The sequence below is a fragment of the Lissotriton vulgaris genome, chromosome 1_1 (assembly GCF_964263255.1).
Source record: "Lissotriton vulgaris chromosome 1_1, aLisVul1.2, whole genome shotgun sequence".
Taxonomy (NCBI): domain Eukaryota; kingdom Metazoa; phylum Chordata; class Amphibia; order Caudata; family Salamandridae; genus Lissotriton; species Lissotriton vulgaris.
The window spans coordinates 1,383,748,229-1,384,324,944 of record NC_141685.1 but is presented as its reverse complement, the minus strand read 5'-3'; the positions used below and the strand labels follow the sequence as shown (position 1 = coordinate 1,384,324,944).

Here is a 576,716-nt window from a genome sequence, read left to right as displayed (position 1 = left end):
TCTTGAATTTCGCAGCTGAATTCGAGGGGCCTTCAGTTAGAGAGATAACCAGCTGGGTGTCGTCGGCGTACGACACCAGCGTCAGGTCCCATTCTTTTGCTATTTCAGCGAGAGGCTAGACATAAAGATTGAATAGGGACGGGCTGAGCGCCGATCCCTGCGGGACACCTTGCTCTATTGGGTGAGGCTGGGAGGTAAATGGGGGGGCTGAGACCCGGAAGGATCTGTCCGTCAGGAAAGACCGGAACCACTCAAGGGCAAGGTCTCTGATACCTATGGCTTCGAGGCGTTTTAGCAGAAGAGAGTGGGAGACCGTATCAAAGGCTGCGCTGAGGTCGATGTGCCAACACATATTTCGCCTTTCATGAAGACATGGCTATTAATATACATGAGCTTAAATGTGCATATCTGTACAGTAATGTAAAGAAAAGTGTGGTTGATGATTATGATGATGGCATGGTTTGAAACAATACAAATATTATAATAACAATTTAGGTAATATCATTAGTAAAACTCAGAATACCGGCTACAGAAATGCTCTAAATGTAGTGAGGAAATAAAGCATTAGTGATGCACACCTCAATGACAGCATTTACTTGAGGGGGAGGAAGGCCTTTAAAATGTAAACACTTTAGACCTAGCTTCAAATGTTCCACATGGCCACCAAATCCTCCCCAATGCCCACTCTAAAATAATGTTTATTATTTAATATTTGTCTAGAGACAGACATTTTGTACGGCTATGCCAGTCTCACAAGTTGTTAATCAATACATATTTTAACGCCTCATCAGAGATAGGAAGAGCTATACAAATGCAATATAAACATATAAACAGTTAAAGATTCACAGGGGAGGTCGAAGTGATGTTCCCAAGGTGTTTTCCTCTTAATCTAAAGAGGGAGTATTGTTTTTTGTAAAAGGACAAGGAAGCACATTTGTTTCTTGGCACATTTTACCAAAGTGTTAACTGAAGTTTTTAGTCCACTGAAAGCCAAACAATTGAGTTTTACTTTTGTCAAAAAGATCAGTTGAGGGTGATAAACATCTTTGAAATTATATTTTTAGGTAAAATAAACCGTGCTGATAGAAATGGTCTTTCAGCTAGGGCAGCTCTTGAGGATAGCGTGATGTATGCGGAAGGAGAGAAGGAAGACTCATAATTGTGCCACAGAACAGAGGACATGTGAAAGAGAGTTGAGGGAAAACCCTTGAAAGCGGGAGCATCTGAGGTTCATTATCTTTATTAATAATTACAGCAAAAATAATGCCTTGTTTTATGTGGTGCTTAATGCCTCTTCAACCGCTTCCATGTGCTGAAAATAAATGAAATTGCTAGTAACAATTATTTGGTACTCACTGTCTTCATCTGTTGAGTATGAAAGGGTAATCTGGTCGCGTGGCAATTCAAGTCCATGGTTTGCAGGACATCATAGAAATGTCATTAGTCTTCGGCTGAACACAGTTGGCAGCATGAAGAACAGTAGAACATGCAATTTGGTTTAAAGGCTTAATTAATTAGGCTGGGCCTGATACAAAGGTAAACGTACACGTTTGTGCAAGTTATAATTTTTTTATATTGACAAAATACGAGTTATTAGTAAGTGTTACAACTGCAGGGACTCTGTAGTCTTGGCGGAGAACTCGGCACATAAAAAGATAGGCCTGTCTTATCTATTTATCTCCACTCCAACTGCAGAGTCTCCGCAGTCGTAAACATACTATTAACTCGTAGTTTGTGAATACCCCTCAAAAATTGTAAACTTGCACAACATTGAAACGTTACATTTGTGAATCAGGACGTTAATATCCAGGGGTGTCTGTGTAATCAAAAAGGCCACTTCTTTGTCCAAGAATTGGTTACAGTCTCAATTTTATGAGAGTCTCTTGACAGCCATTTGTTATCAATAGTACAATTTAATATCATTGTCTTGTAAGGAAAGCACTGGTGCATTTTTATTGTGGCTCAGTTTGTGCCAGAACAAAATTGGCAGCACTTCCCTTGGGTGATGTGAGGCAGCAGTAAACCCACCCATGGTGGTAATGATCAGTGGCCATTGTGAAGAACCTCCTTGTGCCCCCTTTACACATTGACAGACCTCTCTGCACCTGTCTTCCACAAAAAAATTAAAGGTCATTTTCAATCTAATGCTCACCAAATGCAGACTTTTGCGCTTTTTGTTATAGCCTAAATACACTTAAAAAGCCAGAACGAGCTACTTACAGAGGCAGTGAGCAATGGAAATGCCACCATGAACTGTGATCCCTTTGGTTCTAAGCTATTTGTCCAAAGGCATACCTTGGATCGATATAATGCTAAAGGCACACCCATGTTTTGAAACCATGTGATGACCTTTGACTACTATTATTTTAATTGACTTTTGGTGTTTTACTTTATCCTATTATGAATGTACGCTGCATTCGCCTTTTTTCCTTAAAGATTTCCTTCATGTCTTCTTGTAGCTGCGGAGTGGGAGAGCATTCACAGTGTAGAACTGCCTTGCTAGGAACAGAATGTGTGTGATGTTCATTTTAAAGTAGGAGAGAGAGTAAGGTGTGGAATGTACTTTTTGGTCTCGGAGTGCAGTATTATAAGAAGTGGTGCTCAAATGTGTCTTATGTTGTACATTGGGAGATGAAGTGTGCAGTGCTATAAGCAGTGGTGCACTGTGTTGTACATTGGAAAGTATTATGAAGATTTTTTTTATTGGCTTTGACATGCCCTCATGTCGTCTTGAATTCTGTCAGCTAGCTTGAGCTTTTGCTCACACAGACATGCCCCCAGATTACTCAAGTTAATTAAGGCTACTCAAGTTCAAGGTTGTTTTGCTTTTGGAGATTGTTGACTGTACTGCTGGAGACTTTCGTAACCTTTGATAAGATAAAGATTGGAACACTTCAGAGTGCAGAAGGAACGTGAAAACTCTTTTGCCTTTGGAATGCTTACATGGAAAAGTAAAATTCCAAGTTTCTTTGGCGCAGAGGAGGGCCTCTCGGAACCTTCTTGCGTGTTTTGCAATTATAAAGCTGGGGTTTGTTGACTTAGAAACTGGGATTTTGGAATCCCAAAGCTGGAGTTTGTTGACTTAGAAACTGGGATTTTGGATGGACACATCTACTACAGCAGAACCCAGTTTGCTGAGGCGCAGAACCCCAGCTGTGAATCCCCCAGTCTGGAGTAAGCTAGGATGCAGTGTTTGCAGCCAGTGAGGTGTTTTATTCTTGGAGTATTGACTTTGTGAAATGTGAGTGAGTCTGTGTGCACATTCAAGTCTCCAGTGGTTATAATCATCAGGTGTTTTCATTGTGAAGTGTGAGTGTTTGTGGGCACATCCAAGTCTTCAGTGGTTGTAATCATCTGATGTATTTAGCGTAGATATCTTTCTGATTTCTTGCACCTTTAGACCCTCACGGGTATGTAGCGCGCTTTATAAATGCTTGATTCATCGATTGATTGATTGATTGCTGCAGACGTACAGTATTATCTGCTGAAACATACAGTCACTCGATGTTGTCATCAGTGATGTCATCAGTGATGTCATTTGAGATGTCATCAGTGATGTCATCAGTGATGTCACTAACCATGTCATGAATGATGTAATATGTGACATCATCAGCAGTGGATTGCGGGTGCGCGATATATAGTTAGCGCTTATAACTATATATGGAATTTCAATGGTTTTATGCGAGTAAAATAAGGTTTTGTAAATGCAAATCCCTAACTATATATGGCCTAAAACCAATGGTTTTTTCATTGAATTTTCAAGGTTTTGTAAATGCAAATTCCTAACTATATATCCACTATAACCTATGGTTTTTTCTGTGAATTTCATTGGTTTTTTAATAGCAAATATGAAAAGCTTTAAAATGTCAAGTACGTGATAGATAAAAACATTTTCGTATTTATGCACGCTGATGTGCTTTGAACGCTGCACCCCCCCCTCCCCTCTTTTGTCTTAGTAGTACTCTCTCTTTGCAGATACTGAAGGGTAGTTAACGCAGGCCTTTACCCCCGTTGTAATCCGTCGTGCCTGCTTGTCTCTCCATTTGATTGATTGTTGTCCAAGCATTTACTGTTTTAGAATTGGTTCTCTTTGGATCATTCTCTATTTACAAACAAGCACAAAGTCGCAATACTCTGTTTAGTCTTTGCAGATAGTGAAAAATCGTGTAAAAAAATAAAAGTAATCGAGCAAAATCAGTAGGCCACTAATTGGATCTCTTTTTGACCTAGCTAAAATAGAAATATTAGGAACAACCCTTCATGAGAAATACGAAAATAGTGAGATGAACTGAGCTCCACACCATGAGGGCTGCAAGACAGCTCGGCTCCATCACCCATCCCGCACAAAATAACGACAAACCCTATGCAAATATTAAAAATATAGACAACACACCAGCAAAGAAACAGGGTAAAACATTTTATTAAAAAACTATTTACATAACGTTGGTTTATAAGATGATGTCAGTAGTGGACCGATGTGTGAATAGGTCGAAAGCAGCACAAGGCTCCAAGATCCGGATGGCAACCTCCTGGATGTTGGGTGCCATAGTTCAGAGTTCTGAGTTTGAGCCTTTTTCAATGCCTGTGCTTTGTTGAATCAAAATGGCGGCTTGACACAAAGCTGACTCAAGCGTTGCTACTGATGCTATGCAGACCAAAACTGGTTTTCAGTTTGTACATTTTTCTAGATTTTTCAATCCAAGTTTGGTTGACTTTGTAGAACGATGGCTTCAAATTTTCAACATACGGTGTGGTGGCGCTGACTGGGAGGGGGCGCTTCGCTCCTGCCCCCTCCCCAAGTAAGATTTTCATACGTGAAAGTACGTTAATGGTTTTGGTCCCTGAGTTGCTTCGATGTCACTGCCATTCTCAAATGGCATAAGTTCTGGATGTTGGGTGCCATAGTTAAGAGTTCTGAGCAGTGCTTGTAACACTGTCTGAAGCTTATTTCCACCTACTGCAGCTTCACTATTCTCAAAGTAAGTGAGTGTCGTTTGTGGACCTGACTGCATTAGAAAACAATGTGATATGTTACCTTCCTAAACAGCTTGACGGAGGCCCCTTAGGGGCGGTGTGATGGCCATGGACTCGGAGAAGACGCTTGGCTCCGACACCCTCCCCAAGTCTTATAGCACTGGTGTAGCCTGAGATCGCCCCCGACATAGGCGGCCGGCTCCCGGGGTCCGGCAGAACTTTTTGCCTTTTGATGACTCTTCAATTCTGAACCTTGTCCCACAATCCGTTTGACCTGAAGACACGCTGTAGTGGGGCGCCCCTTTACCGTTTCAGTTGCCATTCCGCCCGCTTTTGCTACACTGTGCCTCTTCCGCCATTCAGCTGTTTACCGCCCGCTCTTGCGACTACAGCGTCTCGCTCATCATGTAGTTGAGTTGCTCCCGCTCTTGCGGTGCAGCAATAGGCGGCTGCCACAGGACTCTCAAAATGGCGGCCGGCTCTTCGGTTTTGGGCCTGGTCCACTAAAATGGCCCTGGGACACCTTTGAACTCGGACGCTTCCCTGATAGGGCTTGGGTCCCATTCTCGAAAAGCGTCCCCTCAGCCGTGAAGATTCTACAAAAGTCTTGGGGGCCTCCGACTCCCGCAGGCTTCTGGTGGGGAGCGGCTGCCATGATTGCTCGTGGAATGGCCACGACGGAGCTACGAGATGGTAGTGGTCTCATGCTGACGCCAGCTTTAGTCTGAAACATCCAGAAACACTGTAGACTACCAATTCGATCAGTTCCGGTAGCGCCCCAACATAACCCGGAAGAGAAGAACTTGCCCTCCCCTCTTTGACTGATGGTTCTTGTTGCCTGTCCCCTCTGTTGTCATTTAACAGAACTTTTTGGACTGCTGAAAGGGGTTGTGTTCCGAACGCTGGTTGGTGGAGACATTTTGACTATATTCTTGACCTACGTTGTCGCGTAATGCGTTATATGACACGCCGCGTTAGCGCACCCGGAAGTGATCCGAGGCGCGGCGCGCAGCGCGTAACGTAAGCATAACAGGTCATGTGACTTGTTAATAAAACTTTTCATTGGTTCATTTTACTTTTGTTAATTTAATGATGAAAAGCTTGATCATATGACCTAAAAATTACGCTTTTTATTGTTTTCGAACAATATTTTTTTTTCAAACATATGTTATAATATTCCAGGCTAATGTACTTTCCCGGAAAATTTACAACTATCTTGCAAGTAAAATATATTTCTTTTTCGAGAAAAAGGGCGTTTCTTCCTTCCATGACGGAGCCGTTGAGTAAAAGAGATTCGGCCTGCTGTCTTAGTCGCCGATACGCCTGATTATCAGATTCTTATCGATCACTTTATGTTGCAGACATGAAAAACACAACTGCCCTTGACCATTTATCTTTACTGCGTTCCTACATATTATACCTTTTATCCGTCATGTAATTGGACTGCTTTATTTCACTTGCCTTTTACTGATTCGAAAACAGTGACTAAAAGTAAAAACTTTACCAATGTAAATACTACTACCGTGTTTTGTTTTAAAAACCTTTATTGTGAAAATGTCAGTATACAAATACGGGCCTATAACCACGTGGGCCGGCCACGGAGCAAACTGACATCGTATATGATGAGGAGACATTTACACTGTAGAAGAACGTAACGAGCGGGCCATTAGGTTGCAAGAACAAAGGTGTCTAACAGTTGCGGAATCGGTGGACGTACATTTTGTAATCAAAATACGACAGGGCCACTTACAATAACATTTTCTAGATATACATTTGCGGGCAAGGAGTTACGAGTCCCATTTATACCGGCGCCATTTTGGGCGAGGCCGGGCAGGTCCAAGATATAGTCAAAATGTCTCCACCAACCATCGGCCAGACCAGAACCCCTTTCGGCCCTTTATGCTACAAGATGGTGTCTTCCATTCAGAAAATATTGTTGGCAGCATTTTGAAAGGAAACAGAAACAGCCGTTCTCCTAGTGAGTTTCACATTGTTACATTTAGGAAGAATGTTGAAGAGTAGTATGTGGAAAATCTGAAGCCATTTTTCTACAAACTCTCAATCAGACTTGGATGGAGAAAAAAAACATGAAGAATGTACAAACTGAAAACCAATTTTTGTCTGTATAGCATCAACAGTAACGCTTGAGTCAGCTTTGTGTCAAGCCGCCATTTTCATTCAATCAATAGCGTCCCCCTACACACATTCAGGGACCTGGTCGTGTATTCAGATGAAACGGATTGTAGGAAAAGAAGCAGAAAGGAAAAGGAAAAAAGTTCCGCCGGACCTCGGGAGCCGGCCGCCTATGTCATGTGCGACCTTTGGCCACACCAGGGCAATAGTGAAGCTGCAGCAGGTGCAAATAAGCTTCAGACAGTCTTACAAGCACTGCTCAGAACTCTCAACTGAGGCACTCAACATCCAGGACTTGCCATTCGGATCTTGGCGCCTTGTGCTGGTTCCGACCTATTCACACATCGGTCCACTACTGACATCACCTCATAAGCCAACGGGGCACCCTACACTGACTTTCGGCGCAGCATTGTAGGATGGCCACACCAGTGCGGCAACTTGCTGGACACGACCTCGGTGCCATCCGGATCTCGGCGCGTTCGAGTCACTGTACCGCAAGAGTGACCGGAACTCAGCTGAACACGCCGTCTTTCGGCGCAGCATTGTAGGATGGCCACACCAGTGCAGCAATTTGCTGGACACCACCTTGGGCAATAGTGAAGCTGCAAAAGGTGCAAATAAGCTTCAGACAGTCTTCAACTTACTCTGATTCTTATAATAAACTTCAGATAGTCTTACAAGCACTGCTCAGAACTCTCAACTATGGCACTCAACATCCAGAACTTGCCATTCGGATCTTGGCGCCTTGTGCTGGTTCCAACCTATTCACACATCGGTCCACTACTGACATCACCTCATAAGCCAACGGGGCACCCCACGCCGACTTTCGGCGCAGCATTGTAGGATGGCCACACCAGTGCGGCAACTTGCTGGACACAACATCGGGGCCATCCAGATCTCGGCGCGTTCGACTCACTGTACCGCAAGAGTGACCGCAACTCAGCTGGACACGCCATCTTTCGGCGCAGCATTGTAGGATGGCCACACCAGTGCGGCAATTTGCTGGACACCACCTCGGTGCCATCCGGATCTCGGCGCGTTCGAGTCACTGTACCGCAACAGTGACCGCAACTCAGCTGGACACGCCGTCTTTCGGCGCAGCATTGTAGGATGGCCACACCAGTGCGGCAATTTGCTGGACACCACCTCGGTGCCATCCGGATCTCGGCGCGTTCGAGTCACTGTACCGCAACAGTGACCGCAACTCAGCTGGACACGCCGTCTTTCGGCGCAGCATTGTAGGATGGCCACACCAGTGCGGCAATTTGCTGGACACCACCTCGGTGCCATCCGGATCTCGGCGCGTTGTGCTGCCTTCGGCCTATTCGCACATCGGTCCGCTACTGACGCCGCCTCACGTGCCAACGGATTTTCTACGCTTTTTGTAGCCCTATGCCGCATAACAGGTCATGTGACTTGTTTATAAAACTTTTCATTGGTTCATTTTACTTTTGGTTTCCTAAAGATGGAAGTCTTGGTCATATGACCTAAAAATAACACTTTTCATTGGTTTAGAACATTTTTTTTTCCCAAACGATGAAAGCCCCACCTTGTTTCTGGATCATTCAGACTGAAGCTGGCGTCAGCATGAGAGCACCACCATCTCGTGGCTCCGTCGTGGTCATTCCGCGAGCAATCATGGCAGCCGCTCCCCACCGGAAGCCTGCGGGAGTCGGGGGCCCCCAAGACTGTTGTAGAATCTTCACGGCTGAGGGGACGCTTTTCGAGAATGGAGCCCAAGCCCTAACAGGCAAGCGTCCGAGTTCCAAGGTGTCCCAGGGCCATTTCAGTGGACCAGGCCCAAAACCGAGGAGCCGTCCGCCATTTTAAGAGCCATGTGGCAGCCGCCTATCGCTGCACTGCAAGAGTGGGAGCAACTCAACAACATGGTGAGCGAGACGCTGTAGCCGCAAGAGCGGGCGCAACTCAGCTAGATGGCCGCCACCTGGGGAGGCCCGTTCACGCCGCCTCCCCCACGCCCCCCCCCGGGCCGCCGCACGCCAATTTTCGGAGCAGCATTGTAGGATACCAAAACCAGTGCGGCAGTTTACTGGACATCACCTGGGTGCCTGTCGTACATGTTGTGTCAGCCATGGGACACTGGACACAGTCCCATCAACATCTCAACGCGTTCTGCTGCCTTGGGACTATTCGCACAACAGACCGCTACTGACGAGGCCTCCCCCCGCACCACCCGGGACGCCCCACGCTGTTTTTCTGTGCTGCATTGTAGGATCCCAAAACCAGTGCGGCACCCAGGCGACATCACCTGGGTGCCGTCCAGAACTCTGCACGTTGTGCTGCCTTGGGACTATTCGCACAAAAGACAGCTTCTAACCATTGTTGCTTTTTGAGTTGAAAAATGTTTAAATGTTTTTAGTTTTTGTTCCGTTCATTATAGTTAAAAGTTAATAAAGTTTTATAATCTTACTTTGTTGGAGTGTTATCTATTTTTTTAAAAACGGGTGAATAGGGCCTTGAATCGGGTTATTGTCATGTGTGGGCTTTGGAAGTGTGCTGCTGCAGGATCGGACATTTCAAACTCAAATGCACGTTCTTTTTCTTACCTTTCCGAAGCATGGAGCGCAATAGCAGGCAGAGAAAGGGTGATGCACGTGTTGAACACTACCTGACCTGGCAAAATGCTGGCAGTGCCCCCCCGCCCGTTCCTGAAAGAGGGCACACACACACCGCCGCCCCGAGTACTTCACAAATCTTTAAAAGACCATGCGCTTGTTCATGAGGCTTAAATGGTTTATCACCTCTTCTAGAACCCCTGCATCGACCCTCTGACGTTTCCTGGAAAAATTACCATGTAACACAATACCAAGCCCTGTCAGCTGAAACCCCCAAGGAATCGTGGGGCATATTATCAAGGGGGTTTATCTCCGCTTTTTTGGCTTTAAAAGCCATGAAAGCGGAGATAAAATTATCTCCCTATTACCAAGCTGTCGCTAACACCAGTTAGTGACAGCTAAAAGGAGATAGCGACCATCTTGGGCCCCGCTTTGCATGTCAGTGATACTTATCACTAATGACATGCAAAGTGGCGTGCCAAGATGTTAGCGACTGGAAACAGTCCCTAACATCGCTATCTCCTATTACCAACTTTTGGAGATATTCGCGCTAAGCGCGAATATCTCCAAAATCTAACACCTGCCCTGAGCAGTTCTTAGCCATGTTATCCAATGGGAGGTGGATAACATGGCTAAGAGCATTTGCTCGATAATACATGAATATCGCTGACTTTTCTGCGATAATAGCAAGGTTTATCTGCGATAAAAATCGCCGATGTGCGGCGATAATTTTTGTCTCTAAACAAGTTAGAGACAAAAATTATCGCTAGTTGTTCGTAATATGCCCCCGGGTTTTTGCTTGCAGAAATCGGGAGGCGGGAGACTAGCACTGAAATCAGTAGTCACACGCCTGAATCGGGAGGGTTGGCATGTCTGAATTCTCTACAGCTGGGGCCATAAACTACATCCGCAGGGGTAGGTGATAGCCTGGGACCAGCCTGGCATCTAAAATGGCTGCCGTGCACGACAAAATTGTGGCATTGGAAAAAAGGCAAGATGGCGCAGCCGCTGGAAGAGATGTATCAACATATATCAGCCTCCTCAGCCACCCTCAGGAAACATAGGGGATTAGGATACGTCTCCCGCACCCCCTTATACCTAGTAATTTAATTAACGAAGCACAAAATGGCGAATTCCCGTTTCGCTACCAGTTTGCGGCCCGTGAAGCGCTTCTACCGTGAAAAATCATTTTTTTTTTATTTTCCCCACGGGACCCTTTAATAACCCCAACAACATTCCTAGGGGGTCAAGAGGGTGATACCTTGCCCCCTTTCATTAAATTCCCCCTTCGTTTTTTACCTCTTCTTCTCTCTCGATCCTACCGAGAGACAAGATGGCGGCCGCTCCGGACTGTCACGCAGCAAAAAAAAAAAAAGCTCACGCACAGCCGCTGGAAGGGATGTATCAACATATATCAGCCTCCTCAGCCTCCCTCAGGAAACATAGGGGATTAGGATACGTCTCCCGCACCCCCTTATACCTAGTAATTTAATTAACGAAGCACAAAATGGCGAATTCCCGTTTCGCTACCAGTTTGCGGCCCAGTTCGCGGCCCGTGAAGCGCTTCTACCGTGAAAAATCATTTTTTTTTCTTTTCCCCACGGGACCCTTTAATAACCCCAACAACATTCCTAGGGGGTCATGAGGGGGATACCTTGCCCCCTTTCATTAAATTCCCCCTTCGTTTTTCACCTCTTCTTCTCTCTCGATCCTACCGAGAGACAAGATGGCGGCCGCTCCGGACTGTTTAGAATGTTGACAGACACCGGAGAGCCAATCAGCTTTCTGCGCGCAAAGTTCCGAAACGCGAAAAGTAAGCGGACCTGATCGCTGCCCGGAGCGCTGTTACAGATATATATCTTGATTTAAACTTTAATTTCTCAAAATCCACTGAAGCACATATATTGAGACCTAGCAAAGGCACATCGGGCTAACAGTCCCTACAATTTTGCCAAGTTTCGTGCAAATCCATTCAGCCGTTCGAGCTAAAAGTGAGTCCAACCGCCCTATGGAAATTAACATGGGAAAAACGCGTTTTGGGACCCCCCTTTTTTCTAGGCCCCCCCTTGACGAAACCCCACCAAATTTTCAGGGGCTGCTCAGAAACAAAATGTGCCATTTTCCTGAAAATTTCAGCCGATTCCGTCCACAAACGCCAAAGTTATTAGACATAGAATTTTCAGAAATGCCATAGGGAATTAATCCTAACTATATATACCTACTGGCGATAGCCAGTAGGTAATATATATATATATATATATATATATACTGTATATTGTTGCACAAATAAAACCCCATGCCTTATTCTGAAAACAGTGTTTTGATGTGTCTCGTCTTATAAAAGTGAAATCCCTTTCCTGGTGGTGTGTTGTTTTTATTGTTTCATCATGTTTGAGCCTCTGTGTGGGAGGGCAGTATTTTCTATTATTTGCGAGGGTGAAGTAATACAATCGACAATTCAGAAAAAGGAATAATAATTATGAAGCCCTCTCCCTTACCACAAAACTGCTAGAAAGCCTAGTTTCTGAGGATCAACAATAGATATAAGCATAGTAGGGCATTGCCCTTGTTATGGACATACTATACAGAACTGCACTGTTAATGTTGCTGCTCCATTCAGAGGAAAATATGGCAAAGTGTACAAGGTGGATCCTAGGTATAATTTTGTTATATGAAGCAGACAAGTTGAAATTTCAAGGGCAAAAAATCTGATAAGTGCCTCTTCTTCCATCTGTACACAAAGCAGTGCCAATAACAGCACTGCCAGCACACAACCATCACAGCGGCAATCACTAACTACCCTAAGTGCAACCTCCATCATGCAGCACAGGATCAAAATGATCTTTCTCATCAGAGACCCAAGTGACAACACTTAGATCCCCAGGTTTACCCAAAGACCAGAACCCTGTTTGTTTGTGCTCCCTGCACAAACACGCCGTAGAGATCTGGTACCTCCTCGACACCCGCTTGCCAGGCGTCTTCACAGAAACCTGGAACAACGCCTCCTCCGCCCCGACATTGCCACCACCATTCATCATGGAGACACGATCCAAAGGACAGACAACTCCAACTGCCCGGGAGAAGGACTCGCCATCGCACACAACAGCTCCCTCCGACTCTTCACCTCTACCACGAGCGACTCTTTCTCCACCACCGAACACCTTCACTTCCAGATCCAGACCAGCCCTAGAACCACACTTCGCGGCACCCTCGCCTACAGACCCCGGTCCTCGCGCCCCATTTGCCACTACCGTCGCTAACCTCACCCTAGCACATGCCATCGCCTCCATGTCCTACATACTCATCGGAGACCTGAACTTCCACCTCGACAACCCCAGCGACCCCAACTCCACCACCTTCCTGGACAACCTCGCCAACATCGGACTGAAACAGCTAGTCACCACCCTTACCCACAAGGCAAGACACACTCTCGACCCCATTTTTGCAAGCGGGCACAACATCAGCTTCAGCCACACCATGCAACCCTCATGGATGGACCACCACTGCGTACACTTCCTAGTCAACAAATCTTCGCCACCCAAACCTGCACCCCCCCTCCACCAAGAAACTGGGGCAAAATTACAGAGGAGAATCTTAACTCCACCCTCAACTGTGACGCCCCCACCACCTCGACCGATGCCAAACTTGCACCTAGAGAACTCCACAGATGGATCACCAACTGCACAGACGAGCTCGCACCCCTATGCAACCGTGACAGACAGCGCCCCAAGAAGGCTGCCTGGTTCACCGCCGACCTCCAAGAATCCAGACACACTTGCAGACATCTCGAGAGGAACTAAAGAAACAGAAAAAACCCAGAAGATCACACCACATCCAAGAACGCCATGACAGAATACCACCAAAGCATCAGATCCACCAAAAGGACCTTCATCCAGAACAAGATACTCGCCAACTCTAGCAACTCCAAGGAACTCTTCAGCATCATCCAGGAATTCACCAAACACCCCAGCAAAACCACGGACATCACCCCCTCCAAGGACCTCTGCAACAAGATCGGCTGCTACTTCCATCTGAAAATTAAGGGCCTCTATGACAACTTCAATGACCAGACACCTGACTCTGAAACCACTCCCTCCTCCAGAAATGCCAACCTCCTGCTGGACCCTAGTCACCACTGAAGACACTGCATCGACCATGAAAGGCATTCACTCAGGAGCCCCCACGAACCCCTGCACATCTTCCACAGTGCCGCAGCCGCCATAGCTCTGGAACTACAACGCACCTTCAACGCCACTGTCAAAACCACGTCTTTCCTGATGACTGGAAATGCACATAAGTCAGACCCCTACTCAAGAAGTCCTCAGCAGATCCCACGGACATCAAGAACTACCGACCCATCTCCCTCCTCCCCTTCGTGGCCAAAGGCACAGAGGAGACCGTCAACATCCAACTAACAAAATTCATTGAAGAAAACTGCATCCTCAACCTATCCCAATACAGATTCCACAGCAACCACAGCACCAAGACCATTCTACTCGCCGCCACAGACGGCACCCGCACCCTCCTCAAACAAGGACACACCGCGCCCTGATCCTACTCGACCTCTCAACTGCGTTCAACATCGTCTCCCACCGCACACTCACCGCCAGACTCCATGACGCCAGCATACAGGGAACTGCCCTTGACTGGCTCTGCTCCTTCCTCACCAGCAGAAACCTAAGAATCAGACTGCACCCTGACTCTCCAAACCCACAGAAATCAACTGCAGAGTACCCCAAGGATCGTCGCTCAGCCCCATGCTCTTCAACATCTGCATTGCCCCGCTCACTGCCATAATCAGACAGCACAGACCCAGCATAGTATCCTACGCTGACGACACCCAGCTCATCCTCTCCCTCACCAAGAATTCCATCACCACCAGACTCAACTTCCAAGAAGGAATGAAGGACGTCACATCCTGGATGAACAGCAGCTGCCTGAAGCTCAACTTGGAGAAGACAGAGGTCCTCATCCTCGGCCCCTCCCCCTCTGTGTGGGACAACACCTGGTGGCCCACTGCCCTCGGCAGCCCTCCACCCCCACGGACCATGCCCAAAACCTCAGCATCGTACTTGACTCCTCCCTCTGCATGACCCAACAAGTCAACGCCGTCACCTCCACCTTCTTCAACACCCTCTGCATCCTCCGAACGACCTTCAAATGGATCCCCCCTGAATCAAGGAAGACCGTCACCCAAGTATTCATACCCAGCAGACTGGACTACGGAAATGCCCTCTACACCAGGATCAACAAGTCTCTGCTCCGTAAGCTCCAGTCCATACAGAACAACGCAGCCAGAATCATCCTCTGCATCCCTCGACATGAACACATCACCCAACACCTGCGTAACCTCCACTGGCTCCCCATTGAGAAGAGAGTAACCTTCAAGATACTCACCCACGCCTACAAATGCCTCCACAACACCGGACCCCGATATTTCAACAATAGAATCTCCTTCCATTTACCCAAGAGGAACCTCTGATCTGCCAGCCATGCCCTTGCTGAACCCCCACGCATCCGCAGAGCAAGAATGGTGGGGGAACCTTCTCCTACATCGCAGAAAAAAGACCTGGAATGAGCTCCCAATCGACATCAGACATGCCCCCACCCTACACATCATCAGGAAGACCCTCAGGACCTGGCTCTTCAACTAATCGGAGCTGCTTCCCCCCAACCACAGCGCCTTGAGACCCCCCGAGGTGAGTAGCGCGCTTAAAATTCCCTGATTGATTAATTGGAAATGCTTTTCTAAATTTGGTCAACTGTCAACCTTGCAGGAGAATTGGATGCATGACATTATCAAGAACACTACCAGAGAAATTGCAAAGAAATCAATACATGAATATGAACATTTGCACTAGGTCACATTTCATTGCTTTTGCATGGAAGAATGAAGCAGAGGCCTGAACAAAGCAAACTTGCAACATGATATTTTTCTTTTTGTGCCATCTAAATGACATCCAAGATGTTCTTTGAGTGCAGCTGCTGCTATCATAAATCACATGCAGAGCAGTCTCTCTACTCAAAATATTGAGCATTTGAATATTTTTAGAATTAATAAGCCCTTGCTGCTCCAATCACGCTCTTTTTTGGAGCCACACCACCATTGTCCACATGAGTTAAATAGTCATCTACCCCATCCTATACCTGGATGTATGCCCTTGATTGTCGAGCCATTTATCCGGAGTTGCTAGGATTCCCCATGTGAAGAGTTTTCATTTCTCAAAGGATTTGCATAGGCTAACTCTAAACCATAATATAATTAAAGGCTCCAAGTTCCATAACTCTAAACATTGTACTATTTTAATCTGCTGTTGAAGGATCAGGTTTCTTTCTTTACGGGTGATACATATTGTATTGTGGATTGTCAGAAGATGTTTGGTGTTTTGTGATTGGTTAGCAACCAAAGTTGCCATAATTATTGATTGGAGAATCACAATCCACTGTGTTTACTTTGTTAATGAAGACCTCAGTATTCATGATAAGTTAGTAACTGTAACACACAACACTAGGGGGACAATTCACAAAGGAAAATTAAATTTGTGAGTAATTTACACATGTAATTTACTCTTACAAGTTTGAGTAACTTTACTACTTGAGGAGATTCACAAAATCTGAGTTTAAAGTTACTCGTCTCCACCACCAGAAAAATGGTTGGAGTCAAATTCATGAGTGAAAGCTCCTATTGCCAAAAAGAAGCATTAGTAGGTCCAGCAACCACTGCTGTACCAGAAACACACATAACAGTAAGCAATGGAGGTAGTGACTTAAATAAAATCTCTAAAATGAATTAATTCGAGAAAAAAAACTAGAAATAAAAATAATCAAATGTAAAGTTATTATAGTATTACATATTTATTGTTCAGTTAGGAAATAGTTTAACAATCCTTGTGGTGTTTAAACAATGTTAGCTTGCATGTTAATAAGACAATGGAAATACTTTTAAATAATTTTGTATATTATTTTAAATATAATTATTGATACATGCTAAATTTCAGTTTTACTTTAATTAGAAAAGTATTTCTTAATTTAAACCTCAGCCAAATAATTTGAATTTACTCTTAATATATTTAAATTAATGTAGTGTTTTAATTCAGAATTTAGGTATGGGCACTGCAGCATTTATTATTTTGTTTTATGTTTAAAAAAATAAATACAATTAATTTGCATTAATACTTAACATAAATTAATTTTACCAACTTTTTCCAAGTTTAATTAACGTTTTACATTTTACATATACTTTACAATACGTTTATCACAGGCAGATCTCTGCCACAGGTTTACATTAGGTAATCTGACAAAGTTTTGAGCAAGATGTTCCGAGCCCTTTGATACAATGAAAATATCATCCATGTAGTGCACCCAAACCACACATGGTCATTATATAAATTGATGTTACTAGCAATTGTTTCTTCCCATCAGCCCATATAGAGGGTGAGAATAACAAATTGTTAGTAATTAAAGTCAGATTACTCAATGTAAAGTATGTATATCTTAGTTGTACAAGTCGCTATTGAGTTTCTTGATCTTAAAATTGAAGCCTATTACTCCAAGTTAGAAACCAAATTGTTTCTTAAGAAGATCGCAGGCAACACTCTCATAGGTGGAATCTCATTTACATTGTTCCCTATGGGGAACTTCTCAGGGCCACAGGAAGTTGTAGCAATGAGAAAGTTTTCCAAACAGAAAAAAACGTGTGGTTAGGAGATTGTGTGAAAAGGGCTACCTGAATAGTGTACTACAAAGGTGGTAGAAAGAGTAGACAATACCAAAGGGGGGAATTTGCTCGTTACACAAAAGACTAAATAACAGAGTCCAAAACTACTAGAATTATCAACATTTACAACAAGCAAATAAAATCAGACATATCTTTCTTAAACATTGGTATATTCTTTAAACAGATAATATACTTCCTAATAATCTTGATAACCATCCGAAAATAACGTTTATGGAGAGTACATTACTAGAGGATAGTCTATGCTGAAAGTTGGTCATGTGCAATGTAGACAATATGAATAAAGCACAGATTTCAAGGTTATTCAAGTGTGCCAAATGCAAAGCTTGCAGATTTAGCATTATTGGTAAGAACGTTACCATTGTAGTGAGCTATTGCGAATTCTTCATACAAAAACATCATTCTTGTAACTCAGATTTTTATGTGTATAGTTCTAAGTAGACTTGCAATACATTATACATAGGTAGAATAAGCCACAAAGTGGAAAAATAATTTTACAGGATATGCTTGTAATTTCACATCAGGATTATCAATAACTTGTGGCACAACATTTTAAGGTATTCCACTGTAGGAATAACAAAAAAGTACAGTTCATGATAGAGTGGCACCAAATATCGGAGGTGGCAACAGAATTCTGCAGCTACGCAGAAAGGAATCACAAAACATTATTTATTTCAGTACTCCAGCCCCAATAGGTTTAAATATGGATGAGGATTTATCAGTGCATTTGGGGTAAAGAGTATAGGAAAATGTTTTCCTTACGATTTTCACTGTATATAAATTCAAATGTATCCTGATGAAACCCGACATAGATGTTTAGTTTTCTCTTTTGGTTTGGGAATTGGCAGCCACTGCGGTTTGTATTGATTTTATTCCGGTTTTCACACAGGTACACTTTGACTGTGTCCAGTACAAAGGAGCTGTCTTTCAAGCTAAGATTTTCAATATTCATAAGTCACACAATGAACTTTTGTATGTGACCTATTTTCCTGCATATCAGGGTGTGATCTTTCAATTTTAATAAGAAAGTCATGAAATTATATATTGAATTGTTATGCAATAGGCTAGCTATACCATATATTTTTTAGGATTTACTATCAAGAAGTTAATTTATTTTGTGAGGTGCCGAGATGTTAGTTCATAATTCTCTTAGCTTTTTTTGTTTATGGTTTTGTTATACGTTTTCAATATTGTTGCATGGTCTGACAGCTCTACTGCACCTACTTGAGTTATACTTTGATTCAATTTAATATCCAGCCTGGGATTTCTTATTTTTATTTTGCCTAGAATTGGATATGAATTGATTTTGATTACTCATAATTAATTACATTGGATTGAATGAGCCCACTTTGGCACAATAATCAAAAAGATCATGTATGATTTTTTAATTATGGATGAATTTTTGTTTTATCCTTACATTTTGTACATAATTCTTCAATTTTGTATTCATGTCTCCAAATGCATTGGTCGGTTTCATGATATTAAGTACATTGAGGATTGAATAATGCAGAGTCAAACACCATGAAAAGATGGCACTTGAATATTAGCACAGACACATTTACTTGAACATCAGTCCTTTGTTTATGTTGTTGCACTTTTTCACTTTATAACTCACTGGCTCAAGCTACATTTGACTTGTGACCAAGGCGATGCTTCACCAAAACCCGTCAGGTAGGTCTGCTGCCAAATAAACTGCATTTTGTTTCTTCAACACTAGAGTGTGAAGCCTTTCTTTGGAATTGGAAGAAGAGTGGTTACGAGATTCATATGGTTCTCACACCTGTGCGCACACTGCCGTGCTGTACTAGGAGCTGGGATGCAATGTGAGGAAGCAGCTGCCTTTGATTTACTTTAAATGTAGAAACAAATGCTACAGCAATATTAACTTGATATAGAATTATAATTGAAATTAATTTTAAATATTAAATTAAATTAATATTTTTCTCAGGTTTTATTTAAAAAGTAAATTCACACCTAAAGTAAAACATTAAATGATCATATTATGGCTTAATAATTATTGTAAGTGGTGTATAGAATTGATTAAAGGCAATATAACCATATTGTACTGAAATTTAATTTTACATAAATGTTGTTTAAAGCACAACATGTTGTCAAACTATTTTATAATTAAATATTAAATATGTATGATTTGTATATATTTTTACATTCAATTACATTTTTTTTTTTACTTTTTTGAATAATTTAACTTGACTGAATTTAACATTATTCCCTGTGGGGTTTTATTTTAGGTGCCCACCTCCATTGAGTTCTATAGGAGGATGTTACAGTACCTGTGGTTGGCCAAGTGTGAAGCTGGACTGTTAATTTAGCACTGAGCTGGATTTATTTACTACCATTATGGGTCTGTTTTTGGATATAGGATATGTGGGTAGTTTACAAATAGCAATGGGCTTACTCTTTTTTGGGTGGGTACACTTCCCTACAAAGACCCCACTCTAACCCTTCTTTAATACCTTCTTATCCTCCCTCAACCCATCCCCGTTAGTAGTATGTATTCACTAATTTCCAGCCACCCTCCCTGTCCCTCCCACATTTACTACTAACACTTATACGTGTGTGTGCAGAGACTCATCAGTCAGGACAGAGAACTCTGAAAAGAAGAAGATAGAACAGGCAGAGGCAGGACCTCTGCATATATGGATGTGTGTGACTAGCATGTTGTAGTATATTTTTAGTACTGCCGTGGTACTACACAGAGTGTTACAAAATGCCCTTCGTGAATAGGCTCTTACTTCTTGGGTGGACGTCAGTGTTCCAATTATAGTCCATGAAGTTATTTTAATGAATATTCAAGTTGTCTGATTTCTATTATAAGAGCATAATGTTTACTGGACGTATATGTATGAGATATTATTAAAGTCTTATTCTTTTGCATCCAATAATAACTCCAGTTGGATATTCCCACTTTAGGACTAAGGCCCGTATTCCTAGTATTGCAGTCCGACCTCCGGACTGCCATTGCAGCAGTCAGGAGTATGTCACCAAGCCGGCGGCATCCCGACCACCACATTACGAGTAAGTCGCTGGGCTGGCGGTGTCGCGGGGGCAGTGCCACTGCAGCAGCATGCTTTGGCTCATAGAGAGCCTGCAGCACGTGGCCCATCCGTAGCACCGCCTCTTGCACATCAGTCTTCTGTGTACCATGCACTATGTTGTGCATGGCAGACAGTGCACACACGACAATGCAAGAAGAGGGGAGCACAACATGTGCCCTCAGGCACACCCCCATGGGCTACAATGCCTTGGGGTCCTCCACTGTCTTTCCACTGACTTTTTCATGGCTGGGTCCCTGCCATGAAAAGGTCAGCAGTAAGGCACGTCAAAATCTGCACAGTAGTGCTGGCATCTGCACCACCACCAGAAACTGCTGTTTTGCCCACAGCTACCCCATCAGGATCCTGGCTGTTGTGGTGGTCTTTTGACTGTCAAACTGTCCGTCTCGTAATCGGGCAGTTGGACCAACGTGGAGGCAGTGGTCATTCTCGAAATCAGCCCATCTGATAATTGTATTATACTCTACTTTGACTGACCCATAAAACAAATTCCTTTGAGGATGCCTTGACTAACCTACCTCAGCCCACATGACCAAGGCATTTTTCGTTGTCCCAGGATATGTCCTACAGTCCCACTCCAGCATCCACTGCATGTTTTAACACAATGAGTTATACTTTCAAACTCCCACCCAAAGAACATTTTACTCTTCTAAGTTCGCTCTATCTAGTGGCATCTCAGAGAAGTATTCACGGAAAATGGCAAACAGAATAGAAGCTAATAAAAACCCATAGATTTTTCAGTACAAACAAAAAACAAAAATCCTTGAAGCAAAAACAATTCATCCCCTAAAAACAAGTACAGGAAGGATTTCACACCACTGTGCACATTTCCTACAGCAAGGTCCACCCACTACAGAAGCTCCCACTAATGGGATATGTGTGCAAAATTATAATTTCCTAAGATGTTTGATTTTATTTGAAAACAATTTCACACACACCCAATTATGCAACAATTTTGTATCCAACTTTATTTAGCAACATTTTTAACCTAAATAAGCAGTGGTGCCGTAAAAAACTTTGCTCAACATAATTGATGGAAAAACAAGAACTGTCCCAAACTTCACGAAAGGCATAATCAAAAACCTTTCAATACTCTGCAGAACGTACTTCCTACATACCTCCAATGTTAGAAAGTAACTGTTCTGCCAAATGTCACCATGTCTCTACCTATTTAGACACAATTGGGGATAACACTAATTAGACGATATCGGGCCCCAAGAGGTCCTGTGTGAATCAGGATCTGAAACAGCAAAGAGAAGGGAAATAGGACTTCAAATATCTCCAAACAAACTTGTAGGTGCTTATATATTAAGAATCCTAGACTCATACATAATTTTCATAAATACACATCTGAGACACTCCTGGTTAGGGATCTCAAGCACAAATATACAGTGCCCCAAAGAAAAGCACTGGGTACTGTTTACAGGGTGAGACCTGCCCAATCCACTTCTATGACATATGCTTGCTGATAGACTGCATCAGCCTTTAGGATAGATATCCCTTGGTCTCTAAGCACATAGCACAATTGCCCAAGGAAGTGGCAATGTGTAATGTGTTAGCGGGAGGTTTATTCAGTGAAGTCTAATGTTTTACCGTCTAATGTTTTACCATCTAAAAGATCACCTCAGAGAATTAGCACAAAATCACTACCACTGTAATTTTAACCATTATTGAACGTAGTAAGCTCCAGATTTAGAGTTTGGTGGATTGAATACTAAGGGCCTTATTACGAGTTTGGCGGTCTTCCAATGGTACTGCCACCACGGCAATCCCAGAAAGACCGCCAAGCTCGGGGTGAACCTGCCCATTGGATTAAAACTTGAATCCAGGTCGGAATGGCAGGGCAGTGGCGGTGGCGGTGTCACAGCAGCAGTCCGTTAGGCTCATGGAAGAGCCTAACAAGCAGACCGCCGCTGAGAGAGTGCCTATTGCACGGTCCTGCCACACCTTGTGGGAACTAGGATGCAATTACAGGGGGGCACAGCATGTGGAAGGTGTGACAAGGATCCTATGAAATTCTTCACAAACAAAGTCAGCTCATCATTATTATCAGCTCCCCATAGTTTGGCTCCATATAAAGCGGTTGCCTGGGCCTTTGACTTATAAACTGCAAGATCCATGGAGATGGGCTTTTTAAGTAAAGTATTACCATGATGTTCTGCTCCTTTGGATATGTGAGTTAAACAAGAACAAGAGCAAACATACTGTCCATGTGAACATGGTCAAGAGATCTTGGAACAAGTATTGACATGGAATTCATTTGGAGAAAAGATTTGTAGTGACAGAATTTTCTGTGTGGGCTTAGTCCTCACAGAAAATTCTGTCACTACAAATCTTTTCTCCAAATGAGTTCCATGTGAATACTTGTTCCAAGGTCTTTTGGATGTGTGAGGCCCACGACAGGTTGCAATCAAGCGTAATACCAAAACACTAAAATTTGTTTAAACATTCTAATATTTTCGGTCATAGCTCTATGTTCCCTCTGAAGCCCTGGTATGGTCTAAACACTATGGGCTCCATTAGGATGGCGGGCGGTGGCACCACCGCGGTGGTGGCGGGGCGGAAAACCAGCTTTTTCCGCCCGCGAGCAGCGGAACTCACGTCCGCAATATTAGGATAGGTAAACACAGGTCATTTCCCATCCGCCGCGGAGCGCCGCGCACCGCCATCAAACAGCGCCCACCAGCGCGGGGGCGGCAGCCAATCGAAAGTCTCCACCACGCCCGATGACGTCCGGCCCGTCCGACACATTAGGATGGGCCAAACAAGCAGACGCACCGCAGCGGGGACACCGCAGAGCTGAAGCAGGCGGAAAGTCGACAGCGGAGCACGGACGCCGAGCCCCGACATGAACCCCATGGACCCAGCCCTCCAAATGCATCTGGTCATGTACCTGCTGCAACACTATCACCAGATGGGCCAACGCGGACGCTGCCGCAGGTACGCCACTACACATATGCACCGCACAACACACATGCCAAAACAGTGCCCCAGCACCACATTGGCATCCTGCTAGGGGACACAACACATCCAAATGGGCACCCACACATCACCTACCTCACTACAAGGCATTCCACACCATCCGGAACACAGAACGTCCGCCAACCTGCAGAAACGCCCCGGTCACGGGCACGTCACATCAGAGCAACAGGCCCAGAGTCCTTGGCAGGGGAGACAGCAAGTACATGAGAGGCTGCACAGGGGAGAGCACAGCACATCAGAGCAACAGGCCCAGAGTCCTTAGCAGGGGAGACAGCAAGTATACGAGAGGCTGCACAGGGGACAGCACAGCACATCAGAGCAACAGGCCCAGAGTCCTTGGCAGGGGAGAGCACAGCACGTCAGAGCAACAGGCCCAGAGTCCTTGGCAGAAGAGAGCACAGCACATCAGAGCAACAGGCCAAGAGTCCTTGGCAGGGGAGACAGCAAGTACATGAGAGGCTGCACAGGGGACAGCACAGCACATCAGAGCAACAGGCCCAGAGTCCTTGGCAGGGGAGAGCACAGCACATCAGAGCAACAGGCCCAGAGTCCTTGGCAGGGGAGACAGCAAGTACATGAGAGGCTGCACAGGGGAGAGCACAGCACATCAGAGCAACAGGCCCAGAGTCCTTGGCAGGGGAGAGCACAGCACATCAGAGCAACAGGCCCAGAGTCCTTGGCAGGGGAGAGCACAGTACATCAGAGCAACAGGCCCAGAGTCCTTGGCAGGGTGAGCACAGCACATCAGAGCAACAGGCCCAGAGTCCTTGGCAGGGCTGCACAGGGGACAGCACAGAACATCAGAGCAAAAGGCCCAGGGTCCTTGGCAGGGGAGACAGCAAGTACATGAGAGGCTGCACAGGGGACAGCACAGCACATCAAAGCAACAGGCCCAGAGTCCTTGGCAGGGGAGACAGCAAGTACATGAGAGACTGCACAGGGGACAGCACAGCACATCAGAGCAAAAGGCCCAGAGTCCTTGGCAGGGGAGAGCACAGCACATCGGAGCAACAGGCCCAGAGTCCTTGGCAGGGGAGAGCACAGCACATCAGAGCAACAGGCCCAGAGTCCTTGGCAGAGGAGACAGCAAGTACATGAGAGGCTGCACAGGGGACAGCACAGCACATCAGAGCAACAGGCCCAGAGTCCTTGGCAGGGGAGAGCACAGCACATCAGAGCGACAGGCCCAGAGTCCTTGGCAGGGGAGACAGCAAGTACATGAGAGGCTGCACATGGGACAGCACAGCACATCAGAGCAACAGGCCCAGAGTCCTTGGCAGGGGAGAGCACAGCACATCAGAGCAACAGGCCCAGAGTCCTTGGCAGGGGAGACAGCAAGTACATGAGAGGCTGCAAAGGGGAGAGCACAGCACATCAGAGCAACAGGCCCAGAGTCCTTGGCAGGGGAGAGCACAGCACATCAGAGCAACAGTCCCAGAGTCCTTGGCAGGGGAGAGCACAGCACATCAGAGCAACAGGCCCAGAGTCCTTGGCAGGGGAGACAGCAAGCACATGAGAGGCTGCACAGGGGAGAGCACAGCACATCAGAGCAACAGGCCCAGAGTCCTTGGCAGGGGAGAGCACAGCACATCAGAGCAACAGTCCCAGAGTCCTTGGCAGGGGAGAGCACAGCACATCAGAGCAACAGGCCCAGAGTCCTTGGCAGGGGAGACAGCAAGTACATGAGAGGCTGCACAGGGGAGAGCACAGCACATCAGAGCAACAGGCCCAGCGTCCTTGGCAGGGGAGACAGCAAGTACATGAGAGGCTGCACAGGGGACAGCACAGCACATCAGAGCAACAGGCCCAGAGTCCTTGGCAGGGGAGACAGCAAGTACATGAGAGGCTGCACAGGGGACAGCACCACACATCAGAGCAACAGGCCCAGAGTCCTTGGCAGGGGAGATAGCAAGTACATGAGAGGCTGCACAGGGGACAGCACAGCACATCAGAGCAACAGGCCCAGAGTCCTTGGCAGGGGAGACAGCAAGTACATGCGAGGCTGCACAGGGGAGAGCACAGCACATCAGAGTAACAGGCCCAGAGTCCTTGGCAGGGGAGAGCACAGCACATCAGAGCAACAGGCCCAGAGTCCTTGGCAGGGGAGAGCACAGCACATCAGAGCAACAGGCCCAGAGTCCTTGGCAGGGGAGACAGCAAGTACATGAGAGGCTGCACAGGGGAGAGCACAGCACATCATAGCAACAGGCCCAGAGTCATTGGCAGGGGAGAGCACAGCACATCAGAGCAACAGGCCCAGAGTTGTTGCCAGGGAAGAGCACAGCACATTAGAGCAACAGGCCCAGAGTCCTTGGCAGGGGAGACAGCAAGTACATGAGAGCAACAGGCCCAGAGTCCTTGGCAGGGGAGACAGCAAGTACATGAGAGGCTGCACAGGGGAGAGCACAGCACATCAGAGCAACAGGCCCAGAGTCCTTGGCAGGGGAGAGCACAGCACATCAGAGCAACAGTCCCAGAGTCCTTGGCAGGGGAGAGGACAGCACATCAGAGCAACAGGCCCAGAGTCCTTGGCAGGGGAGACAGCAAGTACATGAGAGGCTGCACAGGGGAGAGCACAGCACATCAGAGCAACAGGCCCAGAGTCCTTGGCAGGGGAGAGCACAGCACATCAGAGCAACAGGCCCATAGTCCTTGGCAGTGGAGACAGCAAGTACATGAGAGGCTGCACAGGGGAGAGCACAGCACATCAGAGCAACAGGCCCAGAGTCCTTGGCAGGGGAGACAGCAAGTACACGAGAGGCTGCACAGGGGAGAGCACAGCACATCAGAGCAACAGGCCCAGAGTCCTTGGCAGGGGAGAGCACAGCACATCAGAGCAACAGTCCCAGAGTCCTTGGCAGGGGAGAGCACAGCACATCAGAGCAACAGGCCCAGAGTCCTTGGCAGGGGAGACAGCAAGTACACGAGAGGCTGCACAGGGGAGAGCACAGCACATCAGAGCAACAGGCCCAGAGTCCTTGGCAGGGGAGAGCACAGCACATCAGAGCAACAGTCCCAGAGTCCTTGGCAGGGGAGAGCACAGCACATCAGAGCAACAGGCCCAGACCCTTGGCAGGGGAGAGCACAGCACATCAGAGCAACAGGCCCAGAATCCTTGGCAGGGGAGACAGCAAGTACATGAGAGGCTGCACAGGGGAGAGCACAGCACATCAGAGCAACAGGCCCAGAGTCCTTGGCAGGGGAGACAGCAAGTACATGAGAGGCTGCACAGGGGACAGCACAGCACATCAGAGCAACAGGCCCAGAGTCCTTGGCAGGGGAGATAGCAAGTACATGAGAGGCTGCACAGGGGACAGCACCGCACATCAGAGCAACAGGCCCAGAGTCCTTGGCAGGGGAGACAGCAAGTACATGAGAGGCTGCACAGGGGAGAGCACAGCACATCAGAGCAACAGGCCCAGAGTCCTTGGCAGGGGAGAGCACAGCACATCAGAGCAACAGGCCCAGAGTCCTTGGCAGGGGAGAGCACAGCACATCAGAGCAACAGGCCCAGAGTCCTTGGCAGGGGAGACAGGAAGTACATGAGAGGCTGCACAGGGGAGAGCACAGCACATCAGAGCCACAGGCCCAGAGTCCTTGGCAGGGGAGAGCACAGCAAATCAGAGCAACAGGCCCAGAGTCCTTGGCAGGGAAGAGCACAGCACATCAGAGCAACAGGCCCAGAGTCCTTGGCAGGGGAGACAGCAAGTACATGAGAGGCTGCACAGGGGAGAGCACAGCACATCAGAGCAACAGGCCCAGAGTCCTTGGCAGGGGAGAGCACAGCACATCAGAGCAACAGGCCCAGAGTCCTTGGCAGGGGAGAGCACAGCACCTCAGAGCAACAGGGTTAGCAACACACCCAGGCTGCAAGCAATGGTCCTGAGGAGCACACCTGTGTGTGGCACAAGCATATGAGGGTGTTGTCAACTCACTGCAGGCTGTCATGCGGACTGTGACCTGGCTGTGTGTCATGGACAGCAGGACTATTCGACTGGTGTGGCAGAGGGCCATGTGATGTGGCAATTACACAGGGCCTGCAAGGTGGACGGCTGTGTGGACCAGGTGGCACCGTGGCACATGGAGGTGGAGTCATGCACACCCTTGACACAGTGTGGGTGGGAGAGGTTGGAGGGGTGCCCTTCCACTTTTTTGGTACATGAAATGGCTTGCCTGTCTTGGGGTTGATGGGAAGTGGAGATGGCAGAATAGGCACACACACCAACTGTGGCACATCAGGGGCACACACTGGCACTCCCTCGGGTGATGTGCTTGATCCTGCATCACGCATTGGCTGGCTACGCCTCCGGACCACCCTACCCTCTCTGGAAGGTGTACCCCATGACAGTGACCACCTTACCACTACCCCCAGGGGTGATTTCCGCAGTGCCCTCCTGTCCCTCCTTGCCAGGGCTGGTCACAACACTGGGATTCCCTGCCTTTACCATTGGGCTGGTCACAACAGGGCTCTCCTCTGCCCCAATGATTGGGCTTGTCCCAACAGGGCCCTCCTCCACCTGCCTCGAGGTACTTTTCTTTGGTGTCGATGTGGTGGGTGGGTGTGTCCCTGTGCTCTCCCCAGGTGTAGCCATGACATGCCACAATCCTCTGTGGACATCGCTGAGTCATGATCTTGTGATGGCTCTGCAGCATGTGAGGTAGATGATTTGGACAATGATCTAGTGGCCTTACTTTTCTGTGACTTCGCCTTGTCCGTGCATAATGGGGGGGCACTGCTCTTCTTCTGGGATGGAGTCTGTGGACGGGATTGTCTGCTTTGTGTTTGACCTGTGCTCCTAGTGTTGTACCGTTTAGTAGACGTAGGTCCCAAGTGGACAATGTCTTCTGATGTGTCCCCTGAATGTGTGGACGTCACTGGCACCTGAGCTGCAATGGAACCATGTGCCTGTTGTAGGCCTGTTGTGACTGTGGCTGACAATGACTGGACTGTGCGGTGAAGCCCACCCACGTCAGAGTGTATGCCCTCCATGAAAGCTAGAACCTGGCCTAATTTGTTATCGTGGGCGCTGAAGGCATTGAGCAGGGCGGACTGGCCCACGCAAAGTTGGCGCAGAAGCTCTACGCACTCTGCACTGAGGGCAGCAGGGGGACAGGTGCAGGGGCAGTGGTGCCATGTCTGAATGTCACACCTCCCCTCTTAGTAACACGGATACGGGCAGCACCAGAGGAAGTGGATGGGAGGCTGGGCACTGGCCGCTGGGTGTCAGATGCTGTGGCACACTCCACATCCCCTGTGCCTGCAGACAGGGATGCATCCCTGCCGGCCTCAGATGAAGTGGTACTTTGTGTCTCAGCTACAGATTCCTCATGCATACTCCTGTCACCCTCAGGAGCGCTGGTGTTTTCAGTGTCACTTGGCTCAGTCCCACTTGACTCCGCTACAGCTGTCGTGCTGGTCTCGCCAACACTTGTCTCATGATCATGCACCGCTGTGTTGTCTTGCGAATCTGCATTTGTGAGACAAACAGGTTTGTGTAAGTGTCATCATCTGTACACAACACAGCTGATCAATACTGCATAGTAGAGGCCTAGAGCTACATCTGAAACAACACACTCTGCAAACACTGTGCATCTACACACGATATACACCACAACAGTGCCTGTCATGCAGACAACCTTCCGGGATTGAGGCATGTCGATGCCACACAGCACCACACCCTGCCCATGGATGGTATTCCCCCAGCCCACATTGACCATCCCCACGGACATGATGTAGCCACAACACACATCACCAATTACACCCCTACAGGGAATCAGAGGGGACCACACACACCTGTATTCACCACACATGCCACTGTGCCAAGTAGGCCATAGCAAACACCATGTGGCAATCAGGCTACACAATATCGCTGGATGAGTGGGCCTCAAAAATCATGGATGCATGCAAAGTACACAGACATGGTGTGACACTCATCAAATGGACACACCAGTCAGGCACAATATCGACTCCCCACACCATCACAGAGCAGAGAGACCATGCGGACACATAAATTCTGTCAAGGACTGAGAACTGCATGCATGGGCAGTACAGTAAGGCCATGGTGGCACTATGCCTCATACAGGCACACATCACAGTGGCCACACACATCACATGACACAGCATGGCAAAACACGCACATCACATGTGTCACCGCTGGCACCGGCCCTGTACACATGCATCCACTCCCAGACAAACTCTCCCTCCCCAGATACTCACCTTCTCTGTCTTGCTGCTGATGCCCCTTCAGACGTGCATCCAGGTCTGGATTGGTCACTGCCAGTATGCGTGCCTTCAGCGGAGTCATGGTGCGACGTTCCAAACGTCCTGTGCGTGGTACCATACCCAAGGTCATCTATGCCACTTGCTTAGCGAGTCTGCTGATGTCGTCCCACCTCTTGTGACAGTGTGTGTGCCATCTGTTTGATACCCCCAGGGCTCACACCTTTGCTGCAATGGCCCTCCACACGGCCTTACGTTGGTGTACCTTGAGCTGCAGGCATGAGAGTAAAGAAGAGCAAAAGGAAAATTTACACAATGTAAGATGTCAGCATCTATCATCACAGCAGCCAGACACAGACTCTGGACTAACAGTAACCTCCCTCCCTCCAGAACTGTGCGTAGCCTCTGCATGGCATACATATTAGTGTATGCATGCACACATTGTGGTCCCTAGTCTCCATGATATGCACACAAAAGCATGATGCATCAACACAAATGCATCGACAGCAGTGTTTAAATAGAAAATGGCACAGGGCTTCGATGGTGTATATCCACTAATGACTGTGAAGCAACTGTGCCATGTAAGTTGCCTGATGTTCAAGGTTTGTCTATGCTGCCACTGAACCCACTCAGTGGCTCACACTGACTCTGACTACAGGGGCACCCTTAAATTTCAGCCCAAGCGTTCACTGTCCTGGCATCGAAAAGGCTAACAACTGTTGGTTCAGCATGTGCGCCAATGTCACACACCCCCACTCACACATACAAGTACAGGCCTAGGGAAGACTCACATTGCAACACACACACTACCTCGAGCAGGAAACAGCCTGTCTGTCACTGTAAGTCATCACCCCACATCCACAAGCATGTACTGCAGCCACACGACTACACGTCTGACACCACCCTGCCCTGCAGCTCCGTTCATGGCGACTTACCACAACATTGGGACCACCAAACAGTCGTGGGTACTGTGCCAGCACCCCGTCCACAAGGACATCCAGCTCCTCACTCGTGAATGGACTGGCACGGATCTTCTCTGTTCTCGACATCACAGTGTAAATGGCAGACCTGTGGCAGAACTGAGTTGTGAGGGGTCCCAGCCAGCAGGCTCTTGGAGCAGCAGGACAGGGTCCCAGCCAGCAGGACAGGGTCCCAGGCAGCAGGCCAGGGTCCCAGGCGGCAGGACAAGGTCCCAGGCAGCAGGACAGGGTCCCAGGCAGCAGGAGATAGTCGCAGGCAGCAGGACAGGGTCCCGGGCAGCAGGACAGGGTTCCAGGCAGCAGGACAGGGTCCCAGGCAGCAGGACAGGGTCCCAGGCAGCAGGAGATATTCGCAGGCAGCAGGACAGGGTCCCAGGCAGCAGGACAGGGTCCCAGGCAGCAGGAGATAGTCGCAGGCAGCAGCACAGGGTCCCAGGCAGCAGGAGATAGTCGCAGGCAGCAGGATCTTGGAGCAGTGGGAATGTAAGGTAACTCCCACAGATTTATAGCCCCCTGTGGTCCTTAGGAGGCTTGAAAGCTGCTTCAATTGGTAGTCCGGGTGTGCCTCATTCAAAAGCATCCAATGACCGACTTCGCGGTAGCGGAGCACACCTCCGGCGACTTTCAAATTTGCATCATGCCAACGCCATCATCGATGCCATTGGCTGGATGCAAAGCTCCACGGCGGTCAGGCTCCGCGGCCGTCCGGAGTGCGCTTCCGCGATGGTGAATCATTCAAAAGCATCCAATGACCGCTTCCGCGGTAGCGGAGCACAGCTCCGGCGACTTTCAAATCTGCATCATGCCAACGGCATCATCGATGCCATTGGCTGGATGCAAAGCTCCACGGCGGTCACGCTCCGCGGTCGTCCGGAGTGCGCTTCCGCGATGGTGCATCATTCAAAAGCATCCAATGACCGCTTCCGCGGTAGCGGAGCACACCTCCGGCGACTTTCAAATCTGCATCATGCCAACGCCATCATCGATGCCATTGGCTGGATGCAAAGCTCCACGGCAGTGATGCTCCGCAGGGGACCGGCGGTAGTTACCGCGAGTCATGCCGCGGAGCATGCCAGCGCCATGGTGACACGTCCATATGCCAATGGCTGACACACTCCTGAAGGGGGTGGTGCTGGGGTCACACCGCCGGGGACCGACGGTAGTTACTGCGAGTCATGCCGCAGAGCATGCCAGCGCCATGGTGACACGTCCATATGCCAATGGCTGACACACTCCTGAAGGGGGTGGTGCTGGGGTCACACCGCCGGGGACCGGCAGTAGTTACCGCGAGTCATGCCGCGGAGCATGCCAGCGCCATGGTGACACGTCCATATGCCAATGGCTGACACACTCCTGAAGGGGGTGGTGCTGGGGTCACACCGCCGGGGACCGGCGGTAGTTACCGCAAGTCATGCCGCGGAGCATGCCAGCGCCATGGTGACACGTCCATATGCCAATGGCTGACACACTCCTGAAGGGGGTGGTGCTGGGGTCACACCGCCGGGGACCGGCGGTAGTTACCGCGAGTCATGCCGCGGAGCATGCCAGCGCCATGGTGACACGTCCATATGCCAATGGCTGACACACTCCTGAAGGGGGTGGTGCTGGGGTCACACCGCCGGGGACCGGCGGTAGTTACCGCGAGTCATGCCCCGGAGCATGCCAGCGCCATGGTGACACGTCCATATGCCAATGGCTGACACACTCCTATAGGGGGTGGTGCTGGGGTCACACCGCCGGGGACCGGCGGTAGTTACCGCGAGTCATGCCGCGGAGCATGCCAGCGCCATGGTGACACGTCCATATGCCAATGGCTGACACACTCCTGAAGGGGGTGGTGCTGGGGTCACACCGCCGGGGACCGGCGGTAGTTATCGCGAGTCATGCCGCGGAGCATGCCAGCGCCATGGTGACACATCCATATGCCAATGGCTGACACACTCCTGAAGGGGGTGGTGCTGGGGTCACACCACCGGGGACCGGCGGTAGTTACCGCGAGTCATGCCGCGGAGCATGCCAGCCCCATGGTGACACGTCCGTATGCCAATGGCTGACACACTCCTGAAGGGGGTGGTGCTGGGGTCACACCGCCTGGGACCGGCGGTAGTTACCGCGAGTCATGCCGCGGAGCATGCCAGTGCCATGGTGACACGTCCATATGCCAATGGCTGACACACTCCTGAAGGGGGTGGTGCTGGGGTCACACCGTAGTCACTTCCATGTTCGTACACATTGCTGTGTATTCCAATCAGGCCCACTGTCTGAGCACCCTGCAGCAACATGGTGATGGGCACATCATTGTACACAAGATGCCACACAGCCATGTCATCCACAGGTGGACGCACGTTCAGTGTGATACACTTTGGCCTGTTGTTCATCCATATTAGTGTGTAATATGATGGCTGATGATGATTGACAGACTCCAGCTGCTGTGAATGTTGTAGTGACGTGTACTGTGTTGTGGCTCATTTCAGACCTTCACCTGGAAGTTGTCACTGCATTGTATAGGACAAGACTTCTGCTTTCACAACTGCTCATGCACACAACCAGATGTGTCCCTGCTACTGTGATCATTGTGTTGATGAATATTTTCAGACATCACATGATGCTTAGAGGTGTGGCTGGTACACCAGATGGGTATGATAGACATGGCGAATCACTATGAATTTAAGGGTGTAGCTGCACCTTCTATGCACATGTGAATTGTTCTTCCATAATTTCCACTTCCACTGTCCAAGATGTGTTTGTGGCACTTGTGTATTGTCACTGGAGAGGCGTGCCCTCTGTGTGTGGCTATTGGCCAGCCAAGTCACCTGAAGTGCCATGCATCACTCTGGTACTCCTTTGTTTCACATTACTTCATTTGTGCTCTGTGCCATGCTAATCACATGTTGCTTGTCACTGACATTTTCATTTCACTCCTTTACTAGGAGGAGGCCGAATCTACTCCGTCACCTGACAGTGCTGCAGGACATGGAGGATGAGGCAATCATCAGAAAATTCAGGCTGGACAGAGCAACACTGAAGATCCTGTGTGATCTATTGGAGCCCCACCTGCAGCCTCGCCGTCACTATCCTACGGCATTCACACCCACCTACAAGGTGATGGTGGCACTCCACTTTTTTGCGACTGGTTCCTTCCAGGAGACCGTGGCCAACGCTGGGGGTATGTCGCAGCCCATGTTCAGCATGGTGCTGCGGGATGTGCTTGCGACCATGATGATCTATCGCAATCGGTACATACATTTCCCCAGGGGACGTGAATTGGCTGCTGTGAAGGCGGACTTCTATGCCCTTGGGGCCATCCCACATGTAGTCGGTGCCATTGATTGCACACATGTCGATCTGTTGCCACCGCAGGCGACAGAGCACATTTATAGTAATCGCAAACACTACCACTCCATGAATGTGCAGGTGGTGTGCCTTGCAGACATGACAATTTCACATGTGTGTGCTAAGTTTCCTGGTTCGGCCCATGATTCTTACATCATGAGGAACAGCATGGTGCCACGGATGATGGAGAATATGCATCCTGAACGTGCCTGGATTGTGGGTGAGTTTCACTACTGCAATGGCGTGCTGTGTCTCACTTTCTGCACTCTGGCTCTACAACATTGCAATGTGTGTTTTCCCTTCACAGGTGACTCAGCATATCCCAGTTGCCCATGGCTGTTGAGTCCACTACGGAATCCCCGGACACCATCAGACATTCGCTACAACGATGCCCATGGCAGGACCCGACGGGTGATTGAGCGGACTTTCGGACTGCTTAAGTCAAGGTTCCGGTGCCTTGACAGGACCGCTGGCGCACTGGTATATTCGCCTGGGAAGGTGTGCCAGATCTTCGTGGCATGCTGTATGCTGCACAACCTGGCCATCCACAGGAGGGTCCCCCTGCTCCTGGATGATGGTGATGACCCAAGGCCACAACCTGCTCAGGGCCCAGACTCCAGTGATGAGAACAGTGGAGAGGAGGAAGGAGTTGACCAGTGCCAGCAACTCATCGACCACTACTTCACTTGAAGGTGGGTGGCTAGGTACAATGTGATCATTGTCTGTTGTTGTTGTTCTTGTCATGAATGGCTATGCGTGGCAATGGCCAATGGCCACATGTACTGTCACCCATGTGTGTATTTTGTGAACTTGAATTTCTGTGCAGAGATGTGTATAGGACTTTATTTGTGCACATCTGCTAGACATTGTGTAATGTGGCTGTGAAGTTTAGGTTATTTTCTGTGCTGTGATCTGTGTGTTGCAACAATGACACTATGACTGTTGTTCTGTTGTGTCTCCCTAGGTGCTACAGAGGGTTCCTGGCCTGCATACTGTACATAATTGTTACACATCTTGGACATCTGGAAATATGTAAATACTGCACTATAAAAATCACAACACAAATTCTAGTGCTTCAGGTATTTTATTTTTTAAGTGTACATGTGATTTGTGTGGTAATATTTACAGGAAGGTGTGGAATGTGCACTGAGTTGACAGTCCAGTTCAATGAGTTGTACGAGTAGAGACCACATGGATGTGGTCACCCAGTCCAACGGTGAGATGCCATTGCCAGGGCAATGTGGGGAAGGATAGTCCAAAGTGTGAATACAGTTGGGAAGAGGGTTGTGTTCACGGCTGGCTCCGTGACTGGCGTGTGGTAGGTGCATTGCCTCCAGAGACTCCCAGGCTCTTCTTAGGACGCCCCCTGCTTCTTTTGGGGGGGGGGCAGCTGATTGGCCAGCGACGTCATGGGAGCCGTCCCTCTCTGTTGGCGCAGGGGAGGATGGAGCACTGTCATCATGCGGCACAACAGGAGGGGACTGAGGTGGTGGTTGGGACACAGGCCTGTCCCTCTGCATCGCCACTTGCTGGCCCATGAGGTCCACCATCTGTCCCAGACGGTTATCGATGGACCTCATCAGCTGGATGAGCTCCCTCATCAATTCATCTGACCGGCCACTTTGTCCCTGGACCTGTTGGTAGGCCTCCACGACTCTTGTGAAGTGGTCCAGGGATGGTGTCCACTCCTCCTGAGGTCTGGTGGTGACCCTGGCCCTCCCACTTGCTCTGCCGCCACGGACCTCTTCCCTCGCCACTGGGGGACCACGCACTCTCTCCCTGCCCTCCACAGCTGGTGGTGTGAGTTCTTCGTCCCTGGGGACAGGGACGTTGCTGCAGGTGGTACTAGTGGTCCTGGTGGTGTTGGTGGCAGTGGCGGTGGTGGCTGTGGTGGTTGTGGTGGTAGGGGCCGTGGCTGCAGGGGTCTGCTGTGTTGTTGTGGCAGCAGAGGTGGTGGTGGGGAGGATGGGGTCATGGGACCTCTGGGTCTGTGGCACACCTGATGGTCCAGGCAGGTGCTCATCGTCCAAGCTGTCCTGGGATTCCACTCCTGAGAGTCCATGGGCCGGTGGTGGAGACTGGCTCTGCTGGTCATTGGTGTTGTCCTCAGCAGTGAGTTCTTCGTCACCTGTGGAGTAGATGGGGAGTGGTCAGTGTTAGTGTAATCTGCATATCATCATCTGTCTGTACACTACTCACATGTGCATTCATCAGTTGTAGTAATTATGGCTACACCGTGTGACATTTAATAGTGTTGGGGGACATCATGGAGTCATACATATTGATTCTCAATGCTTTGGGTTGGATTGTTGTTGGTTTTCTGGATGCAGGTCACACACACACTTCATGTGGATTTATTGTACATACGTACCTCTTAAGTAACTGTGCGTGAGGCAATGGCTGGCACATGCTGCTGGGTGGGGGTGGCCTCCATGATGCTCAACTTTGATACAGGGGGGATGGTGGGAGTAGTAGTGCAGGCCTCCCTCCCTTCCACACACTCCCAGTGAAGCTGGCTACCAACCTGTTAGTCTGTTTGTCAAACAGTGCAATGGCTGACACATGCTGCTGGGTGGGGGTGGCCTCCATGATGCTCAACTTTGATACAGGGGGGATGGTGGGAGTAGTAGTGCAGGCCTCCCTCCCTTCCACACACTCCCATACAAGATGGCTACCAACCTGTTAGTCTGTTTGTCAAACAGTGCAATGGCTGACACATGCTGCTGGGTGGGGGGAGGCCTCCATGTTGCTCAACTTTGATACAGGGGGGATGGTGGGAGTTGTTGGACAGACCTCCCTCGCCCATACAGGCCTCCTAAGCAGGGTGGCTGGCTACATGTTGGGTGGGGATGGACATTCAAATGTTGTTTGGGTATTGCAAGGTGCTAATTGTCATTGTGGTGTGGGACATTTGTGTGTACTTACCAGCCTCCGTTCCCCCGGCTACTCCTGTGAACGTCTCAGGTAGAAGGATGGCAAGCACCTTTTCCTCCCATGGTGTGAATGTCTTTTGTGGGACGGGAGGGCCACTGCCAGTCACGTTTGCCAGCGTCCAGTTCTTGCTCCTCTTCCCCTTCACCACCCTCTTCAGATCATGCCACCGCTTCTGGATCTCCTTTTTGGATCTCGGGGCGGCACCTACTGCATTCACTCTTTGGACTATCCTTTCCCACATTTTAGTCCTGGTGGCTAATGGTGTCTGTTGGACCAGGCTACCAAATAGTTGTGGCTCTACTCTAACAATCTCGTTGACCATGACTGTCAACTCAGTGTCAGTGAATTTTGGCATTTTTTGTGCTGCCATGGTGTGGGGGGGTTGAGGTGTTTGTGGGTGCAAGGGTGTGTGGGTGCAAGGGTGTGGTGATGATGTGTGTGGGGTGTTGTGTAGTGGGGGGTTGTTTGTGATGGTGTGATGGTGGTGGTGTGGGTGGTTGGTGGATGGGTGGGTGTACTGTGGTCTTTTGCCTCTCCTGTCAGATTTGGTGTATGGCCTTGTCTTCTGGAGTGATGCAAAGGATTGTGGTCAGTGCTGGGGGTGGCTTTATACTCAGCTGTGTGGGTGTGTCCAATGGAATTTAGGTGGTCAGGTGTGTAGTGGGAGTGGTTCTGTGTATTAATATCGTTATTTATGTTTCTGTGTATGTGTATTTTATGTTTTGGGTGCAGGGCTATTTTGTTTGTTCAGTGTTAGGCATGACTGCGGTCTTTTCACATCGTCCGCCATGTTTATCATGTTCGTCCGTAGTGGTGGCTTTGCTGCTACTTGACCGCCATTTCTCCGATTCACTCCAGGGTGCGTCTGCTGCGGTCGGTGTGGGCGGTTCCGGCCGCAACACCCTCGGAGTTATCCTAATTTCCCGTGCGGTGTCTCCGATGGACCTGTGGACGGTTTTGTGTTCTCCGCTGCGTTTCCGGCCGCTGCGGTCGGAGTTTTGCCATCACCGCACGCGTTGGGCGGTTATATTTAGGCAGCGACCGCCGCAGTCGGTTTTTCGTGGCGGGTGATCCTAATTCACATGCCGGTTTTGCCGCGGTCATGGCGGCCGGTTATTTTCCGCCTCCGTGGCGGTCGGGGTGCTTTTCCGAACGCTATCCTAATGGGCCCCCTAAGTATTCAGTCTTATTGAAATTAATTTCTAACCCCTTAGTTTCACAATAGGCATTAAAGTTGTTGAGTAACATTTGCATTCGCTTCGGGGTTTGTGACGATAGGAGCGTGTCATCTGCAAATAACTGTGCTGACAATGGAGCCCCACCCAACTTGGGGGTATTGTGGTTACACTCCTGAAAGGCTTTTATAAGATCATTTACATAAAGAGAAAAGAGTGTAGATAGAAGCACACAGCTGTGTCTCACTCCCGTACATATTACAATCAGTAAGTTCTCTCTGGGGGCCCCATCGAACATGGATGCACTTCTCCTGGTGTAATCTTATAATCTGTGTAAGAAGATCTTCAGGGATTCTTTGGACCTGATAACGAGTTTGATGGTGCTGGAGCGGACCGCTATGCCTACATCCCGATCCCACACCACCAAACCTGTGTGCCCACCGCCTGCCAGATTACAAGTTTCCTCACGTCTGACAGCATTTTTCTGACAGTCCCACAGCGGTGCCTCCCGAAAGGGGGTACCGCAATGTGAACATCAAAAAAAGTTCCTGCACAGCATGGACTGTAAAGTCAATGCCATGCATTACCTGATGTGCATGAACATGGGGTCCATGTTGTGCCCCCTGCATACATGTCCATGCAAATGGACAACAGGGGGCCCTCCAGGGCCCTCATTGTTTCAGGAGCACCAGCCTTTCCATGAAGTAAAGACCTCCATGACACCACTGGCGGTCGTGAAACTCGTAATATATGCATGGTCCTGCCACTGCAGCACCACCAGCATATTATTGCGGCCCGGACTGCCATGCCACCACTAGGTATGGCAGTTCCCTGGCAATGGTGGTCGAACTGCCAAAGTTGTGATATGGCAGCCGGACCACTGGTGCGGCTGTGTCTCTATCACCACCATCGTGTCCCCGCGAGTCTGGTCGACCAAGGACCACCAGACTTGTAATTCGGCCCTTTGTGACTTATGGGAAGCCCACAATGAGCCTCTTGGGACAAGGTCAAATACCGCCCTCAGGTCAACAAATGCAATATATAGATGGCCTTCCCTCAGTTTTAAATACTTCTACATAATGCCAATGAGACTGAACATCTTGTCTGTTGTACTAACACGTGACCTAAAGCTAGCCTGATATGGTGACATGATCTTGTCTTCCTCTATCCATTCAAGTTTATTCAAAAACTGACTAGCATATACCTTTTGAAGGCTATCCAGAATACCTATTGGTCTGTATTTGCCCGGGTCATAGCGATTCCATTTTCTGAAAATAGGGATTATCTTAGCCCCTTTCCAAGTATCAGGAACAGGGGCTCCGGAGGCTACAGAATTGCACAGCAAGTTGACATAATCGGCCCATATTGATACTCTGTTTCTCAATAGATCACCTGGAAATGTATCTGGACCCAGAGCCTTGCCCAGCTTAATGGACTCTATGACTATCTTGGTCTCTTCAAGAGTAAAATATGATTGCATTGCCTTGACACTAGTTAAACGGCTACTACATGATTTATATGGAGGTGGAAAAAGTATGGTATCATCATCGATGCCTTGTGAGTAGAGAATAGAAAAGTGTTTGACCCAATCACTTGGACTTACAAAGCAGTCTATCTATGTGTAGGCATACTTGCTCCCATGGACAATGATTTTCCAAAATGCTATAGTATCACCAGTCATTGATACCTCAATCAGATCAATCCAATTGGCATCATCCCAGTTCCATTTAGCTAATACTAGCCCTCTCTTATATAGAGCCATAGCCAATTGGATGGCCAAGGAGGAATTAGATTTTATGGCCATAACTAATATCTTTTTGGCCTTTTGGCACTTCTTCGTATACCAGGAGTTTCTTGGGTTGTTTTCGTTCATTAAATACTATAGACTTTTAGAAGATGCCTTAGTTAAATATGGTTTTACATTTCCAACGATGGTGCCATGAATATCTCTTATCAGTGACGCAGCAAGGGGGGGGGGGGGGCAGTTTTCCCCAAGTGTCACAAGTTTTGGGGGCGGCAGCCTGCTCCCACTCTTACCTGCCATCTCCGGGCGGCGATCAATCTTCCTGCTAAACATTGCATCCGTCGTGGGGCGGCAATCAGTGCTGAACCTCACCAGCAACCCTCCTGCTCTTTAATGCGGCCGCCGCAGGGTGGCAAATGCAGGGATCGCCACAGGCGGCCATAGGGCTAACTACGCCACCATCTCTTATGGGAATGTCAGGTAAAGGTAGTTCAACAAATGGAGTCAGAACATTATAGATCTCAGTTAGAATGTCCGTGTATGACCGTCAAATAATAGTATATAATAGTATTTTTTTTAAAGAAAATATTTGGAATCTGTGCATGAAGAATAACTGGTGCAACTTAAATCTTTTTAATTCTCAACAGATGGCACAATGAGTAAATCAACCATTGCGTCAAAAAAGATATCATGAAATACAACTTGAGAAAGCTAAGAAGTCATATTTTAATACTCTCAGAGTAAATGTATGTTACTGGCTTCTAGCAGGAGTTAAGAGGCTAAAACAGAAGAAAGACATATTGTCTCACAGAAATATTGTGTCCTAAGTATTGTTTCCAGAGATATTACCCCTCTGTTTTTAATAACAGAAAATCTAAAACTAATAGGATGATATTTCTGTTTGACAATATTTTATTAGCAATATTCATACACACAGTTGTGGGAACTTTTCCCGGAGTTCCTGGTAATCAGGGGTTACTGGGTTCCTGGAATCGGATTGCGTCTATCAGAGCCACTCATCACTAGTGTCTTGGGGCTTAATCTTCCTGTTTACCCAAATCAGAACACCAAGTGCACCCTTTCAGCAGGTCATCCTAATGGTATCGAGCACTAGCAGTTCAAGGCCAACTGAGGGAGTTGGTGTGAGGTTAGAGACTCAAAACTCAACAAGCAACAGATAACAATAAATTACCATCCTCCAGTACTTTGGTTTAAAATACGAAAGTACTTTGTTACTATTTGTTACTATTGTACACATACAACAGAATCACTGTAATAATCAATGGAGGGCATGTATCGGGGAACGGAAAACAGTATCAATGGTAATATGTGGGTTCAGTCTGTAGTGGGAAACTGCATTTGCCCTTGGACATCCATAGTAACACAAAATGAACCTCAGCGTGGCTACAGCCATGTGTCATATGTATTCCACGTGCATTCTTTACTCACACAAGTCATTTATATGAGTGCCGCATTCATGACCCACATGGTGGGCGAAAGTCCTGGTTACAGGGAAGTTGCAAAACCAATAAAAAACACAGGAGAGTCCTGCAGGCCAGTTTCCCTAGTAGGTAACAGGTAAAAATGTCTGCTATATTACTAGGATTGGCATCACCCCCACTATTTTGGCCTCTACAGCCCCGTGAGCTGACAGTAGAGCCCTGTGCTGGGCGGCATTCCTTATTGTAGAAAGATGCCTCCAGCACTTGGGCATGATAATGTTTATACTGAAGTAGGAAAGGGTTAAAAGCTACCGCTTACCATGATAAATCAGATGCAGGTGTACATGTTCTCTCGATAGATGGGGGGGGGGCATTCCTACATCCAACGTCATCTATTCAGAATGGTTCCATATTGACAGCTTTAAGGCAGACAAAATGGCTTCCTATACCTACCAGATTAAGCTTTAACATTCTGAAGCTGTTATTCAAAGCTTACACTGTTTCCGAACTGTCTGCCTGCCAATATGCTTAGATTGGACAGCCACAGTAGTGCACTGCAGTCATCCAAACCGCTTATGCTGGCTTTTCCCCAGATGAAATTAAATGGAAATGCCACAGCCACTCAGACCAATAGTGTAGGGACAGACAAATCAAGCCCTGTCCTGTCCTTGCATACCCAAAGAAAAGCAACTAGCAACACAATACTGGAACTCTGCAAGGTAAACAAACTGCCTTAGCAAAGCCAACCCCTACTATGAGCAAACCACTTTCAATGCTGCTGCAATAGGTGAACTCCTCCTCTGCTTGTCATCATTTCTACGTGCATAGGGCCCTATCTTCAACCTATACTCCACCTACGCCAAGTGCACATTATTAAAGTGTCAAAAGTATCACAGTCATTTAAGAAAGTATGTCAGATGTATTCAACAATATCTATAATGGGGTGTGCTTCGAAAGGGCAAACATGTTCAATCAATCCCCAAATTGATAAAGTGTAGTCCAGAAAGCCATTATTGTTACAATTTCTATATGTTTGGTTACTGTCCAGTATTCATGAAATGGGCATGACATTAAGAGGCTGATCCAATGTGCACTTCTTTACATAACTCTCACACATGGAACTGATCCCAATACATTTTCATTTGTGTCACTGAATGTAAATAAGGAAACCCCATGTAGGTTCGTTTTATTGAGTGTAACTTTGAACCAATAAAGTAAACTTTAAACCAAAGAATGTACACTTAGGCTAGTGAATATACATTTACAGAAAGAAACCATGAAAGAAGCCATATCCATTCAGAAAATACAATCTTGCCTGCAAATGCCCTTACCTATTCAAACATGGAACGGATATATGTTAAGGCTGGAGAACACTTGTACTGTACTGTGCAATAAGTAAGTCTACCTAGGCACTGCCTTGCACGTCATACAACCTTTTCAACCAAAGTTAAGGGCACAATGGGTGTAGACTATGACTCGTAAAAAGTATGTAGCAAAGGTACTGAAATACATCAGTTAAGATGCATTTTAATTAAGGACAAAATACTACTCTACCAAACTGTGAACTAAGGGGCATATTTACGTCTTCTGGCACTTCTCTGCAAATCAGCAGGGATGGGCCAGAACAGATGCGTCACGTAATCCCCCCATTGCGCCCCCTCAGATGCGTCTATGTTATACTTAGCTTGTGTGTCTTCCCTGCTGCTCAGCTGGTGTGGGTATTGGAATGCCAGATGTCATCATAGAATCTTGGGTGCCTGGCTGGTGTGTGGAGAGGCAGTTGATGGCAGGCAGGCTGAGTGGCAGGGAGGCCACTCCTGGTGGGGTTATTCTTATCTTATACTCAAATACTTGGAATTTAATCTGGAACTAAGCCTAATTAAATCCAGCTTATTAAATGTACCTGGCTCAAGGACTTCGTTATTTACAACAGTCGCATTTACAATGCAGCGCACCATGGTGCAAAGAGGGGCAGAGACGTGACGCATCTTGAGGCGCACGTGCGGTGCATTGCTGGAGTCGCGTCGCAAGCGCGACGCAACTTTTGCAATGCACAGGGGCTGCCCATACTCAACATGGTGCCTCACTCCTTACGCCTGCTTCAAGAAGGCGTAAAGATTTGACGCAGCAGCGTCGTAAAACTGACTCAGTTAAATCTTATAGATTTCACTACTTCAGTTTTACGTGGCTTTCCTGCGAGGGAACGCCCACCCTGCGACGGAACGCCCACATGAAACCTGACGCAGGTTTCATGTGGCGCAGAGCTTTACAAAGTGACTCATCTGCATAGATGCATCACGTTGTAAATAAGTCGCAACGTGGCGCATGGTTTACGCCACCGCTGCGTCACAAAAATGACGCAACGGCGGCGTAAAAGTGGCGCAAGGGGCTTGTAAATCTGCCCCTAATTCTGACTGGCCACCGGTAATACTGAACAGCAAGTGACTGAACTAGGGATTATTCAGAAAGAGTTACAATAATGTGATGTTTTGTAAGAAAGAAAACCTTAAGTGCAGTTTTGGCACTTCCAATACCCATTGTAATATACCTACACCCATTGAAACTTTAACCTACATTGAAGTATTTTTTTTCTTTTAACAGACATGTAATTGTTTGCGCTATATAACATTTGTCACATCAAATATTGCAGTTTTACAGCACTCTTAATGATTTGTTCTGTCACCTCAATGTATCTATCTTAGAAGGATAAAAGGCTGAGATACCAACGCAAGAATTAACAGCCACAGCAGGTTAACAGTGGAGTAGGCAGTATGCCATGAGCCCAAAAGAAAGCAAGGAAAATATTCCAGAGCCGTGGCCCGGTAGTAAAAGACAGATATAATTGGATTGTAGAGGGTACCTTGCATTGCTGGATTCAGGAACCATTTCACCTGTGGCACCATAAATAGCTGTGCCTCTGCACAGCACATATATACAGTGGTGTGATCATTGCAATATGATAGAATGTTTATTTTATATTTTCAATGCCAAAAAAATATTGATTGTTCCGCGTTCCTGATTTTGAATGGCCTAAAAAAGGGGAACATTAAACAACCCACTATTTCCAGACCCAATTGTAAGGTGCACACATATATACCATATATACGAGAATGGAAAATAATTCAGACTCTGTAATTGTCTTTTGATGGGAGCTTTTTACTTTTGCACAGGGAGTGTTGCAGGCAGTAGCACAGATGCTGTTTTGCATGCCTACTGTGATTTCACACTTCCTCACTGAATGCTCCAAGTAACCGAAGTCACTGCTCATTATCTGTGAACAGAAAGGATTAGACAAAGTGCGCCTATAATGACCGTTACTGGAGCCATAAAAAAGAAAGCTAGCACAGACCCGTCAAGCCTGTCAATATCCGAGGTTGAGAGGGGTTCTTGCTGAAATTCAGAGAGGCAGTCCAAGCCCAGCCAACGAAAACTGACAGTTGAGGGGACTGAAGCCCTTTCAGCACAATGGGCATTTCGCGCCTGCTCAAAGGCAATGCAGGAGTTGCAGTAGCGGCTGGCATGGCTCGTTGGTGGGGGGGGGCGGGCATGGGGGCGCACAGGTAGGGGGTCGCACGGGGAGGGGTTGGTGATTAATAAAAAAAAAATGTAATCCTCCTTTCCTCCGCCCTGGTCCCTCATCTTCACTGCTCCTGCTCTCCTGTCTCTGACAGGAAGCAGGAAGCCTCCCTCCCCTCCCATAAGCCAATCACAACGCTCCAGTGGAGCATTGTGATTGGTCAGGACGCCGCCCAGCCAGGGGCTGTAGGGATGGTATGGTCTCCATGTAGGCTGCGATGCAGTCTGCATGGAGAAGTGCAGAATACGCACGACTTGTTTGGGCCGTCCAAACAGTCTTTGCTTGCACAGGATTGGGCAAACCACTCCTGCCCTGCCAGCTCCGCCCACCCGCCCTCTCGCAATGCGCAAAGAAGCATAAAATGGTAATAGCCAAAAAGTTATTACCATTTAATGGTTTGGCTTTCTCACACTGTGAGAAAGCAGTGGGGTGACGCTCCTCCGCCCCAGTGGAGGAGCCGCCCCTGAGGAGCTGAATGAAACTCTGTGTCAAAATGTTAATGTTGTTCAGCCTGCAAACTCTGAAAGAAGTCTCAATCACCCAAAAATTTGTATTGTGCGCTACTCACCCGTGAGGGTCTCAAGGCGCTGAGGGGGGGGGGGGGGGGGTCGCTACTGTTCGAACAGCCAGGTCTTGAGTTGTTTCCTGAAGGAGAGGTGGTCCTGGGTCAGCCGTAGGTGAGTCGGGAGGGAGTTCCATGTCTTGGCTGCCAGATAGGAGAAGGATCTTCCTCCGATGGTGGATTTCCGAACTCGTGGGACGGAGGCGAGGGCGAGGCTGGTGGATCGGAGCTGGCGGGCGGGTGTGTAGAATGTGAGGTGGCTGTTGAGGTACTTCGGGCCCATGTCGTGGAGAGCCTTGTGTGCGTGGGTGAGGAGTCTGAACGTGATCCTCTTGTTGACGGGGAGCCAGTGAAGGTCTTTCAGGTGGGCAGAGATGTGGCTGCGGCAAGGGATGTCCAGGATGAGTCGTGCTGAGGCGTTCTGAATGCACTGGAGTCTTTTCTGGAGTTTGGCTGTGATTCCAGGGTAGAGGGTGTTCCCGTAGTCCAGACGGCTGGTAACGAGGGCCTGTGTGACCGTCTTCCTGGTTTCGGTGGGGATCCATCGGAAGATCTTTTGGAGCATGCGCAGGGTGTTGAAACAGGATGATGAGACGGCGTTCACTTGCTAGGTCATCGTGAGGGAGGAGTCCAGGATGAAGCCCAGGTTGCGTGCGTGGTCCGTTGGTTTGGGTGCGCTGCCCAGGGCAGGGGGCCACCAGGAGTCGTCCCAGGCGGAGGGAGATGATCCGAGGATGAGGACTTCCGTCTTGTCTGAGTTCAGTTTCAGACGGCTGATCTTCATCCATTCTGCGACATCTCTCATTCCTTCCTGGAGGTTGGCTTTGGCGGTGGCGGGGTCGTTGGTGAGGCAGAGGATCAGCTGGGTGTCGTCGGCGTAGGAGATGATGTTGAGGTTGTGTTGGCGGGCGATGGCCGCGAGAGGGCTCATGTAGATGTTGAAGAGGGTGGGGCTGAGTGAGGATCCTTGCGGGACACCGCAGATGACTTCGGTGGCCGCGGATCGGAACGGGGGAGACAGACTCTCTGGGTTCTTCCGGCGAGGAACGAGATGATCCACTCCAGTGCCGCTCCTTGGATTCCGGTCTCAAGAATCCAGTAAATCACGCAGATGAGGAAGTACAGTAAGAGGCACAAGAGTTGGGGACCAGACATGTCCCCCCGCATACCACTATGGCACACAAGACAGTGAGAACTCTCTGCCAAATATATGTGGGGTTGCCTGGATAAGGTGGGAACACGTGGACTACATCACAGCATGGCATGCCTAGCTAGTGGGAGGGGGTTGCATGTTTTTGTAGGGGTTAGGAGAAGATACTTTGCACGGCAGAACTCATATTACTGGCAAACATAGATGGGCAGTGGGCCATTGCCTTAACTGCACTAGAGGGCGAAACAAAGAGGCACTGCACTGTTCCCGCTTCATGTTATGACAAAATACTTATGAAAAGACCAGGATGTCATGAGAAAGCCGGAGTTATGGTTGTAATGCAGGCTGTGAACACACTGCCTAAAATGGATGATGGCATGAAGAAATGCTCAATAAAATTTGTTTAAAAAAACAAAGAAGTCTCATAGGAATGAATCGCTTTATCAGTACAGCCCCTAAACTGACAGTTCTCGAAGGAGGTGTGAATGAACACTGAGCGCTCATCTAAGGGCTCATTGAACTGAGTCAACCACTAACGATGGACCTCCTGATTTGCAAACCATATCCCCCCAAAATATGAATTTGTTGCCTGTTACCTTAAATAAAAGATTCATTTTCTATGCAACATTTAGATTGTGGAGCATCCTTGCAAAGATGTAAACAGCCCCAACTTGGCATCTTCATGCTCATGGCACAGACGTCTTCAAGAATCGTGTAGTCAAGATGAGTTGAGGACTCTCCTGTCACAGTTATTATTTTATTCCTTCAATACATGTAGTCAGCAGGGCAGGTGCTGGGGTAGAAGGTGTGAGGCGGATGATTAGCACCTGGCCCAGGATAGGATTTATGACTGGCAGAATAACTCTGAATCAATGGGTTTTAGTGGGCTACGGTTCAGACCGGAAGTGGGTGTGACCACCCGTCATGCATGTTATGACTTCCGTTTGATGGACTATAGGGGCAATGGTACTCAAGTGAATCATGCAGCGTTATTATAGTGTAGATGGCAAGATTGTAATTACTCAAATAAGTAAAGTGCTGTCCAGGCAGCTGTGAGTGTAATTCATTAGCATTATATACTATACATTTTACCAACACATATATAATGTGTAAGGATACGGGACCCACTGTGCATCGCCGCCATTTGCATTGTGCAGGTACATGCTATTGGCTCTCACACCTGTGTCGTTAAACAATGGTCTGACATGTAAACATGAAGTATCGAGCTAAACTCTTCTTTTTTTAGGTTTTCTGTTTAAGAAAGCCATTTAGCCATCTGTTCTCGATGGCTTGCTTACAGGTACAAACTGAATAATAACTCAAAAATATTGTAGAATATTTACCATAGCAACCTGTTCTCTAAGTATTGCAAAGCAACTGACTATTCCTTTTGTGTTCAAATATTGTAAAATCATATGCGGCAGAACACAGAATGATTTGAGAATGCAAAATTATCAACACATTTGCAGGCAATCACTAAGCTACTCTGATTGTAAAACCAATCTGCTTCACATAATAGGTTTTTTAAAGCAAAGTGCAATTCACATTGTGCGATGTGAAAACAAACACTTGCTCTTCATATCAACAAATAGGTATTATATTAGAACTCTCAGAATATAAATAGTAATATGATGTTCCAAGTGGATACGAGCCAAGTTTTAAATTATTTTCTAAGATGTCCACACAGGAGTGATATTTGATACTACTACAATGAAACATATGCAGAACTGTCCCGGTGGACACAAACCGGAAAGTAACTTTTTCGAACATTTGCATTAATAACATTCAGATTGAGATTTAGTGTTCAATGCTAGAGTGAAATATAACATAGATACCAACAAATTGAATGATTCCTTGGTATATGGGTCATTATCTTATAGAACACAAGCCATAGGCTGATATCAGTGACTTCAGAAACAAGTACTGGCAATGCCAAAGAGTCTTGCTACCTTTACACAGTGAAACTCATTAGCATTGCCAATCCTTGTTTATAGTAGACTTCATTGTCTGTCAAGATCAATATTGTATCTTCCACCTTTCTGATGCAACTTTTCTAGTGACCACTAGGTGGCACACAAAGGCAGAAAACTCCTTACCAACAGTGAAATCATGGAGATCTTGTGGGTGGGTTAACCCCTTGCGTGCGGGGCGTATTCCCCGCCTGTGCTGACTCCGCCTTGCGCGGGCGGAGTCATGACGGAATGGTTCCGTCATCAGCACAGCTCAACCGACGCTGATGACGGAACCGTTCCGTCATCAGCATGGAAGGGGTTAAACACAGAAAGGGAGATATTCAATAAATGGAACTAACTGAGATTGACATGATAGCCATTTGACCTTGAGCAAGGATTGGCTCTGTGGAGTATTGTATACAATGAGGTTTCCAGGCAGAAGCTGAAGCTGCCTGAAGCAAGAATGTAAAACTAGCACCAATTGTGTGCCTGATTTAAGCAATTATTTCCTTTAGCTAAATTACATACAAAAGTTGGAAATAAAAAATGGCCACTATGTTTCATGCCTAATTTCCTTGGTTAAACAATGTCCAGTCTTATGTTATTGGGGATTGGTCTTCTTTACCTTCATCAATCTTATAATAGTTTTTGTTGTGTTGATCATTTGTTTCCTGCACTTCATCTGTATTAGAACCATTAGGCTGAGTGAGTACTTGCCCCCTACTGATTGGTAGTATTCTGCATGACCTCTTAGAGGATGAGCTGGGGAGTTCCATTCTTCTCAACATGATGCCTCTTTCTTAGCACCAGTGGCAGCAAATGTCACCCTTCACGTAACTGTTTTCCATTGAAGCTGTGTTTGACACACCAGTCCTGTGCCTGGATTCTTCTGCGGAGAGTGGATGTGTTGGTACCATGTTCTTGGTAATACAGACGGTGAAGACACTCTGTTCATTATGGCTGGGAGGGTATACTTGGCGTTGGTATTGCTGCAATGCCAGTCAGGTGTCCATCACAGCTCCTATCGCCGTGATGGACACCATGGATCCCCGGCAGTAGCAGCAGTCCTATGACAGTCCAGCCGCCAAACTTGTAATATGGCGGTTGGACTGCCGGTGCCCACACTGCCACTGAGGGTTTGGCAATACATTCGATTGCCAAACTCATAATTAGGCCCTAAGTGATATCTATAAAAGCCAATGGAAATGCAAACATTTCTAAAATCACGATGGATAAGCCCACCTGACACTTTCAAATACCTTAGCATCTTGGAGATGCATATCGCTGATAGGATCAAAACGTTCTAATAATATGATGGTTGAAAGATAGAATATCAACCGCAAAAATGTTGTGGTACAACAATATAGATGTTCATATATCAACAATCAAATTATTGATTTTACTCCTATATAATGTAAAGTAATCGAATATCAATTACAAAAATATTGAGCAAAATATTGATATTACTTTGAGAAGTATATATGTTTAACTGTATCCATACTAATATAATAAAGAGAGAGCCCAAACCTTTGAGGCGGGTAATCTCAGGAACCACAGCACCAATCACAACACCCAGTACAGCGTTGGAAAGGGCAGTTGCAGCAGAAGGACATAGGCTATGCAGACGCCCACCATATACATTTAAAAGGTAAAAGAACCATGCCAGCAAAGTAGTCCCTTGTGTGCGTGTATGTGTTGTGCTGTGGGGGGTGTGCTGGGGGAGTGACAAACGCTGGGGGTGTGTGGTATGTTCTGCCCTTCATGTCATGCCTCATATCGTGTGCTAATCCCATTCTGCTCCCTTTAAATACCCCTGCACCCCATAATCATAACCCACCCTTACTTCTTAAAATACTCCAACAGCCTTAAACACTAACCCATCTTAACCCTATAAATATACCCTGTACCCCAAACCTATCCCTAAACCCTAAAAATACCTCTGTACCCCAAAACCCAAACCTAGCCCTGAACCCTATAAATACCCCTGTACCTCAAAACCCAAACCTACCCCTCAACCCTAAAAATACCACTGTACCCCAAAACCCAAACCTACCCCTGAACCCTAAAATACCCCTGTACCCCAAAACCCAAACCTAGCCCTGAACCCTTAAAATACCCCTGTACCCCTGTACCCCAAAACCCAAACCTACCCCTTAACCCTAAAAATACCCCTGTACCCCAAAACCCAAACCTAGCCCTAAACCCTAAAAATTACCCTGTACCCCAAACCTAGCCCTGAACCCTTAAAATTCCCCTGTACCCCAAAATCCAAACCTACCCCTGAACCCTAAAAATACTGCTATACCCCAAAACCCAAACCTAACCCTAAAAATACGCCTGTACCCCAAAACCCATACCTATCCCTAAACCCTAAAACTACCCCTGTACCCCATAACGCAAAACTATATCTGAATCCTTAAAATACCCAAACACACCAAAAATATACCTCAGCACCCCAAAACATATACCCCTATACCCATACTTACCTTATCCCAACATTAAAAAAAACATTCTTTTACCATTCATGCATTTACAACGGATTTCGTTGTAAATGTATGCATGGTAAAAGCATATAAAATGTAATGCGATGTGTTATAATGGCATTGTGGAGTCATGGTACTTTCGTAATGAAAGTATGCAAAGTGATGGTATGCGGAAAAAAAGTTGCGGAATAATGGGTGTTTACCCTCCCCCGGTAAGTACATTGGTGGCACAGCGGCCCACATCTCCAGCAACATACTCATATTTTTTCACCACCCATTTGAAAAATGCACAGGTCTCTCTCATTGATGGCCAGCATCAACATACACTTTTAGACACACCTCCTGCCACAAGTTCTAGAATTGCGAACTTTAGAGCTGGGTAGCTACGTTCGAATCTCGGCATCAGCTCAACATCCTGTGATTCCAGGCAAATTGCTTTGTCTCCCCGTGCCTACCACAAATTAATGTGTTCTTCCGTAATGTAAATTGTGCTCATGCCATGTTGTCGAGTTTGCGCTATATAATATTGCAAGTAAAAATAAAGTAGGGAAACTCGAGTTCACACACTACTGAATGCGCACTCTTAAGTGCATCAGCAGTGCACTGTGAATCGGAGCGTTTCACAGGCCTGTCACAGATAAGAAATGCTATCTAAACGAAATCCTACAAAACAATATACTACTGGCCGGCAGCAATTCATACCCGGACAACGTCAGGACGGGCTGCTAGTTTATAATAACTGTAATATAAAAAAGTTGATTTCTGTTTACAAATATGTAACCTAAAACACATATAATCATGAATTTATTAACTTTTACGTTACATAGGGCCAGATTTTCAGGGAATTTCGTATTCACAAATACCGTGATTCGAATATCACTGTGTTGGTGGACGCAACATTTATTTTCAAATGCACATACCCAATTTCAGGAGTCGGGAAAGTTATTTCAACTCATAAAATAGGTTTTGTGATGCAATCCAAATCCCAAAAAAGGGCAAAAAAAGGTGTTTTCATCCCAAACTGTTGCTCGGTATGAAAAGTTTCAATTGCATTTGATCACAATTTTGGTTTCAAACTATTGATTGGTTACTGAAACTTCATAGAAGATGGGAACTGATTCCCTTTGGGACTTCTTTTTTTAGTAGTCAGCACCAGTTCCTTTACTGAAAAAACGTTTTCCATTTGGAAATACAAACACATGGATCGTGGCCTGCACCTCATGGTGGAACTTCATCACTGTTTTTATAACAAATTACAGGGGTTGCAAATTGCTGCTTTCCTAGTTAATAATAATTAGACAGGTTGTTCTGTGACCATCTGTGAATTGGGATTTCGCAACATGAGCTACTAGTACAATGGTCACCATCTAAAATCAGAGAATTTGTGACCTCTTTTTGCAACCAGATTCACAGTACCTTTGGCCCATAATCCTTAAAAGTATATGTAACATTAAAATGATTGTAACAATTCATATAAAAAACAATATTAGATTGTAAATTAATATGCATTTATTATACAAATACATGCACTTCTTGAATATCATATATGTTATTATTAATCTATATTAAATAATCAATCAATTAGGACATAAAATTAGTAGTATATTCTCTTTAAAAATGTAAAATATATTTTATATTTATTAAATCATTAGAAAAATGTAAATGTGAGACAAAGATAAAGTGTTTTGTTAAGTACTAAAACATATTAAAAAAAGCTAATGAAAAAAGCTACAAAAAATGAATAAATGAAATTGTTTCAAATATATATAGTTTTATATGACATACCCTTAAAAATCAAGACTGAATTAAAAATTAGTAATCTAGCCCCAAACCGGAAATCGTAAAAAGTAAACAAATGAAATACACTACTCTAACAACCATCCTACAAAAGGTTGGGGAAAGTACATACATTATGTGGGGCAGGGAATTACATTTACTAATCTAAGGGCCTGACTTGGTAAATCATGGTGGTTCCTGTTAATATAGGGAAAGTTTGAAGAATACTACCACCACCCATAATGGCTGGCCATTAAACATTTCAAAAGATTTTTCTATTTCAAAACCAAATTCCAAAAGCCAGAGTTTTATTTTGAAAAATAAGAAAAACGAATGATCTCCACACCCTGAGAGAAAAGCTCCCAGGGAGTGCATGTCATTCTTGTTTTTGTCCTTTCCCATCGCTTCACATTTTTCCTGGTGGTGACAGTAAGGAAAAAAAGACTTTACACCACCCACTCTAAATATGGAGGGTGGAGTAAAGCCCTTCCTCCAACAGCAGGTTTTAGAGGAGGCATGTCATTGAGGGAGCTTAATGGGCTCTATTGACAGAATACTTAAAATCTGCTTGATTCTAAGTAAAGTGGGTGAATAGGGTACTCAATCACATTTGGGACCGCATAACTTTTCTACCAAACTCTAAAATCAGGCCATAACTCTAATATTACAAACATTGGGGAAAGTGCAAACATTGGAGGGAAAGCTTTTTCTGCAGCCTTCGATACCATTAACCATCAACAGTAGTTTGATTGACTGGAAGTCTTTGGTATGAAGGACACAGTTCTTACCTGATTATTGTCAAGGCCGATGATTGTCCTATTGTGAAGGTGGAGAACTTGCTCAAATGATTGCTAAGTTATAGATGTCACACAATCTCCTTAAGCTGAATTAGAGTAAATCTGAAATATTGTCCCCAGTTCATTTTATAGCCAATCTTCTTAATCTGAATTAGGGTAAATCTGAAATATTGTCCCCAGTTCATTCAATAGCCATATGGAACCTTCCATTATGCCCAGAATGTCTTGGCCAGAAGCCTGCTCCAAATACATGTGTTATAAATCTGGGGGCAAGGTGTGATATGCAGCTTTGAACGGAAGACCAAATCAAGACAGTAATGAAAGCTTCTCACCTCCAATTGTAGACTCTGAAATAGATTATACATTTTGTTACCCAACCATAAAAAGTTCAGTTCAGTACAAGTCAATATTACAAGGCAAGTCATGCCTTAGAATATATATAATCATCAATGGCCTTTGAAGCACTCATAAGTAAGACGATTACCTAGGCCCGACAACAACGATATACTTTAGAGGACCCCACACAGAGTGATTCCTCACGCTAAAGCTTTACATGAGGCCCCCTATCATCAGATTTGGCATTGTCCACACCTAGTATTGCAGAATGACTTTCAGTCAATAGTACAACTGGATTTCCTCTCAGCCCATGAAATAGAACCAATCATCTTTAATAACATCCTAACCTTGTTTGGAACATTTCAACTTGCTGACAAAACAATTATGTTTTCATTGCCTGTGTGGTGCACCTACTCTCACCTCTATAACTGCTTCTAGTATGATACTTCCTCTACTCCTCTCCACCTATATGTTTGCAGACTTGTTGGTCACTTTCTTCTCTCTAAGTATAAGAATATTGCTGTTGAACTTGGGCTTTTCGGGAAGATCATCCCAGAATGTTTTTCCTTTGACCTCCACTTCTTGCTGAATTAGTTTTCATTGACCTTAGGACTCCGTACACTTTACTACTGCTAACCAGTGCTAAAGTACTTGTGCTCTCGCCCTAAAACATGGTAGGATTGGCTTATATCCAATTGTCATATTTAATTTACGTATAACCCCTAGTAAAGTGGCACTATCTGTGTCAAGCCCCTGTCAATAAATGCTACTAGTGGGTCTGAAGCACTGATTGTGCTACCCACTTAAGTAGCCCTTTAACCCTGTCTCAGGACTGCCATTGCAGCCTGTGTGTGCAGTTTTTAGACTGCCTTTTCGATCTGACAAAATAAGGCTTTTGCTAGGACCAAACCTTCCTTTTTAATACATATGTCACCCCTAGGGTAGGCCTGCAACATCCCAGGGGGCAAAATTAGGATATGTACTTTTATGTTTTTCATGTCTTGGTGGTGACAACATTCTTAATTCATTTTTCACTACTGCAAGTAGTATAACCATATTGCATTTTATAAGTGTAACTTCCAAATGGGAAAAGATACCCAGTTCAGTTTAAATCCTAAATTATTGTAAAGTCGGATTTTAGGTTACAATTCTGAAAATGCCACTTTTAGAAATGTGGCATTTTTTTGCCTTAGCCACTTAGTGACTGCAGCCTGTCTCATGACAGTTGTGCTTTGTGTATTCCTCATAGACAGCCACACACAATAGGGAATTTATATTGTGCCTGGATGGACTCTCACTGGCAGGATGTGAGAGAGGAGCTGGCACTGCCCCACTTACACTTGTTTAGCCTGTGTCCTGCCTCCACACAAAGGGTTGCATACCCCTTGTAGTTAGTCTGGAGCCAGGGCAGGGAGACAGGATGCTTGTAAAATTCAAGGGGAAACTTCTAAAAGCCGCTACCCCATTTCAGAGACACCACTGGGTATAAATGCTGGACCTCAGCCACCAACTGTTCAGTACACTTCTAACCTGTGGCTACTCTGCCAGGGCGGAGGACTGCTGTGCTGCCACAAGGACCACCACTCTGCTGATACTGCTCTAAAGCAACTGCAGACATGCTGTACTGACTTGCTTCCTGCTGCCCTCTTGCCAGGGGAAGAAGAACCCAGGACCCAAGAGTGACTCCAAGGGCTAGTCTGTTGGCCTCCTGATCTGAACCTCATGGACGTAAAAGGCTTCCCAGCCAGCTCCTGGACCCAGCTGCAGTGTGCCCCTGGTGTCCAAGTGGTGCCCCTCAGGTTCTGGAATCGGGGTGTGGCTCAACAAGCTTAAATCAAGCTTTTGGGTTCTTTGCAACGGCAAACAAGTCTGTTCACTTGAAAACCATGCAGCTCACCAATGCTTGCTGTTGCCAGCCGTCTCTTCACACTGCAGCATCGCCAGCTCGCTGGGGCTGCCAACTCAATCAATCAATCAATCATTTGTAGAGCGCACTACTTACCCGGAGGGTCTCAAGGCGCTTGGGGGGGGGGGGGTGCTGCTACTGCTTGAACAGCCAGGTCTTGAGAGCTTCTTCCTGAAGGAGAGGTGGTCTTGGGTCATGTGCAGGGAGGGAGGGAGGGAGTTCCAGGTCTTGGCGGCCAGGTAGGAGAAGGACCTTCCTCCTGTTGTCGCTCTTCGGATGCGGGGGACGGCGGCGAGGGCGTGGTTGGTCGATCGGAGGTGGCGTTTGGGAGCGTAGTAGTTGAGGCGGTTGTTGAGGTAGCTCGGGCCTTGGTCGTGTAGGGCTTTGTGTGCGTGGGTGAGGAGACGGAAGGTGATTCTCTTGTTGACGAGGAGCCAGTGCAGGTCTCTCAGATGTCCGGAGATGTGGCTGCGTCGGGGGATGTTGAGGATGAGTCTGGCTGAGGCGTTCTGGATCCGCTGGAGTCTCTTCTGGAGCTTGACGGTGGTTCCGGCGTAGAGGGCGTTGCCGTAGTCCAGACGGCTGGTGACGAGGGCCTGGGTGACCGTCTTCCTGGTGGGGATCCACCGGAAGATCTTCCGTAGCATGCGCAGGATCTTAAAACAGGACGCGGAGACGGCGTTGACTTGTCTGGTCATGGAGAGGGAGGAGTCCAGGATGAAGCCCAGGTTGCGTGCGTGGTCTGTCGGTTTGGGTGCGGTGCCCAGGGCGGGGGGCCACCAGGAGTCGTCCCAGGCGGAGGGCGAGGAGCCCAGGATGAGGACTTCCGTCTTGTCTGAGTTCAGTTTCAGGCGGCTGGTCGTCATCCACTCGGCTACGTCTTTCATCCCTTCGTGAAGGTTGGCTCTGGCGGCGGCGGGGTCGTTGGTCAGGGAGAGGATCAGCTGGGTGTCGTCAGCGTAGGAGATGATGTTGAGGTTGTGTAGGCGTACGATGGCCGCGAGGGGGCTCATGTAGACGTTGAAGAGGGTGGGGCTCAGCGAGGATCCTTGAGGGACGCCGCAGATGACTTCGGTGGCCTCTGACTTGTACGGTGGTAGACGGACTCTCTGTGTTCTTCCGTCGAGGAAGGAGATGATCCATTCCAGTGCCTTCTCCTGGATTCCGACGTTGCTGAGGCGCTGCACTAGGGTGCGGTGGCAGACAGTGTCGAGTGCCGCGGAGAGGTCTAGGAGGATGAGGGCCGCTGTTTCTCCGTTGTCCATCAGGGCTCGGATGTCATCGGTGGCAGCGATGAGGGCGGTCTCGGTGCTGTGGTTGGCTCGGAAGCCAGACTGTGAGGGGTCGAGGGATCCATTCGTCTCGAGGAAGGCGGCCAGCTGTTTGTTGACGGTCTTCTCGGTGACTTTGGCTGGAAACGGGAGTAGCGAGATGGGGCGGTAATTCTTGAGTTTGGTGGGGTCCGCTGTAGGTTTCTTGAGTAGGGCGCTGAGTTCGGCGTGTTTCCAGCTCTCCGGGAAGGTGGCGGTGTCGAAGGATGTGTTGATGATGTCCCGCAGGTAGGGTGCGATGACAGCGTCAGCTTTGTTGAAGACGTGGTGAGGGCAGGGGTCAGTTGGAGATCCGGAGTGGATGGAGTTCATCATGCGGACGGTGTCTTCGGTGCTGATCGGAGTCCAGGCGCGGAGGGTGGTGGTGGGGGGCGGTGGTTCGGTCGTGGCGTGCGTCGGTTGAGTGCTGAAGCTGTTGTGTATGTCCGCGATCTTGTTGTGGAAGTAGGAGGCGAGGGAGTTGCAGAGGTCTTGCGATGGGGTGATGTCGTTGTTTCCGGCGTTGGGGTTGGAGAGCTCTTTCACGATGTTGAAGAGTTCCTTGCAGTGGTGTGCGTTGTTGTCCAGCCGGTCCTTGAATGCAGTTTTCTTGGTGAAGTAGTGAAGTGAAGTAGTGTGGCTCACTGGTTAGAGGCGGCAGACCCGAGAGCAGAGGACGGCCCGGGACCAGGGTTCGATTCCCGGCGCGGCAGGTTTCTGGACCAGGGTCAGCGGACTCGATAATTCTCTCGCCTCGGTGCCCACTCTGATCAGCGATCACACTCGGCAACTCTGGGCATTAGCTTGCCTCATCTTCACTAACGGCCCCACCAGACCGCCGGGGATGCCTGGTCTCACCCTGGAGATACCCATTAAGGGACCATCTCTCAGGGAAGCCAGGAAGGGTTTCGCAGCGGTCGAAGCGCCTTGGGACCCTCCGGGTATGTAGTGCGCTATATAAATGCCTATACATACATACATACATACATACATTGGTGGCGCGGATCAGTTGGTGGTGCTTCCGGGTGGCAAGCTTGAGGGTGGTCATGTTGTCCGGTGTTGGTTCCCTTCTCCAGGCTTTCTCGAGGGCTCGGCAGTTCTTCTTGGAGCTCTTGAGTTCGTAGGTGAACCATGGGGCCTTCTTGCTTTCGGGTCTGCTGGGCGGGGTCCTCAGTGGGGCGAGTTCGTCCGCGCAGTTGCTGATCCACTTCGTGAGGTTGTCAGCGGCCTGGCTGGGGTTCGCTGAGCTGGAGGGAGGGTGCTGGCTCAGGGAAGCGGCGAGCTGGTCGGCTGTGATCTTGTTCCAGCTTCTTCGAGCAACCTGTTGCTGGTGGTGGTGGATCGTCGTTCTTTTGAAGGTGAAGTGGACGCAGCTGTGATCCGTCCAGTGGAGTCCGGTGGCGTGGCTGAAGGCAATGTCTTTGCTGGATGAGAAGACGGCGTTGAGTGTGTGTCCGGCGAGGTGGGTGGGGGTGGACACCAGCTGCTTGAGACCGAGGTTGGCGAGGTTGTTGAGCAGGGTGATGGTGTTGCGGTCATTGTTGTTCTCCAGGCGGAAGTTGATGTCTCCCAGGAGGATGTAGTCAGCGAAGGGGAGGGCATGCGTGCTGATGAAGTCGGCGATGTCCTCGCTGAATTGAGTGCGTGGTCCCGGGGGTCGGTAGATCAGGGTGCCTCTGAGGGTGGTTTTGGGGTCCGTGTGGATCTGGAAGTGCAGGTGTTCGGCGGTTGTCAGGGTGTCGTCGGTGTTGGTCGTGATGCGGATGGTGTCCCTGTAGATGATGGCGATGCCTCCTCCTGTGTTGTTGATGCGGTCCCTTCGGGTGATCTTGTAGCCCTCCGGGATGGCGATGGCGAGGTCGGGCGCTGAGGAGTCGTTCATCCAGGTTTCCGTGAGGAAGGCGACGTCAGGGGCTGTGGTGTCGAGGAGGTTCCAGAGTTCGATGGCGTGTCTGTGGACAGAGCGGGTGTTGAGGAGGATGCACTTCAGGTGGTTGCTGCTGGTGTTCGGCTTGGCGGGTGTTGGTGCGGGACAGGTCCGGATGCAGGTGAACTTGCAGGAGTGGCAGCTGAAGGGTCCGTGGGTTCGTCTCGGGGTGGCTCGGTAGCATCCCGGGATTCGGCCGGTGTTGAGTGCATTGAGGGTGGCGGCGTCATAGGTCCGGCGGGTGGGCTGGTGTCTGCGGGGGCCAGGGGTCCTGGCACTGGGCGCGGTCCAGGCGCGGATGGGCGCAGACGGGCTTACCTTTGGCGCACCTTCGGCGCTCAATCGGTGCTCCCGCTGCACGCGTCCGCTGCGCGGTCGCTCTGGGGGCGTCATAAGAAGGGAGCCATGAGGGAGGGTCAGCTGGGGGCGGGAGCGTCTTAGCCAATCAGCTGGCGGGGGGCGGGTCTGCAGGCAGGCAGCGGCAGCGGGAAAACCGGGTGCGGGCTTCTCTGGCGGCCCTGCGGCGGCTGGGGCGCCGGGAGCAGGCGTCGATGGAGATCGGGCATCACAGGCAGCAGGAGGGCACAGGAGCAGGAGCGGGGATCGTGGGGTGACCAGGCCGGTAAGGGTGCAGTGGTAGCACCTGAGCGGGAGTAGAGGGTCCCCTTAAGAAGGGAGCCGTGAGGGAGGGTTAGCTGGGGGCGGGAGCGTCTTAGCCAATCGGCTGGCGGGGGGCGGGTCTGCAGGCAGGCAGCGGCGGCAGGAAAACCGGGTGCGGGCTTCTCTGGAGGCCCTGCGGCGGCTGGGGCGCCAGGAGCAGGCGTCGATGGAGATCGGGCGTCACAGGCAGCAGGAGGGCACAGGAGCAGGAGCGGGGATCGTGGGGCGACCAGGCCGGTAAGGGCGCAGTGGTAGCTCACAGCTCCAGCCACCCATCTGCGATGCCCAAACTGCTCTCCGTTCCACACCAACAGCCTCCTGAGAACACGCCCCTTGCTCCATGTGGCCTTCTTCAATATGAACAGCGACTCATGGCTTAAAACGTAAGTAGGTAAAACTTCAATGGGACTAATCTGGGACTGTATCCAACCTGTGCACTATCCCAGTCGACCTGAGCTTTTGAATGTGATCTGGTCCAGCAAGACCAGATAGCTGCGGTTGGTGCTTTGTACTTTTAAGTGCTATTTTATACTTTGTTCTTTAAAAATTCATAATGCCGGTTTGGACTTGTTTTATTTATTAAAATGTACTCTATTTTACTAATCTGGTGTGGGATCTTTTTGCGTAGTGTTTTCACGTTTTACTGTTTGTAGTGTTGCACAAATACTGCCTCAAAGTTAAGCCTGACAGCTCTGTGCCTAGCTACCAGTGGCTTAAGCATAGGTTAATTTAGGGTTTGCTTGTGCCTTACCGAGTCAAGGATTGTAGTTGCTGCTTGACCAGGGTTCACACCCCAGTCAACCAATTACCCAAATTATTACAATTGTCTTTTAATTTTCGACTCAAATTTGTATTCTGCGACAACACAATTTCCCTCACTTTAGTCTGTTCCAAAATCGGCATTCTAAACTAGTCATTAAAGTACTGATATTCAAAAGACATGTACAAAGAAAGAGCAGAATAATCATCCAATCTATTTTAACAACACTACTACTGGAGGAATCCCCCCAACTCTCCCCTACCCTCTCCCCAGAGCTCAGCAATATCGTGGCGATTGGGGCAGGTCCTGCTTTAGTCTTCATATTTTTTATTTCAACCAAAGATATCCAGGCCAAATTTGCATACTTTTTCCTATATATTAGAGATTTTGAAGGCACCCAGAATTTGTGAGAAAATAACAAAAATGTGGCAAATTTAGTTTTAAAAAATGGTAAAAAAGTGATGTTCGTGTTGTTTTTCTTTTTTTTAATGGCACCGCAACAGATGTTTTGCTGTGCTAAGTTTGCATTCTTCCCAGCTTTAAGAAACAGTGACAGGTTTTGCAATTTTTAAGTGGTCATCAATATTTCATATTCTTGCAGTTTTTTCTACTTGCAGTTTTAGGGGAAAAGTGTCTCAAACACCTGAGTAAACCCAGAAAGCCATACATTTGTGCAAAGGAGACACGTTTCTGAATTCAGCCAGGAGTCCTATGTCTAAATTACAATTGATCTTGTTAAGTAATTTAGTTGTGGAAATAAAAAAAAAATAATAATAATTTATGCCCTGGTAGCGGATCTACAAAAGAAATATACTGTTATGTCATTTGGAGTCATTGCACGGGTACATACTCTTTGTAAAATGTCCAAAAACACTTAGGGGCCGATTATGATAGCGGTTTTTCCGGATCCTCCGGGCTGGCGGAAGCCACCGCCGGCCCGGAGGATGAGGAAAAACCGCTGCGGAGCCTCCAAAGACCCACCGCCAAATTCGGATGGCTGGTGGGTCTGGAATTCCGTCCGCAGCTTTTCCACCGCGGTCGCCTTCCGACCGCGGTGGTAAAGCTCTAACATGGCTTGCGGTGTCTATAAGACACCGCCAGCCATATTAGGATGGTGGTGAATACATGCTTTTCCACGGCATCTTTTCCGCCGTGGAAAAGCATACGGACTTTCACTTCGGGGGCCCGTTGCGGGCCCCCTGGGTGAAGGGGGGGTGGGGGGTGCACATGGGGGGTACCTATGGTACCCCCCTGCATTTACGTGCACAAAGCGGCAGGCACTGCACAGTGCCTGCTGCTTTGTGCATGCAAATGCGATGCATGCATTTTTAACCTTGCGGCGGGTGCAGCTCGAAGCTGCACCCAACGCAATGTTAAAGATAGAGGATGTGACCGCCACCCTGGCGGTCACATCCTAATCTACTCGGAGGGAACGCTGCAGCCCCTGCGAACGTTCCCTCCTCCTCAGGGATCGCGGACGGACTCAAGTCCGTCCGCGATCCTAATGACCCCCTATATATTGAGAGCTGTCAACCAAGCTTAAGCTATTAGTAATTTTTCATTGTGCTTTGATCAAGTGTCAATGTATAAGTAGCAGCAAATAAATAACAATATGTTGTGAATAAGTAGAAATGCTCCAATTCTGAAAATTATACACCTTAAATTCAACATTACTGAGGTCCCTAGAAAGTGTAATGTGTTTCAGAGTGTCTTCCTGTTCTATCCTTCACACCACTTTCTTCTGCAGTCTCAGATTCTGATGTACACTTATGTTCCTTCACTCCACACCTCTTTCTGAACTCCTGAATCTGCATATCTCTTTCGTCATTTCTCTGTCTCCCGCACCCATTTTCGACATTTTCTTTTTGCATGCACTTTCTTTCAACTCCTCCACTACAACATCCTCCACACACGTAAGCTTCCCACTAAACTATAAGTATTGCATTTTCTTTTCCTGTGGCAGTGTCCCTATTTAGAGAGGTGTGACACCTAGATGCCACTCAGTTCACCATATGCACTATAGAAAAGGCTTGTGTGGCATGAGAAAATACCAAAAATTAAACGTCTAAAACATTCCTAAGGAATGCAAGATGATGAAAATATCTGAAATATAAACAAGGGACTGCATTCAATACATTCAGAGTTCTTAAGTAAAATAATGACATTTTTTCAGTCATTGTAAAGAAATCAATCATTGCTTTTGCCTATAAAGTTAGGGACGTTATTATGGCCCCGTTTCAAAGTCAGTTTATAATTTCTGCTTCTTCAGGAGATTTTCCACTTAAATAACTAGGAATCTTTCATGCCCTGACCTTGAACAATAAAAGTATGAGGTATGAGCACAGTGCTAGTTTCAGTACTGGTAGTGTGAGCTTATGTGACAATGATATGCTGCTCTTGTCTACAGTAGAGCAGTACAATACAAAACTCCCCTTGGACCCAATATCACACAACGGGTGCACTACACCAGTCACTCACACCCCACATGCAGTCACAGATTCTCACAAAGACAGAAAGTTACATAAGGCTTTAATTAATAAAAACCACATAAAAGTGTCCTGTTTTTAGTGTTTTTATAGTACATATAGAAGCAAATCTTCCATGTGTCTATTAAAAGCAGTATCACAATTAAACCAATCACATTCCAGCCGTCCCCAGTGGGGCCAGCACAACAAATCCCACTAAAGAAAGCACAGTATAATGCAAGAAAAGAAATCTAATCAAATGGAAGCACCCTCAAACACAATGTTAATCAATATGTTACAAGTGCTGATCTATCAATCCTTTTCACACACGAGTCCTGATGAAGTCAAAATTCTTCATTTATCGCGACTGATGGATTCAGCACAAAATTGCATCAACACATTCCAGTGGATTTGAAAAAATACAAACCACCTTCATCAGGTCAATGATTTTGAGTTTAAACCTCCCTCAAATAAAAATGAACAATTAATAGAATATGTTCAAAAAATATACATATAATAGATTAAAACCAATTAGGGGTTTCACATTAATTAAAAAAACATATGTCTAATCTCTTCTTGGTGATACTCAAAAGTACACAAATTCAATATTTCCCTATACATTCCCCTTAAAGGAGGGTCCTGTTTCAGCATACACAAACTAGGGGCCAGCCATTGTAACCCCCAATACCATTTTGGGGTATCACAGTCCTTGCAAACCTTATATCTATTCTCTACTGGGTGGCTCTCAAACAACCACACATTCAACAAATCCCTCCTGGCTTTCACATGAACAAAGGTTCCATTTGGACCTACACTTATTGGGACCCAGCCTATATAACCGTCAATGTCAGGATCTACCTGTGCCCCTAATATAGGGGCCTTCGGGACGGAATCAGACCCCCTCATGCTCACTTCTGTCAATTTCACTTGCATTAAGCTCATTGTGCATAAATTGTTTATTATTACTCACCACATAATAGGGGTGCCATATTATTGCTCTATATGTAGCATCTCCTTACTCCTTATATTTGCCCACACTGTCTGGATAAGGGTACAGTCTGGGACTCTACCCTATTGAGAGAATATAAACAATTTATTACTAAATTCTCTCAACTGCCATCCTTATGTATATGCACGATTCCTTATTACCAGGGGTCTCATATCTTCACCTTCAGATGGGCTTGAAGCTATTCTCTGAAACATCATCAAGTCCTCTTTAATGGGAGTAATAAAATCTCTTCCCACTCAAGCTGTTTTCAATCTCGATATTTTGATATACTGTCTGCAGATTATGATATGCCATTAATTTTCAAACCTGTGATTTCGTTTATGGGAAAACTTGCTCATCCCTGTATAGCCCCATATCAGGTGGCTTACCTTCGGCAGGAGAGTTTCTTAATATAATACTCAATTGTTTCTCATTTAAAAAAAAAACTCATAGGTCGGGGTCATATACACCCTCCACTATATAGAGAGCAAAGACCACTATTAGGGTCTTCACTGATTAAAGCGATTCCGTCCCCCAGAGGGCAATTTTGTAAACATACCCTCAAGAAAATCATGGAGTAGGAGTACCAAGCAGTATTTAAACTTACTCCCTGGTACTAATGTTACAAATAGGGAGATCTTTATATGGACTAAAATGGGGCTCATAATATCTTTCCCCCCATTAGCGGAATCCATGGGCACTCATTTAAATGGAGCCAGGCCCTTGATGCCCATGGAAGAACATGTCACAAATAAAAGTGACCCTATTGACACACAATGTGGAGGCAGCAATACGTTGTACATGCCTGTTGGGTGAGAGACAACTCACTGGGGGATGAAATCGCTTTATTCGGTAAGGACAATAATAGAAGTATTTTCTCTTTTTACAGTGGCGGGTGTATATGACCCCTACCTATGAGTTTGGGTTATTTTAATGTGGAAAATTGAGGAAGAGCAGCCTCATATTAAGAAACCCCACTGCCGGAGGTAAGTCACCAGATGGGGGGATACACAGGGGTGAGCAATTTGTCCCATAAATGAAAACCCAAGTTTGGATATTAATGGCATATAATAATCTGGAAGTAGAGCATCCAAATATCATGATTGACAACAGCTGGAGTGGGACTATATTTCATTACCCCCCTAAAAGAGGACTTGAGGTGGCATGACACGTATAAGAGGTTTGCTTCGGGCCCATCCAAAGGTGTGGATAAGAGACCTATGTAGTATGGAATCTCACATATACATAAGGATGGCAGTTGAGAAGAGTTAGTAATAAATGGTTTATATTCTCCTAATAGTCTAGAGTCTCAGAATTGTAAAGAAGAATGTACCCTTATCCAGATAATCTGGGCAAAAATAACGAGTAAGGAGATGCTACATATAGAACAATAATATTGCACTGCATTAGGTTGTGAGTAATAATACAATGTTTATGCAAAATGTTCAATATGCCGGTGAAATTGCCACAAGTGATGGTGATGGGATTTGGTTTAGTCCTGAAGGCCCCTGGATTAGTGGCAGGGGTAGATCCTGGTGTAGAAGGTGATAAGGGCTGGGTCCACAAAAAGTGTAGGTCCAAATGGAACCTTCGTTTATGTGAAAGCCATGGAGGATTTGTTGAATGCGTAGATGTTTGAGTGCCACCCAGTAGAAATCAAATGTAAGGTATGTAAGGACTGTGATACTCTGAAATGGTATTGATGGTTACAATGGCTGGTTCCTAATAAGTTTATGCTGAAACAGGACCCTCCTTTATGGGGAATTATCAAATTTATGGATGCTCGAGTGTCACCAAGTCAAAATTAGACGTAAGGTTTTTTAATGATTGTGATACTGCAAAGTGGTTTTAGTCTATTATATATACTTTTTTGTAGATATTCTATTAATTGTTCATTTTCATTTTTAATTTGAGGGAGGCCCAAATCATTGCCCTGAAGAAGGTGGCTTGTTCAAGTCCACCGAAATGCGTTGACGCAATTGTATGCTGAATCCAACTAAAACGAGGGACGATAGATGAAGAATATTGATTTCATAAGGACCATGTCTGAGAAGCATTGGTAGATTAGCACTTGCAACAGACTGATTAAGACTGTGTTTGAGGGTGCTTCAATTTGTTTATATTTCTTTTCTTGCATTATACTGTGCTAGTGGGGTTTGTTGTGCTGCCCCTATTGGGGGTGCTGGAGCGGGGGAATTACATTGTGATACTGCTTTTTAATTGATACATGAAAGAATTGCTCCTATATGTACAATGCAAACAACACAAAAAGCTGGATACTTTTTTATGTTTTTTTTCCATTAAAGCCTTATGTAAATTTCGTTTTTGGTGATATGTGTTAGTACAGCCATACCTCAATTGGTTGTGGGAAGCCGGGAATGTGTGTGGGATGTGATTGAGTGGTGTATTGAACCCATTGGGTGCAATATTGGCTCGAAGGGGAGGCTAGTTCCCTGTTCCCTTCATGTGAGGGGCGCCACTCTCTTCGTTTAGATTCTGCAGCAGGGCAGCATCTGTGTATTTAATTATTCAGAAAAACTCCTGTTCTCCCATCCCCGCCAAGCAGAGGCAAATTACAGAGTAGTCAGCATTTATAAAAGCCACCTAGTGTGAAAAGTGGTTGAGAGATACCACACCCCCAAAGTAGGGGGAGCAAACTGCCTCTGAGTGCTGCCACCCATCACCAGAGATCACTTGTGGTGCACTAATACATCTTAAGGATCTCAGGCCCCAGGACAAGCATAATTTGGTGCCCTCTGCTCAGAACAACTCTGAATTTATGACCCATTTTTAGCTTATGCACATTCACAGGAACTGTGGTTGGATGACTGATAATCCTCTTCATTGGCCAGCGGACATTGCCATTGGACAACGCTGGCTGGCTGCATCAGATAAGCAGAAAAATGAGCAGCCTAAAGAAGCCTGCTGCATGTGATTTTGTGGACAGGTGCGTCACCTTTTTAACATGTGCATATGGAGTTTTTTTTCATTTATTGCATTCCTGTCCCTGCAAGAAACACAGATTCTGAGTCTGGTGACACTAAGCTGTGATCGCACTTGGTAATCAGTGGCTCCACATGGACAGTGAAATCTTGGAGGGAGCTCATAATTGTGCTCTGCATCACAAATTGACACATGGCCTTCCACTGGGCGCTACCTCAAGGCAAGCGGTCTCCAGCTGGACTTTGTCAGTAAAGCAGAAAGGCTAGTGGTCCAACAAAGCCTTCTTTCCACAATGTGTAGTGAAGCTAGTCTTTCAGAACCATTTGGTTACAAGGTGCTGATGGGTGCTTTTTTCTAAGCCTGGGCAGGGTTATGCGGAACTCCGTGAAGTGCAATAAAAAAACACACTGCGCTACGTAGAGTTCCGCAAGCGGCGGAGTGTGCTAAAAAAATTCAGTTCGATTTAATTTTCAGCTCGAAGTGCACCATACACAGCGCAAGCGGGTACTGCTCCCTTTCCGCTGCTCGAATCGAATTTATACTCGAGCAGCAGCTTTCTCAAAATGAGCACATGGTTTATCAACACAAGAGGTCACATTGAGAAATCCGACCACCCACGTTGAGAAATCTTGCCGGGAGGTGGAACTTGATGTTGGCAAGCGAGGAAAAAAAATCCCCTCTGCAGAGCAAAGTTTTCAGAACTCCGGGAGCTCCCCATAACGCGGAGTGCTGAAACTCTGCAAACAGTGAGCAGAGTTCACCGCCCAGGCTTACTTTTGTTTATTACATTGCTTATGATGCATGGGACTGGTATTCGAAGTTAGGTGGCAGCAGGATAATATTACCCTGGTCTGGCAGCAGCTTCACAAGAATGATGTCACAGAGGGAGCACACAATGCCAATCTTTACTGCACAGTAAGTCACATGCTGCATAAAAGCAAAAACCTGTGTAGTTATGCTAGGCCTACCCATTTAAAAAGGTTAAATCACTTGCTGAATCTAAGCTGAATCTAAGCCGAATCTAAAAGGTATTTTTCTTTATCCCTCACTATCTCTCAGTGGGGGTCGTGTTGGCTGGATAGCATAGGCTGACCCAATTAAAAAGAAAGTAAGTAAACAAACTAGTTATTTTAATACTCTAGACAGTCAGGACTGTCCCATCATCTATTATTAGTTCTCCTAGAAAGGTGGGGGCCCTAGGTCAAAGCTCTCTTTGCCCGTGGCTTAAAAAGTCTCAGGCAGAGCAAGCAGCCAGTGTGTGTACCAAAGGAAAGGCTAACTTTCACACCACTCATCATTTTAAATAAGCACCTGTGCATGCCTCAAAAAGACCCTGGGGGCTGATGAAAGGACAGGTGCACACGCGCAGGCAAGTAATCTCAGGGAACATAGCTTAGGGCTGTAGGGAGGGGGTGGAGAGGGGATCACAAGTTCTGAGCGTGACCCTAAACCAGGGGTCTCCAAACCAGTCCATGGAGGGATCCATGCCAGATTTTTTTAATTACTACATGTATCTCAATGGGGATATCCCAAATATCTGGCATGGATCCGGCCCCCCAGGACCGGTTTGGAGACCCCTGCCCAAAACCATGGAGCATGCACCTCAGAATTATGAAATCCATTGGTAAAATGGAGAAGTGGAGCAAGAACTTTCAGTGCTGTTCCAATTGTGATTGAATTTGCCATTTAATATATACATCATCATTCTACGTGCATGTTAAAGTAGAAGTATAATGGGTTTTAAACAGCTTTTTTGATTAGAGATTTTCGGTAAATCTGTTTTCGTGCAGTGTGCATAAAATGGGGAAGAAGAAAGCAACACAAATTCTAACTGAGCATTTATTCTTAATTTACACTGAAGTTTACTACAGAAAATTGCATTTTAACTGAAACAGATGAGCTTATAGAGGAAGTGCAAACTATCTTAAACACAAATATTAAAAAACTTCACCCACATGGAAAAACTTGGCAGTGTGCATAATTACTGTCATTTGTATGTATGCAATTATGTAACATTTTGGAAAAAGTCTGAGAAAGATGCGTAATTAGGGAAAATTCAGAAGTGGCATTTTGTGCTATTTTTTTGCGCAAAATGCATCTATGTGTCCTTTTTGAATGCCGGGATACATTTCATACTAATAAAAGTAGCAAAAACACAAAAGTGCTGAAAGCTGTGGCTGCTAACTTTTTGCTACTAATGGCACGTAATTACACATTGTAATGTAATAGCATCATTTCGGGAATTGTGCATAGCAAACGTGATGGAAAATTGCATGACATTACGCTGGTATAATGGAATTTTCACTCTGATCTAGAAAAAATCCCATCAAAAAATAAACTAAGCTTTCAAAGCCACATTGCCTCTGCTAAAAATTGCTAGACTAAAGCTGCACCTACCTTAAATCAAACTTGGAATGAGATTATTATTTCACCTGAAAAACATCCATCTCCTATAGAAATTAATGTCATTTTTCATAAGAGATGTGCCTGTTTGGCAAATGCAAAAACAACAGTTGATGGACAGAATGCAGAACAATGTCATATATTCACCCCAGTACAGAGATTTGGGCCTAAATCCATTTTTTTGCTCACCATGCCATTCCAGTTTGGACCAAGCCATATGCAAATCAGTCTCGACCCTGTGCCCCATGGCTGGGTCCAAACTGGGGTGGAGTAGTGGGCAAAAGAACAATGGACTTAACTCAGATCTTTTGACTGGGGGAGAAAGTTTGCATTGTCAGCATTCCGTCCATCATTTGTTTGCTGTAACACTTTTTGGCCTATGTGGGATGGGTATGCTCAGATGTGGGTCCCTTGCTCACTGTGCCACTGGATTTAAGCTAGCCTGGCTGAAGAAGGGTGACATACCCTGAATTCGGTCCCAGGATGCTTGTTTCCAGTCTAGGGAGGACTTGGCCTGGCAGTTCGATCTGGACTGTTTCCATGAGGCACAGGGTCAAGACTGATTTGCATATGGCTGGGTCAAAACTGGGGTGGAGAAGGGGACAAAAGAACGATGGATGTAACCCAGATCTTTTGACTTGGGAGAATGTTTGCATTGTCAGCATTCCATCCATCATTTGTTTGCTGTAACACTTTTTGCCCTAAGTGGGATGGGTATGCTCAGACGTTGGCCCCTTGCTCACTGTGCCACTGGATTCAAGCTAGCCTGGCTGAAGAAGGGTGAAATACCCTGAAACCGGTCCCAGGATGCTTGTTTCCAGTCCAGGAAAGAGCTAGCCTGGCAGTTCGGTCTGGACTGTTCCCATGAGGCACAGGGTCAAGACTGATTTGCACATGGCTGGGTCCAAACTGGGGTAGCGTAGTGGGCAAAAGAACGATGGATTTAACCCAGATCTTTTGACTTGAGGAGAATGTTTGCATTGTCAGCATTCCGTCCATAATTTTTTTGCTGTAGCACTTTTCACCCTAAGTGGGATGGGTATGCCTAGACGTGGGTCCCTTGCTCACTGTGCCACTGGATTCAAGCTAGCCTGGCTGAAGAAGGGTGTCATACCCTGAAACCGGTCCCAGGATGCTTGTTTCCGGTCCAGGGGGGACCTGGCTTGGCAGTTTGGTCTGGACTGTTCCCATGAGGCACAGGGTCAAGACTGATTTAAATATGGCTGGGTCCAAACTGGGGTGGCGTAGTGGGCAAAGGAACTATGGATTTAACCCAGATCTTTTGACTGGGGGAGAATGTTTGCATTGCCAGCATTCCGTCCATCATTTGTTTGCTGTAACACTTTTCGCCCTAAGTGGGATGGGTATGCCCAGAGGTGAGTCCCTTGCTCACGGTGCCACTGGATTCAAGCTAGCCTGGCTGTAGAAGGATGACATATCCTGAAACCGGTGCCAGGATGCTTGTTTCCGGTCCAGGGAGGACCTGGCCTGGCAGTTCGGTCTGGACTGTTCCCATGAGGCACAGGGTCATGACTGATTTACATATGGCTGGGTCCAAACTGGCGCGGCGTAGTGGGCAAAGGAACTATGGATTTAACCCAGATCTTTTGACTGGGGGAGAATGTTTGCATTGTCAGCATTCCGTCCATCATTTGTTTGCTGTAACACTTTTCACCCTAATTGGGATGGGTTATGCCCAGACGTGGGTCCCTTGCTCACTGTGCCAGTAGATTCAAGCTAGCCTGGCTGAAGAAAGGTGACATACACTGAAACTGGTCCCATGATGCGTGTTTCCGGTCCAGGGAGGACCTGGCCTGGCAGTTCGATCTGGACTGTTCCCATGAAGCACAGCGTCAAGACTGATTTGCATATGGCTGGGTTCAAACTGGGGTAGCGTAGTGGGCAAAAGAACGATGGATTTAACCCAGATCTTTTCACTGGGGGAGAATGTTTGCATTGACAGCATGCTGTCCATCATTTATTTGCTGTAACACTGTTTGGTAAATGAAGCAGTATAGCAGGGGTCTGCAATGAAAGTGGTGCAAAGATATTGGGTTGTTTGGCTAGGTAGGAAGAGATTATTTTCATGCTTCCTCTTTTGCCTTTGTGAATGACACTGGGAATACTTCTCTGAATAAAGCCATAACTCAGTAAAAGAGTAAGGGCCTTATAATGACTTTGGCAGTGCGGGAGCAGGCCGCCACACCAGCGCCCCGCTCCTGCACCATCAAAGCCATACTTACCTCCCTCCAGATTCCTACTGGTATCCAGGTTGGGAGGTCCTGTGGCAGTTGGCTCATGGCAGTGCCTGTTTAAAGCCTCATAGGAGAGCTGTAAAAGGCACCACATTTGGAACCCCCATTGCAGGTTCTTGCAGGGCATGGACTGTTATGCCCTGCAGGAATTGGGGGTGCATGCAGACAGGGGGAATATCAAAAGCCCCCTGCATGCACCCCCTGGCATAGAGGCAACAGGGGTCCCTTAGACTCCCTTTGTTTTCCCACCATCACACTTTCATGAAAACCTTGGCAGAGAGAAAACTAGTGATATGCTTGGTGGCGCCGCAGTGGCCCCACCAATCATATTGCGGCCTCAAGACCACCACAGCACCTCCATGAATCTCTGATCCCTTGCTGTTGCGGTGGTGCCGATGCGCCAAAATTACAGAGTTGTACCAAACTATTCTCTTCATATTCTGTAGACAATTGCTTGGCTAATACCTGTAGCGTATCAATCAAAAACAGGAGGAGAAGGAGGATTGGGCTAGGTTCACCCTCCTATGTGTTCAAAGTGTAGCAGAAAGGATCCGTGGATGACGGACCAAAAGAACCTAGCCAAGGACATACGAGTGGTTCATCAATTGGGTGGAAATCAACCTCTGTTAGCCGGAAAAAAAATATTTTCTTGAATCCCCTCACTCACCCAGGGTTGCCCCTAGGTGACATGCTTCATCATTGGGGCCATCCCAAGCATCTACTGCTTGGGGCGTGCTGTGACTTGTAGAGTTACGTAGGAGCATTTATTTTGTGAGGATATGTGTAGTGCAGTGTAGTTGGAGTGGTGTAGGTGATAGTTAAAAATGTACCTCACTAGTGAGCCAAAGTTTTATTCCTGCTCCCAGTTGGCAAGGATAAAAAGGTGTTAATAAAAGGGAAAAATAACTGTTATGTAATTATAATCCCTAGTATTGTGTCAACATGTTTTGAGGTATCCCCTAAACCTCTTTTTCAGGACAACAAAGGGACTAGACCCTTGTGTACCACTCCGTGTAGGACCTATCGTTAAGTGAAAATAAAGATAATGAATGCACACCTATTGTGTGAGCATTTTGAAAAAATACAGTTGATTCTGAACACGAAGTATCTGTCATGGAGAAGAAAAAGCAAAATGCACGTTAATATATACTGCCTACGGTCAGGGTATGGCATTCTGCTGTGCGTAGAAAAAGGTACTTCATAAAATGGTATATGTGCCCTTGAAAGTAACAGTAATTAGTGCTTAGATCCTGTTTGTATTAATATACAACACTTGACATCACTATTGTGAGAAATCAATTTAAAAATGTTTTAAAAACACTTGTGATAATGGACAAAACAGGACGCACACAACATGAAACATAATAACAATTTATTTTTGCAACGTACTTATTTTATGGCCAAATTGCACCTCATGGTATGCCTGGGTGGAGGGGCCTCTAGAATCCTATATTGTAATAAGAAGAATACACAAAGAAGTGCAATTACAGGGATTTTGTTTCAAACCATTCCTCTCTTTTAAGCATCCCTTGCACTGATCCTAAAAAATGGTAAGAAATGCGGTCAGAATACAGGAAAAAGAGTTTCTGGATTTCCTGTAGGGAGAAAAAGTCTTACTGTGCTCAGCAACTCTCCGTCAATACGGCCTACTCGTTTCCAGGGTGGACCGCATCTTAGCGTGTCTGTGCCTCGGTACCGGTAGAAATAGTGTTTCGAAACAGCTGAGTCGTGTCCTCATGCTGTTAAAGACTAGGGCGTGTCTTGTTTCGTTTGGAAATGGTCCGCCATGTTGCTAGTATTTTTGTGTCTCTTCTTGTCTTACTGCAAAAACGGAGTCACCTTTAAATGATTTATTTATGTAGAGTAGTCCCTCCTTCGAATTATAGAGAGACGCCAGGTAACATTATAAAAAAATGGGGGGTTGGTATCAAACCCTGATCTTAGGGACTCTGTGAGGCTCTACAATGGCGGCCATATTGGAGTGGTCATAAATAGCAAGAGGCTGTTCCTAATACAGCTTCCAGTTTAAAAGAATGAGGTGTAAATCTCAAAGTTCCTTATTTTTTTATTCTTGTAGAGCGGTCCTCATTTTACAGACACATGTCAAAGGTATAGGAACATCCCAGATAGGTTTTATTTCATGATAGGAAAACGAATTTGGACCTTAAAAACACTGGCTGTTTTAGGGTGGTTGAACATCAATAGACAGTCTCTGGATGTTTTCTCACACATAATTTTGGTTATTACAAAACGACCTACTTTCAAAAATACAGCTGTTACTTACGTCTGTCATTCTTAAGATAGGTGGTACAGTGTGCAATTGTCTTACGGTTGTACGCTTGCTGGGTGAAAGTTTTGTTAATTGATTATGTTTCATCGTAAATTTGAGATTGCCATCTGTCTGAGGTATGATTTTTGGACAGCAGCCAACAATGAAGATTCTGATACCTTTTGGCATATTATTGACCATGATAGTCTGTGACCCTGAAATATTTATTCAGCTTAAAGGTTTCATATAGCAGTTTACCTAAATGTATTCTGAGGATAATGCTGTTGTGTTTATTCATGAAATCAATTGTTCCACAATTGATTGCTTTCTCTGGTCAATCTATCATTTTTCTTTGGATGGGACCATTGTTGCTACTGTGAGTCATAAATCTGGAAAAGTTCCTGGAACACACAAAATATCTTCAGATTTGTTTTAATCTCAATGCTATACCTGCCAATTATAGACCTGTATAATCAATAACATTCAGAAAATATTCTGGAACATGTTGTCAGAGTGTCAGGGCCACTAAAGTTCCAATTTGCACAGGAGTAGAGTGAGGTATTTTCCCCCCACTCCCTTCAGAACAGTTCCGCAAATATTTTCTTTTAGCTACTTGCGAACGTGCCTCAACCAGGGAAAGGGGAATGGGACAAGAAGAGACTGCCACGTCAAAGGGTTTGTATTACTTCACCTTCTTCTGTATCCCTTGTTACACCTGAAAACTGTAACAACATTTCATAACTATACACTCGTTGCAAGTCTTTTTCAATTATGTTAACTTAACCTTTATTTACAATAAATTCCTTCCCAATGTTTTCTTGGCAATAGCTCCTCTTCAGGATCGAAGCACTTTTCCTCTAAATATTTCTATGTTATAAAAAGAGCTCAATTCTTATACTTTATGTTTCTTCTTTTACTTCCAAAGGAAGTACTTGCTTGTGTCAGGAGATCCGAAGACTCAAACAGCTGTTGACCGGAAAACTTCTTTTCAGGTAAGATTCTACTTCCACGTGAGGTTGCCCAATGGAGAGACACTACCTAAAAGGTTTGGGCATGTGCGGAAGCTATTTTCTAAAAGGGCTTTCAACCGCAGTAACAATAAACGACGTAATTAAGCCTCAACACTACCTTAACTGGCTAACCTACGGAGAATTCACAGGAAAGTCCTACTCAGGGAAATCTTCAGGTGAAGATTGCCATTTAGAACTTGCATGCGCTTCACATTCTAAATCTGCCTCCAGGATAAAACAGCACAAGTGCAACAAGAAGGGCCAGGCAAGTGGACATCTTGTTAGGGCTCGCCTGCTGATGTGCTTGCGCATAGCTGGCGAAGCTCTATTGTGGCTTATCCAGAGTTTAACCACTGCCGATTCCATGCAGTGCATGTGCTTTTTAGGTCTTTGCGCAAGCCCTAAAAAGCGAGTGCACACTGCCACCAGCCGCCTGCCTCGCATTACCACATCAAAGGCAGCCCTCCCAGCGTATTTCTCACCCCCTAATTATTCACGGCCGACCGGCCGTACTTTCATTTTCACGGCCGCCAGGCCGTGTCTCCTTTTATGCTCTCTGATGCCGTGTCTCGCGTTTCTCCTCCCCCAGTGTACTTTTTTTTAAACTTGTTTTATTCCACCCTAGTCAGTCGTTGCTTGCAGTCATTGATGTAACAGAGTGCCTACATATTGGCTTTAGCTTCTGATTGTCGCTATATTCATTTTGTTTTGCTTGTCTCAATTTCCTCCAAATTAGGATAGCGAATCTGATCGAAAACTACCGCCCACGCCATGAGAAAGGGAATCAGCACGCAGCCATTGAAGGCAGGATGTTTTTGTTCCATGTGTAATCTCTTCTCCATGAAATGAACCGCCAGTCTGCAGTATTTCGGCAGTGCGAGATGCACAGACTATTTCTGAAACACGAACAATCATGCAGAACGAAACAGCTACTTAAAAAACGCTAGACCGATTCCAGCCCCTTGTCTGTGCGTTATGTGGAAAACAGCTGGCGATCTGTTGCCACTGAGGCTTCACTTTCACGTGATGAAACAGCGATGCTCAGTGTATTCACTTATGTATTCACTTAGAATAGCAATAGCCTAAAGGCTTGCAATGTGAACATATACATTTCATTCATTGGAAGTGCGCTCTGAATAGCAAGTTTATATAATGGTTATGAAAGCGAGAAATAGTTTTTTAGCAACAGGAGCCAATTAGCGGCGACAACAATGCGCATGTTGGTTTATTATTTAGTTTTATGTATATTGGTTTAAAAACTCCGGAACACGACCTAAAATAATACGAACTCATAACACCTAGTTTACAATATTCTAACTTAATTTTATAAATTAATAAGCAGTATGTTATTATAGTCCATTTCTCGAATAACTAAGGGAAACAGCATGATTCTTCACAAGAAATATTTTCACCCTACAGCATGTTAATTTGCTTCCATGTCAAACTGCCTGCTGCAGGGTTGCTCAATCTTATTTGTGCACACTGCCTCATTCTTTGAATGAGATTTCAGTGGTTAGTTTCCGGTATTCCCCCGTTTGCATATCGCGCACCACCATTTGTCTGCCTAGCGCTAGGCATCAGTCTTCAAAGGCTGCAGCTCCCCCGCCCCCCCTCCCCCGCCACAGCAATGCCGAGAGGTTTTTTTGGGGGGGAGTTACGAGCAGAAAAGTCCCAGCAATGGCTCAGTTTTTCACCATACTTGCAGCACTGCCGAATACACCATGACTTCACAGACTTGCACGAAGGAGACAGCATTACTGGCCTGGGTTCTCATCAAGTATTTTACCGGAAAAGTTCCAGGAATGGCTCAGTTTTTCACCCTACTCGTCTCCTCTGTGCACAACCCTCACTCACCCTCAAACACCCTCACTCACCCTCACACCCCCTCTCACCCTTACACCCCCTCTCACCCCCCTCACCCTCTCACACCCCCTCAACCTCACACACCCTTGGACCCCTGACCCTCTCCCACCCTCTCACCTTCACTTACCCCCACCCACCCTCTCACCCTCACCCCCACCCACCCTCTCACCCTCACATCCGCTCACCCTCACACACCCTCTCACCCTCACACACCCTCTCACCCTCACACACCCTCTCAACCCTCACCCTCACACACCCTCTCACCCCCTCACCCTCATACACCCTCACTCACCCTCACCCCCTCACACACCCTCACTCACCCTCACACACCCCACTCTCACACACCCTCACTTTCAAACCCCCTCACCCTCAAACCCCCTCAACCTCACCCCCCTCATCCTCACATACCCTCACCCTCACACCCCCACACCCCCTCACCCTCCCTAACCCTCCCTCACCCTTACCCTCACACCCCCACCCTCACACACCCATACTCACCCTCTCACCCTCACACACACTCTCACCCCCTCAGCACCACCACATTATCACTCAGCACCACCACATTATCACTCAGCACCACCACATTATCACTCAGCACCACTCAACATCACCACAGCACCACTCAGCACACTCGCACACACCCTCATCCACCCCCACACCCCTGACCCTCACCCACCCTCTCACCCACACTTACCCCCACCCACCCTCTCACCCTCACTTACCCTCTCACCCTCACTTACCCTCTCACCCTCACTTACCCGCTCACCCTCACTTACCCGCTCACCCTCACTTACCCGCTCACCCTCAGACACCCGCTCACCCTCAGACACCCGCTCACCCTCAGACACCCGCTCACCCTCAGACACCTGCTCACCCTCAGACACCCGCTCACCCTCAGACATCCGCTCACCCTCAGACACCCCCTCACCCTCACACACCCTCTCACGCTCACACACCCTCTGACCCTCACTCACCTCACACCCCCACCCTCACACACCCTCACTCACCCTCTCACCCTCTCACACACTCTCACCCCCTCAGCGCCACCACCACATCACTCAGCACCACCGCAGCACCACTCAGCACCACCACAGCACCACTCAGCACCACCACAGCACCACTCAGCACCACCACAGCATCACTCAGCACCAACACAGCACCACCACAGAACCACCACAGCACCACTCAGCACCAACACAACACCGCCACAGCACCACCACTCAGCAGCACCACTCAGCACCACTCCGCAGCACCACTCAGCAGCACCACTCAGCAGCACCACTCGCTGGCGAAGCTCTATTGTGGCTTATCCAGAGTTTAACCACTAGCGATTCCACTTGCGATTCCATGCAGTGTATGTGCTTTTTAGGTCATTGAGCAAGCGCGAGCCCTAAAAAGCGCACGCACAATGCCACCAGCCGCCTGCCTACCTGCCTCGCATTACCACATCAAAGGCAGCCCTCCCAGCACATTTCACACCCCCTAATTATTCACGGCCGGTCGGCCGTACTTTCAGTTTCACGGCCACCAGGCCGTGTCTCTTTTTATGCTCTCCGATGCCGTGTCTCGCGTTTCTCCTCCCCCCAGTGTACTTTTTTTAAAACTTGTTTTATTTCACCCTAGTCAGTCGTTGCTTGCAGTCATTGATGTAACAGAGTGCCTACATATTGGCTTTAGCTTCTGATTGTCGCTATATTCATTTTCTTTTGCTTGTCTCAATTTCCTCCAAATTAGGATAGCGAATCTGACCGAAAACTACCGCCCACGCCATGAGAAAGGAAATCAGCACGCAGCCATTGAAGGCAGGATGTTTTCGTTCCATGTGTAATCCCATCTCCTTGAAAGGAACCGCCAGTCTGCAGTATTTCGGCAGTGCAAGATGCACAGACTATTTCTGAAACACGAACAACCATGCAGAACGAAACGGCTACTTAAAACACGCTAGACGCATTACAGACTCTTGTCTCTGCGTTATGTGGAAAACAGCTGGCGATCTGTTGCCACTGATGCATCACTTTCACGTGATGAAACAGCGATGCTCAGTGTATTCACTTATGTATTCACTTAGAATAGCAATAGCCTAAAGGCTTGCAATGTGAACATATACATTTCATTCATTGGAAGTGCGCTCTGAATAGCAAGTTTATATGATGGTAATGAAAGCGAGAAATTGTTTTTTAGCAGCAGGAGCCAATTAGCGGCGACAACAATGCGCATGTTGGTTTATTATTTAGTTTTATGTAGATTGGTTTAAAAACTCCGGAACACGACCTAAAATAATACGAACTCATAACACCTAGTTTATAATATTCTAACTTCATTTTTATAAATTAATAAGCAGTATGTTATTATAGTCAATTTCTCGAATAATTAGGGGAAACAGCATGATTCTTCACAAGAAATATATTCACCCTACAGCATGTTAATTTGCTTCCATGTCAAACTGCCTGCTGTAAGGTTGCTCACTCTTATTTGTGCACGCTGCTTCATTCTTTGAATGAGATTTCAGTGGTTAGTTTCTGGTATTCCCCCGCGTGCATATCGCGCACCACCATTTGTCTGCCTAGCATCAGTCTTCAAAGGCTGCAGCTCCCCCGCCCCCCCTCCCCCGCCACAGCAATGCTGAGAGTTTTTTGGGGGGGGGAGTTACGAGCAGAAAAGTCCCAGCAATGGCTCAGTTTTTCACCGCACTTGCACCACTGCCGAATACACCATGACTTCACAGACTTGCACGCAGAAGACAGCATTATGCAGGCCTGGGTTCTCATCAAGCATTTTACCGGAAAAGTCCCAGCAATGGCTCAGTTTTTCACCCTACTCGTCTCCTCTGTGCACAACCCTCAATCACCCTCAAACACCCTCACTCACCCTCACACCCCCTCAAACCCTTACACCCCCTCTTACCCCCATCACCCCCACACCCCCTCTCACCCTCACACACCCCCTCACCCTCACAGACCCTCGCACCCCTGACCCTCTCCCACCCTCTCACCCTCACTTACCCCTACCCACCCTCTCACCCTCACTTACCCCCTCACACCTGCTCACCCTCACACACCCTCACACTCACACACCCTCTCATCCTCACGCACCCTCTCACCCTCATACACCCTCTCACCCCCTCACCCTCACACACCCTCTCACCCCTCACCCTCACACACCCTCACTCACCCTCACCCCCCTCACACACCCTCACTCACCCTCACACACCCCACTCTCACACACCCTCACCCTCAAACCCCCTCACCCTCAAACCCCCTCAACCTCAGCCCCCCTCATCCTCACATACCTTCACCCTCACACCCCCACACTCCCTCACACACACCCTCACCCTCTCTAACTCTCCCTCACCCTTAGCCTCACACCCCCACCCTCACACACCCTCACTCACCCTCTCACCCTCTTACCCTCACACACACTCTCACCCCCTCAGCACCACCACATTATCACTCAGCACCACCACATTATCACTCAGCACCACCACAGTATCACTCAGCACCACCACAGCACCACTCAGCACCCTCGCACACCCCCTCACCCACCCTCGCACCCCTGACCCTCACCCACCCTCTCACCCTCACTTACCCCCACCCACCCTCTTACCCTCACTTACCCTCTCACCCTCACTTACCCTCTCACCCTCTCACCCTCACTTACCTGCTCACCCTCGCTTACCCGCTCACCCTCACTTACCCGCTCACCCTCACTTACCCGCTCACCCTCAGACACCCGCTCACCCTCAGACACCTGCTCACCCTCAGACACCCGCTCACCCTCAGACACCCACTCACCCTCACACACCCTCTCACCCTCACACACCCTCTCACCCTCACTCACCCTCACACCCCCCACCCTCACACACCCTCAATCACCCTCTCACCCTCTCACACACTCTCACCCCCTCAGCACCACCACATTATCACTCAGCACCACCACATTATCACTCAGCACCACCACATCACTCAGCACCACCACAGCACCACTCAGCACCACCACAGCACCACTCAGCACCACCACAGTACCACTCAGCACCACCACAGCACCACTCGGCACCACCACAGCATCACTCAGCACCACCACAGGATCATTCAGCACCACTCAGCACCACCACAGCACCACCACAGCACCACCACTACACCACTCAGCACCGCCACAGCACCGCCACAGCACCACCACTCAGCAGCACCACTCAGCAGCACCACTCAGCAGAACCACTGAGCAGCACTTTGTTCAAATCTGTTCTCTCAATGTTTCAAGCTTTATTACAAATCACACAAAGATGTTATTATTTCAATTCTATTCTTGGAATTTCGTCACAATAAAAAACACTGAACATAATCTTCACAAAAGTTTTTTACAAAAGTTTAACCTAAATGTAAATGTATAGGCATTTATATAGCGCACTACTTACCCGTAGGGTCCCAAGGCGCTTCGACCGCTGCGAAACCCTTCCTGGCTTCCCTGAGAGATGGTCCCTTAATGGGTATCTCCAGGGTGAGACCAGGCATCCCCAGCAGTCTGGTGGGGCCGTTAGTGAGGATGAGGCAAGCTAATGCCCAGAGTTGCCGAGTGTGATCGCTGATCAGAGTGGGCACCGAGGCGAGAGAATTATCAAGTCCGCTGACCCTGGTCCAGAAACCTGCCGCGCCGGGAATCGAACCCTGGTCCCGGGCCGTCCTCTGCTCTCGGGTCTGCCACCTCTAACCAGTGAGCCACACTACCTCACTAACCTATTGCCATTACAAATTAAATACATTATTTAAGTATTAATTATTTAAAAAAATTAAAAGCCATTGTTATTTGTAATATCAATACATCTAATTCACGTAAATACAAAACATGTTGCATTACAAATGCTATAGGTGTCACATTTGCGAAAGTTATAACTATTGGCATTGTAAATGACAAAGCTATTAATTTAGCTATTTTAAAAAATAACGCATAAAAAAACAAATTCATTTATAATACCAATAGCTCAAACTTTCCTAATACGAGCCCTATTGCATTTCCAATGCTTGGTTTTTCAATGCAGCCAACTCGATCTCCATTTCCCATTTGAGCAAAGGTATGTGTGCCTTTCGGAAACCTTTCTACCAAGTATGCCTGCCACAACTAGGTGATTGATGGAAACCTTCCTAGGAGCTCTGACATAGAGAAACTAAATACCTGGATGAATGAGACCAATATTTTTTTTCATTTACAAGCTGGGTTGAGGTCTAAGATTAATAATATTGAGCAGGCCGTTTCTTTTGTTCTTCTTCTACTAAAACTAGTAGTGTCGAAAAGAGAACTGCTTTATGCAAAGTTTGGCATTTGATGTGTTTCCTCAATTGTTACTGTGGAATACCATAACCCTATTTAATAAATTTGCTAATGTTTCATTGGGGGCCCAATGGAGAAATACCTTAATCTGTTAAGGACAGTACGAGGTATCCGCAGGGATGTGTCTCAAAAGTGAACACTTTTCACGCTACATATAAATGGAACAATAAATTACCTTCATGACAGCCAAAAGATGTGTACCATGCAGTTTGCTGGCACCACTTTATTTATCTCTAAAATCCCTGTGGGTCTTTAACTTCTTGTAAATTGGTTTTTATTGTTATGTGAAAGCCACTGGCTTGAAATAATGCCTCAAAGACTAAATGTATGGCATTGAATCAAAACTGATATTTTCGAGGTACCCCTCTAAAAAAAAGTAACTGAGTTTGATTACTTGGGAATAAAACTGGTGGACGGCCTGTCATGATCGCACCTAATACTTTAGAGCCAACTGACTCTGATGCGTGGAGATTTGGCTGTTACAACATTTCCCCAGTATTGCTAGGATATATAAAGCTCAAACATTGTCAGCTGATCTATGGGGCTCAGAGATTTTAAGCTATACTAATATGAACACCTTTGTTGTACTAGAAAATCGCTTCTTAAAGTCCCTGATGAAACTACCCAGAGAGCTCAAACTATCCCATTTCACTTGCGTTTGAGTTTTAAAAATATAGCTCCAACAGCAAATCTTATGCCACTTTTGTACTGAATATAGATCTGGTCTAATTATGACGTGGCACTCTATAAAATGCCATATGCCAGATATTTCATATGAAGACCCTAATTAACTTACATTGCATCAAATTAAAAGCAGTGGGCATGTTTAATTTCTGGACCAATGTAGATTTCATTCCATAAAAGACTGCAAAATGTTCAAAAAAGGAGCACTTGGATTTTATGATGAAAAAGTGGCTCATTGACACTCCTCGAGGGGGCATGATTGAGACCTTTTTGTATTTTAAATCTACACTGAAATTTGAATGTTATCTAAATCACATAGAACTTCCTCTTGATAAATTACAATGCTCGAAATTTGAATTAGGTATTTTGCCCTTGACCATGGTCTGGTATAGTTGGTCTAAATATAAAACGGTCTCTGAATGATGTTTCCATTGTTCGGGAACTAAGGAACCTGGGAATCATTTTTTATTTTTTTATCTTGTATACCACAAGTAAAGAATGAAGTGGAGCACCCTGCTGTGCCACACTATGATTTTGCAGAATTGTAGAATCAAATGCAGATTGTATAATCTGATACGGTCTTTTAGATATTGCTATATAATGAGAAATAGATTTTTTTTTGGGGGGGGGCCTTAATCTTAAAATTAAGACACTGGTCTGTGGTTTTAGGAGTCACAGCTAATTTTTTAATTCGTTATAGGGGACCAGGATTGTAAAGATATATTTATGTATCTTACAGTCATTTGTGTTTTATATTTGTAATTGATGATAAATTATGGCTTGGTTTTTACAAATGTTATTGATTGGTATGTTCATTTATTTACTGTATATGAAATATGTGTATATGAAGAGGTATAAACCCAAGCTAAACAATAAAAGAACAAACAAAAATGCCATCCCCTTTGCCTAGTGGGGCTTTCTGCCTCCAATAAGCCTGGAGGTGGGGAGCACAAAGACAGTTTAGGCACTTAGATTGGACAAGATTGACCCAGTGCAAATACAGATCTCCTCCATCCTAATACAGAATGAAAAAAGTAATTCCTGCTTTCTACGGCTCTCCTTTGTGGGCAGATGGATGATAAACTCCCTAGTATGACCCCTGGGAGGGCCAAAGGAGTATCGGGCCCCTGAACTGGAGGGGTGTGACCATATGCCAATATTGTCCGACCACCACCCCCTACATACTAAAACAAAAAGAAGGAAGTCAGTTTGTTGAGTGTGTTTTCTGCTCTTCTGATTGGATACATGTTGGTATTGATTGTCCTATCTGCCTCCCAGATTATCTGAGTTTGGGGTGCATGAGTAAGGACTGATGCTAGATGGGTCAACACTCTAATACCATGCCTTTTTGATTATTTTTGTAGATGTCTGGTGCACATCCCTCAATCAGTCCCTCCAGATGACAGAGGGCCCTGAAGGTGTGGGGCTAACCCAAAGCCAGACAGGCAGCCCACCCCATTCTTAAACAAAAGAAGTTCCCTGGTGTCTAATGAGCTTTGTGCTCTCTTGGGGAAAATCCCCCAATACGCCCCCCAGAGTGGCAGAAATACAGTCAGGGCCATTGGGGTGTGAGAGCATCCCAATGCCAGATAGGCTCCCCACACACCCCATTCTATATATTTTTATTTATCTGGTGCTGGTTGGATTTTAGCCTCCAAGGACTGCTAAGGGTGTGGGTGGAGGGGGAAGCATACTAAAATGTATGGGTGCCACTCTCCCCATGACAACGACACTGGTGGTCTAATCCTGTGGATTCCTGCACAGAGATAGTGCTCCTGCAGCATTTCCAGGCACAAATCCAATAGGGAGAGATAGCTTTGGGCTGGGAGGAATATCCCTTTTCCAAATTTAAATCTTCCATTCTCGTTGATGCTCAGACGGCTGAGCCATGTCCCTGAGCACTGATCAAAGTGAAAACAGCCATAGCTAAAAGTTCTGACGGCTTTCACCATCACAGTTGATGACATCAAGACACAAGCTTCCTCTCTCTGATCTGCTGGTGCTGCATCCCAGAGACCCACACCAAAAGTGTAGCTTCATGTCAGGCCCTTAGAGCACTTCCATTCAGCTAGACAGTTCATCTCCAGGCCAGCCATAAACAACCAAGGGGTCATTCAGATGTTTCCATCACTCAACCCACTGATATAGGCTTCAAAATGTAAGAAACCAGTCCAACTAAGTGCACACCCAAAACAACTATCCACAACCATATACATTCATCTAAGGAATCACACTATACATTCATCTAAGGAATACATTACCAGATAATGATAACCTCAATTTACTTTGAAACTGAAACTCTCATAAACACACTTATCTGAATACTGCTGGTCCCAGATATGGTCAGAAATCCACCAATGTTGAAAATAAGACTTTTTTTTATATCAGTCAGTCTTCTCCATCACTCATACAGCCCTCTGGACCCATGAAAGACTGTATAAAGCTGAACCCACAAATAACAGCAACTGCGAGAGTGTCACAATATTGAAGCCATACTTGACTACATGGTATTCTATGTCAAATCCTACACCATTACTGGCAGCACTAGAACAGGGCCAGCAAGTCGATTATTGGTTACACATTTACCAGCACGGATGCATGGCTTCTTGCTCACATTGATGCACTGTCCATTAATCTTTCTCACATGCTGTTGATGTCCCTCAAGTCCAGTTAAAGATCTTTTAGATGCTAATTTTCATTAGCAGAGACATGGCAGGAAGGGGAGTGATCAAAAATACCATGTTATCTTGTTTTATGTTATTCTCATTCTGCTCATTTGTTTGCTGCTACAGTAATAGTGATGTTTGCTAATATAATCATGCATATGTTCTCCAGTAGTTTCACTTCTGATAAAAGCTTCTAAGAATACTACTAGTCGAGATGTATTTTGTGTGTGCTGTATTTGGACCCTTTTCCAGGTAAGTTATGGGAAAGGTTCACAGAACACCTGTCCATGTTCCCCTCTCCAGATCATAACTTGCTATTCTTGTATTAATTGGTTGCCAAAAGAAATCTACCAGGTGTTACTATGACTACTTGGCAAAGCAACAACTTACTACTGCACACAACTTCTAGATGTCTTGGTTTCTATGCATTAGGAAAAAAACAGCGATGTTGAAGAATTGGGATCCACAAACTCATTCCCAGTGGTGGAATGCCAAATTCACAAGTTCAAATGCTACACTCGTGAGGGGACCACTTGGCAAACCATAGATCAAACTCATCTTGTCCTCCTGGTATATCTTCTTCAATTTTGTGGTCTACATAAGGATTTTGTATCTAGGCAGGGGGAACTGAAGTATGAAGTGCTCCTGACACTTTGATGAATACATGTACCCCCTTATGCTCTTTAAATGCACCTCTAACTACCCTTCCATTTATGTACCCTCCTTTTGTACAACCTCTGATTTCTTTAATACGTATGAGCTTCTCTCCCTATCTTCTCCTGTGGAGGACATGGACTTGCAAACTGTAAACAGGCTCTAATGATACACAACTGCTTCCACTGTGAAATCGTACCACACACTAATGTACCCCATCACCCTTATGCCCAGACTTCTTCAAATATAAGCATTCCTTTGAGGGCACTGAATTGAATGTACTTGTACTGTATTATAACTTTACAAAATTAACAATCTAGTACAATGGCAGTGGCTGAAACATTAAAAAGAATTATGAAAATAACATTTCTTGAAAAAGCAATAGGATCAGCAAGTGGATCAGTTACAAATTTAGCTGAGTAGGAATTATTTTTGAAGGCGAATATGCATAACTGTGTCTGGTTGGCTAACATCTTTTAGTTTTCTCTTGTTTAAGATGATTATGTTTAGTTGGAGAAAGGTTGAAGTATAATCTCCTAAGCAAAGGATACGCTTGTGAATAAAAAGAACAACAAAAAGCATGCAACAAATAAAATTGTGATTTTAGGATAAGAAGTGTAAGACATTGGGTTATTGCTTAAGGGAATGGAAGCTTTACTCAAGCAACAACCAAAATCAGGGTCACCAAACAGGTCACTAAACTAACTTGTGCTTCACCCTCTGGTAGCTTGGCACAAAAGCAGTCAGACTTAACTTAGAGTCACTGTGTAAAGTATTTTTGCAGCACACATGCAATAATGAAGTGAAAACACAACACAAGAAAAATCCCAAACCATTTTAGAAAAATAGAGTACAGCTTAGTAAATAAAATGCAGCTTCAACAAATTAAATCTAATTACTAGAACTGGAGTTATGAGTTTTTAAAGTTTTTAGTGAAATCTACTATCTAAAAGATCCAAGCGCCAACCACAGGTATCTGATTAAGTAAGACCGAGGCAATGTCATAAGTTGGGGACAAACGCTATGGAATGCAGGTTGGACACACAAAGTGGATTGGGCATGGCTTCAGTTTACTCTCAGGCTTAGAAGAAAGTTTAAAGAAAAGTCTAGGAGAAGGTAGAGTTCAGTGGGACAATGCAGTAGTCTGTGTCCGAGGAGGAGCTGTTGACGCTGGGGAGCTGTTGGACGGAATCTCTGTGAAGCCGTCAATGATGGTGAGAGAACGCTCAGAGCAGGAGGAACCTGATTTTAAAGTCTAGAGGTTGTTGTTGCCGATGGGGGGCCTCTAGCCGACAAGTCCAGTGAAGATTTTTACCTTCGGACTTATACAACATTTTAGAAATCGAGGGCTCCATGAAGTTGAATACCTTTTTCTCACTAAGCAGGATTTGCTGCTGCCGAGAAGAACGTGGCAGCAACTACCACAAAAACAAATTCAGGCTGACTGGCAATGCACCTCCAGCTGGCAGGTAGGTCATAGTCTTCTGTCAGTTCCTCTGGCATCTTTTTGGTGGACATTTTTCTAAGTCCTAGCTTTTAGGTTTAGACCGAAGCAACACCTCTAACACCACTTTCAAGTGTCAAGGACCTGCGGGGGCACCACATGGGGGTTAGGATTCCCTCCAGTAGAGAACAGGTGCAGGGTCTTTTGAGCGTATTATGTCGCTGTATCTCATACAGGAGGCCATCCAACTGGCCTTTGGAGTCTCTTCAGTAGCCCTTGGTTCAAACTGCAAGACAAGCCTCAAACAAGAATGGCAGTTCTCTGGTAGCATCGGAGCAATCTGAGGACCTATGCAGGTTTTAAGCAGCAGGGCTGTCCTCTGGGGTCCAGGCATTCCTTCTGAAGTCTTCCACAAGTACAGGAAGGTACTGAAAAACTCCTCTGCATGTACATTATTTACAGTTGCGGCCAGCCTTTACAGTGGGGGAATCTTCTGGTCTACCCCCACATCTGGTTCTGAAAAGTGCCTTCCTTCCCCTGCCAAGGCTCCCAGAAGTCTCGGGTGACAAAAAAACTAGTATCAAGTTCCTTTGTGTGTGTGTTGCAGGCACCCTTTGAAGTGTAAGTGGGGCAAAGAACAGCTTTTCTCCCAGCCATCTAGGCTGGATGCCCCACCTTGACAACAACTAGTTTCCTTTGTAACACTGTCTGGGAGGAATACACAAACTCCAACAGCAGAGCGATTCACATTTGTGTGAACCAGAACACTGGCAGCAGGTACCAAATGATTAGGACAGGAAAATGCTAACTTCTAAAAGTGGCATTTTCAGATTTCTGACTTAAAATCCAACTTTACGTTTAAAGATAATTTCATATTGCAATTCATTTAAGTCCAAACATAACATTTCTCCCTGCTCCCGAACAAATGTATTAAATGTAATGAGATAACCCAATGATATCCTACAGGAGAGGTAGGCCGTTCAGCAGTGAAAAACAAATGTATGAGTTTTGTACTACAAGAACATGTAAAACTTAAATACACATGTCTTACTTTTTATATACAATGTTCCCTGCCCTATGGGCTTTCTAGAGACTATCTTAGGGGTTACATACATGAATTAAAAAAGGAAGGTTTAGGTCTGGCAAAACAGTTTATTTTACAAGGTTGAATTGGCAGTTTAAAACTGCTCTACAGGGTGCAATGGAAGGCTTGAGACATGTTCTAAAGTGGTACTTTAGTAGCTGACTCGATAACCGAGACAGGCCCACCAGTAGCATTTATTTACAGGACCTGGGTACATGTAGTACCATTTTACTAGAAACGTACTAATAAATTAAATGTGCCTGTTGGGTGTAAGCCAATTTTACCATGTTTAAAAGAATCTAGCACTGGTTAGCAGTGGTAAAGTACACAAAGTGTTAATGACAACAACAACTAGGGGTGAAGGCTAAAGGTTTGGGGGAAACCGCACCAAGGATATCAGGTCTACAAACAAGTATTTTCTCAAAATTACAGATGGTACACAAGTGTGCTGCATTGTATAAACTCTCTGCTTTGTTTGCAGGATTGTTGTCATGATTTCCTTTGCTTTACAGACAGTGCTTTGTATAGGTATGATCAATGTGGACTTATGCTCATTAATAATCTATGCATCTCAAATGTATGTCAAGACTCCCTGTCCTCTCAAGGCATGAAAGGGATTATACGGCTCTGGACCCGCTGCCCTTGCAGCAGTTTATTGATCCTATGCAGGGTCCGGGCTCTGTGATCATGTGGTATACATTTCATAATGATGTACCTTTGCCACTCAAGTTTGGCCTACTCTGAAGCATTCTAGAGAATAGTTAGGGATGTCCTGTTCCTCTTCATGTACTCCAGTGTCACACCATCCATGATCACACTCACAAACATCACAGCTACTATTCACACTATCTCCCAATCATCTGACCTTTCTTTGGAAAGTTATCCATATTACCATAAAAGATGGTTCATTTTAGACCTTTTCATCCCCATGGTAATAAATGGATGGAGACACTTTCATACTTACATCACAATCTTCTTGTTACTTTTCTCCAAATCTCTTGGCTACGTCATCAACCAAAAGTCAAAATCAATAGACTGCTTCCTTTCAACTCTTTCTACTAAAAATGTTGAACCCATTCCTCCTACCTAAGACTTCAGAACTGTGGCACAAACCCTGGTGTTTTTTCTTCTTGACAGCAGTAAAGTAATATTTTCTGGATTACCCAGTCAAATAAGGCTTCCCTCAAGGCCTTCTTCCACACCGCTGCTTAGTGCTTGACTTGCCAAAGGTGCTCAGAAATTTGATCACATCACACCCATTCTAAAAAGCCTCAATTGGGTGCCACTTGAAGTTAGAGTGTCCATCACCTAGGCAATTCCACCATTAATATTGACAAACCTCACTTCAGAAAATGACAAAGAGATATTATGTTGAATTATATTTTTTCTTCTCCCCCGAATTCCATTAGCTGAAAATGTAAGCCACTGAGGCAATCCTCCTCTTGCCAAGCACCACTATTAGAGACTGCCTTCCTGGTACACTTATACTCAAACTCAATTTAGAATTTTGTGTATAGCTTGGCATATACAGGGCACCGGCTAAAATACTGTGAAAACCCTGCCCACTAACCTCACATTTCACCCTACTCATTTAGTGGTCTGAAACCACATGCTTTCTGAGGGTTACCTGAAGGCCCATCCATTGTTGGGCTGTTTCATAGTGACTGCCACTCTGCCTATTTAGGGCAAGGCAGCCATCACTAGATTCCTTTGCCTGGGACCACCACATGAAGCAGGGAAATTACTTGAAGGTCGCACCGCAACAGCGGTTTTCTGACGGCTTAGAAATCCCACCTGTTCCCTAAATCCTGCCAGCCAGTCTTCCGCCAGGAGAGTAGAGGTCATAGGCTCTGCTGATCTTGTGGGCCAGTGGGCTGTCAGTCATCCTCTAAATAATGGCTTTATTCTCCTTCAGAAAAAATGTTTACAATGCACTGAAATCTAAATTATGTTAATTTTCCCTTTACCCTATTGGTTTATATTGCTCATGCTTTATGTGAAGCACAACATTACCATAGTGGCTAGCGTGCACTGTACAAATACCCTATATAAATTAAATAGATAAACTCTACTGAACTTCCCTGGGGCTCACTACTTCAGCTACTACTGACTGACTCGCTTGTTTCTGTTTTTTTCTTCTGCTGTGTAGATTGGAACATCTTGGTCTCTTGCTGATGAACACTGCTAAAACCTTGTTTTTTATTGTCTTTGCTTTCTTGGTTTCTTGTATTCATATCATTGTGATCACAACCTTCAGAGTCACTGCTATCTGGAAACTTGTGTTAGTACCTGGTGAAGAGGCCCTCCTGGATACTAACATAAGCACCACTCTTTTCCCTCCTCTGCAGTGGCAGAACTCCCCATTAACCCCTTCGCTGCTGTGGCTATTCCGCCGCAGCGCTAAGGGGGCGGGGGGCCACGCGGCGCACCCATGCTGGTGACGGAACCGCAGGCGTGCCGAGCGGGCCGTGACGGAACCGCTCCGTCATCAGCACAGCGCGACCGCGGCTGGTGATGGAGCGGTTCCGACAATAGCAGGGGAGGGGTTAAAGCTCCCATTCATTCTGTGTCCTGGATGAATCTTGAGAGCAGTGAAGGTTCATTTATTCGTTTATTATTTATTTCTACACTGCAGAGACATTACGAGGAATAACATGGAGCTGAAGCCGAAGCCTTCGTAATCCTTCCTCAAATATTGTCCCTACCAAGGGGTATCAAAGAAGGTTGAGGGACTTGCTAAAGATGTACCTTTCCTATCGCCAAAGTAAATGCAGGAGAGCATTCCAGGGCTTGGAGATCAAGTGATATTTTAGACACCTGAGAAAATAGCTGGTTACTAAATCTGAGAGTACTTTGGGTAAAATATTTGCAGAAGCGATTTTTTGAGGACTGAGTTGTTCTGGCCACAGAGAGCCAGAGGGGCCATCTTCTGTCTTTAGTTGTGTGATCGAACTTTGCTAACCGTGCCATCGCTCTAAGCTCAAAGTTTTGGTATGTATTGCAACTGATCAAGTGATTTCCAGGGACCCTAGACAGAGACATTTGTAGCATTTAAGGCAAGGGAAGACCACATGCAGTGACTATTGGCAAGTAAAAAAGGCAGAATTTTCTTTGAAGAACTCAAGATGGAGAAACAACTTGAAGAGATGCCATTTATCGGATCATTAGGGATTGAATGTCATCAGTCCACTTCCTGAGAGATTTCACGTTGCCCAAAAGGGTGGGACAGGAGCCCAGTAACCAGCGCCATATTGTGTGAGTAAGCAGCGCCATATTGTGTCTTGCCAGTGCATCAGGTCGTTGCCTGTGATCAGTAGCTCGGTTTTGTAATCATCAACTTCAAAAAGACATTCTTACCCACCCTAAACCGAATGTCTACTAAGCAGTAGCTTAGATTGTGCAAGAACTAGAGAGCCTCCTTGTCCAACCTGGCCATTAAATGGATGTTTAAGACAGGCATCACTGCTTCGCAGCTGTGATGTTTCATAAGCTGCAGTGTTTAGCAGCAGCGGAAATATGAGGAAACCCTATGGAACGCCATATGCACTGTTTATTTTTAACGTGCTTATTATTATGTGCAACAATTCTTACTAGAGCCTGATGGCTTTCTTTCTTTACATACTCTTTAGGAAATTGTCAGTGACTTCCTAGACCTTATGTAGTTGTTATCACCTGGCTGGGGTCTTGGGAAATATGGCAGATATTGTTGACTGCAGGGGTCTTAAGACATTAGGAGACATTAATGTAGAGTGCAGCGTATTTACAAACTACATTTTCTAGTACTTTTAGTAGTACTACTATAGTACCACTATCCTACTTCAAAATTATATTCAAGAACCTATGTGCAGAGGTCTCCATCTCTACTCCTCCTATCTATATATGTGGAGAGCTCCTGCCCATCTGCAGAATATCTGCACATGTAGGTATAGGTTTTAGTAATAAATGTGTAAGGGACAGGTGAGTAGGTGGAAAATGGGGAATACTTACTGCTGACGGGATGGGTTTTGGGAGGAGTAAGCAAGGGCTAAGGAAAGGCTAGAGACGGGTTTAGGGAAAGACTTGAACCCCACCACAAAATATTAAGACCATCACTATGAAGAAACCACACTTCTATAGTTACTACAGCCAAAAGAGGACCCAAACAAAATAGTTTTAAATGTACTCAGGCTCAAAGATGGGGTAAGTCCAGCACCAGCTATGGCCACTCAAGTACTGCAATACACTCCTTCAGAAATTAATGGATGTTGGGGCTTAAAATAATAATGCTAAAGAACGATATTTATTTAAACTTTAAAAAAATATATACACTCATTTGAATGTCACTACAACAAAAAATTAAATATAAATAGATGTTATTAAAAATAGTTTAATATCCTTTCATCACTTTAAAAATACATGTAACTGAAAAAATAATAATTGAAATTAATTCTATATATAACTTTTAATACATTATATATATATATATATATATATATATATATATATATATATATATATATATATATATATATATATATATATATATATATATATATATATATATATATATATATATATATATATATATATATATATATATATATATATATATATATATATATATATATATATATTAACTACTGGTGGTCGCCGGTAGGTATATATAGTTAGGATTTTTTCTCTATGGGACTTTTGAAAATTCTATGTCTAATAACTCTTGCGTTTGTGGACGGAATCGGCTGAAATTTTCAGGAAAATGGCACAGTTTGTTTCTGAGCAGCCCCCGAAAATTTGGGGGGGTTTCGTCAAGTAGGGGCCGAGAAAAAAGGGGGGTCCCAAAACGCATTTTTCCCATTCATTTTTCCATAGGGCGTTTGGCCTCACTTTTAGCTCGAACGGCTGAATGGATTTGCACGAAACTTGGCAAAATTGTAGGGACTGTTAACCCGATGTGCCTTTGCTGGGTCTCAATATATGTGCTCCAGTGGATTTTGAGAAATTAACGTTTTAAAAAACAGACATATCTGTGACAGTGTCCCGGGTAGCGCTCCAGTTCGCGTATCAGCAGTGGATTGCGGGTGCGCGATATATAGTTAGTGCAACTAACTATATATGGAATTTCATTGGTTTTATATCAATAAAATGTCCAGCTAACTATATATGGTCTCTAACCTATGGTTTTTTCAGTGAATTTTCAAGGTTTTGTAAATGCAAATTCCTAACTATATATGGTCTATAACCTATGTTTTTTTCCGTGAATATATATATATATATATATATATATATATATATATATATATATATATATATATATATATATATATATATATATATATATATATATATATATATATATATATATATATATATATATATATATATATATATATATATATACAGATCTAGAGTGTTGCTGGTGTTGAGAGTGCTCTAACAGGAGCTGCTTTCCACCTAAACTTGAGAACTTCCCAGAGTTCTCTCCTTTTTTGCACAATTTATGTGTTACTCTATGTCTGAAAGGGTTTTGTTTTGATATATATATATATCTATATTACTTTAGTGTGCAAAATGTCGAAGACTGTCATAAAGTCACTTTTAGTGCCAATTTTACAACCTTATAAGATTGTCTAGATTTACTACTGCTGTGCACCGGATTTGCATTAAAAGTGACTTAAAACCGGCACATAATCATGTGGTTGGGTTAACCATCTAATGCAAACAAGGATTTCCATTGGATAGTTCTAGTTTGCACTACTTTGCGACAATGGAGAGTTCCAAGGGGGCACATGGGCATTCCCATGCAACCACTCATAGCTTCTGATACAGTTCCCTATCTACGAACCTTCTTAGCAGAGATTTGCACCAAAATCGGAATTTTACAGCATGCATACAAAGTGGGAAAATAATAGTTTTTGTATTGGAGGTGTCCCCTTCCTGCACAAAACTTATACTTTACAGAATGCACACACTCTTGAAGTACGGTAGATCGGAATGTGAGTTAGTGTATGGCAGCCAAAAGTGTGGCATCACTGACAGTGAGAAAAAATTACCTTTAGTAGGTATGGCTCATTTTTCTCTCTCCCTTTGATGCAAGACAGAGGCTTGGATCAAGTGTTAGTAAATCTGGGTCAACTCCACCCCAGTTTCATGGGGTGGGGGAAATAAGTCCACACTTGTGAGTAACTTATGAATGGTGGATAGTCAAGTGTAGTAAAGTCCTCAAAAGTGTAAGGGTAAACTTACATGTGTAGATTTACTTATGTGCAAGTTTCACTTTATGAGTAGACGCCTGTGTTTGAAGAAGGTGTGAGCCTGTAATAGGGGCTGTAACTACTTAATATATTTACTTTGTAATGCACTGGCATTTGACACAATGCAACAGATCTTGAGATCAGTTACCTGAAGCACCATCTGAGTAAGTACATGTGTCTTTTGATGTCAGTGCAGATATTAGCCCAGGTGAAGGACTAGCTGCACTCAGTGGGGGCCTGACTGTTTGTTTGGGAGGGTGAAGTAGTAGAGCTAGTGGTTTTCATGCTGGATGGGAAAGTCTCTTTAACAGGTTTGCTCAATTGTCTTTCTTATACACTACAATATTTGGAAATTGCAAGATTTGTAGCACAAAGATTTAATATGTTATGTGCCCAGAACTGGATCATGTGAATTGCACTTAATTCTATTTTGCATGATCATATTTTCTTTACTGGATCTCAACTCGAGGTTAGGTCTATAGACTAGGATTGGGTGTGAAAGCTTTTGATGCACAGTTTTGGATTTTAAAAACAGTAGAGAGTAGTCTGACTACTTCTCTCAATGGGAAGCCAGTTGAGGGTTTTGAGGCCAGAGTGACGTGAGCCATTTCCTATCTACACTTCCATACCTCTTTTTTTGGGCTCTGGTATAAACAAGTACTTTATCTGAGCCTCCCCACCAAGGCTCCAGTAAGAAACACTACAGTTAAGCAGTTGAAGCAGAAGGCAGAACCCCCACAATAATGTGAAGTAGAATTGGTATTTTTTACCACACTGTTCATTTAATGAAAGAATCACTGAAAAATATTTGTATTTGTCAGTTATACATTACAACTACTTCTTGATTAATCCCTCCCCTTAGATGGTGGATGCAGCCATGTGGAGGAATGCAAGAGTGAACCCAGTCCTGGGTTGCTTGTGTTCTGGTTCAGAGAGGACCTGACTTGGCAGTTCAGGCTGGACTGTTCCTACTGGAGCAGGCTCAGGACTGATTTACATATAGCTGAGTCCAAACTCAGGTGACATAGTGGGTGAAAAACAATAGATTGTAATGCGGCCTGAGCGATTGGCAGTGGCTGAGATTAATTCAAGAATTCCCAATCATTTTTGATGTCCTAAGTGTGGTGGGTATGGTCAGTGGTAGGTCCCATGCTCACTGTGCGACTGAAACCAAGCTATACCAGACTGATGAGCCATAATAAGGGAAAAACCACTAGTCCTCAGTTGCTTGTGTTCAGGTTAAGGTATAACCTGGACAGGCCTTGTATATGGGTGGGTCCAAATTGAGATGGTATGGTGGGCAAAAAACGATAGATTGAGACGCATCGCAAGTGATTGCTAGTGCCTAAGATTATTTCAAGCATTCCATCCATCACCTTCTTTTTGATGCCCTAAGTTAGGCAGAAATGCCCAGACATGGGTTGGGTGCTCACTGTGCTATTGGAACCATGCTATCCCTGGCTGATGAGCCATAATAAGGGTAAAAGCAGTCCTGGATTGCTTGTTTTCTCGTTCAGGGAAGACCTTTGCCTGGCAGTTCAGGCTAGACTGTTCCTATTGGAGCAGAGTCAAGACATATTTTCATAGGGCTGGGTCCAAATTGAGGTGGCATGGTGTGCAAAATAATGATGAACTGGGATGTGGCTTGAGTAATTAGAAGTTGTTGAGATTAGTTCAAGTATTTTATCCATTATTTAATTGAAACCTCGATGAAGGAAAAGGAGGCACTGTGAAAAAAGTAATTGGTTAGGATCACACAGTGTGGACAAGTATAAGCTGTGATTGATGCAAGGTTTTTGTATAATGCAGCAACTACATGGCTATCTCATTCACTCTCCTGGTTTAGATCAAAGTTTAATGCTTGGAATTAAATTCTTTAAGGCGCTAAATTATTGCAGCGTGGTATACATCCAGGCTATGAATCTTTCAAAAGGATTGGGGGAAGTAGTGTTTGTGGGGGGTGGTGTTTTAATGGTGATGGACCGGCCTTGTATTTGGTTGGGGATTTCCCATTGGTCTGGGGCGACTGGAAGACGGTTTTGTAGGCCCAATTCCTGGTGCCTCTGTTACTTTCCCCATCTCTATGAAATTATTTGCAGCACACATGGGGAGGGAGAACATAAAGAAAAAGTGATCTGAAAGGCAGAGGAGAGGATGGATGGATGGATGGATGGATGGATGGATGGATGGATGAATGGATGGATGGATGGATGGATGGATGGATGGATGGATGGATGGATGAATGGATGGATGGATGGATGGATGGAGAGATGGATGGAGAGATGGATGGATGCGAGGAGAGAAGAGGAAAGGAACTGGGCTGTTTTGAACATTTGTGTTAGAGGTGCTTCTGTTTCTTCAGTCCATCTCTGTATTTTAATGCAGAAGCTAAACTGAAACCAGAGCACACTGGGCCAGTGCATTGAGACCACTTGCTCCATATAGCTAAACATCTCACCTGCCCACTCTTCACAATCGTATTCATTCATTGAGCCATGCAGCCTGTCTCCAGATTCCAGCCATCCGCTCATTCATTGGAAAAGTTACGAAAATGAAAAATGTGTTGTAAAATGCACCATATTTTCACTTTTTTTCAAACAAAATTCTTGCAGCAGCATCCCCTCCCCAACCCCTGCACACCCACCCACACACACATCAAGCCCCATTTCCAGCGGCGAGGCCCTCTCGCTGTGTCGGTGTTTTACAGCAATGAGAGCTTTTTTGCCGCTCTCTCATCTCTCCAGCAAGGCAGATTAAAAGTCATCTTTACAGATATGCTTCATTAGGCCTGGGGACCGAGTCTGCAGCATGTGCCATGATCCCGACCACGTGCTACACAGAACATGCGATGGGATCCTAGTGTCACGTCACACAGAACATGCGATGGGATCCTAGTGTCACGTCACACAGAAGTCCTGCTCGCTGTGTTTGCATCCGTTCCTCGGTGACTCATATTTACCCCGTGGCACAGCAGGGGAAGGATGTGCCTTTGTTTGGCATCAGATGCGGCCCCCTCCAGGGATCTCAGTGGCAGTGCACTGGTACTGAGATGTAACCTTTCCATAAAGCAGAGTCTTGCAATATTAATTCCCCTTCACATTGACTGGGGTGTTGCAAGAACCTTTTCGAATAAAAGCAGTGTTTCAGCAGGGAACTCCTAACCCCGAGAGACAGCCTTGTAGGAGAGGGTTAGTGACGGTTCAGAAAGCATGACTTAATCAACATTGTAAAGGACGGATAGAGACAGGGTTTAGAGAACGTGATTTAGTCAGCCTTCTCCCAGAGCGCAAAAAAGGACTTGGCCAGAGTGATTTTTTTTAAATCATTAGTCTAAGACTTTCGTTCTACTTTTTTTTGGTAGGTAGAAAGCGTACTACCTGTCTGAAACCAACTGTACAGTTGTGCCACAAAGACACACCGGGGAATGCCCGATAACAATGAGGAAAACACACAAAGGCAGAGTGCACTCAATCGTACTTGGGTAAGCTCCTATTTTTTCACATGCATTTATTCATTATTAACTACAGAATTTGTTCTCAAAATCATAACTGAAAGGCAATTTGAGAATATTTGCATGATTCCGCATAACACCTAATTAAGACAAAAGAGAGGAGTAAAAGAGAACAGCATAAAATCTGGCGGTGAAAAATAATACTTTTTTATTTATACATCACTTCACGCCGCACTTCTGCAGTTTCAAAATGCTGCACCCGATTAAAGTGCTCATTTTACCAACCTCAGAAGGATGCAAGCAGCTCACCTTGCGCCTGAAGTCATAAAGTTCAAAACACTATCTTTGTTATCACCAAGTGTTCAGCTCACTGAGCCATCCTCCAGGCAGTCCAGGACGTTCATCCTCTGTCTTGTGAGATCAGTGTCTCCGAACAGGCAGATGGATTCTGAAACCTACCGTCTTCAGGAGGTTCATTCATCTGGCAAAGCACAAGATTTCAGAGGAGATTGCTCTGTGAGGTTAGTTTGGGGGAGAACGTGAAGAGAGATTGCAATCGGTAGCTGGGCAATCTCAAGAGAAGCAGAAAAGAAAATACTATGTTAAATCAAGGAGATCCCCATCAGAAAGTCAAATCATTTTCAGATCTTCAGGAATGACAAGAAAGATTTATGGGAACGTGAGAGGGTTTGCGAGACACGTGTAAGCCCTGAAAAAATGTATGTCAATACAATGCATGCTTTGTCCATGCAAATGCCTTTATCCCATATGCCTTTACCACACACACCTTTACCATGCATGATAAGCATTACTGAAACTCATGTCATATATATATATATATATATATATATATATATATATATATATATATATATATATATATATATATATATATATATATATATATATATATATATATATATACACATATATATATATATATATATATATATATATATATATATATATATATATATATATATATATATATATATATATATATATATGGTATTCTTCCTTCATTGATAGAAACGAGCGTAGACCCAAGTAGGTGCACATTTTTCTTTATTGCCACTAATAAAAAACCATGAGGCGTTTCGACCGCCCCACAGCCTTGATCACAATGGTCATATATATATATATCTATATATATATACATATATATATATATATATCCATCTCTGCTGGTACCCAATTGAATGAGGCCACACAAAAAAGGATTTCTTCCGTTGCTTTATTAACAGCCTGCAAGCACAAAACACACAGCTGCTTCCATCTAAAAGTTCATACGCTGGACGCGTTTCGGGAACCTCTCCCTTCATCTGCAGCGTGTAGTTCACTAAAACTGGCAGCGCGATACATCGCGCACTACTGCATTAATACCTGCCTCCCGGGCGTGGCAAACGCAAAGCCTCCTGGACAACGTAGTGCGCTCGTATTACTCCATGTGGATGCGCCAGGCAGTTTCACAATAAAAACAAGCTCAATCCATCCCAAGTGGGTAGAAGGAAAACCATACTGCAGTTCTGTGCCCCGCTTTGTGGTTGTCAATCTGGATGGGCGGGCGTCATCCTGCCATGGCGCCAGCTCCATTTTCGTTCCCAAACTTCAAACGCCCATCGGCACTTGCTGGGACCCACACTTCAGTGGTGAGCCTCACTGCACGACCGAGGTCAGCCGTTATCATATCCATCTCTGCAGGTACCCATTTGAATGAGGCCACACGAAAAAGGATTTCTTCCATTGCTTTATTAACAGCCTGCAAGCACAAAACATACATCTGCTTCCATCTAAAAGTTCATACGCTGGACGTGTTTCGGGAACCTCTCCCTTCATCTGCAGCGTGTAGTTCACTAAAACTGGCAGCGCGATACATCGCGCACTACTGCATTAATACCTGCCTCCTGGGCGTGACAAACGCAAAGCCTCCTGGACAACGTAGTGCGCTCATATAACTCCATGTGGATGCGCCAGGCAGTTTCACAATTAAAACAAATTCAATCCCAAGCGTCATCCTGCCATGGCGCCAGCTCCATTTTCGTTCCCAACTTCAAACACCTATCGGCACTTGCTGGGACCCACACTTCAGTGGGGAGCCTCACTGCACGACCGCAGGATGACGCCCGCCCATTCGGATTGACAACCACAAAGCGGGGCACAGAACTGCAGTATGTTTTTCCTTCTACCCACTTGGGACTGAACTTGTTTTAATTGTGAAACTGCCTGGCGCATCCACATGGAGTAATACGAGCGCACTACGTTGTCCAGGAGGCTTTGCGTTTGCCATGCCTGGGAGGCAGGTATTAATTATTAATGCAGTAGTGCGCGATGTATTGCGCTGCCAGTTTTAGTGAACTACACGCTGCAGATGAAGGGAGAGGTTCCCAAAACGCGTCCAGCCTATGAACTTTTAGATGGAAGCAGCTGTGTGTTTTGTGCTTGCAGGCTGCTAATAAAGCAACGGAAGAAATCCTTTTTCGTGTGGCCTCATTCAAATGGATCTATATACATATATATATATATATATATATATATATATATATATATATATATTGCACTACCAATTCCGTTAGTTCCAACAGGAATACAGGCACTCAGGAAGCTTGCATCGAAATCATTTATTTCAGCGAGGTATGAATAACAGACGCGTTTCGGATTACTCCTTCATCAGTGTTACATCGATTAGTTGCGTCAGACACCATTTTAAAAGGTTCCGCGTCACTGTGTAAACAACAGCGATGACGGAACAATTCATCAAAGTACTACACAGTCATGGTCGCCATTTTAGCCTAGTCAACATTTCATTGTAAAACAGTATGTTTTAACAGAGGCACCTTAAAATAAAGCATATGGCATATTCCTCACTTATGCTTGTGATACATTATTATCTTGTGGTCAACAACACCGGTTTTGTTACTAATCTCGCCGTGGATCGGCAAAAGTCCACATATTACTGGGACATAATTTACTGGATAAATTCCAATAATTAACATTCATACAGTATTATTACTATATTTAAATCTCGTATCCCACATGTGGATGTTGATAGAGTCCCACACGGGCTCCGTATTTATACGGTACCTGCATATGAAAACCCGGACCCACGCCTATTAGAACAATGGGCGGAGTACATTGCCGCGTCCTGTAAAGGGATGTTGGACATCCTGGTTAAATTTGCATGGAGTGATAGAGCTGCGGCTCTGGAAGAAATCAATACACTTGAACAGGAAATCGCGAAAGAAACAGACACGAGTAAGGTTGATCAACTCAGAGATGAAATGAAAACACGACTGAAGAAATATGAACTGAAGATACGCCAACGTAAACAAGAGAAATTTGAAAGAGATGAGCGCGATTATGCACAAGGCAGAATCCTGACCTTTTCCTGCAAGTATGATGGTCCTCGTAAAGAGATGAATAAAAAGGACAAAACTAAACAGCCCCCACCGAGAGTGGAAACCTCGGAATCAGAGGTTACGGAGGATGAACAAACGGGAGACGAATCGGTGACTCCAGGGACAGACAAAGAAAATACTCCTTTTCAATTGGAGTTCGATTTGATCAGAAAAACTTGGCTCCGCGGGGGGAAAACCAAACCACCAGAAAACGAAGACGAACCAGAAGAGGCGGTAGGAAGGGGAAGAGGCAGAAGACGACCGGTGCAGCGAATGACCCGCAGCGCAATTTATTTCGTGGCATTCACCGCCGCATTCGGGCACCCGCCCAGGGAGTGCAAAGTAAGGTGCAGTTTGGAGCAGTGATATATATATATATATATATATATATATATATATATATATATATATATATATATTACCTACTGGCTATCGCCAGTAGGTATATATAGTTAGGATTAATTCCCTATGGGATTTTTGAAAATTCTATGTCTAATAACTTTGGCGTTTGTGGACGGAATCGGCTGAAATTTTCAGGAAAATGGCACATTTTGTTTCTGAGCAGCCCCTGAAAATTTGGTGGGGGTTCGTCAAGGGGGGGCTGAGAAAAAAGGGGGGTCCCAAAACGCGTTTTTTACATTGAGTTTTCCATAGGGCGGTTGGACTCACTTTAAGCTCGAACGGCTGAATGGATTTGCACGAAACTTGGCAAAATTGTAGGGACTGTTAGCCCGATGTGCCTTTGCTAGGTCTCAATATATGTGCTCCAGTAGTTTTTGAGAAATTAACGTTCAAATCAAGATATATATCTGTAACAGCGCTGCGGGCAGCGATCCGGTCCGCTTACTTTTCGCGTTTCGGAACTTTGCGCGCAGAAAGCTGATTGGCTCTCCGGTGTCTGTCAACATTCTAAACAGTCCGGAGCGGCCGCCATCTTATCTCTCGGTAGGATCGAGAGAGAAGAGGTGAAAAACGAAGGGGGAATTTATTGAAAGGGTGCAAGGTATACCCCTCTTGACCCCCTAGGATTGTTGTTGGGGTTATTAAAGGGTCCCGTGGGGAAAATAAAAAAAAAATTATTTTTCACGGTAGAAGCGTTTCCCGGGCCGCGAACTGGGCCGCAAACTGGTAGCGAAACGGGAATTCGCCATTTTGTGCTTCGTTTTAATTGTTTAGAGACAAAAATTATCGCCGCACATCGGCCACAATGCATGAATATCGTTGAAAAGTCAGCGATATTCATGCATTATCCAGCAAATGCTCTTAGCCGTGTTATCCACCTTCCATTGGATAACATGGCTAAAAACTGCTCTGTGCGTGAGCTTTTTTTTTTTTTTTTTTTTTTTTTTGCTGCGTGACGTTTGTTAACGTTCGATTCGATGGAAATGAGGAAGTGTTGACCACCATTTTGTCACTGCGAATAAATATTTTGTTATAAATGAATCCTTATTGATAAACATTGTCTGCGCCATCTTTCGTTTTGTCCAATGCCACAATTTTGTCGTGCACGGCAGCCATTTTAGATGCCTTGACCAGGGCCACTCTCTGCACGCCGCCGATTCTCAGCATGGCTCCCCACCCTCGCACGCATCTCCCCCACGCAATGGTCACCCCCGCTCTCTCTCTCATGCATGGGCTATATACTTCCCCCATCTGCGCTGCTCTTCTCTGAGAATCACACCCTGTGCCCGCCCGACACCTCCCTTTCACCCTATTCACTACCGCACCCTCTGACACTCCTCTTCCTCTGTGTCCGATTGTCCAGGCCGGACCCAGGCTATCACCTAGCCCTGCGAATGTAGTTTATGGCCCCAGCTGTAGAGTATCCAGACATGCCAACCCTCCCGATTCAGGCGTGAGACTACTGATTTCAGTGCTAGTCTTTCGCTTCCCGATTCCTGCAAGGAAAAACCCGGGGGCATATTACCAACAACTAGCGGTAATTTTTGTCTCTAACTTGTTTAGAGACAAAAATTATCGCCGCACATCGGCGAATTTTATCGCACATAAACCTTGCTATTAGCAAGGTTTATCGCAAATGCGATAAAAAACGGCCGCAATGCATGAATATCGTTGAAAAGTCAGCGATATTCATGCATTATCCAGCAAATGCTCTTAGCCATGTTATCCACTTCCCATTGAACAAGCGCATGGTCTTTTAAAGATTTGTGAAGTACTCGGGGCGGCGGTGTGTGTGTGCCCTCTTTCAGGAGCGGGCGGGGGGGCACTGCCAGCAATTTGCAGGCCAGGCAGTGTTCAACACGTGCATCACCCTTTCTCTGCCTGCTATTGCGCTCCATGCTTCGGAAAGGTAAGAAAAAGAACGTGCATTTGAGTTTGAAATGTCCGATCTTGTAGCAGTACACTTGCAAAGCCCACACATGACAATAACCCGATTCAAGGCCCCATTCACCCGATTTTTTAAAAAAATATAGTACTCCAAGACAGTTACATTTTAAAACTTTATTAACATTTAAATATAATGAACGCAACAAAAACTGTAAATATATTTAACCATTTTTTTAAATTAACCAGAACTATAACGATAACAACAACAATAATATAACTTTAATGCCTAAATTACGCAAACATTTAGCTAATCTGCTAAAGGGGGGAGTCGCAATTTCTTTACAATAATCAATAATGAAAAATCCACATCAATAGGGTTGCCCGTTTTCTCGATGCAGCACTATAGTGCAATATACACAGCACCTGGGGTGTCAAGAGTGAACAGGTCTTTCTTTGTTCCTTAAGATGTTATCTCCGAGAATGCTGATGCATTGGTGTCTGTACACTTCTTTGTCAATTCTGTCAAGATGATAACTGCTTTATAAACAGACGACATCTTTGTTTAGTCATTAGTGTTAAGTGTGTCTGAAACTACAGTGCCCTTCTGTTTTTTTTTCTTCAGGCTCTACAGAGTTTTGTGTGTTGTTCTTTTGAGCGACAATTATTCCAGAGGTTTCAGGTTCACTTGTTTTGTCCTGCAGTGAGTTAACAGCTTTAGAGAGTTCATGTTTATTTGCTATGTCCTGCTGTTCGTCAACTGCTTCAGAGACGTCAGCCTCATTTTTTATGTTTCAGTAGATCCTGGACCTGCCCGGCCGCGCCCAAAATGGCGCCGGTGTAAATGGGACTCGTAACTGCTTGTTCTGTACTGGTTGCCCAACCTTGATATCACGAGATACATATGCAGTTTTGAAGCACATGGCGGAGGCTTGTCTGCTGTAGTGGGGCGCCCCTTTATCGTTTCAGTCGCCATTCCGCCCGCTTTTGCTACACTGTGCCTTTTCCGCCATTCAGCTGTTTAGCGCCCGCTCTTACGGCTACAGCGTCTCGCTCACCATGTAGTTGATTTGCTCCCACTCTTGCGGTGCAGCGATAGGCGGCTGCCACAGGACTCTTAAAATGGCGGCCGGCTCTTCGGATTTGGGCCTGGTCCAGTAAAATGGCCCTGGGACACCTTGGAACTCGGACGCTTGTCTGCCAGGGCTTGGGTTCCATTCTCGAAAGCGTCCCCTCAGCCTTGAAGATTGTACAAAAGTCTTGGGGGCCCTCGACTCCCGCAGGCTTCCGGTGGGGAGCGGCTGCCATGATTGCTTGCGGAATGGCCACGACGGAGCTACGAGATGGTGGTGCTCTCATGGTGACGCCAGCTTCAGTCTGAAACATCCAGAAACAAGGTGGGGCTTTCATCGTTTGGGGAAAAAAAATGTTTTAATCCAATGAAAAGTGTTATTTTTAGGTCACATGACCTAGTCTTACATAATTAGGAAAAGAAAAGTAAAATGAACCAATGAAAAGTTTTATTAACAAGTCACATGACCTGTTATGCTTACGTTACGCGCTGCGCGGCGCGCTCTGGATCGTTTCCGGGAAGCTGCGCCTTGCGCACCGGAGCACTTCCGGGTGCGCTAACGCGTCGCGTCATATGACGCATTACGCGACAATGCAGGTGCAGAATATAGTCAAAATGTCTCCACCAACCAGCGGTCGGAATACAACCGCTTTCAGCAGTCCAAAAAGTTCGGTCAAATCTTAAGAGCGGGAGCAACTCAACTACATGGTGAGCGAGACGTTGTAGTCGCAAGAGCGAGCGGTAAACAGCTGAATGGCGGAAGAGGCACAGAGTACCAAAAGCGGGCGGAATGGCAACTAAAACGGTAAAGGGGCGCCCTACGACAGCGTGTCTTCAGGTGAAACGGATTGTGGGACAAGGTCCAGAATGAAAGATTCTTCAAAAGGGAAAAAATTCCGCCGGACCCCGGGAGCCGGCCGCCTATGCCGGGGGCGATCTCAGGCCTCACCAGGGCAACACGACTTGGGGAGGGGGCAGGAGCCAAGCGCCCCCTCTCAGTCCGCGCCATCTCACCGCCCCTCGGGGGCCTCCGTCAAGCGGTTTAGGGAGGCACCGTATCACATTGTTTTCCAATGCAGTCAGGTCCACAAATGGACCCCACTTACTTTGAATAGTGAAGCTGCAGCAGGTGCAAATAAGGTTTAAACAGTGTTACAAGAGCTGCTTAGAACTCTGAAGTATGGCACTCTACAACCAGGACTTATGCCATGTATGTAAGGCAGTGATATGGAAGCAAGTCAGGGACAAAAAGCATGAACGAACATTCACGTATGAAAATCTTATTTGGAGAAGGGGTAGAATCCAAACGCCCCCTGCCAGTTCGCGCCACTACACCGTATGTGGAAAATCTGAAGCCATCATTCTACAAACTCTCAACGCTTGTTATCAGTGCATGAGTTTCATGCTCGATCGATTGAGCTAGCCGGATCGGGCAATAAAAAGTATAAAATAGTTATGTAAATAGTTATTTAATAAAATGTTTTACTCTGTTTCTTTGCTGGTGTGTTGTGTATATTTATAATATTTGCATAGGGTTTGCCGTTATTTTGGGCGGTGTGGGTGGCGGAGTCGACCTGTTTTGCAGCCCTCATGGTGTGGAGCTCAGTTCATTTCACTATTTTCGTATTTCTCATGAAGGGTTATTCCTAATGTTTGTATTTTACCGAGGTCAAAAAGAGATCGAATTAGTGGTCTACTGATTTTGCTCGATTACTTTTATTTTTTTACACGATTTTTCACTATCTGCAAAGACTAAACAGAGTATTGCGACTTTGTGCTTGTTTGTAAATAGAGAATGATCCAAAGAGAACCAATTGTAAAACAGTAAATGCTTGGATAATAATCAATCAAATGGAGAGACAAGCAGGTACGACGGATTACAACAGGGGTAAAGGTCTGAGTTAACTACCGTTCACTATCTGCAAAGAGAGAGTACTACTAAGAGAAAAGAGGGGAGTGGGGGGGGGCAGCGTTCAAAGCACATCAGCGTGCATAAACACGAAAACGTTTTTACCTATCACGTACTTGACATTTGACAGCTTTTGATATTTGCTATTAAAAAACCAATGAAATTCACAGAAAAAACCATAGGTTATACTCCATATATAGTTAGGAATTTGCATTTACAAAACCTTGAAAATTCAATGAAAAAACCATAGGTTATAGACCATATATAGTTAGGGATTTGCATTTACAAAACCTTATTTTACTCGCATAAAACCATTGAAATTCCATATATAGTTAGTTGCGCTAACTATATATCGCGCACCCGCAATCCACTGCTGATGATGTCACATATTACATCATTCATGACATGGTCAGTGACATCACTGATGACATCACTGATGACATCTCAAATGACATCACTGATGACATCACTGATGACATCTCAAATGACATCACTGATGACATCACTGACATCTCATTTGACATTACTGATTACATCACTGATGATATCATTTATGTGATAATACATCTTCAGACTCTAATATAACCTTAGATACACTCAGTGTAAACAGGCACTCACAGACTGTCACACATCCATGGAGTTACTCACACACCTAGTCAGTCATGCAAAGAATCAATCACACCTCCATTTCCTCAACTATACAGTTATACACACCTTACTTATTCAAACATATACTAACACATATTTACTCTCTTATACAATCCTGGATACAAGTTCCCAATGATTCATACAGCCACTCTCACATTCACTGGCTCTTATGTTCAGTTATTTATATATGTCAACTCTCACATGGAGTGTGTTTTACATATGTACTTACTTTAACATGTAGCACTGAGATATCCATTCACTCACCAATACACTCATGCACACAGTCAACCGCCCATACAGCTGTTTCCACATGCACTTTTGAACCCATACATCTAGTGAATCAACTGCTCACACATCTATGCACAGAGTCATACACCTCCCAGCCACCCACACACACACTCAGTCTCCCATACAAATACTTGGGCAACCAATGAATATCCCATATAGTTACTCATATAGCTACTTATCAACACATGCAGCAGTTTACAGAACAACAGACATAATAATGCACAAATTAAGACAGTTTAGTCACTAACCCATGCACTCAGTGAGACACATTTAATCACTCACTCATACAGTCAGTCATGCACCTACTAAATCCTTCATCCAGACACTTATACATCCACTCATTCTTCAATATGTAAGACATATTTACACTTTACAGAAACATACAGTCACTGGATGTTGTCATCAGTGATGTCATCAGTGATGTCACTGACCATGTCATGAATGATGTAATATGTGACATCATCAGCAGTGGATTGCGGGTGCGCGATATATAGTTAGCGCAACTAACTATATATGGAATTTCAATGGTTTTATGCGAGTAAAATAAGGTTTTGTAAATGCAAATCCCTAACTATATATGGTCTATAACCTATGGTTTTTTCATTGAATATATATATATATATATATATATATATATATATATATATATATATATATATATATATATATATATATATATATATATATTCACTGAAAAAACCATAGGTTATAGACCATATATAGTTAGGAATTAGCATTTACAAAACCTTATTTTACTCACACAAAACCATTGAAATTCGCATGTATAGTTAGTTGCACTAACTATATATTGCTCACCCGCAATCCACTGCTGATCATGTCACATATTACATCATTCATGACATGGTCAGTGACATCACTGATGACATCACTGATGACATCTCAAATGACATCACTGATGACATCTCAAATGACATCACTGGTGACATCACTGATGACATCTCAAATTACATCACTGATGACATCACTGATGACATCTCATTTGACATTACTGATCACATCACTGATGACATCATTCATGTGATAATACGATGAACCTCTTCAGACTCTAATATAACCTTAGATACACTCAGTGTAAACAGACACTCACAGACTGTCACTCATCCATGGAGTTACTCACACACCTAGTCAGTCATGCAAAGAATCAATCACACCTCCATTTCCTCAACTATACAGTTATACACACTTTACTTATTCAAACATATACTAACACATATTTACACTCTTATACAATCCCTGATACAAGTTCACAATGATCCATTCAGCCACTCACACATTCACTGGCTCATATGCACAGTTATTTATATATGTCAACTCTCACATGTACTGTGTTTTACATATGTACTTACTTTGACATGTAGCACTGAGATATCCATTCACTCAACAATTCACTCAAGCACACAGTCAACCGCCCATACAGCTGTTTCCACATGCACTTTTGAACCCATACATCTAGTGAATCAACTGCTCACACATCTATGCACAGAGTCATACACCTCCCAGCCACCCACACACACACTCAGTCTCCCATACAAATACTTGGGCAACCAATCAATAACCCATATAGTTACTCATATAGCTACTGATCAACACATGCAGCAGTTTACAGAACAACAGACATAATGATGCACAAATTAAGACAGTTTAGTCACTAACCCATGCACTCAGTGAGACACATTTAATCACTCACTCATACAGTCAGTCATGCACCTACTAAATCCTTCATCCAGCCACTTATACATCCACTCATTCTTCAATATTTAGGACATATTTTAACTTTACAGAAACATACAGTCACTGGATGTTGTCATCAGTGATGTCATCAGTGATGTCATTTGAGATGTCATCAGTGATGTCATCAGTGATGTCACTGACCATGTCATGAATGATGTAATATGTGACATGATCAGCAGTGGATTGCGGGTGCGCGATATATAGTTAGTGCAACTAACTATATATGCGAATTTCAATGGTTTTGTGTGAGTAAAATAAGGTTTTGTAAATGCTAATTCCTAACTATATATGGTCTATAACCTATGGTTTTTTCAGTGAATTTTCAAGGTTTTGTAAATGCTAATTCCTAACTATATATGGTCTATAACCTATGGTTTTTTCAGTGAATTTCAATGGGTTTTTAATAGCAAATATCAAAAGCTGTAAAATGTATTCTTCTATTAAAGGAAAAATATATTTTATATGTATTTAATATCATTTTTTTATGTATATAAATTTTTTGAGGGAACGAATTTATCAACTATCATGCTGAAGAAGAGTGTGGGGAAAAAAAAACAAAGAGGAGGACTAAGAGGAAAGAACAATCAGTTCAAAAATACAGATGCTTTAAAGCATGAAGTGCTTTTCCACACATTTACATTGAAATAGCCCATATTAGAACATACAAAACATCTACAGAGGAGACGGTGTACATTGAATTTTAGACTCTTCATTGGTACCTACATGTTGGTACTTACATCACCCACACAACACAACAGCTCTATTCAGAGCTACCCTACCTCAAAGCACTCTAAAATATTATTTTACGGCGTGGCCAAGATGGCGGGCTGAGCGGTCGCACTTGCCGAGAGCTCCCGGACCCCTGAATTCCTGCACCGCTTGGAACCGCTGATTCCCCCCCGGATCAAGCGGCAACTGAGCCTGGTGCTCACGGTGGAGGTGTAGAGAGCCTGCTGAGCCTGGTTTGCGCCGTCGGGGATGAGATTTTGGCCGGTGAAGCCCAGGTCGGAGCCCGCTGAACGGCCCGAGTGAGAGCTGGAAGCCGCGAGTCTCCCAACCCTCGGAGCGCGACGAAGCGACCGGCCTCCGAGGTGTGAAGCCCGCAGCGGTGCATGAGCTGTTGGAGTGGGAGTCGGCGACGGCTCCGCGAGCGGCTCGGAGTTGTCTGACAGCGGCTGTACGGAGCGGAACGGAGCGGAGGTGCAGAGCGGAGGCGGAGTCGGCATCACCTCACTACGCAAGCCCGTGGCTTGACGAGGCCCGCTGGAGGAGATCGCCTCGGCTAGTTATCTGTGTGTGCGGGACTGTGGACTGAGTCTCCCGGGGAAGATCTTTCCCTGAAGCAGTGGACCCCGGCGAACGTTGCCTTGTGACTTAGCCCACTGGCCGGATTTCTGGATCTCAGATCAGAGAAGGAGAGAGGGTCTCCATCTTGGGCGTTGTCCCCTCGACACTACTGAGCGGCCATTTTGTGAAGTTCGGCCGGGCAGCTCGGCCCTCCTGGTGCTCTTTGTGTGGGCTGCTCCCGGCTGGCATATAGCTGCTTTCTTTGCTGTTCAGTGAGCCTCAGTGTCCGTTATTAATCTACAATGTCGAATGCCAGGGGGCAGCGACGGGGCGACCGGACCTTGCCGGAAATGCTGGGACGGGGCGCCCTACGCAGCGGAGGTGCCCAGCCTGCCGCGACCTCCCCGGCACCAACCAGGGGGGCAGACGGTGGAGAGCCCCCGGTGACGAGGTCATTTCTCGAGTCCCTGTTTAGCTCCCTTCGGGAGGACTTCCAAACACTCAAGCGTGAGGTGGCCGGGGAGGTCCGCGAAGTGAGGAGAGAGATGGACTCCCTGGGGGACCGTGTGAACACGGTGGAGGAGGCGGGTCACTCCAGAGATGAGGAGATCACCCATCTGCAGCAGGAGGTCCTGCGGCTACGGGAGCAACAGATTGAGCTACAGGCCCACGCCGAGGACCTTGAAAATCGGTCCAGGCGGAACAACATACGGGTCCGCGGTGTGCCGTCTGGTGAGGAGGGTGAAGACGTGACTGCATATCTGGTGGCCCTCTTCCGTGCGATCCTGGGAGAGTCGGAGGACTTTCGGATTCGCATTGACCGGGCACATCGGGTGGGTCGCCCCCGCAGAGCCACGGCGCCCGCTCCGGACATTTTGGCCTTCCTCCCGAACTTTCCCTTGAAGGAGCGGATCCTCCGAGAGGCACGAGGGCAGCAACCTTTCCGATTCCGGGACCACCCTGTGACCCTGTTTCAGGACTTATCCACAGTCACGCTACAGAAGAGGAAATCCTTCAAGATCGCCACGGACTTCCTTCGAGAGCATGAGACACAGTACTCCTGGGGGCACCCTTTCCGTCTGATCTTCAGGTGGAACGGTGTCTTGCATCAGCTTCGGTCCCTTCAAGATGTCTGCGCGGTGTTGGGCCTCACTGCATCGGACACAGATACCCCGGCCCCACGGCGGAGGCGCAGCACTCGTAATGGATGGCAACAAGCTGGGGGGGGGGCCTCTCCTCCGGCGGAGCGCCCGGGCTCGCCTGCAATCCGGGCAGAAATGGCGGCTGCCATCCAGGAGGCCTCCAGAGTGGCGGCGAATGGCGAAGTGGCCTTGACGGCCTGAACTCACTCCGGGGGGAGTCTACTTTAGCTCATTCTTATTGCAGGTGCGGGGATCCGGGGGGTGGGCTGGGAGGAAGGGCGAGTGCTGGAGGTGGTGGCTGGACGTCCACTCGGTTGACTTACCACGGCCTTGCCCGTTTCGGGCCGGACTGGGACAATGTCTTTTTTGAAAAGTTTGAGAAGCGGGGAAAGGGGTTGGGGCGGGCGGGCAGATGTTTTGATTTTGGGACCTAGAGGGGGGGCCAGTAGCGGGGGGTGGTGTGGATTTGGTGGTGTAGGGGCAGGGGGGGGGGGTTTTGGTTGTGGGGTGTTGGGGTTCGGGGACTGTACTGTGCCAGTGGTTGATTCAATGTTGCTCTGTTTTGAGGCCTCGAAGGGTGCCTTCTGTGTTTGCTGGCGGGGCTTTGCTTCTTGATATGTGCTCCTTGACCTCCCTCTTTGATGGCTCTTAAGGTGCTTACTCTCAATGTGAAAGGGCTGAATAATCCGGTTAAGCGGCGGGCAGTGTTATCCCTGTTGGAAAACTCACAAGCGGATATCTGCCTGTTGCAGGAGACCCATTTGCTGGCTAAGGATTGCTCGCGGATGCGTACCCCCAAGTTCCCCACACAGCTCTTCTCCTCTAGCACCTCCAAGACGGCAGGGGTGGCCATTTTGTTTTCTAGAGGGTTCAGGGGTGAGGTCGTGAGCAAGGTAGCAGAACAGAAAGGGAGACTTCTAGTATATAGGATTAAGGTGGGGGGCTTAGCACTGACTGTAGGCTCCGTTTATTGCCCCAATGATCATCAGGACCAATTCTTACACAGGGCCTTGGACGACGTTGCATCCACCTCTGATAGGCACATAGTGTTGGGGGGTGATTTGAACCTGGTTTTCGACGCGGCGCTGGATAGGTCTGTGCAGCGGCGCCATCAGTTGGGTGAGCTTTCGGGCTCGATTCGAACTCGACTTGAGGAGCTGGACCTGCATGACGTGTGGCGCCGCCTCCACCCCACCACCCGCGCATACTCTTACTTCTCACACGCCCATAGATCTTATGCGCGCTTAGACCATCTCCTAGTGTCGGGCCCACTGCTTCTTTTGGCTTCGAATGCGGACATGGGGGTCCTCTCTCTTTCTGACCACGCTCCGGTGGAGGGCGTTTTCACTCTTCCGCCGGTGGCTCGGCCGAGGGGGGTCTGGAGGCTCCGAGACACGCTTTTGCATAGGCGGTCGGTGGTGGATCAGATCAGGGCGGCCATTTTGGCTTTTCAGACCGTGAACGATAATGGGGATACTTCCCGCGCGACACAGTGGGCAGCCCTAAAGGCCGTGCTCAGAGGCGAATTTATCGCGATTTCCGCTGCTGAGAATAGGGACCGACAACTCAAGAGAGATGAGCTTACCCGGCAGGTGAGGGAGCTGGAGCAGGTTCATCACAGGACAGGGGCCCCCAGGGTGTGGAGGCAGCTGAAGGCGGCGCGGAAGCTCCTGGCGGCCCTTGACACAGATCGGGCGGAGTACGCGGTGCTCCGCCTGAAGCACAAATATTACACAGGGGGCGATCGGTGTGGGCGGCTCCTGGCTAACAAACTCAGGGTGCAGCACCAGCAGCACCGAGTGAAGGAACTACTGGACCCGGCCGGAGGCAGAGTCACGACCGATGAGCACATAGCGGACGTCTTCCGCGGCTTTTATGCGGACCTCTACTCCGGGGAGCCCCCTTCGGCCCAGGCTGAGGGGGACTATCTGGACTCGGTCCCGCTCCCGTCGCTGACACAGGATCAGGCTCAGTATCTGGAGCGTGACATACGTATCGAGGAGGTGGTCACGGCGATATCCCGGCTCAAACTGGGCAAGGCCCCGGGACCGGATGGCTTCATCCCGCTGTTTTACAAAACCTTCTGTCAGGAACTGGCGCCTCTGCTGACTCGCCTCTTTAACTCCTTCGCAGAGCCGGGAGCCATCCCCTCCGAATTTCTCCAGGCCACGGTCTCAGTGATCCCTAAGCCGGGCAAGGACAGGACCGCCTGCGGGTCCTATCGTCCCATTTCGCTGCTGAACACTGATTTGAAGGTGTTCACCAGTATCTTAGCTGCACGCCTGGCGTTGCACCTCCCCGGCATGGTTGACTCGGACCAAGCGGGCTTCGTGCCCGGTAGGCAAACGGTAGATAATACGAAAAGGGTGACACACATTCTCGAGAAGGCTTCCAGGATCCCTGGGGAGAGGATGCTCCTGTCCATAGACGCGGAGAAGGCTTTTGACAGGGTGCACTGGCCCTACCTTGAGAAAGTCCTGAGCAAATTTGGGATAGGGGAGAAGTTCCGTCATCTGATCTTCAATTGCTACCGGTTTCCATCTGCGGTGGTCCGGGTGAACGGTGGCAGCTCTCGACCCTTCCCCATTGAGCGGGGCACGAGACAGGGGTGCCCGCTCTCCCCTTTGCTCTTTGCCTTGTACATGGAGCCATTTGCCCAGAGGGTTAGGCAGAACCCTGACATTATCGGCGTCCAGATGGGTGGGTTTCGTCATGCGATTAGCCTGTACGCGGACGATGTCATTCTGACGCTGGATGACCCGCGGAGATCGCTGCCGGCCTGTGTGGAGGAACTGAACTTATTCGCTGACGTGGCGGGCTTCAAGGTGAACCTGGGTAAGTCAGCCGCCCTAGACATCTCGCTTACTGCTGCCACTAGAGTGGAACTGCAGAGGCTTTACCCTCTGAGCTGGTCCAAGGACCGGATCCCGTACTTGGGGATCCTGTTGGCGCCCTCCCTCCCGGAGATGGTCACGGCCAATTACGCAGCTCTAGGCACGAAAATCAGGGAGGAGCTGGGCCGGTGGGATAAGGGCACGCTGTCGCTACTGGGTAGGGTGGCCGCGGTGAAGATGACCCTCCTGCCTCAGGTGCTTTACCTCTTCAGAGCGTTACCGCTCCATCCCCCTGCGGGGTGGCTTGCGGAGACTCAGACTGCCATTGCACGGTTCGTGTGGCAGGGCCGCAGGCCGAGGATCAAGAGGGGCATCGCTATGCTATCACCGGAATCCGGAGGGCTGGGGATACCGGACTTGCGGAAATATTTTCAGGCCGCTCAGCTCCGATATCTCGTGGAATGGAGCCGGTGGGAGTCTGATAAACACTGGTTGTTCCAGGATCAGGCGGTGGCGGGTAGGACGCTGCAGGAAGTGCCATTCTTGAGGCGAGCCCATCGGCCCCCCAATCTTTACGCGTCTTTGGTAACGCGGGTCCCGCTCCAGACGTGGGACTCGGTGGCTGCCAGATGCGAGCTTACCACCTTCCCCTCTCCCTTTACGCCGCTCATTGGCAACCCGGACTTCGGCCCGGGGATGGAACAGGGTGCCTATGAGCGCTGGCGGGTGGCCCGCTGCTGCACTCTGTACCACTTGTACTCCCCTGAGGGAGTTGTCTCCTTCCAGGACTTGAGGAGGGATTATGGCCTCCCCGAAACGGAGCGCATGCGATACATGCAGGCGCGCCACTGGGCATTACAACCTCAAGTGCGTGACGCGGCACACCGGGAAATCACGGAGTATGAGCGTTGGTTAATTACTCGCACGTCGGACGCCAAACTGATCTCAGACCTGTATAAAATGCTGCAGCCCCCCTCATTTCACATTCACAACCCCGGTCGGGAACGATGGGAGCGAGAGCTCGGGCGCGAGCTGAGTCATAAAGAATGGGACCACATCTCCTACCGCGCGCGCCACTCGGCCTACCACACGGGTCTTACAGAGACCTTTACTAAAATCTCGACCTACTGGTACCGCACTCCGGAGAAACTGCACGAGATGGATAGGGCGATACCAGGGACGTGCTGGCGCAACTGTGGCAACACTGGTACACTAACACACATACTATGGGATTGCCCCCTGCTGGCTCCTTACTGGGAAGAGGTCCTGAGCGAGGTGGACAAATGCTTTGGGATAGAACTGCCTAGATTCCCGGCCTATGTCCTGTTGGGGTTGCCGAATGGGTTGATGTATCCCCTTAGGTCTAAGAGGGGTAGACAGATCGCAATTGCGCTGGGATCAGCGGTGCAGAATATTCTCATACACTGGCGCACTACAACACTTCCCTCTGTAGTTGGTTGGCTGCACAGATTATGGCACGTTCTTGGAATGGAGAAGATGTCCTTAGTAGCCCTGGGGGATACTGATACCTTTGAGGAATTGTGGGAGCCCTTTCACAGCCTGTTATGTTCCGAGTTTCGAGAGATCACCTGCCCTAGATATCTTCGGTTGTTGAGGCTGACGCCGCCGCCGAACCCGCCTGCTTGATTGGGTGGGGTCGGTATTGTATAGTAGAGATTCATGGAGACTTCACAGTAGTGGAGACTGTAGATGCTGGCACAGTACAGGGGGTGGGTTGGGGTATGGTAGTTGGGGGTTCAGTTTGGTTAGGTAGGTTTTTGGAGCGGGGTTGCTTCTCCTCCCTTCACCCCCCCCCCTTTTTTTTCTTTTCCTCTCTTCCCTTCCCTTCCCCCCCCTTTTTTTCTTTCCCCCCCCCTTTTTTTTTCATTCGTTCTCTCTCTTGTCCCCTCCCTCCTGATTTTCTCTCCTCCCCCATCCCGCCCCTCCCCTCCCTTCCTCCCTTTCTCCCCCCCCCCCCTCCCCTCGTTGTCTGTCCGTGTCCACAGGTGCGAAAGCTATGCTCCCGAGTCGGATGGAGCCTCTTGCAAAATTGTAACTGCATTGTTGTATTGGCTGTATGATGCGCATTGGTGCGCGGATCTTGTGGTTCACCTGTTCCCTGCCCCTTTGTGTCCTACCCCACCCTGCTTCAATAAAATACTTTAAACCTAAAATATTATTTTACTATTTCCCTTGGTTTTCCCCTTGTTACGCTTTCCGGAACGCTACCCGGTGCGCGGACCGTGCGCTAACCGTGCGAAAATTTGAAAAAAAAAGTTTTTTTTTTTTACATACATGGGCCTCCTCAGCCACCCTCAGAAAACCTAGGGGGTCAGGATATGTCTCCCGTGTCCCCTTATACCCATTCCCAACATTGTTTATCCTCCATCTTGTGACTAAATTCGTCCGAAACACAAGATGGCCGACTCCCGTTACGCTACCGGTGAGCTACCCGGTTCGCGTACCGGGTAGCGCTTCCTCCGCGAAAAATAAAAAAAATGTATTTTATTTTTTTGCCCCGCGGGGCCCTTTAATAGCCCCCACATCAATCCTAGGGGGTCAGGAGGGGTCTACCTTGCCCCTTTCATTCATTTCCCCCTTTGTTTATTTCCACCTCTTGTGTCTCGATCCTACCGAGAGACAAGATGGCGGCCGCTCCAGACTGTTTAGAATGTTGAGAGTCACCGGAGAGCCATTCCGCTTCTCCTCGCGAAGTTCCGTTACGCGACTGGTACGCGAACCGGGGCGCTAACAGGGAAGCTGTCACAGATATATATATTTTTTTGAACATTAATTTCTCAAAATCCACTGGAGCACATATCTTGAGACCTATCAAAGGCACATCGGGCAAACAGTCTCTACAATTTTGCCAAGTTTCATAGAAATCCATTCAGCCGTTCGAGCTAAAAGTGAGTCCAACCGCCCTATGGAAAACTCAATGTTAAAAACATGTTTTGGGACCCCCTTTTTTCTCGGCCCCCGCTTGACGAACCCCCCCCCCCAAACTTTCAGGGGACACTCAGAAACAAAATGTGCCATTTTCCTGAAAATTTCAGCCAATTTCGTCCATCAACGCCAAAGTTATTCAACATAGAATTTTCAGAAATCCCTATTCAAAAAAATCCTAACTATATATACCTACTGGCAACCGCCAGTAGGTAATATATATATATATATATATATATATATATATATATATATATATTACCTACTGGCGATAGCCAGTAGGTATATATAGTTAGGATTAATTCTCTATGGAACTTTTGAAAATTCTATGTCTAATAACTTTGGCGTTTGTGGACGGAATCGGCTAAAATTTTCAGGAAAATGGCACATTTTGTTTCTGAGCAGCCCTTAAAAATTTGGGGGGGTTTCGTCAAGGGGGCCGAGAAAAAAGGGGGGTCCCAAAACGCGTTTTTCCCATGTTAATTTCCATAGGGCGTTTGGCCTCACTTTTAGCTCGAACGGCTGAATGGATTTGCACGAAACTTGGCAAAATTGTAGGGACTGTTAGCCCGATGTGCCTTTGCTGGGTCTCAATATATGTGCTCCAGTGGATTTTGAGAAATTAACGTTTTAAAAAATGTATATATCTGTGACAGCGTCCCAGATAGCGCTCCAGATCGCGTACTTTTCGCGTCACGGAGCTTTGCTAAGCGATGCTGATTGGCTCTCCGGTGTCTGTCAACATTCTAAACAGTCCGGTGCGGCCGCCATCTTGTCTCTCGGTAGGATCGAGAGACAAGAAGAGGTGAAAAACGAAGGGGGAATTTAATGAAAGGGGGCAAGGTAGACCCCTCTTGACCCCCTAGGAATGATGTTGGGGTTATTAAAGGGTCCAGTGGGGAAAATAAAAAAAAATTGATTTTTCACGGTAGAAGCGCTTCCCGGATCGCGAACCGAGCCGCAAACTGGTAGCGAAACGGGAATTCTCCATTTTGTGTTTCGGTTTAATTAAATTACAGGGTATAAGGGGGTACGGGAGACTTATCCTGATCCCTTATGTTTTTTGAGGGTGGCTGAGGAGGCTCATATATGTTGATACATGTCTTCCAGCGGCTGTGCGTGAGCGTTTTATTTTTTTTGCTGCGTGACGTCTGTTAACGTTCGATTTGACGGAAATCAGGAAGTGTTGACCGCCATTTTGTCACTGCGAGTAAATATTTTATTTGTTATAAATAAATCATTATTGATAACCATTGTCTGCGCCATCTTGCCTTTTTTGCAATGCCACACTTTTGTCGAGCACAGCAGCCATTTTAGATGCCTTGACCAGACCCACTGTCTGCACCCTCGCAAGCATCTCCCCCACGCACTGGTCACTCCCGCTCTCTTTTTCATGTATGGGCTAGAAACCTCCTCCCATCTGCGCTGTTCTTCTCTGAGATCGATTCAGAAAAGGGGGTGGTGATGAACAGAGTGTCTGAATTAAGCAGACCACTCTTACCCAGTCCAAAGATCAGGGCTTGATCCATCACCGTTATTTATCTCACTGCACCATCCCAGCTCAGAACCTGGCTATATGCAAATCAGTCTGTCCCTGGAGTGGTCTGCTTAATTCAGACACTCTGTTCATCACCACCCCCTTTTCTGGATCATTTTTGTCCACCATGGGGGTGGAAGGGTATACTCAGATGTGAGTCCCTAGCTCATTGCACCATCAGGATTCAAGCAAGCCGGGCCGAAGACGGCTGAAATGCCAGAAACCGGTCCCCGGTAGCTTGTTTCCTTCCCAGTATAAGAATTGGCTTGGTAGTTGGGTCTGCCCTGTTCCCATGATGCACTGGGCCAGGGTCAGACTAATTTGCCTATAGCCAAGTTCTGAGCTGGGATGGTGCAGTGAGCTAAAAAACGGTGATGGATCAAGCCCTGACCTTTGGACTGGGTAAGAGTGGTCTGCTTAATTCAGACACTCTGTTCATCACCACCCCCTTTTCTGCATCATTTTTGTCCACCATGGGGGTGGAAGGGTATACTCAGATGTGAGTCCCTAGCTCATTGCACCATCAGGATTCAAGCAAGCCGGGCCGAAGACGGCTGAAATGCCAGAAAACGGTCCCCGGTAGCTTGTTTCCTTCCCAGTATAAGAATTGGCTTGGTAGTTTGGTCTGCCCTGTTCCCATGATGCACTGGGCCAGGGTCAGACTAATTTGCATATAGCCAAGTTCTGAGCTGGGATGGTGCAGTGAGCTAAAAAACGGTGATGGATCAAGCCCTGACCTTTGGACTGGGTAAGAGTGGTCTGCTTAATTCAGACACTCTGTTCATCACCACCCTCTTTTCTGGATCATTTTTGTCCACCATGGGGGTAGAAGGGTATACTCAGATGTGAGTCCCTAGCTCATTGCACCATCAGGATTCAAGCAAGCCGGGCCGAAGACGGCTGAAATGCCAGAAACAGGTCCCCGGTAGCTTATTTCCTTCCCAGTATAAGAATTGGCTTGGTAGTTTGGTCTGCCCTGTTCACATGATGCACTGGGCCAGGGTCAGACTAATTTGCATATAGCCAAGTTCTGAGCTGGGATGGTGCAGTGAGCTAAAAAACGGTGATGGATCAAGCCCTGACCTTTGGACTGGGTAAGAGTGGTCTGCTTAATTCAGACACTCTGTTCATCACCACCCCCTTTTCTGGATCATTTTTGTCCACCATGGGGGTGGAAGGGTATACTCAGATGTGAGTCCCTAGCTCATTGCACCATCAGGATTCAAGCAAGCCGGGCCGAAGACGGCTGAAATGCCAGAAACCGCTCCCCGGTAGCTTGTTTCCTTCCCAGTATAAGAATTGGCTTGGTAGTTTGGTCTGCCCTGTTCCCATGATGCACTGGGCCAGGGTCAGACTAATTTGCATATAGCCAAGTTCTGAGCTGGGATGGTGCAGTGAGCTAAAAAACGGTGATGGATCAAGCCCTGACCTTTGGACTGGGTAAGAGTGGTCTGCTTAATTCAGACACTCTGTTCATCACCACCCCCTTTTCTGGATCATTTTTGTCCACCATGGGGGTGGAAGGGTATACTCAGATGTGAGTCCCTATCTCATTGCACCATCAGGATTCAAGCAAGCCGGGCCGAAGACGGCTGAAATGCCAGAAACCGGTCCCCGGTAGCTTGTTTCCTTCCCAGTATAAGAATTGGCTTGGTAGTTTGGTCTGCCCTGTTCCCATGATGCACTGGGCCAGGGTCAGACTAATTTGCATATAGCCAAGTTCTGAGCTGGGATGGTGCAGTGAGCTAAAAAACTGTGATGGATCAAGCCCTGACCTTTGGACTGGGTAAGAGTGGTCTGCTTAATTCAGACACTCTGTTCATCACCACCCCCTTTTCTGGATCATTTTTGTCCACCATGGGGGTGGAAGGGTATACTCAGATGTGAGTCCCTAGCTCATTGCACCATCAGGATTCAAGCAAGCCGGGCCGAAGACAGCTGAAATGCCAGAAACCGGTCCCCGGTAGCTTGTTTCCTTCCCAGTATAAGAATTGGCTTGGTAGTTTGGTCTGCCCTGTTCCCATGATGCACTGGGCCAGGGTCAGACTAATTTGCATATAGCCAAGTTCTGAGCTGGGATGGTGCAGTGAGCTAAAAAACGGTGATGGATCAAGCCCTGACCTTTGGACTGGGTAAGAGTGGTCTGCTTAATTCAGACACTCTGTTCATCACCACCCTCTTTTCTGGATCATTTTTGTCCACCATGGGGGTGGAAGGGTATACTCAGATGTGAGTCCCTAGCTCATTGCACCATCAGGATTCAAGCAAGCCGGGCCGAAGACGGCTGAAATGCCAGAAACAGGTCCCCGGTAGCTTATTTCCTTCCCAGTATAAGAATTGGCTTGGTAGTTTGGTCTGCCCTGTTCCCATGATGCACTGGGCCAGGGTCAGACTAATTTGCATATAGCCAAGTTCTGAGCTGGGATGGTGCAGTGAGCTAAAAAACGGTGATGGATCAAGCCCTGACCTTTGGACTGGGTAAGAGTGGTCTGCTTAATTCAGACACTCTGTTCATCACCACCCCCTTTTCTGGATCATTTTTGTCCACCATGGGGGTGGAAGGGTATACTCAGATGTGAGTCCCTAGCTCATTGCACCATCAGGATTCAAGCAAGCCGGGCCGAAGACGGCTGAAATGCCAGAAACCGCTCCCCGGTAGCTTGTTTCCTTCCCAGTATAAGAATTGGCTTGGTAGTTTGGTCTGCCCTGTTCCCATGATGCACTGGGCCAGGGTCAGACTAATTTGCATATAGCCAAGTTCTGAGCTGGGATGGTGCAGTGAGCTAAAAAACGGTGATGGATCAAGCCCTGACCTTTGGACTGGGTAAGAGTGGTCTGCTTAATTCAGACACTCTGTTCATCAGCACCCCCTTTTCTGGATCATTTTTGTCCACCATGGGGGTGGAAGGGTATACTCAGATGTGAGTCCCTAGCTCATTGCACCATCAGGATTCAAGCAAGCCGGGCCGAAGACGGCTGAAATGCCAGAAACCGGTCCCCGGTAGCTTGTTTCCTTCCCAGTATAAGAATTGGCTTGGTAGTTTGGTCTGCCCTGTTCCCATGATGCACTGGGCCAGGGTCAGACTAATTTGCATATAGCCAAGTTCTGAGCTGGGATGGTGCAGTGAGCTAAAAAACGGTGATGGATCAAGCCCTGACCTTTGGACTGGGTAAGAGTGGTCTGCTTAATTCAGACACTCTGTTCATCACCACCCCCTTTTCTGGATCATTTTTGTCCACCATGGGGGTGGAAGGGTATACTCAGATGTGAGTCCCTAGCTCATTGCACCATCAGGATTCAAGCAAGCCGGGCCGAAGACGGCTGAAATGCCAGAAACCGGTCCCCGGTAGCTTGTTTCCTTCCCAGTATAAGAATTGGCTTGGTAGTTTGGTCTGCCCTGTTCCCATGATGCACTGGGCCAGGGTCAGACTAATTTGCATATAGCCAAGTTCTGAGCTGGGATGGTGCAGTGAGCTAAAAAACGGTGATGGATCAAGCCCTGACCTTTGGACTGGGTAAGAGTGGTCTGCTTAATTCAGACATTCTGTTCATCACCACCCCCTTTTCTGGATCATTTTTGCCCACCATGGGGGTGGAAGGGTATACTCAGATGTGAGTCCCTAGCTCATTGCACCATCAGGATTCAAGCAAGCCGGGCCGAAGATGGCTGAAATGCCAGAAACCGGTCCCCGGTAGCTTGTTTCCTTCCCAGTACAAGAATTGGCTTGGTAGTTTGGTCTGCCCTGTTCCCATGATGCACTGGGCCAGGGTCAGACTAATTTGCATATAGCCAAGTTCTGAGCTGGGATGGTGCAGTGAGCTAAAAAACGGTGATGGATCAAGCCCTGACCTTTGGACTGGGTAAGAGTGGTCTGCTTAATTCAGACACTCTGTTCATCACCACCCCCTTTTCTGGATCATTTTTGTCCACCATGGGGGTGGAAGGGTATACTCAGATGTGAGTCCCTAGCTCATTGCACCATCAGGATTCAAGCAAGCCGGGCCGAAGACGGCTGAAATGCCAGAAAACGGTCCCCGGTAGCTTGTTTTCTTCCCAGTATAAGAATTGGCTTGGTAGTTTGGTCTGCCCTGTTCCCATGATGCACTGGGCCAGGGTCAGACTAATTTGCATATAGCCAAGTTCTGAGCTGGGATGGTGCAGTGAGCTAAAAAATGGTGATGGATCAAGCCCTGACCTTTGGACTGGGTAAGAGTGGTCTGCTTAATTCAGACACTCTGTTCATCACCACCCCCTTTTCTGGATCATTTTTGTCCACCATGGGGGTGGAAGGGTATACTCAGATGTGAGTCCCTAGCTCATTGCACCATCAGGATTCAAGCAAGCCAGGGCCGAAGACGGCTGAAATAACAGAAACCGGTCCCCGGTAGCTTGTTTCCTTCCCAGTATAAGAATTGGCTTGGTAGTTTGGTCTGCCCTGTTCCCATGATGCACTGGGCCAGGGTCAGACTAATTTGCATATAGCCAAGTTCTGAGCTCGGATGGTGCAGTGAGCTAAAAAACGGTGATGGATCAAGCCCTGACCTTTGGACTGGGTAAGAGTGGTCTGCTTAATTCAGACACTCTGTTCATCACCACCCCCTTTTCTGGATCATTTTTGTCCACCATGGGGGTGGAAGGGTATACTCAGATGTGAGTCCCTAGCTCATTGCACCATCAGGATTCAAGCAAGCCGGGCCGAAGACGGCTGAAATGCCAGAAACCGGTCCCCGGTAGCTTGTTTCCTTCCCAGTATAAGAATTGGCTTGGTAGTTTGGTCTGCCCTGTTCCCATGATGCACTGGGCCAGGGTCAGACTAATTTGCATATAGCCAAGTTCTGAGCTGGGTTGGTGCAGTGAGCTAAAAAACGGTGATGGATCAAGCCCTGACCTTTGGACTGGGTAAGAGTGGTCTGCTTAATTCAGACACTCTGTTCATCACCACCCCCTTTTCTGGATCATTTTTGTCCACCATGGGGGTGGAAGGGTATACTCAGATGAAAGTCCCTAGCTCATTGCACCATCAGGATTCAAGCAAGCCGGGCCGAAGATGGCTGAAATGCCAGAAACCGGTCCCCGGTAGCTTGTTTCCTTCCCAGTATAAGAATTGGCTTGGTAGTTTGGTCTGCCCTGTTCCCATGATGCACTGGGCCAGGGTCAGACTAATTTGCATATAGCCAAGTTCTGAGCTGGGATGGTGCAGTGAGCTAAAAAACGGTGATGGATCAAGCCCTGACCTTTGGACTGGGTAAGAGTGGTCTGCTTAATTCAGACACTCTGTTCATCACCACCCCCTTTTCTGGATCATTTTTGTCCACCATGGGGGTGGAAGGGTATACTCAGATGTGAGTCCCTAGCTCATTGCACCATCAGGATTCAAGCAAGCCGGGCCGAAGACGGCTGAAATGCCAGAAACCGGTCCCCGGTAGCTTGTTTCCTTCCCAGTATAAGAATTGGCTTGGTAGTTTGGTCTGCCCTGTTCCCATGATGCACTGGGCCAGGGTCAGACTAATTTGCATATAGCCAAGTTCTGAGTTGGGATGGTGCAGTGAGCTAAAAAACGGTGATGGATCAAGCCCTGACCTTTGGACTGGGTAAGAGTGGTCTGCTTAATTCAGACACTCTGTTCATCACCACCCCCTTTTCTGGATCATTTTTGTCCACCATGGGGGTGGAAGGGTATACTCAGATGTGAGTCCCTAGCTCATTGCACCATCAGGATTCAAGCAAGCCGGGCCGAAGACGGCTGAAATGCCAGAAACCGGTCCCCGGTAGCTTGTTTCCTTCCCAGTATAAGAATTGGCTTGGTAGTTTGGTCTGCCCTGTTCCCATGATGCACTGGGCCAGGGTCAGACTAATTTGCATATAGCCAAGTTCTGAGCTGGGATGGTGCAGTGAGCTAAAAAACGGTGATGGATCAAGCCCTGACCTTTGGACTGGGTAAGAGTGGTCTGCTTAATTCAGACACTCTGTTCATCACCACCCCCTTTTCTGGATCATTTTTGTCCACCATGGGGGTGGAAGGGTATACTCAGATGTGAGTCCCTAGCTCATTGCACCATCAGGATTCAAGCAAGCCGGGCCGAAGACGGCTGAAATGCCAGAAACCGGTCCCCGGTAGCTTGTTTCCTTCCCAGTATAAGAATTGGCTTGGTAGTTTGGTCTGCCCTGTTCCCATGATGCACTGGGCCAGGGTCAGACTAATTTGCATATAGCCAAGTTCTGAGCTGGGTTGGTGCAGTGAGCTAAAAAACGGTGATGGATCAAGCCCTGACCTTTGGACTGGGTAAGAGTGGTCTGCTTAATTCAGACACTCTGTTCATCACCACCCCCTTTTCTGGATCATTTTTGTCCACCATGGGGGTGGAAGGGTATACTCAGATGAAAGTCCCTAGCTCATTGCACCATCAGGATTCAAGCAAGCCGGGCCGAAGACGGCTGAAATGCCAGAAACCGGTCCCCGGTAGCTTGTTTCCTTCCCAGTATAAGAATTGGCTTGGTAGTTTGGTCTGCCCTGTTCCCATGATGCACTGGGCCAGGGTCAGACTAATTTGCATATAGCCAAGTTCTGAGCTGGGATGGTGCAGTGAGCTAAAAAACGGTGATGGATCAAGCCCTGACCTTTGGACTGGGTAAGAGTGGTCTGCTTAATTCAGACACTCTGTTCATCACCACCCCCTTTTCTGGATCATTTTTGTCCACCATGGGGGTGGAAGGGTATACTCAGATGTGAGTCCCTAGCTCATTGCACCATCAGGATTCAAGCAAGCCGGGCCGAAGACGGCTGAAATGCCAGAAACCGGTCCCCGGTAGCTTGTTTCCTTCCCAGTATAAGAATTGGCTTGGTAGTTTGGTCTGCCCTGTTCCCATGATGCACTGGGCCAGGGTCAGACTAATTTGCATATAGCCAAGTTCTGAGCTGGGATGGTGCAGTGAGCTAAAAAACGGTGATGGATCAAGCCCTGACCTTTGGACTGGGTAAGAGTGGTCTGCTTAATTCAGACACTCTGTTCATCACCACCCCCTTTTCTGGATCATTTTTGTCCACCATGGGGGTGGAAGGGTATACTCAGATGTGAGTCCCTAGCTCATTGCACCATCAGGATTCAAGCAAGCCGGGCCGAAGACGGCTGAAATGCCAGAAACCGGTCCCCGGTAGCTTGTTTCCTTCCCAGTATAAGAATTGGCTTGGTAGTTTGGTCTGCCCTGTTCCCATGATGCACTGGGCCAGGGTCAGACTAATTTGCATACAGCCAAGTTCTGAGCTGGGATGGTGCAGTGAGCTAAAAAACGGTGATGGATCAAGCCCTGACCTTTGGACTGGGTAAGAGTGGTCTGCTTAATTCAGACACTCTGTTCATCACCACCCCCTTTTCTGGATCATTTTTGTCCACCATGGGGGTGGAAGGGTATACTCAGATGTGAGTCCCTAGCTCATTGCACCATCAGGATTCAAGCAAGCCGGGCCGAAGACGGCTGAAATGCCAGAAAGCGGTCCCCGGTAGCTTGTTTCCTTCCCAGTACAAGAATTGGCTTGGTAGTTTGGTCTGCCCTGTTCCCATGATGCACTGGGCCAGGGTCAGACTAATTTGCATATAGCCAAGTTCTGAGCTGGGATGGTGCAGTGAGCTAAAAAACGGTGATGGATCAAGCCCTGACCTTTGGACTGGGTAAGAGTGGTCTGCTTAATTCAGACACTCTGTACATCACCACCCCCTTTTCTGGATCATTTTTGTCCACCATGGGGGTGGAAGGGTATACTCAGATGTGAGTCCCTAGCTCATTGCACCATCAGGATTCAAGCAAGCCGGGCCGAAGACGGCTGAAATGCCAGAAAACGGTCCCCGGTAGCTTGGTTTCTTCCCAGTATAAGAATTGGCTTGGTAGTTTGGTCTGCCCTGTTCCCATGATGCACTGGGCCAGGGTCAGACTAATTTGCATATAGCCAAGTTCTGAGCTGGGATGGTGCAGTGAGCTAAAAAATGGTGATGGATCAAGCCCTGACCTTTGGACTGGGTAAGAGTGGTCTGCTTAATTCAGACACTCTGTTCATCACCACCCCCTTTTCTGGATCATTTTTGTCCACCATGGGGGTGGAAGGGTATACTCAGATGTGAGTCCCTAGCTCATTGCACCATCAGGATTCAAGCAAGCCGGGCCGAAAACGGCTGAAATGCCAGAAACCGGTCCCCGGTAGCTTGTTTCCTTCCCAGTATAAGAATTGGCTTGGTAGTTTGGTCTGCCCTGTTCCCATGATGCACTGGGCCAGGGTCAGACTAATTTGCATATAGCCAAGTTCTGAGCTCGGATGGTGCAGTGAGCTAAAAAACGGTGATGGATCAAGCCCTGACCTTTGGACTGGGTAAGAGTGGTCTGCTTAATTCAGACACTCTGTTCATCACCACCCCCTTTTCTGGATCATTTTTGTCCACCATGGGGGTGGAAGGGTATACTCAGATGTGAGTCCCTAGCTCATTGCACCATCAGGATTCAAGCAAGCCGGGCCGAAGACGGCTGAAATGCCAGAAACCGGTCCCCGGTAGCTTGTTTCCTTCCCAGTATAAGAATTGGCTTGGTAGTTTGGTCTGCCCTGTTCCCATGATGCACTGGGCCAGGGTCAGACTAATTTGCATATAGCCAAGTTCTGAGCTGGGTTGGTGCAGTGAGCTAAAAAACGGTGATGGATCAAGCCCTGACCTTTGGACTGGGTAAGAGTGGTCTGCTTAATTCAGACACTCTGTTCATCACCACCCCCTTTTCTGGATCATTTTTGTCCACCATGGGGGTGGAAGGGTATACTCAGATGAAAGTCCCTAGCTCATTGCACCATCAGGATTCAAGCAAGCCGGGCCGAAGACGGCTGAAATGCCAGAAACCTGTCCCCGGTAGCTTGTTTCCTTCCCAGTATAAGAATTGGCTTGGTAGTTTGGTCTGCCCTGTTCCCATGATGCACTGGGCCAGGGTCAGACTAATTTGCATATAGCCAAGTTCTGAGCTGGGATGGTGCAGTGAGCTAAAAAACGGTGATGGATCAAGCCCTGACCTTTGGACTGGGTAAGAGTGGTCTGCTTAATTCAGACACTCTGTTCATCACCACCCCCTTTTCTGGATCATTTTTGTCCACCATGGGGGTGGAAGGGTATACTCAGATGTGAGTCCCTAGCTCATTGCACCATCAGGATTCAAGCAAGCCGGCCCGAAGACGGCTGAAATGCCAGAAACCGGTCCCCGGTAGCTTGTTTCCTTCCCAGTATAAGAATTGGCTTGGTAGTTTGGTCTGCCCTGTTCCCATGATGCACTGGGCCAGGGTCAGACTAATTTGCATATAGCCAAGTTCTGAGCTGGGATGGTGCAGTGAGCTAAAAAACGGTGATGGATCAAGCCCTGACCTTTGGACTGGGTAAGAGTGGTCTGCTTAATTCAGACACTCTGTTCATCACCACCCCCTTTTCTGGATCATTTTTGTCCACCATGGGGGTGGAAGGGTATACTCAGATGTGAGTCCTTAGCTCATTGCACCATCAGGATTCAAGCAAGCCGGGCCGAAGACGGCTGAAATGCCAGAAACCGGTCCCCGGTAGCTTGTTTCCTTCCCAGTATAAGAATTGGCTTGGTAGTTTGGTCTGCCCTGTTCCCATGATGCACTGGGCCAGGGTCAGACTAATTTGCATATAGCCAAGTTCTGAGCTGGGATGGTGCAGTGAGCTAAAAATAAAAAACGGTGATGGATCAAGCCCTGACCTTTGGACTGGGTAAGAGTGGTCTGCTTAATTCAGACACTCTGTTCATCACCACCCCCTTTTCTGGATCATTTTTGTCCACCATGGGGGTGGAAGGGTATACTCAGATGTGAGTCCCTAGCTCATTGCACCATCAAGATTCAAGCAAGCCGGGCCGAAGACGGCTGAAATGCCAGAAACCGGTCCCCGGTAGCTTGTTTCCTTCCCAGTATAAGAATTGGCTTGGTAGTTTGGTCTGCCCTGTTCCCATGATGCACTGGGCCAGGGTCAGACTAATTTGCATATAGCCAAGTTCTGAGCTGGGATGGTGCAGTGAGCTAAAAAACGGTGATGGATCAAGCCCTGACCTTTGGACTGGGTAAGAGTGGTCTGCTTAATTCAGACACTCTGTTCATCACCACCCCCTTTTCTGGATCATTTTTGTCCACCATGGGGGTGGAAGGGTATACTCAGATGTGAGTCCCAAGCTCATTGCACCATCAAGATTCAAGCAAGCCGGGCTGAAGACGGCTGAAATGCCAGAAACCGGTCCCCGGTAGCTTGTTTCCTTCCCAGTATAAGAATTGGCTTGGTAGTTTGGTCTGCCCTGTTCCCATGATGCACTGGGCCAGGGTCAGACTAATTTGCATATAGCCAAGTTCTGAGCTGGGATGGTGCAGTGAGCTAAAAAACGGTGAGGGATCAAGCCCTGACCTTTGGACTGGGTAAGAGTGGTCTGCTTAATTCAGACACTCTGTTCATCACCACCCCCTTTTCTGGATCATTTTTGTCCACCATGGGGGTGGAAGGGTATACTCAGATGTGAGTCCCTAGCTCATTGCACCATCAGGATTCAAGCAAGCCGGGCCGAAGACGGCTGAAATGCCAGAAACCGGTCCCCGGTAGCTTGTTTCCTTCCCAGTATAAGAATTGGCTTGGTAGTTTGGTCTGCCCTGTTCCCATGATGCACTGGGCCAGGGTCAGACTAATTTGCATATAGCCAAGTTCTGAGCTGGGATGGTGCAGTGAGCTAAAAAACGGTGATGGATCAAGCCCTGACCTTTGGACTGGGTAAGAGTGGTCTGCTTAATTCAGACACTCTGTTCATCACCACCCCCTTTTCTGGATCATTTTTGTCCACCATGGGGGTGGAAGGGTATACTCAGATGTGAGTCCCAAGCTCATTGCACCATCAAGATTCAAGCAAGCCGGGCTGAAGACGGCTGAAATGCCAGAAACCGGTCCCCGGTAGCTTGTTTCCTTCCCAGTATAAGAATTGGCTTGGTAGTTTGGTCTGCCCTGTTCCCATGATGCACTGGGCCAGGGTCAGACTAATTTGCATATAGCCAAGTTCTGAGCTGGGATGGTGCAGTGAGCTAAAAAACGGTGAGGGATCAAGCCCTGACCTTTGGACTGGGTAAGAGTGGTCTGCTTAATTCAGACACTCTGTTCATCACCACCCCCTTTTCTGGATCATTTTTGTCCACCATGGGGGTGGAAGGGTATACTCAGATGTGAGTCCCTAGCTCATTGCACCATCAGGATTCAAGCAAGCCGGGCCGAAGACGGCTGAAATGCCAGAAACCGGTCCCCGGTAGCTTGTTTCCTTCCCAGTATAAGAATTGGCTTGGTAGTTTGGTCTGCCCTGTTCCCATGATGCACTGGGCCAGGGTCAGACTAATTTGCATATAGCCAAGTTCTGAGCTGGGATGGTGCAGTGAGCTAAAAAACGGTGATGGATCAAGCCCTGACCTTTGGACTGGGTAAGAGTGGTCTGCTTAATTCAGACACTCTGTTCATCACCACCCCCTTTTCTGGATCATTTTTGTCCACCATGGGGGTGGAAGGGTATACTCAGATGATAGTCCCTAGCTCATTGCACCATCAGGATTCAAGCAAGCCGGGCCGAAGACGTCTGAAATGCCAGAAACCGGTCCCCGGTAGCTTGTTTCCTTCCCAGTATAAGAATTGGCTTGGTAGTTTGGTCTGCCCTGTTCCCATGATGCACTGGGCCAGGGTCAGACTAATTTGCATATAGCCAAGTTCTGAGCTCGGATGGTGCAGTGAGCTAAAAAACGGTGATGGATCAAGCCCTGACCTTTGGACTGGGTAAGAGTGGTCTGCTTAATTCAGACACTCTGTTCATCACCACCCCCTTTTCTGGATCGTTCTTCTCTGAGAATCACACCCTGTGCCCGCCCGACACCTGCCTTTCACCCTATTCACTACTGCACCCTCTGACACTCCTCTTCCTCTGTGTCCGATTGTCCAGGCCCGTCCCAGGCTATCACCTAGCCCTGCAGATGTAGTTTATGGCCTCAACTGTAAAGAATCAACCCTCTTCAAAGAAGTTACAGTAGATCAAGGCCCCCACCCGATGAGATCCGTCACACTACACGCGTTCCTGCAATCTGATAACCATCCTGTATTGTGATTGGAGAGGGGATTCTCACTGTGAGGGTGTGTTGGACCGAGCCTGAAGCGGAAGATTCCAGGGATGCCTTTTTGTACATCAAAGTCTTCACAATTATGTGTCACATTAAAAATATATAGCACTCCAACAAAGTAGAAGGAAAATAACACTTTAATAACTTATAAATATATACATCGCAACAAAAACAGTAAACACCGTAAAACATTTTTTATTAAAACAGAAGCAACAATGGTTTATGACATGGGGAACAGTAGTGATATCCTGGGCGGGTGATGGAACTGGGTTTGTTAATGGAAAAACATCTACAGAGAAAACTATTGGTAAATTATACTTCTCCGGAAATTTTAAACTCACAAATGTTTCATTTGTGTAATCGTTTTATGAACATGTACATTAAAAAACTAAAAGAAATGCCAAGAACGTCCCATGTGAAAGTGAATTTTATCTGGCAATTTTTTTCTTTTCCTTCTCATGAAAAGAAAGTTAAAGCCAGGTTCGTTACCTGCCTCATCTGCAAAAAAAAAACTCTCGAGAGGGACCGAAAAAAAATAGCGCTATGGTAATCATACCATGCATCGGCACATGGAGAGGTGGCACCCCCTTAATTATTCTAAAGCACAACTTCGAGATTTGGGGGATAACCCCCGACCGGCAAAAACATCCACCAATGACTTAGCAATAAGTGAGTCAGAGGCAAGGGAAACGGTCCCAAATCTGCAAAAGAACTTTGGGCAGATGAGATTGACTTGTGTAACATGTGGAAAATTAATTTCATGCGGAGAGATCAGTATTACTTCAATAAATACAGTAATCAATGATGCATTAGAACTTAATATCAATTCATTTTCCGAACGTGTAATCAGTACCTGTCCCATGTCAATTCATTGTTCGAACGTATAATCAATACCCATCCCGGATCAATTCATTGTCCGAACATATAATCAGTAAAAAGTGCACAAGTGTGACAAAATCATATCGATAATTCATTGTGAGCAAGTACCAAAAGTGTCGACAATTCTAACCTTCAATAAATACAGTAATCAATGATGCATTAGAACTTAATATCAATTCATTGTCCGAATGTGTAATCAGTACAAGTCCCATGTCAATTTATTGTTCGAACGTATAATCAATACCCATCCCGGATCAATTTATTGTCCGAACATATAATCAGTCTTATCCCATAACAATTCATGTGCTAAAAACTGCATACATATCTCATGATATCAAGGCTGAGCAATCGGGGCACAATAGTTTCATTTGTACCGGCGCCATTTTGGGTGAGGTCTGGAAGGTCCAAGTATAGTCAAAATGTCTCCACCAACTCGTGGTTGGACCGGGACCTCTTTCGGCAGTCCAAAAGTTTTCGTTGAAGGGTAGTAAAGGGGACTGGCGACATGAACCATCAGTCAAAGAGGGGTGGGAGGCAAAAATCTCTCCTACCGGGTCATACTGGTGTCCCACCGGAACTGATCAAGTTGGTAGTCTTGCAGGATTTTGGTGATTTCAAGACTGAGGCCGGGGCCGGCATGAAAGCGCCGACGTCCCGCGGCTACGTCGTGGTCGTTCCGTGGGTGATCATAGTAGACATTCGCCATCGGGGGTCGGGGGCCCCCGTGGCTCCTATAGAATCTTCAAAGTTGAGGAGAACGTTTCTGGATGCAGGACTCATTTTGTAGTTGAACTCAGAAGCGCCGTTGCACCGCAACAGTGGACGAGACCCCCGCTGGGTGAGCGGAGCATCATTGCCTCGCAATAGTGGGCGAGACCTTTTGTTGGGTGTAATTCAATGGAAAGTTGAGTATGTTTTCGCTTTCTATCACATGTGATGACACTACTTGCACTTTAAAAGGGGTGGTCATCCCCCGTGACGTTGTCATGTGATCAAGTCTATCTCTAGCCGAAACGCGTCATGGCGGATTGGTGCTGGGCTGAACTTTAAATAAATCTATTTGCACCACGTTTGGGTCTTGCCTGTTCCTGACTGACGGTGTGGCTGACTGCGCTGCGCTGCGTTGTACTGGGAACTGGACGTACCTCATTTCGACATTCGGGATTGCTTCCCCCGATTTGGCGAGACCCTCCACAAGTTTGGGCAAGTCTGCGGCAAGGAGCAGCGTTTCTGTTGAAACACTTTTGAAATCTCTGGAAGGAGACGCCGCCACGCCCCAGGGAACGCGGAATTGTTTGGCGGCTTGCAGCGGAAAGACGGGAAGTGGTTTTCGTGAATACCCGACCAGCGGTGGCTGGTCGGGGATCTGGGAGCCTACGATCGAGTACCGGCGAGCGTAGCCAAGACTAACTGCAGCAACCCCTGTGTGGAGAGGACAAGAGCGACTCTGAGGAGCATTGCCGGGTAGGAGTTCGCCTTGTTGTGCATTGTGAACATTGTTGCCCATTGTAACGCACCATGTCCGCGGACACATTGAGGGGGCGTGTCGAGGCGTCCAGGGGAATGTTTACGGATCCCCCGGCTGGGGGGTCCGCGCCAGCCATTACTTCCATCCCTGTGCCAGGAAAATCTGATGGTGTGAGAGAGTTGTTCAAGAAACTAGAGAAGGCTAGCAAAAGCGAACAGTCAAAGTGGTGGGAGCACACCTCTTTAACAGGATACTTGGAGGTGGGACGGGTGCCGCGTGGCTTGCGCATTTTACTTGCTCCGTCCTATGAGAAACCGGACTCCCAAATGATGGCTGACTGGGCGCAATGCAACCTAGACAACTCCAAACGCCTTATGAGCATACTCATTCAATATGCTGAGAGTGACCGGCTGAAATTGTTGGATGAGATTACACAATTAAATGCGGAGATTGATAAGCTTCCTCCCTCTCCGGAAATTACTAAGTACAGAGAGGAAATGAATGTGCGTCTAAAACGAGAGGAGGATATCATCAAAAAAAGAAAGGCGTATAAATTCCAACGCGATAGACTTGATTACGAAAATGGACAGATATTTACGTTTGCAAAAAAATATGATTTCATTAAACAACGACGTAATATCACTGATAATATCGCGCACACCACACAGAGCACAGCAACTACCACAGGACAGATAGAGGTGTCCTCGGTCTCGGGTGACAGTTCACAGCCAGAAAGCGAATCTGACAATGATACAAGAAGACAACTGCGGTCGGGGTTTCGCAAATATACCCCGGGGGAAGAAATGGAAGTGGTACAACAAGACCGCAAGTCAACTTTGCGATCAGGGACAGCGGCTGCCGGCGCAAGCGCGCCAACAGGAAGCGCGCTGAAAGGCGCAAATGCCACAAACGCCGCATCAACAAGAGGCAAGCCCAGGAAACCACGATCCAGATGGCAATGGAACAAGAATCAGGCACCTCAACCACAGCAGTGAATGAAACTACCATCTCCCAGAACAGCTCATATTCGGTAATTAACCTATCGAACACTGTGTTAACTCCTAAAGAAACTTCGATTTTATCCTTGGGTTTGTCTTACAGTCCCAGAGGAAATGTTGACTATGCCACAACTAGAATCGACATGTTTAAATACACACGCAAATTGAAGTTGCGTAAACACTTTGCAACGCGTTCCTTGGACGCCCCTAGCAACAACGTGGGCACGCAAGGGTCGATTTCAGACCTCACAATTGACCAGGGGTCTAATGATTCTGTGGTTTTAGGAGCAGCATTAACACAGGAGTTACTTGCTATTCAAGAAGAAGAAAGAACAATTCCTACGGAGAGTCAAACTGCATTGGGGGGTGAACCTCTTCCCAAAATCTGTCAAACCCCTTTCAAACCTAAATCAAAGTACTGTCCCCTCATGATCAAGGACAACATTGACATTTTCCATGAGCGTGTGAATTCCCAACTAAAGGAGTTGCAAATCAAAATCTCTCACTCTACCAAACGGTACAACTACAAAGACAGTGAATATCACAAGCTGGTAAAGAAATTAAAGGCAAACAAACAGCTAGTCATAAGACAATCAGACAAGGGGGGCAATGTCGTCTTGTGGCCAAGAAAAATGTATCTAGAAGAAGCTCACAAGCAATTGAATGATAAAGACTGCTACAAGCGGATAACTTTGCAAGATGCAAATATAGCAAAGAATGGTATTTACTCGAAGTTGTCTGCCTGGCGCAGTAAAGGTTTGTTGACCATGGAGGAGTACAAATTTCTAAAAAATGAACACCCTGTAACTCCAGTAATTTACTTCATTCCCAAGGTCCACAAAAACCATGAACAACCGCCGGGCAGACCTATTATCTCTGCATGTAACAGTCTTTTGGAGAATGTGAGCAAGTACATTGATTTCTTCCTCCAAGAACATGTAAGAAGCTTACCCTCGTTTATCTTGGATACGACTGATTTGTTGAAAAAACTCATCGATTTCAGATGGAACTCCACCTATATGCTGGTGTCTATGGACGTCACCTCTCTCTACACCAGCATATTCCATCAAGATGGACTAAGAGCCATTAAACACTTCCTAGGGAAGAGGGATGGATGTTTTAATGAACATTCCAAAATGGTGGTAGAGATGATATTGATGTGTTTAGACAACAATATGTTTTTGTTTGCAAAACAGCTTTTTCTACAGACCAGAGGAGTAGCTATGGGGGCCTGCTTCTCTCCCAGTTACGCATGTCTGCACATGGGGTACTGGGAGGAGCAGGTCCTGATGGTAGAACATTCTGTCACTATGAACACAAAGGTGAAACTCTGGTCTCGATATATGGATGATTTGTTTTTTGTCTGGGAGGGGACTGAGATGGAAGTGAGAGAATTTATTGACAAACTCAATGACAATAATCTCAATATCCAACTAACTAGCACTATTAGTTCCCAGTCCGTTGTGTTCCTTGATGTTGAAATCTATGTTCAGGAAGGCACCCTCCAAACGAAGTTGTACCGTAAGCCCACGGCGGGTAACACGCTGCTGCATGCGGATAGCCATCATCCCGCCCATTTGATTCGCAGCATCCCTTACGGGGAGATGCTGCGCGTCAGAAGAATTTGCAGCAGTGAGAATCAATGCTGTGTAGCCCAATTACAGTGTAGGGATCGTTTTTTGCAACGAGGCTACAAACCAGCTATCTTAAATGATACCATTGCTAGGGCCAACAGGGCAAATAGGTTGGAACTCCTAGGCTTAGGAGGTGATGGCCAACCAACTGTCCCTGCTAGTGTGTGTGATGATGAAACCAGATTGATCATTGGGTATAGTAACCAGCACAGATCAATTGAAAAAATAATCAGAAACAATTGGTCTTTAATCTCAACGGATCCCATATTAGGCACGATAATGCCTATGTACCCTAGCATCACATACCGGAAAGCAAGAGCAATGAAAGATAGCCTGGTATCAAGTAGCCCAGAGGTTATAACTGGCTCCTGGTTAGACGACAGCAAAGGGTTTTTACGTTGTTCCACCTGCAAAGCATGCAAGCATGGTGTGAGTAAAACCGAGGTAGTTACACCTTTATCTCCAACACCAATCAAGATCCAACAAAAACTAAACTGCAAAACAGAGTTTGCGGTCTATGTTTTAGAATGCCCATGCGGGCTCAGGTATGTAGGCAGCACTCGACCCCAGGTCCACAAGCGGATATTACAACACCTCCGTGCAATTGCACATGCTGACCCTGCATACCCAGTAGCCAGGCATTTTGAATTAGCGCATGGTAAAGATGCATCAACATTGCGCTATTTTGTTATAGATTGCATCCCCCCACAAAGGAGAGGTGGTGATAGGGAGGCCCAACTTAGAAAGCTGGAGACCCGCTATATAATCTCCCTCGACACTAAGACACCCCAGGGTCTCAATATGGGAGAGGACTGTTACACTTATCTTTAACATGTATATACCCATGATGCCACTGTCTTCCAGTCTAACCTCAATCAATTGTATGTGTCCTGTATCTCCAACCTAAAATGAAATAATTATTGAGGCTATTGCTCAACATGAACCCTGGACCCTCACACTGGTTGACCTATGTTTTTAACTAAACTTTCTGAAAACTTAATGAATTAACATTACTGATTGCACAATTTCACTTTATGGTAGCACTTTTGTCATCGTTACATGTGATATGTTTAGATATAGCTATGTTGCACAGTTGATTGAAAAGCGGTAAAAATTTTATCTTGTAGCAGCCCACTTGGGCAGTATACCTACTTGAATTAACCGTTCTGGTCGATATCTCAGTTAAATATGATCTGTGGCCTGCACTACATATACTGCAGTACTTGTCATGCAATTCAATGGTGAAATTAGTTTTCCCGACAAGTACATAATATGCAAGGGGACGATTTTAATGGCAGCATAATTATTTATAATTATTTATAGGCTTTTAACTTTTGTATTATCAAGAAGTTTATTTATTGGCCATGCCATGAATCATAATATTGTAAATCAAATGAATGTCGATATTTCCTTGTGTGCGACTCATGCATTTATGCAATTATTTTACAACAATTTTGTAATTCAATGGAAAGTTGAGTATGTTTTCGCTTTCTATCACATGTGATGACACTACTTGCACTTTAAAAGGGGTGGTCATCCCCCGTGACGTTGTCATGTGATCAAGGCTATCTCTAGCCGAAACGCGTCATGGCGGATTGGTGCTGGGCTGAACTTTAAATAAATCTATTTGCACCACGTTTGGGTCTTGCCTGTTCCTGACTGACGGTGTGGCTGACTGCGCTGCGCTGCGTTGTACTGGGAACTGGACGTACCTCATATATATATATATATATATAACATTTCTGTGGCAAAATGAAACCCCTCATTTTGTTCCTTTGCAAATTAAATATTTTAAGTGTTAACACTTTATTCCAATCAAGATGACTTCAGGTGTGCCATACTTTTGTCATAAGAAAGACTGTTAGCGCTCTAGTTGTTCTTTAGAACACTCTGGGACATTCTGTCACTGGGCTATAGTTGGGCTACATCTGGCTGATATTTGGGCTACATTTGTTTTTTTTTGTCTCTGGTGGCCATCTTTGGGCTACATTGGGCTACATTGGGCTACATTTGGGCTCTAACATATATATATATAGCCCAATGTAGCCCAATATATATTTTTCAAAGTGAATTTTCGTAAAAACCACTGGAGCATATATCTTGTGACATAGCAAAGGCACATCGGGCTACCAGTCCCTACAATTTTGCCAAGTTTTGTGGAAATCCATTCAGCCGTTCGAGCTAAAAGTGAGTCCTATGGAAACCTTTTTTCTCGGCCCCCGCTTGACCCCCCCAAACTTTCAGGGGACGCTCAGATACAAAATGTGCCATTTTCCTGAAAATGTCAGCCAATTCTGTCCATCAACGCGAAAGTTATTCAACATAGAATTTTCAGAAATCCCTATTAAAAAAATCCTAACTATATATACCTACTGGCGACCGCCAGTAGGTAATATATAACATTTCTATGGTAAAATGAAACCCCTCATTTTGTTCCTTTGCAAATTAAATGTTTTAAGTGTTAACACTTTATTCCAATCAAGATGACTTCAGGTGTGCCATATTTTTGTCATAAGTAAGACTGTTAGCGCTCTAGTTGTTCTTTAGAACACTCTGGGACATTCTGTCACTGGGCTATAGTTGGGCTACATCTGGCTGATATTTGGGCTACATTTGTTTTTTTTTGTCTCTGGTGGCCATCTTTGGGCTACATTGGGCTACATTGGGCTACATTGGGCTACATTTGGGTTCTAACATATATATAGCCCAATGTAGCCCAATATATATTTTTCAAAGTTAAGTTTCGTAAAAACCACTGCAGCATATATCTTGAGACACAGCAAAGGCACATCGGGCTACCAGTCCCTACAATTTTGCCAAGTTTTGTGGAAATCCATTCAGCCGTTCGAGCTAAAAGTGAGTCCAACCGCCCTATGGAAATCTCAATGTTAAAAACACGTTTTGGGACCCCCCTTTTTTCTGGGCCCCCGCTTGACGAAACCCCCCCATACTTTTAGGGGATGCTCAGAAACAAAATGTGCCATTTTCCTGCAAATTTCAGCCAATTCCGTCCTTCAACGCCAAAGTTATTCAACATAGAATTTTCAGAAATCCCTATTCAAAAAAATCCTAACTATATATACCTACTGGCGACCGCCAGTAGGTAATATATATATATATGTTGCCACACACTTCCAAGATACTCGGATGTAAAAAATAGACGGCACTCCAAGTCAGCGTTTCTACCAGAGGTGGTTTATTTGGCAGACCCCCCTGCCCCCTTGACAAATGCGTTTCACCTTTTAGGCTTCATCAGTGTCAGCCATTACTGAGTGCAATACACCATTTTATTCCCAACCACTCCTTAAACATCAAGAGTGGACTAAAACTCGCCTCGATGTTAACGGTGGCCATCTTAGAATGTGCAATTTCGCAGTTCATTTATACACATTAAAACATTGTATACATGTATACATGGGAAAAACAGTGATGAAAAAGTGCTCGTGCAAAATTAAAAACACTCAACCAGGTATGTACATCACATTGTCAGTTACTTACACATACACATATTTTTACATAAAGTGCTGTAGTGCTAGAGACCATAGTACTGGCATTTCATTTTCTCTATACAGATGTTCTGTGTAGTAGAGTATTCCTTTTATGTACAATATCTAGCCCTGTATGAGCTTAACTGACTGATGTTATAACCCCTGTTTTTCTTATAGATATACAGCCCTGTATGGGCATAATATATTTAGTGATGTTATATTTATCCCAGATAAGTTTTTACAGACTGGAAAGACATCCCCATATAGATGGTTCAGAATGAGTTTGTCTAGGTGCAGGATTTATCTTTATATCGGTAGTGACAGCTTCGGGGGTACACTTCTATTACTCCAAATGAACCCAGAGTTCCTCGTCATTATTAATCCCTTTTGGCTGCATGCTTTGGAGATCAATTATGTACCTGGATTCCATCGCTCTTAGTGATCTAATTCTGTTGCCACCTTGTTCTTTCCTATCTAGTTGATCTATTAGATAAAAAGACAATAGATCCTGATTGCTTTTGTGGTGGGTCTCAAAGTGGCGTGCCACAGGATAGTTTTTGTCTTTGTTTGTAATGGCACGCATGTGCTCTAAGATACGTTTTTTGTGCTCCCAATGTATCTTTTAGAACACGGACATACCAGGCAGTAAATTACAAATTCCGAGTTGCAATTCAGGAATTTTGTGATCTCTCTTATGGGCCGTGGGTCATTGTTTCTCCCCTCGTACTTAGTTCGTTTCTTGCTGTACTTGCATGCTTTGCATTGCATGCATGGAAAGAAACCATTAATGGGCTTGGATTTAATGTTCTGGGTGGTTCCTCATAGTGGCTCCTAGTAAGATGGTCACTGAGAGACTGGCAAAGTCTATAAGTTATAGACGGTTTAGATGGTATTACCTTTTTCATGGTGGGGTCAGTACCCAGGATGTGCCAGTTTTGATTGAATATCTGTACCAGTTCGCTCGATCTCATGCTAAAACTGGTAATCATCCTCATTGTACTGTCCTCCTCAGTCTCCCTTGTGGTGGTCTTGATGAGGTCTTTTCTGTCTATTAGATCTACTCTATTTGCTGCTTCTGTAAGGAGAGATCTGTTTTTAAACCTAGATACCGCTTCATCCCGTGCCTGTGAGAAATCCCTAGGATCTGAACAGTTTCTCTTCAGGCGTAGTAGCTCCCCGAATGGGATGTTTTTAATCATACTTTTCTGATGGTGGCTTGCCGCATGCAAGACGGTATTGCCAGCCGTGGGCTTGCGGTAAAGTCTGGTTTGTAGGGAACTATCATTGACAAAGACCTCTAGGTCGAGATAATGTACAGATGTCCTGCTTATGGTACTTGTGAATCTCAAATTGAGCTCATTATCATTTAGCACTGCCACATACTCCTCAGCCGAGGATACGCCGCCGCGCCAAACGACAAACAAGTCATCAATATATCTCGACCAGATCATGATGTGATCCAGCCACTTCTCATTGGGCCCTCCCCAGGCCACGTGCTTCTCCCACCAGCCTACAAACAAGTTTGCGTAGCTGGGGGCGAAGCACGTGCCCATTGCGGTCCCTCTCAATTGTCGATACATGTTACCTGCAAAAAGAAAGATGTTATTGTAGAGGCAAAATTCAATCATCCGCAATATCATTTTGTTATGCTGATGGTATTGCAAGTTTTTCTTTCCCAAAAACAACTTAATTGCAGAGATCCCATTTTGGTGTTCTATACATGTATACAGACTGGTTGCATCTAGGGTAATGAGAAGCATGTCCTCCTCCCATCTAATGCCGTCAATCTGTCGTATAAAGTCTTGGGTATCCCTGACATAGGAAGGTAAGTCTCTGACAAAGGGGGCCAGATAACTGTCAATAAATCTCGATGTATTCTCCAGTAAGCTTCTTATGGAGGAAACAATAGGCATTGCCGGGTGATTAATAATGTTCTTATGCACCTTGGGGAGGTGGTAAAATGTGGGAATGTTGGATGCTCACAGAACAAATAATCATATTCGTGTTTATTCAGCATACCCTCCTCCTTCCAACCCATCAGTAGTGCATGATATTCTGTTAGACAATTTGAGAACCCCATTTTATCTATAATTGCATAGCAATTTTTAGGTCCCGTAGAGAGACCTAATGCCGCCCATCCACAAAGCTGACTTTTATGATGAGGATTTTCAACAGTTCACGTAAATCCCAATCACGTGACCTGCTCTCATGCACAAGCCTTCCCCCTGCCAGCAGCCTTTCTCCCTTCACAGCCATCTGTTCCTCTCTCCCCGCCCCCCGCCGTCACTTATTCACGGCCGCATGCCGTCCTAATTGCTTTTTTTTCCAGCCTGGCTACTTCAAAGGGTTCGGGTTCGGCTGCCCCGCCACCTGCAATGCCGAGAGCTTCTTTTGCGTTTTTGAGTGCTCTCTCTCCCTGCTTCGGTCTGGTTTCTGCTTGTATCTTTTATGTAATGTATGTAATCCTTAGTCCTTATGTTTTGCAACTAGTTCTTATGTAAAGTGCTCTGACACATTCGGGTAAAGTTTGCGCTTTATGAAATCGCATTAAATAAAAAAAGCATTCAATTGATCCTTCACATCCCATATGCTTGTTTATCTTTCCTCTTCTCCATACATTCCTCACTCTTTTGTCTAAGCTTTCTTTTTCTACTGGTATCGTTCCTTGTTTTTTATCACAACCGAGGGGCCTCCTGCCCTTGACTAAATCTCTTTCACACCCTGCTCTGATCATTGTTGTATGCAGCGCCAACTCGCCCTGAAGGCGTTTAAGTGCTTTACCCGTGCACCGGTCACATTAAACAAGGGCTCATTAATTTTCAGTCACAGCGGAATTAAGTCATGTGCCAAGAATCACTGGCTGCTGAGCCAACGCCGAGACTCGAATCGGACGCTCCAAAATCTCCTGCTCTGGCTGCGACATCACACCCTCCCTCACAATTGTATTTATTGATGAGGATCCCCTCACCCTCAAACCATTATGAGCATAAGTGCCTGGGACGTTTTTATTGGTGTCTTTCTAGCGGTTATTTTAATTTCTCTTAATTCTTTTAATATAGCTTGTTGTATTTTATCTTTGATCAAGCGGAAGCCTCTTAGCTCGTCGTCTTCAGTGACTTCTCCCTGTTGCTGCTCGCCCCTCTCTCTGCCGCCGTCTGTCTGTCTAGGCTGCTCTCCGACTGTCTCCAGTGGCCTCTGTCAGTCTCTAGTCAACCCTCTCTCGCTAACGTCCTTTTACCAGTCTCAGCTGCTCTCGGACTGTCTCCAGTGGTCTCTTTCTGCTGCTGGTACCCCCTCTCTCTTGGATGCCCTTTGCCTGTTCCGGTTGCTCTCTGACTGTCTCCAGTGGTCTCTCTGCCACTGTTCGCCCCACTCTCTCTGCCGCCCTTTTCTGTCTCTCCTGCTAGCTGTCTCCAGTGACCTATGTCTGCCTCTGCTAGCCCCTCTGTCTTTGCCACTGTCTGCCTGTCTCAGCTGCTCTCTATCCATCTCCAGTGGCCTCTCTCTCTGCCTCTGCTCGCCCCTCTCGTCCACCCCGGACCCTCTGCCCCAGCTGTAGTTCCAGGTCCACACAGGAGGCTGGTGACTGAGTCTGTGCTTGTTTTTTTTAGATAACTTCGATTGTGACCCGAGCAGATGTGGACAAACACCACTGCCACGACATTCTCACCCTCATATTCATGAGTGAATCACATGCTCTGGTGTTCCTCCGTTCACATTTCTTTCCCATCCTTCTGGTTCTTGCAAGTGATTAGTGGGTTTTCACACTTGTTTATTTTCTGCCTGTACTTAAACTTTCCATCCAGTCAACAAGCAGTACTTTCTTTCTGTTCCACCAGTCTATGTAAATTTTTTCCACGTCTGTGGCAAAGCTTTCAGTCTCTCGTGCATGTGTATAGCGCACTTTGTGGCTGTCTCCATAACTGCTCTTTAACCAAATGCTTTTTTTGTCAAATCACCCGATGCCGTGTTTGCACTTCAATGGCATCCATGCCCCTCCCTTTAGTCGCAGCTCATCGGATTCACTTTGTCAGCGCTGCTTGCACAGCTGAGCACCTCCCTTAAACACATAGGTCTACCCCCCTGCAGCATTCCCCTCCTCCACCCCTCCCTTTCAGTGTGCTTGGAGTGAGGTCTCGCATTTGTGAAAGTTTGAGCCATTGGCATTATAAATGACAATGCTATTTATTTATTTATATATTGGTTTTTAAAACAGATAAATAAATATGCATTGTCATTTACAATGCCAATAGCTTAAGTGTAAGCAAATGGTTGTTTTATTTCATTGCACTTAGATCCAGAACTTCTAAACCAACTTTGGCTATTTTGATGGCAATAATATAATATTTGAGTGTATAATTGTAATTCAAGTTATTTTGTAGCTGAGTTGGCTGCTTCCATAATCATGGAAGGCCCTGGTTACCAAGAGTATAAGCACAACAGAGACATTAGTATAGTATAGGTTGGACTTGCTGTGGTACATATCATACACAGACTGCGTGCACACAGTTGCAATTTGGACTTAGTGGTCAAAATGAGGCTTGGTTGCATGATTTTGAAAATGGCGGGAATTCGGGTCCCTTAGTTCAATATGTTATGGTTAATACCAGATGGAAAATAGACAATGTGCTTTCTTTACTGTGTAGTGCATTCATTGAAGGCACCTCCTTTCTGAAGTGTATCTATTACGGAGTTGGAGGTAGGTCACACACATAGATTGGGCTATTATACACTAACGAGTGCCCAACAGACCTTTCTGTACTACCTTAGGTACATGAGATAGATGGCACAATTTGGGACGTGATGAAGCCTCAAAATCTTAGGAAAGGTTTGAAGTGTCACTGAGGCTTTATTACTTAGTACACACAAAGAATTAGCATGGATCCCTGATTGTGTATACATTTGGGTATCACTTTTGTTCCACACTTGCACTTTTGAACACGGCGCGTCTTCACTCACAAGACTGTTTTTAACATGTCAAGGAGAATATAATTTTGTAAAACATGACCAGTGAAATTGTTTTTTGCTTTTACGTCATAAACTGTTGTCTTGAGTATTTACATGTCTACATATGTGGTACTGACCGGGTGTAAAATGGACCCACAGAACCTTCTGTGTTAGTTTTTACCCTAAACCATCTAGCGTGTAGATTGTAAGTGCTGTAAATAGCCATTACTGCTATTACCAGCTTTTAATCATACTTCAAATACCAACCTCAGAAGGATGGAAGACACAGCCCGGCAAGAAAACAAACTACTGGCTGCACATCATGGAAGAGGTGCAAACCAATCTTTTAAGTGACAAAGCTAAATTGGCACCAATTGCTAATCTGCAGCCCTCTCCCTCCCAGCCTGCTGTTCTAACTCCCTGCCCTCTTCTCCTGTGCTGATCTGCTGTTACCTTTTCACCCGCTTCCTTCCTTAATTCCCTGTTCTCTTCTCCTGTGCTGATCTGCTGCTCTCTTCCACACCACCTCCTTCTTTACCTCCATGTTCTCTTCACCTGTGTTAATCTGCTGTCTCTTCCACCCCACCTCCTTCTTTAACTTCGTGTTCTCTTCTCCTGTGCTGATCTGCTGCTCTCTTCCACCCCACCTCCTTCTTTTACTCCCTGTTCTCTTCTCTTCTCCTGTGCTGATCTGCTGCTCTCTTCCACCCGCCTCCTTCCTTAACTCCCTTTTCTCTTCTCTTCTCCCGCGTTGATCTGCTGTTCCCTTCAACCGCCTCCTTCTACCACTCTGTTTTCTTCTCCCGTTTCAATAGAGCCCTAAATCTGTTCCCCAGGCGTGTCTCAGTTCTCTGTGCTTATTTATCGTTTCAACCCCCGCAGCCTTAGAGCATTTGAGTGTGACTGACTGCCATTTTCTTGGCAGACACATGCTTGCTCGTTGCTAACCCACTGCCTACACTGACCTGAGTCTTTGCCTCTCCTTCAAGTGAAATGCATTAGCAGGTCCTGTCCTGAGAGGCTGACCAGACGTGCCCACTAGGCTTCCATTTTCTGCATCTGACCTGCCTACTCTATTCCGTACTGAGTCACTATGGCACCTTTCTCAACTAGTGAGCCAGCCTAGTAACTAGTAACTCGCTCTAACACACTCACCCTCCCTCACCCACCCACCCTCACCCACCCACACTCACTCACCCACCCTCACTCACCCACCCTCACTCACTCACCCACCCTCCCTCACCCTCACTCACCCTCACCAGCATAGCATAACAAATCAAAGCATAAGATAGGAACACATAGCATAGCATAACAAAGCATAGCATAACAAAACACAACAAAACATACCATAGCATAACAAAACATAGCATAACAAAACAAAGCATAACAAAACAAAACATAGAATAGTATAACAAAGCATAGCATAGCAAAACAAAACATAGCAAAACACAACAAAGCATAGCATAACAAAACATAGCATAACAAAACATAGCAAAACACAACAAACCATAGCATACATAATAAAACATAGCATAGCATAACAAAACACAACAAAGCATAGCATAGCATAACAAAACACAACATAGCATAGCATAACAAAACAAAGCTGAGCATAGCATAACAAAACATAGCATAACAAAACATAGCATAACAAAGCATAGCATAACAAAACATAGCATACCAAAACAAAGCATAGCATAACAAAGCATAGCATAACAAAACATCTCATAGCAAAGCATAGCCTAGCAAAACACAACAAAACATAGCATAGCATAACAAAACACAACAAAACATAGCATGGCTTAACAAAACATAACAAAACATATAATAGCATAGCAAAACACAGCATAGCATACCAAACACAGCAAAACATAGCATAGCATAACAAAACATAGCATAGCAAAACAAAGCATAGCATAATAAAACACAACAAAGCATAGCATAGCATAACAAAACTTAGCATAGCAAAGCATAGCAGAACAAAGCATAGCAGAGCAAAACATAGCATAGCATAACAAAACATAGCATAGCATAACAAAGCATAGCCTAGCAAAACACAACAAAACATAGCATAGCATAACAAAACACAACAAAACATAGCATAGCGTAACAAAACAAAGCATAGGATAGCAAAACTAAACATAGCATAGCATAACAAAACAAAGCTTCGGATAACAAAACAAAACATAGCATAGCATAACAAAACATAGCATAACATAACAAAACATAGCATAACAAAACACAACAAAACTGCATAGCTTAACAAAACAAAACATAGCATGGCTGAACAAAACATAACAACACATAATAGCATAGCAAAACACAGCATAGCATACCAACACAACAAAACATAGCATAGCATAACAAAACACAGCATAGCAAAACAAAGCATAGCATAATAAAACACAAAAAACATAGCATAACAAAGCATAGCAGAGCAAAACATAGCATAGCATAACAAAGCATAGCACAGCATAACAAAACATAGCATAGCATAACATAGCATAGCATAGCAAAACATAGCATAGCATAGCATAACAAACCATAGCATACATAACAAAACATAGCATAGCATACCAAAACACAACAAAGCATAGCATAGCATAACAAAACACAACATAGCATAGCATAACAAAACAAAGCTTAGCATAGCATAACAAAACATAGCATAGCATAACAAAGCATAGCATAACAAAACAAAGCATACCAAAACAAAGCATAGCATAACAAAGCATAGCATAACAAAACATCTCCAAAGCATTGCCTAGCAAAACACAACAAAACATAGCATAGCATAACAAAACACAACAAAACATAGCATGGCTTAACATAACATAACAAAACATATAATAGCATAGCAAAACACAGCATAGCATACCTAACACAGCAAAACATAACATAGCATAACAAAACTTAGCATAGCAAAGCATAGCAGAACAAAGCATAGCAGAGCAAAACATAGCACAGCATAACAAAACATAGCATAGCATAACAAAGCATAGCCTAGCAAAACACAACAAAACATTGCATAGCATAATAAAACACAACAAAGCATAGCATAGCATAACAAAACTTAGCATAGCAAAGCATAGCAGAACAAAGCATAGCAGAGCAAAACATAGCATAGCATAACAAAACATAGCATAGCATAACAAAGCATAGCCTAGCAAAACACAACAAAACATAGCATAGCATAACAAAGCATAGCCTAGCAAATCAAAACAAAACATAGCATAGCATAACAAAACACAACAAAACATAGCATAGCATAACAAAACAAAGCTTCGGATAGCAAAACAAAACATAGCATAGCATAACAAAACATAGCATAACATAACAAAACATAGCATAACAAAACACAACGAAACAGCATAGCTGAACAAAACAAAACATAGCATGGCTGAACAAAACATAACAAAACATAATAGCATAGCAAAACACAGCATAGCATACCAACACAGCAAAACATTGCATAGCATAACAAAACATAGCATAGCAAAACAAAGCATAGCATAATAAAACACAACAAAACATAGCATAGCATAACAAAACATAGCAGAGAAAAACATAGCATAGCATAACAAAGCATAGCATAGCATAACAAAACATAGCATAGCATAACATAGCATAGCATAGCAAAACATAGCATAGCATAACAAAACATAGCATAGCATAACAAAACAGCATAGCATAGCATAACAAAACAAAACATAGGATAGCAAAACAAAACATAGCATAGCATACAGCATCACTCAGCACCACCACAGCATCACTCTGTGGCACCACAACATCACTGAGCTCCACCACAGCATCAATCTGTGCAACCATTCAAAAACAACTGGTTCAAATATGTTATCTCAATGTTTCAAGCTTTATTACAAATGTAACAAAAAGATGTTAATATTTGACATATGTTCTTGGATTTTCGTCACAATAAAATACACTGAACATAATCTTCACAAATGTTATTTACAAAAGTTTAAGCTATTGCCATTATAAATTACAATAACTTTTATTTAAGTGTTAATTATTAAAAAAAATTAAAAACCATTGTTATTTGTAATATAAATACATGTAATTCACGTAAATACAACACATATTGCATTACAAATGCTATAGGTGTCACATTTGCGAAAGTTATAACTATTGGCATTGTAAATGACAAAGCTATTAATTTTGCTATTTTCAAAAACAAAACCTAAATAAAAAATTTGTCATTTACAATACCAATAGCTCAAACTTTCCTAATGCGAGACCTATTGCATTGCAAATGCTTGTTATCATTTAATTGTCTCAAGGCCTCCTTTTTGTATTGTATTTTACTGAAGATAACAATGTTCCCCCCCTTGTCTGAGGGTTTGATCTCGATCGTATTGTCATCCTTAAGAGACTTAATCGCTTCCCACTCCAATCTCGATATATTGGAGTTCTTTTTGGTAAGTTCCATGTTTTTAGCTGTCATTTTTTCCAGGTCTTGGAGGATGGTGTCATTAAAGACGTCTATCGCGTCATGTGTCACATGGGGTAAAAATCTCGATTTACGTTTCAGGTTGCTCGGGTCTCTTATTTGAGCAATCTCTTCCCTCCTTAGTAACTCCATGGATCCGGGTATTTCCTCAGGGTCCACGAGTTCATGTGCTGTCGTTAGGAGTGTTAGATCATTGTCTATGAGAGTAGATCCGGGCGTTGTTGTTTCCCCCGGAGTCGTTTGTGTTTCAGAGAGATTTTTCAGGGTAAATATTTTTTGCAGTTTGAGCTTGCGGACAAACTTAAAAAGATCTATTCTAGTCTGTACCGGGTCAAACTTGGCTGTGGGGCAAAATGTCATTCCTTTCTTTAGAACTCTTTCCTCATGTATTGTGAGTTCTCTATCGGAAAGGTTGACAATGGTATGTTCTTCCTCTACCATCTCCCCCTCCTTCCTCTGCTGCGAGTCACCATTGGCGGCACCGCCTGTGCGCCCTCTCCTGCCCTGCCTTGTTTTCCTCCTCCTTTTTTTGGGGGAGGTTTTTGTGTGGCATCTGTGGTTGGGCTCGATGTCTTGTCTCTTTCATGACTTGGTACTTGTCTAAAAAAGGGGGAGGAACTGTGTTCCCACTTTCATTCGCCTTCTTCTTACTTTTGCTGTTTCTGGCGGATTCGTCCTCGGATTGTGGTGCATCCGATTCCGATGTGACTGCCCCTGATCGAATTTGCACTCCCGGGCCAATCTTTTTCTTGTTGCATCGAACGATTTTGCAAAAGTTAGTATCCTGCCTGTTAAGTAATCCTGTTTATCTCTTTGAAATTTTGTCTGTTTCCTCTTTTTGAATCCATTCTCATAGTCCTTTAATCTTTTTTGCATTGCATTCCGTAAATCCTCAGCGGACTTGGTGTCCTTGTCCTTGCTGATTAAATCCTCCAGTCTCTGGATTTCGGCGAGGGCTTTGTCCCTGTCGCTCCAAGCGTACTTGATTAGCATAAGTAGCATTCCTTTGCTGGAGTCGGCTGTGTATATTGTCCAGTCTTTAAGTAATTGGGGGTCCGGATTTTCATAGGAGGGAATGGTAAAAATCCTTAGTCCTCTTGGGACTCGATTGCAGTCGACATAGCGTTGGAGCGAGGTGGCCTCCCACCACTTGCGAACTTCCCGTTCTATTGTTCTTTCTAGTTGTTGAAAAAGAGTTTGTAAATTGCCTGCCGGTGTTGTAGAGGTTGAGGCACCCTCTGTTGTGCTCGTGATGACATTTATGCTTTTAAAGATATCCTCCGCCTCTCGTTCTCTTTCCGCTGTAGCAGACATGTTACACAAAAATCTGGGAGAGCACTCACTCTCCCGTTAAATGCTAACAGTCTCAACGGGGTACAACTGCAGTTTGCGGGGGGTCCACCACTAGTGACTTGACGATACGGGACGGAAGTACGGAATTTCAAAACTATGAAATACTTGGGGTACTTGTGCACCGCTTACCCTTCGCCGGAGTTTCACAGCCGCCGCTCGGCTACCGTTCGGCTACCGCGTCCTCCCGGTTCTGGTGCAGCGTGTGCAGGTTTCCTCCGTTTCTTTTTGGATCGGCAATTCCACAGTCCAGGCTGCCTTGAATGATCCCTCGTACCTCGGGTCGACGGACAAATTAACTTATCCAACCGCTCCTTTCACCGCCGTCGCTCCTCCTCTTCCCGGGTGCTCTGCCTCGCGGTGGTGAGCCGCGTTTCAATGTCGCCACACACTTCCAAGATACTCGGATGTACAAAATAGACGGCACTCCAAGTCAGCGTTTCTACCAGAGATGGTTTATTTGGCAGACCCCCCTGCCCCCTTGACAACACGTTTCACCTTTTAGGCTTCGTCAGTGTCAGCCATTACTGAGTGCAATACACCGTTTTATTCCCAACCACTCCTTAAACATCAAGAGTGGACTAAAACTCGCCTCGATGTTAACGGCGGCCATCTTAGAATGTGCAATTTCGCAGTTCATTTATACACATTAAAACATTGTATACATGGGAAAAACGGTGATGAAAAACTGCTCGTGCAAAATATAAAACACTCAACAGGGTATGTACATCACATTGTCAGTTACTTACACATACACATATTTTTACATAAAGTGCTGTAGTGCTAGAGACCATAGTACTGGTATTTCATTTTCTCTATACAGATGTTCTGTGTATTAGAGTATTCCTTTTATGTACAATATCTAGCCCTGTATGGGCTTAACTGACTGATGTTATAACCCCTGTTTTTCTTGTAGACATAAAAAATAAATATATATATATCTATATATATATATATATTCAAACCCTCGTAGGTTAGCGATCCTTCTCCAAGAAATACAAGTGTGAACCCATCTAATTTCACCCATTCCATCCACCATGACGCGTTTCGGCCAACACTCGCCCTTGAATACATGATATATATATATATTTATTTTTTCACTGAAAAAGCAAAGGTTACATGGACATTATAGTTAGGAGATTGTATTTGAAAAACTTTAGACATCCCCTAAAAAAACCGAAGGTTACAGGGATGTTGCAGTTAGGAAATAGATCTTCTTTTAAACTTAGAAGTTTATACTTATATGAGCTAACTAGAACTTACACCAACACAATGCTCTGCTTATGACCTCACATATTACATCACTGATGAGATGATCAGTGACATCACTGATGACATCTCAAATGACATCACTGATGACACCATCAAGTGAGTTTGAATGTTTTTAAGAGTCTATGGGTAATAAGCCATATATACTAACCTACTGCGAAAGTTAAATTAAAATACTAGGTGCACTACTACTGTGTGACACTACTTCTAAATATATAATGTGAGTGGCTGTGTGATTGTATGTATCCTTGTGTGCATGAGTGGCAGTATGCATGTATAAGTGGGTGTGTGAGTAGCTGTGTGGGTGAATGAAATGCTGTGCAAGTGACTGTATTGGTGAGTGAGTGGGTGTGTCAGTGGTTGTATGGGTGTGTGAGTGGAGGTGTGAGGGGCTCTATGGGTAGGTAAGTGCATGTGTAGAGACTGTATGGGTGAGTGAGTGGGAGTCTGAGTGACTGTATGAGTGAGTGGCTCAGTGTATAAGTTTCTGTATGGGTGAGAGAGTGGCTTGTTGAGTGGGTGTTTAGTTTGTTATTTGAGATTTCATCAGTAATGTCATCAGTGATGTCACTGACCATGTCATGAGTGATTTCTTTCAGGGAATTTCTAAGGTTTTTTAAATTCTATTTCCTAACCATAACCTCCTTGTAACCTTCAGTTTTTTAAGTGCATTTCTAAGGTTTTTCAAATTCTATTTCCTAAATATAATGCAACTGTAACCTTTGGATTTTTGAGCAAATTTCTATGGCTTTTTAACTAGTAGTCACATTTGTGGAGTGGTGGAGAAAGGCAGTGCCGAACTTACTGGAGGTAACAGGAGGGCTTCTTGACTCCCAGGTGCCCTAGCATCCAAATAGTTCACCAGGAGGTGCATTTGCAGAGTGGTGGAGAAAATGGGCAGGGCCTTCGATCACCTCTCAGCAATTGTGCTGTGTGGGACTTATAGGAGGTGACAGGAGGGGGTTCTTGGCCCCCAATGGCCCTCAGCATCCAAGAGGACTTCATCCCCCAGCCTGGAGGCACGTTTGCAGAGTGGTGGAGAAAGGGGGCGTGGCTGCCGACCACCTCTCTGCCATCCAGCTGTTTGTGACTTACTGGAGGTAACAGGAGGGCCTGTTAACCCCCAATGGCTCTCAGCAGCCAAGTGGATGTCATCCCCCAACCAGTAGTGCACCAGGAATTGTGTTTGCAGAGTGGTAGAGAAAGGGGCGTGACCTCCAAACACCCCTCAGCAATCCTGCTGTTTGGGACTTACTGGAGGTAACAGTAAGACCTGTTGGCCCCCAAGCGCCCTTAGCAGCCAAGGAGATTCCATCCCCTCAACCAGTAGTGCACCAGGAGGCGCGTTGGCAGAGTGGTGGAGAAATGGGGTGTGTCCTCCGACCACCTTTCAGCAATCCCACTGTTTGGGACTTACTGGATGTAACAAGAGGGCTTGTTTCCCCCCAAGGGCCCTCAGCAGCCAAGGGAACTTCATCCCCCAACCAGTAGTTCACCAGGAGGCGCTTTGCAGAGTGGTGGAGAAAGGGGGCATGGCCTCCGACCACCTCTCAGCAATTCCGCTGTTTGTGACTTACTGGAGGTAACAAGAGGGCTTGTTGTCCCCCAAGGGCTCTCAGCATTCAAGGGGACGTCATCCCCCAACCAGTGGTGCACCTGAAGGTGAATTTGGAGAGTGGTGGAGAAAGAGGGCAGGGCCTTCGATGACCTCTCAGCAACCCAATAGTATGGGACTTAATGGAGGTAACAGGAGGGATAGTTGGTCCCCAAGGAGGCAAGGGAACTTCATCCCCCAACTAGTAGTGCACCAGGAGGCAAGTCTGCAGAGAGGTGGTAAAAAGGGGCGGGCTTCCGGCAACTTTTTTGGCTGTCTCTTTTTTTCTTATTTGTTGGTTTTATTAGGAAAGGCCCCCCTTCCTTGGGATAATTTTGGCCCTTTGACCCCACACCCCGGAGACAGGCCTTTTTGGAACTCAGGAGAGGGGCCCAGACTTTTTTGTATTATTTTATTTATTTATTTAGGGGAGGGGGCTGCACTCCCCCCTCCCCAGGCTGATTTTGGCCCCAGGGACCTCCTCCCTCAGGGCCTCGCATCCCTGTTTGTGGCCCGCAGGGGAGACTGAATGCCCCTGCGGCCCCTGCTGGCTCCCAGCCTCCTACGTGAGCTGACATTGCTTTGACACACATGGACCTGCTAAACATGCAGCTCCCTGTGTGTCGAAGCAATTGTCCTCTGTTTCCCTGCCCACATGTCTACAGGCAGGGAAAAGAGAACACCTCTGCTCTCAGGAAACAGGAACACAGTTTAGGCTTACTGACAGCGGAGTGTTTGCTGTGACTTGGAAGGAGCTTTCAAAGGGCAGGAGCTTTCAAAGCTCCCACCAAGTCACAGCAAGCTGGTATGTCCAGGGGTGGTCACCCCAGGACTTAACAGGAGCTGGCCCTGGGAGTCCCCAGGGCCATTGTTGGTTCCATGAGGGGGGCCAAAGAGGCTTTTTGGGGGGATTTTACCCCAGGATGTGGTGGTCCCCAGGGTGTTGGCGAGCCCAGGTGGCCCGCCCACATCTATATTTGAAAGTGTCCAGGGAGGTGCCAGCCCCTGGGGCTGTGGGGGTCAGTGTGCCCCCAGCATTAAATTTCACAAAGCCCTGGGGAGGTGGTGGGGCTTCCCAAAAAATATTCGCAAGAGACCACATATCTTTTTTCAAAATGTATCCACGGATTTGTGGATTCATCCGCAAATCTGTGACAACATTGAATAAAAAAATTCTTTTAACCCCTGGCGGGGTCCCTGTGGGACCTCTCCCCACCATATGTGGGCAGTCAGAGTATTCCTACTCTGCCCCCTTTTCTTTATTTTTTACATTTTTGTGGGACTCAGCTACAAGCTAAGTCTCAAGTTTGCGGCCAATAATTCCTGATTGATGTGTTGACAGTCAATCAAAAATTTCAGTATGACCCGCAAGTCTACTGCAAGGATCTACATCCCCAGATAGCTATATTTTTTAACACTAAGAATCTCTAAAAGTACTGAACAGATTTACACCAAATCACAAAAAGCACACTGGACCAACATCTAGCTTTCTTGCAAATTTGGTGTAATTCCGTTCAGGCGTTCGGATTATAGTTTTGTTCAAAATCACTGGAACCCCTCTTCTTTTTCTCGGCCTCCGCTTCTAACCCCAAAACTTTCAACACAGCAGCTGAACTGAATAAAGCCACAGTTTTGAAAACTTTCTGAAGATATGTAAAGCAGCGCCAAAACAAAATATGCTCTCCCTATGGAAACTAGGTCCAAACTATAACTACCTACTGGCGATGTATATCTAGCCCACGCTAACTATAACTGCTGAATGTCTCTGGTTTTGTACGAGTAAAATATCAGCCTAACTATTATGTCCATGTAGCCTTTGATTTTTTCACTGAATATTTATATATATATATATATATATATATATATATATATTCACTGAAAAAACCATAGGTTTCACACCAGTTATAGTTAGGAATTAGCATTTAAAAAACCTATTAAATTCACTGAAAAAACCATAGGTTTCACACCAGTTATAGTTAGCTGGAAATTTTACTGATATAAAACCATTGAAATTCCCACGTTATAGTTAGTCGGACTCACTATAACTTGCGCGTGCAATGCACTGCTGATGACATCACATATTACATCACTCATGACATGGTCAGTGACATCACTCATGACATCACTGATGACACCATCCAGTGAATATGTGTCTTTCTGAAAAATAAATATTAGTGAGTTATGTTTAAATATTTAAATACATATATTAGTGTTTCACTTTGTGTATAAGTGACTACATGTGTTGATAAGTAGCTACATGCGTATGTATATGGGTTATTTGATATTTTTATTAGTATCACTATGAGTGTCTATATGGTTTGGTGGGGGTATTACTTAGCACATAGATGCATGAGTGACTGACTCTTTGTTTGTATGTGTTTTGAAGACAGCATATGTACAGGACTGTATGGGTGGATGAGTGTCTATATGTGTTTGTTAGTGAGTGAATGACTGTCTCACTAGTGTCTTTATCAGTAACTACATATGTTTTAATCTAGTATATATGAATATTGATGTATATAAGTGAGTATATGTGAGAGTAAGAGATTGTAAGATTTCCTGTTTAAATAAGTATGTGTTTCTATAAGTGATTGTTTAAGAGAATAAATATGTGTAATTTTCAATAAAAGTAAGGTGGAAGTGTGTGTATAACTCTATATTCAAATAAATGGTTGTTCAATAGTTTATTTGCACGGGTGAATATGTGTGTGAGTAACTTTTGGATGAATGTCGGTGTGTAACAGGATGTATAGGTGTATCTCTTCATATGATGAGTGAGTATATGTATGAGTGACTATATAGAACTGTTGGTGAATGAGTGGATGTGTATATAGATAGTGGAAGTACAGAATTGCTTGTTGTAACTGATATAGGTATGTCCATTTTTTAAAAATTTCAGTTTCTATTTTTGAATATGTGTCTCAAGGGTTACTTTACACTGAGAGGAGGTCTGTGACTGTGTCACAAGGATGGTGTCATCAGTGATGTCATGAGTGATGTCACTGACCATGTCATGAGTGATGTAATATGTGATGTCATCAGCAGTGCATTGCACGCGCAAGTTATAGTGAGTCCGACTAACTATAACGTGGGAATTTCAATGGTTTTATATCAGTAAAATTTCCAGCTAACTATAACTGGTGTGAAACCTATGGTTTTTTCAGTGAATTTAATAGGTTTTTTAAATGCTAATTCCTAACTATAACTGGTGTCAAACCTATGGTTTTTTCAGTGAATTTCAAAGGTTTTTTTAATGCTAATTCCTAACTATAAGTTTCACTTTATAAATAAGACTGTTAGCACTCTAGTTGTTCTTTTTAACACTCTGGTACATTTTCTCATTGGGCTACAGTTGGGCTACATCTAGTTGAATTTTGGGCTACATTTTCAATTTTTGATCTCTGGTGGCCATCTTTGGGCTACATTGGGCTACTTTGGGCTACATTTGGGCTACATTTTGGCTCTAACATATATTAAGCCCAATGTAGCACAATACATATTTTTCTAAAGTTAATGTTTTTTACAAACCACTTCAGAATAGAGCTACCTGTCCCTACAATTTTCCCAATTTTTTTTTAAAAAATTATTTTGGGGAGCGCTCCCGGAGCGCGCCCCGGGGAGCGCCCCGAAAAGCGTATTTTTACAAAGCGCCCCGGGGCGCGCTCCGGGGAGCGTCCCGTGAGCGCCAATATCGCAAACGAAAACATGATCGTGACGTATCGCGTAGCCGCGACCGCGTGATACGCACGGCGTAAGCGCACCCGGAAGTACTCGAGCGAATACGATCGCACAACGTAAACTTCCGACGCGCTTACGCTGCGCGACCCGGGGCACGCCCCCGGGCGCGCCCCGGGCGCGTAGCGTAAGCGCGTCGGGTCATGTGAGCAGAAAATAACACTTTTCATTGGTTCATAACAGTTTTGGTTTCATAATGATGAAGCCCCTGGTCTTGTGACCTGAAAATAACACTTCTCATTGGTTCAGGACAGTTTTTTTTTCTAAATGATGAAAGACCCCACCTTTTTTCCTTATTCTGACTTTGTCCTTTGACTGAGGAAGACCTGTTTGTTGCTCTGTCTACTTTTTTGCTCTTTGAGTAATATTTTGTACTATAAAATGGCTTCATTAGTAGCATCAGCTGGTGCATCTGCCCCACCACCACCACCACAACCACCAAGAGGACCAGCTCCAAATTATGTTGGTGGTCAAGAACAGGAGGAGGAAGAGGAAGAGGAAGAGGAGGAGGGGAGAAGAAGATGGCTGCCTGAAGAAAACACACCTTATAAACCCAAACCACACTTCATTTGGGAGTTTTTTTCAATTCCAGAGGGGAAAAAAAAGGTGAATGCGCCAAAAGTCACTTGCCTCATCTGCAATGATGAACTTTCACGGGGCAACCCAAATAAGAAATATTCTTTTGGTAACTATACCATGATTCGGCACATGACAAGAAAGCATCCAAACAACTACTCTCGTGCAGAGTTCCGGGAACTGGCCAGTAACCTCCCCCATTCATCAAGGACCCCCTCCCAAAGAAACCAACCCACTTCCTCGCAACCAGAAACATCTGAGGTGATGCCTTGCATTCAGCCGAGGTTTGCTGATTTTAAAATTACTTGCAAAGCTTGTGGCAAACTTATCTCCTATGGGGAACAAAGTGTGAAACTCATCGTCCTTGCAGGTGATAATCACAAGTGCCCCAAAAAGAAGTAATTTTTTGGGTTTTTTGTTTTTTTGCTCCAGTTGAGCCAGTTTCAATTCCCTTTTTTTGTTTCTCCCCCAAAAAAATACAAAAAAATATATAAAACTGTTTTGAAAAGCCAAAAAAAGTACAAAAAGTTCAAAAAACACAAAAAAAATATAAAACAACAAAAAGAAGAAAAAAAAAAGTTCTTTTTAGAACTACCTCCAATTTCTAAATCAAAACTTCATTTTTTAAACACTCTGTCACCTTTTTTCATCATAGTGCGCTCCCAGGGCCGCTCCCCGGTGCGCGCACCGTGCGCTTCCCCCGCGCAAAACGAAAAAAAAAAAATATTTTAAATGCCCCGCGGGGCCCTTTTATAGCCCCCACATCAAACCTAGGGGGTCAAAGGGGTCTATCCCTGACGCCTTATGGTCAGTTCCCACTTTGTTTTAGCCACCTCTTATGTCTCGATTTTACCGAGACACAAGATGGCGACCGCTCTGGACTGTTTCGAATGTTTACAGACACCCGAGAGCCAATCAGCTTTCCATGCGCACCTCGCGTGGCGCGCCTGGAGCGCTCCCCGGTGCGCGCACCGGTGCGCTGCTATAGATATATATATTTTTTTGAACCTAAATTACTCAAAATCCACTGGAGCACATATCTTGAGACATAGCAAAGGCACATCGGGCTACCATTCCCTACAATTTTGCCAAGTTTGGTGGAAATCCATTCAGCCGTTCGGGCTAAAAGTGAAATCGACCGCCCTATGGAAATTAACATGGGGAAAACGCGTTTTGGGACCCCCCTTTTATCTCGGCCCCCGCTTGACAAATCCCCCCCAAACTTTCAGGGAAGGACCGGAACGCCGCGAGGCCATTTTCAGGAAATTTTCAGGCAGATTCGTCAACCGGCGCAAAAGTTATTCCAAATAGAATTTTGAGATTTAACATTGAAAAAAATCCTAACTATAACTACCTACTGGCGACCGCCAGTAGGTAATATATATATATATATATATATATATATATATATATATATATATATATATATATATATATATATATATATATATATATATATATATATTCTGCTCCAATTCTTCCGTTTTCAGACAAAGAATTATCCGCACTCACGGGGTATTTTCCAAGGTTGTTTATTTTACAGACAAGACAGATGCCCCCGCGTTTCGGCACTCAGCCTTTCTCGATGTCAGTGGCCCTTAGACATCGCCATGTTTTTAAAACAATCCTTACAATGAAGGAAGGACTACTGGCTTGCTGACATTTACCAGCGCCATCTTAGAGTGGTGAATATTTACAATGGTGAAATCAACTTTTTACGCACATTATGTTTTAAACATGCATTATTACCACTCTTTACACAAGTATTTTCGAAAAGTGAATGTACATAAATTATAGACACATCACAAATACATTTTTCGTACTGTAAATCGAATTACTTGATCTGCAAACAAAATTGAGCTGTGTATCGGCCATTATCCTTCCTTAAATGTATTCAAGTCTGTTTTTCAAAACAAATCAACCATATACAATTAATTATCACTATACATTTTTATACATTGTTTTTCTTTATATTTCATAGTTTTCCATTATCTTAAGTCATTTAATCGAATTCATATTTCTCATAGTTTTTGCGGTCAAAGGACCCACCAAGGTATTTCTCGTGACTTCACATCTATTTACAAAAATGTCACGGATCAATCATCGATCCAAAAGAAAGAATATTTCATTAGAAAAAGTCCTCGCCTGTTAGTTCCTATGTACATCTATACATATATTTTCAGATCTACAGGTAATGATCTATTTACCACATCTTGCAATTCCATCATACAGTTGTTGACGTTTGTTCATGTACCAATGTGTACATCAGATCTTCGCCACTGTTCATACCCCAAGGTGTTTTTGTGTGGAGGTCGATAATATACCTCGACTCCAACCTACGAAGTTTCTTGAGTCTGTCCCCCCCTCTGATCTTATCGGGAACTGAGTCTAGCCCATAACACAGTAACTGATTTCGGTCACTTTGATGTTTCTCGGCAAAGTGTCTTGCGACAGGGTAGGCTTGGTCCACCTTGTCTATCGCTCTCATGTGTTCTAGTATTCGGATTTTGAATGGATGTACCGTGCTGCCAATATACTGGAGCCCGCACGGGCAAACTAGACAGTACACTACATATGGTGTGCTGCAAGTAATAAACTTGCTGATTTTATTAACCATACCAATGTCTTGAATGGTATATGTGTGAGCTCTTTTGCTATTGCTGCAAGCTTTGCATTTGTGACAGGGGAAAAAACCTTTCATGCTCTTTAAAGTGTTCATTTTTGGGGGTATTTTCTCTAGGTGGCTTCGTACCAGTTGGTCACGGATGGATCTAGCCTTCTTAAATGTGACCAAGGGGAAATTGGGGACATCATCACCTATTACATTATCCGCCTTCAGGATATGCCAATTTTTTCTCAGCATTTGTTTCAGATGGTTAGCTTCCGCTGAGTATGGGGTGATTAATCGAAATTTGCCTCCCTCGATTTTTTTGTCCTTCCTTTGTTCCAACAGCTTATCCCTGGTCATGGCTTTTACCTTGCAAAATGTTGTATTCAATGAAATAGGATTGTACCCTCTGACGGCAAATCTGGCTATGCTTTCAGTGGCTGCCGTATCAAAATCACAATCGCGTGTGCAATTCCTCCTTAGTCTTAACAGCTCCCCATAGGGGATACTTTGCACTAGTTTAGGGGGGTGACTGCTGGTTGCATATAGTATCGAATTTCCAGCAGTAGCTTTTCGATACAATGAAGTTTCAATCTGACCCCCAACACTCTGCACTCTAAGGTCCAAGTAGTCCACAGAACATGGACTAATTGTTCCTGTGAAGCACAGGTTTAAGTTATTATCATTCAAGGTTGCGATGTAATTACGGGCAGTCTCCTCAGTGTCTTGCCAAATGATAAATAAATCATTGATGTATCGATGCCATTTTATCACTGTACCACTCGACGTGCCGTCCCTGTAGGTTCTGGGCACCCGCTCCTCCCACCAGCCAACGAACAAGTTCGCATAGCCCATCGCCGTACCAGACACTTGTTTGTAATACGTTGTTTCGAAAAGGAAAATGTTATTGTTCAAACAAAATTGCAGAAACTCAATTAACATGTAGTTGTGTTGTGCATATCTAAGTTGTCTTTTTTTCAAATATACAGTAACTGCCTCAATTCCTTTCGAATGTTCAATACAAGTGTAGAGACTTGTTATGTCAAGGACAACAAGTAAATAGTCAGATTGCCATTGTACATTTTGGATTTTGGTTAAAAAGTCCTTGGTATCTTTCACGTAGGAAGTTAACTTTGTTACCAAGCTCGCCAGAAAGAAATCAAGAAACTTGGAAACATGTTCCATCAGACCCTGAACAGAAGAAACAATGGGTCTTCCAGGGGGGTGCAAATTGTCTTTGTGTAACTTGGGGATGTGGTAAAAGGTAGGGCAAATGGGGTTGGAGCTGCGTAAGTATAGATGTTCTTCATTTCCCAGCATACCTCTCTTATACCACTTATTTATTAGTTCATCGTATGCCTGGATACTTTGTTGATATACTTTAAAAGTGGTTTCTTGATAGCAACTCACATCCGATAATTGCCTCATTGCCTCATGATGGTATTGTTCCCTTGTTTGCACCACCACGTTACCCCCTTTGTCTGAGGGCTTTATGATGATGGAATTGTCATTAGCCAGATTAGTTAGAGCTGTTCTTTCATCCTGGGATAGGTTCGATCCATTTTTCTCCGTCTTCTGTCTCTTACGAAACTGTTGAAGATCTTTGATCATCGCCTCAGAGAAGGTGTCCAGGGCATCAAATGGCATTTGCGGGTTGAAGGTAGAGCATGGTTTATACGGGCTCTCTTCTCTATCTTGCTCAATTCCCACATCTATTGCACGTTGCACTACATCTTGGCTATCTGGTTCATCCATCATCACCTCATTTCTCAAGTCCTCAAGTGTTTAAATTCCTGGAAGATCATTGACTGCAAGGCTATCTGTTGCTGTTAGTCTTGCTGCTGGCTTTTTGCTTGTTTTCAAATGAGTCCTAGTTTTGAAATACTAATGTAGTTTCAGCTTTCTTGCGAAACTAAACAGATCAATCCTGGTCTGAGTATATTCCAGGCGAGAATCAGGGCAGAAAGTGAGGCCCAAACTTAGTACTTTATTTTCCGCATCGGTCAGTGGTCTAGTTGTCAGATTTATCACTGTGAGATTTGTTGATCCCATTATCTTCTGTTATTCCGTCTGCAGTTGGTCCAAGTCGCGCCTTTTGGCTTTCCTGCCACCACCGGATCTTCTTGTCCTCCTGCGTTTACATTTGCTTTTGGGGGCTTGTTCTTTCCTCCCCGTAGCCATGATTGTCTGATGACTTGAAATTCGGTCTGAAAAGGGTTCTGTTTGTCTGATGCACACGCCACCTGTGTGGCTTGGTCATCACTGGATTCATTACCTGTCAGATCAGATTCTGATGTTTCCACTGTCCGAGCCGGTGCTGTTGTTTTGGAACTTAGTTCCTTTCTTGGGACATCGAATTTTTTAGCATATGTTAGTACTCGACCCTGGGTATAATCTCTTTCGTCTCTTTGAAACTTCTCTTGTTTGCGAGTCTTAATTTTCTGCTCGTATTTCAATAATCTGGGTTTCATTTGATCCATTGCTTCCGTTATTTTCTTGCCGTCTTCCTCCTTACGTAGGTCCTCTTCTAGCTGTTTGATTTCTGCTAGTGTCTTATCACGGTCGCTCCATGCGTATTTCACAAGCAATCCTAAAGTGCCTTTACAATAGTGGGCCGTGTGTTCTGCCCAGTCAGTCAAAAGTTGGGGATCAGGGTTTTCATACGAGGGGACAGTATGTACTCGCAATCCTCTTGGGACTCAATCCACCTCAATTTAACCCTGCAGACCGGTAGCCCCCCACCATTTCCTGACTTCGCGCTCATACAGACGCTCCAATTTAGTCATTGTTTCATTAAATTTGCTTTTTGGTTGCTTGGGATCTGGTTTATTGGCTGGAGCTCCGCCCGCATTTGATTTTTTAAACATATCTTTAGCATCCTCATGCCTGGTTGATTCTCAAAACATGCTCGCGTCTAAAGGCTGTTGTCTGGGACACTGTAATTATTTTCGTTTTTGTTCTGTTACGCAACTGTTTCAGGAAATACTGCCCCTTACGTCGCACTGCCACACATCACTGTCTTTTATTTTGAAAACAGTAGGAGACGTTCTCGCTCACCCAATGCAGATCTCTCGGCTCGCTACGCCTCCTCCGAAGCGTCGCTCCTCAGAGCTTCACCCCACCAACGCGTTTCAGCCACACAAGGCTGAAACGCGTTGGTGGGGTGAAGCTCTGATTAAAAGGCTTCAATAAGGAATTGGTTGTGCCGCTCCCTTTGTGACAAAAATAATTTTGGGTCAGAATCCGACCCCTGGGCTGAGCACACACTGTTGAGCGCACTCATTGTCTGCTGGATCACATTGTGGCAAAATATATATATATTCACAGAAAAAACCATAGGTTATAGACCATATATAGTTAGGAATTTGCATTTACAAAACCTTGAAAATTCACTGAAAAAACCATAGGTTATAGACCATATATAGTTAGGGATTAGCATTTAAAAAACCTTATTTTATTTGCACAAAACCATTGAAATTCCATATATAGTTAGTTGCACTAACTATATATCGCGGACCCGCAATCCACTGCTAATGATGTCACATATTACATCATTCATGACATGGTCAGTGACATCACTGATGACATCACTGATGACATCTCAAATGACATCACTGATGACATCACTGATGACAACACCCAGTGACTGTATGTTTCTGTAAAGTTAAAATATGTCTTACATATTGAAGAATGAGTGGATGTATAGGTGTCTGGATGAAGGATTTAGTAGGTGCATGACTGACTGTATGAGAGAATGATTAAATGTGTCTCACTGAGTGCATGGGTTAGTGATTAAAGTGTCTTAATTTGGCAATCATTATTTATGTTCTTCTGTAAACTGCTGCATGTTTAAATCAGTAGCTATATCAGTAACTATATGGGTTATTGAATGGTTTCCCAAGTATTTGTAGGGGAGACTGAGTATGTGTGTGGGTGGCTGGGAGGTGTATAACTCTGTGCATAGATGTGTGAGCAGTTGATTCCCTAGGTGTATGGGTTCAAAAGTGCATGTAGAAACAGCTGTATGGACAGTTGACTGTGTGCATGAGTATATTGGTGAGTGAATGGATATCTCAGTTCTACATGTTAAAGTAAGTACATATGTAAAACACACTCCATGTGAGAGTTGACATATATAAATAACTGAACATAAGAGCCAGTGAATGTGAGAGTGGCTGTATGAATCATTGGGAACTTGTATCAAGGATTGTATAAGAGAGTAAATATGTGTTAGTATATGTTTGAATAAGTAAGGTGTGTATAACTGTATAGTTGAGGAAATGGAGGTGTGATTGATTCTTTGCATGACTGACTAGGTGTGTGAGTAACTCCATGGATGTGTGACAGTCTGTGAGTGCCTGTTTACACTGAGTGTATCTAAGGTTATATTAGAGTCTGAAGATGTATTATCACATAAATGATATCATCAGTGATGTAATCAGTAATGTCAAATGAGATGTCAGTGATGTCATCAGTGATGTCATTTGAGATGTCATCAGTGATGTCATCAGTGATGTCATTTGAGATGTCATCAGTGATGTCATCAGTGATGTCACTGACCATGTCATGAATGATGTAATATGTGACATCATTAGCAGTGGATTGCGGGTCCGCGATATATAGTTAGTGCAACTAACTATATATGGAATTTCAATGGTTTTGTGCAAATAAAATAAGGTTTTTTAAATGCTAATCCCTAACTATATATGGTCTATAACCTATGGTTTTTTCAGTGAATTTTCAAGGTTTTGTAAATGCAAATTCCTAACTATATATGGTCTATAACCTATGGTTTTTTCTGTGAATTTCATTGGTTTTTTAAAAGCTAACATCTGTAGCTGTAAAATGTATTCTTCTTTAAAACCCAAAATATATTTTAGATGTTTATTGATAATTTTTTTATTAATATTTTTTCTTCTTCGCTTCCGGTAAGCGAACCGGGAAGCTTTCCGTTAGCTCATCTTGATGCCGCGATCTAGTACGCGAACCGGTAAACGTTTCGTTAGCGGAACTGTGACGCGTCGCGGAAGCGCGACGTATCACGTTGTCGCGTAATGCGTCTTATGACGTGCCGCGTTAGCGCTCCCGGAAGTGCTCCGGACCGCGAACCGGAAACGATCCGGGACGCGGCGCGCACCGCGTAACGTAAGCGGAACAGGTCATGTGACTTGTTTATCAAACTTTTCATTGGTTCATTTCACTTTTGGTTTCCAAATGATGTATGACTAGGTCATGTGACCTAAAAATAACACTTTTCATTGGTTCAGAACTTTTGCTTTTCCCAAATCATGTAAACCCCTCCTTCTTTCCTCACTCTGACTTTCATCTTGGTGAGAGAAAGACCATTTTCCAATATTATTGCAATGGCTTCTATCCTTGCTTCAGCTGGTGGACCCCCACCACCACCTCAACCTCCTCATGACAAGAGAGGACCACCATCACAATTCATTTCCAACAGAGAGGAGGAAGAGGAGGACCTAGAAGAAGAGGACACAGATGAACCTCAATTTATTCAGGAGTTGCCCCGTGTTTCCCGAAGGAAAACAAGTTTTATATGGCAGTTTTTCTCAATCCCTCGAGGGGAGAAGAAGGTTAATGCCAAGTATGCCACCTGCCTAATCTGCAAATACAGATTATCTCGAGGCACTGACAAAAAGTATAGTATGGGCAACTATACTATGCATCGCCATATGGCCAGGTGGCATCCATTAAACTACAGCCGGGCAGAGTTAAGGGACCTTCAAGATAATCCCCCGACAACTCCTGTAGCCAGATCAACATCAACTATATCTTTGACAGGAAGAGAGGCACAGGAAACTGTGCCAAACATACAGCCAAACTTCAAGCACATGAAGTTTACGTGCATATATTGTGGTGGTCTGCTCTCATGTGGGAACATGAGCGTGAACTTAATCAACTTGGTGTTTGAAAACCATAAGTGCCCTAACCCACCCAAACAGTAATTTTTTTTTTGCTCCTGTTGAGCCCTTTTCAATGCCTGTTTTTTGTTGTTTCCCCTCCATGAAAAACACAAAAAAAACATAAAACTGTTCTAAAAATACAAAAAAACCAAAAAATGTTCAGAAAAAAAATAAAATAAATAAAACAACAAAAACATAAAAAAAAGTTCTTTTCAGAACTACCTCCCCTTTCAAATAAAATTGCTAGAATGTTTAGCACTCTGGCAAGCTCTATTTCTTTTGGTTCGCTTTCCAGTTCGCTGCCCGGTTCGCGAACTTGAAGCGAACCAAAAAAATATTTTTTTTAAAAAAAGAAGAGTTAGTATAAGGGAAGTAAACAGAGAGTAATGTTAAAAGAAAGACAGCTATAGGGAGTAAACCAGAGATACTGTTTAATAGATCTATTTATTAATTCAGGATGACGATAAGGTGTGATCTCTCCTGAGGTTTGTTTAAGGTGAGACCTACTCAGGGTTACAGATCAATTTTACACTTGTTGAAGAATACAGAGCAGATAAAGCATGTGAAGGCCTACCAATGAAGTAAGTCATGTCCTCTTATTACATCATTCATGACATGGTCAGTGACATCATCAGCAGTGCATTGCGGGTAAAAAGAGTAGAAAACATTTACCTTATAATTTTTGTTACCTTTTTAAAATATTTTTTCATACTTTCAATCTGTAAAAGAGAGAACAAACATTTCCAAAAATATTACAACATGTATTTAAAAATTAGAAAAGAAAAGGGAAAAGGTTCAAGAAGAAACAGTTTTTCAACAACTTTGACATTTACAGAAGCCTTTGCTTCTCTACGTCCCCTACACAATCCGAAAGATATATATTTTAAACAAACAGTATCTTCATGCTGATGAACTGAGGCCTATTTTGGAACATGGTGCTTCTTTTGCACTGCTGATGTCTCACAATAGTGATGCAATAGCAGCGCAAAAAAGATGTAAAGCCATCATAAAATTGTGTCTAGCATTTTAAATGATTGTTTCAGGATGCAAATAAGATGTGTGCTTTCAAGAGCTTTCTTTGAGGTGAGGCCTATTCCTTTTTTAAAAAAAAACAGTACCCAGAAGTACAGCACTGTAAGCATTAAAATTGACACTTACAGAAGACTCAGTTTCTCCATATCTACCTCACATTTCTAAATGTATATCATAAGTACAAAAAGCAGAACATTAATTATACATGTTAAATGGTTTATTTTTGCTGTTCTCAGAATGTATCAAATTTCACTTAAATCAGTGACTTGAACGTATTCATCATGTAACAGCGGGGAAAAAAAAACACAATCAAAATGATTGTGTTTAAAAAACCCATTCAACCTAAGAAATCTGAATTCAAAACTCCTTAAAATTAACTTACTTTCAATAACGTCGAAGGATGTCCTATGAACAGCGTCCACTCTGTTGTGCTATAAATATTGTCAGCCCGCCACTTTCTGAAAGAAAACCTCCATCGTTTTGAAAAATATGTTACATACAAGAAAAGACTTCTCACATTCTACCACATGTTTCCACTAGGCCAAATCATGTTGCAGCGATTCACAAGTCTTGTAATTCTTCCAATCAAATCCCGTCATTTTCTATTTTCGCAACTTTCAAAAAGAAAACATTTAAGATTATTTTCACAATCCTGGACTACTAATATCTTACCCTTCTTTGTCACTCATGTTCTCCTTTTCCTATGACACTGATACTGCTTACTATGAAGCAGACTTACTTGCATCAGGTTTATATAGTTGGATTTTTAAATTGACACTATAATTAAAAGTTTTGGACCAATAATCTAGACAGCATTGCAGACTTACATTCCCTCTACTTGATGAACCTTTTGCAATTCCTCACAGGAAATCCCGAGATTCTTTCTTTAAAATTTTGGTTTTAAAAACACCAGGTAAGAATTTTTAAGGTCAAACGGCAATTTTTTTTTGGAAGTTACAACGGAATCATTGCAGAATGACCAGCCATTTCGAGACTTTAAATAAGCTGTATAATGTCCTGATGTTGTTGAAGGACCATCGTGATAGATAATTGCTACAGTTACAAAAGTCCTTCCTGATATTGAAAGCTGAGAAGCCACAACATTTTTTATTAAAGTTGACAATTTTGATCCATCAGGCCTACATCGTTGGATCATTAAAATGACATACTGGCCATATCTACGTATAAATAATGTTGACATCATTTCAGATTTACATTGGCTACACTCCATGTTGTGATCCGCTGCATTTACTAGCTTATTAAAGGAGACTGATTTACTGTCTGGCAAAGTTAAATATATAAATCTTTCTGAGTCTACACTAGTAGTACTTGATACCCTACAATTCTCGCAGTCATGCTGCCATTGATAAGAAAGCCCAAACAGGTGATCTACATCTACACCCTCATCTTGCAATACATCAAGCATATACATTAAAAACTCCTGACAATCTTGCTGATTATTTTCAGAGAAGTCTGTTTGACCTGAACATTCATCTAACAGATAACGAACTTCAGACACACTTTCTACTTTTGTTCGATCAGTGCTACATTTCTCGAAAACAGAATTCAACAAACAGCATAAAATTTGTTCTGAATTCAACAGAATCTGTTCTTTTAAACTCTCTAGTGAAAAGAGAACATTAACCACTACATTTGCATAGCAGTTGACACCAGAACTGTTTTCAAATTGAAAACCGACAACATCTTCAACAGAATCCACTTTCTTTCTGCTAACAATTTTCGGTTCATTGACTTTTAGTCTTTTTGCTACAACCTCCCTACTATTACTGATATTTCTACGTTTCCGGCCTACCACACGTTTCTCAAACAAAGGATATTGAGGCAAATGTGGCGCATACTCTCTTCTTAACCTATTGTATTGCTTAACACAATCTAGATCCGCACAAATGTTTGTGACATCACAGTCAATCAAGTACAATCCTGATAAAGTTCTAACTTGTGACAATGCCACATATGCCATACCCTCCTTGAACACAGAACTGCCAATATTCACCAATGCACTGTCTACACTTAAACCTTGCGATTTATGGATTGTCACCGCATATGCCAAGCAAACAGGAAACTGTTTACGGCGAACATATAAGTCTTTAACAAGCAAAAACCTAGCAGAACAACGACCAATTAGCTGTACTTCCTCAATGCCATCAAATTTAATTTTTAAAAATTCTATTCCATCTCTATTTCTGTATTTCTCAAAATCAACAACATTACCCATTGATCCATTTACCAGACCTCTTACAACATGTAAATTCCTTCTCAAAATGATTCGGCAATTTAAACACACATTCAAAGTCTTTTCAAAACCCGCTGTTTTAGATATAGTCTTCTCTAATGAATCCAATTTTGATTTCAAATTCTCTGACAAAATAATTGTTGATCCCATATGCTCTATTTTGTCAATAGCTTCAAGTTTCACAATCTCTTGCTTTTCTAAATTCAACATTTTGTTGTTGAAGAAGGCACATTCTGCAAGAGTTGGCATCAAACATATTCCGGATTTCTTCTCAGTAATTTTCTGAAAAATATTCTCAGGCACAATCTCTTGTTCGGGATATAAATTTGAAAGTAATCGTGCATTTAAAGCTTCTTTTCCATGCTCGGTCACTTTTCCAATTCTAATATCTTGTAGAATTTTCTTGTAATCTTCATCCTTCGCCTGACGCATATTTTCATGCAGTTCAGCATAATTGAAGTTTAACCATATATTGACGTTGCCAATGCTCCCTAGGCACTTCCTGGTATCTTCATGCGTGAGTATTTTGAACACAGGTTGACCTTTTACTGGTGTCAGATGCAGAAGATCTCCGAAAACAATGATGTGTTTGCCACCAAATAACACATCATATTCAGTTTTAAGTACTTCTTGCATTCTCAAATGCACAAAGGCAAGCATGACATTGGAAACCATGCTTACTTCGTCAATGATAAGTAGTTTCATTTTCCTCAAGACTCTTGAAACTTCACAGCAAGCATCCCCAGATAACTTGTGGTATTGTAATTTGTTGTCATGCTCCACTGGCAGCATCAGTAGACGATGCAAAGTAATACCTTTAATGTTATGTGCTGCCAGTCCAGTAGGAGCGGTGACAACACAAGACAGCGATGACTCAGTCCTTTCCTGCAAATAACAAGAAATTGCTTTAATGAGGAAACTTTTTCCAGTTCCCGCTTCTCCACTCACGTACAGTCGGACAGGCTTCAACGATGTACATGAGCACTCTTTCTTCTCATGACTTAATCCATGCTCAATTTGCTTGGTAACTTCATCATATATTTTCCTCTGCTCAACGTTGAGTTGTTTTTCCAAGTCTTCTAAGTTAACTGAATCCTCCTGAGCATGTGCCATGGCTCTTTCCACTTCATTCATAGCAGTGGCAGCTTCATTTTCGATAATAGGTCCTCCAAGTGGATCTTGACTCAATGAAACAGAACTCTGACTGTCCTGAGAACTGTCTCTGGCAATCTCGGCTGCAATCGTTGCTTCCTGCTCAATTTCCAAAGTTAGCATTTCTTGATATTTGGGACATTCTATGGTCTCCTTAGCAGCAGTGAAAGAGTCTTCGTAACAGAGGAAATCTCCAAGCAGTTCCTCTTCTGCACGCCAAGGCTTGAAAAGTTGCAAAAGTGCTAAATAGAAGAACTCCTTTTTTTCTGGAGATTCGCCACTCAATTTTCGATGGTTTACTAATTGGCATTTTCTTTGCTTGACCAGGCATCCCTCACTTCCAATTACAGCATACACTCCTTTCTCAATATCTTCTTTGATGTTCCTCTTGAATTTATAATTTTGTAGAACCTCATATAGACAAACATTCTCAAGGTGACTGCTTCGATTTGGATAATATGTATCCAACATGTTGGTCTTCAAAATGTCGGTACTGTTTGGTTCCTTTTCTGCCAAATACTCAATTTCCCGGACAGGTTTTAGAACTCGATTTCGCGTTGCAGCAAGACCAAGACTCGCCCAAACGATACTCCTGGATTTGGCATAGAGACTTGCTGAAGACAATCGATCAGAACATTCGTAAGCTCCGATTTCTCGATGCGACAACATCTTCAGACTGAAACTGTACAACTTCTTGCTGAGGCTCTTTTCATGGGAAATGTCCTCCCACATATCCTTCAGTTCTGTCTTTTCTTTTTTGGTGATGTAAGATGTCACATACCGAGCCACAGCCATACAGTTGTCAGCCACAAACTGTATATCCATGTTAGCATTCCACATGGACAAAATCACTGGGTTGTAGTCGTTGATGTACTTGGACTCTTCGTTCCTTTTCAAATTGTAAGTATTTTTGGGTGATTTCCTCGTCACATTATGTCGCAGAGAAGGCATCAAACTGTTCACTCTTCCTTTAGAAATCACCGGTCGTGGAAAGTTGAAACGACATTTGGTGTAGAACTTGTCCTTGTTTCTGAATTCACGACGACAGTACTTTCCACAACGATGGCTTTGGAAACGTAGAACTTGTTCTCTTAGGCTTTTCTTCTCCGTTGCGTTTGGAACAGCACACGTAGAATACTGTTCTATGAAATTCATCACTAAGTCATCCGGATCTGTTCCAAATTTAGGTGCATCCTTGATCCACAACAACATATGTATATGAGGAGCACCTCTTGCTTGGTACTCCTTTCTCCAGAAGAAATCCAACACCTCTCCAAGAGGTGGATTCTTCTTATTTGTGATGAAAGACATCATAGCTTCAAATCTATGATTGAAGTACCTGCATACATTCACTGGATCCAAAGAACACAGTTCTCCAGGTGTCTTGAATTCAATGTTTTCAATATTTCCATTTGCCTCTCGTAGAAATTCAAGTAAGTCTTCCCAGCCATACTCGGCACAGCTCAGAGTGAGGAACCATGTCGGAGTTCCTAAGTTCCTCAGCATACATTTTAAATCACCATGACGACGGTACCAGTACTCATTAGTACCACGCTGACACGCCATGAGATTAATTAAGTGAGAATCCAAAATACTGTCTTGGACATTGACTTTATGCATAAAATCACTTGCCGAGATGTTTCGCATCTGTATACCACTTTTTAAGATGTGGTTCACTGCATATGACAGTCCAGACAGATCGCTTTCAAACAGGAGATGAAACAAATAGGGAATGCATTGACGAAACCTAGGATCTTCTGCATACAATCGTAAAGTCCGGTATTCAGACGCAGGAATTTGATGAGGTCGCTCATCATATCTTCCTCCTCGACCTGTGGGAAATAGCTGTGGGAAACACCGAGCTTCCAAACTTTCCTCCCAAACACTAATGGGACTCCCTTTGGCTTGTTTCATTTGAAACAACTCAATAGCATTCCCCATGACTTCCTTGGAATGCAAAGGATGAACACTATAATGTTCATATATTTCTTCACTTTTAGAGGCCTCTACTTTCTCAATTTGGCCAGCACACAAATCGCTATCCTCTTCATCACTTACTTCCTCTTCTGCAACATATACATTCTTATAGTACTTATTATTTTTCTTCAAATACAATGTTGCCTTTTTGACTTTCCTAACATCCACTAAATCTTGCCATATTTTCTTATTCTTTGTCGGAACCCCATTAACCAAGATAACCAGAGGTTCCTCTTCCACTTTTTCTACTCCAATTGTGTTAATGTTTTTGTTCAAATCTAGAGGCAAATAAACAACTCTTCCCTTTAATCCTCTCTGTAAATCTGCTGGAGGCAACTTCCCTGTCTTTGGCTCCATTCTTACAATAGCCTGAAAGGGATGGATACTTTGAATCAAAATAGATTCATAAGTATTTAAATCCTTCAATTCAGAAGGAATCTCAACCAATTCCAGATTATTATGAACTGCCCTAGCAGGCATCTGGTTTTGGTTTAATTTATTACAACAATAAGTACACACATGTTGATCCGATCCCAAATCTAAATAATTTTCTACCATCAAGTATGTGGCAAAATCCTTCCATTCACTATTATTTTCCCCTTCACTTTTTGCATATAAATCCACTAACTTAGTCTGATTCTTATAATAAGTGCGTCGACAACATACACTAAGTGAAATTAGGCCTCTCACTTGATTTCATCTGAAACGTGGCAATTTCCTTCTGAAAATTATCTGTACTGGAAACCTGTACATTATCTTCAACATTACCCTCTACTTCTGGGTCAATTTGAACATTCTCATCTTTACTACCAAAGTAACAACACTCAATTTCTTCACAAATATTCTTCACATCTATTTCAGAACCATGCAAAAGAGCAGCACATAATTGTTTAAGCATAATTGCTGGACTCTTAGCATAATACAACATTCTCACTAATTTTCTCACTTTATTATGATGCACTGCTAGCATCCTGAAATGATGAAAAACACTCTGGCATACTCTCCTGGAAAGACAAGCCAGTGAATGACCACGTAAACCTGTTATTTGTCTCACTCTGCAAGGATCTAAATCTTGCAACAACTTCATTTTCTGCTTCAAACTTTTCTTATTAAATGTCCGTATAAAATCACAAAGCAAATTGATGGAAACCTGTCGCACACTGCAAATAGAACTACACTTCCAAATGTACACAGGACCCTTAGGACGTCTTCCTAAAACCTCATCACTTAGCGCCTCTTCTGTCTCTGTTGTCACAAGTTTTTCTTTTTCAACTGGACAACCATCCTTCACTTCATAAGCTCGACCACTGGTGTCAACTGCAAACACCAAATCATTATCCTGAAAATAACTCTCCTCATTAAAAAATGCCTCACAACTTGAACTATGCATCCATTCTCCGGAAAAAACTTCACAAAAGTTACTACGATTTACTACTCTCTTCCATCTACTTTTTGTTTTGAAATCAGAAATTACCTTGCTTAGTTTCCTAATTCTTTTGATTACCAAAATAAACAACTTTCGCTTAATTTCAAAAGCATGATCAATAATTTTCTCTACATTTTTCTTCTTCTTATAAAATGCCGCTTTCTGTTGGCCTTTCTTAATATTTTTTAATAAATTAACTATTATCCTATTACGGAACATTCGTTTTCGAATGTCCCTAAACTGTTGTTTCCTTCTACTATCATGCACAGAATTATCTCTTCCTCTACCAGTAACATTTTTGATGGGTCTTTCCTTTCCATTTAAATTGCTTTTCTTTTTCTGAACTGAAACATTTTTAGAATAAATACTTTTTTTACTAAAAATATTTCTTAAGAATGATTTTGTGCTCTTACCCGGAGCTTTCTTGGTGTTTTGAAAAGTATTTGGGGAAGAGGACTGCTGCAATAAAAGATCATCCTGCTGTCTTTGACGTTTTCTAGCCTTTCTAATTCGATTTTTCGTTGGCATTTTTCAAATTTGGAAAAGATCTGCAGTTGAATCTGTGGAAAAATATAATAAAAAATTTTATTAACCACTATTACCAAACAGTAAATGAATAACAGTCATCAAAAACTTAATGCCCTACTTATTATTTAACATAGCAAATCTTTTGCACCAGCACTGCATCACAAAAATGACACACAGTGGTACAAAACAGGCATAAAACAATCATAAATCTCTCCCTAAAATTTTAAATGATTAATTCAGGATGACGATAAGGTGTGGCCTATCTAAAGGTTTGTTTAAGCCCAGATCTTTGGACTGGGGTGAATGTGTGTCATTGATCCACATTCGGTCCATCACCTATTTTGTTTGTTTGAGGTGAGGCCAACACATGGTTGCAGATAAGATTTTCACTGAAGAAAACGCTTTCATGTGTCTCAAGGACATTTTCGTTTTCTGGAATGCCCTAGCACCATTTTTTGGACATTATTAAAATGGCTATGTAACTCCCATAATCAAAATCTAAATTTGCCAAGCACAGATGGGACCGTATTTACAAGACACTTGCACCACGAAGAACGCTTTCCATTTAAAAAGGAAAAATAACATCATAGACACTCATATGCCTTATAAATATGACCCAAAACAACCTATGAAGCTCTAGCAGTACATATCCAGAAATGTAATTGATTTCCAAAAATCGTTTTTAAACACAACATATAAATCAATTGTATACCTGCATTCAAGAGGAAATGACTGAAAATCTCCTTGAGAGACATGAAAGCGTTTTCTGGAATGCCCTAGCACCATTTTTTGGACATTATTAACATGGCTATGTAACTCCCATAATCAAAATCTAAATTTGCCAAGCACAGATGGGACCGTATTTACAAGACACTTGCCCCATGAGGAACGCTTTCCATTTAAAAAGGAAAAAATAACATCAAAGACACTCAAATGCCTTATAAATATGACCCAAAACAACCTATGAAGCTCTAGCAGTACATATCCAGAAATGTAATTGATTTCAAAAAAACGTTTTTAAACACAGCATATAAATCAATTGTATACGTGCATTCAAGAGGAAATGACTGAAAATGTCCTTGAGAGACATGAAAGCGTTTTCTGGAATGCCCTAGCACCATTTTTTGGACATTATTAACATGGCTATGTAACTCCCATAATCAAAATCTAAATTTGCCAAGCGCAGGTGGGAGCGTATTTACAAGACACTTGCCCCATGAGGAATGCTTTCCATTTGAAAAGGAAAAAATAACATCAAAGACACTCAAATCCCTTATAAATATGACCCAAAACAAGCAATGAAGCTCTAGCAGTACATATCCAGAAATGTAATTGATTTCAAAAAAATCGTTTTTAAACACAGCATATAAATCAATTGTATACCTGCATTCAAGAGGAAATGACTGAAAATGTCCTTGAGACACATGAAAGCGTTTTTTAGAATGCCCTAACACCATTTTTTTGACATTATTAACATGGCTATGTAACTCCCATAATCAAAATCTAAATTTGCCAACCGCAAGAGGGAGCGTATTTACAAAAAACTTGCACCATGAAGAACGCTTTCCATTTAAAAAGGAAAAATAACATCATAGACACTCATATGCCTTATAAATATGACCCAAAAGAACCTATGAAGCTCTAGCAGTACATATCCAGAAATGTAATTGATTTCAAAAAATCGTTTTTAAACACAGCATATAAATCAATTGTATATCTGCATTCAAGAGGAAATGACTGAAAATGTCCTTGAGACACATGAAAGCGTTTTCTGGAATGCCCTAGCACCATTTTTTGGACATTATTAACATGGCTATGTAACTCCCATAATCAAAATCTAAATTTGCCAAACGCTGGTGGGAGCGTATTTACAAGACACTTGCCACATGAGGAATGCTTTCCATTTGAAAAGGAAAAAATAACATCAAAGACACTCAAATGCCTTATAAATATGACCCAAAACAACCTATGAAGCTCTAGCAGTACATATCCAGAAATGTAAGTGATTTCAAAAATCGTTTTTAAAAACGACATATCTGTTTCAGCTTACATAAGAGACCATGGAATGGGCTCCATGTACAACAATAACTTGTGTTACTGCATGCCAGAATGCTACACCGAATATGCAATTACAATTTCTCAAAGAAACAAAATCTATTTGTATATCACTAGAGACAAAGCCACATTTTAAAAACACAGCTTTCTTCATCATTTTCTCCTTAAATCATACTATTCTCTATCTAAATTAAATAAATCTTTTCTCACCTTAGCAAATACTTTTTGAGTTTTGAAAACAGTCTCAGAAATACACCAAATTGTCTTCAGCAGAAGAAAAAGGATGCACTCCAGAGGCTGCAGCTATTGAAAGCACAGAAATACAGATATTCATTTAACATATCTCTCATATTAGCCAATCATAACTCTTCCCTCACTTTTTTCAAATCAAAACCCTTCCCCCCTCTGCCCTCTCTGCCTTTTTTCCATAGCAACCACCTCCTGGAAGACCTCTCATGTTTGCAAATTCACACAACAATGTTTCAATTGAACTCTGAACTCTCAGTGCACCTGCGTATCCAGTGCAATCTTTCATTAAATGTTTCTTCCTTGACCATTCAAATTACATCTTTCAAAGAACACATCCATACACCCTAACTTTCTGTTTTAAGAAATGGAAATGCACCAATCACTGCTAATGAATCATTAGCATTGGAAATCCTCAGTTTTTTTTCTTTACAAACTCCTACTGTTTCAACTGCCCTTTCATTACCACACTTCATCTGACTGCAGCACAACCTTCTCCAACCATGTTTAAGGTCTGGATTGTTGGACATAGTTACATCCACTGGGCTCAAAGGTATGCTGAGAACAGAAATTTACCTAACCTCAATTTACAAGATGTGGAAATTAAGTGGTTGGGCCAAAGAGGATTACAATGTCACCAATTGATACCATTGGTGAAAACCTTTATGCATTTGCCAAAACCTGACCTGTTAATTGTGCACTGTGGAGGTAATGATTTGGGCACTTTGACAGGGGTAGGTCTGGAAATGCTTTTAAAGGACACCTTTGAGCCATTAATGGCACTTTTACCTCAAACTGCCTTGGTATATTACAATATATGCCAAAGACAGAAATGGAGGTGGTCCAACCAATTTTCTCCACAAATTGAGAAAGCGAGGAAGCATGTAAACAAATCTGTTTCAGCTTTCATGAGAGACCATGGAATGGGCTCCCTGTACAACAATAACTTGCGTTACTACATGCAAGATATCTACAGAGGAGATGGAGTTCACTTCTCAAATGATGGCAACAGAATTTTCATTCTGAATTTAAGACTGTGCATTGGTACCTACTTATAAGTACCTAAATGTACCATAAACCCAAAAGCTCTTCTCAGAGCTACCCTACATCTGATCACTCACAATTATTATTTTTCTCTAACTTTTTTCACTAATTTTCCACAAAATACGCTCCCCGGGCCGCTACCCGGTTCGCTAACCGAAAGCTAACCTCGCGGATTTTTTTTTTTAAATGTTTTTTTTCCGCACATATAAGCCTCCTCAGCCACCCTCAGAAAACCTAGGGGGTCAAGATAAGTCTACCATGACCCCTTCTACCCATTCTAAACATTATTTGCCCTCCATCTTGTATCTTAATGCGACCGAAACACAAAATGGTGGACTCCTGTGACGCTTAAGGTTTGTTAACCGGGCCGCTTTCCGGAAAGCGGTCCTAAAAAAAGGTGGGAAAGTAATTTACAGAAAAACGACTAGAGACACTCTCACCAAATAAAGATTAGCTCATACTACATAACAATCCCTTTCATTCTCACAAATTTGATTGAAATTTCATTTAGCCATTAAGCCTGTAGACCTCTCTAAGTACCGTGAGGTAAATTACTTCACAAAACACACCTGAAGTGTTGGAATTGACAACCAATGAAAATGTTCCTTTCATTTTCTACTTTTATTACCTGACATTTGATTGGTTATATACCTGTATATATATAAAGGAGGAGAAGAAAACACAGCCATTTTGACTGCTACTTCTTGTTGTACTTGTACATCACATTTGAATAGCTATCAAACACTTCAACTTGTTTGTGAAGGTAAGTTGTTATTTTTAAAACTGAAGTATATTGTGCACTATAACTTCATATGGTAGACTTTTTCTGATAGATATATACTATCCCTCTATAGTAGTTATAGATTTAGATAGACTTCTCTATTATAGTTATGAATGAAGTTAGGCTTGCAGGGGTGGGGAAATCATATCGCCCGACGCCCGAACCATGTTGATTTTTAACACGGGCAAGAAGATGCAATGTTTATTTTGCCCGTCGGACATGCAGACTATAAATCGCGTACATTTTACAGGCTGTGGACACTTTGGGGCTCACAGCCAATCAGAAAGGCTGGCGGGGAGCTGCAGACGCTTTTGAGGCCTCTGATTGGCTAGCAGCCCATGACTGGGCTCTAGCCAGTGATTGGCTGGGGGACTGAAACTTCAGTCTCAATAAGCGGAAGTCGCAGCAATCGGGTGTCTTGCTTCCTCAAGATCAATGGGGTGGACGTGCAGAACCTGTCCATTTTAACCGAAGAGGATTGCACAAATATCTCGCTGATGGTGGTGTGACCTGGAACTGGGGTGAGGAGGCAGGGGGGCAGTAATGTTGCCAGGCTAATGCCAAGTGAGCTTGCGGCATCAGGGGTTTAGGAATACAGTTAACTTTATCCTTGTTGCTCGCGAAGGGAAGAGGCAATGCAAACATCCTGCTGAGAGCTCAGTGCATTGCAGTCAAAATAACAGCATGACGGGAGTGCCCAGTTAAGATTCCACAAGCGAAAACAGAGCGCTAACTTGGGGTTTGGAGCAGACTGATTTTTAAGTGGAGCTCACCAATGTTATTATAATATTATACTACATGTGGCGTTAAAGAATTGTACTGGGGCGTAATTACATTTAAAATTCCCGCGCTCAGTATAACCAATGGATAGCATTAGAGCAAACGAGCAAAATGTTTGTTTTAGCCTGCGTTGCCTTTGAAAGCTGGTGGATTTTAAAAGTGTTGGGCGGATATATGATTTGTTTTAATTTTCTTTATAAGAGTGCGACAGAAGCTGCTATCCGTTACCTGCAAAGTGCCTGATCCAAGTCGTCTACTTTTTGCCGGTGAACCGTGAGCTGCTGTGTGCTGTTACATAATATGTAAAGACAAAGAGATGTTGAAATTCCAGTGTCCCGAATCCATCATTACCGCAGACACTCATTCATTGGTGGTCTAGAGTTTGCGCCTCACATTGCACACAATGTGACATGAGTTAACAGTATAAGTCTGTCTCATTCTCTCTCTTTAGCCTTATTTTTCTTTCATGCGCCCATGTTTCACGCTCTCTTTCCTGCTATTTTTCAGGAGCGTGTGCCCGTGTAACAACATTGTTAAATAACTGCTTGGTTTGTGAGTGCTTCATGCAGCCACATGCTGCAAGCGCCTCGGCCCGGTCTCTTTCTCCCCAAAGCCCCTCCTAAGATGTTTCTCGCACCTCATTACTTGCACTTTAACTGTATGGGTCAAACCACAACAGTTCAATCAGAGGACGCCTGGCACCCTCCCTCTTTGGCACATGACATGTTGCGAGTTGTCTGCTTTCTTCCAGGAGGCCACAAAGAAAAGCATTTCCCGCTAGTGCTCTAACGTCAGATGTAACTATTGTGTGTATTTACAAGCTACGACGTAACTGGTGGAATTTATAGAATTGAAAATCGGCCAATTACCCCTAAAACTCACCTGGCACAGAATTTCCTGCATGTTGGCTGCACAGGAGGCATGCAGAGTTTTGAAGAGACACCCCAGCACTCTGTAGTAGCGTGTCCATGAGCTCCTAGTCACGAATCTTATCGCAGCAGCCGAATTCCGGTACTTTATCATGTTGAAATTTACTCCTTTCACTCTTGTAACCTGCGCACCTTAGTTCTATTCTGCTCTAAAACGACCCCTCTCTCACTCCCTACTGCTCAGACTGTTTGTCATAAACTAACTGAAAAATATCAACACGAACTGCACATCCAGTAATGCCCGACTAACTACTAGTCCTTGCAACCTCTTCAGACTCCACGCACACAATTCGGTTTTTGCTAAAGTACCTCAAGTTAGGGTGTTCCTGCTGTTATAAAAATGTTCTCTGTAATCCTTCCTGTTGCTCCAGGGAGTTAAGTTAGACTATATCAACTACTGAACATGCAATAAAGATACCAACAACTCCACACTTCCTTGTACTAATACACGCTCACGTGTAGTAAGTCTCTCTGAGTCTCACTCTCTTTCTCTCTCTATCTGTGTCTCTCCACATCAAACCTTCAAACTAGCATACTGGCTGTGGAGCCTGAGGCAGGCATTTTGCAAACAGATCACTGAAGAAAAACTCAGCCTGCTGATCTAACCCACTGGGATCGAAGCAGAGGTGATGCAGGTGTCTCTTTACCTTGTATGTGGTAGCAGGTTCAAAAGCCAACCAAACTACCATACTCGTATCTATCTATGGCACGTAGGTTACAAACATATCACTGCAGCAGACTTTTGACCTCCTTAACAGTTCTTCTATCGGTAATGGAGGCTGTATTCAGAAATTGTCACAGTTTGTCTGTGATATGATCAGATTTTCTCAAGCTCTATTTAGGCTAAGAGCCCTCAATTCTTGGTTCCGTTAGAGGTACATGAAGAATGTGTAGACTGTTCTACCCCCTATTAACGTCTCTGACCACATGCACGGGCCAAAATCCCTCTCGATGTCTGAACTTGTTCTCCACATTCTTTTTTATTCGGACTACAGAAATTTTGGGGGTTTCTCAGGTTCAAAACCCAGATTGAGACTGGTTCAGTGTCACTACTAGGTGGCATTAAAATCCTAAAAGACAGGCCCCACGGATACAGAGCTGTTTCATTGAATGTGAGCAGAACCTGCCCCTTCCACCTCCGGTGACCAGAACCTCTTTCAGCAGAGACCCAGTGTGCAGGCATCTCACAGCCTCCACCTCTACCCCAGGTAGTCAAGGGCTGACCCAGCTCTTTGACAGTTTGAGTTCAGTGGCCTACAAGACGGCTGCCTGTGGCTAGCATCAGAAGTCTGCAGCAAAACTTGCACTGCCACCAGTGCATAGGGATGCATGTGTAGTCTGCACATGTGGGTGCCTGTGTCTAGGATGGTCTGTCAGAGATTCTTGCATGCTGTACTAAATGTTTATGGTCAGGTCGGTGCATGAACTAATCGAGGTTTCATAATGTCCCATACTGCATTTCTCACTGATCAACATAGTTTTCATTTCAATTAAAGCTATCCAGTATTATACACGTAGTTACCTGGAGGTGAAAGACCACAAAAGGTTAGAAAATATTTAGTTTTTTTAGCCACTGCTTTGACCCTGCCCCCAGACCCACTCCAGCCTTGCACACTGTGCCTGCTACCACCACTGCACTCACACTGCCCTCAGAATACAGTATTCAGGACTTGCTGCATGGGTGTGACATGAAATGTTGAGTGATTGCAGTTGCTCACTAGTCCCTGTCACAGTGATGCTCAGCTCTCCACTTCTAGATTTACTGTCTTTTCTTAACACTCCTTCCCTGTGAAACTAATGCTTGCTTTTCAGCTGCGTGACTGCTACATGTCCTATACATCTGAAGGAGACAAACTCGAACATCCATTGCTGACCTGCAGCTCTTCAGGTTAGGGAAGCTTACTCTAATGAAGCCATTACTAATTGCAATAGACAACCCTGTACAGCTACTGCCAGTGCTGCATATGGTCTTTGTGTGGGAGAAGAATGTGGAGATGTAGCAGTGAGTGCACAATAATATAATCACATCACACCTGCCTCTTGTGTATTGGATACTGCCTCAGTGAACCAGAGCGCATCTGCTACGTGATTTTGCTGCCCCATGAACTATTCGTAGCCTCTGCCAAGAAGTGCAGTTTTTCCCATCCACACGTTTATCAGCTCATCACATCTGAGGATTTTTGAAGTTGGACAGCTATGAGATAGCTCTATAATGGAGAACACCTTTCTGTCCTACAGGTTCAAATTTCGACAGTCTGGACTGTACCAAAAACACTTCAAGAAATGCAGTCTGCCCTTTGCCTTTAGGTACTATTTCTCTACATATGAAAATGTGTTACATGCAAAATAGTTGATAATTGGGTGCAGCGCACACTGACATATCTGTACACATGCTGTACAGTCAGCCAGAACAACGGTTGCATTTAAGAGTGCATGACCATGCACTGCATAATTGGACTTTCCCTTGAAATATATATTGCACAGTATGTTGCACGGTTTGCAGTGCGGGGTCTCTCTGTGCAGACCTACCATAGTGATTTATGGAGTAGGTGGGACAAGCAGCTACCTTCCCAGGACAAGTAGATCTTTGTAACATTTTGTCCCCTAGCCAAGTAGATTTTTGAAAAATTTCCACACCCCTGGGCTTGTCTTGGTTAAATCACATACACTTTTTTATAGTCCTATTTCCACTCTGATACTATACACTGCCAAAAGATAAATTCACTGATAAAAACTGCCTATCTAAAATTAATCCCAACAGTGCCCTATCTCTACTAATATATATTTTTTTAATCAAAATTTCAGGCAAAATGGAAGGCGAGCAACAAGTTAAATTTACAATTGTACTGGAGGAGAGCAGCCAAGAAAAAATTGATGATTTTATGGATCAAAGTAGAGACCAGGAACTACTACAATGTGTTGAAGCAGTGGATAACCTGCTTCAAAATGAGGACAATTTACACCCTATATTCAATTTTGAAATTTCTGACACTGAAATGTTAGAAAATTTAATGAATTATGAAACACAATCAAAATAAAAAAATACTTTAAAAATAAACAAAACAAAAAAAACAACAAAAACAACAAATAATTAACATACAGTATTAGAAAAGTCTATCATTCTTTTATCCTTATAGTACGCTGCCCAGAACGCTTTCCGGTTCGCGAACTTGGCGCTTACCACGCAAAAAAAAAAAAAAATTTTTTTTTTTTACCCTCCTGGGCCCTTTTAAAACCTCCACATAAAACCTAGGGGATCAACGAGGATCTACTATGCCCCCTTATGGTAATTTCCCCCTTTGTTTTGGCCTCCTCTTGTCTCTCGTTCCTACCGAGAGACAAGATGGCGGCCGCTCCGGACTGTTTAGAATGTTGACAGACACCGGAGAGCCAATGAGCTTCGCAAAGTTCCGATACGCGAAAAGTTCGCTAACCGGATCGCTGCCCGGAGCGCTGTTACAGATATATATCTTGTTTTAAACGTTAATTTCTCAAAATCCACTGAAGCACATATATTAAGACCTAGCAAAGGCACATCAGGCTAACAGTCCCTACAATTTTGCCAAGTTTGGTGGAAATCCATTCAGCCGTTCGGGCTAAAAGTGAGGCCAACCGCCCTATGGAAATTAACATGGGAAAAACGTGTTTTGGGACCCCCCTTTTATCTCAGCCCCCCCTTGCCAAACACCCCCCAAATTTCTAGGAGCTGCTCAGAAACAAAATGTGCCATTTTCCAGAAAATTTCAGCCAATTCCATCCACAAACGCCAAAGTTATTAGACATAGAATTTTCAGAAATCCCATAGGGAAAAAATCCTAACTATATATACCTACTGGCGACCGCCAGTAGGTAATATATATATATATATATATATATATATATATATATATATATATCCACTTCTCATCTCTCTGATACAATCCTTATTGACCAGGCGCAGACAACAATATCCTTTTGTCAAAAGTTTTTATTTAGCTACATTTCGGCCACTCCACTGGCTTTGCACACATACATGTGCTGCCAATATTAATCCATTAAAAAAGTGTCATGTGACTAATTGTAATGAAAGAAAGTCTTTACAATTCATTCATTTTACTTGTTGAACCAGGTTCAGTAAAAACTGTTATTCATTACTTTTGTTGCATATTTCATTGCTTAGAGGGATTAAGCGCACAAACAAATGTTATTTTGCAGTTCATTATCCAATTCAATTGAGCGTCTTCTGTTCAGCCCTAGCTACCCCATATGGCAGGCGGTTCAATATCAGTGCACTTAGTGCAACTCACTAAATTCACCAAATAATTTCATTGCATACATCTAATATGACAATGATTTTCTCATTCACACAATAAACACCAAAATAAGCCCATCTGGGCTAATTATTCTCAAACCATTGTGGTTTACCAAAATTATTATCACATTCAAGATGAACTCCAAATTGAGCCCATGTAGGCTAATTCTTTTAAAACCATAAGGGACCACCAACACTGCAGCCTGATCCAATTCTAGGCCCGTACATATACTTGCACTTGAAAAGGTAACCACAATTGCGCCAATTTGGGGACAAACACTTCACTGTTCATAATCTCCTTGTGCACATCTCATCTTCCCAACAGATACACATTACAATAAAAGGAAAAATTAAAAACATAAAGCAAACTTGTAACAAACTCTGTCTCTTATCAAACGTCCTTCTTCATAATAAATATGTCACATGATTCCACCATAAGTGTCTTAAAAACTAGAGGAATTAGCAGCTAATCCTACTATAAAAAAGCTTATAAATCTTCCTCTAAATGTAACCTATTCAGTGCTTTGTTGTCCAAGCTGACAATTACCTGGATTCTGTTTGCCTGAGCAATCGCTCCTGATTGCCTCCTCTCAGGCTCTTAAGTATTGCGTTAATTGCTAAATATTAAAGACATTGAATGTCATTGTTGTGATATTCCATCATATGGCGAGCCACCAAGTATGTCTGGTCTCTATTCTTTACTGCTCTCATGTGCTTCAAGATTCTCTTGTAGACTTGCAGCAGTGTGCTGCTTATGTATTTGCGTCCACATGCACAGCTCAAGACGTGAATGCATAATCCATTTTACAGTTGAATGCTACTCCAATTTTGATTGGAGTTTCATCAAGTGGGACAAGTACTTCATTTTTTTAATCCCAATGCTGCACAACCTGCACTTGTCACATTTGCAGAAGCCCTTCATTTATTGGATCCAATTCCAGTGTTTTATCACCTCTGGACTGCTGCTTTTGACGAATGCTTCCCTCATGGAGACTGCCCTTCCATATGTGATGGACGGAGACCTGCCGAGTTTATGCCCAAGGATGGGATCTTCCCTTCCTAAGTGCCAGTGTCTGTTTATGAGGGTCTTGATCTCCTTCAAGTGGTTGCTTATGGTATTTTTTGCCATATACATTTTTTTCTGGGTAAACAGAATAGACTACATACTCCTTACTTCCACCTCATTTGCTGTTTTTCTAGGCTTTCCCTGTTGTGACTTCTCTCCATTGTTTCCTCCTGACATCTTTCCAATTAATTGGGATTGCTACAATTTCTCTGAAGCCTAAGCATTTCCCCATATGGAATGCTGGTCTTTAGATGATTGGGTGAGAACTGCTTGCATGTAGGATGGAGTTCCCTGCTGTCTCTTTCCAAAAGAATGTGGTCTCAATACGTCCAAACTTCTATATATACTACTAGATATTCAAACTCTACTTGTCTTTCACTGATGTGTGCTGTTAAATGTAGATTGATGTTGTTACAAATAATTTGTTGCACAAATGCCTTCGGTTGCTTCCCGTGTGTCCCTCCATGCCACAAATATGTCACTGAAGAAGTGCAGTCAACTGATAACATATTTACTGAACACATGTCTGTGGTTGTTGATGAGTACCTGCCCCTCCCACCAGCCCATGTTCAAGTACACATAGGTGGGAGTGAAGCAGGGACCACTCGCCATACCACATAACTGTGGAAAGACCTCCTTATTAAAGAGGAAAACATTATTTTCTAGGCACCATCTAGTCATGCTTATGAACCTTTTGGTGTGATTATACATCTTGAGCGATCTGCTCCTGAGGAACTGTTCAATAGCATGCAGTCCATCACAATGTTTTATGCTGGTATATCAAGCATTCATGTCAAATAACATCAGGAGAAAATCATCCTGCCAGGGGATGTTGGAAATTCTTTTCAAGAATTCCCCATTGTCTTTTATGAAAGATCACACATTTCTGACATGTTCCTGCAGGAAAAAGTTAATATACCTCAAGGTAGTTTTAAACAGGCTTTCATTGGCCAATATTATTGGCCTTCCAGGTGGCTGTGACTTGTCTTTGTGGATTTTCAGAATTAGATAAAGGACTGACATTTTTGGTTGATTGTTTCTAATGAATAAATACTTCTTGATTTAACAGCCTCATGTTTCTCCATTCAGCAGCCATCTTGTGACTCAATTGAACCAAGTCACAGGAAGAAAAAGTTAAATAAAGAAAAGGGGATGGGGTAGAAACACCCTGACCCCCTAGGCCTCATTTGGTGGTCCCACCGGGACCCTGCAAGGCCATAAAAAGCATTTTTAGAAAAAAAAGTTGGCAGGAGTCATGCTGGATCTATGACACCATGTGTAATTTCTAAATGGCTTCTGGGAAGGCCAGGTCCTAGGGTCATGTCAAAATCTGGTGGAAGGGGGTGCACGGGACCCCACACCATGGATCCCTAAAGCCTTGGGGACGACTACTGCCACCTCCCCTGGGCAAATGTTTTAATAATGAGGGGGCCCAAGCACCCCCTGTAGCCCTGAGGACCAATACCTCCCCGGGGCAAAACATGACACAAATTCAGGGAGCCATGTGGCCCCCCACAGTCCTTGGGACCATCACCTTCCCAGGACATTGGAGTCTGCTATGGCTTGGCGGGGACACTGCTCCCGCCAAGCCATAACAAACACTGCTCTGCTTTCAGCAAACGAGAGCAGAAAAAATGCTCTCACTGTTGAAAGTGGAGCAGAATTGCTTTTGGATACAGGGAGATTCATGTTCAACAGCTCCCTCTGTCCAAAAGTAAGGCCTTCAGGCACACCCGTGGTCCCCAGCCAAAATGACTGGATGCCCTGCACCAAGTATAGAGACCAGGCCTTGCGGAATGGTGTCCCTGGGGCCAGAATCAGCCAGGGAGGGGGCCTGCGCGGGCCCCCCTCCCATGTTTTAAAAAATAGATAACTAAAGGGCAGACCCCGGGGCATGGGGTGCCCGGGGCCAAAATTGGCCCAGGCAAGGGGGCCTTATAAAAAAAAAAGCCAGGCCACGGGGGATGGGGTTAGTGGGTCCGTAATTGGTCCAGGGAAGGGGGGGCGTACCACCCCCTTCCCTTTTACAATATAAAAACGAAAAAAGAAGAAGCTACGGGCATGTCGCTGGAGGCCCGCCCCATTTTTGCCACTCTGCAAACGCACCTCCTGGCGTGCTGCTGGTGAGGGGCTGAAGTCCCCTTGGTGGCTGAAGGTACTTGGGGGCCAACAACCCCTCCTGTTACCTCCAGTGGAATCTGACACAGTGGGATTGCTGAGAGGTGTTCGGAGGCCACACCCCATTTCTCCACCACTCTGCAAACGAGCCTCTATGCACACTGCTAGTTGGGGGATAAAGTCCTCTTGAATGATGAGGGTTATTGGGGGCCCAGAAGCTCTCCTGTTTCCTCAAGTAAATCAGACACAGCAGGATTCCTGAGAGCTGGTCAGAGGCCCAGCCCGCTCTGCCAACAACTCTGCAAATGTAACTACTACTTTAAAAACCATAGAAATTCACCTCGTACATTATAGTTAGGCTCACAATTTCACTCGCACAAAACCAGTGAAATTCAGCAGTTATAGTTGCCTGAGGTAACTATGACTTAGGTCCCGCAATGCACTGCTTGTGACCTCACATGTTATATCACTCATGACATGGTCAGTGACATTACTGATGACATCTCAAAGTACATGTTCTACCGGCAACATCAAGTACAGATGAGTTGTTACACCTTTGATGGTGTAGGTAGCCAGTCCTGTTAGTGTTGTAGTGATTCATGACTGTTTTGATCCTGCCATTTGATGCACAGTAGCCATAATTGAATGAATGACAAAACCTTTGCCTGTCTGTGCTTGTCTACTCACATATTGAAACTGAGAGGTAAATTCTGAGCAATTGCAGTGTAATGTGTCATTCAGAATTCCATGGTGAACCCCTTGGATCTCTCTCTGCTGTGCAGCGTTTTATTTTGAATTTCGTTTTTTGACAATGGCTTGTAAGTCAATTATTTCTTCAGTTGCTTATCCTATGGCAAACTCTAATACATTCCTTTTTATGTATTCTTCATTTTCCAAATCATTGTTTTTATATAAAGACTTTTGGATTTGATTAAGCTGCTTCAAAGAAGGCCTAGTGTTTCATGCTCTTCCAGCAGATCCTCCGCTTTTGTCCATGGCTTAAAGAACTTCGGTAAAACCATGATCTACAATTTCCTTTTTTAAGCTAGTTCACTGGTTAGGTGACAATCATTTATTATGGATGCTGTTGAACGTTTCACCAAGATTCCTTCACAGACTGAAACAGGAGAGTGTCCAGCATCTTCATTAGGTTCCCCTCTGAAATTGAAATGTATGTTTTGTTATGATGTTATGCTATGCTACGCTATGCTATGTTGTTTTATGAAATGTGATGTGATGTTATGTTATGTTATATTTTACAGATTTGTAGAGCACACAATCACCCAGGAGGGTATCCTGGCACTGAGCAGATGATATAAACAGACATTTTCTAGAGCAGAACCTCTTCATGCACATCATATCCATCATATTTGTTTTGACAATGACTGTATTCCCAGAATCCAAAATCCCTTGCTTCAATTTTTCAAAAAGATTTCAAAAGACATTTGCATTTGGCAGCTGGTCCAAGGGTAAGGGAAATATTTGTTTTGGATTTCTTGCATATTAGGCATCCGCTTAACTGTTCACATCCCCCAGATTCGTCACATTCACTGTGTAAAAGCATGCGTATGCTGCAGCAGTAATATTTCTTATTCTGTGACTTTTTGGTTGATTTCTCATCCCAGAGAACCTTTATTTCTGGTTAGTCTGACTTAGGGTCTGATTTAGATCTTGGCCAACGGGTCACTCCATCCCATCCAGTTGAAAATAAGTACCATAGGATATAATGGGATTTATATTTTGGCGGACAGATTATCCAGCACCGTTATGATGGAGTAACCAGTCCATCAAGATCTAAATCAGGCCCTTGGTAATGTACCCCGTCACATATTGCACAACATTTGTAGAGTCATGTGCAACAAACATCATGCCAATTTCAATTTTCCGAATTCTCAAGAGACTGCATTATAGTGAGAGAGTATAATTTTTTTGTGACTTTCTAATCACTGTGGGCCAGATTTATTAAGCCTTTTCGTCGCTCTTTGTTGGTGCAAGGTGCTGCAGGGCAACACAAAGGCTTTTTGGGATTTACAAACCCACACAAGGCCTGATTTGCGTGGCCTTGCATGACTTTCTAAAGAAATGTAAAGGAATGCTGCTTTGCATTACATTTTTTTAGTTGTCATGGCCATTCCCGAGCTCTTGATACAACTGGTCTTGAAAAGCCAAACGTGACGTTTGTGTAATACTTGCACTTTTGTGGTATTGGGTTCTCCAGGCCTACATACTCCGCAGAATACCCTCTACACCATAAGAACTGTTGGCACGGAAACTAGAAAATGAAAAAGACAAGTTTATTAAGACCCCATGGGGTGGTGGTACATTCCTACAGCACCCTTCGGTAATGCAAGAAGTATCACCCCGAACATCGGTGCAAGTCCTTCTTTTATACAGTTTTACAGTAATAAAAGCATAGGCGGTACACAGTTACAGAGTTTTAGGTACATATATGGTCATTTTTGGAACACAGCCAACTCGTGGGAGGAGCTATAACACCACTGGTCAGTTTGGCGGAACATTCCTAAGTGATGACTGGTCAATCTAAACTGCGCATGTGTGAGCTTGACCATTACTAAAAATAGCCTGTTCCTGGGCAAACTCGAGTGGCCAGTGGTACAGAAGAAGGACAAAGGGCATGCTGACCACGCGGCAACGCATTCTCTAAAATAGCCGCCGATACATACAAAATGGTGTCCGACAACTATAGTCAAGATAAGAGGAAAATACGTGTAGCAAAGCTTAACGCTAACCCAATCACCGTCAAATTACGACAGACGACGCTTTTAGCGTTTAGCTGAAGCTACTTCATAGTGAACATAGTCGGGGTACTCATCTTCAATATCAATAGACATAATTTGTGCTACTTCTTTATGAATCATTTGTTCATGTTTAGCAAAAGCTCGTTTGGATGGAATACAAGCAGAAAGGCACATAGAGCATAATACAGGGCCACACTGGATACAAAGGCATAAAAAGAATAATATCACAATTATTACACATAGAATCGTCAGCAACGTCCAACCCCATGTACTAAGTATTGACCAAAACCACCCCGAAAATGTCCATGTACCATTATCAGGATGTATCTCAGCAGCGATTTTATTTAATTTGGATATGGCATCATACACAGAAGGTGAGTTATCTGGCACATATACACAACAACTACTTCCGATAATGCGGCATGCTCCTCCACGATCAGCTAATACTACATCTAATACCATTCTGTTTTGGAGCGTTACAATTCTAGTTATCTGAAGCTCCTCAGTTAAGTTTCCTAAAGCAAAAGCGGTGTCATTAGCAACAGCTTCTACAACACGAGTTAACCGTCTTATTTTTCGACTATTCAAAGCAGCTCCAACAAATGAAAAGAGACCCAAATTAAAATCAACATATTGTTGCAACGCAGTGTCGGTTTGGTCTATGTCTTCAAGGACTAATGCTCTCTTTACCCTATTCAATATGAAATCGTGATAAAGGATGTTATTGTTATGATACATAGGTGGGGCAATAAACACAGGGGGTAATACAAAAGATATGTAACATGTTCCTAACCATCCTATAGGGAGACGGTGATATCCTTTATTTCCACATATAAAATACGTATTTCGGGAGGCCACAAATGAAATGCCATTTGGAGTGTCAAAGGTAAGAGTGGTGTTACATTCACTTCTGCCAACTGGGATTGTACCTTTATTACGAACACAGAGATCCGCTTTGGTATCAATAACAGTAATCACATGTGAACCAGACATATTGACACTCCGTTGGTTATTATAAACTCGTGGTGCTGACACGTTGTCGGGGCGGTACTCCTCCCATTCAAACTTAGTTCCTTCAGCTTGCGGATAGCCATCTCGATCATTGTAGCATATCTTGTTAAGTCGAAAGAGCAGCCCCCCTTTCGTTGGCCATCTCAAGTGTGTACCAGGCATTGCAAGAGCCATTATGGGAAAACGGGAATGGAATAAGCGGCGTGCCCCCTTTCTTTTGATGTCCAGGCAACATCCCACATACCCAGCAGTTAGAAGTGTTAGTCATATTATGGGTGTGATGCAGAATCTGAATAAAACTATTGTTCAAATAAGTTTGTCGGTGTCGCTCTTCATGATAAGGCAGAGTAAAATGGAAATGTTCAGATGGCATCGGGGTAGTTGGCAACAAATGTTCTTGCACCGGTACCACAAGTTCTACTACCCAGGCTATCACAGCTATCACAACAATTGTCAGTACAAATAATACTGCACCAAGAATTCTCTTTTCTCGCACTGCAGAAGACGCCATAGTTCAAAGTTCAAAATGTCTCAAAAACACAACTAAAAAATAAAAATATGAGTGCTGAGCTCCGAGGCAGCCGTTGGTTTCTTCTCCGAGATTCAAGACGGGTGTCGCTACACTTGGCAGAACAGATCCCCCCCCTTGATATTCCTGGCTTCCGTTTCACAAACCTGGAGCGGTAACTCAACCAGTCTCGCACAAAAAAAAAAACTGCTTATCGTGGTCGTAAGTTGTATCTCTCTCTTCCAGAAACAGTGTGGTCCGGGAAGGCTCCCTCCGATTCCGCAGACGTAACAGCTGGGCTCTTCTCCTCATCCAAGATGTCTCGATAATCAGACAGCACAGTTGGGCTCACCAGATCCGGAGAGACACGGCGGCAGTGAGTAGAATGCACCCACCGTTTCCTGTTAGTGACTCGCACAGCCGTACAAGTTGCAAGCAATACCTGCTCAGGGCCACGCCACCTCGGTTCCAGGCTGCTTGTTCTCTCGAAAGAACGGATCATAACATGATCCCCAGGACGAAGATTGTGAGCTTCTCCAATGGAATTATCGGGGAGCGCTTCTCGAACCTGTTGATAAATGGAAAGTAAATCATTTGTTAATCGTGCCAAATAATCGTTCATCATTATACAAGGCACATCATGTAACAATCGAGGCTTAGGAACTCCCCATATATTCATAGGCCTTCCAAACACCACTTCATAAGGTGTGAGGCCAGTTCGGGAATGGGGCACTGATCTAATAGATAGTAACGCCAATGGCAGGGCATCTGGCCATTTCAAAGACGTGGATGCCACAATCTTTGCTAGCTTTAATTTCAGAGTAGCATTATATCGTTCAACAAGACCTGCTGACTGAGGATGGAACACAGCATGAAATTTCTGCTGAATTCCCAATCCCTTCATCACATATTCCACAATTTTCCCAACAAAATAAGGACCATTGTCGCTCCACAAAAATTTACAAACGCCGTATCGAGGGAAGTACTCTTTGAGCAAAACCTTAGCTGTTGTCAATGCTGTATTATCCTTCGTGGGGAAGGCCTCAATCCATTTACTGAAAGCACACACCACCACTAGGACATACTTAAGGTTATTACAACGCTCAAGCTGGATGTAATCCATTTGCAGTACTTCAAACGGTGCAGTAGGTGGAACAAACCCTCCTTTCGGAGTATGCGTCCCTTTTGCAGGATTGTGCTGTAAACATATCAGACAGGTCTGCACTACTCTCTTGGCCGTATTGGCAATCTCAGGATGCTCCCAAACTCGCATTAGCAATCGAGTAATTGCAAGAGCTCCAACATGTGCCAATCCATGTGTCATTTGGACCATCGCCTGCAAGTAAGCTGCAGGCAATTTCCATCTTTCCATATCTTTACTTCGCCAACAACCCTCATCATCCAGCACTCCCTCTGCTGCCCAGGTTGCGAGTACTGCTTCAGACGCTGATTTCTGAATGTCTAGTATCTCTTCTCTAGCATCATGCCACCGCTCAGCCTGTGATTTCACCACATACATTGGTGAGTCATTTCGTAACATAGCCGTTTGTCTTGCTATACTGTCTGCAAAAGCGTTACCTTGTCCCACCTTGTCAGTGACCTTTTTATGTGCACTGCATTTAATTATCGCCACTTTCTTTGGACAAAGTAGCGCATTCAAAAGATCACGCACTAGTTCTCCGTGCATAATGTGTACTCCATGCGAAGTCAAAAACCGACGCTCTCTCCAGAGTAGGCCAAAATCATGCGCTACTCCGAAGGCGTACCGGCTGTCTGTGTAGATGTTCACACATAGGCCAGCACTCAATTCGCAGGCTCTTGTCAAAGCTATTAGCTCCGCTGCTTGGGCCGATTTCTGTGGTATTCGTGCTGTTTCTACCACTGTCTTAAGTGTCGTGATCGCATATGCTGCAGAAGTTGTGCCATCTGGCAGCCTTAAACACGATCCATCAACCCACAGTTCCCCATCCACATCTGGAAGTGGCGTATCCTGTAAGTCGACACGACCCTTTGTTTGTTCTTCGGTCAGGAAAACACAATCATGGTGTTCTTCCTCTTGGCCCTCAGCAACCCGATACGGCAATAAAGTGGCAGGGTTCAGGGTAGCACATCTCTTTAGTGTGATGTGTGGCGCCAACAGTGTGAGCTCATATCCTGTTAAACGTGCACTCGTGAGATACTGGGTCTTTGTTTGATTTAGCAAAGCATCTACCGCATGGGGGACTAACACCAACAATTTGTGTGACAAAACTAATCCCTCACTCTGCCGTATAGCCACTGCTGTTGCTGCGACTGCTCGAAAACACCCAGGTAAACCTCGTGCCACAGGGTCAAGTATTGCCGAAAAGTATGCACAGGGCCTTTGCTTATCCCCGTGTGTCTGCACTAACACCGACAATGCACACCCATCTTTCTCGTGCACATACAACGTAAAAATCTTTGTGTAATCTGGTGTACCTAACACTGGTGCAGAACAAAGGGCTTGTCTCAATTGTTCAAAAGCAGTCTGACATTCATCTGTCCATTCAAGAGGCATTGGTGTAGTTTTGGACAATAATGCTAACAAGGGTTTTATAATGTGTGAAAACCCCATTATCCACTGTCTACAAAAGGACGTTAAACCTATAAAGGCACTCACATCTCACTGAGTGCGGGGGACTGGTGTATCTAAAATTGCTTGAATTCGATCAGATGTTAATGCACGTCCCTCCTTAGACAAAAGATGACCGAGGTAGGTCACCTTTGGTCTACAATATTGTAACTTTTTCCTAGATACTTTGTGATTATTCTGAGCAAGAAAAGAGAGCAAAGCAAGAGTACTCTCCTCACACTGTGCATATGTGTCTGCAGCTAGTAAAATATCATCAACATACTGGATGAGAGCTTCTCCAGACTGCAAATCAAGGGAATCAAGCTGTCTTTTTAAAGCCTGGCTATAGATGCTAGGACTTTCTGTATAGCCTTGAGGAACTCGACAAAATCTACATGATTTATTATTTAACATGAAGCCAAATAGATATCTGCTATCGGGATGGATGGGAATGGAAAAGAAGGTATTTTTAAGATCAATTACAGAACACGTGGTAGCAGTGGGGGGGACCAAAGTAAGTAAGGTGGTGATATCTGACACCACCGGGTACTGGGGCACTACAATTTTGTTTATTTCTCTCAAATCAATAATAAATCGATAGACTTTGTCATCAGTGTCTTTCTTTAGGATCGGAAGAATCGGGCTGTTACAAACATTGTAGGGAACTTCCTCCACTACTCCCGCAATAATCAAATCCTGAACAATGTTCGTCAGGGCAATTTCACCTTCCCTAGATATCTTATACTGGGGTACACGTGGCAAAGACACTCCCTCCTTAACAGTTATTCGAATAGGCAGAATGAGCATCTGTCCCATATCCGTGTCTGATGTAGCCCATAGCGTGTGTGGGAGAGAGGCTAATGCTTCAATTTCTTGCATAGTACATAGTCTTCCTACATCCGGATAATTGTCGTTCAAAATAACCCGCACTCCTACAGGAGCGCAGCGTATTGTCGCTTGAAAATATTTAAGCAAATCTATGCCCATAATATTGTCTGGGGTATGTGGCGACAATAAGAATGGGCACAGACCAAAGAATCTGTTGATGCAAAATGTAAGAGGTTGGGACAGTGGGCTTGGAGAGGGTGTGCCATCGAACCCTATGCATGTAATCATTTCGCCAGACAGGGGAGCCCTTGGAACCAAGTTTTTAGACAGAGCACTGCGAGTAGCTCCTGTATCAACCAAAAACTGATCAGTAGAACCCAAAACGCCCACTGATACATATGGACCTCTTTGATCTACTGGCACTTCAACCGATTCCACACCCCATCCTACGCAATCCTATGCGTGCACATAATCCTGAGACTCCACATTCTCACCCTCCGATATCTGGTACTGGTTCCGTCGATCAAAAGTATTACGATCATCCTGACCACGACCTCTCGCCTCAAACCTACCACGATCACTTGCTCCACCTCTCGCCCCCGAATAACTATTCCGTGTCCTTCCACCTCCTCGACCACGCTGACTACGTTGCTCACGAAGCACCGGACAATCTTCAGCCCAATGCCCAAACTCTTTACAGTATGCACATTGGTCCTCAGCAATGTCGGTACGACCATAAGACGTACCATACCCTCCACGCCTGCCTCTATCATTCCCTCTTGGCTGCGTAGCACGAACCTGAGCCAACATCACCTTCGTCTTTAACTCCTTCATTTTCTTATCAGTACTTTCTTTAGCCTCTAATTCCTGTCGCTCATAATACTGAGCCATAGTTAACAAGGACGGAGGGGTCGCCGTGGTCCAGGAACTTTCACTAGTTTTCAATCGCTTTGCAATCTCCGGTAGGAGATTAGCCACATACTTATCGACAAACAAATGCCTACCCGTATCATCCGTTAATATTTGCCCACTGTAATCATGAAACGCTTGTTCGAAACGTGAAAAGAAGTCAGATACCGACTCGTCCTGTTTCTGTTTGCAAGAGGCTAACATAGTCCAATCAATCTTTTTAGGGGGAACAAGCGTTTTTAATTTATTCAAAATAGCTGTTGGGAGATCTAGAATTAACTGACAAGGCTTACATGCAGGCTCCCTGTCTAAATCAGCTTGAGCTATAGCTTTCCAATCCGCTCCTAAAATCGCTTGGTCATCAAACTTACGAATTGCTCTCCACATGTCAGGGAGCAGTATTAACCTAAAGAAAAGATCGATATCAACTAGTGTCATAACACATGAAGAAATAGCCCCCTCCACTCCTTCATAGAAAGCTGCTGGATTTTTACGTGGATCAGGTAAAGCGTTTTTCAATGACATAACATCTGCTCTATTCCAAGGCGGATACACCCAATTATATATAAAATACCCTTTTGCATCCCCGGATGATTTATCATCACTGGTACCTTGCCCTTTGGGGGGAACATACAAAGGTGCGGCTTCATGCATAGGCATAACATGAACTTTAGAACTCTTATCTGCTCCAAAGATAGAACACTCTTTGGATTGCTCCGTCGACCCCGGCGCAGGCACGTCTGATTCTTTTTGTGCTTCCCGCAATCTGGACGCCTCATCCCATAGCTGGACCAACCGCTGAAAAAACTTGTCCGCATCTGAAATAACAAATAAACCTTTACGCATTTTCTCACGTTGAACTGATATATCCTTAGGCTCTAGATCAGTCGAATATTTCCTAAATCGTTCTACAACTTCATCTCCGAAAACGCTTAAAAAATACAACTGTTCTCGCTCTGACCACTTATTCCTTTCAGTTTTAATCTCTGACATAGTCATTTTATTCAAATTAAGTTTGCGAGCACAACTGCGCAACTCCGCAGCTTCACCAGCAGTTAACCTCATACTCTTACTCCCTCGACCATCGTCGTCCAAGTCCACGTCCGGGGCCGTAGGCGAAACATACGGAGGCGGGCACCGATCTAGTAATGAAAAATCATCAACTTCATTAGTAAGGACAGGATAAAGCGGACGCCGAATAGGAAATTGACCGCTCGTTTGCAAATTACGTTCCCGTGCCTCCCTCTCTTTCTTTTCCTGCAACTCCTTCTCCTCCAGCTGTAAAGCCTTATCTCGAGCAGCCTTGCGCTGCTCTTTTTCCACCAAGGCTATTTCACGCTTCATTCGTTCACGCATTGCTTTCTCCCACATTCGTACACAATCAAACATATTTTGTCTAGACCTGCGCTGAAACAAACATTGTTCCACGAACTGAACCTTTCGTAAATCAAACGACCCATGTAGTGGCCATTGCAACTCGGGATCAGATTTAGTGTATTTATTCCATAATTTACTGTACAATATAGGGGGAAGGCTGAATTTTATGTACATCTCTCGATTGGGGGTCCCCTCTGGGGGAGCCGGCTGGGATTCATTTAATCGATAAGTGGTACCATTTCCACGACAGCACATTCCTCGAAGTGTGCTTAAAACAGGCATGTTCAAAAAGTATCACGGAAACGTGATACCACAAAAATGGCACTTACTATACTTCACACAAATGTGCTGCTCAAACACAAACAAAGTTAGAGAAATATCTCTACATGCTTGCCTATGTGAAGTGCACTGCACATATAGTTCAAATCATAGGATCAAATGTTAGCTAACTCAAAACATATTCATAGAACCACAGTAAGCGTCCGCAGACTACCTTACCAATCACAAGCTTACCAAAATCTCAGATATCCAGGTTCCAACTGCCAAGGTCTGTGATCAAATCAGCCAAATTGGCACTGTACGACAACTCGAACGAGTAGGATCTCAGTCGAGGACCGGCGCCACCTGGAAGGTCAGATCAGAAGGAAAGGAAAAAAAACACCGTGGGTGCCAAGACTCGGGTCACTCAGAGGCAGCGTACGCGTCCATGGTGAGTTTCCAATCCTTCATCACGACCTCTCCTTCGGGCATCCGAGTCGCCAACGAGTCCCTTCGTGGTCGCCAATTTGTTGTATTGGGTTCTCCAGGCCTACATACTCCGCAGAATACCCTCTACACCATAAGAACTGTTGGCACGGAAACTAGAAAATGCAAAAGACAAGTTTATTAAGACCCCATGGGGTGGTGGTACATTCCTACAGCACCCTTCGGTAATGCAAGAAGTATCACCCCGAACATCGGTGCAAGTCCTTCTTTTATACAGTTTTACAGTAATAAAAACATAGGCGGTACACAGTTACAGAGTTTTAGGTACATATATGGTCATTTTTGGAACACAGCCAACTCGTGGGAGGAGCTATAACACCACTGGTCAGTTTGGCGGAACATTCCTAAGTGATGACTGGTCAATCTAAACTGCGCATGTGTGAGCTTGACCATTACTAAAAATAGCCTGTTGCTGGGCAAACTCAAGTGGCCAGTGGTACAGAAGAAGGACAAAGGGCATGCTGACCACGAGGCAACGCATTCTCTAAAATGGCCGCCGATACATACAAAATGGTGTCCGACAACTATAGTCAAGATAAGAGGAAAATACGTGTAGCAAAGCTTAACGCTAACACAATCACCGTCAAATTACGACACTTTTGTCTGAATTGGTATCTGCATCATTTTGCACATTTGTGTCTTTAGAATCTTAGAACATTATTGTACAAATCTCTGTTCTGTGTTCCTAAAGGAAATCCATTACACATATGTTTGAATAAAATCCATTACTGATTTTTTTCAATCTTCACCCAATTTAGGAACACCCCCTTTCTTCAATAAAATCTGAATGTGAAAGCCCCTCTTGCTGGATACTCCTTTCTCCAGAAGGATTCTTGTTGCATACAAAGTGCAACTTTTCCAGAAATCTTCTGTGAAAATGTTTGACTACATTTTCAGGGTCAGTCTATCAAAGTTCACCAACACTTTTCAGGTAAATATAAGGACTGTTGTATTAGCTAATCTGCAAAAATCATGGAGGCCATTCCAAGAGTGTTCTCCACAACTGAGAGTCATAAATCATGTTTTCGATTCCAAGATCCATAGCATGATCCATTACTGTGTATGTGGTACCAATACTGTTTCGTCCCACAGTGAATTGCAAGAATGATAATAATGCTTGATTCAATCATTCATTCCTTGTTGCATATTGTTAGCAATAGGTCTCTGGCAGATATGTTCCTAAAGCTCATACCCACATTTACAGCCCTTTGAGTAGTTTACATTAGACATTGCACATTCAAGTAGAAGGTGGAAGGCATGGTGCAGGTTGGTGCTTTTCAGTATGTAACCAACTTATGATGCAGACATTTCAATGAGACTATCATCATATTACCTTCGTTGTCCAGAAGGAAAAAGTATAGGGAAGTATCTAGCCTCCCGGCTTTTGTCCCACACACTTACCTGTTCACCTTCTGTTTGTCGCACATTGTACATTTCAGTCACTTCTCCAACTGCTTTCTGTTATAGGAGGGCTCTTTTTGTTTTATTTTAACTTTTTTGTAGACTAAACATTCACCAGAGCAACAATTTGAATTGCTACCTTCCTGTCAATACTTAGTGTTTTTTTATATTTTCTTCACTTCTAATGACAAGTAGATCACCTTTCTCTGAATACAGTTAATAATTCAGTTGGGGGTAGTGTTGAGGTCTTTATCTGCACAAAGATAACTGCTTGAAAGCGGTGAACTATCTGTATAATTATGCTTACATAGACATAGAGATCAATTGGCCCATTTGGTAAAGACACATTGTCCATTCCATTCAAGATTGCTTGATGTTGTCATTCAATTTGCACACAGAGTACTTGTATTATACTTTCAAGTCCCTTATATAAATCTATCTTCATCCAAAATGTACAATAGTAATTTAAACCACGGACTATTCTCATGACATTTCTTTCTTCTTTAGATCTATTTGTTAGGTGTGTTCCTTGCACCAGGTGCGACAACAACCCACAGAGAGGTGCAGTTGTTTCTGTACCTATTATTTGAAACCTATCATTGTGCTTTTGGAATCTGTCCTCAATTGAATGTATATTATTCGAATCACTGACATAATATCGAAGGACAAAATATTGTCCTACAAAAATATCAACACAAAAATATCGAAAGCAATAATATCGACATACATAAACATAACAAAAAACATACAAAAATATCGGATACACAATATCGACCTACATAAACATCATCTCACTAAAATCGACAACATACATATCAAAATGTTTAAATATCGACTACTAAAAAATATACACACTAAGTAAAAAATATCGAGAGTAAAAGTATCAACAACAATAGCATTGTTAATTTATAAATATCGAAAATTATTAGAAATTTATCATACTTTTTAACATTTAAAAAAGAATTAACACAAAAATACTCATCTCTCATAACAAACTATAAATATAATTACATTTCACAATTAAAATACATTAAAAATGATAGAAATTTAATTAAAACTATTTAAATAAATAATATAAAATTAACTCACCAAAATATTAATTAGTGTTTGCCTTATATGGAAAGTAAATACCCACACATATTTTCAAAAATACAAACTAACCAATAAAAACACTGCAAATATAAATTGACCAATAGCAAACTAATTACTAACTCTAAACCACTATATAAACAATTAAACACTAAACACAAACCACAAGAAAAAAAAACGACCGGAGAAAATACTGTGGATAAATTCGCCTACACCTACAAGAACATCAAGATTCAACCTAAAATTCAGTGGATTAAAAGTAAGTAACTAAAATAAACTAAATGAAACTAACTGCTAAAATGTAAAAAATAACAAACATGATCCAATTACTAATGCATATCTATTTTTTATTTTCTCCTACCACTACAGAATACTCTACTGACAAAGAACAGAGAACAGAACTCAGGAAACCAATATACAACTAACAAAGTAAGGATGTCCAAAGATTTTTATAAAAACATAAAATAGTCTAAGCTAAAACTTATAGCAAAAACTGTAACTGCAACCTAAAAATATATCTGAACAATTAACACAAATAAATTGATTTTTATTCAGATAAAGAAAACACAGAAAATACAGGCCACCACTAAACCGTAAAGGACATAAAAATCAAAGAAAGAATTTCCAAAAATGTAAGTATATACTATAGAAATGTTTTTAAATTTAACTTAAAATACATACATCTATATTTTAAATAACTATAAAATATATTTCTTATAGAAGAACAATTTGGTACCAGCCAGAAAGGAAAACTATTACTCTGCTACATGGGTTACACTTATACCCAAGAAAAACAATTTGGGAGGAAAGTTAATTGGAAATGTTTCAAATATTACTCCAACAAATGTTACGGATGTGGGTGTCGAAAGCACTAGACAAGGTCGCCCCTTGGACATTTAAACCACCGGTAAGACAATCTAGAACTGCTCCGTAGTTTTCAGAATAACTAAGATTGGCCAAAGCTCAATGTAAAACCATAGAACAGAGATGGAGGAAGAGCTATGCTATGCTCCTGAACTCAAATCATGCTACAAAACAGAGCTAAAAAAGTATCAGAAATTGGTTAGATTGGAGAAAAGTCTCCACTTTAAAAACAGAATTGAGCAAGCAGACAACCCCACGAGAGAATTATTCAGTATCTACAAAGAACTCACGATTCCATCGAGACCTGAGACCCAAGACACGTACTCTACTGAGACATGTGATCAGATAGCCGATTTCTTTGTAGATAAGGTGGATAAAATACATGCCACCTTTGTAGACAATAAAATTCTCTTAAATAACAGTGAGGATACTAGAACCATCTCAACACATAAATCACCTCTTACTAGTTTTAAAACCCCTGAAAGACATGAACTTTTAGGTATTATTAACAGTATACAATCCGACTCCCCCAGTGACACCTGCCCACCGGACCGGTGCAAGGGAGTTATGGAAAGTATATTAATTAACTACGTCAGTCACATGGTGACACTGTCATTTCATGAATGCTACGTACCGGAGGTATGGAAAACTGCTCAAGTTATACCACTAAAATAAAAGCCCAATATTCCCATTTCTCAGCTCCAAAATCTCCGCCCCATCTCCCTTCTCCCATTCTGCGCTAAAATAATAGAAAAAATTGTGAACAGACAGCTCATGGAGTATTTGGAGGCAGAAGCCCTCCTCCACCCCTCACAATCGGGATTTAGAGTGGGCTACTCTACTGAGTCGGCAGTTCTATACTCTACTGAGCGTCTTAGGCAGATAGCGGACGAAGGCGAGACAGCAGCGTTGGTCTTATTAGACCTTAGTGCAGCATTTGACACTGTGCTGCACTCAACGCTGCTGTCTCGTCTCTCGGACATGGGGGTAACGGGTTCAGCACTTGCCTGGCTGCGTTCCTTCTTGGCCGACAGAAGCTTTCAGCTACACTGCCCACCCTTTAGATCCTCCCTTCGGGAGGTGAGCCATGGGGTTCCTCAGGGCTCAAGTCTGAGCCCTACGTTATTTAACATCTATATGGAACCCCTGGCTCACATTGTAGAAGGCTTCGGGGAGGGCATTGTCAGCTACGCTGACGACACCCAGCTGGTGTTAAAGCTTACTCCCGACCGAAGAGAAGATGCCATCAATTTCTCGAATTGTATGTCAGCAGTAGCAGTCTGGATGAATAACAACTGTCTTCGTCTAAATGGCGAAAAGACTGAACTACTGGTGATCGGGAGAGCAGCATCAGCTTGGTCTCACTCATGGTGGCCTATCAAACTGGGAAATCCCCCCATTCCTGTGGAGTCGGTAAGAAACCTAGGTGTTATGCTGGACTCTGATCTCTCTGGCAAGACCCATGTAAGCAGGGTAACGGGAAGGTGCTTTGGCATACTAAAGGTTCTTCGAAAGATATTGGATCTCCTTCCTACCGGAGCCAGAAAAACTATTGTCCACGCGCTGCTGACCCCCCATTTTGATTATGGGAATGCCCTGCTGATTCGGCTCAGGCAAAAGGGTTTACATCAACTCCTATGTGTGCAGAATGCTGCCGCACGCCTCGTGCTCGGACTCTCATGTAGAGCTTCCGCAAAAACCGCCCTGGTCAAACTTCACTGGCTTCCGGTTAGGGAGAGGATCAAATTTAAAACCCTTTGCTATGCTTATCGCATCGCTCAGGGCAAAGGCCCTGAATACTTAATAAATCTCCTCACAATACATCGCCCTACTCGGAACCTAAGATCATCCGGCACGATGTTATTTAAACTTCCTCGAATTTTCAGGGCCAGAATGGGTGGCAGCTCCTTCAGGTACCTAGCCTCCAAACATTGGAATGCGCTCCCGCTCCACTTGCGGATGGAACCATCTGAACTGAGATTTCGGGGAAAACTTAAAACGCTTCTGTTTCCCAACATGTAACATCTCCTGAGCTTCTTTTCCACAGCTGCCTTTGGATCTCTGTATTTTATCAGCAGTTAGCACGGGGACACACAGTTTTTGGGTAGCCAGGCGCTCTACAAATGATTTATTATTATTTTTTTATTTACGGAAGGGCAAAAACTAGGGAAGCAACAGTACTTTATACTAGGGAAACCAACCACCCACCAAACGTAACAAAAATTGAAGATAGAACAGCATTAGAAAACGTAAAAGAAGCAAGTACAGGTTCCCAAAAACCAACAAGCATCATCTTAAAAGAACAGATTCCCCAAATACCTAAAACAGCCACTACCCAAATGCCAAATATAGTTTCCCTAAAAAGAACAATATCACGTACCAAAAGAACAACTACCACTACCACTCCACCTCCTAGAACATATAGCGATATAATTTTAAATCCTGATCAAATTATAACTTTAAACAAAAGACCATTTGTCCTTTACAACAATGAAAACAATGACAAAAGACTGATAATTGTTGGCACAGCTATTAACCTCATAAAACTCCAGCTAAGCCAATATTGAATGATGGATGGGACTTTTAACATCTGTCCCAAACCTTTTTTCCAATTATACACGATACATGGCCTGTATCAAAACTGCAACATACCTCTACTGTATGCACTGCTACCAAATAAAATGAATTCCACATATATGGAATTATTAAACAGTATCAAACAAAAGACTAATGACTATTCCCCTGAAAACATAATACTTGATTTTGAACAAGCAATGCTTTCAAGTATTTTAAAAATACATCCCCATACCTGTATCCAAGGCTGCTATTATCACTTTAACCAGTGTCTATAGAGACATTTACAAAAGACAACCCTAAGCATAGAATATGCAACAAATTCATCTTTTGCATATCAAATAAAAAAACTAACAGCACTAGCTTACGTTCCAGCAACAGACGTGGCAGAACACTACAGCATTTTAATTGATAGCACCTTTTACAAACAAAATGAAGCTAAATTAAGTCCACTCTTAGACTACTTTGAGTACACATGGGTAGGTAGACTCCATAGATCTGGCCACAGGAGAACTCCTAAATTCTTAATACCATGGTGGAACGCTTAACGAAGCACCTTAAATGGGGAATCAAAAACAAACAACGCTGTCAAAGGTTGCACAATGCCTTCCTCCAATCAATAGGCAGAACTAAACCAAGTTTAGAAAATTTATTAAATGCCTACAAAAGGAACAAAGTTATCAAGAGTTCCGAATGGAACAATCCATTACTGAACTAACTCCAAAAACATCTAAACAAACCAAGCAAATGCACAAATACCTAGAACAACAAGTAAAGTTGTACCCTAGCACAAAAGGCATTGAATACCTCAACATAATAGCCAAAACACTACTCTAAATTACTCTAAACAACAAAGCAGTACTAAAAAAATACAACCAATACAATGTAAATAACAATAATATATTTTATATAAAAAAAGAAATGTGTGAAATATATGTAATATTTTATAAAATATATATACACACATTAATAATATTTGAAATAAATAAAACATGACAATAATCATAATAACATTACCCACCCACAATAAATGCAATTTAAAAAACTTACCAAGCATACCTCAAAGGCTGTAGAATCCATTTTCACCAAATCAATCCAGTTTAGAAAAAGTTTGCCCCCAAAAAAATGAAAAAATACAACTGTCCCAAAAATGAATAATCCATTCAATGAAGGTCCTTCGAAAAAACATTAAAAAAACGAAAAATGATAAAATATAGAACAAACACTCCAGGAAAACTGGAAAAAAACGACTCCTTCCGATATCACGAACTCCTGGAATAAAAATATATAAAACATACATTCCCACCAACGTAAAACAACACATAAACACCTACTAACAGTAATACTAACAAGCATAAACAACTCTAAAAATACATACATCCACCACACGTAAATACAACATATCAAAACGCCTAATACAACTAACCTACATCTAATTACACTAAATAGTATCAAACTACTATCACAATTAATATAAAACACACTTAAAACATATAAAACAAACCTTACCTTCAGCGACGTGAAGTATCTCCCAACCGCGAACTAGTCTTCATCCAAATGAAACAAAACGACCTAAAGCGGTTACAAAATAAATGACCCAAAACTAAAGAAAAAGATTAACATTACAAACTTATAATTTAATCTATTAAAATATTACTTTACAGAATAAAAAATCAATACTATGTCCAAAAAAATGTAATTTTTACTTGTATTAAAATACTTAACAAAATCTATATATTTAGTAAAATTATAAAAATAAATATTATAAAATACATATTTACTATTATAATTCATAAAATCTGGAAAAACTCTGTAAAAATGTTTTTCAAAAGTTATATAAATAAACCTGTGTGAAACATTTTTCTTCATTTAAATATATATTTTTTGAAATTAATATCAATAGTTTTATTATTAATATGGACTTAAAAATACTATGTACAACCAACATGTATAACAATATAAAAATTGTATATAATATGTGAAACATTTTTACTTTTTTATCATTTCAAACAATACTTACATCTATATTAAATATGTTTCTTTTAATAAAATATACAATTTCATTAACAATTTAAAAATGTAAAATGACCATAAAATATTTTGCCAAATATATGACTCAATATATTTGTATGAAATAAAAATGTAATACTAATGTTTTTGTTTCATTTTTGTCATGTTAATTAAAAAATAAAATATTCCAACTCTACAAAAATTGTATGAAATATATTTATTAACATAAATAATGTACTATTCCCACTCCAGTCTACATTAATTTGGGGTTGGTGCTGGACACTAATTAAACATAATTTACTATTCCCACTCCAGTCTACATTAATTTGGGGTAGGTGCTGGACACTAATTAGAATTAATTTACTATTCCCACTCCAATATACATTAAGTTTGGGGTAGGTGCTGGACACAAATTAAATCTAATTTATTATTCCCACTTCAGTCTACATTAATGTGGGGTAGGTGCTGGACACTAATTAAAATTAATTTACTATTCCCACTCCAGTCTACATTAATTTGGGGTAAGTGCTGGACACTAATTAAATATAATTTACTATTCCCACTTCAGTCTACATTAATTTGGGATATGTGTTGGACACTAATTAAATATAATTTACTATTCCCACTCCATTCTACATTAATTTGGGGTAGGTGCTGGACACTAATTAAATATAATTTACTATTCCCACTACAGTCTACATTAATTTGGGGTAGGCACTGGACACTAATTGAAATTAATTTACTATTCCCACTCCAGTCTACATTAATTTGGGGTAGGTGCTGGATACTAATTAAATATAATTTACTATTCCCACTCCAGTCAACATTATTTTGGGGTAGGTGCTGGACACTAATTAAAATTAATTTACTAATACCACTCCAGTCTACATTAATTTGGGGTAGTTACTGGACACCAATTAAATATAATTTACTATTCCCACTCCAGTCTACATTAATTTGGCGTAGGTGCATGACACTAATAAATATAATTTACTATTCTCCCTCCAGTCTACATTAATTTGGGGTAGATGCTGGACACTAATTAAATCTAATTTACTATTCCCACTCCAGTCTACATTAATTTGGGGTAGGTGCTGGACACTAAATAAATATAATTTACTATTCCCACCGACATTAATTTGGGGTAGGCCCTGGACAATAATTGAAATTAATTTACTATTCCCACTCCAGTCTACATTAATTTGGGGTAGGTGCTGGACACTAATTAAATATAATTTACTATTCCCACTCCAGTCTACATTAATTTGGGGTAGGTGCCGGACACTAATTTAATATAATTTACTATTCTCACTGCAGTCTACATTAATTTGGGGTAGGTGCTGGACACTAATTAAATATAATGTACTATTCCCACTCCAGTCTACATTAATTTGGGATAGGTGCTGGACACTAATTAAATATAATTTACTATTCCCCTTCCAGTCTACATTAATTTGGGGTAGGTGCTAGACACTAATTAAATATAATTTACTATTCCCACTCCAGTCTAAATTAATTTGGGTTAGGTGCTGGACAATAAAAAATAAATAATAATTTTAAATCCAATATATACAATAACATTTATTAATATACTAAAATAGTATATTTAAATATTTTAAAAATCGAATATATTTTTTAATCAATTTCCAATAAAAAAATTTACATTTTTAATATTTAAATAAAATATAATTTTTTCCAAAACACTTGCCACAATTATCCGCTATAACTACCACAACCCACTCCTAAATTATAATATATATTTTTTACATTTAAATTTTTTATCAAATTAATTAGAACATTTAAATGTTTAATAAATTATTTAAATCTTACAAATATTGGATAAAAAATGTAAATTGTAAAACAAATCCCCACCCTTATCCACTATAAACAATACAAATCAAAACAAATTATTTTTTTTAAAATCCAATTTTTTTAAATGTTATTTTTTAAATTGTAAAATATTAAAAATGTACCTATAATATCTACTTTTTATAAATAAATCCAACCCTTATCCACTATAAACACTACAACTCATTGCACATTTTTTTTTTATGTTTTAATATTTTTTTTATTTTATTTTAATAAATTAAAAATTGTACATATAATATCTACATTTTTAAAACACCCCCCACCCTTATCACCTATAAACCCAACATCCCACTCCTAAAATATTTCTATATTTTAAAAAAATCCCAAATTAACTTAATTTTTAAAAATATTAACTTTAATTTATACATTTTTAAAACACTCCCAACCCTTATCCCCTATAACCCCAACATCCCGCTCCTAAACTTATATATGAATTTTAAACAAACATAAAAAATTACTTTTTCTAAACACATTAATATAAAATTTTTTGAATACAAACAAAAAAATTCACATAAATAAACAAATATTACTAAAAACTACCTTTTATCAATATTTTAACACTGCGATATTTTGTCAAACGATATTTTTAACTTCGTTATTAAGATACACATACTAAAAACAATATTTTTGTATTCAATATTAAATAATTCGATATCTATTACCATCGATATTAATACTTCGATATTCTGTCACATCGATATTAAAAATTCGATATTATGTCTACTTACCATATTATTCATTCCTGGTTCTTCTCTTCTGGATTCATTGTCTGCATTTTCTTCGGCTTGCAGCCAATCATGTATACATAAGTTGAATACCTGGAGTTAACCTTTCAGCATCAGCGACACATGCCTTTAGATGTGTTTCATTCAGGTGTTCAAGAAACAAGACTTTGCAAAGGTATGGTTGATTAGTATTGTGTATTCATTATACTCTGTTTGCTGATGTTTCTCTCTCTATTCCTTCCTATGTTTTCCTGTACTTTTCTGCTGCATATCTTCCTACTTACTTTCTTACAATCATTTATTTCACTGAGTGAAAAAGCAGTGATTCATTGCTTCTTCTAAAATTCCTATCTCCAGATCCCTTCTGTGTATTTTTGCTGTTCAGATGTCTGTTGAAACATACAAATGTAACCTATTCTTATTAACTGGTGTTGTATTTACTTCTTATTTTACTGTTTTGGTACTTCCTAATGCTTTACACTTTATCCTTTGATAAAGCCTGTTTGTTCTGTGCCAGGACTGAGCTAAGGTTTTACAAATGAACCTGGCTGGACATGATACAGAATTGTGACATTATTACAGTGTGAGGTTGCACTACCATATAATAATCCACATTCCTCACAAACACTTACTCACATACTCATAGATGGAGACTCACACTAAGAGGCAGCCACTAAAACATCCATTCACACACCACCATTCACACACAAACACAATTACGTACTGATAGGTGCAGATACAATCAGAAGAACACACTGGGGCCGCATTTGCACACTCCTGCATACACACACCCGCTGATTTATAAATAGGCACAAACCCAACCTCAGAGGCATACACTGAGAAACACATTTGCACACTGCCGCCACCACAAATACTTATACACCTACTCAAAGGCACAGACTCACACACAGAGCTATATAGTGGGACAAGCATTTGCATACTGTTACTGACACAGACACACACTCATGCACTCATGTATGCAGTCATACACAGAGCCTCATTCAGGAGCATTCCTTCATACACCCCCACCGACTCAGAGAGGCATCCACATACTCATAGTTGAACACTCACACACACACAGTGACACACATGTGTACCCCCCTGCCACTGACACAGAAACCTGCACACATGCCTGTAATCATCTGCTCCGACACACAGGCACTCATATTGAAACGTATTTGTACATTGCCTCTGACGTAGACAAAGTCACATATTCATAGCCACTGACTCACACTCTGAGAGGGTGATATAGGGACAGTGGCAGCTGTATAAAAGGAAGGAAAGTCAAAAAGTAAGACAAAGTAAGAATCTAAATGAGAGTGAGACTTAACCAAAACTGATAACGAAAAAAAGGGTGTAAAAGAAAGCATAATGGTAGGAAAAGAAAAAAAACATTTTGTTTTTTGTGTTAAAAATGGGCGTGAGCTCCAAAAAACAAATAGGAAATGAAAAGCCAAGCCAAAATGTAAAAAGCGGTGGAGTTGCACAAATGGAAACTAATATGGGATTTAAACAATTTAGTCACATGATTTTTAAAAACAACAAAATAGGAACAAAAATAAAGGATGGTTGCGGTGGGCACGTTTCTGTGGAAGTTGCTCCACAGGCCACCGTCTCTCTCCATTTCACGCAGGTCTGTCTAAATGTAACAAACACTATCACCCTGTCCCCTACACTAACTGCTGCTGCAGGTGCAGAGAAGTGTGGTGGGGGAGCAGGGTTGCCATCGCCGATACACCTACTTCAACATCAGATGGACTTGTTGATGGAGGGCAGGGCAAGTGATGTATACAGGTCATGATGATGGCTAAGGTACAAGTGGGAAAATGTTATTCTTGGCTAACCCCCACTATAAACAATGTCTGCCAATGTTTACACAGCGCATGTGAGGCTTTCATGTGTTGAGGGAGTAGATAAGTCCACAGCCAGGAAAAAGGCTGACATCAATCACATGAGTGAGGAGCAGATGATTGACCAGCCTCTTCTTCCTCTTCCTTCAATGCCAGGTGCCCTTGCAGGTTCTCTCCACCTTTCTGGATAGCTGCTGATGGAGAGGGATGGATGGCAGCAGAACATAATGGAGTCACTGCAACCACAAGGAGCATTCAACACGGTCTATTTTCTTCTAACCATTTATTTTAGAACATTCTACTCTCAGTTGGTGAAATGTTATAATAGTATTATAGCCCTTGGTCTTTAAGTAACACAAGATGGTAAAGGCCCTTTCTTTATTATAAACTGTTACTGGGGGCTCAGTTCTTTAACTCGGGTACAGTAACCCTTACCTACCATTTTAACCATTGGTAGCAGCCAATAATATTTAATTATACCATTAAAATGTTAGCAATGCCAATACAGAGATTGGATTTGCTAAGGGTCAAAGATGTCAGTTATGGGCCTCTAGCTAAAACATACCAAAGTTTGCCTTCATGTTTTGTTGTTAGTGCCAGTGCTTAACTGGCGATATATAAATGTTACATACAAGCCGAGCCCGGATATAAGACAACAAAAATTGGCTATTGGCTTATAGTAAAAGTGTAACGGGCTTAGGGCCTAGAAAGATAACTATTTGAACGATATTGCCAAAAAAGGTGTGCTCAATTGGCATATTTTATTCAGAACTGTATTTTGACAGTCATTTTAATAAAACAAAGAAATGGAAACTTTGAAAGCTACGAATCTATAGTTAGTGATTACTGTTACAAGGTCATCCTGCCTTGTGAGCATTAGACTTGAAGTAAGTAGAAATAAAATACATTTGCTTGACTTCCATGCACTTCTGAAAATTGTTTCAACGCAGTAACATAAGAGCTGCATATTAGTGCCCTTTCCCCTCTCCACAGGGAACCATCGAAAATGGAGACATACAATGATGATAGAATTAGCAAGGAGCAACACACACAGACACTTTGCTCAGGGGACATGCTCAAAGTTTGATTTCAAACCACAAGCCCAGCTGCAGCATTAGGTAAGCAAAGATACTAACATGACTAGGCATGGCAAATCTTGGTTAGATAACTATATCACCTGTAGAATGCTTATGAACATTAAGTACATTTTAGACTCAGAGAGTAGGGATGTTTGATGAAATAAGTTTGCAGTATTTTTGTGGTTTGCCCTAACTGTAGTTATGACTGCTGAGATTTTTATAGTAATTATCGTCATTCCAATACACATGATTTGCAGACAAATTATGCCTAACAAATAGCCAATCATTGAAAAACGCCAAGTATTGTGTATCATCTGTTTCTGGGAACCAGAGCAAGGCTTCACCTACAATTCCCCCTGCAAATGAGGGATCCTCAGACAGATGTTGTCTGATTTATAACATTTCCTATCTATAAAGCATAACTCTTTAGAGAGAGGAGTGGGAGACGCATGTACATTCTCTCTTTCTCTGGAAAGAAGACAACACGTATGTGGGCGGACTGGTCAGATAAATAGGAAAGAAGGCTGGATATGTTTATTAATATTGAGTTTTATTGAGGTTTGTTTGGGGGTTAAAGAGAAAATATATAAACAACGCAAAGTCAGGATCAGCCACTATCTGAGTAATACATATGCTTTCTTTTTGTCTTTCCAGTGAGGTCTTGCATTGAGCCAATGCCACCCAGAGGCTCAAAGAAAGAGACAACAGCAGCGGAAAGGATTGGTTAAGAAAATAAGTATTTTCTCAACTTCCACTACACCCTTCTGGGGCATTCATGTGGGATGATCTGATTGGTAGTTTTGTTGTATGGCCCGGGGAAAATGATATCAGGCACCTTAAAAATGAAAAGTATGTTCCTCTTTTGAAATGTGTGGTTTAACCTCTTCCCTTAAATACAGGGTTCTCGTACCAGACATAGTTCACCCAGAGTTACTGATCCATTTTTATCTCTCCGTTAGGAAATAGAAGTACTAATATGTATTCTTTATTTAGCTCTGGTTTTTAAAATGTGGGTTTAAGATAGAGCTTGACCAGGTATGGTGATGGCGCCTTAAAAATGCAATCAGTGCGTCTCACGTTTTACCTGTCACTGTGACCCATCCTCTCTCGTACCCACCCCAACCCTTAAACCTCCCGTACCGCTCTCACTCACCCACTCTGCAGATGTGTTGTATTCTAATTGTTTCCATGGTCACTTGATTTGTCATGGAATGTACGGGGGGATTCCAGGTAAGGATTTGAGGTGAGACAGTTGTGCTGATACCTCTGATCTAGGCTGATGTGTTGGGACTTTGCTGTGTACTAATGAGCAATAAAGAAGACAGCTTTACTTCATATGCTTCGTGGATTCTTTAAAGAACCTGATGGTACAATTTATGAATTTCCCCACTGAAAGTTGTATATATTTTGCTTTCTTGTTAATGTCATAAACCTGTTTCATTTTGGATTGTGCCTTTTCAACAGAGTCACGTAATTGTTTGAGATCAGGTAACTTGTCAGAACATTTTGTTTGCTCCAAAAACCCAATTTGGACTGAGTTTAGAAGAAACAAAACGCCCTTTGAGCAGCACAAAAGGAGGAACCCCAGTCACAGAGTGTGGACTATTGTAGTAACTCCATAGTCTTTCTTGAACAGCTTTTTGAATAGATTCACCCTGAACAGAAGCTAATTGAATGGAATCTTTCAGCATTCTGTTCACTCTCTCTACCATTCCTTTTCCTTGGGGACTATAGAGAGCCACAACCATGTGCTTGATACCCATATTGGTTAAAAATGTTTCCATGGCATGAGACTTAAACTGTACTCCGTTATCTGACACTAAATACTTAGGAATACCTTCTCTACAAAACAAATCATTCAGCATAATGATTACTGAAATGGTAGACCGTTCAGATAGAAACCTACATTCCACCCATTTTGAGAAGTAATCAACCGTGACCAAAGCAAATCTAATGTTAGATTTGAGATTGTACATCGGTCCAATAAAATCTATTCCCAATTTTTCCCAAGGTCCCTTGGGAAAGTCAACAGGATGAAGAGGAGTGTTACGAAGCTTCAATGATTTATCAGCTTCAGAACACCAAATACAACGCCCTACAAAATTCTCCACCTCAACATCTATTCCTGGCCACCAATAATATAGACGCAACCGTTTTTTAGTTCCAGTTATACCTAGGTGACCTTGATGAGCAAAGTTGATCAAACTTAACTTAAGCTCACCAGGAGTTATTAGCAAACTTCACCTCATAATGAAATCATTTTCGATGGTGAGATCATCTTTTACTTTGTAAAATTGGTGCAAACATTCCTACAAATTCCTTTCATCAGGCCAACCATTGATAACATGACTCTTAATCAAATTCTGTAAATTATCACGTTTGACACAATCCAACCATTCTGGGCTACTGATTGCTCCATCTAAAACAACCAAACCATCAACCAAACCAACAACACACTCAGTATCATCATTAAAAGAAATATAATTCTAATCATGTAGGGGACATCTAGAAAGTAAATCAGCACAAGCATTTTTCCCCCCGGAATATGTTAGATTACAAAATTAACCTTGAACATCCTTGAAAGTAGTTTTACCAATCTGGGACTGACCTTATCATGATCTTTTCTGGTTAATAAGAAAACTAGGGGTTTGTGATCAGTAACTAAAACAAATCTTCTACCCAAAAGAAACGTTTCAAAATGCTTAGTAACCCACACACAGGCTAAAGCCTATCTTTCGATGGTGCTATAATGGTGTTCTGTTTGAGATAAGGATCTAGAGGCAAAACCCACAGTATGCTCAACACCTTCTACCAAATGGGTAAGAACTGCACCTAACCCAACTCCACTGGCATCTACAGAAACAATAGATTCTACATCATCTCTGAAAGAGTGTAAAGAAGGAGCATTCACAATAAGATTTTTTAAATTACAGAATACTGCAGATTCAGTTTCCTTCCAAGTAAATTGTTCACCTTTCCTAAGTATGTTCCTTAAAGGTTCAGTTTGAAAAGCAAAACTATCAATAAATCGTGAATAGTATTCACATACCCCCAGAAAAGATCTCAATTGATCATTGTTCTCTGGAGAAGGACTTTCAATAATGGCTTTGACCTGGTCAGACTTGGGTGAAATACCAGACTCAGAAATGTGATGACTTAGACAATCAATGTCTTTGACTAAAAACTTACATTTTTCTTTTTTAACTGTAAAGCCATTTGACTCTAGTATTTGTAATACATTAGACAATTTTTCTAAATGTTCCTCAGTATTTTTAGAAAACACAAGAATATCATCCTGATAAGCAAGAACATTTTTGCAATCCCCAAATAACTTATACATTAGTTTCTGAAAAACAGAAGCGGCCGATGCCAAGCCAAAAAGCCAGAAAGCACCAAAAGAGGTGTTAAAAGCTGAGAGGGAGCGTGAATCTTCAGCAAGCTCCACCTGATGGTAAGCAGATTTTAAATCGAGGCACGAAAAGATTTTTACACCTCCCAACTGGGCTAACATTTCCTGGATTTTGGGCAAAGGAAAACAGACAACTAAAATGATCTTGTTCAAAGATCTTAGGTCAATGCAAAATCTGATGTCCTTAGAACCTTTCTTTTTCGCGACGACAATCGGAGGAATCCACTCAGATGAATTAATTGGTTCTATAACCTTATCAGAGCAAAGATTCTCCAAATGTTGTTTAAGCTGATCTCTGATGCATAGTGGAACATTCCTTACTTTGTGGATGATGGGAACAGCATTCTTCTTTAAAATGATTTTGTGTTCAAAATCATGCATCAAAACTAATTTATCATTAAATAAGGAATCATGTCTAAGCAGAAGCTGTTGTAAGGAAAGATTTACATCCGGTATATCCACTAGAGAAATAGGACAGGAAGTGCCTGGCCTTAAAACCATGCCAAACTTCCCTTGATCCTTCCATCCTAAGATGTTGTACCCCTTTTTCGCCGCATAAACCTTAGTGAAAATTACTCTGTCTTTAAATTTGACACTATCGAGAAAAAACCCTAACATGTTGATATTATGACCCCCAAAAGAAATAGTGCAAATGTCTGGAGGAGAAAGTTGGATTGAATTCCAATGCTTATAAAACAACACATCAGTGACAAAAGTAACCGGAGCACCAGAATCTACCTGAATTTCCACCTCACCAATGGTTACATTACATAAAGGACCCCCATCATTTAAACCAGAATCAATTGAAAGGACAATCTTTTTAAAACTTTTACCAGTACAAATATTATTTTCAGAAGAATCCTCTACATTTTCAAGGGTTGCTATTTTCTGAGGAATCTTACACAAACCTCAAAAGTGACCATATTTTTGAAAGTTAATACAAAGTTTAACAAGAGCAGGACAATTCTTTGCATTAGCTAAATGTGTAAGAGATCCACATCTGTAACAAGCACTTTGCTTTTTACTGTCTTTAGGTTTATAAAACGTAGATGTAGGTTTAGTTACAATTGCATTAACTGGTTCAGCCACAGGGTCAATCTTAGATTTGTTTATTTCTCTCTGTACAACAACTGATCTTTCAATGCCTCTGGCTAATTCAAGAGTTTCAATTAAAGACGGATTCCTACAACAAAGTAATCTTTCTTGTACTTTTTTGTTCAAATAATTTACGATTATCTGATCTCTCAGGTAGGGATCAATGTTACCATTAAATTCACAGGTAGCAATTCAAACTCTTAGTTCAGCTAAAAAAATGTAAATGGATTCAAACTCCAATTGACGTCTGGGGTAGAATTTGTGTCTCTCCACTACCACGCTGGTGTCATCCTTAAAATGATTGGCAAGTCTGCAAACTGCCTCTTTATAAACATCCTAATCAGTTTCATCAGATTGAGTAACCAGTGGCAAGTGATCAAAAATACATTGACCTTCTGATCCGAGATTATTGTACAGAAGAGCCAATTTCCTAACAGGCTCAAATTTGGCTCCATCCAGAGCTATTATATAGCTTGCAAAACTTTTAAACCATTGCTTCCATTTTGTTTTCGGTATACCTGGTTACAGATCAGAAATGTGGAAGACATGTAAAATGTTGCATGTTGAATGATATACAGAAGAATGTTAGGAGTCAAAATAAGCAAAATGTCCTTCAGAAAAAAATCAATATTAGTACTTAGAATGCATGACTACCCACAAACCTAAAATCAATGAGCCATAAAAATAAAAAGTTTATCTGTGAGCTGTGACACACTTGAACAGTAAACGTATGCCAAAACACTCTGAATATTGGTGTGTGGAATCGTGACGTGTGCAAGGCTGGAACTCGGGAATGAGAGAATGGGCAGAGAAGAGAGGAAGAAAATTCTGTTTTCAGTGAAGAAAATTCTGAATAGCGCGTGCAGGTAAGACTGGGCGCTCGCGACAATGGCAGTTGAAGAGAAGGCGCAGGCCCAATTGAGAATATATAAAAGATAAAATATTTATATATGACATGTCGCCCTCTGGTAAAGTCGCTTCTGCACCTCAGTCCACACAGTAAAGAGCGCTGTATCTCACGAGTGAAACATCGAGGAACGTAACTCCCGAGCAGTCAGAAAAAGTGCTGAAAGGTGTACAAGGAAATACCATCCTCGTCACCAATTGTAATATCAGGTTTTTCAAAGAATCCACTAAGCAGATGAAGTAATGCTGTCTTCATTATTACTCATTAGTACACAGCACAGTCCCAACACATCAGCCTAGATCAGAGGTATCAGCACAACTGCCTCACCTGGAATCCTTAGCTGGAATTCCCCCGTACATTCCATGACAAAACAAGTGACCATGGAAACAATTAGAATACAACAACCTCCCGTCCAGCTGTCACTCACCCACTCTGCCGCAACTCCCCAGAGTTGCAGCCACTCTTCAGCCACCTCCAGTGGAATCCACCACTCTTCACACCAGGAGTATGGCACCTCTTCCCCATAAGCAACGTCCTTCAGTTTGGAATCCACACAGGCTGGTGTCCTGTCTTGTGGTCTTCTTCTTGTCTCCGTCTCCGGCTCTGCCTTTGCTCTGTCTCCCTCCTCCTCTTGTTCTTGGGGTCTTCTCTTTTTCTCCTCCCTTGTCCTCTCGTAATTGATCCGTATTCCAGGTAGCACCTCCTCCTTGCTGAAAGATATGAAAGTCCATCTTTGGTGTTGTGGCACTTTTGCTCATCTTAGTCCCTTCTTTGTTGCTGTTTTCAGGTGCCTCGTAGATGCCAACAGCCAGATTGGGACAGTTCCTGATGCACATATGGTACATATGGGTTTGACAGGCAGAATTCCTCACAACACATTAGTTCAATTTGAGGCTAAGAAGGTGGAACAGTTGAGCCACCCTCACTCCATCTACATCTTACTCTCTTGCCTCTTGCACTGAGTCCATAACTTCTCACCAACTGTCTCAATTTTGTTTAAAAAATCTTTGTTAGGTTTTGAAACAAGACATAAAGAAAAGGTGTGGTCAACAATATATTGCAATGGAAGCTTAGCATATATGCAAACAGGAGCAAAGCTTGTAGATCCAACAGGTAAGTGCAACAAGAGTCAAACAGTTTACAACATCTGTTTACCACATGTAGAAGAGGGTGCTGAGTGTACACAACAAAAGGGAAAGTACATTACCTCGGATAGTGGGGGGAAGGGGTCGGGGTAGGGGTGCGGCGGAGTGACCTGATGCATAGATAGGGTAGAAGTAGTAGTGTAGCACATTGTGGAAGAGCGAAGATGAGAGGGGGCACAGCAGGAAGTGTCTGGTATGGTTGAAGTGCAGAAGGTGTCACAGGGTGGGGGAGATCATCATTTCTAGTGTGGAGCCAAAACTCTGAGAGTAGGGTGGCCCAGTGAGAGGAGATGGGCTGTTTGTAGAGACCCGGAATTCCTCATAGCAGAGGGCATCCTCTTCTGCCACACCCCGTTCATGGACCTTGCCATAATAGGCAGACAGAGAAGGGGTCGCCGAAGAATTCCAGTGCATGGTGAGAGTACATTTGGCAAGGAGTAGCACCAGGGAGGTGAAGCAAGTACACACCTTGTGAGATTTGTGCCACCTGAAGATGCCGTGAGAACACACCTCCCACATGAGGATGTCGGTGAGCACTTTGACCTGACATAGTGTGTCTTGTACTCTTTCCCAGAAGTGGTGTAGAGCTGGCCAGGACCATATCATGTATTGCAGGTCTGTGCCCGGGGCGTCTGCTTGAGTAAAGAAGCAATCAACATGGGCCGGGGTGAAGTAGGCATGATGCAGAATGAAGAGTTGTAGGTTTTTGAAGCGTGAGTTACAGGATTTTCTTTTTGCCGAAATGCAAGGGCTGTCTCCCACTCTTTATCGTGCAGTGCTTGCCCAAACTCCTCCTCCTATTTGTGCCATTGAGTGTCTAGGAGAAGCACCTTCCGCTCGCAAATGGCTCTATACAGCCTGGTAATAAGGTGATGGCCAGGGCCTTTTCTAAGGATCACTTGCAGCACAGGATGTGTTGTATGTTCTGATTTGGCAGCATTCCATAGGGTTCGGCATGTATAACTGAGTTTCCGATGGAAAAGGAATTGCCCTGGGGGTAGATCATAGTTTGCTACTAACTGGTCAAATGCAAGGACATGACTATTGAGAAAACAGTCCCGCGATGTGAGGACTGTGTTCCGTCCAGTTGGCTAAGTCGCGTTGGGTGAAGGTCTAAGGAAATTTAGGAAGTCCGGCAGAAGGCAATGAAGGAGAGTATACTGGGGTTGTCGGGGACATGGAATGTATTCTGGTCATGCAACCCCGAGCCACTACCACCTGTAGGGCAGTGGGGGCACTGCTTTTGGAAGAAGGAGGCGGGGAATCACCAGAGGGGGCAGAACACCCTCACCAACTCTCCTATTGTGTTCATTTTCTCTAATACCTTCTCTCTGTTGTTGTTCCTTCACATCCATCTGATTTGTTCTCTCTCTCGATCAACCTCCCATGCCATTATTCTATCTGTTGCTCACTCTCTTTTGTTCTTTTCCTATCAGTCTCTGCATACAACTCTTTAGCTGTTTTGTTTGAACACTGTATACCACTCACTCTCACTCCCACTCTCTCTTGAAACACCTTGACACTCCCGGTGGTCCCTCTTGATTAGTCCCTCTCTTTCCCTATGACTGTTCCCACAGTCAATTTCACTGACTCTGCCTCCCTTGTATTCACTGTTTTTCTCAATATGTCTTCTTATCTACCCCTGTCATTACATTTGTGTGTTCTCAACTACTCTCTTACTGCTTTGCAATTTTACGTCCCCTTCAGCACACCTCCATACCTGAACCTACTTTGCCAACTATATCCATGTACACTCTCTCTCTTGTCTCTGCTCACTAGTTTATGTTATTCTCCATATTGCTGTTTCTATAATTTTTATTCTAACATTTAGATGCCAAGTAATCCAAAGTGAACAATGGAGTAGCTCCGGAAAAATATGGAGATCCATTTTCTGGTTATCTCTGAGTGTATCTATTCTGCACCAAGTCTGTCCAACACCCTAATGTACAACCTGCTTTAGCTTACTTTGAATGTGAAACAGTTTACAACCTTCTTTGTCATCTGTACTTTGAGTTTATTTCAATGTACCGAACAATCTTATTTAAAAAAACTTTGGGCAGGTGTACAAAGCTTTTTCAGGTCGCTTACGGATCATTTGCGACCCAAAAAGGACCTTTTTCTAAGTACAAAGCCCTATTTTGCAATTTAGTAATCAATGAACAAATCGCAAAATGCGTTTGCGATTCATTATTAGTAACGGGCGTGTTATAGGCATCCCTTCCTAATAGCAACTTGAAATGGTATGTCTGAATTTTTTGCAACCAAAATGCTGTCAAAAAACATTCACATTTTACTGCCTGCTTTAAGTAGGTGGTAACCCATCCGCAAATGGGAAGTGGTCTACAAGGGACCCCTTCCCATTTGTGAATGTGTGCAAAAAGATTTTTAAGAACGGGAAGTGATCCCACTTACCACTGCCTATCCTTAAAAAATGAAAAGAAAACGTTTCATTTTTCTTTTTGAAACACATCCCGTTTTCCTTCAAGGAAAACAGGCTGCATTAAAAAAACACATTCCTTTATTTAAAAGCAGTCACAGATATGGTGGCCTGCTGAGCCCAGCAGGCCACCATCCCTGTGATTTTTGTGATTCCCAATGGGTTTCACATTGGGAACTACCTCATGAATATTAATGAGGTAGGTCTATTTGCGACCCACTGGGAATAGTAAATATGTGAAACACACATTTGTACATCACTGTTTGAGATTACCTAATAGCAAATCACTAAAATTCACCATTAGGTCATCGCAAACCCTAGGATATGTAGATCTGGCCCTTTGTGCCTTGTTCGGTTTCTATCTTAGTCTTTCAATCACTGTTGAGCTCTATGAAATACATTTGAGAGTAACCAGTAAAGACATAAAATTAATTTGAAAAAAGAATGCAAAACATTTGAAACAAAGAAGTGATGCTGCATTCCACAATCCTTTAAAACAAGACAGGAGTATAACCATAGACCAAGCCAGGACTGGGTAGATAATTGCATTCCACAATCCAACACTTCCTACGCAATATTGCTCATTGGGTTGTGTCTGGGTTGCAGTTCAACTGGATTTCTAATTCATGTTGGCACATTGACTAAAACCTTGTGCTAGGGAAATTCAGCCCTGTGACTCTAGGGGTGGCCCTAGGAAATGCATTGTTCAGTCACTAACACATGGACCATCTTACTGCCTTTTTACTTTCCTGCACTCGTTCTCTTTTACATTCTCATTCATTATGTTCATCCTATTCTATCCATTTTAATGACCGTCTGTTTTTCATTGTAAATGTCAGTATTTCATTATCCTCCTCTTTCTCTCAGTACTTTCTTCATATGTCATTCCTTCAACCTGTCTTATACTCAATCTCTCTTCCCTGTTTCCACTTCTTTTATTCTTTAACTTAATGTCCCGTCCTGTCTGGGCCTTAATTTCTCTCATTTCTTCTGTCTTCATCCTCCCCCTCTCTGTACCTCTTTTTTCATGCATTACACTAAAACTGACACATTTTATTTTCCGTCCTTGTTTTCCCACAATTACTGCCACTCTCCCTTCCTGTCTCTTTGCTTTTCTTGCTTTCCCTAACCTGCCCTTTCTAAACGAGTTGCTCCCCCAATCTGTTTACCTCTCTCTGGTAATCTGCATTTGTATCTCTACATCCATTGCTCTGTCTGTGCAGCCTGTGAACCTCTCTTTCTCTTTTCTACTTCATTTATGCCTGTCCTCGCTTTCATTCTAATTTTCAGGCTCAGTGGGTTACAAACCATGCTTCTTCCTCTGGTATACTCCCACTTCCTATGCTCTTACATAATTGGAAAACCATACATAATACTGACCAAAACCAGCAAAAAACAAATAGAAAATGTATAGATAAATAAGCAGTATCACAATCTCAAAATATATTCTGAAGACAAGAATATATGTAAGTAAACAGCTACATTTTACAGGATCACTTACAAAGGCGATATAAAAAACCTACCAACACCCAAATAGGAGAGAGCAAATGGCATTTTTAGGTGCATTTTAGAGGTTTCTGTAAACATACACTCAGTGGCTATAAATAATCCTAATCTTTATATCATAACTCATTCACAGTGTTCACATATATAGTACTGCAGACCTGACAGATCAATAATACAAGCAACACTGCTACACTCAAACCAAGCTGATCTTTGAGGCACAGAAGAGTATGGGCCATATGTATCAAGGCCAAATGGGTTCGCAAATGCCAAAATTCGCAGAATTTTGGCGTTTGCGAACTCATTTTCGTAAAATGGTATGTATGAAAGAATTTGGGTGCAAAATAAGGAATCGCAAAATTTGCGATTCTTTATTTTGCAATTGCATTTAAGGAATCGCAAAATTTGCGATTCCTTAAATGAAATGTATTAAGCAAAAAAAAATCAAAAATGCCCTTAAGGAATCGCAAATTACCACCAACTTCTAGTTGGTGGTAAGTTGCGATTTCCTTGAAAAATGCACATTTCAGCATTTTTCAAAGTGCCATGTGACGCACATACATGCCCTTAGGGCATGTATGTGCACCAATACTTATTTCAGGGGTGCAACAGGGTGTCCTTTGGACACCCCTGCACCCTTGAAATTATTCTCAATTTGCGATTAGCAAATTGCGAATCGCAAATTGAGAATACATTCCCATTCCTTCCTATGGGCCAGGAGGCCCAATGAAATGAATGGGAAAGTATTCCTTAATTGGGAACTCGCAATTTGCGAATTCGCAATTAAGGAATATCAAGAAATCGCAAAACAAATTGTGATTTTTTGATACATACCAATTAGCGATTCTGAAATAGCGATTTCTTAAAAATCGCTATTACCGAATTGCTAATTAGTATCTTGATACATATGGCCCCATATGACCAAATATGCGAACGTTTTAATAATTTAAAAGAAGTACTAGGAAGAGCAGATGGCTCTTGGGTAAATGACTTCTGTGTTCAGGTTAAATCACAGAGCAAGTGCCCACACTTGTTGATATGTTTGGTTGGTGTTTACCCAAATGCACTGTGGAAGACTGTACTTATTAGTAATGTTTGGCAGATGGCCTCATCAATGTATGCAAACCTCTGTCACTGTGTCTAGTCCTGAACACACGACTCTAGTATTCCAGGAGGTTGGCCTTGCTTTGAAACTTAGCCCATCATCAGTTTACTATGTATTCCAACGAAAAATCGACTATGATTTAAGGATGTATTTCTTTTATTTATGAGCACTTTTATGTAGTGTGGACAAGACCCAAACAGTGATACAGCGCTATGAATAAGAATAATTCTGGGAGCATTTTTGTTTCAGCTACAAATTTTTATTTCATTAAGTTTACAAAGAAGAGTTTCGTTTCGCCTCATGAAAATAGTAAACCAAAAAAAAACCACTATGCCATTTGAGCATAATGTAAGTAAGATATGAAAACTCGCTGCTTGATTACTCATACTGACACAAAAAAAGATGGTGACAAACGTATATCTAGCCTAAACGTTAACAGATAATGTGCACTTTTGTGAATATATGTGCATAGATAATAACACATCGTAACTTTGAATATGCTAAAGATAAATTAGGTATACATAAAGAGAAAGAGCCACGGTTCTGAGCGACGCTAGCTCACTCATACTTAGGCTCTTGTCTTGCCTGCAAGTTGATAATCTCATTGTCATCATCATTGAATAGAAGCACCTACTCCCAACATGGTCAACGTGAGTCTTGCAAGTTTTCATGTGGGCAGTAGCGGTCGGTGGTGGCCAGGGCCGGACTGAAAACCAATACCGGCCCTGGCGAAGTGCTCGGCCGGCCCCCCTCCCCTCCGGGGGGTTGTGGGTGCCGCTGAGCTCTTTGCCAGGGCCGATTTTCGGGCGATTTTGTTACAGGGCCGATTTTGCAGCTATGCTGAAAAAAACGGCCCTGTAACATAAACGGCCCCCAAAGGGCCCAAACCGGCCCCCAACCCGTGCGGCGCACCGAGGGATTGCCCGGTGGCCGCTACGGCCTGTCCGGCCCTGGTGGTGGTAGTAGCAGCCGGGTGGTGTTGTGGGGAGGGGCAGGGTGGGGAGTAGTAATCTATGGATTACGGAGGATTACAGGTAAATTAACATATAAATAAATAAAACGAATTTCGTTGCGTGCACTGCATCGCATTTGGGGATGCAGTTCGCGCAACGAAATTCGTTTTATTTATTTATATGTTTACTTACCTGTAATCCTCCGTAATCCACTACCTCCTACCCTGCCCCTCCCCCTCCCCACGTCACCGCACGGCAGCTACTCACACCACCGACCACTACTGCATGTGGGAACTCCAGTCTGCGGTTGTTTGATGCAGTACGGTCCTGATGTTTTCGTGAGTGAAAATAACCTCCTTCTAGGCCACACTCAATTCAGCTTTAGAAGCAGGCATATTACAGAAACAGCCCTAATAGGGACCACAGAAGAAATTAGAGCCTGAACTCATCACGGAGGAAAAGCTACCCTCATCCTCCTTGACTTCTTGGCGTCTTTCGATTCAGTTAAGCACAAGGTCCTACTAAATCCCCTAAACAGCATAGGAATAAAGGACACCACACTGACTACACTCAGATCATTCCTTTCAGGCAGAAAACAATCAGTATCCCTTAACAGATTTGATTCCACCCCCTTCTCCCTGCCTTGTGGCATCCTGCAGGGATTGTTGCTTATCCCAGTACTTTTTAACATTGACGTTACACCCCTTGCAAGTCTAATAGATCCTTCAACTCAACCTTGTATCATATTCTGATGACACACAAATCTTTGCATCAGTCTTCAGGGACCTTATGAAACAACTGTTCCATGGCTGTGGAGAAAGAAGTGGGGAGATGGATAAAGAAAAAAACTGCCTGAAAATAAATTCGGGCAAGACTAATGTTCTCTTTTTTGGAAATGATCCATCCTTCCGGTTCCGAACTTGGTGGCCACTGAACCTGGAGACACTTCCTACCCCGGTCAAGGTCAGAAACCTGCGCGTCCTATTTGATGACAAAAGGACTTTCAAAAAACAGGTGAATGGGCTCACCTCTTTCTCTTTCAACACCCTAAGGACTGTAAAAAAAAATCTTACAGTTTTTGCCAATGAACTCCGGAAAACAATAATCATTACTCTGGCCCTGACTGCAACACCCTATACCTCAACAAGCAACAACAGCTGCTAAGAATTCTTCAAACTTTACAAATGGCTGCTGCTCAGAATCTACTAGGAAGTGCACATTTCCAACCAGCCTCCCAAATCATATATATACTTCACTGGCAGCCCACCAAAAAACGAATTACGTTCAAAGCCCTCTGCATTGCCCATAAAGTCCCTACAGGGCTCATATACTGATTTATTTAGGAAAAAGCCTTCAGTGGTATTCCCCCACAAGAACTCTCTGCTCTGCCACAGCTAAAAATGTCAGGATTCCCTGTTTTAATTGGTCAACAGGGGAGGCAGGGGTTTTCTTGGCGGTACCGCTAAGTTGTGAAACAACCTCCCACTTTATAAATTACGGACCTTCCGAATAAGGTTTAGAAAAGAACTAAAAACCTGGTGCTTCACAACTTAATCCTGTTGATATTTCCCTCTTTGGTCTTTTACAGTTCTGTAAGCTCCACAAATCCTCAGCTCTAAGACATCTCACGCCATATGCACGCTTAAAAAAATCTACATTAACATCTTTCACCTTTTTAAGAGATGTCCATATGTTACTGGTGTGTTATTTCAAGAAGTGCCTCTTTTAACAATATGCATTCTGTGTGTCATGCAGTGGCCTTTGTGCGTTCCTGTGCATGCCAGTAGTAAAATGCTAATACATTTATTTAATTCTTAACCCTTTCCCTGAGGACAATTCGTGCCTTTCGGCCCCGCTAGGCCCGGTGCTGGCCGTTTTTCCATCTATTTCAGCCTCTGCTTCCTTAGCGCTTATGGGCAATCTTAAATCTGGGTCGCCTCTGGACCCCTGCCCTGCCAAATTCCTGGCAAAAATGGCGGAAGTGATAAATCCACTGGCGAATCCACTCCTGAATCTTTCGCTGAGCCAGGGAGTGGTTCCGCAGGCCTGGAAGCAGGCAATGGTCATCCCTTTGCTGAAGAAGCCTGGTCTCGATCCTAAGGCTCCGGTCAAGTATAGGCCTATCTCTCTTTTGCCTGCTCTCACCAAAATTTTGGAGAAGCACGTACACACGGTGCTCTCCAATTTTCTGGAAACACATGAGATTCTGCACGCCACCCAATCTGGCTTCCGCCCAAATCTTAGTTCAGAGACCGCGCTCCTGGAGGTGTCAGAAGCCATTAAAGGGGTTCTGGACTCCGGGGGCAAAGCCATGCTGGTTATGTTGGATTTGTCGGCGGCCTTCGACACCGTCCCTCATGAGGGCCTTCTCGCAAGACTCTATGAGATTGGTCTACGAGGGACGGTGCTCAGCTGGTTTTCATCTTTCCTAGCTGGCCGTCGACAAACGGTCTGGGCCTCCCCAGACTCCGCCGTGATGCCGCCACTGGGAGTCGGGGTTCCGCAGGGCTCTATATTGAGCCCGACCCTCTTTAACATCTTTATGACCCCTCTGGAGTCGTTCGGGGCCCAGATCGTATCCTACGCCGACGACACCCAGCTCCTCTTTTCTTGTAAGAAGGGAGGAGACTTCGATGGAGAGAGTATCCGGGATTGCCTTGGGGCTGTTTATAAATGGTTCCAACTGAACAGCCTCAAGTGCAATTCAGATAAGTCCGAGGTACTCTTCTTCGGGTGTGCTGCGGAGCCAGACTGGCAAGCTTGGTGGCCCACTAACATGTTTCCTCCGTCCTGTTCATCCCAAGTAGCTAAGAACCTAGGGGTCAAGATGGACAAGGGTCTGACGCTGAGATCCCAGATCCTAGGTGTGACGGGTACATGTTTCGGCCTCCTCAAGATGTTGCAGAGGTTTCTGCCTCTCCTGTCTGAGGAACACAGGAAGCTGACTGTGCAGGCTCTGATAGGCTCTAGATTGGACTACTCCAACGTCCTCTACCTGGGCCTGCCAGAGTATCTGCTGCAGCGGCTCCAAGTTGTGCAGAATGCGGCCGCGAGGGCCATCTATGGCATAAACAGGCGAGCCAGTGCTGCTGGTCTTTTGCAGACCTTACATTGGCTGCCTATCCGTAAACGGATTGCTTTCAAGGCATTAACTTTGGCCTACAAAGCTCTTCATGCTGTGGGAGCTAAGTATCTCCAAAGGAGACTCGCCTTTTACCACCCGGCCTGCTCTCTTAGATCAGAATCTCTGTTTCTGGCGGCTGTGCCGCGCGTAAGGAGAGCTCGCACTGGAGGCCGCTCCTTTGGACTGCTGGCGCCACAGCTGTGGAACACCTTGCCGCTGACACTCCGTGGAGCTACTAGTTTACTCGCATTTAGGAAAGGCCTTAAAACCTGGCTGTTTTTCCCTTTTGGTTGTTTTCTGTCTCTTTCTGTTTCTGCTTTCCACTTTGTTTTTATTACTGTGTTGTGTTATTCTGCTGTAGGTCTCATTACTAAAAGCGCCGGGACACTCTTTTTGAGTAGCCGTGCGCTATATAAAAATAAATATAACATAACATAACATAACATAACTGTTGAGGTGTTTGTGCACCTCAGTGCTGGAGCTCTTCCTGAATAACAGAGTTACTTTGTTTAAGCATGTCTCCTTGGCTTCTTGTGCACTCATAAACTCTCAATAGAGCCTGGTACAATCACCACAAGTTTTCATTTTCACCTCAACCGCCTAAAAGAATGGGCAGGATTCCCTGTGTAACAACATTCAGCACAAAGTAATCGACTCATGAAAATCATTAAAAAACATTGGCCCCTGATTCAATCTATAGGTATCACCAAAGAACAACCATTGTTTTCTTTTAAGAGAGGCCCGAATATTGGTGATCACTTTGTACGAGCTTCTTTACCCACATCAAATTCTCCTGCCTTACCACAATGTGGGGCCTTAACAAAATTGTGGCCCACCATCATTGTGGCAATTGTTTAATGTGTGACTCCACATTTTATATGAAGCAGTCCATTCATGATGATATACCGTATAACCTTCATCATCATACAAACTGTAATTCATAAAATGTAGTGTACGCGCTATGGTGTCCTTGTAAATTCATCTGTGTGGGGCAAACTACCCAAAAAATCAAGACTCGATTTTCTCAACATAAAAGTCGTATTAAATGCAGGAATGAACATGCTCTATTAGTGTCCCATTTTATTGAATTTAATCATTCACCAGCTGAAATACATTGGCAGGTCATTGAACTTGTACATAAATCTCCACCTGGCGGTAATATTTGAAACATACTTAACAAGACGGAATGTTGCTAGATTTTGAGATGTGATAGCATCAACAAGGGACTGAATACTCTAGAGGAATGTAGGGGCATATTACCAAGGGCCATTATCGCTGCATTAGCGGGACTTTTTCCCGCTAATGTGGCGATAATTTCATCGCCCTATTACCAAGCTGTCGCTAACACCAGTTAGCGACAGCTTGTACGTGATAGCGGGCATTTAGGGGCCCACTTTGCATGTCAGCGATAATTATCGCTAATGACATGCAAAGTGGGCGTGCCAAGATGTTAGCGACTGAAAACAGTCGCTAACATCGCTATCTCCGATTACCTACTTTTGGAAATATTCGCGCTAAACAAGAATATCTCCGAAAGCTAACGCCTGCCCTGAACACCCCTTTTCTGAATCCTGAACACTTCTTAGCCATGTTATCCAATGGTAGGTGGATAGTATGGCTAAGAGCATTAGCTCGGTATTGCATGAATATCGCTGACTTTTCAGCGATATTCATGCATTTCGGCCGATTTTTATCGCTTAGGAGATAAACCTTGATAATAGCAAGGCTCCTAAGCGATGAAAATCGGCGAAGCACCGCGATAAAATTATTGCCACTAACCAAGCATAGCGATAATTATCGCTTATGCTTGGTAATATGCCCCGTAATTCTGTAATTTTTGGCAGATGTTCGATAATTCCACCCCTTGCCTTTCAACTGTTTTTACAGAAATGGCATGGGTTATCATAAGGATTCGACTTTAATCTGTCTAATATTGGAAGATGTAATTATGTATTAACATCTTATATGTCCTCTGTTCCAGTATTTTTTAATGGACTTTAGCGTGTTCTATTTTGAATTGAACACATGATATTGTTTTGATTATGGTCTCCTGTATCTGTTTCCAGGGGGCACTTTACTTAGCATTAACAATGTTTAATTTCAAAAACTTGTACATGCTATTTTGATACATAAGGCATTATTCCATGTCTATAATTTGATTGTTGATATCATTGTATTTTGCATTGGCGTTACTGTATATTGTATTGAATAAGATTATTTTGTATTCATTTTTTGCAATTCCCTGTTCCAGTATCATCTTTGGATAAAGCAGCACCATCTTTCACTGTGCTCTGTTCTGTTTTGAATTGAATACATGACATTGAATTGTTCATTGTAATTTCCTTTAGAGGGTCTATAGAGCACAATATTCTAATTTCTTTCCCATTTGAAATGTTCACATTGTTGCATGTATAGTTTTTTGGTTTAATTTATAAGTTTGGTTATTTTTGGCTTTATTCCATTTGGCTATTTTTAAGTTTTGATATTTCTTTTATTTCTTACCTTGAATGGGTTAATTCTTCTATGAAGCACTGCTTAGTTCTTTTGAGTCTGGTTTTCCATATATACGAGGAGCATTTGAGTATATGTTGCTCTTCATATTGATCTATTTTGTTAAACTGTGGCAACTTTTAGTTTTATGACCACATTTACTTTATGATACATCAAGATCTGAATATTTCCCCCCCCCCCCCCCTTTTCGTTTTGTTTCTATATTTGAGGAGCAATTGAGTTGATGCAGCTCGCTCCGTACTTATCTTTTGAATAATTTTGTTTGAAAATGGTAGTTATCAGTTTTAAGATCTAAATTTCGTAAATGTTGCTTTTGGCTGTATAAGTATTCCCAATTCTTTATTCTAATTGATTGATACACAATGGCAAATCTATAATCTTTTCTCAGTCTCCATAGATGTGAACAGCATTCAAATATACGCTGCTCACAATATGTTGGCTACAATGGATACCCAACAGTCCCTTTTCTGATTTTTGGTTGTATGACAGCGTTCAAATACATGCTATTCTCAACACGCCAGCCACTTCCGCATTATCCCTGAGCCACCGTTATTGTTTGCACAGTGCCTGGAAGGATGACTTGCTCGAGCTCCGAGCAGGTAGGTGTGATTTTATCTCCACTTTTTTCTCTGGCTATTCACTATATATTCGGGTTCAAAAATGTAATATATCAAATTGCACTAAGTGTGATTCAAGGCTCCACTTCTGTCTTTTATTTCAGTCATACTTTTTTCATGAGCGAGTGATTGCACAGTATGTGGCTTATAAGAGAGGGATTGGATTCTCATTAATATCCCCCTTGAGTATATTTCAATATATATGGCCTGTGAGTATATCTTTTTAAAATGTTTGTATCATTTCCCCCAATTAGGTTGGGTTTAGTTATTGATTCTTTTCTCTTTTGTATTTCTGCAGTAATTCAAATTGATTCTTTCGTGTGGATTGAATGTCTCCTTCCTTGACTTCTGGAGTAATTTAAACCAAATAAACTTTGACTCCCATTGATTAAGGAAAAAGTAGGTGGTTCCTTGACTTTTAAGATCTATGGTCTTTTCTGTCACGTTTTAAAACACACTAAGGATATTACCCTTTTTTTCCTTAAGCTTTTAAAAAGAATTCTCAATATCTTGGCAGTTGTTCTTTATGTTTTTCTTTTTTGCCTTGGGATTATATGTTCTCATGAGCACCTGGCTCGGTTTGTTTTGTTCTTGATCTTTTTTTCTAATTATGTGTTGACTTTTTCTTGATTTTTTCTTGACTCCCTTCTGGTACTTTTGGGCCTTTTAATTTTACATTTTTATCTAGTTTAGTGGTTTATCACTAAGGTCCACTTGAATGGCACTGATCTTTGTTTTTTGATCTTGTGCTATGCTGGTAATAATTTAGTGACCTCTTTACATTCATTTTGATACCCCCTTGTGTTCATATTTATTCCAGTTTTAATTGCTGGACGCTCTACCAATAAGTGCTGTCTGTCCTGATGATGACCATTCAAGTTTAGTTTGGTCGAAACACCGTCTTCGCCTATGTGTTGCCTCGATTGAAGAGGATGCAATCCTTCCTGTTTTTTGCTTTGCCTGAACAGTTTGTGTGTAATATTTTTTCCTCAGCCACTGTTTATGTTTTCACTGTCAATTGTCTTTATATTGTTCGTTGTGTAACTAAGAGAGCGTCATTTTCTACTGACTATTTTGTTTTTACATTACTGTCTTATTACATTTTGTACATATTTGAGCCTGTGTAGGGGTATCACTTGGTATTATTATAATGCTTTATTGGTTTGCATAGTTTGTTTTATGTGATGTATCTCTTACCTTATTTATATTCATGGTGTATGTAATGTATTACTTGAACCTTTGTTAGGATTCTAGCCCATATAAACTATGTCTCAGATTTATCAATCTTTCACACAACACAATGGGAAAAACAACTTGCTGCACTGCATGAAAGGGGAGGGCAGGATTACCCCATATTTACCAATATATAGTGCATTCGTGCTCTCTGCCTGTGCTACTGTGTAGTCAGCTGCCTAGTGTCACAGTATTGTTTTTGTACAAAAAGGGACATCGTCCAGAACAAAAACAATCTTCTGAGTCTTTCTTCCTCTTTCTAAGTGTGCTGCAGAATGCAGAATGCAGCACACTTAGAAAGAGGAAGCAGTGAGGAGACATATATTTTCCTTCATTGCGCCTCCCCTGGGAAAGTAGAGCATGTTGACGCATTACCTGGTTTGTCAGTCTTGATAAATCTGGGAATGCCAGAAAATCCATGGTCGAATGCATTGGAACACCCACGCTCCAGTCATGGAACACCTTCCCAGGGAAGATAATTGCAAGGCAGCCCCTTGTTCTGCCTTGTGTTGTACCAGATGTACCAAGCAATGCAGGGCCACACACTGTGGCCATGCATTGCTTGGTAAGTCTTACTTTAAAATTGCTTTGCCCATGCAATACTGTGCATGATGCAAGGCAACACAGTATTATGACAAATCTGGCCCTATGTGTTATTTTTGACACATGAAGGGGATATGTATTGGTGCAAATCCAAACCCATATCTTATTGCATACTGAAGATACGAAAAATGTTGAGCTGTTTAGATTTTGTTGAACAAATGTGCTCTATTTTTTGCTGAATTTCTCAAATAGGCAAATACACCTCCCAGGACACTAGCCAAGGAAATGCAGCCTGAATATCTGGCACTCCTACTATGTGAGCATTTACCTAGAGAATCTAGTCTGCACAATAAATTTTGTATTATGAGGACGGATCACAAAATAGTTGTAGGATTACAGCTTTAGGTGCACTGTTTTTAAAACTCAGGATTCTATACACGGTATAAGAACTATATATTGTTTAGTTCTGTACAATGCAAGGAAGAAATTGGTGCAAGCTAGACCTCCACTGCCATTAATAGTTGTCCGATACAAGGTGTTGAACATGATGCTTGTAGGATTATCAGCTTTATTTTTCCCGAACATGATGATTCCCTCCAGGAACATATACCTGCCAAGCTGAGCCCCATCTTGTTCTTCTGGGTCTCCTTAGTACAGAGGACAGTTTGAGTTTTCTACAAGTTCAAGGTGCCCACAGGTGATAAACTGTATAGTGCACTTTGGAATTCTGGAAAGAAACTGTAAGAGTAATATCAGTTTAGGCGACCAGTCATTTGGTTGCTGGTTTTTATGGTAACATCGCAAAATAATATATTTCCAAAATCAATGTATTATCAGTTTCTACTGCTATGTGCCAGACTGCTCTTCCCCAGTTTGGCTGACAGGTGAAACACTCTGAACAAGACATTTGTCTGATTTTCATAATTGGTTCCACAATACAATGTAGTTTCCCTCAGTTTTACTAACACAGCAACAAATGCAGACGTTTATCCACATCTGTGGTCCCCGAGGTGTTCTGAATGCGTGGTTAGCAGTCATGTGTGGGGTGTCCATTTCTTGCAGCAGTGACCGACATACTAGACACCAGTGAATGTTTTTGATGGAGGGCAGAACATGGAGGAATGTCTACTGTATTTCATCCCAGGATTGGACCCCCCAAGAGGGTCAAACCAATCCCAGACATTTCTGAATACTAGAGACACAGAGGAATTCACAGTAATGGAGCTAGCTTGAATCCCAACGTTTTATATTACCCAAAAACCCTTACAAATGTAAATGTATTCTAAAAAATCACAATTGCTTTCTTTTCTGAGACAGAATACTCCAGGACTTCTGGCCAGTTATAAAATTTCTACCATCCAATGATCCCCAATTTCTTCCACTATAGACAGGATCCCACATCTGTGGGTGGACCTATTGTGCAAGAAATGATAGGCCACAATTGTGATCATGACATTGACACCTCATTGACTTCCCTAATGTCATAGAATTGGTGTGTTCCCCTGCCAGGTATATTAGGCCTCCTAGACATGATGCACTGTTTTATGGCTGGAAGAGAGGGGCCACTGGTTGGTGGGAGTTTTGCTGTTCCCTACAAATTCCAGGACTTTAAAAAAATGTGAGGACATTTTTTATTTTCAAGCAACATCTAAGAAGTGCAGGGAAGTTTGGTAAGAGATAGTGGTGGCATCTAGACAAATCACACTAAAAAGGAGACCCCCAGGAGTCTGGTGTTCAGAAATGTCTGGCATTTGTAGACATTGCTGGGTGCTAGATGGCCCAATGTCAGACTTATATGTCTGTGCTCAGCAAGGAGACCAATGCTGTATTGATTTTTTCTTAGGCTAAAAAAAATCCAGTCAGCATCCAGCTCCTGGCAGGCGCATAGACATATGTGTCTGTGCCTCAGCAAGAAGCTTTATGGTGGTTGCATTTTTTCTTCGGCTAAGACAAAATCCCAACAGAATCCACGGACTGGATCTTTTCTTTGTCCAAGAAAGAATCCAAACAGTGTCCTACTCTTTACTGGGGACCAGCTGTGGTCGGCAGTAGAAGTTCCTGCAGGGCGGTGACGAGGGGAGAAGGGATGGGCAGGGTGGGGGGTAGTAATGTATCGATTAAGGAGTTTACCAGGTAAGTAAACACACATACAAACATCTGCTGGAGACCAGATGTTTGTATGTGTGCTCCAGCAAGAAGTCACTTTAGAATTTTTTCTCAGCTCTAAAAAAAATATTCAAACAGCATCTGACTCTTCACTGGGCCATAGACATGTGTATCTGTGCCCCAGCAAGGAAACAGACACTGCTTGGATTTTTTTCTTAGTCTAAGAATATAGCCTAATAGCATCAGTGAACCACCGATGTACAATGTCTGAATTCTCACTGGGGCACAGACGTGTTTTGTGCCCAAACCATCAAACAAATAGTATTTTGATGTTTCAGCAGATGTGGGTTTCTGTGCAGCAAAAAGGAGATAGGCACTGTTTGGATGTTCCCATAGCCTAAGAAAAAATCCAAACTGCGTTCAGCTTCTTACTCTCACTTGGGCGCAAATATGTTTCTGTCCCTCAGAAAGGAGACAGATTTATTTTCAATTTTTCATTGGTAAGAAAAAATCCAACAAACATCCGGCTTTGTGCTCCAACAGGTAACTAGATGCTGCATCTATTTTTCAAAGGCAAAATAAAACAGCATCTGACTCCTCTGTAGGTTAAATATGTATGTTTCTGTGCCCCAGTAAGGACCCATATGCTGTTTGATTATCTTAGGGCCATGCTTCTCAATGGGGCACACACATGTGTTTCTGTGCCCCAGCAAGGGGCTAAATGCTGTTTGTTTTCTTGCTTAAATTAAGAAACATCGAAACAACATCTGACTCCTCACTGGGTTACAGGTGTGCAGTAGCGGCTCCTGGAGGGAGTGGTGCAGGGGAGGAGCGCGATGTAATTTGTTTTATTTCTTTATTTTGTTACTTATCTCTGTGCGGCATACGCCGTCGTTTTCTACCCCCACCCTGCCCCTCCCCCGCCCCACCGCGCCCCGCCGCCCCGCACCACTCCCTCCAGAAGCCGCTACTGCAGGTGTGTGTTTCTGTGTCCCAGCAAAGAGGCTGATGCTGCTTGGATACTTTTTTTAGGTTAAGAGAAAATCCAGCAGTGTTTGTCTCATTCGTAGGGCACATTATGCTACGTATGTGCCCCAAAAAAGAGCCAGAAACTTTTGATTGTTTTTTAGACTAAAAGAGCATTGAACAATGCCTGGCGCATTGCTGGGACAGTGACAGACAGCTCCTTCCTTTCACAATGCTCCTTGTGGACAAAGAAGATTTGTGAGATGAAGAATCAGTGTGAAACTAAATCAAGAAGTGAAGATTGGAAAAAGAGGCACTAAGAGCAATTTGAATCCCTTCCATTTCAGTTCCCATCTCCAGGTTAATTTCTTCTGTTGATGGGGTGCTGTGGGTGGTAGGAGTTAGGCCTCTCATCCCATTCTGTTTCACACCTCACTTCCTCCCACTGACGGAAGAAGTTGATCAAGCTGGTGGACTTGACTGGGGCAGAGCAAGTGACAATATTTGCTTCCCTTATACCCTCTTGTAGCCATGTCCACCAGCTTGATCCTTGAATGTACCTGGTATATGCTATGAAATCCGTCCTAGGTCCATATAGTATGTGTGTGGCATCACTAGTGATGTCACATGCACATTAATATGCCAGTTCAGAAGTGAGCACAGGGCCACCTCATTTTTGAGTTTACTGGTGCCAGAAAGGTATCAGCAACAACAAACTCTCTTCCACCCCCCATATGCCTAAAAAAGATTTATTGGTATAGTATTACAGAGGGGAAAGACATTCCACACATACATTTGTCCATTCTGTACGGATACTATATGCAGTTCATATAAAGTCTTTTAGAAAGAGATGCTTTTGCCTCTCTTTAAACGGGGACTGATGGACTTGTATGTACCATGAGACCATTCCATACCTTTAGCGTGTTATCAGAGAAGCATTTTTGAGGATGGGGCATTTTATTTTATTTATTTATTTATTTTTTTGTAAAACTTTATTGTGCAAAAATAGCATTACAGGTATGGGCCTACAACCACAAGGGCCGGCCGCTAGAACCTGTGAGGCATTTATGTAAGTCACAAAGCAGCGACCGCTCTTTCGTGGTCCAACTTAACACAGGATACCTTTTCGGCAACACAGGATGTAGGCAGGATATAGAAATTTTAAATTTTTCTTTTTTAAACTAGAACGAGAAAGAAAACAAAGAAAAAGGACTCAAGGCGAAAGGGGTTATAGACAATGTCAAGCTCCGATGGGGGGGACCCACAGTACCAAATAGCGAATCAGGAGGGCATGAAAGATAATCGGGGGGGAAGTCAGACAATAGGAGAAAAGGAAAAAATTGTTTCAGGAACCTCCGGATCAGGGGGAAGGTGGAATGTCCAAAGTGTCTTCGAGGGGGGGGGGGGGTACAAATGTTCCCTCGGTACGCGTTCCACTGACCCCAGAGTCTACTCCACGCCCTAGGCTTGCCCCTAGCCAGATATACCGTCTTCTCTCTAAACATGCACCAGTCTATATTCTCCTTCCATGCCGACACGGTGGGAGGCCGTGGGGAACCCCCACAACTGCGCAATATCTCTTTTTGCAATCATGTTCCCCAGTGCCGCCCACCGGGCCTGGGCAATGTTATAATCATTCGGCTCCCACACATTCATCAGACATCTACGAGCCTCAGGCAGCAGAGCAACCCCGGTAACACACTCCATGACCACATGCACCCGCTGCCAATACGCCGCCACCTCCCGGCACTCCCAGAGGATGTGGAGAAAGGTAGCACTCATACCACACTGTTATCAAACAAAAAGGAGGGAAGAGGAAGAAGCGTCCATTCGTTTCCCCTATTAACAAGTAACTAATAATCAAAAAGAGAACGGACACTGGTGTCTGCAAAAACCATTAGTTTTTATCGAAAACCCTCATAGACATCCTGGAGTTGTTATAGCGGTATATCTTTTTATCCGCCCCATCAGGAGTCTTGGCATCGTCATTGGGATATTCGATTAACGTGCAGTATGCCTGCCTCAACCGAGGCTACTTCTGGTGTAAGCAGAAGTGTCCAGAAATGAAAATAGTGTTTAAAAAATGGTGACTTAGTCAAAAAAGAGTAAATTTTAATCTAAGAAAGAAAGGGACTAGTCACTATTATTAAAAAGAAATTGGGATATTAAGGTAGTTGAGTTACTGAACTACCATATCGTTCTCAGAGAGGTGTCGACATGTTTCAGCTCACGGGGCCCACACAGGGTCAGGGGAGCTTTCGTCAGGACATAGACAAAGAAACAAACAAACAAAAATATATCACTCATACACCTTTTGTGTGTATGGTAGAAGTTACACAATGGAATTTCCAAGCTGTGAAAGAAACCAACAGAATAATTGTGTCAGTTGGTATGTTCGCTGGGCTCGACAGACATATTTATACATAATTGCATTAATAGATGCATAACGAAGGTTAACCTCTATTTGACGGTAACCTTGTCAGGTGTGGGAACAGGAGAAATTAACATGGTTTTGGTGGGCTAAGATATAAAGCCTTCAGCTATTTGGTATCGGGATTCTCAATGTTTTTGACAAAGGCTATAGGGTCAACATGCTAACAGTATACATTCGTTAATATCCCACATAATCCTCTAGTAATGCGGGGTATTGGGGCGTGCTGACTATTCAAGGGTCATTTTAAATTAGTCTAATCGGAGTACCAGTTCACAGTCAGATGTCATACATAATGTGAATATCGGCATAGATGAATAACTCGGCAGGATCTTGATCGTAAAACCAAACACATAGTGTATATTAGTGCTTTTTTCGGTCTACGCTTGTCAGGTATATTCAGCCCACTCTGATGATAACGATTTAATAATACTCAATTAAACTGAAATATTCATGACTTGTGTTTGTGAACATTATTTCAAAACTCCATGAAAAGACACCATGAGCAAACCCCCATGCAGGTCCCCGTGTAATACCTTGTGTGTTCCGTATTGAGGCTTCTACAGGGACTCAGAGTCGCTTCTGGAATTACTCTGCGTGCGAAATAATACAGTGCTCCTAATTAGTTGTAGGGGTTCTCTTACCTCTTTATCTTGAAAATGAGCGGAGAAACGCCATTCTTACCCATGCGGCGTCAAATTCTGGGCCTTGTGCTGACTCTGCCCCCGGTTGAGGGCGGGTCTTGTGATGACGGTCTTTTATACGGGCCATGAGCACAAAGGAAGGACCAGTTGTATACATATTGAGATATCGTAAACAAAGCGGTAATGTCTTTATCGCAATGACGCGGTATTAAGTGCTGGCAAAAGCGGGATTTTTAATCTATATTGCAGATGTTAAAAAACATTGCAGGTATTAATATGGACAGTTGCTTTAGGGAGGGTAAACGCACAGTGCAGTGATTACCCGTTTTTATATTGCAGAGGGTGAATTGATAGAGGTATTGAGTCCCCATTTTAACATTATGGAGGGTGAATAAATAAGTGCACAGGCCCTATCAATCCACAATATTACTACTGGTGTGGAAATGAGACTAGTGGGTCAAAACAGAGAATCATTGAGAGTTTTTAGCTGTAATGCGCTTACAGAGACAGATGTTGGTAGGGATACAGTTTATGACGCTCAAGAGGATAGAGTCAGTAGAATTGATTCCATGGGATATGATCGTTCATTCCTACTACATCAGTCTTTAAACGGTCTACCCATCTTTGTTCTTTGTTAAATAGGACTTTTTCTGCGTTTTGATCTTTTACTTCAAGCATTTCTAGTACTGTCCATTTCAGCTCATCGCATGTGTGGCCAGCTTCTATGAAATGGGTGCACAATTTTGTTGTGTTCCTTTTTAACCTGACATTGCTCCGGTGTTCTCCTATGCGGAGTTTGACTTTTCGACATGTCATGCCAACGTATTGTTTCAGACATGGGCAAGTGATTAAGTTAATCACGTGTGAGGAGTTGCAGTTTGTATGGCTCCTTTGAGTCCATGTTAAATTATCGTTCAGCTGTAAGGTCTTTGTACTCGTAGTGAACTTACACACTCCACAGGTGCCACAGGGATAATGTCCAGTGATTGGCATCATGTGCACATCTCTGATAGTCGACTTGAAGGGTGTTTTTCTGGGTCTTGTATGCACAAGTACATCCTTCAAGTTCTTTGTTCTTCTGTTCGCAAAGCGAGGCTTTGGCCAGTTTAGGGTCCCTGAGGTTAGTATTTTCCAGTTCTTCTTTATGAGTTTCTGCACCTCATAGGTAGCCGGGCAGAACGTCATTACGCAGGTCACAAGGTCTTTGATTGGTTCTTTTTTCGTGCTTTGTAGAAGGCAGTCCCTTGGCTGATGTGAGGCTCTTTTTTTACATTTGGATATTATAGCTGGTGTATAATTCCTTTTTCTTAGCTTTTGACTTAGTTCTTCTGCTTGTTTTTTGTAGTCCTCTTTTTTGCTGCAGTTCCGTTTATGTCTAAGGAATTGGCTGTATGGGAGAATGTCTCGTAGTGGACGAGGGTGGTAACTGTGGTATGACAAAAGACAGTTTTTGGCTGTTGGTTTGGTGAATGTTTTTGTCTCCAGTCTCCCATTTTCAACGAATATAGTGAGGTCCAAGAAATCAATTGTCTGTCTATGTGATGTAGAGGTGAATTTTAACCAGGGGTCCCTGAATTTTAACCAGGGGTCCCTGCTGTTAAACAGCAGGGACCCCTGGTTAAAATTCACCTCTACATCACATAGACAGACAATTGATTTCTTGGACCTCACTATATTCGTTGAAAATGGGAGACTGGAGACAAAAACATTCACCAAACCAACAGCCAAAAACTGTCTTTTGTCATACCACAGTTACCACCCTATAGCCTTTGTCAAAAACATTGAGAATCCCGATACCAAATAGCTGAAGGCTTTATATCTTAGCCCACCAAAACCATGTTAATTTCTCCTGTTGCCACACCTGACAAGGTTACTGTCAAATAGAGGTTAACCTTCGTTATGCATCTATTAATGCAATTATGTATAAATATGTCTGTCGAGCCCAGCGAACATACCAACTGACACAATTATTCTGTTGGTTTCTTTCACAGCTTGGAAATTCCATTGTGTAACTTCTACCATACACACAAAAGGTGTATGAGTGATATATTTTTGTTTGTTTGTTTCTTTGTCTATGTCCTGACGAAAGCTCCCCTGACCCTGTGTGGGCCCCGTGAGCTGAAACATGTCAACACCTCTCTGAGAACGATATGGTAGTTCGGTAACTCAACTACCTTAATATCCCAATTTCTTTTTAATAATAGTGGCTAGTCCCTTTCTTTCTTAGATTAAAATTTACTCTTTTTTGACTAAGTCACCATTTTTTAAACACTATTTTCATTTCTGGACACTTCTGCTTACACCAGAAGTAGCCTCGGGTGAGGCAGGCATACTGCACGTTAATCGAATATCCCAATGACGATGCCAAGACTCCTGATGGGGCGGATAAAAAGATATACCGCTATAACAACTCCAGGATGTCTATGAGGCTTTTCGATAAAAACTAATGGTTTTTGCAGACACCAGTGTCCGTTCTCTTTTTGATTATTAGCACTCATACCACATCCACGCCTACACAACCCATCCAAGGAAAAACCCATTGCAACCAAACGAGGACCCGTAACATACACACGATGGAGAATCTTGAGCTGGACGAGACGGAGACGGGCCGGAATGGCGACTTCTTTTGGGGAGGACAAGGCAGCCTGCCAGTCCTCGTCGTCCAACTCCAACCCGTCTCCGGACCAGACCTCTCTGAGACGCACAAGAAGGTCTGCCCGATTGTTGATTAGTTTCTTGTAGATCAAGGAGATTGTACTATCGGGCAGATGACCATCAAGTATACGGTCCTCGAGTGGGGATGACTTGGGAACCGAATCACCAGCTGTGATGACAGACAGCAAAGCGTGGTGAACCTGCACATACCTGAAGAACTCTCGATCCCCCAACTCGTACTCACTTTGAAGCCTCGCAAAGGTCTTCACCACGCCTTTCACCCAAAGATTACCCACTCTGCTGATACCAATCATGTCCCAGTTCTCAAAACCTTTCGTTGTCCAGAGGCATCCCAATTGTTCCGATGCATACAATGGGGTCGCTTGCGTCAATCGATCATTCCATCCCATAGCCGCATTTGCATCTTTCCACACACACACCGCAATCTTAGTGGGTCGTGTGAGGTTTCTCCCCGCGGTCCGAGAGTAGAGTGCTCTATTGAAGTTACCACCGGGCAACTGAAGTTTGTCCATCTCGAATGCAGGAGCCGGACCGGGTTCATACGTGGCATGGTTGATGGAGGACAGCTGAGAGGCCCAGTAATACCTCCTGATGTCCTGGAGCGCGATGCCCCCGTCATACCAGGGGAGAGTGGGCTTAGCAAGAGCGATGCGAGCACAACCGTCCTAAACGAGCCTCCTCTGCAAACCTTCCACTTCCCGAAAGTACGCCGCCGGAATAGCGTCAAAAGAATTTTGAAGCGCATATAGAAAGTGAGGCAGAGACATCATTTTAAAGAGTGCCGCTCGACCAAGTGGTGACAACGGCAGTTTACGCCACCAAGTCACGCCCACCTTCAATCGTCGGAGAGGAGGGAGGAGATTGTGCTCATAGCGGGCAACCGAATCTAACGATATATAGACTCCCAAGTACTTGAAGCCTGATTGCGAGATTTGAATGGGAAACCTACTCGGTAAGGGGGGAAGGCCGCCCGAGATGACATACACACACGATTTGGACCAATTGATAATCAGGCCGGAGTTCTTGCCAAAATAAGTGAGAACATCAAACAGGACGTTAAGGGATTTACGAGGGGAGGTAAGGTATAAAAGGATATCGTCGGTGTACAACGAAACACGATCTTCAAAATCGGGGGACCACTGGATGCCCTTTATCGACGGCTCCCAACGGAGCCAGGCTGCGAGCGGTTTGAGAGCAAGAGCAAAAAGCAAGGGGGACAGCGGGCATCCCTGCCGCGTACCCCTCCCAAGAGCAAAGGACCGGGACACTCTGCCATTGACGACGACCTGAGCTAACGGATCCGAATACAAAAGTTTAACCCAACTAATAAAGTCCGCACCGAAACCAAACTTCGCCAGAGTGGCCCAAAGATATGGCCATTCAATCGTATCAAAGGCCATCGTGGCGTCCAAGGAAGCCAAGATGGCCGGCTCCGATAGAGACTCTGCCCTAGCGAGAACACCGTGTAGGTGCGGCAAGTTAAGAGCAGTGTTTCGGTGCGGAATGAAACCAGATTGATCCGGGTGGATCAGGTCACATATTACAATGATTAAACGATTGGCAAGGACCTTGGGCAGGATCTTAGGCTCGGCATTCAGTAGGGAAATAGGCCGATATGACGCACAGCGATCACGAGGCTTGCCCTCCTTAGGAATCACAACTATAGTAGCCAAACGCTAATCATAAGGGTGGGCGCCGAGCTCACGTGACTCCCTGAACATTGCGCGAAGGTAGGGCGCAACTTTGTCCGGGCGCAGTTTATACAGTTCGACAGGGAGGCCATTAGGGCCCATGGCCTTACCAGAACGGAGGGAACGGATTGCGGTAGCAATCTCATCAACCGACAACGGGGCCTCCATGCGCTCTCGGTCCTCCTCAGACAGACAAGGCAAAGCAATATCCCTCAGCAGAAAACGAGAGTCATCTTCATCTCTGTCGGACACCAGGGAGTAAACCACACGAAAATAATCGGCAAAGCATTCCACAATCTCGCCAGGGTCAGTCACGCACACACCATCCGAAGTCTGTATCACAGGAACCACACGATTCGCTCTTTCCTTTCTATCAAGCCATGCGATCAATTTGCCCGCCTTATCACCAACATCGTACAATCTACCCTGCTGTTCCCTGAACATTGTCTTGGCGGCATCCGTAACATGTGATTTATAATCAAACTGCTTCAAACTAAGGGCGTGGAGTTTCTCCCGGGTGATGCCTAATTCCAGGTCGGCCTCCAACTCAAGTATTTCTCCCTCCAGATTCTCAACCTCCATATTTCGGGCCTTCTTGGTCTCAGCTATTAAGAACAGGGCCTGGCCACGAATGACAGTTTTGAATGCCTCCCACAGGGACACAGAGGACGAGACAGACCCCTCATTTTCCAGGAAGTAAGAATCTAGGGACTTTATCAGGCTACTACGGGTCTTGGGGTTGCGCAAATACCATGGATTGATAGGGGTGATCCGCCCCACGGCGTGTATCCCCGTGTCAAAACTAAGCCACAAAGGAGAATGATCAGAAATGCTTCAGGCCAAATGTTTGATCTCCCTGATGTAGGAAGACTGGACCGTGGGCATAAGAACATAATCGAGCCTGGATAGACTCCCATGAGCCCCGGAATGAAAAGTATACTGACATTGCGTTGGATGCATTAACCTCCAGCAGTCCACCAGGCCAAAAGTGTCTATGAATCCCCCGAGCCAAGATTGGGAAGTAGGAAGTGTCCTGGGAGGGTGGCGATCCGTACTGCCTGAAAGCACAGAATTAAAATCCCCACCCATAAGGAGGAGACTGTCAGGGAGGCCCAGCATCATCCGGCCAACATCAGAGAAAGTAAAGGTCTGGAGACCCGGGGGAATGTATACAGTAACCAAGGAGAGAGTTTTACCCTCCCACCTACCGGTGATAGCGGCGTAGCGCCCTCTGTCATCAAGGATAACATTATCTATGTCAATGGGGAGAGAAGACCAGATCAAAATACCAACCCCTCTGGAACCAGTGGTAAACCCCGAGTGAGCAACCAGTCGGTAACCCCACCTGTTTAAAGCATGACACACGTTTCCCACCAAATGTGTTTCCTACAAGAGTACCTAATCAGGAGACAAACAACGCAAATATTGCAACACAACACCCCGTTTGATACGATCCCTCAATCCTTTGACGTCCCATGATACCAACCTCAACCCACTACCCCCCATCCCCACAAGTAATGCATAGGTCACCCCGCCAAGAGCCGGACACCTGAAGCAAGGAAAAGACTAATTTGTCACCTTGTGAAAAGAAAACACACACCCAAACACCCTTTCCCACCCCCCAACCAACACCCGTTACAACTCCCCCCTCCCTGCACCCCTGCAGTAGACCAAGAAGCCACCCCAACATGCAGTGTGCCTGTCGCCCTAAGAACCCCACTCTACAAAAAGACCCCGAAGGAGGAAAGAGGCCCGTCGCCACCCGCTACCCAGACGTGGACCGCAATGAAACACATTAGGAAAAGAAATAGAACCCAGCTGAGAAATGTCTAATGTTCGGAGGTCAGGGACCGAAAAGTCACTTCTGCGTAGGCTCACCACCTTCGGCACCGCCAGGGTGCTCCGTCCGATCACCTCGGCCAGGTAGGGTATCCAGCCAGTCACTTACATTGTCCGGCCGATCAAAAAAGAAAGTCCGCTCCTCATACTCCACTTGAAGCCTAGTAGGGAAAAGCATCGCATACTTCAAACCAAGGTCCCGAAGACGTCGTTTTACCCCCTGGAAAGCCATCCTTTGTCTCTGGACATGCTGAGTAAAGACCGAGAAGAAGTTGACAGAGGAGTTCTCAAAGTTTACCGGGCCATGTACTCTCGAAGCCTGCAGGATAGCATCTCGATCTCTGAAGTGGAAGAGTTTCGCAATTATGGGCCGCGGAGGAGCGCCCGGCTTGGGCTTTCCACCCGGCACACGATGTGCACGCTCCACTGCAAAAAACTTGCTGAGTCCAGAGGGAGAAAGATGGTTCAGGACAAGATCCTCGACTAGGAGATCTACCGAGTGAGGCTCGGGATTTTCTGCCACACCTATGACGCGAATGTTGTTGCGTCGCGCCCTGTTCTCAAAATCCTCCAGCCGATGGGACATCAAGTCATTGGCAGATTTCAAGTTACCAACCTCTGTCTGAAGTTCCGACACATCGGTCGTGGGGCTGGAAGTCTTCAGATCCAATGACTTCACTTTCTCATTGGTCTTGGACAGGTCAGACCTGATCAAGGTGACATCGATGGCGACCGTGTCGATTTTACAACTCAGTGCCTCATATTGCTGACCGATGGTCTCCTTCATATTGGAGATGGCGTCCATGATGTCCTGCAGGGACAGATCAACAGGAGCGGATGGGTCCTCTTTGGCATCCTCTGGGGTACGACTGGAGAGTCTGGGGGATCCTTTGGGCTGAGTGTAGCGATCAATGACATTTGTCTGGACCAGTCCCCCATGAAGAGGTGTCTTTGTCTTTCGCTTCTCAGCGTCACCCTTACCAGCCATGTTGGAAGATGCGCCCCAGAGGGGCCCGCGAGACCTGGTGAAAATGGCCGCCGTCAGGCCGGGCACCAATAGACCACAAAAGCCGGCTCGTATTGTCAAAACAAAAGCACAAGAGTGATCCAAACAACTGTGGAGTTAAGGCAGTGGTGCATTAGATGGAGGCTGGAATGGCCCCAAGCCGAGGGATACGGTCTCACAATCAAACCATGTCTGGATCCAGAAACGAAACCGAAAGTGGTGATAGGACTACTGAGGAGACCCCACTGCCGTTGTTGTTCGACTCCGTCCCGGATCCATGAGTCGCCCAGTCCCCGGCTCGCCTCCCGGTGGGCCCAAAAAGTTCAGATCGACGCAGTTTCGGTTGCTCAAGTCCGATTTAAGTTCTGAAAAGAGTTATGAACTCAGCTGAGGTTCATCTCAAAGAAGCCATCCACGAAATCAGGATAACTTCAGGATAGATTGAGAAGGGTGGCGAGGGTCCGGGGAGCCCTGTGCTCACGCGACCATCTTGGATGCGCGCTAAGCTCCTCCTAGGATGGGGCATTTTAGAAATCTAGGATGTCCAACTTTAGCAGAGTGTGGGTTCTTATGAAGCTGGTTCTATCGTAGAGATGACATTTCTGTGATAGGTAGTCATGTTTGTTCAGATGAATTGCCTTGAGGGTAATGCATGGAGTCTGCAATGGTTCTGAACGGTTAAATATCTCCATCAAACAAGAAGTTAATTGATTCTACCTATCGGTACCTTTCCTAGTTTTTGTCCACTCCAGAGCTCCACACATTAAGGTATTAATGATATCTCATGTATTTTAGTCACTCTCTTTTCTTTATGATTTTTGTACCTTAGGATCTTCATATAATTCCCCTTGAAGTACACCCTCCTTTTATGGAGGTGCCATTTATTCTGAAATTGGTATATTCCCTCCAACATGCTCTGCCAGAGGAAGCAGAGCCATGTGTACTGTCCTTCACACTAGCACAGCAGGAATATTGTCTGCACACATGATCAGGCAAACCAATGTATGCCAACTTTATCCTGTCAGAAGCCTTTTTTGGAAGAATAACAGAATTGGCTTTTTCCATAGATAATAAACAAACACACAATCACACAATCACCCATATCCATCTACTTGTGAGGCCATGAATGCCCATATGCGCATTTTTTGAGAACGCATGCACACTATTGTTGCAATGCCAGTCTTGACCTGTCAGTGAAACACCAGCTGTTGAAACATGAATAACCTGCAGACCACAATTTAAAATTGTGACAGGCCCAGCTCAGCCTTTTATCTTTAAAAGGTCTAATAATTTGGCACCGTCATACTGTATAATAATGACAAATTTTTAACAAAGCTGGGATATGGCAAAACGTTGGTAGCGAAGTCTATATTAGGTTTTTTTGCATTATGTGTGTCTGTGTGCTATCTAAGTTGATGAGTGGTTGGATGTATATTATCTATGGGCGCTGGTCACGAGGGGGAGGCGCCACCATCGCGCTTAAAGCGCTGCTTCGTTATTTGCCCGTCTTACATCGGCAGAGACTGGACTGGGCCAATGACTGGGCCACAGCTCTAACATGTGTCCCGTATAAGGTACTGTGTTATTCACCCTAGTGTGCGCATTTAAGGAAGGAAGCAGGAATCTGAGTAGTTTTATCATTATTATTATGTTTTATTCTTCTTAGAGAATGTACTAAACTATTGATACATCTTCTTTTACTCAAGCTGTCACATCAAGCCACATAAAGCATTTGATACATTTAAAGAAGATTTTCATCTAAGGGTTGACATCGTCTTACTTCAAAGGTTAATCATTATCATGGGGAAGAGAAAAAAGTTAAGCGCTTCAAATAAGAGGCAGCCCCAGGAAGGGACTCAGCCATGTCAGACCTTGCTTAGCTACCTTACAGGAGCAGTAGGGGCCATAGAGCGCCAGATTACCTCGGTAGAAGAGGCCATGAAACCAGGACAAAACAGCCCAGGTCGAGATACACCTATAGCACAGGCTCTAACTGATGGCACTACTCTCCCTACAACGGCCTTAAGGCGCACACAAGTCGAAAATGGGAGCATTGTAAATATTTCAGATAATATATCAGGTAGCGACCTTGAGGTTGATACTCAACCGCCAACTAAGAAATTTAGGAACCCTGATATTTCAACATCAGTTTCTGGTGAAGTGGCACTAACTAACAGGGAGCCTCTGCTGAATACCCACAAAAACACAAACAGTAAGGATAAAAAATTATCAAAGCTGCACCCAGCGAAAGGAGGAAAACTAACAGAGGATGCTAATGCCCGCTCACATAACAAATTGATAAAGTTAAAAACCAAAGTCGTTAGACTCCTTCCTTAGGGAAAGCTTGAATAACCTGATACACAGAATGGGTTCAATTGAGGGGATGTTGTCAAAGTGTTTAGACAACTCACAGATTTCAGGGAACGGGACAAGCACAGTGCAAACTGTTGATCACGGAGCCCCTTCAAACAATCGATGGCGCCCACAGACCCAACCTGTTACTGCCAATCGTGATCAATCACCATTGATACCTGATAACCTTGCCCGACCTACTGCTAATATTAAACTCATCCCACCTCCACCCATTATCCCCATGGTTACAGCTATCTCTAAAATACCTAATGTTCCAAGACACAAGTTTGAAAATGTAGGGAAGACTAACCTGACATGCTTAGATCTACCACCGGCGGCAACCCCATAAGTGGTGGTTCTAACCAAGGTCCCTATTTTACAACAAGAGGCAGATGAATCGTGGGAGACACTTAGGAATAAGTTGTTGCACTGGTTAGGGAGAAGAACAGGCTTTACTGAGAGGTTATTTGCCGAATTTAGGATGGTAAGGAGAGTAAGTTGGTTGGGCAAGGAACGGAAAAGCTGCCCGGGTGATTGCGTGGTACTGACATTCAAAATCCCCCTCTTGGTGGAACAGATCCTGAGTATTATGGGAAACAAACTTAACTTAGGGAATGGGATTAATATAGTTCCACTAGGATATTTCTATAGGTCTACTTATTTATTTATTTATGTATAAAGGGATATCAGAGCGCTTTACAGAAGAACAGCTGAAATCACAACAATCAAAGACAAGTGATACACAGAGAGAAGAGAAGGAGAATAACGCTCCAGCACGATATCGGATAAGAGTACCAAACGGATATAGTCACAATAATCACCAACAAATGATACACAACGAGTAATATGATTAACAGGTCCATAACAGGCTGCTACAGGGGGCAATGCCAAATTAACGTAAAAATGTGTTCATTAGGAAACTTTTGGCTTCAAAGCAGTAATTGATAATATTCTGCGCAATTCCGGTGGAAGAAAGTTCCAGATCTTTGGTGCCGCACCTGAGAAGGCTCGGCGACAAGTTCTCTTTTTATTCATGATACGTGGTTTCAAAAGGAAGTTGTTAGCGCTTCTTGAGGCTCTCTCGCCACATGATAGTTCAAGCTTTTGTGCTAGGTACCTGGGGGTGTTGTCGTTCAGGGCTTTGTGGGCTAGAACGATAATCTTGAACTGGATTCAAGCTTCATAGGGCAGCCAATTAAGAGACTTTAAGACTGGTGAAATGTGCTCATTTCGTTAAGTACCAGTAATTAGTCTGGCCGCAACGTTTTGTGCTGACCATAGAGGAGCCAAGGTGTTTTTGGGAAGGCCACAGAGCGTAGCGCTGCCATAATCTAGTCTTGGCAAGACCAGTGCTTGGACTGCTTGTTTGAAGTCATTTTGTGGAAGGAAGGGCTTGATATTTCTCAGTGTCCTCATCAAGTGATTAGCTCCCTTACATACATTGCTGATATGATTTTTCATATTCAGGTGCTTGTCCAAGGTGATTCCGAGGGATTTGGCAGAGTCTATGATGAGAGGGGTGCAGTTGAAAGCAGTGAGTTGAGTCAGCCAAAGGTCTAGCTTGAAGGGGTGGTTCGGGGGAGTGATGAGAAGAAACTCAGTTTTGGAGGTGTTGAGCAGGAGATGGTTCCCAGTTAACCAATTTTGAGTAGACGTTAAGGTAGAGTTGAGTGTTATGATGTTGTCCAGGGATGACATTTTCAAGTAAAGTTGTGTGTTGTCAGCGTACATATGGAAGGGAATGTTCTTATCATTTAGAGAATTAGCAAGAGTTTCTTAAAAGAGGTTGAAAAGGATAGGGGAAAGGGCGGAGCCTTGGGGGACACCCATGAGTACTGGAGAGGGCTGGGAGAGGGAGTAGTTTGCCTTAACTCTTTGTGTTCTTTGGTGGAGGAAAGAAGAGAACCACTGAAGCACCAGACCTGGGAATCCCATCCTGTTCTTCAGAGTGGAAAGGAGGTTGTCATGATTAACCATGTTGAATGCGGAGGAAAGATCTAGGAGGATCAGGAGGCAGGAGTTATTTTGGTCGAGTATATTTAGTATGTCGTCCATAACGTGCGTGGGTGCGATTCTGTGCTGTGCCCCTTCCGAAAGCCTGGTTGATGTTGGCTAAGGAGTTGGAAATTCTCCATGTGCACGCAAAGTTGGGATTGTACACATTTTTCGAGAAGTTTAGCTAGTGGGGATGTTAGATATGGGGCGGAAATTATTGAGGTCAGATTTCTCTGTGGTTGTTTTTTTTAGTATATGTGATACCTGTGCTGCTTTGAGACATTCTGGGATCGTGCCTTGGGATAGCGAAGCGTTTATTATCCTTGTCCATGTGGGGATGAGAGCGTTCTTGATCTCTTTGAAGATGGTCGGGGCAATGGGTCACTGAAATGGTTGGATAGATTGATGTTTTGGAGAATCCTGAAGATGTCTTTTTCACTGAAAGGGGTAAATGAGCTCCATGAGGCCTTGTTCTTGATGATCAGGCTAGTGGGGATGGGCTTTTCAATGACAAGAGGTGGTGCGGGCCCAGGAGCTGGTAGTAGAGCCTTCTTGGATGCAAGTTCACTGGAGATAAGTCTTTATTTCTCAATGAAGAAAGCAGAAAACTCATCGCCAGGCGATGGGCTGACAATGGAGACAGAGTGATTTGTACCCGCAGTTGATTGTTGTTTGACCAGATCAAAGAGTTTCCTGGGGCGATTAGCGGCTTGATCAAGTTGCTGTCTGAAGTATTCTGCCTTAGCGCACTTGATGTGCTTGTTGTAAATACTCCGGACATCTCTAAGGAATTTTAGGTGTTCCAGAGAGGGATTGGGCTTCCAGGCTCATTCAGCTGCCCTGAGATTGCGCTGTTCCGTGTTTAGATTGTCGTTATACCATGGTTTGGATTTTTTTGTTGAATTATTTTTTAATTGAAGTGTGCAATATCATCCAGGATGTTAGAGATGTTCGAGTTGTAGGCGTCAGTGAGTAACTGATCCTCATTCAAGTCGGCTTGGGAGGGGAGGGCAGTTTTACAGTGGTCAGCTAATTCAAATTGGTTAATTGAGCTGAAATCCCTTTTCCAAATCTTGGACTTCGTTGGATGAGCCTTCCTCAGCTTCACCTCCATTTTGATATAGAAGAGAATGCAGTGGTGGTCTGATCAATCGCAGGGGGTAATGGATTCAAGTGTGATGGACTGACCTTTTGAGATAATGAGATCTAAGATTTCACCTTTGTTGTGTGTTGGTTGGTCACAGTGCTGCTTAAGATAATGATCCTTCAAAAAGTCTTTACGGCAAGTAACAGCTTGATCATTAGGATTAGACCAGTGGAGATTGAAATCGCCAAGAAAGATTTGGGAGCCAATCTAGAGTCAGTAGACTGACTGCAATTGATAACCCCAAGGCAGTATGATCGCCTAGACACAGAGATCCAAACTTCTTGTGGGGGGCACGGGTTATCTTTATCCTTGCCTACAAACGTCAATGCTAATCCTTTTGATGCTGATAGGGCAACGGAGGAGATGGCAACCTCTGATATAGTACCGAGTTCGAGAATCTTGCCGATCCCGCCACCCATGATACAAACCGATCAAACATTACTTAGAGGGCAGAAGGAATGGGGACAAATCCATGCCTAGGAAAGGTGAACACTAACCAGTTCCTGTTTTGGAACGTGGCAGGGTTAATTTCTAAAGTAACAAATATTTTGTGGATTGATTTTGTTAGGAAGTTTGAAATCTTTAGTCTTCAGGAGACTTGGGCGATACAACCGATTCATATTGAGGGCTATAAAACCTTCCACACTGTAGCCGTCCAATCACCATCTGGTAGTGCCAAGGGCGGCCTATGCACCTAAGTCTCTAACCTTTTGGACTTAGAAAAGTTAGCCCTAATAGCGACAGATAAGCACTACCGGATAATCGGCATGCTTTTTGATAGAGATCTTTACATTGTGCTTGTGAATTTATATAACAATGTGGCACCTGAACTGTTTGAGGGGACCATGAGACGCATGTGTGGAGACCTGCTTAAATAACAAGCTGGTTCATCCAAAGATGTGTGTGTCATTGGGGAGGGGGGGTATTTTAACTCACGTTTATGCCCACATGTTGATAAAGGGATTTGTGGCATAGGCTATGAAATGGGTTCAGGCGTCCCCCATTTCTCTCATTCATGGCAAGGAGGCCTTTTAAACGACGTCATGGGCGAACTGGACACGGGCTTTGCAAATAACTTATGTTCCCTTATGGCCACTTTTCGCCCGACCTTTAACAGGCGAGGTGCTTTTACAACGATAGATTTTGTCCTAATCTCATGTAAACATTCTTCCTATATTAAGGACTTTAGGACACACAAGATCGCTTTAAGAGATCACTTTCCAATTAGCATGGGACTGGCAGTCCATAATAATTCTAAAAAGCCCGATGGTAACCCTGTTTACTCTGAAGAAAATATTACCCTGTCCAAAATGGTTACGCTCTTAAATGGGCAAAAGTGGATCCAGGGTCTTTCATGGAGAGGGTAACCCTGTTTACTCTGAAGAAAATATTACCCTGTCCAAAATGGTTACGCTCTTAAATGGGCAAAAGTAGATCCAGGGTCTTTCATGGAGAGGGAATTGAAAGGATGCCCAAACGTGGTTTCAACTTGTTTAAATGAACATTCATCACACCACGACATTGTAAATAACTTTTTTAATGTTTCTTACTTCGTTAAAGAAATCCTACATGTAAAAGGGAGAAAAAATAGTAATATTAACCATGGCTGGTTTGACAATAAGTTTACGAAGGCCCATACTAATCTTAAAAATGCCTAACATGCCAAAGTGAAAGATCCAGATCATATCGGAAAGGCAAAACATGAATATAAGAGAGTATTAAAGGCAAGAAAGTCAGCCTTAAAAGAGGAAGCATGGCAAGCCTTACACGACGCTTCGACCAAGCGCGACTCTTCGGCCTTTTGGAAGGCCATAAACTCCCCCTTTCTGGCTAGAAGCGATAACGCTATAATAGAGGCTGGAATAACTGAGCCCGATTGGATCATTCAATACTCAGGTTTATATGAAAACTTGATCCAAATAGATCAGGACAATCCAGTTATTGAGGCAGAAAATGACCACCCTCGCAATTTTAGGAACATCCTTTTACATTTCACTATCAGTGAGGTTTTTTCAGCCATCAATTCAAGCCAAGGGGGGAAGGCCATGGGGCCCTATGGGATCCCAGGGGATATTTTGAAATTTAACGTAGATTTCTGGGGCCCGCTATTGACGCAGGTCTTCAACGCTTGCTGTTCAAGAGGCTTCCTGCTGACCTGGTATGAATCTATAATATTACTCATATTTAAAAAGGGCGATAGGGAAAACCCCGCCTGTTACCGCCCTATATCTTTGTTAGACTGTACATCTTAGTGGGAAGAGTCCTCCTAGATAGACTACAGCTGTGGGCAGAAGAGAAGTCAATTTTAAGTGATCTTCAATACGTCTTCCGAAAAGGCCTGGGTACCATTGAACAGGGCCTAAATCTACACATCTTTATAGATAAATATACAAAGGTCAAGAGGGAAAATTTACATCTAACCTTCGTGGATCTAACAGTGACATTCGACTGCATTAACCACGAGAAGCTCCAGTTGGTATTAGCAGAGATGGGAGTAGATGTCCTAATAATTACTTTTTTAAGGCAGTTATATTTAGGGGCACGGGGAAGGGTCCGATACGGAAGAGGGGGTAAATGCTCCAAACACTTTGATGTGATGAGGGGAGTAAGACAAGGGTGCATCTTAGCCCCGTTTCTCTTCTCACTCTATATAAATAATCTAGAAAGGGTCTTGGTTAAAGAGTGTAAGGATCTACCAAAAGCCTCGTCCCGGCCTATTCCCGCATTCATGTACGCGGATGATGCGGTCCTTATGGCCCGCACTCCGAATGCTTTACAGAACATTGTCAACTCGTTTGTAAATTATATGTCAGGCTTGGGACTTTCTGTAAACTGCTCGAAAACTTACATAATGTACTGTGGGACTGGGCTAAAAAGGAAGACAAAAACTCTCCACATAGAATCCAAGCCTATAGAGAACGTTTCAACCTTTTCCTATCTTGGAATTTTATTTGACCCCTCAGGGCTCTGGGCCCAGGCAATCAAGTCCAGAAGACTTCTATTTATTAAGTCCCTGATTGCCTTGCAAAATGTTAGTAAAAAAATAGGCAGACGCTGCCTATCTGAAATGCTACCGATCTATAGAGCTAAATGTGTGGCCATTGCCACTTATGGAGCAGGAATATGGGGTATGCAAATGTAAATATACTGCAAACTACAGAAAATAGGTTTCTCAGGTCACTTCTGAAAGTCCCTGATAGTACAGCAAACTACATATGCCACCAAGAACAGGGTATGCACTTTTTGGAGGATTTAATTAAGATCCGACCCATCCTCCTATGGTATAAAGTTTGGACATCAGAGGAGACGGCCTTTAATCGCCACATATTAATAGATGCTCAGGCGTTGGAAGGAGTTAGGCGAATAAGATGGTTGGAATACGTAAGAACATTTTTGACCAACTTAGGCCGACTACTACAAAGAACCACATATACTGTGTACTGTTTCTAGGAGAGACTTCAATGCAATGTGTATACAACACTTGTGTGAAATTAGAAACACCATAGAAATGAAGAAGTCCACGGTCCAAATATATTCTATCACTGATACACATACTGCTGTACAAATGTATATCACCCTGACTATTAATGATTATGAGAGATTTTTGTTGACCCGGTTGAGATTTAATATTCTACAGAGAAGCCTGAGCTTTCCAACTCCTAATGACTGGTCAAGAATATTAAGCAAATGTCCTTGTGACGACGTCTCGACCCAATCAACACTGCATGTAATGTTTTTTTGCAAATTTTATTCTAACCCCAGAAAAATGTGGATTATTCCAGTTTTAAAAAGAGCAGGCCTGAGACAATGTCAACTAGCGGTCCGTTTTTTGCAGTCGCTATGAAATTTATTATAGCCTCTCTAACTGCATTTTTAAAACATGTTTTTAAATATCGCAAATCTATTTTGTAAAGTTTTTTATTTAGATTTTTTAACTTTGTAGGAACTGGTATTTTTAACTGTATTGACTTAAGTGAATGAACTTTTATGGACAACTCTATCAGTTACCCATTAAAGTTTGAATTGAATTGGGTGCCTGTATGTAAATGTCTGTTTGTGTGCGTGGGTGCCTGCATCAATTTTGCACTGTATGCATGCAGAGGTGAGTTACTCTGCCTTCTTGTGTGCATTTGTTCTTTCTTTCCTGCTACTGTTTGTATACACTTTACAGAAGGAAATCCTAATGGCTTTTCCAATACTAAATGTTCTGTGTGACTTTTTATCCTTATCTAGACCAGATATGCAGCAAGTTGTTTTTGTTTTGTGGATTGCATCTGGGAACCCCATTTTTTAATTATATTTCAAATATCCATGAATCACGTGGAGAGAACTGTCAGAACATGTGTTCTTCTAAGAGACAAGGCAGGGTTTTTATAGCCATCTACACTCAAGTTTTAACAATCGTAGTTTCTTCAACTTTTTACGTTGGGACACGTTTTCACCATAGTACACTTAAACCATCATTATTATTTAATTATTATGCTATTTGTTAAACGCACATTCACCAAAGCATCTTAGCTCCAGGAAACCCCCACAGGAGTAAAGAATGGTGAACCAAAAACTATATCCCCCAATTCCAAAATAAAGAATTAGCCATATATTAAACAAACAACAATGAAAGAAAACTACCTGACCCTAGTTCAGTCACGAGATAGCACACCTAAGGCTGTGAAAAGAGGAGGGCATGAACTGCCTTCGTGAATCCCTTAAAAATTACGAATCGGTCGCAGGTTTAGAGGTAGTCCCATCCACATTCTGGAACCCACTGTTTAAAAGTTCCTACCATCAGCAGATGTTTTGTTACTGAAGGGTACTTTAATCAACAAAAGTACGTGATCAAAGGGTACTCACAGGGCTGTAAGGAATTATCAATTCTGAAATAAGGCCCGGTTTTGTGATAAGCTCTGCGGATAAGATAGTGTATCTTTATTATAATCTTTTTTCAGTTAGGCAGTCAGCCCATTTTTTTCCTGCCAGGCCACTTGTGGGTGAAAATATCTTGCATCAATTGTGATCCCTTGTCTCATATTTTCCTTAGTTATATGACCAATAATGTATTTGACTTTGCATATGGGTGCAATGCGGCACTTAAAATGGCCATTTTCTGTGCATGCACAATAATTCACAAACAATATACGAAGGTAAAATTGGGGCCTACATAGAATATTTTATGAAAGCTTTAGTCTCTGATGCCAATGTGTAAGCACCTCCCAAACATGCTAAGAGCATCAAATGATTGCAATTTAAATAAAGACCCTTAGACCGATATCACAAGTTTTATTCAATATACAAAGTTCAAATCTTAAAGAATATATCAAAAACATATTGAAAAAGTGGGGTGAATGGTCAAGTTGTGATGGTGCGCCGATTCTGACCTGTTGATAGAATAGCTATGCAATTAGCAAATGTAGAGAGTAATGTAACAGATAGTATACAAACTGTAATGATTGATGAGGTATTCACTAAGATTTACATGATTAGGTTACAGGGTATGTATAGCCATTGTAACTGAAACAAAATTAATGTATTCTATTTTTTAGCAACCAGTATTTTGTACAACTTGTCATATTTAGTTGGCCTTCATCAGGAGTAAATAATTACACAAGGTAGATGAACAACAACAGTTATGAGATGATCAAATACTCTATTTCTTAAGACTTACAAGGAACAACAGTCTTCTAAAATGAGTTCTTGCTGAAATAGGGCTAGCTTTCAGTGTTGATTAGCTAATGTGCGACCTAACATTGCTATAGCAATCCAGAAATGCGTGAGGCATTTTCATGTAAAAAGGCTTGAAGAAAGGGTCTGCTGGAGACCCGAGTAGAATAGGGCATCTATCCTTAGGGAAAAATTATGTAGGACCTGGAATCACATCAGTCAGTTAGCTACAACATGGGCAAGCCCCCATCTTACGTAAATTAGGTTGCTCCAAGGACACCCACCTCCAAACCCCCCAAAAAATAACATAGTATTGTTTCACATTTGTCATGTAAACGGCTAAATATTATGAGATGCTAAAACAGTGTGGTGGTGTTTGTGACATTTCATGTTCTATGGTGCTTTTAATTTATTACAATAAATTCATGCAATTGAAACATCTCAAACATGCCAAACGTTTGAAGTGAAATCAGAAGGAGGGGGAGGAGGGAGAGGAGGCCTTCCGGAAAGAACATTCAAAAACTAGGTGCCTGATTTAGATCTTGGCTGACGGGTTACTCCGTCACAATAGTGATAAATAAAAATATCCTGTCCGCCAAAATATAAATCTCATAGGATATAACAGGATTTATACTTCCCGTTCCCATTGTAACTGAGTTGCCCATCTGCAATGATCCAAATCAATCTCATTTTTTTACAACAAAAGTAATATGAGACTAACCATGTTGTAATGTGAAACAGCTAAAAGGTTGTCGATGTCTTAGGGGAAGAAGTTACATATTGATCACACTATTTTTTATTTAAAAATTGATGTTCATTGTTGTATTTTATTTCTTTTTATTTTAACATATTTATCATCTCAGGCAATCCAATCATGACCAGTTTTCCATTTAAAAAGAACCAATTGCCAAGCACTTTGCCAAGTTCTATTGTTTGTCAGGGGCACCTAAGTGGCTGAAGTAAGCTTCAGTCCTCCTTTCTGCATCCTAACACCCTCTTGGATTTCACTTCGGGAAACCTACGAGAAGTCAGCTTCTCATATTGCAAACAACTGAATTAAAACCTCCTCAACATGTATAAAGTCCACCACTTTCACTGTGTCTGCCCATGCACTGTGATTCCATTAAGTACTTTGATTTCGAAAAGCCTGCATTGACAGCGTCCATCTTGTAGATGCCCTGAGAGTCACGGTGATGGCTCTGTTCCAGTTGAATTTAGTAAAACATCTGGCACCTGACACAAGATCTTGTCCAGACAGGGATGCCTCTCTCCCCTCTATTCCTTGCTTGCCTGGCTCAAGCTGCGATCTGGATGCTTGTTTTTCTGACTTATGAAACTCTTTGTACTCTTTGTAAAGGTTCTACGTGTCAGCATACTGCCACACTAGACATACGTGTCAGCATGCTGCCAAACTAGACGTAAGCCAGGGCTTTGTTTCACAGCACGCTAGGTCTGCATTGTGTTCTGACATTGATGATAAGTCACTCTGTCACTCTACTGCCTTTACTTTCTCCTACACTGTAGATTAACTTGACCAATCTGCTGGGTGGATTTCCATTACCTATTGCTTCATGACTCATACTGTATTATCCACCTAGTATCTTGAACTATTTTCTTTTTTTTGTAGTTTTCTATAGCACGAGCTTGACCGGAAGTTATCAGAGCACTTTACATGAGCACCAGTTGCATTACAGACAGACACATAAATTTTTAGGCACAGGGAGATTGTGGTTTGCCCAGAATAACTGGTTGCTTGAGCCGACACCGAGGCTCGAACCTGGTTCCTCAGCTTCAAAGTTGCTCAAGCCATTGAGCCACATCTTCTCCCTTTAGTCCAGCATCTGTGATATTTGGGAATCGATTTATAGCTATCATTTCATCTCATCATTTACGCATATAATATATGCTCATAACTTCTTTATGCTCATGAACCCTGACTATGTTCTATGCTCTTTATATGTGCCCATAATATAAGCTTGTAATTTTGTGGTACCAGAATATTGTCTGACATAAATGTTGTGCACTAAATATCGTGTACAAGAATAACACCCCCTTGGAGTTAATATAGAAAATCAACCTCCAATGGGATGATCTTTTTATAAATCATATTTAGGGCATGATATATATGTCAAATGACATTTCCGTAGCTGATACTGCAATGCAATGCAATCGTTGCTGGAATCTTCAAGCTAAGAAATGTGTCAAAATGAACACTTTTCTGGCCACTGTTTCAGCCACCATTGTCTTTTGGCTACATACCCTTCTATGGCTATGGGTTTAAGTGCTATATAGGTTTACCAAACATGTACAAAACTATTTACAGACAGTGTTCCCCCGCTATCATATTGATGCTGGTTATGCCATGGGTTTGAACTTATTTCTGCACCTGGGAAGATTGTTTGGAGCTGCCACTTCCTTTGACTTTCGCTCAGGTTCCTGATACTAACTTAGGGCTCGATTAGGATGTCGGTGAATCCGCATCCTCCGGGCCGGTGGAAGCCACCACCGGCCCAGAGGATGCGGATTCACCGCCGCGGTCCCTTAAACACCACCCGCTAGATCAGGATGGCAGTAGGATCAGCGGCGGACGGCAGGTCCATCCGCCGCTGATCCGTGGGGTGTAGCCTGCTATTTGGTTGCGGTGTGTGCAAGACACCGCCAGCCAAATTAGGAAGCATGTGTAAACATGCTTTTCCGTGGTGGTTTTCCCGTTGTGGAAAAGCATGTGGACCTTTGCTTCTGGGGGGTCCTTGCGGGCCCCCAGGGTGAAGGGGGGGTGGGAGTGCACTTGAGCGGCAGGCACCGCGCGGTGCCTGCCGCTTTGTGCATGCAAATGCAATGCATGCATTTTTAACATTGCGGCGGGTGCTGCTTGAAGCAGCACCCACGCAATGTTAAAGATACAGGATTTGACCGCCAGGGTGGCGGTCACATCCTAATTGGCATGGAGGGACCGCCGCTGCCCTTGCGGACGGTCCCTCCACCTCGGGGGTGGCGGACTTTTTTTGCCTTAGCACGGAATTGGAATGAATTTGATTAAAAGGAGTGCCGAAGCCGAAGGAGCGCCGAAGGGGAGCGACATTGGCTATCAGGTCGTATGTACTTAATTATTTTATTTGACCTGTCTCGCTAACTACCATCTCTCTGGTTATTGAAGAACCTATTCTAACACTCCTTTTTGTGAGTTTGGTGCTAAATGTGTTATTAACTGCCAGAGAAAGAATCATACATAAGTGCTACCTCACCGAATCCAGGGAGATATGAAGGCACATGTTGATTTATTGCTAAATGATTTCTGTCATGTGACTTTAAAAGTGAAGCAAGACAATATTCCTCCATGTTTCCTTCCTTGTTATCTCCTTTAGATTTGCACCTTCATAACCCACCCCAAGCCGCTCCTCTCCAGCTATTACCAAACGTTTCACTTGATACCTTTACTTCCGTGTCCTTCTCCATTGGTACAGTAGTGGTTAGTCTGGAACAGTTGAGGCTTAGTCAACCGTATTCCTTTCCCAGAAATCCAAGTGTGTGACGTCTAACTTCTTAACCAATGCGTGGTTGTCCTTGGCCATGTTTAGTCTTCCACAAGTAGCGCAGCAGTCAGGATGAGCACCTCTAGTGGCAGTGTGTGCCCACTGCAGGTATTGTCTGTGCTGCTGCCTTGTATTTAAGAAGCTGAGCTCTGGAGTTTTTGTGCCCCAGTCAGCCCATATTCTGAAACAAACTCTCTCCAGTTCTCTCTTGGTAAAATCCCGAATATTTAAAATTTTAAAGCCGGAATATTTGAGATACAACTTCTGAGATCGCCTTGAAATCAAACAATACACTTAATAATAGATGAGACAATGTGGGAGAATAGTGTCTCTTTCATCATCTTAACTCTAAGTAACCTAACAGCGGGCAGGATTGAGTACTGACCCTGTGGGTACATACAAAGCCCTATTCCCACACAACATTAAAAAGTAAGGCTTACTGTATTCCTTAATTCATTTCTCTGACCCTAACAAAAAGGGTCTAATTGTCATTCCTAAAGTAAGTGCATTGGTAACTATCACTCTAAAACATACAGAGAGGGTAACTACCCTACAAAACTCTACTGCGAGGACAAGGGCCATGTTCTCACACTTCTACCTTCTCAATGTCTTTTCTCACGCAGGAATGTTTAGAGGGACAGGGTCAACCATGAGGCATTCTCTTCAAAGTCCGTGCAGTTGTGGTGGCTGCTACAAAATTAGCTCCATAGCAGTCTACTCAAAGTCCCACTGCACTGCAGGTGGCGAGTCTCTTGACATCTATGGCATTGTCACATTCAAAGATGGCGCCCATGAGGGGTACGTCTGCAGGTCGAACATAGGGACTGCCCAAGTTGTCACAGCAAGCATCACTATAGCAACACCAAGAATGTTGATTCCAAGGCCGGCTTTCACCTAAGAAGCAGAATCAATGAAAGAATTAAAACAGAAACAACCCAGTGCTTTCAGTCATGCAATCCAATGGGTGGCAAATGCTTGAGGGGGCGCACTCAGGAAGACTCACCATGTCAATAACTTGCAAGTGGCCATAGGCGAAGACAATGGCATTGGGAGGATTGGCCACAGGCAGTAGGAAGGCGAACGACGTGGATATGGTGGTGGGTATGAGGATGTACAGGGGGTTCACATGAATGGCTTCAGCCTGCAAAGTAAGGAGAGAACATATATCAGCAGACATCTTAATCAGCTAACTAAAAGTAAATATTTGCACCCATGAAACTTCTTGCGTTTTCAGTAAGCTATGCTAAAGTGGAATAAAATGTGCTCGATTATCTTATATGTACTTGTGCAGATAGATAAGCGCTACTTGCTGGATAGATATACGCATCCAAATCATTCATTCATTAGAATTGTTTGGTAATTATATGACCAATTGAACGTATTCTATAGAAATTCTTATTGTTACTATAAATATTTAAATTGTAGCATATTTTAACAACACTGGCATCACAGAATTTCAGCACAAATCAGCTGTTCCTATTTAGGGCGGGATTCTTAAAGCTTGTTTCAGTTCTGCACAGATTGAATGAAGCATAGTAAAAGCCAATAGGCCTGCCTTTAATGAATGAAGACAAGGGTGCAATATCACAGGGTGGTACTAGATGTCCCTGTTAAGTCAGCAGCACAAACGTGCAGTAGCACAAACTGGATTTAGATGTCACTCTTGCGTTGACATAATTGAGGTACAATTCTACAGACTGGTTCTAGATGCTTAGGGGGAAGATGCACAAGTCGTTACTAGATGTCCCTGTTGAATCAACACCAGAGGGATGCAATACAGGCAGCTTGTGGATGTCACTGCTGATTTTGATCTTTACTTAATCAGCATAAAATCAAAAATATATTATAGTTATTATTAAATATAAAACACAAACAAACTTGCTTGCAAACAGTTAAGATTAGACAATACACTTTTCTATGACAGGCAAGGCAGACAAAGATTTAGCAGAATATCCACAGAGTCAGGATGCTCCTTACAATAGAAACATACAGAGATACTTCTGCACAATCCCAAAGATGTATTTTCTTACTATGCGGAAAAAGACATTCTTTAATAGCAGTTAGGAACAGCAAAGATTTTCAGCATTTGCTGACTTATTGTTTTGGTGGAAGACAGTAATTCTAAGGGTCCAATTTAGATTTTGGCGGACTAGATATTCCATCAAAAAGTAATGGATATCCCGTCCACCATATTACAAGTGCATTATACCCTATGGATGTTGTAATACAGCAGCCACGATATGTGTCACATTTTGGTGAGTGCCCCTTCACCCCAAATTTAAATCAGGCTCTTAATTTTCATTTATAGTGCCCATCACATATGTTTATAAATCATGAAATGACAGATTACTTGCTTCAGATTACTCACTTCCAATAATGTCGGGCCCTAAAGCTAAATGTTGCTTGATATCTTCAGTTTGTACTGCAAACAGTAGTCTTCTTGGGATGGGGTTTCTATTACAGTCACTGGAAATCCCATTCTAAGGTGGCACCATCAGTTTCTTACAACTGAGAACCCACACATCCAACAACATGGAAAGACTACAGTGGGAGTACTACATTGGCCCATATAACATTTGACAGTGAAGAATGACAACAATTGCATATACAACAATCGACCCAAATGAATGACCAATGTGGCACATGCAATAGACAGAAAAACGAAACAAGCTCAAATGAAAAATAAACTAGTCACTTCGACCTCAGGAATGAAGCAGGAGCCCAAGTAAAGTTATGGCACAGCTCATCAATAAATATATTTAAATGCTGCAAAATATTTGTCAGCAGGAAATTTTAAGGAAACTGTGTTTACTGCGAGCTTTTATTGCACAGAAATGCAATTTTTTTCATAATAATAAATAGCACATACATACTTACGAGAAAAGCATTTGCATACAATGTAAAATGTGTTGCTATCAGAGAGTGAAGCTTTCTTTCAAGATGGATTCTATATTACCAAATAAATGAAAACACTTCCTAAGATGTAAAATGATACACCAAATATTAAATAGAATGGGATACACTCAACCCTCTGGACTCCCTCAAGATGCAACTGATGAAGGGCCTGATTTAGATCTTGGTGTACGGGTTAATCTGCCACAATGGTGACGATATCCCATCCCTAGACATTATATCCCTTGGGATTTATATTTCAGCAGACGGGATAACCATCACCGTTTGGCGGAGTGACCCATCCGTCAAGATCCTAATCAGGCCCTCAGTCTTAAAGCAGTGGCTGAAGTGTGCTGACACAACCAAGCCAATGGTTGTTGGGTGCAGACGCAAAGTCAACTCAATGAGAGAGTAAACAATACGTCTTACAGGCACCTGAGCCGTCAAACCTGATCTAAAACATGAATTTAGCACATGGGCACATCCATAAAATAAAAGTATGCCTGCACAAAATGCTGTTCATGTGTGACGGATAGGCCAGGAAAAAAAAGTGAATGCACAGCTGGATTCAAGTGCATGGATGTTAGGCCTTGGTGAAATTTAAATTATGCTGGTGTAATTTGCACAATTTTGGGAATTCTGCATTACACTTGTTACAAAAAAAATCCCAAAATGATAGCATTGAACCACTTTGCGTAATTACGCACCATTCATGTTAAAATGTACTGCACAATTCGCGGTACAAATTTACCACAAATTCACTGGAACAACAGGACATGAGTGGCTGTTGGTCATGGTGCTTTAGTTGAAATGCATCCTCATTCCAAAAACTGGCACAGGATGCATTTTGAACTATAATATAGCACAAAATGACAGATTTGCATTTTGCATAACCATGCATAATATATAGTAATTTTGTTGTAGATTCACGTAATTACGCAAAAGCAAAATACGTAAATGATGCACACCAATAAAGGGCATTCAGAACAAGTCAGATCTGTAGGTGTGAAATTCATCTTGCAGTAGCTACAACAAAGACAGTGTTAATTAATTATGGCCCCTTCCTGCTTTAGGTATCCAATACCACAACCCTCATGCAGAGCGTTTGCACTAGTTAGTAGAATTTCCTTCCTTCCGCTGAAGTAGAGTTTATGATACATTCTACCACGTTTTTCTGGAGGAACCTTTTGAGACCCTTCAAGGAAACTGACTAACCTAGCTAGAAGCCAGCTAAAATGGTAAGGTACATGTCACTCTCCTAGCATGGCTCTTGTGAGCTAAGGAGCAAATAAATACAAAATCAGGATGCATGCAATCCCTGTTTTTGTAATTCTGGAGGACCAGTCTTTAAGTGGTTATACAGCATAAGGCTGACAGTCTAGTCCTTTATAACTATTGTTATTAGTAAATCAGACTCAACTTGGAGCACAGGGGGAAAGAAGGGAGGAGGCTGCCCCCCACTCAAAGCCTATACATACAACCACAGCCTCCTCCTATCAGACACATATTTCAATATATATTTCAATTTATATTGAAATATGTGTCTGATAGGAGGAGGCTCTGGTTGTATGTATTAGTAAATCAGAACCAGTGTGCAGGAAATAAGCACTCACATGTCTCCATGGAGTTGTATTTATCTCTGGACCAATGAAAATACCTGTGGGAAATAATGCCCGGTATCAGGATTACTGTGCATTTTTACACTCTGCACCTTTACCGGCAAATTAATAGTCGAGACCTTAATGGGTAAAATGATAGACCAAACATTTAGCTGATCTCAATATGAGAGCAAAACCTCTGTCATCCTGGCTTATGGCAATGCATGAGGACAAAGCCACTGTCATGGGTGATGCAATACATGAGCAAAAACAACATAATATGCTTGATCAAAATCAGAATGCTTTATTGTTGAAATTTGAAGTAATGCAGTACTCCAGTGAGAGCAACCATTAAAATATCACTTTACTTTGAACAAATAATTTCTTTAAAACCGCCAAACAGATTTACACCAAATCAAAAAAAGCACCCTTTCTGAGTAATGATCTAGCTTTCTGCCAAATTTAGTGTAATTCTGTTCAGCCGTTTTTGATATATCACTTCCCAAATTTCTAATGGAAAGTTGCATGGGAAAAAGATGTTTTGAGACCCCCCTTTTTATGGCCCCTAAATGACGGACTACCACAAAACCTTCCAGGATGTTGCTGAGGTGGATGAACTTTTTTTGGAAAGTTTTGTGAAGATTCGTCAAACGGTTGCCACTGGATTGCTATAATTAGGTCAGAATTTCCATAGGAAATGCATTTTTATGATGCTAATAGCTTTGGCACTGTTTGACAAATCTCCATGCAACTTTCCAAAAATGTGCTACTTGTCGACTAATTTGTGCATGGAATGTTCTGGGATAATCCATCAAGCGTGGTCCAAGAAAGCAGGGGTGTCCCAAAACACAAAATCCCAATGCATTTTCCATAGACTTCTTTAGGCATGCCTACAGTAAGAACTGCTGAATGGAATTATACCAATTTCGGCTGAAAGGTATATTGTGGTCCTATTACACCAAATTTGACAGGAAGGTAGGTCTTAGTCAGCAGATTGTGCTTTTTTGTGATTTGGTGTAAATCCATTAAGTCAATTTTGAGAAATTACAGTTGAAAAATATTTTTATAGATCGACGGTTGGGAGAGTTCCTCAAACCCAACTGTAAAAAATCAAGATTTATGATTGACCCGGGAGAATTTTTTCTCTTGGGCCATCTCGCTCACATGGGAGTCAGAGTCCAGCAAGAGTAATCGCTCTGTGTGGCAGCCAGTAACATGAGGAAAATGTTGCTGTCGTCAATTACAGGACTAGTGGACTTAGTAAATAAAAAAAATAATATCAGGGACAGGGTAGGGAACCCTGTCCCATAGGCCCCATCGGAGGGACCCACAGGAATTAGCACAATTTTGCAGCAATCCCGAAGGATTTTCGTAGGATCTAAAAATAAAAAAAACAAAATGGTGGCTGGGGCCTTAATCTTCAATTAAAGGCCCCTGGGACTTCACCCCTCCAGCTCCATTATTTTTTATGGAGAGGGGGCACATAGCCCCTCCCTTCAAGCCATTATAAGCCACCTGGAGCCCAGCCCCGGGCTGCATTAAATAAGGGGAGGGGGACGAATGGCCCCCCTCGTCTAGCTATGAAAGACCAAGGGAAGTATACTAATGTTTTAAATTTGCATAAAAGGGAAGGAGGTACGCATGTCCCCTCTCCCCAAGCCTTTAGTTTCCCCAGAGACCCCACCCCATCCCCTGGGCCTAATTGATTAATAAAAGGGAGAGGGGGCCCCACATCCCCAAGCCGAGGCTGAAATGTTCAAAAAGAGGAGGGGGCAACACGGCCTTCCTCCCAAACCTTTAAAAGGTTTAGAGGACCCCATTCCTCAGGGGCGAGATTTACATTTTAAGAGGAGTGGCGCCCCCGGGGCCATCTCACTGACTGTGTCCCTTACAGCAGGACACAGCAGTTTCCCTGCCTGCATCTGTGCAGAGAGGGGAACAAGTGTTTGCTCCCACCATTTGAAAGGGCATCAGTGATGTCATAGAATATGTCATTTAACTGATTGGGGGCGTATAGTTGCCCCCACCAAACGCACAACCGAAGTAGCCTAGTGCAGGCAGTAATCCAACTGTTCAGAATAAATCTGTTTATTACATTGTAATCCAGTTTATGCACTCTGTTATCCAATTTTTCAAACTTCTTCTCCCACACACGGAGTGGATTTGCCAATTTACAAGATTTCACATGTTAAGGCTGGGCCATCCGAACCTCTTGCACAGAACACAAGTAGAGCAATTTCGTCAGACAGTGTAGTTTATTTAATATACCCAATGCATTTCGAGCATCTGGTGCCCTTCATCAGGGGTCACTGGCAGCAGATTTTTAAAAAAATATATATAAATTGATTCTCAGGTTCTGCTTTTCATTCTCTACCCCTTGTGGCTCCATCCCTTTACTCTTCCTCTCCTTGATCCGAATGTATGGATTCCCAAAGTAATGTTTTCCAATTCCAGCTCTGCCAGTACACGAGAGGTAAGGCTCTGCCCGTGTGTGAGGAGAGTGGTCCGACAGTGAGATTGCAGGGTGAGGCACTTCAAAGTCAGATCTGTTGACATTGCCAATATATATATATATAAATATATATATTATTTTTTCTTTTTTTTTTCTTTTTACCGAGAACTTTAAAAGGATGTTGTCAGGAGGTGGGGTCACATCACATGTAAGACCTGGACTTTGTGCAGGGGTGCCTCACGGTTTGTGCCTCACTGTTCCTCTACAGTACTGAGGCACGCGCACCTTCCCTCATCACCTAGGAAAGGTCATAGAATATGTCATGACTAATGTTATATGTGAGGTCATAAGCAATGCATGGCGGGGCGTAAGTTATAGTTAACTCTGCCAATAATAACTGGTGAATTTCTGTGTTTTTTTTGTTCAAAATGTTAATGTTTTCACTGACATATTCACCTAAATATTACGTTTCTTTTATCTTTGGTTTTTTGGTTTTTGTTTTCTTCAGTGAATTATATATATGTATATATTATATGTTTTTGACTGCACAATGCACTTTGTTTGCTGAAATGCAGTCACAGATGAAAAATAGAAAGGGATTTTTGGAAGCCTCTGCGTTGTGCCGCTTGAAGAAGGATTAGAGTTGTGAGGAGTTGGCTTGGGAAGCCGGATCAGATAAATATATATATATATATATATATATATATATATATATATATATATATATATATATATATATATATATATATCGCCAGAAAGTTAAAAAAATGATGGCACTCCACTCGGGAAACTTTTCAACAGCGTTTATTTTTTGTCTGCGATGACCTACGCGTTTCGAACGTTACGTTCTTGATCACGGTAACATTTCCAACCAAATGTTACCGTGATCAAGAGCGTAACGTTCGAAACTCGTAGGTCATCGCAGCCAAAAAATAAACGCTGTTGAAAAGTTTCCTGAGTGGAGTGCCATTATTTTTTCAACTTTGTGGCGATAGAAATACGAGGTCCTGCCTTGGTCCCGTTGCTGGCACCAGCTTCAATGTGCTCCCCCTGCGACGAGGCAAGTTGCGAATTCATATATATATATATATATATATATATATATATATATATATATATATATATATATATATATATATATATATATATATATATATATATATATATATATATATATATATTACCTACTGGCGGTCGCCAGTAGGTATATGTAGTTAGGACCTAGTTACCATAGGAAATCCCCAACATTCTATTGGGAATAACTTTGGCGCCGATTGAGGAATCTGCGTGTAATTTTCCTTAAAATTGCTTTCCTCCGCTCCGCTCCTTCCCTGAAAGTTTCGGGGGGATTCGTCAAGCGGGGGCCGAGAAAAAAGGGGGGTCCCAAAACGTGTTTTCCCCATGTTTATTTCCATAGGGACCTTTAGACACGGCTACAGCCCGAACGGCTGAATGGAATTACACCAAACTTGGCAAAATGGTAGGGCCTGGTATGCAGATGTCCATTTGCTGTGTATGGTGAAAATCCCTCCAGTAGTTCTTGAGAAAATTGAATTTGAAATTTTTCAAATGGCATTTTCTATGGGACCATTAGACACGGCTACAGCCCGTACGGCGGAACGGAATTACACCAAACTTGGCAAAATGGTAGGGACAGGTATGCAGTAGTGCCTTTTCTATAATTGGTGAAAATCCCTCCAGTAGCTGTTGAGAAAAATGAATTTGAGCAAATTATATATCTATATGCGCTCAACATTCTATTGGGAATAACTTTAGCGCCGATTGAGGAATCTGCGTGTAATTTTCCAGAATTTTGGCCAGCTCCACTCCGCTCCTTCCCTGAAAGTTTCGGGGGGATTCGTCACGCGGGGGCCGAAAGGGGGGTCCCAAAACGTGTTTTCCCCATGTTAATTTCCATAGGGACCTTTAGACACGGCTACAGCCCGAACGGCTGAATGGAATTACACCAAACTTGGCAAAATGGTAGGGCCTGGTATGCAGATGTGCCTTTGCTATGTTTGGTGAAAATCCCTCCGGTAGTTCTTGAGAAAATTGAATTTGAATTTTTTCAAATGGCATTTTCTATGGGACCTTTAGACACGGCTACAGCCCGAACAGCTGAACGGAATTACACCAAACTTGGCAAAATGGTAGGGACAGGTATGCAGTAGTGCCTTTTCTATATTTGGTGAAAATCCCTCCAGTAGTTCTTGAGAAAATTGAATTTGAGCAAATTATGTATCTATATGCACTCACCGTACGTGCACCGTACGCGTAACAAGCCGAAACCCACCAACCACCTCCAACCAACTCTACAAAGAAACTGGAACAAAATCACCACGGACAAGATCTCCGCATCGCTCCTTCTAAACACCCCAGCCCACTCTTCTAACGCAAACGAAGCCGCCGCCAACCTCACCCTATGGTTATCCAACACCGCCGACACCTTAGCACCACTGAAAAAACGTCAAAGCAAACCTTGCAGCAAAAAGGCCTCATGGTTCAACGATGATCTTAAGAAGTCCAAGAAACTCTGCCGCTCCCTTGAAAAGGCCTGGAAAAAAGACCCAACCACTAGCACCAAGGACGCCTTCAAAAACGCCACCCGCACTCACCACCAACTAATCCGTAAGGCCAAGAAAACAGCATTCAAGGATCGACTTGACAACAACGCCCACAACAGCAAGGAACTTTTCAACATCGTCAAGGAATTTTCCAATCCCTCGGCCAACTCCAACGACATCACCCCCTCTCAAGCCCTCTGCGACTCCCTAGCCTCATTCTTCCACAACAAGATTGCAGACATCCACAACAGCTTCGACAACCAACCCGGAAACCAACCCACCCTACCATTTGCTGAACATTCTCCCCCCGTGAACACCCTTAACGACTGGAACCCAATCTCCACTGAGGACACAATCCACCTGATGAATTCCATCCACTCAGGATCCCCCACTGACCCATGTCCTCACCACATCTTCAACAAAGCAGACTCCGTCATAGCACCGCACCTCCGAGACGTCATCAACTGCTCCTTCAACTCCGCCACCTTCCCCGAAGACTGGAAACACGCTGAACTCACCGCCCTTCTGAAAAAACCCACAGCGGACCCCACCGAACTCAAAAATTACCGCCCCATCTCGCTCCTCCCATTCCCGGCCAAAGTCATCGAGAAAGCTGTCATCAACCAGCTCGCCGCCTTCCTCGAAGCCAACAAATCCCTCGACTCCTCACAATCTGGCTTCCGAGCAAAACACAGCACTGAGACCGCCCTCATCGCAGCAACAGACGACATTCGAACTCTACTGGACAATGGAGACACAGTCGCCCTCATCCTCCTCGACCTCTCTGCAGCATTCGACACAGTCTGCCACAGCACCCTTTTACAACGCCTCAATAACGTCGGAATCCAAGGAAAAGCACTTGAATGGATCACCTCGTTCTTCACCGGAAGAACCCAGAGAGTCCGCCTCCCACCATTCAAGTCCGAGGCCACTGAAGTCATCTGTGGCGTACCACAAGGATCCTCACTCAGCCCCACCCTCTTCAACGTATACATGAGCCCCCTCGCGACCATCGCCCGCCAACACAACCTCAACATCATCTCTTACGCGGATGACACTCAACTAATCCTTTCTCTCACCAATGACCCCAGCACCGCCAAGACTAACCTACACGAAGGAATGAAAGAAGTTGCCGAATGGATGAAACAAAGCCGTCTGAAACTGAACTCAGACAAAACAGAAGTCCTCATCTTAGGTACCTCCCCCTCTGCATGGGACGACTCCTGGTGGCCGGAAGCCCTCGGAAAAGCACCCATCCCGACAGACCACGCACGGAACCTAGGCATCATCCTGGATTCTTCACTCTCAATGAACAGACAAGTCAGCGCCGTATCCTCTTCCTGCTTCAACATTCTTCGCATGCTCAGAAAAACATTTCGCTGGATCCCCACCGAAACAAGGAAAACAGTCACCCATGCTCTGGTCACGAGCCGACTGGACTACGGAAACACCCTCTACGCAGGCACTACCGCCAAACTCCAGAAGAAACTCCAACGAATCCAAAACGCCTCAGCCAGGATCATATTAGACATCCCACGCAACGAACACATCTCTGGTCACCTTGAAGACCTCCACTGGCTACCCGTCAATAAGAGAATCACTTTCCGACTGCTAACCCACGCACACAAATCACTCTACGACATCGGACCAGAATGCCTCAACTCACGACTGTCCTTCTACACCCCCTCCCGCCAACTACGCTCTTCCAGCCAAGCCCTCGCCACTGTACCTCGCATCAACAAGACCACCATGGGAGGCAGATCCTTCTCATACCTGGCTGCTAAAACATGGAACTCACTCCCCGCTTACCTTCGCCTTACCCAGAACCACCTAGCATTCAGAAAGCAACTTAAAACGTGGATATTTGACAAGTAATCCTCCTCCCCTTTCTAAGCGCCTTGAGACCCTCTGGGTATGTAGTGCGCTATATAAATTCCCTGACTTGACTTGACTTGACGTGCGCAAGCGAGTTTCTGATTGGCTGGCAGTCGACTGTCAACATTCCAAACTGTCCAAACCAGGAAGTGTTGGCCACCATCTTGTTTTTCAGAACTGAGGCACAAGAGAGCCCAAAACAAGAGTAGAAAACACGAAAAGGGGGCAGAGTAGAGACCCCCCAACCCTCTAGCCCTTCTCAGGGGGTCCCAAAAGGACCTCCAAGGGCAAAAAAAAAAAGAAAATCGAAAAAATCGCGTGGTACGCGTACCGTGGGCGTACCCCGCGATTTTTAAAAAAAAGATTTTTTTTTTTGCACTTGGTGGTCCTTCTGGGACCCCCTGAGAAGGGCTAGGGGGTCTCAACCCTGCCCCCTTTTCGCATTTTCCACTCTTGTTTTGTGCTCTCTTGTGCCTAACTTTTCCTGAGAAACAGGATGGCTGCTCAGGTGGTCCCAGAAGGATAATAACATATATAAACGTTATCCGCTAATAGAATTAGCATTTACAAAACCTTTGAAATTTATTGAAAAAAAATATAGGTTTCACGCCTGATATAGTTAGGAATTAGCATTTAAAAAACCTTACAAATTCACTGAAAAAAACATAGGTTTCAAGCCTTATATAGTTAGGAATTAGCATTTAAAAAACCTTGCAAATTCACTTAAAAAACCATAGGTTTCAGGCCTTATATAGTTAGGAATTAGCATTTAAAAAACCATTGAAATTGCTCCTATATAGTTAGTTGTACTAACTATATTTCGCGCACCCGCAATCCACTGCTGATGATGTCACATATTACATCATTCATGACATGGTCAGTGACATCGCTGATGACATCACTGATGACATCTCAAATGACATCACTGATGACATCACAGGATCCAAGGGGACTTAATACCCCAACTTACAATGCACCACAGGGCGTGTTTGCACAGTGGTGAAGGAAGGGGGCCGGGCCTGAGGTGACATGTGTGGAAACACCCCCTGTGGTGTGTTTTAAGTTGGGGAATTAATTCCCTTTCAATCCTGAGGGCCCCTGGGGGCCAACTAGCCCACCAGGTGCTTTCAGTAAGCGTCATAGTGCTGCGTTGCAGAGAGGTGGTCCAGGACACACCCCTTTTTACACATCTCTGCTACGCAGGTCTGTGGCACTTACTGGAGGTACCTGGTGGGCTAGTTGTACAGCAGGGACCCTCAGGATTCAAGAACATTTTATACCCCAACTTAAAACATGCCATGGGGCGTGTTTGCACACTGGTGAAGGGAGGGGCGGGCCTGAGGTGACATATGTGAAACACGCCCTGTGGCGCGTTTTGAGTTGGGGAATTAATTCCCTTTCAATCCTGAGGGCCCTTGGGGGCCAACTAACCCACCAGGTGCTTCCAGTAAGCGCCACTGCGGTGCACTGCATTGCAGACAGGTGGTCCAGGCCACGCCCCTTTTTACACCTCTCTGCAATGCATCTCTGTGGCACTTACTGGAGGTACCTGGTGGGCTAGTTGTACAGCAGGGACCCTCAGGATTCAAGAACACTTTATACCCCAACTTAAAACATGCCATGGGGCGTGTTTGCACAGTGGCGAAGGGAGGGGCGGGGCCTGAGGTGATATATGTGCAACACGCCCTGTGGCACGTTTTAAGTTGGGGAATTAATTCCCTTTCAATCCTGAGGGCCCTTGGGGGTCAACTAGCCCACCAGGTGCTTCCAGTAAGAGCCACTGCGCTGCGCTGCATTGCAGAGAGGTAGTCCAGGACACGCCCCTTTTTACACCTCTCTGCAATGCATCTCTGTGGCGCTTACTGGAGGTACCTAGTGGGCTAGTTGGACCCTAGGGACCCTCAGATTCAAGGGGACTTAATCCCCCAACTTAAAACATGTCACAGGCGCATTTGCATAGTGGTGAAGGGAGCGGGCAAGGCGTAAGGTGACATGTGTGCAAACACGCCCTGTGGCGCGTAAGTTGGGGAATTCATTCCTTTTCAATCCTGAAGGTCCCTTGAGGTCAACTAGCCCACCAGGTACCTCCAGTAAGTGCCACTGCGCTGCGTTGCAGAGAGGTGGTCCAGGCCATGCCCCTTTTTACACCTCTCTGCAACATAGCTCTGTGGTGCTTATTGGAGGTACATGGTGGGCTAGTTGGACCCAAGGGAACCTCAGGATTCAAGGGGACCTAATCCCCCTACTTAAAACGTGCCACGGGGCGCTTTTGCACAGTGGTGAAGGAAGGGGGCGGGGCCGGAGGTGACATGTGTGCAAACACGCCATGTGGCACGTTTTAAGGTGGGGAATTAATTCCTCTTCAATCCTGAGGGTCCCTGGGGGCCAACTAGCCCACCATGTACCTCCAGTAAACGCCACTGCGCTGCGTTCCAGAGTTGGTCCAGGCCAAGCCCCTTTTTACACCTCTCTGCAATGCAGCTCTGTGGCACTTACTGGAGGCACCTGGTGGGCTAGTTGGACTCCAGGGGCCATCAGTATTCGAGGGGACTTAATCCCCCAACTTACAACATGCCAGGGGGAGCGTTTGCAGAGTGGTGGAGAAAGGGGGCATGCCCTTTGTCTACCTCTCACGAATCCCACTGCGTGGGGCTTACTGGTGGTAAAGGGTAGGCTAGTGGGCCCCTAAAGGACCCCCAACAGTGAAGGGGACTTCAATCCCCATCCAAGCGCACGCCAGGGAGCGCATTTGTAGAGTGGTGGGCAAAGTGGGCGTGGCCTGGTACGAGTACTTACCAGTGCTGCTGTGTGGGACTGATTGGAGGTAATAGTTTGGGAAGTTGGCTCCCAAGGATGTCCTTGGGGGCCAACTACCCCTCTTGTTACCTCCAGTAAGTCCCACACAATGGGATTGCTAAAATGTCTTTGGAGGCAATGGCCCCCTTTCTCTACCACTCTGCAAACATACCTCGTGGCAGACTACGGGATGGGGGATGAAGTCCAATTCAGTCCTGAGGGAGTTTGGGGGCCAATAATCCCTCCTGGTACCTCCTGTAAGTCCTACGCAGCGGAATTCCTGAGCGTTGGTTGGACACCCAGTGCCCTTTCACCACCACTCTGCAAACACGACTACTAGTTAAAGTAGCATATTTCTGCCCCTCTGACTTAGAGGTCGTTTTAATCCCCCTGCCCTATTGTGTACTAGGGCCTTACAGAGGAGGTCATGCAATCACAGGGGTACCCCAACGCATAGTGTTCCCTAGTGTATGTAGGTATTTTTACTGTATTCTAAGTGTCTTTTAGCATAGCACTGGCTCTAGGCCTAGTTAATCAGAGTCAGTTACCACCAGTACCCGTCTGAAAAAGTTGTGGGCGTAGGATGATTTTGCAAAAAGGCCTCTTCCTGCTCCTCTGTTGGTTCCTTCTGCACGTGTCTTGCTTCTTCCTGCACTTTTCTTCGTCTTTGTGGACTTCTGTTGCTTCTTTCTGCATTTCTTTTGCTTCTTTCTGTGCGTTTTTTCTTCTTTCTTCACATGTCCTACCTCTGTAGGCATTGTTAGAAACTAGCATTTAAAAAACCTTTGAAATTCATTTAAAAAACATAGGTTTCAGGCACGTTATAGTTAGAAATTAGCATTTAAAAAACCTTTGATATTCACTGAAAAACCATAGGTTTCAGGCACATTATAGTTAGAAATTAGCATTTAAAAAACCTTATAAATTCACTGAAAAAAACATAGGTTTTAGGGAAAGTTATAGTTAGTTGGACATTTCACTCATACAAAACCAGAGAAATTCCCCTGTTATAGTTAGTTCAGCTAACCATAACTCGCGCCCAGCAATGCACTGCTGATGACGTCACATATTACATCACTCATGGCATGGTCAGTGACATCACTGATGACCTCACTGATGACATCTTCCATGTGCTAATTTGATGTATCTTCTCACACCCTAATATAACCTTTGAAACACCCACTCTAAATTAAAGACTGCCATTCTCAAAACCATAGACACTCCAACACCAATAACTATATACCCACTCACTGATTCTTAGGTTTACACACACATCCACTCACTCACCCGTACAGTCACTCATACTTATGGTCACCCAGTACAGGACTATCATATGCACTCATACACCTATATAGACAATCACACACCACCACTAATCCATGGAGTTACTCACACACCTAGTCAGTCATGAAAAGAATCAATCACACTCCCATTTCCTCACCTATACAGTTATACACACACCAGCTCACTTATTCATACAAATACTGGCACATTCTTACGCTCTTATACGCTCTTATACAATCACTGATACAAGCACACACTCATCCATAAAGCCACAATTACACACTCTCACTTATAGCCATTTATATACTCCAACACACATATATAGTGCATTCCTCATATGTAGTTACTCACACATGTACCACTGATATATTCATTCACTCACTAAGACACTCATACACACACTCACCCACCCAGTCCATCACAGATGCACTCTTGAAACCATGCAACCAGTGAATCACCCAATCACACATCCATGCACAGTCACACACACCCCACCCACACAAACACTCAGGTACCCATACAGCAGCCGCGGCCGGTAGTGGGAGTACAGGCCGGGCGGTGACGTGGGGAGGGGCAGGGTGGCGGGTAGTAATGTATGGATTACGGACTTTAACAGGTATGTAAACATATAAATAAATTAAAACGAATTTCGTTGCGTGCACTGCATCACCAAATGTGATGCAGTGCACACAACAACATTCATTTAATGTATTTGTATGTTTACTTACCTGTTAAAGTCCGTAATCCATACATTACTACCCCCCACCCTGCCACTCCCCCTCCCCATGTCACCGCCCGACCGGTACTCCCACTACCGGCCGTAGCTGCCATACAGATAATCAGACAAGCAATCAATAACCCATATAGACACTCATGTAGCTATTCACAAACCCATGCAGCCGCTTACACACCAACAGACAGACTGATACAAACATTCACACAGTTTAGTCACTAACCCATGCATTCAGTAAGATATGTTTAATCACTCACTTATAGAGTCAGTCATGCACTCACTAAATCATCCATTCAGACACTTATACACCCACTCATTCTTCAATATGCCTTTCCCTATATATATTAAACATATTTAAACTTTACAGAAACACACAGTCACTGGATGATGTCATCAGTGATGTCATTTGAGATGTCATCAGTGATGTCACTGACCATGTCATGAGTGATGCAATATGTGACGTCATTAGCAGTGCATTGCGGGGGCGCAAGTTATAGTTAGCTGAACTAACTATAACAGGGGAATTTCTCTGGGTTTGTACGAGTGAAATGTCCAACTAACTATAACTATCCCTAAAACCAATGTTTTTTTCAGTGGTTTGGAGTTTTGGACGGCAGGAGGTGGTTTGGAGTTTTGGACGGCAGGAGGTGGTTTGGAGTTTTGGACGGCAGGAGGTGGTTTGGAGTTTTGGATATATATATATATATATATATATATAAGAAACCGCACTCCTCGCAGATAGGAAAGGAGAAGAGGCCACACGAGGGAACTTTGCAGGAGCCGTTTAATGGTGGACAGCATAGCAAAATGCATTTCGGCAATGAGCCTTCTTCAGTTGCTGTTGCTGACACGTGATGACCCCGCCTGCATCTTTGAAATATCCAGTACCACCCTCATTGGAAGGTAAGTAGGCTCCCGCCCCCAAGTCACATGTTGATTCAACCATGGTGGCACAAATGAAACTTACTTATATATATATATATATATCATGGAAATGGAAGCAAACACAATCCAAGTATTCAAACACGGCCACGGACCACAGTTCTGGTGCTTCTTAGGGCCAGATGTAGGAGCCCGAATACCGGTCGGTAACGGCCGAATTCGGCCGTTACCGACCGGTATTAGGGTTTCCATATGTAGGGGGCCTATATTTTCTGTAAATTTACTGAATCGGTAAATTTACAGAATCGGTAAAATACCGAATCGGTATATTTACCGATTCGGTAACTCCATATGTAGGTGGCCCTCCTAAGAGTGCCACAGGCCCTTAAGAGTCGGTATTTTACCACCCAATCCTATTGGGTGGTAAAATACCGAATTCAGGTGTGCATGCACATCTGTGCATGCACACCTGTGCAATGTGACACACAGACATGCCCTTAGGGCATGTCTGTGTGTCACATGGCTCACAAGCCCGGAATTGAGGTGCTAGAGGGTGTCAAAGTGACACCCCCTGCACCCTTGCTGGATTCGGTATTTACCGGTTCGGTAAATACCGAATGGGTATTGCCCATTGATTCCTATGGGCACAGACACCAGCACCTGCTTCCACAAAGAAACTGGACCAAAATCACCGATGACCAGCTCACCTCCTCACTCAACAACTCCACCCCAACCATCGCGGAAAATGACGATCCCAACACCGCAGCCCGAACCCTGCATAGATGGATCTCGGACAGCACCAACACCATAGCACCCCTCAAGAAAAACAACATTACCCGTGCCAAGAAAGCCAGATGGTTTACCACCGAACTTCGAGAGTCCAGGCGCACATGCCGCCGCCTCGAAAAGACCTGGAGGAACACCAAATCCACAGAAGCCCACAACAACTTCAGAGCCGCCACCAACGCCCACCATCAACTCATCAGAGAAACGAGGAAAAAAGCGATTGAAGACAGAATCCCCACCCACGTACACAACAGCAAGGAACTCTTCAGCATCATCAAGGAGTTCGCCCAACCCACCAGCGAGTCTACCGACATCCCTCCCTCACAAGACCTCTGCGACAAACTCAGCATCTTTTTCCACCACAAAATCAAGAGCATCTACGACAACTTCGACGAAGACAACCAACACACTGAATCCTCACCAACCACCCCGACACCCGGAAACCAGCGATTGATGACTGGACAGCCCTCACCACCGAAGACACACTGAAGACAATGAAGTCAATCCACTCAGGGGCCCCCACGGACCCCTGCCCCCACCACATCTTCAACAGAGCCGCCAACACCATCGCACCCATGCTCTGCCACACCATCAACCGCTCCCTGGAGACCGCCTCGTTCCCGGACGACTGGAAACATGCCGAGGTCAACCCCCTCCTGAAGAAACCCTCAGCGGACCCCACCGACCTCAAAAACTACAGACCCATCTCCCTGCTCCCGTTCCCAGCGAAAGTCATCGAGAAAGCCATCAACAGCCAACTCGCCACATTCATTGAAGAACACAACATCCTCGACTCCTCCCAATCCGGCTTCAGAAAAAACCACAGTACGGAAACCGCCCTCCTCGCCGCAACAGACAACATCCGCACCTTACTGGACAAAGGAGAAACAGTAGCCCTCATCCTCCTCGACCTATCAGCGGTGTTCGACACAGTCTCCCACCACACCCTAATACGCAGACTCTACGATGCAGGAATCAAGGACAAGGCCCTCGACTGGATCTGCTCCTTCCTCGCCGGCAGGACGCAGCGGGTCAGACTCCCCCCTTTCCTCTCGGACCCCACACCTACCACCTGCGGAGTCCCCCAGGGCTCCTCCCTCAGCCCGACGCTCTTCAACGTCTACATGGCTCCACTTGCCCCCATCGTCAGAACCTACGGACTCAACATCGTGTCATAGGCAGACGACACCCAGCTCATCCTCTCCCTATCCAACGAGCCCAACACCGCCAGACGCAACTTTCGAGAAGGCATGGAAGCCGTCGCCAAATGGATGAAAAACAGCTGCCTACAACTAAACACCAACAAAACAGAAGTACTCATCATGTGCCCAAACCCCGACGCCTAGAGCGGCACCTGATGGCCCACCGCCCTCGGAAACCCGCCAACCCCCACAGACCACGCACGCAACCTGGGAATCATCCTGGACTCCGAGCTCAAAATGGACCGCCAGATCAACTCTGTCTCATCTTCCTGCTTCCACACCCTCCGCCTCCTTCGTAAGACCTTCAAATGGATCCCCCTCGAACACCGAAAGACAGTCACTCACGCCCTGGTCACCAGCACACTCGACTACGGCAACGCACTCTACGCCGGAATAAACAAAAACCTCATCCGCAAGCTACAGAACATCCAGGACGCCGCCGCAAGACTGGTCCTCAACCTGCCAAAACACTGCCACATCTCCCAGCACCTGCGCACACTCCACTGGCTCCCCGTCGAGCCGAGAATCACCTTTAAGATGCTCACCCACGCACACAAGGCCCTCCACAGCACCGGACCAGCATACCTGAACAGCCGACTCAAATTTCACGCACCCCAAAGGACCCTACGATCAGCCCAGCTTTCCTACGCCGTGGTCCCTCGCACCAGAAAGTCCAGATCGGGAGGCCGTTCCTTCTCCTTCCTCGAGGCCAAAGCATGGAACGCCCTTCCGCTCCACCTCAGACAGACAACATCACTCCCCATCTTCGCAAGAAACCTCAAAACCTGGCTCTTCGACAGACCCCCTCCTTGATGGAATGGAACCTGCACCCCCCCTCCCCCCCTCCCCACCCCTAGCGCCTTGAGACCCTCACGGGTGAGTAGTCGCGCTTTAACAAACTCCTGATTGATTGATTGATTGGGCTTCATGGCCCATAGGAATCAATGGGCAATACCGATTCGGTATTTACCGATTCGGTAAATACCGATTCTTACCGATTTGGTAAATTGAATAAGAAATTTACCTACATCTCACTACTTCTATTTTACCGATTCATAAATACTGAATCGGTAAAATTCGGTATTTATGAATCGGTAAAATAGAATTACCTACATCTGGCCCCTAGTGTTTAATTCAGTGCATGGACATCATCAATATATATATGTATATGTATATGTATATATGTATTTGTGTATATATATATATATATATATGTTTGTGCCTCAGTGTGGCCATAGGAGATAATTTAATGGACTGTGCAGGCATGTTTGGAGGCCCACTGGAGGGCTATAACATTGTTGAATAACATTCCTGAATAACATTCCTGACAAACGGAACGACCTACTGAAAGTTTTTTTTCTATTGTAGACACTTCAATGACCAGAGTGCACGGCGCCAAGAGGAAGTTACCTGTTAAAATGCCAAAAATGATGGTTTCCGTTTTGCCAGAAAAGCCTGTGAACAAGAGCCAGGAGGCTCGAAATGCATCAGGCCACTTTGAATTTCGAACATGAATGCACAGTCATGCTCCTGCAATCAATAAAGCTGTGTCTTGAATCTTCTGTGGAGTCGCGCTTTCGTCTCTGGACAACATGTGTAAAGAATATATATATATATATATATATATGAGTGCAGTGTGTTTTTACACGTGAGCTTGGATATTTGGAATGGACCCACCACCATTTTAACCGCACCCGTCGAGAAGAGTGCAGAATGCGTCCTTGGTGGAATTAGTAGCGAGTACAGAACTACATACACCCTGCATCACCAGCGCAGCATTCTGGGTTATGGAGTTGTGTCGTGAATGCGTCAATCATTCAGATTGAAGGGACCACGGATATATGCCGTCCCCTGCCCCGTGAACCGTGATGCTGCGTGGTCTGACGATGGGGTGTCCAGCATGCAAGCTAACGGATTGATAGGTGCTTTACTGAACAGTTGTGCAACAAAGGGAAGATCGGAGGGTCTCTGGCGAGGCTGTCATTATCATCCAGACTTAAACATTGCTGAAATGAACCGCCCGACACCGTGGGGATTTCCTGTACCATCTGGTAACAATCAAGACATTGACTTTTCCCCGTGATTGCACTGGCCAATGCGAATGCTTCCCTGCCATTTAAAGCACCTCCTCGCTGGCCTGTCTGCACTATCAAACGAGCTGGAAGAAGGCAGACACGCCGAAACGCGTCCTCGTGAAAATAAAATCTTTGGACTGAAAACCCGAGAGTGCAGTGTGTTTTTACACGTGAGCTTGGATATTTGGAATGGACCCACCACCATTTTAACCGCACCCGTCGAGAAGAGTGCAGAATGCGTCCTTGGTGGAATTAGGAGCGAGTACAGAACTACATACGCCCTGCACCACCAGCGCAGCATTCTGGGTTATGGAGTCGTGAATGCGTCAATCATTCAGATTGAAGGGACCACAGATATATGCCGTCCCCTGCCCCGTGAACCGTGATGCTGCGTGGTCTGACGATGGGGTGTCCAGCAGGCAAGCCATCAAATTGATAGGTTTTTTACTGAACAGTTGTGCAACGAAGGGAACATCGGAGGGTCTCTGGCGAGGCTGTCATTATCATCCAGACTTAAACATTGCTGAAATGAACCGCCCGAGACCGTGGGGATTTCCTGTACCATCTGGTAACAATCAAGACATTGACTTTTCTCCGTCATTGCACTGACCAATGGGAATGCTTCCCTGCCGTTTAAAGCACCTCCTCGCTGGCCTGTCTGCACTATCAAACGAGCTGGAAGCAGGCAGACATGCCGAAACGCGTCCTCGTGAAAATAAAATCTTTGGACTGAAAACCCCGAGAGTGCAGTGTGTTTTTACACGTGAGCTTGGATATATATATATATATATATATTCACTTAAAAAACCATAGGTTTTAGGCCTTATATAGTTAGGAATTAGCATTTTAAAAACCTTGCAAATTCACTTAAAAAACCATAGGTTTCAGGCCTTATATAGTTAGGAATTAGCATTTAAAAAACCATTGAAATTGCTCCTATATAGTTAGTTGTACTAATTATATTTCGCGCACCCGCAATCCACTGCTGATGATGTCACATATTACATCATTCATGACATGGTCAGTGACATCACTGATGACATCACTGATGACATCACTGATGACATCTCAAATGACATCACTGATGACATCACTGATGACATCTCATTTGACATCACTGATGACATCATCCAGTGACTGTGTGTTTCTGTAAAGTTTAAATATGTTTTACATATTGAAGAATGAGTGGATGCATAAGTGTCTGGATGAAGGATTTAGTAGGTGCGTGACTGACTGTATGAGTGAGTGATTAAATGTGTCTCACTAAATGCATGGGTTAGTGACTAAACTGTCTGAATGTGTGCATCAGTATCTCTGTTGTTGTGTAAGCTGCTGCATGTGTTGATCAGTAGCTATATGAGTGGCTATATGGGTTATTGATTGGTTGCCCAAGTATTTGAATGGGAGACTGAGTGTGTGTGTGTGGGTGACTGGGAGGTGTGTGACTCTGGGCATAGATGTGTGAGCAGTTGATTCCCTAGGTATATGAGTTCAAGAGTGCATGTGGAAATAGCTATATGGGCGGTTGACTGTGTGCATGGGTGTGTTGGTGAGTGAATGGATATCTCAGTGCTACATGTCCAAGCAAGTACATATGTAAAACACAGTGCATGTGAGAGTTGGCATATATAAATGACTATACATGAGAGCCAGTGAATGTGCGAGTGGCTGTATGGATCATTGTGTACTTGTATCAGTGATTGTATAAGAGAGTAAGTATGTGTTAGTATATGTTTGAATAAGTAAGGTGTTGTGTGTATAACTGTATAGTTGAGGAAATGGAAGTGTGATTGATTCTTTGCATGACTGACTAGGTGTGTGAGTAACTCCATGGATGAGTGGCAGTGTGTGAGTGTCTGTATAGGTGTATGAGTGCATATGATAGTGTTGTATTGATGAGTGACTGTATGTATGAGTGATTCTATGGGTGAATGAGTGAATGTGTGTGTAGACCTAGGAATCAGTGAGTGCGTATGTAGTAACTGGTATTGGTGTGTCAATGGTTTCAAGAATGGTAGTCTGTATTTAACACTGGGTGTATCAAAGATTATATTAGAGTGTGAGGAGGTGCATTGTATTAACACATGAATGATATCATCAGTGATGTGATCAGTGATGTCAAATCAGATGTCATCAGTGATGTCATCAGTGATGTCATTTGAGATATCATCAGTGATGTCATCAGTGATGTCACTGACCATGTCATGAATGATGTAATATGTGACATAATCAGCAGTGGATTGCGGGTGCGCGAAATATAGTTAGTACAACTAACTATATAGGAGCAATTTCAATGGTTTTTTAAATGCTAATTTCTAACTATATAAGGCCTGAAACCTATGGTTTTTTAAGTGAATTTGCAAGGTTTTTAAAATGCTAATTCCTAACTATATCAGGCGTGAAACCTATATTTTTTTTCAATAAATTTCAAAGGTTTTGTAAATGCTAATTCTATTAGCGGATAACGTTTATATATTTTATTATCCTTCTGGGACCACCTGAGCAGCCATCTTGTTTCTCAGGAGAAGTGAGGCACAAGAGAGCACAAAACAAAAGTGGAAAACGTGAAAAGGGGGCAGGTTTGAGACCCCCTGACCCCCTAGCCCTTCTCAGGGGGTCCCAGAAGGACCACCAAGTGCAAAAAATGTTTTGTTTTTTTTAAATCGCGGGGTACGCGCACGGTACGCGTACCGTGCGCATGAGGTGCGCGTACCCCATGATTTTTTCCATTTTTTATTTTTCTTTTGCCCTTGGGGGTCCTTTTGGGACCCCCTGAGAAGGACTAGAGGGTTGGGGGGTCTCTACCCTGCCCCCTTTTCGTGTTTTCCACTCTTTTTTGGGCTCGCTTGTGCCTCAGTTCTCCTGAAAAACAAGATGGTGGCCAACACTTCCTGGTTTGGACAGTTTGGAATGTTGACAGTCAACTGCCAGCCAATCAGAAACTCGCTCGCGCACGTAAGGGTACGCGCACGTACGGCACGCGTACCGTACATGTACGGTGCGCGTACGGTGAGCGCATATAGATATATAATTTGCTCAAATTCAATTTTCTCAACAACTACTGGAGGGATTTTCACCAAATATAGAAAAGGCACTACTGCATACCTGTCCCTACCATTTTGCCAAGTTTGGTGTAATTCCGTTCAGCAGTTCGGGCTATAGCCGTGTCTAAAGGTCCCATAGAAAATGCCATTTGAAAAATTTCAAATTCAGTTTTCTCAAGAACTACTGGAGGGATTTTCACCAAACATAGCAAAGGCACATCTGCATACCAGGCCCTACCATTTTGCCAAGTTTGGTGTATTTCCATTCAGCCGTTCGGGCTGTAGCCGTGTCTAAATGTCCCTATGGAAATTAACATGGGAAAAACAAGTTTTGGGACCCCCCTTTTGGCCCCCGCTTGACGAATCTCCCCGAAACTTTTAGGGAAGGAGTGGAGCGGAGCTGGCCAAAATTCTGGAAAATTACACACAGATTCCTCAATCGGCGCTAAAGTTAATCCCAATAGAATGTTGAGCGCATAAAGATATATAATTTGCTCAAATTCAATTCTTGAGGCACTGTAAGGAGCGATGTACCTGTTCGGTTTCACGTACGAAAACAGCAAGCTGGGCGTGGTGGATACAGTTGCCCGATGGAATACTATTAGGTGATGAGCAAGGCACAGCGGCACCATTTGGAGCTTTGAATACTTACCGGGACTACAACAACCACAGTGCTCGGCTGTTACTCGCCCATTGGGGCAGGACTGATTATTTTAAAAGATATGTGTGAAGCACAGCCCGCTGTTCCGCTCATCATACATGCCATGCCAGTGAACAAGGTATTCCACCGAAACGCGTATGGCAATGAGTGGCGTTAATCCGCTGAGGAAGCATTTCCAGTTTGTCTGTTGTGAGCCAAAGAAAGAAGGTGAAATCTTGACATCGTGTGTGGTGTTTCCATATTGCGGGAGCAGTAGCAGTTGGAGTATAATATATATATATATATATATATATATATATATATATATATATATATATATATATATATATATATAGTCAATTCAATTGATCTTTATTCGATTATGCATCATAATCATAAAAGATAAAAACATAAAAGCTACTTAAAGCGCCAGCGCTACCTTCAGAGCGTGATCCCTCATGTGCATAGGGGCGTGCCCTATTCAAATGAGGGAATTCCTTTGACTCTGCGCCCGCGCCATATTACAGATGGGGCGCAGAGTCAAAGCAACCCTCAGGAGGTGCACTGACAGTGCGTCATTTAGAAGGTGGCACATTTTCAGTGTGCCTCCTGACAGGAGCCCTCTCCAGGGGATAACGGGGGTCCCATTGACCGCCACAGACATCCCTTTGCAGGAGGGGTGCAGTTACTGACTGCACCCGCCTGCAAGGGGATCTCTAATCCTCTTCGAAAGTGCCAAAGTGCTGTCTGCACTGTGAAAACACGGAGCAGCTGCTCTGTGTTTTCACATGAATGCGCTTCCCCCAGGGCAGCGCGAGGTTGCGGCTGCCCTGCGGGCAGCGATAAATCACAATAGGGTGCATTGTGATTGTTTTTTGCCCAACGCACCTTTTAAAAGTTGCACTGGGTGCAAACAATAACAATGCTTAATACAGCCTTAGGTGTATTATGATTTGGGGGAAAAATCATCACAGGGACAGATTAAAAGGGAGTGAGGATTAAACTGGCCCAGAGGGAAACAGATCATTGTCCGGATAGAACCCAAATGAGACTTTGTGATCAATGATCTGTCCCTGGGATGTTGAACTTCTGTAAGATAAGGTTCAGTGCCAGCAATGGACTTCAGGAGCAAGTAGGAACTGCAGGAGTGTTTCTCCAACGCCCTGATTTTCCTCTCATCTTTAAATCTGTTTGAAATGTGTTTCTTACAGAGGTCCCGGTCACCCTTGTTAAGAATATGTGGCCTATTAAAAATATTTATTTAATAGGTAGCATTTACACACCAATAGAGATCAGGAGAACATTTTTGTTACACCAGGTCTTTTGACAACTTAATTAGGATAAACGTTTAAGGAAGATAATAATATCACTTTGTAGCTCAAAGTGGTTAAAGCTGAACAGTATATTAACATGCCACAAGAAACTCAGTAGATTGAAACAATCTTTTCATATTTCTGATTTATTCCTCACTATGCACTCTCTATTGAAAGATGACATTTATTTCTCTTTCCATGTGGTAGGCAATTTAGGATAGAACATTTTCTAATCATAATGTGAGACACTCTCTTGAATGTTTAGCAGGAATAATCTGTTGTGCCCTTTCAATATAGGGTCCCTGCTGCACAGCTGGGGTAAGAGACTCAGGGACTGGTTACATGCACACAAGTGAGCATCTGCATGTCTGTGGACTGAGCATTTTACACCAGTATCTGTGCACAGGTAGCCTGCCGTAGAAGGACCCTTTAAGGATTGGTCCTGACATGGCTACGGTTTATAATGAGAGTAGGTTCTCATGGTGTAGATCTGTAATGCTTACTGAAAGGATGCATTCTCACTGCATTATACCTGTTGTGTGAAAGAGTTTTGACCTATTTAGGCTAAGAGATACTGATCAGGCATCAATCCTAGGGTAAACATGTACACTGAGCGCTGGTCCACTGTTGTACTCCTTATGGCACTCCGAGTTTTGTCACATTTTCCTAGCTTAGCCATAATTAGACTGCAGGCCTTCATCCTCCCTACTGGTCCATGTTAATGACTATGTACGCCAGTATGATGATCAATGGTCCTTCTGTGTGGGTCTGTAGGCTTTCCCTAGGACTTCTGTGAACTGACCCTAGTTTCCGCTGCAGAGACGTAGGTGCTTAGCAAGATGGCCAACGCCATGGGGTCTGGTGAGTGCTGCAGGGAGTGTTTTTTGGTTGTTGGCTGTAGAGGGGCTTGGGAAGACACCTCTCAAGCAGGAGAGATCATAAGGTGTGTAGGAAGAGGACATGTCTGGTGAAAGGAGCCTTAAAACCAAAGCTCCAAAATAAAAGGAAAGGTTAGAGGCCAGGAGGCCTAAGGAAAATACTTTAAGATCCTAGAGCTGGTCTCCAGGAGCACAAAAAGACTGAGATTAAGCAAACAGACCCAATGGGGCCAGAGCAATATTCCAGTAAAGACTACTTCCCTGGGGATCCGGGTGGGAAACTGAGCACACACAGCCCGCTGTGATTTTTCCAAATCCCATTGAGAAGGGCTGAGCTCCAGTGGGTCGGCACATCCACAAATTTTAATCAGAGAGGCAGTGTGCCTGGTGCCATCTCCCTGAGCTCATTCTGGCCCCGGGTAACCTTTACCGGTCAGGAGACCACCCATTCTCCTGGTGGCGTAATGCTCCTTTTGTTCTGAAAAAATTCCCTGCTTAAAAAGACAACCTGACTCCACAGTCCAATCAAAACAAAGAACCATTCTGCCTTTTCTGCACATGCACAGCTCCAGTTGAGGAGGTTCCATTCAGGTCATCCATGAAGTCAGGGACATTCAGACATATATAGCCCATCCAGAGAACTCCTTTGCAGATCGGACACGAGCAGTAATGAAGCATGTGGGTCCATCTCCAGTACAATTGACAGACATTTTCAAAGCAACCCCACCCTGGTGGAATGTGGTATTCAAGGATATGATGCAGTTCAGTGCTTTGGAAGAAATGCAGTCAATGGAAGGCTCAAGGTAAACCACATATCTGTCCAGAGTCCCCACTCCTTTTACCTCTCTATCCCTTTTGCAGCATGAGTTCTCTAGCAACAGGTACATGCTAACATCCTGCTTACATGTGGACTGAATGAAGGTGAGGTATTGGCTGCACACGGCAAATACCATTATCCTGAGATATTTGCTGGATGCAGTAAATACATCCTAGTGAGGCATAATACGAGAAGTCAGTGTTTGTGGCACTGAACTCTACATGTTTTGCCTTTTTTTCAGGCCTTTCCCCTGATAAACTGTATGGTAGGCCTGCCAAAATCAGCCACCTGATAGAGGGGGCAATAATTGTCCCACAGCTCAATAGTCCCATGACTGTACAAACTCCAGTTGTCACAGGGATTCGAATTTAACGCCTGGCTTGCAATCTGGCCCGAATGGTTTATTTTGAGACATTTTTCAGTCTTCAATATAGTAATCAAACATGTAATGTAGTAAGTACAGCTTTAGACAGTGTCTATCGCCAGCTACTACCCACCCTCCTTTTCCACATGGGCTCCAAGGAGCCATGACACACAGCAACTGTTGTTTACAGTAAAAGCAAATGACAAATGATAGGCAAAGCACAGATAGACAGATTACATTTTCATTAGCATTCATTATGTTTCAGCTACCATTAAGCTCTGTAGAGCAGAGAAAACAGGCTAATTGGTCAATTAGCATCATGTGCTAATTTTATTCACCATCAAGCAAAATACGTAAACATAGCTATCAATTTTTCTAAAGCATACAGATTTTCAGGAAAACCTACAATACAGTAACAAAGGCCCAGATTAAGAAAAGAGACACACAATCCAATGAAGCAATCTAAGTTGCTGCACTGCGTTGCAAGAGAGGGAGAGAACAGGAAAGCACACTATATACTAAGATACAGCACTGTCCTGCTCTCTTCCTAATGCTGGCATGCAATTATGTTGAAATGCACTGACAGACGCTTTTGCACTATAGTGTCATGTTTTCTTGCATAGCTCATTGTAGTTTTCCCTATCTTAGCCTGGCTCGGCACATTGTGGGCCTTATTTTCCTTTGCACTCATTACTATATAAACACGTTTGCTTTTGTGCCACATTGTACTTTCAGTCGGAAACCTGCCTATGTTTTTGTGTTCTGTTCCTTTCCTGGAATTTAGTCTGAACACCATAGACAAGGTTGAATAACAATGGCCCTTGTTATTCTTTCTGGCCAGGCACTAGCACCTAGACATAACATAAGAATTAAGTTGTTGTTTATATGCACATATGTCCTATCATATAGATGAGCACAACAGCAAAAAAGCACATTTTTAATATATATGGATTATTGACCATGCTAACAGTATTTTTCCAATTGTGGAACGTATGCTTCATTTCAGAGCACGATAGTTTAACCCCTTAAGTGCTGCTGACGGCCAATGGTCGTCAGCAGCGCTACCTCCCCAGTGCTGCGCACGACCATTGAACGTCCATTCAGCACTAGTTCTAATGGACAGCGCAGCACTGGGGAGAAATGTTTACACGCAGCTAAGGTGTTAAATATTCCAAACTGCCTTTGTGTCTCTTGGTAATTGTATTGTCGACGAGTATGAGTGACAGAGTGAATAGGTGTGTCCTGTTACCACGATCCTGGGAGGGTCGCAAGTGTTGTGTTCTGGGGTGCCAATTCACTTTTTTCTCTGTTAAGATCAGGAGGGCAAGTAAGGCACTATAGCCAGTCGGACTCTGACTTATAGGTACGGAGGGGGTATGGTGACTCAGTCCCTACATACTGATGTTCTATGGTTCTAAGTATAGATCTGTTCTAAGAGCAGAAACTCTGCAGCAATAGCGCAAAGGTGTCTGCATCATGTCTAGCAGAAGGTTTTGTACTAGAAGACTACGCTTTAACTACAAAATACTATTTTGCCGCTCGAGATTGGATTGGGACTTTTGAACTTCATTACCGAGCCTGCGGAGTGCGTGGAGGTCCCTGCTCCTTATGGACCCTGTGGCTGCTGTCCAAGCCTGACCTGCGTGGCTGCAAGAGGAGAGAGGAGCGGAGACCGGGACTGCGAGGACCAGCATTCCGTGTAACACCTACAGCTGGTTCCTCTTCCCGGCCGAGCCGCGCCCCCTCTCAGTGCCACGCCCCCTTACACATTTATGTCTGACCTGTTAACGCGCATCGCGGGATGCGCGCGGGACGTAGCCCGGGGCTAAGCCCGGACAAAGGGCGGGCCGTCTAAGGCCGTCAAAAGTCGATAAAGGACGGGACGGGCCAGCCCTCTAACATTTGCTCCCCGGTAAGAATCTTATCTCCCTACTAATATCCACAGGACAACATTGACAGTGTAACGAACTATAAGACATTGTTTACTATTCGCCGTTAATTGTGTTCACATACTGAAGTTGTCACCCTCGCACAAACATGTCCTCAGACACAGGGAAATCACGGAATATAACTGTTAATACATCAAAGGGGGCTGTAACAGGTACAATAGACCAGTTTTTTAAACGGGTGACGATTGTCCTAGAAAAGGAAATTACTGATACAGAAAAACGCTTATCCATGGACCTATTAACCGGCAAGCGCTCCTCTCTAGGACTGATTGGGAAGGCATGTTCACCTGAGGTGATAGCTTTAGAATCTCTGAGTGTCACCGCCCCCCCCCCCCCCCCCCACTGATACTACTTCTCTCACCCTCCCAGGGGCTGTAGAGGATGAGGGAAACAACAGGACTAACATCTTTGATGTGACGTCCCCCTCTAATCTCTTAGTCAGCCCCAATACATCAAGATTATCCAGCTCACCCAAACTACCTGTTCCCTCTCCAGTAATTTCAGAACAAGTAGAGAATGAATCAAAAAAAAGAAAGAGACAAGCCTCTTTCCCGTCTCCAAGTCCGGTTATCATTCTGGACCCAACACCCCCACTTACACAGTCCCCTAAGTTTAGTAACCCACCTATAATGAATAACATAACAGGGTCACTTCCTGACCAAAATTTGGAGAGTGAACTTCTCTCAAAAATAGAGGTCATTGTGAAGTCACTCCTACTTCCTCTCTTGGAGAGAACTAGACTAATAAGCACACACCTAGATAAGCTGGGTAAGCAAATAGAAGGGAACACCTTGGCCTTAACGAAATTGTCAACATCACAGCCTAAAAATTCTATTACAAATTCTGTTGCTCCCACTGTCCCACTACTAGAACAACCATCCACCAGTGGTGTACCTCCAAAATCTGGTACTATGCAGGGGGAAAAAGCATTAGTAAAATCATCAAAAGAAATAACTAACAAGGAAAAACCTAAGCCCCCTGTAAATAACCAAGTAAAAAATGGAATTACTCAATCTGACAGGGGAAAAAAGGAAGTAGAGAAGCGTGAAGAGAGAACTAGACTAATAAGCACACACCTAGATAAGCTGAGTAAGCAAATAGAAGGGAACACCTTGGCCTTAACGAAATTGTCAACATCACAGCCTACAAATTCTATTGCAAATTCTGTTGCTCCCACTGTCCCACTACTAGAACAACCATCCACCAGTGGTGTACCTCCAAAATCTGGTACTATGCAGGGGAAAAAAGCATTAGTAAAATCATCAAAAGAAATAACTAACAAGGAAAAACCTAAGCCCCCTGTAAATAACCAAGTAAAAAATGGAATTACTCAATCTGACAGGGGAAAAAAGGAAGTAGAGAAGTGTGAAGTAGAAACGAACCTCCCTCCCGCGAAGAATAACCCACCCATGAAAAATAGACCAGATAGGGAGATGGGAGCACAGTTAACTCAGCGCCCAAAAAGACCAACACCTAGGACAGTGGATCTACCCCCGGAATCGGCCCCATATGCAATCATTATGACCGGGGTGCCGGAATTAGCAGAGGGTGTTAGAGAGAACTACCATGCCCCAAAAAACAAAACTATCTACTGGCTGAAGCAAAACAGACCCCTTCCCGCACATGTAAATGGGGAAATTTTAACAGTAAGGCGTGCAGTCTGGGTGGGATCAAGACCAAAAGATAAGAGGGGGGACGTAATAATCATAAATTTCAAGGACCATAGAGCGGTGAGGTGTATTGGCGACTGGTATGAGGCCATAGGGGGAGATAACATTTCAACACACTATGTTAGTTATTTTTACCCACAAGAACTGTTAACACACCCAAAACAGAACCCAATGAAAAGGCACTACCTAAATTGGAGAGAAGTAGGCTAATAACCTTCTCAGAAAAATGTTTTCAACCAACCTTTTCAACCAGTATATCCACAGCCACAATGGGGGAATCAGAACAACAATTATCAATCATTCTCAGAATTTAATATACCCACTTTTAATCCTTTTTCAATGTTGTTTGGGCTGGACGAAGTAGATTGACTTGACAGGGAAGAAACCTCCCTAGTAAAACATACTCTGGCAAAATCCACCAGCTTGCAGGGTGATACCACTTGTAAAGGTTCCGCAGAAAGACACAAACCAGAAGGCGAAAATCAGTTGGCCCGACCGAACGTGATACCCGTGAGGGGGGGGGAACCCTATCCTGGGGAACATACCTAGCAGTACAACGGATTCAATAAGTGAGGAACGACAGATGGTCTTAAGGAAACCTGTTTTAAACAAGGATAGTATCATGAATGAAAGACCAGACCCTGCTAGGAAAGCATTAAAAATACAAATTATGTTCTGGAATATTGCGGGCCTCCGCGCAAAAATTATGGATGGTAGTGCTTTAGAATTTGCCAAAGATTATCAAGTGTTAGCCCTCCAGGAGACCTGGCTTACCACAGAAATGCAAATGACTGGGTATAAAACGTATTTTTCCCCAGCTATTGCAGGTACCCATGGTAGGGCAAAGGGCGGGCTGATAACTTATATAGCGAACACCATACCAGGGTTAGAAATTACCACGCTTAGTTTAGAACCCAATTACCAGATACTGAGATTGTCCTTCCAGATAAAGCGGGTTTTTCTTCTTGTAAACATGTATGACAATCTAGTGGAAAGCGAGAGAGTAAAAACACTCGGGCCCTCCGTAAGAAACTCCTTACCTGGACAAAACAAACACAAGGCCTAGAACCCCCAAGTATTGTGTGGGGTGGCGATTTCAATCACCACCCCTGTGAAAGGAATAACAGTAATATTTGTGGTATGGGGTATGAAACAGATGAGCAAATAACCCATTTCAGCCACTCAGTGGTGGGAGACTTCCTAAATGAAACTCTATCTAATCTGGACCTGGTAATACTAAACGAAATGAAACCCCCCGGTGGGAAATTGGACCCAACCTATTTTGGAAGGGGTAGTGAATCAACAATTGATTACATTTTGACCACAGCGACCCTTGTAAACAAGGCCCAGAGTTTTAAAGTGATAATAAATACCCTGAGCGATCATGCCGCTCTAGCCTTTGACTTATTTATAGATCAGGGGCACCTATCAGCACAAACCTTAATGACCACCCTTGCCCAGAATAACATACACCTAAAAAAAAATAATGGTTATACTCTAGGATGGGGGAAGATAGACCCTGTAGAATTAACAAATAAGGTGGAAACTGCGGCATACCCGGCAATATTGAAGTGCCTAGACACTGATATAAATGAAGAAGGAGTCCTAGTTCACTTTAAGGTGATTTTGGAAAAGTTAAACGAATGCCTGACAGTGAAGCAAAAAAGGAATATGGAAAGGAAAAAAGGATGGTTTAGCCACAACTGCTCAGTGGCCCATAAAACTTTAAAAAGAGCACTAACAAAAACTATCAGAGACCAAGAGGAGGTTAGGTCCCTGAGAAAGGCATACAGGTTGGCATTTAAAGTTAGAAAAGAGGAATTAAAGAAAGCCTTATGGAACCAAGTTCATGAGAGCTCACTAAGTAGAAATAGCGAACTATTCTGGAAGGTGGTGAAAGCACCTTTTCTGACAGACACAAAGGACCATCTAAAAGTAGAAGTCGCTATCGAGGGACCAACCTGGGTAAACCACTTTTCAAAAATTTTCGGTAAACCTCCAGAGGTAGTCTTAACCGAGGGAAATAATAGGGAAAATCAGGATAACCCATTTCCAATTGCACTAGAAGTAGAACTCTATGAGGTAATAAACGCAGTCAAAGCGAGAAAAAGCGGAAAAGCCCCTGGCCCAGACGGGGTACCAGTTGACTTCTTCAAATTCAAATTAGATCTGTGGGCCCCAATTATAAAAAGGGTGTTTGACGCTACAATGAAGTGTGGGCTACTTACATCTTGGACCCAATCAATTTTGGTACCCATATTTAAGAAGGGAAACAGAGAGGAGGTGTCCTGCTACCACCCGATCTCGCTTATGGTGGCAGGCCAAGTAAAGAAACATGGGAAGAGCATTTTTCTTGACAATGAAAAAATAGAATTAACCCCCCAATACCCTTATCTGGGGATTATGATGGACGAGAAGCTTAACTGGAAAGCGGCTATAGAAGCCCGCAAACATCAACTTTTGCGAGCAATTGCTGCACTTATAAAATGTGCACAGAAATTAGGAAAAAGGCCACCAGTTCAATCAATCAATCAATCATGGCATTTATATCGCGCACTACTCACCCGGAAGGGTCTCAAGGCGTGTGGGGAGGGGGGGTCTGCTACTGCTCGAACAGCCAGGTCTTGAGCTGTTTCCTGAAGGCGAGGTGGTTCTGGGTCAGTCGCAGGTGGACGGGCAGGGAGTTCCATGTCTTAGCCGCTAGGTAGGAGAAGGATCTTCCTCCGGCGGTGGCTCTCTGGATGCGAGGCACGACGGCGAGGGCGAGGTTCGCCGATCGCAGCTGGCGGGTGGGCGTGTAGAAGGTCAGGCGGTCGTTGAGGTACCTAGGGCCCAGGTCGTGGAGGGATTTTGTTCGTGGGTGAGGAGTCTGAACGTGATCCTCTTGTTGACAGGGAGCCAGTGTAGGTCTCTCAGGTGGCTCGAGATGTGGCTGCGTCGGGGGACGTCCAGTATGAGTCGGGCGGGGGCATTCTGGATGTGCTGGAGTCTCTTCTGAAGCTTGGCTGTTGTTCCGGCGTAGAGGGTGTTTCCATAGTCCAGTCTGCTGGTGATGAGGGCCTGGGTGACCGTCTTCCTTGTCTCGGTGGGAATCCATTGGAAGATCTTGTGGAGCATGCGGAGTGTGTGGAAGCAAGATGAGGAGACGGCGTTGACTTGCCTGGTCATCGATAGGGAGGAGTCCAGGATGATGCCCAAGTTGCGTGCGTGGTCTGTTGGCTTGGGTGCGGTGCCTAGGGCTGGGGGCCACCAGGAGTCGTCCCATGCGGAGGGGGATGTTCCCAGGATGAGGACTTCTGTCTTGTCCGTGTTCAACTTTAGGCAGCTGCTGTTCATCCATTCGGCGACGTCTTTCATCCCTTCGTGAAGGTTCGCTTTGGCGGTGTCGGGGTCTTTGGTGAGGGAGAGGATCAGCTGGGTGTCATCGGCGTAGGAAAAGATGTTCAGGTTGTGGTTGCCGGCGATAGCAGCTAGTGGTTTCATGTAGATGTTGAAGAGAGTGGGGCTGAGCGAAGATCCTTGCGGGACGCCGCAGATGACTTCGGTGGCCTCCGAGCGAAACGGCGGGAGGCGTACTCTTTGTGTTCTTCCGGAGAGGAATGAGGTGATCCAGTCCAGGGCCTTCCCCTGGGTGCCGGTGTCGTTGAGTCGTTGGACTAGGGTGCGGTGGCAAACAGTATCGAATGCAGCGGAGAGGTCTAGGAGGATGAGTTCCGCTGTTTCACCGTTGTCGAGCAGGGCTCGGATGTCGTCAGTGGCTGCGATGAGGGCGGTCTCGGTGCTGTGATTGGCTCTGAATCCGGACTGCGATGGGTCGAGGGATCCGTTCGTCTCGAGGAAGGCGGCCAGTTGCTTGTTGACGACCTTTTCGATGACTTTGGCCGGGAAGGGAAGGAGCGAGATGGGGCGGAAGTTCTTGAGGTCGGTCGGGTCCACCAGTTGAACTACTCCGAATTTATAAAGCAAAATGCCATTCCATTGCACTTTATGGGGCGGGCCTATGGGGACATAAAAATACAAAAGCCCTACAGGTAGCGGAGAATACTTTTATGAGATTTCTTTTGGCGGTCCCAAAACGAGTATCTACTTTTGCTTGTCATGCAGAGCTAGGAATGCCCCACATTGAGGACTTGGCAAAGATCGAACCCATACTTCTCTGGCGCCGCATTTGGACGTCAACAAAAAATACTTTGACAAAAGAGATTGTGGCAGACTGTATGTCATTGGACCATGTGGAAAAAATAGAATGGCTGAGATACGTAATAAACCTTCTCACTGATTTGGGGATGGCTGAGTATTATTCCAACCCTGAAACAATTGTTGAAATCCCGAAGAAAGAGCTTAAAATAAGGGCGTTGAGTCTAAGTATGGGCAGAAAATCCGTTCCGCTCGCGGATTTTGCGGATTTTCGGTAAATTCGCAATCCGCGAGATTCGCGAATTTCCCGCAAAATCCGCAAATCCGCGAGCAGCAGATTTTATGGCTTGCTCGCACTGTTCGCGTGAGTTCGCGGCTTCCCAGTTCAACTTCGTGCCCCGCGAATAAGCGCTAAATTGCAGAAATACGATCTTAGCAAAACTGAAACTACTTACCAGGTTCAAAAGTTCAAGCTCATCATTAGTAGCCATTTCCTGTAGTGCTTCCTGAGGGGCCCCTCCAGAGTTCAGTTGCCTACTTGCAACTATTATGTGACCCTGCTCTGACCCTCAGAATAGTTACACATATGCCACAAAGGTCCTGAATTACAGCTAAGGGAGACAAGCAGGAGCCAGGCTGGAAGTTCAAATCCAGTGACACATTAATCAGCCCCTAATTCATTATTGTCAGTTGGGGCAGGGCAGGTGTTGTAACTAATTTTGCAACAGTGAAAGCACTTAGCAAGTGCAAAAGATCACTAATCAGGAAGCACTAAGGAAGCAGGTGCCAGCTAAAAAAATATTCTGTGACACATTAATCAGCCCCAAATTAATTCAGGTCACTTGAGGCAGGGAAGGTGTGCTTTGCTTTGCCACAATAATGTACACTGGACAACCAGAGGGTGCTGTGATGAAACAGAGGGTGGCATGGGTGAGCCAGAGGGTGGCATGTGGTGACAGAGGGTGGCAGTGATGAAGAAGAGTGTCCCAAACAGGCTGGACACGTAGAAACAACAAGTTCGCAAAACTTGCGACCCGACAGGTAAGTTCGCGTTTGCGAAATTGTACAAAAACCCTCGCGACCTGGCAGAAACCCGCGCGAACACAAAAAAAAAAAAATCCGCAAATTCGCGAATGCGAGATTCGCAAAATTCGCCCATGCTTAGTTGCGTCACATAGAAGATTTACGCACCAGCCTAGAGATTAAGAAACCATCAGTGCAACATTCCTTGACAGTCATGACCACTCTAGAAATGGAACCTTATTTAACATATGTTGAGTCACATTTTGAGCGGTTTTTACTGGCAAGATTTAGGCTGAATATTTTCCACAGGGTCGTAGCCTTTCCTAACAGAAATAACTGGGACGAAAGCTTAACGGTATGCCCGTGTGACAAAACATCTGAACAGTCAACGATTCACACTGTATTGTTTTGCAAATACTATTCTGCACATCGTAAGCTATGGTTAATTCCTCTTTTGAGAACCTTAGATCTTAAAAAATGTCGTCCCGCCATGTTGTGGCTGCAATTTCTAAGCTCTGAATTGATATGTAAAACTGTGAGCACCTTTTTAAAATGCATTTTTAAACATAGAGTAAATCTTTGATATGATAACGTTTGACTACTGGGCCCAAAGAATAAGGGTACCCTTTTTAAATGTAAATATATTAAATTTGTTCTAGTTTTGTTAAAATGAATTTTAAATGATGAAATGTACTGTGCAAACGCTTTTATGGGTTTTCATGTAAATTGAAACCGAATAAAGATTTACTTAATTACTACTTACTTAGACTAACTTTGGAACTTTTTCCTTAAATGTGTGATGCACAGTGCAGCACATATTCAAAGTGGGAAACGTTAGGAGAAATGTAAGCATTTCTCCTTTTTATGCCTACTTCACAGTGACATTATATTTTGGTGCAAATCTCTGCCTACTATTGTTAGTAAGTGGGTTAAAAACATGTGTGGTTGCATGGAAAGGCCCATGTACCACTCATGGAGTTCCCCCTTGACACAGAGTAAGGCAAATTCATGCTTTACACTGATTTGCTTTACTTTGAGGCAACTATCCAGCAGAAAAAAAGTTTTGCACTGTAAACAGAACCCAAAGAATACATTTTGTGTGGGTTTGCGTCAGTATTATAATGTAAACCTGGTGAAAATTGTCTGTAAATCCGTTAGCATGTCCTTTGTGTATGTCATCACATCAAGAGTCACCGGTTGTTTCAGTTTGAACCTCAGTGTGTATAGCAAATTTTTAGAGCGGATGTTTGACATAAGCTGTTTTGGCATGCTGACTGTAGGATTAACTATTGGATATGAGTTTAGCAGATTGCTGTCATCATCACATCAGGTAACATGGGCAGGGTAGCACCTCCAGAATCATTCACTGGACAGAATATAGACAGCCAGGGCAAAGCACAAACAGTTCTGAATAAGCGTTGGTAAAAACCAAAACGTCTCGCCTGGGTAGGAGCTATTGGCTTTAGCAATGTCTTTTTGCCATGTTGTAGTGGCGCAAGGCTGTTTTGCAGCATAGATAGGAGTTATAAAAAAAAGCCATAGAAAAGTTTAAAAGCGCAATGCGGTGGGAAGGTCAAAAAACAATGCGCTATGACATGGCCAGCTCTGGCGCCTCAAAGTTTTTCTTTTTTTTATGGAAGCTGGGTGGTGGGGGCAACACAGACAATAGTAGGGTGGGGTGTGGGAGGGTAGAGGCACCACAGAGAGGTGGGGGGGAAGATGCAACATAGACAGGGGGTTTGAATGGAAGGGAAAAACAGCGAGGCAACTGACGAGCTGCCAATTTAGTAATAAAAAGGAAGGCTTGCTTTTAGATGTAATTTTGGCCTTGAAATGCTGAGGCACCTTCTGCCCTCACCTTGTGACAGTCCTATTTGACTCCATAAACATGAATATGTCAATTTCTTAAACCCTTTTTGATATGCATGTACGTGTAGAGTAAAGTCTTACATTGTTTCAATCCCTCTCTTTGTTTTCATGCATAAACCAGTGCTTAATTTGACCCAGTGATCGCAGACAGCCACCATTGGAACTAACAGCAGAACATCAGGAAAACACTCTTTTGCCAAGTAAACCAGATTCCATCGACATTACAAGAGTTACTTAGTTACTTACTGATGATGCTAAGCTGATAGTCTGTATAATTTCTAAAACTGTGAAATGAAGTTGGAGTATGCACATATTATACTCTGTTGTAACTTGGCAGCTTGCCTGTGAACAGATTTCTTTGTGATAGCAATATAGAGAATTAATGTAATCTTTAACAGTGCTGACCGGTTTGCGTGTTTCCCTCGCTGCTAAGCAATGGGGGACGGGTGGGAGAGGGCAAGCAATAGTGAGGGGGTGGTAGACAAAGCTGCCGTCTGTGTGTGTGTGTGTCGAATTTATTGATATGCAAACAATCACCTCAGCCGGCCTCCACATGATCCTCATCTCTGAACGATCTTCAGATGGCTACCGATCGACACCAGGAAAACTGTGATGCACGCCCTAATCACCAGATAACTCGGCTATGGCAAGGCAATGTACTATATGCAGGTACAACCTCTGAACTCATGCAAAGACTCCAAAGCTAGGCTGATTCTCACCCTGCCTAAGAGGACTGACATCACCCAACACCTGAAAGACCTCCACTTGCTCCCCGTCCACAAAAGATGCCAGTTCAAGCTCCTGTCCCACACCTTTGAAGCCCGCCACAACCTATGACCTCACTACATGAACCATGACCTGATCTTCCACCAGCCATCCAGAAACCTTCACTCCACACACCTCGCATTTGCACAGACACCATGCAGCTGCCACAACCGCACTAGAGGACGTTCATTTTCTCACCTCGCCGCCAAAGCCTGGAACACCCTCCCTTTCCACCTCCACACCTCACCCTCCCTGAACCACTTCAGAAAGAAACTAAAGACCTGGCTTTTCGACTAAGACCTGAACCACAGCACCTGGATACCCCCTGGGGTGACAGGTTGCGCTCTACAAGTTCCATTTCATTTCATTGGATGTGATATGAGCGCCGGGACACTCTTTTAGAGTAGCCGTGCGCTATATAAGCTTATTTTAACATAACATAACATAACAGAAAGTAAAATAATCCCAAAGCCATCTGAGCCATCTGGAGTGACCAGCAAAATAAAACCAGCTGCCATCACTGAAAAATGAAAAACAAAGAAATGAAACAGATGAAGAAGCCAGCAATGGTAAACAGGTGAACATTAACCCCTTTTTACATTATTTTTTTAATTAACAGCAGATTTCAGTAACAGCTCATGCGCTTTCTCTGACGAGACCTAAAAGAGGGTCGCGAGAAGGGTCCCTTATGGGCTCCTTTCTTCTGAACTTAGCTGAGTTGCTACTAATGAAAAGTACAGGCTAAACGACTTACTCAAGGCTGTCTGCCATGATGTCGATTGGAAGCCATATGCGAAATAAGAAAAGAAAGGACGGGTAGAGTGGGTGCAACAGTAGGGTAAGTGTTGGATAGTGTATGGGTAAAGATTACTATTCCAACTCCAGTGAGTGCAACAGTAGGGAAAGTGTTGGATAGTGTAGGGTAAGATTTACTATTCTCTTCTACCTCAAAACACATACCCACCCTAACACAAAAAAATCTCCATTACTTACCTTATAATGCGATGTAATGACATGCGTTGTAATGGTATGCATTGTAATGGCATGCGTTGTAGTTACATAAGTTGTAATGGCATGCTTTGTCAGATAAAGAGGGAGAGAGAGAAATAACAGAAAGGAAGAAAGAGGGAGGGCAGAGAGAGAGACAGCGCCCTTCTCAGGAGGTCGCATCTGCTTGCACCACTCATTGCCCCTGCCAACACTGAAAATACAGCACAACTATTAACCATCACACTCTTACAAGTGTGGCAATTCGGGCTATTCCTGGACATCCAAAGCTATAAGAATGGCCTGGGTGGCAGGGTTCATTAACTTTTAATGTACTTGAAATATTACACATGCTGGCGTTGTGCTCACCTCAGTATTAGACAAACATTGTCACCACGTGGTGGACTGTCGAGTGCCAGTGTTGAGAATTAAGTGCCAATACCAAGCACTGGCAAACACCAGCTCAAATTAAGCACTTCATGGTTCAGAGAGTACACTTGTGCTTTGTTATGTGAATGTGAAAGGAACTTTTGGTAGAAGAGAACATATTAAGAAATACTGCAAAACCTTGATGCTCAGTGACTTTCTCTCTGTTTTCCCCCATCAACTCCCCCCCACTATCAGCAATCACCAGAAATATAATCCCATATAAAAATTGGTGTTTACAAAGTGTCCTGTAATGGACGTCATTTATGGGTTGCCTGGCTTTCCCCTTGCTACCCTGGCACTACCCGGTGCATAGTGAATGTTTTTGATGGTACTGTTGGATTCTAGCTTCTGTAGGAGGATCTGTATATATTGCACTTACCAATCGGTCACTTTGCGAGATTTTTTGGCTTATATGATCTCTAGTTACTGTATGTTTATTTATTTTTTCCTAGTTGTTTGACCTAGCTATCATTCTATCTGTAGGATTATAACATTGCTGGTTTGCTCCCCTCTACACCACACCACTTTGAATCCAGGAACATCTTGCCTTAGCGCCCTGAAGAAGGTGTAACCTGTAGTTGGGTGGCTACCGAAATGGTGTCGGTACTGGTTACAGCAGGAACATCGGGACATTATGCCTAGTTGGAGAGAATTATTTGAATACACACAATACCTGTAGCAATCTATAAAGATAGCTCTTAATTGGCTCTTTATCTCTATATATTTAAAGAATGTGTGTTTCAATTTGTATAACATATGTATTTTAAAATTGTACTGCTGTATTCTCAAATCTCTGTTGTTTCTTGGCTTCTTGTTCCTGTATATGTAACCTTCCACATGTGTAAGTGGATTTGAAGGAAGATTGACTGTATATGGTGTGCCGTATGATAGTAGTATGTGTATGGCTTGAGTGATTGTGGATATGAATGGATGAGGAGTCTGATTGTTTTGATAGGGGGATGTTAAATAAAGTTGAGTTTTTTCATTTAATATTGTGTTGAAAAAAAGTAGAAGTAGAAATTTGAAATGTATTTTGGAATATTTTTGTATTAAATGCACGTTAATCTATATTAGTGTATTGAGTTCATATGGATAGCTTGGCCAAATATGAGGAATGACTATCCCAGATTAAGTTGAAATATTCCACTTATTTTGCTTTTCGGGGCAGGGTAGTTTCTTTGTAGCTTATATGGACTGCTTTTGTGACCCCTGGCCTCAGGGGTGGCAAAATCAGTGCCTGGAACCCAGGGGGAGCTATTCCTAATGGACGCTGACTGGAGCTCCACTTGCCTGGTTTTCTGAAAAAAATGGTGAATGATATTATTCACTATTAGTGTAACAAAAAATGGAGTACAATAGCTGGAATCTGACCCTATCTGGAAGCTAAAGTAAGTGAAAACTGCTGTTTAATGTATGTCGTATGCATGCTTGCGGGTGAAAGCTAGTCATGTGCGTGAGTGTGTGAATGTGTTGGTATGTTTAAGCATGTGTGTGTAAGTCAAAGTAAAGGTCAAATGGCCTACGATGTCACTTCTGTTACCCCTTTCCATGTGTACTCTAAATTGAAATGGTTACAAATATTTCTCAATTAATGAAAAAGATGCAAAGTTCGTAAATTCATAATGCATCTCTGAGCAGGAGGTAACAAAGGAGGCTATTTTTGGATGGTGACTACGAGTTGCTGTGGTCTACTCAGATTCCATAACCATTACCTCTTTCCCAATTCCTTGTACTGTGTGTTTTATTTAAAAAAACTATGGGGGCGATTAGGATGGCGGGACGGATCTGCCTCCGTGCTGATTAGGATGTGACCGCCACCCTGGCGGTCACATCCTGTATATTTAACATTGTGGCGGGTGCTGCTTGAAGCAGCACAAGCCGCAATGTTAAAAAAACATGTTTTCCTTTTCGTGCACGAAACTGCAGGCACCGCGTGGTGCCTGCCGCTTCATGCATGCAAAGGCAGGGGGGAACCATAGGTACCCCCCATGGGCACCCCCCACTCCCCCTTCACCCCTGGGGGCCCACAACGGCCCCCCAAAGAAAAGTCTGTATGCCTTTCCATGGCAGACATGCCGCCGTGGAAAAGCATAGGACCGCTGACATCCTAATATGGTTGGCGGTGTCTGATAGACACCGCCAGCCATGTTAGAGCGTCGGACGTAAAAAAGATCCCCTAGCCATCCTAATCTGGCGGGGGTCTTTTTTTCGGTCCGCAGCGGTTAGTCCGCATCCTTCGGGCCGGCAGAGGCTTCCACCGTCCCGGAGGATGCGGATTAACCGCAATCCTAATGAGCCCCTATATTGGGTATTCTGAAGAAAACTACAGAAAAGCTTCCATTTGCTTCAAAATGCTCAAGTGGGTCCTCACACCACCGAGAGGAGTTGGCCTAACGGCTAGGGCAGTCGACCTCGAATCTGGGGAACCGGGTTCGAGTCTCGGCAATGATGCTGAACATCTATTGATTCTGGGCAAATCACTTAATCTCCCCTTACCTAACAAAAATGAATGTGTCCTCTTGTAATGCAGCTGGTGCTATGTAAAGTGCTCTGATACCCATACCGTGTCAAGTTCGCGCTATATAAAACTCCTTAAAAAAAACAAAAACGAACCACAACTTGGAAGATGGAATTGCCCTGCTTTTTACTGAAATAACCCATACACCTTGTGAAATGTGTGCTTGAATGCACTGCCAAAGAAAACCCAGGGAATTTCTAAAATTTATGACTGACACTCGCACTGCCTGAACTGAAGTGTCACTGCAATGTCTAGCTCTGACAAGAGAGCCAGGAAAGGCACAAAAAAAAACAGGAAGTGGGGAGGGTTGGGTATTCCTATGAATCTTACCCTAAACAAGAAGTATTCAATGAAAAGGGCTTTGGCAGTAGAGTATGGGATCTAAGGATACACCCTAAGCTTATACCAGTTAGCAATTGGATGATTGATTAATCAGAGTAATGTGCAAGAGCCCATTGTCATTTGCGGGTGGGCGTCATTAGTCTCCACAGTCGAGGAGCGGGTGTCCCTAGGAAATGCGATATGACCAGAAATGGTCATGGGGTATGCGACTAAGGGGAGGGGGCAGAGTGAGGCCTTATTAAAGTGGGCTGGCACCTGGTGGCCACTTCTTTGTCCCCTGATGTTTCGCGACGCGAAGGTCCCTGACTGAATGTTAACACCCACCCCAACATGGCCCATTGTAGCAATGAGAATTAACTATGCGTAGCGTAAACAATAGTGCATCAAGTGCACTGGAACCAGGGCGTAGGGATCTGAGGGGCCCACTGCACCCCCTACAATCGCTGTTTTGTACTCCTAACAAGAGGAAAGGGGGTCCCGTATTCCTTGCTTGCATTAGGGCCAATGCCATGTTTTCCACACCACTGTCTCTCATGCCTTACAATTGCAGTAGAGTAGAGAGCCTTTTCTTCAGTGTCTTACACAGGCAGTTGATCCTGACAAGCAGAGCTTTCAGAGTCCTTTGAAGGAAGCTGATCCTGTTTAGCGTGGGCAGTCGATCTTGAAAGTATGTTCATTCTTCAGTGTTTCACATTGGCAGTTGACCATGCAGAGTAGTGTCTTCAGTGCCTTACATGGAAAGTTGATCAGGAAGAGTGGTGGGTTTGGGGGCGAGCATGAACACTGGGGGTGAGGATGAATTTGGCAGTCTAGGATCGCTCAAAGCCTTGTTTACCAGCCTCATTTACTGGTCAGAAATCCACTAGGTATCATACAGTGGGAGCCTCAGCTGGCTCCACCTTCAGAAACCTCTGACTTGGAGGCCTGTGCACCATAGGTATGCAGAGGTCAAGGCACCAGAAAACCCATGCCTCTAATGCGTATTTTCCAGCCCGAGGGCTCCATGCAAGGCGAAATATATAAATAATGTTGTTTCCTTTCCTCTTTGTTTTCTTTCACTTTCAGTGTTTGCTAAATAATATGTAGCCAATCTACAGGTGGGTCTGGATTCATGATAGTGGATCAGGTGGCCTGCTGCTCCACTAAAGGTGATATAGCACATCAGCTGTGTATTTAATGAGATTATTTTCTGAACTGATGTCACATGTGAGAAATATCGCTGAATCAAAGGAGAGAGTGAGGACTAGGTAAGCTAGTCTGAATCCCCAGGATTATATGTCAAAATCAAAAAGGACTAGCTATGTTAGGGGGAGGGGGGACAAAGGGGGGGACAAAGGTCTCATAGTGACTAATGCTCCAAGAATATTTCTGGATGATGCCACCTTTAGAAAAGACTGGGCCCAGATCGCCTGGCACTGTACCAGGGACTGGCTAGTACTAATCATAAAAACAGAAAAAACGCCTATCGGATGCCATAATGATCGAGATCCAAGCAACAGAAACCCACTTCAAAACCACACTCACGGGTTTCAAGAAGAAACTAGACGACCAGAATGGAGAAATGGCCGGGTACGAAGAATATCTAACCCAGACAAAGGCAAAGAAATTCGAAAAGGACCTAAAAAGATTCAGCTATTCAAAAACCTACCCCTATGCAGACGATGATTACACTGCTCCCAGAAAAGACTCTGAAAGCTGCGGGGACAACAGCTCCATCTCGAGCAACTCCAGCACAGGATCTAACAAACCTAGAGGTAGAGGACGGTGGGGACAACATTGGCAACAACCATGGCAGGGACCCCCACAGAATCACAACTTCGGGCCACCCCAATTTGGACCAATGCCACCTCCATACTTCGGTTACCCCCTATATATGCACCAGGGCACATGCCCTTCTACCAAGGCAATCAAAACCAGAGGTATCCTTTTTTATCCCAGGGCCGAAGACCACGCGGAAAGAGAAGGAACACAGCACAGGTCCAATGGGCACCGGAAGAGGAACCAGTGAGCTCCAACACAAGGAACAAATCCAGGGAACAGGCGGGACCAAGCAAATAGTATTCCCCCGAACCACCAGCCCTTTAGTCTTTAACATCTCAAGCACACAGCTCACTAATGAGGAAACGGAAGTCCTGAACAAAGGTCTCTCCTTCGTCCCCACAACCAGACTGGATACCTTCAAGCTACATGTAGAACTAGCCAATTTTTTCAGGAAGCTCAAGCTGAAAGCTTTCTTTGAAAAGAAGGAAAACACAGGCAATAATCACGATGAGACCACCAATGAGACAGGCCTCAAACTCAAGTCCAATTTCCTCCCACCACCAGCCAGCATACCAGTAGAAATATCTACCTTTGAACAGGCAGTATACACTGATGTAGAAAAACTGCAACACAGGAACACCTTCAATAACCTGTCCCGCCAAGAACGCGAAACGATCAAACGCTTACAGAATGATCCATCCCTCATCATCAAGCCAACGGACAAAGGTGGCGGTATTGTCCTGATGGACAGAATGGACTATGATAAAGAGTGCCGCAGACTCCTGAGCGACACTAGGAACTACAGATGCCTCAAAAAAGACCCGACCAATGAGCTACGCAACACCATCAACACCCTGGTCAAAAATGCCAGCGATGCAGAGCTTATCTCAAAACAACAAGCTGATTACCTGTGTACCAAAAATGCAAGAACCCCGTACTTCTACACAGTCCCCAAGGTGCACAGAGGAGTCACCCCCCACCGGGGAGAACTATCGTGCCTGGGATCCAATCGCTTCTAGAACCATTGTCACGATTCTGTGACTTCTTTCTCAACCCCCTGGTTCAAAAGACACCATCATGCATAAAAGACAGCAAACACCTCCTCAACATCATTAAGGACACAAGCTTCGATTCGGCTACCCAACTACTTGTTGGGCTCGACATAGCGAGCTTATATACTAGCCTGCCACAAGACGCCACACTGAAAGAACTACACCATGTCCTGATGGAAAACACCTGGGACTACCATACCTCCCGAAGCTTTAATATTGACTGCGCCACCCTCGCGCTGAAAGTCTACTACTTTGAATACGAGGGTAAATTCTACCTGCAAACCAACGGGACTTCCATGGGCGGTGTTTTTGCCCTGAGCGTGGCCGGTCTCTATGTCGCCCACTTCGAACAGACCCACATACAACCTCCAACCAACCCATACTCAACTAACATAAAAACGTGGCGTCGCTACATCAACGATATCTTCATCATCTGGGAAGGCAAACAGGAGACGTTGGACAACTTCCTACTTTGGATCAACAGTCGGGACAACTACTTACGATTCACAAGTACCAGCAACCCAACTGAACTGGCTTTTTTGGACCTTAACATCAAAGCAGACCAAGACGGCTTAACAACCACCACTTTTTACAAACCCACAGCAAGGAACTCCCTCCTCAGATTTGATAGCTTCCACCCAAGACCCCTAAGGGAAAACCTCCCCTATGGGCAATTTTTGCAGACGCAACTGCAGTCACATCCAGAACTACAAGCAACAATCCACCGCCCTAGTCCACAAACTGGAGGACAGAGGGTACCCCGCCAGGATCATCAGAACCACCTGTAAAAGAGCATGAAACCAAAATAGGGAGGCACTGCTTGAAACCATCGTCAAACCGCCAGAGGAACCCACTCTCACCTGTGTGACAACATACAACACTGCATCAAACCAAGTTTCCAACATTATCAAAAGAAACTGGAAGATCATTAACTCAGGCACCAGAAACTGGGAAAAACCACGCTTTTCTTACAAAAGAGCAAAAAACCTAAAAGATCAGCTTGTCCACACAAGACCCAGATCCAACACCGCCCCGGCCGACAACACAATCCTCAACGCCTGGGGCTTACCTAAACTCACAGGCCACCGGCCATGTAACAATTGCAGCGTATGCCACTTGACATCATCATCCAAAACCCTCAATTTGGATCCGGGCAAAACACGGACGCAACGTCAGTTCACAAACTGCAACTCGTCCAGCCTGGTATACCTTATAACCTGCAGATGCGGCCTACGGTGCATCGGGATGACTACCCGAAAAGTCAGAACTAGAATGACGGAACACAGGAGCACCATCCAGTGTGGCAAGAATACAAGTACATTGACGGACCACTTCTTGTCCCACAACCACACCCCTAATGACTTCACATGGACTGTCATTGAACAGTTTGATGCAACAGAAAACAATGAAAAATACCTTCTCCAGAAAGAACAACGCTGGATATTCAGACTGTCTACCCACACAGTGGGTTTGAACGACTCAATACCGTGGAATTCCCTAAACCCCTGAACAATCTACCTTTGTACAAGCCATCTGCTAGCCATACCTACGGAGGCCCCACTCCCAAATGTGATCACTATGTCATGTGTACCAACCTGTCTTCTCTTCTCACAATGTGACCCAGCCTAAGCTACTTCACACCCTCGTACACCTTATGTGCGCCCTAGCCTACATACAGGCAACTCCGCATACAGCATACTACCCAAATTGCTGTATACACATAAATGTACTTTGGTATGCCCCTGTTCTTTCGAACAAGTCACCCCTGCTACTAGCGCAAAACAGCGCTACCTTTTGAGCAGTTCGGTCCTCCCAGCCTTACAAGCAACAGTTGTTCATCACGCCTGTGCACATGCCCAAGCTCGCAAAAGACTCCCATTACGTCTGCGCACATGCGCAGACGCTGAGGCACTCCTTGTCCTTCGAACCCCACCATGCGCATGCGCGAAAAACACTGCTCATTTGAGCATGCGCACCACGGCAATGACGAGGCATCTAGCGCGAGCGCATCCCTCCTTCTATTTCCACACTTACCCAGGTGAAAACAATAAACAGGGCTACTTAAACTCGATCGGGGGGCCTCCTCGTCTCATTTCGGGCACCGCAGAAGGAAGACAGGTCCAAGGAGGATCTAGACCGGCAATTCCGTGAGTAAATCCAGCACACAACTGCAACAACTGGGTTAAGCTGTTGATATCTTTCTCCCTACAGGTCGGATGTAACCAATTACTTTCACAACCTTTTTTCAGGCTCTCTTTCTCTGCCAGGTGACCCAAGGAAGCTTTTTACAGCAAATAGCCTGTGTGAGGATAATGTACTTTACTTACCTGTACCTCACCATGCTAATATCCGCTGTTTTAGCTCACCATTACAATCGGTTTTAAGATAAAACCCACGCAGGTCATGTCTCCGACATGACCACACCCTAGCCGTATATAGGTCAATCACCCACCTTATAAGTCGGCTAAATGATGTGGAAATTATCATATCATGCTAATATGACTCTACCCTGAACGTCTGTCTATGTATTGTATATGTTATGTGTAGTAAAGCAAGAGGGAATCCCCCTCTAACATATAACGCACCTTAGGGAGTGCAACACATAGCCAAGAAACAACACAATCCCTATAATTTAGTAATTTTATTTATCTGCACCTTTTTTCACATACTCACTTGGTCCTGAGGAAAGCCAGTTTTAAATTAAAAAAGGCCTGGTTGAAACATGTAGACCACACAGGACGCAGGAGGTCATAATTCACACTCCAACACGTCCGTTTGCCTTTTAGTAGCTAACAGGGGCCCAGTAATTAAAGTTTATCCATTTACCCTTGGGTACTGGGACCCACTGTATAGCTTGTTAACTTTCACTTTCTCACTCACTACACTGCACACTCAGCGAACATACCAGCTCCGCAGTAAACTGGTGTCAAAGCACACCCGGGACACACTCGGTGTCACTGTGGTGGGCCCGATGATGAAGCATGCCACCAACTAGGTTGGTGGGTGAGGGCTTCATGAACAAACCAATCGGTTTGCCGGCATGCGCACTTTTTTGAGTCCCCCCTCCCCCTAACATAGCTAGTCCTTTTTGATTTTGATATGTGAGAAATAGACATTGAACTCAAATGTGTATGCTCAACCAACCCTCTGCAAAAACTGAAATCGTTTTTTAAATCACCCATAAGCATTGGAACACTAGAAGAGATTTACAAAATGGACTGTCTCGGCAGCTCCAGGACATGTGGTAACCATAGTCTTGGGTATGAGGTAAGTCCTAAGATTAAAATAAAGAATTTGTAGAAGGTGAAAGAGGGCAATGTAGGGTTGGAGGCGCTGGCCTTGACAAATTTTGCTTTGTGAACTGACCCAACAAATGTATTAAATCCGTGGCCCTTATTTAGGTTCAACATTGTAGGCCTACATTCACAGTTTGAGTGAGTAAAGGCTTAAAGTGTGTTCTGTAGTGCCCATAAAGGTCCTCCTTGGTCATCAAGTCATTTTTCTACATAGCACATAGTTGCATGCCAACATCCAACAAAACTCTCATCACTTGATGATTTACCTTTCTACTCAGTACCAGGATATCTTTCCACAATCATGTGCTCTATGAAAATCGATACTTAAATGAGTAAAATAACTGTTTACATTGGTTGTTATAACACATTTATATAAGATTTTTTTAGGCATGCCTTTGTCCGCTAAAGCAAATTGAGGTTGATTAAAATAATGGTTCCTAGCCAAATTCCTATTATTTTCTGATCTAAATCAAATCTGTAATACATGGTTAAACTATCATTAGCCCGACCATTTGTTCTACATTAATTTTTTTATTTAAAGTCTCTCACGGAAATAGGCAGAATTTAGAGGCGTTCACTTACCAAAGGAGCTAATATCGGCAGGAATATGGTGATGGTCGCAGGATTGCTGGCAACTTCGGTGATTGTGGTAACAATTATCGATGAAATTAGGATGGTCAACCAGATTGGAAGTGATCCAAGAGGAGACAATTTACTTCCGATCCATTCAGATAAGTTTGATTTCTACACCATATAAAACATATCATGATTAGACCAATACCTGTATGGGCAGATCTTTTTAAATATCAGGTAACACCTCATGAAAATCCTGACAGTTCATTCCCTCTGCAAAAAAGTGAAGTAACTTACCTGTGACACATGTTTTGTTTCTTTGGCATCCTAAACATATTAAAACTCTTTGAACCACTATTACTAATAAAAATGTATTTTATGGAGCCCTCAATGACAAATTTGAATTGTTTCTAAGACTTGTAAATAACAGATGTTACCAATACCTTATCTAAGAAGGATAATCTGCCTTGGTTGGATCCAAACATAGCAACCTGGAGATTAACATTAATTTCAGAAGGGGGTGTACATCTCACCTAGCCTTCCTTCCACCTACAAATAACATTTCATATGCCAGAAGTGATTATCTATAGATTTGCCAACTCTAGGTAGAACAGAGAGCAATATCCATAACTCTGTAACCCCTCCATGCCTCACATGGACCCAGGTCTAGCATTAGCAAAATATAGTTTTTAAATTTCAGTGGCACTTTTGTCCTTGGCTAGGTTTTTGGTGTTATATAGCACAGATAAATAGGTTTTCCATTTGTTTTCCATTGACCATTTTTCTGTGGTCGTGTTTGTGGTCAGCGAATTGTGCAAAAAACCTATGTGCTGCCATTGTGTACTAGCTTTCATAGGAGAAGTCTTCTGCCTGGCGGGGAACATTCTTAGGTTCTCTTGGTTGCATCTCCCGCTGGCAGTTGAGGCGAGCACCTTCAAGGGCGTTCTGCATATTGCGATGTTGTAGTCCTCAACAGTGAGGTTTGGGGCTTGTGCTTTGTTTTTATATAGGAGGGTGTAATAATGTCTGAGATCTTGTGAGGAAACTAAGGCCTTTTTAGATTGTGTGTTTCTGCAGCATAATAGTTTTTTAAGAGTTATTGGCCATGTTTATGTAACTAGAATGCGTCAGCCATTTTGTATCATATATTTTCAAAATGTGAATCCTGGTATTTTTTAAGAGGCTTGTAAACAAAATATTCAATACTTCCCTTATTGTTCAATGATGCTGGCTGTTGGAAGTTCCCATGTGTTGTGCTATGGCAAAATTAAGAGTGTTTAAGAATTACCATTCCAGGAGAATTTATAATTATGTTTAGGAAGCAAGTTGATAATGGCATGAGAGAAAGGTCCCAGCTGGTACAGATTTGGTAAAAGCAGGAGGCAGAGCCGAAGAGTTTTTAACTCTGAGGAAACTCATGTAGCACTTAAAGAAGCTTCTTGTGCGTTTTTAAAGCTTGCTAATAAAATGAAAGGAAAAAACTCAATGGAAATGAGACATCTGAAGAGCCAGCCGAGAAGTACTGCACTCTCCCAGAGCCAGAGGGCGACGATAAGCTTTCGAGTAAGGATGCATAAAAATTCGAACAGCATTAAACTCCTCATGTTAAGGAAAGCACTTTCCTGCTTCTAAAAAGATTAGTTAAAAATGAGATAATGAATGTTCAATTAGAGAAAGGTGTTCAAAAGAACAGCAGCAAAAAGAGCCTCTGCTCCACAGGCAGAAAAACGGTATATGAGTAAAGCTTATATTTTGCAGATGAGTATGCTACTGTTTATTAGAACATTGGAATGTGGAGCACTTTATTGAATACAATATAGTGCTTCAAGCTTCTACGGGCCGGTAAAAGCCCGCAAAGCAACGTTCCAATGTTGTTTTACAAATGCCTCTCCGAGCCCAAGGGGATTTAAACCCCCTCGGGCTCAGAGGGGCCTTTGTCATATTTGTTAGAAAATTCTGTCCTCTGGTGGCAGAATGCTCTAACAGCCTTATAGCCTTCCGTAGCTGGGCTACACCAGCCATTAAAGTTCCGCTCCCTAGTTAAAGGCCCTCGGCTTCGGCTCGGGCCTTTAACGATTGAGCAGGCGTTTAATGGCCGGTATAGCCCGCGGTACAGCACAGTTACTCTGAATCTTTTTTTCCGCGGCTTTCAGTCCGCATACCATTTCTCCGTGAGGTCCTTGACCTCGCATAATAAGCGGAATCATTTTTGTGGAGTGATGGTATGCGGGATATTTGTATGCGGAAAAACATCACATATTCATAGCCCGCTATGGCTGGCTATAAGGCTATATTATTATGCCCCAGATCATTTTTGGGAACCTTTTCTTTTGGAAGCATACAGAGATTTTCAGAATGACGAATTTTGATAGGTTGTACAACAAGTTCAAACTACTTTTAAATTTCTAGCTAAAGATGCACAGGCCTAATCGCCTAGTTTCTGAGGCAAAATATAATATGTAATTCGTCAGGAACCTCTTAAAAAGGGATTTAAGACATTTTATGTGAGTAGGGTGTTCTAAACCTGATGTGGGCAATAAACTGTGCAATACTCCCAAAATGGAACTAGACTTTATAAGTTTATTTTGTAAACCCCTCCATGACCGTTGGAAGGATATATGGAACTGCGAGTATAAGGTTACATTATCTGACCTAGCCTTAAAACGATCAGGTGCAAAAGCTCAAAGTCTCCTTTGTGGTAGAGGTTTGATGAAAAATGTTACAAACTATGTCAAATCTTTTACTTAGTTGGATAAGGTTTGTAATAACCAAAGTAGAGTCTGTGGCGAGGTTTTGACAGTGCCGGAGAAGACTATATTTTTCTCAGGTTTTCCAGGTTTTCCAGTATTATCAGGCAGAGCTGAAGGAATGAGCAGTGGTTTTCACATAGATGAAGGTTCAGTAGAAGCTTAGCTATTGTGCAAGAGCCTGCATTCACGGGTGATTCTACATACAGGTTTTTTATTTTTATCTCAAACATACAGGGGCTTATTACAATGTCGGTCTCAGTTTACATTGCGACCGAACACTGTTCGGTTGCATACTCATTCTTCTCTCTGGGAGCTTGTGTCACGGCTGTAAATTGTCCTTAATACAGGCTCCTATAGAGAAATGGGTGTGTGTGTAAAACCCTGAACCCTGATGTAGGCACCCCATGGTGCCTGCCACAAAGTGCTGGGTTTTACAGGGGGGGTACCCTAGGTATCCCCTCACCCACCAACCAAAGACTGCGGAGGCAGAGGGGCCTTGCTAACAGACCACAAAGTCACTTTTCAGGGTAACCAACATCGGAATCCCGACAGCAGAAACGCCGTCCATAGGGGATAACAGTGTGGTTCTGACCGGCTGGAAGACTCCGAGAGCCGGTCGTGAATGAGTTGGAATTACCGGTCGATTAACATTTTGACCGTCAACATCGTAATCGGGCGGTCGGACCGCAAACCGACCACGTTGGTTGGAAAGCCTCCTACCGCGGTCGGAAAACTTCTGAATAGCGGTCGGAGGCTTTCCAACCGACATCATAATCAGCCCCGTAGTGTTTTATGGACAAGTGGTTTAAAAATCCATTGTTTTAACGCTACATCATAAAGTTCACAGCAGATTCGACTCAGGAATGGGGTTTTCAGGAAGTTCAATTTTCAAAGGAATACAGAAAGATGTATTGGCACTATTTAGCATGAATCTGGCTAGGGTCTGGTAGATTTAAAGTCTTAGGAGACATTTCTGATTGGGGCTATTCTGTAAATTCCAATCTGAAGTCCAGAATATTTTAGCAACATTTTCTTAATAAACTACATTTTAAAAGATTTGCAGCTGGTAATAAATCGGAGGTAGTTCAACAAATGGATAGTGTATCCATCTTTTGAGGAATGTTTTGGTTGCACAACGCTGAATGTTCAGTTAACATATTTCTCTGTTCTAACCAATCTACAGCCTCTAATCCATTTTCTGTTCCTATGAGCAGGAGCGACGAGGCACTACATTTTTCTACCTTTCGGTCTCACATCAGCCCCATGGTGTTTTACTAAGCTTGTGAGGCTAGTTGTTGCTCATTTTTGGGTCTCAGGGTGTTTATGTTATCATTTATTTAAACAATATTTTTATCATATCGCATGGCAGCAAGATTTGGGGGGGAATGGGTTTAGACTTTTTAGTTGTTAATAAACGTGACTTTAATTGTAAACAGCCTGCTAAAATTGTGAAGATTTTAGGTTTCCAAAGCAAAACAGTAAAATAGTTGTTATGCTCTCCAGAAGTCAGGGTGAAAGACATTACTAAAGAGGTGATACATTTTTTTTTACAAAAGTGTGTGTTCATGTTCAGGAGGACAGCAAAAGTGATACATTTTCTTCCCTCTTTTAGTCAATCTGTGTTTGCAGGACCATTTCATTACAGCAGCAATCTTCAACCGTTTTTATGCTGAGCCCCTCTGCTAAAAATGGTCAACACTGTCACCATAGCCTTTTCGAATTTAAGAAGTGTTTGCTGCTAAACTGAAAAATAGCATAATAAACATTATATTCAGTGATGCATGCCCCTCCCCTCCTGCCTAAAAATTTGATGTGAAAAGTGCCCAGTAGAGTACACAGCATGGGTAGCAAAGCATTGCAAGCTTCTCTCACACACACTCTGTCCACAGAAGAAGCAGTTGCAGTGTAGGTTTCCCTCAGATACAAATCAGGTACGGCACTGGCAGTGACTATGGAAGATAGAACAGGCATGACACGAGCATCAGAAAGCCAAGCTTGGTGCCAGCTGCCTACTGCGAGGGGCAGGGGCTTGCTTTTTTATATTTATGTTACTGCTAAGATGGCATTAGTTTACCAACTGAGCTCCTCCCCTGAATCTCTGAGGGCCTTAGCTGGTTCTCACATTACCTCAGCGAGTCCACACAACCTGTAATCTGGGCCGCAAAGCCCCTAAGCAACACTAGGAGATTTCAAGATATATCTCGGCACGCTATTCATTAGTCGCCCCAAAGTGAGTCCTCCTCAGAGGAGGTCCTCTCATGAATCAGCAATCGAGTCCTCTGCCAGTACTAGGATGCCCTCAGCTGGTCTCAGAAATCACAGATCATAGACCAGGAAGGGCCAGGATGTTGTCCCCTGACTCTCAAGCACCCTGAAGTATCTGTCTGTGCTCAGCCTTTAAATACAAACTCCATGTACTGGACCTTAACCTTCCCACAAACAACCTCAACTTGCCCTCAGTCCATCATGAGCCACCCTGTACTGGCCCTCAGATTACCCAAGCGACCCTTCAGTTTGCCAGCTTGAGTGACCCATTCCTAAAAGTCAGATGCCTTGGCTGAACTTCAAATTCCCTCATCTGGCTCTCCCGGGCACTAAACTGACTCTTACAGATTTTAGCCGATCACACAAGCTTAGAGATGGCACCACTTTTCCTTAAGTCCCCAGAAATTCAAAGTGCCCCCCTGCTAACCCTCAAGGCCTCTCATCGATCCATAAAATAACCGTAGTCTTTACAAGTCATTTAGAGGACTTCATTAACTCTGAGACCCCCTTTCCTTGCCTGCACAAGCCATGACATCCCATGCCAATATGCCCTTAGTTCCTTATGCAATAAAGTTGCCAGAAGCCTGCATTCAAGACACTTTATTAAACTGCAGCTCTTAGGGACCATCCAGTGGCATTACACAAAACTGTGTGCCCTCCCCTTGAAACATCTGGCGAGACCCCAAAAATGTAACCTACTGTGACCGCTCCACATGTATACACATTCCCTAGATTGAGTGTCCCCGCTGAGGCTGGGGACCTCTTGCCACACAAGGGCCTCAGGATCCAATGTTATTTCCCTAGTTCTACCTAACTTGAAACAAACTGAGACCGCCCGCAAGAACATTAAAGACCCCTTTTCAGAATTGTGCGGAAGACACAATAATATTTCTACTAAACTGTGGTAGACTCTGATAGGAAACTGTGTGTCAAAAAAGTACAAAAAGCTCTGCGTAAGCACAGTGCATACACATATATGTACATACACACATTCCTCTTTACGTTTTCATATAAAACTTGTTTTCACAGTCACAGATAGCTTACAGGAAGAATCATGGCGGACATTTTGAAAGACTAAGCAGCATAAAAGCTACCACAATATGTTGTTCCTCCTCAATGTACTGTATCTGGTTCATGCATTGGTGGCCCGCGCATTGGTGGTGGTACAAACAGCAACACTGGCAGACTAAGGCAGATATCCATTTTGTTAGTTTATCTACAGATCTCTCTAATTCTTCAATCATAATGTTCTGCATTATTACACTGTAGTGAAGTTACAAGAGACACAAGCTATTTTTGGATTAATTTTCGAGTTCAGTAATGCTATGAAAGATGTATAATTTTATACACCAGTGATAACAACACTGCCTGGCAATATGTAGACAACTGTCCACCTTTATATTCAGCTATGTTCAGTTTACTTGGGCAATTTCCCACTCTGATAAGTTAATTGCTTGTTAGTGGCACACCATTAAAGGCATCAATAAGCATCCATTGATACTCAAAATACTAAGGGAAATAAATGTGAGGTTAAATAAGGAAGAACCCTTTGACAACTCTTCTAATTTTGCTACCATTCAGCTCTATTGTCTGTACTAGAGATGTAGGGCCCCATCAGGATGTCGGGCGGATCACCACCGCCATGCGGGCGGTGGCGATCTGCCCGACATCCTTGCCCACCCGCCACCCAATTCCCCCGCATATTACTATGGCAGGGGGGGGGACCGCAGCAGGCGGAAAGATTTACTGCCACTTTTCCGCCCAGCCAAGGAGTTGACCAGGGGGAAAAGGGTTTCATATGGTGGCGGTGTCTGTTAAACACCGCCATCCATATTAGGGTGAAGGTGGGGACATGCTTTTCCGTGGTGGCAATACCACCACCGAAAGGCATGTGGGAATGTCTTGTGGGGGGCCGTTGTGGGCCCCCAGGGACTCCGGGGAGGTGGGGGGTGCACATGGGGAGTACCTATGGTACCCCCCTGCATTTCACTGTACAACGTGACAGGCACGGCACGGTGCCTGTCACGTTGTGCATTGAAGTGCACAATGTGCATTTCTAGCATTGCGGCGGGCGGTGCTTTCAGCAACGCCCGTCGCAATGTTAAAAATGTGGGATGCGCCCACCAGTGTGGCGGGGGCATTCTAATGGCCCCCACGGGACTGCCGCCCTTATGAGGGGCAGTCCCGTTTTACGACGGGATGGCGGCTGGACAAAGTCCACCCGCCATCCTAATGGGCCCGTAGTGTCTATGAAGACTAGTGGATAAAGGGCTGCTACAAAGTTATGGGTGTTATTTGCATAGATCCTCTCGACATTGATTTCTGGCACTGCAGACTGAGGCGTCTTTGAAAGCACAATACTTATGTTACTATGGAACCTTTATTTAATTGTATGGACTTCAGCTGGGCGTGGACTCACACAGGAGTCACCTGCCTTTTTCTGGACATAGGCTCACACAAGAAGCCTCAAGACCTTCAGCTAGTCCCAAACCCACTGAAGAAGCCACTCAGCTGGCCGCAGGTTTGCAAACTGAGTCTCTTAGTTTTCAGCTAGACATGACCTCACACTACTGCACACTTAACCCTCAACTATGTATGGACTAACACAAGAAGCTTTCTGGCCTTCAGATGAACACTAGTTTACATAGCAAATCACCAAGCCTTCAGCAGGGCACAGGCTCACGCACAGCTACCTGGACTTCAACTGATCATAGACTCAGAAGGATGGTCACCGGCCTTCAGCTGGACATATGCTGTCAAGGAAAGCCATGTGACCTTCAGCTATACATTACTTTCAAAGGATGTCAATTGATCATCATATAAATGTTGCCTCTAATGGAAAGACACCTTGGTGATCAGATGGACACATGCTGAAATGATCTTAAACATGTTTTTTTCTGAATGGATAGTTTGGTAATCAGTAGTTCATGCTGGAGGTCAATTAAATCAGCAGTTAAAAAGACTTCCAAAGCTTGCAAGAGTTAGCAGGTGCCAGATAAGGTAAATACATTACCTCACATCCTTCGGCAAGGGCGAAGCCTCCACCAACCAGTATAGCGATCTCCCATGGCATACAAGCCTGGAACTCTTTCCACGTTATCAGTGGCTCATAGTCGAAAGAGCCTGGAATTAAAGCATGAACAGTATAAAGTAACAGAGCACTACGAAATAATGTACATATTAAAAATAGGACTCATCCACTGATAGAAAGTACAGAGATAGAACAGCTTTCACACAGTCTACAAGTCATAACTCAAACATAACTCTTACTGCGAAAGCAAACGGGTATTTAGATAAAATTTCAAGTTAAAAATATTGAGACGTAGAAATATAATGTTTTAATATCTTTTTCAAGAATCAAGTATATTGATTTTCTAAGGTAAGTAATATTGATGTAAAAATATCTATGTTGTTAATATCATTTACAAAAACATAGTTGTAAAAAAATATTGTTTTTAAATATCTATGTATTTTAGTATATGTTCTAATTAATGTTTTTAAATATAGTTTGCACATTTTTGGTTGTTTTTAAATGTAATTTAATTTGTAATTGTAGTTTTTAGTGTGGTAGCGGGTTGTAGGGTTTGTAGGGGTACAGGGTAGAAAGTCAATTAATTATAATGAATTAATTTTAACTAAAATTAATTATGTAATTGTTAATTAATTATAGAAATTGTGTGATTAATTTATTTTTTAAATTTTATTTTAGGTGTGGGTCTGGAATTTGTAGGGGTAAATGGAGGAAAATAAATTAATTGTAATTAATTAATAACTAATTTTAATTAAAATGAAGGATGTAATTTATAACTATGTGAATTGTGTAATAATTAATTTTTCAGTTTTATTTTAGGTGTTGGTTATGGGATTGGTAGGGGTAAAGGGTGGGAAGTAAATAATTATAATTGATTATTAATCCATTTTAATTACAAAAAAATTTAATGATAATACATTATGTAAATTGCGTATTTATTATCATTTTAAAGATATATTTTAGGTGTGAGTTGTTAGGATGTTAAGGGTATAGGGTGGGAAGTTAATAAAAAATAATTTATTTATAATTAATTAATAATTATTTCGTTGAAAATAATGTAAATTATGAAATTAGCATATTTGATAACTTATATTTTGGGTGTGTGTTCATTAGTTTGTAGAGGAATAGGGTGAAAAATTAAATCAGTATTAATCAATTGCTAATTAATTATTAGATTTAATTGGAATATTGAATTTATACTTTTGTAAAAACATTAATAATTTATTTTAATGTTATATTTTAGGTGTGTTTTGTTGTCTTTGTAGGAGAATAGGGTGAGAAGCTATTTAAGTAGTAATGCATTAAAAAATATGTAATCATCGATTACAAATTGTTTTATTTATTACTTAACATGTTAATTGCATAATACTTTTTTTAACCTCAATTACAGTTTAATTGTTGTGATGTTTGTGAGAATATAGTGTGGCATTTTAATTAAATGAATAATATTTGTTTTAATTGATGATAATTATTAAAATGTGCAATAATTATGTAATTTGTTTATTTTTCTGTTAAGATTTAGACATATAGGGCCTCATTGCGATGTCGGGTGCATCACCACCAACAGGCCGCCGATGGCCGTCCGACCGACAATAAGTTAATCATTCACACCGCCGGCTTACAATTCCGGCAGTCGGAGCAATTTGGGTGGGGGGAATGACCCCCTTCTCCGACAGGCTCAAGAAGCGGCATTCCGAGCATAAACCCTACAATGGGTGCAGTGTCTACGGAGGCACTGCCGTAGGGATTGTGATGTCCCTTTCCCTCAGCCTTTACATGGCACTCTCCCTGCTATGTAAGGGCAGACAGAAAGGTACTTTCGGCACCCCAACCAGGGCTCTAGTCCCTTGTGGGCCACTGGAATGTGACTGCATAAATGAGGACCCCCTCCAAAAAGTTTCATTTGAGGCCAGGGAGACGAAAACAAAATACACTGAACAAGACTCCCTCGAGGTCTATCTTTCTATTATCCTGAGGACTAAATCACTACTGGGTTCAATAAACAATTAAATCCCTTTAGTGACGCTGCCATTTATAATTTGATTGTCATTATTTATTTCATTTTTTTATATATTTTATCAAATTTCATTTTCTATTCTTCTTTTTTCATCTTTTAACATTTTCTTTTTTTAAAGATGTATACATCACAATAAAAGGTCAATCCTGTTATTACATCAAATACAAAAAATACATATAATATGTCACTTAACGAAGGAAGCCCCTGGAAAAAATCATATACATTTCACAAAACTCATTCAAACACATACAGACTCATCCAATAATCATACAAACTGCATCTGAAAAAAGGGGGATATTGTAGGTAGCAGAATTTCCGCAACCAGATTGAATAAATATGTTCAAAATGGTCTGAACATAGGGTCGACGCGCGTTTCAGCGGTATTTGAAGAGTAGTCAAACGACCTTCATCAGGACCTTTCCGGACACCCAAATAAATCTCACAAAACCCAGGGGACAAGACAATGATGATTGGCCAACAAAGAAACACTTGTGGACTCAAACTGCGGTGCAAGAATGGCATCCCATCAGGGACATAATATTCTAATAAAAAATTAATACAATCTGTATGAATCCTTTGTTCTTGTTTCATCAATATGCAGTGTTCCAAATTTCTGGCTATTCGTTATTCATAAATATTTTAATGCGCAGAGCAACATCCTCATAGTAATGGGTACTCAATGTGAATCATCTAGGAGGGCTCTGCATACATACATGGGACATCCAACAAGAATAAAGGATTCATACAGATTTTATTCCTTTCATATTTGAATATTATGTCCATGATGGGATGCCAGTATGAAGATGAGGTGGAAGAAAATTTTGGGGGAAAATTATGTGAAGATTTGTCAAATGTTGACAAAGATATTAGGAAAACAAAAAATGCATTACCTCTGGAAACTCAATACTATCTATAACTTCCCAGTCTATCTATCTATCTATCTATCTATCTATCTATCTATCTATCTATCTATCTATCTATCTATCTATCTATCTATCATTGTTGCACCTAACAAAAAAACTGTAGGGAGAGGGTTAAAAAATGCTGTAATGGCAGCCACAAAAACAATTTTTGTGTTGCAGACAACCAATCCAATAATTTTGGATTAGAATTGAGATATCAATATCCAAAATGGATGATGGAGACAAATCTCCCTCGACCAAACAGATTGTCTTTTTTTTTACATTTGTGAATATCTAAAGATCCAGATTTGCGTTTTTTTGGTCTAGATATAATAAAAAAACTCTGTATGCCCAACATGAGCACCCTTTAAATGCTAATTTACAAAAAAATAGTAAACAGATTTACAACAAATCAAAAAAAGTATAATCCTTGAGTAAAGTTCTACCTTTGTTTCAAGTTTTGTGCAATAACGTTCAGCCATTTGTGCTGTATTACAGACCAAAGTACCCTACGGGTATAAAAATGGGGAACGCTCACTAATGCACCCCCCACCTTTTATTATTTGCTATCACTGGATGGTATAACACAAAACCAGCTTGTTCAGGCCACAATAAATTCAAATATAGGGCAAGTGCCTGGATAGCCCTGTACGCCCAGCTGTAGAGCAAAAGCTCCAGTGGGGGGAGTGCTTTGAAAACATTGATGAAAATCCCTGAACGGTCCATGATTCCTTACTTTCACAGACATAGGATCAGTACTTTTATAAAAACTCTTTGGGGGAACCTGCTGCGCTCCTGCACCCCCTCCCATGCTTGCTTCCTCAAGTTGGTGGTGCCCCTGCCATTTCGGGCCACCACGAGTGGAGAAATTGTGCAAATGGAAAAGCCCCACAGGGTATTATGGGGTTCTCCAGTCAGAGCAGTGCATATTTGATGAGAGGCTCTCCCACTGCACCGGGGAGAGCCTCTGACTTTTCCTTCCCATCTGGCCTCATGTAGATTTTCCTGTTTCCCACCAGGGAACCTCCATGCCTCTCAACATGAGGTAAAGCCAAGGGAACCCACACCTCACTGCCCTGAAAGCTCCTGTGTAGCCCCCACCCTCGTGTGTAGTCATGTGAGCTGGCAGCTTCTCTTTTCCTGTCTCCTCCCACTCCCCCCACACTTCCCCAGATGCAGGCACAGGGAGTAGTTCAGGCCCACCACTACTGTGGAGGGGGGCACGACAGGTCTCCACCTTCACTCTTGGCCCTTGGAGGTCGAGAATGGGGCCCGGCCCCCTTCTTGACAATTACCCCCAAGGGAATGTGGGACAAAGGGAGAGTCTGGGGGGCCTCACACATGCCCCCTTCTCAGAAAAATTGGAAGCCGTGGCCCACGTACCTGATAGGGCCCCCGGTGGCAAGAATGAGACTGGGCAGAGGGCCCCATGGGTGTAAATAAAAGAATAATACTTATGCCGACCGCCGGGCTCTTGCCCAAGCTAGTAGTATTTGTAAGAAATGCAGTGGAATTCCATGCGCTCCATTCAGTAAAAAACCCAAAGGTAAACAATATTCAAAATGCCATAACTCTAGCCCTGTTGAGCCAATTTTGATGATCTTGAGCTCATTTTACTCTTGGCATTAGGCTCTAGTCATCGGGTGCAGTTACAGACCTCCTCACCTCCAAAGCAGTGTAATCCATAGAAAGTTGGTTGTCCTGGCTCCTTGCACCAGCGTTCCTTCTGGTCTTTGTCTCTGGATGCAGAAGTTCAGGACTTTTCCCCAACTTGTCCTCACGGGTGTAAGGAGTCCAGCTGCACTGGCCCTAGGGGAGACCCACTGGTACTTGTGTCAACTAGGCAGAGTCCTTAGTCCTTTTTGGCCATCAGGGTGTTCCTCCTCTCAGCTGTCCATGGCAGCCCCAGGGTCCAGCAGTGAAGGCCAGAAAACACCAAGCACGAGGGAGTCTCCCGCTTATGAAAAGCATTTAAAGACAAATTGAATTTTGTAGAAGTCAGGCACCACTTGCCAACCATAGGGGACCATACCAACTCCCCCCTCTGTCCCAACCCTCCTGCACAGCATGCTAGGAAAGTTCAAAATGGCATCATCCAGAAGTCAATAGCCCCATCTCATCTGGGGCCTCAAATCTGCCCCCCGCTGACATCACTGCCAATGCCTTTCTTACTAAATCTTCAAAGGGGAGCCCGCTCCTTTGTTAGCTACAGAGGTCTGAGCCCCTTATTTTGTTCAGTGGGCTTTGACAGCTGATTGATTGATGCAGATCCTTCTGCCGCTCCCCTTTCATCTTCGGGAGTTTATGGAAGCACTGTTAATTGCTCCCTTTGAGTGGGGCGTCCTTTGTTTCTGCTGTTGAAGAGACATGTAATTAAACTGGCACAGCAGGGTGACAAAAGTTCTGGGATCTGATCCTGAGCTGAGCCAGAGAACTATGAGAATTCTGGATGACCAATTAGTTGTATAGATCTTCTTTTTGTAACTTACAGAATTGATTATCCTGCATTGGTCCCACCTCATGTCAATACTTCACATGTCTCTGTAGGCCAAACGGAAGTGAAACTGCACTTAAAGGTAGTTTTCATCCTATGCATATCATAAAGTGTCACAACAGACAAAAAAGTAAATCACACTGACTTTCCCTATTTGTGTGCACTAAAATTAAAGAACCTACCCCAAGTCAATATCTAATCCTGCAGAGTGCTCACTGGACCAGGCTACCTGTGCCCAGTTACCAGAATGCGCACAACGGAAGTCTCAGAACACGCAGCTCGCACAAGAGTTCACGTGTTATCAACCAAATACCTCTTTCCATTGTTACGTCACAGAAGCCTTATCTTTAGAAGCAGACACTTGCAGAAAATGTGCACATTCCTTTACCATGCGATGTGCTGAATGAAATGGGTACTTCCAATCAAGAAAAGACATTGTCAGTATGTTGTTTTAGGTAGGACCTAGTTTCCATAGACAAAGCATTTTTTGTTTTGCGAATAACATTGGCGCAGTTTGACGAATCCTCACATAGGTTTCAAAACTAGTTTGCCACTCACTTTAGCTACTTGGGGTGATTTGCAAAGGGGGGCTTAGAAAAAAGGGATCCATCATCATCAATAAGCTTTATTCGGTTGAAACAAAGCAACCATAAAAGCACAGTGCAAGGTTAAAATACATTCATATCTAAACATTAAAAGGGAGTACCATTCCAGAGAGTAAGTAGGTACGTACATACAATACGTTTACAAAAATATAACAGACAATTTCAAGATTATACGAAGAAAAGTGCAAAGTGCGTTAAGAAGGAAATTCATTCATATGAAAAGGGGGATACAACCCTCACTCAATTGGCATTTAACCGGTCTAAACGTAACATCATTCCCCCACTTAGAGCCGCCTCCTCTGCAATTCTAAGCAGCCCCAGGCATCAGAGATGTATTTTCAGACCTTTCAGGGTCGAATTTTCAGAAAGTGATTCCAAGTGGGTAGCTTGTAGTTGCTGGGTGTATTGTTGCCCCTAAAGTAACTATTTCCTGTCTTAAATCTTACAAGGGGCATATATGCGGCTCTGGGGTAAAAATCAACAACTATTGGGCCGTCCCCCCTTTGTGGCTGCCAGCCCAAAAGATAATGGACAACCCGAGGATCCCTAAAGTTTACAAGAATCAGATCTCCCGCTATATCTTTGGTTAGAGGACCCAACCATTTCACCCTTCTGACATTCAGTATTTTCCCATGTAAGTTTGGTGGAAGGGGCCTATTCTTTGTTAACCAAGATGATACCTTGTTTGCCAGCTCGGTTTGTCCCTCGATATTTCCATTGCTTAATTCAGGCACGCCTGATAGGATGCAAACAAATGGAGCTGCCTCCGGCGGTAGGTTAATTTGATTAGTTTTTCTTTGTCTGTAACCATTTTTTGAGAGAGTCCCCACTAAGGGCATTGAATCTTTAGATGATCCTACTCCGTTATCAGAGTTCAATGGTATTACCTTTTTTGAACTACTTTTGTTAGGTGTTGTCTGCCGGGTATTAGATGGTAATGACTTTTTAGATTTGTTAGGTGCAGAAGGCTGGGTTGGGGGAGTACTGCTTTGTGTCATAATTTTAGGAAGATCGTTAGTGGCTGTAAGTTCCGCTTTGTTAACTCTAACCAGACTTTCTAGGAGAATAGCGTTCGCCTTCGTTGTTTCTTCTATGTAGGTAACTTTTTCCCCGATGACCATGATTTTTTTAACCAAAGGGGATATTAAAGTTTTAATGATGTGTTCAATCAGGGTCAAAGGGTCAATTGGTGTTGAGGGTGGGGGAGAATAAGAGGTAGAACATGCCCTAAATGATTGCGGAGAAATAGTACAGACCGGAGGGAGACTAGCATCCCGCTTTCTTTTGATGGGGGGTGACTGAGGGTTTGTGATAGGAGTACTATCTTTATCTGTAATTAAGAAGTGGTTTCCCTGGTGGGTTACTTGGGGGGTAGGTAGTTTGTTAGGACTAGTACTTATATTTAGAGGGGCACCAGTTGATTCGTTACCCTCTTGCAACAGGATGTAGTTAGTTTTACAAAGCGCATTAAGTTCATCCAATAGTGATAGCGATTGGCAGCAGTTGGTTGTAACTAGATGGGATTGACGGCAGAGATTTAAGTTCCCCCGGGGCTCTGGCTGGAGATATGAGCACCTCCGGGGGCCGGACAGGGCGTGCGCGACTTCCGGTCGCGTTGGGCGGTGGGCAGTGTAGTCCGGGTAATTGACGTCCCCCACAGACAGCGCTGGAAGGCTGCGGCACTTCAAGGACCCTCCGGGACTCCTGGGTCAGTTCTATGTGTCCCCCGCTCCCCCGGGGCTCTGGCTGGAGATATGAGCACCTCCGGGGGCGGGACAGGGCGTGCGCGACGTCCGGTCGCGTTGGGCGGTGGGCAGTGTAGTCCGGGTAATTGACGTCCCCCACAGACAGCGCTGGAAGGCTGCGGCGCTTCAAGGACCCTCCGGGACTCCTGGGTCAGTTCTATGTGTCCCAAAACACGTTTTCCCTATGCAACTTCCCATAGTGATGTTAGACATGACTACAGCCTGAACCGCGGGATGGAATGACACCAAATTTAGCAGAAAGCTAACTCTTGGTCAAGGAAGGATCCTTCTATGATTTGGCATAAATCCGTTCAATAGTTTTGGAGTTATTGAAGAAATAATTTATTTGTATACCTATGGATGTGAATCCACTGCGGGTCCGACAGATCTCATCCTGAAGTCTGATTGGCTGCCAACATTTCATCCAGGAAGTATTAGAACCCATCTTGGGACTTAGACTCATCCCAGTCCCAAGAAATAAGGTGAAACAAAAGGAGGAAGGGTTGGAATACCCTGACCCCCTAGGCCTGATGGTGGGGGCCAGAAATAGCTATTTTTTTCAGTTTTACCATGAATTTGCAGAGAATCCGCTAATCCATTGCAACACTAAAAAAGCAAGTGTTGTTGCCCACACTTGTTTTGGTTTATCCCCACTGGTTGCCGAGGTCCCTGAGGGGAAATATGTTTTATATTAAGGTGGAGGAGGGCACATGTGGCCCCACTATCCCCAGGCTGATTTTGTCCCCGAGGACCCCATCCCCCAGGGCCCAGCCATTTTTGTGAATAGGCGGGCACGTGGCCACCTTCCCAGGCCTATTTTGGCTCTGGGGACCCCATCCCCTGGGGTCCACCCTTAAAAGAAATGGGGAAGGGAGTGAGAATTCAGTCTTGGGAACCCTCTCCCCCGGGGCCCACCCTTAAATGAAATAAGGAAGGGGGGTTAGCGTTCAGTCTTGAGGACTCTCTCCCCTGGGGCCCAGCCATGGATAGCAAAGGTAGGGGGACCACGTGGACCCACTCTCTGAGTCATTATTGACCCTGGGGACCCTATCCCCGAGGGCCGGGCTTCTGCTATATCTTGGAAGGTCCATCCTAGGACATAGTATGTTTATTCTCACCTGGCTGGAGCAATTTTGAAGCTCCCATCAAGTGAGAGCAAACAGTAAGTTGTCTCCCAGTGAGTGGGATCACATAAAATGCTCCCGCCCACTGGGGGCAGACTTTTCATCTGTTTCGCTACCTTCTGTAAAGAGGCCAGGGAAACAGATTAAAATAAAAAAAATTGCTCTCACACAGAGCGAACATCATTCTTTGCTGCTCCATGTATTATGGAGCAAAGCTGGCTTTCCCTGGAGACAGGGAGCCTGCAGGAGGAGCGGGGCATTGGGGCTTCCTCCATGGCTCCCAACAAAAAGACACATAGCCCATTGGCTGGCCGGGGCCTGGGGGATGGGGTCCCCAGGGCTTAAAATCAACCCGGGTAGGGTGGCCATGTAGACCCCTCTCCTATCAGTAATTGGCCAGGACCCGTTAGATTAGGTCTTCTGGGCCAAAATTGGCCCGGGAGAGGGGACCATGCAGGCCCCCTCCTCAAATATTAATTATATAGGCCCCAATGGATGAAGATCCTGAGGTCAGTTCAGGCCCAAGAGGGAGGGGGTGGCTGTTTGCCCATATCCCCCTTTTGAACATGTAGTAGGTGCCCTGGGTGAGCTGCAGGGCACTCACCGTTTACTGGACGTGCTTTGGGAATGCGGTACCCAGGGCCGATATTGGCCTGGGGTGGGGCTGCATACCCCCTTGCCCTTTTAAATATACAGTGGGTGCACTGAGTGCCTCCAGGGCACCCACCATTTACTGTCCAGGCCATGGGGGATGGGGTCCCCAGGGACAAAATTGGCTCAGGGAGGGTGTTCTGTGCCCCTTCCCTCTTATAAATATGGGTGGGCCCCAGGAGAGGGATCCCCAGGGACATAAATTGGCTGAGGAAGAAGGGCTTCATGCCCCCTACCTGAGAGATGGGGTCCCTGAGGCTGAAATAGACCCGCGAGGTGGGCCATGTATCCCCTCCCCTAAATAAAAGTGGAGGGTCCTAGGAGATGGGGTTAATGGGGCTGAAATTGTCCCAGCAAGTGGGGCTGCATGCCCCCTCACAGGTTGGCTGCCAACGGGAGCTGGGTGCATGCCAGAGGTTGGTCGCAGGGCCTGATCACAGGCCCTGTGGCCAATACCCCGTTGTGTTAAAAATAAAATAGCTGTTGAAATTCACTAAAAAAACAATGGTTACAGGGACTTTATAGTTAGGAAATAGATTTTAAAAAACCTCAGAAATTCACTAAATAACCAAATGGTGAAAGGGACGTTATAGTTAGGTTCAGAATTTACACACAAAAAGCCTTAAAAATATAGCCGTTATAGTTCGAGTTATCTCAAGAAACTATAACTCATTTCCTAAGGTAACTATAACTCACACCCTCAAAATGCACTGCTGACTAACCCACATACTATATCACTCATACCATTTTCCATGACATTATTGATAATATCACTGCAACATTTGATGTAAAAATTTGCATGAAAAAACTGTGCATGCCGGGTGCATGATTTATAGTTTCTTGAGATAGCTCTAATCATAACTTCTGAACTTCTATGGTTTAGTGTGTGTATATTCTGAACCTAACTATAACGTCCATGCAACCTTTTATTTTTTGTGTTTAAAAAAAATAAAATATATATATATATATATATATATATAATCTGAAAAGACATTTCCAGTACTTTCTCAAGCACTTACTTAAGGGTGTTAAGGGTTCACTAGTTCATTCAAATACACTCATTCCCTTATTCAAAATGCAATCTTTGGTGTCAGAACAATGACAGAAGGCCTTTGGGCTTGATTTCTTTCTTAAGAAAGTATTGTTGCATTTAACAGGACCAATAATCAGTAGTATAAAGTACGCAACTCTTTCCTCTGAAGCCAATTCTCTTTGATGAAGGGATGATAAAGAAGAGGAGTCCCAGAAGCAAGGCGGCCGTTGAGTCAGTAGCATAACCCATGTACCTGGAGAAGATGGAGGACTTGTTAGTAAATTATTACCATGCTTCCTGTCTTTACAGACAAATTACCACAAGAGGGAAACAACAGCAGGAAAAAACATGCCCAGACATTCTTCACACTTCTACTGTCATTCACCATACCTCCATTTTTTGACACACTAGATATATGATGTTTTCCATTTATCACCCCATTGTATAGTTTGACAGGGCTACTTACATACTCTTTAGGAAGTTGGCTTCTTCCAGAAAGTCCCAAAATGCCAGTGTCTGCTCGTGATAAGAGTAGAGAGGCTTTATCAAAGAGATTCCCTACACTGAATAAATACAGATGATAAATATATACACTGGACATTAACATCATAGGTTTTGTTGCAACAAATCTTCTCCAATAACACGTCCAATGTAGAGACAGCCTGACTTCGGTCAAAACCCTATTCTAGATTTCATGAAGAGCACATTCTCCTCTCTTGGTCTCCAACCTTTCCACTTTTTCTTAGAGCTATTTTCATAGCTGGTTTCCACAAATAGAGGTTATGCTTAAGAATGGCTGTATGCCAATGGTGTGGGGAACATGTGCCTCATCCATGCCCTGATCAGGAGGACTTAACAACTCCTCTGAGCTGTCATGGAATACATTCTAACAGTGGTGTGAACACTCAAATCTCCTAAGGAATGCATTATCCCCCAAGATATACCTCAATTATTTAATGAACTGGCTTTAAGTAAGTGTGAGCCGTCTCTGTCACACATTTTACATCTGAATGGGCTGACTAAGCGTTTCCTCCTTCTATGGTCAAGAAGGGCACTGCTAAGGTTGGTGTCAGGCATTTTTCTGGGTGGCTCTTTGGTGAGAATGAGTTCTTTGCTTTGAGTTCTTTAACAGTATTGCTTTGGTCATTGAATGCCATCTATTGATATTTCATTCTAACTTTCTGCAGGGTGAAATGGCTCACAAAGCACAGGTTGCTTGAGAAAGTCCTGAAGTTTTGAACTCAGGTACAGTATGACATAAAGTAATAAACCTTAATAAAGGGCACTGTGCATTTAATGGTATGTCATTTAAAAGTATATTTCTTAATTCAAAGCAGCAAAATGGAAAACTGTCACAAAAATAAAACCTAGTCCTAGCTCATTCTGAGGGCAAGGTACAATCCAGAATGTTGTTCTAGAGCATAGAAGTTCTAAATGTATGTATTGGAAATCCCAAAGGAGGCCTGCGCAGTAAACTCCGCTCCGCGGGCAGACTTCACTGAGTTTTGCAACTCGGAGCTCAGCATGGAGCACGGAGTTCAGTAAAAACTCTCCCTGCATTGCATGGCCGTGTTTACCGAGGCGGCGCTCACCAAGCACTATCACAAATGCACGCACTTAGATTTAATGCAACTAGATGCTGATTGCAGGTAGGAGCGCCTTCAATGTAGGAGTGCAATCTCGGATGACAGCAAAACTGCAATTAAAGGGGCATAGAGCTCAAATGGCCCATCTAGCTGGGGTTGCTGCCTATCTCCTTACTCCGGCAGAAAGCACATTCTCCTCCTCCTGCGGGCATCCCACCTCACCTGTCCATACAGCTGAAGAGGTTCATGTTCTGCTTTGCTCCTGCTCCACAGAGGCTGTGGGACTTCTCGATGCATAAGCAGTTGGTGGTGGGTCATGACAATAGTGTGCAAGAGAGCTGGTAGCTCCAAGCCCCCTCATTAGGATGTTTGCTCTGGAGTCTGCGCACAGCACCCGCTCAGCCACCATCTTCCTTCTGCGCAAGCCTGACAGCAGACGCTGGGGTGCAGCATAGGGAGCATGTGCAGTGAGAGGCTGGCTGTGGGACCTGCTGCTGTGATCACCTGCAGCAGCTTAGGAGTACACAGCAACCTCTAATGCAATAGTATAGCTTTATTTTTATTTATTTATTTTTCCGCTTCTTTTTTTTTGCAGTTGAATGAGACACCCAGATAATGGATGGTTTGTTTCAGAAAATTATGAACTTGCAATTTCCAATTAGTTTTAATTTTACCTATTCATGTTCTGTTCACAAGGAACTAATGTGTCTATTCTGGACCCTTTCTAAAACACCTCAAAACCTTTGGAATTATGGCAGCGCTATAGATAAAGTGAAATAAGTAAGCTCGTGCAACACAGTGCACACAGTTGATATTTTGCAGATGCACATACCCAGTTCAGACAAGAACCCCTACCTGCCATGGTTGATAGGCATTATGTATTGTTTGGGAGTGTTAGACTTGGCATCTTTAGCGTGTTTCCCCTGAGTTTTTGCTATCTGACCTCCCGGGTTTGACTCTGTTTTTGCTGGCGTAGTGTTTCTGCACACTTTTCTCACTGCTGATCAGTGGTAAAGTGCAAGTGCTCCTGTGGTAAATTGTGTTATGGATTGGTGTTTCCGTGATTGGATATTTGATTTACTTGTTAGTCCCTTGTATGAGCGTGCCAGGGCCTGTGAATCAAATGCTAATAGCGGGCCTGCAGCACTGATTGCGCCACCCATGTGACTAGCCCTGAAAAAGTAACTCAGACCCTCCATTGCGGAGTCTGCGCACAGTTTGTAACTGCCATGTCGACTTGGCCAGTGCACACACTTGTCAGTCCCTCACCTTCCCTTTTCTAACATGTCAGCTACCCCTAAGATGGGCCCAAGGTACTCCTGTGGGCTGTGTGCAGTGTAAGTGAAAGGTAGGACATGCCCTGGTGTGTGTGGCATGTCCTGATAGTGAATTACGGCCAATTTTATTTTTTGCCATTGCAACTACAAGGGTACCTGTTCCCCATAGGACAGAATGGGGAGTTTGTTTATATCATCTTATAAACATAACTGGCTCGGGGAATTAGGTAGGAAAATAAAGTTAAGTATGCCTGAACTCAGAATCTAAAGATGCATCTTTTAGTGAAGGTGACTTTTACATTCTGTGTTTGAAAATACCACTTTTAGAAAGTAGGTCTTTTTTTACCTCAGTCATCCTATGTACCTCTGCTGGAATGTGGATTGCCTGTCTGGGTTTTGGATGATGAAAGGCTGGAGAGCAGGAGTGGCTCCAGATAGTCTAGGTGGGTCAGGTAAGGGCTGAATAGACCTAGGCTGCAATTGGGGAAGGGGTGGCAATTTCCTTGCACCTCAAAGGGCCTGGTCTGCCTCTGACCATGCCATCTCCACCTCCTGCCAGGAAGTCACACCAGAGAAGGCAGAACTGGTTCTGGCTGGGCACAGACACTCTGTGCCTAAGAGATCAAAGGATTTCGGGTTAAAAATATTGGGGCCCAGACCCCTGACTTTAGACCTCTTTTGGACCAAGAAGACTGGCAAGAGAAGAGCTAGAGAAGCTGTGAGGAAAAAAAACACATTTCTGTGTGCTTTCCTGTGTTGTCCTGCAGTGGCTTCTTCTGTCTTGAGCAGTGAAAGGACTGGACTGAACTTTTTGCAATCTACTTTTGTGAGTTTCTCCAAGGGCTTGAGGTAGAGCTTGCCCCCTGTTCAAGAAGTCTCAGGAACAGCAAAGACTTCATCACAAATTCAGCAATGAAACAGAAACACACAAACAAGAGACCAGATAGCAGAAAACCTGTAACAATTCACACATCCTCTCCCATCCTTTGAAAATAGCAGCAAACAAGACTTGTCTCAAAAGACATCTAGACAGAGTGGAGACAGTCATAATAAATCATCTACCACAAGGACCACTGGTCACGGGATCAGGTGAGAACATCCCACTTCTGAACAGCTGAAACCCGGCAAGTAATTGGTCAATGTATGCCCTATTTCGACAGTGATCATACAGGCTAAAGAATGACTGTGCTGTGGAGCCATACTTCAATGAATTTAGCTGAAGTGGTGCCTTAGCTGCAATGGTGCTGTACTACTACAGACTTAGCTCGAGTGGCATCCTCCTTCAATGCATATTGCATGGGTTAGATGATCACATGTGCGATGGTGCCGTACTTCGACAGTGTTTGCACGTGCGAAAGGATCACACCTGCTGTGGTGCAGTACTTCAGGCTTTAGCTGCAGTGGCGCTGTCTTTCATGCTTTAACTTCAGTGGCGCTGTACTTTAACGCTCATACCATGGGCTAGAGGATTACAGTGCTGCTTGTGTGCCATCCAGTGAGTGAAAGACGTGCCCAGTAACATACTGTGTGACAGACTAAGCGTGAGTATTATATGCATGCATTTTAGCTCTCACTGCTCTATGTAACCTATTGAAAGATGTGAACAGTGTGGTAGAGATGGATGACTCTAGACATTCGCCCTGTGCTTGACCTTGTTTGAGTAGAGTTTATGTCATTTGGCTTGGCTTGTCCATGTGTATTGAGGTGTAGCCCTGACACGCATACTAGTAGCCAGTGTGAAAATGTGACACTGAGAGTTACCCCGAGATTGCCCTGATTCACTCTGCTTCTGTCGGGACCCCGCTTCCAGAGAGGGACAGTCCAAGTGTTGTCTGCTGCATGCCTTATTCGATCATCCACCGGCATACTGTCGGGTGATATTGGCTTCGATGCTCAGACCCTTCAGTGTCTAACTCTCCCCTCTTTCCCTTGCAGTGGCTGAGCAGAGGTGCCCGTGTGTAGGATCTGGCATCAGGAGCAGCATTCGGGGAGGCACAGCATGTCTGAGTATGGAGCCCAGCCCTGCCGGCTCGGTGGAGGGATGCTTACGGCTTGTGTCTGTAACTCTGTGTGGTAAAAAAAAAGTACTTTGTCCACTCGCAGAACTCCGTGGAAGCTTGCCAAGTTTTTTGGTAGCTCCACAGAATTCTGGAGAGTGCAATTCTGTGAGCTCCGCCCAGGCTTAATTAAAAATGAAGTTATATTTGACATTTATTGCAATCATTTGGTGCTTGTATCTCCTTTTTTCACAGTTTCACTGTCTGTAAAGCTCAGTCAAACAATTGCAACAATGGAACTACCGCACAGTTTGAGGCTTTTCGCAGTCCACACCCCCCCTTCGCTCCTTTGTTACGATATCCATTGTTTTATGTTTTGTTGTCTACTCTCTTTTCCTTGCAAATCATTAGGATTTATATGTGGCTAGATCCACAGGAGATAAATATCTCTACTAAATTAATATATAAATAAACAGTTCTGACCTTGGGTGATGCCTGCGGCTATCAAAGCAAAACAGAAGGGGATGATGGGCGGAGTGTTGAACATTTCAAGCACTCACCCCCAGTCAACTGATCCGGGTTTAATCTATCATCATTCTTTAGCTCACTCCGCCACCCCAGTTCGGACATGGCCATATGCAAATCAGTGGATCATGGGAACAGTCCAGCCCGAACTGCCAAGCCATGTCTTCCCTGGACCGGAAACAAGCATCCTGGGACAGGGTTCTGGCTAATCAGCCGTCATAAGCCAGGCTAGCTTGAATCCAGTGGCAAAGTGAGCAAGGGACCCCGTCTGGGCATACCCTGCCAACTTAGGGCGAACAAAGCAAAACCAAAGGGGATGATGGACGGAGTGTTGAACATTGTAAACACTCACCCCAGTCAACTGATCTGGGTTTAATCCATCATGATTCTTTAGCTCTCTCCGCCACCCAGTTCAGACATGGCCACATGCAAATCAGTCTGACCCTATGCCTCATGGGAACAGTCCAGCCCGAACTGCCAAGCAATGTCTTCCCTGGATCGGAAACAAGCATCCTGAGATCAGTTGCTGGCTAATCAGCTGTCATCAGCCAGGCCAGCTTGAATCCAGTGGCAAAGTGAGCATGGGACCCACGTCTGGGCATACCCTGAAAACTTAGGGTGAACAAGGCAAAACCAAAGGGGATGATGGACGGAGTGTTAAACATTGCAAAGACTCACCCCCAGTCAACTGATCGGGGTTTAATCAATCATCCTTCTTTAGCTCAGTCCGCCACCCCAGTTCAGACATGGCCATATGTAAATCAGTCTAACCCTGTGCCTCATGGGAACAGTCCAGCCCAAACTGCCAAGCCATGTCTTCCCTGGATGGGAAGCAAGCATCCTGAGACCGGTTTTTGGCTAATCAGCTGTCATCAGCCAGGCTAGCTTGAATCCAGTGGCAAAGTGAGCAAGGGACCCACGTCTGGGCATACCCTGCCAACTTAGGGCGAACAAAGCAAAACCAAAGGGGAGGATGAACGGAGTGTTGAACATTCACCCCTATTCAACTGATCTGGGTTTAATCCATCATCATTCTTTAGCTCACTCTACTAAATTAATATATAAATAAACAGTTCTGACCTTGAGTGATGCCTGCGGCTTTTAGCTACATCTCAGCCAATCAACTGCTCCAATGTAACTAAGGAATATGACGTATGCAGAAAATTGATCTCCTTTTGATCCATTTAATAGTGAGAGTAGCAACTGGTAACTAACTGGAAACTTTTTGTGCCTCAGGGTTGTCTTGTTTTACTGGACTTTCTGGACACATTCAAGGTTTTGCAATGGTGGAGGCTCATGTGTTACCGAACGTGTCCACTAAACTGGCTGACATCCTGTAGAAACAAATTGGCCCTGGTAATAGAGTCGGTGGGCAAACAGACCTTCCAAGCACAAGCACAATACCTTTGTAACTCTGAGTTGGAGAATTACGTTTTTAGTGGTTCTATACAAAAAAGGGCAAATTCTCAAAGTTAAACTTAGATCTGAAGTTTAAGTTTAGACCTGAAGCCTACGTTTAGTCCTGATGTCTAACTTTAGACCTGAAGTCAAAGTTTAGACCTGACATCTAACGTTAGACCTTAAGTCTAGGGGACAGTTTCACAAGGGGCCTCTGCACTCGTAGTGGGCCCTACAATGGGTAACTGCAGTACAGGGGTCCCGCCACGACTTAGGGGCTTTCACCACGATTGCGAAGGCCCTTTGTGAATCGGGCCCTCAGTTTAGACCTGACATCTAACATTAGACCTGAAGTCTAAGTTTAGACCTGAAACCAAAACTTAGACTTCAGGTCTAACCTTAGGCTTTACGTCTAAAGTTAGACTTCAGGTCTCAGTTTAACTTTGTGAATCGGGCCCAGAGAAACAAACACCAGAACTGCATAGGTACAATGTGTGGTGTGAATGAGTTTCCTTTGTGAGTGTAATTTTCATAGTGAGCGGATGGCCGTTAAAAATGGATTAGGATTAGGCACAAATTAGCTTCCATGTCCTAAATGCTCTAACTGTGCACCATGTACCTCTGAGACCCCAAGGATGTTAATCCGGTTCCTGAACTGCAATCTACATTGTTCCAGAAACCTGCCCAAGCACAGTGAACTGTAGTTTAGATTTACAATTCTGAACTCCAAATCTACTTACCTTAATGTTATACTTGTTGGTATGGTACATACAGGTTTAGTTAAATATAGTAAACATATGCTTAACTATATCTGTTTTCTTGCTGATATTCTGATATCTGGTGTTTTAGCAGTGATATTTCAGCAAGTCAATCTTCAAACCTCAATATTCTGCCACTAAACCATCGTAGCATAATGGATGGTGTTTAAACTACTGGTTGAACAACTCTAAAAAGTAGAGAAAACACTGGATTTCTAAAGACTACAGTTCAGCAGATCAGTAGCAGTGCAATAGCGCCTAGTAGACTACCTTTTTCCTCAAAGCCCTTATGAGTCACAGAAATCAAGATTAGCTATACTTTTTCATGCTCACTAACAGTTTGATTTTTCTAAAGTTTAGAAGGAAATCTTATTTCTATGTTGTCATTAACTGGGCCTGTCTACCTGACAGTCATTCACTAGACAACAACTTCACAAACGTTATGCATAACCTGAAACAATGCTAGCTGAAGTGGCAATCTTGCACAAGATGACGACTTCAAAAGCCCCTTCTCCAGACCCTTATTTATGAATTCCCATGTTCCTGGTCTTCCAGTTTAGGTGAGCATGAGCTATATGGTAGATCTCATGTCATCAACACAAAATGTACACAACAGAAATACTCAAAAAGGCAGCCGCAGCCCGTGCAGGTAGGAGCAGTGGTACCCGTGGGGGGGAGGGAGGGAGGGGGGGAGGATTTTGATGGACAATGTTGAGGGCAAAATATTTTTTTATTTAATTTTCCCACGTTATCGTCCATTGAAATACTCCCCTCAACAAGGTCACACCGCTCTTACCTGCACGGGCCGTGGCTGCAATACGGTGTTTTGGGTGAATCGCCTTCAGCCATTGTCTTGAGTGGATGAGCTCCCTTCAGTTATTGTTTGTCTGGTGAGTCTTTCATATTCTGCAACCTGTTCCCGTCACTGTGCAGCTCTGGTATCCCTCTCTAGTGCTGTGAAACCTCATGTTGGAAAATATGATGATCTAACTTCTAGCCCTAGCTACTCTTCCCTCTACCAGGCCAGATTTGCTTTCTCAAAACTCCCAGCAGCCTCACACAGATAATAGCTACTTGATATCTGCACTTACTGAGTACCAGTGAGTACTAATAAATATTAGTGTCCCTACCTGCGTCTTTCAGAACACACAACATGCATTCAGAGCCCGGCCAGTGACGCTCATCATCATAACCCTGAGATTTGGGGTTTGATAAACTGAACTTTCTTGAAACAATTCTGTGAATTGTCCTAGATTTCCATGGCATGTTATGTAAAGTGTGAGTTGTTAGCAATGTCCCTGGCTTCATTTATTAGTGAATTGGAGTGAACTCGGTGTATGCACAATCAGCATATGTGAATGTTGTACCCGCATGTGCTTGCACATGTTGGCTTTGCTAATGCTTGTTTCTGTAAACTGTTACGTTGCTTGTCATTTCCTTCACCCTACCTGCATGTTAGCTTCAGCTTATCCTAGTTCGCTGTCGATGAGCGGTTACGCTCTGCCCTCCCATGTAACGATTGCTGCTTGTTAAGTATCTTTATTCTGTTGGTTTAATTGCTTTGTGGGCCTACAAGGTGGGTCTCTGGCATCTGCCTGTATATTACGATTAATACACTATACAACCCAATCAACTTGCACATATCACCCTACTAAGGTCTACTAAATCACTGCTTCATAATTATGAAATATTGTCCCACTGTCTTCTGCCACACTTATCAGAAAACACAAATGCGCTGTGCTACCGGAATAATACACTATATGATAACTTACTTTGGAAACAGTGACGCCCATCCAGGAAAGAAACCCGGGTCTCGAGTAAACCACAGCAAGGCCATTAAAGCAAACAGGATGAGGGTTACAATTTCTTCATAGCTGCAACACAAAGTTAAAGTTAGGGTCAGAGCCTAGTGTACACATGGACCCAGGATCACACATGGACAGACTCACACATTATTACACTATGAATATCACACTGTGTGTTACAGCAATTATTCAACTACTTAACTTTTCTGAAAGGCATTCAAATGCAGTGCTTTGTCATAAATCTGTCATGTACTGCGCGCTGCGTTTGATCCGATGCGCAGCTGCTGGGTGAATGCAGTCAGTGGTGTTCCTGAGTATATATAAACGCTATTGTATTTCCTTCTATTTATTGAGCGCCATAATTACATCCAGCACAGAGCCAGTGCTTCACGAGCATACCTTGGCCACAGGCATGTCACTAAATGGTGCCTGGATTCAGCTCATGCCACTGCATACAGAACATGTACTACGTATGTATGACACTTATCTCAGTGCCCAACTGAACACATTATAAATTCAACTTCTACGATTTGGCACATATTTAAGAACCCCGGGGGCTAATTTATGAGCCCTTGCGTCACCTTTGCGTCACCTTTGCGCCACCAGTGCGTCACTTTTTATGATGCACCAGCGGCGTAAAAAATGCACCTTGTTGTGCCATGTTTACAGAGTGACGCATCTCGCCGCATTATACCTGCGCCAGGTATAATGTATGCAAGGGGGGCAAATTGACGCAAGAAAGGTTCATAGAAGTGACGTAGTGAAGTCTATAAGATTTCACTGCGCCATTTCTTGCACGCTAATGTGTCAATATCTTACACCTGCCTCATGGCAGGCTTAAGACTGACACAGGCAATATCCACATGTGTAATGACCCACTGCTGAAGTTGCGTCACTTTTGGGACACACTCCAGCAATGCGTCATTTAAGCGCCTACATATACGTCAGAAATACTGACGTATCTGTATACTGACGTATATTGGAAATATGACGCATCATTGGTGACGCAGTGATGGCGCAGTGAAAAGTGACGCATCGCTGTTTTCACGCAGTGATGTGTCACTTTTCATAAATGAGGTCCCCCGTTCATGAACAGAAAAGCAGCCACTAAACCATGTTTAAAAGAACAATTTATTTTTATTAAATTGATAATTACCACCTAGTTCCTGGGGTCACATCTTAAAATTGAACGTTATTTATATTTGAGTCTTGTCGTCTGTGGCGTCTTGTGTGGTACTGTGCGGTATTTGATTTTTTTAAAGTGTTCCATCATAGACGACCTAAGTAATGACCAAAGTTCTGTGGAACTACCGCATGAGGTAATGCAGCACCAGGAAGTAGCAGTAATACCAGGGTGCTGCTACACTCATATTCTAATGTGAACTCGTACTTTCAGGCCTTTTCCAGTGACAAAGTCCTCTTTAACCTGGAGGATTTGTAACTGGAAAACCGTATTACGGAACACAGTAGTAGTGCAAGACGGATCATATCAGCACCAAAATGGGATTAAGAGCCCACTCAGGTGACCATAATCTTTTGCCCCTTTCTGTATGCCTTGTATTTTCATTTTGTCTTGTCATTATCTGAAAATCTATGACTTATTCTCACGGTTCTGTTCTTTGTGAAGGTTCTGGAGTTGTCAGTTGCTGGTCGATCAGGTGACAACAACATTTGTACTGGTATCCCTGACGTTGTATTTGGAACTCCGCATGATATTCATGCACATTAACGAGGATAAGTGCAAATATTAAGAAAATCTTTGTGACTACCTATGTCAGTCTTAAGTTAAGAACGCTCTTAAACGTTTCTTAACATTTTCTCAGGTTGAGAGATTTTAGTAAATCAGTCCGTATGTTTAATTATGAATAATTATTTGACATTTTGTAATAGTTTAAGGTGTATCTTTTTTAGTTGTTTATTGGAGTTTAACATATTAAAAAAATGAATTCATAATCCTATATAATTTATCAACAAAAAGTTATATATAAGTATATATATATTTTTATATATATATATATTCACTTATAAAACGATAGGTTTCAGGCACGTTATAGTTAGAATTTAGGATTTAAAAAACCTTTGAAATTCACTAAAAAAAACTAGGTTTCAGGCACGTTTTAGTTAGAAATTAGCATTTAAAAAACCTTAGAAATTCACTGAAAAAACATAGGTTTAAGGGGCGTTAGTTGGACATTTCACTCGTACAAAACCATAGAAATTCCCCCGTTATAGTTAGTTCAGCTAACTATAACTCGCGCGCCTGCAATGCACTGCTGATGACGTCACATATTGCATCGCTCATGACATGGTCAGTGACATCACTCATGACATCACTGGCGACATCTCAAATGACATCACTGATGATGTCTAGGTGGGCTAGGCACCTGGTGCGCTAGTTAGCCCCTAGGGACCCTCAGGATTGAAGAGGAGTTAATTCCCCAATTTAAACCGTGCCACAGGGTGTGTTTGCACACATGTCAACTCAGGCCCTGCCCCTTCCCTTCACCACTGTGCAAATGCGCCCCGTGGCACGTTTTAAGTTGGGGGATTAACTCCCCTTGAATCCTGAGGGCCCCTGGGGTGCAACTAGCCCACCAGCTACCTCCACTAAGCGCCACAGAGATGCGTTGCAGGGAGGTGCAAAAGGGGCGTGGCCTCAGATCCCCTCTCTGGGGCCCCAGTATTCAAGAGGAATTTGTTACCCATCTGCAAACGCACCAGGGGGTGCATTTGCAGAGTGCTGAAAAGAGGGGGCGTGGACTCTGTGGGATGCTGTTTTTTTTTTTTAAGAAGGGGGGCTGTGTAGCCCCCTTTTTGTCAAATTTTTTGGCCTAGGGAACCCCATCCCCCAGGGCCTGCCCCCTAAATTTTTTTTTTAATTAAAAAATTGGGAAGGGGGCCGTGTGCCCCCCCCCTCCCGAGGCATTATTTGGCCCCAGGGGCTGGCCCTCTCCGTTGGGGACCATGGGAGGGTCCCCAATCCTCCCCACGGTTCTGCCAGCTCCCCGCATCCCTCGAGAGCCCGGCATTAATTTACCACATGGGGAGCTGCGAACATGCAGCTCCCCGTGTGGAAAAGCTATTTGGTTTGAATTTTGAAAGAGAGAGCAGGTTTCCCTGCTCTCTCTTTCAAAATTCAAACCAAGTTTGCTATGGCAGGGCGGGAGCCTTGAGGCTCCTGCCATAGCAAACTACAGTGTACCCGGGTTGGCACCCCGGGACACTGCAGAAGCCGGCCCTGGGGGGTGGCAATCCCCAGGGCCATCAAGGGCTCCAGGAGGGGGGCCGGGTGGCCCCCATCCCAACATGCACAAAGCCCCAGGGGTGGTGGTCCCTGGGGCTGGGTGGTCCGTCACGGACCCCCCAATTATAATACGTAGTGCCCCGGGGAGTTGGCGACCGCCCACACAGTTTTTTTAATTATTATTAAACACAAGCCCCAGGGGGTGGCGGTCCCCGGGGCTGCGGTGGGCTGTGAGCCCCCTGCCAATCTTTTCTTAAAGCCCCAGGGGTGTTGGTCCCTGGGGCTTGGGGGGGCCTTTGCGCCCCCCACCCATGACTTTTCTAAGCCCAGGGGGGTGGGGGTCCCGGGGGTGGAGGGGCCTGAGAGCCCCCTGCACATAATTGAAAAAAGCTCCAGGGGTGGGGGTCCCCGGGGCTGGGGGCCCTCTGGCCCCCCTTTACATAAATAATATTGCCCCTGGGATTTGGCCCCCCGGGGGATAATTACCAAGGAAGCGTGCAAGCCCGCGCTTTGTTTTTTTTTTCAGCAGGATCCGCACACCTTGCACGGATTTAGCCAATTTAAAAACAAAAAAACATTGGGGGGGCCCTGGGGGTCCTTGAGGGACCCCCTAAGCAGGCCTAGGGGGTCAGTGTATTTCTACCCTGCCCCCTTTTTGCGTTTTGCGCATTTGTTTTACTGTTTTCTTGTGCCTCGGTTCTACTGAGGCACAAGATGGCTGCCAACACTTCCTGGTTTGGAGTGTTGACAGCCAATAAGCATACAGCTTGTCATCGGGAGGGTGCGCGGATCCTGCGCAGCCATAGATATTTAAGTGGTTTTACTTTTGATTTTCTCAGGAACTACTGAACGGATTGACACCATTTAACAAAAAGGCATGACTCTGAACCAATGGCTACCTTTTTGCCACATTTGGTGTAATTTCGTACCGCAGTTCAGGCTGCAGCTGCGGCTAAAGGTTCCTATGAGAAATTGCATGGGGAAAACACGTTTTGGGACCCCCCTTTTTTCTAGGCCCCCGCTTGACGAATCACGGTGAAACTTTTAGGATAGGAGCGACCCACGAGTTTTAAAAATTTTGCAAAGATTCGTCAATCGGCGCCAAAGATATTGGGAATAGAATGTTGCAGATTTCATATAGAAAAAAGGTCCTAACTATAACTACGTACTTGTGCCCGCCATATATACCACAAGGAAGGCGAAATAAGCCTGCGCCACTTTAGAATGGCGGGCCTCAGCAGGGTTTCGCCTTACCCCTATAAATCCAACGACGAGGTTGTCATACCATCTCCAAAAGACAACAAGCTGAGGCCCAGATGCATTTAAGATGCATTTAAGGTGAAGTTTTAATAGCGATCACACCCAACGCGTTTCGCAGCCCCAGCCGCTTGATCACGAGTGAAGTTAAGTGTTCAAACAATAAAGTTATATAATTGCGACTCTCCAGGTACAAAATCCTGATGTTTATCAAGTCCATTTAGTGGTTGCCAATTTCATATTCAAATTGGAAATCCAAAACAGGTATCTTGCCGAGCAGATTGACAATTATGCAACCTCAGGTCAAAAACGAGTGATATGAACTGATTTATATGGATATTCACCGCGATGCGAGTGCGATATATCAAAATTGTTGTCATCAAATGAATTGTGCCCACTGTTTTGGCATTTGATTATAATTTAAAAGGAGAGTGATTTATGCTCAGGATGTGGGATTGACACGCAACCAGATAAGGAATTATGGGACACGTAGTTCCTAGTAAAACAATTATCACGAAGTGGACTGTGATATAATAACATTAAGCACTTCAAGTATCTTTAGAATGCAAACCTTTGAATTATTGAGTAAGAAATACGGTACAGAGAAAATGTTGTATCTAAAAATGAAGAAATTTGTGAGAGTATGTTTTCACTTTTTACTTTTGTCACATGACGAATGTTTTCCTTTTTGTATATAACTTTATTGTTTTAACACTTAACTTCACTCGTGATCAAGCGGCTGCGAAACGCGTTGGGTGTGATCGCTTTTAAAACTTCACCTTATATCGTTGGATATATATATATATATATATATATATATATATATATACATGGGAAAGCGGTTGCCACCGATGACCGGCATCGGTATGACTCTGAAAGCGGACTGAAAAGGGTTCGCCTACAGCAACGCGGAACCAACAGACACTTGTTAACTAACACCGCCTAATGGAGGGCTAAGAAACTACTAGTGCCTAAAAAACTACAGGATCCAGCATGCCCCGAAAAACCACGCAATGACCATTGAAGGTCTTGACCACTGGGGGTCAATAAAAGGAACTTTGGCAATCACCTGTAGTGTGGCAGTAGCAATGGTGTGAGGGGTAACCTTTGAAAAAGTCCAATGGTGGACGAAACGCGTCAGGAAATTGCCCCGCAAAGTGAATAAAATTACCTGTTTGGCAATCCGTTGGTGTGCGACTCCGTTTCCTGCGTTGGTGGGAGTTTGGTAATATATATATATATATATATATATATATATATATATATACATGGGAATAACGTAATTTATTTAGCATTATTTCATAAGGGTCATCTTTACCTTTTGCTACAGAGTTGCACTGAAGGAGGTCAGCAGAATCACCAGCGCGTCACAGCAGCGCTTCTTTCAACATCTTGCCGCACCCGCTCCGCGGGTGCCGCTTCGCTGTGTGAGGCGGTGCAGAAACAGCGTGGAGAGGAGTCCGGGGCCAGAGAGGCTGACAGGCGGTACTGGGCGTGTGTAACCAGCGGGGCTGCGAGCGTGCGGGGACTTCAATACCCAGAAGTCCCTGCAAGACCGTCCCGGTCCGCTCTCCCTGCCGGCCCGCCCCCGCCCCCCTGAGACCTGAAAAGGGCGTCCCAGCGGCCAAGCGAGTGGGTCATCTTTACCTTTTGCTACAGAGTTGCACTGAAGGAGGTCAGCAGAATCACCAGCGCGTCACAGCAGCGCTTCTTTCAACATCTTGCCGCACCCGCTCCGCGGGTGCCGCTTCGCTGTGTGAGGCGGGGCAGAAACAGCGTGGAGAGGAGTCCGGGGCCAGAGAGGCTGACAGGCGGTACTGGGCGTGTGTAACCAGCGGGGCTGCGAGCGTGCGGGGACTTCAATACCCAGAAGTCCCTGCAAGACCGTCCCGGTCCGCTCTCCCTGCCGGCCCGCCCCCGCCCCCCTGAGACCTGAAAAGGGCATCCCAGCGGCCAAGCGAGTGGGTCATCTTTACCTTTTGCTACAGAGTTGCACTGAAGGAGGTCAGCAGAATCACCAGCGCGTCACAGCAGCGCTTCTTTCAACATCTTGCCGCACCCGCTCCGCGGGTGCCGCTTCGCTGTGTGAGGCGGGGCAGAAACAGCGTGGAGAGGAGTCCGGGGCCAGAGAGGCTGACAGGCGGTACTGGGCGTGTGTAACCAGCGGGGCTGCGAGCGTGCGGGGACTTCAATACCCAGAAGTCCCTGCAAGACCGTCCCGGTCCGCTCTCCCTGCCGGCCCGCCCCGCCCCCCTGAGACCTGAAAAGGGCGTCCCAGCGGCCAAGCGAGTGGGTCATCTTTACCTTTTGCTACAGAGTTGCACTGAAGGAGGTCAGCAGAATCACCAGCGCGTCACAGCAGCGCTTCTTTCAACATCTTGCCGCACCCGCTCCGCGGGTGCCGCTTCGCTGTGTGAGGCGGGGCAGAAACAGCGTGGAGAGGAGTCCGGGGCCAGAGAGGCTGACAGGCGGTACTGGGCGTGTGTAACCAGCGGGGCTGCGAGCGTGCGGGGACTTCAATACCCAGAAGTCCCTGCAAGACCGTCCCGGTCCGCTCTCCCTGCCGGCCCGCCCCCCGCCCTCCACGCCCCTACTTAAGCTCCTTTAACTCCCGCAGCGCGGGACGCAGCGTGGGCGAAGACGGGGCAAAGACTGGGCCGTTTCAGGCCGTTACAGACCGAATAAGACCGGACCGGGCCATCCCCCTTGGTTGTGGTCCATTTAAATCACAGTACAATTGTCTTTACGTTAGGACTATATCCCCAACCTAAAATATGTCGGTTCGAGCCACACGAAGCAAAACCATAAAAAGTGGCAAAAAGGTCACTGGGACACTTGATGATTTCATCACGAGGACTAGTCTGTCCATCGACAACGAGATTACTAAGCTCCAGCACAGAGTTTCCTTAGAGCTGGAGTCTGCTAGGAAATTGTCTATAGAACTGGCACTAAAAAAGAAATCTTCCTTGGGCCATATTGCTACCTCCAAAACACCGGAGCGCGTTAATGGCCCTGTCCCCATTATCGCTTTGGCTGAAATACACTCTACTAATGAGGGGGCAGCTTCCATTGTTACTACAGAAGTAAATAGCAAACACCTACCTGATAGCATAGTTCTAGAAAACATCTTACCCTCTGAACTTCCAATTGAGTCAAATCAGGAGGCAAAAATACCGGGGGGAATTGGCTTAAGTGGTACTCAAGACAATGTTAAGCCAGCCCCCAAACGCAAACGCAAGAACCTTTCCGTCTATGCTAGAAAGAAGGCCAAGGTAGCATCAAACCAAACATTTTCGGGGGGTCGGGAACAGCCAACCATTAACACAACTACTGGGACTGATTCTATTCCATCTAATAACCAATGTAGTACGGACAATACAGAGTTTCCTAATTTGGCACCAAGCATGGAGATACCAATAGAAGAGGGTGAGAATATCTCTACATCTAGATATTCTACACAAGGGGACAGGGAAGAATTTTTGAAAATAGTGTGGGAAACGCTTAAAGTGTTGCTGAGGCCGTTAGAAGTTAGGCTAGCTGGCATAGAAAATCAATTACTTGAAGTAGAGAAGAGGGTTATAACATTAGCAAGTATAAGCCTTAATGGCAATGAGGCGCCCATACAAGCTCAAACTTTGCCATCGGCTGTTACCCCAAATACCAACCCATTTAGTGTTCTAAAACAAAAAGAAGGGGTAGCAAAAAATAAAAATGTAAACTTGAAAGTTACCACCCAAACTGCACCAACTTCTATACTTTTGAAGGGGCCACCGGCAAATGCAACCATATTACAGCATCCTGGAGCTGCTCAAAGTAACAAATCGCAGCCAGTAAATGCTTCCACTACTAATTCTATGACCACTAGTCATATGCCCACTAATTCCTCTGTCTCCCAGAAGCCTGTGGAGACAACTAGACTCAATCAGGGCCTCAATAGATCCACGCAAGACAGGTCCCAAGTGCGCAGAACTGACCCACATAACCACCAGACAGTTCATCCAAGAAATAACTTTAGGGGAGGATATATTGATTTGCCACCAGATGCTAGCCCATTTGTTATTGTCCTTACTGGTGTCCCAGAATTACAAAATCATAATGAAGAGAACTTTGCTTCACTAAAAAACAAGGTGATTTATTGGCTAAACACAAATAAACCAATTCCAAATCACATGAGAAGCAAAATTCTGATGGTACGTAGGGTGCCATGGGTCGGCCAAATGACAAAGTCAGTACCGGGTGATTGCATAGTTGTCTCCTTTGAAGAATCACATAGTGCGGAACAAATCTGTGCCTGGAAATCGTATGGAGACACATTCCCATTACAGCTAGACCCCTTTCCTTTTTTTACCCTCCTCCTATAATTCCAAAGTATGGCCCAGCCTGGAACACTCCTAACTTGTTTCATGGCTACGCACCAAATACAGCCAGACAAGCTGAACTCAACGCATGGTCTGGGGTCCCAACCTTCAACAGGTTTAGCTGTTTGGACGCAGTGGACTGACTCAAAACCATGCCTAATTGTATTCCTACGCTGTATGACCTGTTCTGCACTTTGGGAGTGGGGCTAGATCCCCAAAGATCAGGAATAACTATTTCACATAACCTAAACAGCTCTGAAGGTAATTCAGTATGTACTAGCATGCTGAAAGAACGTCATGGTGAAATTCTTAATAGTACAATAGGGGCAGTGGTATACAATACTGAGAACCAAACAGATAGCATACATTCTTCCTTGTCGGCCCCAGTAGTGCCTACTGCTAACTGTAATTACTCCGATAAAGCACTAATTCCTAAACTGAAGTTTTTATCTTGGAATATTGCTGGGGTTGGGAAAAATTTGAAGGACCCTGATTGGGCGGATTATATTGATTCTGGTGAAATCTGCCTCCTGCAGGAAACATGGGCTATGGACACCCCACATAGGATGGGTTTTAAAACATTTGACAAAATGGCAACGCAATCAGTGAGGGGAAGACCAGCCGGGGGTTTAATTATTTGGATTAAAATTACATTATCTGTAAAGGCCGAAAGTATAGATATAGGATCTCCTGATATCTTAGCTTTAAAGATCACCACTGCAATGGGGCACCAATATTACATTATTAATATCTACAATAGGCCTATAGGTCGCTCCAGAGTTTCACCCACGCTGGAAATTTTGGATTCCTTTCTAAAAACAGTAGTTGGTGATGTCCCAGTAATTTTGGGGGGTGACCTAAATTGTGATTTCGAGCCGATTCTTGGCATTACTGAAGCCCTCGAGGATGAAGACTATGCCTATAATATCCCCCAGCTCGAGACTGTCAAACACGTTAAGTGCACTACCCTAGCAGTCCAACTCCTTAGGATAACAGTCGACCACGGTATGCGAGCCTGCAATGGTCGCTTTCCTTCTGACCTATCCAAACAGCCAACCTTTGTAAAGTCTGAAAGTAGGCTTGATTTTATTGTTGTATCATTGAGCATCTGGCACTTTATGGTGGACTTTAGTGTATCTAATAGGGTTGAGAGTGATCATTTTCCCCTGGAACTCCATATTGAAGCACACATGTTCAGTGATTCTATGCCCAATGAAGATGTAGTTGAATTATGTGAAAATGCACACATCAATAACAACAGACATGCTTTAAAATGGCCGCACTTGCTATCAGATGGCAAAACCCTTGCAGCTGTTTATTCTCTCTTTGACTCGATCTTTGGCCCCATAGCTGGCTATCCTCTCCTAATTGAGAACTATGCGCACTTTGCTGAATTGCACAAAATCTTCTTTGACAAACTCAAGATTCACATGTCCAAAATGCCAAAGAAGCATCAGCAAAATATAAGGATGGGTTGCCATGGGAAGCTTTGGTTTGATCGTTCGTGTAAGATGGCCAAAAGGAAACTCTTGACTGCAATCAAAGAGGGCTCCAAACTGGATGTCAAACTTGCAAGAGAAGAATATAAGCACGTCTTACAGGATTCCAAAAAAGCCTGGGAAGAGCTCCTGTGGGCAGATATGTTGGCTGCTGCTAAAACAAACGATAATGTTGCTTTCTGGAGGTTGGTTGCCAATGGGGGGCATGCAGGAAGAGCAGTTAAGGATACGTTCTTGGATGAATTAACATGGGTAAATCACTTCACATCCTTGTATAAACGATATGACAGTGCTGCTGTTGAGGACTCATGGTCACCCCCACCTCCCGAATGCCTTGATTTCACACTGGAGGAAACAATGAAGGCAATTAACGAACTAAAAAGCAGTAAAGCCCCTGGTCCGGACAAAATACCTGGTGATCTTTATAAACATGCAATCGATGTCTGGGCTCCTTATATTAATTGTTTATTTAATGTTTTATCTGTTGATTGTTCGTTCCCTGAAAGCTGGCGTGCAGCAGAAGTGGTACTAATCTTTAAAAAGGGTAATAAGTCTGATCCCTCTAATTATAGGCCCATTAGCTTAATGGACACCCTGCAGAAGCTCTATGCCAAGCATCTGTTATTTAGAATGAATGATTGGCTGGAGGAGTCACAGATTTTTACTAAATTTCAGGCAGGCTTTAGGTCTAAGACCAGTACATTAGACCAGGTCTTTAGATTTTGTTGTATATACTGGAAGTATGTACAAATTAGGAAAGGTCATTTGTATGTAGCATTTGTCGACCTTAGAGCTGCATTTGATCTTGTTCCTAGAAATCTGCTCTGGGGTTCCTTGAAAAAAGCCGGGATGCCAGGGTGTCTGTTAAACCAAATAATTGAATTACATGCTAGGAACCATGCCAATATTAGATGGGGACCAAATGGCGAATTGTCTCGCGACATTCCAATCGAGCGCGGCGTTCGTCAGGGTTGTGTCCTGGCCCCCACTCTATTTTCTATTTTTGTTAATGATATTCCCGAACATCTAAATGCCTGTACCAACGATTCACCCCAGCTAAATGGAGAGAGAGTACCTGCGTTGCTCTTCGCAGATGATACCATCCTTATATCTCAGACCAAGAGGGGCCTCCAGATACTCTTAAACTCATTTAGTGGATATTGTGAAAAAAAAGGCCTGGAAATAAACACTAGCAAAACTAAATGCATGGCATTAAATCCTAGCAGACCAGATAGAGGGATCTTGACTTTAAATGGACAAACTCTGGGAGTCGTTGACAATTTTTCTTACTTGGGGGTGGCAATCGACTCAAAGTTAACATGGAAGGCCCAAATCGAGAAGAGTAGGGTGGTATATGCTCAAAATGCCAAACCTATAATGAGCAAATTGAATGCTAGTATGAGTAAGAGTGCAACACCTGCTCTTGAACTCTTTAAATTTAAAATCCAATCTGCCTCCTTATACGGGGCTGAAATTTGGGGTCCGTGGGCCAAAGAGTGCTTTCAAGGATTGGACAACAAATTTATGAGATCTGTTGTAAGGGTTCCTACTAGCACCCCCCTAATCCCTCTCCAACTAGACCTAAATTTTAAACGCACTGATCACTTTACAATTTTAAGACCCTTGATGTTCTGGATTAGAGTTTGGTCCACCCCAGAATTGTTGGATTATAGGAATAGTCTTCAAGAGGTATTAAACCTCGACACTTTTAACTCCATTCTATGGTTTGGGCATATACAAAAATGGTTTAAACTGCTGGGGTTGTACTCTTTTTGGGAACACCCCGAGAACCTGCCACCATTTGCAAAAACCATGGTGAAGAGAGTTTTTTGGTCCTATATGAATAACAAGGTTGTACACGAGAGCAGTACTGGGACCTTAACTAAAGAATTCCTATTGTTTAAAGATGAACCTTGTTTTGAAACATTTCTGGATGAGGTCGAGCCTCCTTTGGCCAAGACCCTCTATCTGAAATTCAGATACGGGAATCTTATGTTATCTTCCAATCTAGAACGATGGTCAAAGAAAAATATGGCATGTACAATTGATAATAACAGAAAATGTCCTATGTGCTCTACCTCCTGTTTGGAGAATGAAATTCACATGCTTTTTGTATGCAAAGCTTACATAAAAGCACGGAAAAAATGGCTAAAACCGATGTGTGCTCTCCTAGGAACTAGAAGTTGTCATACTGCATATAGGATTGTTAAAACGAATACTGCCCAGTTCATTGTGTTCAGTATTAGCAGATTTTTAACATCAGTTTTCTTTAGTCGGAAAAAATTGGGTCAAATGCTTTGAGTAAATGTGTCAGATTCTCCAAGGAGGAAAACCTGTTGTGCACTTCTGTTGCTAAATTGAATCACGCTAAAATGAATTTTTTTACTGCTAAAATGTTTTTAAGGAGATTGTTGATTGGTGACCCTTCTTAGTAAAAACGCTTATGTACGTTTCATTTTATGAATTGAAAACTGGAATCTAATTCGTTCTGAATTATGTATGTATATATATGTGTCTTTTATGGCTATTTTGCCGAAATAAAGATTTTATAATAATAAGGGTGTTATCTTATTTCTCTGACTCCATGTGTTAAAATATGTTTGAATAAGTAAGGTGTGTATAACTGTATAGTTGAGGAAATGGAGGTGTGATTGATTCTTTGCATGACTGTCTAAGTGTATGAGTAACTCCATGGATGAGTGACAATCTGTGAGTGTCTGTTTACACTGAGTGTATCTAAGGTTATATTAAAGTCTGAAGAGGTTCATCGTATTATCACATGAATGATGTCATCAGTGATGTTGTCAGAGATGTGATTTGAGTTGTCATCAGTGATGTCATCAGTGATGTCATTTGAGATGTCATCAGTGATGTCATCAGTGATGTCACTGACTATGTCATGAATGATGTAATATGTGACATCATCAGCAGTGGTTTGCGAGTGCGCGATATATAGTTAGTGCAACTAACTATATATGCGAATTTCAATGGTTTTGTGCGAGTAAATTAAGGTTTTGTAAATGCTAATCCCTAACTATATATGGTCTATAACCTATGGTTTTTTCAGTGAATATATATATATATATATATATATATATATATATATATATATACATGGGAATAACGTAATTTATTTAGCATTAGTTCATAAGGGTGTTATCTTATTTCTCTGACTCCATTGACAGGAGAGGGGGAGGTGGGGGCTTGGGCCATAGGTTTGGGAGTAGCAGTATGTAGTATGTGAGTAGTACTCTGGTAGATACAAAATGTAGTTTGTGAGGAAGATCCTCCTTTATTTATATGTGCATCTGCGATTAAAGATGAAAGTATGTAAACATATGTATGTATATATTACGGTATATTAGTCATGTTTAACACTTTGTGAAATAGTATTATGGTTAATTTATCAAAACCTAAAGAGGAACGACAAACACCTGGTGTGACAATCTTTTTTGGTACTCCGCCATGACCTCCTCCTCTGATTCCCCCAGTACCACCCTGCAAAAGTGGCCCTCATCTCTCCATAGCCAGTCTCTCACATGTATTTCATTTGTTTAAAAGCGCTGGTAAAGCCTGGCATTACTAATCCACTCAGCTATCCACTTAAAGTACAGATCTGTTTGTTGCAGCAGGCGTACTAACCCTCTATGTTACTTTATGTTACTTTTATTTTTGCAAAATGCTTCTTCTCAAGGTAGTATAAGGTGTAAGACTGCCATGAACCAACACTCTGATCTCTCTCTCTAGCAGGAACATTATTCACAAGACTTATCTTGACATTTGTATTGCTGCCTGAAAGCTTGATGCACAAGGAACTCTGAAGTAGGTGCTTTAAATCATAAGTTACTGCTAAACACAGCGCCCCTCCCCAAGGTTGGTGTCCTCCTTCCAGGTGAGCGCCCAGGGCGGACACACCGATCACACTGCCCTAAAGCTGGCCCTGAAGACAAAATTATATTATGGTCACACAGTGTAGAACTCCTCCCAATTAACACTGATGGTAGCATGTGTAACATCAATGTTTGGTGGCCCTGTTAAGAAAATAGATGTACCATTAACAAATATGTAGGTAAGAGCAAGACTAAATAGGATGCGTGCTTCGAATGTGTGAGTATGCATGCGTGTCTAGTATAATGTGCATGGAATGTGTCTGGATACAGGGTTGCTCTTGAATGGTGTGCATCTATTCTGTCAAACACTCAAAAGGTGATGAGAAGAATTTTTGCAACTAGTCTAACTGCTGGCAACTGCTTAGGGTAGAAAGCCAAACCATTGTTGTTTGCCCACCATGCCACATCAGCTAAGACACAGCCATATGCAAATCAGCCTTGGCCCTGCTCCAATGCTCCAATAAGGACAGTCCAGCCTGAAATGCCATGCCAGGTCCTCTCCAAACTGGAACATAATCAACTAAAGACCAAAGTTGGTCTATTTTGTACTTTTCGGTCGAGTGCAGCTTGGTTCAAGTGGCACAATGAGCACAATCCCACATCTGGGTCTAACCTTGACCACTTAGGGCTTTACACCAAACATACAAAAGGTGATTGAACTAATGCTCACAAATAGTCTAACTAATGGCAATTATTCTGGGTAGAATTCCAACTCATCATTTAGACTATCTTTGACAGTGATTTTTGCTCTATTTTTGCTTCAAATATTAAAAATTCATATCTCTGGTTCACATTATTGGATTTTTTTTGTTTTGGTGTCATTTTGTTTATTACTTCTTACTCTATAGTTTGACGTTGCTATGGGTTTTTTATTGTTTGGCATTTTGACTGTTTTGGTACTAGCTCCCACATCATGCACCAGTAACTATAATGTTATTTTAACCTTTGTTTTTTTTTACATTTGTATAGATCACATTTTAAATTAAACCAATAGCAAACTCTTTGCATGCAGACAACTCCTACTGTGCACAACCTTCATCCATGCACTGTGTGGATTGGCCACAGGCCCTGCCCTTCAACCAAGCCGACAAGGCCAACCAGACCATGTGCCCAAATCCCCACATGCAGGCCAACCTCTGCTGTGCATGAACTTCAGTTGTGTGCAGCAGAGGGTTGTTGCTAGACCTAGCCTTCGCCCAGACCCTATGCCCAACCCCCCCCATGCGGCCAACCCCTACATTCAATTCTCTATTTTTTTTTCCAGTGCTGCAATACTCTTGTGGCACCTGCAACGAAACCTATCACCCCATGGTTCCACAGCACTGTGCAAGCTTGCTTGAGAAAGCTTGCAAAGAATCACTGTACCATGGCGTGGAAGTTTCTACAGTGGGTCCACTGGAATACCTCTTGGAGGTCCATGACCATTTCCATGAGATTACTGTGGTAGCTGCTGCCAGATTTGTTTTTTTTTTTTATTCCTCGGGGGAATCCCTCTGTCCTCGTCCCCACAGGTGCCTTGGATAAGGGTGTCCCTACCCTGCCCCCTGTATCTAAATTTATTTTAATTTTTCAGGACACGGTGATCCTGTCCCTGAGTTCTGTAATTGCTACTGCAACATTTTTCTGAAATTAGAGTGTAAGGAATACAGTACATTCCCTGGTACCACAAGACCCCATCATCCGACAGGAGAAAAGTCAATGAGATTGGAGTATTTTTTAACATTTTTGGTTTTGTAGGACTCCAGTGAGACTCAAAAGTACAGATATCACTAACTTTTCAAATATATTAGCCCATTCATGACCAACCTGAGCACCTCTTTAAATGCAAATAACAAAAAGCATGCTTTCTAGTAAAGCTCTAATGCATTTTTCGGCCAAATTTGGTGTAAACCCGTTCAGCTTTTTTTTTTTATTAAATCATAGACGAAAGTTTCCTATGGTACTTAACATAGGAAATCGATGTTTTAGGTCCCCCCACCCTTTTTTATTGCACCCACTTGACAAATCAGCCTGAAACCTTCTATTAGGGATCTGAAAAAGTGAACTCTTTTTTAGATGGTATCATGCTCATTAGGAACAAGTTATTAAAGAAACAAAAAAATGCCTTTCCTATTGAAAGTCAGAGCTGCCCAGATATATGTGTGCAGTTTGATATTTCTTACCTTTTCTTTTTTTTTTAAATCATTCTTTATTGGTTTTATAATACAACAGGACTGCTTTAAAAGTCCCAACTAACTAGTCCGGGTGTATGCCTGGCTGTTCGAAAACACTAATCTTGTTATATCATATCACAGATTGAAGAATAAAGTAGTACACTAATACATACATTCTCACTTGCTAATAATTGAAATCTCCCATTATTTAAGAGCATCCCTCACCCCCCAACACAGACCTACCTCAAGGACATACATCATGCAACCTGGTGCTTCAGCATCATATCTGGGTGCCATAATTGTACTTCTACTCCTACCCTGACATTTCCTACCAACATGAAGACCTCGCTGTATGTCTTACCTGATAGAGCCGAGTTTCACGTATTCAGCTTTGATCACTTCCGCTGATGCGTTCTCTCTTGCAGTCTTCTCCTTCCTACATCGAAACATCTCCTTGAAACTAAAATACATAATATGCACGGTCAACAATGTTTCCGCCTAAACTACATCTTCGACTTCAAATGGTATGTTTTACTTCGTGTTGTAATATCGTTAGACTGAGTGATATCACTCTTCCAAACAGCACACGAGTCTTTACAGGAATCAGAATGGTAAATTTGGGGCATCAATGTGAATTAGGCAAATATAGGTGACACTTGTCTTGCAGATTGTTTAGACAATGAGTAGAGATACAGATAACAATTCTCTTCCCTTCATAATCACCGAAGAAAATGTCGACTTCTCTTTCTCGTAAAGGCCAAGTTCTCTGCCATTTTTCTAATTACTGCAAAGTGCATATTCCATTTGCTATACCCATGCATATTTAAGATGCCACCATGCCCAACCCCGCTATTGCTAAATTGGCCAGGCGCTACAGGCAATAGCAGTGGGATGCCGTTAGTCGCTCCCCGTGCAGGAGCTAGGGTGGGGGAGTCCCTTGTCCTTTTCTCTTCAAAGGAGGATAGCCTGTGATGACATCAGGTGGCGCCCAGAACTGCAGCACATAAGGCACCATGAGGCGAGGGATCGGCCTCTTTTTAGGTCGAGCAATTTAATGCTCGATACCTATTACATATGACCAAACTCTCTTGAACAAGCCGGATTTCCTACAATGCATGTTGTGTAATGGAGCGTAAAAGCTTCCCCAGGCCTCACTCACACCCCATATGCCTGCTCCCCCTCCCATCCGCCCCCCACACCTCGCACCAGACTCCCCCGCCGTGCTTGTGCCCTCCCACTGGCAGCCTGCGGCCACTGATCACAGTAAAGGCTTTGATCTATCTCACACCCCTCTCCCACTCCCTCCCCCCACTTGCTCCTACTGACCATGTAAAGGGGACGACACTGGAACAATGGCTGCCTCACCAGGAATGGCCTTCTGTCGACCCCTTCTTACATCCTCCAGACATGGCTGAGGCAGCTTCTTCCTGCAGTTTGTTCTAAGGTCCATGCACACCACAATTTCGCCTTGCTTTGTTGTATTTTCCCATTGTTAATGTTCACATATGTTCGCAATTCGCCATGTGCCTTTCGTTTCTGTCTCACTCTCTCCTACCGCTTCACTGTCTTGGCCTCTCCACTCTTCCTCTATTTCTGTCTCACTCTCTCCTGCCCCTTCCCTATCTTGGCCTCTCCACTCTTCCTTTGTTTCCGTCTGACTCTCTCCTGCCCCTTCACTGTCTTGGCCTCTCCACTCTTCCTCTGTTTCTGTCTCACTCTCTTCTGCCCCTTCACTGTCTTGGCCTCTCCACTCTTCCTCTATTTCTGTCTCAATCTCTCCAGCCCCTTCACTGTCTTGGCCTCTCCACTCTTCCTCTGTTTCTGTCTCACTCTCTCCTGCCCCTTCACTGTATTGGCCTCTCCACTCTTCCTCTATTCCCGTCTCACTCTCTCCTGCCCCTTCACTGTCTTGGCATCTCCACTCTTCCGTTGTTTCTGTCTCACTCTTTCCTGCCCTTTCACTGTCTTGGCCTCTCCACTCTTCCTCTATTTCTGTCTCACTCTCTCCTGTCCCTTCACTGTCTTGGCCTCTCCACTCTTCCTCTATTTCTGTCTCACACTCGCCTGCCCCTTTCCTGTCTTGGCCTCTCCACTCTTCCTCTGTTTCCGTCTCACTCTCTCCTGCCCCTTCACTGTCTTGGCCTCTCCACTCTTCCTCTATTTCTGTTTCACTCTCTCCTGCCCCTTCACTGTCTTGGCCTCTCCACTCTTCCTCAAATTCGGTCTCACTCTCTCCTGCCCCTTCACTGTCTTGGCCTCTCCACTCTTCCTCAGTTTCCTTCTCACTCTCTCCCGCCCCTTCACTGTCTTGGCCTCTCCACTATTTCCATCTCACTCTCTCCTGCCCCTTCACTGTCTTGGCCTCTCCACCCTTCCTCAGTTTACGTTTCACTCTCTCCTGCCCCTTCACTGTCTTGGCCTCTCCACTCTTCCTCTATTTCTGTCTCACTCTCTCCTGCCCCCTCACTGTCTTGGCCTCTCCACTCTTCCTCGATTTCTGTCTCACTCTCTCCTGTCCCTTCACTGTCTTGACCTCTCCACTCTTCCTCTATTTCTGTCTCACTCTCTCCTGTCCCTTCACTGTCTTGGCCTCTCCACTCTTCCTCTATTTCTGTCTCACTCTCTCCTGCCCCTTCACTGTCTTGGCCTCTCTACGCTTCCTCTATTTCTGTCTCACTCTCTCCTGCCCCTTCCCTGTCTTGGCATCTCCACGCCTTCTCTGTTTCCGTCTCACTCTCTCCTGCCCCTTCACTGTCTTGGCCTCTCCACTCTTCCTCTATTTCTGTTTCACTCTCTCCTGCCCCCTCACTGTCTTGGCCTCTCCACTCTTCCTCAGTTTCCGCCTCACACTCTCCTGCCCCTTCACTGTCTTGGACTCTCCGCTCTTCCTCAGTTTCCGCCTCACTCTCTTCTGCCCCTTCACTGTCTTGGCCTCTCCACTCTTCCTCCATTTCTGTCTCACTCTCTCCTGCCCCTTCACAGTCTTGGCCTCTCTACTCTTCCTCTATTTCTGTCTCACTCTCTCCTGCCCCTTCCCTGTCTTGGCCTCTCCACTCTGCCTCTGTTTCCATCTCACTCTCTCATGCCCCTTCACTGTCTTGGCCTCTCCACTCTTCCTCAGTTTCCGTCTCACTCCCTCCTGCCCCTTCACTGTCTTGATCTCTCCACTCTTCCTCTATTTCTGTCTCACTCTCTCCTGCCCCTTCACTGTCTTGGCCTCTCCACTCATTCTCTATTTCTGTCTCACTCTATCCTGCCCCTTCACTGTCTTGACCTCTCCACGCTTCCTCTTTTTCTGTCTCACTCTCTCCTGCCCCTTTACTGTCTTGGCCTCTCCACTCTTCCTCAGTTTCCGTCTCACTCTCTCCTGCCCCTTCACTGTCTTGGCCTCTCCACGCTTCCTCTATTTCTGTCTCACTCTTTCCTGGCCCTTCACTGTCTTGGCCTCTCCACTCTTCCTCTATTTCCGTCTCACTCTCTCCTGTCCCTTCACTGTCTTGCTTCTATTTATTGTATTTGCACAAATCTAATATCTTGGTCTATTCCTTTTCAATAATCAGGCATTTTTTGTTTATTAGGTGTTTATGTTTTTGATGGGTTTATTTATAGGCACTTTCTATCTATTTAGCTAGCTATCACTCTATCTATCTATCGCACTCACTCTATCTATCGCACTCACTCAGCACCACCACTCAGGGGCACCACAGATATCAATCTGTGCAACCATTAAACAACAACTGGTTCAAATATGTTCTCTCAATGTCTCAAACTTTATTACAAATGTCACAAAAAGATGTTAATATTTCACTTCTGTTCTTGTTTTTGAGTGATTCTAAATTCTGTCAGTCATGGCTGCCAAGTGTATAGCTGTGAGGATTGACAGGCAAGGGTGTTAAAGAATAAAAGGAATTTTAGTAAAGTTGCTTAAACAGCAGTAGTTATGCACAAGGTTGTTACTGATATGCATATGTTTTCATATAAGTGCATTGATTTATCATCTCTGTGTTTTCATATCATTGAAATCTCTGAGGCATTTTAGCATGAGTGAACATTAATTGGTTAAATACATGTGGAAATATACTAGTTTCAGCTAAATTTTTTAACTAAACCCCAAATAAATATGGATAAATACAGATAACACTAGCAAAAAATAAACATGGATAAATACAGACGGAAAAGTCAAAAAAATAAATACCATAAAACCGGGAGCCCTACACATAATTACACTGCACTCAATGCAACATACACTGCAAATACAACTCAGTGCCGCATAATTACACGCCACATAATTACACTGCACTCAATGCAACATACACTCCAAATACCACTCAGTGCCACATAATTACACGCCACATAATTACACTCTATTGAATGAAACACACACTCCACACAATACCACTCAGTACCACATAATTACATGCCACATAATTACACTGCACCAATGCACCATACACTCCACACAATACCACTCAGTGCCACATAATTACACGCCACATAATTACACTCTACTGAATACAACATACACTGCAGACAATACCACTCAGTTCCACATAATTATATGCTACATATTTACACTGCGCTCAACGCAACATACACTCCAAATACCACTCAGTGCCACATTATTACACACGACATAATTACACTGCACTCAATGCGACATACACTCCAAATACCACTTAGTGCCACATTGATACATGCCACATATTTACACTGCACTCAATGCGATATGCACTCCAAATACCACTCAGTGCCACATAATTACAAAAACGATGGATTTGGGCCCAGATCTTTTGACTGGGGGAGTGTGTGACATTGATCCACATTCAGTCCATCACTTGTTGTTTTTGCAATTGCCGCCCTAAGTGCGCTGGGGATGCCCAGACGTGGGTCCCAGGCACTCCACACCACTTGGAGTCAAGCTAGCCGGGCTGATGAGAGGTGCTACCTCGAAACCGGTCCGGTCCTCGGATGCTTGATTCCGTTCTGGGAAGGACATGGCTTTTGTAGTTCGGACTGGACTGTTCCCATGGGGCAACAGGGTCAGAGCTGATTTGCATATCGCCATTGTCTAACCCAGGGTGGTGTGGAGTGCAAAAAAACGATGGATTTGGGCCCAGATCTTTTGACTGGGGGAGTGTGTGACATTGATCCACATTCAGTCCATCACTTGTTGTTTTTGCAATTGCCGCCCTAAGTGCGCTGGGGATGCCCAGACGTGGGTCCCAGGCACTCCACACCACTTGGAGTCAAGCTAGCCGGGCTGATGAGAGGTGCTACCTCGAAACCGGTCCGGTCCTCGGATGCTTGATTCCGTTCTGGGAAGGACATGGCTTTTGTAGTTCGGACTGGACTGTTCCCATGGGGCAACAGGGTCAGAGCTGATTTGCATATCGCCATTGTCTAACCCAGGGTGGTGTGGAGTGCAAAAAAACGATGGATTTGGGCCCAGATCTTTTGACTGGGGGAGTGTGTGACATTGATCCACATTCAGTCCATCACTTGTTGTTTTTACATAATTACATGCCACATAATTACACTGCACTCAATGCAACATACATTCCAAATACCACTCAGTGCCACATAATTACCCTTCACATAATGACACTGCACTCAATGCAACATACACTCCAAATACCACTCAGTGCCACATAATTACACACTACATAATAACACTGCACTCAATGCAACATACACTCCAAATACCACTCATTACCACATAATTACACGCCACATATTTACACTGCACTCAATGCGACATACACTCCAAACAATACCATTCAGTGGCACATAATTACATGCCACACAATTACACTCTACTGAATACAGCATACACTCCACACAATACCACTCAGTGCCACATAATTATATGCTACATAATTACACTGCGCTCAATGCAATATGCACTCCAAATACCAATCAGTGCCACATAATTACACACCACATAATTACACTCTACTGAATGCAACACACACTAAACACAATACCACTCAGTGCCACATAATTATATGCTACATGATTACAATGCATCATACACTCCAAACAATACCACTCAGTGCCACATAGTTACACGCCACATAATTACGCTGCACTCAATGCAACATACACTCCACACAATTCCACTCAGTGCCCCAAAATTGTATGCTACATAATTACAATGCACTCAATGCAACATACACTACAAACAATACCACTCAGTGCCACATAATTAGACTCCACACAATTACACTCTACTGAATACAAAATACACTCCAAACAATACCATTCAGTGACACATAATTACACGCCGCATAATTACATTGCACTCCATGCAACATTCACTCCAAATACTACTCAGTGCCACATAGTTACACGCCACATAATTACATTGCACTCAATGCAACATACACTCCAAATACCACTCAGTGCCACATAATTACACACCACATAATAACATTGCACTCCATGCAACATACACTCCAAATACCACTCAGTGCCACATAGTTACATGCCACATAATTACACTGCCCTCAATGCAACATACACTACGATTACCACTCAGTGCCACATAGTTACACGCCACATAATTACGCTGCACTCAATGCAACATACACTCCACACAATTCCACTCAGTGCCACATAATTATATGCTACATAATTACACTGCACTCAACGTAACATACACTCCAAATACCACTCAGTGCCACATAATTACCCGACACATAATGACACTGAACTCAATGCAACATACACTCCAAATACCACTCAGTGCCACATAAGTATATGCTACATATTTACACTGCGCTTGACGCAACATACACTCCAAATACCACTCAGTGCCACATAATTACACGCCACATAATTACACTCTACTGAATACAACATACACTGCAGACAATACCACTCAGTTCCACATAATTATATGCTACATATTTACACTGCGCTCAACGCAACATACACTCCAAATACCACTCAGTGCCACATTATTACACACGACATAATTACACTGCACTCAATGCGACATACACTCCAAATACCACTTAGTGCCACATTGATACATGCCACATATTTACACTGCACTCAATGCGACATGCACTCCAAATACCACTCAGTGCCACATAATTACATGCCACATAATTACACTGCACTCAATGCAACATACATTCCAAATACCACTCAGTGCCACATAATTACTCTTCACATAATGACACTGCACTCAATGCAACATACACTCCAAATACCACTCAGTGCCACATAATTACACACTACATAATAACACTGCACTCAATGCAACATACACTCCAAATACCACTCATTACCACATAATTACACGCCACATATTTACACTGCACTCAATGCGACATACACTCCAAACAATACCATTCAGTGGCACATAATTACATGCCACACAATTACACTCTACTGAATACAGCATACACTCCACACAATACCACTCAGTGCCACATAATTATATGCTACATAATTACACTGCGCTCAATGCAATATGCACTCCAAATACCAATCAGTGCCACATAATTACACACCACATAATTACACTCTACTGAATGCAACACACACTAAACACAATACCACTCAGTGCCACATAATTATATGCTACATGATTACAATGCATCATACACTCCAAACAATACCACTCAGTGCCACATAGTTACACGCCACATAATTACGCTGCACTCAATGCAACATACACTCCACACAATTCCACTCAGTGCCCCAAAATTGTATGCTACATAATTACAATGCACTCAATGCAACATACACTACAAACAATACCACTCAGTGCCACATAATTAGACTCCACACAATTACACTCTACTGAATACAAAATACACTCCAAACAATACCATTCAGTGACACATAATTACACGCCGCATAATTACATTGCACTCCATGCAACATTCACTCCAAATACTACTCAGTGCCACATAGTTACACGCCACATAATTACATTGCACTCAATGCAACATACACTCCAAATACCACTCAGTGCCACATAATTACACACCACATAATAACATTGCACTCCATGCAACATACACTCCAAATACCACTCAGTGCCACATAGTTACATGCCACATAATTACACTGCCCTCAATGCAACATACACTACGATTACCACTCAGTGCCACATAGTTACACGCCACATAATTACGCTGCACTCAATGCAACATACACTCCACACAATTCCACTCAGTGCCACATAATTATATGCTACATAATTACACTGCACTCAACGTAACATACACTCCAAATACCACTCAGTGCCACATAATTACCCGACACATAATGACACTGAACTCAATGCAACATACACTCCAAATACCACTCAGTGCCACATAAGTATATGCTACATATTTACACTGCGCTTGACGCAACATACACTCCAAATACCACTCAGTGCCACATAATTACACGCCACATAATTACACTCTACTGAATACAACATACACTGCAGACAATACCACTCAGTTCCACATAATTATATGCTACATATTTACACTGCGCTCAACGCAACATACACTCCAAATACCACTCAGTGCCACATTATTACACACGACATAATTACACTGCACTCAATGCGACATACACTCCAAATACCACTTAGTGCCACATTGATACATGCCACATATTTACACTGCACTCAATGCGACATGCACTCCAAATACCACTCAGTGCCACATAATTACATGCCACATAATTACACTGCACTCAATGCAACATACATTCCAAATACCACTCAGTGCCACATAATTACTCTTCACATAATGACACTGCACTCAATGCAACATACACTCCAAATACCACTCAGTGCCACATAATTACACACTACATAATAACACTGCACTCAATGCAACATACACTCCAAATACCACTCATTACCACATAATTACACGCCACATATTTACACTGCACTCAATGCGACATACACTCCAAACAATACCATTCAGTGGCACATAATTACATGCCACACAATTACACTCTACTGAATACAGCATACACTCCACACAATACCACTCAGTGCCACATAATTATATGCTACATAATTACACTGCGCTCAATGCAATATGCACTCCAAATACCAATCAGTGCCACATAATTACACACCACATAATTACACTCTACTTTTATTTATTTATTTGAGGTATTTGTAGAGCGCAGCATTCATCCCAAGGGATATCAAGGCGCTTAATGAGAAAGGGCTGCTGAGGTTTGGACCGGGGGTTTATTATTTGGGGAAGAGATGAGTTTTGAGTTTTTGCCTGAATACAAGGAGGTTCGTGGTGTGTCTCAGATCCGCCGGTAGTTCATTCCAGCGTTTGGCCGCCAAATGCGAGAAGGCTCGTCCTCCTGTTCTTGTTTTGTAGATACGCCTGGGTTTTGCTAGGGCTGAATTAGTGGATCTTAAGTTTCGGTTTGGAATGTAAAATTCAATTTTCCCTTGCAGGATAGTAGGGCCTGTTTTATGGAGGGTTTTGTGCGCATGACAGAGTAGTTTGAATGTGGCGCGCTGGCGCATCGGCAGCCAGTGGAGTTGTTTTAAGCATGCCGATGCTGAGTCCCTTTTGCCTTTGTTACATACCAGCTTGGCAGCCTGGTTTTGCAGGACCTGGAGGCGAGAGAACAACTGCTCGTTCATTCCTTCGAATAGAGCATTGCCGTAATCCAGGCGGCTAACTAGGAGGGCCTGTGTGATTGTGCGACGACAGTCCAGTGGGATCCATTTGAAGATCTTAGCGAGGAGTTTCAGGATTGCAAATCCCTTACCCCAAAGTGTGCGTACGTGGTCCTTCATGGATAGTGCGTCATCCATCATGACACCCAGATTCCTGGCGTGTTGTTTCGGGGCGGGGGCTGTCCCCAGAGCCGGTGGCCACCAAGAATCATTCCATGATAGTTTAGCTCCTCCGAACAGTAGAATTTCGGATTTTCCGGCGTTGAGCTTAAGACAGTGATTACGCATCCAGTCGGCCATTTCGGAGAGGCAGCTGTGGAGTTTATTTTTAGTTGTTTCTAGTTTCTCCGATCTTTCATCCAAGGTCACCATCAGCTGCGTGTCGTCGGCATATGAGCAAATGCCGATGCCCCACTTTCTCCCGATGTCGGCCAGAGATGATACATAGGCATTGAAGAGAGTGGGGCTTAGGGAAGCCCCTTGTGGGACTCCGCAACTGATGGGGCGGGGTTCAGAATGGAATTGGCCCATGTGCACTGCCTGGGTGCGGTTGCACAGGAAGGATTCGATCCATTGCAACGCTGTGCCTTGTATACCTTTGCACCGGAGGATGTTCAGTAGGCATTTGTGTGAAACAGTGTCGAACGCTGCCGACAGGTCTAACAGTATCAGAGCCACCGAACCCCCTTGGTCAGTGATGCATCTGACGCTGTCCGACACTGCCAGCAGCGTGGCCTCGGTGCTATTGTTGGATCTGAAGCCGGTTTGGGTAGGGTCCAGAAGCAAGTTGTCCTCAAGATATTTGGATAACTGTGAGTTAACCAACACACTAAACACAATACCACTCAGTGCCACATAATTATATGCTACATGATTACAATGCATCATACACTCCAAACAATACCACTCAGTGCCACATAGTTACACGCCACATAATTACGCTGCACTCAATGCAACATACACTCCACACAATTCCACTCAGTGCCCCAAAATTGTATGCTACATAATTACAATGCACTCAATGCAACATACACTACAAACAATACCACTCAGTGCCACATAATTAGACTCCACACAATTACACTCTACTGAATACAAAATACACTCCAAACAATACCATTCAGTGACACATAATTACACGCCGCATAATTACATTGCACTCCATGCAACATTCACTCCAAATACTACTCAGTGCCACATAGTTACACGCCACATAATTACATTGCACTCAATGCAACATACACTCCAAATACCACTCAGTGCCACATAATTACACACCACATAATAACATTGCACTCAATTTAACATACACTCCAAATACCACTCAGTGCCACATAGTTACATGCCACATAATTACACTGCCCTCAATGCAACATACACTACGATTACCACTCAGTGCCACATAGTTACACGCCACATAATTACGCTGCACTCAATGCAACATACACTCCACACAATTCCACTCAGTGCCACATAATTATATGCTACATAATTACACTGCACTCAACGTAACATACACTCCAAATACCACTCAGTGCCACATAATTACCCGACACATAATGACACTGAACTCAATGCAACATACACTCCAAATACCACTCAGTGCCACATAAGTATATGCTACATATTTACACTGCGCTTGACGCAACATACACTCCAAATACCACTCAGTGCCACATAATTACACGCCACATAATTACACTGCACTCAATGCAACCTACACTCCAAATACCACTCATTGCCACATAGTTACATGCCACATAATTACACTCTATTGCATCCCCACAGCATCACTCAGCACCACCACATCATCACTCAGGGGCACCACAACATCACTATGCACTACCACAGCATCACTGAACGCCACAGCATCACTCGTCGCATCCACAACATCACTCAGTGCCACCACAGCATCAATCTCTGCAACCATTCAACAACAACTGCTGCAAATATATTCTCTCAATGTTTCAAGCTTTATTCGAAATGTCACAAAAAGATGTTAATATTTCACTTCTGTTCTTGAATTTTCGTCACAATAAAATACACTGAACATAATCTTCACAAAAGTTATTTACAAAAGTTTAAGCTATTGCCATTATAAATTACAATAACTTTTATTTAAGTAATAATTATTTAAAAAATTAAAAGCAATTGTTATTTGTAATATCAATACATCTAAGTCACGTAAATACAACACATATTGCATTACAAAGGCTATAGGTGTCACATTTGCGAAAGGGAAAAGTATTGGCATTGTAAATGACAAAGCTATTAATTTCGCTATTTTCATAACCAACACATAAATAAAAAAATTGTCATTTACAATACCAATAGCTCAAACTTTCCTAATGCGAGACCTATTGCATTGCAAATGCTTGTTCTCTCTGCTGAGAACCAGGGTTCAACATACCACATCAAACACTCACCCAAACACCCTTGAAAGAGGCAGAATTGGCGAAAATTCTTGTAGCAGAAAAAGACGCCTACCCAAAATTTTAGACTGATTTACTGAACCTACACCCTGGAATGGTGTTGATTTGTGTGGGCACTGGGCAGAAAGGAAGGGGGACTGACCTGCTGGTACACTGGACCTTTCTGCCCTACCCTAGGAGGCCTGGAGTTTAACATTCTGGGGGATTTGCCTGGTGACACGGGCTCCATCAGGTCAGAAGCACTATGGGGTGCCCTGGAGTATGTGTTGGTATGCAATTGCAGATATTGTCCATCGCTCTGAGTGATCGAGGGGACGTTGCCAGTAAGGTATGCCCCGAATGCCCTTAGTTGAGGATGTGGGCGATGGATTAGGAAAGTATCCAGCTGGACCTTTCGCATTCTGAAGAGTTGCGCTATTATGGAATATGGAGATAAATGTTGTCTTGCTTGCGCAAACTGTGAGCTGGTTTGCTGATGTTACGTACTGGATTCTCATAACAATAATATTTATGTCTTCTGCTGCTCTTACATCCTGTATTCTCATGACAATGATTTCTGCTTAACTATGGTGTCATTTTCCAACGATATCACATGAAGATGTGATTAAAATCTTCGCCCTTGGTTAAACCACACTAATCTCAGTTGTCTATGTCATTGGGAGTTGTTTCAGTGGGGAGCAACGACTTGCATGTTGAGAGCGCACTATGCCATTGTTGCAGTGATAGCAACACACCCTTGGTACACGCCGGTGTTCTTTGGTGTATTTAGAGACAGATCTGAAGACGCTTGATTTGCATCAATGGTCCTGGATTGGAAATTAATTTCTTAAACACAAATGTCAAACGTCATCTCTTTTTTGTCATGCTCGTTGTTGAAGAATAGTATTTGCACAGATTAGAACCTAGTCTATTCAGAGCACCACAAAAAGCCAGCCACTGCCCAACCCAACAGCCTTCTTGTAAGGAGACCTACTTACAAAGATGCTCTGTGGTGTTTATGTAGGCAGGAGTGTTTTTTCCCTTTTGAAAAACTTGCGTTACATATGCTTGCAATTAAAAAAAAAATGAACCTGTTCACCAGCTGGTAAAAGGCAGACTTTTTGTTTTTTGCAAAGCTTGCTAAGGACTAGGACTTATTTTTTCATAATCTTACTTTGAACCAAAGCAAAGGAATGAATTGCAGAAAAGAGAAAAATATGGAGGAAGTTGAAAGTGAAGAAAACAGTGACACAGGGAGCTAGCAGGAATGTAGTATAAGCTGCAAGTCAGATAATGAAGTGACAGAAAATATAGGTTGGGGGAGAATGGCATGAGGTGGAACGAAGACAGGAAGCATTGGCCTTGGGTAAACTGCATTCCACAGCACCTGCGGCGGGTTCGTCTGAAAAATCTCATTTAGTTTTTTTCACAGATTAAGCAATGTTGATAGAAACTGCATTCATATGTAAATGGCAAGCAGGGCAAGATGATCTCTGAGGGCCATTTGCAGAGGCTACTTGAATAATATTCTTAGTGACAGGCATCTTTGTTTTATCATGCCTTCAAATGTAAATTGTAAATTGATACTTGTGTAGCACACTACTCACCCGCAAGGGTCTCAAGGCGCTTGTACGAATACCGCTGTGGAACCCATCCTGGCTTTCCCTGTGAGGCGTCCACTCCTGGGCACCCCCAAGGTGGAGGCCAGGCATCCTTAGCGTTGTGGGGATTAAGCAAGCTATTGCCCAGAGTTGCAGAGTGGGACTCCATGATTGAAATAGGCACCAAGGCGAGAATTATCAGGTCCGTGGAATTTTTGAGCCCAAGTCCCGCCGAGGCAGGGAATTGAACCCTGGTCCCGGGCTAGACCTCTGCATTAGGGTCTGCCGCTCTAACCATTGAGCCACACTTCTCCAATGTAAATTAAACCTCTTAGAGAGCAGTTGTTCTCGTCTTAGCTCCACCACACTTCCTTCTTGTTAAATATGATTTTGCACATGTTAAAGTTGTTCGAAAATCATAAGTAACATACATTTTTAATAAAGTTCACAGCACCCAGAATTGTTTGGTTGTAAAAACGAAATCTATCTAAATAATCCAAAAATAATTCTACAGTACAAGCGAATAATAGTACATATGACACATTTTCCAGTGATGCTATAATTCAAGGCATGTGATTGTCCCGAAAACTAAAGCCAATTCCCTTTTATCTGTCCAACAAACTGTGTACTTACTTTAAGCCAATGAATAGCCATAGGAGCAAGAGCCAGGACAGCACCAGCAGAAGGACAGTGATGGGGATGCAGAGTAGAAACCAGGTACCAAAGTTGATGCTGTTGCTTTCTGGATAGCGCCTATAAACAAAACGCAAGATTCTTCTAAGATATAATAGGCGTAGAAACATTCAAAGAATGCATTTTGTCCATTTTGATAAATAAAGTTTAAATTCTCCGACATGAAAAAGCAACATTGTACAATTGTACAATGTGATGATATAGTCTATTCATACTTGATCACACAAATGTTTGCAAAGGAATATGCAGTGCATATTGCTAATATGACTGACCATCCATTTCACCTTAGCCCCTGAACCTGTCTGTGAAAGAGAGTGTAATGTATCGATAATATTTACTTCTACGACTGCTACCCTATCCTAACAAAGTTCTCAATACATGAGGGATGCCTACAGTTTGGAGAGAGGCACTCAGCTAATCCACCATCCACACTAACAGGGGCTGTATTACAGAAGTGCCCAGGGGGCTCAATGGGTGTTTGCACCTGCTAAGTGTGCCCATAGGGCACTTTTGTATTACAGAAGGGCCCGCAGAACCTTGTGCATCCCCTTCTGTAATACTGACTGTGCTCACGCACTTACTGCGCCAGCGCTAACTTCAGAGGGCACTCCCTCATTGTCAGCTTTGGAGTAACTTCGAAAAGATGCAAATAACAACAACCCCAAGAATAATGGCACACAATAGATCACCTAATAATCTAATGGGCAACAGCAGGCAGTATATGAACTAAAACGGCTAGCTCTGCATCATCTCCAGCACGAAGCCTGCGGTGAGAAGCAAGTGCTACACGGGAGGCCATGCGACTACTTAAAAATGTCTATGAGTGGGATTCCCCTTAAATCAGACCCTAAGAATACTCTCAGTTGTACATCTTTCTGCCTCACTGCAGGAGTTTAACTTGGAAATGAATATAAAACATTAAATGGCTGAATGGAGATGGTACATAACCTCATGGGTGCTGCTGACGAGCTCAGCTCGTCACGGCCGTTGGAACGTTCGGACGCGGGGCTAATTTCCCCGCTGTGCTGAACGTTCCAAAAACGGGTGCGGCCGTGACGAGCTGAGCTTGTCATGAGGGCAGCTCCGCTGCACTTCATGACGAGCTGAGCTCGTCACCAGCACAGCGGCGCCACGCGTGGTCCCCTCCCCCCCACAGCGAAGGGGTTAGAGTTGCAAGTCGCATATTCCTAGATCCTATGAGGCACCTCTTTGGGCATATTGTCAGAATAATCAGGGGCCTGATGCATACAATTTTAATTCGCAATCAGTGGTCTCAAACTGCCACTGCCTTTTTACAAATAGAAAAGAATTTTGCGAGCCTACCTATATACTAAAAGGTCGGTTCACAATATTCTGAATTGTAGTGGTTCACATTCCAACCTACTTCATCAATGTTCAATAGATGGGTCAATAAGATTAGATGCAGCCCACAATGTCTGTAAGTGAATCATAATAATTTCACCTTTTTTAAACTATAGCTAGTTTTCCTTTATGGAAACAGAACTGTGTATCAAAGGAAAAGTTTATTTTATTTTTAAAGTTTGTTTGAAAGTTGCCACTGCCTACTACCCTACAAACAGTTTTTTGTATTCACAACAGGGAATGTGTTATCACCCAAAGTGGAGTATAGTTGCTAAACATTTTAAAACCGTTAATGTTGTCATTGACATATTCACCTAACTACGACATCACTTTAACCTTTGGTATGTGTGTCTATATGTATGTGTGTATATATATATATATATATATATATATATATATATATATATCGGCGCAAACTCCAAATACAGCCACTACTGGTTCTTGTGAGAATCAGAGCCCTCCAGGCAATAAGGAGACGGACCACGTACTGGATACACAGATGGTTTATTGTTCAAGGGTTGAAAACAGCGAGGGCAAGACGCGTTTCGGGCTTCCAAAGCCCTTGTTCACATGCATCGATTCAACGTAATTTTTTTATTTTTATAATGCAGTGCAAGCCCGCCTCCCCGCCATTTCTCTCTCAAACAACAAACAAAAGAGTTTATACATAATTTAAATTACGATATGACAGTGCAATGGCAATATGATATAAATAAATTATATTTGCTGTTGGTTAATTGTTCACATTTTTTTCTAAATGTAAAAATTGCATGAATTATTTTAACTTTTCTGGGATAAATCCCAAAACAGGCACTGGCCTATGTGCAAGATTACGCAATAACCACCGAGACATTGTAAACATGTATAATTCACTTTCCTTATTGGTTTGGGATAAATCCCTGTGCAAATTATAGCTAATGCCTATACAAGCAATAACAAATGTGCAAAATTACGCAATGATGATGGAAACTTATGGGATAAATCCCTGTGCAAATCTTAACAAAGACCTGTGCAATTGTAGCAAATGTGCAAAAATATGCAGTTTATATGGAACAAGTAAATTGACATCAGTTTTTTCTATTTATACAAATTATGTTAAAAATTGTGCAAAATATCGCGACCTTCAAATGATAGGGGAACGGGACAAATGGTGAAAGTGCTAATCCTAATGTGTCATTGAATCGCAGTCTGCAATTCATGGAGATAAAAAAGTGCATAAATGCCAATAGAGGGAAAATGAACCAAAAGAAGAGGGAAACAAAGTGCTGAGAGCTTATGATGATAAAAATCTGTGTACGTGGTACATGTATGCTAATTTAGACATACATGAAATATAAATGTATCTCCTTATTCTTAGTCTGAGTAAAATCATACATAAAACCTATTAATACCAGTATAAATATATCATCATCTTAAAAGATATAGAAAAAGACACCACATATATAAATAAGTGTTAAAACCAGTTCTCACATCTAAGGTACTTGAATAAATACCTAAAACCCAGTGAAAAAATATATACATTAAGAAGAAGTAGAGCAATATATAGGAAAGTGGCTGACAAGGAACTTGACCAGCCACTTGGATTACATATATGAACAAGATGTTTACAAGGTGAAACAGTGAAAACAGATGGCCACCCTAGATCACAGGGATCCTGACTTATCTAGGGGGCTGTAAAGGTGCTAACAGGAAGCCTAAATTAATTATAATAGTTGCATTTGGCAGATGTTTTAGAGCGAGTGATTATAAAAAGTGGCGTAGATCCTCGGTATTGTTAAGGCCATTCGGCCATTTGCTGTCGAATTCAAGGATCAAACTCGACTCTAATCGCCTTAACTTGAGCTCCCTGTTGCCTCCTCTTCTAGGTTTTGGGACAGAAGCTATTACATAGTAAGAGAGACAATTAAGATCTTTATTATGTGTACTCTCAAAATGGCGAGCCACCGGATATGCCTGGTCGCTATGAAGGATAGCTCTGAAATGCTGCAGTATCCTGACGTGCACTTGCTGTTTTGTACTGCCAATATAGTTAAGGCCACAAGTGCACGTCAGGACGTACACAGCATATTCAGTTTTACAGGTATGGCTACCCTTGATCGGAATATCAGCAGCAGAAAAAGGTGTTCTGTAGTGGGTCTTATTGATTCCGAACTTGCACGCTCTGCAAGAAGTACACTTTCGAAAACCTGCTGATTTTAACCAGTTGGGCTTTTGTTGCAATTCAGGGCTACTTTGATTAAGAATTGCGCCCATGTTTTGTGCCCGCCTGAACGTGACCAGGGGTTTATCAGGTAGCATACATCCCAAAACAGGGTCAGTTTGAATAGTAGAACAGTGTTTGTTTATAATCTGTCTGATTTTAGTTTCCTGGCTACTATAGTCTGTGATAAATCTTGGACACTCTATATCATCTGTTTCACTCTCATTGGTGGACATACTATTTTTGTTAACCAGTAAACTTGCTCTAGACAATTTCTCAGCCTTTGCTAGAGCCTGGTCGAAAATCTGGTAAGAATAGCCACGGGCCCTCATCCATACTCTCAATTCGTCAGTGCATCCTTTAAAATCCTCAGCAGTACTACAGATTCTTTTTAGCCTTAGGATTTCTCCGTAAGGTATGCTGTGGATAGTATGCTTTGGATGTAGGCTTGAGGCATGAAGTGTGGTGTTGCCTGCCGTGGCTTTTCTATGTAAAGTAGTCTGGATGCGATTGTTGTCATCTACATATATCTTGACATCTAAAAATTCTGCTTGCCTGGCACCGATGTTAGAGGTAAATCTTAGATTGTGGGGATTGTTATTGATTTCAGCAATAAATAATTGTGCTTCTTCTTCATCCCCTTGCCAAACAATAAATATGTCATCGATATATCTAAGATATTTTACAATCTTCTCTCGCACCCAAGTCTGGTGTAAGACCTGGAGGACCTGCTCCTCCCACCAGCCAACGTGTAAACACGCATAGCTGGGGGAGAAACAGGCCCCCATGGCCACACCCCTTAATTGTTTCCAGATTTCTTTTCCAAATGTAAAATAGTTGTTGTTTAAACACCAATCAATCAAACTTAAAATCACCTTATTATGTTCATACATTTCAACAGGTCGTTGACCAAGATAGTAAGTTATTGCATTTAAGCCATCCATATGAGAGATGCTGGTGTATAATTGTTTGACATCAAGGGTGATGAGTAACATATCATTCTGCCATTCCAAATCCTCTATTTTAGCTAAAAAGTCAGTGGTATCACGAACAAAACTTGGAAGTTTGTGGACCCAATCCTGTAAGAAAAAGTCTATATATTGTCCCACATTTTCTCCACAGCTGTTAATGGCGGAGATAATGGGCCTTCCAGGAATTGGTTTTGTTCCTTTGTGGACCTTTGGAATTAGGTACAGGGACGGCAGTACGGGATGCTCATTGTACATGAATTTAAATTCATCAGCCGAGATGAGGCCTTCTCTGCAATATTTCAGAAGCAGTTTGTGCAGAACCTCATTAGCTTTTGAGTACTCTTTGTTATTTGATTTCATATAACAGGCAAGATCTTGTAATTGTCTTAATGCCTCAGCAGAGTATTCAGATTTTGGCCAAATAACAATATTACCCCCTTTATCGGCAGTTTTTATTACAATATTGGGGTTGTCTTTTAGCTTTTTCATGAGTTCAAAGTATTTGGCCCGTTGCACATTGTACTTCTTTTTCTTTTGATTGTTGGTTCTTTTGTACAAATCTTTGATGTCTGCAATCACACAGTCCTGAAAAACATCTACTGCATCTTTTGCCATGATCGGTACAAAGTCAGATTTACCTTTGAATGGCGTGATACCTGCACCTTTTTGAACCACATGGATTTTTTTCTAATCTTTTTTGTGTGCTGGTATCGCCATCATTGATCAAGGGTTGAGAGTTAGTTGAATTGTCTAAATCATTTATGTCAAGAAATAGTGGTACATCAGAGGCAGTAAGTTGTGCCATACTTTCAATATTGTTCATGCCAATATTTGTGTCTTTGTTAGAAGTAGATTTTAATTTCTGTAATGCAAAGAATGTTTTCAATTTAAGTTTCCGGATGAAGCGATATACATCTACTCTAGTGGGAGCATATTTAAAGTTCTGTTCAGGGCAGAAATTGAGACCCAATAGTAGAAGTTGTTGTTCCGCTTTTGTTAAGATCACATCCGACAGATTTACAATGGATTGATTTAATTCTGTTTTTTCTTTTTCCATGTCTGGTTTGTTTTCTTGTTGTTGTTCCATCCTCCTTTCTTTGCATTTCCTTCTCCTTTCCCGTCTTTTATTGTTTCTGCGGTTGTTGTTGTGTTCTTTTGGCGTGGTCGCAAAGTGCGCAACCTCTCTTCCACTAAAAAACCCATCTCTTCATCTATTTCAAAGATGGGCAATGGGAGGCCAGTTGTAGCTAGGTCATCATTTGAACTCACTGACTCGCTTGATGTTGAAGCGATATCAGAATTAGAACTCCCCATATCAAGATGTTGTTCTTCAGTTATTGTGGATGTAGTTGGCCCTTTTGTTACCACAGTGCCTTTACCTCTGAATTGTTGGCGTTTTATATATATATATATTACCTACTGGCGGTCGCCAGTAGGTATATATAGTTAGGACCTAGTTTCCATAGGAAATCCGCAACATTCTATTGGGAATAACTTTGGCGCCTGTTGATGAATCTTGGCGAATTTCTCAAAGAAGATGGCCCGCTCCGCTCCCCTCCTTTCCTGAAAGTTTTGGGGGGGATTCGTCAAGTGGGGACTGAGAAAAAAAGGGGGTCCCAAAACGTGTTTTTCCAATGTTATTTTCCATTGGACGATTAGACACGGCTAAAGTCCGAACGGCTGAACGGAATTACACCAAATTTGGCAGAGAGGTAGAGTTCGGTTTGCAGATCGCCCTTTTGCTTAAATGGCATAAATCCCTCCAGTAGTTGTTGAGAAAATCGAATTTGAAAAAATGTACATATCTGTAGGCGCGCATCGTACGCGTACCGTACGCGTACCGTACCGTGCGCGCACAGTACGCGTACGTGCTCGGACCTTTGTGTGCGCGAGCTGCATGCTGATTGGCTGCCAATGTCTGTCAACATTCCAAAACAGAAATTGACTGAGGCACAGGAAAGCAGAAAAACAAACGTGTAGAACTCAAAAATGGTCACGGTAGAATCACCCTGACCCCATAGGCCTGCTCAGGGGGTCCCACAAAGACCCCCTAGGCCCCAGATTATTATTTTTTTTTCAAAAAATCACGGGGTACGCACCCCGCGATTTGTTGTATGCGTTGTAATGGAATGCGTTGTAAAGGTAGTTTTTAAAAATTAGTTGTAATGGCATGCGTTGTAATGGAATGCGTTTTAATGGATGTTGCGTTATAAAAAATGCATTGTAAAGGTATGCGTTGTAAAAGTATGCATTGTAACGTCATACATCCAACCGACATTAATCTTAGAGAACTAGAATGGACCAGAAATGTACATTATTTGAGCAACAACCATCATTCTCCCTAAGTCCCTCTTGATGTTTTACAAGACCACAAGCAACAATGGAAAATAATGGAAATGCAGCAGAGACGCATCAACTCTGGAAGTACATGCCATCTACCTCAGAGATTACTGTATTTCTGTGCAGTAGTGTTAGAGATTTAAATTGTACTGGGAAGCAAATAAATCCATCCCTTCAGATTAACCAGCAGCAGACATGTAAACATTCTATTTAAGAGAAAAAGAAACTTTTTTTGTGATGTAAATTCTCCCATTGAAAGTGCTTTTTGTGCAAAACAAATTACCACAAAACTACTCTAGCAGATTGTTCCCCAAATTTAAAAACCAATACACAAGTTTGCACACCTCCAACCAAGACCCAATCTGAAGTGCTAAATAGGCAAGAGAATTTAAAAAACGTTCCCTCTACCTGTTGAAGTAGGCTTTCATCAATCAATCAATCAATCAATACACTTGTAGAGCGCGCTACTCACCTGTAAGGGTCTCAAGGCGCTTGGGGGGGAGGGGGGTGCCGCTACTGCTCGAAAAGCCAGGTCTTGAGGTGTTTCCTGAATGTGAGGTGGTCCTGGGTCAGACGTAGGTGGGAGGGGAGGGAGTTCCATGTCTTGGCCGCCAGGTAGGAGAATGACCTTCCTCCTGCGGTGGTTCTGCGGATCCGTGGGACGGTGGCGAGGGCGAGGCTGACGGAGCGGAGTTTGCGTGTTGGAGTGTAGAACATGAGGCGGTTGTTGAGGTATTCGGGCCTATGTCGTGGAGCGCTTTGTGTGCGTGGTGAGGAGCCTGAACGTGATCCTTTTGCTGACGAGGAGCCAGTGCAGGTCTCTCAGGTGTGCTGATATGTGACTGTGGTGGGGGATGTCGAGAATGAGTCGTTCGGAATGCGTTCTGTATGCGTTGGAGTCTTTTCTGAAGTTTGATTGTGGTTCCTGCGTATAGTGCGTTCCCATAGTCAAGTCGGCTGGTGACGAGGGCCTGGGGGACCCTCTTTCTAGTTCCGGTAGGGATCCAGCGGAAGATCTTACGGAGCATGCACAGGGTGTTGAAGCATGAGGATGAGATGGCATTGACTTGCTTGGTCATCAAGAGAGAGGAGGCTAGGATGAATCCCAGGTTGCGTGCGTGGTCAGTGGGTGTCGGTGCAGTGCCTAGTTCTGCGGGCGACCAGGAGTCATCCCAGGCAGATGAGGATGGTCCGAGGATGAGGACCTCCGTCTTGTCTGAGTTCAGTTTCAGACGGCTAAGTTTCATCCATTCAGCGACATTTTTCATTCCTTCCTGGAGGTTGAGTTTGGCAGTGGCTGGGTCTTTGTTGAGGGAGAGTATCAGCTGGGTGTTGTCGGCATATGAGATGATGTTGAGGTTATGTCTGCGTGCGATGTTGGTGAGGGGGCTCATGTAGATATTGAAGACGGTTGGGCTGAGTGATGAGCCTTGGGGTACGCCCCAGATAATCTCAGTGGCTGCGGAGCGGAAGGGAGGGAGGCGGACTCGCTGGGTTCTGTCGAAGAGGAAAGAGGTGATCCAGTCCAGGGCTTTGTCTTGGATTCCGGCGTTGTGGAAGCGGGTATTAGGGTGCGATGGCAAACTGTATCAAAGGCGGCTGAGAGGTCTAGGAAATTGAGGGCAGTGGTTTCCCCGTTGTCGAGTAGGGTCCTAATGTCATCAGTGGCTGCGATGAGGGCAGTCTCGGTGCTGTGGTTTGCTCGAAATCCAGACTGTGATGGGTTGAAGGACCCATTGGCTTCAAGGAATGCGGTCATCTGTTTATTGACGATCTTCTCGATCACTTTTGCCGGGAGGGGAAGAAGAGAGATGGGGCAGACGTTTTTGAGGTCTTTGGGGTCCACTGTGGGTTTCTTCAGTAGGGCGTTGATCTCTGCATGCTTCCAGCTCTTTGGGAAGGTGGCGGACGCGAGGGAGTGTTTATGATGTTCGGTAGGTGGGGAGCGATGATAGTGTCAGCTTTGTTGAAGATGTGGTGTGGACATGGGTTGGAAGGAGAAGCGGAGTGGATAGTGTTCATGGCGTGGGCGGTGTCTTCGGTGCTGATGGGAGTCCAAGCGCTGAGGATGGCTGTAGGGGGAGTTGGTTCGGTTGCTGGGGGGGAGTCTGGGCACCGAAGCTGTTGTGTATATCGGCGATCTTGTGGTGGAAGAACGTGGCGAGGGATTTGCAGAGGCCTTGTGACGGTGTGATGTCGTTGCTGTTGGCGTTGGGATTGGAGAGCTCTTTTACAATGTTGAAGAGTTTCTTGCTGTTGTGTGTGTTGTTGTCCAGCAGTTCTTTGAAAGATGTCTTTTTGGTGGGGCGGATCAACTGGTGATGTTTGCAGGTGGCGTTCTTGAGGGCTGTCATGTTTCTGTCGTCTGTTCGCAGCGCCAGGTTTTCTTGATGGATCTGCAGGATTTCTTTGATTCTTTGAGGTCGTCAGTGAACCATGTTGTTTTCCTGTTGCCGGGCTTGCCTGGGGGGTTCTTCAGTGGTGCAAAGGTGTTGGCGCAGTTGACTATCCAATGTGTGAGGTTGCGGGCTGCATCATCAGTGTTCGTGGTGGGGATGGGTGGTTTTTGGCTCAGTGATGTGGTTAGCTGGTCTGCGGTGATTTTGCTCCAGAATCTTTGGGGGATCTGTTGTGGGTGGTGGTGGGATGTGATCTTCTCAAAGGTGTAGTGGATGCAGCTGTGGTCGGTCCAGTGTAGTCCGGTGGAGTGGCTGAAGGCAACATGGCTGCTGGCAGAGAAGACGGGGTCAAGCGTGTGGCCGGTGTTCACCAATTGCTTGAGTCCAAGGTTGGCGAGGTTTTCAAGCAGGGTTGTGGTGTTGTTGTTGTTGTTTTCCAGGTGGAAGTTCAGGTCCCCTAGAAGGATATAGTCTGATGAGGCGAGGGCGTGTGGGCTGATGAAGTCGGCGATGGCTTCACTGAATTGTGTGAGTAGGTCTGGGGGTCTGAAGACGAGGGTTCCTCTGAGGGTGGTCTTGGGGTCGGTGTGGATCTGGAAGTGTAGTTGTTCGGCGGTGATTGGGGGCATCTTCGGAGTTGGTTGTGATGTCGATGGTGTTCCTGTAGACGATGGCGATTCCTCCTCTGGTTTGGTTGACGCGGCCCTTTCGGGTGATCTTGTAGCCGTCCGGGATGGCTATGGCGATGTCGGGGGCTGAGGAGGCGTTCATCCAGGTTTCTTTGAGGAAGGCGATGTCTGGTGCTGTTGTGTCGAGGAGGTCCCAGAGTTGGGCGGCGTGCTTGCGGACGGAGTGGGTGTTGAGCAGGATGCACTTGAGGTGGTTGTTGCTGTTGCCTGGTCTGGGTGGTGGGACGTGGGTTAGGATGCAGGTGAATTTGCAGGTTTGGCTGGAGAAGGGTCCGTAGGTGCACTTCGGAGTGGCTTGGTAGCAGGCAGCTGGTCGGCCGTGTTGAGTGCGTGGAGGGTGGTGGTGTTGTATCTCAGTCGGGTTTCTTGGTTTCGGCGGGGCCCAGGGGTTCTGGCGCTGTGCGAGTACGGTTGCAGACGGGATTGCCTTTGGCGCGCCGGCGGCACACCCGCTGCGCGACCTCCATAAGAAGGGCTAAGGGAGGGAGGAGCAGCTGGGAGGCGGGAGCGGGTGGCAAATGGGTTACCAGGGGGGCGGGGCCACAGGGTGGCAGCGATGGGAAGAGCGAGGGAGGGGAGCGGGTGGGGGCAGGGGGGGTCGGGCACGGGCACTAGGGGAAACGGGGACAGAAGAGGAGAAGACTACAGAAAAAAAACCAAAGATGACAGTAAGGCTCAGAAATTAACTGAAACCAGACTGGGCAATCACAGGTGGCACAGCGGGCAGCTTGGCAGCGGCGGCACAGGGGGACCATGTGGCGGCTGAGGGGGTGACCTACCTGGTGACAGGGTCAAAGGTCCATCGTGTAGGTGCTCGTCCTGGATTGCATTGGGAAATAGCAACAAGTTCACTTTTTTGAAGGGAACAATTAACTCTCCTGAAAATCAGTAAGCAAAGAGGTGCACCAGTGCAGGACCAAAGGCCACCTGGCATGAATTACAGTCGAAACATGGGAATTGTCCATAGGCCCACCCTTGGGTAAGTTATATTAAGCTTATTTCTGCTGCATCTGATTATTCACAAAGGTGTGGAAACAGGAGCATGAGATCCATAAACCTCGCCCCATGCCAGTCATTGTGTTAGGTGATGGTCAACAAAAGAGCCTGAATGTAGCTTAGCACAACTAACTAATGTACCATGTCTCTCTAACTCCATGATTATCCATTTCCATAATTGGAGATTCCTACAGTGAAAGTGCTACTTGGCCCCACTTAAGAAAATGGAAGGAAAATTAAAATATCAGTAAATTAATGTGTCTTACAAATTTGGGTGAACCAGTGGCAATCCATTGAACAGACACCCAACTATAAGAAGCCACTACCTTCGTAAAAATCATAGGAACTAATTTCACGTCAAGTGGTAGAAGCAGGTAGCTCGTTCCCCAACAGCAAACCATAAACATTGACGATCGCTGATAACATTGCATGTGAAGGTTTGCATAGTGGAGCTGTATTAACAGGAGTAATTCTCCTTGGAGCGCCAGTGGGAAAATGACTTGTTGGAGTTTCATTGAAAAATCTCTGCTTTCAAGACTTTGTTAATTCTCTTTAACCCCTTCTCTGCGGCTGCGATTTTACCGCTGTGCGGTAAACAAAAGAACACGGCGAGGCCGTGACGAACCCCAGCCGTCATCAGCACACGCCCATCGCGGGTGTGAGGTCTGGGGTTCGTCACCAGCATGGGAGGGGTTAAAAAGATCACCAAAAGAAAGTCTTCAGAAGTCTTACATACCAGGAGAGAAATTGAATAAAATTCAAGAAGCATTTGAATAAAATTTGAGAAGCAGAAAGACTTTGCATCATTCCATGTAATCTGTTAGTATGCACATACAAAGATAGCAGATTCTTGTGTGACCCCAGAGGGTGGCGCCTGCACAAAACAGATGGGCACAGATCAAAAGCGCCCAAGTCTGTCCAAGCTACCAAGCTCACTGACTGGGTGTTCCTAGAATTCCACAGAACTTAGTCCATGACACCGACTGCGTCCCATAGCTGCCATAAACTAAAGCCCTACTACCAGCACCAGAAATATCGCAAACGAGCTAAGAAACCTACTGGCTTACTAATTTTTCCTAAATGCCCCAGTGAACAGGAACAAGATGCAGCAAAAAAAGAACATACCCTGCCACCAAGACTAGACATTAACCTCAGTTGAGATTATCTCAGCAAGTTGCTAAGGTGAACTCTGCTGGAACTGTCTGAGACTTTTTTGATACGCCCATAGAATGGGTATTGGCCAGCAGGATGCTTCACTTCAGCTTGGGAAAACGTCATGTAGTAAGGATGAAGAGAAGGGAAAAGGTACATTATGGATTCTGCACATTATCTTTAGCATGTTTTTGTCTAAAGTATAGGCTGTGCATAAGGTCCGCATAAGGGGCAACTGCTGTTCGATGTAGGCTCCAATTATCAACAGGGAAGTATGCTAGAAAGATCTAGTACCACAACCATCGAGCTTTCAGCACATATTTCAAACTGGATCAAAAATTCTGAAAGAAACCATCACAAGCACTGTTACCGCAGTCAATATTGCACACTTTGACAGACAGCCGAATGCAAGGAGAATAAATAATAATATTGCCCAGTATGCGCCATTGCCGTTTCAACTCACAGTAATCCCAAACATGTTTTCTTAAAGGTTCAGACATAGAAAAAAGCTAGTAGCCAAATGTATTTTATATATTTTTCCACACCATTACAACGAAGACGTTGATGAAGGATCTAGTGTCTTCTCCTGGAAACTAAAGGCAGTGATCATTTAATCAAGATAATATTTGTTTTCTCATTGAAATCATAAAAGATGGTGCATGAGAAAGAAAATAAGACAGGAACAGAAAGAAAAAGATATCCCTAAGTGTTCCTGAAATGTGTGTTTAGTTTAACCTGTTATTTTGGTGATGTTCTTACTATTTTTTGCATTTAATAAATGTACTGTTCAGCTTGATCTTGTTTTTGAATCATATCTATTTTACAAAATTAATAGGGGTGTGCGAAGTTACGAATACTTTTTCTCCCGAAGATTTGTGTCTTTTTTTCAAAACAAACATTTTGTAAAGATGACATAGGTTATAAAGTTTGGGTAAAGAATACTTCGGAGACAATATCACACAAATGTTGTTTTTGCAGTGAAGTACCCCTCACCCCCCACCAAATAAAATAACATGTTCCTGTGAAAAAAATGGTCTTATAAAATGTGTTAATGTTCCAAAGCTCTGTGACGATGAGAAAATGTCGAATACCGTAAAAAAAAAATGGTACGTTATTGACTCATGATAATACGATATTAAAGGCGCAAATTAAAACATAGATTTATCATGCAGGGACATAATTGTCACTGTCAGTGGGAGAAACATTAAGATGGCGCTAATATGAAGTTTGAACTTACGTATTGAATTGTTCAGCAAATATGAGGTTGGTGGATGTCCCCGTGATGGTGGTCAGGCCCCCAATGGTCGAAGAGTAGGCGATGCAAAGGCACATGGCTTTACACATCATATGGTCCTTCCGGCTGCGATATATTCTCCCATTAGATGTAGGTGGCATCTGTAAATTAAATAAACCTTTGTAAAAGAGGTGCAAATGAGCATGTGCAGTCTAGGGTGCTTGATTTAAGGTTTTTATGAGGCATATATTTTGCATCCCATTGGCGGCTCCTCTATTGGGACGGAGGAGTGTCTCCGCCAGTGTCGCAAAGGGGGAAAATAAAATGGTAATAAAATTCATTTATTACCATTTGATTTTTCCCTTTCTCCGGCCAGCCGTGTTTGGTGGCGGGGTCCCTGCTGCTGAATGGCAGAGGGGGAGTGGTGCTCACTCCACCAGTTTAGAATGTGCATGTCACTTTGGTCGGCTGTCTTGCGACAGCCAGCCTGACATGCACACTTTAAACCACTTCGCCCAGCTGTCTTAGATAGTTGGCTGGTAAGGCAGTCTGCTGCAGCCAATTCTGGAGCTGCTCTCATGCTGTTTAACATTATCAGAAGCATGAAAGCAGCATCTGGATTGGTGTGGAGACTTCAACTGCTGCAGAGACCACCAGAGTCTAGGGGCTGTAAGGAGGACTGGAGGAGGCTATTCAGCGGAGTGGGTAAGTACATTTTTATTTTACTTTTCTTTTTAAATGTCTTTCCCACTGAACAAGCAAACTGCCTTTAGCCTCAACGCCAGAGCTCTCAGATGTGGTTGCTAATAACACAGTTTATAATGACACAGCATAAATTTGGGACCCCCTGTTATATATTTTTAGGGCCAGGGAAAAGAGAGGACAGTATCAACAATAGCACAATTAAATTCCCTCGTGGCCTCAATATTCTTTATCATATGACATTGTTCATATACTTTGAAAAGAGACCTTCAGATCAACACAGGTACACCTATTTTTTTTTATTATTTTCAATATTTTATTGATTTTTTGTAAATATATCAAAAAACTTTTTTTCTTTTTTACTATATATTTTCAATCTTTAATCCATTATTCTTTTTAGTCATATAAACATTAAAATTCAACTCATCATATTTATATTTCTCAGGTTAAATATACACATTTTTTAAAAGAACACCCTGACTGACACACACCTATCACCACACACACATCACTCATACATGCATCTACACACACTTCACTTTACAACCAGAACAATCTCTTTTTTCTGTGACTGAGGTAGCACAGATAGTATTGTGAATTTTCACGCCAGGTCGACGCACGTTTCGGTGGGCTTGTACCACCTTCCTCAGGACCGACAGAGAAAAGTTTGCCTTCTTATACTGTGGACACAGGGTATCCTCTAGATACTGTCGAGATGTACAAAATGGGTGGCGGTGGCTATTCTACCACGTGGTTTAAGTAATAATCCAAAAGGCGAGTTAGATTAAAAGACTTGATAACAAACGTTGCCTTCTCTCTTGCTTGAATATTCCCAGGCACGGGTTTTAATGAGGATTTCTTATTTCAATTTGGGGACTTGTCCTTATAATTCCATTCCTCCAGTTTCTTCCTTTGTGTTTCTAATTTCTATTCCAAAAATGATATTTTGCAGACGACCATTTTAATCTTGTGTGGATCTCATATCTAATGCGCCATGTTCGTACCGTCGGAAAACACAGTTTATAATGAGCCATGACTGACAACTTTAGCGTTGACCTCATGGTGATTGGTTGGTTGCCCCAACCAACTACTTAAGATACCAGCCGATATATGTTCCATTAAAGTGACGAGAAACTGTGACATAGTTTGTTCATTTAAAAGATTAACAAAAAATATTTGTAAATTACCCTGTGCTAATGCATGTATAATATGCTTGGCGAACAGCACCTTTGGCAGTCAATTAGTTTATATGGCTTTGCTACTGATCTGCAGAGATCACATTCTTTCTGGCAACTAAGAATTTCACGTTACATTAGTAAATAACTCCGATGTCACACAGCTCCATGTTTGTCACCCATGGAGAACATCAATGCACGTGGAAGGTTTCAGCTTTGTTCAAATGTGATAGAAAAATAAGCACCCAGTAAAGCTTTAGACATTTCCCCAAATGACCTTTCCTGGTCAAACTCATGGAAACATCAGCTTTGCCCAGCTCTCTGCATTCCTTGAGGAACAGAAACTACTCTCCGAACATCAAATCAGGATTCCACCCAGGCAGCGGCATAAGGAAGGTGACCATGGATGACCGTCAGACCTCTACTGACTTGAACATTTACAATACGCAACTCCACCTTGCTACATCACTCAACTAGTTAGTCCATTGCATGATTAATTTACATATGAAAATACCAAATACAATTTTGTTCTTCCGGCATACTCTCCCATGCTGATCATGAAAAAGAACTGGCTTTCATGGCCTCACAAGTTTATCAAGGGTAAGACATTTATATGTTATCAATCCATGACATCAAGTTATGGTTCACTTTACCACCAGACTATTTAACAGTGAACTCTAAAAGAAATACACACATTGGCATTAGATTATTTAAATATGTAAACCACATAATTCTTTAAAAACACAAACCATACGGAATTTATGGAAACCACGAATTGCAATATGGTGCCTGAAAACAGGCCCGAAATGCTCCAAGGAGAAACAAAAATCAGGTACATGCTATCTTTCCAAATGTTGGGCAATATCAAAAGACCCAAACTACCTTCTTTGTTCCAGCCACGGGGAAAACCCACACCCGGCAGACAATAACCTGCATGCTAAGACTGATCAACAATGCACTGAATACCCTATTACTGCTGTTGATGACGACCACAGGGCTCACCACTCTCTAGAAACACAGCCCTAAAAAACAAAACAAAGCCAGTAGAGAGTACTTTGCATACCAAGGCCCTGATTAGGAGTCAGGCAGAGCAGATTTACTGTATTGTATTCTGCTCTTCCTGATTGTGAGTGGGCCAGTGTTCCCACATCCATATATCCTGTGTGTTGCAACACCACATTTGAATATACCAGGCTTTATGTCTGCCTGTTAAAATGTGCATGCAACTCTATCTGCAGCAACAGTCCAGCCTCTTTCACCATTTTAGTAGCAGTGTTGAGCATACAAAGTTCTCCCTGCCAGAACTTATTTTCCCCAACCATCTCCTACTCCCCACTTTCTCCTCCCTACACCCCACAACGCCACTTAGAAGTTGAAGAATATATTTATCACCTGCTCAAAGCAGGTGGTAAATGTATGTGTTAAACTCCATGGAATGGGGAAGTACATGTGGCTTAATTACCAGCAAATCCAGTACCACTTGGTAATTACCCATACCGCATAGTAACATTATTTTTGCCTGCATATATACTGCCCTGCCAGTACTGTGCAATCCGTAATCAAGCCCTAACAAGGAGGACCAACTCATTGCGTACATCAGCACTCCACAGGGTCCCCATCATAGAGGATCCCAAAACCAATCCTTATTGGTAGACATACCACATCTGGACACATGACCCACTGAACACGCTCACAAGTTGTCGGAGAAGGCCTCAATACTCATTTTTCCCAGGCCCACACCTACAGAAAACTCTGAGTCGCAAAACTGCATTCTACATGCTAAGAGATCCACACAAAAGAAGAAGCCATACTAATGTCCAAAGTGGAACTATACCCATACTACACGACGCATGAGAACATATGATGTGACCTACATTTTGTAATGATTTGCTTCCATGTAGCTTTTTGCTCTTTTCTAAAACAGGCTCATTTCAAATATTTCCAGATAAATACTGACAGAAAACTATTTATTTTCCTGTCTGTATTTATTTTTAAATACAGAAAAGATATGGAAAAAAGGACTTCTTTGGATATTTTTTTCTACTGTTAATCATGAGCGCCGGGTCAGTAGGTGTACAGATTGAGAGGTAGGGGAGATTAAAAAACACATTAGATTTCTAAATTAAGCTTAATACAGTGCAGATCTACCGTTATTTATGCTATTCTACAATGCAAGTGTTTTCAGATAACGCTATTGCACTGTATACTGCTGAAACCTTTTGGACATTCAAATGTGAGTATACATTTATCAGTTAAATAAATGTGAAAAAATACCCATTGTAGATTCATTTATACAGAAAGTACAAAATAAAAATCGATAAATACAGAAAAAATGAGAAAAAAAAATATGGTTAAATACAGACGGAAATGTCAACAAAACAAATATCATCTAATCAGGAGCCCTATTTAAAATGCAGCAAACCAACCCAGTCTGACCCGTTTTGACCCAATCCAGGAGAGACATAGGTCTTCTTTAGTGTTTGGCAGACATGACACGCCACCAAGAACTTAGCAGCGTGTACCCAGGCTGCCAAACTTGCAGCTTCCCTGCTCTGTTTAGAGTCCAGGGAATCATCAAGTTTCCAACAGTGGAGCATCTGGTGGCTCTGCCAATGGAAACTTTTGACCTGTGGACAGTTTGACATTGGGCTGTCAGTCCAAGTACCTCAGGTCATCCACCTTATTTAGCGCAGGTGCTCTGTGTCATTCCTCCTTGTTCAGGGAAAGACCAGTCGTCCTGAATAGGAAAACACATAAATGACTGCCACACACTGGGATAAAACTTCCAGCATTTCTTGGCCATTTATTTTTAGTTTTTCATTAACAAATTTCTAATAAAGTTTTTTTAAAACTTTCCCGCTCAGGTGCATTGAACATGGTGGCAGCTGTGCTGAACACACAGAGATGTCTGCCATCTCTAAATGCAGCAGGCTTTACTCCACCAGGGCACCAGAGCACATCGTTCCGCTGACTTGGTGGAATGGAGTACAGCACCCCAAACACCAATAAATAAGTCCCTCTGAATCCTTCTACTTTTTCATGAGGGAGGAGAACTCTCTAGGGTAAAAAACAATAGATGAGTTACAAGAAAAACATGAAAAACTTCGAAAACTGTTTTAAGGGGCCGATATTCCTAAAATAATGGTATTGAAAATATCTGTAAGTCACATTTACAATGCTTTGCCATTGACCACACCCAGTACCCTAAAACTCACCATCCACAATTCATTGCCTTTGGGAAGACCTTTTGCTGAATATCCATGCCTCAAGTACTTGTAACTGCAGCATGCATTGGGCCCTGGCTACAGTAACTCAGGGCCTAATTTACGTCGCCCCTAGCAGCACTTTTTCACTGCAAGGGCATCACTATTTTGACCCTCCGGTGGAGCACTATACAAGGTATTTGCGGTTTACAAGGCCACGCAAAGCCACTTTGCATGGCTTTTCATGGCCTTGTAAATATGTGCCCATTTCACTCAGAACACTGTGTTAAAGGGTTGCTCCATGGGTGTTGCTGTGGGTGTTCCCACGCCACACCCTGCAATCTGAAGCAATCCCAGATTTACGAGGAATCGTAAACCTGGGAATGCATCAGATTCTAACACCACCCCAGGGGTCGTGTTAGGGAGGCTCAATGAGGAGACATATCCTTATTTCTCGTCTCCTCCAATGCAGGAAGATTCCTCTTCCTGCACAAAAATAATCACCCCTACAACGCAGCCACCCTTGTACCATGGCACAAGGGTACCTGCGTTGGCGCATGGTAGCCTATTGTGCTCCAGCACAGCGGCAAGGACAGGAATGCGCTGTAACTCATAGATATGGCACAATTCCTGCCCTTTTCTTTTGACTTAGGGCATCTGCGCAAATACCTCATAATGAGGCTCCCAGTCTCTAGAACATGCTGGGTGCAGCTTGTACATGTACCCAATAGGCATGTGGCCAAGGCTTTGCCCAGGCCCTAGAAACCCAGCCTCCAGTACCCGGTCAGCAAGTCCTTCTTGTGTGTAAGCCAGGAACATGATACAGGGTGCAGCCAAAGAGAACATCCTGTGCCCAGCGCCTCAGTACCCAACTTCTACTGCAGCTTTCAGTCGTGCCCAGAGGACCAGAGGCCAGTACTCAATAGATTCAAACAGCTACCATCCACAGTTGCCTTCAACCAATCCATATGTCCCTTGCCCCAATTTTAGTATGTGCTACCATTCACCTCAGTGTCCTAGTCCCTTCCCCAGTACCTTTTTTTTAAAGAAACAGAGCCCACAATTGAAACTCGGCAGAGTTCACAAACTTTACAATTTAATCAAATGCAAAATGTAAAGAATTTGCACAACTTCATCTGCAACCATTTCCCCCCTAAAACCAACACATTTAAATAATTCAGGGTCACATGGACGACCATTTTTAGCGGTCGCAAATGTAGAATTGGGTTGCTTGCAACCGCCAAAGAGCTTTTTGGCATGTACTAACCCTATTTCGGTGATCTATTACCAACTTGCAAGATACGGTTTGCGAATCGGTATTAGGAAGGGGCGTGTCAAGGGCATCCCTTCCTAATAGCGAGTTGCAGTGGATGTAGAAATGTTTTGAAATAATAAGCATTACGGGGTGACCCCTGAGAACTACAATGAATGAGTCTTGGAAAGTCATCCTGGGACCTGGGCAACTTTTTGCTGACTGGTACTGGTGGTAACTGACTCTGACTGACCCTTGGCTCTGCCTAACTAGGCCCAGGGCCAGTCCTTTGCTGAAAGAGACACATTTAGAATACAGTAAAAACACCTACATACACTAGGTTACACTATGGATTGGGGTACTCCTGTGATTAGTATGACCTACCTTCTAAGGCCCTGGTACATAATAGGGCAGGGATATTGAAACTACCTATCAGTCCCTAGTACATAATAGGGCATGGCAGTCTAGAGGCCAGCAGCCCCTTCTGCACTTGCATGTGTGCCCTGCTGAAGCCTGAGGTCAGTTTAAAAGTGGCTGTGTTGCAAGACTGCTTATAAAACGTACATTGTGCCCAAACTCTACTTTGGTGTTTGGGGCACTTAAAATGGATAACCTACAATGTTTGAGCATATTAGGTACCCCCAGGGTATCCCCTAGATATCCCAGGGGTGGGGGATCAGGTATTTAAAGGAGGACCCTTACAAAATGAGTTTTATATGCCGTAGGTTAAGTGAAATGGCACATTTCACGCCCCACATTGTGATAAAGTGCTGCCCAAAATCGACCTTGGTGGTAGGAGCACCGTGGAGGGAGGATCTGCAATATCTTTTTATATTTAGAACCCCTAAGGTCTCCCCTAGGTGTTTCTGGGGTGGGGGTCCTGTAGATATATGTAGAGTACTGATAAAATATGTTTTCATAAGCCTGGATGCTGGAAAAATGGCCCACGTCATTTTTCCCATTGCAAATCCCATGCCACATAGGTTAACATGGCAAGAAGGTATTAACTAATAACTCTTGATAAGAGAAGGCTAAAAGTACTGTTCAAAGACTCCCCAGAATGGTATTAATAAACTCAACAATATGATATTGTTGAATTTGTCCTAAAATGGACATACAAGAAGTTGTAAGATTCTCTTGTTTCTAAGCCCAGATTCAGCCTTCCAGTGGTCTGTCCTGATTGGTCAGAGTTAAGTGGATTAGCCCGGCTTCGAGCCCCTGAGGTTAACCAGCTCTGCAGGTAGGGCACTGTTCTGGTACACAGGAATGCCAGAGCAAGGGAAGGAGTCGTAAACCATGGACTTTAAGGGAAAGAAAAGATACAAGGGCCATTTACAACTCCACTCTTTTGGCCCTCCACTCTTTTGACCCTAAGCCAAATGCTAAGATTAAGGAAGAAATGAGCAGATGCAATGGGGATAGACTATGTAAATTAGCCATCCTAGGGGTGTGTTTAGCCAGCTCTTCTCTCCCTGCTGGAAGAATTGGTGCACTCTGGGACAAAATAGTGCCCCATTCTGAAAGTGGTCATACCTTTGGGTGGTACCCTACAGCCCATTGGACAGGAGTAACCTCCTGCTTGACCCGGAGAAATTGGAATAAGTATCTGAGAAAGCCAGAGCCCCTCAGAAGTGCTGCTTGAAACTTAAGAAAGCAAGACGGGCCATGTTGGAAGTTTGATGTGCATTTCCTAAGGCCTGCACTCTGAAGACTCCACCTTCTGCACCATCTGAAACTACAGCCTGTGGACAACCTTGCTGTAAAAATGATTAAAGAGTGGACTCCCTGCAAGCTACAGGTTAACAGAGCTCACCCGGAACATCACCACCAAGAATCTTGAACCTGGAGAACTACCAGTGGATTTGTAAGTGTTTTGTCCAAGTGAATAGTGGGTACTGAAGTCCTCAACTTTCAAGGACCATCTTGGAGCTACCAGACCCTTGGAGGGAGTTTGAGACACTTTGGGACCCTTTTGTGGAACTTCAGGAAGAAGTTCTAGAAGGTTGGAGAACTTTAGAACACCTTTGGAAAAAAGCTCCTTAAGGGGACCTGCTTAACCTGGCCAACCAAGCCGCCTGCCTTCAACCGTGAGTCGGCCTGCCTTCCAGGTTTGCCCCGCTGAAAAGCTCTGTAGGTCCTACTTCCAGAATTTGACCGGGAGTAGTCGAAATCCAATGCCGGTGAACCCTAACCGAATCCAGCCTGGTGAAGAGCATCAAAAGACCCGACGAGAAAAAGCTCTGTAAACGTTTCTAAGTCCGAACAAAAAAAAGATGACCGGGAGTACCTTTGAAAGCCAGGCCGCCAGCCTTCAACCGCGTGTACGCCTGGACTCTTGATTTGTCCCACTAAAATGCTCCAGAGGTTGGACTTCATTAAGTTTGACCGGGAGATCATTGCAAGGCAATACAGCAGACCCTCATGAATCCAGAATGGCCGAGAGCTTCAAGAGACCCCAGGAAGAAAGGCTCCAGAAAAGTTTCTAAGTCAGAAGGTAAAAACTTTGACCCAGACCTACCGCGAGGGGTGGCCACCCAGGGCTCCATCACGGTCAGCTCAAAACTTTGACTTTGACCCGGTCTATCACGACCAGATGTCCAGATAAGGTGCTGTAGGTTTCTATGTGCTAGAAAGTTCTGCATCTTTAAAAATGCATATCCCTGGTTCCCTACATTAGATTTTTTTCATTTTTATGTCATTTTAAAGATAGAATTATTTCCTATTTTTATAAATTGGTGTTGGATTTTTATTTTGTATTGTGTCTTAATTATTTACGGAATTGTGTTTTTAAATGCTTTACATGCCTGTCTTTGAAGTTAAGCCTTCCTGCTCGCAGCCAAGCTACCAAGGGCTGAGCATAGGAATAATTTTATAAGACCTATTCTGAGCCCTAAACTGTGTTAGTGGCCTTATTGCCAATGGAAGATATACAATTACCCTACTAATAATCCACTTTCCAACAATGAGGAATTAATTAGGGAATCAGTTGTTATTCATTCTCTCCTGCACTTTCCTGCAGATATTTTGGCAGGTTTTAGTAGCTGAAATCTCAGAGGGTAGACGACAAGTCAGTGGTAACTTTTTCAGCCTTTCAAGCCTCACTTTTGTTCGGTATTGGGAGTGGTTTGCGGCATAGGGGCGAATGGCATAATGGAACTCTCGTCCAACTGCAGGTTCTTGGTAGAAAATGAGTCAAGAATGCTAGTGGCTCCTGTCTTTATATGGCTCATTGCTGTGGAGCTGCATAATACATTTTGAAGGAGAGGTACTTGGGTTTCCAAGCAGGCTGCAAATGAATTATCAGGGACGCGAAAACTGGCAGCAGTGAGGGGAGCCAGAATCTGCGCACCTGCGCCGTGAGGTCAACGGCAGCGTTAAGGGACATTGCTATTACCTGCCATGAGGGGAACGGCACACGCTGAACCACACCTCCCAGCCACCCCTGCTCCGTCGACCGATGTGATGTGGTACAGCGCACCTGGAGGCGCTTACAAACATCCACAGCCTCCCGCAGCACTGGACGCAAAAACCGGCAGAAGTGAGGGGAGCCAGAATCTGCGCACTAGCGCCGTGAAGGCAACGCCCAGCATTGAGGGACATTGCCATTACCTGCCGTGAGGGTAACGGCACACGCTGGACAACACCTCCCAGCCACCCCTGCTCCGTCGACCGCTGTGATGCGGTACAGCGTGCCTGGAGGCGCTTAAAAACATCCACAGCCCCACAGGGCCCGTCCTTGTCCGTCATTATGAATGAAATTGCCCCGTTAGCTATTAACTAGCTTGCAATTTGGAACTCCTCCTTATATTCAGGTGTTGTCCCTTCCGCTTGGAAACACGCAATGCTAATTCCCATTAAAAAAAATCAGGCGTTGATCCAACCTGCCTGAGCAATTACTGACCGACCTCACTCCTACCCAAGCCAGCCAAAGTGCTTGAGAAGGTGGTACAAGAGCAGCTGTCCAACTACCTTGAGTCAAACTCGCGGTTTCATGACTCTCAATCAGGATTTAGACCGGACTTCAGTACCGAGTCAGCTCTACTTGAAGTGTCTGAGTGGGGCGTCAAAGTAATTTTTTACGCTGACGGCAGTCAGCAAGTGTTCTCCTTCAGGGATCACTCCGAAAACTCATTTCACAACTTTCGCCACTGGTGAATATTGCCGCCTGGATGTCTTCTAACAATCTAAAACTTAATACAGATAAGACGGAAGTCCTATTTTTTCATCAGATATCTCCCACTTCTCCCAGTCTCTGGTGGCCGACTGAACTAAATCCTCCTCCGGTACCAGTCAAAGCTGCCCGTAACTTAGGGTTTCAATTTGATACTGCCCTCTCCTGCAAGACCCAAATTAACAAAGTCACTACCTCTTGCTTTGGAAAGCTCCGTATGATAAAAAAAATCATCCCTTTATTACCATTAGATTCACGCAAGACAGTAGTCCATGCCCTCATCACCGCGCACTTGGACTACGCAAATAGTCTGTATGTCGGAGCCCCGGCGTATCTCATAAATCAACTACAGACAGTTCAGAACTCAGCTGCCAGGTTGATCTGCAACATCCCCTACTGTCACTCCATCTCACCTCATTTGATCAAACTTCATTGGCTTCCAGTGAGATTTCACATTCAATTTAAATCTCTGATCCTGGCTTTTAGAGCTCTTAATGATTGAGGCCCTATCTACCTGAGACGTAGAATGAAGTTCTCACATGCATCCCGAAACCTCAGATCTAACCATCTCCGCCTTATGATCTGCCCCCGTTATCGCCTTGTACGAACGGGAGGAAGGGCTTTTGCAGTAGCCACTTCCAGACTGTGGAATCACATCTAGAACTGAGATTCCTGACTTCAGAGCCTCTGTTTCGGAAAAAACTCAAGACCTGGCTCTTCTTCCTAATCTAATCTGCCCGCTCCCTCCTGCATCCCTCTGAACCTTTCGAGATACTGTCTTCAGCGCCGGGACACCTCCGTCGGAGGTAGCTGTGCGCTCTACAAACTACTAAATAAATAAATTAAATAAAATTGCCAGGAAGAGACAGGGCAGCCCCCCATGTGTGTGTTGCCCAGTGCAGGCCTATTTGGGATTCTCCAAGTGTAACTAGGTACTATCTAGTGTCATTTGTCATTCACTTCCGGTATTGTGGTAATAATTGATATTTAACAAACGGCCTAAAGTTTATTAACGGTCAACTGTGTCGATTTTATTATAGTGATAAACAACAAGAGAGATAGGGAGAGTCATGAACACTCTTATTCCCCAAACTGTATTAGACATCAACAACAAAAGAGTGTTCCTGTTCTGATTAAGGTGAAAAACAGCACAGAGTCGGTGACTTGCTTCATCATCGGGCCCCACCGGGTGTGACCGAATGTCACTTAATGCTAGTGGGAGTAGACCATCCAATTAGTTGGCCTTACTCACCATCACATTTTTTAACCTTGCCCTTGATGATCTCTGATTAAATGAATTTTTTGATACATACAAGGCAATTTTAACTCACCACTTCACACTATTCACATAATTTTCACATAGCCCTCCCACCCTCACAAAACCAGCTCCGCAGTAACTCTGGCGTCGCAGCACACCGGGGTGGCATTCGGTCACACCCGGTGGGGCCCGATGATGAAGCAAGTCACCGACCAGGTCGGTGAGTGAGGGCTTTCTTAACAAACCAAATGGGCTTTGTTGGTTCCTTGTGCTCTGTGCTGTTTTTCACCTTAATCAGAACAGGAACACTCTTTTGTTGTTGATGTCTCGATTTTATTATAATCAATACTATCAACTTGTGATGGGGAAAAGAAATACTATGGAGGGGGGAGGAGAGGGGTGAGGGCATCAAAATTTGTAAAGAGAAAAAGGCTAGGAAAGCACCCAAACATGCAGCAAGCAAGTGTGTTCTAGATTGCATTGATATACTCATAGAGGAATATGAGGATTTACTGGTCTGCGACCCAAAATTGCATGCGAGGGACAAGTCACTGATAAGTTTGGATCACTCTACTAGGATTAGCTCAGACAATTGTCCTGTGATTCCCAATATGTTTCTTGATCCCAAAAAGGGTGTTAAGGAGAGTAAGTGCAAGAGTCAAATAAGTCCTGCCAGGGAGTTAACTCCTACTGTCATCATTGAAAATCCTCTGGAAAATGATGGTACCCAGGCGATAACAATTGACCCTATAGTTGTTTGTACAAATAGATTTGATATTATGTCTGATTCTCAGGAGGAGCGAAGTGTGCAAAGTATTAACATGCCATTGGCCAGGCTGAAAATCAGGTAGTGACTTGCATTCCCGATACCCACAAGGTTATTCAGGCAGTCCACTCGCTAAAGACTGAAGTGGGGACCCTGAAAGCTATGCGACGAATCTAACATCGATGGTCAAACTTTTGATGCAGGGATAGTTTCCCAGTACCCACTGTCCAACTTGCAGTACAAACATTACTTGCAATTTGCCACCTGCCCAGGTCAAGTCATCTATCCCGCGAGCAACTGAGATATTGAGCAAAGTTGCCCCCCCATGTAGTGAAGTGGTCAAGCAGAGTATCTCCTCCACAATGATCCCTGCTAGAAGTACTGCAGCGACTACTACTAGAATTATAACTGGCTCCCTGCTTACTAGTGCAACTTGTAAGCAGGGTCAGCCGCAGTTGGGTAGGACCTCTAATATTAGCACACAGTCAACCAGGTTGAGTGTAAATCATGAAGAGAGGGGGGTCTGCACAACTACTAAGTCTTACAAAACTCAGAAAAAATCTTCATCGTGAACGTCCCGAAACTGGGACAAAATAAAATAGAAAGTGTAGGTTCACTGCCTAACAAGGTCATACACGGCATGTAAGGGGTTGTCGCTCTGTTATAAGGGAGGACATTGTGAAAGCAGTTAGACACACTTCTTTCACCAATCCTCTAGATTGCATTGAGTTAACTTTGCAGAGTGAAACCTTAGTCGACAATCTATTGACACTGGGATTCAGAACCTGCTCCCCTGACCATACGTCCATTCAATTTAGGCAGTTTCCCCCTGCTGGTAACATTAATAACCATCATGCACGACAGGTAAACAGAAAAGGTAGTTCCACTCTCGAATGTAATGACTGACTGACTGGTGTGCATGCAACATGCACTGACAGGGGAGTAGACCAGCTATTATCTAGGGAAAGTGGCCCATTAATGACCTGATCTTGTAGAGCTCAAAGTGGGCCGATTGAGGTCGTCCAAAATCTAACCTTAAATGCATCCGATCCTGTGGCTCTTAAAAGGTCTAGCAACCCTCGTACAGAGAATTGCACAGACCCAAAAACCAGCCCTAAAGATTTAAAAAAGAGATACCTTGTTATCATGGAACATTGCAGGAATCGGCCCCAAAATACTCTCTCAGATTGGGTTGCCTTTATTGACCTCTTCGATATTTGCTGCTTTCAGGAAACGTGGCTGTTAACTGCACAATATCGGGAAGGCTTTTTAAATTATCATATGCCAGCAGTTAAAGGAGCAAAAGGGCGCCCTCGGGTGGCTTGACCATATGGGTCCAGCAATCATTAGGCATTAGTATTAAGGAACTCTCTGCCAATAGCAATGGTCTTCAAGCACTACAATTAAATCTGGGATCTTTAGGTAAAGTTGATATTTTTAACATCTATGCAAGGGGAACAAAAAGAGGCAGGTCTCAGGTTTAACAGCTTTAGATGAGCTCCTTGATTCACACTCCCAAGAAAGTAAAATAGTTATAGTAGGTGATCTTAACACAACATTCAAGCCACTTACTAGGGAGGATTGGCCCCTCACTAAAGAGGAAGTCGCCCAGTGTGGAATTTCTTAGTTAGAGCTTGTTCTATTAAAAAAAAGGGACAGAGCTGGTAATACAGATAAATTCTGTCTGCCTAGAGAAGGAGCTAATGGCACTAAATGGCAGGACTTCCAAAGATAAGCTGGGGCTTAACACATTTAATAACGGGTTTAGTGAAAGCAGGATTGCTTATATACTCGTTAGCCTGAACCTCTGGCACACCGTTGATGATATGGAGGTGAGGGATCATCTGGAAAGCGATCACAATCCCTTGTGTGTTTCTTTCAAATGGTGGCTGTCCGAACAAGTGTCCGCCAGTGAGTCTGAATTACACTCTCATGAGGTGTTCCCTACGAATAACATGAGACGACTTAAGTGGTCGAGTGTAGCTGAAGATCCACAGGCCTTGGATAAAATAGCTAAGGAGGTTGACCAAGCCCTAATAATGCTGCATAGCACATATCTCAATAGTACAAGTATGGAGAACGTTACCCAGCATCATGATAGCCTCTTTTTACATTTGAGAACTTATTTTCTAAAAGCCCACAAAACAAAGAAGGCAACATTTCAGAATTCCTGTCGCTGGTACAATAGTGTCTGCCGGCAGATAGCAGCTCTCTTAGGGAAGGCCATTAAAGGTGGCAATCTAGCCACAGTACGTGCTGCTAGGCAGGCATATAAAAACTCCATGGCCAAAGCAAAATGCTCCTGGGACGAAAAGAGGTGGCAGGACCTGAAAGAGGCCAGTAACAAGAAGGATAGTAAGCACTTCTGGACCATTATTAAGTATTAAGTATTCATGAATCGCCAACTAACCATGTTCTGCAGGAGGAGTGGATCAAACATTTTGGACCACAATATGCATGTTGCCCCCTCAGTCAGAGGGTGGGGCAAAATATGTATTTTTTGTAGATGAGCCTTTCAATACCAAAGATGTGGAGACAGCCCTTAGTGCTGTCATTGGAGGGAGAGCTCCCGGCCTAGATGGCATCCTCGCCAACGTGTTCCTTCATGACAAAGTCAAATGGGGTAAATACATTCTGCTTTTTGCTAATGCAATTGCCCGAGGAGCTCCAATACCAGACTCCTGGAAAGGAACCAAAATAATCCCTGTGTATAAGAAAGGTGAAAAATCATTGCAGGGGAACTATCGTCCCATTAGTCTCATTGACTCACTACAAAAAATATTGGGGAGACTAATTCTTAACAAGATCCATGACTGGGTTGAAGAGCATAGTATATTGTCACCCCTGCAAGCTGGTTTCCGTACTTACACAAGTACCAATGATCAGGTATTCCGTTTTGTATTACTATACTGGAAGGTGGTGACTCTGGGTAAAGGCAGTAAGTATGCCCTCTTTGTAGATCTAAAATCGCCCTTCGATCTCGTCCCCCGCTCTAGGCTATGGATGACCCTTCAAGATCTAGAGCTGCCTGCGGAACCTTTGACGCTCTTGAAGAGATTACATGAGGGCAATTATGCAAAAATAAGATGGGACTCTCAGGGCCAGGTGACTGATTGCTTTCCGGTTGAGCGGGGGTGCGCCAGGGATGCGTTATGGCCCCAACCTTGTTCATTGTGTTTATTAATGGGATAGTGGATTGTATGGCAAGGGTGAATACAGACGCCCCAGTTCTAGCAGGGATTAAAATCATGATTTTAATGTTTGCTGGCGATACATTGATAATTTCGCAGACCCCGACTGATTTCCAAAGAGCCCTGATAGTATTTGAGGATTTTTGCTCCGCTCGTGGTCTCGAAGTCAATGTATCGAAAACAAAACTTATGACATTTAATCAACATCAAGTTTTTAAAGGTGGCATTTTAATGAATAATCATCCCCTGGAACAAGTTAGGGAGTTTACATATCTAGGGGTGAACATATAAAACGATTTAAAGTGGAACCACCAGATTGACATGGCTACGGGGAACATAGGCAGTTGTCAGGGGCCCTACGCCTTGAGGACAACAGGTCTCTGACGAAACCTATTACACCAGTGCTTCAAGTTTATGATGCTAAAGTGGTTAGCTCTGCGATGTATGGCGTAGAACTTTGGGGGTTAGAGAACTTGTCAAAACTAAGCGTATCTGAAAAAAAGTTCCTGAGAGTCATTACCAATCTCCCACAAAGCACACCACTCTGTCCGCTGTTCTACGATCTTGAGAGGAAACCCCTCCATGATTTTGCAAAGCTACACACTGTGTTGTATTGGCGTATATTGTGGACAACCCCGGAATCGTCATCATATGCAGAGGGTTTCATTGACATTATAAAAGCTGATACCTTTCATAAAATTAGCTGGCTGCGTGGCGTAAAAGATATCCTAGTTAAAATTGGATTGTCAACACTCTGGGACGAACCTACTACAGCTTGTTTTCCAACAAAGAAGGCCCTAAAAGAAAAATATTGGGAGATGGTTACATTAAATGCCCTTAGTGCCTGCGATTTATCCTCTTTAACAGGAAAATTCATGGGAGTTCAAACTCGTTTCGAGTTATGAACGATATTGGGACACTGTCACCAAACAATTAGGTAGGAAGCTCTACTTTCAGCTGAGACTGGGCACGCTGCCCCTAAGGTCTTTTACTTCGAGGTGGAATAAAGTATGTGAGAGTAATTGTCCTAGTTGTTTGGCCCCCAATGAATCAGTTGTGCACATGTTATTTGCCTGCCCAGCCTACGAAACCCCACGCACGGTATGGCTGAGACCTGTATGTAAACTTTTGGGGACAAGATGCAGCCTAGCATCTGAAAGGATACTGCGTACGAATACCTCATATCCTATATTCTTAGCAGTTGCCCGATACTTAGGATGGATGTGGATAATTAGGTCAAAGTCCATCTCTACTTAAAAATGTGCCTTTTTAAACTGTGTTAATATTTTCTTTTATTTATTGATTTTTAGACAACTGGATCAAATACCATATTTTAACGTTCCCCAACATTATATATTCCTATTTACAGTGTTTATTATGAATTTTGTACGAAATTTTTTATATAAACTATTTTAAGCTATGAATTGTTTGTGTTAGGTTTGACTAATTGAGAACCAAGAGATTGCTTTAGGAATCCATTAACTATTAGGGACACACAAACTGTAACCATTGACCAAACAGTCTTCTGTGTACAATTGAGTGACACTTTCACTGTAAATATTACATTTGTATGTGCTTTTATGACTATGTGACGAAGAAACGTGTTTGGGTAACTTGTTGGGCCTTAAAATTCCTGATGGGGTAGACAGTAAGAAAATCTGTCTCCTCGCAAAGATCTTTTCTTCTAAGGGCACCAGCTTGTAGCATTGGAAACTCTTAGTGAGCTCAAAATCATTTTATCAGATGCAATAGTTCCAAGCCCCATGAGCAACTAAAATGTAATAAAGCCCAAAAAATAACCAATTTGGAAAAACTATGCTGCTTACCTTATGTGGCATCTGCCACACTAAATCATACCCACAAACGGTTAACTAAACTTTGGTTTACACTCTTACCTTGGTGTGCTCATTGTTGAAAGAGCTCGAATCATGCACCTGCAAGTTGAACAAAATATGAAGATGTGAGTTCAATGACTGATACAATGTCGTTGTCAGTGTAGACTGGTCTATTATTTTTTTTTATTGACATTTTCTTTTCTTTTATGATGCCAATATAGATTAGAAAATGTTATAAAGTCAATTGCATGTGTCTATATAACGGCTGTAAAAAAAGTTTGACTCATTCAGCTAACTTCCACAACAACAATCAAACGCCAGACATTTTGCCTTCAATTAGGTCAGCTAAAAGCGTTCAAACACAAACAAATGTGGGATTTCCTAATATGAAAACAAGAGTACATACATTTTTTCTTGGATGTAAAAACGTCTTGAGTCTGCACATTAAGGGTGTAATTTGGTGTTTGGCGGACAGCTTACCATGTCGCAAATGCAGTAGAATACCCCCAAACGGACCGTTCACTCACCCTATTAAGGGTCAAGAAGACTGTAAGCATTCTGGCGATGGAGTCCCCATTAACCATCTCAACAGAAAGCATCCTCAATGGATCGATGGAGATGGGGCTATTGGAGGACGGACATTACACTGTGCCCTGTCTAGGGTGGACATTTTGATTTTCTTTCTAAAACCTGGCAGTGAGGGACAGAAAAAAGCAAATAATAGCCCACACCTAGGGAAAAACCCTAAGAGTGTAGGAGTTCATTAGTTTTTTTTCTTCATTTTCATTAACAAACTCTCATTTACAGAGTTAATTTCTGAAAAACAAAATGTTGGTAAACGTTTGGTGCATGGCCATCAGAACCAATAGCACACCTCCATCAAACGTTATGTACGTCGGCAGGAATTGCCATGACATCAGATTCTATCCAGACACAGACATCACTGCTGGGCTAATGATCATCTCTAAATGCGGTGAATGGTAGTCCTAAGTGTGGCGAGTGTAATGTTCTTGTCCTCCTTGATGAACAGAGTACCCTCCTTAAACTCTAGGCCAGGCCCTTAGCTACCAGTAGATTCCAGAAGCCAAGGCTCTCTAAAGCAAAAGCCTAGTCACTATTACTCTTTACAAAGTAGGGAGCGTTAATCTCCATTTACAGATGGTGCAGATTAACGCATGGGTTAACTCAGTTTAGAGTAGTTTGTTAACCTTTCTTTACTGTAAGCAGCTAGTATACGCAGTTTGCTAGACACAACACGTCATTTAGGGCCAGATGTATCAAAGGGTTTTACCCATTCTGTGTCTATGGGAAAATGTGTTCATAGATATGGCCCTTAAGCATTACGGATGCAACCGCTGTTCCATGCCAAAAGATACAGCCGCCTCGTGCATTAAAACGTCAGGCAACAGACATCTCCAGCAAGGTAGGAAACGCCGCAACCATTTCAATATGGGTAATCCGTAATCTCCACCTACAGATGGCGAAGATTCAAGCGTAGGTTAACTCAGTTTGGACTCGTTTGTTAGCCCTTCTTTACTTTCAGCGGCTAGTATACGCAGTACAAGCAACACGTCTTTTAAGCACTATGGATGTTTCTTCCTTTAACTTCGGTATTCAAAAATATGAAATATCACAAGTCACCTTTTCCTGCCTCATTTAGAGTATTGCACAAAGGAAATTTGAAAATAATGAGCGAAAAATTATTTTGGAAGAGGAACGCAAACTCTGAACCAGAGGAAAAAGCTTTCCGTACAACACACACAGATAGGTACGTAAAGTGGGAAGTCACTGTTTCCGAGGAAGAAAAAAAGCAACCTCATGACTCACTTTCAATTTTCACCCAATGGATAGGTTTCAATAAAACTGCACAAACTAAAACACGCGGGGCTCAGTTGCAGCTTTCTGTTGGGCTCATGTCAGCTTTGTTTAGACAGGATGAAAGCAGAAAGGCAATTAATCGCGTAAGACATAATCATCAATTGCTCGGGGTCGATGGAGTCCTGGCTGATAAACAACTTGGGGTCGTTAGAGTGCACCATGGCGAGAAACACCGGTTTATGGGAGCTAATGCTTCGCCCCTTTGCTGTGTGTCCGGGGGTTTCATCAGGTGTGCGTCGAGGAGTTCCCACACCTCCTCCTTAGAGTTGTGTTCCTTTGAAAACTTCCCGGTTATGTTGTCTGCTCCTCTGAGAAAGGTAACTTAGTTCATTCAGTTCTTGAAGTTTGCTTTGGCGGTGTTTTTCCAGTTCGTGACTTGCAAGCTCTCTGGTGGAAGGATTTCATCAAACTGTCTTAGTGTAGGCCGGACACTAAATTCGCCAAAGCGTTAAAAACAGGCAAGTACAGGGCCAACAGAAACAAAGAGCACTTTTTCAATATTAGCTTTCTTTCACACAGACACATGTCGTATGGCTTCACTCAGTAGAGCTTTTACGTGCTTCATGTGTAGGGCTCCGAGGTTTACCTATTATGACTCTCCTACACAAAATGCACACCTATTGCATTTCCTATTCTTGTATTTACCGGCATTCGAAGAATGTGAAACAGAGTGCGAGCGGAGCACACATATGTAAAATAAAAACCATACAGAATGTCCTTAGAATTCTACCTACGAAGTGTTGTGCCACTTTTATCAATTCGCACTGCTCGCTTGATTGTAATGAAGTGTGGCCTATAGGCCTGAGCTGCCATCTTGGGATCCAGGTTGGAGTTTAGGCGTCAGCTCAACACCCTGTCATTCTGGGCACATCACAGAAACATCCCGTGCCCAAGTAAGAAATCTGATCTTGTGTAATGTGGTCCTCATGTAAAGTGCTCTGGTGCCTTTGGGATAAGTTTGTTGCATTTAAAACTGCACACAAAATTAAAATATACATATGGGGTTGGGGTAGTCATTAGAAACAGTTCTCTTTCATACACTTTTCGACATAATGCTTATACGCAGTTTCTTTCAATTTCTTTTTGGGTTATTGTGAAATTTTAAAAGGGTGGTGGAATTACTTAATTTGTGCATTTGATGGACACTGTCGTTCTTTTTTGGGGGGCTAGCTTTTATAGTTTTTTTATCCTAAGATTTTCTTTTGTTGCGTAAGACAATAGGCATTTGCAATGCACTAGGTCTTGCATTACTGAAAGTTTGAGCTATTGGCGCTGCATTATTATTTGCAACATCAGTATCTCAACCTTTCAGTAATGCGAGACCTATTGCATTGCAAATGCTCGTTTATTTATTAATGAAACACTTTTATGAGCAAGGACCTATCTCCAGAGGGGAAGGGGGACTGTATAAAACTTCCCAGAGTCTGGTTGCTGCATTTCTACAAAGATGCATGGTGATTTTTTCAGACCGTTTGACATATATATCAGTGAGCACCCTCCATTCACTTTTATTTCCTTGCCAAAATGAATATCCACTCTAAGACTTGACCCATCAAGACATTAGTTAATTGTAACCGCAGTGAGGTATTCGTTTTTTAGTTTAAGTTTTGTAGTTCTCTGTCAATACATTTTTTGTCTTTTTCTTCTCTAGGTCTTTCTCCATGAATTTTCTCTGAATTGTGGTCTCTGAGGCCCAGAACATTCTACAGGTTTGCCGTTAATCGCAGCCAAGCTTCCAGTTTCAGAACTAAGGACATCCAGTGGGAGCTCTGGTTCAGGAGCTCTGCACCAGGGCACTGTGTCATGAGAAACATTGCCCTGGTGTACAGGGACTCAGGAAGTTGCATTGTTATTCTGTGCAGCATCTCCTGGACTGGTAAAGAGGAGCCCAGGTGAGGCTGGTTCTTCTGGGCTAGGAGGCCCAGGAGGGATTATCCAACAGATGTCCACTCCTGCAACCTCTGGAGTAGACAAGTCAACTGGGACATTGGCTTGCTGTAATGAGCACCTGCACAGCACTGCCTGACCTCTGACACCAGCTGGGTAATGTTTCACAAAAGAACACATGCTGAAGCAGCTGATTCCTTCAGTTTACTAGTAGAGTTAATCTTTGCCAATGATTGCAGCAGACACAAGAACACAATAACACTCCCGGGTCACTAGGTAAACCGGTGTTCTATGCAAGACAAATGCAAATTACTGAGTTTACTCAATTAACTTGGTGTGCTGAAAAAGAATGAGAAAAGATCACTGAACGAGAGAGGTATTTTAGCTACCAGGATTGGTGCTGTAAGTAGTGCATGTAATTTAAAGGTTTGTGCAATGGGATCTTCGCACGATTAAGTTTTACTTTGAAATCACTTTATTTGTAACCATTAAAGAAGAATTAAACATTAAAGAATGGAATAAAGTTGTGTGAAGTGACATTTAATGAAAAGGCCATTAGGATCTTTGAAACGCAGTGTCGTAATAGTGTAGCACGTTGAGAATTTTCTCACTGTGAGTCGGGACACATCCCACATTATTCTTGTCCATGTCAGCGAAGCATGGTGGACACCGGCATGGGAAACCAATGCTGATTGACCCACTAGCCATAGGGCAGGGGCAGACGCGACTATGACCCAGGGAGCCTGTCGCAGATGGAGCACCTGCTTAAAAGCTATGCTCAGCGGAGCCAGTTGAGGTTCCGCCAATGATAATCCACTGGTTTTTGTATCCCTAAATGCTTCAAGGGAACTACAGGTATGGTAGGGCGGGAGGAAGGTGATTCTGGGGCATTACTCCCACTCTGCCAAACTCTAAAAGATGTCCTATGTCAGAGCAATTAAGAAAGCAAGCACACTTGAAAAAAGTGCGCTTTTGCAAACTATCACGCTTTGCAACCAGGCACAGCACCCTCCAAAGCTTCATTGTTGCTTTTGAGATATCTATGCACCATTTAAATCCAAAAAGTACCTGCTTGTAAATAGGGTGGAATGAATTTATAGCATTCATTACATTTTTTTGATAATTGTCTGTAAAGCTAAACAAGGAGAAGGGGTTTCTATATAGCTGCGACCAAGTTTCTGCACTGTTTCAGACGTCGATTGACCAGGAGGGGCTTTCCAATTTAGAATTCGAAGGAGTCAACAAACAAAAGTATCCTCCAAACCTGAAATGGGCAAAAATGATGCACACATTTTTTACACAATTCACTTCCGGGTGTTTGCACACCTCTGTGCTGGACCTTTTATAAAAAAATAATCAGAGTTAGGTTGTTTAAACATGCACCTCTTCGGTGTCTTGCGGATTCTTACCCACTATGGGCCAAATTTAACAACAATGATGCACACCGACCCAAAGTGTTGATTTAAAATCTACTTTCCAGCATAACAGTAACTCTTAAATAACACAAAGTAGCACTATGAGGCGCTTTGCACTATTTTGCATGAAGTGGGCGTCACATAGATGCTATACTGGTGTTCTTCTGAACAGAACGTTTGTAAGGAAAACTTTGTAAGAGAACTTTCCACCAAACAATTAGGTCTCCTTGAGAGAGGCAGAAAGCAGAAGAATTGTATTTTCTCCAACTTGTCAAATTGAACATGTGTGCTTTGCAGCACACATACAAAGTGGGAACGATTTTGAATTTATTCTATGCTTAGTATTTTTTCATTTTGTATGTGCTAGACTTTCACACACACACACACACTCTTTTGCAATGTACATCTTGGTTGATTTAAAAAAAATATATATTTTATTGGTTTTATTGGTACACAAACCAGCGTATAAACCATTTTACATTTAACCATCAGACATGTCTTCATAGTTACTCCCAACTAACCCCTCGGATCCCTCCCCCCTTTTAACAATAGGTGTGGGCATGAGTCAAGCATACATTTCCATTATTCAAAAGAAGCTTAACGGACAACTGCACAGCTCAATTTTCATCACCGTGTACATATGCTCGTACTCACTAGCCTTCATCCTCCATTTGTGAATCCCGTAAGGCTTGTACCAGCGCTTCCCATGCCCGTGCCATCTTTAAACTCTTGTCGTTGGCTGCTCGAGTTGCCTGCCTCAGTCTGACAATACTTTCACTGCTGGCCCACTTATATAATTCGGTTTTCCACCGCCCACTCGACGGGCCTTCTCTCGATTTCCAATGCCAAGTTATCTCTCTTTGAGCCAGTAGTAGCCCTAAATCAATGAATTTGCTGGTAATTTTTGTTTTAGCTGTGTGAGGAAACCAATGTAACAGACATGTCGCCATAGCATACTCCACCTGCCTTTCAGTAATATCATTCAGGAGCGTCCCTACCTCAGACCAATAATTTCCCAACTTCGGACAGTCCCACAGCATATGCTCCAGTTCCACAGCTGGTGCCGTGCATCTAGGGCATGCCGCATCTCGGGCCTGGAAATATTTCTGGATTTTCCTTGGGGTCAAATATGCTCTGTGCAATATGAAAAAGTGCACCTGCTGAAATCTTGCGTTTCTGCTTCCCTTCCATGCTCTCCTAAGAATGTGGCCCCATTTCGTGTCCGGTATTGGTCGCCCTAATTCGTTTCCCACTTCAGTTTCAAAACCTCTAATGGCTTCAGGCCCTCAAGCAACATTCGGGAGTGTAGGCAAGTGACCGCTTTAAATGTCCCTGCAGCCATTACAACATATTGGCATGCCATGGTAGTCAATGGCTCCAGCTGTCCTCCCCTCCAGTGTTTCCGTATTGCCGCTGTTACAGCCGCATGCAGCAGAAAACTCCCTTCTGGAAGACCATACCGCTCTTGTAATGCCCTGAATGGCAGTAACTCGCCCTCATCATATAAATCCCATACCACTCTTCCCCGTCCAGGAGTGAGGTCCAGTCCCCTCCGTGTGACAATGCAGTCAGCATTCCCAAAGAGAATTCTGGTGCATAGGGATGTGTCACCCCCACTCTACATTGACTTCTATTCCAGCATGACCTCAAGGTCTCCTCCTCCAATGTCAAATCCTGTAAGTTAAGTTTCTGCTGCATAACTATGTACGAGAGGACATGCCTCTGTATCCCCTTACCTCGTGCCAGGTCAGGACCCCGAAATTCTACCGCAACATTCTGTGTAAGGACCTGTAGCTGTGCCGCTAAATAGTGAAGCTCAAAGTCGGGGACAGCCTTAGGTCTCAGTAACGTGGTCAGCGCTACTCTCCGCCTACCGTGACCCCATAGAAATTTGGTGATTAATGATCTCAATTCCTTGAAAATTCGTTGGGGGATCCATTTTTTTTAACTGTATTTTTACTGCAGAGTTAGAAAACATACAGCCATTTGTTTCAACCGTCCCGCCATCAATAATTGACCTGCAGATATCGTGATGTAAGCAGCACACAGCCATTTAGCCCACATCCCGGAGGCCGGGCGGCGATAGCTAGAGAGTGCGGCACATGGAAAAGCACCAGAGAAGCAACGACACCTGCTCGGCAGAATGATCTAGTATCTGCTTTTCTTTATTTCCCCATCCCCAGATCCCAACAAATAACCGGTCCTATAGTACAAATGGCAATTACTGGCGGGTACTGCCAGTAAAACCTGGCGGCCTCTCTCCAACCCACTAGCCCCCATGAGCAATCGTCATAACATCTCCTTAGTAGAGAAATACCAGACCAGACGTACTACCCAAGATCCATACACGGTGCCCTCACTGGTCAGTCCCCTATTATACCAACAGTAGGACCCCCAACTACTCCACCCATACCCTCCCCCCTAACCGTTACTGGTGTGGGCCTGGTGCATTTACCACGACTGCTAATCGGAAGAAACCTGTAGGATCTACATTCTTACAGCTATGTACCCCATGGAACTACATTCAGAACCACTCCTCTTTAGCCCTCGCCATTTGCCTGCTTGTTGCTCAGTGTGCGCACTAGTTCTTCCCATGCACGTGCCATCTCCAGGCTCCTCTCATTAGCTGTACGGACTGCCTGTCTAAGTCTAACAGTACTTTCACTACGGGCCCATTTACAGAGTTCGCTCGCCCAACTACTACTGGAGGGACCCTCCTTCGATTTCCAATGCCAGATTATCTCCATTTGGGCTAAGATGAGACCTAGATCAATGAATTTACTAGTGATTTTAGTTTTGTTCGTGTGAGGAAACCAGAGCAACAAACAAGTCGCCATGTCAAATTCCACCTGCCTATCAGTAACTTCGTTAAGGAGCGCACCCACTTCAGACCAATAGATCCCTAGTTTCGGACAGTCCCACAGCATGTGTTCTAGTTCCACATCAGGATTCAAACATCGAGGGCACGCTGCGTCCTGTACCTGGAAATATTTCCGAATCTTCACCGGAGTAAGGTAAGCTCTGTGCACTATAAAAAAGTGCACCTGCTGAAATCGAGCATTTATACACCCCTTCCAAGTCCTCCGCAGTATGTGCCCCCACGTTGTGTCCGGAATGGGCTTACCCACACTAGTCTCCGATTTTTGCTTGAGAACTGTCAGAGGCTCCAACCCCTCGTGTAGCATTCGAGAATGTAGGCAAGTGGCCGCTTCAAACGTGCCCACTGTCATCACCACATATTGGCAAGCCATCGTGGTTCTTGGTTCTGATTGCCCAGTCTGCCAGTGCTTCCGCATCGCCGTCGTTACTGCCATGTGTAAGAGGAAACTCCCGTCAGGAAGGCCAAATCGATCCTGCACCGCCCGAAATGGCAACAACTCACCACCATCGTAGAGGTCGCCCACCAAATGAAGCCCCAGCTCTTCCCACTCCATGAGCGGGGACGAGTCCCCTCCGTGTGGCAATGCTGTTCACATGCCCAGAGGGATTTCAGGTGCTTACGGGTGTGCTACTCCTGCCTTCTTCTGGCTTTTATTCCAGCACAGCCTCAGGGTCCTCTCCTCTAGGGTTAAGTAACGTACCACAAGCTGTTGCTGCATGATGATATACGAGATGACATGTCTCTGTAAACCCATCCCACGAGTCTGGTCTGGGCCCCTAAACTCCCGTGCGACATTCTGTGTAAGAATCTGCAGCTGTGCCGCTAGATAATAACGTTTGAAGTTAGGAACTGCCAGTCCCCCTTCCGATTTCGGTCTCAACAACGTATCCAGCGCCACACGTCGCCTCCCGTGTCCCCATAAAAAGTCAATGGTGAGCGTCCGCAACTCTCGAAAGAACCTTGGAGGTACCCAAATTGGCAGCGTATGGAAATAGTAGAGCAAGCGAGGTAACGCCACCATTTTAAGCAGCGCTGCTCTCCCCACCACCGAAAGGGAAAGAGTTGCCCAAAACGCCATACAGCCTCTTAGGGCTCTTATACAGCGACCTATGTTCCCCTCCAGCATGTCATCAGCCCCATGATAGATCCTAACTCCCAGGTAGGTGAAACACGATCGTTCCCAAATCAGATCAGCGGCCAGTTGTGGCTGGGGCATATCTGCCCTCAGAGGGAAGATGCATGTTTTATTCCAATTAACTCTTAGGCCTGACAGCGTCCCAAAGTCTGAGAGCATACCCACCTCCCCTCGTAGTGCTACTGTCACGTCCTCCAAGAACAACAGAAAATCATCTGCATACAATGAAATGTAGTGCGGAATACCCCCACACACCAGGCCTCTGTACGCTATTCCTGTCCTAGCTTGGGTCGCCAATGGCACAATCGTCAGCGCGAACAGCAGGGGCGAAAGTGAACACCCCTGCCTCGTTCGTCTCTGCACCGGATACTCTGAGGAGATTACTGAACCCAACCGCTCCCTGGCAGTTGCTAAGGAGTATAAGACCCTCGTCCAACATCTAAATTGCACGCCTAAGCCGAATTTCTCCAGCACCCTTTCTAAATACTCCCATTCCAGGCTGTCAAACGCCTTTTCTATATCGACGGACAACACTGCAAGCATCACACCCATATCCAGATCACTCCCCAGGACTCGTATGAGGCGGCGGATATTGATCAAGGTATTTCTAGTTGGGATAAACCCTGCCTGATCTTCGTGGACTAAAGTAGTCATGTGGGGCAGCAATCTCGTGGCCAGTATGAGACTCAACATTTTGTAGTCCACCGTCAACATAGACAGCGGCCTATAAGAGGTCACTACCTTCCCTCCCAGGTTTCAATAAGGGGATGACCAGCGCCTATCTCATGGACGCTGGCAGGTGGCTCTGCTCCAGCGCCTCGTTATAAACCTCCAGCAAGTGGGGCGCCAGAATGTCAATGTATTTGCCATAAAATTCTATGGAGAGCCCATCGACCCCTGGGGTCTTGTTCCGGGCCATCTGCTTTATCGCTCCCCTGATCTCCGCTAAAGTTATGGCCTGCCCCAAAGTCTCAGCATCCTCTTCATCTAACTGTGGGAGCTGAATCCCCGCCAGGTAGCCCTCTATGTCCAGCGACTCCGCCTCCAGGTGACTCTGATAGAGTGTTGTGTAGTAATTCAGGAAGCGCGTGAGGATCGCGGTCTGGGAATATACCATTTCTCCTGTCTCCTTCTGTATACTAAAAACCGGGCACCCCCCTGAAATGGGGTTCACTAGCCTCGCTAAAAGCGTGCCCACCTTGTCCCCCTCGGCATGAACCTTCACCAGATATTGTCTATAATCGTAGTTTCGCAATCTCTCCGTCCCTGCCGCCACTAGTTCTTTAGCTGCTAAGAGCCGCTCCTGTAGTTCCCTATGCTCTGGTCTCTGCTTCTCGATCTCCCGCAGTGCCTCCTCAGCCTTTAGCTAGTACCACTGTCTTTTCACCTGAGTGTTTACTAATGCACAACCCTCTCCCCACTACCTTAAAAGCATCCCATTCTATGCCTCTAGTGGACGCCGATTCTCTATTTACAGTGAAATAGCGGTCAATGCCATCAAGGATTTCAGAGCTAAAGACCTGCTCCTCCAGGGTATCTGGACGCAATCGCCAAGTTGGGACTGCAGCCCTCACCCGCTGCCATCGAAAGGACACCAACTGAGGATTTTGATCAGAGATGGTCCTAGCCAAATACTCAAAGTGTGTTGCCAGAGATGCTATTGAGTGGCTACATAAGACAGTGTCAATTCTGACATGTAGTTCATGGAGTGCAGAAAAGAAAGAATAATCCCTATCTTCAGGGTGGTGCCCCCTCTATATGTCAGTGAACACCCACCTCTCTTGCCAATCCGTCCGCTTCTTCGCTATCCTGTGGACCTGGGAATCAGCCAATGGTGGGTGCGACCTGTTCAATGATACATCAGTGATCGAATTAAAATCTCCCCCCAGTATCACCTGACCATCCAAAAAATGCGCTAAAGTCCCCGAGATTATGTCTAAGAAGCGGGGCTGATCCGTGTACTGCATAGCCTCACATCCCTTCCATACAATCTCCCCTCAACCGCCACATATCTGCCCTCCGGGCCAATCACACTGTTTGTGGCTTGGAACGACATCCCCGCCCTCACCCACACCAAGACTCCCCTGGCAAACGCAGAATAGGCAGTGCCAAACACTTGGCCCCGCCATCTCTTCTGCAACGCAGCACACTCCTGCTTGTTAAGATGGGTCTCCTGAAGCAACGCTATTTGGTTTCCACATTGAACCAAATATGCATGCACCTTGTGCCACCTTGACATAGTATGTAATCCACGTACGTTCCATGTAATACATTTCAATTCAGGTAATGTCCCCATTGCAATAGTCCCTCAGTCTCTCCTCCTACAAACTTCGCCAGCCCACACCAAAACCACTGAACCCCAAACTCCCAAGTCCCTGAAAAACACCCAAAACCCTCCCCCCCAGAACAGGACCAAATAACACATTATCAGTCCCCATCCAAACTACCCCAACAAGTCACACAGTACTACCCTGCAGTAGTCACTACAGGCCGCCATAAGGGCAATGGGAAGGTGGTCCAGCCCGACAGGTGGCAGCCCTTGCCCCAGCCCTCAGCCCCTCAACCCCCTGCAATAATAAGGCACATCTATAATATTCACAAATGTCACCAGGTACTCCAGCACCCCCACGTGTAGTCCTCCAGCAATGACCCCCCCGAAGTTTTAAGCAATCTACAAATCATCTGCTGTTCTGGGCGTCACCTCCAGGCCCTTGGTGCTGTCGTCGTCCGAAAGCTCTGTGCCCGAATGTCTCTTGCCCTCCTCGGAATCCGTCCCCCTAGTGGAGTCCTCCTTCTGTGACCCTGTTATCGCCGCAGTTGCCGCCAGAGCCCCCTGTTTGTCAGCCGCCAAATGTGTGAGCTGTGAGGCCTGCCGTAGCCTGTTTTTCTTGCGAAAACGCTGTGACTGGTGCATCCTCGGCAGTTTAGGTTGTCCGCTGTCTCCCCTGCCCCTACGATCTGTGCCTGCCCTGTATGATTCGAGCCAGGACCAGGCTTCCTCGGGGGTCAGGAAAAATTGTGTCGATCCATCCAGGATCACTCTCAATTTGGCTGGGAACAGAGGGGAATATTGGATCCCCTCATCCCTCAGCTCCTTTTTAACAGTTAGGAACGTGGCCCTACGCCTTTGTATCTCCTGGGTATAGTCCGGGAAAATCGTGATGGTGCCGTTCTCCACCTTGAAAGGTCCTGTTGAGCGTGTATTCTGAATCAGCAGATCCCTATCCTTGTAATGAAGGACTCTGGCCACTACAGGTCGGGGAGGGTGGCCCGGTAAAGGCGGCTTGGCTGGGACCCTATGTGCTCTCTCGAGTGTGAAGAAGGAGGAGAGACCCTCCGGGGCGACATGAGCTTTGAACCAGTTCTCCAGATAGGCTATCAGGTCCCGTTCCCTCTATTTTTTTCTGGCAAACCTACCACCCGCACGTTGTTGCGTCGATTGCGACTTTCAGCATCCTCGGCCTTTTTCTCCAGCGTCTCCAGGCGCCTCAGTGCATCCTCCAGCTTGCGTTCTACTGTCACCACCACTGGTTTCAAGTCTTGAATGAACGATTCCGTTTCTTTAAACATGTCAGCGAACTTTGATTGGTCCGCCCTCAGGAGCCCCAGCCCTGTCGCGACTTGCGTTATGTCCGGATGAAGGGAATCCTACGTCGCCTCTTTGGCGTCCAGGATTTGATCTAGTCGTTTATTCAGCCTCGCCTCCGAGAGCGTGCCCTCTGTATCATTGCCCTCCGCATGGGCATCTCCATGCTCCACAGCTTCAGCATTCTTACTTTTGGGTTTCATCGTAGGGGAATGGGAGGGCCACCGCCTCCAGATCTACCCTGTCTCGTGCAACAATACCTCCACCAATGTCCGCTCAGGTGAACGTTAGATTCTTGTGCAACCAAGTGGGCCCACAGACCGCACAGCGTATCTCACCATATGTCCTCAGCACTGCATTGAGCGCACTCACAGCAATGGACACCGTCTGTCTCCTCACCGTGATCCTCATCTACTGGTAGGATGTCCCAAGGCCAGCTGGTTCAGCATCCCCTCCCTTGGCGTTAATGTAGGCCCCAGCCCATCACTCGCAAGCCTGCTCTCCTCCAGCTGCTGCTCCTCTCCTGGCTCAAGTCTCACAATATCTCCCTTAATGCCTCCAAGCCTCCAGGCAAGCACTCAGCAACTCTCATATGCCCGAACTCCCAGTGCCGCCCCCAAGATAATAGTAGGGTATGTCCCGGTAGGCCGGTGTTTGCTCCCTGCACATCCTCAGCACCAGCAATCAAAGCCCACTAGGCCGGGTCTCCCAGTGCACAGCGTCCCACTACCAGGCTGTGCCGTGGTCGCTCTCCGCACTCAATGCCACGACCTCCGGCTGCGCAGCGCCACATGCCTGCCCTCGCCCCCACCTCCGCAGCACCGAGATCAGGCCTGCACTGCCCCACTCACCAGAGGCCCCAGGAAGAGCCCTCCATCTGCCACACGACCACTAGTCCGTCCCACCGGCTCCGCAGCACTCCCTCCGCTGTACCACGCTCGCCGGATCGCAGAGCCTCACAGCCGGCTCCTCAATGGGTGAGCACCGTCCGACTCAACCCCTTCGGTGTCTCATCTCCTCCACAACTGGTGAACCACCATCAGCGCCTCTGTGTGCAAGGGCCACCGTCAACGCCACGGGTGTCGCCTCATTCCCAGTCCGCTGAGGTCGCCGTCATCTAGCGCCACTGTAACTGCTGTGCGACCTATTCAGCACTTTGTCCAGGCGCCATTTTATGGGTGCTGCCCACTGCGCCAGCTCATCACCCACGCCGGTCCACCTGCCGCTGCCTTCATCCAGAGCTTCACTGAAGTAAGCGGAACAGTAGGCTGCGCCCTGCGACTCCTCGGCGCTACCATTCCAGGCGCTAGTATTACCGCAGGGCGCGTGGGCCGGCCCAGCTCAGTCTCCCCAGCCGAGCGCCGCCGCCATTTTGCTGCTCCTTCGTTAGCTCCCCTGATAACAAACTTCGAATCAGGGGCACCCCGGAGCCACCGGATTCCGCACCGATGAGCAGAAGAGCGTCCCTATTCGTTCCGACGCTCGTTGCTGTTACTACAGATGTAGCCCAGGCAGTTTTCAGGATTATTGGCGGGATCAGGGACGAAGCTAGCTGCTCACGCCGCCTCCACCATCGGCGCCCAAACCACGCCCCCCGTTGGGGGATCCATATCGGCAACGTATGGAAATAATAGAGCAACCTAAGTAACGCCATCATTTTAAGCAGAGCTACTCTCCCAACCACCGAGAGGGGGAGCGTAGACCAGAAAGCCATGCTCCCTTTCAGGGCTCTCACGCAGCATCCTACATTCCCTTCTAGTATGTCTTAAGCTGCATGGTATATTCAGGCCCCTAGGTAGGTGAAACAAGTCGGTTCCCATATTATGTCCCTAGCTAGTGTTGGTTGAGGCATATTCGCTCGTATCGGGAAGAGGCACGTTTTATTCCAATTAACCCTAAGGCCCAAGAGTTCTCCGGATCTCGAGAGCAGGGCCACTGCTCCCTGTAATGCCTCATCCGAATTTTCCAAAAACAATAGCAGGTCATTCGCATACAGCGATATATATTGCGGAAGGTCACGGCACCCAAGGCCCCGATTCAGTAGCCCCATTCTAGCCTGGACTGCAAGAGGCCTAATCGCCAAAGCGAACAACAGAGGAGAAAGTGAGCACCCCTGTCTTGTCCCTCTCAGAACTGGGTAGCTGGTGGATATCATTGCCCCCAATCGCACCCTAGCCGTCGCTGACGAATACAGTACTTTCGTCCAGTTCCCGAACGGTGCACCTAACCCGAACCTCTCTAGCACCTTATGGAGGAATGCCCATTCCAGACTGTCGAAGGCCTTCTCTATATCTACTGACAGCACTGCCTGCGTCTGCATTGCTTCTCGATTGTCTCCCAGAACCCTCATCAGTCGCCGTATATTTGACGAAATATTCCTGGTCGGGAAAAACCCGGCCTGGTCTGCATGCACCAGTGTAGTCATATACGGCAGCAGTCTGGTCGCCAATATTCTGCTCAGGATTTTATAGTCCACTGTCAGCATTGACAGCGGCCTGTATGAGGCCACATCACTATCCTCCTTACTAGGCTTTAGGAGGGGGACAACCAATGCCTCGCGCATCAATTTAGGCAAGTAGCCCAACTCTCCAGCCTCCGTGTAGCCCTCCAGTAGGTGAAGCGCTAAGATGTCTACGTATTTTCCATAAAATTCCTTGGACAGGCCATCCACTCCCGGTGTCTTATTCCTGGCCATGTGCTTAATTGCACTTCGGATCTCAGTCAACGTTATGTTCTGACCCAGTGTCTTAGTATTCGCCTCCTCTAGCTGTGGGAGCGGCGTCTCTGCTAAATAGTCATCTATGTCCGATATCTCAACTCCCAGGTTGCTCTGATACAGGGATTCATAATAACCCAAGAACCTCGAAAGCACTGCTGCTTGGGAATAGACCATCTCCTCCGTGGCCGTACCCACCCTCATGATCGGGCCACCTTTCGGGACTGGGTTCGCCAACCTCGCCAAAAGTGTTCCTACCTTATCTCCTTCTTCATGAACCTTTGCTATATATTTCCTACAATCATAACTCCTCAACCGCTCAGTTTCTGCTGCCACTAGTTCCTTGGCCTCCAGCACCAGCTGTTCTGGTCTCTGTACTTCTATCTCCCTCAATGTCTTCTCTGCCTTTTCTACGTCCTCGAGCACCACCTTCCTTTCTCCTGAGTATTTACCTATGCAAAGCCCCCGTATCACCTCCTTAAAGGCATCCCATTCCATTGCTCTAGTAGACGCCGTCTCCTGATTCTCAACAAAGTAGTGTTCAATGCCCTCCTTGATTTCCACGCAGAAGACCCGATCTTCAAGGGTCTCCGGGACACCAATTGTGGATTGTGAACAGAAATGGTCCTAGCCAGGTACTCAGAGTGTGTAGCTAAGGAAGCTATCGAGTGGTTGCATAAGACGGTATCAATTCTGACATGGTGTTCATGTAAGTCTGAGAAGAAGGAATAATCCCTATCCTGAGGGTGTTGCACACGCCATATGTCAGTTAACCCCACCTCTCTTGTGGTACACAGACAAAATATCGAGTTTTAAATATCGATATACCAAAATATCGAAGTTTAAATATCGATATACACAAATATCGAAGGTAATACCGACAGTCTAAATATCGATATTGGTATGATATCAGTAATATCGAAGTTGTAAATATCGATGTTAACAATATCGAAATTAATAACTTTGATGTTACTAATATCAATTTTTTAAAAAAATTTGTTTATATTATATTGTATTTATTATGTTTTATTATTTATTTTTAATGTAATTTAATTAAATATTGTCTTTTACTACTGTAGCGGGTTGTGGGTTTATAGGGGAATAGGGTGGGAAGTAATTTAATTATGTTACATTAATTATTAATTAGTAGGAATTATTAATTAATTAATTGAGAATTAATTTTTAATTATTTTTAATTATTGATTAATTGATAAATATGTTCTGTAGCGGGTTATGGGTTTATAGGGGAATAGGGTGGGAAGTAATTTAATAATAATTAATTAATTGATCTATGCTTGTACATATTTTAATTAATAATTAATTGGTAATTAATTTCTATTAATTAGTTAATTAATTATTATAATATTTTACATATTTATAATTATTAATTAGTTGGTAAATAATTAATATTAATTATTTTATTACATTAATTATAGTAATTTTTTATATATAATTTATTGTTATTCTTAATTAATTAATTGGGCAAAATAATATTAATTATTAAATTAAATTAATTACAGCAAATGTGCTAATATATTTACTTCATTGTTATTGTTAATTAATAATTAATTGGTAATTAAATAATATTAATTAATTTTGGGTACAGGGGTATTTTTAGGGTTCAGGGTCAGTTTTCAGTTCATGGGTAAAGGGGTATTTTTAGGGTTCAGGGTCAGTTTTCAGTTTTTGGGTAAAGGGGTATTTTTAGGGTTCAGGGTCAGTTTTCAGTTCATGGGTAAAGGGGTATTTTTAGGGTTCAGGGTCAGTTTTCAGTTTTTGGGTAAAGGGGTATTTTTAGGGTTCAGGGTCAGTTTTCAGTTCATGGGTAAAGGGGTATTTTTAGGGTTCAGGGTCAGTTTTCAGTTTTTGGGTAAAGGGTTATTTTTAGGGTTTAGGGTCAGTTTTCAGTTTTTGGGTAAAGGGGTATTTTTAGGGTTCAGGGTCAGTTTTCAGTTTTTGAGTAAAGGGGTATTTTTAGGGTTTAGGGTCAGTTTTCAGTTTTTGGGTAAAGGGGTATTTTTAGGGTTCAGGGTCAGTTTTCAGTTTTTGGGTAAAGGGGTATTTTTAGGGTTTAGGGTCAGTTTTGGGTTTTTGGGGTACAGGGATATTTTTAGGGTTCAGGGTCAGTTTTGGGTTTTTGGGTAAAGGGGTATTTTTAGGGTTCAGGGTCAGTTTTGGGTTTTTGGGGTACAGTCGTACAGGGTAAAAATAAAATACATTCAAATTAAATCAATTAAATGAAATTAAAAAATATAAAATTACATTAAATTATTAAGTTTTTTATTTATTTTAAATGTATATGTATTAGTTTTAATTTTTTAATTATGTTTTAATATTTTTATTTAATATTTGTAACATTATATGTATTTTATAATTATTTTTACATTATTATTAATACATTTAAAAAACAATATTTTTAATTTCGATATTTTTGTACTACGATATTAAATTTTCGATATTTTTGTACTTACCTTGTTAGGGATAGGATTCCGATATGTTTGACTTCGATATTTTTGTTCCGATATTTTTGTATTTCGATATTTTTGATTTCGATATTTTGTCAGACATTCCTCTCTTGTCAATCTGATCTTTGTGTAGCTAATCGTCGGACCGGAGAGTCAACCAGCCGAGGATGCGACCTATCCAACGTTATGTCTGTTATCGTACATCTTGGTTGATATGGCGTTTTCATGAACTCTTCCTTGCATGCAAAAATAGTAAATTTGACCCTATGAGTTTTTTCAGGCACATTCAGGGCTTTATATATAGGTACACAATACACATCAATATCTCCTTGGTGCATTCAGACATACTAAAAATGTGGATATAATGGGCACCCAAAGAAATGTTGTCCTGAATAGGCCTGGGCGGAGTTCAAGGAGTTCCGCTATGTGGAACACTACATAGTGACCCGAAAAAACACCACCATGCTCCGCGGAGATCCGCAAAAAGGGTAGTGCGTTTGGTCATTTCGTTCGCGTTGAGTTTCAGCGCTGGGTGTTTGTTGCAGGGCGAGACGGTGCTTCGATGCGGTGCTTGCAGCTTGCGGTGCGGCAAACGAGCCAGAGTTCGGGAGCTGGCGTTTATCAGTCCAGATAGTGGTGCTAGTCGGGTGGTGCATCACAAAGCATGCGAGGCGGTGCCCAACTCTGGTGCGGTCACAGGACTCGAAGTCAGCAGCAGTGACCGCGTCGGTCAGACCAGTTCGATTTGGTGTAGCGAGACGTTGCACGTCGCGGTGTCCTTCCAGTCACGGTGCAGGCTACGGCTCGTTGACGGTGTCAGGATGGAGTCGGTGAGCGCAGAGCTTGCGTTGTTCGAGGCAGATGTTGCTTGGTGCGATGCCTACAGGACACTGGGCCGGTCGTGGGAGTCAGTCACAGCACCCTGCCTCTATAGCCACGTGTTTCCAGCAGCAATTCACAAAGGCTGGTGAAGTCCACGGGTCCTGGGACTTCGGTCAGGGGCAAGCTTTCTTCCAAGCCCTGGAGATCTTTGCACAAGTTGAAAAGAAAAGTCCACAAAGTCTTTCTCCTCCCTTTGGCAGCAAGGCAACCACTGCAGGCCAATTCCCCAAGCTGCACTTCAGCATGGGAATAGTCTCTCCTCAGTTTCTTCAGGTTCCTTCTCCTCAGCAGAGGTTTCGTCTTGTCAGTTCCAGGATTGATCTAATTTCATGGGATCAGGGTCCCAATACTTATATCCCAAAATCCTTTGTTCTCTGATGGGAGAGGGGCCTGTGCCCAGTTCAAGCCAGTTCTGAAGCACTCTGTTTACCAGTCATCTCCTTCCCTTTCACAGCACAGGGAAGGCACATCAGACGCCCCACAGGAGGTGGAGACAGCATTGTGGAAGGCAAGTACAGTCCAGGAGCACTTTGTTGATAGTCTTCCTTCTCTTCTTTCAGTGTGCAGGGCAGAGACATCAGACACACCACAGGGGGTGGAGCCAGCATTGTAGGGGGAAGGCCCAGCCCTATTCAGGTCCCAAGTGCAACTCCTCCCTCCCATCTGGTTGCAGATCTTCCTATTCACCACCGGGCTGCCCCAGCCTGTCTCCTGGAACTCCCCAGTCTTGTCACACACAAACCCAGACAAGGAATACACAACCCAGCAGAGGCGGGCTCACATGGTTAGGCAAGCAAATACCTACTTTCTAAAAGTGGTATTTGCAAACACAGAATATTAAAATAAACTTTACTAAAAGATGGATTTTATTATTCTGAGTCCAGGCATACTAAACTCGAATTTCTACCATGTTCTCTGAGTCTGTTAGGATTATAGAATGGAACAATTCTAACAGCCCATTCTGGCCAATGGAAAACAAGTATCCTTGCAATAGTGAAAAACGGAAATGGCTGTAATTCACTATTAGGACATGCCACACACATCAGGGCTTGTAATACCTTATACTTACAATGCACCCTGCCCTTGGGCCTACCATAGGGGTGACTAATATGAAGACAAGGGAAGGTTTAGGGACTGGCAAGTGGGTGCACTTGCCCAGTCAGCATGACAGTATCCAGACAGCACGCAGGTTCTGCAATGGCAGAACGTAGACACGTTTTACAAGGCTGCTTCTATGGGTGGCACAACCAGTGCTGCAAGCCCACTAGCAGCATTTGGATTTACATGCCATGGGCACACTCAGTGCACTGTACTAGGGTCTGACAGTAAACCAAACATCCAATCAGGGAACCACTAATCAATACATCAATTTACAGTATGGAGCACTTGCACTGTGGCACTGGACAGCAGCGGCACAGTGGCCAAAGCATCTATTACCAGAAAAACACAAGAGGCAACAGCAAAAAATGGAAGGGAGACTCCCGCCAATGGTGCCAGGTCTAACATTCACAAAGAATCATATCCCTGCCAAGGGTCAGCCATGGCCTGTGCTGGTCTACTGAGGGTGGGGTACGAAGCATGTATGTGTTTTTTATGGTTTTTTGGTGCCCAAAGGAAATAAACTGGGCACAATGCATTTGGAAATTTGGGAAGTATCTTTCAGTGAAATGCTATTTAGAGTACTTCTCATTTGATTGCAGTTTTCATCCCTGGGATGTACAAAAAATACCACAACCATATGTTTTAACATTTACACATCCTATGGTTTCTATTGCTGGGTGCCAGACTGCCTTCACTTTAATTGGTTGGCTGGGACAATGCTTTGATCATGATGTTTGTCAGATTTTCAGCAAGTTTCTTCCAAATCAATGGTATACTTTAAGCAGGAGGATATCCTTGCCAAGGATTGGCCTATGTCTGTGATACCCCGAGTGTGAAGGTACCAAACATGTCGATTTTCAAAGGATTTGAGACGGAATCTGCACAATAGACACAAGAATATGTTTTGATGGGAAAGCTTCTAAAGGTGATATATGCAGTATTAGGGGCCCATGGTCAGCTGGCACTCATGAAAGCATCAGCCGGATATATTTGTAAAGAATAGAGTCCGTGAGGAAGCCAGGATGATGCGGATTGTTTGATACGCCGAACAATAGTAACCAAGATACTCTGCAAATGTCAAAGTAAAGGTTAAAAAAATCAGATTTTTATAACCTTTCTGTAGCAGAAACTCCAGTATTTCTGTCAAACCACAAAAATTCAAACATACCCACATTTCTCCTTATGAAAACTACCCCACATGCACAAATTAGCTGTGACATCCTTACACACACTCTTCCTCTAAGCTGATGATGTGTCTGTTCATTCTCAGCTCATAGGATGATATAATGTTCCATCTTAAAATGTATATGTGTTTTTATTGAAAGTCGAGTTGATGTCCAGCTCCTGAGCACTTTTTATCCTGTATTCTGAGATCTGTGTACTGCATTAACTGGAGTGTATATCATCAAGATGTTGAAGGTATTGGACACTACCTGAGCCTATTGCAAGGGATAGGTATAGGTCTAATTCTTAACCATGTGTAGCCCACATTGATATTATGATATATGATATAGCCCACTGTGTTGATATTTTCTGCTGTTGTTTGCGTGGTTTGCGCGTTGTGCTCCGCTCTGTTCCCCCCCTCCGCCTCCATTTTGTTTATTTGTTGTGCTCGTCGTCCTCGTGTGCCCGCCCCGCCTCCCAGCTGAGACGCCCTCGCCCCTCCCCCTCCACTATCCATATATGACAGTAGTTCCCGCGCGCAGCATTAACGCGCAGCGTCCGCGCCCAACCCGCGCCGAAGGTGCGCCAAAGGTTAAGCCCGTCTACGCCCGTCCGCGCCTGGACCACGCCCAGCGCCAGACCCCCTGCCCCTCGCGCTGCCCAGCCCCCCCGCGTTACCTACAATGCCGCCACCCTCCTAGCCTTTAACCCCGGTCGCGCCCCCATCTGCGTCCAAGCCGCTCCTGGACACACCCATGGACCTTTCTCCTGCTTCTCCTGCAAATTCAGCGCCACCGACATCATCACCGCTACGACCACACCACTGACTCCCGACCCCAACCACCTACAATGCATCCTTCTCAACACCCGATCGGTCCACAGGCACGCCATTGACCTATGGAATCTACTAGACACCATCTCTCCAGACATCGCCTTCCTAACGGAAACATGGATGAACGCTTCCTCCGCCCCAGACATCACCATTGCCATCCCTGAAGACTATAAGATCACTCGCAAAGACCGCACCAGCCACACAGGAGGAAGAATCGCTATCGTCCATAAGAAATCAATCCGCATCTCAACCAGCTCTGACGCCAACCTCGCCAACTCCGAACACCTTCACTTCCAGATCCACATCGACCCCAAAACAACACTAAGAGGCACTCTCCTCTACAGACCACCAGGACCCCGAACAAAATTCAGTGAAGACATCACGGACTTCATCACTCCACACGCGCTCCCCTCCAAAGACTACATCCTTCTGGGAGACCTCAACTTTCACCTTGAAAAGATCAACGACCGCAACACCGCCACCCTCGTGGACAACCTCGCCAACCTCGGACTTAAACAACTAGTCACCTCCCCCACCCACATCGCAGGCCACACACTCGACCCCATCTTCACATCCAGCAATCATGTCTCCTTCAGCCACACCACGGACCTCCTCTGGACTGACCACAGCTGCGTTCACTTCACCTTCAACAAACCAAAACACAACATCCACCTCCAACCTACCCTGCAAAGAAACTGGAACAAAATCACCACGGACCAAATCTCCGCATCGCTCCTCCGAAACTCCCCAGCCCTCTCTTCTAACGCCAACGAAGCCGCCGCCAACCTCACCCTATGGTTATCAAACACCGCCGACACCTTAGCACCACTGAAAAAACGTCAAAGCAAACCTGGCAGCAAGAAGGCATCATGGTTCAACGACGATCTCAAGAAGTCCAAGAAACTCTGCCGCTCCCTTGAAAAGGCCTGGAAAAAAGACCCAACCTCTAGCACCAAGGACGCCTTCAAAAACGCCACCCGCATACACCACCAACTGATCCGAAAAGCCAAGAAAACAGCATTCAAGGATCGACTCGACAATAACGCCCACAACAGCAAGGAACTTTTCAACATCGTCAAGGAATTTTCCAATCCCTCAGCCAACTCCAACGACATCACCCCCTCTCAAACCCTCTGCGACTCCCTAGCCTCATTTTTCCACAACAAGATTGCAGACATCCACAACAGCTTCAACAACCAACCCGGAATCCAACCCACCCTACCTTTTGCTGATCTTCCCCCCGTGAACACCCTTAACGACTGGAACCCAATCTCCACTGAGGACACCATCCGACTGATGAATTCCATCCACTCAGGATCCCCCACAGACCCATGTCCCCACCACATCTTCAACAAAGCAGACTCCGTCATAGCACCGCACCTCCGAGACGTCATCAACTGCTCCTTCAACTCCGCCACCTTCCCAGAAGACTGGAAACACGCTGAACTCACCGCCCTTCTGAAAAAACCAACAGCAGACCCCACCGAACTCAAAAATTACCGCCCCATCTCGCTTCTTCCATTCCCGGCCAAAGTCATCGAGAAAGCTGTCAACAACCAGCTCGCCGCCTTCCTCGAAGCCAACAAATCCCTCGACCCCTCACAATCTGGCTTCCGAGCAAAACACAGCACGGAGACCGCCCTCATCGCAGCAACAGACGACATTCGAACTCTACTGGACAATGGAGACACAGTCGCCCTCATCCTCCTTGACCTCTCTGCAGCATTCGACACAGTCTGCCACAGCACCCTTATACAACGCCTCATTAACATCGGTATCCAAGGAAAAGCACTTGAATGGATCACCTCGTTCCTCACCGGAAGAACCCAGAGAGTCCGCCTTCCACCATTCAAGTCCGAGGCCTCTGAAGTCATCTGCGGCGTACCACAAGGATCCTCACTCAGTCCCACACTCTTCAACGTATACATGAGCCCCCTCGCGGCCATCGCACGCCAACACAACCTCAACATCATCTCTTACGCGGACGACACTCAACTGATCCTTTCTCTCACCAATGACCCCAGTACCGCCAAAACTAACCTACACGAAGGAATGAAAGAAGTTGCCGAATGGATGAAACAAAGCCGTCTGAAACTGAACTCAGACAAAACAGAAGTCCTCATCTTAGGTACTTCCCCCTCTGCATGGGACGACTCCTGGTGGCCGGAAGCCCTCGGAAAAGCACCCATCCCGACAGACCACGCACGGAACCTAGGCATCATCCTGGATTCTTCACTCTCAATGAACAGACAAGTCAACGCCGTATCCTCTTCCTGCTTCAACATTCTTCGCATGCTCAGAAAAACATTTCGCTGGATCCCCGCCGAAACAAGGAAAACAGTCACCCACGCTCTGATCACGAGCCGACTGGACTACGGAAACACCCTCTACGCAGGTACTACCGCAAAACTCCAGAAGAAACTCCAACGAATCCAAAACGCCTCAGCCAGGATCATATTAGACATCCCACGCAACGAACACATCTCTGGTCACCTTAAAGGCCTCCACTGGCTACCCGTCAATAAGAGGATCACTTTCCGACTGCTTACCCACGCACACAAATCACTCTACAACATCGGACCAGATTGCCTCAACTCACGACTATCCTTCTACACCCCCTCCCGCCAACTACGTTCTTCCAGCCAAGCCCTCGCCACTGTACCTCGCATCAACAAGACCACCATGGGAGGCAGATCCTTTTCATACCTGGCTGCTAAAACATGGAACTCACTCCCCGCTTACCTTCGCCTTACCCAGAACCACCTAGCATTCAGAAAACAACTTAAAACGTGGATATTTGACAAGTAATCCTCCTTCCCCTCCTTAGCGCCTTGAAACCCTCTGGGTATGTAGTGCGCTATACAAATTTTATGACTTGACTTGACTTGACTATAGCACACAGATTTCAAATGATCACAGTTTTGGCCTGGTCCTGTCGATGAAGATAAACTCTCCCACATAAGTGAGGAACAGTTTTTTCTGAAGTGTGAGAATACAAGGTGGCGGAAGTATTGGTGTTCACCACAAGTTCCAAAAGGTTCCATCAGAAAAATATGAGGCATTTCTGTATTTTAAAGCAAAGTTTGATATTTGTAGAGCATTCAGGGTAAGATAAATCGGCCTTTCGGACGCATGGATGCCGTTTTTACATGCCACACGGTAGTACGTACACCTGATTAGAAGGGCGACTACTGGTGAGCATTATTTTGTCAAAACCAACAGTAGAAGATGGGAACTTTTTTAATACACATAATCCTTCCAAGGCAGAATCAAACAATGGAAGAGACAAGTTGAAATTTCGTTTTTTAATCAAGTGGAAAATTTTAAATGAGACAGTTTCTGTATGAGCATCCGGGCATAGCAAAATAAGGCATTACCTAACTGGGAGGAATTCAATAGTGGGAGAAATACGGTTGATATACGTTTGAAAGCCATAATAGAGACCAGCGAAGAGTCCAATTAAAAGTGGCGATGTATGGATCGCAATAAAAACTCGCCTAGAATTTAAAAATGAGAAGCAAAATCCCTTTATGAAAGTCCTGAAGAAGGTGGTCAAGAAATTTGAAATATATACCACCGAAACATGTAATTGCCAACTAACTGTAATCCAACCATATGAGGTTCTGTGATAGGAGCATTTATCCCTCCAGCTCTTCAGTTCATTAGATTGTGGATCATAATCTGTAACAGGTCGAATGTAACTGTACTCATAGGGTTTCCTTTAGTTCATTGTCAATTATGCTCTATCTCAAATGATATTGTTATATTGTTTTATTCAATTTCATCGCCAATGTTTTTAACTGGTTTCTAAATATTATTGTGATCTGTACTAGGACCAGGGGTATTAGAAACTTCTGAAATGTATTTTTTGTATATGTATATGTTTTTTTTTTATGTATCTTTTTTAACATGTGAACAATGTACTTTTGAATGACATTAAATAATAAAATAGTATAGCACTACACCTCGATTTTCGTAGGGCACATTCTTGTTATTTGGGGTGGAAGGGTGTATCTTTATAACTGGTATGTATAGAGAGTATGGTGTGTTCACACTGAGCATGGTGTGAGTGAACGAATAATCTTCCAAAGGGAGTTCTTTTCATACTAGTTCTTTTTATATAAGATAAATTAGTGGCATCCACTCAAGATACATCACCGGATCCCCTCCAGGTATATAGTTTTCAGAAAAGCCTGTGCTTGTTAGTGTTCTCTAGCTGCTGGCCTTTCCCAATTCAAAATACCCGAGGTATCCAGACCCCAAAAATCAACCTAATTCAAGTTACTTCATTGCACTTTTTAAGGTTGTGTTCTCAGGCATTTTATTTTATGGCATGATATTACATCATCCCAAAAGTGTATTCATTAAAATTTTCATTATCAAATAATTCATGCTATGTACACAGTGAACGAACCTTGTAAACCGAAGCATGATTGTTGGCTCAGGGTATGTGTGCTTTTTTTTTTATCAAACTACATATATTATACACGGCCAATCCCACATATATCTGTGCCCCAGCAATGAGTGAGATGCTGTCTGGAGTTTTTTTGAAGTCTATTAATGAATCCAGTAAGCATCTGGCTGCTTTCTGGGGCATGGCGTTCCAAGGTGTTTGCTCTGGGTTGAGTGTGGCTTGGAGTAAGGACATTGCCTCACTTGGCTACCATGTTTCCCGACATCCGACAACAAAATCCTGCAACACAAAGGATTACAAGACCCACCTGAGAGACGAACACCAAGGAGTCCTGGGGCTGCTTCACTGAAGCCGAATGGAGTTCACAACAGAGCAGCCATAATATGACAGTGGTAGGCACAGGTTCTTGGGCTCAGCATTGGTGCTGCTGGTGGCCATCTTGTAAATAACCATACCTGAGCCTGCAGCCTACAGTAACATATCTTGAATTTAGATAAATTGAGCATGTGACTCAGGTATGAGACAGACGAAGAAGCAAATGCAGCTCTAACAGTATGTTGCTGTAATGCATGGGCAAGAAAGAAACGCAAAGCCTGCCATGGGGACCAAGGCTGAAAATACTATAAAACCAAAACATAAATGAGAACCTAACAAAGAAGTACCTTCTGATTTCACTAGACCTGCTATGTCTGCATCACTCTGCTCTTCGCAGAAAGAGGTAAGAATTAGAGGTGGGTGTAATTCATGTAATTCGTATAATGTATTTATGTGGAGTTACCAAAAGGTTCTCCAAGATTATGTGAAATTATGCAAAAAATAACTGCATTTAGCGCTTTTTTCTTAGCGTACATATGTCAACTTGCATTCAAAATCGATGTGAGGATGCATTTTGAGCTAAAAAATAAAATGAAATGCAACAGAACATGAATAGTGAGCACATGTTGCTGCTCACACTCACTTTATGTACAACTGGGGTAGGATTTCCTCCCATATTACTCCCGGTATTTTGAAGAAGTTTCTTTTCGCAAAACGCACTTTTGCGTCCAAAATGGACACACAGTACGGAACTACCTTTTTGATTTGGTTCACCTTTTGGGCACTTTTCCTTTAGGTATCTTTCATTTAAAAAGAAATAGGGGAGTGAAGCACTATATGTGTTTCTAGAGGTCTGATAGTCTCCAAATTGAGTTTTTATCTCTTTCCTTTCTTTTTTCATTTTGAAACAGAAAACATTTTGTATTTTTGTCTGCATTTATGTTTGAAAACGGGTAAATGTGGTAAAATACGGAGTACGTCATTTCATGGACAAAACAGTAATATATGATTTACCTATCAATTCATGATACCTCCCTTCCCAGCTTAAATTATAGCTACTAGGGTGTTTTTGCACACTCCATGCAGAACATGTCTTTTCTGCCCTAGGACTTCAGCCATACACTTTCTTGTGAAAGTGTCAACGAGGCACAAGGGAAGGGCCCCACTGTGTGCCTCTTAAAGGTGAGTCAAAGATGGGCTAAAAGGGTGGCCAATTGTTAGCCAGAGAACATAATATTTGTAATTTATGTGAGACAGCTTCTGGTATGGGCACAGAATATGTGTTATTAGGGCTGTTATTATATAAAAAGATTCAGAAACATATTTGTTTAATTCTAGTGTACATTGTCTATTAACATATAAGAGCAAAAAGGACTGTTCAAACTGGGCTTAGATATGCCTTAGTGTGGCCCCCACCAAGTTAAAAGCGATTCAAAATGGCAGTCGTCACATGTATAATTCAGGAAGTGAAAGCTGCAGACGACCCCCTAAAGGTGAAAAGAAAGGAGCAGAGCATGTTGGAGCAGTTTTTTTCATCCTCCGCTATTTAGAGGTGTTAGTTTGCTGTAATGACATGGGGATCTTTCATGTGGTTGAGCAGGATGTTGAAGTCCCTACAATTTTGGCCGGTGGGTGGGCATGAAGGGGGTTCTCATTGGGGGATGTATAGTTCTTACAACCAGAGCTTAAGGTCCTCCTCTGCCCGTCTGGTGTTGCCCTTCGCACACCCCGCCCTTCGATTTCCAACAGCGATGAAGGATGGGCTTGTGTTATAATGTGGTCGAGTGACATTGAACTGGTAATGATACACTCTTTGTATTGGGGCTGCTTGCCTGAGCTCTTTGATCAGTGCATTGTGTTCTTTGAAAAGCTGTTCAACCTCAATAACATTGCTTGAATTTTAAAATAAGCTGAAAAAAGATGTTTAATCTGTGTGAACATACAGACCAAAGAAGCACATGTGTTCAAACAACCTAACACAGCTTTGTTTTGAAAGAAATACAAAGTTCTAGCACTGATGTGTCAAACATCTTGTGAGTCAAAGGGTTAAAGACATTACAAATATTTTGGCCTGTCTGATGTGGGACAATATGTAACTTTCATAGGGTTTTAATGATATCAGGCCAACCTTTGTAAATAATCCCACCATTCTGACTTCCATCGACCAATTACCTTATAGGCACATCAAGGCATTGCCTGGACTACAACAGAAACTGAATTCAGTCCTGTTTTATTTCCACATTAAATCGGATAGGTTGTATACATCAGTCAGCTCCCAAAGGACTGGTTTTCTGGGAGCTAGAGCCCCCCTCGCCCTACAGGTGCAATTTACTTGTTAGAAAACTTTAAATCACATACTTCTAAAAACTATTTGCCTCAGTAAGTCAACCATCAAGTACCTGTATTACCAGTCAATGCACTTCCTTATTATATTTGCTTCAAGGGGAGAATACACTTTTTGCTTGCTACATTTGTGAGTAAGGGCCAGATGTAGGTAATTCTGTTTCACCGATTCATAAATACCGGATTTTACCGATTCGGTATTTATGAATCGGTAAAATTAAAGGGGGGAGATGTAGGTAGAATCGGTAATTGAATTACCGATTCTGTAAGAATCGGTATTTACCGAATCAGTAAATACTGATTCGGTAATGCCCATTGATTCCTATGGGCATTGAAGCCCATAGGAATCAATGAGCATTACCGAATCGGTAAATACTGATTCGGTAATGCCCATTGATTCCTATGGGCATTGAAGCCCATAGGAATCAATGAGCATTACCGAATCGGTATTTACCGATTCGGTAAATACCGAATGTTGCAAGGGTGCAGGGGGTGTCACTTTGACACCCTCTAGCACCCCGAATTCAGGCACGTGTGCCATGTGGCACACAGACATGCCCTGAGGGCATGTCTGTCTGTCACATGGCATAGGTGTGCATGCACACATATGCATGCACACCTGGATTCGGTATTTTACCACCCAATTGGATTGGGTGGTAAAATACCGATTCTGTAAGGCCTGTGGGACTCAGAAGAGTTCCACCTACATCTGCAAGTTACCGAATCGGTAAAAATACCGATTCGGTATCTTACCGATTCGGTAAATTTACCGAATCGGTAAAATAGGGCCCCTACATCACAAATTACCATTTACCGGTCGGTAAATGGCCACCTACATCTGGCCCTAAGTCTCTTTTTTTGCTATTATTTCTTACTTTTGGATCCTGCTATATAAATTATGATTGTGATGAAGTCAATGTGCTGGGTAATATGTATTTTTGTGTTTTCTAATTTTCTGTTCTGTAGGTATGTTCCTTTTAAAGCAATCTTGTGCCTTTGGCTTCTGGCCCAGCATTTAAGTAGGTGGTTATATATAATAAAAAGATGCAAATCATGAGAACAAAATTCAAAATTGTAAACACTAAATACATACATTTCAAATAAATAGGCAATTAGACATTACTGACAGTAAGGTGACAGAAAGAAAAATACCTTTTCTGCCTCTACATCACACGCGGTTGCATGGCCGTTGGCATGTCTGCAAAAACAGGCATATATTGCATCACACAAGGTAATTTTCTTAAGACAGTAAAGTAACTACTTGAATGATGAGACTTTCCCACCATACCCATTTCGATGTTTCAGGGTCATCTCACTGCCGTTCACCTCAAAGTCTTTGGTGTGGTCTGTTGACAATAATTAAAATATAAATTTTGAACTAAGTTGTTCGTTGGACTTTTATATTTACCAGTGCATAAAATATACAGAAGTTCATACTAATGTGATTTGATTATTTGTAGCACACAAATCCTGAACCGATTCTACTCTGAGCACAGGAAGAGCCAAGAGGTGTCCTTCTTGGTTGTCACTAGTAAGTGGAATTCACATCATTCTGGTGAGAAGGTGTTTCTGAGAGGTTGTTATCAGTAGGGGTTGGCGGAACGCGCAGAGTTTCACTATGTGGAATTCCGCTGAGTTACAAAAAAACTCTGTGAGGGTCCACGGAATTCCGCCAACGGTTCTAAATAATGAAGCAGAGCTGAAATTTAGAACAAATTGCACCATGCGTTGTGCAAGAGTGCGCTGCCATTTGAGTTGATTTTGCTGCTGCTCGGGTAGAAAATCTGAATGGAAGCCATCTGACTGTGATCGCTGTCGACCAGCCCTGTTAGAAAATCATGCAAAGGGACGCCAAATCTCGCTAGCGCTTTCCAGGTCACATATTCTTGAGCCCTGCAGAAGAGTAATTCAACCACGTGGTGATTGGCAGAATTTGGTCAGAACTCCATGTCAAAGGGTAACATTAAGTGGCCAAAATTCTGCCAATTATGCAGATGGAACTGAATATTTTGCCTACCTCCGTCTATCAGGGGCGTAGCTTAGTCAGTGAGATTTGGCTGGTGTGAATTACAAATTTCCAAACTAAAAAAGCAGTGGGACTGAGGGCAAATGGGTGAGATGACAAGGCTCGATCTGGATTATTCCCATGAGGAGCTGGATCAATACTAATTTGCATTAGGTAGGCCTCTGGGGCTGATTTAGAGTTTGCCAGACAAGTATTCTATTGCAAAGATGACAGAGTACCATGTACACCACACTCAAGGTCCATCCACTCCATTTGGGCAGGACACAAAGTTTATTCAGGTGTTAAAAAATGTACTGTGTCATTCTAAAATTTTCTCCAAAAGGCTGACTGATTAGCTGCTGTCAGAGATAAGCCACCTGTCCAGAGCCCTTTTTAGAGTGGGTGATCAAATGGCTTTTTTTTAACTCTCCATTGCCGCCAGGGTATCTTGGTGGTAATGTACGTTAAAAAAGAAAAAATTATCCGCACACCATGGGACAAAACTCCCATGACGGGGGTGGGTCATTAATTGTTTTATTTTTCAAACACAAACTCCCACATAAGAGTTTGCTTTTTGAAAAATAAATTTTTCTGGAAAAATTTGATAGCCAGCCATCATGTCTGATGGAGTTGTCCGCCAAACCTTTTCTACATTGACAAGAACCGCCATGACAGCAGTTCCTGCAAATGTATAAAAATGTCCACATAGCCAGAATGGCATCTCTAAATATGGCAGAAGGAGTAAAGGCAGGATGGCAGATGTAAAGTCTCCTGCCACTCTGTCTGTTTTATGTCTGCTTTTACTCCGTCTTCCAAATCCTAAATCAGGCTCTCTGTTGAGAATGGCACAATGGGGGCAACACAATGGTTACACCAAGTGATTGCCTATAGTTAGGCCATTTGCAAGCATTAATTCAATCACCTTTTGGGTATTTGGTTCCTAATAGTATCCCTGGAAACCTAAGACTGGTGCAGCTTTCTGAGCCTGATAATGCCAATGTTTGTGAATTCTAAAAAGTAGCAAATTGACATTCATTCAAGGATTACTTATATAGGTGGAAATGTGCTACTTTTTTGGTAAATCAGTCATTATATAGATTGAAGTTCCTGACCTAAAAATGAATACGTTAAAACCAGTTATTGAAATCAGGATGATGAGAAAAAACAACTTAGGCATAGCACACACAACTGGGCCCCCAGACCCAACAATCCAGCCAGAAATGCATTTTGTGGGGTTGTCACAGCCCAAACACCCCTCCTGAAGCTACACTCAGGCTAGTTACCCATCCTGATGCCATAGTAAAGAAGGCATCTTGCTCATTCTGTTGAGAATTGCGCAAAGGGTATACCAGGCAAGTGGACGTTGCTGAAAATGAGGTACAGACTGAAGGAGTATTTGTGGAACTTAGTCCATATATTGGATTGGGCAGATCCATTGAGGGGTCTGCTCTGCTGTGGGTGAATGAACAGTCACCATTAATGGGATCCAGAGAAGGGGTCCTTGTTTTGCTCTCCGAGTGGATATATTTGATCTCCTAATCAGAATCCGACTGCCATATTGAGGATCATTGGAGGCTAGTGTGAAGTTTTATTTTGAGGAATGGTCAGTATGGTAAATATGAAATGTTTGCATATTATATCATGGAGGCTATTGTGGTACAGATGAACCGATTGTTGTGTTTTGTATGTATTGAGATGGAATGCTATGGCCGAGCTTGAGTGTGGGTTGAGGTGGTTGTGGCTGTATTCACCTGCGGTTCAAAGGAAACGTCCCTGTTGAAGAAGACTCCTACAGATCTAACCTATTTTTTTCAGAGTGGTTTGTGTAATGTAAAGGGAGTGGAACTTAGAGGGAAGAAATGTGTTATCCTGTCTTCTTTTGACATTTCTCCTTGACTGCATGAGTGATGTCAGTTCTGACATTGTCTAATGGTATTGAAATGCTTTGTGTGTGCTCCACATGTATCTGTTGGGAAAGCTCATTCCAGGGTGGGCTGAGAGTTGTCATGCTCCTAGTGTGCTGGAACCCAGGATTAGACCTGACCTACTGGTTGGCTTTGCCTGTGAATTGTAACCTGGTAAGGAATTGATGTCAATAAATGTTTATGTCACTTACAACTCAGTGCACCAAACCTTTTCAACCAACAGCTATTCTGTATGTATGGAAGTCAAGTCAATATAAGTACATGCAATTTTCCATATCGAATGGCCCGGGTCAAAAGAATCTGGCTCATCTAATACTTGGCTACAGTAGATGTTGGCCTTCTGACTCTCAATAATCCAGATGACAGGCTTTGCCCAATGCTTTGTAAAGATCCAGTAGTAGAAGAGTGGGCATGTGACCATCAAATACAATCAATTTATGGCACATCACAAAAAGCCTGCAGAACCAAGTCAGTTCCTAGTGGCAGTCCAAAACTGGAATAGATAATATTAAGGAAGTCACAAATAAATGCATTTGGCGTTAGGCCTGACACTTCTAATTTTCTCATTACTTTCGAGGGCATAAGTTGGACCTGGCCCTTAATTCAAGAGACCCCAGGGAGAGATGACTTTCTTCTTCAGTAGCAGCCTTACAAGTTCTAAGGGCTAACAGGACAGCTACTTTCTGGAAGTCAGTATTTCAAACAGTTGAAATGGTTCAGATAAAAATGTGGATACACTATGAGGGAGATTGTGCGTGAATGAAACTTGTTTTAGAGGCAGTTGGCTCTATTGCTGAAGGAAACCTTCTTGTTTTTTATTTAATCAAGTGTAATTGTGGTGCAACATAATATCATTTTTGTGATTGTGGTGAGGATGCTGGATTTGAGGAGAAGTGCTTTTTACACATTTTCTAGCAAAAATGTCTTATGGTTATCATACACGTTTAAGAGAGGATAAACCAAGTGGTGGGTAGCACAATCTTCAGCTGTCTCCAAAGAGGCAGCTATCCTACTGTCCTGTAAGCAGTCCAGCTCACTGGTGAAGGCAGCAGTCTATTTGAATGAATACATATTGAACGTAGATGTTGGCATTCTATTTATGGGTGTTTGTGTGTCCGTGTTTGTCTAGGTGTCCGCTTTGCGAGTTGTGATTATTGGACACTGACCTCCTATCATATTGACACCTCATTTTGTTACTTTGATGGTTCAGAGTAAGTATGCATGAACTAGGGTGCTGTGCTCGAATACCCAAAAGCGTACTGAATGCGCATATTACCATCCAGTTCGATGCCCTCATTGGCGATTACGTGTTCAGAACTGATGTTCATGGCATCCACCTCTGCCTCTGCACTGATGATCTGCTGTGCAACTGCCTCCACAATCGGCATCACCATGGCAGCAGTGGATGTGTTGCTAAGCCACATGGACAAGAACGCAGTGCTACCCATGAAGCCCAGCATCAGCCTGCAAATAAGAGGTTAGCCAGGGGTTATTCACTTCTCAATTTCTGCTGTTAACCAAGATGAAAATATACTATCTCACATGGAAAAAAAAAAGTATCTAAATTACTAAAACCATCTACTTTGTGACAAATATAATTTACTTTTTCTTGCTTAATCATCATTTTTTGCTGAAGTACTGCTTAGAACCAGGCTCCCATATTTCTTAGGACCTTCAGGATCTGGTTGACCTAATTTATAATTTTGTCAGATTGGCCCAAAACACACTTTTCACGTTGTTTGCATTTGTATTTGAGTTTTTTTATGTGATTTTGCTCCTGTGTAGTCATAGTCAGCTCTAGCATTTACTTGATTTCCATTTTCACAATCTCCATTATGTGCTTACACTTTAGGAAAGAGCAGGCAGCCTTGGGAGCTCGTGGGCAATAATAGACCATCACAGAAAACACACTGCAATTCACACTGAGGCATTTATCAAGATTTGTGCAATGAAATGCCGCACAGCCATCTGCAGCTTTGCATTGTGTCGCATCATATTTCTATGCTTCATACTGTGATTATGCTAATGGGCACAGATGCACTAAAAATCCCTTCTATATGCTGTACAGGAATTAATCTTGTGTACAGGAGCAAATACAAGAGAGGAGCATTGAAGTGTGCAATATGTGTAATTTTGTGCCAATTACATTTATTAGGTATGAAAATATCACACAATTTCCTTTCTGTTTGTCATTTGCACATAACTTCATTTTGCACTGGGAGCCACACAAAGCCAGGTTATACTAATTATACTTTTCTAAGTAGATCTGGATTTGCTTTATTACGCTTACCTTCCAGAGATTATCATGGTTTTTGCGCGCTCCGCAATGCAATGGTGTTTTGGTGTCTCTTGTGTCGAATTTCGGCACAAAAATCCTTTTGTAGCCAAAAGTTGATCAAAATGCTTTTTGTTGCATCCCATTGTGTATTGTGGATACACACTGTACATTTTAGAAAATATAATCCGAAATGCTTAACACCAATCTTTAAACCTCTAAAACCGTAGCAATTCTGCCCCAATCCACCATTTCAGTGTGGAAAGTTTGCGCAGATAATACAGATAACTTTAGAGCAGTTTAACATGAATACTGTGTCAAATTTAGAAAAAAGTCAAATTAATCTCAATCACTTGGGACTCAAATTTACCAATTTATCGTCATCGTAAGTAGTTGTGGAGTTAAGAATAGTAAATCTATATTGCCCTAGATATGATTATCTTGCCAATGTGATGGCAGTCAATACTGATGAGTCAATATATGTGCAGGAGGATATGAAAACTTCAGTAGTGTGGTAGAACACCCATCTGCAGCACACACACTTGGTATCTAGCATACAGAAGTGCACTCCTGCAACGACACGCCGTAGAAATCTGGGACCTGATCAACACCCTCTCGCCCGACGTTGCCTTCTTCGCTGAAACCTGGACCAACACCACCTCCGGCCCGACATCGCCACTGCCATGCCTGACGGCTACAAGATCCAGAGCAAGGACTGCCTGCACCGCCCAGGAGGAGGACTCGCCATCGCACACAAGAGCCCCCTCCGACTCTCCACCTCCAGCCCAATGACCCCCACTGCAACACAGAACACCTCCACTTCCAGATCCAGACCAGCCCCAGGACCACGTTATGCTGCACCCTCATCTACAGACAGCCAGGACCTCGCACCCAGCCTGCAACTACCAACGCCGAGCTCGCCGCACCCCACACCATCACCTCCACGGACTACATTCTACTCTGGGACCTGAACTTCCACCTCGACAACTGCAATGACCCAGAATCCATCACTCTCCTCTCCAGCCTAGGACTGAAGCAGCTCGTCAACATGCCCACCCATAGAGCGGGTCATAACCTCGACCCCATCTTCGTTGGAGGTACAAACATCCGCTTCAGCCACACCACCCAGCCCCTCTGGACGGACCACCACTGCGTCCACTTCACTTTCAACACCCCCACTGCACCCAATCTCGCATCGCGCCCGCCACAACGGAACTGAAGCAAGGTCACAAAGGAACACCTCAACACCACCCTCCGTCACCCCCACCCCCCCCGTCGACACGACCAACACAAACACCGCAGCCAGGGAATTCCACCGCTGGGTCTCCTGCTGTCCGGACAAGCTCGCACCTCTCCGCCTACCCGCCAAACAATGTCCTCTGAAGGCTGCCTGGTTCACCACAGAACGTCAAGAAGCCAGATGCTCCTGCAGACACCTAGAGAAAACCTAGCGAAACCAGAAAACCACAGAAGGACATAACAACCACAAGATCACCCTGAAGGAATACCACCAGTGCATAAGAGACACCAAACAGACCTTCATAAGAGACAAAGTCCAGACCAATGCGACCAACGCCAAGGAACTGTTGAATGTCATACAGCAGTTTGCAAAACCCACCTGCGAAGGCAAGGATTCACACCTTCCCAGGAACTCTGCGAGAAGCTCAGCTCCTGCTTCCATTGGAAAATCAAGGCCCTCTACGACAACTTCAGCGAACCAGCCCCGGACAACTACCCCCTACCCACTGCCGCAGACAAACTGATCATCACGTCCTGGAATCCTGCTACCGTCAAACTCATCATCGTGGCCATGAAGAAAACACACTCAGGAGCACCAACGGACCCCTGCCTACCGCACATATTCCACAGAGCCGCCGCCGTCATCACACCCGAAATAGGACGTACCATCAACCCCTCCCTCAATTCCAGCATCTGCCCAGACGACTGGAAACGGGTAGAGGTGGAACACCTCCTCAAAAAACCAACGGCCGACCCAACGGACCTGTAAAATTACCGGACCATCTCGCTCCTCCCCTTTGTGCCCAAAGTCACCCGAGGGCATAATATCAAGACAGGCGATAAAATTATCGCCACTTTAGCGGCAGAAAACTGCAGCTAAAACGGCGATAATGGGCTTGATAATATGCTCTATGGAATACCAATTGAAGCCCATGTTAGATGTGAAGGACATCTAACGTGGGCTTCAATTGGAATTCCATAGAGCGTATTATCAAGCCCATTATCGCCGTTTTAGCTGCAGTTTTCTGCCACTAAAACAGAGATAATTTTATCACCTGTCTTGATAATATGCCCCAGAGAGACTCATAAACGCCCAGCTGACCGGCTCCATCGAAAAGAACTCCATCCTAGACGCCTCCTAGTCTGGATTCCGCAGCAACCACAGCACCGAAACCGCCCTCCTCGTCGCCATTGACGACATCCGCATGCTACTGGGCCAGGGGCACACTACGGCCCTCATCCTTCTAGACCTCTCGGCAGCCTTCGACACCCTCTCACTTCGCACGCTCTCAGCCAGACTCCACGACGCAGGTGTACAAGGAGCCGCCCTTGACTGTATCCAATCCTTCCTCTCCAGCAGAACCCATAGGATTCAAATCCCTCGCTTCCTCCCCGAACCCACGGAAATCAACTGCAGAGTACCTCAGGGATCATCACTCAGCCCCACGATCTTCAACATCTACATGGCCCCCCTCGCCGCCATTGTCAGACAGCATGGGCTCAGCATCATATTCTACGCCGAAAAAACACAGCTCATCCTCTCACTCACGAAGAATCCTGAAGACTCCAGACTCGGCTTCCAGGAAGGAATGAAGAACGTGGCAGCCTGGACGAAAGACAGCTGCTTGAAGCTCAACTCAGAGAAGATCGAGGTCCTCATCCCCGGACCCTGCACCCCCGCCTGGGACAAAACCTGGTGGCCCTCCACCCTCAAGAGCCCACCCACATCTACAGACCACGCTCGGTACCTTGGCATCATCCTCGACTCCTCCCCCTCCATGAACCGCCAGATCAACGCCGTCGCTTCCACTAGTTTCAACTACCTTTGCATCCTCCGAAAGACCTTCAAATGGATCCCCCTGACTGCAGAAGGATCGTCACCCACGAACTCATACCCAGCAGACTGGACTACGGCAAGTCCCTCTACGCTGGAATCAACAGAACAGAACTCTTCTACACAAACTCCAAACCATCCAGAATGCCGCAGCCAGACTCGCCCTCGGGACTCCGCGCCACGAACCCCTGACCCAAAACCTTCGCAGCCTCCACTGGCTCCACGTCAAAAAGAAGGTCACCTTCAAACTCCTCACCCATGCCTACAAAGCTCTCAACAACATCAGACCCAAATACCTCAATGAGAGAGTATCCTTCCACGTACCGAAGAGGAACCTCCGCTCCGCCGACCTCGCCTGGCAGAGGTCCCCAGCATCTGCAGAAACAAAGCCTACACCGCAGCCAAGACCTGGAACAAGCTCCCTGTGAGTATCTGACACTCCCCACCCCTGCCCACATTCAGGAAGGAACTCAAGACCTGGCTCTTCGACTGATCCAGAGCCGCTCCCTCCAGGGCCTTGAGAACCTTACGGGTGAGTAGCACCAGCGCCTTGAGACCCTCATGGGTGAGTAGCGTTCTATATAAACCCCTGATTGATTGATTGATTGATTGATTGATTGATTGAGAAGTCACCCGATTAGTCTTAAGCGAAGTTTGTGGAGGTCTGCAAAGTGACAAAAAAACTCTGCCGCACTATGTGGAGTACCGCAAGCAGTGGATTGCGTTATGTAGTGCCGTGTGATCGAGGAAATAATTCTACTTTGTGGAGTGGATATTTTTCGGAACTCCGTGTGCTCCACAGAGTGCAGGAAACTTTGCAAACTCTGTGAACTGAGCTGAGTTGACCTCCCAGGCCAACCCCTGATAAAGAGAGCAGTTTTCTATCTTCTGGTTGGGACAACCGCTCACAGAGTTCAGCAGCATCCCCAGAGCGTTTTTCCTATATAAAAAGCACTCCTCGCAGAAAGACGTCCCTGCAGGAATGAATTTGGTTCTTCTATGAGCAAAGGTCAAAAAAGCTCTACCTGTTGCATGATCCAATATCTGTTAAGATTATTCTGAATCTTGGCCAATCAGGAGTCCCGCCCAGTGTAGGGTTGAAAAATAACGTCCAGGGATGGTTTTGAAAACCAAAGAGGTTTGTTTCGAAGCAGCGCCATTACATTAATTTTTTGAAATTGTAGAATATCTGGATCGATCTCAGCATTTGAGGGTAAATAAAAGTGAAATGATCTGCTCCTAATGGATATCCAGATTTAATTATAAAAAGTTTATGGATACTCCAAGACCTGCAGGTCCAAAGTGAAATCAGAATGCTGCAACTCCACAAAATATTTTTTTACAGGCCACTTCCTAAACTTTGAAATAAGTATTGCCCTTTCTTTCAGTCATCCATTTTCAAAGTTTAGAAGCTTCTTTCAATACATCTTAATGCAGAGTGGTTTAGAACATGATTCAAAATTTTGTTATAAATTGTGCACAAAAATATAAAGCATCGTGGGCATCCTCTCTGAGCTAGTGCAGAGTTGTTGTGCCTAATTTAAAGATCTGCACAAAAGAAGTGGTGTTAGAGGGAGTAAACATCTTTGAGCCGTTTCGTGCACACAATTTGAACACTTAGCACGTATCACTCTGTTTATCTAATAGCTCTAAACATTAAATCTAAGCAATTGACCACCTTAAGCACTCACCTCCTAGTCAGTGCTGGTGTGAACCTGGGTAAACAAATTGACCTCATCTCTTGTTATTGCCTTTCTTTCTTACCTCTAAATTAGACAATAAGACTTTTATTGCGATTGTGGTAATGAGTGATTTGCAGATTTGAAATGCATCGACAACCCTGCTCACTGCATGAAAAGAATAGCTAAAGTCAAATGGATTCTTCAGAAGTGCACTTATTTTTAGGTCTCACGTAACCGCGTGTAAGCGCGGTCTCGCAGAGACCTATAGTCAGCGACACAGCTTTCCAGGAGACAGCACCTGGCCGCACGCTTTTCCTCTCCAAGAAGGCGATCGGAGCGGGCCACGCGCTCGCGAACGCGCTCGCTGTGGCCAGCTGCTGTCTCCTGGGAAGCTCCAACACCACACACGCATGCGCATACACAGAGACACACACACAAGCGCCCATGCACACACGCACACATGCCCCCCCATGCACGCACGCACGCACAACAATAAAGAAAGAAGGCAATGCCGAAAGAGAACCTGCGAGACAACTGAGAGGAAGAGATGAAGTGCGGGGTGGTGGAAGAAGCACATGACTGTAAATGAACGAAGACCAGGCACGTTTCACAACTTCGGCACGTGGCAGCGTCGGCTGCACGCTCCTGAGTCAAAGTTGGAGTTTCTACTCTTTTTAATATACAAAATAAATGCCGTACAGGGCTTTGATGTTGCCCATAGTCACGGTGGCAGTGTGTAGGCATGGGATTTTAATCCTCTGTTTAGACCTTTGCAAGTACAACCAGGCGAGACGGGTGTACGGGGCACATGGCAGTGGTGTGGTGAGTGAGTGGCATCTGTGTGCTGGCAGATATCTGAGGTTTTCGGGGCAAAGTGGTGGCGGTGGGCAGAGGAAATTCATCATAATCAGAGGGCACCGGTGCATTGTGGAGAACGACGCCAGCGTTTATTTGCGGGTGCGAGACTGGTACTGCCAAACTAACCACTCTAATCCGACCGGGCCCGGCTGGGGCTGCCAAACTAATCACTCTAATCCGACCGGGCCCGGCTGGGGCGAAGGATGGGAGAAAGGAAGAGGAGAGCATCGCTGAGGGGCCCCAGCAGATGGGACATCGGGCAGAGAGGGAGGCTGAGGGAGACGTGATGTTATGACGCAGGATCGGCCGCCGGCGCAGGAGGTGCCTCATCCCATAAGTTTAGTAAATTTGATGCCACCTCATGCACTTGCATGAATGGTGTGACAAACCCCTGCTTTATTTGAAGTTGCTGTTGACTTTTGAACGATATGCGTGTTCGGCGGAGGACGTGCCTCATCCCGTAAGTTTAGTTTATTTGTTTTTATTACTGTATTTATTTCATTACCCCTGACCTCATACCGCACCCCCCCACCGCGCGCGTTCCCCCGGAGTCATGCAGGCCGCGAGAGGGACCTGTAAATTTGATGCCACCTCATGCACTTACATGAATGGTGTGGCAGACCCTGCTTTATTTGAAGTTGCTGTTGACTTTTGAACGTTATGCGTGTTTACTGTGCATCACTGCAATTAAACGTTTCTTGTTACATAAAGCAACCGCATTTCAGTTCTGAGTCCTATGTACTGTGCAGATGGTACACTTTATGGTATGCTTTATTTTTTATAAATGTGCAGTGGTCGCATCCCTTCTTACTCAGCTTGCTTAGCTGGCAGAATGGTGTTGCAGCGTTGGCTTTTTTCTTTCAGTTAAACAATGAAGTGACATTCATACGGCCTAAATTCAGGATGCTGTCTCCCTGCCAACGTTTTAGGCATCTCTCTTTTTAAAGTCGGGAACATTCTGTTAAAACAGCTGTTTAGGATGTAAGGTATTACTTCTCACGAAAGAGACTGATTTGTGATAATGTCCTGAATGCAGCAAGGACCGTCTGAATCAATGTAAACAATTGCAGTGTATAGTTCCTAATGTTCTATATGCGATTTGCTTTCAACTAGTAATTACCATTGGATCATTGTGTGCTGTCTCACTCTTAATGCCTGTTTAAAAAGAGTGCTTTTTATGCTGGACCCAAGTATGTTGCTATTTAAACACCACCAGTGATCAATGCACGCTTCCACCACACGCACACAGCACCAGACGTCAGTGCACGCTTTCACCAGGCACACACACACCACCAACCGTCGGTGCACGCTTTCACCAGGCACACACACCACCAGTCGTCAGTACACGCTTCCGCCAGGCACACACGCCACCAGCTGGCAGTGCACACTTCCACCAGGCACACACACCACCAGCCATCAGTGCACATTTTCTACAGGCACACACACCACCAGCCATCAGTGCACGCATCAAGTGTTAACACATCCACAATTAACTATTGTAGCAATCGCAGTATGGCGCACTTTACTTTTAAACATGTCAGTGCACCTTTTTCCACCATGCACACGCACCACCAGCTATCAGTGCACACTTTCAACAGGCACACACACACCACCAGCCATCAGTACACGCTTTAATCAGGCATACACACCACCGGCCGTCAGTACACACTTTCAACAGGCACAGACACCATAAGTCATCAGTTCACGCTTTCACCGGGCACAAACACCACCAGCCACCAGTGCACCCTTTCACCAGGCACACACCACCAGCCGTCAGTGCACACTTTCACCAGGCACAGACACCATAAGTTGTTCGTGCACGCTTTCACCGGGCACAAACACCACCATCCGTCAGTGCACGCTTTCACCGGGCACAAACACCACCAGCCAATACAGAGTTTGCAAAAAAATTCATGCAACACATTTTCATATACAATGCCAAAAACTCAAACTTAAATGCTGCGAGACCTATTGCATTGCAAATGCTTGTTTTCTTCTGTCCCAGTGAGATGTTTTGTGGATATACTGGTGTAAGACAAGGGTTTATCTTGGATGTATGTCTGATGCTTATTCATGTAACTTCTCTTTACTTCTATTGACACAGACGATAACCCCCTTTCTGTGTGTGAAGCAAAGGTGGACCGATTTGCAAAGATTTTACTTTAACTTCTCTTTGAATACTCCTAAATTCCAAGATTAAGCCAGTAGAACTCCAGGCTTACTCCTGGAATTCAGCAGTAAGCCAGGAGTAGTGCAAAAGTATGTTACATCTACTCATAGCAAAATCTTTGTAAATCGGATCCAGTGCCTTCAATGCGGGTACAAAGTATTCCCTGAGCTCTATCTTCACTGGCATCTCAGCAGATAGGAGTTGAGAAAAGCGGTACATGAATGTTTCCAGACACTCAGAAGTTCAATCCTATCCTTGAGATATGATTATAGGCTTTTGGTTGAAGGGTAAAAACACTAATTTCACCAGTCCCTCTAAGACTATGATTCCAACACCATTGGCTCAGTTGAAGATGTCTGTGCAACTTCAAACTTATTTTGGATAACATGATCTGAGTGTACAATTCTGAGTTAGTCCAATAAAGACAATAAAAGCTGGAGCTGGTGGATGCTATTTGAGGTCAGTGGGTGTAAAATGGACTGCCTTGTAAGTGGGGTGGTGAATGGTACCAGGTGATGCCAATACCTTTGCTAGGAAAACTGTAACATGCAATGACAGCAAAACTGAAAACATCTTAGGCAGTTTACAGAGGATTCCTCACCTGAGAAAGAGAATCACCACTGGTACACCAGTACCTACCATGCAGGGTTCACCCCCACCAGCATCACCATCTTCAGAGCTATTCGCTTGTGCAAATTCCACTTTTCAATTGATGTTGCTAAGCAAATGACTCCTGTGAGCAAAAGGTGAAAGTCTTTGAAATATTCCGATGCCACCTGAAATCAAAGGTTGTGAAAAGATGTACCCTGTTTAGTTATGGTGGTTTTGTCAAATACAACCCGTAACATAGGCAAACAATTGCATATCAACGTGAAATTTATATAACTGAAGACATTTCACAATAAAAATTGTACGATTTTTAAGGAGACAAGCGGACCAAAGTACAGCAACCGGTGTGTCAAGATTTTCTGTTCAATTTAAAGATGGGCAGAGAGAAAGACAGACAATAGACACGCAGACAGAAATCGATGGATAGATGAATGGATGGATGGACGCACATTCAGACAGATAGACAGACAGACGCACATTCAGACAGATAGACAGACAGACAGACAGACAGACAGACAGACAGACAGACAGACAGACAGACAGACAGACAGACAGACAGACAGACAGACAGACAGATAGATAGATAGATAGATAGATAGTTAGATAGATAATCAGCAAACTTAAGAAAGTCTAAGAGGCTGATTCTGTAATAACACATAAAAAGAGCTGTAAATTTGGCCTTGGGATACGCTGTAAATTTCACACTGGGGTACTCATGCATAAAATACTCCTAAGAAAATCTGAGTAATTGTGAAAGGTCAGTGGTTTTAAGGAGCGGAGCCATATAACCATGAAAAAAGAGAAGTGCCAGAAGAGTTGTCAGGGACAGGAAATTCACGTTTTGTGAACGGCCCAAAATTAGTACTTCTATGGCATGAACATAAGTTTAGAATAAATGCCCTTTACACACTGATGGAAACATACATTCAAGTGACCTGGCACAAGCAGGGAGAAAGGTGCGGAAAAGGTCACCAAACGATTCTATATTCACTAGGGGTATGTAGGAAGAGGTGGCATACATGGCAATCTCACTTTTTATTGAATAAAATAAGCATTTGGCTTTAAGGTGTATTTTAAATTTTCTACCCCTACACATGTGTAAGCTGCATGAAGATTTACACCTGCTTTGAGGGGGTTCTGAAAATGTTAATGTATTTGCTAAAAGTTGCAAAATATACAATTTAAGCAGGTTTAATCTTTATGACAGTGGGAATTGGGGCTCTACTTATGTATGTATGCAAGTATATATGTATGTGTGTATGTATGCTTTTGGGATTATTGTAGGGTAAACCCCGCCATGAGCTAGCAGAGCACTGTATAGGGTCACAGACAACATAAAGTCAATGAGTAATAGGAGAAGCAACTGGTTTGTAGGATGTTCATGTATTGTGATGTATTGCTCTTCAAACAGATGTATTTTCAACTCATTCCTAGATTGGAACAGTGTTGGGGTGGTCCTGATGGATACACGGATGTCGTTCCAGATCTTGGGTGAATCGATAGAAAGCAAAAGACATACAGATGATGGACGGAATACAGAGAAAATAAAACATTCACCTCCAGTCAAGAGATCTGGGTTAAATCCATTGTGCTTTTGCTCACCATGCCACCCCACTTTAGACCCAGCCATATGCAAATCAGTCTTGACTCAGTTCTTCATGGGAACAGTCCAGACCGAAATGCCAAGCCAGACCGAAATGCCAAGCCAGGGCCTCCCTACACCGAAAACAAGTATCCTAGAACCGGTTTTTGGGCATCAGCCCCCATCAGCCAGGCTAGCTTGAATCCAGTGGCACAGTGAGCCTGGGACTCACGTCTGGGCAAACCCAGCGCACTTAGGGCAAGAAAGCAAAAGACACATCTTTTTTGCCTCAAAATGCACCATTGTGCTGCATAATGTGTAGTGGTTTGTGAGAAATTCCTGCTGTTTTCATCCATTACATGTCTGATACTCTTGCTCAAATGGTATTCACACCCTCAGTGTCCCCAACATCCTTAATTACTGCCTTAACTGGTATAGCGCCCATCTTTTCACATTTCCGGGTATGTATTATAGCTGACTGTTAACCTTGGATATTCTTCAATTAAATACCTATTTGGTGATTGAGAGTTTGTGTATGGTGTTACTGTACATGCAGCACCACCCTGCTGGGGTCATGTGGCAGAGAAAGATTATTTGACATATTTTCCCCAAGACACAACTCTCCCCTTGGTTTTACCAAGGCCCTGTGAGATTTTTCTTGGTGCTTTTTCATGGTTTCAGGTCTCATTGATGGCCCGGGGCAATAGAAGCAAAAATAACTCCAGGCGCTAATGAACCTCAATGGGAGCATGCAATAATGAGCATCAATGGCCCAGTCAGAGGACCTCCAGGTAGTACTGTGTATTAACCCCTTGGCTGCTAGGGCTATTCCCCTGCTGTGCTGGGGGGGGTGCGCACAGCGCACCCATGCTCATGACGAGCTCAGCTCGTCATGAGTCACGGTGCTCCGGTGCTCATGACGAGCTCAGCTCGTCACGGCGACGCCCGTTTAATGGAACGCTCAGCACAGCAGGGGAATTAGCCCAGAGTGCGAGCATTCCACTGGCCATGACGAGCTGAGCTCGTCATGAGCACCGGAGCACCGTGGCTCATGAAGAGCTGAGCTCGTCATGGTCATTGGAGGGGTTAATGTTCCCAACGTTTAACCCGTTGGCTGTGGCGCAAATTTCCCCGCTGTGCACAAATTTCCCCACTGTGCAGGCGGATTCTACACGTGAGGAAATTAAACCGCCCCCAGCCGTCTGACGCCAAAGCCCACCATAACGTCGGTCAGCCAGGGGCCGTCTGACGCATGGAACGAGTTAAAGAGCATTAATGCTTCCAGACAGTAATGAACATCTCTGTGGCCAAGCCATATTAAGCTTCAACCGTCTGAGAAAGTAATGAGCATCAGTGGCCCTCAGCAGTACAAAGGATCAGTAGTGGCACTAGGGAGGTAGCAGTGAACATTAATGGCCCACATAGTAATGATCCCCAATGCCTTAGCAGCCCCAGGTATTAATAAGCATCAATGGCTCCATGCAATAATGCACATTAATGGATCCACCTAGTGGAGACCATCCATGGTCCTAGGCAATAATCAACATCAGTGGCCTCAGACACTAACAAGCATAAATATCAGCTCCACTCAGTAATGCTCATCAATGACTCAAGGCAGTAAGGAGCCTCAATAGCTCCTGGCTTTGATGAGTATTACAGTTCCCTGGTTATTATGAGCTTCAATGCTCCCTGGTAGTAAAAAATATTTTGAAAAACTACCAGGCAATAAAAATAAAAATAAACTTAAAAAAACATTTTATGTAATCTCTCTTTGTATTCATGATCACAGGGAAAGAGTTAAAAAAGATTAAATCTGAATTGCCATAGTGTCGTAGTTTATTACAATTGAGAGTGTTTCCTTTTTTTGTTTTATATTTTAAACATGTTGGCTGACATATATTGTATTGGTCTGTGGGAGTACAAAACTCATTAATCACTTTGTTTTGAAATTATTTCATTTTTCAAAGTCTACTGAAGATGCTATGTCCAAGAAAACTGATTTTCCACCTCCATTTTTACCATCTTGTCCAATGCCCAGGAGCGTTTAATTGACCCCTATATGCCCTCCCCCCCCCCCACTCCCCAGAGCTTTCCCTTTCCTTCCTGAAGTTTGCACCAGGGCGGATTCTCGTAAACCCATAAAGTCACCCTCATGTGGGCAATTCCGCCCGTGTCCTAACTGCAAAGAGAACACCGGAACAACTGGTCTCAAGTTTTTCATCTTACAAATGCATTGGGGGTTGGGGGTCTAGGGCAACTGAAATCAGTAATGATGTCCTATTCATATTAAGGACACCAGAGCAGCCGTTCTTCCATCTCCAAAATGCTTTCGCAGGCGAAAGAAATCCATGGAATTTGAAAGCCGCCATGGTACCCTTTTTAAAATTAATATATCAGAGTAACTGGAATCTGCCTGTCCCTCCAGCTTCTTCAGTAGAATTAAAACAGTGGCAAACAACAGCTAATCCAATTTCCTTTCACAATTGTAAAAGCTTAAAGACTATTAATTCATCCAAGGCCTTTATGATAGGCCGAGAAGTGATGATGCATATGTTTCACTAAGGCCCACCCACTTATGCAAAACATAGCATCTACGCCCCAGCTGTTTCTTTTTTATTTATTACTTCTTATCTTCACATAAAAGGTTTATTCTGAATAGTGCGAAACGTTTTAAGGGCTAAACAGCCTATTTCCTTCATTATTTTCCTTTGATATGTGACCATGTTTCTCTTAAGTATATGACATATTTCTTATTGTCGTGAAATCTAATGGTAAATTTAACCGGTTCTCTAAATACCTACAGATTGGGCTACTTTTCTTGTCGCCACAAGCAGGGTTTCAGTGCCTTTGTTGGGTAGGTTTGCACTTTAAATGATACCAGCAATAAAATAAAATATCCTGGAAATCTAATTGCTGGGTGAATGTCTCCAGCCTTGCAACAGGTGAAATTTTGAAGGAACATACTATTGCAATGGCAAACACAGACAAGTGGCTCTCTTGCCTTTGTTTCACATCTCTGGTCGCACACAGGTGAGAGATCTGCAGAGAAGATTGTCAAACAGCAATGGCCCAATGCCACACTACTTGCAGGGCCGGCCTTAGGCATGTGCAAGCTGTGCACCTGCACAGGGCCACCAAACCCCAGGGGCCACCATGCCAATATATATCCTTAATATAATAATCCTCTGCGGATGGATACATATTTGCGTGGCGGCTCCTGGCAGGGATTTGGAGGCCCCCAGCTCTGTTCCACTTCCAAACACCCTGACCCCCCCCTCCCCCCTCTTCAATGGCCTCCGCGCCCCGCCCAGACCCCCTCTTCCGGGGCCCCCTACCTACGCTGCCTGCCCAGGGCCACCATGAGCCTAGAGCCGCCCCTGCTACTTGGGCTATGTACATTGATGCCTGACAGTGTCTGTAGCAGGGTCTCTTTCCCTTCTCCACATGCAAATGTTCAAAGCCAGTACCCTCGGGTAGTCTTTTTCCATAAGAGAGACATGTAAGGGGTGCCTAGAGGCCCATACTCTCTCAAAGGGATAGTGCGGACATAGTCCTGACCACTCAGTACTAGGGAATCACACTTTCCAGAACCAAACATGATGTCAGAGACAGGCAGCTTTCCCTGTCTAAGCTTCCTCTTTCTGTAATAAGCTACTGTATCATGCATCTAGAGAGCATAGATGCACAGTGCTTTGCTACATTTAATTAAGAAGAACCAGTGTCTCTTAACCTCCAATGTAGGACTATTGAAAATAATAGGCACGGTCGAAGCCCTTGGAATTGCTTTCCCAGCAAATGAACTAGTATTCACCATTGTGAAAGTGGTATTGCTTGCAGTGTCACCTTACCTACAGGTCCTGCCTCAGTCACAGAGCCTCTAAAGATCCATCCTCATCCCACAGCCACATATTCACCAATAGATCATTAATTCAGAAGAGCTATCCCTTCCACAAGGAAGAAAAGATAGCACGCTTCCCAGGATGCCTCATTGGAAGGGGACAATGAGATATCTTATTAGATTTGTCATAACTGAGCAATACCCTGAGTAGGTATTGTTCTGTAGAAGCACAATACAAATGCACTCCAAGCGGATAGTCAAATTACTCAAACAAGAATTAAATCCAACTTATGGATGACAATGGTACTCATGAATGTTCTTGTGGTAAATTCAGTATGGACCTTATGTCCAGTCACTAGTGTCTGAGAAGGGATACAATTCAAAGTCTATTGAAATCTCTAGACCAGCTGGGCAGGTATGGCCAAGATGGTGGATTAGCAAGATGTGCTCCGCTAATGCTCCAGGCCTGACTCTAAATTATCTCTTACTAATTAAAGGATGTGGCTCCTGCACCGAACAAGCTGGTCCTGTAGCGCAGTGTGCTCTGGGAAGCAGCTCTATGGCAGTGAAGAGACAGCAGAGAATAGCTGTGGTTGAGGTGGGCTGGTATGTGAGAAGAAAGAGTGGTGTGCCCCTGCCTAACATTGGGTGCTACAGAGAGAGCGAAATTTGATCTGATGTAGACTTGGTGAGACATACGTTGGTAGATGTTTAAGCCAAGATGGATTCTGTGGAGGTCGTGCAAATGATTTCCACGGTAGGGTGATCATGGCTCAGATGTTACAAGATGCGCTCACTAAAATCAAAAATCTTGAGAGCCTTTTCCACTGAGAAAACCTGCGAATTCAAGGGCTGAGAGAAGACATTGAGGGCTCAAGCTAGAAACATTCCTGGTTGGAATGCTCTCCTCCCTGCAGGGAGGCAGACAACAGGAAGTGTGACTTAACAGGGTTCAATGGACGGGTCTTAATTAATCCCTGCCAATGCTGAAACCAAGGGATATATGAACTAAGTTCCACTGTTACACAGAGACAAAGCAGTAATGACGATGGCACACATCAAAGGTGAGATCTACTTACTAGAATATACTTGTATTGTCTATCAATGATTATCTCAAGCTACTCTCCATACAGACTATACTTCAGGTCAATCACCAGGAAGCTGAAAGGTGACAATATCAGATAGAGATATACCCACCCTCTTGGCCTGACTTTTGAGATGGAAGTGAAGCAATTACATGTCACAGACAAATTGAAGCCAGCCCACCTCTTAGGCCTCCCCTCGTTGGAGGTGGGTCCCTGTGGTGCAAAGAGTAAGGAGGACCTGGTCCAACATCCCAGGAGATGGTTGTAGGAAACTGAGTTATTTCATCGTGCAGGATGTGAGGGCTGCACAATAAATATGCCAACAATTTTTCCTTACTGGGAACCAAGCACCCCACTGCAGCCATTGATTTGTTCATCGCATGGAGTGTTGTGTGGGCTAGTTATCACCACTGGCACTCTGTAATCACACTGCATAAATGATTGTTCAGTCAGTGCTTTTTCGTTAGGAAACGGAAAGGCATATGTATTTTACACACACGCTACTAAATACTATGCATTAATTTACAAATATATACATAAGGCAATTTGAAAATACCTTAGCACCAATAGCACTGTCTCTCCCTTGTGCAAGAGCTTTTATAAGGGGTTGGAGGTTCTAGAATTTAGGCCCCCCATTCCAATCATAGGGTGCCACATCACTACACAGCATGCTGGGACAGTTCAAGATGGTGTCATCCAAGAGCCACTGGTCACACCTGCTCTTTGGGTCTCGGCCCTACCCCTCGCTGACGTCACTGCCAGCGCCTTTCCCACCAAAACTTCAAACAGGATTCCCCTCCTGTGTTTACTGCAGTTGTCAGGGCTTCCTCCTTTGTTCAGTGGGCCTGGGCTGTCCCCAGCCCTGGTACAGTGTAACTGGCAATTAATAGATGCAGATTGTCATCCCAACTCCTTCCTCCTCAGGGACTGAGGGAAGCACTGTTAACTTGTCCTTTTGTGTGAGGCAGCCTTTGGTTCTTCCAATGGGGAGAAATGGAATTAACTTGGCCCAGCAGGGTTACAAAATGCCTTGGCTCTATCCTGAGCTGAGCCAGAAAAATATGACAATTTTGGAGATCCATAAGATGAACATGTATTGTCTTTGGACCTGCAAATATGACATGGGTACACCTTTTCCACCCAAGTTTCATATCTCACTGTACTTTTTAGGCCTAAGGGAAGAGAAACTGCACCCTACGGCAGGTTTCCCCCAAGTATATAATAAAGAGTCATGCAGACAAAACAGTAAATCACACGAATTTTACCAATATGTGCCGACTAACATTATAAGGCCTGACCTAGACAATATCAAACCCTCTAGAGTTCTCTACGCCAGGCTATCTGTGCACTGTCACTGGGCTGTGCACAATGGAAAGTTCACACACATGCAGCCTGACAATGTGTGTACACGTGTGTGCACGTGTATTTGTGTGTAACTTGCCAAGTGCCACTTATCCTAGATCTTTTGCAGAAGCCTTATCCTAAAATACAGACACTCGCAGTAAACATGGCAGTCCATTTGCCATGTGATTACCGAAGTTGAGACACAATTAGTGAGATTAACCCACAGTAAAATAAGTCCAAAACTGGATGATCCAAAAAGGAAACAATCTGTCCGTATTAAATGGGTGGAACCTATCTTGCAACACATGCCACCATCAGCTGAATCTAGGGGGAGGGATAGTCATTGCTCATGGGTACTCTTACCCAGTCAGTGGTAACAAGTGGGAATGGATTCTGACCAAACACACCATTCTCCAGTTGTCCACTACCACTGCCACCTTCCACTGGCCTTTCTATGATAAGACCACCAACCTAACTCAACTATGTGGCCAACTTTCCCTACAGGGAATCCAGACTGCACTAAGAGTCCTTCTAGGTCTAGGTCAGCAGCATCCACGACACCAACCACCTACATAATCTGAGCAGGTCGAGGCCCACCTTTGCCCTGGGCCACGCAATGCTGTGTCCACCACACCATTCCTGGCAAGGGTTCAGTGTCTCAGGACTGATACCAACACAACAGACATGTCTGGGACCTGTCTCACAGGTCACTCATTGCTCCCCCTGGAGAATACACAGCTCAGTACCCTCACTCAACCGGGTCACTACACCCTAAAGATTCAGACAAAGATCCTTTAGCGGGCCGCTGAAACTCACCCGCAGTACTTACTCTGGGGTCTAGGCTGCCTCCACACCCTCTCAGGATGACTGTGTCCCTTAAGAGGACTCCAGCCCAACCAAGGAGTGCTCCCAGTCAAGAGTTACGCCAGGTAGTTCCCTCAGCAAGAACCCCTTACCTGTGGACTCCCTACAGCCGCATCAGGTCAACAGGAAGTGCTGTGGGGCACTGAGAGTGACATGGTTGACCCAGCCCCCCTTTAAAGCTACTTCCCAGCCTACCTGCTGTTAAGTTAACACAAAGACCAATCAGGGACCATAAAGATCAGCTTGTGAAAGGTTCAACAGGTCTTGAGAATTACACTGCCTCCTTTAATCCACTCGACGGAGGTCTGCCCCACCTGCTGACTCCTTGCCAGGTCTTAGGGCACCACTTTAAGACTGGTACACTTGAAGGATGTATGACGTTACAACGCATGCTTTTACCACTCATGCCTTTACAACGCGGTTTTTACAACGCATGCCTTTACAACGCATAGTGCTTTGGGGCACTGGATAGTGAATAGTTCAATTTACTATTCCAACTCCAGTCCCCGTGGATAGTAGGGAAGGTGTTGGATAGTAAATTAAACCTATTCCCTATCCTAGAGCGCCCCCCAGCGCAATGCGTTGTAATGGCTTGCGTTGTAAAAGTTGCGTTGTAATGGTAGTGCCTTGTAAAAGTTTTGTTGTAAAGGTTGTTTACCTCTCAGCAAGAAGTGGCAAATATGATCCCAGACTTTAGATAGGAATAGTACTACCACTGGAGGTGGACTCACCTTTTTCACACCCTCACCACGAGCATCCTCCCACTGGTAGACCTAAAATATTCCCACCATAACTGTGCCGGGTAAAGGCCCTGTCATCTGCTCGTTGGATAGCTCAAAGCAACCCACCAGACAGAGGTGGTCACCACGATCCAAGAATGAATCACTTCCCCAACTGAAGGGCTCACCTGGTCAGCTGGTACTACTACTGCAGGACATCCCACCTTCTGCACCATCACACCACCCTGGGGGCTGCATCCACCAGCCATACCAAAGTTTGGCAAGCCAGGACTTCGAGGGGCCTCAGAGTCACACCCAAGGCTGGTACGACAACAGTGCACAAGGCAGGGGGTTGCTTAGGGCACAGCCTCCTGCACACCCTCCAGCTACAGGGCCTCTGCCCTACATCTGGGGTCTGCCTCTTCCTGATTGGATATCCAACTGGGTATGCACCCAGCCACCAACAGTGCAGGTAAAACAGAATCATTCACTGTTCTCAGGCAGTCCCCTACCCTATCCTGACATCTCAGAGTCCACTACTAACCCACTCCAGGAATCTAAAGAGTCCTACTTTGATCTCCTCAGAAGCAGTGACTACACCTTCTATCTCAGGACCATTCCCGGGGCCCCCCACCACTTTGGCCACTCTTGGGTTGCTGGGGGAAGCAAGTGAATGAACCATCATTATGAATGCTCTAAAGTGAAATATATTACCATCTTGATAAATGGAAATCAGCCACTTAGGTGTCTCACCAATAAAAGTGATGGTGGGTAATTTTATGAAGCAGTTAGCATTTAGGAAAATTGGTCCTTGGCAGCCTTGAAGGCAGCGTGGAAGAGTTTATTCGACACTCCCTTTGGAAATCTCAGAAAGTATTGTTCAAGTCTTAGATGATGTGGGACGGAGTTCCATTGGGTAGCACCGTGAACATACAGAGATTGCCACTCAAGTGCTTTCAGCTGCGGGTAAAAATGTTTAGAATGGAGATGTGTGAAATGTGTGTAATCTGCTTTTGCGTAAATATGCAAAGTTTTAGAAAATGTAAGCACAGTTATGACTAATAAGGTGAAAGGAGAAACTGACAATTTGCATTATATTTTATTTAGAAATGTGTCCTTTCATACATTTTAGATGCAGGGACACATTTTGTGCTAAACAATTGTGCAAAAAAGTGCAAGCCTCATACACAGCAGCCTCTCATTCAAGTGTTTCCTGTGTGCTCATGCTACATGCTTGCAGTGAAAGGTATGCAGTTACCTGATGTGACATAATAACATAATTTTGAGAATTTTTGAGAACAAGTGTAATGTGAAACTCTGTAAATTACGGGCGATTACATCAGTGTAACAACACTTTCCTCCTGTGCTTGTTTAGAGCAACAGATTCTAGACTACGAGCTTGTTTATAAAACTGGAGGACCTTCGAGCAAGGCCGCCTCAAAAGTGGCAAGATCGAGAGCCTGCCACTTTTTTTTTTTACAGAGAACTGGCTCACACCCGACGTCTTACCGCACCTCAACTAACTTCCTTGGTCATTCCCATTCATAATTGTTTTTCCCCTTTAGGTGACGTGCCTGAAAACGATTTACTCAGACCCTGCAATGTGGAAAATCCTTCTAAAACTCTGGAAATTAGCAGAGGTCTGGACCCATCCACCCAACACACTGGAATCTTGCCTAAATATTATTAACCCTAGGTGTAAAGAGACACTCACGCAACCAAATAAGATAAATGCAACTACATCTGGGGATCAGGCCCATGATGTGAATATTTGGCTTTGGAATATTGCCGGCCTTGCTGGCAAAATAGGCTGTGGGGATTGGGGGGCACTGCAAACACAAGCATGACATTGTATTTTTGCAGGAGACATTGGCCATTGAAGATCTTAGTCTGGATGATTATCATTCTTACATCATCCCCACTGTGTGCTTCGCCCCCACCAGGGCCAGGGCGGGCTAAATACATGGGTTAAAGTCACCCTAGACTGTAGGATTACCCCTATCCTCTCTGACAGCTGTCTTTTTCAAGTGCTTTTATCTATATGGTCAAAAGCTCTTGTGTTGTTCTAATTAACTTTTACAATGAGTATTTTCAAACAGATCATATCGCCAATCTAAATGTGTTATCTGATTTTATCCACCGTCTTGATGCACAGTCTGTTTTTTAAAGTAAAGGCTTTCAAATCTTGTTAGGTGGGGTCTGAATGTTAAATTATGTCCAACCAAGGTAGAAAATGAGCAAACTATGTTTGGTTGCCTTAGCATCGGGAGAGACAAACACCACAGGGAAAAGGGGGAGTCAGGCTCTTTTCCAATTCAGTGAAAGGTTCCATCTTCTTAATATAATCAAACTCGGTGACCCTTTTCATATTGCCAAAGCTACCTTTGGGGTAATGCTCCTATGTTATAGACTACATTTTTGTCAGCCACAACCTGTGAGTTAGGGTATCCAGAGCTGCCATTAATGAAAGCCCACACAGTGATGACAACCCGTTAAGCTTTGGCCTACACATAATCAGAGGGAGGGAAGGTGCCAAGATTTTAACCCCCCTGCCGTTAACAGTTAAGTTACAGGGATTGCACCTGGCATGAAGAACTGTTGACATGATTGCATACTTAGGCAAAGTTTCTGCCATCCACATTCCGCTGGTTGTTGATTGCCTTAACCTGTCTGAGAGCCCCAAGACCGTGCCCTCGCAATTTGTGGAGGTGGGCTCAGTGAGAAGTAGCTTGCTGATGATACCGAGTTGACCAAGGCAGGACAAGCACAATTGATTTGACCAATCCTGCAGAAAGGCCTCAATGCAAATCCATGAGGCCCTAAAGGAAATACCCAGGAAGGCACAACGGGTACACCAATGCAGAGTGGACTACAAGGGCACCTAAAGGGCAAGACATAAAGAACTACAGACTGACTCCTGGAGTAAGCTGGTTATGTCCTGCAGGTTGAAGGGCATGAGAGCCTTTTGAGCTGCCACTGGACATATTAAACCTATGGGTACATATCCTTATTCTGTAATTACCGCCATCAGTCAGGAAGCCTCGCTTAATCGCTTTAAAGCTGTCTATGGGTCTACGAGGGCCACCTCTCCCATTGAGGAGGAGGTGGCATTCCCCTTAACCTTGGCATTCACTTTAGATAAAGTGAGGAAAGCAATCAATAAAAGTCAATCAAAGAAGGCTCCTGGCCCAGACGGGTTCCTATGGACCTGTACAAATACACACCGGACCTATGGGCCCCCTTGTTATGCAACTGCTTTAATGTAATCTACGAGATGGGACATCCCAAATCATGGTGTACGGCTGTCATTGCCCCAATATTCCAAAAAGGTGTACAACTGTTACCACGCATTTTTTACCATGCACTACACTTACAACGCAGGCATTACAACGCATACCATTACAACGCATTGCGCTGGGGGCGCTCTAGGATAGGGAATAAGTTTAATTTTATATCCAACACCTTCCCTAGTATCCACGGGGACTGGAGTTGGAATATAAAATTATACTTACCACTATCCAGCACCTCAAAGCGCTATGCGTTGTAGTGGTATGCGTTGTAAATACCGCGTTGTAACGGTATGCGTGGTAATGGTATGCGTGGTAACGTCATACATCCATTCAAAAAGGTCAACCCTCAATCCCCAGAGTGCTACCGGCCGATATCCTTGCTGGATTCTGCAGTTACACTGGCAGGGTGGTGTTGGAGTGTGGCTTTGTTGGACTTGGCCCTTTTTGCAGGGTCATCCCTGAACTTTTTGCCTTCCTCCTGTATTTTATCTGACCTGTTTTTGTTGGTTTTATGACTTTGGGCACTTTACCACTGCTGATCAGTGCTAAAGTGCATATGCTCTCCCTATTATAAATTGATATATGGATTAGTGACTCCATCTTTGGCATTTTTGGTTTACTTGTCAGACCCTAGTACAGTGCACTGAGTGTGCCCAGTGCTTGTAAACCAAATGCTGCTGGTGGGCTTGCAGCACTGGTTGTGCCACCCACAGAAGCAGCCTTGTAAAATGTGTCTCAGGTCTGCCATTACAGAGCCTGTGTGCACTCTGGTACTGCCATGCTGACTGGGTAAGTGCACCCACTTGCCAGTTCCTAAACCTTCCCTTTTCTGCATATTTGTCACCACTATGGTAGGCCCAGGGCAGGGTTCATTGTAAGTAAAAGGTAGGACAGGCCCTGATGTGTGTGGCATGTCCTAACAGTGAATTACAGCCATTTTCGTTTTTCACTATTGCCAGGCTACCTGTTCCCCATAGGCCAGAATGGGCAGTTTGATTATTACATCTTGTAATCCTAACTGACTCAGGGAACTAGGTAGAAATTTGAGTTTAGTATGCCTGAATTCGGGGGGCGTGGCTTGGCCCCAGCGCGGAAGGCTGCTTGAGTCTGCAGCTCCGCCGGCCGAGCTGAATATCCGGCAATTATCCGTGTCCCACACGCTGCACCCTGTCCTCGCACACTGTGGGGATATGAGTGGACACGTCCCCTTCGTCCGTGGTGGAAATTGGACCCGATCTGAGACATCCGGAGGAGTGGTGACGGCTGTGGTCCCCGACCGGTGGCGCGGCCTGTGCTGACGGCTGGAGCCGGGACCTGTGGTAGCAGCTCTGGCGATGAAGGAGTGAATGGCGGTTCGGACGCTTACTGGGCGGTGCAGCGGGGGCCAAGAGTGGAGGCAGCACCCATGCAGCGCAGCAAGTGGATGTCGGGGGAGCCCTGGCTGGGCTCTTCCATGTAGCGGAGGCGAGTGTCTGCTGACTGCGTAGTTGTACACTAGGAAACGCCGAGGGGACACGGTGAACGGGGGGCAGTCTGTGTCTAAATGCAAAAGTGACTATGCGGCATCATACACAGGGGCCTCGGAGCAATAGGAGATACTCCTGCAGAACTCTGGCCCAGGATTTAAATTGCGATACAGGCTCGCTCATGTACTGCGCTGCTAATAGAAAGTGCGCAAGAGATGACACCCATGAAGTGAGGCCGCCATTTTAAATAACTGCGATCACCGCCTGACTGGGACAAGACAGGAGGTGCAGAGAGAAGATTTGGCCGCTCGCAACGCTCCATGCAAACCATATATGTGTCTCCCGGATTTGGGTATGCTGTAGAGATTGTCCGACCCGGAGTCTTCGGTGGCGAATAGAATACGCAGTCTTCTCGTGATCGCGTTGTTACTGCCAACTGCCCGAAAGAAGGTATTTTAGCACTCTGTGAGTAATGGAGCCACGCAAAGACTCACGATGTGTCTAGCATCCCATTAGCAGATGTGTCCAGATACTGACTATACAAGCCCACTCTGTAGTAGGGGCCGCACCTGGTATATAACCATCTCTGACACCAACTCTACTGAGAGCCACCACATCCGTGTGTCAGACCGGGCGGTGCAGAGAATTCAACATACACACGGAGTGAAGCTTCCACGAGGTTAGGGGTCCCTGCTCCCTCCTGAAATGCTGGGATATTGCCAGGAATGTCGCAAATGGTCATTTACAATGTTCTGTGCTCGCCTCGCTCTGCCTTCTAATATATGCTCACAGCCCAGTCAGCCAGGGCCATAAAGTGAGAATAACTCTGCATTAACTGTACATGCAGGAGAATCTGTAGGTGGCAGCCACTTTGACCGATATAAGCTGAGGATTTCGCTGTGGGTGGACACCGCGCTGCATGACCTCATTCTGGGTGGAGGAGTACCTAGCGAACGTCGCAATGGGTAAACCGGAGACCAGACAGCCAAAGCTAACGTTCGATAAAAAGACAAATAAGCAGCAAGAGGTGGGTACGCCGGAGCGGGAACCAGAGGAGGATAGCGCTCAGGGCCATCTGCCAGCAGACGATGTGAAAGCCATGTTTCAAGAATTGAAAGCGGGCCTGCAGGGTATAGATGCCAAAATGGACACCCTCGCTGATCGTATGGACAGGATCACACAACGAATGGATAAGCAGGAAGGGAGGGTCAGTGTGCTGGATACGCGTATGACAGAAACGGAAGAAGGACACACCGAAATTGAAAGGAAGGTAAGAGGTATGGATAAAGTCCTGGCCCTGATCCAACAAAAGAACGAGGATTTTGAGGCAAGATTTAGACGTAACAATATACGCATTACAGGCATTGCGGAGTCCACGGACATTCAAAACATGGCGCAATATGTGGAAACTATGTTCAAGGAGCTGTTTGGCTCGGACTTGTCATCTATGTTCCTTATCGAAAGGGCTCACAGAACACTGGGTCCTAGGCCAAAGCCAGGTGCCCCAACTAGACCCATCCTGGCACGAGTGCTCAACTACAAGGACCGCAACATCATCCTGCGCCTTGCCAGGGAGAGGGGGTCAATACAGTACAATAGCAACAACATTGCGCTATTCCCGGACTTCACTTTGCAGGGAATTTATTCCAGCTAAAAAAATCTTCCAGCAGATTGGCACAAAATACGCCTTAATATACCCGGCCAAGTTGCGTGTTCAGGGCCCTGGCAGGACAACTTTCTTCGTCGACGCCGGCGCAGCACTTGCATATGCTAAACAGCAGGCAAAAGAACACCGTAATCAGAAAGCCCCGGAAGAAGAAAATCCAGACGATAGACTGAGTGACATTGAATGAAGAGTCCAATCTTTTATGGTGTGGTAAGATGATTGTTTCACGATGCTCTGTGGGCTAAGGTTGAGTGGCGATGGCTCATAGTCTGGGCATTGGTTGAAATGTTGGTCAGGGAAGTGTCCACTTACAAACTGTACTTGAAAAACCCACTAAATTTTGCTCAATGGCCACGATTGCAACTGAGGACTTGAGGGGTATGCGTGGCATGGTTAGCTCGGCCACCCTGTCGCAAGTACATGGGTGGAATGCGGTCACTCAACACGCCCCAAGGGATGAGTCCCATGTTTTTGAACATGTCCTTGTTGGTAGTTCTGATGAGGGCACTCAGGGAGGGCTTCTCACAACCTGATTGGGGGGTTGGTATGGGTGGGGAGGGCTGGAAGGTTGGGGTTTGGAAGGGGTATGGTCCACAGGTTTGGGGGGTTGGAACGGGTGGGGGGATCTCTTCTGCTTGCATGTTTTCATTGCCTGTTGTGCCTTGATGATACGCTGGCTCTGCACTACAGTTCACTCGTGTTGCCCTGAACTGTCCTTCCGAAGGACTGCAGTGGGGAGGCTGATTGCAGCTAGGTCTGTTTCGGAATGGGGGTCCCTAATAGGACAATAAACTGTGTATCCTGGAACATCAGAGGTCTGAATGACCGACGTAAGGCGAGGTTGATACACTCCTATCTGATACGTCGCGAGGTGGATATCTGTCTATTGCAGGAAACCCACTTGGGCTCTGTCAACACTGGTATGCTCAAACATAATCGCTGGGGTGAGATAGTAGAGGCACCTTTCTCCAATTATGCCAGAGGGGTGGCCGTCCTTATACGAAGGGGGTTACAATGGAAAACGCACACATCCATTATAGATAAGGAAGGTAGATATATTCTGTTGCTGGGAACGCTATTCACAACTCCTGTCCTGATTGTAAATGTATATGGCCCCAGAAGGTACAGTCCTGTGGACAGGTTGCACTGATGTGGGGGGGCGATTTCAATGTGGTCCTATCCCCTACGTCTGATATACAGGGAGCGTCACGCGAACACCATCCTAATGCAGCAGCACTATTGAAAGATTTAGTTACTGGGGAATGCTTGGTGGATACTTGGAGGGCCTTGCACCCAGACGAACGTGAGGGTACATGTGTGACCGCGCACAGAAATGCTTGGTCAAGGATTGACTATTGGTTGTTGTCCAGGGATAAGCATGCAAGAGTGTCAGCAGCGGATCACTTGCCAAGGTCATTTTCCAATCATGCGCCTGTGCGAGTACAGTTAGAAATACCACCGCAATATGTACAGCCTTTCAGCTGGAGGTTTCCGTCGAGAGCATTGCTAGACCAAGTGTTCAGAGAAGAACTGAGAGAGAAATTGACTGAGTATTTTGAATTAAATGAGGGTACGGTGGACTCACCAGGTGTCCTGTGGGAGGTGTTTAAGGTGGTGACATGAGGCAGCTGTATGGGGCTCAAGACCGGGGTATTAAGGTCCATTAGAAACACACTGGGCAATCTGGAGAGGGAGATTGCCAGTTTAGAAAGAAGCAATAGGGAAAGTCCGTCCCCTTTGACCCAGTCCGAGATCAGAGCAAACTAACAGCATTTCAAGAAGAAGCGGAAAGAGAAGTGAAATATCTTAATAAATATGCCCAGGCTCGGAGATATGGGGAGGGTGATAGAGTTGGCAAGACGTTGGCATCGCTACTGCGAGTACAGCATGGAGCAGAATACATCACGGAACTAACAGGGGCAGATGGAGATGTGGTGAGAGAACCGCAAACCATACTCTACACGATGGCGGAATACTATAAAAGGCTGTACACATCACGCACAAACCCCAGTGATAAGGATGTTGTGGAATATTTGGATACTATTGCATTGGCGTGGTTCAATGACGGTGCCAGGAAATATATGGACCAGCCAGTTACAATAGAGGATGTAAAGGAAGTGATCGCTAGCATGCCGGCTGACAAAGCCTAGGGCCCAGATGGGCTAACAGCCGCTTTTTTTACAGAGAATACACAGACATAGAAGCCCCTAGACTACATCAGGTATATATGGAGGCCATGGAGACAGGTACATTGCCGCCTACATTAAGGGAGGCCATGATAATAACTCTCCTCAAGCCAGATAAGGATCCATTGAACCCAGAGTCATACCGCCCACTCTCTCTGATAAATCTAGTATGCCTGAACTCAGAATGATAAAATACATCTTTTAGTGAAGTTGGTTTTAACATTCTGTGTTTGAAAATACCACATTTAGAAAGTAGGTATTTTCTTGTCTAACCATCCAAGCCTGCCTCTGCTAGGTTGTGTATTCCATGTCTGGAGTTTGAGTGACAGGGGCTGGGGGATTCCAGGAGACAGGGTGAGTCAGCACAGGGCTGAATATAGAGATCTGCATGTAGATGGGTGGGAGGGGATGCACCTGGGACCTGAATAGCACCGCATCGAGCACCATTTTGCCCTGCACTGCACGCCTTGGCCTTACCGACGCCACCCCGACGACATCACGGAGCCGCTGCCCGCACCGCATCGAGAGGACACTGCTCGATGCACCGCTTTCATCTTGTAGACGCAACTACGACGGTTGCCACATCCGGCTCGCACCCCTGTGCCTGCCAAAACAAGTAAAAGGTACTGTGACTGAGTCTGTTCACGCTTGTGCTGACCCGTATCAACGCGGTCAGTTAGGTTTGATAGACTCTGTTGTTTTTAACATCGTAGTAGCCGGACGGAGCTACCGACTCGTACAATCTTTGATTTTGAAGTATTCCTACATAGAACATTATTTTTGATACAGTGTTGTGGATTTTTGTCCTTTATGGTCTTGTGATAAGTCTATATAAAAATACTTATTTTTAAATATACAACTTGTGTTGTGTCCATTCATAGTGTTGTCACTTGATTACTGTATTGATTACAAATGCTTTACACTCTGCCTCTGAGATAAGCCTGCCTGCTTGTGCTGAACCACCAAGGGGGTGAGCAGGGGTTACTTTAGGAGTGTACCCCCTTGCCCTGACTAGACACAAGGGTCTCTATTTGTCAAAGGTACCTACCTCTGCCAACTAGAGACCCCCAAATCTAACAGGGCTTAACTGTCGGAGATGCAGTATGGGTTCCATGAGGGTCTAGGCACATTGGAGCAATGTCTTAATCTGCACCTGCTGATCAATGAATATACCATTGCAAAGTAGGACTTCATCCACCTAACCTTCAAGGACCTCTCAAGAGCCTTCGACAGCGTGGTGAGGTCTAAACTTTGGGAGACTTTGACTGATATGGGCGTTGTAAGTGACTTGGTGCAGTTTTTGAGAGGCATACATTATGATCTTGCGACCTCAGTTAGGTTTGTCCCTTTAGGAGCGAGGACAGACAGAATGTTTCAACATAGGGAGAGGGGTATGCCAGGGGTGTGTCCTGATAACTGAAATAAAGTCTGACTTGACTTGAATGCAATTCACCTTAGGACTCTCACATTGGTGGACTGTGACTTATTTTAGGGTGCGCTCACGTGGGAGGAACGTTTGTCGGCCCTGGCAGGGCCTAATGGGCTTCCTAATGAATTCTTCAAAACCTACATACCTAAACTCCAAGAATACATGCTGGGGGTGGTTCAATCCACTGCTGACATTGCTTCCCCACCACGGGACTGGTGACATGCAGAGATTGTGGTGGACCATAAGCCTGGCTGGCTGGTAGATGGACACTCCTCATATTTCCTGATTTACATTTTAAACTTGGAGGTGAAGATTCTAGCAAAAACGCTGGCCAATAGGCAGGTGCAGCAAATTTGCAACCTCTTAAATCCCCACCAGACTAGGTTTACATAACACTTTGGCACTGGATAACAAATTGGAGGGACCTGCGGTGGTCCTTCTTGTGGATATTGACAAGGCGTTCACTTCCATGAACTGGTAGTACTAGTTTATACTCCTTCATCACCTGTATTTCGGCCCTAGATTTTTTTCCTGCCTCAAACTGCTGTATACTGGCATGACAACGACGGTGCAGGTGGCTGGTGCAAGATCAGACACATTCCGAATTCAGTGGGAGATAAGGCAGGGATGCCCCCTGTCTGCTCTTGCCATGGAACCTCTGGCAGTGTGGGTGAGGATGGATGCACAGGTGCGTGGCGGGAGTGGGTTGCCGATAGAATAGCATTATATGCTGATGATGTTCTCTTCCTCCATAAATACTCGGGACCCCGCCTCCTGCAGATTATGCGTATTTTTGGCAAAAGCTCAGGCCTTTGCATTATGTGTCTAAATCCACATTGTTCTCGGCAAAAAGCTGCCCACAGGATTTGGGTTGGGCAACTGGATTACGGATCGCCTTAGGAGGTATTAGATATCTGGGTGTCTTTGTGTTTCCAAAGCGGCATTGGCATGGATATGTAATCTGGAGCTAGTACTTGTTGCTTGAGAGAGGATGTTTAGGTGCTGTCTGTCTTGCCTCTGTCCCTGACCGGTAGGCCAGTATTTTTTTTTTTTTTTTTTGAAAACCTTTATTGTTCATTTCAATAACCTTACAAGCATGGGCCTACAACCACAGGGGCCGGCCGCTAATCAAAAATAGGAGCAAGTATGCTACGATATGCCACAGCTATTCAGCCGACATCCCTGAGGTTCGGCAGCGATTCAGGATAAAGTTCGTATTAAATGCAGAATGAGATCACAGAATAAGATAAAGGTTTTATTTTTAATTTAACTAAATAAACGTATCGGGTGGCACACAATCAAAATACTAATACGGTGGCTTGACAGAGCAACAGGATATACAGATCAGGAACAGCTATAATTGAGACACAGGCATTAAATCATACTAACCAGGATATAAGACCATACAATACACAGTCTACATCAAGCGCCAGTCCTCAGAGCCCGCCCACCCAAAGATCAGGATAATGAAAAAAGCAAGAACACCCGTACGGATACACAATACAATTAGAACATTTTGCCAACTATACTAAGAAAAGGAAGAAAAGGAAAGGAAGAAAAAGGCCATAGAAACAAAAGAAAGGCAAAACAAACCCCCCCCTCCTAACCCCCACCCTGCACCCCTGCAGTTGGCTACGGCCTAACCCCCTAGCAGCGTGCCTGTCGCCCCGAATAACTAAAACCCTAAAGTAGGAAAAAGTGGAGGAGGAGAAAGCGTAGACGCACCAGGTCTCCTTCTCCCCAGCCGGACACCAACCACCCCTGCGAATAGCACAGATAATAACAGGAGATATGACAGTGGAAATGCTGGGGAATCACTAATCCCCGCCCGACCTTAGTCTAATACTAGATCCAAGTCCCATGTCCGCCAAGGCCCCAAAGTCAAACCCATCGAAGCAGTCTCATCCTTGGCCCTTCCGATCTTGCACGCAAAGACCATCCGGCAGCAGCACCGCAGTCATTGTAGATCCAGGTCACGAGAGGAGTGCCGAAGAGGATAGTCCACCCTGCACCCCTGCAGTTGGCTATGGCCTAACCCCCCTAGCAGCGTGCCTGTCACCCCGAATAACTAAAACCCTAAAAGTAGGAAAAAGTGGAGGAGGAGAAAGCGTAGACGCACCAGGTCTCCTTCTCCCCAGCCGGACACCAACCACCCCTGCGAATAGCACAGATAATAACAGGAGATATGACAGTGGAAATGCTGGGGAATCACTAATCCCCGCCCGACCTTAGTCTAATACTAGATCCAAGTCCCATGTCCGCCAAGGCCCCAAAGTCAAACCCATCGAAGCAGTCTCATCCTTGGCCCTTCCGATCTTGCACGCAAAGACCATCCGGCAGCAGCACCGCAGTCATTGTAGATCCAGGTCACGAGAGGAGTGCCGAAGAGGATAGTACACAGAGAGCCAGAAAAACAAAGTCGTTACCAACGACGATCATCCACAGGCCCCCTATCATCGGCACCCTGTCCAAGCGATGTTTCCTCTGCGGAAGCGGCAAAGCAGACGGGGAAGGCAGAGATGTTGTAGCAACCTTGTCGGCTCCGACGGGAAACTCCAGGATAAAGAGGCCAAACGGAACCACCCCAGGGGACAACAATGGCGGGTGCGACCAACTCTCCGGGGAACCAAGTTCGCTACTTTCTGTCGGTACACAGCACAAGGGCTGCACCAGATCATTTTGCCCTGGGCGATCACCACTGGCCCTCCCAGACCTCACAGGAAGCGTCGCTATTGGTAGACGTAGTGGAAGATCAGAGCCCGGTCCCAAACAGTCCACGTCCGGCCCATCGGCAAGCATATTATCGAGTCGAGATTCAATATGAGCTTGTAGCTCCATGACGGCGGCCAGCACGGTCCGCAATGTCGGCTCTTTATTCATCAGGTCCACCTCCGCTCGTCCGATCGCAAGCATAGTGGTGGACCCAGAGGAGCACGGTCCTCCCGGGGGAGCCATGACAGAGTTGAGTGGGTCACAACTGAGGGCGTCCTGTAGACAAAGAGGCCCTGGACAGGAGTCGAGGGCCCCACCCCGGCGGACCCCGACGATATCAAACCGGGTCCCCGGGCCAGGAGTCCCATAACCTCCACAGACGATCAGGTCAATTGTCTGACGACATAAAGGAAACCACATCAATTGCCATCAAAATCAGATCTGGAGACTTCCACTGCTGAGACCGGACCCTGTCGAAGTCACACGGCCGATGTTGTTCAACTACGTCCCGGCTGGGCTCAAACTCGAGGGCCCGGCTTACAAGCTGCGTTAGGCCAGGATCCAGAAGACGACATAACTCCGTCAATTCTGGAGACAAAAGTCTGGGAATTGAACCAAACGATTCAGCAAGGCTTCATCTCCCTGGAGGTTGGGCGTGATTTCAGAATAAGTTGAAGGATTATCCGGCTGGAAACGGAGGTCGGCGGAGCCGGGCGCCTATGCGACCATCTTGGTTGGTGTCGTAGCTCCTCCATAGGCCAGTATTTTTAAACTTGCTGTCATTGTCCCGGATTTTGTATCAGTTGCAGAATTTCCTGTGCGATATTCCACAGCAATGGTTCGGAAAGCTAAATTCTGTTCTCAGTGTCTTCCTCTGGGAGGGTGGTACCCCCCACTTTGCTCTTAGTAAATGCTTTAAATCCACTTACTGTGGGGGTATCACTGTGCTGGATATTGAATCATACTATCATGCATTGCATTGGCTAATCATCAATGACGAGTGGTATGAACTCCAGGACGACCCTGCCTTTGTGTCTGAGAAGTAGGAGATGGGTGACACCCCTCTCATCTTTATATGACAAGGGTGGCTGTGTTGGTCTTTCACTGGCTGCAAGAATGGTTCTTAACTAATCGAGATATACCCTCCAACAGATGGGGTGGTGGGGGTCAAATGACAGAGCCAACACCCCTCTGGTGGGGCCACATGTTATTGCAGGTGGCTGTGCTGGGGGGATTTCGGAAATGGGACCTGTCAGAGATTCCTGTCCAGGTTCAAGTCATGAGCGGAATGGTTCTTAAGTCCTTTCAGAGTCTACAGGCGGATTACCAGCTCCACTGCAATCATTTCCATAGTTACTTCCTACTCCATCATGCACTCACCCCGTACATTGTGGCCCTGTCTGTCCTCACTGAATTTAATCCATTGGTAGATAAACTTCTTCTTGGAGACCTGAGAGACCATAGGTTTGCGAAGATATACCAAACGCTCATCTCTAATCAACCTGACACATTCTCCGCTACCAGATAGCTGGGAAGGCGGACCTGGGGGATCTAGAGAACAAAGATTGGACAGGGGTCTTGGGGGCTCCTAGATCATTGACCATTATGGCTTGACATAGGCTGATCTAGCTTAGATACCTCCATGGTAGGCCTGGGCGGAGTTCTACCACACTGAACTCCACGAAGCGACAAAAAAAAACTGCCCAACTACACGGAGATCCGAGAGGATTGGAGTGTGTTACTTTGCGCCGTTCGGTCTGATTTTTAGCACCAGGTGTTTGTCCCACGTGGTAAAATCGGGAAACAACCTTTACAACGCAGTCATCACATCGCACTACATTTATAACACAGTCATTACATTGCAACATCCTTTACAACGCATGTCACTGCAACGCAGCCTTTACATTGCATGTCACTACAACGCATGACACTACAATGCATGTCACTACAATGCGGCATTACATTGCATGTCATTACAATGCATACCCTTACAACGCATTCTACCCCTACACCATCCAACACTTACCCTACTGTTGCACCCTCTGGAGTTAGAATAATAAGTTTTACCCCTACACTATCCAATACTTACCCTACTGTTGCACCCCCTGGAGTCAGAATAGTAATTTTTACCCCTACACTATCCAACACTTACCATAAATGCAATGTAATGGTATGCATTGTAATGATATGCTTTGTAAAGGTATAATGCTATGTAATGGAACGCGCTGTAAATGTAGTTTTAAACAATTCATTGTAATGGTATGTGATGTAAATGTATGTGTTGTAAGGGATGTTGCAGTGTAAAAACTGCGTTGTAAAGGCATGCGTTGTAAATGTATGCTTTGTAACGTCATACATTCGGTAAAATCAGCACAAATTGCACCGCGCAAAGCGCAAAAGGTCGCAGCTTCTTTCTGCCGCACGAGTAGTTCTACTAGAGTGGCAGCTTGATCAACGTGAAAGGAAGGTTTCTCAACGTGTGCAGTAGCGACCAAACACAACCCCACACGTTGGGAAATCTTGCTGGGAAGCAGTCTAGAGTTGGATTTTCCTCGCTAGTGCTCACCAATTTACCGTTGGCGAGCGCAAGAGGGGAAAAACTGCATTCACGTGACTCTGCGAGGTCTGCAGAGCGTGGAGTGCAAAAAACTCCATGAACGGAGCGGAGTTCACCTCCCAGGCCTACTCCATAAGGTCTATCTTTCACACTACTGACTACGGTGTATGGGGTGACTGCCTCCCCGACAATGCAGCAGATGGGACATTCCTACACATGGTGTATGGTTGCCCTGAATTAGACATTTCCTGGCACAGGGCGACATCTTGCCTGGGCAGGTTTGTGGTCTGTTCAGTTCCAATGGACCCAAAACCTACCCTCCTCCATATCAATGACACACTGGGTGGTAACAGATACAAGTTGCCTCTAATATTTCTTACTATGGCAAAACAAGAATTAGCGAGAGAGTGCAAGGCCATGGCCCCTCTTCCTTGGCAGTGTGGAAAAAAAAGAATGTATTACTTTATGGGTTTGGAGGTGGTAGTGTACAAGGCTTGAGGCTGCCTATAAAAACATCTCAAGATATGGCAGGTATCGGCGGATTACTGGGGCATTGAGTTTGAACCAGTGTGCGCTATGCGACAAGCAGTGAATGATGAAATGAGGACGTTTATGGGATAAAATGGGATTGGGAGGGTGTGGGACACGTAATATTGTTCCTGGAATTGTTGTGTATCCTGTTGCTCAGGTGCAAGTGGGGTGTGTGGTCTAACTGCGCAGGTATTTGCCTATGTTGGTGTTCTTTGCATGTCGCCCTTCAGGGGCCATGTTCGTATTCCAAAATCAATAAAATTAGTTTTAGAAAAAAGAGTCACATTCCTTTCCTAATCTGACAGACCACGCACCCCAAGCCCCACTAACGCACCATCCAAGTAGCACACCATCCAATCTCCCTGCCCTTTACTAGAGATAATAGAAACTGAAGGGCCTGCTGAAGATGGAAGAGAGAAGAGTTCAGTGAGCGTTTTTCCAAACTCAGCATGAAACTTAAGAGGACAATGGAATGTGGGTCTACAGAACGTCTCATGTAAGCCTAAGCAAGGGCCTAAAGGCTTACTATAGGAATCAGATAATGAGTGATGCTTTGGAGGAAGGCATGTCCATTGGGGCACTGGAGGAGCAGTGGTTATGAGAGCGAGTAGAAGAGAGAGCAGGTGGTGGAATGTTCAGTTATAGAAAGAGTAAAAGGAGGTACAGAAGGAAATAGCAAACAATCATTTAATTTTTTTTTGGGGGGGGGGCTTTTTATCAATTTGAAATTTGTATTGACATTCTGACTATCCATGGGAACAAAGGGGTAAAAACAGAACTGACTGGAGTCTAGACAGGGGTAGAACTACAATAGATAATGAAACTGCATATTGAGAAAATGGAATATAGTAGCAGCCTCATGGGATTAATGTTAGCAATTATGTATTCAGGTTCATTAGATAAAGTCAAAGCTTGAGTAGGAAGAGGAAGTGGGTGCACATTATTGTGAAGGACACCAGGGTGACATGGAGGAAATGGAGAGTTAAGTAAGATGTCATCAAGGGTTAGATAAATGGTCAGAGGTTTTACCGTGAAGAGGCCAGAGGGTCTGAGATGCAGATAGTAGTGTAGTGCTCAATGGCCAGAGAGGGGCCTCACAGGAGACTGTACAATGCTTACGTGGTCCTTACACCAAGCAGCAACTGTTATACACAGAGCTCTGGTGACTGCCTGGACCTGCTGGGGCCATTGATGCAACTCAATGTGCATGGACTGCTCTCAGTGATGGTGTTGTGTTGTGTTGCATCACCTCCATACTTGACTAACACAGGGGTAAGCGGGGAAGGTTACTATCTTACATGTGATATTTCATATGGCAGTAATATCATATCCACTACACCAACTTTATTGGACGGTAACTATATAGTTACTAATCGTATTTACACTTATTTCCTAAGGTTAGTAGGGTTGGATTTCACAATGGTAATGGTATGCTCATATCACAATGTAGTGCAAGTTCGATATAGTCTAAACCAGAGTTCTTCAAAGCCGGTCCTGAAGGGACGGATCCATGCCAGATTTTTAAAACAACTACATTTATCTAAATGGGTATATGCTAAAAATCTGGCATGGATCCGGCCCTTCAGGGTCGCTTTGGAGAACCCTGGTCTAAACGTTTGACCTCGGTATTGTGACATAAGTCTGTGGCAAGGCTGGAATCGTTTCCAGAAGTACATGAACAGTGCCCTGTGTGCCATGGGTTGTATCTAAGGATGTAGGATATTTCACCTGTGACCTACTCATGCTCTCAACAAGGCTGTTAAAGACCACAGTAATGCGAAAGATGGCAAGTCAGGATTTTTCCAGCTGACTTTCATATGCTTTGGTACCTGGGAAGCAGCAGGACGCAGGACTTCAAGAGCAATATCTACGTTTCAGGATTTTGTACTACGTTCTTGGAGGGGAGGGCAGGTCTCCTTTGTGTATGTCTGCTCCTAAACATTAGCTGATTTTCCCACCACAAGTAGAGTGGCGCCTCTGCATAACACAGTTTACAAAATTCACCATTTGTAAAAGTAGACATATTGCTCACCTCTTTGGATTTCATGATTCCAAACATTGGGAACATCAAAGCCGGTATGAAAGAAGTGACTGCGATGGGTAGTGCTTCCGACAGCCAGAAGATGGCGACCACAAACAATACATACGCACATTCTGCTTCCTGTAGGGGAAAGGAGGACATGCTAAGATTTTGTTAAAGAGACATCAAGTACAGAGGCATTCAAGGACTTCTGACAAGTGCTTATTTGTAAAAACATAAGTGCCAGGGCTCTCATCAGGCGGCCACTGCAGCTTGCACCAAATATTGCCCCTGCCATGCTGCCAATTAATGGAATAACACAAATAGTAACCATCACACTCCTACAAGTGTGATAATTCAGACTATTACAGGCCCCCAAAGCTATAAGAATGGCTCGCGTGGCAGATAATTGTAATTTTAATGTATGTTGAATTAATAAATACCTGTTGTTCTGATCATCTCGAAATTAGCTATACAGCGCCACCTTGTGGCAGACTTTTTCAAGCATCAGCTTTGACAGTTAAATGCACAGGAAAGCACCAGCTCAAATTAAGCACTGCTTCTGTCCAACATTATAATGCCTTGGTGATCAGGATATGTGTGATTTTTTTAATTACACAGTTCATGAAGCCTAGATAGAGTAATATGCCTATCAACTGCTCTTTCATGAAAAGCACTGTTGATGTGTAGCAATCTACTTATTAGAAGATGCTTCGCCTTTTGGTGTTACATTTATTTGAATGAGTCTCACATCCTTCATTCTCATCCACATTCATTGTTGACCCACAAATTAAGCAAATTGTACATGACGTTTTTACATTTGGAATATTACATGCCTTTATCAATCACCTTTCATTGTATCAATAGACTGTCCTTGTACTTCACTAAAAGCCAACTCGTAGCATAAAACAGCGGGTTATGCAACATACAATTTCCCAGTAGACAACAGCCTACATGACTAACATGTATGCGTTTGTGAGATATGTTTTAATTTTAAATAAACAAAATAAAATAGGTTTCATGAAAAATATAGCAAATATTTAACTTGGAGAAAAAGTAAATATTACTTAAAATAGGGGTTGTTACAACTGTTCTTACTTCAAAAAATTCTCCATTCTAGTTGTTTTTAATGGGTCTACCTTTTACGCAACTTGTGCTGCGTTGCGTGAAAGGGAGAGAGCAGAAATGCATTATATCTACTAAGATATGGTGTTCTTCTGCTTTCTCATAGCGCTGGTGCACTTCAGTCAGCCTAGCACCGAAGCAGGCACCCTTGCACCCTGGTGCAAGGGTGCCTGCATTACGAGGAGAATTGTTGTTTGAAGATTGCGGCACACACAGAAAGAGGAAATAATGAGGACGAAAAAAGATTTTTCTCCTCGTCATGCCATTCTCTGGGAGGCACAGCGATTTCATGCACTTCCAAGTTTACAAACCTTTGTAAATCTGAGTTTAGCTGGGGGGTCTCCTCCTCGATGGCCGTGGAGCATCATCCCACTGCTTTAAAGGAGTGCAAATAAAAAATAAAATGATAATTAAGAAATATTATTATCATTTTATTTTTAGTATTGCAGTTTCACTGCAGCCAGCAAGGTTGTTAGGGTGGGGCCGAACCACGCCACTCAAACCAATCACAACGCTGCTGTAAGGTAGTGTGGCTGGTCAGGGGATTCTGGGAGGCTCTGTTCTTTTTGCGTTGAAGGTGAGGCGGCAGCTGGCATCCCCAGGTAAGTTTTCTTTCCTAACCCCCCCCATTCCCCCGCCACCGTTCCCTACCAGCCGCCACTGGAGATTGCGTCAAATCCATGGGTGGATGCACGGGAACGCCCATTTTCCACCTATGAAACACCCCCCAAAATAAAATGTAATTCAATGCAGTGTCAGCAGCTGAATTGTGTTACTTTTGTTTTTACAAAGTAACTCAAAGCAGCGCAAATCGCCCTTTGCACAGCTTTGTAAATAGCTACTAGCATTTTACGTTCTGGATGCGCCACGAAAGTGATGCAGTCATGATACAAAAAGTTAGTAAATGTGGCCCCTAATCTCTTGTAGCCTTGGATCTGAGGAAATTCTGAAAAATCTCCAAACCTCCAAATAACTGATGTCCGCCTATAGAAAATAATTTTCAGGTGTTTGCAGCAGAAGGTAACATGAGATCATGTTGTAATGAATTTCAAAATAGTTCAGCTCACATAGGCACTCAGAAGCATTCGTGGTGCATGTTCTGCTCTGTTAGTCCTTATTGTACAAAGCTAGGGTTCACCAACGTACAAAGTTTATTATCAAGGTCATGAGCCTTCTTTTTCTGTTGAAAATGTTATCAATTTACAAAGGCGAGGAAAGAATACAGCCTTCATCACAAGCGAGACTGGGCATGTATAGGTTTCATGTTGTGGCAGGATCATAATATCCACATCATCCATAGCAGTGCCCCACTCAAAGGACCACAGTCTGTGTCAAGAGTTCAGTCCACAGACCGAATGTTCTCAAATATCTCACTACCTTTATCACCTGATTGTTTTATTATACATCATGCACTGTACCTGATGGGGAATTCTTTAAAGGGGCTACAAATTGTATTAGAACATTGGAATGTTGGGAGCTCTATTGAAAACAATTGAGTGCTCTGGGCTTATAGTGGCTGGTCTAAGCCTGGAGCTCCAACATTCCAATGTTTCTTTGTTCACAGCTCTGGCTGTGAACAAAGGCTTCAGGGAGCCTGAGGGGATTCCAACCCCCTCACGCTTCCAAAAGGCTTTGTTTTTTTGTTAGAACATTCTGTCCTCTAGTGGCAGAATGTTCTAATATAGCCTTATAGCCCGCCGTAGAGGGCTATACCGGCTATTAAAGGCCCTCTCCAGCGTTAAAGGCCCGAGCCGAACTCAGGCTCCCTGAAGCCTTTGTTCACAGCCAGAGCTGTGACCAAAGAAAGATTGGAATGTTGGAGCTCCAGGCTTATACCAGCCATTATAAGCCCAGAGCACTCCATTGTTTTCAATGGAGCTCCCAACATTCCAATGTTCTAATAGCCTTATAACCCTTCGTAGATGGGCTATACCGCTATTAAAGTCCCTCTCCCTTGTTAAAGGCCCTCGCCTTCGGCTCGGGGCCTTTAACGCTAGAGAGGGCCTTTAATAGCTGGTATAGCCCTCTACGGCGGGCTATAAGGCTATATTAAACTTCTCTGGACAGCCTCTTCCTTGACTCACCACTTTCTCTGCCTGCATGCACCACATCATGATCTTTCTTGAGCATGTTAAATATACAATGCAAAAATGAAGCGCTGTCTATTTGTCATCAGAAATGGATGTTCTCTTGCAATCTATGTGAATTTAAGTGCATCAGGATATTTACAAAAACCTTTAGGACTACACAGAAAATCCATAGAAATCTGTGATTTCCAGGCACAAGCTAAAATCTCCGAAACAGATACATTTTCAGATATTACCAGTTCAATTTCGGGAGCAAATGCATCTTTATTTTGACTTTTTTTTAACAATCCTCCAAAGGGGATATGTATCCCTGTATGTGTGTCTGTATGTAAGGATGTATTTATGTATGTATGTGTGTAGATATTTATATGATATTTCTGTAGCATATCCCTAGTCAAAAGGTGGTAGAGAGCTTTCCAGAGTCAAAGACAAGCATAAAGTCAATGAGTACTAGGAGAAGTGAGAGGAGAAGGTGGAGAAGTGTGGCTCATGGTTGGAGTGGCAGACCCTGATGCAGAGGTCTAGCCTGGAACAAGGGTTCAATTCCCCGCCTCGGCAGGTCTTGGGCTCAAAATTCCACTGACCTGATAATTCTCAGCTCGGTGCCTATTCCAATCATGCAGTCCCACTATGCAACTCTGGGCAATAGCTTGCTTAATCTCCACAACAGCCCCCACAACGCTAAGTAAGTAAGTAAGTAAATATTTATTGCATATGGTTAATTAAAACCTTTACAAGATTGAGTACAAAACACTATACGAACTAGCCTTGGTTAAAATGCATTTACACTCTTTAAAAAACAAGTTCTTTTTTTAAAAACAGTGTTACATCGACTGCGGCCTGAGCCTCACCTAACATATCAATCATTCGGACTTGGTCCGCACCATTTTTTTTTCTCAGTTTTCTGGATTAGGAGGCTCGCCTTCTGTAAGAATTTGGAGGCCCTACAGGCCGTTTGCAACTGGAAACTGTTCAGTGCTAGCATGACGGCAGGCCTGCATGTTCTGATTTGATAAAAACGAAATATTTGTAATAGGTAGTAACGTCTCAAACTAGCCAATGATGGACAGATGCACAGGATGTGAGTCAGTGTTTCTTCCGAACGGCCACACAGTCTGCATAGCGATGTTTGCCATGTTTGCTTCCATGCTGGGGTCTGATCCTTTGTGGTGTAGGTGCCCAGACGTATGCGAAGGAGCATTTGTTGTGTGGACGGTGTTATATAGTTGACTAGGTATGGTTGTGGGGCACTTCTCTCATACGTGGCTAGCACCGTCCAGCCATGTTTTTTCTTTGCGAGGGCGGCTTTGTCAACAATCATGGATTTTTGTTTTGCTGTACTGTTGGCTATTTTTTTGAAGGCCATAAAGGGGTGGTTTGTATTCCATGCCTCTCGCATATTAAGTTGTGTCAGTGCGTCTTCCAAAGATGTTTTCCATACGTTTTTTGCATTTGTTCGGTTGTTAATTTCGCACCAACAATGGCCCATCAGCGTGTCCTCACTTGCTGCCCTTAATTTCCAGCACATTTTTAGTATCCCGGCCTGCCTGACTTGATGCTGATTTGAAAGCCCAAATTCCAGGCGTACTTGCGCTTGTGATACAGACCTTGGTATGTAAAAGATGTATTTGAACAGATTTGACTGTTGTAAGTTCAAGAAGTTTGCGTCTTTGCCTCTGAATAGCTCTGAACCGTACGTGAGGGAGGGTAAAAACTTTGCCTCAATCACTTTCAAGAGGTAAAGGTTGGAGGGGCATTTCAATTTTGTTTTCAGTAACATTAGAGCAAACCGTAGTTTATTGGACTGCGCTTTTCTATGCAGTTGGTGAGTTTTTAATGACCAGCTTGAGTCGACCACTACCCCCAGGTACTTGTAAGAGTTACTTGACTCTATGGTGTTACCCGCGATGTGCCATTTGAAGGGTTGTCGTCCTTGCCGGGATGAGAAGCAGACTATCTTTGTTTTATTATAGTTAATTTGCAGGCGATTCGCAGAGATGTATTCATGCAATTTTGTGATGGAGCGTTGAAGACCCAAAGGGGTCTGGCTGCAGAGAACTATGTCGTCGGCATACTGTAAGCTCCTTATTTTGTATTGAGCTAGCTTTGGCGGGTCAGTTTGTGTCTCCGCGATGCGCTTATCAAGGTCGGCGGTGAAGATATTGAAAAGGGTTGGGGCTAATACGCATCCCTGCTTCAGGCCGATTAGGGTGGGGATTTTTTTTGTTGTTCTATCTCCAGTGCCTAATTTGATCTTGACCCAGGTGGATGAGTATAATTCTATTATTGCTCGGAACAAGTTTCGAGGAGTGCCCCAATTGGCCATCTTTTGCCATAGGATCTCCCTTGGGACAGTGTCGAACGCCGCCTTTAGATCTACGAAACAGGTGTACAATTTTGTTGACCTTTCCTTTGCTCTTTCGACGAGGAGGTTTAAAGCTAGAAGATTACATGTGGTGTTGGTTCCGGGCCTAAACCCCGTCTGGGTGATTGGAAGGATATGTTTGGAACTAACCCAGTCTTCCAGATCTCTCAGGAGATTAGATGCGTAAATTTTTGCCTCCACGTCGATTAGGGCGATCAGCCTATAATTGGCTGGGTCTGTTCTTGCACCTGCTTTATATATTGGGTGTAAAATGCTCCCTCTCCATGATGTAGGGATGTTTCCTGTTTGAAAGGCGTTGTTGAACAAGGGAGTAAGGTATTCTGCCCAAAAGGATTGGTCAAATTTGAAGAGGCCGTTTGGCAAACCGTTTGGGCCTGGCGCACCTTTTGACCTTAGTTTTTTGATGACCATATGAACTTGGGATGGTGTGAACCGATGTTCTTCGCAGTTTTGGGCCACTTCTTGATTTTCATATTGTTGGTGCGGAGAATAATTTGAGTCCCATGATTGAAGGTTGGTCTGTTGTGTTCGCTCCAAATGCTGGATCCAGTCTTCCTGTAGAATGTTTGAATTAATGGTCTGTGCGGCTCCATTTGCTACTTTGTTGATGTCTGCCCAAAATTTCCTGTTGTTATTTGATTTGCTTGACTCTAATAGTTGTTGCCAAGTTTCTGTTTGTTGTTTTAATTTTTCTAGCCAAACATCTTTTTTATATTTTTGTCGTAGGTTGTAGATTTGGCGCTTGGTGTCATCAGCCTTTATCGTGCCTTTTCTTGATAACTTTCTTATTTCTTGGTTTAGAATCCTTTTTTTACTCAGTATTGAGCTTAAGGGCGCCTTGAGTGCCTTGCATGGTTTCCTTTTATTTGTGTGTGTTTGGTGGCCGAATCTTTCTGTTAGGGTGATGATGATCTTTTCCCACTTATCCTGAAGAGACGGTTAACTGTTCCCGGTAGCCTCCGCATGCGCTCTTTTCGCATGTGCCGTTATTTCTTCGGCGTTCTTTCCGTTCCATACTAATCGCTTGAGATTGTATAGACACGAAGGTTCGGTCAGATCATTGCATGCTGATGCCCTAATGTGTAGATGGCTCAGTACAATTGATTGTGGGCTGTGGTCGCTCTCCAACCGGTGAGTTATGCTGAAGGAAACTATTGTTTGTAAGACGTCTAAGTCCACTATGGTGTAGTCTAAAACGGCTTGGGCCTGTTTAGTTGTTCTGGTTAGGGACGCAGGTTGATCTTGGGGAAAGCGGCCAATAAGGACGATAAGTCCGACTTCGGAGAGCATTTGTGCGCACTGCTGGCCGTGCTTATCCTTTTTTTGATGGTATGATACCATTGGAGGGATGGATTTGTCATTCCGTTTATTTCGGTTGCTGTTAAGGGCATTGTCCTTAAGTAGAAGGAACATGTTCAGATCTCCTGACACCACCAGCCCTGCCTGTGGGTAAGTGGATTGCATTGATTTTATTAGCGCCTTTAGGGTCAGGATTTTCTCTGGTTTCTTCTTTACATCCGGATGTATGTAGGTGTTACAAATTACCAATTGCCGAGACTCTTGAGGGCCAAGAGGACTTGTAGACGGATCGGGAGGTAGCTTGATTTTAATGCACTGGATCCATGTTTGTCCTGTATCAATGGTAACATAAGACCAGGGAATGCTGGTGTTCAGGTAGATCGATAGGCCTCCTGCGGCCCTGCCTGTGTTACCTCTTCTGATGGCCTGTAGTTGGATTTCTTTAAAGCCATCAATTTGTTCCGCGGTGGTTGACCAAGTCTCCTGGAGTAAGATGATGTCAAATTTATTTAGAAAAGCTAGTAAGTCAGCGTCTTTTGTTTTGCCACCCAACCCATTTATGTTCCATGAACATATTTTCAGATTTTGTGTTCACGCTTCAATTGTCATATGGGCTGCTGGACAAGCTGTTGGGGGTAAAATTTTGCGTCTCTCAGTTGGTCCACCTAACGTGCCTTGGTGGATGATTCGTAGGTTGGACCATCCTCCCTTGGTGCTCTCTGAACAGCCAACTGCCCCCCGAAGTACTCCACTGCCTGGACGTGAACATTCCTCGACCAGCAAGGACAATGGGCCCGGATATCTCTCCAGTGGAACCGGTCTGATTTCAATTCCCCATTTTGCAAATATGTCTCTGTTTTGCCAAAATTCCTTGGCTATCATGGGATCCTTCCATGTTGCCACTGTCATTTCTCTCCCGTTGGTATTTGCAATTGGGTGAAATTCGATGCTTTCTATATGGTTGGTGTTCAAATGACTCAGAGGTTCTATCAGATTGGTTAGTTTTAGGATGGCACTCCGATTGAGAATATCGTGCTTCCCCCTTGAACTATAGTGCGGAATAATTTCGTGTATAAATGAGCCAGCTGGGTACATTAAGTCAGGGTCTTCTTCTTGCTCCTTGTTCCTTGGTTCGGTGATTGATTTGGCTATCTTGTCTGAGTTGCCCTGGAATGGAATAGTAGACTGGGCTGCTAGTTCAGGGGCGGGAGCATACTGAAGGGATATGGGGAGGTCGCAGCTTACGGTGGAGGGTCTTTGATGCTGCACCTTTGGGTGAGGAGTTCCGTTTTGTGCCTTTGTCCTTTTCCGGAAGTAGTGCATAATGCTTTTTTGTTCTGCCTGGGGATTCTGTGCTGTAGGGCCGCACTCCGGTTGCATTTTTGGATGTTCTTGTGTGGAAATGTGGACACTTTGGCAGCTGGCTGATTCTATTGATGTAACTGTGTGGAGCAAACTTGGAGGTAGGGATCCCTGCCAAGATTCCCCTTGCTCCTCCTGAACCTTAGTGCTTGCGTCTTTAAACTTTGGTTCTTGGGGGATTGTTTCTGGAATCAGGTTCGTTTTTTGACTGCAGGCTCCCAAGGGATCTTGGCCCTGGAGCCTGTTGGACTGTGGTGTTTTTTGTTTTCTTTGCAGCTTCTTTTGCCTGGATTTCCTTAATCTCTTGCGTTCTCGTTTTGTTAGAGAGGTAAATTGTTTTTGATGCCCGTAGGGTAGAGGGCCAGGATCCTCGCTCCCTAGGTTGGCTGGGTCCTGAGTGCGGTTGTCTTGGGGAGTGAGGTCTTCTAGAAGTGCAATGTGTACTGTTGGTAAATGAACTGTCGTTGGGAGTCCATCCGTTGCGTCTAGCCCAGGGTCCTCGCCAATTGAGATGTCACCGCTGGTTATGCTTATCAAGTTATCGGATAGAGTATCGGTGGAGTGAGTTTCCATGATGTCTTGGTGCTCTTTTGTTTTGTTTTGGACTTCCCATAGAATGTCTGTTAAGATGGTCGGTAAAACTTTTAGTTGGTTCATTGTTTCTGAACACTGGCATTCGTGGAACGTTGTGTGTGGGTCTTTCTGAACCCGCTCTATGAGAGAATTAAGCTCTAGTATCTTGCAGTCTATACCAACCACGTGAGATGCCAAAATTTGTAGAAGGTCTATCTGTAGCTCTAATTTTTCAGAGTGTCGCAGTAATGCTGAGGAAATGGTTTCCATAATACTAATGAATGGTGGCCACAGCGGTGCCTGCACTGGTGGCATGTTGTCTGTTTGATTGCTAGAGGATGGTAAACTGGTCCTGACTTTTGCCCCTGGCTTATTCCGCGCCAGCACTCGGGGATCTCCACCATGACCTGTGCCTGGGCTAAGTGTTCCTTGTTCCCTTGTTTTTCGGGGCTCAAGTCCTTTAGGAGGGGTTGTTTTGGTTGGTGAACAAATAGAGAAATGAAGGGGGAAAAGTCCCGACGGACCGTTCGGTGTTTGACAGTTTGCCTCATGGTGAATCATTAAACTGCCAGAGCGAATGCAATTATTAGCTTCCCGAGTTTCTGGACATGAGAGGGATTGGGGTTTAGGTGTTATTTGTTCCTTCGGTTGGCCATCTGGGCCGTCTGTGCATTGTTGACCCTGCTGTGCCTTGACTCCTTCCAGTTTAGGGGGAACCTTGCCTTTTCTGTGTTCGTCCCGATGGTCCTGGTCGTGTTGGTGCCTTTCGACCATTCCTGTGCTGGTTACGCCCTTGTCTAGTATGTTACTAATGTCCGTTCTTGACGCTAGGTTTGCGGTCCCAGGGTCAGTCTCTGTCGTACAAAAGTAGGAACCCAAGCTTAATGAGCGACGCTTCGTTGGGAAGTTTGGTGTTTTTACCGTTGATACCTCTGCGTGGGCGTTTGCGTGGGTTGCTGCTTCCGTTAAGTTGATTTGTGCTTTAACTGTGAGTTTGTTGGGTGTTTCCCAAGGGTTATAACTGTTCTTTCGTGGGGTATTGCTCAGAGGCTGCAAAACTGATGACATCGAACCCACTGACTGAGATGTTCTCTTATTGCTATTGGTGAGTGTGAGCTTCTGCAGCACGGATGGTGATGAGGGAAGGATTAAAAAGTCTGTGATCTTGGAATTTTTTAGGTGTGGGGTTGGTTGTGATGTTAATTCTGTGGGGGTGTTGGCAGTTGTGACTTGCGCTTCTGCTTGGTCTTCATCGGAGGAATCGTTCATTTTTCTGGGGTGTGATTGGTTTCTTTTTTTAATTGTAGCGTTTATTCTAATTTTTCCGGATCTCATGATGGTACAGATTTTTATTATTTATTTATTTATTTTTTTGGGAGCCTGCTTCCTCCCTTTTTTTACTTTGCTCCCTTCGGCCACTCCGCCTTCCACCTTCCGTACCTCACCCTTGAGCTGACAGGGGCGGGAGGCTTTTGCGCTCTTGAATAAAAATGATGGATGGTAAAAGTATGTAGTTGGTTAGTAGTTATGAAGTGGTGACCAGTTGGGGAGGCCAGCCCTGATTTGGGAGCGGATAGGTTGTGCTCTCTCCGGCAGGGGTTGAGGGGGAGGGTTTCTCCTGCCGTCCCGGTGGACCACTGGCTCTCCCCCTTTCTCCTTCTCTTTCTCCTTTAGCCTGTGATTCTCTCCGTGGGATGAGGTGATGGGATGATGAGATGGTAACTGGATGGCTACTGGGATCAATGGGAGAGGCGAGAAGTGGAAAAGAAAGTTTGGCAGGACTGGTCTGCAAACGAGCGGAGCGCTCAGGGGGTGCCTCCCGCCAAATCGTACCTGGTCAGATTGGCCTAGGCTGCCCCCCCGGGCTCTTACTTGGCAGCTGCCTCTAACGGCAACCGCGCTCGTGCTTTGACCCTGGCCCCCGCCCTAAGCTCGGCTGGCCTCACTCCCTTAGGCCCCTTGGATCCTGGGGCTGTATGGCAGGGCTGTATGGCAGAGGCAACAAGGATGAGGAGATAACGCCGGGTTATACAATTGCTTACCCGTTGCTCGTGACTTGCCTGCCCAGAGCTGGGCGCGGACACCAGACACCAGTAATGAAACGCCCTCTGCGCCCTTCCTCGGGCGAAGCCTCTCCTCACCGCTCTTTTGTGGCTTCAAGTGTCTCCAAGCTAGCAAACAAGGAGGCCGGCGGGCAGGACCGTGGGTGGAGCGAGTCGCGCCAGAGCCAACCTTTTGCTGTATGGCCACTCGGCTCGGCACCTCGGCACCTCGGCACCTCGACCTTAGGTTGAAGATGGGGCGAAGGTCGGGTGGCGAGTGGACTCCCCCTAGACCTGGACCTGGGGGCCCGCTCGCTATGCGCTGCACGCCGCCGCCGATGCAACTTTCAGCTCCAGCTGGTCTGTAGTCCTGCTCTGCTGGTGCCGCGCACGCGATCGCCACCTAGCGGTTCTAGCTGAAATGACACAACGCTAAGGATGCCTGGCCTCCACCTTGGGGGTGCCCAGGAGTGGACACCACACAGGGAAAGCCAGAATGGGTTCCACAGCGGTATCGTACAAGCGCCTTGAGACCCTTGTGGGTGAGTAGTGCACTATACAAGTATCAATTTACATTTATAGGAGAGGTAACTGGGTTATGGGCAGTTAATGCATTGTGATGTTGTGTTCTTTAAAAGGTGACTCTTCAATTATTTCCTAAATTGGAGCAACATGGGGTGGTCCTGATGCATATGAGTATGTTGTTCCAGATCCTGGATGCATAGATGGAAAAGAAATGCCGCTCTGAGTTCTTGTTTTTTTACACTTTGTAATCTGCAGTCTGACATCCTGGCTGTGGGTGTGCTGGGAATCCCCAGCGATTCTGAGTTTGTTAGCAAAATAAGCCTGGTTGCTGGTCATGATCGCTTTGAAAATGACATAGCTTGTTTTGAAGATGGTGCAGGCTGGCAAGGGGAGCCAATGGAATTCCGATTGGGATGATGTGATTATATTTCTTTAGGCCCTGGATAAAGCGTGCTGTGATTTGTAGCTGTTATCTACAAACAAGGGAGTCCAATTTGATTGGTCAGGGACCTTGGGTACAGGTATATTACAAACACAGTGGTCCCTCACAGGAAGGATAAGGGAGAAACTATAAATATAGACATGCAATGAGATCTACATTGCGTTGTCCAACCGGACAAGAATAGTTTTTTTTTATATTTAGTGAATTAAGACAAAACAATAAAGTGGAAGCACAAACTCTGCAACAATAAGAACACAAAAAAGAAGAGGGGCTCAGGCATAGCTTAATGCTTGAAAAAGGAATCATGAAATTGGCAAGCATAAATGAAGAAAAACACCATAGCACATTAAAGTAATACATATGATTGTATCAAGGTATCAAAGAGTCAACGACGTTTTGATCCCATACATGGGATATCGGGATCATCATCAGGACATAGATTTACATGCCTAATATTGATGCCAGCTGCAGGTAACGATTAGACCTGAAGTGGAACAGGAGACACTGGGAGGCCAGCAAATGCTGCCTGCATAACCAAGAAGGCGGTGTGAGGAACTGTAATTTATTAAATTCAGATGAAAGGGTCAGAATATGAGCCTGGGCGGAGACAATCGCACCTCTGTGCTTGACACTGTGGATTCAGTGTGACCACTGTGTTTGTAATATAGATTTGTAATATAGATTTGTAGGATGCCCACTCAAAAACAAGGGCTTAAACGAGGGCTTAAACAGGAGTTCAGAAGTCACTTTCTGGAAGAAACTATTTAACTTGTTAAAGGAGAGAGATGGCACTAGGGCATCTTTGCTTCTTGGCAATGTTTTCCTTGAGGGAGAGGTTGTAGTCCAGAATGAATTCAAGGCACTTAGCATAAGGTGAAAGTTGAGGTTCAAAGTCATAAAGGTTAACGTCATTGAGCCAGGTTTCTACTGTTTCATCATTGTTCTTTAATATTGTTCTTGGCAAATAGCAGAAGGTCTGCCTTTGTTGGGTTGAGATTCAGGCTGGCTGTGATGTCACGGAGGGCATCGTCAGTGAAGTTGAGTGGAAGGTGCTATTAGGAAAAGAAATTGTGTTGCAAGCAGTGGCTAGGTTGATCAGTAAGGGTTTGAACTCAAAGGGAGGAGTGAGTGAGGGTGGACAAAAGTACTGGAATGTGAGAAATTAGTTGTCTGAGTCCAACGGTATGTTGTGGAGAGGCATGAAATTAGTTCCTTCCAGTGAAGTCAGAGAAATGCTCATTCAATCGGGTCATCAAAGACATCTTGGAATTTCAAAACTAAAGGAAGAGTCAGATCACATTTCTGGTGGCCTGGGATTGACACTCAGGTGGAGAGAGTTGATAGAGACTGTATCGAATGCAGATTGGGTGATATGTTTAACAAAACAAGAATACAGCATGTGATCATGAGAGACACACAGGAGAGAGTATGGCAAGAAGTAGCTTTAGATATTCTAGGACCTGTCACTGGCAAAGCAGGTCAATCTTTTGTGATGATGTTAATAGGTATGTTCTCACACTGGCCAGAGATATGAATCAGACAGAACATAAAAACAGGCAGTGTGATTGGGTTTCTCCAAGAGACTTTTAGCAGTGATGGCCTTCCTGATTATATCCTCACAAATAATGGCGTACAATACGTTTCTAGAGAAATTGAAGAATTTTTGTCCAAAAGAGGGATCAAACTCAAGAAATGCTCTCTCTGCCATCCTGAAATCAATGGCTTGGTAGAGAGATTCAAAAGAGTATTGAAATAATCTCTTGAGATCACAAAACTGATTACAAGGATTGGGAAAAAAACATGAGGCCCTTGGCTCTTCTCTCAGGCTTACTATTAATTACATTTTCTGTTTATGTATTTTTATAAATATACCTTATGTTTTAGTCTGCGCCTTGATGCCCTTTGGGCTAAGTCGCGCATTATAAATAATCCTTCATTCATTCATTCATTCATGAGAGAGTGGAAATCTACTGCTAATACCTCATTCAGACACAGGTAAAGTGCCATTTGACGTATTTAGAGGCAGGAGGCCTAATACATTGAGGTTTTCCATCTAGGATGAAGTGTATGTAAGACCATGGGGTGTAACAAGAAAATGATGATTGGAGCAAAGTACAGCAAGAAGGGGTTTGAAGACGAAATCAACATTTTGACAAGGGATACTCAACTTGTCATACTAAGGTACATGTGGGTGACATGGTAAGAACAGCGTATCCTCAGTGATGAGGGACATCAACATTTTCCATTCTGTTTAAACTTGTTAAATTATTTCAAAATTCTGTAAAACTGGATGACAACCTCATATGGAACTTGAATAGAATTACGATTGTACTCGATAATTCTTTTGGTGAGACCTAATGTATAATTTTGAGTGATGAGGATGTACTGAGGAGAAGTAAATGAGCTGTGATCCCACCTGAATTCATGAAAGACTCTGTATAAGATTTCAATTGTTTTATTGTATATTTTGAGTTTTGTTTTCGTATTTATGTACATAAAACAATGTTTAAAACTAATGAGGAAGATGTGTGGTATCTTTATAATTAGTATGTGAAATCTTTTAGCAATGAAGAATGTTTATATGTGTATTCTGAGAATTTAAACTGGAGTTATGGAATGACTATGGGAGTCAGTTGAAGCTGACGGATGTGGTGGTTGGGACGTTTCTTGTAACGTACTAAACTTCATTAAACTACATTTGAACTTCTTCTATTCTTAGTGTGGCGATCTTCAACACATATGTCTTGCTGCGCAGTGGAAGGCTCTTTGAAAAGGTTGACTGATCACCTTTCAGTTGATTATGTCTGTGCTTCGATGTTAAACTGATACAGTGAATCCTTTGTCCAGACAGTGCAAACATGTGTAAAAACGATAGCATAGTGAAGGAATAATGTCATAAAATGAACTGCATCATGCCACATAACTTGCCTTTTCTTGCTGCATAATTTAGTCGCACAAAAGGGGGTGGCATCTGCTCCGTCCATCACCACCCCCTTTTGTACCGCTTTGTTTGCCATAAGTGTGTCAGGGTATGCTCAGACTTGAGTCCCTTGCTACCTTTGCCACTGGATTCAAGCAAGCCTGGCTGAAGACGGCTGTAATGCCAGAAACCGGTCCTAGGAAGCTTGTTTCCGGTCCAGGGAAGGCATGGCTTGGCAGTTCGGGCTGGACTGTTCCCATGAGGCACAGGGTCAGACTGATTTGCTTATGGCCATGTCTGAACTGGGGTGGCAGAGTGGGCTAAAGAACGGTGATGGATTAAACCCGGATCTGTTGACTGAGTGTGAGTGTTTGATTGGTTCAGATGCTCTGTCCATCACCACTCCCTTTTGTACCGCATAATTTAGTCAACCCACAGAATAATTTGGTCCTCTCCTACTACATAATTCCAGTAAATTTGACATAAGATAACGCTGTCGGGCTGAAGTGCTGCAACTCGCTGATCCTGTAACTATGTAACCTGTAACACACCGGTCTTTATGTAAAGCGCTCTGATACCTCCGGGTCTAGCCAGCGCTATATAAAACTTTATAAATAAATAAACACCTTAGGGGTGATTTATTTCCTCCTTAATGTGGGTTTTCTTGAGCATTGTAATTAAATGCATCCTGATTTGTAGGCAGTGGGAACCTTCCTTCCAGGTGCCTGTCCAGGATCACTTTGTATGGCTCAACACTGTGCTTACCTGAATGTCAACAAGACTGAGGAACCTTACTCGTTTGTCTTTGCATTATTTGGAACAGTACGTGTTTGTCTGAAGAGAATATAGTGCGACGGAACACTGAACAATACCAGAAACCTACATTATTTATCCCACAAAGAGCCTTCGTTGAATAGTTCTGCAGGTGTAGAGGACAATGAGACATGAATTAAGGAATCATCGAGGAAGGGAGAAAAGAGATTTTTTTCAAAGCAATAGTATTTAAGGTGCCATTTATTAATTGATATACACCATAACACATCAAATTTTGAATGGGAACTAAGTTATTCCTTATTTATAATAGGTTTGTATTCCAGATCATTTGCAAAGCACTATCACTTGGCCAAAGCACAGAGGTGAAGTTTCTATTCGCCCACATTATTTTTAATGTAATAAAAAAACTGAAGCAAATCAAAAACCTGTGCAAAATGTGTTTGTTTTTTGAATACATGTATATTTAATTAGAAGAGTGTGCATTGCATCGTTGAAATTATTTATTTTACAAAACCTAAATGTAACGTCCTGGTCCCAACAAAAGATATAGATAGTAAACAGTGCTAATTAAGACATTGTTTTCCTTCTGTTCTTGCAGAGGCGGCTTGTGATGTGTACAAATGATGGGACGTAATATTTGCCCTGAACTAGAGCACTGCTAATTGTTTTGGGAGGGAGGGGAATCCCCATGAGAACATTTTGAAAAATAATAGAGCAAAGTAGTGCATTTTAAAGAAAGATAATGACATAAATTGCTAAAAAAGGCTTATGCTCTGAAGGGGTACTCATTAAATATTGAAGTCATGTCATGGTATCCAAGGCCAATGAAATCTGACGCTCTCCGTGAGTTGACTCCATTTCTTTTAAAATGTGCTGTCGGTGCCTTTATATGTCAGGGCCAGCATTATGGTATGGATGCCACTCACCCTTTTTGACAAGGGTCCCCCTTAGCCCAAAAAACAGCATACAAAATGCCACTGCCACAATGTTGTCATTAGTGTCACCCATATTAGATAGGTGGCCTTTATGCCAAAAATGAACTCTTGTATGTTAGGGCCAGAATTTGGTAATGATTGCCCTCCCTCCAGTATGCATGGCCGTCCTCCCTTGAGCCAGGAATCACCACTAGCCAGCATCAGCATTTTGAAATGAGTGCCGCCTATGCCAAGAACTTCCTCCAGTGTGCCAGCGGCAGCATTTTTCCATGGCTGACCACATATGTCAATTATTAGTGCAAGTACTTTGACATGCTAAAAATTGCCTCTACTATGCTAGCACAATCATTTTGCCTGGGATGCAAACAAGAATTTCCTTCAGTATGCAATGGAAACTCCCAAAATTGCAAGCATAATACCACATTCTCTCTAACTGACATTCACTCATTCATTCCTTCTCACTCAGTCTCACTTATCCTCTGTCTGACTCACTAATTCTCATTCTTTTGCTTTCAATCTTAGTTACATTCAGTCTTTACTCATGTTGTCTCACTCACACTTGCATGCAGTCTCACTGTCATTCATTTATTCTCACGAATTCCCGCTTACTGCAAAGTGTTCATGCTCACTCACTCACATTCATTCCCATTAACACTGCCCCACAGTCTTCACACTAATTCCTATTCATTCTCACTCACTCTCACTTCCAGTAATTCTCTCACTCTCTAACTCTCATTCACTCCCTCTGACTCACTAAAACTCCCTTAATGACACTCAGTCTCACTCGTCCTCACTCACTCTCTTTTACTCTAACACACACAGGCTCACACATACACCTGCTCTTTGCCACATAAACTCACTCTCAGCCACTCACATGACACATGCATTTACCTTACCTCAGCTGTCAGAGAATGTCCTGTTCCAGCCCACGGTGCTACATTTCTATTACCCAAAGAGTGAGTAAAAGATGATTTATTAGTAGTAAAGTAAAAATGGGCTGAGCCCCAATGCCCATAAGGGCTAATGGCACTGTGTTTGTGGCACTGATCTCACAATTTCAGAGGCCAGGGGCTCGCAAAGACAGTGCCAGGGGTTGCAAAGGGCAAGCTAGGGTCACAATTACGACCCTAGACAACTCCTAATCGATGTTCATTCCCCCAGTTCCCCAAATTTCAGCTCATTGCCCTCTCTCTCTTTCACACGTTTCTCTCTTGTTCCCTCTCTGTCTCTTTCTGAGTTCTCTCACACTCGTCTATTTTATTCGCTTTCTTACACTTTTCTCCTACTCTCTCACGCTCTGTTTTTGAACTTTCTGTCTTACCTCCCACTTCCCTATCACCCTTTTCTCTCAGATGTCTTTTTCCACAGGCCCACCCTCTCTGCTGTCTCTTTGTCACATTTCTCAAACCTTTCTCTCGCTGCATGACTTTCTCTTAGCTGCGTAGTTCTCATTTTCCCACCTGTCACATCTCTCACCTGCCTTAACCTCTCTGTCTGTTTTTTGCATGTCTGTTATTTTTCACCCGTCTGTCTGCTGTGTACTCTTCTTCTCTTCTAGTCTCTCTGCTGCCCCTGATCATTCATTAACTCTTCCTTTTTCTAACAATGCCTGAGACCCCTTTTTTGCCAGCCCTCTAAACCAGCAGCAATGAACAGAAATGATGTTGCAATTGTTAGGTACAGTTTGATCACACTGCCTTTACCATACATGGCAGAAGCAGCTCAAAAAAGGACACCCTGTTCATGAATGGTGGCAAAATGTTGTTTCATTGATGTGTGGATTACACTGCTGAATTATTTTTTCCAGCCATACCTCTGTTTACTGCAGGATCAGTTTAACCCCTCCCATGCTCGTGACGGAACTGTTCCGTCACGAGCCTCGGGTGGGCTGTGTTGGTGACGGAACGGTTCCGTCACGGCCCACTCGCCGTGCCTGCGCGGTGTGAATTCCGTGCCTGCGCTGACGTTCTGAAGAGCGGGCGGGGCCGTGACGGAACCGTTCCGTCACAAACACAGCATTCCGTCACGAACACGGGAATAGCCGCCGCAGCGAAAGGGTTAAAAAGGCTAACAGGAGGCTCCTGCCTCTGCTTTAACAATCTTTTAGGTCAGGGGTCACAATGCCTGTTCAGGGATCATGGGGGAATCATAGCATATAGGCTGAACCTCCTTCTTGATATATACCACGGGGAGGAAGCCAGGGTTCCCAGTTACTACCCCTTGCGACCCCTTAATGACGTCCATGGTATCCAGGATGGTTGTGGATTGAATACATTGTAGAGCTAGGGGTGCCACAAGTTAGGAATGCAGGCCCAGATTGACTAAACTTTCACGCAACACAGCAAGGCATCTTGCTGAGCTGCATTGTGTGACATGATAAGATGCACCATCTTTACTAAGATATGGCTCATTTCAGTTCTCTCCTAGCACTGGTGCATCTGTGGCAACTGAGCATCATTGCAGGCACCCTTTCACAACGATGCAGGAGTGCCTATTCTGTGGTCAAAATAGTATCCCTTCCTGCACAAAAACTGTTCTTAGAGGATTATACTTATTCTTAGAGGATTATACCTCTTGGTATATGTGCAGCAGAATGCAGCACACAGGCAAAAAGGAAGTAACATGGAGAAATAAAGTTATTTCTCCGCATTACACCAGCCTCGGGTAGGAGCACCAGGTTGGAACAAACCCCAGGATTACAGACTTTAGTAAAGCTGGGTTTGCATCAAAATACATCTAAAGCCCCTCCCATGCTAAGTCTATATTGCCTTGAGTTACTTTTTTTTGCATAGCCACCCAAAGCCGAGGAAATCAGGCTTTGTGTGGTTTTGCAAATCCAGAATTACACCCAAAAAGTGGTGCACCCACAACGCAAAATGTTAGTAAATATGTGCTGCAGTCCGCTTGCAGACTGTTCTAGGAGCGCGTTTATGCTGAATAGCAGAGGGTGCTTTTATGAAAGAGTAAGATTCTTGACATCTAAAGTTTCATCCCTGCTGTGGATGAGTAAAGTCACTTTCTAAAACTCCTCGATCCTTGCATCACGTCTCATGTGCTATGTGGGCTAGAGTGTTGTTGCACAAATTGGATAAAAGCAGTTTGCTGTTCAAGACTTGGTTCTCTGCGGAACATAGCCTCTCTTGATCAGTTTCTCCTCTGCTTTCTCCTTGCAGAAATATGTTCCTCATTTACTTAGCCTAAACTCTTCTTTGCCTCATTTCACCTCACCAACTTTTATGTGGAGTGCTAGTCGAAAAGACTTCCACATGCGGGGGCAACTATGACCGAACCACCTGCGCCAGTAGATCCCTTGCGCCTTTTGGCCCTGGAACCACTGGATAGCATGATCCCCTCTCCTATAGGGAATCACATGCAGTCTCGAAATACAATAACTAATGATCACAATGGGAAAAGTACAAAATACCCCAGCCTTTCTTTGCCTTGCTCTCTCCCCTCACGGGAGACTGAAATTATTAATATATTATGAGTGCCTCTTGCAAGTGCTCTATCGCAGCTCATGGCTTTTTAGCATACTCAAACAAAAATGCAGCTGTTAATGCACTAGTTGACTAATTTTTTTCTAAATTTTCTGTTGGAGAAAGATGCTGTTTGTGGAGAGTAGGTTCCCCCGCATTGCTCCTTGCAGTGTAGGTCAGGATTTACATCAAGCAGCAAACCAAGCCAGCTGTAGATGCAGGGCAGTAGCTAAAATAAAATACCCCCCACTTGGACCCAGATCCAGAATGGCTGAGAACGAGACCATTTCTCCCTAAAAGGGTTATTCTTTCCTATTTTCTACCTTTTCTTTTTTCACTCCCTTCTTCTAGGTAGCCTTTCCTCTCATCGCCCCTTTTTATCCCTCCTCCCCCTTCGCAGGGCACCCTTCTCCTTTTATTTCACTCTTCCCTCTTCCATTTACCCCCTTCCCCTCCTTTTTTTGTCTTAACCTCCCTTTGTTTTCACCTCTCTCCTGTCTGTCCTCTTCCTATTTACAACTACCCCGTCTTCTCTCATCTCCCCCAGCTTGTCTTGCCCAGTCTCTCACTTCCAATCACACATTTGCCTCTCTCATCATCTCCCATTCATCTTTCTATTCCACTTTTCTCTTCCCTTTTCCCAACTGTAACCCCTCTTCACATTTCTCTTTCTCTCCACCACACAAAGTAATGCAGATGATTAGATAGAAGCAAGTTAGACAAAATAATGGTATGCTTGCAATTATTCCTCCATCAAGGGGAAGAGTGATATATATGTTAAATATGAAAAAATAGTCTTGACTGGTATAAATGAAGTTCAAAACTTTCTACAGTGAGCTACATGCATTTATGGTGTTATAAAAGTCCTAAAAGCCTGGTAGTAAAATAAGTTTTTGGTCTTATTCCCCGTTCTCATGTATAACTTATTAATTACTTAAGTATACTTTTAGTGCTTAGAAAGATTATGAATATATTTTGAGCCTAAAGGAAACAGGTTTGAAGTATGTAGGTCAATTTTCCCCACATGGCCAAAAAACTGCAGCTGATGCACATCTTTAAAAGGGAGGAGTTAGAAAAAGGCATCCATGGCCTCGCTCACTCTCCTGTTAAACACAACTTCTTCAAACAGTGGTGCTAGAAAACTTTTCAGAGTGGGAGTGCTGCCATCAATGTTATATCACTAAACTAATGAAGACTGTGAAAAATCCATGTGCCACACAAAGAACAAGGGGCATATTTGGCTTAACCAGTCCCAGGGTGCTTGTTTCTGGTCCAGGGAGGACCTGGCTTGACAGTTCGGGCTGGACAGCTCCCATAAGGAAGAGGGTCAGGGCTGATTTGCATATGGCTTGGGTTCAAACTGGGGTGGTGTGGTGGGCAAAAGAATAATGTATTAAACCCAGACCCTTGTGATGGGGGGTGAATGTTTGCATTGTCCAGCATTCCGTACACCAATTGTTTCTTTTGCATATGTCACCCTAAGTGGGAACGGTATGGCCGGACAGGGGACCCATGCTCACTACACCACTGGATTCAAGCTAGCCTGGCTGGTAAAGGGTGATGCCCTGAACCCGGTCACAGGATGGTTGTTTCCAGTCTATGGAGGACCTGGCTTGGCAGTTTGGGCTAGACTGTTCCCATAAAGAACAGGGTCAAGACTGATTTGCATATGGCTGGGTCCAAACTGGGGTGGTGTGTTGGACAAAAGAATGATGACTTAAAACCAGATCCTTGTGACTGGGGGGTGAATGTTTGCATTGTCCAGCATTCTGTCCATCAATTGTTTCTTTTGCACTTTGAGAAAGTTGGCATTTTTCTGCTCTTATCTCTTTTGTGCCTACAGCCAGACCTGGGCTGCATAACTGGGTGTAAGTGACAGACTTTTTGAAATTCTCCCAGACAGTCACTCAATAGAGGGATTAGATGTACCTGAATGGGTCATATGCAGTCAGGATAAGGGAGCAAAGTTGGACACAGCTCCACTTACAACTAAATAGCCTGTGCTCTGCCTTCACACAAAGGGCCTAACAACCCTGGCTCTCAATTTAGCCAGCTAGGAGCCAGGGCATGGGAAGCAGGAAATTCCATGCCCTTTAAAGTCACTGTCTAGAACCTTCTCCCACCTTTCAGGACGAAACTACCTGGATATAAAAAAAGGACCTCAGAAACCAACTGTTCAGTACATTTCTGGACCTGTGAATTCTCTGTCAGGAAGGATTTCTGGGCTGCTACAAGGACTGTCACTCTGCTGGACTGCTGCTCTAAAGGAAATGTGCTCTGCTGACCTGCTTCCCTCTTGACTAGGTAAAAAGAACTGGACCTGCCACTTCATCTTGAACCCAGGACTCCAGAGTGACTCTAAGGTATACTCTGTTGGCCTCATGATCTGAGCCTCAGGGACATAACAATCTCCCCAACCAACTCCTAGACTCAATCGCAGAAAGTTTCTGATTCCCAAGTGTTGCCCCTCAGGGCCTGGACCCTTGATAAGGCTCTTGCTCTTCGCGACCGCAAATGGGCCCATTGGCTCCAAGACTGTGCTGCTCCCACTAGAGATCATCATGAGCCGCCTCAAATTCATCTCTTTGAACTGCAGCATCGACCGCTCATGTGGTACTGCCAGCGGAAAGCACCAACTTGTCCGTCCGCGACACATGGCCTGCTCTTTGCGCTACACCGACAACAACTTCAATGCTCTCCTTGCTTCCCGCGACCCTTTACAACATCAACAGGAAACTTGCCACAGAACTTGAGAGGGTAAACCTTCAGTGGGTCTAATCTGAGACTGTATCCGACACGCGCTCTATTGCGGTCAGCCTGAACTTTTGACATTTGCCCGGTCCAGCGCAACCACTTAGCCCCGGTTGGTGCTTTATGCTTTTAGGAGCTTTTTTACAGTTTATTCTTTACAAATTATAACTCAGGTTATACTGATTGGATTTTTGTAATTTTAGTCTTGTTTTATTTATAAAATGTTGCTCTATGTTTCTAACCTAGTGTGGAATCTTTTTGAGGTGTTTTCACTGTTTTACTATGTGAAATGTTGCACAAATACTTTACACATTGCCTCCAAGTAAACACTGCTCTGTGCCAGGCTACCAAGGGGTTGAGCACAGGGCAATTTGAGGCTTGGTTGTGCCTTACCCTGACACAGATCTTGATTGCTGTTTGGCCAGGGTTCACACCCCAGTCACCCAGTCACCTAATTTCTCACAGAAAATATGTAATATAAAGGTCAGTAGAGGTTACAGTTGTAGGATGCAGGCACCTTTTATGAACCACCCCCCACCTAACACAGAAACCATCAAAGAACTGCAGTCCAAGCATTTCATGGCAGAGGAAACTCATGACAGAGGGTGCCAGTATTTGGACACCAGGAGTTAAAATTGCAATCCCCAGACCCCCATTGCAACTGCTAGGTCTGTTTTATCCTTCACCTATATAAGATTCTAAAGTGGTTTATTAATTTTCACATATTCTAGGACTGTTTTATATCCATCTGTCATTTTCTTCAGGGCCAAGGGATATATGATGCAACTTCTTGTGAGGTCATTGACAAACCTCACCGTTTTCTCTAATATTACCGAGAGAGTTAATGCCATATTATTTTAGTCAGCATCATTCTGTATTACCCATAGCTATGCAGGCCGCCTTGCACCTGATGCATTATTTTTCACTATCATAACTGGAATCTGTAATTAAGGACTGTTAGAAGTGTACCTTAGCATCTGAATTTACTTACTTGTATCTTTTTCTCAAGGTCTTTTGCAATCTTCTCATAAGAAAATGGTGCACCTGAAATAAATGAGTGGCATTTTGTGGCATGTGTGTGAAAGTCGATACAACCTCCTTGTATAGGGTGGAGGGAAATAGGTCGAATTATATGCTCATTGCCATGAGGGGAATCCCTTAACGTTTTTCACTGCTAAATTGCAGTTTGCTTATTTTTGCTTAACAAACGTCTTCAGACCTCAAGTAGCTGAGTGACAGTTTTGTTTCGTTATCATGGGTCATGAATGCATGAAATGTTGCTTCTTGTAATGTAATTGAAGGTGGGTTGACGGGTCTGCTTAGCTGCTGATCATGGCTAAGATACTTATGAAATTATGAAAAGTGCTAGTAAGGTTGTCCTAGCATCAGTGACTGCTTTTAAGAAGAACAGATGTAAGTAATATATAGATGTTTCAGATCAAATTCACAAGGAGGGCCTGGAAGAGTTAGAAGCACGACCAGTCAGGCGTCTACTCATGAGGGAGTAGTTTTACACCTTTCATTTAATCTACAAAGAGTTCCAGAAGTTCTTAAAATGTACAACAGTTAAAGATGTTCAGAAGCACTTCAGCGTCAATGATGGAGAAAATATTCATCTGCATAAGTAGCTTTTTTCCTCAAAATAGTTTTTTCCATTTGGAGAAATCCACTTCTGTTCACTCTCTGTTATATGGGTGTTTCCTTCCTCATTTCTACCCTAAAAATACACTTACACCAGTCTTGCACAGCAGTATGTTGGCACTCTGCGTGCTTCCTGGCTGTGTAAATACCTGTAAATGTTTTGAAATTGTTACAATGCCTATTGCATTTCAGGGTCATACACCAGAATGCATTCATCCCTTACAACTCCACCTAACATTTATGGTGGTAGAAAATGTGCTATACTACTAGTATGCTTTCAGCTACTCCGCACGTGGAATTTATGAAGATAACATTCAATAAGTAATGAATCCGTGACTCAGTACCAAAAATCTGGAATGACAAATTGTTTAGGCAACGAAGCAGTTCCGTAAATATTTGTCAGCTAGTCCATTCATACGTGACGGGGTTCTTTTGGTAGCATTGTGTGAGGCAACCTTTTTTTGGACAATGGCGCCCTTAATATTAAGAAACAGTAGAAAAAGCAGGGGATAGCTTCCAGAGTGCTGTATGTCACAAATAGAAGCCAGAAATGTTGTCTGACATAAATATTGTACCCTAAATATTGATTCCAAATATTTCCTCGAATGCTTTTAGATTTTGTGTTACCAACTCCTATTTTGACTGCAAAATTCTGGCACCATTGGCTTGCAGATTATGATATTATATTCGTGGTAAGACTGATGGAAAGTAATTGATAAAAAGCCATGTTAGGCAGTCTCTGTACTGGGCTCAGTAATCTGTTGTCAATGCCTTGATACTTTTATAACAAAGAATTTTGCCAGTGCCCTTATGTGCATTTGTGTTCTCCCTCTGTTGAGGATTTTCTACAATATTAAGGCTATAGGCAGGGTCACTGGAATTATGCGATTATGTTGCTGCAGCATTTTTTGCATAATTATTGATTTGCCGCATTTGCCACATAATTCATCAACTGCTGCATTATATGTAGATTTTACAAAAAAATAATTTCTGGTTCAAACGTTACTAAAAATGCAGCTGCACGTGTTGCAGTGCAGAGGAAGGCCCTTTGCAAAGGTTAAATGTTCATCTTTCTTTTGCTTATTGGTATATTTGGGTATCCAATGAGGTGCAACCAATCCCTAGACAGTGTTATCAAGTGAAAAAAGACAAAACAACGAAGTATTAATATAACAAAATGTGCGGCACTATGATGCATAATTTACCTTTATTTTGCTGTATAAGATAGTCAACCCTGCCACAGAATTTGACACTCCCTTACTGCATAATTCCAGTGGCCCTGACTATAGGAAACAGGTATGTTAGGTCCCTGTATTCGCCCTGATTGTCTCTATGTGGGAGGATTTGGAATCTGTGAGGCAACAGAGGTCCCTGAGCATAGAGGACCCAACAACTTGAGCTAAGTACTGCAAAGTTTCTATAAAAGGTTGGTGGGGTGGGTGCTCTCCTTAGGGTGACCCAACATGATTCCCAAGAGGGAAGCTGTCCATCAGGGACAGTTTTCGGTTTACAAATCTGTTACCACTTCCTTTTAAGAGTTGGTAACTTTTCTATGATTTGAAATTGTGCAGTTACGGTTACAATCATTTGATACATTACATTTGAATCACAATTAGGAGTAGAATTCCTTTCATAACCCTTCCCAATTCCGCTCTGGAACCCATTTCACAAGTCAGAATTGGTTTTGTGGCTCAAAAAATGGGTTTATACTGAAAAAAACATTTTGCAGTCGCAAACCGTGAGATTTTGCCAATTGCATGGTTTGATTATAGCTTTGTAAATTAGGTGCTTAATTCTAAATAAAGGGGATGACGCCATTTATGAGTTTGTGTTACAGTGTTTGCTATAGGAGGGGTGTGACCCTCTTACACCAGGGTCAGATTGGTAAGGCGGGCACTCGGGCAATGCCCGAGGGGCCGGTATCCGAGTTCCAGCTGTGGGCTGGTTTATTTTGCAGCCTGGTCGGCTGATTTGGGCGGTTTTCTGATTTGTTCACAAGCCGCCAGCGGCCCAGTGTGTGCCTGAGTGGCCTTTCTGGAGGCAGATGAGCGTCCATTACCTCCCTTTTATTCACTGGCAGAGGTGCCACTTCCTTTCTCTCGCGGGGCTGGCCCATTAATGTATGCATATTGAGCGGGGGGCCTGAGCAGTAAAGTTAAGAAAGCACGCCTGTGTCAGAGACCTCCTTGCCGAATCAGTGTTTTGTGGAAAAGCAATATGCAAATGTGGGCCACTTTTGTTTAGCATGCCCAGGTCAATTTTTAATCCCAATCCATCCCTGGATTCCACCAAGTGTGCTGCTTGCTTTACATACAGAGCACTATCATGCTATACAAAATCAAGCTTCTGCAGGACACAGACTAAGCTTGTCTGTGCCTGTGACCTATCTCTTTTTTAGGTCTCGGCCTAGGCAGCGCATGCGCTGTCTCGTCGAGAGATGCTGTGTACAGTATAGTGGGGGAAGCTCCACCCACTTTCCGGCTATCTTTTTAATTGCCCGAAATCTTAAATGCTGCATTCTGATTGGTGCTTACCTTGTTAGTCCCGCCTCCTTAACATCCATAGCTTAATTTGTAAACATCAGAGCCTATTGGCCCCTTTACTTAACATTAGTTTTTTCAATGTGTCTCCCCCACCCCCTTACACAGTCTGTGATTTTTCACAAAGATATCATCCCCACCACTCCCATTTCAGCTTTTTTTCCTGCCCGCACTCCAGTTTAAAATGCAATAGAACTAACTTAATTGCGAGTTCTATTGCATTGCAAATGTTTGTTTTTAAAATAGTGCGCATTAACATGTGCGCGCTGCCTTATACGGTGCGCATGCTCCAAAAGTCCGCCCGGTCGTGGATTAAGTGGCTCATCCGGAAGTTGATTAGGCTCTCCTGCTCCTCATGTTTTCAGTTTACCTCACAGTAAGTCAGCCCTTTGCATGAGCAGGGGCAGAGTGGAGCCCGTGTCGCCATGGTTTTTTCCCGCCCTCAAGTTGCTTACACCCTGGCCTGGCCCTCCCTACGCACACAGACATCACCTCCTGCCAGTCGTTACTTTACACGGGCAACATGCTGTAATTGAAAAAAAAGTATATTACACACGTTTATGCACAGGGTCTCTTGCATTGCCACAGTGGACAAAGAAGACATCCGGAGTGGAGGGCGTGGTGTGCAAGTGCTTATTTTAATTTGTTGTAATATTATTTGTAAGCTCACCTCCCCATAGATGCCTACCACCACTGAATCAGGTCCCTAGGACAACAATCTACATTCCTCGTTGCTGTTTCTCCTTTGTTACTTGATTTAGGCAAAGCTGCATATTTCACTTAGCAGAACATTATGGAAGCCCTTTGCATGAGCAGTGGCAGAGTGAAGCCAGTGTTTTTTCCCCCTCCCTCATGTTGTTTTCACCCTAGCCGGAATCAAATGAGTACCGTGATTTAAGGGCGTGTGAAGCGCTAAATATGTGACTCAACAGAGCGACTGCTTTTATACAATGGCGGCGATGGAAAGGGGTGGGCGCTAATGGGGACAGTCCACCACCTGTAAATGTCCCGCACCCCCTTGTGTCTTATTGCCAGTGACATCCGCAGCCAAAAAAAGACCAGACACCGTGGCTGGGAAGGAAGAGCATTGCTGTTCCCGTTTACATTACACGTTTTATTGCATTTCCTAGGAGTACTTGCGCTTTTCAGCATGGCGTGCTTCCGTAGTTTTTTATGCAGAGTTGCCCTTATGAAGTTGTGCGAGTTCGGGGTGTGCCGTGACTGAGAGCTGTGGAGTATGCAGAGTTGTCCTTATGAAGTTGTGCAAGTTCAGGGTGTGCCATACTGAGAGCTGTGGAGTATGCAGAGTTGCCCTTATGAAGTTGTGCGAGGTCAGGGTGTGCCATGAGTGAGAGCTGTGGAGTATGCAGAGTTGCCCTTATGAAGTTGTGCGAGGTCAGGGTGTGCCATGAGTGAGAGCTGTGGAGTATGCAGAGTTGCCCTTATGAAGTTGTGCGAGTTCGGGGTGTGTCATGACTGAGAGCTGTGGAGTATGCAGAGTTGCCCTTATGAAGTTGTGCGAGTTCGGGGTGTGTCATGACTGAGAGCTGTGGAGTAGGCAGAGTTGCCCTTATGAAGTTGTGCGAGGTCAGGGTGTGCCATGACTGAGAGCTGTGGAGTATGCAGAGTTGCCCTTATGAAGTTGTGCGAGTTTGGGGTGTGCCATGAGTGAGAGCTGTGGAGTATGCAGAGTTGCCCTTATGAAGTTGTGCGAGTTCGGGGTGTGCCATGACTGGGAGCTGTGGAGTATGCAGAGTTGCCCTTATGAAGTTGTGCGAGGTCATGGTGTGCCATGACTGAGAGCTGTGGAGTATGCAGAGTTGCCCTTATGAAGTTGTGCGAGTTCGGGGTGTGCCATGACTGGGAGCTGTGGAGTATGCAGAGTTGCCCTTATGAAGTTGTGCGAGTTCGGGGTGTGTCATGACTGAGAGCTGTGGAGTATGCAGAGTTGCCCTTATGAAGTTGTGCGAGGTCAGGGTGTGCCATGACTGAGAGCTGTGGAGTATGCAGAGTTGCCCTTATGAAGTTGTGGGAGTTCAGGGTGTGTCATGACTGAGAGCTGTGGAGTATGCAGCGTTGCCCTTATGAAGTTGTGGGAGTTCAGCGTGTGTCATGACTGAGAGCTGTGGAGTATGCAGAGTTGCCCTTATGAAGTTGTGCGAGTTCGGGGTGTGCCTTCACTGAGAGCTGTGGAGTATGCAGAGTTGCCCTTATGAAGTTGTGCGAGGTCAGGGTGTGCCATGAGTGAGAGCTGTGGAGTATGCAGAGTTGCCCTTATGAAGTTGTGCGAGGTCAGGGTGTGCCATGACTGAGACCTGTGGAGTATGCAGAGTTGCCCTTATGAAGTTGTGCGAGGTCAGGGTGTGCCATGAGTGCGAGCTGTGGAGTATGCAGAGTTGCCCTTATGAAGTTGTGCGAGGTCAGGGTGTGCCATGACTGAGAGCTGTGGAGTAGGCAGAGTTGCCCTTATGAAGTTGTGCGCGGTCAGGGTGTGTCATGACTGAGAGCTGTGGAGTATGCAGAGTTGCCCTTATGAAGTTGTGCGAGGTCAGGGTGTGCCATGACTGAGAGCTGTGGAGTATGCAGAGTTGCCCTTATGAAGTTGTGCGAGTTCAGGGTGTGCCATGACTGAGAGCTGTGGAGTATGCAGAGTTGCCCTTATGAAGTTGTGCGAGGTCAGGGTGTGCCATGAGTGAGAGCTGTGGAGTATGCAGAGTTGCCCTTATGAAGTTGTGCGAGGTCAGGGTGTGCCATGAGTGAGAGCTGTGGAGTATGCAGAGTTGCCCTTATGAAGTTGTGGGAGTTCAGGGTGTGTCATGACTGAGAGCTGTGGAGTATGCAGAGTTGCCCTTATGAAGTTGTGCGAGGTCAGGGTGTGCCATGAGTGAGAGCTGTGGAGTATGCAGAGTTGCCCTTATGAAGTTGTGGGAGTTCAGGGTGTGTCATGACTGAAAGCTGTGGAGTATGCAGAGTTGCCCTTATGAAGTTGTGCGAGGTCAGGGTGTGTCATGAGTGAGAGCTGTGGAGTATGCAGAGTTGCCCTTATGAAGTTGTGGGAGTTCAGCGTGTGCCATGACTGAGAGCTATGGAGTATGCAGAGTTGTCCTTGTGAAGTAGTGCGAGTTCGGGGTGTGTCATGACTGAGAGCTGTGGAGTATGCAGAGTTGCCCTTATGAAGTTGTGCGAGGTCAGGGTGTGCCATGACTGAGACCTGTGGAGTATGCAGCGTTGCCCTTATGAAGTTGTGGGAGTTCAGCGTGTGTCATGACTGAGAGCTGTGGAGTATGCAGAGTTGCCCTTATGAAGTTGTGCGAGTTCGGGGTGTGCCTTCACTGAGAGCTGTGGAGTATGCAGAGTTGCCCTTATGAAGTTGTGCGAGGTCAGGGTGTGCCATGAGTGAGAGCTGTGGAGTATGCAGAGTTGCCCTTATGAAGTTGTGCGAGGTCAGGGTGTGCCATGACTGAGACCTGTGGAGTATGCAGAGTTGCCCTTATGAAGTTGTGCGAGGTCAGGGTGTGCCATGAGTGCGAGCTGTGGAGTATGCAGAGTTGCCCTTATGAAGTTGTGCGAGGTCAGGGTGTGCCATGACTGAGAGCTGTGGAGTAGGCAGAGTTGCCCTTATGAAGTTGTGCGCGGTCAGGGTGTGTCATGACTGAGAGCTGTGGAGTATGCAGAGTTGCCCTTATGAAGTTGTGCGAGGTCAGGGTGTGCCATGACTGAGAGCTGTGGAGTATGCAGAGTTGCCCTTATGAAGTTGTGCGAGTTCAGGGTGTGCCATGACTGAGAGCTGTGGAGTATGCAGAGTTGCCCTTATGAAGTTGTGCGAGGTCAGGGTGTGCCATGAGTGAGAGCTGTGGAGTATGCAGAGTTGCCCTTATGAAGTTGTGCGAGGTCAGGGTGTGCCATGAGTGAGAGCTGTGGAGTATGCAGAGTTGCCCTTATGAAGTTGTGGGAGTTCAGGGTGTGTCATGACTGAGAGCTGTGGAGTATGCAGAGTTGCCCTTATGAAGTTGTGCGAGGTCAGGGTGTGCCATGAGTGAGAGCTGTGGAGTATGCAGAGTTGCCCTTATGAAGTTGTGGGAGTTCAGGGTGTGTCATGACTGAAAGCTGTGGAGTATGCAGAGTTGCCCTTATGAAGTTGTGCGAGGTCAGGGTGTGTCATGAGTGAGAGCTGTGGAGTATGCAGAGTTGCCCTTATGAAGTTGTGGGAGTTCAGCGTGTGCCATGACTGAGAGCTATGGAGTATGCAGAGTTGTCCTTGTGAAGTAGTGCGAGTTCGGGGTGTGTCATGACTGAGAGCTGTGGAGTATGCAGAGTTGCCCTTATGAAGTTGTGCGAGTTCGGGGTGTGTCATGACTGAGAGCTGTGGAGTATGCAGAGTTGCCCTTATGAAGTTGTGGGAGTTCAGCGTGTGCCAAGACTGAGAGCTGTGGAGTATGCAGAGTTGCCCTTATGAAGTTGTGCGAGTTCAGGGTGTGTCATGACTGAGAGCTGTGGAGTATGCAGAGTTGCCCTTATGAAGTTGTGCGAGGTCAGGGTGTGTCATGACTGAGAGCTGTGGAGTATGCAGAGTTGCCCTTATGAAGTTGTGGAGTTCAGGGTGTGCCATGACTGAGAGCTGTGGAGTATGCAGAGTTGCCTTTATGAAGTTGTGGAGTTCAGGGTGTGCCATGACTGAGAGCTGTGGAGTATGCAGAGTTGCCCTTATGAAGTTGTGCGAGTTCCGGGTGTGCCATGACTGAGAGCTGTGGAGTAGGCAGAGTTGCCCTTATGAAGTTGTGGAGTTCAGGGTGTGCCATGACTGAGAGCTGTGGAGTATGCAGAGTTGCCCTTATGAAGTTGTGGGAGTTCAGCGTGTGCCATGACTGAGAGCTGTGGAGTATGCAGAGTTGCCCTTATGAAGTTGTGGGAGTTCAGCGTGTGCCATGACTGAGAGCTGTGGAGTATGCAGAGTTGCCCTTATGAAGTTGTGCGAGTTCGGGGTGTGTCATGACTGAGAGCTGTGGAGTAGGCAGAGTTGCCCTTATGAAGTTGTGCGAGGTCAGGGTGTGCCATGACTGAGACCTGTGGAGTATGCAGAGTTGCCCTTATGAAGTTGTGCGAGGTCAGGGTGTGCCATGAGTGCGAGCTGTGGAGTATGCAGAGTTGCCCTTATGAAGTTGTGCGAGGTCAGGGTGTGCCATGACTGAGAGCTGTGGAGTAGGCAGAGTTGCCCTTATGAAGTTGTGCGCGGTCAGGGTGTGTCATGACTGAGAGCTGTGGAGTATGCAGAGTTGCCCTTATGAAGTTGTGCGAGGTCAGGGTGTGCCATGACTGAGAGCTGTGGAGTATGCAGAGTTGCCCTTATGAAGTTGTGCGAGTTCAGGGTGTGCCATGACTGAGAGCTGTGGAGTATGCAGAGTTGCCCTTATGAAGTTGTGCGAGGTCAGGGTGTGCCATGAGTGAGAGCTGTGGAGTATGCAGAGTTGCCCTTATGAAGTTGTGCGAGGTCAGGGTGTGCCATGAGTGAGAGCTGTGGAGTATGCAGAGTTGCCCTTATGAAGTTGTGGGAGTTCAGGGTGTGTCATGACTGAGAGCTGTGGAGTATGCAGAGTTGCCCTTATGAAGTTGTGCGAGGTCAGGGTGTGCCATGAGTGAGAGCTGTGGAGTATGCAGAGTTGCCCTTATGAAGTTGTGGGAGTTCAGGGTGTGTCATGACTGAGAGCTGTGGAGTATGCAGAGTTGCCCTTATGAAGTTGTGCGAGGTCAGGGTGTGTCATGAGTGAGAGCTGTGGAGTATGCAGAGTTGCCCTTATGAAGTTGTGGGAGTTCAGCGTGTGCCATGACTGAGAGCTATGGAGTATGCAGAGTTGTCCTTGTGAAGTAGTGCGAGTTCGGGGTGTGTCATGACTGAGAGCTGTGGAGTATGCAGAGTTGCCCTTATGAAGTTGTGCGAGTTCGGGGTGTGTCATGACTGAGAGCTGTGGAGTATGCAGAGTTGCCCTTATGAAGTTGTGGGAGTTCAGCGTGTGCCATGACTGAGAGCTGTGGAGTATGCAGAGTTGCCCTTATGAAGTTGTGCGAGTTCAGGGTGTGTCATGACTGAGAGCTGTGGAGTATGCAGAGTTGCCCTTATGAAGTTGTGCGAGGTCAGGGTGTGTCATGACTGAGAGCTGTGGAGTATGCAGAGTTGCCCTTATGAAGTTGTGGAGTTCAGGGTGTGCCATGACTGAGAGCTGTGGAGTATGCAGAGTTGCCCTTATGAAGTTGTGGAGTTCAGGGTGTGCCATGACTGAGAGCTGTGGAGTATGCAGAGTTGCCCTTATGAAGTTGTGCGAGTTCCGGGTGTGCCATGACTGAGAGCTGTGGAGTAGGCAGAGTTGCCCTTATGAAGTTGTGGAGTTCAGGGTGTGCCATGACTGAGAGCTGTGGAGTATGCAGAGTTGCCCTTATGAAGTTGTGCGAGGTCAGGGTGTGCCATGAGTGCGAGCTGTGGAGTATGCAGAGTTGCCCTTATGAAGTTGTGCGAGGTCAGGGTGTGTCATGACTGAGAGCTGTGGAGTATGCAGAGTTGCCCTTGTGAAGTTGTGCGAGTTCGGGGTGTGTCATGACTGAGAGCTGTGGAGTATGCAGAGTTGCCCTTATGAAGTTGTGCGAGGTCAGGGTGTGCCATGAGTGAGAGCTGTGGAGTATGCAGAGTTGCCCTTATGAAGTTGTGCGAGGTCAGGGTGTGCCATGAGTGAGAGCTGTGGAGTATGCAGAGTTGCCCTTATGAAGTTGTGCGAGGTCAGGGTGTGCCATGAGTGAGAGCTGTGGAGTATGCAGAGTTGCCCTTATGAAGTTGTGCGAATTCGGGGTGTGTCATGACTGAGAGCTGTGGAGTTGAGGCCCAATAAAGTGGGAATTTCTCAGAGTGGCTGCTTGTGGGTCATAAAGGAGTCTGGAGCACATGCTCATCCAATGATGGGCCTCTCTGCTGAGCACACCGCACAATGGTCAAGGGTGCATATTGTAATTGTGAATATATATGAATGCACATGAAGGATGTACTCAGCTCTCAAAATACTGACAGAGCGAAAGTTAAGCAGAATTCAGTGCATTCAGGTGAGTGGGCACATTGTCTGTGGGGAAGGATTAGTTATGTAAAGGAAGACGCAAGAAAAAGTGAGAAGAGGGTGCTCTAGAGGAAAGAGATGGGGTGGGCGATTTTCAGAAAGATAATGAAGAAATGAGCATTAAAATCTAATAGAGGGACATCAGAAGTGAGAGGTGGAAAGAGGTGAACTGGAGTGATTGAGAAACTCCAAAGACATTGCCCGTTCCATCGGCTAGAGTCTGCCTTCGTTCAGTCTGCTTTAAAACTTTAAATAACTGTAAATAGTCAACTTTTTATAACATTGAATCTGTTTTAGGCAGGGTCTCAAAATCAAAATTTGATTAAATGTCTTATTTATGTATTACGGGACAATGTGTATCTGTATTTTTATGCTGTTTTTATGATCATCCTACTGGGCATCTGTGCTTCAAGTGGCAGCAAGATGACCTGCCATTGTGCCTACCACTATGAAGCACAACCCGGGTGAGGGTTCTGATGTGGGGCCACCCTTGTGTGTGCCCACTAACCTGAATGTGCCTGTACCCCTAGACTCTCCAGCAACAAACACAGATCTCTGGTTTTTGGGGTTTAAAGTGATTAGCCCAGGATCACAAAATGTGTTCACTTGGGGGAGCTGGTTTTCGAACATAGAGCTTCTGACTCCAAACTCTGCACCCTACCCACTGGCCCGCTATTCTTCATCACCATCAACCCCAGGCCTCGGGGTTCCCCGGCCATATCTTTGCCCATCACTCTCAATTACTCACTGCGAGGGGTCATATTACTGTAGCCACCTGTACCCACCACAATATTAAACACAGGGCTAGTGCGGGGAGGGGGATGCGTGGCATACATGGCTGCTTATGTGCCCACCAGCACAAGGGACCGATCTGATCCTGTGCCCGGCAGATCCAAGCACAGAGCGGGTCATTTTTCAAGTTGCGGGGGCGGGAGGGGGATGCAGGTTGTTATTTCTGGTGCACTTGGAGAAATAGCTAGGCAAGCAGATAAGTTCTCACCTTTGAAAGATGTTAGGCATCCTTTTTGGTTTGCCAGTGCTTGTTGCTAATACTAACTCGAATTAGCAAAGCCTACTACATACGGTTTCCTATCATACAAAGTACGCCCCCTTAAAAGGTGGGACACACTCCACAACTAGGAACGAGAGGGAATGAAAAAATATACTCTGTAATGTTTGCTCATTACCCAAGGATTCTATGGAAATTTGGGATCTACTCTCCTCAACAGAGCCAGACCTGGGGTTTCTAACGAAAACCTGGCTCAAGCCCCATTCTACGCCTTCCATTGCTTTGGCCATACCAGATGGTTACAAGTTTATTAGAATAGATAGACCAGCCAAGACGGGGGGTGGGATTTCCATCATACATAAGGATAGTATCAAAGTCTCTGTTTTAGATGAACACTGTGACTCAAAGATGGAAGTTCTCATTTTCCGAATTGACCTGTCAGCTCAAGTCAGCTGGAAGGGGGCTTTGGTTTACCGCCTCCCAGCCCTTTGGCAGATCTTTCAAATATACTGATTGAACTTATAGACCCTCATGTACTTGCTAGCACCAATTTCCTATTATTAGGCAACTTTAACATCCATAGTGAATGTTCTAACAATATGGAGTCATCAGCCTTCTTGAACGATCTTGCACTTTTGGGCCTAAAAAAACTGAATGAAGGTCCTACCCACACGCTGGCCATACATTAGATATTATTTTATCTAACTTCTCTAACATACACTGTGAGACCCCAGAGCAACTCACATGGACGGATCATGCTTTAATTAAGTTTGCAATTAAAACCTATAAAATAGAACACAGGGGCCAATATCAAGATGTTAGTAGGACCCGTAGGCAATGGCAGAAGATCACCCCAGAGAACTTCCAAGCTTCTCAGAAAGTCCATTGGAACAAACCACAATTTAGCACTAACCCAAACCATAGACCATCTTGTTCCAGCGAAACGTTCTCCTACTCATCCAAAACGCCAGCAAGCTATCTGGTATACACCTCACCTACTCTCATTGAAAAAACTCTGTAGGAAACATGAGAGGAAATGGCGTATCTCCAACAAGGAAAGTGATAAAACCCAGTTCTTAGCGTCTATGTCGAGCTATCATAATAGTATCAAGCTTGCACGAAGAAATCACATTTTTTCCACCCAACTCACTTTGGCTGGTAATGTGCCGAAGGTTTTATATACCATTCTCCAGCAATTTATAAACCCTGAGGCTTGTGAAAATGCAGAAGTCCCCACACAATTACTCTGCAACCAAGTTGCATCATACTTTTCACAAAAATTTGAATCAATTTATGACAGTATCATTTCTTCGAGTAGCCCACTTCAATCACCCATGACAGTGGATGTGCTAGGACAGATTCCTTCTACGCTACTCGAAAACTTCCCTCCACTTTCTATCACAGATGTAGAGACTTTAATGCACCACGTGAAGTCTGGTTCGCCTAGTGACATAATTCCTGCCAGAATAGCTAACACCCTCATCCCTCAACTCGCACCACTGTTTGAACATCTTTTGAACCTATCATTAAAGGAAGGTCATGTTCCATCGGAGTGGAAAGCAGCACAGAAAATGCCCATTCAAAAGAACACGAAGGCCCATCTGACCGACCTGACCAATCTTCCCCCATCTTACTCCTACCCTTTTCGAGTAAAGTATTAGAGAGACATGTCAACAAATATCTCTCTAGCTTTGTCAAATCTTCAGGCAGCCTTGACCCCTCCCAGTCAGGCTTTAGGCCCAAATATAGCACCTAATCAGCCCTGCTAGAGGTCACAGACAACATCAGAATGACCCTAGACAAGGGCCATTCTATGATTCTGGTGCTATTGGACCTATCCGCAGCAGTCAACACTGTTTCCCATCAAATACTGCTCGGAAGGCTGAAGGAAGTGGGAGTAAGGGATTCGGCCTTTCGTTTGTTGGCAAGTTTTCTTTCTGGCCGGACTCGGACGGTTACTCTAGGCGCATATTGCTCTGCATCCATGGGATTTACCAAGGGAGTTCCACAGGGCTCCTGCCTGAGCCCCACTTTGTTCAACATCTATGTGGCTCCCTTGGCTAATGTTCTAAGAAAATATGGGTTTGTTCCAATATCATATGCAGACGATACGCAGTTGCTCTTCCCTTTCGATGAACTTACTCCTACCATCCAGGAGACCTTCTCTCTGGGCATGAATGCCATTTCACAGTGGATGAGGAGTAATTTCCTCCAATGCAACGTCGGGAAAACCGAGCTCTTACTTTTTGGAGAGGCCCCTGTATTATGGTCCCCAAACTGGTGGCCCATCAATCTTGAAAAGCCCCCTGTCCCTAAAACTTCTGTTAAAAACTTGGGAGTTCGGTTAGACCAAGCTCTTTCTTTTAAAGAGCATGTTGGCCAGACAGTGGGTGCATGCTTTCACACCTTGGGCCTACTCCTACGAGTCTTTCCATTACTTTCAGACTCTGTTCGAAAGACTCTGACCCAGGCACTTATATTGAGCCGACTAGACTATTGCAATGGTCTGCTGCTCTCTGCCAATGAAGCATTAATTAACAGACTACAAGAGGTTCAAAACACGGCGGCACGTTTGGTCCCAAACATGCCGCCCAGATCAACTTCCCACCCTCTTCTCCTAAAACTCCACTGGCTCCCAATACACCAACGAATAAAGTTCAAGGTTTGCTGTACCATTCACAAGGCACTACACAATCTTGGCCCCAGCTATCTGTCCGAAAAGTTTATTTCCTATCTCCCATCGAGAGCTTTGCGCACCAGCACCAAATATCTGCTAACAGTTCCCAGAATCAGGAGAGCAAGATTGGGGGGTAAATCTCTGTCATACCTTGGATCCGCATTGGAATGACCTCCCTCTTCTATTAAGAGAATGTTCGAACCACCTTGTTTTTAGAAAATTACTTAAAACCACTCTTTTCTGTTTTTAAACAAGCTACAGTTTCCCCTTGAACAACTGATACGCACCCACATAAGCACAGAGATACTCCTTGGAGTCTATTCTGACGCTATATAAACCCTTAAATAAATTAGGTACCACATAGGCAAAGGCGATCAGCTTTGTCAGTATGGTGTGTGTGTGTGTTTTGTGTGTGTGAGAGAGAGAAAGTAAAAGAAATAAAAGTGCTATGACATGGTCCGCACTGGCTGCGTAATAGTGCTTTTTTCTTTACTATCCGTAGCGCTGCATAGTAGACACGATGCAACACATCTAAGCAAAACACTAAGCGAATACCTCTGAAGCAAGTATGGCCTATTCAGTTTGCCAATGCTTTTTTTCCTGCTGGTAATGGAGTGTTGTAGGGGGCAAGCAATAACACTGGAATTGTGGTATGGGGTAAAGCAACAATATGGATTGGGGAAGGATGGTTAAAGGGGCAACCAATAATACTGGGAGTGAAGGGGGCAAGCAACAGCATAGAGCTGGTGTGGTTTGGCATTGAAGGATTGAAGGAAGACTGTCTGCAAGCAAATGCACTATCATGGAGTGCTGTAACTAAATGAAACAAGCATTTTCAATGCAATAGGTCTCGCATTTCAGATAGTTTAAGCTCTTGGCATTGTAAATGACAATGCCTTTTATTTATGTTTTAAAAACCAAAACATAAATAAAAGGCATTGTCATTAACAATGCCAATAGCTCAAAATTGCGTAAATGCGAGACCTATTGCATTGCACACTGTGGCTCACAACATAATGGGTGAGGCACTCGTGCACAAAGGGTGCGCGCGCCGGGTGTTCCTTCAAGGACGCTTTTTTCCAATTCCACAAAAGAAGATAGTGTGAAAATATGGGTTCCCAAAATAACACCATAAAAGGCTCCGAATTGCTGCTACATTTTGGGGTCCTCCTCACCTTATCCCAAATGCTCATAGTTTCCCTCATGGCTAATGCTATTATATCTGCTTCATCTCTGTCCATTCTTTTGATCTATGGCAATTTCCATAGTGAGCGCACCTGCCATAATGTTGTCCATGTGTCATCATTTGTTTCTCAAATTCTGCTTTTCACCAGTCTCACATATATCTACGTTGTGCAGCTTACAGAGTGTCAAAAGTTCTGGTACTCCCGCCACAGCACAAGTAGGATGTTGGGCAATTTAAAATAGTCTACCCTTAGCTTCTTACCTCTTCCAGTGAACAACATGCATGTTTTTTTCTGTTTTGGAGTTCTGCCATAAAAAAGCGCCTTACGCAAAACTGCCCCTTTGACTGAAGCTATACATCCGCTCCATAATGTTTGAAAGATGTGCCGCCTAGTAAGTTCTTTCTTGTAATATTACTAAGACAAAATAGTTCCCTGCTGATTTTCTGATTATTTCCAATTATTTTGATTGAGAACTCCTTCCATCAAAATGGTGTCGTAATTTTCTAAATTTAATTGAATTGAATAGGAACTTCTAAAGCGCATACTGTCGCTCCTGTTAGTGCAGTTCTACTCTAATAAGGCTGCTCACAATACTGTCCCACTGTTACTTCTGTGATCTTACTCCTATTACTATTCTCCTGGTGAAATTATATTTGTTCTCTTTGTATTACTGTTATTGCTAAACTGCTTCATCTGCTGACACTGCTATCATATTAACTTTGTTCATACTGCTGTTCTGCTAACACTACTAGAAATGCACTATTGTTAACTGCTATCACTACTCTATTGCTCCTGCTGTAACTGCTTTACTACTAAAACTGCTGCATTACTATTCTGCTACTTCAGAAGTCATTGCTAACCTGCTAACTTATTCAGCTGACAACAAAACACAGCATAATAATATATTTATAATAGCAACTACGGCCAATGTACGGCCAGAAACGGTGACAGAGCTTTCAGCAAAACAGCTCCCGAGGCCTGGAACTCCCTACCCCTCCAGATTAGGACTGAACCTGACTACCTGAGATTCCGCGGACAGCTAAAAACATGGCTCTTTTAGATCTGCCTCTGCCCGGGTTTCTGTTAGGAGTTTTTTCTGCAAGCGCTCTGAGACCTTCGGGTGATTTATGCGCTATACAAATGCAATAAAGTAAAGTAAGTAAGTAACTACATCACTAAACTCATTAATGTGCCGACACCAATTGGCATTGCCAATGCTTGTTTGCTTACTGGTTGCGCTCCCAGGAGGAGTTTTAATCAGTGTCTTGATTCGCATTGTTCCTTTACTGTTCGGAACAGATAAGCTACACTGCTCTTTGGTCTGCAAACAAGATTTCTCTTGATTGATTTCCCGTACTCTTGAGGAATAATCCAGGATGTGAGTAGGGAGTTTATGACAAGAATGTGCTTCAAGTGTCGTGATCGATTATTGCTGCCGACGACCTTGCAAAGGCGGCATCATTGTGAATAGTCAAGGGTGCGGAGTCCACTTGGATAATTTAATCTTCCAAACTTACGTATAGGTGCAAGGTACATCTTAGGTACAGCATAAGCATGCCTGTTGCCATAATAGATTTGCCATAGGGAACAGCAAGCAGGAAATAAATGGAATAACGTCACAGATTCAAAGTTTATAAACTATCTGCAGTCACGATCTGAAACTAGAGCAGTAAAGGTGAACAACTCCGTGATAGAGTGTGGATTAACAAAACATGTAAGATCGAATCCACCGCCGCAAACAGATCCTCTATAGAATTTGCCCCTATATCTACCTGACTACTATAATGCCCAAGCTGCGATGCTCTGTCGTCCGCACATTTACACTCAGACAACTTGCGCCCAGTGAACTATGTGGTAGTCTGTGTCAAGTTCTAGTTGTTGGCCGGCAGGTTGGCAGGCAGGCTAGGTTGGTGTATAAAAATGGTACATTTTATCCGCTCTGTCTTTACAATGTATGCAGTGGGCTCCTGTCCATCATGTGCCATGGAAATCTAATTAAAGTTTGTTTAAAAAAAAAAGAAAATCTTGCACAGTTTGATGGTTGAAAACTCTGGGCCTGATTCACAAAGGTAGTTTACTATTTAATTTGATATTTACAAACTTTGAGTTAATATTAAGTTTATGATGTAGAAGAATCCACAGTCAGACAGAGAACACCGCAAATAAAAAGATAGGCCTGTATGCGATGAGTTCTCATTCCCGACTGCAGAATCTTCGCAGTCATAAACTCACAATCAATTTGTAGTTTGTGAATGCAAAAACTTTGATAAATTTACACGCCCGTTTACGTTTACCTTTGTGAATCAAGCTCTGAGTACACAGGGCCGCACTTGGCCAGAAAATAGGCCCAGGTGCCAAAATAAAAGTGTCTCTCATCAATGCATCTGATAGCTAAAAATGTGGCTCACATTTAAATTTCAGAAACGTTTTGAACTTGTAAAAACACGCTGTTTAGTTCTTTTGCAAGGCATGGAAAACTGCATGCATTTGTGTTTGCTGCAGGCATAATTTCTGGTGATATAAGGGAAATCAACAACTAACACTTGCCCACCAGAACATAAAACCGTCCCACAAGCAGTCAAAACATCAGCCCACTCACTGACCTCTCAGACCAGCCCTTCTAGCACTGCCAGATATCCCTATTGGCGGTGCGAACCTGGACTGAGCCCATTGGATAAGAGAGAACACAAAGTTGTTGAAAGTATGAGGACTGTTTTTCATGGACTTTGATGTCTATTGTCTAGACCTACCCTGGGTCAGTCACTGGATACTGGGCAGTAACAGTGGTGATACTGTCACTTACCAATGTATATCAAGGCTTATGGCACAAAGCAGTCCAACTGGATAGCTAAGTTACTCCCTTTACGTACTTGCATCTCCAATGGTGGTGAGGGTGAGCACTCACAACTTTCTTCAAGTGGTGGTAGGTTTGGAACCCAGATACTATATGACAGAAGTAATTATACTTAGAAATTTCACGGGCCAATTATAGTCTTTAATTGAAGCTGTGACCATAGGATTAAACAGAGATTCTGGTAGAGAATGAATTACTCTGCTGAGCCTTGAGAGCCGGCCTGGCTCCTCTCAGTCTTCAAGATGAATGGGTACAGTGCCAATTGGCCAGTTCACAAAGTCTTGAAGTCCAGGTAAACAATTTCTGGAGACCTGGTAGTCGGCATTAACAAAGAGACACCGCTCAGGGGGAGGCGTGAAAATGTCCAACCCAGGGAAAAAATTTGGATGGGGGTTAACAGGGCAGACCCATATTTTTATCGGTTTCCCCTAAATTTAAGGCCCTTCATCAGAAATTCAGTTTTGCTAGAATGCTGTCATCTTCAAGGAGGGTGTGGTTAAAGGCTTATTTGACCCCTTCGTTTGAGACTTCTGTTTGACTTTTCAAGGCAGAGCTCCTACATTTCCTACGCCACCTCAGTTTGGACCCAGCCATATGCAAATCAGTCTTGAACGTGCTCCAATGGGAACAGTCCAGCCCGAACTGCAGAGCCTGGTCTTCCCTGAACCGGAACACAAGAAACCCAGAACTGACTTGGGCCTAGTCAGGGCTAACCAGCCAAATATAGCAACTTCCAGTGACACAGTGTGCTTGCAACCCAAGCTAATCTGAGCTTACGAGCTCATATCCCACTAAGAACTGGTCAAGGTCAAGTTTTCAGTAAGTGATGGCAATCAACTATAAAGCAAAGACTCTCCTGTGGGCTCCAAATATAGAAGATAGAAGGATAACTCTGCATTGTGAGACCCTAAGCGATAACTATAACCACTGAAACCTATCAACAAAAGAAAAAACATCCTTTTGAATACCTACAGTGCAACACCATGTTAGACTTCATGCATACTGCTTTGACTTTTCAAGCCAAGACCCGACCTTCCCCACTCCTTGTGCACTACATCCAAGAGCACAAACTGCAGAGTCCCGACGCTATACCGCGTGCCCAGTGATGCGTAGCATTCGTCTCGGTTGCGGGCACGATTTACTTCAAGATGGCGGCACTCTCATTCATTTACACCTCGCCTCATGACTGCACCATACAGATACCACCACGACAGCTGATGGAAGTTTGCTGTTTGACTACAGTAGCTCAGGTACAACTGTGCTGCAGAACTCATTCCCCCGCGGGAGATGATCATTAACTAATTACTGCTGTCCAACCTTGAGACATGTCACCTTCAGTTCTCTGTCACTTTGGGTTATCGTCACTCTGGAAATTACACAATGTCTGGGAATGCAGTAAACGCTCAATACGTTTTGTGATATCTCAGAATACATATATGTATGCCACCGTGGTTATATTCTATGGGGTCACAAAATTGTACACATTGCTCTCAGCTCTTTAGGGTCTGGTTTGCGCTCTAGAGACCACGATAAACAGTAAGTGTATACATATTTATGAAGAATTAATGAGCAGCAATGGGTTGCAGTTAGATCAACAAAGTAATCGATGCACATTTACAAAATTATAAATGCAGGATCAGCCAGCTTTAAACTCAAAAGGCATTGAACTGAAGGTGTAAGGATCGTCGAGCACAGAGCATCACAAATATAGTTTTTTGTTCTAAGTATATTTAGGAATGCAATAACACCAAAATATTGTATTGTATTGTATTATAAGGAAGAAGAGAAGTGAGGCTCAATGCTTAGAGCGGCAGACCTTGATGCAGAACGCTGGTCAGGGACCAGGGTTCGATTCCCGCCTCGGCGGGTATCGGGCTTAAATTCCTCTGACCGGATATTCTCGCCTCAGTGCTGATTCTAAGCATGGGTCCCACGCTGCAACTCTGGGCAATAGCTTGCTTAGTCTCCACAAAGGCCCCCTGATACACAAGGGATGCCTGGTTTCACCATGGGATGCCCAGGAGTGGACACCCCACAAGGAAAAGCCAGGAGGGGTTCCCTTGTGGTAGGAGTACAAGTGCCGGGATGCCTCCGGGTCACTGTTCGCGCTATACAAATACGCCACATTTACATTTACATTATAATTGCATTTATACAGCGCTTACTACCCCTGACGAGGCGTGGAAGCGCTTTTTCGGTGAGTAGCAACTACTCCACGACCCATAGAGGATTAGTGTTGAATTAGTATAGTAAAACAGCAAGTACATTTTACGTGGTGGATAGGTTAGTCAGTTATTTGGATTCGGAAGGATAGCAGAAGGATAGAAGAGGAAAAGAAGGTTTGCATTTATATAGCGATTGTTACCCCTGAAGGGGTGTTGAAGCACACTACTCCGGAAACCCATAAAGGATTAGTGCTGAATTAGTATGGTGAAATATGAAAGTAATTTGAGAGGTGGATATTAGTCAAGTATTTGGAGTGAGAAGGATAGCAGAGGGATGAAAGGGAAGAAAGGTTTGCATTTGTGTAGCACCTATTACCCCTGATGGGTGTTGAAGCGCTTTTCGGGCGAGTAGGACGCTACTCCGTAACTAGTGTAGTGAAGTATGAAGTAATTTGAGTGGTGGATATGTTATTCAGTTATTTGGATAGAGAAGGGTAGGTTGTGCGATAGAAGAGGGAAATAGGTTTTTATTTATATTGCGCTTGCTACCCCTTGATGGGGTTTTGAAGCGCTTTATTGGTGAGTAGCACACAACACTGGAACCCATAAGGATTACTGTTAAATTAGTATGGCAAAACATGAAATTAATTTGAGCGGTGGATATGTTAGTCAGTGATTTGGATTGAGAAGGGTTGGGGAGGGGTAGAAAAGGGAAAAAGGTTTGAATTTATATAGTGCTGGTAACCCTGATGGGGTGTTGAAATGCTTTATTGGCGAGTAGCACGCTGTGAGAAGTTAGCCTGGCATATGATGTCCACTATTCTAGTGGGCACCTTGCACCAGTCTAATCGACCCTTATTGATGGTGGTTGTAAAGTCAACCTTATAGACAAGCTAGCCTAGTGGTAGCATGGACCAGCAGTCATAGGCTTAGACTTCAGAGAGCATGTGAAGCAAGTTGTTTTACCAATTATAATCACTTGAATACCAAATGAAAGGACACCACACAAGGTATATATCAAATATATATGTATTTGTTCTAAACACAACCCCTCAGCACTCCTTATGAGGTCAGAGGTAAAAGTGCATCACAAGTTACTCAATTAGCATACGATAAGTGGCACAAATACTGTTATGCCCTAGGGGCCTCACAAACCATATACTAAGGAAGTGGTATAAGAACAACGTGAGAGTTAGTCAGCAGCCTAGGGCCTGTAGAATCGCTGGGACTACGCTAAACAACCAAAGGTTAGAAAGTAGGAGGCCCATGGGTGACGCGTGCAGTGTCTAAACACAGTCGCGAGTTACCATTGACTTATAATGGGAAACAAAGAAGTTACAAAGTTACTGTTTAAGGACACTTCCGGATGGACTACGATAAAACCCCTTTAGACTAGGACACTTTAAGAGTCAAGACCCACGGGAGCACCGGAGTACTCGTGTTACCTCACCCAGGGAAGCCGGGTGCATAGGTGCCTTTTGGTGTCGGGTTTCGTCGTCGTTTTCTATGGAGATCTGCAAAGAAGTGCTGCAGGCGACCAGAGGAAAAGTTTCCGGGTGAATCCAAGGGTGGATCAACGATGTGAAGAACCTGAAAGCAGAGGGGACAGAGTCTGGGTCACTAGCCAGTTACCAGGAAGGAACTAGGAAGGAACCAGGCGATGTCACGTGCTTGAAGGTGAAGAAGGTGAACTTATCTCTTCAGCCACGAGGTCCAGGAGGCATCGACGATGATCAGGTGCTGGATTCGAGCTGTGCTAGGAAGGATCTAGTTGACTGCAGTGTTGGTATCCGGATTGGACCAAACAAGCCTTGGCAACCGCAACCCATGCAGGATGTTGAGATTGGCTCTGTTGCAGACCAGCAAGGTCTGTGGCACTTCGCCTTTAAAGGGACGCTGGAGCAAGCTTGGAGCAACCAGGAAAGCAGTTTAGTTCAAAAGAAAAGTCTTCAGGGGGCTCACTAGCCAACGGGCAAGGAACCGGGAAGACGCCTCAAGCTGAAATGCAAGAGTGGGCCCCACGCGGCACTCGTAGAATGTGGAGGGCTGAGCTTCAGTGCAAATGGTGCTCGGGTCTGGGGCTTCTCGTACCCCAATGCACAACTGCGAGGGTACTTCAGTAGTTGAGCAGTTAGAAAAATGCAGGATGTCCAGGGTGTCCAGTCCCACGTCTCTCGTGTCTGCCACGGGTCTCAGCTTTGCTGTGAATGTGGGTCCAAGTTAGAGAAGTCTGAGAGTCCAGTTCCTGTGTCGTTGAGTCTTCGGTTCCGGCAGGAGCGTCAACAAAGCAGACGGGCAAGTTACTGGTAGTGCCTGTTTGCACAGGGTGGTCACTCCTCGACCACAAGGGAGATGTCTTCCGTCTTCTAGTCAGAATAGAAAGTCGAAGGACCAAGAGTTCTGTATCAAAGTTTCTTTCCAGGATAATCTAAAGTCCTGGGGACACAGCTCCTATACTTATACTAAGCTAAGGGGCTGGATTACCTGCCTAGGTCCCTCCTATGGGTGGACCTGAGAAGGGGGTGGTTACACACCTTTCCCTTTGTCCAGTTTCGCGCCAGAGCTGGGGCTGGAGTGCCCCAGCAACTGGTTTAAACCGGGCTATGCATGGAGCACCTTGTGTTCCCCAGGCAGTGTCTAGATGCATTCACTGAATGCAGCCCTCCCTGGCCCAATACACAAAACCCCTGTCTGGGGAGGTGCTGGCACCTCCCTGGACAGGAAACCTATTGTCCAGGCCACCCTTGCTGGAGTTTCCCCCAGCAACAGGAGGTCAGACTCGTGTCTGTGGCAGCAGCATCCATTTTGTGATGCTGGGGCTCTGTACAACTTTAACCTGGTAAAGCAGTAACATGCATGTCTTTTCCCTCTAGAAGGGTGGAATGCTACCCCCGCCACCAGAATTGGCGGGGGGGGGGGTAGTATTCCAAAGTGTTTGACACCTTACACAACATGTTTTGATAAAGCCAAACCAAAGTTAGCATTAACCGCGAGGATTATAATGCACTTAAGAGTATATGGTATGGCTATATCATAGGACAGCTATAAGGAGATGGTTCCGAAAGCTGCAGAGGGGCTCAGCTCATGCTAGGGCACCCTTTCACATAACACCAAGCCCTCTGCCTCCAGGATTGTCAAGGCCTGACTTATATGTGCATATGTGTCTATATATAAGGTAGATATAGGTATACTATATCTAAGTAAGGGGTGATTACACCACCTTACCCAAGCTGAGTGATCAGCCTTTGGTGTCAGTTTGGAGGGCCAGCCAGGGGTGGCATAATACATGCTGCAGCCCCTGGTATGCCTTGGATGCATCTATGCCCTGGGTACCTATGGTACACTATACAGGGGCTCACAAAGGTGACCCAATACCCAATCTGGTATGTACCTAAAGTACATGGTATCAATTTAGAGAGAGAACAGCTGGGCTGTGGATCTGATTAGCAGGCCCACAGCCACACTAAAGTTGAAAAAACAGTGAATCACAGCAAAAAGTGGGGGTGACCATAGGAAGCAGACCCTACTCTCCTACACAACCCCCCCCACCCCCAAAACGCAGGGACATTAAACTAACCTTGATGATTTGAGTGTTCATGTTCTAAGTGGAAATATCTGGAGAGTCCATCTGCATTGGCATGGTCAGTCCCAGGTCGATGTTCCACAGTAAAGTCCATCCCCTGTAGGGAAATGGACCACCTAAGCAGTTTGGGATTTTCACCCTTCATCTGATTTAGCCACAAGAGGGGCTTATGGTCTGTCTGAATCTTGAATTGAGTGCCAAACAAGTATGGCCTCAGCTTCTTCCGAGCCCAAACCACAGCAAAGGCCTCTCTCTCAATAGCTGACCAACGTTTCTCTCTAGGGGTCAGCCTTCTGCTAATAAAAGCTACTGGCTGGTCTTGACCATCTTTATTCAGTTGTGAAAGAACAGCACCTACCCCCAACTCAGAAGCATCTGTTTGAACAATGAATTCTTTGGAGTAGTCTGGACTTTGCAGAATAGGAGCAGTGCGCAGTGCACATGACACAGCAGTGTCCCTGGAACTCTTTATTTTGGCCCTCTTCCTTAGGATCCCCTCCCACTCCCTCTTCTACAGTTAAGACCTTAGGCATTAAAATGAATAATCATCTCACCCTTCACTCACAAATTAGCGCTGTCGTCTCTTCCTGCTTTTTCACCCTTCGCACTATTCGCACTGTTTCCCGTTTTTTTTCCCCCTTGGCACTTAAGTTGATTATGTCTGCCTTAGTGATCTCCCGGCTGGATTACGCCAATGCCCTGTACAACGGCATTCCAGCCTACAGTTTACGCAAGCTCTAGCTGGTGCAAAACCAGGCGGCCCGGCTAGTGTACGGCCTCCCCCGCTCCCACCACTCAACTCCGTTACTGAAGGCGCTCCATTGGTTGCCTGTCAGGGAACGTTCCCTCTTTAAAACTGGCTGCATGGTTTTTAAGGCACGCCAGGGATCAGCCCCGGCCTTTATCATCTCCCTGATAAAGGAATATGTCCCCGCCAGAGAGCTTCGCTCATCTTCTCAATCCCTTCTACAGGTACCCCGCTACAAGCGAAAAAAGTGGGGAGGGGCCAACTTCTCATTCTTGGCACCCAACTTCTGGAACTCCCTCCCCGACCATCTGCGGTCGACCAAACACTACTCCCTCTTCCGTAAGGGCTTGAAAACCTTTTTGTCCAATCAGGCTTTCCTGCAGTAATCCACCCACTGCTGCGCTCCTGCTTATTATGCCTTCAAAGCGCCAAGAAACCGTCTGGTGAACGCTGCGCTATACAAGTATTTTAAATTCAAATTCAAATTCATGGCCTGCTTCAGGTCATCAAATGCCTTTTGGCAGTTTACTGTCCACTGAACTTTCTTTGGCATTTTATTGGAAGTTAAGTCATTAAGGGATGTCACTATGGAACCATACCCCTTGACAAATTTCCTGTAGTACCCAGTCAGGCCCAAGAAAGCTCTGACCTGTGTCTGGGTGGTGGGAGAAGGCCAGTCATGGTCTGGATCTTGCTCTCCAATGGTTGAGCCTGACCTCCACCTACAAGGTGGCCCAGGTATACAACTTTGCCCTGCCCTATCTGGCACTTGGCAGCCTTGATAGTTAGGCCTGCCTTTTGCAGGGCCTCCAAAACATTCTTCAGGTGGATCAGGTGATCTTCCCAAGTGGAGCTAAAGACATCAATATCATCTAGATAAGCTGCACAGTAGTCATCCAGACCTGAGAGGACTAGGTTCACCAACCTTTGGATTGTGGCAGGTGCATTTTTCAGACCAAAGGGCATTACCACAAATTGATAATGTCCTCCTGGGGTTAAAAATGCTGTTTTGGCTTTTGCATCATCAGCTAGTCTGATCTGCCAGTAGCCAGCTGTCAAGTAAAATGTACTCAAAAACTTGGCAGCTGTCAATCTGTCAATGAGTTCATCTGCCCTTGGTATTGGGTGGGCATCTGTCCTAGTGACAACATTAAGGCCTCTGTAACCCACGCACAACCTCATCTCTCTCTTACCATCTTGGGTGTAAGGTTTAGGCACCAGGACTCCTGGACTGGCCCAAGGGCTCTTTGAGGGCTCAATGACTCCCAAATCCAACATCTTTTGGACCTCTGTCCTGATACAGTCCCTGACATGATCAGGTTGCCTGTAAATCTTACTTTTACCAGGCAGACTGTCCCCAGTGTCCACTTCATGAGTGTACCAGGTAGTCTGACTTGGAGTCAGAGAAAACATATGTCTGTAGGACTGTAGAACTTGTCTGCAGTCCTGCTGCTGTTGATCAGTGAGGCTGCCTGCCAAGGCTGCACCATCAACTGAATCATCATCAAGGTTCTGAGAAAGCAGGTCTGGGAGAGGGTCACTCTCCTCCTCCTGTCCCTCATCTGTAGCCATGAGCAAGCCCATGTCTGCCCTGTCAACATATGGTTTCAATCTGTTGACATAAAGCACCCTGTCGAGGCTCCTGGGAGTTCCAAGATCAACCAAATAGGTTACCTCTCCCTTTTGCTCAACGATAGTGTGGGGTCCAGACAATTTGTCTTGGAGAGCTGCTGGGGCCACTGGCTCGAACACCCACACTTTCTGCCCTGGCTGGTAAACAGTCAGCACAGCCTTTGGTCATGCCAGGCCTTTTGCAATTCCTGACTAGCCTCAATGTTTTGGATGCCTTTTTCATGTACTCAGCCATCCTGGAGCGGAGACCAAGTACATAGTCTACAATGTCTTGTTTGGGAGGTTTGAGAGGTAACTCTCATCCCTCCTTCACCAGACAAAGGGGTCTCCTTACAGTATGCCCAAACAGAACCTCAAAAGGGCTGTAGCCAACCCCCTTCTGTGGGACCTCTCTGTAAGCAAACAAAAGGCAGGGCAGCAGGATGTCCCATCTTCGCCTAAGCCTTTCAGGTAAACCCTTGATCATGCCCTTTAAGGACTTGTTGAATCTCTCCACCAGAGCATTGCACTGTGGATGATAGGGTGTGGTGAACTTGTAGTTCACTCCACACTCCTTCCACATAGCAGTCAAATATCCAGACATAAAGTTTGCACCTCTTTCTGAGAAAACCTCCTTTAGAAACCCCGCTCTTGAGAAAACTCCCAGGAGGGCTCTTGCCACAACAGGTGCTGTTGTGGTCCTTAGGGGAATAGCTTCTGGGTATCTGGTGGCATGATCCACTACCACCAGAATTAACCTGTACCCAGAGGCTGTTTGGGGATCCATTGATCCAACAATGTCAATCCCTACTTTTTCAAAGGGAACCCCCACTACAGGTAGTGGTATTAGGGGGGCCTTTGTGGTGCCACCTGATTTGCCACTGGCTTGGCAGGTGACACAGGAGCGACAAAACTCCTTGGTGTCTTCTGAAATGTGGGGCCAGTGAAAGTGAGGGACAAGCCTGACCCAAGTCTTGGTCTGGCCAAGATGTCCTGCAAAGGGAATATCATGGGCTAGAGTGAGAAGGAAGCCCCCGAATGCCAAAGGTATGACCAACCTCCTGGAAGCACCAGGCTTGGGGTCTCTAGCCTCTGAATACAGGAGTCCATCATCCCAATAGACTGTGTGGGTCCCACTAGCATTCCCAGAAGCCTCAGCAGCAGCTTGCTGTCTGAGGGGTTCAAGAGAAGGGCAGTCCAACTGCGCCTGCCTAAGATCTGCCCTGGAGGGTCCCTCTGTCCCAAGAAACTCAACCTGATCAGGCTCAAGCTCTTCTAGGACAGTTTCCTCTTGGGTCTCACAATCAGCTTCCTGAGAAGGCTGATCCTCTTCCTGAGGCAAGGGGGGAGGCCTGCCTTAACCCTACTGCTTCTCCTCCTGGTAGGCAACTGGTCCATTATTTTAGGATCCAGGGCCTGTTCAGTGTTGCAATTTTTGACCTGTGACCTGGTCACAGCACGGACGTGTGATGATATACCTAACATCTCTGCATGAGTCCTATACTCCACTTCAGACCAGACTGAAGATTCTAGGTCATTGCCAAGCAAACATTCTAGAGGGAGGTCTGAACTAACAACAACTCTTTTGAGGCCAGTTACCCATCCCCAGGAGAAATTAACAATTGCCATACTATGGGTGGTAGTGACATTGCTTGCATTGGTCACTGGGTAATTGCCACCTAGTATTATCTGTCCAGGGTCCACAAAGCTGGGTGTCACCATTGTGACACTAGCACATGTGTCCCTGTAGGCCTGAGCCACTTTGTTATCAATTAAAGGAGTCTGTTTGTACTTGCCCAAGTTACTGGGGCTCACAGTAGAGGACATAGCCATGTCCACATCACAGACAAGAACAGCTTGAGTTGGTATTCTGACTAGGCCAGAATCCACCTCAGTTCCCAGGGTTAACCATACTACACCCTTCTGTTGAGAACCACCACTATTAGCTGTACTAAGGGGAACAGTTGCGTTAGGGGTAATGGTGGCTGGAGCTGCCTCCTTCTTGGTGCACTCACTGGTCCAGTGAGTATTTACCTTACATACTTTGCACCATGGTTTCTTAGGACCTTCTTTCTTTTTTGCAGGTTGTGAACCCCCACCATTAGAAGCTTTTTGGGGACCTTGAGAAGACGTCTGGTCTTTTGCTTTCTCCCCACCCTTTTGGTCTTGCTTCTTCTGATCACCACCTTTGTTCTGTACCTTCTGCTTCACCCTGGTTCTGACCCATTTCTTGGGGAGAGGTCAGATCAGAGTCAACCAGGTGTTGATGCAATAACTGGTTCTGACAGTTGTTAAGAATTTGTTCTCTCATTATCAAATTATACAAATTATACAATCCTGTATAGTCATTGACCTTACTGCCCAGTAACCAGCCTTCCAGAGCCTTAGTAGCACAATCTACAAAGTCAGTCCAGTCCTGAGTCTGTGTCTTCTAGGTATCTCTGAACAACAACCTGTACTGCTCAGTGGTTAAGCCAAACCCATCTATCAGAGCACTCTCCAGGACATTGTAGTTGTCAGCATCCTGTTCATTAACTGTCAGGAGCTTGTCTCTGCCTTTATTTGAAAAGGAGAGCCACAAGATTGCTGCCCACTGACTTTGGGGTACCTGCTGTACTTTGCAAGCCCTCTCCAAAGAAGTTATCCGCTTGTGGATGTCATCCCTAACCTGATAATTAGGGACAATCTTGTTCAGGTTTCTACGGTCATGAGACCTTTCCCTATCTCTAGGGACTATGCTGCCACCAATGGGCTCTAGCCCACACAATGTTCTCTCTCAAGAGCCAGGGTCTCTTTTGCAAGGGCACCTTCTTGCCTCTTGATTCTAAGCTTGGATTCCCTCATCCTAGCTTTATGCTCTCTTCTCTGAGGGGAAGTCATTCTCTCTAGAGCTGAGGCATGGGACACTACTGAGTCATCGGAGTGGTTGGACTCACTGGAGAGTGACCTTACTCTTCTGTGCTCAGGGTTAGGCCTACTTGGGGGTCTAAATTGGATTCTTCCTCCTCCAGTCCCAAGTATCCCTAGGTTAACCTGGTTCAGTTCCCTGACTTCTACCTGGTTAGCAAACTCATCATCATCAGAATCCTCTGGGTTCTCACCAGTGGGATCTTCTGTTGAGGGCTGCCCCCCCTCTGGACTATCTGTTTGATCTGGGTTTGATGCCTTTTCTACATCATACTCCACTAAAATATCTACCAGGTGATTAAAGGTTGGACTCTGTCCTTGTCTCAGCCTTCTGGCTGTACACAGGCTTCTCAATTCATGAAAAGTGAATGTGTCATATTTAGAAGGTGCCCTGGGAGGGTCAGCTTCTGGCAGAGGCCCACTAAGCCCTGCATCCAAGGACATTTTCTAGTGAGGTGTGGTGTGTGCACCTACCTACACTAAATGTTTTCCTACTAGACCTCTCTAGGAGTTTTAGTCAGGGTGTGCTAGGCCCTTACCACCTACAACTGCTAATTTCAGTAGAACTTATGTATTATAAGAACTTGATTTATATGTACCTACAGGTACCTTAATGTGATCTTTCAGATGATATCTTAAGATTATATGGTAAAACAACAGCAAGCTCATATCCCATCCGCTGTACACCAATGTGGCATATGATGTCCACTATTCTAGTGGGCAACTTGCACCAGTCTAATCGACCCTTATTGATGGTGGCTGTAAAGTCAATCTTATAGACAAGCTATCCTAGTGGTAGCATGGACCAGCAGTCATAGGCTAAGATTCAGAGAGCATGTGAAGCAAGCTGTTTTACCAATTATAATCCCTTGAATACCAAATGAAAGGACACCACACAAGGTATATATCAAATATATATGTATTTATTCTAAACACAACCCCTCTGCACTCTTTATGAGGTCAGATGTAAAAGTACATCACAAGTTACTTAATTAGCATACGATAAGTTGCACAAATACAGTTATGCCCTAGGGGCCTCACAAACCATATACTAAGGAAATGGTATAAGAACCACGTGAGAGTTAGACAGCAGGCCCAGGGCCTGTAGAATCGATGGGACTATGCTAAACAACCAAAGGTTAGGAAGTAGGAGGCCCACGGGTGACGCATGCAGTGTCTAAACACAGTTGCGAGTTACCTTTGACTTATAATGGGAAACAAAGAAGTTACAAAGTTACTGTTTAAGGACACTTCCGGATGGACTACGATAAAACCCCTTTAGACTAGGACACTTCGAGAGTCAAGACCCACGGGAGCACCAGAGTACTCGTGCTACCTCACCCAGGGAAGCCGGGTGCATAGGTGCCTTTTGGTGTCAGGTTTCGTAGTCGTTTTCTATGGAGATCTGCAAAGAAGTGCTGCAGGTGACCAGAGGAAAAGTGTCCGGGTGGTTCCAAGGGTGGATCGGCGATGTGAAGAACATGAAAGCAGAGGGGACAGAGTCTGGGTCACTAGCCAGTGACTAGGAAGGAACCAGATGATGTTGCTTGCTTGAAGGTGAAGAAGGTGAGCTTGTCTCTTCAGCCACGAGGTCCAGGAGGCATTGACAATGACCAAGCGCTGGATTCGAGCTGTCCCCCAAAGGATCTAGTTGACTGCGGTGTCAGTATCCAGATTGGACCCAACAAGCCTTGACAACCGCAACCCATGCAGGATGTCAAGATTGGCTCTGTTGCAGGCCAGCAAGGTCTGTGGCATTTCTCCTTTGAAGAGACGCTAGAGCAAGCCTGGAGCAACCAGGAAAGCAGTTTAGTTTAAAAGAAAAGTCTTCAGGGGCTTCACTATCTAATGGGCATCGAACTGGGAAGACGTGTCAAGCTGAAATGCAAGAGCGGGCCCCACGCGGCACTCGTGGAGTGTGCAGGGATGAGCTTTGGTGCAAATGGTGTTCCTGTTTGGGGCTTCTCATACAGCGATGCACAACTACGAGGGTACCTCAGTAGTTGAGCAGTTAGCAAAATGTAGGATGTCCAGGTTGTCCGGTCCCACATCTCTAGTGTCCGCCACGGGTCTCAGCTTTGCTGTGGATGTGGGTCAGAGTTAGAAAAGTCTAAGAGTCCAGTTCCTGTGTCACTGAGTCTTCGGGTTCCGGCGGGAGCATCGACAAAGCAGACCGGCAAGTTACTGGTGGTGCCTGTTTGCACAGGGTGGTCATTCCTTGACCACAAGGGAGATGTCTTCCATCTTCTAGTCAGAATAGAATGTCGTAGGTCCAAGAGTTCTGTATCAAAGTTTCTTTCCAGGATAATCTAAAGTCCTGGGGACACAGCTCCTTTACTTATACTAAGCTAAGGGGCTGGATTACCTGCCTAGGTCCCTCCTATGGGTGGACCTGAGAAGCGGGTGGTTACACCCCTTTCCCTTTGTCCAGTTTCGTTCCAGAGCTGGGGCTGGAGTACCCCAGCAACTGGTTTGAACCGGGCTATCCATGGAGCACCTTGTGTGCCCAGGCAGTGTCTAGATGCATTCACTGAATCTATCTTCAAGAACGACCCAGATTTCTGGTCCTCCTACCGTACTCCCATCTTCAATGAGATCTACATACAGTCCAAAGTCCTGGCTTCCTGTAAAGGGAATATTATCCACCCTATATATAAAAAGGGTGACCACCGTAAGCCAGGCAATTACAGACTGATCTCACTGATCGATGTGGAGGCCAAGCTTTATGCTTCTTGTCTGTTAGCCCAGCTCCAAGATTGGATGGAGGAGAAGAACATAATCCCCAAGTTCCAGATGGGCTTCAGGCAAGGGATGAGCACCTCAACCAACCTGGCCACCTTAGCACTCTTAACTGAAAAAGCGTTAAGAAAGAAATCCTGACTCTTTGCATGCTTTGTGGACATCAAATCCGCTTTCGACCGAGTAAGCAGGAGTCTTCTCTGGAACAATCTCAAGGGCTGGGGCTTGCCAGGAGAATTGCTTAACGCCATACCTGCCCTTTACACGGAAACCTGGGCTAGAGTAAAGCTGGGCGACGGGTGTAGCACAACCCCGAGCATTTTTACGCAGCGAGGATTGAAACAAGGATGCGTTCTAGCTCCCAGCCTCTTTAATTTGTTTCTTTCAGATGTCGCACAGCATATTGAAAAAGCCGATTGTCACCCTCCGAACATGGCCAACGAGTCAGTCGCCATCCTACAATATGCAGATGACATTGTCTTGTTGAGCCAAACTCCTATTGGCTTACATAGATCAATAAACTATTTAGCATCCTACTTGGATCAGGTACAACTGGAGCTAAACAAAGAAAAAACAAAAATTGTTCGCTTAGTGGATCCCAAAAAAACAAAGTTTAAATGGTCGGCAAAAGGGGCAACTGTGGAAGAGCAGCGCTCATATAAATATCTTGGCATAATAATTGAGCAGGGCACATCTCACAAGGAACACAAATTGGCTCTAAGAGCTAAAGCCCAATCACTAATCTATGCTTATAGCCTACTACGTAAAAAACTAGACTGCCCGAACTACACTCATCTGCTAAAAGTCATGGCCGCACAAATCCAGCCCAGTCTATCGTACGGTTTAGTCACCTGGTGTGGAAAAGATGCAAACTTATTGAATGAGCTCCAGACTAGGATTTACAAGGCTGTTTTTGAGCTGCCTAAATCTGCCTCTCCTTCTCAGGTTCGACTGGAATTTGGCTTACAGCACCAGAAATTCCGGGTAATGAGTAGCTTCGTCAAACTTTGTCATAAATTCCGCTGTTCCAACCCGGACACCCTGAGCAAACTATGCTGGAATGAAATTAAGCACCAGATGAACCTAGAAACACCGAGCTCATGGGGAAGCTTTTTGAGAACAGCTTTGACCGAGCTGGAACTACAAACAGCGTGGGAAAATGGGGAAGATAGAGTAAGCTTCGGCAAAGCCGTAAATGCCGCAGCTAAAAAGAAATCCTTGCTGGCTGACAAAAAAGCAATCACCAAGCGCCGGCATGGGTGGACAGTTATCAACTCATATAGAACCCTAAGGCCCCAAAATTATTTATCCGCTCACTTAAGCTTGCAATTAAAAAAGAGTTTTACAAACTTCCGCATGGGCTTGCATGACTCAAAAGACCTGCATCCAACTTGGAAAAAGCCTTATCAATCCGCAAATTGTCGACTATGTGGTTTTAAATCAGAATCTGTAACCCACTTATTATGTGCTTGTCCAGCAGTTCTGGAACAGAGGAGACAGTATTTAAAATTCATCTTCAATGATTTGAACATTCGTTCATGCAGACAAGCAGTGATAAGCTGGCTGGAAGGCGCTTCTATTATCTTGGTCTGCAGGGGCGTCAAATTCATGACAATGGTCAGAAACCTCTTACGGCAAGCTGACGGAGAGTAAACAAAATAAGCAGGATCAATGTGATCTTTCAACAGCCGACCAATAACATTAATGAACGGACAGCATGCTCACCAGCGTCTAGCAGCAGGTCGCAAAAAGTGTAGCATGAATATTAAAATTTGGAACACAGGGGCTTACACAATACAATCATCTTTTCCAAAAGGTCCCCAAATTTTTGTAGCCCCTCACAAGTTTTTAATGAAAAGTAACAATATCCTTTGATATAATTATGGAAACATGTTAAAATTAGGTGTATTTATAAATGTAATGATATTTTTAATACGTTTTTATGGACATTCGGGGGGGTTTGTAATTATTTTAATTAATCAAACAATAAACTTACTACACTGAATGCAGCCTTCCTGCCCCAATACACAAACCCTTGTCTGGGGAGGTTCTGGCACCTCCCTGGACAGGAAACCTATTGTCCAGGCTGCCCTTGCTGGAGTTTCCCCCAGCAACAGGAGGTCAGACTCGTGTCTGTGGCAGCAGCATCCATTTTGTGATGCTGAGGATCTGTTTAACTTTAACCGGGTAAAGCAGTAACATACATGTCTTTTCCCTCTTAAAGGGTGGAATGCTACCCCCGCCGCCAGAATCGGCGGGGGATAGTATTCCAAAGTGTTTGACACCTTACACGACATGTTTTGATAAAGCCAAACCAAAGTTAGCATTAACCGCGAGGATTATAATGCACTTAAGAGTATATGGTATGGCTATATCATAGAACAGCTATAAGGAGATGGTTCCGAAAGCTGCCGAGGGGCTCAGCTCATGCTAGGGCACACTCTCACAAAAAACCTAGCACTCTGCTTCCAGGATTGTCGAGGCCTACCATAGGAGTGACTTATAGGTGCATATGTGTCTATATATAAGGTAGATATGGGTATACTATATCTTAGTAAGGGGTGATTACACCACCTTACCCAAGCTGAGTGATCAGCCTGTGGTGTCAGTTTGGAGGGCCAGCCAGGGGTGACATAATACATGCTGTAGCTCCTGGTAGGCCTTGGATGCACCTATGCCCTGGGTACCTATGGTACACTATACAGAGGCTCACAAAGGTGACCCAATACCCAATCTGGTATGTACCTAAAGTACATGGTATCAATTTAGAGAAAGAACAGCTGGGCTGTGGGTCTGATTAGCAGGCCCACAGCCACACTAAAGTTGAAAATCCAGAGAATCACAGGAAAAAGTGTGGGTGACCATAGGAAGCAGACCCTACTCTCCTACACACGCTACTCTGGAACCCATAAAGGATTAGTGGTGAATTAGCATAGTGGAATATGGAATTTGAGAAGTGAACATGTTAGTCTGTTATTTTGATTGAAAAGGATAGTGGAGGGACAGAAGAGTGAGATTTTTTTAGGTCATAGTAGGAGGAGGCTTTTGGATGAGGAGTAAAAAGGGTTTTTTGAGGGGAAGAGTCAGAGAGAAGTGTTTAGAAAGGTTTGTTTTGGGGGATCGGTATAGTAAAAGAAGTGTCAGATGATGCAAGGAGGGGTAGAGTAGGAGAGAGTCTAGAAAGGGTTATTTTGGGGGTCATAGTAGTGGTATGGGGTTTGGGATAAATGAGAGAGTGGATATAGAGGATCTATTGATAGATGTATAGGGTGAGAGATAGGGTAGTGCAATGGAAAGAGTAGTTGAAAGAAGTTTGAGATGAGTCAGAAGGTTGGGCTAGAGGATATATTGAGAGAAGTATAGGCTGAGAAATAGGGTAGTGCATTTGAAATGCTAAATTAGAAGAATGTGATAAATATGCAGATCCATAAGCACATTGAAAGTATATAGATGCATAAAGGAGGTAAGTATATATGGATTAAAGATATTGATAGAGGTACAGGATGAGAAATAGGGTAGTGCATTGGATATGCTTTTTCAATAGAAAAGTAACAGATACACAGATCCAAGTCCATGGAAGGTACATAGATGCACAACGGAAGTAAGTACATGTAGACCAAAGATGATTTATTGTTTTTTTTCATTCATTTATTTATTTTCAACAACATTATTATTCTACATGTTTATACAAAGTAATACAGAAAGATAGGTACATACCTATAGTGAAAATAAATGCTTATTTGCAGAGGAATATGCTGCAACTGTCTGTTTGTGTATTGTGCTTATGTGGGGAAGAGCCAATTCTTGAGTAGTTTTCTGAAGATAAGGTGGTTGTCTGTGGATCTTATGTTGGGTGGTAAAGAATTCCATAGTTTGGTTGCTTGAACAGAGAAGGATGTGCCAACCATGGTTTTTTCTTGTATCTTGGGATTTTGAGGCGAGATGCCCCTTTAGAGCGTAGGATTCTTTGTTGAATGTGTGTGGTGATTTTATTCCTGATGAAGAGTGGTCCCATTCCATGTATTGCTTTGTGGGTGATACAAGTAGCTTGAACGTGAATCTTCTGGCAACCGGTAACCAATGCAGGGCTTTCAAGGCAGGTGAGATGTGGTCTTGCGGTTTGATGTGCAAGAGCAGTCTGGCAGCCGAGTTCTGAATCCGTTGTAGTCTTTTCATGGTCGTTAAAGGTGAAATTACTTGCAAAAGGATGTGGACTCATTGAACTTGTTGTTGACTAAGGACAGAAGGCCAAAAGTGACTCCATCTTACTACTCTCCAAGGGGGTGGTAAGCAGTTTCAAAACATAACCCCCCCCACTTGACCTGTACCAGTACACACCATCCCAAATAAGAGAATCTCAAGCTAGGAAGGCAGCTAGTCAATGGCAATGGGTAGTAAGCAACAAACACCATTTTTCGGCAGAGGCAACAATTTGCCAGTCAAGCTCGTTGAAAATTGAGTTATTTTAATTTTCACAGAAGAACTGATCCTACGCCAAGAAAACTGCCAATTAAACAATCTTCAACTTCAGCTGTCTCCGAAAAAATATAAAGTATTTGCAATGCAATAGGTCTCGCATTTGCGGGATTTTAAGCTCTTGGCATTGTAAATGACAATGCCTTTTATTTATGTGTTTAAAAAAATCTGCAATAATAAAAGGCATAGTCATTTACAATTCTAACAGGTCAAAGTTTAGAAAATAAGAGAGACCTATTGCATTGTAAATGCTTGTTTGCTCAAGCCCTGTATAGTGACCTAGATGAGAAGGGTTTTTATAAAACGTATACTTAATCAAACAAAATAAGTATCTCATGTGCGTTTTTCCATCTGTAAATCAGTATGACCTTGAGCCTCAGTCCAAATGGTTGCAGTGAGATGAACCTGGACTACAGCTCCCAGAATTCACTGGACTGTTGTGAATGTCCAGAACTGGGACACTGAGGACCTGATCACAGAGCCATCTGGTAGCCTTTCTCCTGAGAAGTGGCAGTGCCTGGGGCGTTGTGCCTGGCTCCATTTCGGCTTGCCATCCCCCTGTGCACCAGAGCTGAGCCAGACATCTGGGCCAAGCCAGTACTTGGCTTGCCCACCACTAGTGGAGAGGCATGGAAATGGGGGGGAAGCATCACACTCAACCAGAAGCCATGGGCTGGTCTTGCCATGTACCCCGAGTGTTACTGTACAGGAGGCTGCTGAGCACAGATTCTCTATCCTGACAGCTCTCCACCGGCAGTCAGTACCGAGTGTCCATCATTAACCCAGCTCAGAATCCACCCCTGTGTCCTTACTTCTGCCCGGGCTCACCCAGATTCACGGTACTCCCAGCATCAGTAACAAAGAGGGCTCCTGGTACAACATGTTCAACATCCCCACACACTGCTTTTCACATGGGAACATCTACGGTGCAGCCTTTCTCACTGCAGTCCACTGGATCAGGGGGGGTTCTGCACTTCACTGGGCCAGAGTGGGTTCTGCACCCGTACAGTTCCCCCTGCACCCATTGACATGTTTCAGGTGAATGGAGGACTCTTCTCAGTAGAACTCACCAGCGGCAGTTTCTGTACAAGGGCGTCGGGGCTCCGTCCCCTTTACATTCATAGTCAAAGCAAAGCAATATTATAGCAATGCTCAACTATTATTTTAATTTTAAAAGTACCCTTTTGTAAATTTTTAGAACACAGGGCACTGTCTTCCCCACTCAGCTACACCGGCGTTGTTGCAGTGCCCGATAGACAGGCCAAGTTTTTGCCGGGATGACAATCTCACAGCCCTGAAGCCTGTGAGGTCATCAGCTCGGCAAAAGACTTAGCATCAAGGCCCAGTCTCCACCCCCTGATGGCGTGAAGGCAAAGTTAGCCCCGGGAGTTTTAAAAACAAGCCCGGCATCTCTAATCCTCCATGTCAATCAGGGAGTTGAGAACAATGTCACCACATCACTGCGTGACCCCACCCTGTGACAAGTGAGGAATATGTTTGCATCTGTGCACACTCCCCTGCCATGTCCTTGCAGTGTGGGGTGCCACAAGGGTCGGCTCTCAGTCCGACCCTATTTAACATTTATGTCGCCCCCCTTGCAAGGCTAGTAAAATCTCAGGGGATGGAACTGGTGTCATACGCCGATGACACCCAGATTATGGTGTCACAGGCCCACTCAGTGTCATCATCTGCCACCAACTTCAGGATCTGTATGCAGACAGTCTCTGACTGGATGCTTCAGAATTCCCTGAAGTTGAATGGCGACAAAACTGAGATCCTGGTCTTTGGCAAGGACCAGGATATTTGGTCGGATGAGTGGTGGCCGGCCTCACTGGGAACCTGTCCATCTCACTCCCAGTCGGCAAGAAATCTTGGGGTAATCTTTGACACCTCCTTATCCATGACTCTGCAGGTCAACCGTACGGTGGCCACCTGCTGGGGAGTGTTAAAGATTCTCAGGAGGATTCTTCACTATCTCTCTCCCTCAGCACGTAAACAGGTGGCAGTAGCATTGATAGGTTCAAGGTTGGACTACTGTAATGCGCTTTATGTAGACTCTAACAAGGGGCTCATTCAGCGATTACAGGTAGTTCAAAATGCGGCTGCTCGTTTTGTCTTAGCACTTCCCAAAGCTTCATCTGCTACGATGGCCAGAAAGAGCCTTCATTGGCTGCCCATTCATTTCAGGATCTCGTTTAAGATCCTCTGTCTTGTCTATCGAGCTTTGGCAGAGGGTTCTTCTGACCCCCTTGGTGCCCTGCTGACCCGCTACCAGCCTGGTAGATCTTTAAGATCTTCTGAAATGAATTTGTTGGTTGTCCCACGTGCCAAAAGGGTTCGTTGGGGAAACAGAGCTTTTTCCATTGCTGCTCCCAAACTATGGAACTTGTTACCTCTTGAGATTAAGATGCAACCCTCTCTGTCTTCCTTTAAAAAGGCGCTCAAGACCTGGTGTTTTGTCAGGGCATATCCGTAATTAGGATTAGTCTCTGTTATCTGGTATTATTTGGTCAGGCGCCTTGACGCCCACCTGGGCTTAGTTGCGCGTTAAAAATCGTTTTTCATTTCATTTTCATTTCATTTCACACTCGATTTGTAGTGTTTGAGGCTTCCAGAGCGTGTCCGGTAATCCTTGAGCCGAGTGGACTGCATTTTTTTTTAACACTGTTTGTTTGTCTGGTGAGCCGGTGAGACACATGATTTACTGCAGTGCCAGCAGCTTGACTTAATGGTTGGTGATTGCTGTCTGGACTCGTCGACGCCGTGTGCGTGTATGTGAACGTGGCAGTTCACCTGCCAAGTAGGGATAAAAATTAATTGATAGCTGCCGGGCCAAGGCCCATTTGTCAACTTGTAGTTTGTCCAGTTATGGTCTTGTCACATCGACTGATGCCAGGATACATCTTGGAAAGACCTGTACATGGAAGGGGAGGTTGTCCGCAGACCTGAAGGGTAGGAGGCATATTGTCACAGTACTATGAAAGTATGGAACTGTATAGAAAGGTGCAGCGTGACGCGCAGCGCCACTTTGTTCAGGGGCCCGTCAATACATTTAAATTAAATCATTTTTCACTGCTTGCCTCCCTCCCTGACATGCATCTGTGTATAACCCTTGCCATGGTTACTTTGGTTACAGGTTGAAAATTCTATACACACACAGGGAACCACGTGGCTGTTACAAGAAGTCTGCTTGGTTCCTTCCTGCTAACTTACTTGATACTAAATGCCAAAAAGGCTGATGCCCATCCGCCACTTTGTTTGTACATGCCAGGCTTGGTATATTTGTTGTTTAAATGGATGTATTGTGTTTTTTAGGCCAGTATAGTTCATTGTTATCCCGAGGCTTAAATATAGGGGCCGATTAGGATGGCGGTGAATCCGCATCCTCCGGGCCGGCGGAAGCCACCACCGGCCTGGAAGATGCGGAATCACCGCCTTGGTTCGTGAACACACCACCCGCCACATTACGATGGCGGTGGTTGTACGCAGATATGGTGGCGGTGTCTGCAAGACACCGCCTGCCATATCACAATGCAGGCGGAAACATGCTTTTCTACGGTGGCTTTTCCGCCGTGGAAAAGCATGTGGTCTTTTGGTTTTGGGGGCCCGTTGCAAGCCCCCAGGGTGTTAGGGGGTGGGGGGTGCACATGGGGGGTACCTATGGTACCCCCCTGCTTTGGCATGCACAAGGTGGCAGCTGAGTGACCGCCGCTGCCCCTGCGGTCGGTCCCTCCACCTTGGAGTCTGTGTGGGTGCCCGGTGTCCCTGCCAGTGCCTCTGTGGGAGACCTCACCGTCTCAATCAAGGCAGGCCTGGCACACACTCGGCTACAGGCGAAGGCCTTCACTGCATCGTTGGTGGGAGGTGTGGGTTGTGATTTTAAAAACGGGCATCAGAAGTGGAATTAGTTTTTCCACAGAAGTTTGTTTAATGCACTGACGCTCCTTCCAACTGGAGTGATGGTTGCAAAAGACAGCAATGATGGTGCAAGAGGAGTAAATACAGAGCTGGGGTCCCTGCTGTCTGGGTTGGATGCTACCGAAGTACCCACAATTAAAATTACACAGAGTAATAATATTAAAGTAATGGAGAACTCATCAGCGGGAGGCAAAAACAAAACTGCTGTGGTTTGACCACAGGCCTTGTGCACACAAGAGCACGTGGCACCAGCATTCGAGAGGCATGGCTTTGAGTCACCATGCGAGTAACATGTAAAAATACTGTGATCTGACAATACAAGTATAATGAAACTTTGCGATCAGGGAGCAAATGAAATGGGACTCCTGGACTCCAGTTGGGTAGTAAAGCACAGCTAGAATTGTGGTGCAATGGGTTTTTGATATACTCGGTCTAATTTTACTGCAGTTGCTTCACTTAAGACTAGTGTATCCACGTGCACTCGCTTTTTCTGCAAGTCTGTTAGTTTTTACTGTGGCACAGAAAATGTGTTTAAGTCCTTCTCCTGCTGATGGCCCGTACTTGTAACACCTGTCTACTCACCACCTTGTAGCCTCCCCTCCTCACTCCTGCTCTGTCGGCAAAGGCTCCTCACAAAACATAAAGATAGCTCCTAATATGGTCAGAAACAAGCGCTATATAATTGGTAGCACCGCATAAACCATATAAATTTCATGAAACTATCTGTTTTATTCTAGAGAGTGAGCTCAACAATCAATGTATTTGTTCCCTACCAATACATTTCTGACGCATGCACTTGAGTTTGAAGCGATTTTTGGCAGATATTCTGTCAGTAAGGGGAAGGAATGTCAGACTGGTGTGGGAATGGGTCTCCGTCAGACCCATTCCTGCACCACATCTTCAACAAAGCAAGCAGCTCCATCGCACTCCACCCGCACAACGTCATCAATCTCTCCCTCGAGACTGTGACCTTCGCATAGAGCTGGATACACGCCGAGATCAACGGCCTAATCAAAAATCCTAGGGCCAACCCAAGAGACCTCAAGAACTTCTGGCCCATATCTCTGCTCCCCTTCCCGGCCAAGGTCATTTATGAAAATCGTCAACAGACAGATAACCCGATACCTCGAAGAAAACTGAATCCTGGACCCTTCACAGTCAGAGTTCTGCAGCAACCACAGCACCGAGACTGCCCTCGTCGTCGCCACTGACGACATCAGGACCCTGCTGGACAACTGTGAGATCGCAGCACTCATCCTCCTAGACCTCTCCGCCGCGTTCAACAGCATTTGCCACCACACTCTACGCGCATGCCTCCACGCCACATGGATCCAAGACAAGACTCTGGAATGGACCACCTCCTTTCTCTCCGGCTGAACCCAGAGAGTCCGCCTCCCCCATTCCATTCCAAAGCCTCCGAGATCATCTACGGCGTACCCCAGGGATCCTCCCTCAGCCCGACACTGTTCAACATTTACATGGCTCCGCTCGCACACGTCGCTCGACAGCTCAACCTCAACATAATCTCCTATGCCGACGACACTCAACTGATCCGCTCCCTCACCAAGGACCCCATCACCGCCAAAGCCAAACTCCACAAAGAAATGAAGGCCGTCGCCGACTAGATGAAGATCAGCCGTCTGAAGCTGAACTCGGACAATACGGAAGTCCTCATCCTCGGGTCCAACCCTTCCGCCTGGGACGACTCCTGGTGGACGACGGCACTGGGGGCAGCCCCGACACCCACCTACCACGCACGCAACCTGGGAATCAACCTTGACTTAACGCTCTTAATGACCAAGCAAGTCAACGCTGTCTCCTCCTCCTGCTTCAACACCCTCCGCATGCTCCGCAAGATCTACAGATGGATCCCTACAGATACAAGAAAGACAGTCACCCAGGCCCTCATCAGCAGCAGACTCGACTACGGAAACGCCCTCTTTGCGGGAACCCCGACCAAGCTCATGAAATGACTACAACGCATCCAAAACGCCTCGACATGACTGATCCTCGACGTACCATGACAAGAATACATCACCCCCCACTTGAGAAACCTGCACTGGCTCCCCATCAACAAAAGGATATCCTTCAAGCTCCTCATTCACGCACACAAAGCACACGACAAGACTGGCCCAGCCTACCTCAACAGACGGCTCTCCTTCTACATCCCCAACCGCCAGCTACGCTCCGTCGACCTCTCACTCGCCACGTCCAGCGCATCCGAAGAACAACCATTGGCGGAAGATCCTTCTCCCACCTTGCCGCCAAGACATGGAACACCCTCCGACTGAGCCTATGACAGACCCAAGACCTGCTGACCTGGGCTAATTTTACAAACATGTTGTGAGGGAGATACCAACCCCAAACCTTCTTGACTGTTGTACACTTCACTAAAGAAGGTCAAGCCAGGCCTATGTTATTTTTATTTAAAAAAAATTGGGCTGATGAATGCATTTGTTTATCCTATTTTTTAAATAATATTTGCAACAGGAAATAGCAACTAACCTCCAGAAAAAATGCTGTGCCCCCACCACCAGGCTCAGCGCCACCACTCACAAACCTCACCAGCCGCCACTGGAACACACCTACTCTTGGGCAATGAGTACCTACACTTCTTTCATACCATTTTAACCACTGCTTACTAATTGATTTAGCATATTTTTGTGTTATGGTTGTTTTGCCTAGTTGGGCATTGTTTTCATCCAAAAAATCAGTGAGGGTGTACAGAAACATCGTACACCACCTGAATGTTAGCGGCTGCTTGCAGCATTTTTTTCCCTCTGTTTTTTTAAGCACAAAATTAGTCTTTCTGGCCGCAAAGGATCGGAAAATACATTTCATGCTGAAATGTAGCATTAAATACTGCTTTGCATTTCAGCTACGTTTTGAGAAACGTAACATAATTAGGTAAATACAAATTCTGCATACCTGAATAACGATACATGTAGTTCATGCTGATGAGGCTGATAGATCAAACACCTTTAAATACGGGTGGCCAGCAGCAGCCATGGTTGCAGTGCTACGAGGCTACAAGGCTGAGAGCGAGCACTATACAAATAAAGATATTGATCATATTTTCCTCCTTTTCTGCTCCTCGGTACAGAGAACAAAGAACAGGGCGTTGTCCTCGGAAATTGTAAGAAGGATACCAGACCAGATACCCCTGAAGATGACCACGGCAGGTTTGTAATATTTCTTGAATTCCATTGCAGTGATAGGAGACAGCCCCTGCATCAGCACCCAATATTAGCAATCCATTGCAGGAAAAGTATGTTTTTTCTAATAGTTATGTTTACTTAGTAATACTTTAGGGAATATTTAAAAGTAAATTGCAGAGCGCGGGTTATATCCAAAATTGCTAACGCCGTGCTCCATCACTTTAGAAACGCAGGGATGGGCCGTATTTATAATAATACGGCACTTCCCTGCGTTTCTCCCTGCACTGGTGCTAAAATTAGCTGCCTAGCACTAATGCAGGCACCCTTGCACCATAGTGCAAGGGTGCCTGCATTGGGGGAATGATTGTTTATGTGTACTAAGGTGTCACTTGATACACATAAACAATCCAGAATGGCAACTTGCAACTCCTGTGTGTGCTACATTGTGCAGCACACACAGAAGTTGCGAATTGTAATTTTTTAATGATTGTTTATGTGAGGAAGGTACACATAATATTTTAATATCCCCTTATCCCTCCTCCCCCCCCTCACCCCCGCTGCCCCTGATCCCTGCTGGTTGCTAATGCTGGACAGCCTTTCCAACAGAATTTGTACACAAGTCTCTCACTTTTTAGTAAGGTTATAGGTCACTACAATTCACAGGTCTCTGGTTTAAGGGAAGATAAGGAGTTACCTAGAGAAAGGACAACAGAGAATGAACTCCTTGGGATAAAGAGCAAGAACTTTTACCATGCTGGTGGCTAACCCTGTTTGTCATCTATCAGTGCAGGATCTACCAACACAAAGTGTGACACAATGGTTGTAAATAAAATCACTACTAAGGGGACAAGTCTTGGTGTCACAATGATGTCTCATGCTGTATTAACCCTGGTCCTAGGATGCTTGTTTCCGGTCCAGGGAGGACCTGGCTTGGCGGTTCAAGCTGGACTGTTCCCATGAGGCACAGGGTCAAGACTGATTTGCATATGGCCAGGTCTGAACTGGGGTGGCATGTTGAGCAAAAGAATGATGGATTTAACCCAGATCTCTTGACTGGGGTGAATGTTTTGATTTGTTCTGCATTCTGTCCATGAACTGTGTGTATTTTGCTTTCTTATGCCCAGGCGTGGGACCTGGGCTTACTGTGCCACTGGAATCAAGCTATCCTGGCTGAAGAGGGGTAAAACCCTGAAAACAGTCCTAGGATGCTTGTTTCTGGTTCAGGGAGGACCTGGCTTGGCAGTTTGGGCTGGACTGTTCCCATGAGGCACAGGGCCAAGACTGATTTGCATATGGCCAGGTCTAAACTGGGGTGGCATGGTGAGCAAACGAATGATGGATTTAACCCAGATATCTTGACTGGGGGTGAATGTTTTGATTTGTTCTGCATTCTGTCCATCAATTGTGTGTCTTTTGTATTTATTACCAATAGCAGGAAGTATTGCTATGTCATAACAAATTGATTTCAGATTTACACGTCTGAGCTAGTGAATAGTCCATGGGGAAAGAGATTTTACTTCACTGTTTTCACCATGATGTCCCTGAACTCCGGAGCGTTTTCTGGGCATATTTTCAAATGTTCTTTGTAAGACAATTTGTGCCTGGAAATACTCTGGTACTTATTATCCCCTTCTGCCTAAGAAACAAGAGTTGTTGGCTGTAAATGAGATTTTCAGACCTCCTGGAATCAATCCTTCAGACATTCTTCCTTAACATGCAGCCGTAATGTCTTCAGATAAGGACCAATCCCCAAGAGGGAAATGTGTGTCAAAGAACCGGTAAAGCAGAGATCCATGCCTGGGGACCCAGGTAACAAGCTGATGAGCTCCTCACAAACAAGCTCAGTTTTAATATACATAAGAGACAGTGAACCGTGCGAAGGGTAGTAACGTCCACATTTTTTTATGATGCAACTCATCAACATATTCACTGAATAAATTGAATGTTTCTGTTAAATGCCAAGTTGTGAATATATAGCACAAAACAGTGTATAAAATATGTACATATTCTTGATGACCTGATGCACAGAGATGAACTAAGAGTGATGCAGAATTGTAGCAGCCAGTGTGCTCCAATCTGTGGAATCCACAAATTATTTTGTTGAAAGACTACATAGACAATAATATGCTCCAGTGATCATCCCGTTGGAAGTTACAGTCCCTCACCAATGTCTTGATCTCTTTCCACACACGTATGGCTGAAAGAGGGTAATGTTGTTGGCTTTTTGTCTCTGGGTGATTTTGATTTCAAACAGAAGCTGGTGTGATACCGTCAACAGAATGCACTTATCTGCGTCCTACCTCTCAACAACAAGGATTGCTTTAATTTTATTTAATTTCAGTTCAAGATGTTCTCAGTTACCCAAGATTGAATGCATTTTATGGACTCCATAATCTAGGGGCTTGAAATTAGTTATATGGTGTCATATACACTTGCATGGTATGAAGGTAGGTTCAGATAATGGTCTCTGTTCACTGCAGTCCGGATGGGGCACATAGGGGCCAGTTTCCCTCCTTGTGGCTGCGATGGAAAGTCTCCACAGAATATAATGCATTTTTTAATGTTCTGCAGTTTTTATGAGGTTGCCAGAAAATCTTATCACATTCCCATTCTAAAGAAGTGCAACTTTAGACAGGTTAGACCAGCAATTATTTTCTTACAAATTCTTACCAGCAATTTTGTGTCATATGGTCTTAGGCCCACATGCATCAACATTTCCATTTGCGATTCCTTTTTAGCGAAAAATAAGGATTCGCTAATTAGGAGTCGCAAATGGCTATGCATGAAGAAATCGCTAAAAAAATAGCGATTTCTTAAAATTCCTTAATTGCGACTCGCAAATTGCGAATCACAATTAAGGAATACCTCCCCATTTATCTGAAATCTGCCTATAAGTACATCTTGCACACGCACATGCCCCAAGGGCATGTGTGTGTGTGTAAAATGGAACTTTAAAAAATGCACTTTAGTGCATTTTTCAAAGTCTTTGCAAATTACCATGAAGGTCAACTTCGTGGTAATTTGCTCCCCCTATTAGCGAAATCGCTAATTATTTTAGTTTGATGCATTGCATTTAAGCAATCCCAATTTGAGAGTCCTTAAATGCAATTGCAATGTAAGTAATCGCAATTTTGCGATTTCTTAAATTGCGAAAAGTACAAACATGATGATGCATCCCAAAAGTAAAAATTGCATTCGCAAACTGCCGATTTTTGCAATTCGAACCATTTGCGAATGCAATTTTCAGTGATGCATGTGCCCCTAAGTTTCTTGAGGCCTGCATTCATGCTCAGGTTTAGCTTTGACTAATGTACATGCTAGTATCTTTAAAAAATAATTTGTATTTTAATAACCTAGTGGGCCAGTGCTTAGGAACTGAAGTGTTCAAAGTATATTATGGGGTTTTTAACTAACCATTGAGGTTTTGTAATTCTCGAGTCTGACTCCATTTTGTTCTGTGCCACCATTTTGTATTGCCCTCACGTAGGCCTGTGAAGGTAGCCTGGCGAAAAGCATGAGCATGAAATCCGTTACGCTCGCGGATTTTGCGGATTTTCGGGAAATCCGCAATCCGCGAATTTTGCGGATTTCCCTCAAAATCCGCAAAAAAAAATCCGCGAACGTAACGGGTTCAAAAGTTGAACCCACACTCATTTAACTATTTTACAATGGCGCCAGCAAGCTGCCAGCGCCGTTGTAAAATAGTTACAAAGTTAGCTTGCACAGGAACCACTAGATAAAACGAAGCAGGTGCTTCCTGTGCAAGCTAACTTTGTAACTATTTTACAACGGCGCTGGCAGCTTGCTGGCGCCATTGTAAAATAGTTACAGGGCAGCACAGCCTTACAGGTCACTCAAGGGACCCCTGCGCCCTTCAGGGTGATTGCATAGTAACACACACATGGTCGCTCGAACTAGTTAATGCTCAAATTCAGTGACTCATTCATTAGCCCAAAAACAATCATGTGCCTCTTCCCAAATGTACTGCGGAAAATCAGCTGTGATGCTGGATAGAGGCCTTTGCATCCTTGACTTTCACGAGCGCAATACCCGTGCTGTTCCTGTGACCAGGAGCTTCTTTTTCTTCATCTGCTGAACCGATCTTTCTCTGACCTTTTATACATACAAGAGGCATGTGAACTCGCATGGAAGCACCCCCCCCCACCACAAAATCTGCAAATCATGGTTGCTCGAACTAGTTAATGCTCAAATTCAGTGACTCATTCATTAGCCCAAAAACAATCATGAGCGTCTTCGAGGCTAGACAGGTGTGCCTCTTCCCAAATCTACTGTGGAAAATCAGCTGTGATGCTGGGTAGAGGCCTTTGCATCCTTGACTTTCATGAGCGCAATCCCCGTGCTGTTCCTGTGACCAGGAGCTTCTTTCTCTTCGTGTTCGCATGGGTTGCTGCAAGTTCGCACGCGTTTTGTACAATTTCGCAATTTGCGAAATTGTACAAAACCCTCGCGAACTTGCAGAAACCCGTGCGAACATAAAAAAAAAATCTGCAAATTCGCGAGAATTCGCGGATTTTGCGGATTGCGAGTTCGCAAATCCGCAAAATCCGCGAACGCGAGATCCGCAAAATTTGCCCATGCTTACAACGTGGCCTGACCTTCTCAGTTCATGTATACATTAACTAGGTTTCTTTTTGACTCTGAAATTAACTGTAAGAAACTGACCTCTTCACCTGAAACTGACCTCGCAAAGCCAATTTCCCTGATCGATCTTTGTCTGAGATTGCCAATCATCGTTCAGGACATCGTTAACTTTTAGTTTCCTTGCACATGCCTTATCTTGTTCAGCATCTGTTACTGTTTTTTTTATGTTTCTTCATTACATGGGTTATGCTTTCAATTATAGGTTTGTCAGGCTTGTGGAGATTGAATTTGGGACATTCCTAAAAATTTACTTTTGGGTTGGGATACTGTAAATTGAGTTTTTGTTATGTGGTACTTTGTTTGAAAATGTACCTTATTGGCTAGAATTTTGTGCAGTGGGTGTACATTTATAATGTGAATATTGGGTATAAAAGGAGACGTCTCGCCTTAGTAAAATGAGCAGTCTCCTGAGAATTTACACCTGATGTATTTCTAGAATCACTGTTACTAGCTACAGCTAATAAACTTGGTCTCTGATGTAAGCATGGGCGAATTTTGCGGATCTCGCGTTCGCGAATTTTGCGGATTTGCGGATTCGCAATCCGCAAAATCCGCGAATTCCCGCGAATTTGCGGATTTTTTTTTTTTTTGTGTTCGCCCGTGTTTCTGCCAGTTCGCGAGGGTTTTTACAATTTCGCAATTTGCGAACTTACCTGTCGGGTCGCAAGTTTTGCGAACTTGTTGTTTCTACGTGTCCAGCCTGTTTGGGACACTCTTCTTCATCACTGCCACTCTCTGTCACCACTGCCACTCTCTGACTACTCATGCCACCCTCTGGCCCACCCATGCCACCCTCTGTTTCATCACCACACCCTCTGGTTGTCCAGTGTACATTATTTTCGGCAAAGCAAAGCACACCTTCCCTGCCTCAAGTGACCTGAATTAATTTGGGGCTGATTAATGTGTCACAGAATATTTTTTTAGCTGGCACCTGCTTCCTTAGTGCGCCCTGATTAGTGATCTTTTGCACTTGCTAAGTGCTTTCATTGTTGCAAAATTAGTTACAACACCTGCCCTGCCCCAACTGACAATAATGAATTAGGGGCTGATTAATGGATTTTAACTTCCAGCCTGGCTCCTGCTTGTCTCCCTTAGCTGTAATTCAGGACCTTTGTGGCATATGTGTAACTATTCTGAGGTTCAGAGCAGGGTCACATAATAGTTTCAACTGGCAACTGAACTCTGGAGGGGCCCCTCAGGAAGCACTACAGGAAATGGCTACTAATGATGAGCCTGAACTTTTGAACCTGATAAGTAGTTACTTTCAGTTTTGCTAAAATCGTATTTCTGCAATTTTGCACTTATTCGCGGGGCGCGAACTCACGCGAACTCACGCGAACAGTGCGAGCAAAATCCGCTGCTCGCGGATTTGCGGATTTTGCGGGAGATTCGCGAATCTCGCGGATTGCGAATTTCCCGAAAATCCGCAAAATCCGCGAGCGGAACGGATTTTCCGCCCATGCTTACTCTGATGCCATCCAGAAGTATTCCGTGTCTCTGTATACCAAGACAGGTGAACTCGAAGATCTTAGGCGTGCCCCTGACGCTGCTGGGTTAAACCGCCATCGTCCACAGGTATACTATCCGCATCACAACCGACTCCAACGACACCTTCGCCGCAGCAGAGCATCTCCACTTCCAGATTCACACCGACCCAAAGACGACCCTTAGAGGCACCCTCGTCTACAGGCCCCCGGGACCCCGCACACAATTCAGCGAAGACATCACAGACTTCATCAGCCCGCACTCCCTCCCCTCCGCTGACTACATCCTCCTTGGAGACCTCAACTTCCACCTGGAGAACAACAAGGACCGCAATACCGCCGCCCTGCTGGACAACCTCACCAACCTCGGACTCAAGCAACTGGTCAACACCCCCACCCACTACGCCGGCCACACGCTTGACCCCGTCTTCTCATCCAGCAAGCACATCACCTTCAGCCACTCCACCGGACTCCACTGGACCGACCACAGCTGCGTCCACTTCAGCTTCAGAAGAACCACGACCCGCCACCACCCGCCTCAGGTGCCCCACAGAAGCTGGAACAAGATCACCACCGACCAGCACACCACCTCCCTCAGCCAGAACCCACCCGCCACCGCAACGGACCCCAACGAAGCAGCCCGCAACTTCGCGCAGTGGCTGACCGCCTGCGCCGACGACCTCGCACCACTAAAGAACCCTCCCAGCAGACCCAGAAGCAAGAAGGCATCCTGGTTCACCGACGAACTCAAGGACTCCAAGAAAGCCTGCCGCACTCTCGAGAAAGCCTGGATCCTCGACCACCACCGACAACATGACCGCCCTCAAACACACGCCGCATGCAAGCACCACCAGCTGATCCGCACCACCAAGAAGAAAGCCCTGAAGGAACGACTGGACAACAACGCCCACGACAGCAAGGAACTCTTCAGCATCGTCAAGGAGTTCTCCAACCCCAGCACCGGCAACAACGACATCACTCCGTCACAAGACCTCTGGGACTCCCTGCCTCGTTCTTCCACCGCAAGATCGCCGACATCCACAACAGCTTCAGCGCACCACCCACAGCACCGAGACCGCCCTCATCGCAGCCACCGACGACATCCGAGCCCTGCTCGACAATGGGGAAACAGCGGCACTCATCCTCCTGGACCTCTCTGCAGCGTTCGACACTGTCTGCCACTGTACCCTAGTTCAACGCCTCAGCAACATCGGCATCCAAGAGAAGGCACTGGAGTGGATCACCTCGTTCCTCGACGGAAGAACACAGAGAGTCCGCCTCCTCCCGTTTCGATCCGAGGCTACCGAAGTCATCTGCGGCATTCCGCAAGGATCTTCACTCAGCCCCACCCTCTTCAACGTCTAGATGAGACCTCTTGCAGCCATCGCACGCCAACACAACCTCAACATCATCTCGTACGCCGACGACACCCAGCTGGTCCTCTCCCTCACCAGAGACCCCGACACCGCCAGAACATGCCTACACGAAGGGATGAAAGACGTCGCCGAGTGGATGAAGAACAGCCGCCTGAAACTGAACTCAGACAAGACGGAAGTCCTCATCTTGGGACCATCGCCCTCCGCCTGGGACGACTCCTGGTGGCCCCCCGCCCTGGGCATCGCACCCAAACCAACCGACCATGCACGCAACCTGGGTTTCATCCTGGACTCCTCGCTCTCGATGACCAGACGAGTCAACGCCGTCTCCTCATCGTGCTTCAACACCCTGCGCATGCTCCGAAAGATTTTCCGATGGATCCAGACCGAAACCAGGAAGACGGTCACCCAAGCACTCGTCACCAGCCGACTAGACTACGGAAACACCCTCTACGCCGGAACCACAGCCAAGCTACAGAAAAAACTCCAACGCATCCAGAACGCCTCCGCACGACTCATCCTGGACATCCCCCGACGCAGCCACATCTCCGGCCACCTGAAAGACCTGCACTGGCTCCCCGTCAACAAGAGGATCACGTTCCGGCTCCTCACCCACGCACACAAGTCTCTCCCGACCTGGGCCCCAAGTACCTCAACGACCGCCTGACCTTCTACATGCCCACCCGCCAGCTACGGTCCACCAGCCTCGCCCTTGCCGCCGTACCACGCATCCGAAGAGCCACCGCCGGAGGAAGATCCTTCTCCTACCTGGCTGCCAAGACATGGAACTCCCTCCCCATCCACCTTCGGCTGACCCAGGACCATCTCGCCTTCAGGAGACAACTCAAGACCTGGTTGTTCGAGCAGTAGCATACCCCTTCCCCCAAGCGCCTTGAGACCCTCCCGGGTGAGTAGTGCGCTATACAAGTGCCATGATTGATTGATTGATTGATTGATTGATTGATTGATTGATTGAACCCCGGTTCTTCACCATATATTTGTCTATTTATTGCTGTACACATTGAACTTAGTTGTAAATGACGATTGGCAATTCTCATGGAAATTTGGGTAGATTGAAATGCGTAGCAGGCTGCTAACTGAGGTTTTCTGCTTTTTTTTCATCAACTCGGATTTTAAATGTAAATGTATACATTTTAACCATACCATTTTTTGGGATATCTGTATTTGCATGCATCGTACTGTAATCTTTTTTATTATCCTGTACTTTTAAGTCTATCTCGATAGATTGAATAAAGTCTATTGAATTGATTTGAAAACACTGCAGTCAGACCGTTGAAATAAAGTTTAACTTGAAAATTCATAGCGATTAACTCCCAAGGACATCACAGTGAAGACACTCATGCTTAAGAAAGGAAAATGCTTAATCTCCTCCAATGGGCATTCTGTGATAAAAGAACATAAGCAAGTGAAATAAAGTACAAAGAAAAGTGATCATTTCATGAAAGCTTCCAAGTAAATTATTATGGTCCATTTCAAGCAGCAAGAAACTAGCAGTGCTTGATTTGAGCCGGTGATTGCCTGTGGGACCATCAGCACTCATTTTTGAGGAACAGTACTAATTTTTCTGTGTCAGACATTTACGGAGAGCAAGAGAGGGAAAAACAAACAGCGTGGAAAGGCGGAAGAAGAGAAAGTGGAGATACAGTCATAGGGAGAATCCAGGAACCTGCAAGACTGAGGCAAAGGGATAAGGATTATCTGGTAGTGGATTAAAGAGGCATGAGGTGGATTCAAGAAAAACTCAGATGTCTGGTATTCAGTGCACCAACATTTAATTTCATCGGCTGCGGGATCATGAGCAGAGCTTTGGCCATCGACACTCATTTCTTAACAAATTAAACTCCCTTGCCTGCTCCCTCCAGAGCATTTTACCAGATAGTAAGGATTCCTCTTACCTTTCTCTGATAGTACCTAAACCCAGGATGAGCAGGATGCAGCACCCTGTGCTTTTCCATACAATCATGAATGCATTCATGTAGAATTCTTACAGCACAGTTTCAAGAATCTTTAAATCAATGACCGTATAAACAGCACAGTGATAATGTTCTAATTTGAAAGAGTGAACAGCATATGTACTTTAAAATGATCAATCAAGTCTTCTTAGAAATGCAATCGAGCCTCAAGTACCTATTAAACAATTGTATATAAAAAAATATGTAAATATCGTGAATTGAGGTACCTCTTTATTCCTGCTTGTTACTAGAAGCCGCTGTTTAGGCTTCTGGCGGGTTCAATAGGAGATGGACAAGTTATTCCCTAGTGTATAAGATAAGTCTGCCCTCTACAACACCCTTAGAATTGTTCCCTATATGTACTTCCTTTGGATATCAGCTGAAGTAGAGGCCTGTGGGTCTTCGCCCAAATACTGACTTGATTCGCTTTGTTTGTACAGTGCCCTCACTATAATGCAGCCACACTTGCAAAAATAAGTGAAGCCCTGTGTGTAGTCAGGTTCTTCATGCACAGGTGCCCATGAATCAATTTCAAAGGAACAATAAAATGCCAGGTATATTAGTACTATAGTACTCTGAAGATTCAAATGTGAGGGAGCAGCTAAAAAAGACCTTTGTTTTCATTCTCATATAAATCACACTTAGGGCTCTGTCGGATCTGATCATTGTCACATCCTAAACAAATCTGGCACAGAGGCATTTGGAATCTATCATATTCAATAATTCTGAGTTTTTGGGGAATAACATGCAGATTTTGGTGGTTAGCACACCAAACTCAACGTCTCAATAAATATCGGACCTTTCCCCCTTGTTAAATTCCGGTGGGTTTGACCTGCAGAACTTTTATGAAGGGTACAATCTTTAATGCTCCTGGTACTACCAATGTGATATGCTTAGCACCACTTTTAAGCAGGGATTAAAATGTAAGGGGCCAACGACTAATGCTGCTGCTGTCTCACTGTGTCCATCGCTCTTGCAAAAAGAGTACGATGAATTAGCAGCCTATTTTTGCAAAAAAGTGGCTGATATGCATGCTTCTCTCCCCCCACTCAAGATGGGGAAGTCAGAGCTGCCACTCCTACTCCCTCTGAATGTTCTTTGGGGACCATTTCCCCTGTTGAGAACATTAAGTTTGTGTCTCTTTTGAACACTACGAAGTCAGACTGACCATTGAACCCTCTGCCACCTGCCATTTTGAGTAAAATTTGTATTCTGCTGTCTCCAATTTTGATAAATCAACTCACTTCTACTTTATTTGAGGGATCAGTTCACAAGACTTGGAAATGTGATGATGGTACCATTACTTAAGAAACCCAACCTTGACACCACAAACTGGGCTAACTATCTGCCAATTTTCTTGTTGCCACTGTTTCCTGAAATCCTTGAAAATCATGTTAATCAATAGTTGTCGGTCTATTTAGAAACTAATCTGGATTTAGGGCTGATCATAGCACAGAAATAACACTGTTCGGCGTTACTGAATTCCTTAGATCACAGCTTGACAGGTGAGGCACTGCAGCTCTCATCCTATTGGATCTGAGTGCTGCTTGTGATACTGTCTCTCTCCATTTGCTCCTTCAAAAATTAGAGGATCTGGGCATTCAAGGCTTGACTTTGGCCTGGCAGCGCTCTTTGCTGCAAGACCGTTTCTTTCAAGTCTGTGTAAAACTGTATAAATCGGCAACCTACATGCTACCATATGGGGTGCCCAAGGCCCTTCTCCGAGCCGCTCTTTGTATACCATCTATGTGTGGCCACTGGCAAAAAGAGTTAAAGGGTTTGGCCTTACACTCTTTTCTTATGCAGATGATGTGCAAACCATTGTATCTCTATCCCATAATGATGGTCACAATTCATCTGACCTTAATTCCTGCTTTGTCTGGATGAGTAAACATCTTTAAAGTTAAAAGGAAACAAGTTTGAAGTTTTTCTGATCAGCAGCCAACCCCAGTTCTGGGGCCCTCATTGCTGTCATATCAAATTGGGGCCTGGTCCTACCCCATGTCAGGTGGTTAAGGACCTAGGCTTCAGGCTCGATGACAAGCTTAGCATGACCAGAAAATCACCAAGGTGGCTGCTTCTTGCTTCAGTATCCTTAGATGTTTGAGGAAAATAATTTGATATCTTCCTGTATCAGGCCAAAGGACGGTGGTATATGCCCTGATTATATCAAAACTTTACAATAGTGATATTCTTTATTTGGGTACGACAAAAACCTTACACAGGAGAATACAAGTTATTCTGAATGCCACGGCCTGGCTGTTTTACCATCTACTTCAACACTCCTCAGTTTCTAAACTTCTTCCAGACCTACACTGGCCTCCAATTGGTAAACGCATCCTGTATAAGGCACAGTGCTACATGTGCAAAACTTCTACGATCCAGCAATTTGAACTATGCCACTGTCGCATTCATACGCTGAGGCAAGGCGGTTACTCCTTGGAATACCTTGGTCCAAAATTATGGAATTCACTGCCTTCCATGCTTCGGCTTGGCAATTCTTTTGAAAAGTTAAAAAAAACTCCTGAAGACGTAGCTTTATCAATTCCCACCTTTTGGTCTCTTCTGTTCATGCTTTACTGCTGGGAAGTCCCCTGGGGTAGCCATGCGCTTCACAAATACGAATAAATATAGTAATAATGTTAACCGATCCTAACTCTGCTGGAGATGGTGCATACAGCAAAGTGTCAAATATATAGGATTTTCAATATTTGCTTATACAAAATAAATAAACATGTGATCATCACTTTAAATTAAAATATACAAATGTGTACTTTGGCAAATTCATTGATTCTGCATAGTAAAAAAGTGATTAATACCATGCTCGAGTCGAGACATCCTGGAACAAACTATGCAATGTATTGATAAAGTTCTTGGTAGGCATTCCTATATTTCATATCAGCTCATTTTCTGGTCATGCTACTCTGGATTTTTACAGCAAGGCGCTCACTTAGACTAAATGTTTATTTTTTTTAACTTTTTTATCGTCTTATGGAGTACCTAGAAATGTGTAAAGCTGTCTCTATGCAATAAAGACAGAATTGTCCCTCACAATAGGCAATTTCTTCTGCAGAAACCCAGATTCAAGCAGCCAAATTAAATCCAATTAAAGATCCCCAAAACACAGAGGATAAAACTAAGCTTTTGTACACAAGAACACAAGATGGAATACACAAAAAAACGAACTGGCGTACACAAGAACATGAGCTGGTATACACAAAAACACGAGCTGGCATACACAAACACATGAGCTGACGTACACAAGAACATGAGCTGGGGAACACAAGAACATGAGCTGGTGTTCACAAGAGCCCCAACTGACATTTCTTTTCAGGAAACCTACATACAGAATCTGCATTGGTGGTCAATTAATATTACCTCTCTCTGCAGAATCTTTCAAGAATTAGTGCTGGAGTCAGGGTATTTGTTTACAACAATTTACTAAAAACACATTTACTGCATTCATATTATATAATTAAAATCACCAAACATGGAAAAAATAAAATAAACATAAATGAGATATCTGATTGTATGTTTATTTTACTTTTTCCATGTTTATCAATGTATAACTTATATAAGGGAAGAAAACGGTTATTCATAGAACTCCTCCGAAATGCGTTGACGCAGCAGATTTACGTTAAATTTGAACAGTCAACAACTACAAAAAAGACAGGGAAACCTTTCCCCTGCAGGCTGTTGTCTACACTAGTTTTCAAATTAACAGTTGCAAGACAAATTCGACAGTCTGGTAGTTTCCTGTCCAGTGAGGTGGTTTATTTTATAATTGGTGTGTATAGGACAAGCCAGATTTTTTTATGGTTTTTAACAATTTTTGCATTTTTTTTTGTAATATTGTTTTTGTTGATATGTGAAATGTCTAATTATTTGTTATGATTTGTGTTTTTATCATACATTTTCACTTTTTTGTGTTTTTGATCTATTAAATACGCACAAGAGTGCTTACTTACTCTGTTTGGAGTTTCTTAGTTTGATTTTGATGGGTGACAGTACAGTATGCACCATTACTGATGACGCTTGCATTGGTGCTTTTGATGGGTGACAGTACAGTGCGCACCATTACTGATGACGCTTACATTGGTGCTTTTGAGGGGTGACTGTACAGTGCGCACCATTACTGATGACGCTTACATTGGTGCTTTTAATGGGTGACAGTACAGTGCGCACCATTACTGATGATGCTTACATTGGTGCTTTTGAGGGGTGACAGTACAGTGCGCAACATTACTGATGACGCTTACATTGGTGCTTTTGATGGGTGATAGTACAGTGTGCACCATTACTCATGACGCTAACATTGGTGCTTTTGCTGGGTGACAGTACAGTGTGCACCATTACTCATGACGCTAACATTGGTGCTTTTGATGGGTGACAGTACAGTGCGCACCATAACTTATGATGCTTACATTGGCCCTGTTGATGGGTGACAGTACAGTGGGCACCATCACTGATAACGCTTACAGTGGTGCTTTTAATGGGTGACAGTACAGTGCGCACCATTACTGATGATGCTTACATTGGTGCTTTTGAGGGGTGACAGTACAGTGCGCAACATTACTGATGACGCTTACATTGGTGCTTTTGATGGGTGATAGTACAGTGTGCACCATTACTGATGGCGCTTATATTGGTGCTTTTGATGGGTGATAGTACAGTGTGCACCATTACTGATGACGCTCACATTGGTGCTTTTAATGGGTGATAGTACAGTGTGCACCATTACTCATGACGCTAACATTGGTGCTTTTGATGGGTGACAGTACAGTGCGCACCATAACTTATGATGCTTACATTGGCCCTGTTGATGGGTGACAGTACAGTGGGCACCATTACTGATAACGCTTACAGTGGTGCTTTTAATGGGTGACAGTACAGTGCGCACCATTACTGATGATGCTTACATTGGTGCTTTTGAGGGGTGACAGTACAGTGCGCAACATTACTGATGACCCTTACATTGGTGCTTTTGATGGGTGATAGTACAGTGTGCACCATTACTCATGAAGCCAACATTGGTGCTTTTGATGGGTGACAGTACAGTGTACACCATTACTGATGACGCTTACATTGACCCTGTTGATGGGTGACAGTACAGTGGGCACCATTACTGATAACGCTTACAGTGGTGCTTTTGATGAATGACAGTACTGTGCGCACCATTACTGATAACGCTTATATTGGCACTGTTGATGGGTGACTGTACAGTGCGCACCATTGCGCATGACATATGTTAAATGTTCCTTGTAGACAACAGTACAGAGTGTACTATTATTGTTGACCCTTACATTGGTGCTTTTAATGGGTGACAGTAAAGTGCGCACAATTACTGATGACGCTTACCTTGGTGCTTTTAATGGGTGACAGTACAGTGTGTACTATTATTGATGGCCCTTACTTTGGTGTTTTTATTGGGTGACAGTACAATGTGTAGTATTATTGATGACCCTTACATTGGTGCTTTTAATTGGTGACAGTACAGTGTAAACAATTACTGATGACATGTAAATGGATTTTGCTGGCAGGTGCTACTAGTTGTTCATCATAACTAATTGCACATGCACAGGCTTTCTCTGCAGGCGTCAATACAGTGTGCACTATTATTGATCATGCCAATAGTGGTAATTCTGTTTGGGGACAGTACTGTGCGCACCATTATTGTTCATATATGCAGGGATATTCCTAGCAGGTGATACTACAGTGTTCACCATAACGAATGGCACATGCATAAGTTTTCCCTGTAGGTGACAATATAGTGTCAATGACATATACTGGGGTGCTTCTGGTAGGCGACAGTACAGGGCGCCTCATGTGTGACGGGCACACGTAGGTGCTGTTGACAGGTGACAGTAGAGTGAGCACATTTATTTAACACACCTTTATAGGTGCTCCTGGTACGTAACAGTACTCTATGCACCACTAATGATGACACATTCGTCCAGCTGTTCTTGGTAGCTTACAGGACAGCTTGAACTATTAGTGATGACATACACTTGTGTTATTCGTGCACTGTGCACTATTATTGATAATATGCATATAGACGCGTCTGATAATTAACAGTAGTGGACATCACTGCTGACCCCACACATATCGTTGCTATTGGAACACTGCGCAACAGTACACTACGCACACTTATAAATGGCACGTTAAAAGCGCACTTTACGTTTACACGTTTGCTCTCCAATGCTCTGTTTTAGACCATCAATGTTTCTCTCTAGAATGCTGCAATAAATATTGTCTCTCTGAGTTTCAGCAAAGGAATGAGAACCCGCCAAAAGGACCTATCGATTAAAATAGTCCATCAATGTTTCTCTCTAGAATGCTGCAATAAATATTGTCTCTCTGAGTTTCAGCAAAGGAATGAGAACCCGCCAAAAGGACCTATCGATTAAAATGTGGTCTTGTTGTGCTTAAATAACAGGCTGCCGGACTCTACAGTTCCCATTGTTTTGACATCTGAAGAATGAAAGACGACGCCACTAGATTGTGAACCGTGACCTGTAGGTTACGGCCAAGTCTGTGCTGCGGGGTCTCAACCAGCTGAGCTAACTCATGTGACAGCTTCCTGAACAAAGGGCCAAAGACGCTTTTAAAAGGCAAGGGGAGCAACCAGAGAAGATAAAGGAAAGATAGGGAAGTTGGCACAAACAAAGCCGCGCAAACCTTCAGCATTCTTATTGCACAATGCTTCAAATAACGAGCTGGCTACCTGCAAATAGCAAGATGGCGGCGAGCCAAAGTACTGTGCGGTAAGAGCGTAAGTGTCAAATAGAATGAACTCATAGGTGACGACGCACACAACACCACACAAGGAGCTCGCGACACAGTCTCACGTCCTGCTCTCGCGCCTCTTCCACTCACTTCTGTCAGACCACACTGAGCCCTCACGGGGAACACCTACCTTGGTTCTTATGATGAACGGCAGCGGGAGCAGGAGGCAGGGCGTGAGGAAGATGATGAGGAGCCTGCGGTACATCCACAGCAGGCCGAGGAAGCCCATGTTGGCGCCGTAGGCGATCTCTTCCTGCGAACTGGTCCCAAAGTTCAGGTGTCCCTTAAATAGCTAAGCTCAATTAATATTTCTCCACACAATCACCTTTAACCGTTGCACAAGGTGTATTTGCAGCCGAGTTAACCATAAATCTTGATTGTTTTAGTATCTCCCGCACTCTTTTGATAACCGCAGGGGCGCATCAGTTAAGCGCTCCATTGAGCGAGCCACCTGAGAGCTTGTGTCCTCAAGTTATTGTGTCACTGTGTGCACACCACTTGGCAGTCTGAGAGACAGAAGCCAGGAGACTGTGCAAGATGGACGAGTGATTGCAGTGCCAGGAGGCCTTGTGTACACAGAGAGACTCTCCAAGATGGAGGATAAGTTAGTCTGCCAGGGACCCTGGAGTTCACTGGGGGCCTGCCCAGCCTAGGTAGAGGCTGACATGGGCGTTTAGGGCACATACACTACTTCTCAGGTCCTAGCTAAAAATGTTATACCTTGCTTTCTACTGGTTTTACTGCTCACTAACCCCTTCTTGCAACTTATGTTGAGCAACTGATCATCTTCCGGTTACCCCCATACAGGGATGCAATCACAGAGGCTACCCATGATTCTCAGGGGCCGCTCCCCTCCCCGCACTTAAAACGCGGTCAATCCCATGCCCCTTAGTTGAGGTAAAGACCCTGGGGCCTCATTTATGAAAAGTGACGCATCGCTGCGTGAAAACAGCGATGCGTCACTTTTCACTGCGCACTCCTTACGACATTCCTGATGCGTCATATTTAATGTATGACGCATCATGTCGCAAGGAGTTACAGATAAGATACGTCAGTATTTCTGACGTATCAGTAAGCGCAAAAGTGACGCATTGCTGGAGTGTGTCATAAAAAAGTGACGCAACTCCAGAAATGCGTCCTTTCACATGGGGAAAGCCCCATGTGAAAGGGCTTGCGTCAGTCTTACGCCTGCTGTGAGGCAGGCGCAAGATTTAGACGCAACAGCGTCCTAAAAGTGACGCAGTGAAATCTCATAGATTTCAATGCGTCACTATTACGAGGCTTTTTGCGGGGGAACGCCCCCTCTGCATACATTATACCTGATGCAGGTATAATGTGGCGCAGGGGTTTAAAAAGTGACGCATCTACCTAGATGCGTCACTTTTTAAATATGGCGCAACAAGGCACATTTTTTACGCTGCTGGTGCGTCACAAAAAGTGACGCACCGGCGGCGTAAAACTGACGCAAGGCCTCATAAATAAGGGCCCAATACCTAGGTGTTCTAATCCCATGATACAGACATACTGCCCCTTCTCTTCGGCCCAGCACTTGCGCCCAATTATGCCTCACCTTTATATTGCATAGTGCACACGGCCCTTGCCCAATTATGTCATGCCTGTGTGGTCTATTCCACACCTTACACATTCTTGCTGAAGAAGGTATTTGCAACAATGACTGCTGATCATTAACATCGCATGCATTGAACCATGTGACCACTAATGTATGTATATATCCCACCACCACGAATGTGTTGAAAATTGTCCCTGTAATGTAAAACGTTGTCAAAATCTTTATGGCATAAATAATCTTTTTTTCTCTCATGTACGGCCCTCGTTAATTATATTTGTTCTTTTTCCTAATTTTTTATTTTCAATTTTAGGCTTATAACAAACAGAACAAGTACCATTTGGCTATGTAGAAATGCCTATTTCAGTCGGAAAAAATTACTGTAAAAAATCAATGTCAATAATTGTGTTTGGTCAATGGTCCCCTTATTTTTAATATTGTTGTTGTTATTTACTCACACCCAAGTTCTCAATGGGTTGCCCTTTTCTTTTTGTTTCTAAGTCCTGGCCTCTGAGACAGCTTCAACTGTCTTGCCAGACTCCATTTTCTCGAAAATCTTTTATAAAATATGAACAGATCTCTTGACTAGAGGGGCTTCGGGTTAGTCCTCATTTTCTGTTGGACTGTTAAATTGCCACTCACATTTTGCTTCCACACACCGCAGCATACAGCATGTCTCCCCGCTATAGTGGAAGAGCTGACAGATAGCATTAGTGCCTGAAAATCTCTGTTTTGAGGATCCTTCTGAACTGAAGGTGATCAGAGCACTTTCAAAGGTGAGATGGAAGATGGTTCCAGCCAGTAGAGGGGGGCCAGGTAGGAGAAGGCTTTGCCCCCAGAGCGAGTTTTTCTAAAACGAGGTAAGACAAGGAGAGATTTCTCCCCAGATCGCAGAGATCTTCTTAGCTGATGCGGGATAAGCTTTTCTCTCAAACAGCTCGGTTGTCTGCCATCCATTGATTTGTGAAGGATACAGCAGACTGGAAAAGTAATAATCTTACCAATGGAGGGAGCGCAAGAGGGTGCAGGAAGAGGTTCTGGCTGGTATATTCTGAATTAGGCAGGCTGCTGTATTCTGGACCACCTGTAGTTTGTTGAGTAGAGACTCATTAGTGGCAGCCGAAAGAGCGTTACAATAGTCCACACAACGAATATGCCTCATTTTCCCTCATGCTTTTTTTACGCATGCCATTACAACGTGGTGATTACAACAACAGCGTTCTAACAACGCATTCCATTATTCTGAAAGTCGGTACAACGACTTGCTCTAGGGGGATCGCTGAATGTTGGAATAGTATAATTCACTATTCCAACTCCAGTCTGTGCAACAGTAGGGAACGTGTTGGATTTTTAATCCAACACCTTCTGACCCCTAGAGCAAGTCGCTGTTCCGACTCGCGGAGTAATGGAATTCGTTGTAACAACCCGGTCATTGTAACGACCACGTTGTAATGGCATGCAGTGTTAAGGTTTCGGGATAAATGATGTTTACCCCACAAAACTGATTACAAGGGCCTGGACCAGTGTTTTTCGCATCAAAAGTGGGAGGAGTGGGAAGACTCTACGCAGGAGACGCATCATCTGTCCCGCCGCACCTGTCCTCTAACTTTTGCTCTCACCCTTCCGGAGAGACTGTCTATGTCCTGCGGAGCTTAACTTCAGACTTTCCTCTAAGATTTAAAGTGTGTGCATATGCTACACACTCAGCTATATTTAACTATGCACAGCAGCAGAGCACACAGAATTTGTATGAGAAGTCTATAGTGTGCAGGTAGCTGCCAACCAGTATAGGGGGTAGCTGCCAACCAGTATAGGGGTAGCTGCCAACCAGTATAGGGGGTAGCTGCCGACCAGTATAGGGGGTAGCTGCCAACCAGTATAGGGGTAGCTGCCAACCAGTATAGGGGGTAGCTGCCGACCAGTATAGGGGGTAGCTGACAACCAGTATAGGGGGTAGCTGCCAACCAGTATAGGGGTAGCTGCCAACCAGTATAGGGGGTAGCTGCCGACCAGTATAGGGGGTAGCTGCCGACCAGTATAGGGGGTAGCTGCCAACCAGTATAGGGGGTAGCTGCCGACCAGTATAGGGGGTAGCTGCCAACCAGTATAGGGGGTAGCTGCCAACCAGTATAGGACAGTACGGTTCATAGTTAACATCGTCGGACAGACACCCCAGCACTCTATCAGTTTGCTCTTCACGCATCGTCAACACCCGGCTGGTCACGGCTGGTTGTGGCTTTGAAAATGTAGAGCACCCATGTCAGAAGTCACTGCAGGAACCTGCAGTGGGATGCAACATCACTGCCAAAGCCATCAGCTCATCCTCATTTAAGCATGAACGTTGCTGAATGCTACCATTTTTGCAGAGGCGTTTTAAGAGACAGGCGGAGTGGGCAATCGCCCAGGGACCCCACCTTCCAAAGGGCGCCTTGGAAAAGCGAACTTTCTATTTTACCTCCGTTTATTTTCCTAACTAAACTTTTCTCCATCTCTGCCTGCCCTTACACCTGAGTCTGTCTCTCTACTCAGTGTCACCTTAACCATTTTTGGGGTCGGAGTAAGACCTATTTCTGCCTTTTTTGTGTGACCCTGTTAAAGTTTAACATATAATTTAAAATTGTTTGGCATCATGCAAGCTTGGATTAGCTGGAAATGGGTAATACAACTTCACCCTTCTTCTAATCTGGGGCCCCTAAAATAGGTCTTGTCTGGGGCCCCCCAAATACTTAAGAGGATGTTGTATTCATGATCTCGTTCATTTCTGATAAACTCGGTGTGCAGGATTTAATTAGATCACGGTTTTAACTCAAAAGGTTCGTCTACCTGCACGGGCACCCTTTCTGGGTTACCCATTACCTCGTCAGTGTCGCTCCCCACCCACTCCTAATGCGTGAGGCTCTGCTCGCAGTCAGCGCCTTCCCGTCCATTGTCTCTCAAAGAGTATTCCTTCCTTCCTTCCTTTCCATGACTTCTCACAGGCTCCTCTGTGCCCGAGGAGCATCCTGATTGGCACTCACTGTTTTCAAGCACATCCTCCTGACACCCAAGGTAAGGAAAGTTAAAGTGCGTGTGTTTATTTATTGTTGCAGCCAGGGCTGGGCTTGCAGCATTCCCAGCATTGAAGAGCCTGTGGAACTCCCCTCCTGTGTACTATGCCGGGGTGCTGACTGAGCATGGAGGGAGTGTGCTCTGCATAAGTCGGTCCCCGGCTCTAAGGCAGGGTGTTCTCATAAGAACACTTGCCTGGAGTTATGCAAAGGGTTGGGAGGGTGGGGGTGGAGGTCCTCGGGCTCTGGAAAAGAAAGAAAATGGAAAAGCCGTCTATGAAGGGTGTGATTTTATAGCCTGGGGAATTAATTGGACGCTAGATATGAGGCAAATTGATAAATTATTGGCGCCTTACAAGAAGCTAGCCAGCTACAGCTGGTAGGATCACAGCCTGAAGCAAAACAGTGTACGATAGATACACTGATGGGAGAGTCTCTTCAGAAGCACAAACATAGTGAAGCAGATTCAGAGGATGGTCTCTGAAGACAAGCAGCAAATAAGGAGTTGGCTGAACTGCAAGACAAGAGACAAAGGCTGGACACTGGCGTGGACACAGAATAGGGTCCTAAAGGGAAGTACATACAAGGGTGTCCATTGGTGTAGTGTATGTCTCATTCTAGGAAGCTGCTGAAGTATGAGGAGAGGCCAAGGCAGGACAAGGAATGCTTCTTTACTCAGTCTACAGCACCTCAGGTGGATGTGCTTTCTTTCCATAATAAAGTAAAGGCCGTGGTTCTAAAGAAATGGAAGGATTTAGAGAAGTTGTCCTTCCCAAGGTTTTTATCAACGAGATATCCATTGGACCACTTTGAGGTGAAATATCCCCAGGTCTTGGAGATGAATAGTATTTTAGTCACCATGGCATCCACTTCGTTTCTGGGTTTGAAGGAGCCATGGCGCCTAGTTGTGGTGTATAGGGCCTTCTAAAGGAGTTATTCTGCATGACTCTTTTCGCCGAGGGCTAATACCAATGCAATATATGCGTCGCAGGGAACCAGCCTTCATAACGCAGCTTGAACCACGATGTGCCTTAGCAATGTGGTTTGAACCATTCCTTTACCACGCAAGCCGTTACAACGACTTGCCATAATGAAAGCATTGTTGGACTAATGTTGAGCTTTAAGTTCAACACTTTCCCTACTGTTGCGCAGACTGGAGTTGGAATAGTAAATTATACTATTCGAACTCTACTTTTTCCCTAAAGCAAGTCATTGGAATGACTTGCGTAGTGAATGAATGAGTTGTAAAGCCGTATTTGTGATTCGGACCGCATTGTTGAGGCATGCACACTAAATGCCTGCATGGTTCCAACATACAACCACGTCTCTGGGTTTAGTGAAAGACTTTCAAATACTCTGATTATTTACAAGAGGGTAAAGACTCAATGGAGGTTTTAGGGAAAAGGGGACTTCTTGCCCAGTTCTTGTTGGACGCTGTTTTGAGTATAGGCGGCATTGACTGAATCAGGTATAGCAATAGCCAGAAGGAGATTATTGTGGCTTAAACTTTGGTAGGTGAAGCAATCACAGAGGTCTGTGATTCATCACCTTCTGTTGTTGAGAGACAATCTATTGGATTCACAATTGGATGAAATGGTTAAGAATTCGGCTGAGGAAAGATGCACTTTTCATTTCGAGCCCCTCTTGTAATTTTTTATAAAATGTTTTAAGAAAAAGCCCATACAGTCTTTACAAGGAAAGAACTGTGCCTTGTGAGGCTGGACCCAGGATGGGGGGGCTGTGATTTTTTCAAAATCTCGACCACAATCTGATACCCAGCCGCCCAGTAAATGCTGTCTATACGAAAGGGGCAAAAGAAGTTTGGCTGAGAAACTTTTAGCCAGAATTGGTGCGAGTAGGATCAGACCAGTAGGTCTTGGAGGTAATAACAAATTTGTAACAACACATTTGCACACTACACACTCTTCAGGATACTGATTTTGCAACGAGTGATTTCTATCCTGTCAGTATAAAATAATTTCGCAACCCTGGATTTGCAGGACGCTTATTCTATGTCTGATAAGGGAGAAAAGCAGTTCCCGAGGTTTATGTTTCAAGAATATCATTTCCAGTTCGGAGCTCTTCCTCTTCGGTGTATCCTCATCTGGGAGAGTGTTCACAAAGGTACCAGCACCAGTCATGCCTTTCTTACAATCGCAAGGTATTCAGTTGTTTCCTTATCTGGATAACTGGTTGATTTCTGAAGCAAGACTCTTGTGGGAAAGAGGTGTGCTCCAATATAGATGTGTTAGGATTCATAGTGAACTATCCGAAGTCTGGTCCAACACCAGGGCATTTAAAGACATTCCTTGGGGCGCTAACAGACATGCAGAAGCAACAAGTGCTCTTTCCAGAGAGAAGGATTCAATCACTGCAAGCATAAGTGACCCAGGGAGCTTCGTTACAGAAGCCCACAGCTGGTTGAAGATCCAAGGGTTGAAGTCAACAACAACAGCTGTGTTTCTTTGAGTGCATCACCATTTGAAGCCAGTAGGTTATTGTTTGCGAGATCACTGGTTCCCAGTGGTACATCAATGCAAGAGGCTACTTTTAGTCTCATGGGAGATGAAGGGTCATTTACAGTGGTGGTTGAATCGGGCAAATTTAAGAAAATATTTTTACTTTCAGTGCCCAGGTCCAAGGATCATAACATCTGATATAACATTGGACATAAGTGTTTGTGGGAATGGGGCGCCACTCTTTAAGCTTTGGAAGAAGAGGAAAGTTTGTCACCGTCAGAGAAAGGGAACACCTCAAACTGGAAGGAGTTGGTGGCGGTATGGGATTCCCTTTAGAGGTTTGCACCACGCAGAGAATGCATTGGTGCTGGTAAAGACGTGGCAAAAGCTTACTTGAACAAACAATGGTGACAAGGACAAGAGGGTTGGTAAGAATAGCTAGGGAAATCTAAACATAGGAGGAAGCTCATCTTTTGGAATTGAGAGTGATATATTTTACCAGGGTGGAAAATGTTTAAGTGAAGAGGTTCAGTCGCAAACTACCAACCTCAGTTTATCATGTGAACGGAGAAACCTTACGGTTGATAGTAAATATATAAAGGTATCTCCTCGGTCAGTGCTCTTTTCTGTGCGAAGACTGATCATCAGGCTGTGTGGGCTGCAGATACAATGTTGTTTATGTTTGCATTTCCTCTGATACCTCTCCCATCGAGGGGTTTACAGAAGATTCCAAGCGAGTAGGTACAAGTGATCCCAGAGGTTCTGTTTAGGGCCAGTTGTCCCTGGTTCCCATTGCTGAGTAGATATTTTCAGTTTCGTCTTCAACCCTCACCTCTTCAGTCTCCATTCCTGTCAGTGGCAAAATTGACTGCTTAGCATCTCACAGCTTGGAGGTTGAAGGACAAGCCCTCCAGGGCTTAAGGTGTTCAAAGCACAGGTAGCAGGTAGGGATGGTAGCTCAGTGGACTAAAGCAGCCACTACAGTGGCATGTGTTTGACCCCATGGTCACAGGTTCAAATCTCGGCGGGTCCACTCAGCCTTACATCCATTTGAGGTTGATAAAATGAGTACCATTGAGTTGGGTAACAAGAAACATCTGTTATTCAGCGCCAGGAGACCTTCAGGTAATTGTGCGATTTACAAATACACCTGTTATGTTATATACAGGCATGTTGTAAGTCTTAAACTCTTGTTCTATATGCAAGGCACTGGGCACATTTTGAAAGCGTTCAATGTTAGGTCATGTCACCTATTTCTTACTTTTTAAGAGATGGTTTTGTGTTAGGCCTATCTTCTCAATACCCTCAGCCCAGTGGGCAGACGTTAGAGGATTCCACAAACCACCTGGAAATGTGTCTAAGATTGTCTCTTTAGTTCTTCAATTATTGAAGAATTTTACGTTGAAAAGACCGGTGAACCATTTTCCCATAGCTACCTGGGATTAGTCTATGTTTCTTAAGGGTTTGCAGGAAAAGCAATTTGAAACATTGGAACCTGTACATACTGTTTGGGTCTGGACAAATGTGGCTTTTTTTGCTGGCAATCATACCAGCCAAGAGATTGGGTGAGTTAGGTGTATTGGGTATTACGCGACACTAAAATTCCTTCCAATTAAAACAGTAGTGAGACCTTATCCTAAATTCCGACAAAAGGTCCAGAAGCAGTTTCACTGTTTACAGTAAGTTTTCCTGCCAGTAGTAGAGTTTATATTTCACTCAAGGTTTCGAAGTCATTGGTCATCAAGAGAGCTTTGGTGATTTATTTATCCAGGACGAAAGAGTTTTCTTCTTCAAACATAATATTTGTAGCCCATGGGGCAGCAAATTAAGGAAAGAAAGGGGCAACAGCGACATTGAGTCGATGGGTAGCCATCACTCAGGCTTATGTTTCAGCTGGGTGTGTTGTCTCTGGAGGGTTGCAAGAGGACTCCTTCAGGGGTGTGTCTATATCATGGGCGGAGTCAGCTGGTGCGCCTCTACATGAGATTTATAGGGTATGTAATTGGTCCACTCCTAACACTCTCGTGGCACATTATAGGTGCTGGAAAATAAGGTATTGAAGCTGCAATAAAGTGATTGTTGGCAAATTCTGTGTTTTGTTGAAGTGGATGTATTTTACAAATAAAGTCTATGTAAAAACATATTATTTCTTGAGAGGCATGTGTATATTATTAGGATTTAGCCTAACGGGTAGAGCGGTAACCTCGAAGCTTGGGAACTGGGTTCGAGTCTCGGCAAGGGACGCTCAACATTCTGTGATTCTGGGTAAATCACTTCATCTCCCTGTGCCTAACTAAATAAATGTGTCCATCTGTAATGCAACTGGTGCGCATGTAAAGCGTTGTGATACCTTCGGGTCAAGTTCATGCTATATAAAACTCCAGCAAATAAATAAAATTAAGACTGGGATGAGGAGATAATGAACCTGTAAGTCACAATGTATCTTCATCACTCCAAATCAGGAGCTCCCCATGGCAGTTCGTTTCCCGGGCCGTCCTCCCATCATGGCACGGATAAAACTGGCTTGTGAAGACAGGTAGTGTCTGTTGTTAGGGAGGAACATTAAGAGTAGTCCTGGAAAGAATGGAAGGTCTCCTCTTTGGGAGGCATTGGATGTGGGAAGGCGCTGGTGGTGGAGAAGAGACTCACATATTCCGAGTGGGACGAGCAACTCCTGATGTGAAGGGGGAACACCCTTTACCATGCAGTCACAACCACGCTGTGCCTTTAGAAGGCGAGCACTACAAGGAACGCATTGTTACCACACGCTCCTGTAGCACGCAAGTCGTTACAACAGGTTGCTGAGCTGTTGTTGGGTTTTAAGTCCAACACCTTCCCTACTGTTACAGAGACAAGAGTTGGCATAGTAAATTATACAATTCCAAATTCCAGCGTTTCCCTAAGGCAAGTCTTGGAACAACTTGCGTCCTAAAGGGACGCATGGTAACAACGCATTCGCTGAATTGTCCATGTTGTAAAGGCATGTGTAGTAAAGGCATTTGCTCTTCCGTCATACAACTGATGTGGCACAATCCAGCGGCTTCCTGCCTGCAGTTTCCTTTTCTTTAGTGCCTTTAAATCAAATAAAGTAAAGCAAGGGCATGCATTCTGAAATGGAACAAAGCAAACCCATCTGCAGTGAACTTTGTTTACTTAAGATGCTAAAAAAATGTCCCAAATGTCTCTCCGGTAATTACTTTGCAAATATTAGCCCGACTGCCAAACCAAAGTCTCAGGACAGCAGGAAATTCAGGTACAGAGTGTCTGCTGAATAAATGTATAATGGAATGCACCATTATCGTTACAACACACCTCCTGTGCAGTAAGGGTGCAAATACGTTTTCCTTTGCCCACTTTAATGATATTCAGTTTCTCAAACTTTGAAGGATGAAAGGCTTAGTTTGCCCTTCTAGTATTCAAACCTATAACTACAAGATGCATTCAGATGTCAGTAGCAAGTGCTTAAGTTACTAAGCTAATTACTCGTTGTCACGTCTTGGGGTGTGTTATATTAGTTGCCTTTGTTATGCGTTATATAAGTTTAAGTTGATACCTACACTGACTATGCCAGGGCACAGGTCAAACATTTAAAACTTAAGTTTAATCAGCATTGCTGTCATGGTTTGTTGACAAACTCTGGACACGCTCCGATACTCTGAAAAGTTACTAAACAGCTGCTAGTTCCTTCTTCATTTACTTTCATTTCATTTGATATGAAGGAAAACCAAAGACTTCCATTTATTGGTTGTGAATGCAGACACAGCTTTGCTCTTAAAATACAGTACCAAAATCACAGTAGCCCTTTCCCTGGCATCTATTTGTATACGAAACATTTGTGGAAGTTTGGAAGAAGCTCATGTTTCGATTACTACGTGTTTCCGAATGCATCGCCATCACTTTGAATACAACAGCACACAGAATAACAAATGTCTGCACATCTCTTTATGTCAGTGGGTGTGCTGAAAACTACTTGCACCTGCAACGTACGTGACTGATCTCATAGGCAATCACAGCATGCAATGTTTAGATTCATTCCCTGAAACATGTCATAGTTTAACACTTACCTCAAGTTTAAAGGAGCCAAGCCATCAAGAAAACGGACTCGGTGTGTTTAGCACGTGCTGCTGGCGTCTCAGGTGGCCTGCAGGTTACTTGCTCGTATCTGGAATCCCGAGAGGGTCAGCTCTGTCATTCATCCTTCTGAGGTCGATGAACTAAGAACAATTACATTGTGTTATAATACGTGTTATTTACAGCGCTAAAATTGAGTTTTAATTAGTTTTTTTTAACAAGCGATTGATATTCAGTTTAAGTTAAACTTCTTACTTGAAACGCACTCGCGAGAACGCCTTTATCGGCTGCCAGGTGAATTGACGCGCTCCTTCCGGGTGGCACCTTTTAAAGCCTGTGGGGCTCCTGTAAAGTGCAGTCCTGGCGCCGTGCCCTGCCCGCGGGTGCAACCAATTTAATCACACCGGACAAGGGCTCAGAAACACCACAGACTGTCCCAGTGATTGCGATGTAATGAACGCCACATAGCACAATAGGACATGATCCCCAAACGGCCTCAGGTGTCTGAGTACACTACCTTATGCAGTCACTCGGTCGCCGTGATGTAATCTGTGCTTCTGTTGATTGACAAGTTCAGTTTAAAATGGGGGGGTCAACTGCTTACAAATGATTAAATATATAATCCCCACTTTCTGGAGGTAAGTCACTGTGTGAACTGCATCTACAGATAAGAGGTTAAAAAATATTAGTTTCAGCTGTTGTCATTTAGGAGTGTAATAACAACAATTGATGGACAGAATGCAGAGCAATGTCATACATTCACCCCAGTACAAAGGTCTGGGCCTAAATCCATCGTTTTTTTGCTCACCGTGCCATTCCAGTTTGGAATTAGGAGTGTGGCATGAGGAGTAGCAGAGTTAGGACGTTTCTCACACCCATGTGTAGAAAACTAAAAGCCTGGGGTTTGTACCTGCATGTGATTAGAAATCAAGTTCTGACCATGTCCTCTTTAATATTTTGCTTGTTGTGCCCACCATTGCCACCGCCACATTGACTTAGCTGCAGTTGTAGTATGCACCTACCATTGTGAGCCAGTTCTGTGTGATGCGCTGTCCCAATTTCATAAGTGTGCATATCTTCAGAAGTAGGGTAGGATGAGTGGGGTGTGCAGGGTCTGAGCGCTGCCTGGACAGACCGTATCATCTTCGAAGGGCACGCGAGTGAAGTCAAGAAGCACTACTTGTCCCATGAGCCTGCAGGAATCTCATGAGCCAGTGCCTTAAATGGGCCGGTACTCACCGGTATTGAGTACCGGCACCTTTTCATTTTCTCCCCATGAGTACCGGCACTTTTTCAAGAACGAATAGAGTACCGGTACTCATAGGGACTTGACTTCAACCCAGGCAGCGCTCCTTTCATCCCTCAAGTGATACCTTGGCAGCACTTTTAACAAGCACGTCACGGAATCAATCAATGAAGCTCGTCACCAGGACACAGCGTGAGCTGCTATAAAAGTCATCAGGGCAGGGGTGTGTCTGCAGAGTGATTAGCGCTTCCATTGATCTTTCACAGTGGGCCAGAGAGGGGTCTGTAAAATCAAATGGGTGGGGTGGGACGCACAGTTCAGGACTAAACAAAAGAACGTTTGCTAAGCTTTAACCATCGCCACGCATATGAATTGCCTACTTGCATGGGTGAATAAGAAGGGATCTTGTTACCAAACTCGCTCATCCCTATTTTACTAACCTTGGACAGACTGTAAGTCCATTGAAAAATGTGGAGATTGGCACCTGGTTCCCCAGTACAGACGTCAGCTCTGGCCCTAACTCAGATTTGCAAATGTTCCAGTAGAGACTTGTGTACTGGACAGATGGCCCAGTGGGCTTTAGGGCACAGGTTCGATTTAAGGCAGGCTGAAGCAGCTTAGGCGGTTGATAAAATGGATGCGTTTTAGTTGGATTATCAAAACATCCCTTATGCAATGACCTCATTAGTATTCAGACCTTGAGGCTTGATACATAAACTGTCCTAATTTCTTTGGAAAGCTTCACATTATGAACTTTAGTTCGAACCGTTTGGAAGTGCGAGTGGTTCCCTTTAAAAAGTACTAATTTTATGTAGAGAATACGAAATCGAAGCAAATGGGAAATATTTGCTGAAGTGGACTATGTGGATGCTGTTCTCCGAAAGGATGGTTTATCAAAAGTCATAGAAAGTGACAGTGGAGGCAACTTAAAGCTGAAACCTTCTAACAGTGCAGAAGTGGGTAAATCTGCCATACTACCCTGAAGGAAATTGGAGAGTGCAACGGTTTAACAGCGAAGGTAAATGGGTATTTGGGTTGGCATAAAAACAAATAAACAGAATTGGGAATAAGAAGTAAAACAAGCATTGCCAAAGCCAATAGGTCTTGTAATGGGACATTTCTAAAGAAGCTTTATGAAGCAGCCAGAAGCAAAAATGGAAGGAATGGTAGTGGGTGGGGGTAGAAGAAACAGGATGGGGAGAGGTGGAGGGGAGAAGAAACAAGATGGATGAGGGTGGGGAAGGTTATGTGGCCAGCGTTCACGGTGTCATATCGTTAAAAAAAACGATTGGACAGATACATCCCACATTCTAACAATGCATGCAGATTTCTTGCATACAATTTTGGCACGGTCAAAAAGCGAACCCCGCCCCTTGTTCTGCCTTAGCACCACCCTTGGGCCCACCCTAAACTCCGCCCACTGCTCCATTTGGTGAGTACCTGCACTCATTTTTTTTCCATTTAAAGCACTGCATGAGACTTGTCAAAGGTGGGGTTCATCTTGGAGGACAGAGTATAATTTCCTCGTGGCCCATGCAGTCCTTGCGAGGCAGTCGTGAAACATATGACTTGATTATGATATTGAGGGTAGGACCACCAACCGCTGTTGCAGCAGTCAGGAGTCCGCCCGACAAGTAGGTGGCGGTCCGGCAACCCAATTGCGATGTGACTGCCATTGTGGCAGTTGGAAAGTGCTCCTTTACACTGCAGCTTGTGCTGTGTCCCAGGAAAAGGGCAGCAGCACAAGCTGCCGTGTTAAGGAGCACTTAATGCACATCTGTGCGTTGTGTGCCATGCGCCATGTGGAGCATGGCACTTGGTGCATAGATGTGAGTGGGGGCACTGCATGTGTCCCGGAACGTGAGCCCTGTTTGGGGCCCCCAAAGTCTCTCTCCAACAGTCTTTTCATGGTGGTCAGACCACAATGGAATGGCTGTCGGAAAGGGACATCTTAATCCTGACGGCAGTGCCTGCCTCGGCACCGTCGCCATTCAAGATATACAATTCCAACCAGTGCCCACTCAAGACCGTAGATCCTTTTGGAGGCGGCGGTCTTCTCCATGATAGTTTTGGTCCAACCGCCTGTATCATAATGCGCGTTCGGACCAAAGGGCTGTCTGTCAGTGGAACCGCCCCCTACGGCCTGTTGGTGGCAGTCCCACTGACATCGTAAAGAGGCCCATAGTTGCTGCAGCCAAGACCTGTGGTTGAAATCTTGCTATCTGTTCCACAATGAAAATTACAAAAAAACTCAGAATCAGAAAAATGTTGTGCCAAGAATAGACTTGCACTTGTTTTTTCAGAAGGAACCATTCATAGAGATTACAAACTTTATAGGAATTTTTTTGTTTATAAGGAGTTGCCAATAGGGATTAAGAACTGTATAGCACTTGTTTGTTTCTAAAGGAGTGGGCCAAAGAAATTATAAACTCTATAGAACTCGTTTGTCGCACAACAGTCATCGATAGGATTATGAACTCTATTGCGATGTTTGCTTTGTAAGAATTCAAACATGTGGGTTATGAATTATTGCAAACTCCAACTGAAGTATATTAGCACAGCAGTCTTGTTGTATGGTTTGCTGAAATGAATGATTGTGAATGCATATGGGACCAGAATTACAAACTAAATTTGCAATAATAACATAAGATTTCATGTTACAGTTATGCAATTGTCAACATTGATGTAAACCAAGCACCAAAAGCAATTTCCTGATATTGAAGGGAGATCTCCTTGGTAAACACGTCCATTGCTTTCCTGATGGTTAAGTTGTTTTTTTGAAACTTAGTTGCACTTAGGTCTGAAGAAGGGCTGAGTTTCAAGCTGCAGCAGAGTATGGAAATACAGAGAGTGTACTGAAGAAATTAGGACCAAGAGGCTGACCAATGGCCGTCACGTTGACCATTAGCCAAGGCTAAAAGATTATGCTTGGAAACCAAAGGAAGGCTTGCACACTTTCAATAGATGTTCCACAGAGCCAGCAGCCTGGTGTGCTGCAGAATCCAAGTGACTCCCAAGGTGCTTCAACGGCCTGTTATAAAAAAACATTGAGCGGTGTCCCTAGCACCGGGGAAGGTGCATGGTGCAGGTTACGCTCAGGTCGCAGTTATCAGCTCTCTAACAAGACACTGGAAAGCTCTGCTGTCCCTGGGTAGTCAATGGGCTCTGGGTTTGGCAATCTGTGATGAGTCCCTTGGGCAGGAAGGACTAAGGATACTTAGGGCTTGAATTAGAGCTCAGCAGAAGAGTTACTCAATCACAAACTTAACAGATATCCTGTCCGCAGTATTACAAGTGCATTATATCCAATGGCACTTGTAATACAACGGACAGGATATCCATCATGTTTGAGACGGAGTAACCCTGCTGCCGAATTCCAAATAGGACGCATAATAGGCTGAAGGACAGCTGCGGCTCATGCAGGTAACAGCGGTGCGGCCGAGTCGGGGGGATTTCGGCAGACGAGTGTGTTCTCAGGAGGTATTCAGCATGGGCACTGCACTATGGATGCTCTGGAAGGTTAGAAATCTATCCATTCACACATGGAGGGCATGCATGCCTGAATAAAATGACTAGTTCCTCTTCTCTGGGTTGTGTACTCACCAAAGGTCTATCAGGTGCCAGAGCTCTTCCAGGTCCTGTAAGGTCCTGGCCACTCTAACCACTGTTGAGGTGCATAAGGAGAGTGGGGCCTGTCAAAATGTGTGTGGGTGGTGCAGTTAAAGTCTCTGCCTATGATTTTTGGGTAATGCATTAAATTGGCCTGGTTCTCCAATAATTGTATCAAAGTAGCCCATGTGGTCGCTGTTAGGTCATACACTTTCACAAAGGCCTTACTTTTCCATTCAGTCTCCAACTCAGAATAAATATTGCCCTTCCTGTTAACAATAACCTGCGTCTTCTGGAAAGGGACACCTGGAACGCCCAAGATCATCATCCCACTAACATATGCTGAGTACTTCATAAAGTCCCTTCCAACAACTCTGGAGAGCCAGGCTCTCTGCCCCTGTCAGGCGGGGTTCCTGCATAACGACCGGAGCCACGTTTGTTAATTTATGTTTGTACATTGTATCTCTTTTTCATTCTGCTCAGCATTGTGCAATCCAATTAGTACTTTACATGCTCTTTGCTTGTTCAACCGTTAACATTTCGAGTGAAGGGGAGGGTTAGGGGAGGGGGAGTGCCCTCCCAGCAGCCCAATCCCCCAAACCTGTCCCTCCCAACCTTCGCCCATGTCTCGTTCATTCACGGGTGCAGTTTGTGTGTCACTTCTGGGGTAGCCATTAATCTAGAACAAAGACATATCCGCACTCCTCATCTTACCCCTCCCTGCACTGTCGGGCTACTGACTCCTGTCCAAACGTAAGAAACCTTAGGGCGTAAGCCCGTCGTGTCTCTCCTGGTCCTTTCAACCTCTGGAGAAAGGCCTGGATGTTATGTGCCTGCTCCTCTTTCCAAGCTTTAAGCTCCAGGCCCTGCTGGCGCAAATGTTCCATAATTTTCTTATAAGGTGAGGCAGTCACTCAAGTAAGGCCCAGCCCCTGGCGTCTCAATCTCCTTTGTTACCCCTCCGTAATAGAAAGTCATTTGCAGTAAGTAGCGTCCCTGTTGGAGCATGACGCTTTCTTCCAAGTTCTGGGATAAATCGCTACTGCAGCTTGAAGGTGACATGTTCTGGGCTGACAATCGCTCCACCAAGTCTTATGTTCCACGTAGCAGTACGACTGATGTTACGAATGCTTGACCTCATTCTCACTGGGACTGTATTTTTGGTGGCCTCTGGGTCGTTGTTGTCCCTCCCTTCATCTTTTACAAAAGGTTTTTGTTGTAAACTATGTACTTGCATTTCTCTATGGTTTACAATTGTACTCTATGCTCTCTGTGCTCTGTTCTAGAATGGTTATGTGTCTGTGGACTCCAGGTTCTACTTGGTCAGTTGGTTGACTGGTCAGCAGGTGCTGGGTCCTTCTCTGCTGTGCTTAAGAATAAACCCCTTTGTTCAGCATAACTTGTTGATGGTAAAGCTTGTTCCTTCTTGGGTCAAGCAACTTTTGAGCAGTGGTGATCTTGCTAATTCCAAACATGTTTTGCCTTCCTCCACTGTGGGTAGTAAGATTTCAAAAGGGGATTTGGTTAAGGTTAAACCGGGGAGGTGTGCAAAAGGTTTAACCAAATTTAGGGGACCTTTTTCTGTTAAAAACGTTTTCCCTAATTATGTTCTTCTTGAAAATGGTGAGAAGTGGAATTTGAGGCGTGTTGCGGTCTATCAGAAATGTGGGCTAACACCTTCCAAACCTGTTTCTGATGCCTCTGTTTCTGCTCCTTGCAATTCTTTTTCTGTTTCTTCAAACGAGGAGGGGGGTAGTGGTTACATGTTCTTATCTCAAGAGTGTGTTCCTTCTTCCTCTTCTGACAGGTTGTGTTTCGGAGCTGGTGATGCTTCGGATTCTGGTTCCTCTGGTTTACGAGGTTCCTCTGCCTTTCGAGGCACCACCTTTGCTTTGCCTCCTTCCCTTCCCCCTTCTCTCTCCACTCCCAGGGCTCCAAGGTATCGTAAACCTTCTTCTTATTTGAATAATTATTTTTGCTAATTGATTTCTTTTCGTTTCTTTTATTGTTTGTTTATAAAGATGGGAGATGTGTTGTAAACTATGTACTTGCATTTCTCTATGGTTTACAATTGTACTCTATGCTCTCTGTGCTCTGTTCTAGAATGGTTATGTGTCTGTGGACTCCAGGTTCTGCTTGGTCAGTTGGTTGACTGGTCAGCAGGCGCTGGGTCCTTCTCTGCTGTGCTTAAGAATAAACCCCTTTGTTCAGCATAACTTGTTGATGGCGTTTACTTACAACAGTTTTCCTGGACTGTGGTATTTCCCGTTGCTCATCGTACTGCAGCATTTGGGAATCAATACAATTCCATACCTCTTGTGGGTCTGTGAAGAACAGTACCTCTTTGTCGGTCATCATTTTCAATTTGGCTGGGAGCATGAGTGCATACTTTTCCCATTGGTCTTATTCTCCTTTTGGCTTCAACGAATGTGGTGTATTGTTGTTGCACTTCCGCTGTAAAATCTGGCAATATCATGACCTTGCTGTTCTCAACTACCCATTGGTCCAGTGATCCAGTCATTTTCAGTATTTTGTCTTTTTTTAATGAAAGTGGAGGAATCGTTTGACTTCGCTCTCAGGGTGGGGGGAGGCATTGAAGTTGGCTTGGCAGGCACCCGATGCCCCCTCTGTAAGGTGAAGAACAGTGACAGGCCCTCAGGTGCTACCTCTTGCTTTAGCCAAGCCTTGAGATAAGTTACCATAAAGAATCCTTCCACTTTTTCTGGCAGTCCTATGACGCATATCTTATTCTGTCTAGCTGCTCCTTCCAAGTCCTCTGCCTTGCACTACAAGTAGCTCACTTTCTTGCTCAACTCAGTGACTTTTTTTAGTAATTCATTTGATCGTGGAACCAGGGTAGCTAATGACTTCTCGTTCTTGGTGACTCTCACTGCTATTTTCATTTGGTCCTCCTGCAGCAAGTTTAGTTCTCATGTCACTTTGTCTGACTTAAATTCCAGGGCTGTGACAACCTCTAAATTGACATCCCGCTTGTCTGGTGCTCCAGGCGTGCAGGTTCCTGCACACTGTGGAGAATTAGCCAGTGAGCGGTCTCTCTGTGTCTTATAGAACTGAGTCCTTGTCCCAGGTCCTTAGCCCTTATGTGTCTGCCCATTATGAATCAGGTATGTTGCACCTTATGTCACAGTGCAGTGATGCTAATGCTCTGGCTAGGGAAACGATTCAGAAAAGGGGGTGTGATGAACAGAGTGTCTGAATTAAGCAGACCACTCTTACCCAGTCCAAAGATCAGGGCTTGATCCATCACCGTTTTTTAGCTCACTGCACCATCCCAGCTCAGAACCTGGCTACATGCAAATTAGTCTGTCCCTGGCCCAGTTCATCATGGGAACAGGGCAGACCAAACTACCAAGCCAATTCTTATACTGGGAAGAAAACAAGCTTCCGGGGACCGGTTTCTGGCATTTCAGCCGTCGTCTGCCCGGCTTGCTTGAATCCTGATGGTGCAATGAGCAAGGGACTCACGTCTGAGTATACCCTCCCACACATAGTGTGGACAAACCGATTTTGGAAAAGGGGGTGGTGATGGACAGAGTTTCTGAATGATGCAGAATACTCTTACCCAGTCAAGAGATCAGGGCTTGATCCATCACCGTTTTTTAGCTCACTGCACCATCCCAGCTCAGAACCTGGCTATATGAAAATTAGTCTGTTCCTGTCCCAGTGCATGATGGGAACAGGGCAAACCAAACTACCAAGCCAATTCTTATACTGGGAAGGAAACAAGCTTCCGGGGACCGGTTTCTGGCATTTCAGCCGTCGTCGGCCCGGCTTGCTTGAATCCTGATGGTGCAATGAGCAAGGGACTCACATCTGAGTATACCCTTCCACGCTTATGGTGGACAAAATGATTCAGAAAAGGGGGTGGTGATGAACAGAGTGTCTGAATTAAGCAGACCACTCTTACCCAGTCCAAAGATCAGGGCTTGATCCATCACCATTTTTTAGCTCACTGCACCATCCCAGCTCAGAACCTGGCTACATGCAAATTAGTCTGTTCCTGTCCCAGTGCATGATGGGAACAGGGCAAACCAAACTACCAAGCCAATTCTTATACTGGGAAGGAAACAAGCTTCCGGGGACCAGTTTCTGGCATTTCAGCCGTCGTCGGCCCGGCTTGCTTGAATCCTGATGGTGCAATGAGCAAGGGACTCACATCTGAGTATACCCTTCCACGCTTATGGTGGACAAAATGATTCAGAAAAGGGGGTGGTGATGAACAGAGTGTCTGAATTAAGCAGACCACTCTTACCCAGTCCAAAGATCAGGGCTTGATCCATCACCGTTTTTTAGCTCACTGCACCATCCCAGCTCAGAACCTGACTACATGCAAATTAGTCTGTTCCTGTCCCAGTGCAAGATGGGAACAGGGCAAACCAAACTACCAAGCCAATTCTTATACTGGGAAGGAAACAAGCTTCCGGGGACCGGTTTCTGGCATTTCAGCCGTCGTCGGCCCGGCTTGCTTGAATCCTGATGGTGCAATGAGCAAAGGACTCACATCTGAGTATACCCTTCCACGCTTATGGTGGACAAAATGATTCAGAAAAGGGGTTGGTGATGAACAGAGTGTCTGAATTAAGCAGACCACTCTTACCCAGTCCAAAGATCAGGGCTTGATCCATCACCGTTTTTTAGCTCACTGCACCATCCCAGCTCAGAACCTGGCTACATGAAAATTAGTCTGTTCCTGTCCCAGTGCATGATGGGAACAGGGCAAACCAAACTACCAAGCCAATTCTTATACTGGGAAGGAAACAAGCTTCCGGGGACCGGTTTCTGGCATTTCAGCCGTCGTCGGCCCGGCTTGCTTGAATCCTGATGGTGCAATGAGCAAGGGACTCACATCTGAGTATACCCTTCCACGCTTATGGTGGACAAAATGATTCAGAAAAGGGAGTGGTGATGAACAGAGTGTCTGAATTAAGCAGACCACTCTTACCCAGTCCAAAGATCAGGGCTTGATCCATCACAGTTTTTTAGCTCACTGCACCATCCCAGCTCAGAACCTGGCTACATGCAAATTAGTCTGTTCCTGTCCCAGTGCATGATGGGAACAGGGCAAACCAAACTACCAAGCCAATTCTTATACTGGGAAGGAAACAAGCTTCTGGGGACCGGTTTCTGGCATTTCAGCCGTCGTCGGCCCGGCTTGCTTGAATCCTGATGGTGCAATGAGCAAGGGACTCACATCTGAGTATACCCTTCCACGCTTATGGTGGACAAAATGATTCAGAAACGGGGGTGGTGATGAACAGAGTGTCTGAATTAAGCAGACCACTCTTACCCAGTCCAAAGATCAGGGCTTGATCCATCACCGTTTTTCAGCTCACTGCACCATCCCAGCTCAGAACCTGGCTACATGCAAATTA

General features: G+C 44.6%; 1 protein-coding gene across 2 annotated transcripts; it reads right to left on the bottom strand.

Annotated features, from left to right (window-relative positions):
• Window positions 1-257,009: 257,009 nt before the first annotated feature.
• SLC13A1 (solute carrier family 13 member 1) lies at window positions 257,010-566,769 on the bottom strand. Of its 2 annotated transcripts, XM_086966833.1 has the most exons (18): window positions 566,724-566,769; window positions 566,462-566,611; window positions 555,455-555,607; window positions 472,052-472,180; window positions 444,781-444,917; window positions 435,360-435,547; window positions 431,442-431,499; window positions 431,306-431,351; window positions 401,200-401,238; window positions 383,590-383,747; window positions 370,184-370,303; window positions 356,230-356,328; window positions 339,435-339,536; window positions 330,277-330,374; window positions 319,533-319,642; window positions 311,514-311,675; window positions 261,942-262,079; window positions 257,010-261,832 (listed from the first exon to the last, which is right to left on the bottom strand). In XM_086966833.1, the coding sequence occupies exons 3-18, from the start codon at window positions 555,551-555,553 to the stop codon at window positions 261,698-261,700; spliced, it is 1,818 nt and encodes a 605-aa protein (XP_086822959.1). In that variant the 5' UTR covers window positions 555,554-555,607; window positions 566,462-566,611; window positions 566,724-566,769; the 3' UTR covers window positions 257,010-261,697. The 2 variants fall into 2 exon arrangements, with proteins under 2 accessions (XP_086822959.1, XP_086822964.1); XM_086966838.1 differs by lacking the exons at window positions 555,455-555,607; window positions 566,724-566,769 and having other exon boundaries at window positions 566,462-566,600.
• Window positions 566,770-576,716: the final 9,947 nt, after the last annotated feature.

What these genes read in the sequence shown, in the direction of transcription:
- SLC13A1 (XM_086966833.1), bottom strand. Translation starts at nt 555,553, where the DNA reads ATGGGCTTCCTCGGCCTGCTGTGGATGTACCGCAGGCTCCTCATCATC. An exon ending in TGGCTATTCATTGGCTTAAA is followed by an intron (nt 356,329 to 370,183) that starts GTAAGTACACAG and finishes TATGTATTTTAG; the next exon opens with TTTCAAGGAGATGTTTCGAT. An exon ending in TGGGCGTCACTGTTTCCAAA is followed by an intron (nt 330,375 to 339,434) that starts GTAAGTTATCAT and finishes CATCTTCTCCAG; the next exon opens with GTACATGGGTTATGCTACTG.